Here is a 411,321-nt window from a genome sequence, read left to right as displayed (position 1 = left end):
TCTTACAACACAACACAATGCATTCACATGTTTACAGTGCAATGTCCTTGAACGGTCGGGATGATTTTTTTTTTTTAATCTAATAATATCATTAAATGCACCAGGGGGCTCTCTCCTTAAAGGAACCTTTGAGGAAAACTCTTTTGTTAAGTGAATCAGTCTTTTGTAAAGCAAATCATCAGCCACCAATTTGTTCTCCAAATCTGAGATTTCACATAAGAGATTTTCTTAAACCAGGCCGTCTTTAAATGGTGGCCTGTGCATTTTCTTTTATTTTTCTGACTTTGCTAAAGACAAGCTCTTCCTGAATAGACATTATTGGACCAGGATGAAGGAATCTCAAACACTTGAGAAATAAATCAGTTTCAATCATTCCCGTCATCCATAATTCTTTAGAACCGCCAGCCTAAAGCAAAGTATAATGATCTCCTGACAAAGAATCCAGCAGCAGATTTGAAGGCCAGTCTATTTGAAGTCAGTTTCAAAAGAAATGTAGAAAACAAGGTTTTGCTTTTTTTTTTAAGTTATTGTCGTGGGGGTTTGTGTGTGTGTGTGTGTGTGGTAGAAGTTCATAGCATAATATTTATTATTTTAAACATTTGTTTATGTGTACAATTCAGTGGCATCAAATAAATTAGATCCACAATGTTGTATAACCTTCACCATTACCTCCCCAAACTTTCATCATCCCCAACACAAACTACGCACTAAACAGTCCCTTCTCCTCTCCTCCAAAACCCCCTCCCTCAGGTCATGGTCGTCTATATCGTATTTTTTGCCTCTAGGAACAGGGAACAGTTTAAACTTCAGTTTACTTCAGGACGTGTGTTCTTCGCATGGCCGGCGGGGAGGATGGGGCGACCGTGGCCATCCTCTTTCTCACCCTGGGGACTCTTCCCAGCACCGCCTCCCCCCGCCCTGGTCCTCCATCGACGGTGTCTACTAGATGAAGCCGGAGCGCATCTGAACGGTTTAAACTTGCAAAGGGGCTGCAGCCCCCTGTGGGAACAAAAAGAGGTCACTGGGTCTGAGTCTCTGTTACAAGCTCAGGAATGGCAAGAATTTTCTGACTTCAATAGTCTGAGGAAGTAGACGGCTGTTGTGGTGTCTGAAGCCTGCTTGGAGCCTGCATGCGGCCCACTTTCAGTGCCTGTCAGCTACAGAGTGAGTACCTGAGACCCCTCAGAGCTCAGGCTCAGAGAGATGGAAGTGCAAGAAGGACCACGGAGGGCTCCTCGGACACCCTCAAATTCTATGCCATGAAATTTCTCAAATTGAAAAACACTGGTTAAACCACTCATAACCCTTGCAGACCCTGCATCTCTTGTACCCATCTGTGACTGACAGAGGCACACTCAGAATGACTCACATCTGTCAGTTTGGGTGCTCCCTTGCTCACGAGGCTTGGAAACTCTCAAAGGAGTGAGCCTCCTTACTTCTGCGCTCCAGCCCCCACCTCCCGCCCTTTCCCAGCGCACAGCTCAGGATAACAGGAGACTTGGTTTATGAAATCTGATTTTAATTGTTTCAAGAACTACACAGAGCCTTGCCTCACCAAGCCTGGGACTGTGAGCCTGCCAGAGGTCCTTGGGACAACTGGGGAGAAGTGGTTCCATGGCCACAGAGAACAGTGAGCCACCGGGAGGTGGAAGGGGAATCCCCACAAAAGCAGGCAGACTTCGGCCGCCCACATGCTGGTGACCCTGGGCAGGTCACTTCACAGCTCTGGCCTCATTTCTTGGAAGCTGGGTGGAAGTGCCCCCCAGTTATGAGAATCTGTGGCAAGTGGAGGAGAAGCAAGGCTTTCTGATAGCTTGGATTCTTGAAACAGGAAATAAGACTCTTTGTTTCCCATAGGTGCTGATATTAATGAAAAGAAGGGCTGCAGAGAGGCAGAGGAGGAAATCTGGGGAAAGGAGGAGGAAGTCGATGGTATATTTTAGATTTAGGGACAGATTGAGAATGAAGTTTTGGTTGGATCTTGGTAAGAAAATATTCAGCAGGCAGGTGGAAATAAGCAGGCAGAACTAAGGAGAGAGATTGAGACTAACTGATAACAAGAATGGTGTCAGAGGGCTTCCCCTGGTGGCTCAGTGGTGGAGAATCTGCCTGCCAATGCAGGAGGCAAGGGTTCAATCCCTGATCTGGGAAGATCCCACCTGCCGAGGAACACCTAAGCCCTCAGGGCTTTACTATTGAGCCCAGGCTCTAGACCCTGTGCTCTGCAACAAGAGCCCATACACCACAACGAGAAAGTAGCCATCATTCACTGCAACTAGAAAAAAGCTCACGCAGCAACAAATATCCTGCACAGCCATAAAAAAAATTTTTTTTTAAAAATGGTGTCAGGACTCATCGTTGCTAGATGAAACAGTAATAATAATGAGGCAACACATATCAAGTTCTTACGATGCGTCAGGCCCTCAGGGAGCCCTTCACACAGATGCACAGCCATCACTCTCACAACAGCCTCATGACAAAGATGCTGCTTTTACACCCACTTAATAGATGAGAATTTAAGTATCTTGCACAGGGTCACACAGTGAGTAGTAAGGCAGGGACTTGAACCCAGGGAGTCGGACCTCAGAACCCTTGATCAGTCTTTTTATCACCTCCGGAAAAGTGGAGGTATTGGAGCACACAAGAAAAGCCGTGCAGATGGAGGATAGAACCTTGACAAATGCCTGTAAGTGGTACTCCAATTCTTCAGCTGGGACCTAAAGTCAGATTCTGAGAAGATGAAGGTGTGGGTCAAAAACAACCCAAGTGGGACTTCCCTGGTGGTCCAGTGGTTAAGACTCTGCTCCAATGCAGGGAGCCCCAGTTCAAGGCCTGGTCAAGGAACTAGACCCGCATGCCTTGACTAAGAGTTCTCAGGCTGCAACTAAAGATCCCACATGCAGCAACAAAGACCTGGTGCAGCAAAAAACAAACCCAGGTGTACCTAGTAATGTGGTGGATTAGACTGTCTCTGCACATGTAAATAATAACACTAATAATAAATAATAATAAATAAAAACTATGTGCCAGGCACTGTTCTAATGGGCATCACATACATTCTCACTTAGTCCTCTCACAAATCCTACAAAGAAGGTGCCCATTCTACAGGAATGGAAACTGAGGCTCCAACAGCTTAAGGGACTTATCCAGCTAGTAAATACCAGAGACAGAAACTCAAAGCCAAGCTGTGTGCACAGGCAGCTGGCTCTAGAGTTGCCTCCCCAAAGCAGTCTTTCCCAACTGCCCTTCAACAGTCACGCAGTGAAACCTCTGAATAGTTCTGATATGTTTTGTATAAGGTGACTCCCTTGAAACAGTTCATAGTTGAAACCAGTATTTGAAGTCAATGCTTCTAGAAGTCACCAAAGGGCTATCAGCTGCCTTGAACCAATGTTGAGATTTACTAAGTGAATATTCTAGTTAATACAACCCAACTAGAATGAAGCATTGCCTCTTATTTCTGGTCTCTGAAACACACCCAGCTCATTCCTAGGCTTCTCTGGTGGCTCTGACAGTAAAGAATCTGCCTGCAATGCAGGAAACCCCAGTTAGATCCCTGGGTAAGGAAGATCTCCTGGAGACAGGAATGGCAATCCACTCCAGTATTCTTGCCTGGAGAATTTCATGGACAGAGGAGCCTGGTATGCTACAGTGGATGGGGTCGCAAAGAGTCAAACAGGACTGAGTGACTAACACTTTCATTTTCATTCCCATCGCATCCAATTCCATGGAGAAGCCTGATTGGTCTAGTGGGAAATCCACCTCCATTAAAGTGATTGGTTCAGAGGGAGCACGTGACACGAATCAGATTAACTAAGGCGCAAGGAGACATTGGCTAGAGGTTTCTCGCCGAGTTTCCCACCAGTCTGTTTCATCACACTCCCTTTGGGAAGAGAGCATGTCTCTCCTGGGTTTTGACTTTGTCTTCCCAGGGTAGGAGAGTGGGAACTGTCCCTGATGGCCATCTTAATGACAGCCTCACTGCACAGACAGTCTCGAGGTACCCCTGTAACCCAGTCTGCTGCCTGATTCCCAAGCATCAGGTCAGTACATTCCTTACCCTTTATGCCCGTTCAACTTGAGTGCTTGCAGCCCTGAACTCCCACTGGAATACAAGCAGCGTGAAGGCACAACCCATGTCTGTCTGCTTCTCTGCTGTGTCCCAAGCCCTGACTATATAGAATTAAGCACGGAGAGAGAACTCATTATAGTTGAGTGAGAGAAACATGGACCTAATAAAGACTCAGAGGATAATATAGCTGGCAAGCACTTCTAAAAGCATCTAATCCAGTTCTTCTCTCTTTTCTTCTCTATAGTGAGGAAGGCAAGAGTTGCTGTGTTAGGAAGGTTAATAGTTGTCCCTCTAATTAAGACAGGCACACTCTAGCACCCATAGCGAGGATCTTCAGTCTCTGTGAGGCAAGCACACTGGAGGGGCTTTGATGTTTCACTCAGTCCAATTTGGAGAACAAGACCAGGAAGAGATAGGCCCCCAGGCTAAGCAAAACCTCATCATCAGTTGAGGATAGAAATGGGGACTTGGTAGGGAAAAAACAAAACAAAAAAGCCCCAAACAAATGAAAACAAAAGCTCACAAATTTTTATATTAAGAATTTTTCAAGTACAAATACCTTTGAGTGTAATAGTTGGTTGATGTTTAATGCTGGCTGTTTTTCATGAATAAATTAAAGGAAATGTCTGGTTATAACTCTACAGGACTTCAACATGGAGCACTCTGTCTGCATCCCTCTTTGTATGTAGGGCTGAATCTACCCACAGCTTCCTTTGCTGGGGGGACAACTCTAAAAATCCAAAATAACAAAATGAAAGCCATGAAGCATTAGTGGACTTCATAACTCCCTTCCATTGCATTCCAGAATTCTTGTCTATACTTTTTACATAATATTTTGTTTCTTTTAAAATCAACTTTACTGAGGTATCATTTCCGTGAATGAAATTCACCAAATTTAAGCATGCATTTTGATAAGCTTTGATATATATGCCAGGGAACCACCACCACAGTTAAATAGAATATTTCCCTCACATCCAAAAGTTTATTTGTTCAACTCTGTAGTCAATACCCATCTCCTTATCCCAGGACAGGCCCCAGGCAACCATGGATCTGCTTTCTGTCACTATAGCTTAATTTTACTTGTTCTAAAACTTCATATAAATGGAGTTATACAATATACAGTTGTATTAGTTGTCCAAGGCTGCCATAAAATACTGCATACTGGGAGGCTATTAAAACAACAGAAATTTATTTTCTCATAGTTCTACAGGCTGGAAGACCAAGATCAAGGTGTTGACAGGCTTGGTTTCTCCTAAACCCTCTCTGACATTCAGATAACCTCCTTCTCTCTGTGTCTGGACGTGGCCTTTCTCTCTGTGGATGCATCTCTTGTGTCTCCTCTTCTTTTTCCAAGGACACCAGTCCTATTGGATTAGGGCCCCACCACCATTATGACCTCATTTAACCTTACTTGCCTCTTTAAAGGCCCAGTCTCCAAATAAAGTCACATTGGTTAGGGCTTCAACACATGAATTTGGGGACACAATTCAGTCTGTAATAGTGGTCTTTTGTATTTAACTTCTATGACTCAGCACGATGCCAGTGTGAGTCATCTACTTCTGTGGCATTTATCAGTAGTTTTTTTCCTTTTTATTGCAGAGTATTAGTCCATTCTATGAATATACTACAGTTTGTTTATCCATGTATCTGTTGGTGGATATTTGGGTTATTTCTAGCTTTTGACTTTATGAACAAAACTCCTGTAAATAGTCTAGTGTGTCTTTTTGTGGACATATGTTTTAACTTCTCTTGGGTAAATACCTAGGAATGAATTGCTGGACAATATGGTATGTTTAATTTTATAAAAAGCTGTCAAATATTTCTCTAAAGTGGTTGTCTGATTTTACGTTTTCACCAACAGTTTATGAGTTTCAGTTGTTCCACATACTCACCAACACTTGGTATTGTCAGTCTTTTTCCTCTTTCTATAAGCCATTCCAGTAACGGTGTAGTGGTTTCTCACTGTGGTTTTAATTTGCATCTCCTTGATGACTAATCACACTAACCATCTTTTCTTGTGCTATTTGTCGTTCAGATGCCTCCTCTGGTGAAGTGTCAATTCAAATCTCTTGCTAATTTTAAAAACGGGGTTGTTTTCTTACTGCTGAGTTGTAAGAGTTCTTTACATACTCTGAATACAACCCCTTTATCAGTTATATGCTTTGCAAATATTTTTCTCCCACTCTGTGACTTTCATTCTCCTAAGAGTGTCTTTCATACAGTGGAAATTTTTCCTTTTCCTCAAGTCTAGTCTCGGATTATTTCTTCCTGGGTCATGCTTTTGCTATTGTGTTACCTTTTTCAATACGTTCTCTATTTTTGGTTGCACTGGGTCTTTGCTGTTGCACACAGGCTTTCTCTAGTTGCAGCAAGCAGGGGCTGCTCTTCACTGAGTGCACCAGCTTCTCATTGCAGGGGCTTCTCTTGTTGCAGAGCACAGGCTCTGGGCAGACAGGCTCAGGGGTTGTGGCACATGAGCTTAGTTGCTCCACAGAATGTGGACTCTTCCCAGACCAAGGATCAAACCTGTATCCCCTGCATTGGCAGGAGGATTCTTAACCACTGTACCACCAAGAAGTCCCTCTCATGTTGTCTTGAATAAAGAGTCCTACTTCTTCCTTTCCAACATGGATGCCTATTTTTTTTCTTGCCTTATTGCATTGGCTAAAACCTTTAGTACAGTGTTGACTAGAAGTGGTGAGCAGAAGTATCCCTGGTTTTGCTCATCTAAGAGTGAACGCAGAAATACTTCTGCTTTATTGACTATACCAAAGTCTTTGACTGTGTGGATCACAACAAACTGTGGAAAATTCTTAAAGAGATGGAAATACCAGAACACCTTACCTGCCTCCTGAGAAATCTGTATGCAGGTCAAGAAGCAACAGTTAGAACCTGACATGGAACAACGGACTGGTTCCAAATTAGGAAAGAAGTACATCAAGGCTGTATGTTGTCATCCTGCTTATTTAACTTATATGCAGAGTACATCATGCAAAATGCCAGGCTAGATGAAGCGTAAGCTGGAATCAAGATTTCTGGGAGAAATATCAATAACCTCAGATATGCAGATGACACCATCCTTATGGCAGAAAGCAAAGAAGAACTAAAGAGCCTCTTGATGCAAGTAAAAGAGGAGAGTGAAAAAATTGGCTTAAAACTCAACATTCAGAAAATGAAGATCATGGCATCCAGTCCCATCTCTTCATGGCAAAGAGATGGAAAACAGTGACAGAATTTATTTTCTTGGACTCCCAAATCACTGCAGATGGTGACTGCAGCCATGAAATTAAAAGACACTTGCTCCTTGGAAGAAAAGCTAGGACCAACTTAGACAACATATTCAAAAGCAGAGACAATCCTTTGCCAACAAAGGTCTGTCTTGTCAGAGGTATGGTTTTTCCAGGAGTTATGTATGGATGTGAGAGTTGGACTATAAAGAAAGCTGAGCACTGAAGAATTGATGCTTTTGAACTGTGGTGTTGGAGAAGACTCTCGAGAGTCCCTTGGACTGCAAGGAGATCAAACCAGTCAATCCTAAAGGAAATTGGTCCTGCATATTCATTGGAAGGACTGATGCTGAAGCTGAAGTTCCAATACTTTGGCCACCTGATGGGAAGAACTGACTCTTTGGAAAAGACTCTTATGCTGGGAAAGATTGAAAGCAGGAGGAGAAGGGGACGACAGAGGATGAGATGGTTAGATGGCATCACCGACTCCATGAACATGAGTTTGAGCAAGCTCCGGGAGATGGACAAGGAAGCCTGGCCGTCCATGGGGTCCATGGGGTTGCAAAGAGTCGGACACTACTGAGCAACTGAACTGAGAGGGAAAGCATTCAGTTTCACCATTAAGTATGATGTTAGCTGTAGGTTTTTCACAGATGTTCTTTATCTGGTTGAGGAATCTCCTTTCTACTACTAGTTTGCTTAGAGTTTTTAACGAGGAATAGATGTATTTTTGTCAAAATTGTTCACTGCATCCATTAAGATGATCCTATGGCTTTTCTTTCTTTCTTAATAACATGAATTATATTGATTTTCTAATATTAAGTCAATCTTGTCTTCCTGGAGTAAATCTCACTTGGTCATGATGCGTTTTCTCTACATGTTGGTTTTATTTACTAAAATTTTGTTTGGAAGTTTTGCATCTACATTCATAAGGAATATTAGTCTGTAGTTTTATTTTCTTATAAATTTTTGTCTGGTTTTAGTATCAGGATAATACTGGCCTCAGAATGAGTTGTAAAATTTTTCTCCTCTTCAGTTTTATGAGTTTGTATATAATTGGTATTTATTTTCTCCTTTAAATATTTGCAGAATTGTCCAGTGAAGCTAGTTAGGCTTGGAGATTTCTTTGGGGGGAGGTTTTAAGCTACAAACCCAATTTCTTTAATAGATACTGGGTTTTTCAGGTTACTTATTCTTACTGAGTTTTGATAGTTCGTCTGATGATTTCTTTCTGTTACATATAAGTTGTCTAGTTTATATTGTTGCCATTGGCAAAATTGTTCGTAATATTCTCTTATTGTCTTTTTTTACCTGTAGTAAAAATCTGTAGTGAGATCACCACTGTCATTACTGATAGCAATAATTTGTATCCCCTCTCTTTTTTCCAGATCGACATTGTTAAAGGTCTATCAAGATTATTGATCTTCCTTTTGCCTTTATTGATTTTCTTCATTATTTTGCTGTGTTGTTTCATTTATTTCTGCTCTGATCTTCATTACTTCCTTTCTTCTGCTTATTATGAGTTTCAATTGCTCTTCTTTTTCTAGGTCCTCAAGGTGGAAGCTGAGACTTTTGATTTGAGACCTTTCAAGTACTGAATTAGTAGCAGCCAACAAATTTTGATATGTTGAGTTTCTTTCATTCCATTCAAAATACATTCTAGTTTCTCTTTTGTATTTTTTATTTGACCCATGGTGATTTAGTAGTGTGTTATCTAGTTTCCAAATATCTGGAGATTTTCCAAGAGTCTTTCTGTTATTTACTTCTAATTGCATTGTGATGAGAGGACATATTTTATTATGACTTGAATCTTTTCAGATATATTGAGACTTACATAGTCCAGAATATGGCCTATTTTGGTAAATGTTCTGTGTACATTTGGAAAGAATGTAAACATTCTGCTGTTGTTGGATGAAATATTCTATAAATGTCAATTAGATCAAGTTGATTGATGGTGTTAGTCTTCTGTACCCTTGATTATTTTCTACTTACTTGTATATCAATTAATGAGAGAACATTGAAGTCTCCTTTTGTAATTATGACTTGTCTATTTCTCCTTGCAGTCCTATTGTTTTTTGAGTCATATATTTTGAAGCTCTGTTCTTAGGTACATAAACTTGACTTCATTTATTTATTCTTCCATTTATTTATGTATTTGGCTGCTTCAGGTCTTAGTTGTGGCATGCAGAATCTAGTTCCCCGACCAAGAATCGAACGTGGTCCCCCTGCACTGGGAGTGTGGAGTCTTAGCCACTGGACCACCAGGGAAGCCCCTAGGTGAATAGCCTTTTAGAATTAAGTCATCTTGATGAATTGGCCACTTTATGATTATAAAATGATTTTCTTTATTCCTGACAACGTTCTTTGCCCTGAAATTTACTTTGACATTAATACAGCTACTACATGTTTCTTTGTTTGTTTCATAACTATTTTTAATCTAATAATATATACATCTTTCCAAAACATAGACATTTTAAAGATGTAATTGACATATAACATTATATTAGTTTCAGGCATACAACATTTTAATTTAATATATGGCAGTAGTAGCAAAGAATGTACCTGCCAGTGTAGGAGACGTAAGAGATGCCAGTTCAACCCCTGGATCGGGAAGATTCCCTGGAGGAGGGCACGGCAATCCACTTCAGTATTCTTGCCTGGAAAATCCCATGGACAGAGGAACCTGGTGGGCTATGGTCTATAGCATCACAAATAGTTGGACATGACTGAAGTGACTTAGCATGCACATGCATTTATGGCAGAATTATCACCACAATAAGTCTAGTTAACATCCATTACCACACATAGTTATAAATTTTCTTTCTTGTGATGATAACTTTTAAGATCTACTCTCTTATCAACTTTCAAATATACAATGCAGTATTATTATTTTTAATTAAATTTATTTATTTTAATTAGAGGCTAATTACTTTACAATATTGTATTGGTTTTGCCATACATCAACATGAATCCACCATGGGTGTACACATGTTCCCAATCCTGAACCCCCCTCCCACCTCCCTCCCCATACCATCCCTCTGGGTCATCCCAGTGCACCAGCCCCAAGTTTCCTGTATCCTGCATCAAACCTGGACTGGCGATTCGTTTCTTATATGATATTATACATGTTTCAATGCCATTCTCCCAAATCATGCCCCCCGTCCCTCTCCCACAGAGTCCAAAAGACTGTTCTATACATCAGTGTCTCTTTTGCTGTCTCCTATACAGGGTTATTGTTACCATCTTTCTAAATTCCATATATATGCGTTAGTATACTGTATTGGCGTTTTTCTTTCTGGCTTACTTCACTCTGTATAATGGGCTCCAGTTTCATCCACCTCATTAGAACTGATTCAAATGTATTATTTTTAATGGCTGAGTAATATTCCATTGTATATATGTACCACAGCTTTCTTATCCATTCATCTGCTGATGGACATCTAGGTTGCTTCCATGTCCTGGCTATTATAAACAGTGCTGCGATGAACACTGGGGTACACGTGTCTCTTTCAATTCTGGTTTCCTCAGTGTGTATGCCCAGCAGTGGGATTGCTGGGTTGTATGGCAGTTCTATTTCTAGTTTTTTAAGGAATCTCCACACTGTTCTCCATAGTGGCTGTACTAGTTTGTATTCCCACCAACAGTGTAAGAGGGTTCCCTTTCTCCACATCCTCTCCAGCATTTATTGCTTGTAGACTTTTGGATCTCAGCCATTCTGACTGGCGTGAAATGGTACCTCATTGTGGTTTTGATTTGCATTTCTCTGATAATGAGTGATGTTGAGCATCTTTTCACGTGTTTGTTAGCCATGTGTATGTCTTCTTTGGAGAAATGTCTCTTTAGTTCTTTGGCCCATTTTTTGATTGGTTCGTTTATTTTTCTGGAATTGAGCTGCAGGAGTTGCTTGTATATTTTTGAGATTAGTTGTTTGTCAGTTGCTTCATTTGCTATTATTTCCTCCCATTCTGAAGGCTGTATTTTCACCTTGCTTATAGTTTCTTTTGTTGTGCAGAAGCTTTTAATTTTAATTAGATCCCATTTGTTTATTTTTGGTTTTATTTCCAATATTCTGGGAGGTGGGTCATAGAGGATCCTACAATGCAGTATTATTGATTATGCACATCACATCCCCACATTCATCTTTCTTTTGACTAGTGTTAACATGATATAGGAGAAGGCAATGGCACCCCACTCCATTACTCTTGCCAGGAAAATCCCATGGACGGAGGAGCCTGGTAGGCTGCAGTCCATGGGGTCGCTAGGAGTCGGACACGACTGAGTGACTTCACTTTCACTTTTCACTTTCATGCATTGGAGAAGGAAATGGCAACCCACTCCAGTGTTCTTGCCTGGAGAATCCCAGGGACAGGGGAGCCTGGTGGGCTGCCGTCTCTGGGGTCGCACAGAGTCGGACACGACTGAAGCGACTTAGCAGCAGCAGCAGCAGCAACATGATATATCTTTTTGAACTTTTTTTATTTTGACATATCTGTGTTTTTATATTTAAAATGCATTTCTTATGATGTGGAGGATAGGGAACACTTCTACACTGTTGGTGAGAATGTAAGTTGGTACAGCCACTGTGGGAAACAGTGTGGAGGTTCCTCAAAAAACTAAAAATTGAATTACCATCCAATCGAGCAATCCCACTCCTGGGTGTATATCCAGACAAAACTATTATTCAAAAAGATACAGGTACCTCTATGTTCATAGCAGCATTTATTCATAATAGCCAAGACATGAAAGCAACCTAAATGTCCACTGACAGATGAGTGGATAAAGAAGATGTAGTACACATATGCAATGGAATACTATTCAGCCATAAAAAGAATGAAACAGTGCCATTTGCAGCAACATGAATGCAACTAGAGATGATAATACTAAGTGAAGTAAGTCAGAAAGAGAAAGACAAATACCATATGCTGTCACTTATATGTGGAATCTAAAATATGATGCAAACAAACCTCTCTATGAAACAGAAACAGAGTCATGGATACAGAGAACAGACTGGTGGTAGGGTGTTGAGGGAAGGATGGAGTGGGAGTCTGGGGTTAGCAGATGTAAGCTTTTATATAGAGAGTGGATAACAAGGTGCTACTGTACAGCACAGAGAACTATATTCAATATCCTATGATAAACCATAATAGAAAAGAATATAAAAAATAAAAAATGTATATATGTATAACTGAAAAAATAACTGGTGTATTTCTTATGCGCACCATATAATTTGGTCTTGCTTTTTTATCCAGCCTAACAATCTCTGCCTTCTAACTAGAGCATTTAGACCGTTTACTTTTTTTCATTTTTAACCTCAAAGAAATATGTGAATATTTTTGTTTGGTTTGGTTTTAATTGTGATAAAATATACACAACATAAAAATCACCATCTTAACCATTTTAAGTATACAGTTTAGTAGTGCTAAGCATATTCACATTGTTGTACAAACAGTCTTTGGGATTTTTTTCATCTTGCAAAACTGAAGCCCTATTCCTATAAACAGTAACTCCTTGTCTCCCTCCCCAGTCCCTGGTAACAATCATTCTACTTTCTGTTTCGAGGAGTTTGGCTATTCTAGTTACCTCGTGTAAATGAAATTATGCAGCACAGACCATTCACTTTTAATGGGACTGTTGATATTGTTAAGTGTGCGCCCACCATTTTGCTATGTGTTTTACAGTTGTTCCATTTCTTTTTTGTTCCTTTTTTCTCTTTTTGTTTTTTTGAAAAAAATTTTTAAAGTTTTTATTGAATTTGTTACAATAAATTGCTTCTGTTGGTTCTGAGACATGTGGGATCTCAGCTCCCTGATCAGGGATCAAACCTGCACCCCTTATATTGGAAAGCGAAGTCATAACCACTGGACCACCAGGGAAATCCCATGGATTAAGTATTCTTTATGACTCCATTTTATTTCCTTTGTTGGCTTAGTAGCTGTGCATATTGTTTTATTTTAGTGGTTGCTTTGAGGTTTATGGTGTATATATCTTAACACAATCTACCTTTAATTGATATTATACCACTTCACATGTAGTACAAGAAACCTACTATTGAATATGTCCATTTCTCCCTTCTTGGCCTTCGGGCTTTTGCTGTCTCACTTTTTACTTATACATGTGAAATAAACCACACAATACATAATTGTTGTTGCTGTCGTTTAAGCAGTTATCTTTGAAAGATATATACTTGCTTAAAAAACAAACAAACATGTATTTAGGACTTCCCTAGTGGTGCAGTGGTAAAGAGTCCACTTGTCAATACTGGGGACATGGGTTCAACTCTTTTTCCAGGAAGATTCTCTATACTCCGAGGCAACTAAGCCCATGCAGCACAAGTACTGAGGCCATGTGCCACAACTACCGAAACCCGCACATCCTGGAGCCCGTGTTCATCAACAAAAGGAGCCACTGCAGTGAGAAGCCTGCACGCAGCATCTAGAGAGCGGCCCCCACTCGCCACAATTAGAGAAACCCCGCGGGTAGCGACAAAGACCCAGTGCAGCCAAAAATAGTGACTGAATAAAAAAACTGTTTTTAAAGGCTGGGCTTCTCCAAGGGCTTCAAGTGCTGTGTGACCTCCCCACCCTCCCACCCCCCCAAGAAAAAAACATGTATTCACCCCTATGGTTACCTTTTCCAGTGCTCTTCATTCCTTTGGGTAGATCTGTATTTCCACCTGGTATCATTTCCTTCAGCCTGAAGGACTTCCTTTAACATTTCTGAGTTCTTTTCTGCTGGGGATAAATTCTTTCAGTTTTTATATGTCTGAAAAGATCTGTATAGTATCTTCATTTCTGAAGATATTTTCCCTGGGTATAGGATTTAGATTGACAGTTTTGTTTTCTTTCAGGACTTAAAATATTTTGCTCCACTGTCTTCTCACTTGCAGTGTATCCAGTGAGAAATCTGCAGCTATCCTTATATTTGTTTTTCTCTATATAATGTGTGGTTTTTTTTTTCCCTCCAGCTGCTTCAAAGATGTCCTCTTTAACACAGGTTTTGAGCATTTGGGTCGTACACTCATTGGTGTAGTTCTCTTTCAGGTTTCTTATACGTGGGGCTCATTGAGCTTCTTGGATCTGTAAGTTTACAGTTTTCATCAAATTTAGAAAAATTTTGGCCATCACTTTTTCAAGTAAATTTTCTGTCCTCCTAACTCTTTTTCAAGGACTCCAATTGTGTATAATAGGCTGCTTGATGTTGTCTAATAGTTCATGGACACTCTTTGCAGTTTATAAACTTTTTTTCTTTATGCTTAACTTTGAATAGTTTCTATTGTTATGTCTTCCTGTTCCTAAAATTTTCTTCTGCAATGTCTAATTTGCTATTAATCTTAGCCAGGGTGGTTTTCATCTCACTCACTTGGTTTTCACCTCTAAGAGTTTGGTTTAAATCTTTTTTATAACATACATATTTTGAACAAATGAAATACAGTCATAATAGCTGGTTTAACATCCTTGGCTGCTAGTTACAGTATCTTTTAGTTCTGGGTCAATTTTGATAGATTTATTTTCCTTCTCATTATGGGTCACATTTTACATGTCTGATAATCTTTGTTTGCATGCCAGACATTGTGAATTTTACCTCACTGGGTGCTGGATATTTTGGTATTTCTACAAATATTCTTGAGATTTGTATGGGAGCTAGATTACTTGGACACAGTTCAATCCTTTTGGTCTTGCTGTTAAGAATTGTTAGGTAGGAACAGAACCATGTTTAATATAGGGTTAATTATCCCCCATTACTGAGACAATACCCTTTTGAGTATTCTACCCAAAGCCCCAAGACTTACAAAGTTTTCCAGTCTGGTTGGTGGTGATAGACATTGTTCCCAGCTCTGAGTGAACACCTATTATCTCCTCTAATCTTTCCAGATGTTTATTTCCCTGGCCTTGGTTAGTTTCCTCACACTCGTGGGTCAGTTATGCTGCATACTTGAGGGAGACCTTCTGCAGAGCTCCAGATCCGGTGTGTAGCCTCTCTCCCCTTTGGGACTCTCTCCTGCAAATTCTGGCCACCTTGGTCTCCCCAAATTTCTAACTCTGTCCTCAGGCAGAGAATTCTCCACTCAGAGAATTGGCTGAGCTCTGCCTGGGTTTTCTCTTCCTGTGTTACAGCCTGGAAACCCTTGTGTGGCAGAAAGTTAGGGAAATGGAAGAATTTGTGTGTTTTCCTTGCTCTCAGTAACTGTCTTTCATTGCCTGAAATGGTTTGAAAACCACTGTTTCATATATTTTGTCTGTCTGTCTGTCATTTTGGTTGTTTCATGGAAGAAAGTATAACCAGTTCCTATTGCTCCTTAGCTCGAAGTGAAAATCCTTCTTTCCCTTCAAATCCTTTCTTATCCTTTGTTGCAGGTAGAACGATGTTAGGCACATGGTTGGTTCATTCACTAAATTCTTCTTAAATTAATTCATCTTTGTAAGTAGTGACATCCAAGCAAAAGTTTTTCAGAAATTCAACTGTCAATGATTGGGTTAATTTTTTAAATGTTCAATAATAAATTATTATAATTCTTACTCAAATGAAGACCAAATTCATTTAAGTAACTGCATGGAGGCAGATCAGAAATTTTTTAGAAACACACTATATAGAAATGTTTTTTAGATGCTTGTTTTCTGTGTACCTGCTTTTACTTATTTATTTGAAAGTATTCTATAACTTATAGAAAATGACAAATATGAGATCAATACATATGGATCTCAGAAATCATATTTATTTTCACTACCAGAGTTTCCCTGAATGTGTGGCACATAGTAAACACTCAATATTGAAAGAATGATTGAGTGAATAGAACATTGTTTTGTGTAGAATACTTTCTACTTCACCAAACAATATTATTTTACTTCAATAACAACTCTATCAATATGTCTATCCCCTCATTTAAAAAATTTAGGCTCTATTTATCCATGCCTCTTCTGGTCTCTTCACAACACACTCTGTTGCCCAACTTCATAACATTGTTTTGTCCGATGAAGTTAACACAAATCAATATATCTTTCTCTACAGGAGAGGCTTTGGATCTGGATTCCAAATTTGGATTTGGAAATCTTAATTGAATAGGTTTGGCTTAAACTCCTAGAAGCATCAAACTTGCATAACACTCTGACTACTAGTTTAATTCTTGTGGATTCTTGGGGCTCCATCACCCCACTGTGCTTTGAGCTCTCCCCACATCTGTCATGCACTTCTGTGGCTCGGCCAAATCTTGCCCAGTTTTAGGCTTCCTTCTTCCATGAAGCCTTCTCCTGTCACAGCGATCTTATCCTTCAGCCTGCTCCCTAGAACTTAATTGTCTTTTCCATCCACTTGGTACCTAATCAACCATACTGCCTTGTCATACCCTTTGTGTTTATGTGGGAATTCTGTCTCAACCAGCTTGTAACCACTTTCAGAAAAGAGGCCCACATGTGCTTAGCAGAGTCATAATAATAATAATACTAGCAATAACCAACAGACTATGTGCCAGACCTTGTTCTAAGATGTCTTTATGAATGACTTAGTTAATCCTCACCTGATTCTTAGGGTGTGGTGCTATCATTATGTCATTTTCTAGATAAAGAAGCTGAGGCCAGAAGGGTTAGGTCACTTGCCCAGGATGGCTGGCAAAGCCAGGATTCAAATCTAGCATTGTGACTCCGAGCCAGAGCCCCTCACCACTGCACAGTGCATGGGCCTGGGGGTGCAGTAGGTGCTGAATGAATGAAAACACAGAGGTCTGCCTGTGCAGGAGGGAAATCTCCAGCAGGAGCCCTGTTGCATTACTGTCATCGCTTTAATGTTTCCCATCGCTACTCCTGCATCACTGCTGTTGTTTCAGGAATGAGATCCTGTGTGGTCCAGGAGGAAACAGAGAGGAGAGAAGTGAGATGCCTACACCCCTCTCCTGCCTTCCTCCCTTGCAGGTTGGGCAAAAGAGCAAGTCGGGACAGTTCTTTCTGCCACCCTCTAGCTCTCAGAGCCAGTCAGCAAAGTTGAGCAGGGAGAAGCAGAAAAGGGAGGTTTGGGGGACGAGGTTGGGGGGAGTGACATCCTCAGGATCACTGATTTCTGGGGCCTCTGCCTCCCAAGGTTCAGTCAACCGGATGTGCCTGTATCTTGCCGGAATTTGGCCGGATTTAGAGAGATAAGATCAATCTGACCCTTAATTCCCCAAATGTAATTTATGGGCTTGTCTTCTGTGTGCTGCAACACGTCTGGCTATCCGAAATCTGGTAATTATTTATGTAAACACAGCATCCTGCCTTTGTGGATTATAATTGGACTTGAATGGCAAGAAGCGGGGACTTACACAGTTGGGATGGTGCTGAAACCTCCTTTTGAAAACACTTACCTGAGCCTTTGAAATCTTCCCTGTGGTTCATGGATAGCTTTAGCCAGTCACCACCACCACCACTACTCCCTCCCCAAGATTTTTTTTTTTTTTTTTTTTTGGCTTCTTCCTTCAGCAGGCCTGGGCAAATGTATTCCCAAATATTAACAGGTTTTGTAGTTCTTCTCAGAGAATGGGGTAAAGACACCTCAACCATCTTGGCTGGACCCAAGCTGAGAGGACATGAGCCCTGGGGTGGAGGCCTCCACAGATCTCCTCATTGTCTGTTGGAACATGAATTTTATACCCCCACTAAGAATAAACAGGATTAGGAATTTAATGCTGTTTGGAAAAGAGGAGAGGTGGCTGGTGAAAGAGAAAGGTCTTTGCTTTTTATTCATGCTGCGAGTTCCCCAGGAACCTTCGCTGTACATACACACAGGAGAGCCAGGAGGATTAGGGGGAAAGAAAATGAGCTGATTGAACAGATGGTTCAGCAAGCACTCCCAGGAGGCCCCTGGGGTGGATGAATCTGCATCTTTAAATAACATTAATTTCTGAAAGGCCCAAATTGTTTCCTAAATTGCTGCACTGAACTCTTAGCTTTCATCTATTTTTATGGCACCTCTCCTGGTGGAAGGCAGGGGCTGCTGCTTTCTGACAAGCCAGCTTTGGAGAAATTCCTCATCATCAGTCCAGCCAGTGAGGAATCAGTTTCATGAAAGAGAAAGAAATCTTTAAGAATCAAGGTGCTTTGAAAAACAGATTTTGGCAGAAGCAACCCCCCCTGAGTAATCCAAACAAACCACCCAGTTCTAAAGCCAGCTGAGACCCTCATTTCCTCAGTAGCCCGAGGCAAACCAATTAACCTCAGTTTCCCCATCTGTAAAATGGGGTTAATAATGCTTACCTGCTGCAGGAGGGCTGTGAGGTTTTAATAGGGTAATGGTTGTAGAGCCCTTTGATGTAGTAAGTTTTATTAACTTCCAAGGGATTCCCTGAAGTCAGAAAAAGCAGTTAAAACCCAAGAGAGAAGAAAAGCATTGAAAGGCAAAGCTCAGCAAAGCATTTCACTTTCAGCTCTAATTTCAGAAGCCCAGAGTCCACCGCTCCAGCGTGAGTGGGAAGCAGTGTCCTGGGCTGGGGGCGTGTGACTGGCATTTGGGAAGGGAGAGCCTTAATACTGTCTCAGAAGGCACTCGGCTTTCAGTGGAGGTAAAGGTAAACAAATAGCCTTGCTTGATCAAACCAAGACCGTTCTTTGGCCCCCATTAAGGTTCTTTTCTAATAGCAAGTCTCCAGTAAGGGAATTATTTTGGTGTTAATCCAAGGTCCTTGGAATTGAATTTAGAAACCTCTAGTTTCTGGCTTCCTGCTTCCCAACAATTAAATAAAGAGAGAACTCAAGATCTGGCCTCCAGCCAGGGTTCCAGACCAGAGAGGGGGCGGTGAGGAACATCGGCCAAGGGTCAGAGAACGGGGGCTTTTTGAGTTCCATCACTCACAGCTAGGTGTGCTGGCCTAGGTTGCTGGGCCAGCTTAGTCTCCTACTTCATAAAAATGATTTTAATCAGACAGCCTTGCCTGAAGGGCCCAAATAATTAAGATTTGGAATGTGAAAGTGCATTAAAGTTATAAAGCATGCTCAAAGTGTTAGCTACTATAATTCAGGACAAACCTCCACATTTCCTTCAGTAACTTTAAAAAAATCTCAGTGATTTGGATAATTGTACTCCAAGTCAACTCATTCAGTGTAAGAAACCCCATCCTCCTCTCTAAGTTTTGATTTGCCCCCACGGCTGAGTGCCCACTGGCTAGTCAAGGTGATTGGGCGTCGGTGACATGGACACAGCCTGGGTGTCCAGCTGGCCCGGTGTGCCTGGGACTGTCCCGGGTTCAGCACTGGGACTCTTGCCCCCAACCCTGGGCAAACCAGGATGGTCAGTCATCCGACTGGGAACTCGGGCTGGTTAGAAAGTGCTGGTTACCAGTTCCTGGCAATTGATTCACTATGGCGTGCTAACCAGGCTATTGACTCACCAGGGAGGCCTGGCATGCTGCAGTCCATGGGGTCGCAAAGAGCTGGACACGACTGGGCGACTGAACAACACCACCACCGTGGCGTATCATGGAAAACGAGGCACAGCCACGCGGGGCAGAAGCGCCCTGGGATCTTACCACCCGGCCCTACTACCATCGACCTCAGATCAGAACTATGGCCTCAGTTTCCTCACCTGTAAAGGGAGGGGACATGATGCAATTCCTTCTCACCTTTTCCTCCAGGAGAAGAGGACACAGACACCTGCCCACGAACTAGCCCAGCCCCACAGGGGATGCTGTGTGGTTTTCAACAAGAGAGGCGGGCGGTGGGGATGTGCCAGGGGCCCATGTCCACTTCTGCTGTGGCTTTCAGCTCCTGATGTTCACTAGGAGTCCTTTAATACCCTTTCTCTGAGCAGCAAGCACATGGCTGGGAATGTGGCGGCCCTAAACTAACAGCTGAGAGCTCTACATAGCTCTTTAGGTCACTTTAGCACATTATACCCCTGAGATTCAAACTTTCTCCAAGGTCACGTTAAGATTCAAGTTTGGCGAAATGGAGCGCTGAGTCCAAAAACGAAAACAATCTAAAAGACCAGGGCTGTTTCCTTTACCCCGGTTTACTGAGCGACACCTTTTCTTGCTGTGGTTTCTATAATGGTATTTTATTTTACAATATAAAGGTAAAGAAAAATACTCTCTGCTAACAGAGTAAAGCCACATTAATTACACATAGGTTTTATCTTTGTTGCATAGATTTTCCAGCCAAACCACTGCTTGGATTCCCCCTTTGTCTGACCCAGGTAGACAGGCGAGAGGATCAGAGCTGGGATTTTTCTGGTTGGGGGCACCTTGCAGGGGTCAGCTGATTCTTTTAAAGTGCCCTTAACAGGAGCCTATGTTAATGCAGTTTTCTCATGACAGATCAGAACCTGGCCTTTATAGCATTAAAAAAATTTTTTTTTTACATCGAGAAGAAACGGTGAACAATGATTGAATCAAAGCCGCCCTCAGCAGCCTCCCCCAACTCCACCCCATCTGAGAACAGCCCTGTTTCAATTTCACCACTGAGTTCAGCCTGCCTGCTCCAGACGTCCAGACCTCGCACTCTATAAATCGTCTCTGCCCTTGCCCTGGAGTTGCTGACTATATGTATTTTTGGGCCCAGCATTAATTCCCTCATCCTTGGCTGGTGACATTAAGATTTGTAACTGATAGAATGTGTTTTTAATGTATTTCCTGCAGGTTACTATTAAAGAAATCTAATTCTTCTGAACTTGCAAAAGGTTCTGCTTCCATTTAAAAAAAAAAAAAAAAAAGGCATTACGGGAAGAATTTCCCTGCAGCCTTCAGAAGGACCGGGCAGCCAGCAGGGTCTGGGGCTCCGGAATTCTCTGCTTAGCTCTGCCACTCATTCTTCCTCCTCCCGCCCAGTCTGTACTCCTCTCCGGGCCTTCATTTTCCTGGGTATGAAGTGAGGATAAATATTTGTCCATGAGATGAGGGTGTTGTAAGGATTAATTGGTTGGTGCTTCGGGAAACCTTTGAAGATGAAAGACGCTCTCTGCAGATGCTAAGTAAACTCGTAACGTGTCTGGTTTTAATGAGCCAGGTGAAGCCAGAGGGGATGGCTGGAGATTAACTGTGCCTAGTCCAGAGCTGGCCTGCTCAGGCTGGGCTGAAAACAGGGTGGAGCTCCCTGCTGGCTTCCTGGCTCCTGGCACAGGGCCTGGCACGTTGGTGTCTATAAATGTATGCAAAAGCAACTGAACTGGGATTTAACCCAGATTCTCACGTCGCAGAGAGCAGGGCCCCAGACTTCGCAAAGCATGCTTACTGCCTGTCTTTCTAGCACATGGCTTGGGCAGTTACTTAACCTTTCCAAATCTCAGTTCCTCGTTTGCCCATGGGGATAATGAGAGTCCCCCTTCTCACAGGACGGTGGTGAGGGTTTATCATAAACATAGCCAGCAGCAATGGATCACTGGCTACATGTCAGCCAGGCTCTGAGCACTTTATACTCTTGAGCTTCCTGAATTTGCACACCAACCCATGAGGGAGGAGCTACTGTTATCATCCCCATTCTAAAGGTGACAAAACTGGGGCACAATTCCAAACACGGGCTAAAGCACTGATCACGAAGTGAAATACTGCATGTTACCCTTAGCAGAGTGCTGGACACATGTTAAGTCCACAACCAACAGGTTGAGGAGCTCTCAGACTCTGCCTAATTTGCCAAACCAGCAGAGAGCTCCATGGGGTTGTGACTCAGCCATGTCCTGGGAATGTAGGAGCCAGGAAGGAGGGGATCAGAGTAGATGACCCTGATGGGGGCCCAGGGCTATGGGGAGATGCTAGATGTGTGTGCACCCATCAATCTGCAGGTTTGGTAAGGTGTGTGTCTGAGCCTGCTCAAGGTGGTCACATCTGGGACCCATGAATCTCTGTCAAAAGCATTTCACACCAAATCCTGGTACGTCAAAGGCAGCCTGAGCTATGAGCTTCGAATGCTAAAATGTTGGGAACCCCTGGGATTGTGCCGGTGCTTAAGGAGGAGGTTCCTTGGAAGGTGTGGGCTGGATTGCGGCTAGTCCAGGCAATAATAAAGCAAAGAATCAGAAGGAAGCAAAATAAGATTCTGGCCCAAGCAGTCCGAGTCCACGTGAAGAGTCAGAAGAGAAAACCGAGGCCCAAGTAAGAAATGATTTCGCAGCCCCAGCAAGTGACATCATAGCCTGGGCTCTGACATAGTCAGAGAAGCAGCTAAGACGTGGGCTGGGGAAGCCTCTGGGTGGAACAGAAATATCTTCAGCAACTGCTCCTGGTGATGGAAAGATGGAAATGGAATTTTATTTAAACATTATGTTGTTTTGAAAAGTCTGACTAATGTGAAAGTCCCTATTTAAAAAGGAGTTGACTCTGCTTTGCAATTGGTTGGTGTTTCCACACCCACATGTTGACTAAGGCCTTGGAAAACAAACTTCCTGGTAGATCCTGATTCAAATCACTTGGGAGCGAACGCTTCAAGGTACAATCCCTGAGCTGTGAGCAGAGGGGCCTGGCCAAGAAAAACCCTGTGTCTGTGTTTATGAAAAGGCAAACAGATCCCAAAGGGAGGCCCACGTTCTAGCTGGCGTTGGGCACAGGCCCTCCAGGAAAGCACACACAGATTCGAAGGAGGCCCTGGCACAGCTTCTCCGGGACCCCAGTGAGCCCCGTTTCAGAGCCCTCTTTAGACACACAGAATGCGAGGAGAGGGAAAGGGCAGCGTGGAGCCTTCTCTTCCTGAGTGCCCAGTAAACGCTGTGTCTGCTCACCGCCGCTTCAGTCCAGCCACGTGAAGCACGTGCACGTAAGTAGCACGTGGCCATGTTCTCAGTGTGGAAATGGGCCTGGGCAAGTCAGGAAGGGTGTCCTGGTTTTGCTCCAAACAGTCTCGGTTTATGCAGTTGAACCAGCACAATTAATAACAGCTTTCCCCTCCATTCTCAAAGATGCCTCCATTTGGATAACAAGTCATACATGGACACCCTAGGTTAAATGAATTGCTTCCAAATCACCCAGCTAGTGAGCGGCAGAGTTGGGATTTGAACCTAGGTTTTTCTAAGTTCAAAAAGCAGACACTGGGGGAGTTCCCCCTCAATTCACAATAACAAAGACGGTCGGGGCGTCGACTGCAGAGCACAGACAGCCTTTTGGGGCTGCCTGCCTGCACCCGCTCCTCTCGCTCACTCAGGGCCTCCCCGAGCCTGTCTGATGGGCCTCTGGGCAGGAAAGTGCCCAGCAGACAAAACATACACCTTCACCAACAACCCCCCTCGCTGTGTTTGTTTTGTCTGCTGAGTGCGTTTCTCCCACCTCCTCCATGATAAAAATGCAAGGGCTGACTTCAAGTTTGGGCCACCAGCCCAGCTCCCGCGTCCTGACCTCCACGGGAGGACTGCCTAGCCCAGCCCACGGGGCCATCCTCGGCCTGCCTCCCACTGCTGTTTCTCCAGCCCTTACCTCTCAGACGCAGAGGGTTTGTGTCATTCCAGGTTCACAGGTAATATCTGTTTATGTTTCAGGACCTCAGAACTGATCCAATCCAAGCTCCTTTGTACCAGTGGGGAAACCAAGGGCCAGAGAAGTCAAGTGACTTGCCCGAAGGCACAGAGCTAAAAACTGAAGTCAGGAGACCGGGTCTCCTCACCCTGAGGTCAGGGTTCTTTCAAGCCAGATTCTTTCTCAGTTTAGCCTGAGGCTGCCTGCTGCAAGGTACTTCCGTAATACCTGGATAAATCCTTCACATGATAAGACTTGTTGGACTCCAGAGACCAAGGTGTATCTGCTTGACCCGGCCCCTCCACCCCTGAACCTGCCAAAACTCAAGGTTAGTAGCAGGGTCTTCATTCAACCACCTACTGAATCCACTTGCTCGCCTTCCTGCCCGGTGGTTATAAACATCCCCAATATCAAAGAAATCACCACTCCTGACATTGCCTGCTGTCTCCAGACAGCTGGCTGCTGAAAACATCTTCTTTGCACCGAGTGGGAGATGGTTTCTGTTCACCCTTCAGTCTTAGTTCCTCCGAACGACCCACTGCAGGGCACGTTTGACGCCCCCTTCTCCCACACATTCTCAAAATAGTTGAAGACTCAACAACTGATGCTCTTTGGATTGTTTACTCTCACGATGTTGTTTTGGTGGAAAAATAGGTGGAGAGTCCTACCACTGAAGCCCACCTCTGCCTTTTATCTGCTGTTGACCACGGGCAAGTCACTTAACCGCTCTGAACTTCAGTTTGCTTACTGGAAACACAGAGAGATCATGGTAGTATTTACTTCTTTGGGAGCTGTGAGGATCAGGTGAGATAATCCGTGTAACTGACGAGGGCCAGTGTCCAGCACAGCCAGCCCTTATAAACGATAACAATATTCTTGTTTTTCTCCAACTTCTTACTGTATTTCTCTAAACGCAAGCAGCAAGGCTTTAGTTCCTTTGGAAGCTACATCGCACGACCTTCATCATCAATTAACACCCATGTGCCCTTTTCACACACAAAACTGCTAACACGTTTTGACCATGAACTGTCACTCACAAATTTGCTTTGTTCCCTTCCTCCAAGCATGAGGCTTGCGGTTCCTCAGATTATATTTCATCCTATTAGAGGCCGCCTATCTTTCTGGCCATCAGGACTCTCTCTGGATCTGAGATTTGGAGACTGGGGAAGACGATAACCATGTGAAAACCACAAAGGCTCAACCACGTGAGGCTCCAGCCCACCCCGTTTTTCTTTCTCCCATCAAGGGTCCATAAAAGCCTGCCCAGCTGCCCAGCGAGGTGACCCCTTCAAGCCTGACCGACCGTGTTGACGTTCTGCCGGCAATTGTCTGCAGAGGAGCCCTTGTGCCCCTTTTGAAGTTCAGTGGAGTGAAGTGTAATCTAAGTGAGCTGGAACACGTTTTGATAAAGCAGCTTCCATGGCCAGGGGCCTCCTTTTGGCAAAGCCATTAACATGGGAAGCTGAGCCGGGGCTGAGCTTTTCGTCTGGGCCTGCCAGCCCGTCCCCTGGCCTTTGATCACAGGACATTAAGATACTTGTGCACAGAGCAGTAGTTCAGTTCTGACCTCCTTGTTTTCCAGATGGGGAAACTGAGGCCCAGAGAGGAGGAGCAACTTGCCTGAGGTCACACAGCTGGTGAGGGGCAGGGTCAGTGCTGGGACCCTTGTCCACACCAGCCAGGCCTTCCTCGGGCTGTACAAAATGGTGGGTGGTCAGTGACAAAAAAGAGAATGCAGAGGACGACGCAATAGGGAAGAATCAGGCTCCCTCCCTGGGGAAGGCTGGCAGACCCTGGCATCTGCACGCCAGCCAGGTGGGCCGAGATAGGAAGGAATCACAGCTAAGCCTGGTTAACACCCACAGCCTCATCAAAGCACGGCTGCATTGTTGGTCTCATACGCTCGTCTCGTCAGGGTTGGCGTCTTGCTGACGGGTGAAATGGACCTGCTCAAGGCCGCACAGGGCAGGCACTGCTGAGGGGACATATTGCCCTGGAAAAGGGCTTTAAAGGTCACTTGGATGATGAACAGGGGCAGAGCTAGGAGACTCAGATCTCATGAGGCGGTTATGAGGATGAAATGGGTGCTTAGAAGAGCACCCGGCCGGTACGCGCTCACCGAGCTCACCACCACCATCAGGACATCTGTCACTCCCATCCACCCTCAGGGCTGATTCTCCCAGTGGGGTCGGGTCCCTCTTCCCTCACCCGGAGAGAAAAGGAGGGCTCCTGTGGCGAAGGCTGGACTCGTAGCTGGGCTTCTGGCCCACGCTTCCAAACCCACTGACTGGAGGCCACTGGAACGTCCCATGGGAGCTCTGAGCGGGTGAGTGGCCCCCACGATGGCGGAAGCCTGGCCACATGCTCTGAGGGGTCCAGCCTGTCCTCCGGCTCTCCAGCTGCCTCAAATCCCCCAGCTTTCAGAGCATCTGAGGAAGGGATCCGGTCCTACGAATCCCCACTTCCTGGTCTCTGGGGAGGCTTCTCAGGAGCCGAGGGCTGGAGAAGGGCTCCCCCAGCCCTCACTGCCAGCCATGCTCCCAGAACAGGACAACAGGGTATGATTCCCACGAGCTGGGTGAGTCAGGACAGGAGGCAGGGAGACGTGGTCTTTCTTCTCAGCCTCAGACTCTCAGTGTGCAGCTCTCGGGTGGCAGATGGTTCCTCCCCATGATGTCTAACTGCTGTTAGAAGGAGCTGGCGTTCCTAGAGACTGATGGGGTGGAGAGAGCCCAAGATCCTTCTGGGGGCCTCGAGGGACCCGCCCCATAGATGACACACGAGTGCGGTGTCCATAGTTTACCTTTTTGTATGTTTTCTGTCCGATTTCTTCGACGCGGTGGTAGAGGATCTACCTCCCAATGAAGGAGATGCAAGAAACACAGGTTCAGTCCCTGTGTTGGGAAGATTCCCCTAGAATAGGAAATGGCAACCTGCTCCAGTATTCATGCCTGGAAAATTCCATGAGCTGAGGATGCTGGTGGGCTACCATCCAGGGGGCCACGAAGAGTCAGACACGACTGAGCGCACACATACACACAGCTTCTTCTCAGAGTCTGAGCTCTCAGCACACACGTTCTCTCTCTGAAACTCCTCACAGTAACTAGCAACTGGTTTTTACTGTGGACACACACAGGGATGAAATTGTGAGCTGGATTCCTCATTTTGCACCATTCCAGCACACCTCCCTCCCTCCCCATTCTTGAACAAGTACTAAGTTTCACAGATATCACATCAATCTGTGAAGAGACAGAGGAAACAGAGTTCGGCCCCGGAGAAGTCTATACCTCGCACAACGGTATGTGCCATCATAGGGGGTACAGTGTGAGGGGAGCTCACAAGAGAGGGACTTCGTCTGACTGAGAAGGGTGTAGTCAAGGAAGGCTTCTTGTAGGAGGCAATGTCTGAGCCGAGTCCTGCCAAAGGGCTCTGAGTCAGCAGATTTGGGGGGTAGGGATTTGGAAGGGTGTTAATAGCATCCTAGACCAAGGGGGCTGGAGAAGGCAATGGCACCCCACTCCAGTACTCTTGCCTGGAAAATCCCATGGATGGAGGAGCCAGGCGAGCTGCAGTCCATGGGGTCACTAAGAGTCGGACACGACTGAGCGACTTCACTTTCACTTTTCACTTGCGTGCATTGGAGAAGGAAATGGCAACCCACTCCAGTGTTCTTGCCGGAGAAGCCCAGGGACGGGGGAGCCTGGTGGGCTGCCGTCTATGGGGTCGCGCAGAGTCGGACATGACTGAAGCAACTTAGCAGACCAAGGGGGCTAAGTAAGCTTGGCCTGAGTAAAGGTAGAGAAGCAGAAAAGGGCAGGCAAGCCTGAAGACTTCTTGGAGATGAGCAACGTTGAACAGGGGTGTGAGACGAGCAGACAGAGTACTGGGGTGGAGACAGGAACAAGGTTTGTGTGACAAGGTTATTCTGAAGGCAGAGGCGTCCTTACTGGAGCCTCCTGTCTGCAGAGTTTCTCAATCAAAGGAGCAGCATGTGGCCGGGGTGGGCGTTGGGGGGCCTTTCAGGCACAGAGCTGAATCCTGTTGTCCCTGGCTGATTGTGTAATGTGGACGAGTCATTCAACCTCTCTGAGCCTTGGCCTCCTCTGTGAGAAATACAGGGATAACAGTGCCTCTCCTGTAGAATCTGTGGAGAACTAACTAAGAGTAGCGTTCACAAAAACCCCTGGCACAGCGCCTGGAACTTAGGGGGGTTCCATAGAGGCAGGTTTAGTCATTCACTCCTTTATTCCTGCGTTCATGTTCTCACTTCCTCTCTCACCCTCTGCAGTCAGGAAAGGAGGTGACAAATCCCTTATGTCAATTGGGATGTAGTTTCAGGAGCTGTTACAAAGGTCAAAATCACAGTGGCTCCAATGGCCAACAAGACAGAAGGTTATTTTTCTCTCTCACACACAGCTGTTTAAGCATAGGCAGCTGGGTGGATATGGCAGCTCCCAGGCTGGGCATCCCGATTCCTTCTCTGTAGCTGCTCTGCACCCCTTGACCTTCAGCTTTCATCTCCCAGCTTCTAACACTGTGTTCTCACTCTAGCATGCTGCCCTTTAAGGAAAACTGGCAGTTGCTCACATGGCTACAGCACCTACATCAAGTCATGCGTCATTGGCCAGAATGGTGTCACATAGCCACACCTAGCTGCAAGGGAGGCTGGGAAATGTAGTCTATGACTCAGGCGTTCTCAACAGGGGAAAGTTTGTCCCCATTCCCAGGGGGACACTTGTCAGTGTCTAGAGAGGGGGTCATTGGTAGAGGCCATGGATGCTGTTAAATGTCTTACAAAGCACAGAATACCCCGCCCCCCACCCAACAAGAATCATCCAGCCCAAAATATTGAAAATCACCACAGCTGAGAAACCCTGCTGTGACCAGACGGCCAGAATGTGGGGGTTCTGTTACAAAATGAAGATGGAGGGTAATGAGACAGGAGGACAACCTGCAATTTCTGCTGGAGTCACATACATTGAGGATCACATGATTGAAGAGGATTAAATGATGTCTTTTCCCAGGTGGATCTCTCTCCAGCAGGGATCAAAGCTTTAAGTCCATGGGCTTAGAGGACTATCAAGAATTAGCCCACAAGACAGGGAGGATTTGCGTCTGGACAGCCCTGAAATCTCACCCCCTGGGTGGTCCACCCAGAGCTAGGCCACCAGGGAGGCTGGAACCCATGAGCCTCCCAGGGAGCTAGGACCCCACAGGTGGAATTTGGTTCACAGCCTTGCCCTGCAGTATCTCCCCCTCCGGAAGGTTTTCCTTGAGATAACTTGGGACCTTCTGCCACCCGTTTCTGTTTGCTTCTGTTTTCCAAGCAGGTGAAAACTGGGCTAAACAAAAAGGATGGGAGATAAGGGGCCTTAATTTCCGGGAAGATACCCCAGTATTTGTCCAACAACACTAACTTAGCTGCCTTAAAACTCAGCATGAGAAACTGGCCAACAGAGAGGATTAAGGATTTGGATGTATCCTAAGGAACTACCGCACTGCTACCGATTTGACTGTACTTTCTCAATATCAATGGTTTATTGGGCTTCTGCAACATACTAGAAACTGTCCTTAGCACTTTTCAGATGTCACCACCCTTAATATCTCCATCAACTCCGGGAAAAGCTACTATTATCCCTATGATACAAAGGGTCACAGATATTAACTTGCTCGAGGCCACACAGCTAGTAGGATACTGAGAGATGAGTTTTGGCCTTGGGAATATCTGTCCCTAAAGCTCATGGTCTTTCTACAACCACCTCTTTATCTACCAGGATGGCCAAATGGGGATCTGACCTATTGTTAAACATCTGCATCTCCAAGGAAGGAGGTTCACCCCATCCTGGTTGCTTGCTCCATGGTCTCAACCATAAACAAACCTGTCTGTGCTTACATGCTGCAAAGAATGGCATCATCCATTCTCTCATTTCCAACTGGGAAAACTGGAGCACAGAGTGGCCAAGTGGCTTGTTCAAAGCCACACAGCGAGTCAGGAGGTGATTCAGAAGTCCTGCCTCATTCTGCTCTTAAAGAGAAAAACAAACAGCTATGGAGCACCAGTCCTAGCTAGCCTGTGGATTTTGCCAGGAACGCTGAGCTGTTAATCTGGGGAAGAGGTCCAGGAGGGAAGAGACTCCAGATTTTCATAGCTGTGGGACTGCTGGGGCTGCACAGAGGAAACCAGCGGGGGAAGAAAGGTCATTTTTGCCTGAGTGAAGGAAACAGCAATGACTCAAAGACACACGTGCTCTGAGTCCATTGAGCAGAAAGGGCCCATTTTTAGATAGACGCTCTTTTGAGCCTTAACCACACCCGATGCCACAAGCCGGCGTTTGTCAACAGGAAGCCCATCCCAGTGATGTGTATTCTGCTCCCTCGCACTGGTTGCCAGGGGGTGACTGCTGGGGGTCAGTGGGAACCAGAAGCAAGGGGCTGGACCACCAGACCAAAGAAGCCAAGCCCAGGGAATGACCTTCACGCTTCTGAGGAAGGCAGTTGTGTCCAGCCGCCAGGACCTCAGATTTTCCCAGGCCAGGTCTACCACGAAAGGGCCTGAAATAACTCTGAGGTTCTGTGCCCACAGGGCAGGGAGGGCAGTGGCAGGGACTGTGGGCAGTGGGCATGAGCACAGCACCGCTTTGTTGGGGAAGCGAGGAACTCTGCCTCTAACAGGCTGTTCCACCTGCCAGCAACATGGCTGGGCAGAGATGAAGGCCCCGGCCGAGCTCAGCAGAGAGAGAAAGTCATTTGTTAGGTTATGAAAACAGATAGAGTGAATCTGAAACTAATCAGAGAATCCAAATGGAGGAACATTCTGAACAATAACAGCCTGGACCCCAAAAAAATTCATAACAGCCAATGAGAAGAAACAACACAAGTGTCCATCAACAAATAAATGGATTAACAAAATATGGTATATCCATACAAGGGAATATTATTCAGCCTTTAAAAGGAAGTTCTGATCCACGCTATCACATGAATGAACCTTGAAAACATGCTGAGAAACAAGACACAAAAGGCTACAGATTATATGATTCCATGTGTATGAAATGTCCAGAAGAGATAAATTCATAGAGACAGAAAATAGATCAGTGGTTGCTACGGGGGAATGCGGAGTGACTGCCAGTGGGTACAGAGTTTCTTTGGGGAATGATGAAATTTTTTTGGAATTAGAAAATAGTAGCAGTTTCACAACTTTGTGAATATACTTAAAAAAACAACAACAACAACCTCTGAATTATACACTTTAAAAGGGTGAATTTGGGGGCTTACCCGGTGGCTCAGCGGTAAAGAATCCGCCTGCCAATCCAGGAGACACAGGTTCAATCCCTGGTCCAGGAAGATTCCACATGCCAAGGAGCAACTAAGCCGTGAGCCACGACTACTGAGCCTGTGCCCTAGAGCCCGGGAGCTGCACCTACTGGGCCCACGCACTGTAACTACGGAAGCGTGTGCACCCAGAGCCCCTGCTCTGGAGCAAGAGAAACCACTGCCGTGAGAAACCCGTCCCCCGTAACTAGAGTACAGCCCCTGCTCACCACAACTACAGAAGGCCCGTGCAGCAACAAAGACCCAGCACAGCCAAACAAATGAAATTACTTTTAAAAAGGGTGAGTTTTATGGCATACGAATTATATCTCAATTAAAAAAAAGTTTTTAAAAAATTATAACTAAATACAACGTGTAGTCTTTGGATTTGTTTTGTTTTGGCTGTGCCATGTGACTTGTGAGATCTTAGTTCCCCGGCCAGGGATTGAACCCATGCTCTCGGCAGTAAAAGTACAATGTCCTAACCCCTGGACAGCCAGGGAATTCCCCCAGTGTGTGGTCCTGACTGGACTCTATATTGAAAAAGTGAAAAGCTACAAAGGACATTATTGGGGACAGGGACATTTGAAGATAAACATTACATTAGATGATAGCTTTGTATCAGCGTTAAATTTCCAAAATTGATGAGGTGCTGAGGTTATACTGAAAAATGCCAGGTAGAGACACACTGAATATTTAGGGTGAAGTGACGTGATGTCTGTAATATACTCTCAAATGGCTCCACATTTACAAAAACGACAAGGTTAAATAACTAGCCCCAAATCACAGGAGACAAAGAAATCAGATACTGTCTAACACAGTGGTTAAGAGCATGGGCTGTAGACCCAGAGTGCCTGGGAAAACACGCAGCTGTGCCTGTTGCCAGCTGTGCCTGTTGCCAGCTGTGTGACCTTGGGCAAGGTGCTTAACCTCTCTGTGCCACATTCTTCTCGTTTTAAAAGTGGGATTGATGATGATGATGGTGATAAGAGTAGCCACCTCTGAGCATTATGTGTGTTAAAACGTATAAAGACCTTAGGACATGACCTTGCACACCGAAAGTGCTCTGAATCTAGGGCAGAAAATAACTCAAAACCAGGTCTCATCTCTAGCAGAGACCAGACCTTCCTGCTGCCTTCTCCCTAGAGGGACTTGGAATCTTATAGGACGCTGGGATAGAGAGCACTTTCAAAAGGGCAGAATTACCAGAGGCCAGGGAAAGGGAGGGCAAGCCACAAGAGGCAGGACTCGGGGCTTTGGGACTGGAGTGGGAGTGGGGAGAGACCAGGCAGAGAGACGCCACAGGAGCCAGAACTGACCAAGGGGATGCCCTAAACTGAAGAAGAAGGGACAGGCGTGACACCTTCTAGCCCAATCTTCCCAGGCTGCAGCTGAGGCCAAGAGAGCAGAATCATGAAACCAGGGGCTTGCAGCAGGGAGTGGCAATGCTAGGAAAATATTGGCAGGACTCTGGTCCTGTGTCCTGGTAGGTAGGAATCCTCAGAATGTGGCTCAAAAGCTTTAGAAATGAAAAACACCTGGATACTTAAATGATGGGCATAATCAAAATGTTCTTTGAGGACTCACTGTTGCTTTCAATAGTTTCAAAATTTTAACTCTCCCCATCACCATCCCTTGCCCGTAAATGGAAAGCTGATGTCGAAGGAAGACATCTTACTATTCTAATATTGTTTTCTTCAAAGGTACCCGGCACTGTTACAAAACCCTATCAGATGGGTCCCATTACTATCGCCACCTTACAAATGAGTAAAGTGAGGCTTGACAAGATTAAGGAATTTGCCAAGGTGGCAGTTAATAAGTAGCAGAGCCAAGATTTAACTCAGGTCTTTTTGGCTACAGAGACGGTTTCCAAAGCGGGTGCTTGTGCCCCAGGAATTGTGTGGGAATTAATGTTAGAATTTCTATTTTTTAAATCTCATGCTTCTTCTTTTTTTTTTTTTTTTTTTAATGTTTTTGGCTGAGCTTCATAGCTTGTGGGATCTTCGTTCCCCAAACAGGGATTGAACCCATTTACCCTGCAGTGGAAGTCAGAGTCCTAACCACTGGAAAACCAGGGAAGCCCCTATCTCATGATTTTAAAATCCCTATTTTTAATGTGGATCTTATCATATACCTAATACATTAGCCCAGTAGTATATATGTATTGCAGACTCTATGGGGTGACCACCCAACAGCCATTCCATTCCCACCTCCCTTTTCCCTTGTTACCTGATAACTTCCCGGACTCCTCTGTGACCCACGAAGCCATGCGACCCAGTGCTGGACAAGGAGGCATAAGGACACCCTCACCAGAGGTTTCTGGAAAAGACACTTTGTTTCTTAGAGAGGGGAAGGTGCCAGAGTGTCGCAGGCTGGCACTGCCCCTGACCCCCTTGTCCTACTGAGAAGGCAGACACCATGTTAACACATGACATTGAAGAGGCAGGATGGAGGATGGAGGATAAGTTAAGGATGGAGGAACTTCAGGAAGCCAGAGAGAGCCCAGCTCTTAATGACATCCGTGATCTGATGCATCACGCTGAGCCCACCCTCCCCAGCCAGTCAAGGTGCTCGAGTCAGCCATCACTGCCTGGGCTTTCAGTTACATGCAGCTCCACATGTGCACACTAATAGGCGTGAGTCTGTAATTCTTGAGTCAACAAACACGCATCTCCTAGGAGTGGATGCTCAAAAGGTTTTACTGGTAGAGAGTCACATGGCCATGAATGCATGCACTCTATGGTTCTCGGGGAGCAGGGGTGCAGATGAGGCATAGGGGCCAAATGATGAACTCTCTGTTCTACCCTTTGGAAGCCTGGAGGGATGAAGGGGAGCTGGAAGCATGTTTGTCAACCGGCCCTCAGAAGAATCCAGTCCAGGCAATTTGCCAGGCGCTTGGAATTTTCATGTGTTCTCCTCCTTCAGTGGTTTCACTTGGCCATAGGAACTAACAGAAGAAACTCTGCAATGCATTTGTTCTCTAGAATTCTCAGGGGGTTCAAGGGACCCAGAGAGGTGCCTGCCTGGGGTAGCTCTCATGACCCAGGCCCAGCATATGCAAACTATGAGAGCTGAGAACCGTGAGGAGAGAGCCCTCTAGATTCCAAGTGAGTAAGCAGGAAAGGGTGCAGGAGAGACTGTGTATCACCAGAAATGGGGTCCCTGGATCTGGAGTGATTCAACTTGGCTGCACAACCCCATGGACGGCAGCCCACCAGCAGTGGCTTAAACAAAAGAGAAGCTAATTTCTCTCGTGTAAAAGAAATCTGAAAGTAGGAAGTCTGGGTTGGCATAGGAGTTCTCTGGTGATCTAAGACGCAGGACCCATCTATTTCTGCTTTACTGTCTTAGTACATAGCTTTTACCCTCAAGGTCACCTCACTGTCCAGAATGGCCACTGAGCTCCAGCCATTATCACTGAATTCCAGGCAGTGAGATAAGGTAAAAAGGGTTTATGCCCCCCTTTTAAGGAGCTTTCCTGAAGTTCCTGCCTACAAACCACAGCTGCAAGTGAGTGCTAGGAATGTTTCTTTTGCCTGAGCACGATGTTACCTTGAATAAAATGGAGGTTCTGTTGCTAAGGAAGAAGGGGAAATGGATTTATGGTGGCAGCTAGCAGCCTCTGCCCCAGTCTCCAAAGGCAAGGGGGCCACTTGGATCAAGGAAGAGAAGATGGGACCAGAAATCAAAAGATATGCTCTGACCTTTATGAGTATATGAATGAAAGTTGCTCAGTTGTGTCTGACTGTTTGCGACCCCATGGGCTAGGCAGTCCATGGAATTCTCCAGGCCAAGATACTGGAGTGGGTAGCCTTTCCCTTCTCCAGGGGATATTCCCAACCCAGGACTCAAACCCAGGTCTCCCACATTGCAAGTGGATTCTTTACCAGCTGAGCCACAAGGGAAGCCCAAGAATACTAGAGTGGATACCTATCCCTTCTCCAGCAGATCTTCCTGACCCAGGAATCGAACCAGGGTCTCCTGCATTGCAGGCGGATTCTTTACCAACTGAGCTATCAGGATAGCCCAAAAGATCACAGGGGCAGTCTCCCTCGGTGGGCTCAAACCTCCAACCTTTCGGTTAACAGCCAAACAAGCTGATTGCGCCACGTGGACTCTTATGAGTACATGACCTTAGGTAGACCCCCAAACCTCCCTGAGCCTCAGCCCCAAACCGAGGACTATGGGAGGGTCAAATGATATGATGCTGTGAAAGGGTTTCATAAACCATAAACACTATTCCCACGTGAGGACTTATGTTGCTGCTGCTGCTGCTGCTGAGTCGCTTCAGTCGTGTCCGACTCTGCACAACCCCATGGACGGCAGCCCACCAGGCACCCCCGTCCCTGTCGTTAATACCAAGAGCAGCCGACTGTTTTCTGTGGGGAGAAAGGCAGATGGGGCCGGAAGGACCGGGAGGACAGCATTTACTGGGACAAAGAGAAAGAGATGCAGCTGTTTTGTTCACCATATACACATGAGATATACCCGTGCAAGCAGGAGTCTGCTTCCCCAGGGCCACGTGCCCCAGGCCATGTAAAAACCTGGAGTCTGGCAGAGGCCCAGGCTGCCTTCAACCCTCAGGGCCCCAGACAGGCAGACAAACAAACACAAACAAACACAAACCTGGGGGAAGCCCAAATACATGGGAGAAAGGGGAAGGCCTCCCGGAGCAGAAACCAAGCTCTGGGTCCCCACAGGGCCAAAATAGCTTGCTGATTGAGTCAACAGGCCAACACATTGGTTAAGCTGCTGGGGAAGAAACCGAAACCCCAGCCAGATCTATTATTTAGCAATTTGTCACCAGGCATAAATATAAATTATCCCCTCCCCCAGACCCCAACTGCCAGGTTGTTTGGCGTCGGGAGTCACCTTGGGTCAGCCAGGGCCAAGTCAGGCGTTTGTATCTGCTCTCCTCACAGCGTCCGGGAGGATAGCTGGGCAGTGGGCTTCCGATGCCAGAGGAAGGGGCAACCTTTTCTCTAGACCCCCAAGGCCCCAAGTCCTTGCAGGCAACTCCCCAAGGGGCTGCCAACAGCCCTTCCCTGATATTGGGGGCAGTCAGATCTGAGGGGTGCACTTGAAGAATTCTGATTACACACAGCCCATCCACAAGTATTTGCTGGGTGCCTACTGTATACCTGCAAGTCCGGGAGGGGGCCAGGCTGGTGGGTTCAGCTCCACAGGCTGTGAGCTTGAGGATCAGGGCCTCTCCTTGTTGCTGGGGTGTACCTCCTTCCCCTCCAGGTCCCCGGCAGTGTGAGCTGTGGAAAGCCGGCTATTTAGATTTCAAAACTAATTGGTTATAGCTCATGGGGCCTGGGGGTGGGGAGGGGGAGGTGGGAGCAGTACAAATTGCAAGCAGTGTAGAGAATTACAAATCTGGCTTCATAGTCTCCCTGGCTTGGCACAGATTAAGCGTATAAATCAGGCTTGACTTTCTGGTTCACCATTCCCATTCACCATTCAGGACATGAACAAGGATTTTTTTTTTTAATGTTTTGTTGAAGTAAACATACATATAGAAAAGAACACACAGGATAAGTGTAAAATAGCCTGGAGAATTTTCCCAAAGTGACCACAATCAGGTAACAGCATCTAGATCAGTTACCAAGTACACTGCCAGCCCCTAGAAACCCTCTTGTGCTCTCTCCAATCATCACTCCCCAAGGGGAACCCTATCCGGACCCCTAGCACCACAGATCCGTTTTGCTTGTTTTTGAACTTTGCATAAATGGAATCATACAGGACGTTCTCTTTCATGTCTGGCTTCTTTCACTCAACATCACGTCTGTCAGATCCACCCAGATTGTTGTGTGTAGTTGTCATTTATTTTCAAGACTGCCTAGCATCCCCGTACATGAACAGACAATACTTCACCCATTCTACTGTAGACAGACATTTGAGCTGTGTCCAGTTGGGAACTATCACAAAAGTGCTGCCAAAAACAGAATTTTCACAAACAGGTTCCCCTCATCCCCACCTTTTTAAAAAAGATCTTTACTGTGGTAAAAGACATATAATATTTGCCATTTAAACTATTTTTAAGTGCATAACTCATTGGCATGAAGTATCATCACACTGCTGTGCAACCATCACCACTATCTGTTTCCAAAAGGTTTTCATCATCTCAAACAGAAAATCTGTACCCAGAGCAATAACTGGGCTTCCCTTGTGGCTCAGCTGGTAAAGAACCTGCCTGCAATGCAGGAGACCTGGGTTTGATTCCTGGGTTAGGAAGATTCCCTGGAGAAGGGAAAAGCTACCCACTCCTGTATTCTGGCCTGGAGAATTCCATGGACTGTATAGTCCATGGGGTCACAAAGAGTTGGACACGATTGAGTGTCTTTCACTTTCACTTTTCCCAAGTGGCGATAGTGGTAAAGAATCCACCTGCCAATGTAGGAGACGCAAGAGACATGGGTTTGATCTCTGAGTTGGGAAGATCCCCTGGAGGAGGAAATGGCAACTCACTCCAGTATTCTTGTCTCAAAAATTCCATGGACAGAGGAGCCTGAGGGCTACAGTCCATAGGGAGTCAGACACAACTGAACATGAGCAGAACTCTCCATTTCTCCTACCCTCAGCCCTTGGTAACTTCTGTTCTAGTAATACTTTTTGTCTCTATGAATTTGCTTGGTGCCTCGTACAAGTGGAATCATACAGGATTTATCCTTTTGTGCCTGACTTCTTTTACTTGGCATAATCTTTTCAAGGTTCATCCGTGTTGTAGCACGGATCAGAATTCTGTTCCTTTTGATGACTGAATAATATTCCATCGTATGGCTATATCACGTTTTGTTTAAACATTCGTCTATTGATAGACATTTGGGTTGTTTCCACCTTTGACTGCTGTAAATAATGCTGCAATGAACATTGCGATGCAAATATCTTTTTGACCTGAAGCCTTTAGCTGAGGACCTGCTGCATACAGAGAACTGAGATGCATACTCATCCATCCCATAGTAGATTGTCACATGACTCAAATGGGCTATTATTTTTAGGCCAGAGACAAGGAAACTGAGGTTCAGAGAAGTCAAGGACCTTTCCCAAGGCTAAGGGGCTAATCTAAGTGGCTGAATGTGTGTGTGTACGTGTGTGCTCAGTTGCTCAGTAGTGTCCAACTCTTTGCGACCCCATGGACTGCAGTCTGCCAGGCTCCTCTGTCCATAGAATTCTCCAGGCAAGAATACTGGAGTGGGTTGCCATTTCCTCCTCCAGGAGATCTTCCAGACCTGTCTCTTGCATCCCCTGCATTGCCAGGTGGATTCTTTACCACTGCGCCACCAATAGCTGAGACCAGGGCTCAGTCCAGACCGTGACCCCAAGTCCAGTGTTATTTCCATCCCTACCCCCACCCCACCCTCCCACACACCTCCCTGTTGCTTCTCTCTTGCAATTCTCTAGTCACAGTGGAAGTTAGAAGACTTTGGGTTGCAACCTAGTTCTTGCTTTAGTTCCAGGTAGAAAATTTTTCCCTTGGAGCTGCTAAACCCCAAGTTGGGCTTTCTGGAAGCATTTTCCTTTCTCCTGGCAAACAGCCCAGGGCAAGGAAATGGGAGAGGCTTCTTGGCCCCCTTGACTCTACCTTTAAACTTTGTGCTCTAGTTTTTTTTTTTTTTTTTAAGCTATAAGTTTTGTCACATCACATCCTGCCCCCAGGCCCAGAGCTCAGGCTATATTTCTCCTTCCTGTCTTGGTAAGGACAGCAGAATATCTAAGACCTAATCGGATTTTCCATTCAAAGGACATGGAGAGAACCAAATGTCACTCAAATGTCCTCTTCCTCTGCCCTGCTGTAGTAAATTTCGGTGATAGATAACCTACTATGCGTTGGACAGCAAGTAGTCAAACTTGTCCCTTACACCCCTGTGCTCAGGGCAGCCCTGGGGTGGGGTGGGGGAGCCGAGCAGGACACAGGCTCAGAGAAGCAGAATGATCAAGCCCGTTACATAGGATGCCACCAGAACAGGAAAGCCCCCAGGGTTCTGGAGGAAGTACATGGCTGTTGGAGTCGGGCGGCAGGGAGTGGGGGGCGGGGAGGAGCGCTTCCTAACAGTGCCTGCTGAAGGCACTGTAGTTCACCATACAAATGGTGCTTTTTAAACGCCATGTAAAGTGCCAGGCACAGTGTTAGGCCCCAGGGAAGGGGCGCCACGAACACGGACAACTCCCAGGGCGGGTCCAAGCCACTCTTGGTCTCTACAATAACGCACAATTCTGTGCACAAATTCTGCGGAGAGCTGGGCGTGAGCTCCCAGCCCCCTTGCAGGTACCGCTCGCCCCTGCGCTCAGCTTCCGGCCTCCTGCCAACCTTCAGGGCTGATGAGCGGCCAAGGGGTCCGAGGTGCGGCCCTGGAGGGGAGCAGCCGGGGTCCTCCTCCCCCGGGCCTCGCTGTCCGCACCGTCTCTGCCCCTCGTGGGCCGACAAGGCGCCTTTCAGGAGCCTCCGCCCCCACTGGAAAATCCCCGCGCGGTCTCCGGGGCTGGCGGTGTCTGCCGCCCTCCAGGTGAGGGATTCCGCGTCCCCGACGCGGTGCCGGGGCAGCGCGCCCGCAGGCGCCGGGACCCGCCGGGCCGCCAGCCGCTCGCCGCCCGGGCGCGCGCAGCCTCCGCTGCCAGCCCGCGGGGAGCCCAGCCAAGAGCTCCGCGGCGGGAAGTCCAGTGCCTCCTCCGCGGCTCAGCCCGCTGGAGAATTAAACATTTTTAAGTTTTGAGAGTCCCTTCGACTGCAAGGAGATCCAACCAGTCCATTCTGAAGGAGATCAGTCCTGGGTGTTCATTGGAAGGACTGATGCTAAAGCTGAAACTCCAATACTTTGGCCACCTCATGCGAAGAGTTGACTCATTGGAAAAGACTGATGCTGGGAGGGATTGGGGGCAGGAGGAGAAGGGGATGACAGGATGAGATGGCTGGATGGCATCACCGACTCGATGGATGTGAGTTTGAGTGAACTCCGGGAGTTGGTGATGGACAGGGAGGCCTGGTGTGCTGCGATTCATGGGGTTGCAAAGAGTCGGACACGACTGAGCGACTGAACTGAACTGAAACATATGCGTACCTCTACATTTACGAATGTTGCAATTAACTGCATATACTGTTTGGTCTTATCACATCAAGTCTGCTCTTTTTTTCTTTTCCTTTTTTTTCTTGACTCTTCATTGGTCCCCACCCTAGAAGCATCTTCATCCCCAGGAAACCCGTATTAAGAACCTAAAACGGACCTTTCTATATTCTTCTCCCTCTTCATATAAGCATGGGGCTTTCCGGGTGGCTCAGTGGTAAAGAATCTGCCTGCCAGTGCCGCAGACTTGGGTTCCATCCTTGGTTGGGGAAGATCCCCTGGAGTAGGAGAGGGCAACCCACTCCAGTATTCTTACCTGGAAAATTCCATGGACAGAGGAGCCTGGCAGGCTACAATTCATGGGATTGCAAAGTGGTAGACACAACTGGACCTCAGCGAGAGAGCCTATGCAGATCTCTCTCTCTCTCTATATATATACATATATATTTAGGTATACACAAATGCATGTAAATAGCATCTTGTTGAATATATTTTTTTATATCACAGGAACTGTAGTGGTTGTAGCAGTTTAAAAAAATTATTATTGTTATTTACCTACAATAAAACTCACCTTTATTAATGTATCAAACCACCCCCTTCTGACAGTCATCCCCTGTGTTTTCTGCTTTCTGCTGCTGTGAGCGGTGATGTGTTAAAACTAATGTTATATATCTGCATGTGCCCAGAAGTGGGATTGCTATGATGATGTGCCCCTGGTTTTAATTTTAGAAGATACAGAAGGCTGCTTTTGCAAAATGCCTAACACCTAGCATCCCCATCAACAATGAATGAGGATGCCCTTTTCCCCACACCCAGCACTAATAGGTGGATAGCTCTTGGTGCTTTCCATCAGTTGCCTGGGACCATCCTGAAGTATCTGCCTGTTACTTTCATTTCTACTTGCCTTACTCCTTAATGAGCTCCTTAGTGAGCTGAAAATGAGCATATTTTCAGCTGCTTGGCGACCACTTGCTTTGTTTTTCCAAGAACTGCATCTGCTTGGTACATCTTGATATGCTTTAAGCACAGAAAATCCCGTTTGCCTGGAAAGGCTGGAGAAGGATGTGCTAGGATTAATGGAATGGTCTAGTTAGTAGAGGGGCTTCCCAGGTGGCACAGGGGTAAAGAATCCGCCTGCCAATGCAAGAGATGTGGGTTCCATTGCTGGGTGGGGACGATCCCCAGTGGCAACCTGCTCTGGTGTTCTTGCCTGAGAAATTCCATGGACAGAGGAGCTTGGTTGGCTACAGTCCACCAGGTCGCAAAGAGTCAGACACAGCTGAGCGACTGAGCATGCATGCACTAGTTAGTAGATAGTTCCCTTGTTTGTCACATCCAATTATGAGCTTTCATAAGATGTGACCATAAGCAGATATATGTAGTAATAGGACTGTAACAAATATAAGAGGCATGTGGGGAATGGAAAGTGAGTGGGCTTTGGGGTCACTTGCTAGCTGTGTGCTATTGAACAACTAACCCCCCTGAGCCTCAGTTAGCTCATCTGTGAAACAGAGATAATGATGATTCTTTTGTAATTGTTGAAAAGCTTGACAGTAATTTATGTAAAGAACCTGGGACATAGTAGATGGTCAGTAAATGGTAGTCAATTATGATAAGCATAACTTTAATTTTTCCTCCAGTGGTTAAGTACGACTTTCAGAGGCCTGGGTTTAGCTTCAATGTCAATCAACATTGTGTGGGTCTGGGTGAAACTGGGATTATTTAAATTTCCTGTGGGCCCAGTAATCAGACACATATAAACGAAGGTTTTGCAGCCTCATCACTATTCACAAAGAATAGGATAATTCTTTGTTGTGGGGGGATGTCCTGTGCTTTGCAGAATGTTTCACAGTATCTGTGGCCTCTACCCACTAAATGTCAATAGCACATCCTACCCCCCTAGTCATAACAATCAAAAATGTTCTCAGGCCTGGTCACATGTCCCCTGCAGGGCGAAAATTGCCCATGTGGTTGAGAACCACGGATCTAAATCCTCTGGGAGAAACTTCTTGAGGATTTACATAGCATGAGGAGAGGCCCCTCCCGTTCCCCTGCTCCCTGGCCACAGGGCAGACCCCACTCTTCAGTTGCAGAATTCCCCAAATGGGGTCTAAATGTCAGCCAGGTCTGAGCAGGGTGCATCTGGGGGAAGAGGAGCAGATGGAGCTGTCTTCCCTGTGGGTGTCCGTGAAATGCTCAACCTGGGCGCAGGACAGAACCAGGCTGTATTTGTTTTAACAGGTACCTGAAGCTGCCCCAAGGTCAGAACTGCAGTCTGTGCCCTCAAAGACCCTCCAGACTGACTGGGACGCTGGGGGAGCCTAGATGACGTCATGCAGTGAGAATGGACAAATGATGGTCTGTGTTTTTTTTTCTTTTGCAAGCTGCTCTTTCTTCTCTGTCCCTCATGCTATATTCTTGACCCAGGATCAGCTGTGGGCTTTCACCTGAGCCACGGTTTTCTGTTCTCTTTGTGGCTGACTGGAGAACCTACGTATTCAGTCCTCCCTTCGTATATGCTCCAGTCCTCTGTTTGGAATAGGATGTTTCATCCTCACTGTAGACTCTTCATGCCCCTAAATACAACTCCTTATCTTTCCTCCTAACTCAATTTCAAATCAACACATATTTGTTGAGTGCCATTGCTTAAACTGCTGGGTGCTTCCCAATGTCAGTCCTTCCCTCCTTCACTGGTAACAGAGCCCTGAGCAACACGCCCTGCTAAAACATTACATTTCTCCATCTCCCTTGATGCTTGGTGTAGCCAAGTGACTACGTTTTGGTTAATGAGAGGCAAGCAGAGGGTGACAGAGGATTTCTAGGTAGGTTCCTTAAAAGGGTGAAGGGCATACACCTTGTTTGTCTTTCTCTCCTCCTTCCTTCTCTCTTTCTGGAATTCAGGGGTAATGAGTGGAACTCCAGTAGCTTGTTTTGGGCCATGAGGAGAACGTGAGGATGACAGAGCAGAAAGATAGAAGGATCCCAGTGACTGGAGCTGCTGCACCAGCCCCAGAGCTGTGGACTTTTACTTGAGAGAAGAAGCTCCTTGTGCTTAGGCCACTGTGAATGGACTTTAATCAGCAAATTCAATTCCTAACTGAGGCCAATGGCCCTTCCCAAGGCCAAGCATCTGTCCTTGCCTCTTACCAAGTCTCCCCTGTCCTTAGGCTGAATACTTTAGAATTGCCATCAATTCCTACAGCTGCAGCCAGTCGGCCACCATGACCCGTCAGTTTTCTACACCGAGTACCTGCTGTCTCTGTCTGTCTTTTCCTTTTCATCTTTCTCAGCATGCGTTCTAAGCTAGAGGTTTGCTGATGCTGAGCAGGATTCAGAGAATTCAGGGACACATAGAAGTCATGACTGGGATGCCTAACCAGGCAGGAATCACCCCTGGCAACATGCGTGGAGGTGGTAACAGCCGTTTTATCAGGGAGGACTCTGGTTTACCCTATGTATCCAGAACTAGCCCAGTGCCTGACACATAGTAGGCTCTCAAACAAATAGCTGGGAGATTAATATGTTGGTTGAAGGATTAAATGATTGATTAATTAACTTGACATACACATGCGTACCTGCGTTGATAGAGCCTCTGCTTTCCCCTTTCACGTATATACACATTACCTTTCATGATGGAGACAGCAGGTTACAAAGAAAACCCTGAAGAGTTTGCTGTTGACTTGAGCCGCGTCACTTGTAAGGACAAAATATGTATGTGGTCAGCTTGAAACCCAGGCCCGCTACTAGAAATAAACTAACCCCTTGTTGAATTCACGCAGGAGAACTGAAGGGAGGTGGGGGAGACGGGTGGCAGGAAAAATGCCTGAGATCTTACACAACTTGTGCAAACAGAATGACGGGGCCGGGCAGCCCTGGGAGTCCAGGAATTAATAGCCCCGCTGAGGCTCCGGGGCTCCGGAGATGGAGCTATTTAAAGCCAAGAAATGTCATTTCCACCCACAGAGGCTGCCCCAGTTGCGTTATCTGGACCTTCTTCAGCCCTGGTGTTCTGGCAGCCTCCCTGGCCTGACCTCCCAGCGGCGGGACCACAGGGCTCAGGGCCAACCTGTCGTCACCGCTCTGTGGGCGGGGGGCTGACCTGAGCCTGTCCAGGATCCTCCTCCTCTGTGCTCAGACCACAGGACAGGCTGAGTGGGGACCCTGGGCCCAGCTCACCCCTCTGCAAGGGCAGCTGGCGAGCACGGAGGCCACCGCCCACACAGAGAGATCAGCCGCCCAGCAGGACGGGCCTGGGACCAGCGTCAGGGTTTTGAGGTCTGAAGACGACACCCTCGCCCACCAGAATCACATCCTTGTCCTGCTCTGTGACTGCAGGCCGTTTACTTCCTCTCTCTGCCCCCCACGCCCCCATTTCCCCACCTGAACTGGGAAATCTTCCTCTTCTTGCCCTGTTGCTGGGGGAGGTCACGGGAGATCAGAGAAGGGGAAGTCTTTTGAAGCTTCAGGAAGAAAAGCACCATAGAAATCCGGGTATTACCTGCAGCTCCTCCTCTCCCTCTAGTGAAGGTAATCCAGGAACACTTCCTCCGGAGGCGGAGGCCAGAAGACAGGAGGCTCCGTTTGAAGTGTCAGTGGGCTCCAGACTGTGTGACGGAGCCGTCGGCCCCACAAGCCTGGGAACCCAGGCTCCCACTCTTGCCAGGCACCCAAGGCGAGAACTTCCTCACATCCTGTCTGCTCTGATCTCAGGTATCTGCTCTGGCTGATGTTCCCGCAGCTTCGGGGAGGGGAGGGTGCTCGGAAGCCTGGAGAACGTGCCAAGCCAAGTCTGCCCTGCAGGTGTCTGATGCCCAGCTACGGCTGGGCTTGTTTCCTGACGCTGAGGCCTGGCCAAGGGAAAGCACAGTGGCAGCTAAATGGGTTTCTAAGGAAGGTGTAGTGAGGTGCCAGGGGCGCTCCAGCCTGAAGCCTCCCTGCTGCATTGCTGAGCTTGTCCATTCCTACCACTCAAGGGGCAAAAGGGTATGAGGAGATGACTTTTTTTTTAAGGAAACAAATGGAAATGAAATCTTGCAGGCCTTCTTCTCTCCTCTGCTCCCTTTCCTTGTCAAATTTTGGGGCTGGCCCAAAAGGCATGGATGTTTGCCCTCCTTTCATTTTTTAATTGAAATATGCAAGCACCCTAAAAGGTATGTATCAGTCAGAATAGTACAGAGTATGTTACAGTAACAAACAACCCCCATATCTCACGGGCTTAACACACTTCTGCTTCTGCTACTTGCTGCTTCCTGCTTCTGCTCCACATCCTTCAAGGGTGAGCAGAGGGCTCTGCTCACTGAAATCACTCAGGAATTCAGGCGGATAGAACAGCCAACATCTCAGACATTGTCAGGAGCAAAAGAGAGAGCTGGAGGATCTTGAAAAGGCAATTTAATGGTCTAGCTCACCACCCCTTGGCCAGAATGGGTCACGGGGTCACTCTCAACCACAGAGCACCAGAAAGTGCAAGCTACTATGTGCTCAGAAGAGAAGGAGCCAACAACAATATGACCACAAAAGACAGAATTACATCACAAACACCATATGCCCACCACCAGCCAACCTGGAAAATATCACTTTGCCAGTACTGGTGAAACCCTCTGTGTACTGGACACAAGTACATCTCTCTGCTGCCTGCCACCACAGTAACGAGTCTCCTGAATTCGATGTTTATCAAATATCTCTGTATCTTACTATGTTCATATTATATATACCCTCTGCAGAGGGGTGAACTGGGCCCTGAGTCTGCACTCAGCCTTTCCTGAGACCTTCTGGATATAATTAACAACATATAGTGTTGTTTTACATGTATTTAAAGGCCATATAAATGGTATCATACTGTACACATCTATTTGCAGTTTTCTTTTCTGACCTACTTTATGTTTCTGAGAGTAACCCACGACATTGTGTGAAGCTGTGTTTGATTCCATGCTGTACACAGTCCATTGTGTGACTACCACAGCGTCCACTGTGGATGAACATATAGGTCACCTCTAGCTTTTTGTGATTCTGTACAGCACTGCCACGAACATTCTTAGGCACAAGCAACAGACAGTAGCTCCAGAGTAAAGACTTTGGAGGGCTTTCTCCACTTGGTGGGATATTGCTAAATAGCCCTCCAAAAAGGCTGGATCAGGTCACACTCCACAGAAGCCTCCTGGCCTCTCCGCAGCCTCATCAACACCCGATACTGTTTGATGAGTGAAGAACACTTCCCCCACAGTTTTCATGAAACTGAAGTCATTAGTCAGCCCATAAGTATTTCTTGAACACCAGATATATTGCAGGCACACAGCTAAGAGTGAAGGATAATGAAGAGGGATGCAGACCCTGCCCTCATGGAGCTTGCAGTCTGGTAGGCAAGACAGACACACGTGGGAATCATTGAACAGACTGGAAAACATGAAGAGGCAAATAAAAATCACCGCCTCTTGCTCCCCACAGGTGACTGCTATCTTCCTTTCTAAGGAAACACTCATGAGCTCCAGACAACACAAAGAAACCAAGCACTTGGTTGAAACAGGGCCCAGCATCCAAGGTGCCTGGACACCTTAAGCCCTGACTCGGGCAAGATAACTAGAACCGTGGCCCAGATGCAATAACCCATTAGGCAGGACCACTGCCACCTGACTTCCAGAACAGGATGGCTGGGAGGCTCTGAGCAACAGCCATGGTCTGGTGAATCGACCTTGAGTGACTGTGATCCCACATTCAAGGGTTCGGGGAGGAACCTTAAACTCTCAAAGTGAGTGAGTGGCAAGACTGGTGAGGGGCCTGTAATATAGCCATACCCGTGATGGTAACAGTCGTATTGAAGCAATCCTGCAAGATAGGCTGGGTGAGCAATCAGGTGTGTCTCCTTAATTTGGGCCTGAGTCACTGGGTAGAAGGACCAGTTGGAAGCAAGGCCGGAGAATGCAGAGTGTTATTTCAGCCACGATGTTTGAGGATACACATAAAGCTCGTGGCTGGGTAGGCAAGCTAAGACGGCCCTCGGCTATGGCTCTAGGTACAGCTTAACTTAGCGAATCACTACACAAATGCACATGAATAGAGGTATGAACAGGATGTGACTCTAGACTCTGTAAGGGACATGAACACTTTCGGGGACTTCCCTGGTGGCACAGTTGTTAAGAATCCACATTCCAATAGGACGTGGGTTCGATCCCTGGCCAGGGAACTAAGATTCCCCATGCCTTGGGGCAATTAAGCCTGAGTGCCGCAACTAGAGAGCCCATGTTCCACAAGAGAAGCCCACACACCGCCACTAGAGAAAGCCCATGGCCCACCATGGAGATCCAGCACTGCCAAAATAGAAACATAAAAACCACCTTTGTCCAAGTATAACTCACAAACAACAAGATGCAACCATTTTAAGTATACAGTTTGGTGAGTTTCAATAAATGCATATATTTGTGTGTGCATCGCTACGATCAAGATACGGAACACTGATAAAAATATGTTAAGATCCCTGTTGTTTTCCTCAAGGAGTCCTTCATTTGCTACCAGACACAGATACTTAAGAAAGATGTGAACCATACAGGCAGCAAAGCATAAGTTCTAATAATTGATACAGGGTAAGGGAGCTGGAGGGTGGAGGGGGCAACCCCTTGGGAAGTGCTTGGTCCTGATGCAAATGTCCTTGGGCCCTGGAGATTCTCCATCACCCACAGAGGATCAGGGAGAGGCAGGCCAGGCACCACAGGGCTCGCTTGTCCCAAAATATCTCAACGGCCTGAAATGCCACAGTGAGTCACCTCTCTGGTTTAGAACATTTGGTATTCCCTCTGAAATGCCTATATTAAAATGCATATAAATGACCTAAGAGACAGCCTTTGAGGTGTGTGGAAAACCAGTCCTTCACTAAGAAACAGTTGTCAGGCTTTCCAGTTACCTCCTCAGGAGTGGGTAGGGCCGCGCCAAGACAAATGGGGAAACGCACAAAGAAACTGGTCAGCGTTCTCTAATCACCGTTCTAACTTGGTGAGAAAGTGGACTCCTTCCTTTCAGACGTCTCAAATTACCACATGGAGTCAAGCCCCATCCGAAAGGTTAGGACATCCATTTTGATCTAGGAAGAGGGGAAATTCTGTCAGGAGAATGACAATTCAGCGAGGGTCTGGGGAGAGGCTCAGCCTGAGGCTGAAGTCCATGGTCATCGAAGCATAGGGGCCCCAGGGGTTAGGACGAAAGGTGTTTCCCCATGGAAAAGACTGCAGAGGTAGGGGATTTCTGCCTTCAAATGTCTGAAGGGGAACTATGAGTCAAGGGGATTGGAATGGTTTTTGTAGTCTAGCTTGGAATAGGGTGGGGAAAGCCAGAAGTGGCAGGTATCAATTCAATATGAGAAAGAACTTTCTTATGGTCAGAGCTATCGGGAGAGGAAATGAGTGACCCCAGGAAATAGTGAGATCTCTGTCACTACAGGCATGTAAGCTAAAGCCAGACACCTTTTGGCAGGAACTCGAGTTCTGAGTGGGTCATTGGATTCGGTCTCTTCCATCACTGAGATTCTCTGATTTAGTCCATGGCCAACTTTTGAGAAGCCACAAACACATATTAACTGAGCAATCACTTGATACAAGGCATGATGGGGACAAACCAAAGCATGAGAGACATGCCCTCAGCCTTCCCTGTGGCTGAGCAGATGGGATCGAGGTTGGGGTGGGGAGGTGGTGTTTGCATCACCAGAGGGATGGAAAACATACTGCTGGGGTTCAGAAGGAGGGGAACCTGCCAAAGGGGAAGGTAGTCCAGGTGGGCATCAAGGAGGAGGAGAGATGGCAACTTCAGAATTCAGACAGGCAGGAAAAAACAGGGAGGAAAGGTATGTACAGCTGCCAGAAGGCAGGAAATCGCGAGGGTCAGGCTGGCTGGTGGGAGGGGACGTGATGGGATAAAAAGGGATGCTGGGGCTGGAACTGAGGAGGCTAAAAAAGATAGAGAGGACGCATCCGGGGACAGACCAGGGGAGGCACACGTCCACAGGGAAGAGGCGCGTGGCCTGGGCCCAGAGTGCCCACTTGGGGCGCAGGGAATGTTGTGGGGGGCCCCCACACTGCTCCCCCACCTCCAACTGTGCCGCAGACCACCAGACAGAGCCCCCAGGTCGCCTTCCCTCAGCCCCACCACGGCCTCCATCCCCTTCAGGGCAGTGAGTGCTGGAGAAAGACGGGAAAACCCACAAAAATCTTCCAAACAAGACAAATATGTGGTGCAGACAAAAGCCGTGCTGGGTGGGATGAGGTTTCAGTTGCTCCCCGATGGGGTGGATCCGTCAGAAGAGGCTTGTGGCCTCAGAAAAATGCGTCATCTCCTGCTCTCAGCGGGGCTCATTGCCTCAGCCACCCCCAAAAGAGCCCACGCTGGGGGGTGCCTGCAGTGAGGAGCCGGGGTCAGGCTGGTCACTGGCCTCCAGGTCACCCATGCAGCCCTGCCCACTCCCCAGCAGGGGCTTGCAGGGCTTCGCAGGGAACAGGGGCATGCCCAGTTTGGGGTGTTTGAGGGGCACTTAAGCCATCCCCTGGGTGTGGTTCCCAGTTTCCTGGTGTGTGGTGAGCACCCCGGGCACTGCCAGAGTAGGCAGGAGGATCGTCTGGGCAACCCTTTGGCCCCACCAGAGCGTGGGGGTGGGTGGGGGGTTCGATCAATGTTCCAAGTGGGAAAGTCAGGTGCCACCAGGAGTGACTCAGAAGGACTGGAGTGCGGGTGGGTGGCGGGAGGAGGGGGTGGGGAGAGGCTGGGTCCAGCCTTCGGTCCCCTCATCCGCACCCCTGCAACCCTCCAGGCTCCCAGGCCCCTGGGGTTCACGTTCCATTTCTGCTCCAGTTCCATGGTTATTAATGGCTATTGTTCATGAGAAAGACAGAGATGTTTTCAGTTTAGTGGCATTGTTTCGGACTTTCTCTCTGCCGGCAAGGCAGGGATGGGAGGCCTCCCCTTCGCAGATTGGCCCCGGGCAAGGAGGGGTGGCCGGAGTCAGGGCTGAGTGGACTGGTTTCTCTGTGCTGTGTGGGCACAGGGAAGGCCAGGAGGGGCCAGCACCGCCAGGAGGGCAGAGTCCCCAAAACAGCTTTGCTTCCTATGCCTCTTGACCCATCCTGGCCATCCCTCTCCTTGCCCGAGAAACTAGCCCTTGCTTACTTTTCTACTTCAGTTCAGTTCAGTTCAGTCGCTCAGTCGCGTCCAACTCTTTGCGACCCCATGAATCGCAGCACGCCAGGCCTCCCTGTCCATCACCAACTCTTGGAGTTCACTCAGACTCACGTCCATCGAGTTGGTGATGCCATCCAGCCATCTCATCCTCTCTCGTCCCCTTCTCCTCCTGCCCTCAATCCCTCCCAGCATCAGAGTCTTTTCCAATGAGTCAACTCTTCGCATGAGGTGGCCAAAGTACTGGAGTTTCAGCTTTAGCATCATTCCTTCCAAAGAAATCCCAGGGCTGATATCCTTCAGAATGGACTGGTTGGATCTCCTTGCAGTCCAAGGGATTCTCAAGAGTCTTCTCCAACACCACAGTTCAAAAGCATCAGTTCTTTGGTGCTCAGCTTTCTTCACAGTCCAACTCTCACATCCATACATGACCACTGGAAAAACCATAGCCTTGACTAGACAGGCCTTTGTTGGCAAAGTAATGTCTCTGCTTTTCAACATGCTATCTAGGTTGGTCATAACTTTTTCTACTTAGGCTTTCCCAATTTAGATGAGAGAGCAGCTTTCTCTCTCTCCGGGCCTCGACTTCCTTACCTGCAATGTTAAGTGACTTCTAAGATTCTTCCTGGTTCTCAGCTTCAGCATCAACAGCTCAGTCACACCAACAGTACTTTCTCTAGTCCAAGACTCCAGGGGTGGGAGCTGGCCCCTTGGCTGAGTTGATGTTCACGTGGGCAACGGGCTTAGGGAGGGAAAGGACATTCCCCTGGCATCTTCACTATGTTTTTTAAAACATTTATTTATTTGGCCACGCCGGGTCTTGATTGCAGCCCTCAGAATCTCTGATTTGAGCTATGGCAGGCGGGATCTTTAGTTGCGCATGCAAAATCTTTAGTCGCAGGGTGTGTGAGGCAGGTGAACTCTTAACTGTGGCAACCGGGATCTAGGTCCCCAACTAGGAATCGAACCCAGGCCTCTGCATTGGGAGTCTTAGCCACTGGACCCCCAGGGAAGTCCCCACCTTAAATATTTTAAAACTTATTTTGTAGTTTGTAATTCTACCCTTAGAGATTCACTCCTCTGGGCTTATTGCAACACCCATTTCAGTAAAATAGAGAGGATAGCTAGCTGCTAACCCTTTTTAACATTAAAAGTGATCCTTTGCTTATATATTTCTCTTCACAAAGTTGAAATCATTTTCAGATACAGGATCCCACTTGGGACTGTAACAGTTCAGGAATTAGTTGACCATTGATAAGTTAAGACCTCAGAGGCGGTGACTCAAGATAAGAACCTGGACACAGGTGATCTCCTCCCAGGAATTACCTACATTTTAACAGAGGAACGTCCTGAGGGTAAGAATAATCACAAAGGAATGCCTCTCTGGTGGCAGGAATGTCAAACCCTGTGATGCCAGGCATGTGATGCTGTCTAGTATGGCTGGGAATGAAGGGGCCACCCACGGGTCAGTGTGTGCCCGCTCAAAACCCAGAGCTGTTGTCAAATCACCCAACGGGCCCTCAGTGGTTCATTGGACCCCTTGTGAGGGCAGATCTATTTGGGCAGGTGTCTGGGTTCACAAGAAACACCCAGAGAACAATAATGACTTGAAAAACAGGAAGGGAGAGTGTAAGTGCAGAGGGTGGGATGGGATGGGGCAAGGGTTGGGACAGGATGAGAGCTAGCGTGGAACTTGGAAGGCCACAGAAGGTAACTGCAGGAAGAAGGGGGTGGGGGCAGTGGTGGCCTTCTCCACAAAGGGCTACCTGAGCACAAAATCTCATTTGAAATTGACCACTAATAATTGGAGACCAACCCTGAATCAAATTGCCAACATCCATTGGATCATCGAAAAAGCAAAAGAGTTCCAGAAAAACATTTACTTCTGCTTTGTTGACTATGCCAAAGCCTTATGACTGTGTGGATCACAACAAACTGTGGAAAATTCTGAAAGAGATGGGAATACCAGACCATCTGACTTGCCTCCTGAGAAATCTGTAAGCAGGTCAGGAAGCAACAGATAGAACTGGACATGGAGCAACAGATTGGTTCCAAATTGGAGAAGGAGTACGTTAAGGCTGTATATTGTCACTGTGCTTTTTTAACTTATATGCAAAGTACATCATGCGAAACACTGGGCTGGAAGAAGCATAAGCTGAAATCAAGATTGCTGGGAGAAATATCAATAACCTCAGATATGCAGGTGACACCACCCTTATGGCAGAAAGTGAAGAAGAACTAAAGAGCCTCTTGATGAAAGTGAAAGAGGAGAGTGAAAAAGTTGTCTTAAAATGCAACATTCAGAAAATGAAGATCATGGCATCTGGTCCCATCACTTCATGGCAAATAGTTGGGGAAACAATAGAAACAGTGACAGACTTTATTTTGGGGGGCTCCAAAATCACTGCAGATAGTGACTGCAACCATGAAATTAAAAGACGCTTGCTCCTTGGAAGAAAAGTTATGACCAGCCTAGACAGCATATTAAAAAGCAGAGACATTACTTTGCCAACAAAGGTCTGTCTAGTCAAAGCTATGGTTTTTCCAGTAGTCATGTATGGATGTGAGAGCTGGACTATAAAGAAAGCTGAGCACCGAAGAATTGATGCTTTTGAACTGTGGTGATGGAGAAGACTCTTGAGAGTCTCTTGGCCTGCAAGGGGGTCCAACCAGTCCATCCTAAGGAAATCAACCCTGATTTGGAAGGTCTAATGCTGAAGCTGAAACTCCAATAATTTACCCACCTGATGCAAAGAACTGACTCATTTGAAAAGACCCTGATGCTGGGAAAGATTGAAGGCGGCAGGAGAAGGGGAAGACAGAGGATGAGGTGGTTGGATGGCATCACCAACTCAATGGACGTGAGTTTGAATAAGCTCTAGGAGTTGGCGATGGACAGGGAGGCCTGGTGTGCTGAAGCCCATGGGGTTGCAAAGAGTCGGACACAACTGAGAGACTGAACTGAACTGAACCCTGAATCACATTTGGTATCCATATTGAAACAGAATGACCATTTGCCAGGGCTCCTAGATCCTAGATAGTTTCTATGCAATATCTTGTTTGAGCCTTGACCTACCCTAGAGGCAGATCTTATCATCCAGTTTACAGAGAAGCCAATTGAAGTTTAGAAAGAACATGGAACCTGTCTAAAGTCACACAGCTAGTAAGTGGCAGAGCTAGGAATCAAACCCAAGTTAACCCAGGCTCCAAAGCCTGCCTTTCAACCACTTCTGCAAGGGTAACAGTCATCTGCTAACACCGCTTCCTCTTCCCCATAAGGGCATTTTTTTGGCTCGAAGAGCATCCTGGCGATTTCCTGCACAGACCATTCTTGACCATTTTCCATGCAACAAGTAGTGATAGGGTTTCCTCTCTAGCACTTGAAGTTGCCTCGATGATGACAACTTCCAGGAAGAAAGTGTCTTTACACTCTCAGTTAAGTTCAGTTCAGTCGCTCAGTCGTGTCTGACTCTTTGCGACCCCATGAATCGCAGCACACCAGGCCTCCCTGTCCGTCACCAACTCCCGGAGTTCACTCAGACTCACGTCCATCGAGTCAGTGATGCCATCCAGCCATCTCATCCTCTCTCGTCCCCTTCTCCTGCCCCCAATCCCTCCCAGCATCAGAGTCTTTTCCAATGAGTCAACTCTTTGCATGAGGTGGCCAAAGTACTGGAGTTTCAGCTTTAGCATCATTCATTCCAATGAACACCCAGGACTGATCTCCTTCAGAATGGACTGGTTGGATCTCCTTGCAGTCCAAGGGACTCTCAAGAGTCTTCTCCAACACCACAGTTCAAAAGCATCAGTTCTTCAGCACTTAGCTTTCTTCACAGTCCAACTCTCACATCCATAGATGACCACTGGAAAAACCATAGCCTTGACTAGACAGACCTTTGGGGATCCAGCAAATTTGTTCTGTGAAGTGCCATATAGTGAATGCCTCAGGTTTTGCAGATCACTCGACTTCTGGGGAGCCACAAACATGTAAATAAATGTGTGTGGCTGTGTTTCAATAAAACTTCAATTACAAACATATCTAATCCAACCATTTATCCATCCATTCATCTATTCAGTCCATTCATCTGACCATTTATTTGTTCTTTTTTGTTGAGCACTTTCTTGAATCAGACACTATTCCAGGTGATGGTGTAACAGGATGGAAAGGGATAGGGCACAACTTTTGAAAGAATGACATAGCCCAAGGACACGACACAAGCTGATTAGAATCAAATGGGACCAAGATGGCAGAGAAGACTAGACCTTGATCCTCAGTTAGCAAGTGAATGACTCACCCAGAGGTGCCATGACAGTTCCAAGGCAGTGTCAAAAGACCAAGGAGTGGGCAGTGGCCCAAATCCTGGAAATTTCCACCCCTTCCCCAAAATACTTGGAATAATCCTCCCACTTGTTAGCATATGAAATTACCCAGCCTATAAAAACTAACCATGCCACATTTCACCACACTCGCCCTTTGCGATGGCCCACACACTGTCTGTGGCGTGTGCTTCTCACTGAATCTGAATAAATCCACTTCTTACCTATCAGTTTGTCTCTCACTGAGTTTTTTCTGTGATGAGACATCAAGAACCTGAGCTTCATTAGGTCCTAAAACCAGGTACTATAGGTTTTGGCGAGGTTCAAGTCCCAGCCACATGTGTTTGAATCCCAGCCATGTGGGTTCAAGTCCCAAGGAGCGTTTGGGCTGGGTTTGAATTCCTGCCACATGGGTTCAAGTGCCAAATTGGGTTTTGGCTGGGTTTGAGTCCCAATCTGAGGTAAATGGTTTCAATGGGAATGCTTCACATTCTCTATTTGTAGCCTGCTTGGTGACTGATCCGATGTTAAATAGAGTAGAATCTCTGTAGATCACAGAGTGCACATATTAGGCATTATTTGACGGGTTTTTGACTTAGAGGAAAAAGGCAAGTCACATCTAAAGATGAAAGGCAGTATAAGACAGTGGTGAAGTAGAGACTCCAGAGCCACATACTAAGAATGTGTCCTCAGACAAGTTACTTCGCCTCTCTGTATCTCAGTTCCCTCACCTATACAATTGGATAACAACAGCAGAATCTAACTCCTAAGACTGGGCTGAGACTCAGCTGAGTGAAAAGTTTATGAAAGATTGCCTGACTCGTGGGAAGCACATTAGAAACTTCTGTTATATAAAGGAGACATCCAAGAGAAAGAAAAAACAGCAACAATTAGGAGATACATCATGAGATAGTGCTGACTAATTCCAATTTTGCAAGTGTACTACACTGGACAAACTTTTTAATCTTCCTTTGCTCCTATTTCCACATTTTAAAGACAAACGTAGGAACTTCCCTGGTGGTCCTATGGCTACGACCCCACACTGCCAATGTAGGGGGCCCGGGTTTGATCCCTGGTTGGGGAACTAGATCCCACAAGCTGTAACTAAAAGATCCTGCATCCCACCGCTAAGACGCATCATACCCAAATAAACACAATATTTTTTAAAAACAAGACAAATATAATTTTCACTCCCTCCTTCACTTAGGGGCTTCTCTGGTGGCTCAGAGGGTAAAGCATCTGCCTGCAACGTGGGAGACCCAGGTTTGATCCCTGGGTCAGGAAGATCCCCTGGAGAAGGAAATGGCAACCCTCTCCAGTACTCTTGCCTGGAAAATCCCATGGACGGAGGAGCCTGGTAGGCTACAGTTCATGGGGTTGCAAAGAGTCGGACACAACTGAGCGACTTCACTTTCACTTTCCTTCACTTGGGTAGAGTGAGTCCGCATTACTTGCTGATCCTAAAAAAACAAAAAAACTCTATTTACTAAATGATGGCCTGAGCTACAGTGTGCTAAAGTGCACAATCAGGTTGAAGAAGTAAGATTTAAACAGGTGGAACAATTAAGTCACAGGACTTGAGCAACAGGATGAGTGTAGAGGACTAAGGAGCTTTCATTAGGTGGTGAATATTCTGATTTGTGGCATTTGCATGTTGGGGAAGAGTGCAGGATGAGAGAGGAAAGGCGGACTAAGGTTAGATTCTGGAAGTCTTTGAATACCAGCCTGATCTGACTTCATTTAAACTTTACTTTCAGGACCAGAGGTTCACAATAGTATTCCCCGCTTTGGGATCGCATGATAGGTGACTTTCATATGTGAGACTTACACCTATAAGTATTCACCAGAATGGGCTGTAGCAGAGATAAAGGAGACTTTGAGTTCCAAAGAATTCCCTGTGAATGAGTATACATTTCCAAGTAGATATAAAGTCCCACCTCATCCCACCCTACCATTTTAATGTTAATTGCTTATTTTCATGTATTAAAGACATCCTGGAATGTGAAGTCAAGTGGGCCTTAGAAAGAAAGCATCACTACGAACAAAGCTAGTGGAGGTGATGGAATTCCAGTTGAGCTATTTCAAATCCTGAAAGATGATGCTGTGAAAGTGCTGCACTCAATATGCCAGCAAATTTGGAAAACTCAGTAGTGGCCACAGGACTGGAAAAGGTCAGTTTTCATTCCAATCCCAAAGAAAGGCAATGCCAAAGAATGCTCAAACTACTGCACAATTGCACTCATCTCACACGCCAGTAAAGTAATGCTCAAAATTCTTCAAGCCAGGCTTCAGCAATATGTAAACAGTGAACTTCCAGATGTTCAAGCTGGTTTTAGAAAAGGCAGAGCAACCAGAGACCAAATTGCCAACATCCGCTGGATCATCAAAAAAGCAAGAGAATTCCAGAAGAACATCTATTTCTGCTTTATTGACTAGCCAAAGCCTTTGACTGTGTGGATCACAAGAAACTGTGGAAAATTCTGAAAGAGATGGGAATACCAGACCACCTGACCTGCCTCTTGAGAAATCTGTATGCAGGTCAGGAAGCAATAGTTAGAACTGGACATGGAACAACAGACTGGTTCCAAATAGGAAAAGGAGTACATCAAGGCTGCATATTGTCACCCTGCTTATTTAACTTATATGCAGAGTACATCATGAGAAATGCTGGGCTGGAAGAAGCACAAGCTGAAATCAAGATTGCTGGGAGAAATATCAATAACCTCAGATATGCAGATGATACCACCCTTATGGCAGAAAGTGAAGAAGAACTAAAGAGCCTCTTGATGAAAGTGAAAGAGGAGAGTGAAAATGTTGGCTTAACACTCAACATTCAGAAAACTAAGATCTTAGCATCTGGTCCCATCACTTCATGGGAAATAGATGGGAAAACAGTGGAAATAGTGTCAGACTTTACTTTTTTGGGCTCCAAAATCACTGCAGATGGTGATTGCAGCCATGAAATTAAAAGATGCTTACTCCTTGGAAGGAAAGTTATGACCAATCTAGAGAGCATATTCAAAAGCAGAGACATTATTTTGCCAACAAAGGTCTGTCTAGTCAAGGCTATGGTTTTTCCAGTGGTCATGTATGGATGTGAGAGTTGGACTGTGAAGAAAGCTGAGCGCCGAAGAATTGATGCTTTTGAACTGTGGTGTTGGAGAAGACTCTTGAGAGTCCCTTGGACTGCAAGGAGATCCAACCAGTCCATCCTAAAGGAAATCAGTCCTGGGTGTTCATTGGAAGGACTGATGCTAAAGCTGAAACTCCAAGACTCTGGCCACCTCATGTGAAGAGTTGACTCATTTGAAAAGACCCTGATGCTGGGAGGGATTGGGGGCAGGAGGAGAAGGGGATGACAGAGGATGAGATGGCTGGATGGCATCACCAACTCGATGGACATGAGTTTGGGTAAACTCCGGGAGTTGGTGATGGACAGGGGGCTTGGCATGCTGTGATTCATGGGGTCGCAAAGAGTTGGACACGACTGAGTGACTGAACTGAACTGAACTGATGTGCAGAGAAAATGGCTGGTATAATGGAGGGTGGTTTATAATTTGGGGGGAGTTTATCGTATGTGAATTCTAAACATGTATTTGAAAAAAAAAAAGTGTTCTCAGTTTGTAGGGTACAACATATATTAGTTAAAGCTTGTTAACTTTGTCACTCAAATCCTCTATTGTTTTCATTATGACTTTTTTCTACTTCACTTGCAGCTTTTGGGGCCTTCATCCATGGCAATAGATTTGTTCATTTATCCTTGATTTCCACTAACATTTGCTTTATATATTTTTAAACTTGACTGTTAAAAATCATAGATGTTAAAAATTTTTGTTAAGACTTTTTTTTCAGTGAATCTTGTTTTTTTTAGAGCCTTTTGCCTTGAATTCCAAATTATCTAATGTTAATATATTATTTTTTCTACTTTTGTTATCCTTTGCTTGGTATATTTTCCCCATCTGTTCATATTCAAAATGTTCTGCCACTTGGTTTCAAACGCATCTGTGTAAACAGTATATAGCCGGATTTTGCCCTTTAATAGAAGAACCCCATGGACGGAGGAGCCTGGTAGGCTGCAGTCCATGGGGTCTCTAGGAGTCGGACACGACTCAGCGACTTCACTTTCATTTTTCACTTTCATGCATTGGAGAAGGAAATGGCAACCCACTCCAGTACTCTTGCCTGGAGAATCCCAAGGACGGGGGAGCCTGGTGGGCTGCCGTCTATGGGGTCACACAGAGTCGGATACGACTGAAGTGACTTAGCAGCAGCAGCAGAAGAACTGTCTCTTTTTTCAGGTAATATTAATGATATTCAGGTAAATTAATTCAGGTAAAATTAATGCAGACTTACCCTGTCCTTCTATGCTTCCCCTTTACCATGCTTTCTTTTTATTTTTTAAAAGATCTTTTCTTCATGCTTTTTCTTAGATTAAGTTTTTTGCCCTTTCATTCACTCTTGTGATTTGGAAGTTGATTTTCCAATATCCCATTTTCTGTTCTTGAATTTGAATCCTATATTCTTAAAAAAAAAAATTATTTTTGGTGTTAGTTGTGGCGCACGGCATCTTTGCTGTGGCCTGGGGGCCTTTTAGTTGAGGCGTGCAGGCTTAGTAATCGCCGCGTGAGGGCTCCCCAGCCAGAGATTGAACCTGGGTCCTCTGCATTGGAAGGTAGATTCTTAACCACTGGACCACCAGGGAAGTCCCAAATCCTGTGTTCTTTAACTCACAATTTTCTATCAGTGTCTAGAGATAATTAGAAGCTTCTTTCTCCATTAATACACGTCAACATTCTTTTTCCTCCACTGTGTTTAGATCTTCTGGGTAGATTATGGATCCAAATTGTTATTTTTGAAGTGTTTACAGTATGCCTCCATAATTCAGACTTCACTAAAAGTTTTACTAATTTCTTTGCTCACCACAGTTTCAGCATTCCACGTCTTCCTCTTTCTTACGTCCGCTTATCATAATTGAAGCATCTCCCCTAGGAATTCTTTAAAGAAAATGAGAGTGGCAAACTTTCTCCTTATAAAACAAAAAATGCCTTAAACTTCCCTCCCACTTGAATATTTCATTTCCCTTTGGAACTTGGAGATTGTGCTCCATTGTCTTTTAACATCCAGTTTCATGCCAATATAATATTATTGTGTTAATGACCTGCTTTTTCCTCTCTGGAAGCTTCCAGTTTTTTTTCCTTTATCTTTGGTGATCTGAAATTTCACCAAAATGTGTCTAGGTATGAGTCTTCCCACCCCTCACCCCGCCCCCTTGGGAACATTCAATCTAGTAATTAATTCCTTTCTTCAACAATGGAAAATTTTATTTTATTACTTCTTCAATTACTTTCTCTCTTCTATTCTCTTAAGTTATATCCTTTTGTAACGCCTATTAGACAAATGGCTCTTAACTTTTCTCTCGGACTTTCCATCTCTTTACGGTTTTCATTGTGTTTAAGGAGACTTCTTCAGCTCAGTCTTTCTAATAATCAGATCATTAAATTTATCTCAGACCATCTACTGAGATTCAAATTCTGACGATCAGTTTTAAAATTTCTAAAAAATACCTGGTTGGTTTTTTTAAATGGACTTTATTATTATTTTTCATCTCTTGAAAATAACTATTCTTCAATTCAAGTGATCTTACCAAAGACAGTTAAAGAAACAAAACCAACAGTTTTTTGTTCTGTTATCTCTGTTTCTTTGGGTGTTAATTCTTCTACGTGTTAAGTTCAGGGCTTTGCTATTCAATACAGTATCTGCTTTCTATTTAAATTTAAATTAGGATACAGTTTAATAAAGAATTCAGTTCCTCAGTTGAAGCAGCCATATTTCAGATGATCACTAGCCACAGGTGGTGTGCAGCTACATGTTGGACAACTCACATGCAGAACACTTCCATCGTCACAGCAGGTTCTGTTGGACAGTGCTGGCCGTGCAGTGCAGTTTCTCTGTACCATGGTTTTATTTTTCCTTTCCCCTTAGTGATTCCTGGTGTTTTGCTCATTTTTGTGTTTGAGAATATCTGTTTGCCAGTTTTGTGTTCACTATAGCCTTGTCACCGGTTATTGAGGGTGGGAGAGAGAGGTGTGGCCTGCCAGCAGCTTTTCTTCTGAATGAGGACTCCCTACTTCCCTTTCAGAGTGTCAGTAGCTGCTTGGAACTTTGCTCTGCCTCTCTAACCCCAGCAACCTGGGGCAAATCCTCTACTGTGAACTACTAAACACACGTTAGGAAGCAGCAAGGAACACTTCTGGGACCTCCTCTGGTTGTTTTGAGTCTGTCATCTCAGGCTTAGAGCTCCCCTCTGACCCTTGTCTCCCAGACCACTTTTCCCTCCTCCGTGGCCTTCTCCTTCATATCTATTATCCAGTTTTATTCTTTCATAGCTTTGATGCTATTTGTTCTTTATCTTTCTGGTACCCAACACGTCTGATAGGCTGAGGGTTCTCTTTTCGTTTTCTCACACTATAATATAGTTTGTTTGTTTTCTTGTAGCTTCCTGTCATTCTGTGGATTGGGGCAGGAGAAAGGGTCTTCTGCCAGGTTGACCCAAACTTTAACAATGCCTTTGTATCAGCATGATTTTGCTCTTTGTAGACCCATTTCATAACTAATACTTCCCTAAACCTGGGGTTCCCAAATTCAGACAGGTGCTGGTTGCATTAGAATCGCCTGAGAATCAATGGGCTCCATTCTTTGGGGATTTGAATGCATAGCTCACTGTGGGAAGCTTCAGCCTACTTAGTGGGATGGGTGGAAATGAGGCTTAAATCCTGGAGACAGGCCACCTACTTTGCAGGCTAGTTTGTGTCCAATGCCCAAATGGCCAGGATCTCTCATAGTCAAATGACTGTTTCTGGAAGTGAATGGGGCACTGAGTGTGTGCAGAGATGGGGAACATAAGGAACCTCTTCCTCCTTGAACTGAAGGAGGGTGAGAAGTTACAAAACCCTCTGAGGATAACTCAAGGACAAGAGAGATCCAATGCGTGCAACTGAATGGAACTGACGTGAAGGACGGCTGCAGGCCCCTCTCCCTCCCACAACGACATCAATTCTGCAAACACCCAAAATCAAAATGGGCCAGAAAATTCCCCCATCTAGAGATGTTTTTTAAAGCTTTAATTGCTATCCTACTGAGAGCTCCAACTCCAGCTTTGAGGAGATATATTTACTGGTTAGATTTACAGTAATGATTATTATTGTTACTGTTAAGAAGAATCCACTCATTGTCTCCAGTGAGCTCATAACATTGCACAAACATGACCTCATTTCTCCTCTGAACGGGGCAGGTATTGTTAACTCTGTTTTCCTAAAGGAGGATGCGGAGGTCCATTGCAGTCTAACGCCTTGAGCAAGGCCACACATCAGGAGAGGGAGGGAAAAAGGAAGCAGGCCCCAGGCCTCTTGCATTGGGGTCCCAGGGTTCTCTGCACTGGTCTAGGCTCCCTTGTCTGGTCAGTTCCCGCGACTTCCTTTGGGGACACAGATCTGGTTCCAGGGTCGAAGGGGATCAGAGCCGTTTGGAGTCATGGACATCAGATACCACAAGAGGAATAATCATTACTTTTCATAGGCTCAGCCAAGTCTAGACTCCAGGCTCAGCAATCAAAATCCTCCCTGTTTGTCTCCAGTTTCACTAGGCTCCTACTCTGCTGACTTTTCTCCCGACTTTTCCATCAAGGGACACAAACACTTCACCCCTGGATCCATTCAGACCGGACGTTGTATTCACACTGCATTTGTTCTTCTGCCCCTCGTGGAATGTCTGCGGCCTGCGTGTTCTTTGGGTCAGTTGCAGTGCCTGTTGCCCACTGTGCTTTCTTTGGGCTTTTGCTTCCGCCATCCTCTAAGCCCAGTCCTAGAAGTCATTTCCCCCTTCCTGCCCTCTAGTCTTCCTACCCAAGAAGATTTCCTTTGATTTTCCAGAGGGGTCCGTCTCCCTCTCTGAGCTCCTGCCATCCGCATTTATTCACTCTACAGATAATTATTCAGAGCCTGCTATGTGGTGGGCACCAGGGGCGGTAATGCAGATACAACGGTGAACAAGCCACACATTGTCCCTGCTCTCAATTGTCATAAGGGTGTATGAAAAGGCTTCCAAAACATAGCCAATACTTGCCAGTGTCTCTCCATCTTCTGTTTTGTCCAAGAAAAAGCTCAGTTTATCTAGGTATATCAGAAAATTCCATGTGTCAAAGACAACATAAAAGCAAAGTCTCAGTTTTGCACAATAATAGCATTTTAGTGGAAACCAAAAAAAGTACAAAATTAAAATATATGATAAATATGGCATGATTCTTAAGATTGGTTCATGCGGTTTGAATTGAGTTTCTTTTTACAACTTATAAATTAAGAATAATTGGTTTTTCTTTCACTCTACTATACACACACACATGTGTGTGTATATATATTTAAATAAAAGTAAATCTTTTAAAAAAGCTTCCCTTGACTGGAGGGTGACTGATGGTGGACAAGAGCAGAGAGGCATGCCTGAGGCAAGACAAGCTCACGGAGGCCTTGAGGGCCACGCTGAGTAGCTGGATTTCATCCTCAGAGCAGTGGGAAGGCACTGCAGGATTATGCAGGGAGTGACATGATCTGATTTATACTTAATGACAGAAATCCTCAGTGGGATGGAGGTGGGGAGGGGCAATCTCGCCCCCCTTTCCTGAGTGACCCTTGACAGTACCTGGAGACGCTTTTGGTCATCACAGCTTGGGTGGGGGTGCTCCAGTGGGTAGAGGCCAGGATACTGCTGAACGTCCACCAATGCACAGGACGGCCCCCCCAACACATGTCAAGAGTGCTGAGGTTGTGAAACTCTGTTTTTAAGATGACTGTGGCTGCCATGTGAAGAACGGGCTCTCAGACCCCAAGAGTGAAATTAGAGAGACTACTTGAAAGGCCACTTAACTTCATACAGCCATTGCACTGATCTGCTGGAAACTTCTCTCCATGTATGCCAAACCTTATTCTCTGGGGTCTGGGGACTCTGCTTTCTGTTGGGTGACGGCCAGCCAAACAGCCCTACTCATCTTCCCAAGAAGCCCCTTTGCATTTTAATAGGGGCTTTCTGAGGGCAATGCCGTACCCTGTGAGAACAGTCAGCCTTAGCTGAGCAGGAGAGGAGCTGCTCTGAGGCATCACTGTGCAGGGGCCATCTGCTCTGTCTGGGAGTATGCGGGGTCTCAGAGACTAGCTTCCATGCCCTCTTCCCCGGTAGTCACAGCTGTGACCTTGTCATGACAGCTGCAGCCAGCTCAGCGTTCCCCTCCTCCCTGACCTCCTGAATGCCAGGCAGGCCTATATGGGGTTTGCAGAGGATCTGGGCGCCCAAGACATGTGATGCCCGGCACTTACAGTGAAGTTTATGAGTATTTACACCAGGCATGAGAACCTATCATTTACAGCCTTGCCATGTAAATCAGTAGAGTTAAAGGGCTCTGCTCTTGCCCCTGCCCCCAGCTTGAGGTTGGTTTTAAGATTTCGGGGAGGCATGACTGAGCAGTGGTGACTGTGGGAGGTCTGTGGAAGAAGTCTCTCCAGAGAGCGGGGCGGCGGGTTTGGGAGCAGCTCCTCCTCAGGGGTGGGACTGGCCAAGCAGTAGGAGAGTTTGTCTTCTGGGCCCCAGTTATGAACCACTCCTCCCACTTCCAGAGAGGTTTTCTGTCTTGTGCGAGGGGGCGGGAGTGTCATGAAAACTTTGAAGAAAGCTATAGAAAACCCCTCTCTGGAAAAATGACCACTGGGGATAAAAACCCGTATACAGTACAGGAGATTCCCAGATCCCTTTGCAGCCAATCCATGACCTTACAAACTGATTCACACCAAAATGCAAATGACTAACAAGGTTCAGTATATTTCCATTTTAATGGGGAGTAAAGCCCTTAAGCCACACTGGATTTCACTCCAACGGTGGGTTGAGACACATCCTAAAGCAGATGGGAAGCATTTCCTAGCTTCTGAGTTCTTCCCAAATCCCTGCTGTACCAACACAGAAAACTGGGTTTGGAGGAGGAGAAGTAACAGAGGGAAGAAGGGAAACAGGGACCATTCTTAGGCTAATTTGGAATCAAAAGGCCACCTGAGACTGGACCCAATGGGGCTTGTTGGGAACCCACACCAGATATTCCTGGTCAGCCCAGGGCATCTGATCTTGTTAATGGGCCAATAAAAATTAGGGGGACAAAGGCTAAGCCCTGGCAGCTCAAATGAATCTCCTCTGCAAGAGGGAGCAATCTCGTAAAGAGTCATAACTGAGCAAACGGAGAACTCCTTGTGTTTCATTAACTTTAATAGTGCTTGTTAGGTTGGCTTCCAAGGGCTGCGGGACAGGAGAGAGAAGGCCAGACTCATCATCAGGGCTTGAGAGCAGGCAGGCTCGCGTAGACTCCCCCTTTGGCCCCCAGTGCTGAGCTGAAAGTGGCTGCTGTTTGTACCCCTACAGGCTCCCCAGCCCAGCATGACATCCTGGCCACACAGGCAAGGAGCCCAGGCCTCAAGGACTTTTAATTCTTTCCTGTTGGGGTAGAGAAAGACAAGGACAAAGAGCTGGATGCAAACCATCTCTGTGCCTGGGCCAGCCACCACCTGGCTCTGGGTGCCCACATAGAGGCCTCTCCCAGGAACATCCAAAGTCCAGCTCCAATGCCCACAAGCCCCCACTTGAAGAGTCCCAGCGGCCCAGAGCCTGACTTGGGGACCGCTGTCACTGTGAGCCACAGTGCTGATCTCCTCCTTCTTCTCTACCCCAGATGTGTCCACTGCCAGGAAAAAAAATAATAATAATAATGGAAAACAAACAAACAGGGCCAGCAGCAAACACATCACCAAATAAGCCCGCCTCACATTGTCCTCTGTGGTTGCCGGGGCTGGGAGCCAGAGGCCGCTGGCCTGGAAACGCCCAGACAGCTCCCTGAGCATAGCACCGGGCTGAGCCTCCTCCCAGCACAGGCGCTGCCTTCCTGCTCTTCTGCGGCTTCCCGTCCTTCTCCATCTTTTCTTCCTTCTCCATCATTTCCCTCCCTGTCACTTCTTTCTGTGCCTTTCTGCCTTTCTGCTCTCTGTTCTCTTCCCGCATCCTTGATGAAATAAAGTCGCTAAACGTTGAAGAAGTCCCGTAGAGCACATCACATCCAGGGTATGGAAAAGCAGTTCATGACAGGAGCCAGCCCTGCTGCCGTCTTGCTTAAAGTCCTTCGGGTTCTGGAGCCACGGCAACAAGATCGACCCCTTAGCCCCGGCGGGGAACAGGCTCTTCCCCACCCCACCTTTCAGATCTTCCTCTCCAGCCCCTTAAACCCTTGTCAAACCACATTATTAATTCCTGGTAGACATTCCCCCTCAAATCCTTGCTCACCTTGTTTCCGCCACCTGGAAAGCCCTCACCATCTTCACCCAACTCCGTGTATAGGAAGTCTACCTATTCTTTGAGGTCGTTTTTAAACCCTCTCCTCCTCTGAGTCGTTCCCCAAGCTTCCAGCTGGAATTAATCTGTCTCTTTTAATGCTTTCATTAGAATTTTATGTTGGCACCTCCGTATTTGGGTATTTACCATGTTCTGCCTTTTTTAAAAAAAATTTATTTCGTGTTGGCTGCCCTGGTCTTCGTTGCTGTGCAAGGGCTTTCTCTAGTTGCGGGGAGTGGGGGCTACTTTGCGGCTGCAGTGCGCGGGCTTCTTACTGGGGTGGCTTCTCCTGTTGCAGAGCACAGGCTCCAGGGTGCATGCTCAGTGGTTGGAGCACATGAGCTTGGCAGTTGCGGCTCATGGGCTCAGCTGCCAGCAAGTGGAATCTTCCCAGAGCAGGGATAGAACCCACGTCCCCTCCATTGACAGATATTCTTAACCAATGGACCACCAGGGAAGTCCCATGTTCTACCTTATATTCTAATTATTTAGATGCAAATTTCTCTCTCCTGCCTAATTATGAACTTTAAAAGAGAAACCATGCCATCTTTGAACGCCCATATCCTTTAAGTTCCTCGTATGCAGCAAGTGCACAATCAATGTCAAACTGATTAAAAATTGAACTCTGTGGTTATTCAGAAACACACAATTAATTCCACATTTTAACTTCATCGATGTGGGAGTATCTCATTTATAATAATTTCATTTGCAGATTGTTTGAAGCGCTGGATGCCTTGGGTAGGCTCCCCAAGGTTTGGCTTCGGGACTTCACCAAAGACTGGAGGATGGTATGTTAGACGGCGGCACCTACTGGTGAAGGGTAACATTACAGCTTGGGTCTGGCAAAGAGAAGCAAGGGAGTTCCTCGGTCAATCCCAGCAGGACCCTACCCAGGCCGGGCTGGGCGGAAGGGCAGAAGACTACTAGAAGGAGTTCCCCTCGCTCCTCAAGAGCCCCGAGGCCCAGGTCAAGGTCAAGACTTCTTCTTCAGGCTCCTGCAGGCTGACTGTTGCAGGACCAGAGTGAGACACCAAGGAATCCCAGCCTGGCTTTGATGCCCATTAGCTTTGCCGAGCAAGCTCACCAAATGCCCCAGGACAGAGGAGAAGTGGCGGCATGAAGAAAGAAGAGCCTGTCACCAGACAAGGGAGGCGCCCTTTGTGAGGGCCTCAACATTCAGCTTGAGCACACAGGCGGCAGAGATCCCAACCCCTTCCTCGCTCCGGGTTTTCGGCTTCTTCTAAATGGATTCTCAGTCCGATAAGGGCCCTTCTTGGAAAACAGAATAGAAGTTACTGGGGGAACCGAGTTTTGCTTTACAGCAATTCACTTTATACGTTGGTTGGCGAGTACCATGAACTTTGTCCCGATACCTCCACCTGCACTCATCCCTGCTTTAACCTAGGATGCCCGTGGAAAGTCCTCCTCCATCTCTCCAGCTTCTCCTCTGGGGAGACCTGGGGGAGCAGCACTGTGAGGAAACAGAGCAGGCGGAGCAAAAGCCGAGCCAGTGCTCAGCCAAGTCCAGAGGTCCAGCCAGTGTCCCTGTAGCCCATCCTTTGCCACGGTATTGTTAGAGCTTCAGCTGATAACTAACATTTTAACTCACAAGGAGTAATCTCTCACAGGGATATTTGTATTTGCTGCTGCTGCTAAGTCGCTTCAGTCGTGTCCGACTCTGCGACCCCATAGACGGCAACCCAGCAGGCTCCCCTGTCCCTGGGATTCTCCAGGCAAGAACACTGGAGTGGGTTGCCATTTTATTTGTATTTGGGACCCAAGAAATACAATTTTAGCTCAAAGGAGTTATCTTCTAATGATGACATTTGAGGCATCAGTATGAAAGATCTCTGATGAAGGGGTAGAGACAATGAGGGTTCTCCTTCCTGAGTCTGCTTCCCTGGGGTTCAGCTGGGGAACCTGCCTGTAGACACCACCCACCTCATCCATCTTGGTCCCAGACCTCGGATCACTGCTTCTCGCCCCAGTTTCTTGCCTCCAGCTGCTTTACCCAGATTGCCATCATCCAGTTCTCCAAACCTCTGGGGAGACCTTGAGTTCTGGCTTGGAAGGTTCCAGCTCGGATTCTGTGCCTCCAGAAGCTCAGAGTCTCTGGCCAGAAGAGCCCCTCCCAGGGTCCCCTGCTCCTCTGTGATCTGTCCTCAGCCTGGCCTCTCCACGCCACCCCTGGCTTCCATGCTGCGCCTCCCTTTAACACCCTCTGCTGCCACCAGTCCTTTAGGTAACACAACTCGGGGCTGGTGGGAGGCAGGGAGACAGGTCAGGGGTGCGCTGCCCACCTCCTTGGGATTCCCAAGAGCTCACCATTCCTTCATTCACTCGGCATACACTCACTGAGCACGACTATGTGCCAGGCATATGCTCGGGGCTGGGGATGCGATGGTCCTGCCCTCAAACATCTGACAGACTACTGAAGAGAAACCATTACAGCGCAGCACACCCAGGGCCATCAGGGTAGGCTTCAAGGACCACTGAGCACCACGCCTGCAGGGGCGGTAAGAAGATCTCATAAACAAGGTACATCTAAACCGGATCTTGAAGGGCAATAGCGGTTTCCCAGCTGTCAAGGCCATGGTATGTGGCAGGCATGGTGTGGCTTGGGTGTACCGACGGTGAGATCAGAGGAGAGACATGAAGTGTCTTTGGGGAAGAGGGCTCAGGACTGGCACAGAGGCCCGTGTGTGTCCACGGGAGACATGCTGAGTGCCTGGAGGCTGAGGCAGCAGCAATGGAGGTGGAGAGGAGGCGTAGAATTGAGGGAGGTTTCAGACGTTTCGCCCTCAGGATGCAGTGACCTCTCAGATGGGAGAGGAAGAGAGAGTCTTTTCAGACTCTGAGAAAGCCAGCTGGGGCCACTGAGTGGTCATGGGGCCATTACATGGAGGTCAAGAAGAGGACAGGTCAGGGGTGAGTGTGGAGAGGGACAACGTTCAGCTGGGGTTGGTTCAGCTTGAGATCTTGAAAAATACCAATGGAAATATCTCTCAGTAGGCAAAAATATAGGGCAAGTTAGAAAAGAGAGAAGAGAGCTAGACATACAGGCCTGAAAACTGGACACACAGAATTAGAGTTACAAGAAAAGTGGGGGCTAGAGATATAGATTTGGGAGTCATCACATTGGTGATAGTTGGCGCCGTAATGTCCCACAGTGGGGCACAGTGCCCCGCTTTGTGCTGGACCTTCCACGCGATCTATCTGTTCCCTCCAACAACCAGCAAGGTCAGAATTTCATCCTCCCATTTTCTAGATGAGAAAGTTTATGCTCCAAGAGGTAAAAAAACTTGTTCAAACTCATCCTTTGTTGGGACTGGGATTGAAACCTAGAACCATCCAACTTCAAAGCCGGTATTCTTCCCTCCACCCGCTGTCCCTGAGGGAGGTCACTTAGGGTGAGAAGTGAAAAGAGCCAAGCTAGAAGCATTTAAGAGGCCAGTGAAGGGGGAGTGACTGGCAGGATATGGGGGGAAAGAAAGGACCCAGGAAGGGAAAGGAAACCATTCAGAGGCTTCCGATGATGCAGAGAGGTCAGGATAGGTAAGGACCAGCAGGCAGCCTCAGATATGGAAGTGGGGAGGTTGGTGGAGGCCTGGCAGAGGGGTTAGAGAGGGCCTGGGCCGGATTGCACAAGGGCAAGGGGTGAAGGAAGCAGGGCAGATGGAGAGCAGGAGTCCTCCTCCTAGAAGTTCAGGAGACTGGAAGGACTGGGGCATCGAGGTCGAGGGGAGCTTGTGGTTGCTCCTGTGGGATGCTGCAAGTTACACTGTGTTCACAGGAGAAGGAGCCCAGGTGAGGGATTTGGGAAAGGGAAGGGGTAACTGACAGCACCAGCTCCCTGTCGAGGCAAGAGGGGGTGGGATCCTTGTGCATGCATATGGGGGCTGGCCTTGGTCAAAAGGAGGAACCCCTCTCCTAGCAGTGGTGGGAGAGGGAGATAGGAACTACATGCCAGATGGCTTCTGGCTTCTCAAGGAAACAGGAGTTGAGAGCACTGATTGGGGAAGTAAGGGGGCTGAGCCTGGTGGAGGGGCATCCGAAGTGTGGAGGAGCAGCTGTGTCGGAGGTGACAGGGCGAAGGCTCGGGGCAGTTTGGAGACTTGCCTTGTGATGTGGAGAAGTCTGGAACCACACATCAGTGTTCATGCCAATTGGCAGGTTGGAGATTTTTGCTTCCTTCATGAAAGCAGCCAGGGAGCAGGTGGGGAGGAAGCAGGTGGCAAAGTGACTCAGGTGTGGGGGTGGGCAGGGAGGAAGGGCTGGGGGAGGCACCCTGGCATGAGAGGCTAAGGAGGCTGCCCAAGTGGGGAGGTGTGGGCAGCTCAGACCAGGCTCTCCCCGCCCCCAGTAGGTCCTGGCAGGACTGCCAGCAGACCTCTGCACAGAGACAAGACCAGGGGCCTTGGGGAACAAGTTACTCCTAGAATCCCAGGGCCAGGACACATTTTGAGAGACCATTACCTCCAGTCTTTCACTTATCTGCCCAAACGGCTGCTCAGCCATCCTGGACAGGTGGGAAACAAGGACTGGCCAGGGTCGACCTGTCCACTGACCTAGCGTGCGCCCCACTCCTTTCGTCTATTTCTTTTACCGTTATTGTTGTTCTGACTGTTCTTTATCTCTGTCCCTGATTTTTGTTTATATTCCTCTCTTGTCCCTCTCTTTCTAAGTGTCATTAAGATTTACCTCAAGTCCCTCCTAATGTCCACGGAACCTACTTGGATGATCGACTCCTGTTTCCTCTGACTTTCTCTGGCACTCTCTGTCTGGATTGCTTGACGTTGCATTCAGATATTATTTTGCATATACAAACCTTGCCTTCCTGGTGAGATTCAGGGCATTTGGGGGATTTGCTTTATGGTGCAAAGGGGTCTGAAAGCATACCCTGGTGATGAATTGATTTTTGGTGGTGCTGGGTCTTCACTGCTGCAGTGTGGGCTTTCTCTAGTTGCAGCGAGTGGGGGTCTACTCTTCCCCGGGGTGTGCAGGCTCTAGGGCATGTGGGCTTCAGGAGTTGGGGCTCGGGCTCAGTTGCTCCGTGGCACATGGGATCTTCCCAGACCAGGGATTGAAACTGTGTCCCCCGCATTGGCAGGTGGAATCTCATCCACTAGATCACCGGGATTCCCCTGATACACCTCTTTGATTGGGGATCACATTTTCTGTTTCTTTTGTACATTCTAGAGGGCCTCGGACAGTGTGTACTGGGAAGGCCCTCAGTACTTATTGCAATAAGTACCATATGCCACTTGACAGAAGGATTTGTGACCGATCAGATCATGAGGAAAAAGAAAACTGAGAACTGGAAGAGGGGAGATTGGCAGCTCTCAGGGTACAGACTAAGGAGCACTGATCCAGGAGTCAGAAGTCAGAGGAGGGACTTCCTTGGTGGTTCAGTGACTAAGACTCCATGCTCCCAAAGCAGGGGGCCCTAGTCCAATCCCTGGTCAGGGAACCAGATCCCGAGTGCCACTAAGAGTTCACGTGCCCCAGCTAAAGATCCCCCATGCCACAGTTAAGACCTGGCACAGCCAAATAGACAATAAAAATAAAAAAAAAAAAAAAAGACGTCAGGGGAGACATGGATCATGCTTCTAGCTTTGCCTCTATAATATGTCGTGTGACCTAGGGCAGTCATGTGACCTCTCAGTCTTCTGAAATCCTACCTCTGTGTGATCCTCCGGGACAAGGGTACTGCCCTGCTACCTCTTGTATGTAAAGGGGCTGATCTACCCCAAATAATTAAATTGTAACAGTGGCAAGAAGATGTTGAGTCGCTGTGTTTTCAGAGGAGGCAGAAAAGAGAATGGGGAGGCCATACCCATTTCGGAGTCAAGCCTGCATCCCAGATCCTGGCTTCCTCCGTTCTTAGTCAGTCATCTGGGCAGGCTGATGTTTCTTCGCTTCAGTTTTCCCACCAGCAGAATGAGGCTAGCAGTTCTTGCCTGATGAGTTTGTGGTGGAGCGCTTGGCACACAGGAAAGCTCCAAATTGATGTAACCATGAGTTCTCATTAAAGTGTCTGTGCCTTCTGAAGACCGGGTAGGAGGTACAAGGTGGTGGGGAAAGAGCTACTCTACCTGGTAGGTAAGTTTCCTTCCAACCTTCCAATTTGGAAGTGCTGCTGACAAGGGCAGTGTGCTGGAATGCATGGCATTTTTGGAACCTTCTCGGAAGGAATGTGTGACAGACGGGAATCTATGGAGGGTGGTGAGGTTGAGCCCGGTTGGCTGCACTCGTGCTCAGCTGCATCAGAGTCTGGCTGCACCAAGACTGCTCCTTCCTAGGCACTACTATACCTTTACCATCAAACACCTGTGGTCCTTGTTCCTTCTGAAAAGTAGTCGAAATAACAGCAATAGCCACCACCTATTGGATGCCTACTGTGTGCCAGGGTTTTCCCATTCATTAGCTCATTCAGTTAACACCATAACCCGATGAGGTTTCTATTCCCTTTGTCATAAAACTGAAGCTTGCTGAAATTAACTTATCTGAGTCACATAGCTGAGATTTGAACCGCAGTTTTATTTCACTCTAGGGCCGGTGTAATATATGCCTCAGCTATGCGGTTGTAGGTGCATATCCATTTTATAGATGAGGAAGCTGAGGCTCAGCGAAATGAAATAAATTACCCAAAATAGATGGCTGGGAAATGGTAGGGCCTGACATTGACCTTGGGGTACCGTTGTTTCAGTACATGCATGTTCTCCATTAAGACTATATCTTCTGTTAAGATAGAGGCATCGGATTCATATAACAGATGGGGTAGCTCAGGAGCAGAGAGAGAAAAAGCAAAAGCTCGTGGAAAGAGACTTGGCAGCGGGGGTGAAGCCCCTGGAGGTGGCAGAGACCTGGCAGAAGTATTCCTGGAAGCAGAATGAGAACTGAGAGGTATTAGCTGTGGGTCCCCCAGCCCCACCCTTCTCCCTCAACATCTGCAAGAGAAATTAGAATGAAGTGAATGTCAGAGGTATCCCTGAAGGAGAGAGGCACCCAAAAGCAAACTGCCACCTGAGGCGAGTGTGGGAGGCCCCGGAGAATGCAGGGACATTTTACCCACCCTACGCCACCCACACCCCGCACCCCCTGCCCGCTGCCCCTTGAGGGCGTGGCATGTGCTGCTGCTGTGTAGAAGCACTTGCCTTATTCCTTCCTTGTCACCATCCTGAGTAACTCTCCAGTCATGAGTCCCTGCAGAAGTGGACAGGACAGAGGGCAATGTGAGCCACACCCCGCTCCTACAGACTCCTCTGAAGGGCTGAGGGTAGGCGCGGACTAGAATGGAAGGTGGGGAGCAGGGCAGGGAACTGCCTCTTCTGCCCAGAGGTGGAGAAAGCTCACCTTCCTAGAGGAACAGAGGAACAAATAGAGGAAAGTAAGGAGGGGGGAAAGGAAATGAGTAAAAGACACTGAGCCTCCCAGAGATATAGCAGCTAAGGTGGGGCCACCCACCGTTCCCTCCCTGCGAAGCCAGGGCAATGTCCACACTCAGAGGATCAGGAAATCACGCTGCCCTGGAGAGAAGGTCTGAGTTAACCTATTAATCTGCTCATACAGAACGCTCCATGCCCATCTCACCTGTGCTTTAGAGGGTAGGCGGGAGCCCTCCTCCCTAGGGACCCAGAGGAACTTACTGATGCTGCTGCTAAGTCACTTCAGTCGTGTCCGACTCTGTGCGACCCCACAGACGGCAGCCCACCAGGCTCCACCGTCCCTGGGATTCTCCAGGCAAGAACACACCAGTGTCCAAATCAAGGCAGAGACAAAGCGAGCACAGTGCAATCTCCCCTCCCTGACTGGGGGGCGCTAATCAACCCTCTGTGCCCCAGTGTGGATAGGCACCCTCTGATTCCTTTTTTTTTTTTTAAACCACTCTCCTGTTTAGGGCAGAGAGGATGGCAGGTTTGCACTTGTCCTCTAGTCCTACACATAATTGGTGGCAGCAGGCAAAGCTGTTTCAAGGGGAGGGGTTTGCCAGTGGAATGAAGGAGGGAGAGAGCCCTAGAGTGACGGGTCTGAAAGGGACCTCGGAGATCGTCTGACCCAAACGTTTGTGGCCTTCACTCCATTCCCATGTTCTGTGCGCTCCCATCCCAACTGCCATCTCTCATGCCATGCAGGGAGTTCTCAAGGCCTCCTCCCCTAGGCTTCCTAAGGGCATTGTCTCCTTCCAACCACTGCGCTAACCCAGCCTCTTCTTTTCGGTGACGACACTGAGGTATGATTTGCCCAAAGGTAATCTTCGTCCCAGGATAGAGCCAGGACAGGAAACCCAGATGCCTGAGTCCGCATCCTCCCACTTTTCCACTCAGTCCCTAGGGGAGGAACCCCTTCACTCTTCTCCCTGTGATAACCCTCTGACAAAGCATAACTGTCACCCAAGCTGATACGGGCTGCCGGTGTGAAGGGTCTAAGAACTGAGTTATTTTCAGGGGGATGCTGATCATTATCCCTTCATCCAGGGAACCCTGAAGACAGACCCTTTGAGGTTAGTCTGGGTCCCGAAGGTCTCTTTCCTCCAGAAGTTTGGCTCTGAAGCATAAGTGACTGCCTAGGGCCTGGCAGTCTTATTCCGACCGAACAAAGCTCCATACTCCAGAAAAGCTCTCACCACTATCAAGAAGTCCTTCATCTTTCCCCTGGGATGGAAGGAGAGAAGAGGCAGAGCTGGGACATGCATCAGGTGGCGTTGTCCATGCTTCAGGGACACTGCTCCATTGACACACTTTGCCCCTATTTTTTAAGATATCGTTTATCTTCCCTTTTCTGCCCCTGCAAGTTGGAAGGATGAGGGCTTAAGAATGTTCTGGTGAGGACCACATCTTGAAGGTGGGAGGGCAGGTTTGGAGGAGAGAGTTACGCATATTTTGGGGGTCTCTGTGTTTATACACATAGTCAGGTTTCTGCGGGTTAGCTTTTGCCCTGTGCTGAGCGCGAGAGTGTTTTTTACACATGAGTCCAGGTCTCTACGGGGAGAAGGCTGAGCGGGCTACCTCCGAGACAGTAACTGCAGGACAGTCTGCCCTAGAGCTAGCACTTTCAGCTGGGGAAAGGCTAATTTCTTTTTGGTCCTCGATTAAACAGGACTAGGCACTAGGAATGGGAACTGAGTCCCGAGGGCGTGGGGGGTGTGGTGGAGGTGAGTTAGGAGGGCATTAACTCGGCCGCTGTCGATGCCGCTCTCAGCTTTCCGAGGTCCTATGTGGCTGTGCCCCGCGTATCGGGCTGTGTCAGCGGGCGTCCCGGAGTGCCGGTGCGATTCGGTCTGCCCCGGCCTCCCCGACACCCTTCCCTCTCTTTGTCTGCTCTGTAGGTGTGCGTGCAAACCTGCGTCGCACAGCCCTCGTCGCGTGCGAACGCGGGGGCGCACCCTGGCTCCCCCGCGCTTTCCGCCGGTAGACAGGACTAGCCGGAGCCCGGTGCTGTTTGGTCTGGAGCCGAGCGGGGCTTGCATTGATCCATTGATTGTGCGCGGTCTGCGCCTGACCTCCCTGCTCCCGGGGAAGCCGTCTCCATGGAGACCGGGCCCGCTCCCCCAGCGCCGGATTGTAAATTCCTGCAGGCAGCGGCCCGGCAGCCTGGGGAGGGGGCCGCCGCGCCCGGGCGCGCAGGGGGAGCGGCCGCCGCGCCGAGGCCCCATTTGAAAGAAAAAAGGGCACGGAAAAGGAGGTGGAGGAGGAGGCGGGTGGGGGGAGGAGGAAGAAAACGAAAAGGAGCGAGGAGAGGAGGAGAAAGAGGAGGAGGAGGAGAGAGGCGAAGAAAAAGAGACGGAGCCCGAGAGACGGAGAAAGAGCGAGAGAGGAAGAAAGAGAGGCAGAAAGGGCGTGTTTCTGGCGCTGCGTTTCTCCTCCCCTTTCCCAGGTCCCTCGCCCGGGCTCAGCGCGCTCTCCGCGGCAGCTCTCTCCCGGCGGAGCTGGGAATTGGGTGGGATTGTACGGAGCAGCCCCGCCGCCGCCGCTAGCGGAGCCGGCCTTGGAGAGAGCGGGGGCTCCCCTCCGTCAGCGGCGCCGGGCGCCCCCATCCCCGTCGCGCCCTCCTCCGCCTCGCTCTCCCGGGCGTCGCGCCGGGAGAAGCCGGCAGCATTGGGAGCCTCCCGCCGAGGGCGCCGCTGTCCGCGCCCCGCGCCCACAGACCCCGGCCCGGCCCCGGCCGGGCGCCCTCGCCCCTCTCCCCTTCGGCTCGCGGGGGCCCGGCCCGCTTCCGCCCTCCCTAGGCTCCGAGACCGGCCCCGGCCGCCCGTAGCTCCAGCCATGGGCTCGGGGCGCGTGCCCGGGCTCTGCCTGCTTGTCCTGCTGGTCCACGCCCGCGCCGCCCAACACAGCAAAGCCGTGCAAGGTAAGGAAGGAGGGGCGCGCGGCCGCCGGGGCTTCAGGGTCCGAGGGCGGGGGCGCGATTTCCGAGGGGCAGGGCAGGTGCTGGGAAGCGTGCTCCTGTCAGGACCGGGCACCGTACACCCACCCTCCTCGGCGGGGGACCTGACCTCTGGGCACTACGCCCCGGGCGAAAGGCTACAGGAGACAGGGGCAGCACGGATGAGTGAGAAGTTTGGGGAGCCCCGGGCAGAAGTGACCACGCGCCTCCGAATGCTGCCCGACTTCACTGCCACCCCAGCATCTTCCAAAGACTTCTTGCCCTCCAAAAAGTATGAGAGAATCTTCTCTTCTCCCAAACATTGCCAGAAACTTAAGTTTTGGCCTGGAGAGACTGAAAGAATGAAAACTTTTTTAGCCATGCCATACATTTCTTCTGCTTGCCCCCAATTCTCCTCAAAGTTAGAAATTTCATAGTTGTCTTATCAGAAAAAAAAAAATGTTAAGGAAAAATAGGATCTTTTATGGAAAACTAAAAAAAAAAAAAAAAAATCAACTTGTCTCCCTCTGGATGGAAGAGGGCTGAAGAAGTGAAGAAAATTTCTGTGATTCTGGCTCCCAGCAAGAATGTCACATTTCTGCCTCTTTGGGGGAAATCTTTTTCGTCTTGCATGGCTTTCATTTCTTATCATAATATTTATTTATTAGGGCCTCGGGTTTCCAATTCCATTTAAATCCAGGTCAGAATTGCATTAAAATAACAAAGTAAAATTCCAGGCTGGGAAGCTCTGACAGATCCCTCTAGGAATTAGGGAGAGAGAGAGAGGGAGGCCCTCCCGCCCCCATCTCTGACCCCAAGCTCCTTGCCTGATCAGTCCCAAGGCTGTGCTGGGAGAAACCAGGCTGGTGGGCTCCAGTTCTCTTGGGGACAGCCTCCCCTCCCCCTTGACCTCCTGCTGTACCCTTTCCCCCTCGAGTCCTCACCCAGGAAGAGATTTATATGGACAAAAAGAAAATTCCTCCTAGCAGAGCTTCACCCAGGAGGATATGATTCTGCCTATTGTCCTAGGGGCTCCTTGAAGCCGGGCTGGGGTGTGGAGGTGGCTGGGCCAGAAGGGAAAGTTGAACTTGGGAGTTGGGGAAGCCTGAGTCTCTGGCAGTCAGGTTGCTGCGTCCTGGAGCCTGAGCACTTGGCTCTTAGGCTGCTCTGTGTCCTGGATGGACTCCTGCTCCGTTAAAAGGAAGGTGCTGTATCAGTGCACCCTCTTCCCCCTGGCACTGCCTCTTCAACTACCCTCTTCCTCCTCCAACCTGTTCTTTAACAGAAACAAAACACGAGAGACCCTCTGCTGTCAAATACTAGACCCCCATCCCTACCCCTTCCAAGCCCAACCTACCTCTCTTCCCTAGTCCTGGTTCCAGACAGCCCACTACCACTGCCACCCCCAGCCTGGGAGCAGCCCTTCTTCCACTGTGGATTTGCTTGTGTTTTCATAAACAAAGCTGGCTTTTGTAGTGCATGCTGACTTACTCATAACATGGAATTAGCTAGGGAGTTTAGTCTGAAGGAAGGAACAGATTTCATGCAGTAATCTAGAGACAAGATAAGGGCCTCTTTCAAGTTGGAGCCAGTGTCTGTAGTGGCCTCGTGAGACTGGAGCCAAAACGGGGAGCAGGCAGTATCCTCAAGGGGGTTCCTGGGGCAGATGGAGAGTCTGAGAAGGGACAGGTGCCCTCAAGCCAAGGCTTTCAAGCCTGGGAGATCAACTATCCTTCAGGGACAGAGGGACTCAGAATCTTTCCGAGGTACTTTAGGGCTCTTTCATTTTATCCTGCTGCTGTTGCTGCTGTGGGAAACGCAGCCAGAGTGGAGACCCCTGCCCTCAAGGGACTTACAGACTCTAGTGTTGCCCAGTGCTGAGCTCACGTTTAGCCATGCTTGCTCTGTCTGCACTGCAGTTAGCTTGGCATCTTCCTTCCTTCTGACCCCAGAGTCTAGCTGGGCATAGATTCCAAGCCAGTCACCTTTAACCCTACTATTCAGGGCATTTGTCAACCTGGTCTGCTAGAGTTGCCTAATGACAGGTTTGCTGGGTTCGTGGGACATCTTTGGTCCCAGATCTGCACACCAGTGTTGCAGGAAGGACAGTTACTGAGCGGGCAGGGCAGCCTTACCCATAGGCAGAGCTGTGGCCATCCCTGGCTCTCAAATCTACCTCCAAGATCTCACCAGTGCCAGAAGGTGTGCCTTGACTGCCACATGCTTTCAAACGAAGCTCTAGTGGGTCTTTAAAATACAAATAACCTTGGCAAGTATCTTGTCAAGAGTTACTATAGCACTGGGGATATCTGGGCCTCTGTCCCTATTCTTGAGAGATTCACCAGGGGGGGAGCCAAAGTGGTGTGGACTGGAAAGGAGGGGAGAGACACAGAAGGGAGCCCTGAGTGTACAGGTGAATGTGTGTGCGTGCGTGTGTGTGAGGTTTACCACGATTACCCACAGGTGACATAGTTGGGTGTATGTGTCTGTTGTGACTTTGTTGTTAAGCATGTATACAGATGTTTTAGTGTCTTTGAGAGCTGGTATGGATGAATGGGTGGGTAAGCTTCTGTGACTAGGAATGAGTGAGCATGAGGGTACATGGTTTTGAGTGTTTTTCAAATGCCTGTCTGTGTATTTTAAAGTAGACAGACTGGATAACCAAGATAATTGTTAACTTAAAAGCATTAATTTGCTTTGCCTTTTTTTTTTTTTTTTAAGGGGGGTGGTGTGCAGCAGTGGTTAAAAAAGACCTAATCCTTGCATGGGGCTCAGGTTACAGCTGAATGAAAAGGTCTCCTGGGGAAGACTTGTCCCCAGGGCGGCAGGGCGCGCCAGCCTGGACATTTAGTTTACCTGGTTGTTTTCTCTCCTCATTAGGGACAGAATTTTGATAAAGTCGTATATTTAGAGTTTCCAAGTAACACCGTCCCTGGGACTGGGAGCGTTCATCTGGCAGCAAACAGTGTCTCTCTGTCTCGGTGCGTCTCTCCAAGTCTCTGTCTGGGTGTAAGTGTGTCTCTCTCTTTCTTCCCCCCACCCCTCTCTTCCTCTTTAATGTGGCTGTTTCCTCTCCTCCCTGCTTCCCTGGGCTCCTGTGGCTGGCTCTCACAGTGAGGGGACTGTTCCTCCTAGCCCCTCCCTCCAAAATACAAAATGAAAACTATAACCGTGTCAGCGGGTGAGGGTGGCCCCGTGGGCCGCTGGCTGTTGCCCGCGCCCCAGCCAGGCCACGCGGGAGAGAAAAAGGGAGAGTCAGCCCCGACCCTTGGAGCCTGATCGTCCCTTTAAGCCTGACCCCCACCCCTCATTTTTCCAGAGGGTGGAGAAGGGGGGTGGACTGCTTAGAAATTCCTCAGGAATCCCTTTGACCTCTCTTCTCTCAGTGACATGTCCCCTAGGGGGATGGGGAAAGCCCACAGCCAAGGGAGAACTTTTCCCCTTCCTACCTCTCATCTCCCAAGTCTCTGCTGGGTGGAGGGAGAGAGAGGGGACAAGAAGACACAGAAGCCACAATGACTACAGGCGGAGAAAGAAAGTTATCAGCAACCCCTCAGTGAGATTGTTTCCTGAAACCTTCAGGAATCTGAGAGCATGAGAACCGGTTTGAGATGTGAATGGCTGGGACCTGTTGTAAAAGGAGCCAGCCCTGGGTGTGAGTTTGAGAATGCGTGGTGTGCACTCACTAGGGTGTGTGAGCGTGCGTGTGTATGACTCAGGGTGTGTGTGTGTGTGTGTGTGTGTGTGTGTGTGTGCGCGCGCGCGTTCAGTGCTCCGGTGAGAGGAAAAAGGAAGCAGGCAGTGTGCATTTTGTTTTCATTGGAGAAGTGAAGAAGTGGAATGGCTTGGTCCTGTGCCTTGAACTGGGTGTGGGGGAAGGGAGCAGATGGCTTCAGACCCTCCTGTGAAGATGGAGGTGAAGAGCTGCTGCCTGAACTCACCCCAGGCCCTGCCCCCGGCGCCGGTCCCCTAGTGTCCGGGTGTGGGCCTCCGTTGACAGCCCATACCCCTAGCACATGACCGCTAATAAGAAAGAGTCCCTGTCAGGGCTGGAAACTGCGGAGCTGCTCTGAGGCTGGCAGTGCCCGCAAGAGGCCCAGACCTGGGGACAGCTTCTTCGGGCTTGGCTATTAGACAGGAGTCTGGAAACAGAGGGACTGCCGATCCTTGTGGGGGGAAGTGATACAGCTGCCAACCCAGAGCTGTTTGAGGGGTGGGGGAGCTGGGTGCTTGTGCCAGGAGGGAACGTGGACCCTCCCCTTGCCCCCTTTGCCCCCTCTGTCACCAGACTGCCCATTCTATTCATTTCATGCCCACGTACTGCCAACCCCACAAGGCATGGGGTGGGGACTACGGCAGGTACCAGTGGGTTTAGGTAAATGCAGAGCCCAGGAATTGGGCCCTTTGAGGAGATAACTGAAATTCTCCTCCTCACATATAAAGTGGACGAGAGTATCAGTAGGGTCCTTTTCATCTCTGAGATTATGCATCTCTTCAAAATGCTTCCTGCTGGGTGTGGGGGTAGAAATCCTTCCTGCTGATGGTAGAAGACACTGTAGCAAGCCTCTGTCCTGCAGCCAGGCCTCCCCAGGCTCCTTTCCTGAATCTTGTACCGTTTTCTCCCCGATTCCCGCTTCATGGTTCCCTGCCAAGTCTAAGTCCTCCACCCCAGTTTCCTGGGGCCCCATGTGCCTGGTAGTTCTTACTGTGTCCTTAAGTGGGGTATTTCCCCTTGGAAACAGTCCCTGCAGCATAAGTGTGTGCTTCTATGTGTGTAAATGTGTGTGTCTCCCATAGCATTGGGAAGTAGAGCTGAAATGTTTCTCTTCTGGGAACTGAAGACCAGCTGGGCAAGGCCCCACGGCCCCAGTCCTTGGCCCCACCCTGTATTCTCAGTTCCAAGACTAGCCCTCTCTGTGCTTCTCCAGCCTAGATGTCTCCCCTCTTCAGGCCACGGCACTGCTCTGTAGCTGCCATTGGGTTTGCACTTTGGCTCTACAGGTGGACGGACGCCCCTGACCTAGGGTACCGTGGCCCTCACTCTTCCCTGTGCTTTCCCTGTGGCTGGAACCAGGGCCCTGGAGAGCTGTGGGGTTGGGGTTTCAGAGCCCTGGGCCAGGGGCTGTCTGCATCTGGGGACAGACCTGGACAGGAGCCGCTGGGCTGGGGAGGAGATCCAAAACAAGGAAACAGATCTGAGGGGTCCCTGGAAGAAGGTGGGGTGTCAGGATATGTGGGCTTGGGGGGGAGCGGGAAGGAGCGGGGTGCTTAAAGCACAGACCCTGGGGAGCAGGTTTACAGAGAGGACGCTTTTACAAGTTTCTAATTATATTTATTTGGAGTTTTCCTCTGGCGGTCTGAAGCTGTTAACAGCAGGAACCTGTATCCCTGGTGTTTGTTTTTGTTTCTAACCAGCTGCTTGGCCCAGTCTAGTGACTCCGAGGGCAGGAGACACCTGCCCACAGCCACGTCGCCCACCCCTCCTCACGGCAACGCCGTCTGCACCCACCACGGTGCAGCCAGTGCCCTCCCTGCCCACACTCAGCCCTGCCCTCCTCCCGGCTGCCCCCATGCCCAAAGCCCGGAAGGACCTGCACACCTACTGCCGACTCCCCCCAGGAGCATCCTAGAAAGTTCCAGGCCATTCCATGATTCTGGAGTGGATGCTTGCTTCATGCTGAACCAAGTGCTGAGCTGGAGTGCGCGGTGGGGGAGGCCACAGTGACAGCTAAGGCATGCGTCTCTCCCTCATGTGTTTATAAAAGGCAGTGTGCAGTGAGAGAACACCAGACTGGGGGTCAGAAAACCTGGGTTTTCAGACACTGGCTGTTTTCTCTTCCCCAAGATATCATCTCTGGGCTTGTTTCTCATCTAGTCAGTGGCAGACAGGACTGTTTAAGGATCACATGAAATGACCTAAGTGAAAGGCCTTTACTGGAATTAAACATCATCTGACATCATCGTTTATCTTGTTATTTTCCACATCAATGTGAAGAGATAAGACTGGTCATCATGAAGCAGGGACTCTGCACGCTGCCTGACTCCCTCTCCAGTGTTCTGTCCTTTCCTCTCCACTCCCACTCCCTCTACTCTACCCATTCTCTAAAGACCTCTGACTCAGGGTGGTGGGTTTAGTCCACACTGAAAGGGAGAAAATTATTGTCCATTTGGGGGCATATTCAAATAAGCAAGGATCTGGATTGGGGATCAGGTAGGACACTATGAGGCTCAGCCCTGCACCTCTCCAGTTGCCAAGCACCAACTGCTTTTCCTGGCTCTTCAGTTGAGCAGGCTAAGCTTGGATAAGAGGGAAGTGCACTTTTTAAAAACAAGAAAGTGCTCTGTCCTCTCTGCCCGTGGGGTCATCTGTGTGGTTTCTGGGCTCTTTCCAGGCCTCCTCACCCCTGCCTGGGCTTTGTCCAGGCTGAGGATGGGCCCAGGCTCTGGCTGGGGTCACATCCCAGTTCCAAATTGGGAAGACGGCCTGATAAGCCAGAGCTGGGGAGCCAGGCTCGCCCAGTTCCTCTAGCTGACCTAGAGGTGGAGCAGATGTGCACATGTCGCAGGTCAAGGTATCACAGGCGACAGCTGGGCTCGCTCTACTTCGAATGTTACTTGGACATGGGAGGCAACATGGAGGAGAGGGTAAGAGAACTGACAAGGAGTAGCAGTGGAACCATGGCCCCTGGTACCCTGTCATCGGGTGTTAGCACGGAGGCTAGGGAACATCTATCTAACAAGGATGCACTGAAGAGATGTTTGAGAAGCCCCAGGTAATATCTGAAAACCCTGAGGTCCTGTGAATTCTGTAGGATTCCCTAGAAATCCTATCTTAAATTTGTCGGTCCCGATCTCTTCTTACCTCAGCACAACCAAATAGATGCCTTTAAGTGGGTATCTTCCCTTCTCTGAGTTTCCTGTCTGCCTACCCTTAACTTAGGACTAAATTCCTTGGGATTGTCTTCTACCCAGAACAGTGGTAGGGTTACAGAGGAGAAAAGAAATGAATTTTTTCTCTATAGAAACATAGAAAAGATGCCAAAATATAGACCTCATCCACTCACCCACAACCCATTCATCTATCCATCCATCTACACATCTGTTTAGCAAATATTTACTAAGTGCTTTCAATATATTAGTTTGTCTTGTTCACTGCTGAATCCCCAGCACCTAGCACCAGTGCCTGGCATGTTGCGAATGCTGTTTGTTGAATTGTTGCATAAATATGCTCAGCTCTGTTCTAGCTGCAGTACAGGTTTCAGAGATTCAGAAGCCATGGTCTCAGGGAGCTCACAGCTTCCTTTGGAAGATAATACACAGAAACCAAAAGTTAAATAATGGTATCAGTTCAGTTCAGTCACTCAGTCGTGTCTGACTCTTTGCGACCCCATGAATCGCAGCACACCAGGCCTCCCTGTCCATCACCAACTCCTGGAGTTCACCCAGACTCACATCCATCAAGTCAGTGATGCCATCCAGCCATCTCATCCTCTGTCGTCCCCTTCTCCTCCTGCCCCCAATCCCTCCCAGCATCAGAGTCTTTTCCAATGAGTCAGCTCTTCGCATGAGGTGGCCAAAGTACTGGAGTTTCAACTTTAGCATCATTCCTTCCAAAGAAATCCCAGGGCTGATCTCCTTCAGAATGGACTGGTTGGATCTCCTTGCAGTGGTAGCATATAAGACGGAGAAGGCAATGGCAACCCACTCTGTCTTGCCTAGAGAATCCCAAAGATGGGGGAGCCTGGTGGGCTGCCGTCTATGGGGTCGCACAGAGTCGGACACAACTGAAGTGACTTAGCAGCAGCAGCAGCTGCATATAGGACGTATCTGTACAAGACAGCAATTGGTCAGAGGATGCAAGGACCTGACAGTAAAATCTCCAGAGTTAAGAGAAAGGATAAATTAGAGAAGGCTACCACAGTCAAAGGCAGCTTCCCAGCAGGGGCACCTGCACTGGGTCCAAAGTGACGGGTGAGGTTCGAAGGCATCTCCGGAGAGGAAAATAGAGGGACGAGGCAGACCCCACACACATCTGGGGCTATCCTGGCTGGGCAGGAAGAATGCCACAGCCATGTGAGCACGTGAGGGCGTCAAGCAAGCTGCTCTGGACCTTCTCACTGGGCCCAGTAAATTTGTCCACAACTACCCCCAGCCCCTCTGAGTTCAGTAAGGTGACCATGGTAGTAACCTAAAGGTGGAGTGGACTCTTCCTACAGGCATCTGCTTACCTGCAGCCTGCATTCCTGCTCATTTCAGTGGTGGTTATTCCAAAGCTGGACCTGGGCAAAATTTTTAAGCAGACAAAGTGTTTCCTTGGGTGTCCTCCTGCTTGTCTTTTAGGGTACACTTCTCCATCCTCAGAAGGGAATCTTAGGGCTCCCCGTGTCATATTACTTCACCTTTTCTAGTCTGCTCTAACCCTCGTATTCTCTGCCTCATCCCATCCCTCTTTCCTACATTTATCAGAATTTATGGAGTGCTCTAGTACTCTTGCCTGGAAAATCCCATGGATGGAGGAGACTGGGAGGCTGCAGTCCATGGGGTCCCATGGATGGAGGAGACTGGGAGGCTGCAGTCCATGGGGTCTCGAAGAGTCTGACATGACTGAGCAACTTCACTTTCACTTTTCACTTTCATGCATTGGAGAAGGGAATGGCAGCCCACTCCAGTGTTCTTGCCTGGAGAATCCTGGGGATGGGGGAGCCTGGTGGGCTGCCGTCTATGGGGTCGCACAGAGTTGGACACGACTGAAGCGACTTAGCAGCAGCAGCAACATGGACTGCTCTGCTAGGTGCTGAAGCAAATCCAGAAGAGACATCAGATGGTGCTAGGAAAAGCTGCTGCCATTACAGACCTGTGCATTCATGCCAGGAAGAGTGAGACAGGGAGGTCTTGGCTCGTCTATGGTGTCTCTGCAGCCACCACTCTCCCCTAATTCAGCTTATGAGCCAGCCCGGTGCCTGAAGTTGGGGTAAGGACACAAAATAATTGCCTTCACAAAGGACTGTGGAGGGCAGCTTTGTGCTTCCCAACTGGCCTCTCACCCGCTTTGCCCTGCTCCCAAACCAGCACAGGCAGAGCAGGCAGTGACGCAGATGCCCCCGAGGATATGTCTCTCCAGATTCCCTGTTGCATCACATGTTCTCCTGGGGCTGCATCTCCCCACACCAGGCCTCCAATGGGGCTTTGATAAGGGGACTGGGGGAGAGGACAGGGGTTCAGAAAGGATACTGTGGGGAAGGTTGGAGAGAAGGAATAAAAATAACAAGCCTTTACTGAGCACTTACTGTATGCCTGCACTGCAGTACTAAGTACGTGCCAGGTATTAACTCATTTGATGTTCCTGGTGGCCCCATAACCAGATGCTATATCATTATTCCCATCTACAGAGGAAGGAGCAGCTAAGTTCAGAGGCTGGCCAAGGACCACACAGACATGCATGCAGCTGGCATCTGAACAGACACAGCCTCACTCCAGAACCCCTTTTCTCAAATACTCTGTCATGCTGTTGCCTCTGGTCTCTTGCTGGCTTGGGCAAATAGTCTATCACATTATCTGAGATGGGAAAGGAAGACAGACAGCGGTCCAGCCTCATTCTGGAGATCCCGATGCAGCTGGTCCAAGAGAGTGACCACACTTTTAAAAGGGGAACCCCAGGGTGCAGCCACTGGTCTAAACCAATCCACACCCGACAGCATCCCCTGGTTTGTCAGGCCAGCTCATAAACACCTGCACCCTGAGAGAATGAACTAAGATGAGACTGTGCCCACAGGTGCTGAAGGGATCCCTGCAGGACAGGTTGTGAGTGGGCAAGATGTCGGGGGAGGGAGCCTTGAAAGAATGGGCTGGCAAATGGAAGACACTGGATATGATTTGGGGCCCTACTTCAGAAGTCTGTTTTAGGATTGTTCTGCTGCAAAAGATTCCATCCAAACAGTTGAAGGGTCCCTTCCTCAGTCAGTAACCAGTCAAGTGAGGAGAGCTGAACATGCCACACAAGATGAGTGAGCTGAGGCAAACCAGGTCTCCTCAGACCTGGGACTCACTGGGAATAGGGCTTACTAGGAAGAGCTTTTGGGAAGACAATTTTTGAGCTAGGTTTGGAAAGTTGGGAACAGTGCGTCTACAAGAAAAAAGAAAGGACTGCATCTCAAATGCAAAAAAATGAGAAGTGCAAATGTGTGGAAAGGAATTGAAGGGTTTGGTGTTGGAGAGGGCAAGTATCGTGGGCCGAGAATGGGTGGGGGTAGTCGAGACGGCAGGAAAAGCTCAACTGCCCAAAGGGTCTAAAGGCTCTTCCAGGAGGCCCAGGTTTGCTGCAGTCAGCATCGGGAGCCACTCTAGTACTTGCGAGCACTGGATCAGCAGCCGAGGAGAGAACAAGGAGCTGATACGGACCTGTTGTAAAGCCCCAGATGATTCAGAGACAGGTGGGTACCTCTAAGATGGCCCCAGAGGAGGAGCTTCCCAATGAGTTTCCAAGGTGCCCTGCTGGCTGCTGGGGAAGTGGTGAAGAAGCACACGACGGGAAGAGGGCTCAAAGCAGGATAACAGGATGGTTATTAGTCACTGGGATTGCCCTGTGCTCTGCACCTGCCTCTGAGACTCACAAGTTACCACAGTAGAGACAGGACCTGACGAGAACATCTCAAACTTTGGATTCCATTTCAAGACTGGAATTAGTTGTTAAAAGATATTTTCCCCACCATGGGGGCGCGTGCAAATAAATGTGGGGAAAGAGAATAAGGACTTGGATCTCAGAGTGCCTTGTCTTTCTTCATGCATCTAACTACACTTGAAATTTCCTTTCCCCTTCTAACACATACCCAGCTTCCAAAACTCAAACTTGAGTCCCACTCCAAAGAGTTTTTTTAGCCTACTTCAGTTCAGTTCAGTTCAGTCGCTCAGTCGTGTCCGACTCTTTGAGACTCCATGAATTGCAGCACACCAGGCCTCCCTGTCCATCAGCAACTTCCGGATTTCACTCAAACTCACTAGGCCCAGGGTATTTCTCATTCAGAACTCCTAGAGCTGAATAAGGTTCCAATAGAACCTCCTGTGCTGTTGGAAACGTTCCATACCTGTGCTGTCGTCCACTAGGGTAGCCTTTAGCCACATATAGCTATTGAACATTTGGCCTGGGGCCAAACTTTACATTAATTTAAATTTAAAATATCCCCATGTACCTAGTGACTACTATCTAAGACAGCATAGTCTTAGAGCACCTATTGTCTGAACCAATGATTTTATACTTATCATCTCAAGCTTCCATGCATTAGGAACATATTTACTAAATACTTTATTAGGTACTTTATACAAATTATCTTTACACAAATTATCTCATCAACTGTTCACAGCCTCTCATGAGAAGGCTACATTAAAGATTATGAGAAGGCTACATTAAAGATTATGAACATTAAAGATGAAGAAATAAAGAGAATTGGAAAACCCTATTAAGTGGCAGAGCTGAATTTGTATTTTAGACTGAACTAATTCGGGAGTTTAGGCTCTATGATAGGGTGTTTCTTAGTACCACTTTGTCTTCATCAGTTGGACAGACTGATTCTCCATGTAGCCTCTTACTGTCTACAGAGGTCCCTCTTGCCCTCTCCCATGAACTAGAATCCTGTGCCGCCCTCCTCTCTATCCATTCACTTTGGGGTAACTTCCTAGGGTGGACCAGCAGGCAGACACCATCACTGCACAGCCTGAGGGAGGTGAATAAATAAATGTGAATTACAACAATTAAATCACTGGGCATGGTGGGCTGTACAGAGGGGTCAAAGAGAGTTGGAGGATAGAGTGCAGAGCTGAACAGAAGCCCAGAAGACTTGAGGCAGGTGTTTGAGAGCACTCTTCAAAATTTCACTTCTCTTCTTAGCCCTAGGAAGCCTCAGTCCTGCCCCTGAAGTACTTGAAATAAAAGAACAGATAACTGTTTCAAGCTAGGACTCATGGGTGTCTATACATTGGAGCAATTACTGGTCCATTCATTCATTCAGTAAAAAATATATCAAGTACCTTAAGGATTTAGATTCAGTAGGTCAGCAATCGAGCCTGAGAATCTGCATTTTAACAAAAGCTAAGCAATTCTGTGGCCCACAGATCACACTCGGAAGTTATGATCATTTTCTGAAAGTAAAAGAAAAAACAATTTCTTTTTCTTGCAGGTTGCTACACTTTCCTGGGTTTTCCCAGTTCACAGCTGGAAGTGGTCTCTTCCTCTTCTGATCTTCTCTGTAGTGGAGATTCTCAAGCCTGGCTGCATATTAGACTCACCTGGGTAGCTTTAGAAGCCTACTGATGACCACGTTTCAGCCCAGACCAGCTGACCGGCATTTCTGGGGGTGGCACCTGGGCATCTCCTAGGTGGTTGACTCTGACATGAGCCACGGCTGAGGACCCCCTTTCCTTATTCTAACGCTCTCGCGGCACTCAAACATATCCTGCTTCATGTTACTCGTGTGTTTCTCCTCTTGGCTGGGCTGAGTCATCTCTGAACCGCCACAGCCTTTAGTTATAAAGCATTTCAGCTGAAACAAACATTTCCCCCTATTTCAGTTCAGCTTTATGGGCATCATAACATTGCCCCAGAAGCTGCAGTCTTTTGCCCAAAGGTGACAAATTATTCTTTCCTGTGTCCTTTCTGAACGTCGTCTTTTTCTGCCAGGTCTTGGGTGGCCCTTCTTCAGCGCAGCTCTGTGAGTGGCAGCTTGTGTCAGAGCGAGGTGCACCTGGGATTGGATGACAGCACTCAGGGTGGTGGGATGGAGGGGCTTGGATGAGTCAGCCGGAGAGCTGCAAAGACTGCACTTATCAGGCTTTGGGTTGCTGGTGCCAGCCCCTGCCAGCTCCTAGTCCCTCCGCTGTTGACAGCACAGGGGCCTCGGCAAATCTTCCGGGATGGAGCTTCTTTCCTTTAAAGATTCTTGGCGCCATGGTGGGCAAGTGGGAGCAGGCCTGGTCTCAAACAGAACTGTGAGGCAGAGGAAGATTCCTCAGATGCCCTGTCTCCCTTTCTTCCTCCTTTAATTACCAGCAGTCACTGGACACTGCCACTTGCCCAGAGGCCACTGTCCTCATGCCGTTCTCTTCCCATCCCTCTAAGCCTGCTCCTCAGAAAGGTAAACTAATTCACCCTAGGTTGAAAGTTTCTAATCAAGTTAAGTGTGCTACCTACCCAGTCCAAGGGTTTTTTGTTTGTTTTTAAATCAAAGAGGAGTGTTTCAAATGATGGAATTTCAGCTGTCATTGTGGATTAAGTATTTTTGAGGGGAGTGGGGGTGCTTTCTGAATTCCTGAAATTACAGGGTCAGCCCACTCTGAAATCAGAGAGGTGTGGGAGGCCACCTGCTTCTGGAGGGATTGCTGTCTGTTGTAGAGGAGAGGGGATTTTGCCCCGAGGAACCACCTTCAAGACACCCCTTGGGAGGCACCAAGAGAGGGTCTCACACGTCCCTTCTGCCCCTGCCAGATGTGGACGAGTGTGTGGAAGGGACCGACAACTGCCACATCGACGCCATCTGCCAGAACACCCCACGGTCGTACAAGTGCATCTGCAAGTCTGGCTACACGGGGGACGGTAAACACTGCAAAGGTGAGGCTGGGAGGGCACCTGGAGAAGGGAGAGCTGCCAGAGGGGGAGACCGTGCCCCCGCTCTCAGCTGGCCATGCTGTGCAAGAAGCCCTGCACTCCCTGCTGGCGTGGGGATGGGGCTAGAGGAAAGCAGCTCCTTCCCAGAGAGGGTATCGTTTTCTAATTTGCACAAAGACACCATATATACATGCTCAGGCCCAGGTGGGAACAGTTCACAGCCATACAACCTGACTGGGTGAGGGGATCAGGATCACGGGACTAAGGCCTCAGGTTCCCTGCTATTGGAACTTCTGTCTTTAGACCCTTACACCATGCCCCAAAAGAATGAGAACAGACAATTTACCCTAGGGCAAATTCATACTATAAACAAACACATCTCCTCATAATTAAAGCAATGCAAATTAAAGCAGTCTTGAGATGTTATTTTAAATTTATGACCTTCTGTGTTGGTTAAGACTTCAATAGACAAGGTATACTCATTAATTCCCGGTGACATTATAAATTGAAAAGTGATTTTGTCATACCTAGAAGGAATCTTGAAGTCATTTATACCCTCCAACTCAGGAATTTCATATTTAGGAACTTATTTAAAGGAAATTCAAAGAAACAATATATGAGAGAAGATGTTTTTGATGCATTATGAGAGAAAAATAAATGAAAGGAATCTAACAATAGAAAAAAGGGATTAATAAATTATGATGTAACAACATAATGGAATATTTTGCAACCATGTACAGTGATAATTGGAAAGATCTGATGAAGTATAAAAATGTTTATGACTGAAGTTTAGATGAAAATAGCTAAATGCAAAATGGTTTGTAGGCAATGAGAGTAACTATGGAAACAGAAATACACACAAGCACACACACATACACAGAGGTTTTGTATTTTTTTAAAAACCACCATAAAGCTGAGCCCAGGGATGGACGGTCAGGGGGATGCAGGTGGGTCCAGCTGCCTCAACTATTTGCCCACAGATGTGGATGAGTGCGAACGGGAGGATAATGCAGGTTGTGTGCATGACTGTGTCAACATCCCTGGCAATTACCGATGCACCTGCTATGATGGATTCCACCTGGCACATGATGGACACAACTGTCTGGGTGAGCGAGGGGTGAAGGTATGGGGGCAGGGGATGTCTTGTGGAGAAGGAGATGTTTTCAGCATTTCCCATTCTCAGGCACGGAGAGGAAAAGTAAACAAAAAGCTGCATTCCCACAAAACAGAAAACAAGGTCAGCCTCCCCTTTGAGACAAGATGCTGAGGATGAAAAAATCCTTCTGAATGAAAAACATTAAAGAGATGCTGCTAGAAAGTGTTCTCAGGGGAAGGGCCAGCAGATGACAATAGTGGCTGAGTCACAGCGGGTGGAGCATGGTGGGAAGGTGGTTTGGCTCCAAGCAGATCCTGGCTCTGCTGCTTACTGGCCGTGCAGACTTGGGCAACAGGGAAGGTAATAACCACCCAAAGGGCTGCAGTGTGATGACACAATGTGCGTAAAGAGCCCTGTACCATCCTTAGGACATTGGGAAGTGCTCAGAAAACAGGAGGAATGTCATCCATGATGATGCTTCCCTACCTTAGGGTTAGGGTTCCGAGTCTTATTAGCCTTTAGCTTTTAGGGGAACCCTGTATAAGTCATCCATCCCCTGGGCCTCAGTTTCTCCACCACAAATTGTAGGAAAGAACTTGGCTAGAGTCACAAAATGACCAGGTTGGACTAGAAGGGAGCAAACAGAAGGATGGAATGTAGGACAGGGTAAGAGTAGGAGGACAGGGATAGGGAGAAGTCAGGGGCATAGGAGATGGGACGGGAACAAGGCAAAACCGAGGACACCTCCCTGGCTTTTCCTCCAGGTGCACTCCTCAGCCAGGAGCCTGCTAGGCCTGGGCCCCTCTGCCCTTGGCCAAAGAGTGAAGGACGGGGTCTCAGGGCTCAGCAGAGAGGAGGGGAAGAGAAGGCCCTAAGGAGTCGGATCCCTTTGGAGCTAGAATGGCCCATTTGGGTCCCTCTCCGATGCCTCCTGCACCAAGGAAAACGGAGAAGGACTGTGAACTTGGGAGGGTAGTAAGGCGCATGAGATGGAGTCAGGGCACTGAAGTGGGAGCCCGGGATGAGCCTGGGGATGGTGATTTGGGGTTGGTAATTAGGGTGTGGCCTGGCAGCTCTTTCCCCATCCCTCTCCGCCAAGCTACCAGACTTTGTTTTGTTAAACCAAAATAGGAGAAAGGCTAGGGAATGTGGCAGCAAGCCCAGGCATGGGAGAAGGGGAGGAAGGACAGGGCCATGGTCCCTCCACAGAAATGGCCCCTGCCCCACAGTGAGTTGAAGCTCACTACCTTTCCCCACCCGCCCCCTCCAACCTCAGCACCATTGCCAGAGCTCTCCCCGCACACAGAGCCCTGAGTCCCTGGCTGCTCGTCACAACCGCTGCTCACAGGTCTTGCCCCTGACCAACCTCCATCCTTGTCTTCATCTCTGCTCCTCTCGCTCTGCCTCCTTTCCTGATCTCCTCTGCCTTCAGACCCAGTTTCAACAGGTGAGGGAAAGAGAGGCACGTCTTCCCCTGAGTGAGCCATTCTCGCATGTCCCCTCCTCACTCGCCGCCCCCTGAGGGTGGCAGTGGGATGTGAGAACCGCCTGGCTTCCAGCTGGGTGCTGGGTTTCATGGAAGGCCTGGCTGCACCCGCCTCACCACCCGCCTGTCCTGCGCAGATGTGGACGAGTGTGCCGAGGGCAACGGCGGCTGTCAGCAAAGCTGTGTCAACATGATGGGCAGCTACGAGTGCCACTGCCGGGAGGGCTTCTTCCTCAGCGACAACCAGCACACCTGCATCCAGCGGCCGGAAGGTCAGCCTCTGGCCGGGGGGGCCCTGGCCCCGAATGCCCGTGCTTCTCTCTGTCTGCTCAGGAGCCCTCCCTCAGTCCCCCCAGGTCTACCCTCCACTGCTCCTTTTGTCCCTGAACCCAGTCATATCCTGAGGGTTCCGTGGACAGATACTCTGGGTTAGAGTGAAGTCTGGGAGAATTCATCCGGGGCTGGGGGTCATGGTGGGATAGAGGCTACCCTGGGACATCCTCTGTGTCCAGATCTAAGGTGGGTTTGTGCCTCACTGTAGAGCACTGACTAGAAAGTTCACTTGGGCTTTTCCATAAGATGGTACAGAAAGACCCAAATGAACTTTTTTGCCAAGCCCGACAGATGGCCAAACCCTAAACCAAGGTCACCTGTCCTTGCCCGTGCCTCAAGTCTTGGGCTGGACTGGAGCGTCAGGTGGGAATATGGGGGCACATGTTGTCTGTTTCTGTGACTCCACCCTCACCCTCACACCCCTGCCCACCCCCAAGGGCAAAGACTAAGCCTAATTCATCTTTGTATCCCCAAAACCTAATATACTGCCCTGCTTGTAGTAGGAGCTTAATAAATATTTGTTGAATAAAATGTATAATAATGACCCTTGCCAATTACTCCTCACTCACATGATAAATGTTATTTATCTTCTTCCCAGTTTGACTGTAAACTCTTTGAGAAAAGAGATCATGTCTTATATATTTCTGGGTCCCTCCTATATCTACCCAGTATAAGTACAGTGCTGGGCAACTATTAGACACTATTTTTTAGTTGCTTGAAGGAGAGGGTGATCATGTAGACTTTAGGGGGCCTGGATGTATCATTCAGAATAGCTATGAGCTCTGCTCATTAGCACCGGCTCTGTGGCCAGGACAGGGGACCTGTGAGGGGGAGAGTCAGTCTCTGTGCTGCAGCCTCCAAGAAACTGTTCCAGTTCCTGAGGCTCAAGGCTTCCCTTCTAGTCTCTCCTCCTCTAGGTGCCCAAGAGCACAGCACATTCACCCCGCCCTCCTCTTCCCTTTTAGAAGGAATGAACTGCATGAACAAGAACCATGGCTGTGCTCACATCTGCCGGGAGACACCCAAAGGGGGTATTGCCTGTGAATGCCGCCCTGGCTTCGAGCTCACCAAGAACCAACGGGACTGTAAATGTGAGATGACTGGGATGGCCGTGGGGGAGGAGGGGCATGGGGCCTCGGCAGCAGCAGTAGGAAGAGACTGGCGTGCGGGAGAGGCAGCTAGCTTCGAAGGCCAGTTTCTGCGTTACGGAGAGCCGGAGTGCCCGGGGGAGGCGAGCTGACAGGCATGCCCTCTCTGCACAGTGACCTGCAACTATGGCAACGGTGGCTGCCAGCACACGTGCGACGACACGGAGCAGGGGCCCCGGTGCGGCTGCCACGTCAAGTTTGTGCTCCACACCGACGGGAAGACGTGCATCGGTGGGTGAGGCCAGTGGAGAACTCAGTCCACTTGCAATGGGGGTAGGGGTGAGGGCCCTGGGGAACCAGGGGAGGGGGGAGCACCGAGGTGGGGCTCAGCTGCTGAGCACAGGTGCACTGGGGAGTGGGCTGAAGCCCCCAGACAGTGGCAGGTCTAGTGAGAGTGAAGGGCTCACCCAACCTTCCTCCTCTCCCCACCCCTTGGTTCTGCACTGCCCCCCCACCCCCGCCCCCGGGGAGCCTCACCGTCCTCTTAATGCAGGATGAAGTGTTGACAGGTTGGGAACTATCAGCTGAGGTGCTTGCTGACCCCAGGCTGTGCTTGAGAAGGGGGAGAAAAGGTGGGGCAGTCGGTGAATTAAGCCTGACCAGAGGCCCTAGTTGTGTAGTGTGGTGAGATGCGAGCTGTCACAGCCCACCATCCACACTCAAGGGTGGGACAGAGTGCCCTTTCCTGGGACAAGATGAGTGGGGTTGCCTGGCTCCAGTATCTTCCTCTTTCTTCTGTCTCTCCTTGCTCTCCTCCTACAAATCTCCTTTCCAGTCCTCCCCGCTAGGCCCCCATGTTCTCCTCTCTCCTCCATATTCCAGTGGAGCTCGGCCTGGGGTCCTCCCATTTCTTCCCCAACTCTAGAATCCCACCCTCTCACCCTGACTTGGTCTTCTTAATACCTGGACCCCTTTTCCTGAATTCCTAGGCCTTACCTCACATATCTTTAGGTCCACAGATGAGTTCAGTTCTTTGATTCCTAATTCCCTAAATCTTCAGGGGTTTGTGTGTGTGTGTGTGTGAAGGCCAATTACTGTGTGCTTACAGAATGCTGAGAAAGATGATGGGACAAGGTGTCCCCTTGGCAAAGTGGAAATTAAAGTAGAGAGTCTGGGCAGGGGAAAGGCTGTGTCTTGGGCCGGGCAGAGGCAAGCTTGTCCTGTGGGCATGGGTGTTTATGAATGGCCATTCATCTCATGGGCTGCAACATGCTAGGGATGGGAAGGTGTGAACACAGTCATTTGGTGTGTTTATCAGAGACAAGACATTCTGTTTCAGAACCAGACTGTCTTCCAACTCACTCTAGAAACCCCTCTGTCTCTGCAGAGAGCACTCCTTTCCCCCAGACACAAGGACTGAGCAGGTGGGGCTCTTCAAGGCCTCCCTCAGGTACCTGCTCCAGAGACTTGCACACACAGTTCCAAAGTTCCTTAAACTCTCTCTTGCTACATGTTTCCCTCTAAACTAACTCTCTTAAATCTTGGAACATTTTCGGGTCCTCATGTTGCCTTCTTGAGGCTGGTTTGTTCCAGCTCCATTCATTTTTTCCCTCCTAAGTCTAATTCTTCTGCTTTCAAACCTCCTGCGATGCTCTGGACGCGCTTACACACCCTTAGAGACTCCCAGAAGAAACTGCATGCAGCCCCCCAAAAAAGCTGCATGTGTCACGACGGGGCCGTGGATGGGAGGCCGGTCCCTCTCTGATGTTCTCTCTGTTTAGATAGTCCCGGGCATGGCTGCTTTGAACATACTCCCATTAAGCTTGAGCTCTGCTATAATGCAAAACCCATCCACCCTCTGGGCCATGGCCAAGTGAGGCAGAAGAGAGCAAATAAGGCTGTTCTAAGGTTCTATGTCTTTTTCAAGTTCCTCTCCCTCTTCTCCAGAAGAACTTATTTTACCTTGACCTGTATCTTATTTTTCTCCCCAGCCCTGGTAGGAGGAAATGCCATCATTTGAGGCCATCAGGACGTTCAGATTTAGTGGGGAGACTGAGAGGGCAGTAGTTTAGCAGTAAGGGTGGGCGCCCTCTGGGATTTGGGATTCGGCAGCTTGTAAGACTTGAGGTTGCATCCCAGCTCTGCTTCTGGCATGCTGTGTAGTACCGGGACCATGACTGCCCCTCCCTGAGACTCCGTTTCCCACCAGTTGCTTGGTGGGAGCCTGGCTTCTTTGAGGGTACCAGGCAGGGCGAGGCTGGGGAATGAAGTGTAGGAGTCTCAGAGCTCATCATTCGGGGCCAGTGGTTTGGGCCTGCAGGGCGGAGGAGGAGGGTGGGAGGGGGTTGGGGCGCAGAGGGCCACAGTAGCTCTGCCCAGCATCTAAACAGCTTTTTTACAATGTCAAACAGGGGAAAGGCGGCTAGAGCAGCACGTCCCCCCTCAGGCCGTTTCTAATGGTAAATATGTCTGCTCTCTCCGCTTGCTCTCACTGGCTTGCTAGGGGAAGGGCTAACCCGCTGGGGCTCCCACTAACCGCATGCCCATTGGGCCCAGCCTGACTGGGCTCCCCGGCAGCCTGAGCGCTGGGCCCATCGAGTGACAGCAACCTGGGTCCCCAAGAGCTGGCCCAGAAGCCTTCGTGTTGGTTTCCTTTCTGTGATACGGCCATTCTCCTCTCCTTCCTCTCACATTCCTTTGTCCCACCTTCTTCCTCACCCAGCTTCTAACACCTCCCCACTTCCCAACTCTCTGCCCCCACCCTCCTTCTACACAAGAAGACTGCGCCAGCTCCATGTAGCCAGCATGCCCACAGTGCCACCCGAGATCAGGGTGGGGTAGCGTTAGGCGCCATCCCCTCCTTAGGATCTCTTTCTTGGGTTCTTACCCGTGTTAGCTCACAGGCCCAGCACCTCTCATCCTTCTCTCCCACCATAACGGTTCAGTGCACGACATTTGAGTTCAGACAGAGCTTGAGTCCTGGCTCTGCCACCTTCTAAGTGTGCCTCCTTAAGCAAGCTCCTTTCCTCTCTGGTCCTCAGCTTACTCGTCTATAAAAGAGGGAGAATGAGAGTCCTCTCTTAGTGTTCCTGCGATGATGGAGATAGCGCACTGGAGCGTCTGCTAAGTGCCTGACACAAAACAAGCACAGATTAAACCATGATTTTAATGCACAACCTGAGGAACAAAGGTTTGAGGCAGCCAGAGAGGCCACTCTGGAGAGCTCTACCCTGGGGTGGCGGGCAGGTTTGCCCAGCTTCCTGTCCAGCCTGGGATGATCTGCTCCCCACCGGGGACCCCCCAGAATTGACTCGACTTGGTACAGGATCTCTGTTCCCCTCTCCCTGCTCCAGGGCTTAGAGGGCTTTAATGCTAAGAACACTCTTGTAGGGGTGGCTGGGCTTGGAACCTGAAGTCAGGGTTCCCTCCCAGGTTCCTCCCATGGTCTTGGAAACCTAAGGAGACTGAGGTGGGAGTGGCACACAGGAGATCCCACTGGGACCAGGGCATCTACCACCGGGGATAGAGGTGGGCTTTTTCTGAGCCCTTGCTTTGCTCTTCTCAGTGACGTGGGTTGGGCCTGAGTTTCAGGAGTCAGAGATTCGAAATGACAACGCTCTCCAGTGCTTTTCTCACTCAGTTCTCTTGATTCTGAGATCCTCTCTTCTCTCTTCCACAGCAGAAGCCTCTTATCTCTCTAATGGGAGAATTCTAAGCCCGCGCCACCCCCCACCCCCAAGGATGGCCCACACCTCCCTCACAGCCCCTGTGTCAGGGCCTTGCACTTTTTGAGCTGATGTTTTGTTTTGTTTTTTTCCTGGGCTCATCTCACTCTCCTGAGCTGTAGTTTAAACCTATTTTTCTCCTGCTCTGAATTCAGAAAATAGGAAGTGTGGCCCATCTATATTCCCCCCAACTCTAACCTCTCAGCAAAGGGAAAGCTTCAGTCAAGAGGGGAGCAACAGAAGAGAGGCTCTGAGCTTCTCTAACTCTCTCACTTACTTTCTTATGTCCTTCCTTCCCCTCTGGCTTCTTCTCCTTTTGCCCCTTCCCCTTGCCTAGACAGTATCTCCCCATTAGGAAAGTAAAATAACAACAGCCAGCTTATCTCTATCTGGAACTAAGAGGACTCAGGAGGAGTTGGAGGTAGCCAGGAAGGGGCTGGGGAATGATGGAGTAGGAGCTGTCTCCTCTGGGATCTTTCTTAAGCTAGCTGAGCAGAGAGGAAGGGGAAGATGAATTGATGGTCATCTCTCAGCTGTCTTAGGAATCACCAGGCTCACTCTCCTCAAGACTGTCCCACCGTGACCCCACCCGCCAACGAGACAGTGGGGGGAAAGAGGAGGAAACTCCTGTAGCCCCTTCCTGTTCCCTGGCAGTGAGCACCACCCTTACGTAGCTTTCCCTCCCTGCACCCTCCCCTCTCCGCCTCCTCCGCCCTCAGCACATTCCTGCCTGACAGCTCTGGCTTGTACCTGCCTCACCGCTGTCCACCTTGTTTCAATCAAGTAGGGGGCAGGGAAGTGGACTGCTTGGCTGCTCTTGTGAGGGGCTGGGGGCTGGGAGCGAAGGGAGGAAGGGGGCTGGGAGCCTCCACTTGATGCTCCTTCCGCAGCACAGGGAGGCAGCCGGGGCCTCCTCTTGGGCCTCTGCGCCCCTCCTCTGCCCTCTGCTCTGGGACTCCTCCATGCCGATAGCCAGGTGACCATCCCCCACCTCCCTCCTAAACAGAGACCTGTGCTGTCAACAACGGGGGCTGCGACAGCAAGTGCCACGATGCAGCGACGGGCGTCCACTGCAGCTGCCCTGTGGGCTTCATGCTGCAGCCAGACAGGAAGACCTGCAAAGGTAAGGGTTTTCAGAGGACAGGAGTGTAAAGATAAGGAGCTAAGACTGCGACCAGAGACAGGGTACCTCATTGTGGGACCTCCTCAACCCCCGCAAGTTATCCTGACTCTAAAGAACTGAGGCTGTGACGAAGGCTTGTCTCCTGTCCGCCTTCCCCATCTCAGTCCAAGGGGCACCAAAGTCCAGCCAGTTCCTTAGTGCCCCTGCCCCGCTTTGTTTTCCTTCCTCTTGTTCCTCTTCTCCCTGCAGGTCCCTAACCCTCTTGGTTAATGAACATGCTGTTCACGTTTGTTCCTGAGTCTAGAAGGGTGTTTGCGCCCTGATTATGTATGCACAAGGTGACAAGTGTGTTCCTTCTTAGCCCACAGTCCCCAGACCTTCCCCGTGGAAAGGCTCTCCTGATCAGAGGGAGATTAGGGGAGCAGGTAGGAGCACTGACACTAGAGCCTGGCTCCCTGGCTCCAGATTCCAGCTCGGCCTCTTATTAGCTCTGTGATCCTGGGCTAGCTCTTTAGTATCTCTGTGCCTCAGTTTCACCACAGTAAAGGTTCAGTGCCTCACAGAAATGCTACAAGGATTAAACGAGTTACATTTCAACCATCAACTATATGTAAAGTCTTAGGACAGTGCCTGGCAAACGGTAACAATGTGTTAGCTACTATTATGATAGAATTTCCCACACTGTCCATTCTGTTTCCCTTTCCTTTTGATGAGCCCGCTTTAGGGGAAAGGCACAACAGGGGAGGAAAACGGGAGGGTGGCCCTACTGAAAATACGATTCATCAGGTCTGTGTCCCTCGGTCACAAGGTGGAGGGACTGGAGCAAGGCCGGGTGTGCTCTTTGTGCCTCTCGGCCCAGCAGCTGGCAAACAGACCAGGGAGGAGGCTGGGGCCGGGCTGGGGCGGGGGTGTTTGTGGCTGGGGCAGCAGGTCAGACAGCCAGAGTTGAGAAGTTTGCTGCTAGGAAGGACTGCTGACAGGTATGCTGAGAGTAAAGTGCAAGACTGCCCTCTCTGCCCCTTCCCCCAAGTCAGGGTGAGTAGCCTGGGTCCTGTCTGCCACCAGCTTGGGGAACTTGACCTCAGGAAGGAAGCCACTCACGCGCCCCCTCCTTCCCTTCCCTTCCCAGTGCTGAAAGCTGCCTTGGGCCTGAGTCTCTCCAGACCTCCCCAGTCCAGCCCCCTGCCTGGCCCCCACCCTCCCCCAGCAGCTCCCCTGCCTCACTGGCTTTCCTGGAGGTCCTCCCGCCTGGCCTCTCTTCCAGCTCCTCCTCTCTGATGCGCTACCCCTTTGGGTCTCCACTTCTTTGCCGCCCCCACCCCCGAAGGCTCTTACGACAGACAGGAAAGGGATAAATCCTGTCTACCAGCGTTTTTGGAGAGGGGCCATCAGTGGCAGAATGAGGGGCAGAGACTAGCCCTGTAGGTCAGATGCCCACCTACTTCTAGGCCACTCCCTGAGGGTCTGACACTGGTTCCCATCTCTCCTGTTTTAAGAGGACTCAGACCCAAGAAACAAGGTGTTAACTAATGGCCACAGATATCCTGAAGAGGGAAGAAACAGAGATGGGAGAGAAAAAAAAGAGTCAGCAGAGGCAGACCCAGGGCTCTCCTTGATGTTCCCATCTCTGTGAGGGAGGGAGGGTCTTGTCTCCTCATTTGTCGCTAGTCTTCAGTATTACCTTTGGTTCTGTTTTGTCCTGCTTCCCCAGACATAGATGAGTGCCGCTTGAACAACGGGGGCTGTGACCACATTTGCCGCAACACAGTGGGCAGCTTCGAATGCAGCTGCAAGAAGGGCTATAAGCTTCTCATCAACGAGAGGAACTGCCAGGGTGAGCAGACCTGGGCCAAGGGAGAAGCCTCTGGAGAGTTTCTAGAGTAGGAGAGCTTCAAAGAGGCCAGAGGGCCAGAGTCTGAGAGGGGAGACTCCACAGGCAGTGTCATGCTGTGACCTAGCAAACATGCTCCTTCCTCTTGGCAAACCAGCCCTTCTGGGGCACATGGCTCGACAAGGAGGGAGAGTGGATTTCACCCCAGTTCACATCCTTGGCAGGATCCGACCAGCCTAACCACACATGGTGGCCCTAATCCACAGGCACAGATCTCAAAGTTCCTGACTTCAAAGGCTCCAAGTGGAGGGGCCTAGGGGAGTGGGTAGGCATTGCTGAGTCACTGATCTTAGGGCTGGGCCAGAGGTAGGAACTCTTCAGTTTGAGGAAGAGAGCCAAGGCCCCTCCCTGGGGCCCTTCACCTGAGTAGGAATCACAGGGTCAAGTGGCCCCAAGACAGATGCAGTGGCTTGAAACCTTGCTCTTCCAGATATAGATGAGTGTTCCTTTGATCGGACCTGTGACCACATCTGTGTGAACACGCCAGGGAGCTTCCAGTGCCTCTGCCGTCATGGCTACCTCCTGTATGGCGTCACCCACTGTGGGGGTAAGCTGGCACCTTTGACCCTCAGCCCCTCACCTCCTCGCCTTTCAGCTGAACACACCCGAGGTGGCTTGCGTCTGTGGCGGTCCCCAGGTGCATGTGCCATGCCTACATCCATCATGAGGAAATGGGAGAAGTGAAGACAGTGGAGACACTGGGGTATCAGGGAACAGCATCCTGTTTCCAAAATTTCTATCTCCCATCCCCATCACTGTCCCTTGACTCCCATCCTCAGCCCCCAGATTACAACTCCTCTGCTAGGTAGGCATGGAAAGCTTTAAAAACTTTGTTAGCTTGGCCCCTTCTTAATCCTTCTTTGGACTGAGAACAGAGACCAGGGAAGAAGGTCTTAGGTTTGAACTCTTCTCAGACTGGGAATCATCTTAGGGTACCTGGAACTCTAACGAAAGGCCCCCCACTCACTGCGCACGTCCTGGCTCCTGCTCCCCCCATTGTTTGTCTGTGTCTCCCGCCTCCTTCCCCCAGATGTGGATGAGTGCAGCATCAACCGGGGAGGCTGCCGCTTTGGCTGCGTCAACACTCCTGGCAGCTACCAGTGTACCTGCCCCGCAGGCCAGGGCCGGCTGCACTGGAACGGGAAAGACTGCACAGGTGGGCGGCGCCCTCTGCTGGCGGAAGCTTGCACTGCAATTTCAGGGAAGGGGGTCGCTGGGGTCCTGGAAATCGTGGAGTTAGGGTATGAAGGATTAGGGGATAGAGAATGTAGCCGTTTGAGACATGGAGTTCCTGGTAAATAACTCCTTCGTCCATTTCCATGTACAACTGCAATTCTGCATGTAGCTCATTCTCTTCCTCCAATTACACACCTGACTGACAGGCTAGAGCGGGTAAGAGAGGAAGAGCCTCTCTTCCTCAGGCTTCTCTCCCCTTCCTAGAGCCAGTGAAGTGTCAGAGTAGTCCTGGTGCCTCAAAAGCCATGCTCAGCTGCAACCGGTCTGGGAAGAAGGACACCTGTGCCCTGACCTGCCCATCCCGGGCCCGGTTTTTGCCAGGTACATAGAGGAGGTTGCTGGAGGGCTGGCTGGCAGGGAGGAAGACTGGCTGTTTAGGCAGCTCCTCTGCTCCCCTTGGGTTCCGTCAGCCAGTGAGGGGCAGGGGGCAGGTCAGAGTGGTGACAGCCCCCTTCTCTCAGAGTCTGAGAATGGCTTCACCGTGAGCTGTGGCATCCCCAGCCCCAGGGCTGCTCCAGCCCGAGCTAGCCATGCCGGGAACAGCACGAACTCCAACCACTGCCATGGTGAGCACCAGCCCAGATGCCTTGTCTCAAGCTATTCTCTGGCTTATTAACCCCAGTTTCCCTTCCTTATTAATCCTCCTGGCCTCACTTTTTCCTGGATCCCCTTCTGTACTCTGTATTTGTCTAGCCCTGCTGCCTTGCTCCCTCTGCCCTTGACATCTGATGCTCTTGGCTTTAGTAACCCCTCTCCTCCAGCCAAGACCCCGGCCCCAGCTTCCCAATACCCTCTATAGCCTCCCCCACCCTCACGGGGCCCCCAGGCTATGCTGAGCTTCTGCCATCCCTCTAGAGGCTGCAGTGCTGACGGTTAAACAGCGGGCTTCCTTCAAGATCAAAGACGCCAAGTGCCATTTGCACCTGCGAAACAAAGGCAAAACGGAAGAGACCAGTAGAATCACGGGGCCAGGTCTGGACTGGGGACCCTACTCCAGTGGGTTATCTGGCCACCAAACCCTTCCCACCCCTCAACTCCTCAGCTTAGTGAGAGCTCCAAAAACCCGCTGACACTCTGAATTCTGGACAGAGCAGGGGAAGAAGTGGTTGCAGGCGTAGGGTCCAAGGAAGTCCTAGGATGTTCCCCACAAACTAATAACTATCCTAGACTAAAAGGACAGTCAAAGATCTGGTCAGATCTGTCTGGGTTGGGATGGAAAAATGAAAGCCAGGAGTGAGAACACTGTCTCCAGGGGGTACCCCTGAGGTTGACTAGGCCTCTTCCCTAGGTGGCGCCCCCTGCTCTGACTGCCAGGTCACCTTCATCCACCTCAAATGTGACTCCTCTCGGAAGGGCAAGGGCCGGCGGGCCCGGACCCCTCCAGGCAAGGAAGTCACTCGGCTCACTCTGGAACTGGAGGCAGAAGTCAGGGCCGAAGAGACCACAGGTGGGACTGGGGACACCGTTGGGAGGAGGATGGAAAGGGGAGGGCAAAGGTGGGCAAACAGCAGGTCTCGGCAGCAAAGGGAAAGGGCAGAGCCTGTCAAAGGGCAGAGCCTGCCTAAAGCTAAGTCAAGGACCGGTCCCTCTCCCCAAGCCCCTCCTAGCTCCTCGCTTTGCTGTCTCGCCCTCCTGCTCACAACCACTCTTTCTCTTTCTTCTCCAACTCATAACACCATCCATCACCAGCTGGCTGTGGGCTGCCCTGCCTCCGACAGCGGATGGAACGGCGGCTAAAAGGATCCCTGAAGATGCTTAGAAAGTCCATCAACCAGGACCGCTTCCTACTGCGCCTGGCAGGCCTCGATTATGAGTTGGCCCACAAGCCAGGCCCAGTAGCTGGGGAGCGAGTTGAACCAGTGGAGGCCTGTAGGCCTGGGCAGCACCGCTCTGGGGCCAAGTGTGGTAAGGGAGCTTGCTGGGGAGCAGGGGAGTAGGGAAGGCTCAGCTTGGGTCTGGTTCAGAGCAGGACACTTTACATCTCTCAAGGTGTGAGGCAGCCAAGACCCTTCTGCCCATCATCTTCCCCTCCTTGGTCCCAGACTGAGATCTAGAGGGCCATCATGTGGAGCTACCAACCCTCCTGCACATGGCTTTGGCCCCTGAGCCTCCCCAGCAGGATTCTGTCTGATCCCAGACCAAGAGGTTCTCCTTGAATCTGGGGGAGAGGGAAGGGGAGCCCCAGACCCGGGTGGTGGGAAATAGGTGGGGGTGGGTGGCTAGCGCGGCCGACTCTCCCTCAGTCAGCTGCCCGCAGGGAACGTATTACCACGGCCAGACGGAGCAGTGTGTGCCATGCCCAGCGGGCACCTTCCAGGAGAGAGAAGGGCAGCTTTCCTGCGACCTTTGCCCTGGGAGTGATGCCCACGGGCCTCTTGGAGCCACCAACGTCACCACATGTGCAGGTGCCAGGGGAACAAACAATACAGAGTGGGGTAGGGTGGGCACTGGGACGCCCATGGGCATGGGACTTCCCAAGGGCAGGCCCAGGCTCCAGGCCACTCTCCTCGTCAACATCCTATTTGTGTGTGCCTCTGTCCTCTGAGACTGGGTGACCCTGTGGGGATAACCAGGACCACCCCCATCAGAGTTGGGCCCTTGGCTCATTGCAGGTCAGTGCTCACCTGGCCAACACTCTGCAGATGGGTTCAAGCCCTGCCAGCCGTGCCCACGTGGCACCTACCAACCTGAAGCAGGACGGACCCTGTGCTTCCCATGCGGTGGGGGCCTCACCACTAAGCATGAGGGAGCCATCTCCTTCCAAGACTGTGACACCAAAGGTGAGTGGGCTGCTCATCCTGGTAGGATCCCCAGCCCCAACTACCTCCCACACTCTCTCCAGGTCCCCAGAGTAGACCCAAGTATGCTGCCCTACCATCTTCCCCAAACCACTAAAGGCCCAGCTGCATGACCAACCCCACCATCCTACTCACAGGACGCATCCTGGCCCTCCAGCAGTCCTAAGCCTAGGAACTGGGGAAAGAGTAACAGCTCCACTTAGCCCTCTGCTTTGGGAGTGGCGCCACCTCTCCTCAAAGCTGCAAACGAGTTTCTCTGCAGGTGCTCAGTGCCCGAGAGAACAGGCTGACACTGACCAACCGCGCTGGCTAGTTTGTGTCCTCCTGGGCCTAAATTCTGGAGTGACTAGGAAAGGCTGGGACTCCAGAAGGAACTCTGGTGTCTTTTGTTTACTCTCTGTGATGAACGTGTCCCTGCCCCAGAATTCCTTCTGGCCTGCCATCTTAACCCCTGCTCCTCCCCCCTGCCTGCAGTCCAGTGCTCCCCTGGGCACTACTACAACACCAGCATCCACCGCTGTATCCGCTGTGCCATGGGCTCCTATCAGCCTGACTTCCGTCAGAACTTCTGCACCCGCTGTCCAGGAAACACAAGCACTGACTTTGATGGCTCTACCAGTGTGACCCAGTGCAAGAGTATGTGGCAGGCCAGGCTATGGAAAATGGGGCGGAGAGGCCTGGGAGCAGTGGGCATGGGAAGAGGTGGGAGGTGGGCAAGGTAGTGAACCACAGGGAGCAGGGCTGGGGGTTGGCTAGGCAGGCAAGTCCCACCCTCCCTCTCTTCCCAGCCCACCTACACTCAAGGCCTGTTGTTGGGCTGGGCCCTGAAGTGCCCTCTCCCTGCAGGGGAAGGGGAGGGAGGTACGGACAGGTAAAGTGAGGCAAGAAGGTATTAAAAGGGCAGGAAGGAAAGGGGAACCCAGAACTTGGAGGAGATGACGAACTCCATGTGTCTGAATTCCACTTCAGAACTCTTCAATTTCCCCAACCTGTTTACCCACTGACTTCCCTTTTCTTTCTTGCTTTGTCCACTGGGCTTGGCTACAGATCGCCAGTGTGGTGGGGAGCTGGGTGAGTTCACTGGCTATATCGAGTCCCCCAACTACCCAGGCAACTACCCAGCTGGTGTGGAGTGCGTGTGGAACATCAACCCCCCACCCAAGCGCAAGATTCTTATCGTGGTACCCGAGATCTTCCTGCCATCTGAGGATGAGTGTGGGGACGTCCTCGTCATGAGAAAGAACTGTGGGTGGCTGAAGAGCTGGGCCAGGGAAGGGGGGAGAGAGAGAGAGAAAATTGGTGGTGGAAGAATTGGGGCCATGATGAGTAAGGCCTTGGAAGCAAAGGAAAATAGCAATGAATGCTACATGTCCAATGGAGGGCAGAGTTAAGAAAGCCAGCTTTGAAGTAGAATTTCAATAGTGTTACATGTGTTACTTTCCTATTCTAGAATTTTTACAGCTCCATTCATTTAAATGTTAAACTTTTCACACTGTGTGAGTGCCTGGGTGTCAAAGAACATGCCGAGGGCCGTGAGAAAGGCTATGTGTATGGGTGTAAGGAGGGGGCTGGGGGAGCTACGCATATGAGGGAGGGCCTCTGTCAGCCTGAGTCCTCGCTCTAGGAGGACTTGGGGAGCTTGCCTGGCTCTCTCCTGACCTGCTGCTTACCTTCCCAGCCTCCCCATCCTCCATTACCACCTATGAGACCTGCCAGACCTACGAGCGCCCCATCGCCTTCACAGCCCGCTCCAGGAAGCTCTGGATCAACTTCAAGACAAGTGAAGCCAACAGTGCCCGTGGCTTCCAGATCCCCTATGTTACCTACGATGGTGAGCAAAGGCAGGAAGAGCCAGGGAGGTGGGTGAGGAAGGGGAGGTTCCGGAATCTCAAAGGGAGGAGCAAGAGTTCTCACGCATGGGCTCCTCCCCTTCATGGACTTTGCAGAGGACTACGAGCAGCTGGTAGAAGACATTGTTCGAGATGGCCGGCTCTATGCATCTGAAAACCACCAGGAAATTTTAAAGGCAAGTGAATATTAACAATAATGACAGCCAGTGTTTAATGAGCATGTAACAATGGGCAGGCAATATGCTAAGTGCTTACTTGAATATTCTCTTTGATATACACAACAGGCCTATGGAGTAGGTACTTTCATCATTCCTAACAAAAAGCCTTTCATCTTTACCGATGAGAAAGCTCAGGCACAGAGAATTATAGACCGCGCCCCAGGGGTAAAGCTGGAATTTGAGCCCAGACCCATCTGACTGCAGCGTCAGCCATACTATCTTACACTCTGGGGGAAGAGAACAGGAAGATGAGATGAAATGTCCTCTGCCTCTTCCACCAAGAAATATATGGAAAATAAGGTTTAGAAAGATGCTTTTGGGGGGATTTCCCTGGCAGGGAGCTCCCTCCTCAGTTCCCAGAGAAAAACAGTGCTCCTGTACAGCGTTTCTCAGGGTTAATTCAGTAGAGACCTCTTTTAAAGGAAAAGAAATGTTTCCAACATTGAAGGGTGGTCTGGATACTCAGGTCCATGGATCCCAGTTTGAGAATGTCTTACTGAAGAAACTATAGTCCTAGTCACAGTATTATCCTTCATAAACTATCAATGCAAAAAATGTTATTTTATGATAAATAAAATAATTTTTTATTATTAAAATGAGACACAATGACAAAAATCTCCTAGAACTGGTTGACTGCAAAGAATATCGCAGCAATGCTTCTCAAAAAACTTCAGAGCATCTGAATCCTTATTTCAAATGTGCTGTGAACTCCAATGCATAAAGTTGAGGTACCATTTTGATTAAAGTGGAGATGAGAGGCTGGAAGCTCCACCTCCTGTTTTAAAAAATCTCCTGATGCAATGTGAAGAACACTAGCCCAAAAGCCGGAAGAGCTGAGTCCTAATGCACAGTGCTTGGCACCCAGTAGGCTCTCCACACATCATACTGCTGTTTCAGACAGGTGGTCAGGAAAGGCCTCTGAGAAGAGACCTGAATGAGGTAAAAGGCTACCTATTAGAAGATCAAGAGAGGATCATTCCAAACTCAGGAGCATGGGAGTCATACAGCATGTTCAAGAACCTTGAGGCCAGTGTGGCTCAGCAAAGCAAGGAAGAATCAAGGGGGGATACGGGAAAGACAACGGGGCACAGATCACATCCCATCGATGGGGCATGCCAGGGATTCAGCTTTGCTGAGTCATAAAGAACCCAGAGAAGTTTTTAGAATAGAAAAAGGACATGATCTAATTAAAAAACAAAAGTCATTCTGCTGCTCCTGGGGATAGGGAGGGAGAACAGTCTATAGAAGGACAAAAGTAGGTGGCAGTATGGCAAACAGGTAGGAGGCCATTGCCAAATGAAATGATGGTCTTGGACAGGGTGGTAGCTGTGGAGATAGTGAGAAGTGGTCGGACCCCGGATATATATTTTAAAGGTAGAATCAACAGGTTTTGCTGTGGTTGTGAGTGAGAAAGAGGAGTCAAGGATGGCTCCAAAGACTGAGACTAAGCAATGGAAAGATGGAGCTGCCACTGACTTGAGTTGTAGAATTCTAAGGAGCAACAGATGGTGGGAGGGGATCCATAGTTCACTTTTGGATGTGCCTATTAGGCATCAAGAGGGACTGCTGCTGGGTGGAGGCCAGTGGTCCTCTTTCCCACCACTGACATTGATGCTGATATTGCCACTTGCCATCCTCTGCAGGACAAGAAGCTCATTAAGGCCTTCTTCGAGGTGTTGGCCCACCCCCAGAACTACTTCAAGTACACAGAAAAGCACAAGGAGATGCTGCCAAAATCCTTCATCAAGCTGCTCCGCTCCAAAGTTTCCAGCTTCCTAAGGCCCTACAAATAGTGCCCCTAGGCCCAAGACCCAGGTTTTGAAGCCCCCAGACTCTTTAGCCTTCAGAGCCAGCAGCCCCCTCCCTCAGATGAGGGACTCCTTCTGATCTCTCTTTTTGGAGAGGAAAAAAAATCTCCATATAGACTAAGCGCTCTCCCTTTCTGTTCCTCTAGCTTCCTTTCCTTGTCTCCTTTGGCCTCGCTGTTTCTCTGTCCTTTCTCACTTCCTACATGCTCCTGGAAAAGCCATCCAGTGCTGGCTCTGTTCTCCCGAGGGGTGGAGGGATGGTATCCCGCTCCCCTCCCTAGCCACACTGCCCAGTTCACCAGCCCATATCCTCGGCCCTGTCATCTTGGAAGGGTGCTCGAGGCCCACAGAGGAAGTGGGTCTACTGGGGGAAGGGGAGGAGGGGCTTCTGCTGTTAGAGGTTGTGCCTAGCGAATCAGGAGCCAAAATGTCCCCTGACTGTGCCCCCCCCAGGGATATTCTAACAGCCCAGGGTTCTGCCGAAGAAGCCTTTGACTTAGAGGCTTAATGTCAGCACTCATCCTCTGGGACGCCTGGTTTGAGCCCTGGACCGCCCACATAGCCAACCTCCCTGTCTATGTGCAGCTCCTCTCCTTCTTGGCCCATGTCTGCCTGGGGTCCAATCCCTGAGGGCTTACAAAAGGCCCACACTACTGGCTAGTGGACACCAACTGAATGAAGAAGAGCAGCAGGAATTACCATGTTGAATATGCGGCTGTTGCTCCCCAGACAAAGACTCTCTCTGCAGGACAGAAACCAAGTTTTCAAGCATCGCCCAAAAAAGAAAACAAAAAGAAAATGTGTCCTTTAAAGGACTAGACTACAGACCAATTGGAAGCCAGCCTCAAACACTAATCCCTTTTCTTACTTGTCTTCCCTGGCCCAGCCATTCCCTTACTCCCACCTGAGTGCTCCCTGGGGGAGCCCCACTCCCCATGCTGAGTGTTGCCCTTAAAGAAACATGACTGCTGACCAAAAGCCAGTCTGGGCCTTGCCCCCAGAGTTGTCTTTCCCTTGCAGTCCTGGATGGCTTGTGGGCTCCACCAAAGAGGACCCCGCTCTGTAGCCAGCCCAGAGCCACCTACCTCTGGCCCCAGGCCATAGGCAGCAAGAGGAATGTGTGCACTTGGCGAGCCTTCTGCCCACCTTGTCCACATCTAATAAGTGCAATCATTTTGAGTTTCTATGTTGACTAGAGGGAGGGGTTTTTGTTTTCTGGTCTTGTTTTTTGTTTTTGTTTCTTTCTCTTCAATTAGAACAACCCTATTTATAGCTGCCCAAGAGAGAAGAGTGTATGTTTGGAGTGGAAGAAAAAAGGTTTTGAATCTCATGAGCCTTGAGTGCTGGAGCATCTGATCTGTCTCTGCTCCACCAGCAGAGACCTGATGTGTAGGACAGTAACTATGGGGACTTGGTGGAGCAGTAAGGAGAGGGACCTGTGTTTGCTAAACCAACCCCACCATCCCTATGCCTCCATGGATTCAGCATGGACCTCAAGACTGTAGAGGCCGATGGAACTGGTTAGCGATCCTCCACCCCGAGTAGGGAAAGCCTCCATCTTTTCCCTGCTCTCATCCAGTTTTCCCCTGATGTGCACGAGGAAGAGGACCAGGACAAACCCCCTGGGGACAGGCTGACTCAGGGCCCTGAGGCCAGAGACGAGGCTGTGGGAGCCAAGAATAGGACAGTTATCCAGGCATGGAGTTGTTTGCCTGACCTTGGCCATTCTGCCTACCCCTGTTTGCCAATTCCTCTTGGAGCTGACTTCAAGCCTAGCTTCCTCAACTACTGCTTTTCAAAAGGAAGAAGAATCACGTCCATGTCCAAGTCCAGATCCTTCACACACTCCACCTTCAGTCAGTGCTGCCTGTAAAATTATTTTCCATTTGCTCCTTCTAGTTCCCCCAAAGCTGTACCCCTATTCAATCAAAAGCTAACAGTTGACTCCTATGGCTCACTTCTAATGACTATCTCAAGCTATTGTTCCTCAAAGAGGCTCAACAGTGAATAAAGGAACCGGCAAGCGCTCCCCTTTGCCCCACCCCGACTCCCGCCCCAAGTCAGTACCATTCACCAACCTTAGGCAGTAGGTAACCAATGTCATAGCTAGATCCACTGACATCCATTAGCCAACACCATGGCCTGGGGGTGGAGGATCTGGCTGCCTTTGTCTCTCTGGGCCAAAGAAGGCTCTGCTATAGAGATACAAAGTGGTTGCTTCCAAGCAGGTAAATGGTCATTTAGTAGAAGGATACACACTTTGCAGGAAATACCATGAAAATTGCTTTAACCAACTCTGACCATCCTCATTCTCCACTAGAAGCTAGGATAACTTTCTGATTCCTCTCTCCCTACCATTTTGCATCTCTCTCAAAGCCAGAGTGCTTCCCAATGCATGCCTTCAGGGCCTGGCTTCTTGCTCTTCTTTCCTTTCCTGTCACCCCATACACAGAAACACACTTCCTCTAACCATTTATTCCATGGTTTCTGGGGCTTACAAATGATTTCCACAGTATGGAAAGTACAGACCACCAAGATTCTTAAATAATGTCAAGACAGATCCTGGAGACCAGATGAAGACCTACTAATGTCCACCAAATTTGATTTTTAATTTAGGTTGTCCAAGTTGGGAGTTAAGAATCCAGGCAAAGTTGCTTCTGTAGGCCCAGGGGCATTAAACTAAGAGTTAGTAGACTGAGGGGTCCACATTCAAAGACTCTCTAGGCCTTTACAGGTCAGAAAAAGAGGTTTTTTTTAATCAGTGTAGGGAAGTAGGAAGATGGTGTAAATGGGAACCCTTCATGAACAAGCCAAGAGGTATTTGTAGGGTCACAGTATTGACCCTACATAACTGAGGCCTCATTTATCTTAGTACAAAACCTGTCCTGATTTGAGTCTCAGAATGGGAAGCCATTCCTGCAAGGGCTCCAAGCACCAAGTGATGCATATCTGAAAGGCACTTATGACTTCAGCAACATGGCAATCTCTTTACTTCTCTTCCTCCATCTTTTTGTATTCTTGGGCCAGGCCCATTCCCAAAACCTAGAGGAACAAAGTCAGGAGAAAACTGACCAGAGCCTGGACTTGAACTGCCCTCCCAGGCCTGCAAATTCCCAGAGGCTGACATCAAGCTGTGACTGCTTTGACTCCCTCAGGACTGGATTAGTGTGAGGTGCTGGAGGTTCAAATTCATTGTTGAAAGTTCAGTAGTATAGCCCTGGTCTTTAGCCCTAATGAAAGTTTTCATATCTAAGAAGTTCTCTCCATACGCATGTTTGAGGTGACTGGAGATTACGGGGCCGTATCTCAAAATGTTAGAAAACATAAGAGTGCTGAAACTTCTGTATTTGCTGCTTAACCTCAATATAACAGGCTCGAACTAGAGAAAAAGAGACAAAGTATAACTGACCATAAGCAGAAAATAATGTTAACCTGCTTGGCTTCTTTCTTAAGCATTGTAAAAGAAAAGTGGAAGCAAACAACACAAGGATATCCTTAAATTTTACTTGTCTCAGAGGTAGCATACTCTGTCCTTGGGCCATTATTTGGACTAGGAACCCTCTACAAAAATGTGTGATAACAGGGACTATAACCCCCAGTTCTGTTATCAGCTTAGCTAGACAACACAAATTATAACTGTTTAGACAAACCGAAAACATTCTTCTGTGTGAGCTGAACTTAAGTTTCAGAAAATAATCATTACCATGTGGGAGGCTTTTTTTTTTAATGCATAATGCAGAAGAAATCTCAAAATATTTGTATTTATATCTACCTTCCACTGCTGCCGATATAGTAAGCATCTCCTACACAACAATAAATGATGCAGTTCATAGAGTATTTTGCACTTGGGGAAAAAAAATGTATCTGAACTTGTAAAAAGAAATGTTTGGATTTTGTATTGTCCTTTTTATAATTATTATTAAAATACTAAATGAAACGCCTCAGCCTGACATCTTTTCCTGTCTCAACAGTTTACCCTAGAACTGAAAAAAGCTTTGAAGAAAAAAATGTGTCTTCTGGCTTTCAGACAGGACTTACCCCAATTTTTCATTTATCCTTCTTATTCATAATGATTTTAGAATCTGAAAAGGCTTGTCTATTTTAAAAAGCAATATCGAGAATTATCCTGAGTGCAAGAAATTTGGAGTATCATTGCTCATCATAGTACAGGGCCCAAAATCTAACCATAAGACTTCCCTAGCTATCTAGTGCTTACGGCTTCACCTCTCAATGCAGGTGGTGCAGGTTCCATCCCTGGTTAGGGAGCTAAGGGCCAAAAACCCAAAATGTAAAACAAAGCAATACTGTAACAAATTCAATAAAGACTTTAAAAATGATCCACATTAAAAACAACAACAAAAATCTAACCATGGTTCACCTTCCTAGTTTAGATGTCCCATTTCTAGCAAAGCACCAACACAGAGTCACCAGGGTTTTCTTTTTATGCAGTACACTCTTGGTTACAAACAATATTCTGAAGTACAGATCATTCAGGGTCAATGATTAGTACATAGGTCATGGGAAAGTAATCTCTGTTGCTGCTAAATCGATTCAGTCGTGTCCGACTCTGTGACCCCACAGACGGCAGCCCACCAGGCTCCCCTGTTCCTGGGATTCTCCAGGCAAGAACACTGAAGTGGGTTGCCATTTCCTTCTCCAATGCATGAAGGTGAAAAGTGAAAGTGAAGTCGCTCAGTCCTGTCCGACTGAGTGACCCCATGGACTACAGCCTACCAGGCTCCTCCGTCCATGGGATTTTCCAGGCAAGAGTACTGGAGTGGGGTGCCATCACCTTCTCCGAAAGTAATCTCTAATCTCTTAAAAATGAACAGTCTCAATTTCTAGGCTCAGAGATGATTGTTGCAATTATATAATTCCATGACATGAAAGTTTATTGGATTTAACAGTTCTGTGATATAGCCATTTAAGAGGAATAAGGAAAAATCAACCTGATCAAAAACTACGCATCTAAAAAAAAACACATCTATAAAGCACATCGGTGCATTCTATTGCAGTTACTGAGCTCATCATTATTAGGCTATCATAGCTTGATAATAATAGCCATGCTCAAGATCTGCATTCTTCATGTAAGACTGATTACAACTGACCTTTCCACATGGATCTGCCACCAGGCGAGAGAATCCAGTCTACTTGGTAATTATGAGTATAAATTAATTCAATGGCATTCTACTTCATACATTAACTTCCTGTAAGTTTGATTCACACCTTTGTGTGAACTGACAAAATCACATTTTTAGAACTGCAAAGCTGAGGACCATATCCAGGATCATAGTGAATGACTTCACCAACTTGGGGTCATCTTCTCTGACTTCTTTCCTAACCCTCTTCTATTCCAAACACACCAAGCCTACTCCTCCTCGCTAGGACACTTGCAATTATGTCCTAGAATAATGTATAGTCAGGACCAGTGGAGTATGGGTCTGTCTATATCAAGCAATCTTTAAAGTGAAGCACATGAAGACTTTCCAAGGAAATCTTCCTAAAGTATGTGAAGACTTTCCAAGGGATACCTGGACAAGGAAATCAATCTGAGGAGAGTTTTAAGCAAAAACACTCCAGTTTCTCAACTTCTGTAAGAGATCTTCCCTAAAACTAATCTGTTTGAGATCCAGCCAGTATATATATATATTCGTGTTATCTCCATTCCACCTCCTCTTTCACCATAGTCCTTGTCTTACTTTACAAAAGAAAGGTGTTTCCCTCACCTACACTGAATCTTGACGCATGGCCCAGAGTGTAAAAACCTGGGGAGTAGAAGGAAGGAGTTGTTTTTTCCCTTCATAACAAAATATTCCCATTATAATCAGTACTCTTGTTTCATCTTAGAAAATGTTTCCTATTTTCTACCACCAGCTAACAAAAAAATGAAATTGTTAGCTGCTCAAATGATTTCCTACTAAAATGCTTTTTTTATTAAATACTTAAGTTTGATCATGAAGTATAACAAAATTATTGGAGTTCTTTCTTTCTTCCGTTACATGATTCTTTAATTGTTCCCAAAAGCCAAACATGAGAGTTCAACACAAGTAGATACCTGTATTTGCCAAGGAACTAAATAACACACCTTCTATCCTACTTTTAATTTAATAAATTAACTAATAGATTTAGCTATACATTTTATAGCATTATTACAAATTATACAATGAGAAAAAGTACCATCTTGGTTTTACAGTTTTTATATTAATATTAGATCTATATAATTTTAATCATGACTGACTTTTAATAACCTATTTTATAAGCTACAATTAATAATTTATTTCCCAGTGATTTTATAATATTCTTTAAAATGAGTATTAGTTAATTATTTAAACTGAAGAATAAAGTCAGATCTTTCCCTAACAGAAAGTAAGTCTGATTTGAAATGAAGACTGGCTTTGCTGATTCTACAAATGGTAGGTATTTTCCATATGGATATGAATCTGCGCTTCAATATTTTAATAAAATGATACTGAAAGCATGTAACGATAAAAGAATTTTACCGGTGAATTCTTCTCTCACCACAGCGTGTCAGCCTGGATTTTTATTCCTCTTTCTCAGCTCTATAGTTCTTCTGGAAAAGGTCAGTTGTCATTCCAATCCCTAAGAAAGGCAATGCCAAAGAATGCTCAAGCTATCAGACAATTGCACTCATCTCACACACTAGCAAAGTAATGCTCAAAATTCTCCAAGCCAGGCTTCAAGAATATGTGAACCGTGAACTTCCAGATGTTCAAGCTGGTTTTAGAAAGAGGAACCAGAGATCAAATTGCCAACATCCGCTGGATCATCGAGAAAGCACAAGAGTTCCAGAAAACATCTATTTCTGCTTTATTGACTCTGCCAAAGCCTTTGAATGTGTAGATCATTCTACACATTCAATAAACTGTGGAAAATTCTTCAAGAGATGGGAATACCAGACCACCTGACCTGCCTCTTGAGAAATCTGTATGCAGGTCAGGAAGCAACAGTTAGAACTGGACATGGAACAACGGACTGGTTCCAAATAGGAAAAGGAGTACGTCAAGGCTGTATATTGTCACCCAGCTTATTTAACTTATATGTAGAGTACATCATGAGAAACTCTGGGCTGAAGGAAGCACAAGCTGGAATCAAGATTGCCGGGAGAAATATCAATAACCTCAGATATGCAGATGACACCACCCTTATGGCAGAAAGTGAAGAAGAAATAAAGAGCCTCTTGATGAAAGTGAAAGAGGAGAGTGAAAAAGCTGGCTTAAAGCTCAACATTCAGAAAACAAAGATCATGGCATCTGATCCCATCACTTCATGGCAAATAGATGGAGAAACAGTGGAAACAGTGGCTGACTTTATTTTTTTGGGCTCCAAAATCACTGCAGATGGTGACTGCAGCCATGAAATTAAGACGCTTACTCCTTGGAAGAAAAGTTATGACCAACCTAGACAGCATATTAAAAAGCAGAGACATTACTTTGCCAACAAAGGTCCGTCTAGTCAAGGCTATGGTTTTTCCAGTAGTCATGTATGGATATGAGAGTTGGACTATAAAGAAAGCTGAGCACCGAAGAATTGATGCTTTTGAACTGTGGTGTTGGAGAAGACTCTTGAGAGTCCCTTGGACTGCAAGGAGATCCAACCAGTTCATCCTAAAGGAGATCAGTCTTGGGTGTTCATTGGAAGGACTGATGTTGAAGCTGAAACTCCAATACTTTGGCTACGTGATGCGAAGAGCTGACTCTTTTGAAAAGACCCTGATGCTGGGAAAGATTGAGGGCAGGAGGAGAAGGGGACGACAGAGGATGAGATGGTTGGATGGCATCACCGACTCAATGGACATGAGTTTGAGTAAACTCTGAGAGTTGGTGATGGACAGGGATGCCAGGCATGCTGCGGTCCATGGGGTTGCAAAGAGTCGGAGACGACTGAGCAACTGAACTGAACTGATAGTTCTTTTAGGTTACTTGGTAGCAGTCTGAGCCCAAAGCATCGCCTTCCTCTGGAACCCAAAGACCTAGGAGGATCTTCAAACTGTGACTAGACTCCCAATGGATTCATCTGAGGATAACCCAACCTGGACCCTGGAGTATCTTAAAATGTTGATGGATGAAGCTTCCTAAGCAATGCCAGTTGCCTCTTAACTCTGAAATGTTAACAAAGAACCTCAGTAACTTGACTCTCAATCCTAGTACCAAACTGGCATATCTACCAGAAGATCCACCTCAGCTGATTGGGAAGTTTCCTGGTGAGAAAAAAACCCAATAAGAGGAGAGGCATGAGGACACTGTTGAGTGAGGAGAGATACAGGATCCAAAGGTTGACTGAATCTCTCAGACTTTGCTATGGCAAAGGAGTTCCTCGGTGTGACTCCCAAAGAGAACTACAGCAGGAGGAGGACATTGAGACTAGATCAAGAGTGCGAAGATTTCAATGCACCTGTAGTTACTGCAGGTTTAACAGAGATCCTTCTGAGGAAAATTATGAGAATTATCACAATACAACATACAGTAATTATGCCATGGAGTTGAATGAGTCATAAACCTTATTCCTGTATTATTTTTTCTTGTTGGTAATTTTAGGATCATTATGAAGCAGCTTGGGAAAGACTGTGTACCAGTATTTTGATAACCTATAACTTGGTCTTTTTTTCTTGCAGTTTTTTTCTACCTTAATCTGGTTATGAAGAATCTATGTAGCTTGTATTTGAAATGATTTGAATATACTTTAGTTCCACTTTGATTTGACAAAAAGAAATACTAATAAGTCTCATTAACTCCAGAAAGAATGAAGGGATGGAGCCAAAGCAAAAACAATACCCAGTTGTGAATGGGACTGGTGATAGAAACAAGGTTCAATGCTGTAAAGAGCAATATTGCACAGGAACCTGGAATGCTAGGTCCATGAATCAAGGCAAACTGGAAGTGGTCAAACAGGAGGTGACAACAGTGAACATTGACATTCTCGGAATCAGCGAACTAAGATGGACTGGAATGGGTGAATTTAACTCAGATGACCATCATATCTACTACTGTGGGCAGGAATCCCTCAGAAGAAATGGAGTAGCCATCATAGTCAACAGAAGAGTCTGAAATGCAGTACTTGGATGCAATCTCAAAAATGACAGAATGATCTCTGTTCGTTTCCAAGGCAAACCATTCAATATCACAGTAATCCAAGTTTATGCCCCAACCAGTAATGCTGAGGAAGCTGAAGTTGAACAGTTCTATGAAGACCTACAAGACCTTCTAGAACTAACACCCCAAAAATATGTCCTTTTCATTATAGGGGACTGGAATGCAAAAGTTGGAAGTCAAGAAACACCTGGAGTAACAGGCAAATTTGGCCTTGGAGTACAGAATGAAGCAAGGCAAAGGCTAATAGAGTTCTGCCAAGAGAATGCACTGGTCATAGCAAACACCTTCTACCAACAACACAAGAGAAGACTCTATACATGGACATCACCAGATGGTCAACACTGAAATCAGACTGATTATATTCTTTGCAGCCAAAGATGGAGAAGCTCTATACAGTCAGCAAAACCAAGACCAGGGGCTGACTGTGGCTCAGATCATGAACTCCTTACTGCCAAATTCAGACTTAAATTGAAGAAAGTGGAGAAAACCACTAGACCATTCAGGTATGACCTAAATCAAATCCCTTGTGATTATACAGTGGAAGTGAGAAATAGATTTAAGGGACTAGATCTGATAGACAGATTGCCTGATGAACTATGGACAGAGGTTCGTGACATTGTACAGGAGACAGGAATCAAGACCATCCCTAAGAAAAAGAAATGCAAAAATGCAAAATGGCTGTCTGAGGAGGCCTTACAAATAGCAATGAAAAGAAGGGAAGTGAAAAGCAAAGGAGGAAAGGAAAGATATACCCATTTGAATGCAGACTTCCAAAGAATAGCAAGGAGAGATAAGAAAGCTTGCCTCAGCGATTAATGCAAAGAAATAGAGGAAAACAGTAGAATGGGAAAGACTAGAGATCTCTTCAAGAAAATTAGAGATACCAAGGGAACTTTTCATGCAAAGATGGGCACAATAAAGGACAGAAATGGTATGGACCTAACTGAAGCAGAAGATATTAAGAAGAGATGGCAAGAATACACAGAAGAACTGTACAAAAATGATCTTCACAACCCAGATAATCACAATGGTGTGATCACTCACCTAGAGCCAGACATCCTGGAATATGAAGTCAAGTGGGCCTTAGGAAGCATCACTATGAACAAAGCTAGTGGAGATGATGAAATTCCAGTTGAGCTATTTCAAATCCTGAAAGATGATGCTGTGAAAGTGCTGCACTCAATATGACAGCAAATTTGGAAAACTGAGCAGTGGCCACAGGACTAGAAAAGGTCAGTTTTCATTCCAATCCCTATGAAAGGCAATGCCAAAGGATGCTCAAACTACCACACAATTGCACTCATCTCACATGCTAGTAAAGTAATGCTCAAAATTCTCCAAGCCAGGCTTCAGCAATATGTGAACAGTGAACTTCTAGTTGTTCAAGCTGGTTTTAGAAAAGGCAAAGGAACCAGAGATCAAATTACCAACATCTGCTGGATCATCGAAAAAGTGCAAGAGTTCCAGAAAAACATCTACTTCTGTTTATTGACTATGCCAAAGCCTTTGAATGTGTAGATCACAATAAACTGTGGAAAATTCTTCAAGATGTGGGAATACCAGACCACCTGACCTGCCTCTTGAGAAACCTGTATGCAGGTCAGGAAGCAACAGTTAGAACTGGACGTGGAACAACGGACTGGTTCCAAATAGGAAAGGGAGTACATCAAGGCTGTATATTGTCACCCAGCTTATTTAACTTATATGTAGAGTACATCATGAGAAACTCTGGGCTGAAGGAAGCACAAGCTGGAATCAAGATTGCTGGGAGAAATATCAATAACCTCAGATATGCAGATGATACCACCCTTATGGCAGAAAGTGAAGAAGAAATAAAGAGCCTCTTGATGAAGTGAAAGAGGAGAGTGAAAAAGCTGGCTTAAAGCTCAATATTCAGAAAACAAAGATCATGGCATCTGATCCCATCACTTCATGGCAAATAGATGGAGAAACAGTGGAAACAGTGGCTGACTTTTTTTGGGGCTCCAAAATCACTGCAGATGGTGACTGCAGCCATGAAATTAAAAGACGCTTACTCCTTGGAAGAAAAGTTATGACCAACCTAGACAGCATATTAAAAAGCAGAGACATTACTTTGCCAACAAAGGTCCGTCTAGTCAAGGCTAAGGTTTTTCCAGTAGTCATGTATGGATGTGAGAGTTGGACTATAAAGAAAGCTGAGCACCGAAGAAATTATGCTTTTGAACTGTGGTGTTGGAGAAGACTCTTGAGAGTCCCTTGGACTGCAAGGAGATCGAACCAGTCCATCCTAAAGGAGATCAGTCCTGGGTGCTCATTGGAAGGACTGATGTGAAGCTGAAACTCCAATACTTTGGCCACCTGATGCAAAGAGCTGACTCTTTTGAAAAGACCCTGATGCTGGGAAAGACTGAGGGCAGGAGGAGAAGGGGATGGCAGAGGATGAGATGATTGGATGGCATCACCGACTCAATGGACATGGGTGGGTGAACTCCAGGAGTGGGTGATGGACAGGGAGGCCTGGCATGCTGCGGTTCATGGGGTTGCAAAGAGTCAGACACAGCTGAGCAACTGAACTGAACTGAGTAAGTCTCAGGTAATGTCTGTTTCATAAGCCTGAAGTTCTGTAAGATGAAACTCAGTATCAAGAATTTGAAACAAATTAACTTGTGGAAGGAAAGTAAAGAAAACATTGGTTGGCTTGGCCAGAGCATTGTTAGCATGTTGAAATGTAATAAAAATTTTTGATGTGCTATTTCAATTTTCAGTAGTGAATAAATATGTTTATAGAGGATCTTAATAAAACGTGAGACTTATTTGAACACCTTTTAAAAAAAGGAATTTTATCCAAAAAATTGTATTGACAAAGAAATATGAAAACCAGTCTGATTAGCTGCCTCTGAGTGAAAAGATGACATAATTATTTTGATAAGACTGAAATCGATACTCAAACGACTAACAAATCCTTTTGCAAGATCTGTGGTTTCCAATTCTTTTAATTAAATAAAATTTTTAATACAATTAAAGGAGGAGTCTATTTGGTAATGTGACACTTATGAGGAATTGTTGTGATTGTTGGCATGTAATTTAGAAGTAGTTCAAAGGCTTTAGGGATATCATTTTAACAGTCTCTTCCTTTCCCAATGTGAACATTCCTCAACATTTATGTCTATAAAAATAAAAAACAGGTAGAAAATTGTTGGGCTTCCCTGGTGGCACAGCACTAAGGAATCCACTTGCCAATGCAGGGGACACAAGAGATATGAGTTCAATCTCTGGGTCAGGATAATTCCCTGGAGTAGAAAATGGCAATCTACTACAGTATTCTTGCCTGGAAAATTCCATGGGCAGAGGAGCCTAGCAGGCTTCTCCGAAATGGATGCTGGTGGGCATCAAATATTTAGGGTATTTGGAGCCCACTAGGAGAAGGCCATGGCACCCCACTCCAGTACTCTTGTCTAGAAAATCCCATGGATGGAGGAGCCTGGTAGGCTGCAGTCTATGGGGTTGCTAATAGTCGGACACGACTGAGCGACTTCACTTTCACTTTTCACTTTCATGCATTGGAGAAGGAAATGGCAAACCACTCCAGTGTTCTTGCCTGGAGAATCCCAGGGACGGGGGAGCCTGGTGGGCTGCCGGCTATGGGGTTGCACAGAGTCGGACACGACTGAAGTGACTTAGCAGCAGCAGCAGATACATTTAAGAATGATATAATGGTTATATTTTAAAACATCAAAATTTGCGGTAAGTCAGAAATTATATCCTCTACAAGAATTTATATGATGGAAAATTTAGGTGTCAACTTAGGAATGAACAAGGAGATACATAGTTCTTTAAAATTCTTTTATAGAGTCCATTTCAAAAAATGTCTGAAGACCACCAGCCTATACAGTATATTGTGGAGATGGGGTTCAAAGGTAGAACAGAAGCTGCTAGAAATGATCTTCGATCCTGCATTCCAAATTATATTCCTCCCCAGTTCTCCTGAGTACCTGAAATTACCCATCATCAGAATCCTAATACTTCAAATTCAGACACTGGTTTCCCACAGTTTTTGTTGTGTAAGAGGAGAGGTGATTACCAAATAGATTAGGATCTGCAAGGAATATGAGAAAGGATAGATGTATTTTTTATTATGGAAAAAGGTGGTGGGGGTACAAATTAGGACACCTGAGTATTAGTCTCTGCTCTATGTCTATCCAGAAGTTTAAGCTACAGGACAAGCTACTATATTCTCTATCTAGGTATTAATAACTTGTTAAACTTCCACCAAAAAGGAACAGGGAGGGGGCACCTTAAAGGTCAGGCTGCTTATCTCTGTATCAGGAGGTATAGAAAGGATTGGGACTTCCCAGGTGGTGCTAGTGGTAAAGAGTCTGCATGCCAGTGCAGGAGTTAAGAGATGGGTGTTCGATCCCTGGAAGAGGGCACAGCCACCAAATCCAGTACTCTTGCCTGGAGAATCTCATGGACAGAGGAGCCTGGCTGGCTCCTCTGACCCCCATAGGGTCGCAGAGAGTCCGATACGAGTGAAGCAACTTAACACACAGCACATAGAAATGATTAACCACAAGAAGAGGCCATCAAGTGTCACTCACTGCCCCCCTAAGCTGAGAGCTTGATGAGAACTATAGCCCCAGTTCCACCTCTGGAACTGTGGTGCCCAAACTAGGAAGATGCGGAACAGAGAATGTCTAAAGCTTTGTGGTTAAGCTTTGTATAGACAAGGGAGGAAAGCAATCACCCATGCCTCCTATGGCATCTTTAGCTACCACAGACCCCAAACACAGTACTTTGTAAACGTTTCTAGTTTATTGGAACACTCCCTTCAAAAAAATTTTTTTAAGTTAAATTTTTTTTTGGGGGGGGAGGGGAGAGAGGAGACAAAAGAAAGGAGTTAAAGTCTAAAAGGACAGAGAAGGTAAAGCTTCTCACCTCATTCCTCCTGTCACCCAGTTCCTCTTCTAAGAGGCAACCTTTACCAGTTCCTCATCTAACTTCTCTTTTATTTATTTTTACCAAAAGCTCACTCTCTTTTACTTTGTTTGAAAATTCTCCAATCATAGTTCCTCCTGGTGACAGGGGTAAACCATAAAGGGCCTGGCTTTGTTCACCCGAAACGAACCTACGAGGGTCAGTGGTAGCTGGTTTCGAGGCTGGGGGTGGGACTGACGGGGGAATGAGCGTGAGAGAACCCGAGAGGACCGTCAGGGCGCACTCCCTAAACAGGCGAGTCCCTCACGGCTCCTCGACGTCGTCCTTTTCAATAAGGTGCTAGTAATACCTGCAGTTGCTTCCTTCAGGGGGTGGGTCGAAGATCGCAGGCCGTGCGTGCGGACTGCGCACAGCAAAGCGCCTCAGGACCCTAAAGGCGCAGGAGGCCGCCTGGCGGCTCTGAGCCGAGGAGAGGCACGGCTTCCCTCACAATCAGCCCCTCCGGCCCTCCCCAGCACCAGGAGCGCACCTTCTCGCCCGCAGGCGGCCGACGAGACGGCGCAGAGCCCGCGGGGCCTCGGACTCCTCCCCGCGCCCGCCTCAGGCCTCAGGTGACCGAGTCCCCTCTTCAGGAACAGGTGGCGGCTCTTTATTGCTATAGAGACGACCCGGCTCGTGAGCCGCGCCCAGGCCCTGACCGGGGCGTCGTGACGTCATCACGCCCTCCCCGGGCGCCCAGCCTGGCGGGCGGCGCGTCACCCGGGTCGGGGGGCGGGGCGGGGCTCTGAGGGGCACCGTTCGAGACCCCGGCCGCCCGGGCTCCGGCGGCCCGGGAACCGGGATAAGTGAGACGGCGGCCGCCGCCACTCGGGGTGCGGGGTGGAGCCTGCCCTGTATTTTCTATACGGGTTCCGGGGCCCGGTGGAGGCCCGCCGAGAGGAGAGGAAAAGTGCGGCGGCCCTGGAACCTGGATATCGCGCGAGGCAAGCGGCTCGCGGGCGGGCGGGCTATGGCGCAGGCGGGTTGCGGGGCCGGCGCTGGTGGCGGGGCCCGGTGCATGGCGGTCTGTCGGCGGAGTCGCCCTCGGGGCTGTCAGGTTGGTGGCTACGGGAAGAGTGGGTCCACCGTGCCCAGGTGGGAGGCCGGGCAGGCGCAGGGTCCCGGGAAGGTCCCGAGCCTGGCGTGCCCACCCTCCTCTGGCCCTGTAGCTCGGTGGCCGGACTGCTGGTCGGCGGCCTGGCCCTCCCGCACCTCGGGTCCCGGCTCCCATCCCTGCCTCCCAATTCCGCCCTGTGACTCCTGCCCCGTGATTCCCACACCCCACCGTGTGACTGCGCCCGCCCCCACCTCTGACCCCCCACCCACTGACCCTAAGACCTCACCAGGTAATCCTCACTTCTTACTCTTTGACTCTGCCAATCCAGGAACTTCCCCAGCACTGCCCAGGGGCCCACCAACACAGTGACTGACCACCGGACATCCCCACATCCCTTCAAACCTTACTGACTCCACTAGTCTGGTAACCCGTCCAGTTCTACCCTGTATTCCCCCCCACACACAAACTTGGTGACTCCCCTCAAACCTTTTCTGGTAACTCCTAAACTCAGCCGTCTAAAATAGTTTCTCAGCCAGTCATCTTCTATGTAACCCTCAATGTCTGATAATCCATTCTTTTTCCTATAACTTCATGACCTCATTCCATGTTCCCCCTCCATCCTGAAGTCACCTCCGCTGACGTCCCTGTCTGCACTTCAGCCCCCCAGTGTCAACCAGCACATGACTAAACAAGTGCCCTAGCACGGAGCTGGTGCCCAGGAAATTATAGAGATGAATATGAAGTAGATGCAGTTGGAGGCATCAGAGAATCTGGATTGAGTATGTGGTCTCAGATCGAAGTCCTAGCTCTGCCACTAGAACGCCTTTCCTCTCTCTGGACCTCAGTCTTTCATCTATGATAAGGTTGGGTTAAATGACCTCAGTTTTCTTCCAGCTGTGAAGTTGTACAATTCTCAATCAAGATAATATTTGTTTGCAATCGTTTTTGTATTCCTAGCTAGAAGTTTACTTTTGTAACCTCACCCCAGGGTCAGTAATGTATTCAAACACTTGGCACGAAGCCTAGCCTAAGGGAGCCCTTAAGTATATGCTGAGAAGCTCTTATGGGTCTTAACTCCATCCTGGGTGCTAGGGAGTCAGCAGATAATGAATGCAGGGCCCACACTTTGCATTATCTTTGTACCCCTGAGCTCTTGGAATCCCTGTCCTCTTAGGTCTCCTATGGCCTCCTCACTTCTTTGGCTCTTGACTCTGGTTATCTCCTTAATGAAGATTAGCACTTAGTGCTAAGCACCTACTGTGTACCACAGTTTGTATGTGTAAATTAAGTTTTCCCTTCACAAACCAAAGACATGATTCTTCCTATGTCTACCACTGTTTCCCTTATTTTGTTTGTTTTGGTTTAGTTTTAAACAAATGACGAACCTGGATTCACACAGATGAGTAGCAGAGCTGGCATCTGAACCTACGATCTTCAAAACTCTCTTGATCCATAGCTTCTCTTGCTCCTAAACCTACCTGGGTTTCCAGGTTACCCTCAGCCCCTTGTTCCTTATTTTCTAATAATTCCTAAGCCCAACATCAACACTTGCCACGACCTCCAAGGTTTCTATTAATATTAACCTTTCCCACATGGCTTGGTGTCTTCCTCAACCCATTATTCATAACTTCTGACCCCAAGTGTCCTGAGACCCCTGCACCTTAGTACCTCTCTTTATCCTTTGTCCAAATATCCTCTCACCCTATGAGTCCTTGGAGCTCCCGCTTATCCTAAGGTGTCTCCCGTCTCACTGGCACTTTACCCCAAATCCTCTCATCCTAAGTCTGCTTACCCCCAGGAATTCATATAAATAAGAGATTTCCAATCTCTTATGAGTGTTCCAGCTGCCTCCTTTCTGCCATCCATAGCTACATCCTATTACCCAAAACCTTTATCTAGTGACCACTTCACCCAGCTTCAGTGAAGTGACCCCTTTCCATTCCAGTGGGAACCCATCCTTCATAATCTGTACACCCTCCCATTCAAAGGTCCCTCTTTTTCACACCCTGTTAGTATCTTGTGAGATCCTCCCTCTCAAGATCTTGGGTCACGTGGCATCTTTTTCACTTCCATCAGTGATCTCCTTTTCAAACCAGAATCGTCTCTTTACTAATCCCTATTCCTGTGCCCCATCCATTGTCACAGTGCCTTTTTCCTACCTTACTCCTTCTCTCTCATGCATCCTTACCTCACCAATCTTGGTAACATTGATTATGATGTAAACCTTTCTTCCATCTTAATTCTGCCCTTCTTCCACTCTCTTGTGCACCTAATTCCAGGGGCATATGAATGAGCATGCACTTTCTCCTTCCTACACAACCTGGCTAACCAAACCTCATTGGTTTGTCCAAAGAGCTGCACTCTTCTGGTAATAGACCACTAAGGTCACAGTCCTTTAGGTAGCCAGGAGAGAGTTCTTGGAAGTCCTTCTGAATCCATCTAGCCATGTCTCCTTGACACAGTCTCTTCTGTTTATAAAGCTGCTTGCTGTATATGCTCTCAAAGAGTAGAACACTTTGAGTGTGGGCCCTGAGGTAGCCCCATTGTTTTCCAAACCCTGGGATGACTTTCCAGTTCTCTGCCACCAGAAGACTGGATGGTAAGTAGCAACATGTGACATGAAAGATCCACTTCCGAAAGTCTATTCTGTGGATCACTGAATTCTCTGACCCCATATAATATATGTATTGGCTGTATAGCAATAAATTCAGCAGAGGGCAAAATTAGAGTTAAGGAAGAGGTAAATCTCGGGGTCTGCAAATTCTGTGGATTGATTTTTTTTAAAGGAACTTTTGCCTTGGGTTTGTTTAATCTCTCAGGCTAGAATGTATTCTGCCTTGGATGTTAGCTATTCCCACTACACTCTTCTCACACAACACCCATCCTCCACCCCACACTGATTTCCTTAGGAACAGAGGCTGGGTTTTCTTATTTTCTGTTTTCTTAATCCTGTCCCTCATATGTAGCAGGTAGTCATTAAATACTTACTGGATTGAACAAGTTCATTCAGAAATTCTGCCTCAGATACAAACAAGTGAAAACAGCTCATGTCTACATCTATTTTGTAGCTACAAAACCCTTCTCCCCAAATCCCTCCAAACATGATAAGTGACAAGTCCCTTGATTTAAACAGTTTGGAATTTAGATACTTCCTTTTTTAGTCATTGCTTTGGTGAGAGAATGGGTGTAAGTGCTTTTTTTTTTTAACTGTATTTCTAGTAAAACTAGAGAAATTGGTTGACATAGTTGCTAGAATACAGTGTTAACAAGACCAGAGTGTGTCATATGTAGATCAGTTCTCAAGAAACAGCTTCATGAAATATTCAGTGGGGGTTGCAGAGACAGAGAACAGAAGAAACCAAATTGACATAATGTTGGTAATTGTTGAATTTGGGTAATGGGTTCATGGAGTTCATTATACTATTCTTTCTACTATTCTGCATGTTTGAAATCCATAATAAAGAGTTTGAGAAAGAAGAAGAGGACAGATAGGTGAACACATGCAAGTTTAGCACTGGTCCTTGAAAGATATCTCAAAGCAGATTAGTTGCTGTTAAACTGAGTCAGTACTACTATCTAGTCCTAACCTATTTTTGACCTCTTCTGTTTATGAGGTATCAGGATGCCAAAGCCAAAAATTAGCACTATGCAGAATTGTACCATCCTGGCAACAAGCACCTGTTGCCCTGGTCCTGCCTTGCTTCCCAGCCCAGACCTGGTTTCTTGTAGTAAGGGACTGGGCTGGACCTAAGAAGAAGGAGAAGCTGTGCGGGGAGTGAGGGTGAGGTCAGAGCTCAACCAGGGTCTTTCCCTTCTGGCCTGAACCCTTTAGATTACTGGGAGATTCTAAAGGTAAGGATGTTCATTCATTCATTCATTTACTCATTCATTCATTCCACTAATGTTTGCTGAATATCTGCTAGAAGCCAGGTACTTTTCTAGTACCTGGGGATAGAGTAGTAAATAAAACAAAGCTCCAGGATTTAAGTAGCTCACCTGTTTGGATGAAGCAGAAGCATATGATAAACAAGTGAAATATATATGGAGAAAATTAACCAGAGAAGGAAGATAAAGAGTACCAGAAGTCAGGGTATTAAATTTTATTAGGGTGGTCAAGGAAGGTCTCACTGAAAGGGTAACATCTAAGCAAAGACCCAAAGGAAGTTAAGGGGTGAGCCAGGCATTTATCTGAGGGAAGTATATTCCCTCTGCTGTCAGAGAGCAAGTGCAAAGGCCCTGAGGCAAGAGTACACCTCGTATGTTCAAGAAACGTGAGGACACCAGTCATTATGGCTGCAGTAGTGTGAGAGAGGAGAAACAGCAAGAGATGTGGGTGGGAGTAGATTTGTGGTAAATCGTATTAGGCCTTATAGGCCCCTGGATTTTCTGTGAATTGTGAGTGAGATGGGAGCCATTGGAGGGTTCGAGGCACATAAGTGACATGATCTGACATAAAGGATCATTCTGGCTGCTATGTTGAGAATAGGTTGTAGTGGGCAAGAGGGGAAGGAAGGAAACTGATTAGGGAACTGCTACTGTGGTCCAGGCAAGGAAAGTGGGTAGCTCGGACCCGAAGTAAAAAGCCAAAGAGTGAGAAGTGCTTGAATTCTGGATATGTTTTGAAAAAGGAGCCAGTAGGATTTGCTGAAGGATTGAAAGTGGCATGTGAAAGAAATAGAGAAGTTGAGGATTGCTCCATCACTTTTGGCCTGAGCAGTTTAACAATGGGGTTCCCATTTACTGAAAAGGGGGAGCCTGGAAGAAGGGCACATGGTGAGGAAGGGAGCTAAGGTATTCACTTTTGAATATGTCAAGTTTGAGATGTTTGGGGACATGGAAATATTGAGTAAGCAGCTACATATACAAGTCTTTCCGACTTGTTAGTGAATGTCTGCCCTTCTGGGAACTGAAAGAACACTGTTACCGGGCCAGAGACAAAGGAGCAGAGTGGAAGAGCACTGACGGCTCTGGCGTGGGACTCGGCTCTGCCCCCAGGTAGCCATGTGATCCTTTGGGACTCCTCTGGCAGCTCTGGCCTCTGTCTCTTCATCTGCAGAATGACTGCTTTAGACTAGAAATGAGCTGTCTTCTCAGCTCCTCCTGCTGTGAGAGCTGATGAAGCAAGCTTAGAGCAAGTGAGATAATGTATCTGTATATCTGAGAGCATGTTGTAAACTGCTGAGCTCTACACAGGGTAATATTATTGGTGCTGAGTCCTCCCTTCCTTCACTAAAGCAATACCCAGTGAATGCCTGCCATGTTCTGGGCTCTGGACACAGAGGATCCAATAACAGGGAGATATATCCGTGCCCTCATGGAACACTGCAGACGAGCCACCTGGTGTAGTAACTTCATTGCTGAGTGCAGAAGAAATGGCTGGGGTCTCACGGTCTGCTGTGGTGTTGGCCAGGGAAATCTTGTTCTTGAACTGGGTCTGGGAGAAAACTTTGTGGATGTCATAGATGAGGCAAAGTGGTAATTCAAGTGAGGAAAAAGTTGGCATCCTCTTTGGGGCTGGAGAAAGAGCTGGGATGGTGGGATTCAGTCCCTTCCCTCTTTCATTCCTTCACTCAGCATTTACTCTTCTGCCAGGAACTTCTTTTAGGGAGCTTATGTCTCTACGGTAGATGAAGGATTTCAAAGCCAATCTCAGAAGTTTCAATCAGATCTGATTCACAATAAGTGGAGCTGATTTAGGATTCAAATTTGAGCTAAAGAGCTCAGTTAGCTATGTGACCTAGTAGTGTTATTCATTTAGTATCTGTGGGCACATTCTTTGTAAGGTGCTAATTAAGCCGAAATGCTTGCTCTCTAAGAACTTGAATTATAAGCAGTTTAACTGTAAGTAGGAGTGTGTTATTTTCATCCCAAAAGAGTTAAGTTTGAGGGAAAAATAACATAACTGGCAGAGTAATCCCTTCACTGCATCTGGAAGCACAAACATCTTACCCTGTGTCATTTAGATGTTTATGTTTCTATTTAAGGAGAGTCTCTGACCAACTAAACAAGAATATAAGATATAAGGACTTCTTTGGCAGTCCAGTGGTTAGGACAGATTAGGACTCTGTGCTTCCGTTGCAGGGGGCACAGGTTCAATTCCTGGTCAGGGAACTAAGATCCTGCATTCTGTATGCCTTGTGGTGCAACAAATAATAATATTTTTTTTAATACAAGGTATAGCCCATCTTAATGAACAGGATCCCTGGAGAAGGGAATGGCAACCTACTCCAGTATTCTTGCCTGGAGAATCCCATGGATAGAGGAGCATGGTGGGCTGTAGTCCATGGGGTCTCAAAGAATCAGACACGACTGAGCGACTAACACTTTCAGCTTTCAATGAACAGGTCACTCACAAAATGAGAGTGGGTATGTAACCAGCATCTTGTGCAAGTAGCTCTTGTTTTCTGTCCTGTCTTTTTCTGGGATGAATGTTAGACCTCAGCACCTGAACCTTTTCTGGTGGGGTTAAGCATTGACAGATTGTTCTCTGGAGAACCTGGAGCCACTATAGTGCCATCAGCAATGCACACTTGCACCCGCCTCTCCTGGCCTTGCCAACATTGATGGTTGGATATTTCTTTTTTTTTTTTTTAATTAATAGACTATTTCTTAGAGCAGTTTTAGGTTTACAGAAAAACTAAACAGAAAGTACAGAGAGTCCCTGTGTACTCCCTTTTTACGCACCCCCTACCCTAAGCCTCCCAGTTTCCCCCAGTTAGCATCTTACACTGGTGGGGTATATCTGCTACAATTGATGACCCAATGTGGAGGCATTATTATTAACTAAGTCTATAGTTTACATTGCTGAAACTCCAGTACTTTGGCCACCTCATGGGAAGAGTTGACTCATTGGAAAAGACTCTGATGCTGGGAGGGATTGGGGGCAGGAGGAGAAGGGGACGACAGAGGATGAGATGGCTGGATGGCATCACTGACTCGATGGACGTGAGTCTGAGTGAACTCCGGGAGTTGGTGATGGACAGGGAGGCCTGGCGTGCTGCGATTCATGGGGTCGCAAAGAGTCGGACACGACTGAGCGGCTGATCTGATCTGATCTGATAGTTTACATTATGGCTCACTCTTTGTGTTGTACACTCTGGATTTTCAAGTATCCACCATTATAGACTTGTGCAGAATAGTTTCACTGCTCTAAAAATGTGTTATGCTCTGCCTATTCATCCCTCCCCTCCTTCCCCTGCACCCTTGACAACCACTGATCACTTCACTGTCTCTTAAGTTTTTTCGTTTCCAGAATATCATATCATTAGAATGATACTGTATGTAACCTTTTCAGATTGGCTTCTTTGACTTAGCAAAGTACATTTTAAGGTTCCTCTGTGTCTTTTCGTGACTTAATAACTTTTCTTTTTATTGCTGAATAATATTCTGTAGTATGAATGTACCACAGTTTGTTTATTGAAGGATGTATTGATTGCTTCCGGTTTAGGGCAATTATGAATAAAGCTGCTAAATAAATAAAGATCCATGTGCAGGTTTTTCTGTAGACATAAGTTTTCAACTCATTTGGGTAAATACCTAGGAATAGGATTTCTGGATCTTATTGTAAGAACATGTTTAGCTTTGTAAGAAACTGCCAAACTGTCTTCCAGAGTGCCATTTTGCTCTGCCATTCTGCATTCGCACCAGCGTTTGGAGTTTGCAGTGTTCTGGGTTTTCAGCTCCTGTAGTAGGTGTGTGGTGATATGTCATTGTTTATTGGCTGTGAATACTTTCACTTTGATTTTTGGTAATTCCATAAGTATAATATCATCATGATTATTCTTTCTTGTTCTTTAATTACTAATGAGAATGAACCTTTTTTGTGTGTTGTTTACTTAATATTAGTGTTTTTTTGCTTGTGTGAATTCATATCGTCCAGGGGAAATTTGGTATTATTCTTGGAGGTTTGTAAGTGTCTGCACGTGGCTTTTTCTCTGCCTGGGTTTTTTTTTATTGTGGTAAAATACACAGAACATAAAATGTACCATCTTAACCATTTTTAAGTGTACAGTTCAGTTACATGTTTGTTTGTTTTTTTTGGAGTGTAGTTGATTTACAGTGTTGTGTTAGTTTCTGCCAAACAACAAAGTGAATCAGTTACACATGTGCATATATCTGCACTTTTTTATATTGTTTTCCCACATAGGTCATTACAGATTATTTAGTTCCCTGTGCTATACAGTAGGTCCTTATTAGTTATTTATAAGTTACATGTGTTTTTAATATCATGCCTTATATTTTATTTCTTTAATATTTTCCCGTAATGCTGAGGGTTTTTTTAAAGCCAACTCTTCTGCCTTAGATTTCTTTGCTTCAGAGGGCCAAAACTACCTTCTCTTCCTGTTTGAGATCTGGGTATTATTCCATTTTGATTAACTGATAATATAAATTTAACCTTTTTGTCCCAGAGTGATGTTTTAAATAACATGATGTTTCTAAATAACTGTGATGATTCAGTCCCTTCTGAAACTGTCAAATAGCCTGTCTCAAGCACGCAGTGACCCCAAGCTGAATTCCAGTAACAATTCAAATGTAACCTCCTCATATCTGTATTAATTTGTTTGTTGATATAATGTGATATCCTTAGGATAACCCTTCCAGATTGCCTTTTTTTCTGGACTTTTCTTTTCATGGACTAAAGGTGAGTTTGAAACTAAGCCATGATTGCTCTGTAGAGTGTTTACAAACTAAGGTGCTAAATTCACTTAAACATTTGTCTGAAAATTAGATTTTCAAGTTATCTGTTTTAGTTTAAAATGAATGCCATTTTGCAGTAAAGGAGACTGTATTTTCATTGACTTTTTTGGAATTAAAAATAATCCATTTTGCCCAATTACTCCCTTTTCTGTGACTACTTCAAACCTGTAAAATTGCAGTAGCCAAATAGGAACCATACTAAAAAGCACTTTGGGCTTTTAACATCAGTGTGCCTTTTGGAAAGAGATGTTTAGCTGGTGTTTTAAATGTGTTTCTGTTATTAATTTCCTGTTTTCTCTTTAGTTTTTGGAAACCCACAGAACCAAGCCTGTTTCACTACGGGTTTTGTGTGTGCACTGAAGTCTTTTTCTATAATAACAAACACTGAATCATTTTACTACAGCCCTTCCAAATCTGCTTCTCATTTGTTTGCCACTTGACTCCCTCAGGCTTTGTCCCTCCCAACCTAATGTCGCTTTGTCCTTTCTGAGAAGTTTTCTATATTTCCACATTAGTAATTATCTGAGTGAAAATTGTCATTTTTCCCCCCAAAGTTGAACATTTCTCTGTTTCCAAGCAAACGTTTTCTTTTTTTCTTTTTTTGGCTCCTCAGTACCCTCTGGGCTGACAGAGTCCAGAAACCCTATTTCAAATGTTCCCAGAATTCGGGTTAGCAGAAAATGATAGACTAGCAAACAGGTGCCTGTAGTCCAGGCGAAGCCCTGCTTAGGTGTGGGTCAGATTAGATCTGAACCATGACATAGTGGAGAAGCACGTGGCTACTCTTTCATTTCCCATCTGTCATACCTCTTATTTTTCTGCTTTAAGGACACAATTTAAGCCCATCTTTTTTCACAGGGAAAGATTCAATGTATCTAAAAAGTTTTCATAAATGTTCTCTCTCTGGTAACTATAATTTATGTTTACAAGAGGAAACACATTTATATATTATGAAGTCATGGAGCTGTTTCCTGCACCAGAACCAACAATACGTTAAGTTCATTTAAAAATGCAACATACAGGAACTGGACTTGCTGCTAATTCTGGGTGTGTCAGTCTCCCTTTTCATCCCTACCTTTTGTCTTGGCTCTTATTCCTCACCACACCTCCCCCTAGACTAGCTCTCCATTCGGCTCAGGTCATTAGGGAGCTGGTAAAAATTACACCCTCCAAAAAGAAAAGGTAGCAGCTACTCCTGCTCCCCCCGCCCAGCTCCCCCCTGCCCTTTGTCAGAGGGCCAGGGGAGTTACAAATCTGAAGTGTCCAGTACAGGCAGGAACTGCTCAGACCCAGCCATCCTCAGGCAGTGACAAGCCTTCTTTGGCTCTGCCAATGTCCCTGCGGTAGTACTGGCACAGGAGGCTTCGGAGTTGACCATTATTTAACAAAAGAAAGGAAGAAAAATGGCAATCAGACGCTTGTATGTGCCTGGCAGCCAAGAAGCAACTTCTCACCATCCGCAGTCAGGCACTGTTGGAAGGAGGATTCAGCGATCTGGAAGGGCTAGAGAGCAAGAGGGGACTGTTTTATTAAAGGTTTATGTTATGAGGCTTAAGGAGGAAAACTGAATATTTAGCCTGGACATGAGAACATGTAAAAGAGTAGGGATTTGTTTTCTTTGAGTATAAAAAGCGTTATTTTGGGAAATGTGGCTGCTAGCTGTTCCCTCCTTCTATGTGGTCAGGTTGAGAAGAACCAGGATTAAGTTGCAGTGGGTGAGATGAAAGTTAAACAACCAGTATTCAAGTGTTCTAAGAGCTGATGTTGTGTTACAGTGGATTAGCAAAAGGAGGAAATAAACCAGATATTAAGAGGTATGGACTCTGGGGCCAGCCAGCCTGGCTTAGATCCTGGCTTCAGCACTAACTTGTTCTAGAACCTTGAGCAAATTATTCCACCTCTAAGCTTCAGTCACCTCAGCTGTAAAATGGGGATAGTGTACTCATTTCCTCATAGGATTGTTTTTAAGATTAAAAAAGATAGTATAGATAGAGTACTTTAAACAGCAGCTGACATGTATTAAGGGGTGTATATTTAATAAATGTAATTACATGAATGGTGGCAAGGATTTTAGGGTCATTTGGGCCAACAGTTCATTTTACAGATGAAGAGGCAATAACAGGAGGTGAAATTGAGGTTACGAGCCTTTCTACAGATCCCAGGCTGTTGTCAGTACTCCTAGCTGTTACAGGAATACTCATTGCTTCAGAAGCATATCCCTTTAGGTTCCCCTTTCACCCGCTTCCCTAGAGCCAGCATTTCTCGGGTAATCCCTGTGTGCCTTCACTGCGCTAAATGCTGACGTTTGTGACCTCATTTCATCCTGACAGTAACGTGACAAAGACGCCACTGTTATCCTCATTTTGTTTTTAAGATGTATCATCTAAATTTCAGAGAGGTCCAGTTACTTTCCAAGGACACACAGCTTGAAAGAGGCAAAGTCTGAGTTAGAACCAAGACTGACAGCAGAGCCTGTGTTGTTAACCATGGCACAGATTTTCCTCAGAAAATCTCAGTAGAATACAGATGAGCTAAGTTAAACCAGCCATTGCCTCAGCAGCCACAGGGCCCAGCCATAAAGATCTGAGGCTGGTTTGTAATCCCGACATAGGTCTCTCAGGTGTATTATTTCTGATACAGTGCTGTTAATATGAAAACAGTTCCCCAAAAGAACTTATCTCCCTGGTTAAGAGAATGAAAGTCGAAGGTCCTGGAGCAGTCCAGTAGTGGCCAGGCCCAGGGCTTTCATGAGGTAGGGACCATGTTGGGGGTCATCAGGACTCTGGGCAACACTGAGGTCACTGCCAGGATCCGAGCAGACCAGAAAAGATGAATCATGTATCGGAATTCCTACCTAGACCAATGGTTCCTTACCTCCTTCAATCCCTGTAAGACTCCAATGACGGTCATGACTCTCCCCTCTTCAGAAAAATGTGCAAGCTCACACACCAAAAACGTGTTATCAGGTGGCTTCAGGGTTCATAAACTCTAGCTAAAAACCTCTGTATTAGGCAGCAGAATAGACTCCTTAGGAGTACTGCTCTGGTGCCAGGTGGGCTGGATTCAAATCCTTTTCTTTCATTTACTAGCTGTGCAACCTTGAGTAGAGCTTCAACTCCCTTAACTGTAAAATGAGGATAATAGTATTTAATTAAAGGGTCAGTGTGAGGATTAAACAGGTTACCAAATTTAAATGCCTAGTACACGGTTAGCTTCCTGGCCGTGTTCACTATCAGCGATAGTAGCATTGCTGTCCCCAGAGCTTAGCCCATTCAGTAAATGTTATGGACAGAAGGTATGAATCATTCTGGTGGAGATGCCGAGTCTAGCAGAGACCGTCCCCACCAGTGTGTCACAGACGGGCTGTAGTTATGTCAGGGTGCTTACCCACTCAGCCCTTGGAACTGCCAAAGCTCTAGCTGGTTGCTCATGACTTCAAGCACCAGCACCCAAAGTGTGACATACAAATATCCTCTCTGGGTGCCCTGATGTGATAACAGGTCGGGCAGCACTGATTGAGAAGATGAGCTGGCAGCTAGTAAGAGTCCAGTAGGCCGTGCAGACTTCGAGCCCGGGAGAATCCTATGGATGGGTGGCAAAGAGAACCTTGCCCTGGAGCAGGGCTCCGGTACTCCGTCCCACAGCAGACGCACGTGTCAGTGCTTCCCTACTGGGACAAGGACTGGCACGTCACAGCTCGAGGATTTGTGGAGAGCCCGCAGTGAGCCAGGAACTGGGTTTGGAGCCCGAAGTCTTGTGTAGGCAACGTGTATTAAAGAAGAAGAGGTAGGCATGTGACCCTGGGACTGTGAGTGCCAGGAAAACGTGGTGGCCAGGGCTGCAGGGACTTCTGAGGGGACCAGCCTTGCCTGCAAGGTGAATGAATTCTTAGGGTGATAGGAAGCCACTGAAGAGTTTTAATCAAGGAAGTAGTAGGTTTAGATTTGTACTTTAAAAACAAAAAAGGCATTCTGACACAAAATTTGAGTGAGAAACAGGCAAGAATTTATTGACACATATTAGGAGGTTCTTACATTAGTCAACAGGTGAGGTGATACTCACCTGGAATTAGGTACCTTGACCTTCTTGTCTGTCTTTTAATTATTTAAATTGAGGTATAATTGACATGCAACATTATATTTGTTTCAGGTGTACAACATGCAGCAGTATCTGTATATTGTGAAAGGATCACCACAGTCAGTCAGTTAACATCCAGCACCATATGCAGTTACAGAATTTTTTTCTTGTGATAAAACTTTTAAATTTTATTCTCTTAGCAACTTTCAAGTATGCAATACAGTTTTATTAACTGTAGTCATCATGCTGTACCTTACATCCCCCGGGACTTATTTTGTAACTGGAAGTTTGTGCCTTTTCACTCCCTTTACTCATTTTACCTACCGCCAACCCCTGCCTTTGGCAGTCACCAATCGGCTCTCTGTATCTATGAATCTAATTTTTTTAAGGATTCCACATATAAATGAGATCATACGGTGCTTATTTTTTCTCCGCCTGACTTATTTCACTTAGCGTAATGTCCTCAAGGTGCATCCATGTTGTTGAAATGGCAAGATACTATTCTTTTTGTGGCTGAATAATATTCCAGTGTGTGTGTGTGTGTGTGTGTGTGTGTGTGTGTGTGTGTGTGTGGTGTAGCTCTTTCTTTATCCATTCCCCCATCAGTGGACACTTAGATTGTTTCCATGTCTTGGCCATTGTAGATAATGCTGTAATGAATATGGAAATGCATATATCTTTTCAAGTTAAGGTTTTTGTTTTCTTTGCATAAATGCACAGAAGTGGGATTGCTCAATCAAATGGTAATTCTACTTTAAATTTTTTGAGGAATCTCCATACTGTTTTCTATAGTAGCTACACCAATTTACATTCCCACCAATAGCACACAGCGTTCCCTTTTCTCCACATCCTTGCCAAAACTTATTTTTTCTTGTCTTTTTGGTAATAAAACATTCTGATAGATATGAGGTGATATCTCATTATGGTTTTGATTTGCATTCCACTGGTGATTAGGGATGTTGAGCATCTTTTCATATACCTACTGGGCATAGAAAGCTGTCTATTCATATCATCTGCCTGTTTTTTCAGTTGGAGTGTTTGGCTTTTTGCTACTGAGTCATTTGAGTTCTTTGTGTATTTTGCATATTAGCCCCTTATCAGATACAGGATTTGCAAATATTTTTACCATTTAATAGGTTGCTTTTTCATTTTATTGATGGTTTCCTTTGCTGTGCAGAAACTTTTTAGTTTTTTTAGTCCCAATTGTTTATTTTTGTTTCCTCTGCTTTTGGTGACAAATTCCAAAAAGAAATCATTGGCAACTTACCACCTATGTTTTCTTCTAGGAGCTTTATGGTTTCAGGTTTTAAATTCAAGTCTTTAATCCATTTGAATTAATTTTGTGTATGGTGTAAGATGGTGGTATTCCTAGACTTCTGAGGATAAAGGGGGAATCAAGAATGACCCCACTGGGAATCCCTTGGTGGTCCAGTGGTTAGGACTCTGTGCTTTTACTGCAAAGGGGCTAGGATCAATCCCTGGTCAGCAACTAAGATCCTGCAAGCTGCATGGCCCCCCAAAAAAGAATGACCTCACTGATTCTTGGTGAATGGATGAATCTGAGCACAGGAGAGATGTCAGAATGGTCACAGAGAACCAGCAACCCCGGAGTTGGCCTCCTGCCTTCAGTGAGTCTCCCTTCTAGGGGAGTGAATTTAAACGGGGGTTTTATAAACAATTGACTTGTTTATTTACTGATCTGTTTGGCTGCACTGGGTCTTGGTTGCGGTATGCAGGATCTTCAGTTGTGGCATGTGGTTTCTAGTTCCCTGACCAGGGTTCAAACCCCTGCCCTGTGCTTTGGGAGCACAGAGTCTTAGCCTCTGGCCTAGCAGGGAAGTCCCTAAAAGTGGGTTTTGATTAATGAAATCTTAATTTACAACCAGTTTGGCTGGCATGTTTCTCTTGAATGCTCAGTTTTTAGAATTCTTAAATGTGTATATTTCGAACTCTTAATAAAAGCCAACATAGTTCTCTACTTTGAAGAATTCATCTCTTTTTCTTCTTCTTCTTGGCTGGCCTCATTCACTGTCCCTGTGTGTCCTTGTGGCAGGAGGAAGCCATGCAGCTCATAATATGACACTGTCCATTTTCTCAGATCTGTGACGCAAAAGGAAATCTCTAACCTCAGCTGTGGCTCCGGTGCTGGAAAGAAGCCAACTTCATGTCTGACTGCACAGGCAGGAGTTTGCCATGGAGAGCTTGGGGCTGCAGACGGTGACCCTCAGTGATGGGACGACGGCCTATGTCCAGCAAGCTGTCAAAGGTATTTCCGCGGACTGCAGAATCCTGCCCTGTCCTGGTCCAAGAGTCTCATGACCACCCTGCCCTCTTGCCTGCTTGCTACAACTTTCTCTGCATGAGAATATCTCAAGGTGATTGATGAAAAAGTAACTCTAAAATATAATGCCACCTAGGGAGGCTAGAAAATCAGATTAGCCTAGCTACAGGAGTCAAGATTCCCTTATGTGTGGTAAGAGGTTCATAAATATTTCTGGCATGGATGAACACAGTGCTGCTTGTGACTTCCTGCTTTTCAAATATTCCCTTTCCAGTTTTCTCAGTTCTTTCTAGAAGCAGTTCATTTTAATTTAAGCAAGTTTAAGCAATCAAACTATCTTCTGAGCATGTGCAACATACTCTTTAGGTTCAGGGTAGGGGGCCCCACTAGGGTGACCAGAAAAAGTCTACAGGGCACATAGTTAAATTTTAATTACAGATAAACAATGAATAATTTTGTAGTGTAAGTATGTTCCAAATACTGCATGAGAAAGCTATGTATAAACATAAGATTAAATACTAAAAGCAATAACATAGTAATACCAAGTACTAAAAAAAAAAAAAAATCCTTCACTGTTTATCTGCAATTCAGATTTACCTGAAATTCAAATTCTCAAGGAACTTAAATTCAAGGGGGCATGGAGTCAGAACAGAGCATTATTGAAGAGCAGGGCCTTTTGGCCAGGACACTCAGTGTCCTGACAAGCTCCTTCTTTTCGCCAGCATTTACAGGCACGCCAGATGGCATGTGGGTCTTTCTTGGACAGCACTGGCCAAACACTGCCTCGTTCCTTCTCTTTATTTTGCCTTTTCTGCACTCTGTGAGCACCGCCATCCTCATTTCTCCACTGTCATTGCAACAGTGCCCTCCTTCATTTCAACACATTGTCAAAATGTATTTCAAGTCCCAAGCTTATAAATTGTTGATTTCATTTTAAATCGGCTGCTTCCTAATGACAACAAAGAGGCTCCTTAATAGCATCGATAGGCTTTTTCCATATGATGACGTGTGGAGCTGGCTGGCTTTATTTTCTTGAGAATGGACTTCTCTAGAATACTTGTGAAGCCTGCAGCCTTCCCATTGGAGGTCTTTGCCCTCTCACAGCAGTCTCAGCGGGATGGAAGAATTCAGGACCTGCATTTACTCTATGGACCCGGCTATTCCCCTTGCCTCAGTCTTCTATTACGAATTAATGGTTGAATGAATGAAAAAACAAACAAGTGGCTGTGCTTGGCCTTGGAAAGCCACTCTCTTTTCTTATGTCTTTCCTTCTTATGTCTGGATGATCTCTTTACCTCCCCCACCTCCCCATTTATATCTTTCTCTTGTCACTCTTCCTGGCTCTGTTCTCTTCTTCCTCCATGGTGCTATAGTGTGTCCTTACATGCATGCACACACACACTCACACCCAACAGATTTCATACTGCTTAGAGTAGAGCTGGCCTTGAGGAACCAGAACTTCACTGTCCTGAAAGGCAGCTCTCTTGCAGGTGAGCTCCTTTGATGCTCTCAACCAGTGCACTTTCATCTCTGTCAGCAGGCAGCTCTGTCTGGGCCCAGCTTAGCCAGCCGGAAGCCCTAAAATGTTATGAGACTTACCTGTAAACAGGGTAAGCATGAAATGTGTTATTCAAAGCTGACACTTTGGAGAGTGGAAGAACATGCTCTGAATAAAGGCACCGGGACCACTCTGGGCAAAACGGAACCTACAGTCACCTCTGCAGTGGGGTGTAAGGGTCCTGACAGCTCTTCTCCCCACCACCAGCACCCCACTCCTCTCCGCATTGTCATCTCTGCTTGTTAGAAGAAGTTCTAGGTTGAGAGTTTTCCCTTAATAACTCTTCTCGGCATCTTGTTTCTTGTCTTGCAACAGTACCCACTCTCCTAGCAGAAGCTCTGCTGATACTTTCAGATCCCCAAGTACTAGTGCCCTTGGCAGGGCAGCCTGCTGCTTGCTGGGCAGGAGGGAAGAGGGGGTTGCCCTCCCCTCGTCTCAGCTGTGTTTCTCTCCTACTTCCTACCTTTGTCACCACCTTACCTACTCTGGCTGGGTTGTGGAACTATTAGTTACAGACCCAAGAAAACTCAGTTTGGGGACAAGTTTGAGAATTCTTCTGAGGGGTAGACATCAGCAGAGGTGAGCCAGAAGTAACTGTCTGGTCTTGAAACGTGTAAGTAAATGAACAAGGAAACCACTTGTCATTGAGTCTTCAGTCTCCCTTCTTTGCTTTCTCACTTCCTTTATCCCTTCTCCCTCTCAAACTCCCTGGACATAAGGAGAGGCCTATATAATTCTAATTCTAAATCTAAGAGCCTTTTGCTCTCAGGAGAGGAAATGGAGGCACTGCTGCTGCTACTGCTAAGTCGCTTCAGTCGTGTCCGACTCTGTGCGACCCTATAGACGGCAGCCCACCAGGCTCCCCCATCCCCAGGATTCTCCAGGCAAGAACACTGGAGTGGGTTGCCATTCCCTTCTCCAGTGCGTGAAAGTGAAAAGTTAAAGTGAAATCGCTCAGTCGTGTCCGACTCTTAGTGACCCCATGGACTGCAGCCTACCAGGGTCCTCCATCAATGGGATTTTCCAGGCAAGAGTACTGAAGTGGGGTGCCATTGCCTTCTCTGAATGGAGGCACAGAGAAGTTAAATAAGTTGTCTAAGATCACACAGCTAGTAAGAGGTAGAGCTGAAATTCAAACCCAGGAGGTCTGGACTGGTTGTAGAGCCCTGTGCTTTTTTGTGTGGGCGGGGGTGCTGTGCTGGGCACTTGTTGCTGCACAGGCTTTTCTCTGGTTGCAGCGAGTGGGGACTACTCTCTAGTTGCAGTGGCTTCTCTTGTTGCAGGGCTCTACGGCACTCAGGCTTCAGTAGTTGCTGCATGTGGGCTCATTTGTGGCTCCTGGCTCTACACCACAGGCTCATTAGTTGTGACACATGAGCTCAGTTGCTCCATGGCATGTGGGATCTTCCTGGACCAGGGATCAAACCTGTTTCTCCTGCATTGGCAGAGGGATTCTTTCCCATTGAGCCACCAGGGAAGCCCCAGAGCCCATTGCTTTTAACCTGTAAGTTATACTGCCTTATCAGAGGGTCTTGGTCTTGGCATACTGCCGCAGTGGGAGACAAGGGAACATATTTTGATTTAGTTAATTTGAGTCAGATCTGAATTTGGATCCATTTGGGGCCTTTCCAGATTTCAGGGAAAACTTTGCTGTTTAGCTCAATCTCAGCAGCTTACTGCCAGGTTGGAAGTCCCTGCTTTGTGTGGCATGGGTAGAATAATAAATGAAGTTGCTCCTCCTGTGAGTGACTGAAGGGGAATCTTCTGGGAGCTTAGGATTCTTCATGGCAGGATGTCTCTGCCTTGGTACCTCTGAGGCCCAGACCTGGGAGGCAGGGAGTGAGGTAACATGGAGAATATCTAAGCTGTGCTTAGACATGCAGACTGTGCCTCCAACAGGCCTGTACTAAAGCAGGCAAGTGTTCCTCAGCCCTCTTCTGGGCCTGGCCCACTTCTCTCCATTTCTGCCCCCGCAGGAGACAAGCTTCTTGAAGGGCAAGTGATCCAGCTTGAGGATGGGACCACTGCATACATTCACCAAGTGACAGTGCAGAAAGGTGAGGGCATCCCAGGACGCCCCTGCCACATGAGCGAGGCCAGGCAGCCTCCACTGAAGGAGCCCTGCTCCCTGACCCCAAGCTCCAGAGAAAGGCAGGCATTGCTCTCATTACAGAGCCTCTTTCCTTTGAGGATGGACAACCCGTGCAGCTGGAAGATGGCAGCATGGCCTACATACACCGCACACCCAAAGGTGGGGTCACAGTCCTCATGACTGGTGAGAAGGAAGGGAGGCAGAACTGGCCGTGGTTGGGGGATAGCATTGTGCACCCTGGGAGCTGGGGCGGAGACATGGAGCCGTGGGCCCCACGCTCACCTGGATTAGCAGGCACCCCTGCCTTTCCTGGCGTGGACCGCAGGAGCAGCTGCTTCTGCCCCTAGGAGCCTGAGCATGGGAGTCCATGGCCTGGGCCTGGCGGCTCTAGCTACAGCACAGCCACAAAGTGTTAAGGCTTTAAATGGGATCCAATAATATCCAAAACCAGGACCACATACTTAAGTCACATTTTTTAAGAATGAAGCTTTTAAGGTACTGAAGAATAATGGTTTATTTCTTCTACAAGTAGTTTTTTGAGCAGTTGCATGCCAGGCACTAGGTGTGGAGTATACAAAAGAGAACAGGGTCAGACATAGTCCCTGCTCTCCTAGAATCTAGTGGGGGAAAGGGCTTGAAATGAACCATCATGAACTGATCACTACAAATGGGGTTCAGACTCAGGGAGGGCTTTTCTGAGAAAGTGACGCTTGGGCTGGGAGCTGGAGGATGGAGTGGGCCTAGCTGGGAAAGAGCAATGGCAAGAAGGGTTCAGTACTCCAGACGGAAGGAACAGCATGTGTGACCCGGAAACAGGGGTGGAGGTGGGCAGGGAGAAAGAAGGGCACATTCATGGAACTGCCAGGAGCTTGAGTCTTGGAGGGGAGGGCAGAGTGGGTGAGGTGAAGCCAAACAGAGAGGATGGGCCAGAGCACTGGGGCTGCAGAATAAGGGTTTGGGTTTTTATCCTGAGGCCAATGGACATGGTTGAACTGTTTAGGCTGTTGGGTAACAAGACCACACGTGTGTCCTGCAAAGCTCCCTCTGGATGCTATGCTGCCTGGAGGGAACTAGATGGGGTGAGGGGCCACCAGTCAGGAGGTTCTCATGGTCATCTCAGCCAAGATGATGGTCCTTTCAGGTCCTCACCAAGCTTGTGTGTTCCCAGTGAGTACTCCATAGGAGACCTCATCCTTAGGAGAGGTGGCCCCAGAGGGAGGGCCAGCCAGAGTGGACCACCAAGGTGAGGGAGCAGGAAAAACCAGAGGCTAAACCCTCCTCGGTATATGTACCTCTCCTTACCTCAACGCCCAGGTCCCAGCCGCATCTCTTGCCCTTGTGCAGCTTCTGGGCTAACCGCATGTTCCCTGCAGAGGGCTATGACCCCAGTGCCCTGGAAGCCGTCCAGCTGGAAGATGGCTCCACCGCCTACATTCACCACCCCGTGGCTGTGCCGTCAGATGGCGCCATCCTGGCTGTGCAGACAGAGGTGGGCCTGGAGGGCCTGGCCGCAGAGGATGACGAGGGCTTCAGTGCGGACACAGTGGTGGCCCTGGAGCAGTATACCAGCAAGGTGAGCTCTCTAGATGACAGGGTTAGTCCTGTGCCTGCACATGACCAGGGCTACTCCCTGTGACCCGCAGCCTGGCTCCCCCGACTCATCTCTCACGGGTCATCTTCTTGGGCAAGAGTCACAGCCCAGCTGGGGCCCGCCAACAGCTGTGTACACTCCCACTTGTTTATGCGTCTCTGCAGAGGGAAGGCAGCTGTAAGAAACAGTGATACCCATACGGTGGGAACTTAGGCCCAGCTTCACTTTGGCTGCACTGTCTGAGAAAACCTTTGCCAGCGACTTTTATTAGTTTTCCAGTTCTCTGAGGTCAGATGTTCTTGTGTTTATTTCTTTTCTGCGACTCATTAAGTCATTTGGGAAAATAACCTCTGTAGGCAGTGACGAGAGCAGATGTAGCGGAGCAGCTGGGATTCTTGGAACCCAGGGCTTGCACAGTAGCTCAGCTGCAAAAGAAAAGGATCTTGGCTTTCCAAACATTAGTCAGTCTAGGCTCTCTTTGCCTGGGCCGTGGTCCTGCCTGTAGGGGAAGCCAGTTCAGAGATCTGAGAGCCTTCCAGACCAAGGTCCTCCCTGCCCGGCCGAACTCCAGCGCCTCAGGGTGGATGTAGCAGGGCTTCCTGGAGCGTGCATTTTACCCAGGGGACTGGGGGAGTTGTTTTTATAATTAAACTAGAATGGCTATATCATAGAGGAGAAGAGGAAGTTGAAAAGACACTACAAAACTTCGCAGTAGGCCCCTCTGGGCTATGCCCACTCCCACCCCCATTCTGTAAGGTGTATTTTAGAAGCTTACTGCTGTTGGGAAGACAACCAAGCTTTAACTGTAAGCCCTGAAATCTGTGTGGGCTCTGCCTCTGCCATGTGCTGCCTCAGTCACTCCCCTCCGAGGCCTCAACTTGTTCCCATCTCATATGATGAGTTGGGGCCAGATGATCTCAGAGGGTCACTTCTAGCCCTGAAGTTTTTTGATTCCCTCAAGAACCAGTGGGACATGGGAGTGAAATCTAAACGCTTGACTGGGTTCGCCTGCCGAGCAGGCCCAGCCACCTGTGGCCCTCTCCTGCCACCCACCAGCTACTCGAGTGTCCAGGAAACTTTGTCAGCTGCCTGACCCCTTGACCTGGAGCTGACTATACAGACCCGCTGTGGATTTGGCCTCCCTCCTTTGACTCCTGCTCACCATGCCTTCCAGAGTTCAGTTTCAAGAGCTCCTGGGAAGGCCACAGTGTCCCAAAAACAAAGGCTAAGGGACAGTTCCAGCAGGACTCTGCCCAAGAAAGCACAACATTAAGGCTCCCTGAAGCCAGAGGCTGGTGTGGAATGGTTTTTGGCAGGAGAGAGGGAAAGGAAGGGCTTGTCAGTAGCCAGGTGCTACAGGTAGAACTGGGCTTCTGGTAGGACTTGCAGGTCCCTGCCCTGGGCACCTGTGCACTTTGTTGGTTGTGGCCACCTCGCTTCTGGTGAGCCAAGGTGAGCTTGTCCCCATAGCCAGCCCCTTGGCAGTGCCCCTTCCAAACATGGGTTTCCCCAGGGAGGAAGGAATCTCTTCCTATCAGAGGATAAACGTGTCCAGAGCAGCAGCTTCCACGGTCAGAAGGGGGGCAGCTGGCCCTCAGCCCAGCTCGAGTGTGGCCATTGCGGCCACTCCTCCCCCCGCCCTACCTGCCCATCTAAGAGACGCCCTTTCTCCCCAAGATGTCAGAGCCCCAGTGACATTTAATCGTCTCTCTGTCCATCAGAGCTGGTGGTGACTCCACTGGCTAGCCCTGTTCCTTCTGCAGCAGGCTCAGCGTCTGTTCCATCTGTCTAGATCGATCACCCAGGTTGCGCATCTCCCCCTTGGTAGGTTTAACCCTGTTTATTGGGTCTTAAGCTGCCAGCTGGGCCCTGTGTCCCACCTCGTCCCTTCCTTCTTTGAGGAGAATACATATAGGGACCCCAAGATTTTTTCCCCTCAGGTTCTGCATGAGAGCCAGGCTCCTCATAATGGCAAAGGACAACAGGTTGGGGACAGAGCATTCCGCTGCGGCTACAAGGGCTGTGGGCGTCTCTATACCACCGCGCATCACTTAAAGGTAAGGTGGCTGCAAAGAGCTCTCAGCCTTGCTGTCTTCCCAGCAGGCTGCAATCCTGCCTTCCTGCTTTGACTGGAACTGGTCCCTGACCTCAGGTTGCTCATTGCCTCCTGGAAGGAAGAGATGAGCGTACAGGAATGTCAGCACGGGGGGCTGTGACACGCGTGAAGAGTGCATGAGGGAAGAGAATCAGGGAAGGCTCCCTGGAGGGGGCATCTCCACTGAAGAGGAAGCAAAATAAAGGAGGTGGCCAATGCTAATATTCTGGGCCGTAAAGAAACCGAAGAGCCCATTCACACCCTCTCGCCTCTGAATGACATGGTTGCTTGTCCTCACAGGTGCACGAGAGAGCTCATACCGGTGACCGTCCATACAGGTGTGATTTCCCCAGCTGCGGAAAGGCCTTTGCCACAGGTAACCTACCTGGATGGAGACCAAGGTGGACTGCTTCCAGCTGAGGGTAAAGGACCCTAGATTAGCTCTGAATGTTCCCTCAAGGGAGCCAAGCACCAGGCTGCCTTCCAGAAGAAACTGCTGTCTCAGTGCTCCAGCTGCAGGGCACTATCACTGCAGGAAACCTGTCATGGAGGCAAGAAGCAACCCTGACACAGACCAGTGGGGGGTGCCAGTGGTTGGAGGGCTTGCCTCCCTCTGGACTTCATTTTCCCTCAGTTGAGGCCCTGAGGTCATAGGTTCTCTGGGTCTCCTCTTCCACGGGTTCTGGAATGGCGCCAGCTGGCCCTGGACAGGGCAGGGAGCAGGAACCGCTGCCGCAGCCCCACTTCTGTGCCCAGACAGTGGCAGGACAGAGGCAGACAGGGGCGCTTTGTGCCAAAGGAGGCCCGGAGCCTCACGGGGCACACCTTAAGGGAGAGCGCCTCTGCCTTAGGAAGGCAGATGCTAAAGATGAGGCCCCACCCAGTGCTTTTCTCACCCCTCCCCTCCCCCCGGGACAGGATATGGGCTGAAGAGCCACATGCGCACCCACACTGGTGAGAAGCCATACAAGTGCCCAGAGGAGCTGTGCAGCAAGGCCTTCAAGACCTCAGGAGACTTGCAGAAGCACGTCCGGACCCACACTGGTAGGCCGGGCCCTGCCCGCCCAGCCCAGTTAGGGCCTGGCCCCAAGCCCGGGGCTCACCCCGCTCTGCGGGACCCCTTGCTGAGCCGCCCTCACACGTGGGTCTCCACAGGTGAACGCCCCTTCCGGTGCCCCTTCGAGGGCTGTGGCCGCTCCTTCACTACATCTAACATCCGCAAGGTACATGTGCGCACCCACACAGGCGAGCGGCCCTACACCTGCCCCGAGCCCCACTGTGGCCGTGGCTTCACCAGCGCCACCAACTACAAGAATCACGTGCGCATCCACACAGGTGGGCCAGCTGGCATGCGCGGGCCTCCCCCTCTGAGGCCCCAGCCCCTCTTCCAAAGGCTTCTGACCTGAGACACCTTCTCAACAGAGGGTTGTTGCAGGCTGGTCCGCGGGCGGGGCACAGGGTCCCGAGGTTCCAGCTGTGCCCCCAGAACTGCTCTTTCACTTGCAGTGAGCGAGCAGTTCCTCCATTACCAGTTGGGGCTGATCTGATGGGCACTGCTGGCCTTGTCAGCCCCCTGCCCCCATCTGCACCCACCTGAAATCCGCCCCCTCCAGCGGAGCTCCCAGATAAAGGCCAGGGTCAGGCACAATGGGGAGAGAGCAGAGTGGAATGTCTTCAGCTCCTCACGTCGTCCACTGTCCATGTGACTCCCGTGTATCCTCACCCACCCCAGTGTTACGTCCCTGTCTAGCTTCTGTCATCTCTCGGACGCACGCGTCCCCTCCCTCTGCCGTCATACCTGGCACGTCCCCGTCAGTCATCCCTCTCTGTCTCCTGCTGCTTCTGTTCACAAGGCCCTGGTGCCCCTCACCAGCCCCTTCACTAGCCTCAGCCTTGCCCACCCCCCTGTCTTCTCTCCCCCTTGTCTGCAGGCCCCGTGGTCCCACACTCACTTCCTCTGTCTCTGCCGCTGGCCATCTTCCCCAGCTCTGTCCCTTCAGAGTCCCAGATCCCAGTCCCTCTTCCTCCCTCTGGCTCTCTCTTCACCAACCCTGTCCCTCACTCCTGCTCCCTTAGTTTCCCCCTTGCCAGCCCCAGGTCCCACCCCCCTCACAGCCCAGTGTCCCCAGGGGAGAAGCCATACGTTTGCACGGTGCCAGGCTGCGGGAAGCGCTTCACCGAGTACTCAAGCCTGTATAAGCACCACGTGGTGCACACACACTGCAAGCCCTACACCTGCAGCACCTGCGGCAAGACCTACCGGCAGACCTCCACCCTGGCCATGCACAAGCGCAGCGCCCACGGCGAGCTGGAGGCCACAGAGGAGAGCGAGCAGGCCCTTTACGAGCAGCAGCAGCTCGAGGGTGAGGGGCGTGGGCAGGAGGTGAGAGTGGGGACAAGCCAGGTCTCCCCATGACCACCTGGGGGCAGGTGTCAGCCTTGGCTCTCCTTTCCCAGCTGCATCTGCAGCCGAGGAGAGCCCGCCACCCAAGCGTCCCCACATTGCTTACGTGTCAGAGGTGAAGGAAGAGGGCGATGACCTCCCTACCCAAGTGGCTATGGTGACCGAGGAGGACGGGGCCCCCCAGGTGGCTCTGATCACTCAGGATGGTGCCCAGCAGGTACAGGCCGGGGGCGAGGGGTAGGGTGGGCCCCTCTGGCTGGTAGCCCCTCCCTCTCTCTCTGGGGAGCACCAGGTTCTAACAGCCCCATCTTCACCCAGGTTCTCTTTTTCACCCTTCTGGATCTCAAGAGCTGAGGCCGAGGCTCCCAACTCCCTGTAACACAGGCCACCTGCTCGTGCGTCCAACTCAGTCTCTGGGGCTTCTGGAGCATAGCTAGTAGTTTCCCTTTTTACTTGAAGGCTGACAGGTCCTGTTTGCCTGAGTGAAACACTTGGATGTCCTCCTCCAGAGAGGCATGTTGGTGTACGGGCCAGAGCACGGTGTGGCCTCTGCAAGCCTGGGCTTTCGCGCCAGCAGCATAACCCGGCCTCTGTCTGCACGCTCAGTGTCAAGCGCACCTGTAACTTTCAGAGTTGATGACGAGGGTGAAATTGGGTAGAGACCCTGAATTGCATGGAACAGAGCCCTGAGGCAAAGTGGTGGTGAATAGACGTGGTCAGCAGATTTCTTCCAGTGTAGCCTCTCTTTGCAGCCAGGGCCTGTTTCACTTGCTTGTCCTGATCCCTCCACCCTGTGACAAGAAGCTGATCCTCTAGTCTACCGATAAGCAAACCTGAGAGAGCAGGCTCATCTGCCTGGGGGCTTTCAGACAACCCTCCCCTCCACTCCTGGCTCATCTTCCTCCTTCCCATTGGCAGGTCAGCCTGTCCCCAGAAGACCTGCAGGCCCTGGGGAGCGCCATCAGTATGGTGACCCAGCATGGCAGCACCACCCTCGCCATCCCCAGTCACGACGACACCCTCGCCACCTCTGGCGCCCACACAGTCGCCATGGTCAGCGCCGACGGCACCCAGACGCAGCCCGTACGACCAGGCCGCTTGCTTGGGGTTCTTCCTCTCTTGTCCTTCCTTTCTGTGCGACAGGCCTTAAAAAGTGCGGGCTAAATTAGTCCAGCCTTCTTAGGAGGACCAAGGTTCCCACAGATAAAGCGTCTTCCCTACAACTCTGGGTCATCAGCAACTCTCCTTTGTTGACAAGCATTGATCTGAGAGTCAAGAGACAGTTTGCTTGCTGCCGTAGGCATGTTGCATGTTACTTTTCCATGAGCTTTAGTCCATTTTCAAATGAGGGTATTAAATTACCTGTGGGGCCTTTTACATCTCTGTCCTTCTGTGGCTCAAAATTCATCAATTAAGTTGGCTGTAAGTTAAAGAAACATACAGCCCCCACTTAGAGCTTCCCTGGTAGCTCAGTCAGTAGAAGAATCCGCCTGCAATGCAGGAGACCCAGGTTCAATTCCTGGGTTGGGAAGATCCCCTGGAGAAGGAAATAGCAACCCACTCCAGTCTTCTTGCCTGGAAAATTCCATGGAAGGAGAAGCCTGGTGGGTTATAGCGCATGGGGTCTCAAGTTGGACACAACTTAGCGACTAAACCACCACCGCCACAATCCCCACTTAGCTCTGAGCCCCAAGCTAGCTCATTAATCTGACTCATAATGATTTTATTCATTTCCTTCTGAGTTGTTCCCAGCCACCTTGCTTGAAGGGATTTTTTTGGATTGGGGGTTGAGAGAATAAGTAGGTTGGAAAACCTCGTTCTTAATATATGTTTCAGGTCACGATCATCACCTCTGGGACTGTGGTGGCTGAGGACTCAAGTGTAGCATCCCTTCATCATCAACAGGTGGCACTGCTGGCCACAGCCAACGGAACCCACATTGCGGTGCAGGTGAGGAGACTGGTGGCTGCAGAAAGAAGCACGAAGGGCAGGGGAACTCAGTGGAGGGAAGAGGACAGCATTCGGGTCTGAAGGTGCCCATTTCAGAGGACAAATCCCTTTCTGCCTGCAGCCACACACCTGTCTCAGGCCCAGGCTCTTCCTTCACTGAGGCAGGGTGGGGAGCCCCTTCTGACCTTCACGGTAACTTTCATGGCATTCTGCCTTGCAGTCTCAACTCTTCATTTCTTCGTGTCCCTGTTCCTTCATCTGGAAAATAAGGGGGCTGAGTCAGTTCAGTTCAGTCGCTCAGTCGTGTCCGACTCTTTGTGACCCCATGAATCGCAGCACGCCAGGCCTCCCTGTCCATCACCAACTCCCGGAGTTCACTCAGACTCACGTCCATCGAGTCAGTGATGCCATCCAGCCATCTCATCCTCTGTCGTCCCCTTCTCCTCCTGCCCCCAATCCCTCCCAGCATCAGAGTCTTTTCCAATGAGTCAGCTCTTCACATGAGGTGGCCAAAGTACTGGAGTTTCAGCCTTAGCATCATTCCTTCCAAAGAAATCCCAGGGCTGATCTCCTTCAGAATGGACTGGTTGGATCTCCTTGCAGTCCAAGGGACTCTCAAGAGTCTTCTCCAGCACCACAGTTCAAAAGCATCAATTCTTCGGCACTCAGCCTTCTTCACAGCCCAACTCTCACATCCATACATGACCACAGGAAAAACCATAGCCTTGACTAGACGGACCTTTGTTGGCAAAGTAATGTCTCTGCTTTTGAATATGCTCTCTAGGTTGGTCATAACTTTCCTTCCAAGGAGTAAGCGTCTTTTAATTTCATGGCTGCAGTCACCATCTGCAGTGATTTTGGAGCCCCAAAAAATAAAGTCTGACACTTTCCACTGTTTCCCCATCTGTTTCCCATGAAGTGATGGGACTGGATGCCATGATCTTAGTTTTCTGAATGTTGAGCTTTAAGCCAGCTTTTTTACTCTCCTCTTTCACTTTCATCAAGAGGCTTTTTTAGTTCCTCTTCACTTTCTGCCATAAAGGTGGTGTCATCTGCATATCTGAGGTTGATATTTCTCCCAGCAGTCTTGATTCCAGCTTGTGCTTCTTCCAGCCCAGCATTTCTCATGACGTACTCTGCATATAAGTTAAATAAGCAGAGTGACAATATACAGACTTGATGTACTCCTTTTCCTATTTGGAACCAGTCTGTTGTTCCATGTCCAGTTCTAACTGTTGCTTCCTGACCTGCATACAAATTTCTCAAGAGGCAGATCAGGTGGTCTGGTATTCCCATCTCTTGAAGAATTTTCCACTGTTCATTGTGATCCACACAGTCAAAGGCTTTGGCATAGTCAATAAAGCAGAAGTAGATGTTTTTTCTGGAATTCTCTTGCTTTTTCGATGATCCAGCGCATGTTGGCAATTTGGTCTCTGGTTGCTCTGCCTTTTCTAAAACCAGCTTGAACATCTGGAAGTTCACGGTTCACGTATTGCTGGAGCCTGCTTGGAGAATTTTGAGCATTACTTTACTAGCATGTGAGATGAGTGCAATTGTGCGGTAGTTTGAGCATTCTTTGGCATTGCCTTTCTTTGGAATTGGAATGAAAACTGACCTTTTCCAGTCCTGTGGCCACTGCTGAGTGTTCCAAATTTGCTGGCATATTGAGTGTGGCACTTTCCGAGCATCATCTTTCAGGATTTGGAATAGCTCAACTGGAATTCCATCACCTCCACTAGCTTTGTTCGTAGTGATGCTTTCTAAGGCCCACTTGACTTCGCATTCCAGGATGTCTGGCTGGCACTAGGTGAGTGATCACACCATCGTGATTATCTGGGTCGTGAAGGTCTTTTTCGTACAGTTCTTCTGTGTATTCTTGCCACTTCTTCTTAATATATTCTGCTTCTGTTAGGTCCGATGATTATTCCAGCCCGCCATTCCCCTTCTATGAGCAAGCTGCTCTGTCTGACCCTGAATCGTTCCATGGCTCCTCACCATACCTAGCCTAATAGGGTTCTATCAGTGAACTTGCTGTTTCCTGGGGCCCTACTGAGTGCTCAGGTGTGTGTAACACTGGGTGGGCGGAGGACATTCAAAATAGTAGACCACATACCTTACCACTGGGACCTGGGAGGGAGGGTCTCACTCTCTCCTTCCTTCTCCACAGCTGGAGGCGCAACAGACCTTGGAGGAGGCCATCAGCGTGGCCACTGCTGCCATGCAGCGGGGGGCGGCGACCCTGGAGACTGCAGAGTCGGAGAGCAGCTGCTGAGCCCAAGGGCTGCGTCCCACACCATGTTGGAGGATGTGCCAGGCTGCACAGGCATCCTTGCCTCCAAGGGCCCAGGCTGTGGCTGACGTGCAGGTGGCCACAAAGGTCTCTGGGGCAAGAAGGCAGCAGGAAAATGGCCTGAAGGGCACAGGAGCCCTGCCCCCAAGGAGGGCCAGGCAGCTGGAGTCGGGGGAGTGCGTCATCCTCAGGAGCTAAGGAGGACAAGTTTGATCAGCAGGCTGCACTGGGGTGTCCTCCCCCCAGAATCAGCTCAGCACCCTCTCTCTCTGGAAAACACCTGTCCTGGCCTCGGTCCATCCCCTTTCTCAGGTGGCGATTGGGGCTGCTCTGGGACTGGTCCTCTACTCCCAACTGGTCATTGCCCACTCTGGGAGCAGTCAGACAGCTCTTCCGCCCAGTAGGGGCAGAGTGGGCCCAGCCCTGCCCCTCCCAGCAATAAACACCTCCCCAGAGGCCAGTCGAGGTGTCTGGCCCCTTGGCAGTAGGGACTTTCTGCCACCACAGTCAGAGTTGCTCAGGGGCCCGTGGCTGGAGAAAGGTGCCCAGCCCCACGCCCACCCCAGCTGCTCCCCAGCCTCTCCACAGCTGTGGCAGAGAGGCCAGGAACAACCTTGTACATACTGGGGATTGGGTGTAATTTGTTTTATTTTTTTTAATTCCATTTTGATAATTTTTTTTCCTGCTCTGGATGGTGGTGGCAAATGGGTGAATGAGTATTTAATAAAAGTTCCAAGTTTCCACCTGGGTCTTTCCTCCCTCCTTTCAGCTTTGGGCCCTGGTGCCAGGGCTGGTCAAATCAGGCTCTTGGTCCTGTATCCCAGGCATACCTCACTCAGCCTTAGTGTCGGACTGGAGGGCCTGCCCTGCCAGGAGTCCTGGGGAAGGAAGCCCTAATGTGAGAAGCCCCGAGGAGTTGCCAGTGGCTTCCTGCCCGCAGCTGAGCAGGTGGGCTCCGGGCAGCCAAACAAGGCCAGTGTGACCACTGCTTCCAGGCTCTGGTTGGATCTCAAGCCTCAAGATGACTCGACTGGAGGAAGTCTGTTTTCTTCTACCTTGCCTTGTGATACATCATCACAGCCCCTCCAGACCCAACCGCTTCTCTACACATAGCACACAGTCCACTGCTCCAAGTGAGCAAAGCCCCAGGGACTGGGGGTACCCTTGCCAAGGCACCAAAATCTCTGATGGCTCTGCTGCCCTGGTGCTAAAGTGCCAGCTTCGATACCCAGCTCTGGGGGTACCCACCTAGGTGTCTGGGACTATGCTGTGGAAGTCTGAAGACACAGTTGGAGTCTTCTGAAAAGTATGTGGTAGGACCAAACCAGCCCTGGCGGGAAGGGCGGAATGCAGGAGAGGGAGGTGGTGGGGAGAACTCGTGGCTTTGACCCCTCCTGCTTGGGAGCATTGCAGACGTAGGTGGAGGTGTTTCTTTTCCTCTCTTGTCCACTGTCACAGATGTGCCCCCTCTCCCCCAACACAGGCATCCTCTCCTAGGATGCCTAGCAAACTCTCTTTGCACCTGCTCCTTGGAAGGACAGGTGCTGGGGCATGCCCCCAAGTAGGGGTGCTTCAGTTACCTTCAACATCCAAGGCGACTGTTAGTGGCAGGAGTATGCGCCAGCCCTCACAGGTACTGAGTCTAAAGAAACAGAAGCACTGATGTGGAGGGCGCTGGGTCCCCACCCTCCTGCTCCCAGCGCCCTGGAAGCTGGGCCCCACCACGGGGCTCACCCTATGAGCCTCAGAGTCTCTGGGTCAGAGCGACTGGGCCCCAGAGGGGGCAGTCCTCTGGGTGCCTTGTTAGAGCCAAGGCCAGGGGATAAGGAAGCAGCCAATCACGTGCCAAGTCCTCCGGACCTAGAGAGGTGCTCTGGCCCAGTTCCTCCTTCAAGTTCATATTGGTGGTGGTGGGAGGGGCCCCGCCACCACAGTAGTGTTAGATGGCCTTAAAAGAAATGCTTTACCCAGAGCCTAACCCAGCTTTACACCCATCCTCAGACCTCTTTACAATCTATGAGGTGAGCATTTCTCCTGCTTTACCAATGAGAAGCTGCTTGAAGAGGTTACGTTGTTCATCCAAAGCCTCCCACCTGGTAAGTGTGGGATTGGTACACCACCTGGTAAGTGTGGGATTGGTACAGGACCTGCCCCTTGCTGTCTGACTCCAAAGTCAGGACGGGCTCACTTTTCCTTCAGCAAGCTGCCTCTGGGGGCCCAGGAGGCTCCCAAAGGGCCTCACGCCCAGGGAACCAGGTTGAATAGAGCTAGGGCCATAGCTCCCCAGGGCTTGGTCCCCAGTCCCAAGCAGGGAGCAGGGCCACTGAGCAACAGGCTGGGTCCTGCCAGCGAGGGAGCCTGCGAGAGCAGGCAGGTGGAGCTCTTGGTCCGCGCCGTGGCCCTGCTGCGGTCTCTGCTGCCGTTTGCATTTCCTGAAACCGGATCTTGGTGTCAGAGCCGCCCCTGGGCCGGGCGGGCGCCTCAGCCATGGCCCTGCGCAAGGAGCTGCTTAAGTCCATCTGGTACGCATTCACCGCACTGGACGTGGAGAAGAGCGGCAAGGTCTCCAAGTCCCAGCTCAAGGTGAGGGGCACCCGGGGCGCAGGGGAGGCCGGCAGCTGCGCCTCAGCAGCCCCTGCTTCCTGGGAGCTAGGCGCGAACCCTGCGCTCCTCCAGGGGCACCCCAGCTAGCCAGGGGCCTCGGGAGGGTGAGGGGCCGGTGCTGGGTAACTGGGGTGACATGGCCTGGTGGATGCTGCTGCCCACCATCCAGAGGCCCCAGTGAGGTGTGTGCAGGGCCCCGACCCAAACTCTCAGGAGAGCAGAGGCGGCATCATGGGGTTCTGAGGTTTCTGAGGGCCATGAGCCAAGCTACATCCCAGATTCCATGTGATGAGCACATGTCTCCCCAGAGTCAAGCTTGGGCATGCACCTTACTCCCTCCTGCTGCTTCCTCCTGGCTTTGAAGAGAGACAGTTAGCTAGTACTTGTCAGTCACTTCCTCCCGGAGCTGAGAGAAAGGGTTCAAGAGCCTCTCACGGCCCCAAGGGCTCAGTCGTCCTTGGCAGGAGAGCATCTACTCTGCACCCTGCCTCCTAGGTGGGACAGAACTGGGAAGGGGCAAGGACTGAAGACCCCATCATACTGCCGTTCACCAACCCCCTCACGCCCACCAGGTTGGAAAACTTATCTTAGGCCTTGAGACCTCTAGCAGGGAAGGGGTAGAATCTGAGTCCAGGAAGAGCCCCATCAGTGATGGCCCTGAAGTTCATTGCTTGGTCCTAGATAATTCCTGGGAGACCAAAAAGTTTCTGTCCTGCACTCCTGGGTTAGTGCTGCCTTCACGCTCATTAGCGGGCAAGAAGCAAGGCCCTAGGTCACTGGAGCCGGGGGCACAGGGGGACAGGATGAGGGAGGCCTCAGCCCCCTGGGATCCGCCTTCGGGGTTCATTCATTCACTCTACAAACATTGAGCACCAGGTATGCGCCTGGCATGAGGCTAGGCCACACACTCCTGTATCTCTCCTGTCGCCCTCCCCTCCCCCAACAAAGGAGGAGTATAGTCTCAAGGAAACCTCCATTCTAAATGACTGAGCAGGTACCTGGAAACCCTAGAGACGAATGGGACAGGATAGGCATTGTTTCCCCTCCCTCTACTTTGCTGAACTTGGACATGATGAACTTGGATCTCCCAACCTGGTGCTATCCCATAATCGACCCCTTAGCCAGACTTGTGAGCATCTAGTAAATGATTCTTGGCTCTCCCAGGAAGGAGAGTCCACAACCACCTTTGATCATCTGAGAGAATCTCCCAAGAGGCAGGTTCTTCCTCACATTCTACTTAAATCCTCTTATTGCAGGTTATGTAGTCTAGTGAGCTCTGCAGGGCAGACAGAGGAAAAGCAGATCATCCAAAACCCATCCTTGCAGAAACTCCATGTCCTATATCCACTTCCCATGCCGCCCCTTTAATATCTTCCAGGAACAATCCCAACCTCCATAGTTTGTTGTCTCCGTTTTCCACCACTCCATTAGCTGTGGCCCCTGTGACACCTCCAGGCTCTCTATTTCCCTCATAAATGGAAGGTACTGCATTTAGATTTCCTGAGCCCACCAGGCAGTAAGCCTCTTAGTTGGAGCTTCTGTCTTGGCCTCTAACTGGGCAGATGCCTGTGCCACCACCCCCACCTGTTGAGTATTTACAAGGGAGATTGCAAGGGGAGGATGCATAATCGAAGCATCCATCCACTGTCTTTGTACTACATCACAGCTCACAATGAGCCCACTGCCAGCAGCTTCTGCGGTCATACAGGATTAGTGGTAGATTTCAATCCATCAACAGAAAACGTGTCTATTCTGGGAACTCGAGTAGCAGTGGGAGTCTCAGGCCCGGCGGCAGGTGGACCAGAAACTGCAGGGCCCGTGTCATAGGAGAGAGAGATGAGGAAGGCAGTCCTCCCACCAGCCCGTGATACTAGAGCCTGGGATGGGAGGAAGTAGTGATAGTGCTGGGGGTGGGGATGCCGGAAAGGCAAAAGAGCAATAGAGAAGTGGTCAGAAGGCAGAGGAAGAAGCAGATGAGAGATAGAGACCAGCAGGGCACACTCCCTCCCCGGAAAGACTGGGTGAGGAGGGAAAAGACCTTGGGGTCAGCCTGTCCTCACCAAAACTGTCCCTGGCCTTGGCGTCCTCTCTTGGGAAGAGGCCGGGGGACCTGCACCAGCCCAGAGCAAGCTGGGACAGTCACCCACTTCTCTCCAACATGTTGGCAGAAAGGCTGCCACCAGCCATCCTAGGCAGAGCCCAGAGGGGGCCAGAAGGAGGAGGAAGAACAGCAAATCCTCTGAGAAGTACCCCCAAGGAGTCAGGATTGTCTTCTCTGAGGGGCCTGAGACTGGGTGTATGGTTAGAGCAGTGTGTGTCGATGAGGATCCTAGGAGGCCTACCACTTCCCCTTGACCAGCAGGATCAGAGGCAAGGCAGGGAGGGTGAACTGGGGCCTTTCCTGCTTGACTCTGTGGGGTCCCAGAATCCTGAGCCTCTAGTTGGCACTCAGGGCAGTCCTGGGACCCAGGGAGGGAGTCGTGCCCACTGAGAGCCTCTGAGTTTCGGGCTCTGCCTCCTCTGGAGAGGGACAACAGGCTTCCCCTAGGTGCTGCTGCTGCTTTAGACGTGTCCAACTCGGTGCAAACCTATGAACTGCAGCCTGCCAGGCTTCTCTGTCCACGGGATTCTCCAGGCAATATTACTGGAGTGGGTTGCCATTGCCTTCTCCAGGGGAACTTCCTGACCCAGGGATCAAACCCAGGTCTCCTGCATCGCAGGCAAGATTCTCTACTGCTGAGCCCACCAGGGAAGCCCTCCTCTAGGTGAAGGGAAGTTAATAACAACTCCAGTTCAGGAATCTGATGACAGGTCCTCAGCTTTGCCCTGACATCTGCCTGCTGTCGTCTTCTCAGTCTAGAGTGTGAAGGAGGGAAGGATGATTCAGTGATACAGAGCCCTTGACTCAGAGCCATACAGGCCAATACCTATATTGTTGCTCCCCAGCAGGGTGACCTTAGGCAAGTCACTGCCCAGCTCTGAGCTATAAAGCCCAAGGGCTGAACTGGGGATCACCAAGCTCTCCAGCTAGCCTAGGAAAGTAAATTTTAACAAAGTTTATCAAGTAGGTGAAACTGATCCGACACAGCCTCTCCTCTCTGCTTCCTTCTCTGAGCCTCCATCTTTCCTGTGATGCCTACACCCAATCCCTCCAGCCCTTTCTTGCTCTCAACAGGCAACCAGCCAATCCAGAGATTGGCTTTTAAAATTCCTGGTGCTCCTCCCTCATGTTAGTAGTTTTGCTTTAGTACCCACTAGTTGAGGAAAATATATTCAGTGACTCTTAAAAAGAATCTATAAATTTTAAAAGAATCACTTAGCACCTGGATACATTTAAAGACTATGGGCCATGTAAAAGAGAGAAATTAGTCATTCTCTTTGCAGTTAGTGATTGGTACTTTTAAGGATGCCCAAATGCTCTGTATCTTCATCTACTCCTGAAGTCTAAGAACTACAGGATCATGGGCCTGGCACCCACTGCACTTGAGTTTTTAGGGAACTTTCCAGGTAGCGCCAGTGGTAAAGAACCCGCCTGCCAATGCAGGAGACTCAAGAGACGCAAGTTCGATCCCTAAGTTGGGATCGAAGGAAATGGCAACCCACTCTAGTATTCTTGCCTGGAAAATCCTATAGACAGAGAAGCCTGGTGGGCTACAGTCCATGGGGTCACAAAGAGTCAGACATGACTGAGCTGCACACAACACACACATACGCCCCCAGGGGAGAACCACCCCCCCCACCGCCCTCCACACACACACCACATGCCCCCAGGGGAGAACCACTCCCCCACACGCCTACAGAGGAAACAGTGAATAAATGATGCCTCTCAAAGGTCAATGGCTGCCAACCCAGAGGTCAGGGGCTGCCTGGGTGGGTGGGGGAGACAGAGCCCTCCCTGGGGAAGCCCGAATGCCAACTTGTGAAAACTGCAGACACCTGGACCCCACCCCTGGAAACTCTGAGTCAGTAGGTCTGGGCGGGCCCTGGCAGATTTCAGTTTCAACCAGCTCCCCAGGTGATTCTGATGCTTAATCTGAGCCCACGTAGTTTGAAGGTCTAGTGTAGGGCTTTAGGGTCAGACTTGGACTCTAAGGAAGACACTTCACTTCTCTGAGCATTGGTTTCCTCCTCTGTAAAAGCAGGATAAGGAGCGTCCCCGCCTCCGGGGCTAAGGAGTGATTGAAATCGGCAGGTGACTGCTGCGCACGCTCCCGCCGCCGTTTCCTTTCCTGCAGGACCCTCCTCTGGTCACGCCCTCTGCCCGCCCCAGCCCCTTCCCTCCCCTCCCCGCCCCTCCGCGCCCAGCCACAGGAAGCCTGGCAATCTGAGGTCAGCTGATTTCTCCAGGGAGAGGCCCTGAACCCTCAGTGTCTGGAGCCTTTGATTCCTTTGTCCTGATAGCTCACAGGAGTCAGAGCCTTTGCCGGGGCTCCTCAAATTCCACTGGCATAAGGTACAAGTGACAGAGGTCTTAGAGGACAGCGTGGGCCAGCGAACCCAGGAGAGGAACGGTTCAGACAGCTGTGTGCTGCTGGGTGGCAGCTCTTGTCCTGGCGGGGAGAGGAGGTCTGCAAAGTCTCCTTGAACTCCATTTTTAGAGGTGTGAAAAGTAAAGCCCAGCGAGGTTAGTGTAGAGAGATTCAATCCACATCCATCTGACTTTTGTGTTTCTCCCATTTCTTCTCTTGAAGCACGTAAGTTCATTCAATAGATATTTATTGAGTATCCATTATGCCAGACCCAGTGGTACAGCCGTGAATAAAATAAAACAGACAAAAAACCCTGCACCCTTGGGTTGACCATTCTAGTCAGAGAACGCAGATGAATAAACACAATAAGTCAGAACTCATGATACATGACATGGAGGAAAAATAAAGCAGAAGTGAGGATAGGGAGTGTGGGGAGTAGAGGGATGAGATTACAGATTTAAATAAGGTGGTCAGAGAAGCTCCCCCGCCCCAAGAAGGTGGAGAGGGTGTGAGCCGTGCAGTGGCCGGGACGAAAAATGTTTCAGGCTGAAGAAATAGAAAGTGCCAGGGCCCTGAGACAAGGGCATGCCTGGCATGTCCGGGGAACGTCTAAGGGGTCAGAGTGGCTAGACAGAAGGGAGCAAGAGGGATGAGGTCAGAGAAGGTATAGAGTGAAATCTCTGGAAGGACTCCAAGATTTCACCCTGAGAACCTTGGAAAACCACTGCAGCACTTACGTTAGACTTAAGGGGAGTTTAATCAAAAACCTTGAGCGTGTAGGGGACATACTGCTGAGCTCTGGAGTCAAGGTTAAGATGAGAGTCCTTGCGGCCCTCAAGGAATGTATAACAGCCAGAAATGCTCACACAAACAAGAAATAGCAAAAGAACATTATTACAAAGCAACTTAATAGCAGGGTATATTAATAACAGGGGTTAATGGCACCCTGTGTTTTCTGTCACTAGAGTTTAAATTTTTTGTCATAAAAACAATAAAAAGCACAGAAAATTGTGCTTTTTAAAGAAGTTGAAATTTGTTATAAAAGTAAAATATATTTTACTGGTTAAAAAAAAATTCAAAGACAAAAATAGGGTTAAAGAAGGTGAAAGTCCCTCCCTTCCCTGGGGAGGGTGGTAGGGTGATAGTTGTTAACAGTTGCTGAGTCTTCTAGATTTTTTTCTATGTACAAATAAACACATTAGATAGAACCATATGAAATTGCTGACATTTGATTGTTTTGGCCTACTCAAATAGCAGTTTAAAATGGTTCAACCTAATATTTGCACACATTATTTTAGAGATAATTCATTCTAGAGCGTACTTTTTTCCACCTGCCAGTATAGTATACATATCTTTCCATGTCTGTTCACACAAATATAATAATAAAAATAGCTCACAACCTTTATTAAGCAATACCTTTTATTGCACTGTGTGCAAGGTGCTACGCTTTGTTCTAAAACAGCCCGTGGAGCAGGCCCCCTTATTTTCCTCAAAGAGGAGACTAAAATCTTGGGGAAGTTAAAAATCACTTGCCCGAAAGCACACATGTAGCAGAAGTAAAATTTTTCAACCACACACGGGTCCATGGTGTGGTATACCTGTCCCCTCTTGAAGGAGACTCAAGCTGTCTCCAATGCTTTATATATTCTCTTTTTTTTTGGGGGGGGTGGCAGATTGTGCCAGGGCATGTAAGATCTTAGTTCTCTGATGAGGAATCAAACCTGCGCCCCACTCACTGGAAGCTCAGAGCCCCAGTCACTGAACTGCCAGGCATTTCCCAATGCCTTGTATTCTAAACAGCGTTTCAGTGGGCATTCTTGTACAGTTAGCTCTGTTCCCTTGAGCATCTGTAGGTTGGATGATTAAAAATGCTGGGGTCATGCCCAATTTTACATCTGATAGAGTCTTGCCCTCTAGAAAGACTACCGATTCACACCTTGGCAGTAAGGCATTTGAATCCCCATTTCTCCACAATCTCCTCAATACTGGATAGGATCAGTCTTTTGCATCTTTGTTAATTTGTTAGGTTAAAAAAAAAATCACACTTACTATACAAGGAGGGAACTTATATTTGCTCTGGCACTCTATCTATATATCATCTTACTCTGCCCTCACGGGCCCTCTGCGTGGTGGGTATTATCCCATTTTACTGACAATGAAACTGAGGCTTAGGGAGTGAAGAAGTTTCTTCAAGGCCTCACAACTAGAAAGTGAAGGTCCCTGGCCTTCCATGTTCCCCCGTCACTGGAGTGTAGCATTTGGCTGGGCTATGCAGGAAGCTTCCTCAAAGAGGTGCTCTGGGAAACTCGAAGAAACATAAGGACATGGTTAATTTGAAGAGGCCAGGAGACAGCAGGTAGAAGTGTGTGAAACTTAGAATAACACCTGTCTCTTCAGAAGTGGGTATTTCTCTTGTGTTGGTCACTCTGGATTTTAAGTGCAAGCATTTAGCAGTGGCACCTCTTGGAGTATGGATTAGTATCCTATGACCATAGATGTGTTAATCATGTCTTCTCTGATTACAGGTGGTAGAAACCAAACTCAAAATAGCTTAAGGGAGATGTTATATCTTGGCTCACATAAACGAAACTCCAAGCATAGTATTGGCTTCAGGCTTGGCTGGATCTAGGTCCTCAGATGACGACTCTCTTTATTCCTTGACCTGATAGCTTGATAGTATTCTCTGTCCTTGTTGTTGTCGTCCAGTTGCTCAGTGGTGTCTGATTCTTTGCGACCCCATGGACTGCAGCACGCCAGGCTTCCCTGTCCTTCACCATCTCCGGGAGTTTGCTCAAACTCATGTCCATTGAGTCAGTGATGCCATCCAACCACCTCATCCTCTGCCGCCCCCTTCTCTTCATGCCTTCAATCTTTATCAGCATCAGGGTGTTTTGCAATGAGTCAGTTCTACGTATCAGATGTCCAGAGTTTTGGAGCTTCGGCTTCAGCATCAGTCCTCCCAGTGAATATTCAGGGTGGACAAAGATGTTGGCTGCATCTGTCTTCCAGCACCTTAACTCTTTCCAGGTTTACCCATGGAAAGAATATACCTCTTCTCCCCTAGAGGAAGCAAAAATCCCAGGACTGCTTCTCAGTGGTCTAGAATTGGTCATGTGTGTTCTCAGACCAAACACCGTGACTCAAAAGTGCCCATCCCTGCAGCCAGATGGGGTAGGGGTGCAAACGGCTAATACCACAGATACTGAAAATGGAGGAGAGGTATTTCTCAAAGGAAAATCAAGGCTATGTTACCAAAATAAGAAAAGAAGGCGGAGTTCATCAGGAAGAAACTCCAGATGTCCTTTAGAATAAGAGAAAAGCAAAACTATAGATGGCACATGAGATAATTTGAAGATGATGGGAATGAGGGTTGGGGTGGGGGCCACAGATAACTGCCCAGGCAGGGAAAGTGAGGGAAAAGAGAAATACTGACCCCCTCACTGGGCCCCCCAACTTCCCACTTTGCTGAGTTGAACCTGAGGCTCAGGAAAATATTGGGGAGAAGTCTCAAACCCTTGTCCCTCTCCTCTCACAAAAGAGAATAAGGAAATCAAGACAGTAGGCACACCAGCTGGGAGGCATTGCCAGCTCCTGCCTCAGAGGAGCTGCCTCCAAGCTGAACTGCTGGTGGTGAAGCAGCCCTTGAATACAGCATTTATTGACTACCTTGGGTGTGCAGATGAAGACATGGTGTTGTCTCCAGAGTTTACTATATAATTGGGGGATGAAGGTGAGGTCAATATTTTAATAGGGAAGCTGCCTTCAGAGTCAGGAACACCTGTTTCCAACCTCAGCTCTGCCACTTACTTTTTTAAAATATTTGTTTATTTGGCCATGCCAAGTCCTAGTTGCGGCATGGGGTTGGGGAGATCTTGGATCTTAGTTGTGGCATGTGGGATCTAGTTCCCTGACCAGGGATCGAACCTAGGCCCCCTGTGCCGGAACTGTGGAGGCTTAGACTTAGCCACTGGACCCCCAGGGAAATCCCTCTGCCACTTATTCTTAACTTCTCCAAGCCTGAGCATCTTCATCTGGAAGACAGGGACACTAATGTCTGGATATCACGGTCGCCGAGATTAGATCTGGGGTATAGAAAGCACCTCATACAGTGGCTGGCACAGAATAGGTGACAGTTTTTCCTCATTCACACTTTCTGTGATAAGTGCTATCACAGAATTACACCAAGACAGTTTTATTTTTTTCCTGATCTCCTTGTTCAAGCTTCAACCTCTTTGTGCTAATGTGATGGGTTTGTTAACCTACCCGTTTCCCCCGTCGTCATCCCTTTTAGCCTTGTCATCCACACCCCATGGACCATTTCTTTTGCCCCTTCTTGGCACCCTCTCCAGCTTCCTTCCATCTTTAGAAGGGCAGTTGCTGGAACTGAACACGCCTCTCCTGGAGCAGGCTCACTGGACTCCAGGCACAATTCAGCCTGACCCCGAGTCTCTGACGGTAGATGTTAGGTTTCTGCCCCTGAACCTTGGGATCTGCTGAGCTGAACTGGAATCTTAGGCTTTTGTTCACTGAGTCCTTATGCAAGTAACTGAGTCCCTTGAACCTCTGTGTCCCCATCTGCAGAAAGAGGACACGCCTGCCTAATGAGTGCCAAAGAGCATGGTTACCTGGGCTTGAATCCCAGCCCTGCCAGCTCTGTGCCTTTGGGTGAATTACTTAACATCTCAGAGTCCAGGGGTCTTTTTCATCTGTCAAATGAGGATGTTAACAGTTGTTCTGGGCGTTAAGGGAAATATATGCAAAGTACTGAGCACAGTTCTTATTGCATAGCAAGTGCGTGTGTTTTTACTTTTTTGGTTTTTATTGAGGTATAATTGACACTTTAATTTCATGTGTACAATGTAATGATTCTTTATTTGCATATATTGTGAAATGATCACGAGACGCCTAGTTAACATTCATTGCCATGCATGGTTTAAAAAAATTGTTTTTCTTGCAATGAAAATTTTTAAGACCTACTCTCTTAGCTACTTTCAGATGGCATACAGTATTACTCATTATGGTTACCATGCCGTGTATTATGTTCCCATGACGTATTTAAAAACTGGAAGTTTGTACCTTTTGAGGACCTTCACCCATTTCTCTCACCACCGATACCTCTTGCAACCACCAATCTGGTCTCTGTATCTGTGGATCCCTTCTTTTCCCTTTTTATAAAATTCCACATATAAATGAGATCATACTGTATTTGTCTTTCTCTGTCAGATTATTTCACTTGGCATAATGCCCTCAGGGTCCATCCATGTTGTTGCAAATGGCAAGATTTCATTCAGTTTTTCATGACTGAATTACATTCCATTGTGAGTGTTCAGTTCAGTTCAGTCACTGACGTGTCTGATTCTTTGCGACCCCATGGACTGCAGCACACCAGGCTTCCCTGTCCATCACCAACTCCTGGAGTTTACTCAAACTCATGTCCATTGAGTCAGTGATGCCATCCAACCATCTCATCCTCTGTCGTCCCCTTCTCCACCTGCCTTCAATCTTTCCCAGCATCTGGGTCTTTTCCAATGAGTCAGTTCTTCACATCAGGTGGCCAAAGTATTGGAGTTTCAGCTTTAGCATCAGTCCTTCCAATGAATATTCAGGACTGATTTCCTTTAGGATGGACTAGTTGGATCTCCTTGCAGTCCAAGGGACTCTCAAGAGTCTTCTCCAGCACTGCAGGTCAAAGGCATCAATTCTCCAGTGCTCAGCTTTCTTTATAGTCCAACTCTCACGTCCATATGTGACTACTGGAAAAACCATAGCCTTGACTAGACGGACTTTTTATTTATTGTATGTGTATATGTGTATATATGCATATGTGTGTGTATATATATATAAAGAGAGAGAGAGGGAGAGAGAAGTTTTAGTTATGATTGAGCTAAATAATGCGTGTAGAAGGCTTAGCGGGATGGGGGTGAGGATGACAGGGGAAGGGGAGCAGCCCTGTGGCCCAGCTCTGCCAGGGCTCAGGAAGGCAAGCCCCGCTCTGTCTCAGGTGCTGTCCCACAACCTGTACACCGTTTTGCACATCCCTCATGACCCCGTGGCCCTGGAGGAGCACTTCCGAGACGATGACGATGGTCCCGTGTCCAGCCAGGGATACATGCCCTACCTCAACAAGTACATCCTGGACAAGGTGAGGGCCCCTTTCACCTCTCTCCACTTCCCACCCTGGCCAGCACCCTAATTCCTTGCCACCCCAACTCCTCCCTCCATGAACCCCATCTCTGTCCCCTCTGTCCACCCATGCCCCCATCTCCACCCTTCACATCCCCGTCACTTGCCCCTTCTTTGCCCCCCTTAAAACTCACTCCAGCTCCCTCCTCTCTATCCTCGCCTCCACCTTCCCCACAATCTTCACCCCCTCGCCCCCCGCCTAGCTTTCAGCTGTCATTTTACAAGCGCTTTCCAGCTCCGCTAAGTCTGTCCCCTCCACTCCTCCTAGCTGTCACTGTCTTCTCAAGTTCTTCTTGACGTTCATTTCCTCCTGGGCTTCCCCTTCTTTCTCCCCGGCCTGAGGGACTGAGCTCCTCTATGGATCGGGAACTTGGGTGGATGTGGATGTGGGGAAGTGATGCATGTGGCAGGGCTGGGGGTTTGGGGGTCAGCCTGGTTGGCCAGACAGCTCCCTGATCATCAGCTCAGGGATTACTCAGGTGAGAGTCCCAGCATGGCAGGGTGGGGAGCAGGGAAACAGATGACCCTGAGAAGCCAGCTGGAGCCTAGTTGGGTGGTGGAGCTGGGCCAAGGCAGCCTTCGCAGCTGACTTGCAGGCCTGGGGGCAGGTGGAAGAGGGGGCTTTTGTTAAGGAGCACTTTGACGAGCTGTGCTGGACCCTGACGGCGAAGAAGAACTACCAGGTGGATAGCAACGGGAACAGCATGCTCTCCAATCAGGATGCCTTCCGACTCTGGTGCCTCTTCAACTTCCTGTCTGAGGACAAGTACCCTCTGATCATGGTTCCTGATGAGGTGAGCCCCAGGGACTTTATCACTTAGGGACAGGCCTCAACAAAACCATGAAGGAGGCCAAATTGTCTCTTGACTTCCCTACATCCTCTGTCTTCTTTATCTCTCCACTGGCTACCTGTTACACCCACTCATCTCCAGACACTTAGACCTGCCCATGTCAGAGCAATGATACCTTCTCCCAGGAGGTTCAAAACTATACTTCCTTCAAGGCCCTGCTCGCTCTCACAGTAGGAAAATGATTCTGCAAACTGTTTACACAGAGGTGTGAATGCCTGATACATTACTGAGCGTTTTGAAACGAAAACATTTAAAATCAAATGGCAGGATTTCAGGCACTGTGGCAAACTGAGAAGGGTGCTATTTTAGGGGAATAGAGACCTTCCAGGGACATCTCTCCAGTCACTCCCAAGTGGGCGACCGAGTCTGGCCCTGGTTCCAGATTTTCTCTTCCTGTCTCCTACAATACAGGGGGGAGCCAGGACGGAATCAGCTCAGACCCCAGAGAGAGGGCATCCTGGGAACATCACCCTAGAACCCAGCTTCAACCTTCTCAGTTCATGGGTGAAGCCGGGGCAGGTGACCCCTTCGGCAGCCAGCCTGCCCCCTCCCTCCACTCCCCCACTCCCCTGTCCACTCAGCCTTCTCCTGACCCTTTCTGCCCTCTGGTGGTGGTAAAGATCCCAGGGCGAATCTAGATCTTTCGAGTAGGGCACGATGGTAGGGGAGGCGGTCTGCTGTATTTACGAGAGGTCTTGGCCTGTCTAACTGCACTCAGGTTCATGCCCTCACTTCTGTCTGTGGGAAGAGTGGGGGTGCCCCCACCCCACTCCCAGCCAAGACCCAGTAGTCCCCAGAGTGAAAGTCCTGCAGAGAGTTTTCCAAGAAGCTGCTGGGACAGCAGAAGGACATGTGTCTGTCTTCACAGACACAGACACCTGGCCGGGTACCTTTGTCAGACCCTTGCCAGCAAGGCGAGGTGGCCTCTCTGAGGCCAGAAATCTGCTCACTTTTGTGATCAACACGCAGTGTGAACAAACTGCAGCAGGATGTACCCCAACCACCACTTCCTGTTCCTCTGCAACAGGTTTCCTGTCCCTGCCCTGCTCGCTCCCACCCATCCCCTTGCCCTCTGACAAGGGAAGGATCTCCAGGGCTGGGGCTGGGGGCGTGGAATAAAGACTCATGGGGTGTTGATCTGAATTGAGCTCTGGCTGCTACCAACTTGCTGTGCGATTCAAAACAAGTCACTTCCCCCTCCCTTGAACATCAGTTTTGTCTTCTGCAGAGTGAGGAGATTGAACGAGAGGGCCCTTGTCCCCCGCTGACGTTTTCTATGACTCGCTGTCTCTGCCTGGCCCCCAGTCCTCAGCTCCCACCTCACCGTGCCCTTGATTCAAGGCAGGAAGGACTGGAGCTTGGGGAGGGGATATCTGAATTGAAGCTGGGGCCCCAGGATCCCCTCCCAAATCTCTACTCAGGAGTCCACCTGCGTTTAGTCATTTAGTCCTCTGACACTCACCCACCCCCAACCTGCCATCTCCTGTCCGTGGTCACTTCTGCCCTAGCTCTGGGAGCCTGATGGTAGCGACCCCTGGTGTCGACACCAGAAACACCACCTACTGCGGCCACCAAGCCTTCCCTCCTTCCCTCCAGGTGGAATACCTACTGAAGAAGGTGCTCAGCAGCATGAGCTTGGAGGTGGGCTTGGGGGAGCTGGAGGAGCTGCTGGCTCAGGAGGCCCAGGCAGCCCAGAGCAGTGGGGGGCTCAGCGTCTGGCAGTTCCTGGAGCTCTTCAACTCAGGCCGCTGTCTGCGAGGCGTCGGGCGGGACACACTCAGCATGGCCATCCACGAGGTCTACCAGGAGCTCATCCAAGACGTCCTGAAGCAGGTCAGGCCTGGCTGGGGACCAGGGGCGGACCCCGAGGAGGGTGGGGGCGGGGCCGAGGATGCCTCTGACTTTGCTCTGGCTCTGGCAGGGCTACCTGTGGAAGCGAGGGCACCTGCGGAGGAACTGGGCAGAACGCTGGTTCCAGCTGCAGCCCAGCTGCCTCTGCTATTTTGGGAGTGAAGAGTGCAAGGAGAAGAGGGGTATGATCCCGCTGGATGCGCAGTGCTGTGTGGAGGTGAGGGCGACAGGTGAAGGGGTGGAGCGCATACTGGAGCAAGGCCCAGAAGGGCTCTGGTGTAGCCTGAGGGCAAGGGGTCAGGAGGAGGGCAAGGCGGGAAGCCCCAGTGACTTCCCCACCTAAGATTCCTGCTTAGGTGAGTGCAACCCAAATACAACTAACCCCTGAACAACGTGGGTTGGAACTTGGTGGGTCTACTTACACGTGGATTTTTTTTCAATAGATACATACAGTACTGCACCATCCACAGTTGGTTGAATCCGCAAATGATATAACTGGATACTGAAAGTGAAAGTCACTCAGTTCTGTCTGACTCTTTGCGACTCTGTGGACTGTAGCCCATCAGGCTCCTCTGTCCCTGGAATTCTCCAGGCAAGAGTACTGGAGTGGGTAACCATTCCCTTCTCCAGGGAATCTTCCCAACCCCAGGATCAAACCCAGGTCTCTTGCACTGCAGGCGGATTCTTTACAGTCTGAGCCACCAGGCTGACTTTAAAGTTATAAGTGGATTTTTGACCCGGCAGAGGTTTGGTACCCCTAAACCCTGAGCTGTTCAAGGGTCAACTGTATACCTGAATGCCTCAGGGCCATTCTCAGCCATGTCAGCACTTTTTTTTTCTTTTAGAAAAGTAACACACTTTAGTTTTTCCTTCCAGTTTCATTCAGATATTATGGACATAGAGCACTGTGTACATTTAAGGTGTATAGCATAGTGATTTGACTTATACATATCATAAACTGATTAGCACAATAAGTTTAGTGAACATCTGTCACCTCATATAGGTACAAAATTAAATTAAAAAAATTTTTTTCTGTGATGAGTAATCTTAGGATTTACTCTCTCAACAACTTTTATATATAACATTTGTTGTTGTTTAAGCTTCCCCGGTGACTTATCCATAAAGAATTCACCCCCCAATGCAGGAGCCACGGGAGACGCAGGTTCAATCTCTGGGTTGGGAAGATCCTTTGGAGGAGGGCATGGCAACCCACTCCAGTATTCTTGCCTTGAGAATCCCCATGGACAGAAGAAACTGGCAGGCTACAGTCCATAGCGTCGCACAGAGTGGGACAGGACTGAAGCGACTTAGCATACACGCAGTTGCTAAGTTGCGTCTGACTCTTTTGTGGCCCCGTGGACTGTAGCCCACCATGCTCCTCTGTCCATGGGATTTCCCAGGCAAGAATACTGGAGTGGGTTGCCACTTCCTTCTCCAGGGATCTTCCCAACCCAGGGACAGAACCTGAGACTCTTGCATTAGCAGGTAGATTCTTTACCACTGAGCCACCAGGGAAGCTTCATATTTTAATATAATCTACAGCAGTGTTTATTATATTTTTCATGTTGCATGTTACATCCCTAGTAAACTTTCTTATTTTATATCTGGAAGTTTGTACCTTTTGACTGCCTTCATCTAATTCCCCCTCCCCTATCCCCTCAACAACCCCCCTTCCCACCTCTCGGTAACCACAAATCTGATCTCTCCTTATATGGATATTTTTGTTTGTTTTTGAAGTATAATTGACCTGCAACACTATGTTAATTCCTGTTACACAGCATAATGATTCAATATTTCTATGTATTTCAAACTGATGTCCACGATAGTTCTACTTACGATAGGTCACCATACAAAGATAACTATGTAATCATAATTGTTGACTATATTCCCCACACTATTCATTTTATACCAATGACTCACATTTTGCAACTGGAAGTTTGCACCACTTAATCTCCCTCAACTTTTTCTTCCTTCTTTCTACACCCTTACCCTCTGGCAAACAAATCTGTTTTTTTTTCTCTGAAACTGTAACTCTATTTAGGTTTCATTATGTCTGTTCATTTGTTGTTGTTGTTGTTTTAGATTGCTTATGTCAGCACTTTTTTTAAAAAACAAAACTGCAAATCAAATCCAATACTAAAGTCAATGGTGAATGATGTGGACTTTGCTAAAGATTTCAGAGGCGATAACTTATGACTCACTCTATCCAGCAAAATTTTCTAAAAGTCCTCTCTAAAGGTCTCTCTCCATCACTCAAATTCCATTCCCTTTGGCAACAGACCAGATAAGGACTTCCCTGGTGGCTCAGATGGTAAAGAAGCTGCCTGCAATGCAGGAGACCCAAGTTTGATCCCTGGTTGGGAAGATCCCCTGGAGAAGGAAATGGCAACCCACTCCAGTATTCTTTCCCAGAGAATCCCATGGACAGAAGACCCTGTTGGCGACAGTCCGTGGGTTGCAAAGAAGCAGACATGACTGAGTGACTAACGCTTTTACTTTGGCCACTCTGTATTCCCCTATTCTTTCTCCTTTCCTATCCCTTTTTCCTCCTTTGACTCTGTCCATTATTTTAGAGGCTTAAAGCAACAATTTAAAAAACTATAGTAAAAAAAATATATATAACATGATATTTGCTATTTTAACCATTTTAAGTGTTACAATTCAGTAGTATTAAGTACATTCACATGTAACCGTCCCAATTATCTATTTCCAAAGCTTTTTATTTTTATCATCCTCAATAGCAGCTCTGTACCCATTAATCAATAACTCATTCTCCCCTCCCTCCAGTCCCTGGTAACCTCTATTCTGCTTTCCATCTCTAGGAATTTGCCTATTCTAGGAGCCTCATATAAGTGGAATCATACACCATTTGTCCTTTTGTACCTGGCTTCTTTCACTTAGTATAACATTTTCAAGCATGTTTTGGCATGAATCAGGACTTCATTCCTTTTAATGGGTGAATAATATTTCACTGCACGGATGGACCATATTTTGTTTATCTATTCATTCATTGGTGGATATTGGGTGGTTTCCATCATTTTGCTATTATGCATAATGCTGTTATGAATATCCATGTACAAGTTTCTGGGTGGATATATATTTTCTTTTCTCAAGGCACATACCTAGGAGTAGAATTGCTGAATCACATAGTAATTCTATGTTTAATTTTTGAGGAGCAGCCAAACTCTTTTCCATGGTGGCTGCACCATCTTACCTTCTCACCAGTAGTAAATGAAAGCTCCAATTTCTCGCTAACACTTGTTTTTTTACATGAAAAACATTATTATAGCCATTCTAGGCTGTATCCATCTTTGTCATGTAAGGAAACAGCTATCATTGTGCAAAGAGCACAGATCTAGGCAGAAATCCACCTCCACCACTAACATGCAGTGTGAATCAGGCAGGTTCCTGGACCTCTTAGAGCCTCAGTTTCTTTCTGTGTAAGATGGAGCTAATAATCTATGCCTGGTACAGACTCTAGAACACATGAAGCTCAGTGGGTAGCTATTATTTTCCACTAGAATGTAAGCTTAGGCAAGGCAGGGATTTGGTCTGTTAGGCACATCTTAGTAGTATCCCATATGAGCAATGAGTAGCCTGTAGACACTACAGAATATCTGTGGAACGAATGAATGGAGAACTTTCTCAGCAGGCAGGCTTCTGTGGAAATGAATGGTCTCATTAATGAGGACCCTATCATGAGAGATGTTGAGCCCTGATCTAGATAAACACTCAGTGGTCACTGTGTGTAGGCCCCACAGAGAGATAGTAATAGAGCTGTCCCATCTTCAAAGAGCAAAGGCTGTAAGAGTTGTGGGCACACTAACGTCCAAACCAGGCCACGCAGGCTCCTGGCAGAGTGGGTGGAAGGGGTGTCAGGAGGAGATGATGGTCAGCCAAAGGGGTAGGGGCTGGAGCTGGAGCCCCCCTGGGGCGGGTGTGGCCCTTGACTCCAGTGAAGCCAGCCTGTCTGGGCCTTCTCCCAGGTGCTGCCCGACCGAGAGGGGAAGCGCTGCATGTTCTGTGTGAAGACTGCCTCTCGCACCTATGAGATGAGCGCCTCCGACACGCGTCAGCGCCAGGAGTGGACAGCTGGTGAGTGCTAGCGGGGTGGCCTGGACCCGGCTGGACCCCAGGCGCCTCATCGGTGAAAAGGGAATGAGAGCCCTTTGCCCAGCAGGAGGCCGGAAGCTGAATAGGAGCCACTCCAAAGGCCCCTTTCTGGCGGTGGGCTCCCTGGAGGCCCCCCTGTCCCCGGCTAGCCTCTCCCGCTCCCTCCGCAGCCATCCAGACGGCGATCCGGCTGCAGGCCGAGGGGAAGACGTCGCTGCACAAGGACCTGAAGCAGAAGCGGCGCGAGCAGCGGGAGCAGCGAGAGAGGCGCCGGGCTGCCAAGGAGGAGGAGATGCTGCGGCTGCAGCAGCTGCAGGAGGAGAAGGAGAGGAAGCTTCAGGAGCTGGAGCTGCTGCAGGAGGCGCAGCGGCAGGCGGAGCGCCTAATGCAGGAGGAGGAGGAGCGGCGCCGTAGCCAGCACCGGGAGCTCCAGCAGGCGCTCGAGGTCCAGCTGCGCGAGGCGGAGCAGGTGTGGCTGCACCCGGGGGGAGGCGGTGGGCCGAGGGGTGAGGGCCCGCCAGGTGCTGAGCGCCGGGGGGCGGGGCCTGGGCTGGGGGCGGAGCCACGCACTGTGGGATATGCGTAGAGGTGGGGCTTGTCTTGAGGGATTTTGGCGGGGAACAGAGATAGGTACCGGATGGGGACAGGGCCTATGGGGTAAGGGACCAGGCAGAAGGGTGGCTTGAGAGGAGAGACGGTGTGGGGCGGGGCCCGAGCCTTCGAATTGGGAAGGATGGAGCAGAGTGATAGGTGTAGAGTGAAGCCAGGTTGGGAGACCTTGACTGGCTAGGGGGCGGGACCTTGACAGAGGAGCTGCTAAAGACCTTGTGTCTGGGGATGAATTTGGACCGAGGTTGGACTATGTGGGACCTGACTTGATCTGAATTTATAATAAGGCCAGTCTGGAGAAGGTAGGATGGGAAGAAGACAGGATGAACTTGGAGACGGACTAGAGGTGTAGAGGCAACTAGATTTAAGATTTAAGAGATCTAGATCTGGAGTCGAAACACTGTGGGTTCCATACCAGCTCTGCCTCTTAGGAACCCTGTGATCTCAGGTAAGTTACTTGGCCTTTCTGTGCCTCAGTTACCTGTGACATGTTGATGCCAATAGAACTTGGTTTATAGAGGTGTGGAAAGGAGGATCAACTAAGGAAATACTTCTGAGTTATAATTGCTCTAACAATTATAATTATGGTCGTTTCCTTGCTAGCACTAGCCTAATTATAATTATAAAACATTATATTACAATGTATAATAATAACTATTAAGGCTGGTGCTAATAAGGGGATGACTTGAGCCCCTTTCCCCCATGTGGTTCACTGATCCTTATCTGACCTAGTCAGGTTTTCAGAAGGGGATCAGATCAGGAAAACCTGACATGAAGGAACTCCCCAGACCCTCATCCAGAGATAACTAGCTGGGCTGGCCTCACAAAGCCCTGGGGAAAGGGCAGCATACCGGCAGCCTTCCTCCGCCGGGCCCCCGCTGACCTGGCTCCCTGTCCCCCATGCAGGCCCGGGCCTCCATGCAGGCTGAGATGGAGCTGAAGAAGGAGGAGGCTGCCCGGCAGCGGCAGCGCATCAAGGAGCTGGAGGAGATGCAACAGAGGCTCCAGGAGGCCCTGCAGCTGGAGGTGAAAGCTCGGCAGGACGAGGAGGCCGTGCGCCTCGCCCAGACCAGGTAGGACCAGGCGGCCCCTTCTGCTTCCCCTCCCTGACGCCCCACCCTCCTACCTGTTGAGCACCTGTGAGGTGCCTCGGCCTCAGAGGTGACACAGTGGACACCCCGCAGACTGCTAGAGGAGGAGGAGGAGAAGCTGAAGCAGCTGTTGCAGCTGAAGGAGGAACAGGAGCGCTACATCGAACGGGCGCAGCAGGAGAAGCAGGAGCTGCAGCAGGAGATGGCCCTGCAGAGCCGCTCCCTGCAGCAGGCCCAGCAGCAGCTGGAAGAGGTGCGGCAGAACCGGCAGAGGGCCGACGAGGATGTGGAGGTGAGGCCTGGGGTGGAACAGGTCGCAGGCGGCAGGGTGAGCCATGGCACAGGCTCTGGAACCTTCCCTGGTGCTCTGTCCCTCAGGCTGTACCATTGCCTGACTGTGTGGCCTCTGACAAATGGCCTAACCTCTCTGAGCTCCAGGTCCCTCATCTGGGAAAGGGGACTGGTAATTGCATTGCTATAAAGGTTAAACAAGATAGCACGTGATACTTAATATTCAGTAAGCACTGAAGAAACATTAACTGCTCTTTTTATCATTGTTACTCATCTGGGCAAAATTTTTTTCCTCCTACTCTTCCAGCCCCTACTTTTCTAACCCTGCACTTTGGTTCCACTCTTTGGAGCCCAAATCTCCATAGAAGATTTTTTTTAAAGGACAAATGTTTGATGTTTTATTTTTATTAGTATTCATTATTTTATTTTGCTTTGTTGGCATACATGGTCATTGTAAAAAAATTCAAACACAGAAATAAGTATCATAAAAAGAGAAAATTCCTCTATGATTCCCCACCCCACAGCCGCTGCTAATGGCTAGATAAACACTGGAGCAGAGGTTTCTGCATCAGGTCCTGGACAGGTGATGTGACACAGTGGTTCAGAGCTCCATGTTTGTCCCTGGGCAAGTCACTTAACCTCTTTTGAATTTGTTTCTTAGCTTCTTCTCTGGAAGTTAAGTAAGATATTAGTACATTTTAGTTGCTTGATAAGTAGAAACTATACTTATGATTATTTTTGACTATTTGAGGGTCTTTGAGTCCCCTGAAATTGGATGCCAACTTTGTTCATACACATAGCTCTTTATGAACATACATGAGTTTTTCTGGGGAGATGATCAATAGCCTTTGTCAGATCCTAAGGGGCCTGTGAACCTGAAAAGGTTGAGACTTGCTGTCTTGGATGGTGGCTCTGACCACTCTCCACTGGTCCTGTCCCCACAGGCTGCTCAACAGAAGTTGCGCCAGGCTAGTACCAACGTGAAACACTGGAATGTCCAGATGAACCGGCTCATGCATCCAATTAAACCTGGAGGTGAGAAGGGTTAGACCCTGGAGCTTTCCATGGAATGGAGAGGGACAAGGGAGGGAGGAGGGGAGACCCCCACATCTGCAGAGCCAGCAGAGCACTGCAGGTCAGGGGGTGCTCCTCTCCCCTGAGGGCTGAGGTGAAGCCCCTCAACTTCTCCCCTTTGTGCACGCCTTGCTGCTTCCTCATACCTGCCTTTTCTCTGCCAGACAAACGTCCCACCACCAGCAGCTCCTTCACAGGCTTTCAGGCCCCTCTACTTGCCCGCCGAGACTCCTCCCTAAAGCGCCTGACTCGCTGGGGATCCCGCGACAACAAGACCCCCTCACCCAGCAGCAGTGACCAACAGAAGTCCCTCAATGGTGGGGAAGACGCTTCCAGCTCAGCTTCTGCCTCTCAGGAAGATAAACTGGACCTGGCACCAGAAAACTAATCTCTTGCCCCCAATCTCACGCCTATCAGGACCTGGCCACAGCTGGCCTGTGGGTGACACCAGCCTCTGCAGAAGAAGAAGCTGCAGCCCTGGTGCCCAGGGCCCAGGCCCTCGGACCATGAAACAGCCTGGATTGGAACCTGGTTTTTTTTTTGCACCAGCCCCAGGCCTCAGACCACTGAGGCTGTCAGGGATGTTGATCCTTGAGAACTTGACCCTGTGCCTTAACTCCAAGGGCCCTATGCCCTGGGCTGGGAAAGAGTCAACAAGCAAGCCAGGGACCACCTGTCCCCAGACTGCCACCAAGTTTGGAGGCACACTTCCGAATAAAAACTGCTGTTAGAATAAATTATGCAGCAGGTTTGTTGTCTATCTCTCCTACCATTTTCTCTCTTCTTAAGTCCAGTTATAGATCCCAGGAAGAATACAGTATAATACAGTGGCTAGGAAAGTCCACTCTGCCACTTACCAACTGGGCGACTTTGGTCAAGTTATTCATTTCCCTGTGCTTCAGTTCCCATGTTGATAAAATAGGGAAAATAATAGGGCTTCCCTTATAGGGTTGTTCTGAGGATTAAGTGTTTGGCACATGAGAAAGCACCACTGTTGATATTGCCCAGAAGTGTTTATTGAACATATATTCTGTGTCTGGAAATTTCTCAGGTTATTTGTCATGGCAACCCTGAGAGATGGATATTATTATTCTCTTTTTTATGTATGGGGAAATTGAGGCTCAGAGAGGTCAGGTAACTTGCCTAAACCTTTCAGACTTGCTTCCTTCCCATATTGCCTGATTACCTACCTTACTACCTAAGACAGAGATCCGGGAGTCTAGGATAACTTGCTTCCTCCCTGACACCCCCTTATGAAAAATCCGTCATCAAATCCAGTCAATTCTCTCTCCTTCATGGTTTCATATTTATCTCTCCATCTCTAACCCCATGGTTATTGCCATGGCTAAGGCCTTCATATCCTCCACCTGGGATTGAATCTGGGCCCTTGGCAGTAAGCGTGCAGAGTCCTAACCACTGCACTACTAGGGAATTCCCTAAGGTTAGATTTTTAATGGGAAAGTGGAATGGAAATACAAGTATAAGGAGAAAAGGAGACAATGTAAAATTTTTGATTGCTGAAGAAGAGCTTGTTCATGTACATTTTTTTTTACTGTCTTGACCATTTAAAGAAATTGAAGTACTGTTAATTTACAGTGTTGTGTTAATTTCAGGTGTACAGCAAAGTGGCTCAGATATATTTTATATATATATATTTTTTCAGATTCTTTTACATTATAGGTTAAGATATTGAATGCAGTTCCCTGTGTTGTACCGTAGGTCCTTGTTGTTTATCTGTTTATTCACTATGGGATTTGAGTCTTATTCAACACATTTAAAAGGGTAATATAGTAGTTTTATGGGCACACCAGGTGGCACAGTGGTAAAGAACCCGCCTGCCAATGCAGGAGACACAAGAGACACTTGTTTGATCCTTGGGTTGGGAAGATCCCCTGGAGTAGGAAATGGAAACCCACTCCAATATTCTTGAAAATTCCATGGATAGAAGAAGCTGGTAGACTGCAGTCCATGGGGCGACAGAGTCAGACACAACTAAGTACATACGCCCGCCATAGTAGTTTTATAATAAGATGTTAATGTTTATAAACTAGTAGAAATTACATCCAGAGAAGGCAATGGCACCCCACTCCAGTACTCTTGTCTAGAAAATCCCATGGACGGAGATGCCTAGTAGGCTGCAGTCCATGGGGTCGCTAAGAGTCAGACATGACTGAGCGACTTCACTTTCACTTTTCACTTTCATGCATTGGAGAAGGAAATGGCAAGCCACTCCAGTATTCTTGCCTGGAGAATCCCAGGGACAGGGGAGCCTGGTGGGCTGCCGTCCATGGGGTCACACAGAGTCAGACACGACTGAAGTGACTTAGCAGCAGCAGCAGCAGAAATTACATCCATACTCTGCAACTGTTTGAAACCAATATGAAAAACATTAGATGTCACCTTAAGAATGTGCAAGGAGCTGCATTAGTTCTTATATATTCTTTTAGGGGTAGAGGGGCAAAAATTTTGAAGACTACTAACTACGAAGGACTGTGACTAGAAAGATAGAACGGGAACTGATTAAACGTTCTTGGAAGCCAGGTAGTGTTTAGACTTGAGGTGGCAGGACAATCTCTAAACCTCGGTCTCCTCACCTGTAAACGGAGTCCATTCCCAGCTTTTGACCATTCTATGACGGGACACGGGAGGTGTTGCTGGTTGTGGCGAGGCAGGGAAAAGAAAACCACCCTGAACTGGGACTGGCATGAGAAGCTGACAGTTCTGAGGGACATTTTTTGGAGCAGGAGAAGATATTTTGCTGTCTTTTGATTGCAGGGTTAGAAAAGAATGCCCTTGACCTTACCAATATCCTGGACGAAGGAGAATGTATCCAATCTCTGATGCCTTCAAAGATACCTATAAACTCGAGGCCATGTGCAAAGTGCTCATTGCTGCCCCAGGTCACCACTCTGAGGGTTGGGGAGGTCGGGCAATGGACTGGAAGGGCTGGAATGTAACAGGCTTTTTGAAAACTGTTGTCAGGATATGTAAAGTGCCTATTTCTCAAGCCCAGTGTCACTCCGGGCCAAAGAGGCACCAGCTCAGTGATGCCTCCCTGGCCCCTGCTGTAGCTGAGGACAGAGAAGGGCTGAGGAGGCCGATTTCAGGAGGCCAAGGAGGACTCCATCTGCTGGCTGGATCTTGAAATGGCTGTGGAGGCAACCGGATCCAATAATTCAAAGCAGGTCTAGCCTTATTCCACACCGTAAGTTACCATTCCGTTACACTGTAATTGGGCATCACAGCAGGTTTTGGTAGCTGAGCTCTCTGGCTGGTCTGAAAAGGCTTGGCAGGAACCAAATTTTCCCATTGTGAGCTATGCCTGTGGGCAAATCTAGTCAAAATGAAGATCTGGGGAAGCTGTATTGGTCTGTTTTGGACTCAAGCAACAGAAGCTAACTGATTTAGGTGAATATATATATATACACACACACATACTTTTAGTATAAAAATGAAGTGAGGTTTAAAATGTACTATCAAAAAAAAAAAAAGTACTATCTTTGGGACTTCCCTGGTGGTCCAGTGGTTGGGACTCCATGTTTTCAATGTCGGGGATACTGGTTCGATCCCTGATAGGGGAACCAGGATCCCACATGACTTGTGGCAAGGTTAAAAAAAAAAAAAAGGGAATAAAAAATGTACTATCTTAACAGTGTTCCCAGAATTTCTTTTAGAGAAGGAGCTGTCTTTAGGGGAAATGAGTCTTTTAAAGGAAGGAAGTGAGATCTTCAGGGCATGAATGTTGGCAAGAACCCTAGCAATGAAGAGATGCGCCTAGAAAGCCAGAGGGATTTGTTTTTTTCTCTGGACACAGTTGGGCAGAAGGGAGAATGGTGGGGCAGGGAGGAGAGGTAGTAATTTGGGAAAAAGCCAGGTCCTAAGGGGAAAAACGCCAATCAGAAAACATCAACTTTACGAAGAATGTCAGCTGTGTGAGTTTAAACTATTTGCAATGCATCATATGATCCTGCCCCAGGGCCCGGAGCATCATACCATCTATACCCATGAATGTTTTGTGTGGGAAGAGGTTTGGGCAGTCCTCAGGAGGGGCTGAGTTTCGTCTCTACATTTCTGAACTGTGACTGCAACAGCCTCGCAGAAGCTGAAGCCTGGAGGCAGAGAGATTTATGAGAATATAAATCCCCCAGAAATTTGCAGAAATCTTAGGGAAGGCTTTGACTTCCACAACCCATTCTTCCTTCCATCTCAAAGGCAAGGAGGTTGACGTCTGAATTACAAAAGTATTGCACATTCATTTCACAAAGTGGGGGGTGAGGTCAGGAAAGAGAGAAGCAGAGAGAAAAAAATCACTCAGTTCTATTAACCAGATATCTGAGGGTGTATCCTGGGGAGTATATGAGAGAGCGGAGTGTAATCTTTAAAGATGATGGAGAGGAGATAATATACCTACAGAGTTTGTTCAACTCCAGATGACAAATCCAATCTCTTTCATAAGATTGCCTTCCAGGGACTTCCCAGGTGGTCCAGTGGTCAAGAATCCATCTGCCTGGAGAATGGATACATGTATATGTATGGCTGAGTCCCTTCATTGTTCACCTGAAACTATCACAATATTGTTAATCGGCTATACCCCAACACAAAATGTTTTTGGTGTTAAAATACAAATAAAAAAAAAAAAAAAGAATCTCCCTGCTAATGCAGGGGACATGGGTTCCATCCCTGATCTGGAAAGATTTCACCTGCTTCAGGGCAACCGAGCCCATGCACCACAACTACTGAGACCATAGGCCACAGTTACTGAAGCCTGTGCCCCTGGAGTCCCTGCTGCACAAGAAAAGACATTGCAATGAGAAGCCTGGCTACCACAACTAAAAGGAACTAGAGAAAGCCCGCATGCAGCAATGAAGACTCAGAGAAGCCGATAAATATTTATTTATTTTTTAAAGACTGCATCCCAGCTGCTAGGTACTTTACAAAAAAACAACAAACTAACAACAATCATTTATGGCTGCACTGGATCTTTAGTTGCTGCATGCAGGATATAGTTCCCAGAGCAGGAATCAAATCCAGCCCATCTACATTGGGAGAGCAGAGTCTTAGCCACTGGACCACCAGGGACGTCCCTGCTAAGTACCTTTTTATGGTATATCTGAAGGTTGGGATGACAAGTCCCTTCCAGGTCCTAAAGACCTGGATTAAAAAGGGACAACAGAATTTTCTACAACAGAAGGAAGGATGTTCCCCATTTACAGGGCAAGTGTATTAGATGAATAGGAAGATAAGTAAGAAATCCAGAACCACAAATTTCTAGTTGTGGTGGTTTAGTCGCTCAGTTGTGTCCGACTCTTTGCAACACCACGGACTGTAGTTCGGTAGGCTCCTATGTCCATGGGATTTCCCAGGCAAGAATACTAGAGTGGGTTGCCATTTCCTTCTCTAGGGGAATCTTCCCCACCCAGGCATCAAATCCGGGTCTCCGCATTGCACCCGGATTCTTTACCGACTGAATCACCAGGGAAGTCCAAATTTCTAGTTACAGAAGCCTCTTGAAGGCCGAAGAATTGATTCTTTTGAACTGTGGTGTTGGAGACGACTCTTGAGAGTCCCTTGGACTGCAAGGAGATCCAACCAGTCCATCCTAAGGGAAATCAGTCCTGAATATTCATTGGAAGGACTGATGCTGAAGCTGAAACTCCAATACTTTGGCCACCTGATGGAAATAACTGACTCATTGGAAAAGATCCTGATGCTGGGAAAGATTGAAGGAGGGAGGAGAAAGGGACGACAGAGGATGAGATGGTTGGATGGCATCACCGATTCGATGGACATGAGTTTCAGTACGCTCCGGGTATTGGCGATGAACAGGGAAGCCTGGCTTGCTGCAGTCCATGGGGTCGCAAAGAGTCGGACACGACTGAGCGACCGAACTGAACTTGAAGGACAAAGCCCTTTTGTGAAAATCAGAGGGAGCATAGTCTTCTTCAGCGGAATATCCAGGTTCCAGCCTCCGTATTGCCTCTCACTGCAAGTCACACACCTTCTCTGGGGCTGTTTCTTCCCTGGAAGGATAAGGAGACTGACTGTGCTAAAATAATCGCTACGTTCCCTTCCAAGTTCCAATCCTCTTCTGTGATACCTGCCAGACGTGTCTTACTGGTCCTGGAGCTTCCGCCCCGGCTCCTCCCCTGGGCACCAGAGGGCGCTGCAGGTGGGCCCGGCGCAGCGTGCGGTGGGCGGAGCGGCAGGGTCAGGGGGCGGATCCCAGGTGTGCGGTGATTGGCCGCGGTCGAAGCGGAACGGGGCGTGGACGAGCGGCCCGGTGACGTCACTCTGGCGGGGGCGGAGCCGGGCCGCGCAGCGTGTGACGCCGCGGCAGCCGCGCGGAGCCGGGGATTAATGGGAAAAGTTTTGGCAGGAGCCGGAGGCGCCTGCGGAGCCTGCGGGACGGCGGCGGCGGCGGCGCTGGGGCAGCCGAGACAGGTCAGTCCGGGTCCTGGGAAGTGGGTCGGCGGAGCGGCGGAGGCGGGAGAGCCGCGGGCCCGGGCTGAGGCGAGCAGCGAGGCTGGTGCGCGAGGCCCTGCGGGGAGTGGAGTGAGGGGCGAGAGGCGCAGGGGGTCCGCCGACCCGGCGGCCGTCGCTTCCCGTCACTCGGGCCCGGGCGGGCCGCGGCTGTCCGTGGCTCTCCGGGCACGCCGCCCCGCTGCCGTTGCGCCCCTGGCCTTTGGACGCCCGTCGCTTTTCGAGCCCTAACCGTGGGCCTCCTCCCCTCGACCCCCAGACTTCTGCGGCCCCTTCTGGGCCTCGTGTCTTCGCCTCTTCCCACTTCTGTGTTCTGAGAGCCGGCGTCTCAGGCTCTGGGTCCCCTCCCACCCTTGCCTCTCATCTCTTCCTCCATCCCTTCTTTGGTGTCCCCAAAGCCTTGACCCTCTCTGCCCAGGGTCTCCTTGGAGAGCTTCTGCGCCCACCCCCGCCTCATCATCCTTGTCTTCGTCCTCCTATCCTTGCCCTCCCAGTCTTTGCTCTCTTTCCCCATCCCCGTCTTCTCTTTCCTCCAATTGCCTGCCCCACCCCCACCCCCGTCACTATTACTCCTCCCCCACAGCTTTCTCACCTTGTTACTTGGCTTTTTCAGCCCATGCCTTCAATCCCTGTCTACCTAAGCCTCTCCTACCCTGGTTCCCCGCAGAAGCCCTGTTTTTTTTGCCCCACTCTCAGGATTTCTTTCTAGTCAGCCCTGTCTCTTGCATTCCTGTCATCCACCTCCCTTTCCCTCCCAGTTCCTTGCCTCTGCTTCTGGGAGAAGCATTAAGCTCCAGACACTACTTTGTTTTCCCATGACCCACAGATGAGATCCACGTGGGGTAGGCTGTGCAGCCCCTTGATTGAAGTAAGGCTCTGAATGTCTGAGGTGAATATAACGTGTGTCTGTGTGGGAGAATTTACTAGGGTGTTGCGTCAGGGATAATGTCCAGTTTATAGACCATTCTCCCAGTCTCAGCTGAGTACTTCCCCTTTATGGGTTTGTTGACTTCCAGGAACCCTTGAGGAGAGACCAGCCGCTGAATTGGGTGTGTGCCAGGGGCAGTTGGAGGCCTTGTCCAACTCTTTTCCCCTTCCAGGAAACAGGGCTTTGTGGCTTTACACTCTGGACATATTATACACATTTAAACCATGATACCCCAGCCTGTCTCTGCCCTTCCTCCCGCCCTCCACCCTATGCCCATCCCAGAGAGCTAAGAGAAGTCTCCAGAGAATGCCTGTGGACCTCAACCTGTTTCCTCTGTACTGGCTCCAGAACATTTTTTTCCTGTTCAAGTTTTGAAACAGATTGCCAGCCTGATAGCCCTGGGGCTGGCAGCTATCTATCCCTTTTGTTATTGGTGGCTCAAACCACCTGCTGCTTTTTCCCTCATGCATCTCTTAACCCACTGAGTGTGTTCTGGGCTTTTGATGTCAAATCACTGAGCAGGTTCTCCTGAAGGTTTTTCTCCCTCTGTTTCCCTTGGGAGCTTCGTTTCCTGTGGCTCTAAGAGGGAGGCTGACACTGAGGCTCTGTTCCCCTTGCCCAGGCGTAGCTGAGGCTATCAGGTCGTATCTGCCGGAGCAGTCTGTGGGTCTGCATTAGGAAGACAGTGCCAGGAGCTTGCCTTGCTTCCAGTCACAGGCATCGTCTTCTCTGGGGCTGGAGAACCCACCATGTTCGTGGTGCATCTGGATGTTTAACCTTCTTGCCAAGGTGAAAGTTCGTCACAAATGTGTTAGTTCAGTTTGAGCTCCTTTCTTTGGTGTTAGTCCTCTCAGGGACTCAGGAGATGTTGAGGAAATAACATATCCTCTGTCTCTGTCCAGTCTGATCTTGAAGGATTCTGAAAGCGTGACCCACTCGCAGGTTCAAAAATGAAAGCCTGTTGTTTCACCTGGCTCTGGGTTTCTGGGTCTCCTCTTTTGAGGATCGTGCTCTCTGCCTTTGAGCCAGAATTGAACACAGAATTGGCAGCCTTCAGGAGCTGTGGTGGAGAGCCAACTGAATCGGCCAGACCAAACTTTAAAGTTTTGGAGCCCTCCTGTGCACAGACCCTTTTCTGTGAGAGTGAATAGGGCTGTGGAAGGCTGAGCCAGTCCCCTTTCCCAAGCAACACTAGGGGAAGGATTTGGGCAGACAGGACCAAAAGGGATCCCTTGTTCCTATAGGAAACGTCCCTCTGGTGAATCCTTCTGATGAAGCTGGGGTTGTGTGTTTGGTGGTCCTTTTGTCCAGCATCTGGCTCCCCAGGAGTTTATCCAACTCTTTTGAGCTGTTTGCTGCTGCTCTGTCTGCTTACCCACTGGTAGCACTCTCCACTGAGGTGGCCAGTAAGAAGGGCCCAAGAGGAAGTCAGGCCCAGTCCTTGGGGAGCAGCTTGGGCACCAGCAGCTCCGGCCAGATAGCTTCTTGCAGTTTGTTCACCCCGTCGTCTTCTGCGTAGGTAGTCGTCATCATCCACGACCAAGTGCCCATTCGGTGATTTTTGCAGAGCTCGGCAGACAGGCCCCTGACATTATCCCACAGATGGGGTAGCCCAGCAGCTCCTTAGTTCAGTGACCCGCTCTTTTGTTCGGCTGCCTTTCTCCTCACCTCTCCACTTCTGCTTTCCTCCTCCAAGTACTCAGGAAGAGTTGCCCCCACTCAGCCTTCCAGTCCTACCTGTGGTCCCTCAGAGCCCGCTCCCCAGGGACCGGTGAGAGGACAGCTAGTGTTGGGCCCTGGCCTGGGAAGCTCGTAGGCCTCTTTTTTGGACAGAATGCCACTGTCCTGGCTGTTGTGCAAGCTGTCCCCAGGGCCTGCAGCTCCCGGCGTGTCCTGGGATGGTGCAGCTTCTCTCAGGAGGGCCTGGCCCTTTGGCTGCTAAAGGCTTCAGCTGTCTTCTGTCACTGAGGCCCACCTCCTAGGGTGCTGCCTGCAGGCTGGGAAGCCAAACTACAGGGCCTTCCTCTGTGCCTTTGGATCCAGAGGGAGGAGCCACTCGCAGCAGCTGAGTTCGGTGATGTCAGGAGAGCTGGGCACACGCTTGAGCCTGGCAGGGAGAAGACGGCCTCTCGCATCAGGTTTCAGATACCGGGTCTTCTTCCGTGGCACATGGCCCTTGGCCTTCATGGCTCAGAGGCTGGTGATGAGGGTGTGACTCCAGTGCTGTCTCCACTGGGCTCTGGTCAAGGAATCAAGTATGACTCAGGCCATCTCCGTTTATGAGCTGCCACCCATGGGGAGTGTTGGACTCCGGCTTCTCCCTCACCTCACCAGCTCCTCCCACCCACCTGGTAGAAGCAGCAAAGCCGGTGTCTGCTGACTTGGAAATGAGCAGATGACTTCCAGGATTGGGAAATATTTGCTGACTCAGGCTCAGAATCACAACATCTCAGGGTATGTGTCAGTGACAGAGAAGGAGCCATCCTGGGAGCACCCTCTGAGCCCTCGTGTTTCATTATAATGTATCAGAGCTGTTTTTCTGACCCCCGGTGCCTCTCAGCTAAAGATGTGCGGTTTCTTTCTCTCCTGCAGCCTTGTGTGGTGTTTTGGGGTATGCACATGGTACTCACGCAGTGGCTTCTGTTCACCGACAGATGAGGACAGATGCACCAAAGAGGTAATCCTGTCTTTCTTACCTCGGGGCCTCTGACAACTGATGGATGTGATTTCTCTAGCGCGGGGTCCCAGATCCCAGGCGCCTGTCACTGCATCTGGTAGTGACAGTAATTAATTAAATAATTATTGAATCTGTGGCTTAAACATGGTTTTTTTGAGGAGCATTAAGCTTTTCACCTTTACACTCACTGAAACATAAACTCCACAAGGGCGGGGTCTTATTTTATTTCCTGTTGTGTCTAGGACAGTGTCTGGTACAGAGGAAATGCTAAGTAAATATTGAATGAATAAAGGTACAGACTTTCTTCTCTGTCCATACGGGTGCCAGGCCACAATGATGGTGTGCACCTTTCTCTTCCATTTATGCAACAAACATTTTTGAGTGCCTGCTGTGCGCCACGTGAATTACTAGGCACTTGGAAAATGATGATGGTAAGAAATTAGATTCTGTCCCTGTTCGTGGGTCTGTAGTTTGCTGGCATGTATGTGGTAGCTGGGCGTGATACGTAGAATTGTTTCTAGCATCTCTGCTGGGATATCAGGTCCTCAGGAGAGTCAGAACAATGCTCCACACTTCCCATTGCTGTTTCCCTATTTGGCTCTCAGGATGCCTGGCAGGTTTTGTAAACTCTCAGAAGGGGAGCGCCATGGAATTCGACGTTCATTGTCCCACCTATCTGGGAAGCCTGGCCGTGGTGGGGTCTCTGCTGGGGGCCAGGGGAAATGTGGGGCTCCTGTTTGATTTGTTTTAATCTCTGAAGCTCAGTAGTTTTAATAGCTGTTTATGGGTTTCACTTCCCTTTCTCTGCCTCTAACACCCCGTGGGTTTTCCTGTTGCCAAACAGGGTGCTGAGCTCATGAGTCTGACAGTCTGTGGGGGTCAGGCTGTTTGTGGATCTTGCAGGAAGGTCTCAGGCAAGGGCCCCTCCTATTAATCCCATACCAAGTCTTTTTCTTTGAAGGAAATGTGAGTGTGGAAGGAGGAAGATTTGGGAGGACTTCTGAGGTTCTCTAAGAGAAGGCAGAGAGGGAAGTTCCCCAGAGTCAGGGAGAACTGCTGCGTTGACTTGATTTGCTTGGTCATTTGTTTGGGCAGGAGCTCGCCACAGTGGCAGCTGTTGTCCATGTCCAGGGTCAGTTGTCCTGTTCATCTCTTAACTTTGAGCTCCCGCCCCCAGCCGGAAGTTTTCTTTCTTTAGTTTCCACTGGCAAAGATGAGGCTGTAGCTTTATTGGATTTTTCAGTGTTAATCTCAAAAAACTGGTGTTGTCATCTTAGTCTTTCCCACCTAAGGCACTTTTTTGGGGCCAGATGCTGTGACAGATGATTTCAGACCTGGTCCATGGCTGTCCTCACGGCCTGGACATATGCATAAAAACGTTTTTTGAACACTGAGAGCCAGTGAGTACTAAAAACATGTGCCGTACAAGGACACTCATTGATAGGAGCGAGTCATTCGTGAGGGTTGGCTTTGTCCTTAAAGAAACCGGGTGTCAGATTGGCCACCTTGAAAGGAAGCTGGTTTATTCTGAAGTCAACTTCATGCTCTTAAAAATTGTTAAGGATGTCATGAACTTTTGTTTACTGTATTGGAAATTAAAACCAAGGCAGTTTTTAAAATTACTAATTTATGAATTCATTTAATATAATAATACAACCATTACATTTATCACAAATGACATTTTAAATGAAAAATAACTATTTTCCAAAACAAAAATGTTGAGAGGAGGACATTGTTTTACATTTTTGCTAATGTCTGGTTTAATAGAAAAGAGCTGGATTCTCACAGCTATTTCTGTGTTCAGTCTCTTGAAGTACAGTCTCAGTTGAAGAATATGAAGAAAATCTGACCTCATACAGATAGGTAATTGAGAAGGAGAAGGGTATTTTAATAGCTCTTGCGGATAATTATGGATATTATTCTTTAATACTGTACCAACACCGGACAAATGGTAGTTTCTTAAAGGTTAGTTGGAATGTGGAGTCTGAAACCTTAACAAACTTCTCATATTTTGTGACATTTATAATCCATTGGCCCATCTTGCACTTCGAATGGATCTTTTATTTTGGTCTTTGGAAAATATTGGTTCACTGAGTTATATATATTTTCTAAGTGTTGACATATTTCATTTTACGACATCAGTAAATCGTATTCAGACCACTGTTTTTATCCTTCAAGTATTAGGAAGCTGTGAAGCTCACAATGGTGGATACAAGCTTTCTATAATTTGGATTTTTTCTTGAAAGCTAGATTTGTTATTGTTGGTAACATACTGTCAGTTTCTTTTCTTGAAGTGATAGCTCACTTCATTTTCAAGAAAAAGTTTGTTAAACACCCAGTCTAAATAATCATAATTTATTTGGCTGTTATTCTTTTGTTTCAAGTAAAAATGGTACTTTATGAAGGAAAAAAAAAAGTGGCTAGTTTAGCTTGCAACTCAAACAATTGCACAATTGCTTTTCTTTGGAACAGTCTTGGAACTCCTGATTTATTACAAAGGACATTTAAAAGACATGTACTTGGGACGTTCCTGTTCCTCATGGTCCAGTGGTTAAGACTCCTCCCTTCCACTGCAGGGGGCACAGGTTCAATCCCTGGTTGGGTAACTAAGGCCGTGCATGCCTCGTGGCACAGCCTAAAAAAAGACATGCACTCAAGGGGCATGATTTAATAAAGTTAGTTTTTTATTGGTTCATCTAGGACATTCTTAAGTGAAATTGGCATGTTATTATTTTTCATGATTCTGTGGGTTGACTGGGCTCAGCTGGGTAATTCTAACTTGGGGTCTCTCATGTTGCTGGAGTCAAGTGACTCCAAGGCAGGAGTCATCTGAACACCCAGCGGGTTGGATGTCCACACTGGCTCACTCACTGGCTCACTCACATGGCACTTGATGCTCGGTTTTGACTAGGTACCTGCACGGGCCTCTCCATGTGCCCTGTGCCTCTCACAGTATGGGAGCTGTTCTGAGCAGAAATATACAAAGACTGAGTGTACTGAGAGATACAGGCAAGGTTTCTTAGGGCCTCACCTTGGAAGTCATACAGTGTCACTTTGTGTCTTCTTGGTCATGGGACCGGTTCAGATTCAGGAGAGGGCTGCACAGGGGTATGAGCAGCAGGACTCGTGGTTCATTGGGAGGGAGAGAGGCCTCCATGCAGGCCAGGCAGTGCTTTTTATTAGCATTCCTTCTGTGAGGTAACCTGGCCTGTAAATGAATACTCAGAAGGGAAAAGTGTGTTTTCTCACAATTTACATTTCTGGAAACCACTGTTAGGAAACTTCTAGTAGCTTTATAGATGCCATTGAATACCAGGTGAGGAAATCTGCACTCTGTGTTCTTTGGGCAATGGGTGACTGCTGATGGTTTTAGAGCAAGGAGTCATTATGTTAATATTGCACAAAGGTTGACTAAATGGAGATAGAATGAAGGTAGAGAGATCAGGTAGGAGATTACTACAGTTGTCTTAAGTATGAGGAAATTCTTCCTCATGTATAATCTGAGTTCCTCTGGTTGCTGTTGAAATTAATTGATGCTGAGCTGCCAGCCACACAGATTAAGTACACAGAGCCTGGGTGGAGTAACGCACACACACAGATACACAGGTGTTGTTTAGGGGTGCTGATACACCAGAGAGGTTAAAGGGCTCACGAAAGTTAGAAGGCAACTGAATTTAGGTTTTATTGGCAAGACACATTAAAAAATCCATAATTTATCAAATAAGAAGCAGGAAAGATAAAGCTTCATGTGACACCATTGACAGTTTCAGTATCACCAACCAAGAGGAAGTGAGGAAAAGAGTGAGAAGAAGGGGACAGATGAAAGGATGGGAGGGAGAGGGATGAAGACGGGGAAGGAAGAGGGTTGAGGGGGGAAACAGCAAACAGAGGGACGGAGGACGAGGCTGGAGGAACGGCTTGAGACCCAGCTAAGACTGCTCTCACGGGTCTCCAGCCTTAGGGCAGGGGCTGGCAGCTCCCGCAGTTCCCGGGGCCCTGGCTGCCGTTCGGCACCTCATGCCCTTGACCTGTCTCTGTGGCTCTTTGCTGTCTGAGAAGACGCCCGGGGAAGTGCTGGAGCGGCATTAGTGTTGGGCAGAGCTGGATGTGACTCTTAGCGCTCAGGGTGTGGGGTTGTGACTTGGAGACTGAGGAGCCTCCGTAAGTGCTGGTTTCTCCAAGCCAGGCTCCAGGGCCCTGAGCTCAGGAGGAAGTGGTTTCTTGCACCAGGCCCCTCCCCCATTGACAGGAGTCTTCATCTGCTCCTCAGGAGTTCCTGGAGTTCCGGGCAGTATGTTGCTCTTCTTTTCCTTTCACGTGTCATCTGCAAAGCCTGACTTCTCCCAGGCCTTGGTGTCGTCTCAGCAGCTCTGAGACGGGAAGGAAGCTCCCCTTCCCCAATTATCTACAGCTCACAGCAATACAGCTTTGAAAGATTTCCCGCATGGGACGGATCCTGAAGGGAGAGTCTCCCAGGTATTATGGGAAAATGACCTCATGTTTAAGTTCATTTCTTTATTATTGTATTGTTAGGGACCTAAAAACAGATTTTTGTTGCTTTTCTTTGTAACCTGCTATAACTCTTTGGTCCTTATCTTATGACTGCTTTTGGCATTTCCTTCATCCAAGAATTGTGACCTCAGTGGCCCAGAGTTTCTTGGCTACCTCTCTGCTGGAAGCACAAGCCAGCTCTGCCTGCAGCGGGGGCCAGGCAAGCTGCTCTGCGTACATAGCTGTCTGCGGCCCACTCGCCTCCCAGACAGGCCGTCCTTGAACTTGCCAGAACCCAGAGCTCACTGATCATCCCTTTTTCCAAACAAGCAGGCCAGGTGTGCCTTTACTGTTTCCCTTAATCCCATAAAGCATTCCGTGCTTGTGACCGTCACTCTGCTTTCTTCACCTCCACTTCTGTTTTCTCTGGCTTAGGATTTCTCAGCCCCAGCACTGTAGACATTTTGGGCTGGTACCTCTTTGCTGTATGGGCTGTCTGCATATTGTAGGATGTCAGGCATCATCCCTGGCTTCTACCCACCAGAGGCCAGTTTTACCCCCCCAACCTTGGTGAAAACCTAAAATGTCTCCAGACATTGCCACATGTCCCCTTGGGACAAAGTCACCCCTGGTTAAGAACCACTCCTCTGTCATTTCCCTATTAAATATTTTTAGCCAGCTGGATCCACTGGTGACCCAGTGGATCAATAAAACCCATGAGATAAGCATATCGTTCTTACAGTGGAAATTTATCATCCTCAGTCACCTCCCTGAGCCCTTGAAGGCTTTGAGGGGAATGAGCAGCACATTCCAACCAAGAGCCGTGTGGTGCTGCACAGCAGAGGGACCGTGTCCCAGGTATAAAGCCATATCCTGAAGCGGCTGTGTTTATCTTGCTTTGCCTTTCTGTGTCTTTTGATGTCTGGGCAGAAGCCACCTTGCTGTAACTCCCAGAGGTGCCGTGTGGAGCAGAGTGGGTAACATGCAGCATTTGGACTGTCGTTAACCTGGCCCTTCCTGGCATCAGATAGCACCAGCTGATCTGGAACTTCTCTCTAGACTCAGATGGGTTCTCACAGCCCTCCTCCCAAGTCAGGTCTCATGGGAGAAAACTTACCTGCCATCCCAATCTCGAGCTTGTTCATCTGTCCAGATCATTTCTTTGCAGCTTCCCTTCCTGACTTTCCTGGTGGCTCAGACAGTAAAGCCTCTGCCTACAATGTAGAAGACCCGGGTTCAATCCCTGAGTAGGGAAGATTTCCTGGAGAAGGAAATGGCAACCCACTCCAGTATTCTTGCCTGGAGAATCCCATGGACAGAGGAACCTGGTAGGCTACAGTCCATGGGGTCACAAAGAGACCGACATGACTGAGCGACTTCACTTCTTCTTCTTCCCCTCCTGTAAAGGCTTTCGGGATAGTCCAGAGACCCTGCTGGGTTCCCTTGACCCTCAGCATATGCATCCTGAGATGGACTTCTGCATGGTCCTCCGGGGACTTCAGGTTGGAGAAGAGAAAACTACCCTTCCCTTCTAAGAAGGCCCTTCAAAGGCCAAAGTGCTCAGTTGCCTGAAAATAACTCCCCACCCCCCTAATTAATAGTATCCAGTTAGAGCAAAAGAAAGACCCTGATCTAGGACCTTGCCAAGACTCCAGACCTGACTCTTCTTTGCTAGAGACCATTGGTCTGCTGCTGCTGCTAATTTGCGTCAGTCGTGTCCGACTCTGTGCGACCCCATAGACGGCAGCTCACCAGGCTCCCCCGTCTCTAGGATTCTCCAGGCAAGAACACTGGAGTGGGTTGCCATTTCCTTCTCCAATGCATGAAAGTGAAAAGTGAAAGTGAAGTCGCTCAGTCGTGTCCTACTCTTAGCGACCCCATGGACTGCAGCCCACCAGGCTCCTCCGTCCATGGGATTTTCCAGGCAAGAGTATTGGAGTGGGGTGCCATTGCCTTCTCCGGACCTTTGGTCTAAATTTCTTCCAAATTCTTGGCACCTGCCTTCCGTGGTGGTGGACTGAGTAATGGCCCCCAGAGATATTCAGGCCATAAGCCCTGGGCCCTGTGGGCATTGCCTTATATAGCAAAATGGATTTTTCAGGTAAGGATTTTGAGATGGGGCAATTAACCTGGCTTACCTCCATTCCAGGTGATAAAGAACCCTCCTGCCAATGCAGCAGATGTAAGAGATGCTGGTTCAATCCCTGGGTCAGGAAGACCCCCTGGAGAAGGAAATGGCAACCCACTCCAGTATTCCTGCCTGGAGAATCCCATGGACAGAGGAGTATGGTGGCCTACCATCCATAGGGGCGCAGAGAGTCGGACACGACTGAGCAACTGCGCGCACAGCACACACACCCTGGCTTACCCTGGTGGGCCTGAGTGCAACCACAGTGTCCTTCGAAGAGGGAGGCAAAGGGAAAAGGCGTGTGACTGCCGCAGCAGGATGCTCTGCTGCTGGCTCAAGGATGGGGGAGAGGCCAAGGAATGCTCGGAATGCAGCTGTGTAAGCTAGAAAAGGCCAGGAAACAAATGCTCCCCTAGAACCTCTGGAGGAAGTGCGGCCCGCCAGTACCTTGATTTTGCTCCAGTGAAACTAATTTTGGTTTTTTGACCTTCAGAATCCTAAGAGAATAAATGTTTTGTTTTAAGCCACTGAGTTTGTGGTGATTTGTTACAGTGGCAGCAGGAAACTGCTACAGGGCTTATCCATCTCCAAGCACAGGTAGTGACTTGGCTGACCCTTGTTCTTAGTCTGAGGCAGTTGTAGAGCATCCGTTTTATGGCACTTGGAGATTCTAGGTCCAGCCTTTTTGCAAACTAATATTTAAAGCAATATGCTGTCTGTAGCTCAGTCGGTAAAGAATCTCCTGCAGTACAGGAGACCCAGATTCAATCCCTGGGTTGGGAAGATCCCTTGAAGAAGGAAATGGCAACCCAGTCCAGTATCCTTGCCTGGAAAATCTCATGGACAGAGGAGCCTGGTGGGCTGCAGTCTATGGGGTCGCAAAGAGTTGGGCACAACTGAATGACTAACACTTACTTACTATCTGGGGTAACCTTTTGGGGAGTTCTTGGGGGCAAAAGAGAAGGCCTCAGATAGTATGTGCTCCTTGCTTTTGGAACTCACCCCACACCTTCATTCAGTGTTGAGGATCCAGGATTAGTTTAAATCTGACCCTGGTTCCCTCTTCCCCTCCGCTCTTCCTCCCATTCATTCAGTCGGTATTTACTGGCTCCCTCCTAGGTGCCAAGCTCTGTTCCAGGCACTGGGAATGAAGGAGTGAACAAAGCAGATAAACAGATCTCCTGCTCGCCTGGTGGTTGTGGTGGGGAAGGAGGAAGAGCCAGAATTAAGTAAATAGCATGTCAGATGGTGAGAAATGCTATATCAAAAAATAAAGTAGGAAAGAGGTCATGGCAGTTTGAGATAGAGGGCTTGAGGAAGGCCTCGCCGAGAAGGTAATATTTGAGCCCAAAGAGGAGAGTGAGTCATATGGGGAAGAGTCTTAGAGGCAGAGGGAAAGGAAGTGCAAAGGCCTTGAGGCAGGAGCCTGGCTGGTGTGCTGGAGGAGGAGCCAGGAGGTCTGGTGGCTAGAGCAGTGCAGGAGGAAGAGAGCAGGAGAGGAGATCAGAGGCACGCCTGGGGCCAGGGCCACGACCCTGAAATGCCATAAGAATTTCTCCACATGGGCCCTTCCTCCGTTCCTCCCTCGCCCCCCCCCCCACCTCTCTGCCTCTGTGTCTGTGTCCTCAGCTCCTTTCTGTAGAACACTTGTCACATCACACCAGTGGAGTTCCATTCAGCCGCTCAGTCCTGTCCGACTCTTTGCGACCCCATGAACCGCAGCACGCCAGGCCTCCCTGTCCATTACCAGCTCCTGGAGTTCACTCAGACTCACGTCCATCGAGTCAGTGATGCCATCCAGCCATCTCTCCTCTGTCGTCCCCTTCTCCTCCTGCCCCCAATCCCTCCCAGCATCAGAGTCTTTTCCAATGAGTCAACTCTTTGCATGAGGTGGCCAAAGTACTGGAGTTTCAGCTTTAGCATCATTCCTTCCAAAGAAATCCCAGGGCTGATCTCCTTCAGAATGGACTGGTTGGATCTCCTTGCAGTCCAAGGGACTCTCAAGAGTCTTCTCCAACACCACAGTTCAAAAGCATCAGTTGTTTGGTGCTCAGCTTTCTTCACAGTCCAACTCTCATATCCATACATGACCACTGGAAAAACCATAGCCTTGACTAGACGGACCTTTGTTGGCAAAGTAATGTCTCTGCTTTTCAATATGCTCTCTAGGTTGGTCATAACTCTCTTTCCAAGGAGTAAGCGTCTTTCAGTTTCATGGCTGCAGTCACCATCTGCAGTGATTTTGGAGCCCCAAAGAATAAAGTCTGACACTGTTTCCCCATCTATTTTCCATGAAGTGGAGTAGCAGCAAACAGCTTAAAATACTAGAAGAGGGAGAAAGGCGCCTTCCTTTTTCTGAATAATAAAAGCAACTCCTGAGGAAGGCGGTCCGCTGCTCTCAGCGGGCAGGTCTGGGTGGCCCCTGAGGGTCCTCCCTCCCCTCATCCAGGCCCCGAGGCTGCTGCCCACCCCGCTCTGCCACCTTCCTGGTGTGGAGCCTGCCACCTTGCATGCTTTCTTAACAGCCCCGCACCTCCTGGCTCTCCCCCGCCCAGAGCAGCACGGTGGGTGCCTGGGGGCTCCCGGGGCGGGGGGCATGCGAGCTGGGCCCCTGCCTGTTCACGGCTGTCCCCTGGGCCCCCAGCCTCACAGCCCCAGGTCCCTGTGCCACAGAGTCTCCCTCTCCTGCGAGTGGCCGTGCCAGACCTCAGGACTCTGCCTCCGCTCAGTCCTCCCGGCGCAGCTGGGATTTCGAAGAATCAGATTCCAGAACGTCTAGTATGCCCAGCCTGAAGAGTCACTCTCCCTGGATAGTGACCCAGGACAGTTCTGGTGCTCCGGCAGCTTTCCAAAGTGACATTTTGACAGCTTTGATGTCACTGGGAGGTTGGGTACAGACTGTCTTCACGGATTAAATCCTTCATGCCTACGTCCCTGATTTTAGAGTTAGTCCTAGGTGACTCTGTAGAACCTGTTCTGAGTAATGGCACCATGGGACTTCGCTGGCAGTCCAGTGGTTGAGACTCCACGCTTCCACTGCTGGGAGCGTGGGTTCGATCCTTGGTCAGGGAACTAAGATCCTGCATGTCATGTGGTGCAGCCAAAAAGGATAAAAAAATACATAAATAAATAATGGCACCAAATCAATTGCCATTGAGAAATGAGAAGTCAAATTGACCAATGATAACTTTGCTTTCCCAAGAGAAAATCACTAGGTAAATAAATTCCCAAACTGCAGGCTGCATCCAGTCAAAATTGTATTAATCCAGTCCTGTTTACATGCTGTTACAACGTGTGATTCCTGTAACTTCTTTTCTGGCTCTTTAACACTCCAGTGTATTTACATCACCTACGTATAGTTTGCCTCCTATAATCCTCGCAGTGGGTCACCTTTTAGAAAAACATTTTGTCTGTTTTTTAGCCCATTCCCTGACCCAGTGGACATACATGCCCCAGGCCTGCCTCTTCCCCGCCCGCCCACCGTGGCTTTGTCCTCTGCACCATAGGACCGTGTGCTGTGGACTCGCGTGTGTGCCCCCGCCCTGGGCACCTCGTGGATAACCAGGGGGTACCTCTCGCGAGCTGCCTTCAGTACTCCTAGGGCTTCTGCCCGCGTGTTGCTTCCTGTCTGCGGACTGCAGCCTGAACTTTGCCTTCCTTTCTGCTTTCTGCTTCCATTGTGAGAAAGAACCAGTCCATCCATCCTATGGATGGATGAGTCAGACACCTTGCTGAGTCACAGGGGAGCAGCCTGCCTTGCATGGTCATGTCAGTCCTGATGGGTGTTCCCAGCCCCATCAAAGGTCTTCCCAGAAGCTGGCTGCTTGCAGGGCCAGTGCCGTGTGCAGAAAGGCTCACCGGGCACTTGCTGGATGGACGGGAGACTGGATGGCTGGCCTAAGTGGCCCTCTCCCCACAGAGCGACGCTGGAGCCAGCCCACCACAGAGCCGTCTGGCAAGGCACCTCGGGGAGCAGTCAGAAAGCTGCCGTGTTCTCTCTAGGACCCTTTCCCAGTTGTTGCCCCTCCCTCTGGTTGAGGCTCAGTGGAAACATCCGAGATTTCTGGCTTTGGCGGTTTCTCTCAATTGCCTCCTTCTCCCTGCTCCCTCCACGGGGCGTCTAGTAAGGCTCCCTTCTCACACCCCTGGCTTTGCACCTGCTGGGGTATATGATGGTGGGGTGACTGCCTGCAGGCTAGGCTCTGACCCTGACTGTGGCCTCGTCAAGAGCTGGGCTCACCTGTGTCTAAGCCCCTTTCCATCCCCAGCAAACGTCAGTAGATATCTGAGTGGTAGCTGAGTCGAATATGTGTTGAATGCACTGTACTCATCACATCCTGTCACGGTACCTTGTTTCACCCACACCTCCCTGAGAGGTAGAAATCATTGTACCGTTTTACAGATAAGAATGCTAAGGCTCAGACTGGTTAGGAAAGCTGCCCGAAGCGGCACAGCTAATAAGTGGCAGAGCTGAGATTTGAACCCAGGGGATTGAAGCCTGCTTATTTGATCGCCACGCAGCAGGGCCTCCGCTCAGAGGGGTGACTGGCCAAATCCAATTCTTCCACTTCGGAAAGTACCTGCCTGACCAGCCAGACTAATGTTGCCTTAGAGAACACTCCCTGCTTTCGAGCACAGCAGAGCCTCTTGTTGGTCACTGAGCAGAAGCAGAGCATTGGCAGGCTTTGGGTCCCCCGCAGAGCCTCATTTCAGGTCAGCGGGCAGAGGAGGCCCTGAGAATGACTGTACTTAGTGACTCCCTGGATCTGCCCCAAGGCAGTGAGCAAGCCCCCTAGAATCATAAGAATAACCAGCCAACTGTTGGGCCAGGCACGGAGGGTGGGACGGGCTTGTAGGAGCCGGAAGCAGTCCCTGCTGCAGTGACAAACCCGCCCGCTTTCAGCCGAGTGAAAGAGGAAAAAGAAGAGGGCCCACGTGTGCACACATGGAGAGAACGGAGGAAGGGAAGTTGTCCCTGTTCAGATTCTCCCTCGGGCCAGGCGTTACCCTGCGGAAGAGCTCGCTACTCTCACACTGTGGACATGGTGTGTTGGATGAGGAGGTATAGGTATAGGATCAGAGAAGCTGAGCAACTCGCTCAGGTCACACAGCTGACAAATGATAGAGCTGGGGTTGAGCCCTTTGGAGCCCGTGTTCTTCTCAGCTCAGTGACTCTGCCCTCCCTGCTCATGTCCCCTTAGCCTGAGCTTTCTAGGTGTGTACAAATGAGTGCCAGTTTGCATCAGCAGGCTGGGAGCAGAGGCAGAAGGGGACTCGGGGCTCCTGGCACCTGTCTTGCTCAGCAGCACTGGCCCTGCCTGCATCAGGAGAACGTCTCGGGCTCAAAGCAGCAGTGGCATTCCATTTTCCTCCTTTCTTGTACCTTGCCGTCCCTGGTTTATTTTGGGAGAGCTATATTTATTTCTGCTCCCACTTCCTTGCTGGAGGCAGGGGTTGGTGTGCAGGGAAGGTGTTGGGAATCAGAGAGACGGACCTGAGGGACATCTTTTCAGGGGCCCTCTGAGGGGGCCTTGGCTGGACCCTGGGGGCTGGGCCTTGATGGCCGTTCCTCCACCCAGCTGTAGGAGCGGAGGTTCTGGAGAGGGGACTGCTACACTCCTTATTTCTTTGGCTTCTCAGAAGGGAATGGGCTTTCACCTAGAGCAGAGCAGGAAGGAAGTAGCATGTGGCACTCCCTGGCAGCGTCTAAGGATAAGAACTTTGAGGGAATGTGAGGTGCTGGTTAAGAGCCAGACTGCTTGGAACTATATTCTGGCTCAAGTCACCTTATCCCTGGATGGCTTTCCCATCTGTAGCAGGGGGAGGTAACTATAGACCTTACCCCTCAGGGAGGACTTAAGGATTAAAATTGCTTTTAAAATTACATGTTGAGGCACAAAAGAGACATTCATTGAGTGTTTTGTTTCATTGGCCCTACCACATGGCTTACCAGATCTTAGTTTCCTGATCAGGGATTGAACCCAGTCCCTGGCAGTTAAAGCATGGAGTCCTAACCACTGGATCGCCAGGAACGTCCCACTTGCTGACAGCTGAGTGTTTTATTGTTAGCATATCTCTGCACTGTCAGCGTCCAGCACCCTAGGGGATGCCAGTAAACACTGGTTGGACTGAACAGAACTTCAAGACTCTTGGTCTTCCTCTCTGCATCTGAGTGTTGGCTGGTGCAGGTATTGACTCCTGTGGGACCTTGCTGGGTGATGCCTATGGCAGCTGGCTGAGGGTCACCCCCACCCTCCCCGGCCTGGGCCCTGGAGGAGGCAGCCAAGTCAGGTGAGGCATTGTCCAGCCTGAGGATGTCAGGGCCCTGTTTTTCCTTTCATAGTTTTCTGAGGTTCTGGCTTTGGGGTGTGAGCTCTGGCAGGGTTGGGACCTATGTCCCATGGATGCAGTCACTGCTGGCTGGTTCTGTGTGGTTGGGCCTGAAGTTTTAGAGGAGGGGCTTGCCACTAGCAAGCTGTTGAACTCTCTAATAACAGTGAAAGACACCTTTGGAAACTTGTATCTGGGGACTTAGGACTTAATCAGATGTAACCAATGTATGTGGGCTTCTCTTGTGGCTCAGTTGGTAAAGAATCTGCCTGCAGTGTGGCTGATCTGGGTTCGATCCCTGGGTTGGGAAGATCCCCTGGAGAAGGGAAAGGCTACCCACTCCAGTATTCTGGTCTGGAGAATTCCATGGACTGTATAGTCAGTGGGGTTGCAAAGAGTTGGACACCACTGAGCAGCTTTCACTTTTGTGCATGTATGTATATGTATGTGCTTAGTCGCTCAGTTGTGTCTGACTCTTTGCGACCCCATGGACTGTAGCCCACCAGGCTCCTCTGTCCATGGGCATTCTCTAGGCAAGAATACTAGAGTGGGTTACCATGCTCTCTTCCAGGGGATCTCCCCAACCCAGAGATTGAATCCAGGTCTCCTGCATTGCAGGAGGATTCTTTACCATCTGAGCCACCAGGGAAGCCCATATATATATACATGTTAGTCACTCAGTCGTGTCCAACTCTTTGTGACCCCATGGACTGTAGCCCACCAGGCTCCTCTGTCCATGGGATTCTTCTGGCTGTCCCCACAAACCAAAAGCCAGGATTGTGGGAATTTGGGGAACTTTTTTGGATGTGGGGCTGGCATTCAAGCACAAGAATTTCTCTATATGTGGTTTTTAATTTATTTTAAAATGTTTTAACTATGTAAATAATGATTATTCATTGTAGACAATAGGAAGATACAGATTATTACTGAGGAAAAAAAGTCATACATGCACACACCTGTGGTCAATTAATCTACGACAGAGGAAGCAACACTGTACTGTACGATGGAGAAAAGACAGTTTCTTCAATAAGTGGCGCTGGGAGAACTGGAAGCCACGTGTAAGAGTGAGATTAGAACATTCACTCACATCATATACAAAAATAAACTCAAAATGGTTTAAAGACCTAAATGTAAGACCTGAAACCACAAAACTAGAAGAGACCATAGGCAGGATACTCTTTGACATCAATCATACCAGTATTTTTCTGGATCAGTCTCCTAAAATAAAAAGCAAATGATAATAAAAACAAGAATAAACAAATGGGGCCTAATTAAATAGCAAAGGAAATCATCAACAAAACAAAAAGATAACCTACAGAATGGGAGGAAATATTTGCAAATGATGTGACCAACAAGGGTTAATACCCAGACTATATAAAACATACAACTCAATATTAGAAAACAAACAACCCAATCAAAAAATGGGTAGAAGACCTGAATAGACATTTTTCTAAAGAAGACATGCAGATGGCTTACAGGCACAAGAAGATGCTCAGCATCACTGATTATTAGAGAAATGCAAATCAAAATAACAATGAGCTATCATGTCAGGCCTATCAGAATGGCTATCCTTAAAAAGTCTACAAATAATAGATGTTGGAGAGGATGTGGAGAAAAGGGAACCTTCCTACACTGTAGGTGGGAGTATCAATTGGCACAGCCACTATTTAAAACAGTATAGAGGTTCCTCAAAAAACTAAAAATAGAACTACCATATGATCCAACAGTTCCACTTTTGGGTATGCTGCTGCTAAGTCACTTCAGTCATGTCCGACTCTGTGCAACCCCATAGACGGCAGTCCACCAGGCTCCGCTGTCCGTGGGATTCTCCAGGCAAGAATACTGGAGTGGGTTGCCATTTCCTTTTCCAATGCATGAAAGTGAAAAGTGAAAATGAAGTCGCTTAGTCGTGTCCGACCCTCAGCGACCCCATGGACTGCAGCCTTCCAGGCTCCTCCGTCCATGGGATTTTCCAGGCAGGAGTAATGGAGTATAGATCCAGAAAAAACAAAAACGCAAACTCAAGAAGATACCTACACCTCAATATTCGTAGCAGTACTCTTTATAATAGCCAAGGTATAGAAGCATCCTGAGTGCCCATCAGTGGACACATAGATTAAGAAGGAGGGTATACATTTACAGTGGAACATTACTCAACCCTAGAAGAATGAAACTCTGCCATTTGCTGTAGCATGGATGGGCATAGAGAATATTATGCCTCATAAAATAAGTCAGACAAAGACAAATACTCTGTGACATGATTTATATGTGGAATCTAAAAAGTAATACAAATAAATGTATACCCAAAACAGAACAGATTTGCCGATACAGATAACAAATTTGTGGTCACCAGAGAGGAGAGGGGAGGGAGGAGAGGGCAAATTAGGGGCCTGGGATTAAAAGGTACAGACTACTGTATATAAACTATTAGAGCAACGAGGGTATATTGTGTAGCACGGGAATTATAGCCATTATCTTCTAATAAATTATAATGGGGTATAATCTGCAAAAATACTGAATCACTATGCTGTACACGTGAAACTAATATAATATTGCATATCAACTGTACTGCAAAGAAAAATTTTAAAAGTCATACCTAGGGAATTCCCTGGAAGTCCAGTGGATAGGACTCAGCACTTTCACTGTCGGGGCCCCAGGTTCAATCCATCTTCCGGGAACTAAGATCCCATAAGCCAAGAGGTAGGACCAAAAAAATCAAACATAATTATGCCATCTGTAAGTGACTGCTATAAATTTTTATCTTTGTTCATTCATTCGTCTATTAATGAATATTATCTTTTGGTGAAGAATGTGGGTAACAATCTCTCACAAGCCAAGGACTGTGTTCTTTGAGGTTTTAGTATGATTGTATATACCTAATCTTTTTTTCTTTCAAAAATGGTGTGTTGTTTCTCAGTTTTATGAATTGCCTTTCCCGTTTCTCAGGTGGTTTCATTATGTCTCTGCTCTCTGACCTTCCTTGCCTTTTATGAGTGAGCAAAGAAAGGTATTTTGCCCAAAGAGAGGCATTTGGGAAGAGCCACCTGTTGGTGTAGTTGCTTGAAGGGTGGATGGCAGGGAGGTGTGTGAGCTGTGTCTCTGCCTCTCCGCATCCGTCCCTGTCTGCTGTCCCTCCCCACTCCTCTGCCTTTCTTTTTCCTCCTATGCAAACCCAGGAAAGGATACTGCCCCCAGTCTGAAGGTTTCTTTTCATGGCTTTCAGAGGAAAACCTCTCAAGAGCTCAGAAAAAAAAGTACACAGAATGAAGATGGGAAGGGTCGTGCCCAGCAAGGGGTGGGCTGGGGAAGAGTGGCAGACCGGAGGGCCTGGGTCCCTGCCATCTTGCAGCAGAGAGAAGACACTGAGTGCTGGGCGGAGCGGAGGGGGCGGGGCAGCTGGCGGGCAGCCCCCAAGGTGGCCGGGAAGAGCCTGACGTTCAATGTAAGCGGCCCGGATATGGGCGGAAGTAAGGGGGAAGGAATTACATCTTGAGGGGACACACTCCTCCACCCAGGCCCTGCTCTTTCCATGAACCTCTGCCTGTCTACTTTCCCCACCTGGCAGCGCCTAGGCTGGGTAGTTTGACGGGGCTGACATACCCAGCCACAGAGCTCCACCGACCCTGTTCCCTGGCCCCTCCCTGGGCAGTGGGTGGGGATCTGAGCACGTAGTCAGGCTTGGAAAAGATGTCCCCAGCATCCTCAGAGTTGGGGGAGATGTCCCCGGCATCCTCAGTTGGGGGAGATGTCCCAGGCATCCTTAGAGTCGGGGGAGATGTCCCCGGCATCCTCAGAATCGGCCGCTCAGATTCCATTCTAAAACGACAGCTCAGAGCTGGGGGGAAATTGAAGGTGGGGTGTTCTAGGAGGAACAACGATCCCTCCACTTCACTTCCTCTCGAATAAAGTGGGGTCTCTGGCATTAGGTGAGGAGGAGGCCTCTGAGCCCTGAGGGTAGGTAACACTTGGCATCTCAGTCTTTTTCTGAACTACTCTGGTCAGTACACAGACTGGTGTTTCATGGAGGGGGTGGCCAGGACTTCACGCTTGTGAACAGGATGATTTCTGTAAGCCGTGTGTCCCTGTGGGCCTCTCTGGGTCATGCGTGTTCTCCAGTGGAGCCCAGTCCTGGCGAGACCTGGTGGCCGGCCCCTGGGCTACAGAGCAGAGCAGCTTCCTGTGCAGCCCCTCAGAGCCTGTGGTGCTCCTCGCCCCTCCTCCACCCCTGAGCTATAATTAAGTCCCTACATGAAACTGTATCCCTCAGCTGACACACGCTCAGAACCGCAATCCTGGCCCCGGGCAGCTCCTCTGGGGTGACCCCGGGGGCTGCGGTCTCAACCTGCAGACCCACTTGGGTGGGTCTGAGTGATGGTGGGCACCTGCCAGGAGAGACTTGGGTTCCGTGGGGCAGGGGCAGGCCTTGCCCACGAGGCGGAAAGTGGGGAGTCAAGGGGGAGGTGAAGGTCTGGCGAGCAGCCCAAGTACAGGGCACCTGGGGTGGAGGGGAAGGGCAGGCGGCCCTGCAGGACAGGAGGGCGCGGACCAGCCGAGATTCTGAATCACCGGGCCACGAGGCAGAGTGGGAGCAGTTCCTTTTATCTTATCATCTGTACGTTTCTGAAATTTGAAAATTGAGGTACACCTCACATAACATAAAATTCACCTCTTTAATGTATGCACTGTAGTGGTTTGGGTACATTTACTGTGTTGTACAGTCATTGCCACTATCTAATTTCATAACATTTCTGTCAGCCCTAGAGCAAACTCTGTACGAATTAGTGCTGATTCCTGATGCCACCGTCCCCTCATCAGTTCCCTGTCAGCCACTAGCCTGCTGTCCTTCTCTGTGGGTTTCCCTGTTTTGGACATTTCATATTTATGGGATCATACAATATGTGGCCTTCTGTGTCTAGCTTCTTCAATTGGCATAATGTATTCAAGGTTCATTCATGCTCTAACGTGTAATGGTATTTCATTCCTTTTTATGGCTGAATAATATTCCATTGTATGAATATCATTTTTTGTTTATCCATTCTTCGGGTGATGGACATTTGGGTTATTTCCATTTTCTTGACTTCTGTGGACACTCGTTTACTGGCTTTGTGTGAGGATATGTTGTAAGTTCTTTGGGGATTATTTATAGGAGTAGAATTGCTGGATCATATGGTAACTTTCTGTTTAATATTTTGAGGAACTACCAAACTGTTTTCCAAAGTGCCTTCATCATGCCCTCACTCACTTATTTTCATTTGTTTCTTGTATTTATTGGCTTTGTATTTGTTTGCTTACGGCTCTGCTGGGTTGTTGTTGCAAACAGGGGCTGCTCTTCGTTACAGTTCGTGCTTCTCATTGCGCTGGCTTCTCTTACGCAGCGTAGGCTCTAGGGCGCGCAGGTTTCAGCAGTTGCGGCTCCTGGGCTCTAGAGCACAGGTTTAGTGGTTGTGCTGCACAGGGTTAGTTGCTCCACAGTTTGTGGGATCTTCCTGGACCAGGGATCGAACTCGTTTCCCCAGCATTGGCAGGCAGATTCTTTACCCCTGAGCCACCAGGGGAACCCTATGTATTTATTTTTAATTGTGAAACATCCATAACAAAAATTTTGTCGTTTTAGCCATTTTTTCAAATGTAAGTTCAGTGGCATTAAGTACGTTCACATTGTTGACAACTCTCACCACCATCCATCTCCAGAACTTTTTTCATCTTGCAGAAATGGGAATTCCCTGGTGATCCAGTGGTTAGGACTCTCAGCTTTCACTGCTATGGTCCTGGGCTCAATCCCTGATTGGGGAACTAAGATCCCACAAGCCGCACAGCATGGCAAAAGAAAAACCTGGAAACCATCTTGCAAGAATGAAACTCTGTACCCTAAATAAACTCTCCATTCCCCCCTCCCCCAGGCCTCTGGCAGCCACCATTCTACCTTCTATTTCTATGAACGTGACTACTCTAAATCCATCATATGAGTGGAGTCATACAGTGTTTGTCCTTTTGTGACTAGCTGGTGTCACTTACTGGAGAAGGGCGTGGCAGCCCACTCCAGTATTCTTGCCTGGAGAATTTCATGGACAGAGGAGCCTGGGGTGCTGCAGTCCGTGGGATCACAAAGAGTCAGACGCGACTGAGCGACTGCCTAATGCTGGTGTCACTTACAGCGTCCCAGAGTTCACCCTGTTGTAGCACGGGTCAGAACTCCATTCGTTTGTAAGGCTGCGTAATATTCCATTTAGGAGTGTACCACATTTTGTTTATCCATCTGTGTATCATCCATTTGTGTATCATCTGTTGATGATCCTTTCATCTGGGTACATACCCAGAAGTAGAATTGTTGGGTTACATGATAAGTCTATTTTTAATTTCTGAAGGAACCACCATGCTGTTTACCGTAGTGGCTGCACCATCTTACATACCCAGCCGCGCTGTCCAAAGCTACCCACGCCCGCCCTCTTGATTGATAGCACTGTTGCATATAGAATCAGAATTTGCGGGTTACTGCTCCATGTTTCAGTACGAATAGTGGATAAGAAGACTCCAGTATGAAGTTGGATTCTAAGTCCTCTGTAAGTAATCTGTTTTTTTCCTTCTCTGAAAGGTGTAAGAATTTTCGTTTTTCTTGAAGTTCAAGATATATCACCAGGATGTGTGCTAAGTCGATTTAATCGTGTCCAACTCTTTGTGACCCCGTGGACTATGGCCCACTAGACTCCTCTGTCCATTGGATTCTCCAAACAAGAATACTGGAATGGGTTGCCGTGCCCTCCTCCAGGGGGTCTTCCCAACCCAGGGATGGAGCCTGCCCCTCTTAGTCTCCTGTGCTGGCAGGCAGGGTCTTTATCACTCGCGCCGCCTGGCAAGCCCCTGTGTCACCAGAATACATCTACGTATTTGTCTTCTTTCCTGAACTCCTGTAGAGCCCTTAGTTGCTAAAGACAAATGTTTTGGAGTCTCCAGGAAGTCTTCTATTTATTTTCTTCTATTGTCTCCTATCCTCTGCTTCTAAAAAAATATTTATTTTATTTATTATTTATTTATTTGGCTGTTCCAAGTCTTCGTTGTAGCATGCAGGATGTTGAGTCACGGCATGCAACCTGTCAGTTGCGGCCTGTGGGATCTAGTTCCCTGCCCAGGGATCAAACCCTGACCCCTGTGTTGGGAGCACAGTCTTAACGACTGCACCACCAGTCCCTGCTTCTAGTGTTTATTAGACACTGTGGACTTGTGGACTTACTGCTTCATTGCTAGTGTATAGAAATACAGTTAAATTTTATATATTCATTTTGTATACTTCAACCTTACTGAACTTATTTATTAGTTCTGTTTTTTAAGTGGATTTCTTAGGATTTTCTATGTATCAGACCATGTCTTCTGCTCACAGAGATCGTTTTACTTTTTACTTTCCAATCTGGATAACTTTTCTTTTTCTCACTTAAGTGCGCTGCCTAGAATCTCCAGTATAATATAGAATGAAGTGGTGAAAGTGGAGATCCTTGTCTTGTTCCTGGTCTTAGCAGGAAAGCTCTTTCTTAGGAGTTGCTTATTTTTGAATTGAGAATTCTTTTTTAATATTTATTTATTTGAATGCACCAGGTCTTAGTTGTGGCATGCAAACTCTTATTGCAGAGTGTGGGATCCAGTCCCCTGGTCAGGGGTCACACCTGAGCCCCTGCCTTGGGAGCAAGGAATCTGAGCTGCCGGACCACCAGGAGGTCCCTTGAATTGAAAATTCTTGACATGCTACAAAATTCAGAAAGTATTCCCTCTTTCCCTCCCCGTCTCTCAGCTGCCCAGCACCCCTGGCGGAGGCAGCTGTCTTAGCCACTTTGGTTTATGGGTGCGTACTTACTTCTTTTCTGCTATGACATTATTACTTTCCAGGCAGATGACTGTCTGCTGTGCGCACTGGTCTGCTCCTCGCTTCACGTCTTATGTCTTGTCCACCCTTGCATGTCAGTACACCTGGAGCTTCCTCATTCTTTTTCACTGCTCCCTCGTCTCTCGCATGAGTGTGCCATCCTCTCGTTTATTGATGGGCGTGCAGGTGATTTCCAGTCTTTTGCTGCCGTGAATAACCCTGACAGATATTTTTGCACATGAATATAACAAACAGATTGATTTGGATACAGTGCGACAGTTGCCATGGTGAGGTGTGGAAGAGGAAGCTGGTTTGACAGTTGCTGGTTTGACAAAAGCCTTAAGACAGGGAAGCCTGGAGTGCTGCAGTCCATGGGGTAGCAAAGAGTCAGACACGATTGAGCAACTGAATTGAACTAAGAACAGCTCAGGTGAGCATTTAGCATCTGGGGTGGGCCTTGTAGGCTGGGCAGGATTGTGGTAGGCAGAGATGTTGTAGGAAAGGCAGCTGTGAGTAAAAGAGCAACAGCTGTGATGTGATTGGGGAAATCAGGAGGATTATCCATTGCTTCATAACAGATTACTCCAGAACTTTGCTGCTGTTGTTTAATCGCTCAGTCACGTCTGACTCTGCAGCCTCATGGACTGCAGCACGCCAGGCTACCCCATCACCCTGTCCTTCACCATCTCCCAGAGTTTGCTCAAACTAATGTCCATTGAGTCCGTGATGCCATCGAGTACCATCTCATCCTCTTGTTCTCCTGCCTTCAATCTTTCCCAGCATCAGCTTTAAACAACATTTAGGATCCGGCAGTGTCTGAGTCAGCAGGCTATTACACGAGGGCCTGAATGCTAGGAGGCGGGTGTGTTTGCGGGTCCTTTTCGAAGGCTGCCTCCTATAGCAAGTTGCCCTGAGGGTGGGATTGGCTTGGAGGGCGCCAAGGGGTGGGGCAGGGCCTTGAAGGCAGACATTCTTCCAGGCCTGGCTGGGAAGCTGAGACTGATGCGAGAACATGCGAGACGTGGGAGGCCTTTGGGCAGGAAAGTAAGCTGGTGGCTCTTATCTAGGACGATTAACTTGCTCAGATCATATAAGAGGGGTCAAAATGGAGAGTGACACCCAGTCAGAGACTTAGGTTAGGAGAGGTCTGTATTAATAACTGAGGGGAAAGTTTCTGGCCTATAGTAACCGTTGCTTCGTATGGAGCGCCTTCTCTGTATTATGTACTTTGGCTGTGTTTTCTTGACTCATATCTGGGAAACCACCTCAAAAAGAAGGTGTTACTGATGTATATTGTTTGCAGCTGAGGAGACTAAGCCCCAGAGAGGTCAAAAAACTCATGTATGGCACACAGCTAGCAACTTGAAGAGCAGCACTCTCAGGTCTGCCTGCCGTGAGGACCGTGCCTCTGGGCGGTGGGGTGGAGTGGAGAGGTGTGGAGGCCAAGTCTTGTTCCCTGGATGCTGAAGGGAGACAGCGGCTCCTGCGAGGTTGATGTTTTGCCCCGAGGTGGCCAGGACAAAGATGACACTGTAACGGGAAGAAGGGAGGCCAGGGGGGACGCGGCTGTGGCGAGGGACGGTGAGTCATCCTGGAACGCTGGGTGCCTGCTGGCAGGGTCCTTCCCCGTTACAGGGGATTGTAAATAGTTCCCAGACCTGAGGTATGGAGACGTGCCCCTGGCCAAGAAGGGCACTAAAAGTGGGAGCTCCTGGTCAGAGGGTTCTGTAACAAGGTTATTTGTTAGAACACTGGGTTTTCGTTCCCTCAGCCGTCTGAGTGGGGGCCCCTGCCACATGTCAGAGCAGATCCTGGACCAGCCAGATTCAAGGAGGGAGTCGCAGCAAGGATGCCGTCTTTAACCACTGACGACGATGGTGCAGAGCAGGGATTAGAACCCACAGCCAACTCAGGCCCAGGGCTCGCTCTGCCACACCGCACTGCATCCCTTTCTGCTTCCTACTCCTTGGCGCCTGCAGAGCTGTTGGCTCGCGTGTGGCGTTGGAAGGAACTAATTTCTCTTGACCTCCCAGAGCAGAAGCGGCACGGTTGTTGTTGTTGTTTAGTGACTCAGTCGTGTCTGACTCTGGTGACCCCATGGACTGTAGCTGCAAGGCTCTTCTGTCCTTGGGATTTTCCAGGCAAGGATACTGGAGTGGGTTGCCATTTCCTCCTCCAGGGGATCGTCCCAACCCAGGGATCGAATCCACGTCTCTATCATTAGAGGCAGATTCTTTGCCACTGAGCCACCAGGGAAGCCCAGAAGTTGGACTTCTTACTTCTTTTTCACAGGTTAGCATCTCAGATCATTGTGCCCAAGAGAACCTTCCAGCATTGGCTTTGTCTTGGGGATCTGCTGGCTGTCCCCCAGGCTCTTCGGCACTGACTGCGGAACACGCCCGGAATTTCCCCGCTGAGCCTCCCCTCCTGCGCTTAGCTCTTGTCCGTGGGATCCCGGCACGGCCGCCAGATGTGCAGACGGGCCCTGTTGCGCGTCGTCCCAGGGGGTGTCTCGTCCGGTGATTCCCAGACAAGACTCAGCTGGCAGATTCACTAGGGAGTTTTGGAAGAAATGTAGTTTCCTGGGCCTTGTCTCAGGCCTCTGATTTCTCCTGGAAATTAGAATTTCCAGGAATGAAGTCCAAGGATCTGCGTTTTAAAGCTCCCCATTGACCAGAGCGGGCAGCCTGGTGGGAGGACCACTGACTTTTCAGAAAGGCGTCTTTGAAGTCACTGATCAGAGCAGTTCAAGTGGGACCTGAGAGATTATCCTGAGGGCCTCACACATCGCATCCAGGAGTGTGGTTGTGACTTCTGATGGCCTCCAGGTTTCAGACTGCATCTGCTCAGCTCACCCTCTTCTGCATTCTTTGGTAGTATCTGAGCTCTCTGGTGACTGCTGGTTTCATTTTAAAGTGTTTACAGAAGGGAGCTAGCTCTGCCAGTGCTCAGGAGATCCTTAACCAGGGCCTACTGGGTCTCATTTATCTGGAATATAAAATCCCTTTGCTGAGCTGCCTGGTTATCTTTGGTGCAAAGAACATGACTCCACTAGATATATCCAAGCTAGCACAGCAGTTGGATCCTTCTGGTTTTGTGCCTTCTATCTACTTTAAGGTCCCCTTGAAGATTTGAAAACCCAGGCTGATTGCTTTTGTCAGTTAAAATAATGCCTACATTTTAGAATATTTGGAAAATATAGAGGGAAACAGAAATTACCCAGAACCTTCCTCTCAGAGAATTGCTCAGTTAATGTTTTGATGGTTGGAGCATTTCCATGCTTTCTCTCTCTCTCCTGTACATAAACGCCTTCATATACCCTCTTCTTGTTTTTATTTTTTGCCCAGCCACACAACATGTAGGATCTTGGTTCTCCCACCAGGGATCAAACCCAGGCAGAAGTGCAGAGTCTTAACCACTGGACAGCCAAGGAATTCCCACAAAATCCTCTTTTTGAAAAACCAAATTGAAGTCATATCGTGATACTGTTATTCAGCAGCTTTATTGGGGTATAATCCATATACCATGAAGTCCATCCATTTAAAATGTACAATTTGATAGTTTTCAGTATATTTTCAGAGTTGTGTAACCATTACCATAATTAATTTTAGAACCTTTTCTCATCTCAGAAGGAAATCTTGCGTCCATTAATGTTCACTGTCTCCATGCACCACCCCTCTGCCCCAGACAATCTCCAGTCTACTTTGTTTCCACAGATTCGCCTGCTCTGGACATTTTGTATAAATGGGATCATATGGTACGTGGTCTTGTGTGGTTGGGTTTTTGCACTGAACGTAATTGTGATGCTGTTTTGAAATCTGCTTTAAATATTCATATCACTAGCAATTTGAATATAGTTTTCAAAAATGCATTTTTAAGCAGAGCAGTGTCCCTTCTTAGGAGTTTACCTGAGCTTACTTAACCAGTTCTGCTGATGCACATTTGGGTCGGTTCTCATTGTTTGCTATTATATATACTACTTCCTATACTCAAAATTGATCTTATCTGATTGGTTAATAAGATAACCTGGTATCTTTTCTGGTTGATACCTTATCCGGTTGTCTGAATCCCTGACTGGAACAGAAGTTCTTTGAGGGCAGTCACGTTGTCTGCCCTGGTAAGAACTAACCCACTACCTGGCGTAATTCCTGGCACTTGGTAGATACTTGGTTTTAAAGGAGAGAGAGGCACTTCCCTGGCAGGCCAGTGGTTAAATCGCCCTGCTTCCAGTGCAGGGGTCACGGATTCCATCCCTGTCGTGGAATTAACGTCCCAGATTGTGCTGTGCAGTGCAGCCAAAGAGTTAAAAAGAGAGAGAGTGTGTGTATCATTCTGAATGAGTCAAAAGTAAGGATATTGGGACCTCCCTGGTGGCCCAGTGGCTAAGAACCCACCTTGCAGTGCAGGGGATGCCGCTTTGGTCCCTGGTCAGGGAACTGAGGTCCCACTTGCTGCGGAGTGACTGCTGAGCCACAGCTAGAGAGCTCACTCACCACAAAATGCAACCAAGACCCGCCGCCGCCAAATGTATAAACATTTTTTAAAAGTTAGGAGATTGATAAATTTTGCCTAACTCTAGAGAGTTACACTAATTTACCCTGTCTCAGCAGTCTCGGAGAGTTTCTGACTCCCTGTTCCCTTGAATCTGAGTTAACTTAAGAGAGGAAGTCCTGTGGTCTTCTGAACTCTGACACTCTCTGACCCAGGAACCCCTTAGTTTAGTCACATGCCCCTTTCCTTGGGCCACCGAAGTCCCACCTGTTGGGGAACCGGTGGTGGCTGAGCGGAGCTCGGACCTCCTGGGCCCTCACTGTGGCCACGGGCAGTGCCACATCATTTCCTGTCTCCCTCAGGCCCTGGGGCACCCTCTGGCCACTTCCCCTGTCGAGTGTGGAGGTGTTGGGGAGTGAGTAAAGTTGGGTTGGTCAGGGGTGTGTAAGAAGACGTGGGTTCCAGTGGCTGCTTGACATGCCCTCTTTAGTCATCAGGAGAGATGTCACTCTGGAAGTTGTGGGTCTGCAAAAGGAGAAATGAAGAAATGCTTCCAGGAAGCCAGACGCAAATGGCGCGGGCTGCCCCCTCTGGAGGCGGCGGGCACCCACGCTGCCTGAGTCACCACTGGCCGCAGTCCCTGCTGCCGTCCACACAGTTCCTGTCCAGGAGGGCCTGCCCAGGACAGGGGCCAGGAACGTGGAGGCAGGTCTCCCCGGGTCACAGCGGCAGCCTCTTGCCTGTGGTCTCACAGCAGTTCTTTTTTCCAAAGATGAGTCGTGTTGTTTGCTTGTTTCTTGGCTAAGTCTGCAGATAGTACACTGGGATTTGAAGGAAGAGCTGGATGGCCAAGGCAGCGCTTGTTGGGGGCAGAGCTGTGCCCTGCGTGGAGTCAGTTACGGCTCTCTAGCAGTAGTTACCCTTTGTTCGTCACTCACGGGTGTCGTGTCCCATTCCCCGGGAGCTTGCTCCAGTCCTCCCCCTCACCCCCGTCCCTGTAAGAAGATGCTGCCCCTGGTCACTGTGGAGATCACAGGCCTTACAGATGGCACAGCTTCTTTCCTTGCAGCTCTGAGACCTCTCTTGTTTGGTCCTCACCTACTCGTGTATTGTTTTCTTATCGCTCATGCAGTTACCAGCACCTGCTTTGTGCCTCGTACCTTATTAGACTCTGGAAAGATGCAGCAGAAAGAGATGGGCCCTGCCCTCTGGGAGATGAAGCTTTCGTCTCCCCTCTTGCTCTCGGTGCTGCCCGGATTCCTCTCCCTTTCCCCTGCCTGTGTGCGCGCATCCGGGGGCTTCTACCCCTTCTCTGCCAGACCTGCTCTCCCCACTGCCCCGCCTTACCGGGAGCATCTCCATGCCCTCGGTCACCTTATGGTTGCCCTCCATGTCCCTTTAAATCAGTCACCAAATCTTATCGTTCCTGCTTTTTGCCTTAAAGTCTGATGACACTAGTGCTAGCCCAGCTGGTGGTGGTTGTTTTCCTTGTATTTTCAACCTTTGCGTGTCATTGTGTTTTAGGAGTTTCTTTCATAAACAGAATGTGGCTGGATTTAAAATTTTAAGTCAGATCTGAAACTGTCTTAAATGAGTTTATTTACATTTGGGGGTTTCACTTAAATATATTATCATGTTTTTGAGTACTTTTAATGTGCCTTCCTTTTCTGCTTGTTTTTCTCCTTTCCTGCCTTCTGTTTGAGATTTTCTTCCCCTGCCGTGGCATGTGGATCTTCCTGGACCAGGGATCGAACCCATGTCTTTTGCATTGGCAGGTGACTTCTTTACCACTGAACCACCAAGGGAGCCCCGATTGGGTTTTTTTTAATTCTCTTTACTAGTCTGAAAATTATACATCTATTTCTGTTCTTACTCCTACATTTTCTCTTCTTTCCCGCTATCTTTTTACTTTCAAAAAAACATGAAAATAGTATAGTGAATATTTGTATTCTTTTTACTTAAACTTAGTTAATGCATTTCTGTATCTCTGTACTTTTGTTTAGAACCATTTTTAAACACCATTTTTATTTATTTGGCTCTACCAGGTCTTAGTTGTAGTATGTGGAATCTAGTTCCCTGACCAGGGATTGAACCTGGACCCCCTCCACTGGGGCTTGGAGTCTTAGCCACTAGATCACCAGGGAGATCCCTAGAACCATTTGAAAGTAAGCGTGGATTTGTTTTTCTTTTTAAAAATAATTTTATTTATTTATTTATGGCTGTGCTGGGTCTTCATTGCTGGGCAGGCTTTTCTTTAATGGTGGCGAGTGGGGGCTACTCTCCACTGCAATGCATGGGCTTCTGATTGTGGTGGCTGCTTTTATTGCAGGACACGGGCTCTAGGGCACGCAGGCTTCAGCCATTGTGGCCCGTGGGCTCGATAGTTGCAGCTCCCAGGCTCCAGAGCGCAGGCCCTGTAGTTGTAGCGCCTGGGCTTCGTTACTCTGAGGCATGTGGGGTCTTCCTGGACCAGGGATCGAACCTCCTGCATTGGCAGGTGAACTCTTCACTGCTGAGCCACGAGGGAAGCCGTGTTTCTCTTTTTCTTGCTCAGAATTTGGTGTGCTACTTCTACCCAAAGACTCGCTTAAAATTTTTTTTTTTTGTTTTTGTATTTTGGAATAATTTTAGATAAATTTAGACTTGGAGAGTCCCATTTTTTGTACTGTAGTCTCCTGGAATTCCTTAGATATCTGTTGACCATTCTACCATCCAAGTTTTTTTTTTTTTTTTTTTGAGAGTTCTAATTCCTTTAATAATGTTCAAAAAATATTGGTACATGTATATAAAACTTAAATTGAAGCTTCTTAATGATACAAATTAAGTTGGAAGAACAAATGTTTAATTGCAAATAAGTATACAGCATTTTCTAATTAGCCCCTTGGGTTAAAGAAAAAGTCATATATACCTTTTTATAATACAAGCCACTATTTCTGAAATTAATCTTCACAGATACTTTTATACTGTAACTACTGCTGGAAAGCTGGTGATAGAGGACTCTGCCCTCTAAGACTCCTGAGGCAGGGAAAAAAAGGGAAATTAGGAGTAGTACACAGACTCAGAATTTTTCTCTAAGCTCTTACGGTGCTATTATAGCCAGTTTAACACTGCTGCTGCTGCTGCTAAGTCGCTTCAGTCATGTCCGACTCTGTGCGACCCCAGAGATGGCAGCCCACCAGGCTCCCCTGTCCCTGGGATTCTCCAGGCAAGAACACTGGAGTGGGTTGCCATTTCCTTCTCCACCATCCAAATCTCTTATCTGTTTTTTCTGTGCTGCTCTATCTCTTTCATCATCTGAATCTTCTCATTTTGTCATCTCTTTCAAATTAGTTTATTATTCCTGATTCTTGAGATGCTTTCTCCCTTTTTATGTCCGATGCTGACCCTCTTGGTGGTCTATTTCCCTGTGTGGTTTGTAACTTTGGGTTATGAGCTCAGAGTCCCTCAGAAAGGATTCTTATGGGCAACTTTTGTGTCCTGGGAGGTGAAAGTTTCCCTTAGAAGAGTTGGCATTTGGTGGGCCCATGGGGTTAAAGGTCCTGGCTCAGTTGTTATGTTCATTTCTCAGTTTTGACACCCCTTTCACCCTTCCACAGAGCCTCGGAGCAATGACCAACTCCTTGTTGTTGTCCTGCTCTGGGCAGCCCTTTGAGGCTCTCATCTTGATATCCGGACTCAAAGTCACAGCCAGACATTAAAGCCACTTCATATGTGGGTTCAAAAGTCCACAGGTCATTCTGGTGTCAGTCCCACTCAGTGTTCATGTTTCACTTTTTCTTGTCATTTCCGGCACATGGGGTATTTTTCTTTCAAATTTGGCTGTATGTTTAGGGATATCATTTATCTTATCTAGTATTTCTATTAATATGACTGTGACTGTAGCAGGAAGGCGAAGCTCTTTCACTGTGTTGCTGCAAGTTCAGGTCCAAGTCCTTAGTATAGTGTATGCAGCCCTTTGTGATCTAGCCCCCATTTACCTTTCCTGTGTAAGCTTAGCTTTAAATTTTACACTTAAGCAAATTGAACTATTGCATACCACAAACTAATGTTTAAAAGCTCAAGTTTTAGAGTTCAGCTATTTGGTTTGGAACCTGTCTTCATCCTTTCAACTTGTGATCTTGGACAAGATTCTGTGCCTCAGTTTTCTCATCTGTAGAATGGCAGCCTCTGGCATATAGTAAATGGCTTCTGGCTCCAGGAGGCCACACCCCGGGCTTCTGCACCTTTGCACATTTTTGTTCCTCCCAGGAAGTGTCCGTCTCCCCTGACTGCCTTCCTTTATCCCTCTTGACAGAGTGGCTTTTGCTCTTTCTGTGCTTGAAGTCTCTTTCTATAGTAATTATCACTCTGTAGGTCATTGTTGGTTTACCTATTTCCCGTCTTTTCCAGGTGCTAAGACCCTTGAGAACAGGGCCCTGCTTTTCTTGGTGCTTAAAGCTCCTGGCATTCTCCCCATCGCTTGATGACTGCTCAGTGTGACCTGTTGAGTTGAATTTCTCTGGTTGAGTAGAAGCAAGAGCCTGAGAGTTGTTTGAGACCCAGATGCAGGGAAAGACAGAAGGAAAGATGATTTTTTGGCAGGTTTTGTGCCAAGTTGATGGAAGTGTGGCTGGGACCCAAGGTAGCAGTTCTCAGTCTAGCAGAGGGTGCCAGAGACTAAAAGCAAGCCAGTGGCCAGAAAAAGCCACTAAATCCTGCAAATTAGTTTCCAGCCTTAAGAATGCATGCCCCACTTTCCATCCCCAAACTTGGCTTCTCTGAGTACCAGGCAAAGGAATACAAACTAATTACGATCCCTAGTGAACCCTGAGAACCTGTAATTTTAGAATAAGGTCACACTTCGGAAAGGGACAGTTGCTCTAGGAGTGGGTGATTCTATACCCACTCGGGTACCTCGAAGGAGACAGGATGTGAAGGTGCAGTAGCCAGCTGCTCAGAGCTGAGTGTCGCCCATGCCTGCCTGTTGCATCCAGCCCAGTTAAAAGCTCTGCCTCTCTGAGATTTCAGCAGCTAAAAGGGGCAGATTGGATAGGCCTGGGCAGAACTAAACAGGGCCTGTGCCATCCCTCCTCCGTTCTGCCTGAGTTCTCTGAACTCTTGGGATTCTGTCACAAGAGTAATCTCAGAAGAGAAGGGAGTTGATCTTTGACGATCACGAGAGGATGTCCATCAGACTGTAGTCTGGTGGGAGTGGTGAACAATGACAGCTCTGATTCTCAGTCCTCTTGGCTGAGATTTCAGGATTCAGTTCAACTCGGAGGTAGGCACAGGGCTGGGGGTGGCAGATAGCCTGGGCCAATACACACGATTCCTAAGAGAGAGCTCCTTCCTGGACAAGAAGAGCTTGCTGTCTAGTTGGAGAGAATTCCTAGTACACAGGAAGCTGCAGCCTATCTTGTAAGAAAGTAATTCTGCATGATGGTGTTGTGTGCACATCTGCCCCTTGGACAGGCTGGTGCTTTTGCTCAAAAGGAGCTCTTCTCTTTCTGAAGCTTAACCATCAGTTTATTTTTTTTCTTGGGTGGTTGTGAGCACCATTACAGACTGGCCTGAGATTATAGAACCACTGTTTTGTTTCTGAAAATGGGCCCAAGTGTGTCTTTAAGAACTCTTCCCCTCTTCCCTGTCTTTAAATAATGACAGGTTTACAGTGTCACATGCTTAACTTCAGGGAATCCTAGGGGCAGATCACCAGCAGTTGCTGGTTTGAGGCATCAAGATTTTTTCTGTGGACTCTTAGATCATTTCTTTGCCTTTTCTAGTCTGATGCCATTTTTCTAGGAGAGTGACTACTGAATCAGTCTCTCTAGGAGTGAGTCTTGGAATCTGTTACTGAAGATTGGAAGAAAATTGAGCAAAGTGAGATCTGAAACATTTATAGTTAGATTTATGGGTGGACTCCAAGTGGCATAGGTGGAGTCCCAGGCAGTTATAGAAGCTCCACTAGGTTGTAAAGAACGCAGGTTCCTTCCAGTTCCCTGCTTTGTCATTCTTGAAAGTGAAAGTGAAGTTGCTCAGTCGTGTCCGACTCTTTGCGACCCCATGGACTGTAGCCTACCAGGCTCCTCAGTCCGTGGAATTTCCCAGGCAAGAGTACTGGAGTGGGCTGCCATTTCCTTTTCCATTGTCATTCTTAGGGTGTGGCTATTGTTTGCATTGTCCAAAATGGCTGCCTTGGACCAGCTATCACACCCACATTCTAGGCAGCAGAACAGAGAAAAGAGAGAGGGAAGGATGATGGCCCCCCATTCCCCTGCATTAAGGCTACTTTAAGAATGTCTTCTGCCTCTACTTTTTTCTGTGACTCAGGGGAAGTTATTTAGTATGTCAGAGCCACAATTATAATGGGCATGATAATACTTACCTCAGAAGGATGAGGATTAAAGAGAATGGTACAGAGTGTCTGGCACTGTGCCCAGCCCACAGTGAGTACTCTTTAAGTGGTGACTGTTGCCACGGGACACATTGACTCTTCTTTTTGCCTTCTTTCCTCCTCATCTCTCCATGGTCTCCACCTGCCCTTATCTTCCCCTTTCCTTTGCTCTGTCACCCTTTACACTTTCTTCTTAGCCCGCCACCCCACACTTCCCCTCTCTTGTCTGCCCCTCATTTTCCTGCTTCTCCTCCTGCCATCATCCCTGATCATCTTCATCCTCTCAACCTGTACTATCTCATCTTTGTATTGCTTTTGTCCTTCCATCTTCCTGATGTCCATAATTAATGGAAAATTATCATTGTATTACACAGACCAGAGATTAAAGATGGTGACTGGCCTTTGAACTGAAAGTCAGCAATGAGTAATTTAAGAAAACCAGGTTTAATTGGTTTATTCATGGATTTGTTGAATTATATTTCGCAGCTAGTAAGCAGAGACCAGTGGCTTAAACCACTAGAAATTCATTCTTTGTTAGGTATTTAAAAGAAATCTAGAGGAGACAGTATAGGCGTGCTCCCTGCTTTGCCACTCTGAGTGCATGGCTTCCAGCCCCAGGGTTGCATGTGGTCTGTGATGGCTGCTGGAGCTCCAGCTGTCATGTCGTCCACAAGGTGATATGGGGGGAGGATAAAAAGGACATACGCTAACTGTGTTCCCCTTACAGAGCTTTGCTGACTCCTGTGTCTTTGGCCTCCCATAGCGGTAAGGTAGGCTGAGAAGTCTTTTAGATGGACCCATTGCCAAATGAAATAAAATGTGGCTTCTGTCACTAAGGGAGAAGAAGAGAGGTGATATTTGCAAGGTCTGCCACCATTCATTCAGCATCAATTTAGAGCCTTCTGTCCGCTAGCTACTAGGACCAGTCAAGGAGTCCCCGTTCCAGAGGGGAGAATAGATGAGTCAACAAATGCAGGTCAGAATGGGGGTAAGAAGGCCGGAGTTGAGGAAGGTGTGAGGAATCACCCCTTACCCACCAGCTTAGTCGGCACCCAGACAGGCCCCAGGGTTTATACCAGCGTTCTCTGTTGCTCAGTTCTCCTGTGCCCTTTCCTCTGCTCTTTGCCTTTTATCTTCATCATCATTGTTACTGTTGGGGTGGTTTTTGCCCCTTCATTCTAACCCCAGCAGTGGTCCCCCAGAACCTGAGGAAGTGGGAACAGCTGGCAGCTTTGTGGGAGTTTCTGGGCTGGGAGCCATGTATTCGAAGAGCCAGGTTCCAGGCCCATAGACAGTTGGAGGCTGGCGGCAGGAGTGCAGCCTGTTCCTGGACACACCGCGGCCCTGCCAGGAGACACTGCTCCAGGAACGGGGTCGCCATTGGGAGCGGTGTTTCTGGCCAGGCACCTGGCAGGGCTGCACTGCGCTGTCCCTGGCAGCTTGTCACAGCGTAAACCTTTGGAAGTAGTAAATCCTTCTCCTGGAAAATAGGTCCCGTAAAATAGGCATAAATATTTTATGCACACTGGTTAATTAGGAATCCCAGGATGCTGCAGTTAATTGTATGTAAAGAAAATACAGCTTTTATTTACTATAAAATTTCTAAACCGTTAAACATGGATATTCCTTCTTAGGACTAAAATGAAATTGTAGGAATAATTTCTAGGACCCACAGCATCTTCGATGTCCATCTCAGAAACACCTATTGTGCGCTCTCCTCTTCCACCACTCTCTCAGTTCCCTTTGGGAAGTCAGGGAGGCAGCGCGAAGCTTGCCGCAAAGGTTTTTTTAAAAGGCACATCCCAGCCCTTAAAGATCCAATCTTTCAGGGAAGACTGAAGAATTGAAAAGTTAGTTCTGACCTAGGACACTGCTCATGAGCCTCGACTGTGACCCTGGGCAAGTTACTTAGCCCTCCTGTCCTCGGTTTCCTCTGTAAAATTGTAGTCCTGATTCTTAAAGGGGTTAAGAGACGCGTGGGAAGCACTTGGTGCACGTCACTTGTTTTGCTGCTCTACCCACTGTGGCTGGGCTGACAGGTTGGGGCCAGCGGGTGGGAGGCCTTGGCACAAGAGGGCTGCGGAGATTTGTAGGCAGGGTTGTGACAGATCACATCTGGGTTTAGGAATGTCATGAGCAGGAGAAGGGAGACTGGAGTGGATCAAGGGAGGGTCTAGAGGAAGGGCCAGGTGCAGGGTGGGCAGGGCCTGAGCCGGAACAGCAGGAGAGTCTGCGGAAGGGAATAGTGGATGGTTGAAAAGTCAATGGTGAGGAGGGACCCAGTGGTGCTGTGTTTCAGCCTGTGTGACTTGGGGTGGTGTCCCATTGATGGCGCAAGGAGCCTTGGAGGAGTCGCAGGTAGAAGGTGGCAGGAGAGGAAAGAAGCATGTGGCGATCAGTTCTGCAGACTCAAGCTGAGCATGTGCCACCTGCCAGGCGCTCTGCTGGGCGCAAGGGTCAGGGCTGCCAGGGTCCCAGCGCAACGATCACTGGTTACATTCTGGATGCATGAGGAGGCCCTGCCAGGCCTCCATCCGCAAGACAGCAGCCCAGGAAGAGGCGGAATATGCAGCCACAATGCAGAAAACCCCAGCAGGTGGTTTGTGTGGTGAGCAGGGAGGCCAACCAAAGACAGGCGCGGGGAGAAGCATGTGTCAGGGAGGTTCAGGCAGGGGTAAAGTAAAGCACGCAGCAGAGGGCGGAGCCCCCGGAAGAGAGGGCTTCAGGGTGGTGGTCAGTGGGCCTTGGTACCATGTGACGGAGGCAAAGGGCAAGGAGAGGTCGTGGGGAAGCTGGGAACCGAAGGCTGTGGAAGCGAACTCACTGTGGTGGTTCTGATACTCCAAGTTCTGTAGTACGGAGCAGTTTGATCTGAGCGTTCACTGTTCACATGCCCTCTCACCAGCCTGTCAGGGAGGGGTGTGGCCTCACTTGATGGCCAGGAAGCTGAAACGAAGCCCAGTGGGCTCACCTGACCCTCAGTGGGCTGGGGGTGGAGGGGCTTCCTCCCAGACACCAGGACCTCAGCGAGGTGAGGGGGCGGGGCTGGCAGGAAGGGTGTGGCTAAGGCCTGGGGCCATGTGTGGGGAGCACAGCACACTCAGACCCCCGGGCAGAGGGGAAAGAAGGCAGAGGCTGAATCGGGAAGGGTTTTGGGGGGTTTCTCTGGTGGTCCAGTGGTTAAGACTCAGCGCTTCCACTGCAGAGAGCATGGGTTGAATTTCTGGTCTGGGAATGCATGCCCCGCATGCCTCGAGGTATGACCAGTTGTAAAAAAAAAAAAAGTTAAGAAAGGCCTTGGACAGCACGACCAAGAGTCTGGGGTGTTTCTTATGGTGGCGAGGAGTTTTGGAAGAGTCTTAAGCAGGGAAGATGTGACATGCTTTGTGATCTAGAAAGACATCCTGGCTGCAGCCTCGGGAGAGGGCAAAAGAGTGGAAGCTGGGGCCCCCTGACAGACTTTGGAGGAATTCAGATGACAGAGGAAGGGGGTGGGGTGGGGAGATATTTGGCACTTGGATGACAGTACTTAGTTCATTTGGTGCTTGGGTTATTTGGATCTTGGGAAAGATTGGGGGATGAGGGGATAGCTTCAAGGAGTATGACTTGAAGATTGAGACCCCAGCCCAGAATCCACCCAAACATAAAGCAAAAAGGCAATGGCGGAATCCACCTCCCTGTCGACCTTTCTGCTGGAGTGTTTTGGTTGACCCTGAAGGTCCTGTGACTCCTCAAGATCAAGGGTGAGGCTTTGGCATGGGTGGCGCTGGAGATGAGACAGGCAGACAGTCGGGCCTCAGGGCAGACAGGTTGCTGCCATCTGTCTCCCCACGTCTAGCTCGTGGTTGTTTCTGGCCCCAGGAAGCCCTGCCCTGTGCTGCGTGGAGTCTTAGAGCTGGGAAAACGAGCAGCCTCCCGGAGGCCCTTGTCCTGCCTTCTCCCTCCAGTTGCTTCTCCCGGCCTTTGTCTGGAGGTAGGGAAGCCAGGCCCACACTCATCTGGGCCACTTGACCGGGTAGGTGACACTGATCCCCAGACCCCCTGCTCCCCGTGGCCCTAGGCTCTCAGCTCCCAGCTTTTGGCCAAATAAAAGCTGGAATTGTATCAGCTGTTGCTCCTTGTGAGGCTCCGGGTCACTCTGGGTGTGCTCACATATGTTTCCATCTCTCCAGATTTGATGGGGGCTGAAGTTCTGCCTCCAGGCCTGTTGCAGTGTCTGTCTGGCTTCTGGGGCCTGAGCCCACGTATCAGTAGGCTGCCCTCCATTTACCCTCAGGATGAGCTTTAGGCAGCTTAGCTTATTTTTATGGTAAAACGTTAATTATATAAAAGTAACACATAGACAAAGTTATATGACAAAAAGAGACTGACGGACAAGACGTAGGACCCCCAGCCCCATGCCCAAAGGACAAAGGTGAGGACGACCAGTATCCTGTGTATTCTTCCAATATTTTCCCATGCATATACTCCTGTGTACATGTATATTTCCTGTTCCTACCTCTGTCCCCATGGTAGTGGGGAACATGCTGAATTGTTTGTTTGTTTGTTTTGATACCTAGCTTCTTTTTCACTTAACTGTATATTGGGAATGTTTCTTTTGAACCATTTTTTTGGTAGAGATAATGTATATATAGTTTGACCAATAATTTTCCAATAAGCATTCATGTAACTAGAGCAGTAAAATGCTTTAGATTTGTTGAGTGAACTGTGGGTTATAAAACATGTTCATAGCCGCTTTCTGGTATGATCCTCAGAGCCCTGTGGGGAAGACAGAAAAGAAGAATCTTTTGCAGGTTAGACCAGTGAGGAGGTGAGAGTGGTGGTGCTCCATTTAATGAAGAGCAAAACAGGGTCTCTTCTTTGAAAGGAGAAAAATGAAGATCATGGCATCCAGTCCATCACTTCATGGCAAATAGATGGGGAAACAATGGAAACAGTGACAGATTTTATTTTCTTGGACTCAAAATCACTGCAGATGGTGATTGCAGCCATGAAATTAACAGATGCTTGCTTCTTGGAAGAAAAGCTGTGACAAAGCTAGACAGCATATTAAAAAGCAGAGACATTACTTGGCTGCCAAAGGTCTGTCTAGTCAAAGCTGTGGTTTTTCCAGTAGTCATGTATGGATGTGAGAGTTGGACCATAAAGAAATCTGAGCACCGAAGAATTGATGTTTTTGAGCTGTGGTGTTGGAGAAGACTCTTGAGAGTCCCTTGGACTGCAAGGAGATCCATCCACTCAATCCTAAAGGAAATCAGTCCTAAATATTCATTGAATGACTGATGCTGAAGCTGAAGCTCCAATACTTTGGCCACCTGATGCAAAGAGTTGACTCATTGGAAAAGACCCTGATGCTGGGAAAGATTGAAGGCAGGAGGAGGAGGGGACGACAGAGGATGAGATGGTTGGATGGCATCACTGACTCGATGGACGTGAGATTGGGCAAGCTCCAGGAGATGGTGAAGGACAGGGAAACCTGGTGTACTGTAGTCAGTGGCATCACAAAGAGTCAGACAGGACTGAGTAACTGAACAACAGCCTTTGAAAGACTTAGATTGTTTGAGGAATAGAATCTAAACGTACATACCCAGAAAGCACGGGAAGCAGCATGTGTGGGGTGAACATGGTGGGTGGCAGATACTTGGGGGCAAGCTTCCTGAAAGGGGAGCAAACATGAACCAAATCTTTGAAAGAGAAGGACTGTCAGAGTGAGACCAGTGACAAAGGGAGGACACTCTGGTAGGATAGCTCGGGCAGAGGTGCAGAGATGCAACGTGCCTCCTGGACACCATTCCCAGCCTGGTCTGCTCGTTCAGTAAGCAGGTAGTTAAATCCCTGCCCTGTGCCCAGCACTTCCTGGGTCCAGAGAGCAGCAGGAACGACTCAGTGCCTGTCCCCTGTGGGTTCTCACTCAGGAGATGCTGGATGCGCACCAGGCAAAACTAACAGACGTTGATAGACATCAGAATAGTAGTTAGCTCTCCGTGGGGCCATTGACTGGGAAGAGGCATGAAGAATCTTCTGGGGTGCTGGAAATGTTTGCTGTCTTGAACTGAGTGATGATTTTGTGAAGGATAAAAATGTAAGACTTTGTGGATCTGCATACTTAAGACTGACACAGACAGCACACTCTTAACAGTGGATATGTTATACCCCTGTTATAAAGCAAGCAAGAAAATAAATAACACATCTCTAGATTAAATAACTAAGTAAAATGCAATAGCAAGAAAGTGTGGGAAGGGACGTGCTTGGAGATAGAGATCTCAGGAGCACACTGCAGGAGGCTTATCTGAGGAGGTGATATAAGCTGAGATTGAAGGACAAAGAAAGTTAAGGGGATGAGATGGCTCAGGTGGGAGGAACAGTCTATGCCAAGGCCCAGAGGCAGGGAGCTCCTGGTGTGCTAGAAAGTTCTGGATGAACAGAGTGTAGAGTTTTGAAGGGATGAGAGAGATTTCAGACCCTCGCTGTTGTTTCAGAAGCCCCCCAGCGAGTCTCTGCCTCTCTCTGCTCGGGTTCTGCCCACCCCCGGCCTCAAGAGTTAAGTCCACCCTTAGTAACGCTATTCCCGGACGCGCTCTGTGCCCTCGGCCACCTGGCCTGGCTCACCTGGGCCTTCACCGGGAGGGCCTTTCCCAACCTTGCCGTTGGGCTGAAAGAAGGACCGTAACGCCTACTCCGCAGGCATCCCTGCCTCTCCCGAATTGGAAAATCTCTTCCTCCCAAGTGCCTTCCTCTTTGCGGCCTCCATCACACAGTTGTTTGTGCCCTCACCCTCTTCAAGGGCAGTCTCTGTCTTCCTGCTCTTGGCATCTCCTGTGTAGGACTGTTGTATACAGTCAGTTCCCAAGCCAGTCCCATAAACGATTTTTTAACTGGATGGGGCTCTGGCTGGAAGTAGATAGAAGGGTGCCAGAGGGGAATCATAGTAAAGGCTGCCTGGGAAAGTGTCAGGAGCGGTGCTTCCAAACTCCTGGCAGTTACTAACTTTCAGGATTCGGAAACGAGGAATAGAATTTCCTGGGAGTTCCCCAGATCATAAATTACTTGATATCTTTAACACTTAATTTATGAGTGTTAAGAAGGAATGAGACTCTAGTAGACTGAATTATTTTTCTGTGGTGAAAGTTTCAGAGGTTTTACTATAAAAGAAAGTAAAGATGTATAACAGTAAATGCGTGGTTTGTTAGTACTAGGAACAATATATTGTAACAAGATTATGTATTAACATGTGAAAATGATCCCTACCCAACATAGATATTTGGTAATGGAAAATGTTAAAGGAAGAAAACATTAACACAAAATACAAAATAAAAATCATTTAATAATTTAAGGATAGTACTACAAATACTGAATATTTAAAAGTTATTTTTAAAGTGAAATTAAGATTTTTTTATTTTTAAATTTCCAGACACTAAAATTTGCCCATTCTGGTATGTAGTTCTGTGAGTTTTGGCAAATTTATACTAACCACTGCCATAATCCAGATAAAAAACTGTACCATCACCCCCTAAAGATAATGACATTCCTTGGTGCCATCCTTTGTAAATCAGAGCTGCCCATATCATTAACTTCTGGTCTGTTCTCTCTTCCTATAGTTTTCCCTTTTCCAGAATGTCATTCACATGGAATCATAAAGTGTGTAGCCTTTTGCGTCTTTCACTTAGCGTTATGTATTGAAATTTATCCGTGGTTAGTGCATATATCCATAGTTTGTTCCTCTCACTGTTGAGTAGTATTCCACTGTAAGGAAGTGCCTGAATTTGTTTGTCCATTCTTCAGTTCAGGGACATAGAGGTTGTTTTTAGTATTTGATGATTTTGAATGAAGATTCATGCTATTTTGAATCATATGCTACTTTGAACATAGGTTTTCATTTCACTTAGGTAAATACCTAGGAGTGAGACTGTTGGGACTATGCTAAGAATATGTTTAACAGCCAAACTGTTTTCCAAGATAGTTGACCATTTCACATTCCGCCAGCAACGTATGAGAGTCCAGTTCTCTGCAGCCTTGATGGCTCTTAGTCTTCTCAGTCTTTGTTTCGACCGTTCTACTAGGTACGTAGTGATATCTCATTGTGGTTTTAATTTGCATTTCCCTAGTAACTAAGGATGCTGAGCATCTTTTTCATGTGTTTATTTGTCATTTATGTAGCTTCTTTGGTGAAGTATCTGCTCAAATCTTTAGCTCATTTCCTAATTGGGATGTATATTTTCTTATTGCTGAGTTTTGGGAATTCTTTATTTGTTTTGGATACATATTCTTTGTCAGATATGTGATTTACAGAAATTTCCCTCACTGAATGGCTTGATTTTCCATTCTCTTAATGGTGCCTTTTAAAGCACAGAAGTCTTTAATTTTAATGAAGTCCAGTTTATCAAAAAATGTTCTAATATGAGTTGTGTTTTTGATGTCATATCTCAGAACTTAACCAAAGGACTTTCCTGGTGGCACAGTGGATAAGAATCCGCCTGCCAGTGCAGGGGACGTGGGTTTGATCCCTGGTACGGGAAAATTCCACGTGCCGTGGTGCAACTAAGGCCATGTGCCACCACCACGGAGCCCCCACTTTCTGGGGCCTGTGTGCCACAGCCGCTGAGGCCCACGCGTCCTAGAGCTGCGACAGAAGAAGGCGACACAGTGAGAGGCCCTCACACCGCCACAGAGCAGCCCCTGCTTGCCGCACCAGAGATGGCCCACATACCGCAGCGAAGACCCACCACAAGCAAAAATACAGAAATGAATACATACATTAAAAGAAAACAAACTTAACCCAAGGTCACAAAGTTTACAGTCTCTTCTAAAAGCTTGTGGCCTTTTAACTTTTATTTAGATTTATGATCCAGTTTTAGTTTTTATAAAAGATACAAAACACAAGTCAAGGTTTTTCTATTTACTTTTTGTATTTGAGTTGCTTTAGTTGTTTCATCACCATTTACTGAGTTCTCACTATTGAATCGGTTTCCTTTTGTCAAAATCAGTTGGTCATATTTATGTGAGTCTAAAATGAAATCTTAAAATACGCAAAGCATTTATTACTCTTTCTAATAATCTTGATCTTTGTTTCCTGACAGATGTTATCATGTAGAAGATTCTTCATGATGTAGACTTATTCCGAATGTAGAAAAATGTTTTCATTTTATGTTGATGGTGGCTGACTTGTTAAGGATGCATCCAAAATTATCTTTAAATTGGACATGAGGAGACATGTATAAATAATTCCTTCTTTAATGATAAAAATACTTTGCTTGCCCCAGTTTTAACTATTGCTTTATCTAATCAATACTGCTTTTACTAATTCACATTCTAGATCAGCCTCTGATTTAGTGTTGTAGAATTCCACTCCATTCAGTCACTCAGTCATGTCCAACTCTTTGCGACCCCGAGGACTGCAGGACACCAGGCCTCTTGTCCATCAGCCTCTCCCAGAGTTTACTCAGACTCATGTCCATTGAGTTGGTGAAGCCATCCAACCATATCATCCTCCATCATCCCCTCCTCCTCCTGCCTTCAGTCTTCCCCAGCATCAGGGCCTTTTCCAATGAGTCAGTTCTTCACATCAGGTGGCCAAAGTATTGGAGTTTCAGCTTCAGCATCAGTCCTTCCAATGAATATTCAGGACCGATTTGCTTCAGGATTGACAGGTTGGATCTCCTTGCAGTCCAAGGGACTCTCAAGAGTCTTCTCCAACACTACAGTTCAAAAGCATCAATTCTTTGGTGCTCAGATTTCTTTATAGTCCAACTCTCACATCCATACATGACCACTGGAAAAACCATAGCTTTGACTTGACAGACCTTTGTTGGCAAAGTAATGTCTCTGCTTTATAATATGCTGTCTAGGTTGGTCATAACTTTTCTTCCAAGGAGTAAGCGTCTTTTAATTTCATGGCTGCAATCACCATCTCCAGTGATTTTGGAGCCGCAAAAAATAATCTCTCACTGTTTTGTTTCCCCATCTATTTGCCATGAAATGATGGGACCAGATGCCATGATCTTAGTTTTCTAAATGTAGAGTTTTAAGCCAACTTTTTCACTCTCCTGTTTCACTTTCATCAAGAGGCTCTTTAGTTCTTTGCTTTCTGCCATAAGTGTGGTGTCATCTGCATATCTGAGGCTGTTAATAATTCTCCCAGCAATCTATTTTTTTTTTCTCCCAGCAATCTTGATTCTAGCTTGTGCTTAATCCAGCCCAGCATTTCTCATGATATACTCTGCATATAAGTTAAATAAGCAAGGTGACAGTAAACAGCCTTGACATACTCCTTTCCTGATTTGGAACCAGTTTGTTGTCCTGTGTCCAGTTCTAACTGTTGCTTCTTTGATCTGCATACAGATTTCTCAGGAGGCAGGTCAGGTGGTCTGGTATTCCCACTTCTTTAAGAATTTTCTACAGTTTGTTGTGATCCACACAGTCAAAGACTTTAGCTTAGTCAGTAAAGCAGTAGATGTTCTTCTGGAACTTGCTTTTTCTATGATCCGACAGATGTTGGCAACATGATCTCTGGCTCCTCTGACTTTTCTAAATTCAGCTTGAACATCTGGAAGTTCATGTTTCATGTACTGTTGAAGCCTGGCTTGGAGAATTTTGAGCATCACTTTGCTAGCATATGAGATGAGTGCAATTGTACGGTAGTTTGAATTCCACTACTCACATATTTTCTTCGTATTTCTCATATAGCCAATAGTCAAATACTATAAAATGCCAGTACACGTTATTTTAATAATCTAACATGTGAATCTCCTAACAACTTTAACAGCAGTACTAGAATCACATGTCACAATCGCCAGCTTAAAACTAATTTTGCCTCCAAACTTATTTCTTAGGAAATCACTGGGTGGATTTGTGTATACTATGTAGGTGCTCAATCACTTCAGTTGTGTCTGACTCTCTGGGACCCCATGAGCCTGCCGGTCCATGGGATTTCCCAGGCAAGAGTACTGTAGTGGCTTGTCATGCCCTCCTCCAGATCTTCCCCACCGAGGGACTGAATCCAAGTCTCCTGTCTCTCCTGCATTGCAGGCAGATTCATTAGTCACTGAGCCACCTGGGAAGCTGTATATAAATATATTAATACATGTTTGCAAGAATGACTGTTAGCAACAGAAGGGACCATGAATACACACTTACAATATTGGCAGTGGCTTCAAGGAAGACATGGTTAGATTGTTGCCACTTCTTTCCTATGCACTCCTGTCCTGGTTCCCAAAGACATCAGCCTCAACCTTGAACTCTGCATGTTAGTTTCTTGCTCTTGATTTGATTTACAGCAGTGGATTCCTTGGATTGGTTGTTAAGCTTTAATTCTCATGAGAGGATTATAATACCTTTTCCCAGTTTCCCAATTAATATCTCTCAGACTTCAGGATTCAGTAAAAACAAATCTCCCAAGAAATGTTAAGAAGAAAGTCTTGCATAGAAATACTAACTGAGGGCTTCCCTGGTGGTCCAGTGGTTGAGAATCCACCTGCCTGTGCAGGGGACACAAGTTCCATCCCTGGTCTGGGAAGATCCCGCATGCCGCCAGGCAGCTAAGCCCTCAAGCTTTAACTCCCAAAGCCCGCACTCTGGAGTCTGTGATACAAAACTTTGCAGCGAGAAGCCCGTGTACCACAACTCGAGAAAAGCCCTTGAACAGCAACGAAGACCCAGCACAGTCAAAAAATAATTTACAAAATAAATAATTTTTAGAGGGAAAATACTAATCGAGATGTCTCAAGGCAGGACTTGATGAAAGCCAAGCTTCATAGGTTCCTGGCTGGTAAGCCCCCCAGGGCAGCTGCTGTGTCTCGTATAGCACAGAGCCTCTGGGACCCTGCCTGGCACCAGATCCAAGGTGGGTGGGTGCCTGATCTGTAGAGAATGCTTCTTGAAAGTTGCTGGCTGAACATAAAGCGTCTCCAACCAGTGGCAGGAAACAGCGTGTAAACAGCTTTGGCTGACAAACATGATTCACATTGTAGAGGTTCGTGGAAGATGAACTTAGAAAACTCAGATCTCTTTTGTGCCAAGCCTTCAACAACATTCGAAGAAGCTTGGATTTTTATATTCTGGATCCTCGCTGGGGAGAGGATCGAACATGACACAGCTGAGTCTTCATTGGCTTAGAGCGGTGTGATAAGCTGAAAGCAGAACCGCCTTTTTTCTGTTTTTTATTTTCTTTAAAAAAAAAAAAGGCCAAAGCTACAGAAAAGTTGAAAGGGTAGGGCAGTAAACTGATTTCTTTCACTGAAGTTCACCAGTTGCAACAATGTTGCGTTTGCTTAACATCCTTCCATATGTGGTGGTCCACATTCCTTGTTTGTTGCATTGTTTCCTTGTGATCAGGTCCCGGGAACATTTCTTCCGGAACCAGAGAGGAGAGGAGTGCTTCCTGGTACTTCACATCAGGAGGCAAGACACAGAGATGACGACAGGTGCCCCAGCAAAGGTGATGCTGACTTTAGTCACCTGAAAAGTTGGTATCTGTGAAGGCTACTTTTAGGAACTTTTGACCGACTTTTAGGAATAATTGACAGCCATTTTGGAAATGAGGTATTTCTCTGTCAATTACTCCTGCTATTGAAAAACATCCCTGGTGGTCCAGTGGCTAAGACTTTGCATTCCCAACGCAGGGGACTTGGGTTTGATCCCTGGTCAGGGAACTAGATCCCACATGTTGCAACTAAGAGTTCAGTGCCACAACTAAAGATCCTGCATGCCACAACTTAAGGCATGGTGCAGCAGCCAACTGAGTAAATGTTAAAATATATATATATCCTGGTGTAGTCAGAAAAGCCCTGAGAGCCAGGAAACCGGGATTTGGGACCCAGCTCCCTAACTGTGTCTCCCCATGACTGTAGACCTGTAGACAAGCCATGTCATCTCTCTGGGCTAAGCGACTGAATCATGCATATAAGGAAATTGTTGCTCAGAGAAATGAAGCAACTTGCCCAAGGCCACCCAACCAGTAAGTGGCAGGTTGTTGTTGGGCTGAAGCCCTGCCCTTGCCTTCACACCAGTCTGCCTCCTCTGAGGTGGCTGGTCATCGTCGAGGTGGCGCCAGGTGCTAGGGCCCGGAAGCAGGCGAGCCCCAGTGCCTGGAGAATGTGGGGAGAGCGGGCAGAGGGGGCACCTGTCCTGCCCAGGTCCCCTCTGCACCTGGCAGGTGGCTCCGGGCACCTCGGGCAGGCCAGTCAGGGGGCTGCCGGCTGCTGCTTGAGCACCCTTGGAATTAAGGCTCTTGCGGGTTTGACAGGTGAGCTGCCAACGCCGCACCAGCCCCTCCTGCCCAGACGAGGGTGTGGGCCTCACATCACTGGTCTGGGCCCAGGTTCAGGTCTGTGCCCAGGATCCCCAAATTGGCCTGTGAACCCCCACAGTGGCCCCGAGGGACAGGGGAAGGCCCTGCCTAGGGGCCCGGGGCGGGGAGGAGGCCAACAGGAAGTGTTGATGAGGGAAAGGTGAGCAGAGCCTTGCCAGGCAAGTCGCCCTGGGTGGGGAGACACTGCCTACCTGCTCCGGTCGCCCCAGGATTGGGGCAGAGGTTCTGGAGCTGGCAGCCCGGGAGGAGGGCTGGGCAGGTTCCGGAGTCCCCCGGGCAGCCCCTGGCCAACCCAGCCTGTGCCCTTCCTTCCCTGTTAGCAGCCCTCCCCAGGCAAGTGGGACCCACACGCCCGGGGAGTAGTGTCTCTTAGGCTTCTGTGGTGTCCTTCCCTGGAGCGGTTGTTTAGAGGAAAACAGTGGCTCCGGATCAATCCGGATATGGTTTGTCGAGGCCATGTTTTCCTGTTGGTGCCGAGCTGCGAATCCAGGAGAACCGGCCTTCCTGAGCTGCAGCTGCCTCTCCCTCATTGTCGATCCCCACAGGCCTCGGGGAGGGGGCTGAGTTCAGGACCGGGGCCCAGGCAGCCCCGTGCAGAGCACACCATCCAGGTCCTGCAGGGAGCTCTGGGAAGGTCCTCTGCCCCTGGTTCGTGGCCTCCCAGGGCCCTGCCCCTGGAGGGACCTGCAGGGCTCAGGCAGCCAGTCAGGCAGAGGCCAGGGAGCCTTGGAGAGAGAAGCCTGGAGGGAAACAGTGTGAGCAGACCCCCGCCCCCTCTGCTGGTGATAACACTCGGGGACCTGGGCAGTGCTGTACCTGATGCTTCTGAGGAGCACCTTCTGTCCTCCTGCCAGAAACGGCTGGAATCCTTACTGGGAGCCGGACATGACCCAACAGGAGGCCTTCCACTCCCTGAACAAATTCCCCAAGAGTCATCACTAAGTCACTCAGTCTTGGTGTTTCTGGGTCTCCCTGGGGTTTCTGCACACCCCTCCTCCTGGCTCCGGAGTCCTGAGACATGAGATGGCAGGGTTTTGACCAGTTTTCTCCCTGAGAACTTTTTCAGGCTATCAATGCAAGTGTAAAATCCAGAAGCTGCTGTCAGAATGTTCTGAGAATTGGAAGGAGAGGGCACAGGCCAATCTTCTGACTCTCCGAGGTGCTTCAAGGTTTAAAAAAGTCTGTTCTGGGCTCCCTGAGATTTGAATGCTCTTGCTTTTTGTCCTTTCCTTCCCTGACCTTTGGTTCTCCCTTTGGGAGACTGCACGCTTTCCAAATATTTGTGAACTAGGTGCTTATCTGGGACCTTAGAAAGCAAGTAGACAGGTGTGCACTCGAAAAGGAAAGAGAGTACAGAAAGCAACTGAAAATGCCTTTGAGAGCTTCCACCGGGCCAGCTTTACTTCACTTCTGCTGTCGGTGCTTGTTCTCAGTTCCTGAGCTGATTTCTCAGTGAGACCCTCAGCTTGTGAGGGAGAAAGGAAGAAATTTCTCAAGGCTCTTCTACTCAGACTCGTTACAAAAGTTACAATTAGAGCTGCAACCGTGTAAAAGCAGTTGTCTCCCCACCGTCACCCTTTGCTCTCTCTCCTTCCAGACTGTGTTCCCTTCACAGTCGTTCATGCTGTTGGGCGAGCATGTGTCAGCTCTGTGATGCAGGCAGATAAAACGGGCGTGGGGCAGGTGTGCAGTTCAGTCACTTGCTGTTTCTGCCCAGCCATGTGTCTCCGCCATCCTGCTGTGGCACCACGTCTCTGCCACCTGCAGGGTTGGCAGAGAAGTCCATGAGGTGCCCTTGCAGGATGTTGCATCTTGAGGTAGACTTGCTCAGCTTTCCTCAGCTACTCTCTAAAATAATGGAAGTCTCATGTTTATATCTTGCTTTTAAAAGTTCTTTTTTTTTTTTTTTAATTTTGCTTATTAAACACAGCACATATTCATCATAGAAAATTCAGGATTTCCTTGACAGTCCAGTGGTTTAAGACTCTGAGCTTCCAATGCAGGGGGCTCAGAGTTCAATTCCTGGTTGGGGAACTAAGATTCCACCTGCCACGAGGCATGGCCAAAAAGTCTAACAAAGAAAATTTAGGAAAATCAGATAAGCAATAAGAGAGTAAATAAAAATTACACCAGGACGTCCCTGGTGGTCCAGTGGCTGAGACTCTATGCTCTCAATACAGGGGGCCCGGGTTCACTCCTTGGTCAGGCAGCTGGGTCCCACATGGCACAGCTAAGACCTAGTTGTTCAGTTGCTCAGTTGTGTCCGACTCTCTGCAACCCCATGGACTGCAGCACTCCAGGCGTCCCTGTCCTTCACTATGTCCCGGAGCTTGCTCAAACTTGTGTCCATTGAAATGGTGATGCCATCCAACTATCTCATCCTCTGTCGTCCCCTTCTCCTCCTGTCCTCAATCTTTCCCAGGATCAGTGTCTTTTCCAGTGAGTTGGCTCTTCGCATCAGGTGGCCAGAGCATTGGAGCTTCAGCTTCAGTATCAGTCCTTCAAATGAATATTCAGTGTTAATCTCCTTTAGGATGGACTGGTTTGATCTCCTTGCAGTCCAGGGACTCTCAAGAGTCTTCTCCAGCACCGCAGTTCGAAAGCATCACTTCTTTGGCACTCAGCCTTGTTTGCTGTTCAACTCTCACATCCATACATGACTGCTGGAAAAACCACAGCTTGGACTAGATGAACCCTTGTCGGCAAAGTGATATCTCTGCTTTTTAATATGCTGTCTAGGTTTGTCATAGATTTTCTTCCAGGGAGCAAGGATCTTTTAATTTCATGACTGTAGTCACTGTCTGCAGTGATTTTGGAGCCCAAGAAAATAAAATCTGTCACTGTTTCCGTTGTTTCCCCATCTATTTGCCATAAAGTGATGGGACCAGATGCCATGATCTTAGTTTTTTAAACGTTGAGTTTTAAGCCAGGCTTTTCACTCTCCTCTTTTACCTTCATCAAGAGGCTCTTTAGTTCCTCTTCGCTTTGTGCCATTAGGATGGTGCCATCTGCAAATCTGAGGCTATTGATACTTCTCTTGATTCCAGTTTAAGCTTCATCCAGCCCGGCATTTCATATGATGTACTCTCAGGTACTCCTTTCCCAGTTTGGAACCAGTCCATTGTTCTGTGTCAGGTTCTAACTGTTGCTTCCTGACCTGCATACAGGTTTCTCAGGAGATAGGTAAGATGGTCTGGTATTCCCATCTCTTTAAGAATTTTTCACAGTTTGCTGTGATTCACAGAGTCAAAGGCTTTAGCATAGTCAAAGAAGCAGAAATAGATGTTTTTCTGAATTTCCTGGCTTTTTCTATGATCCAGCAGATGTTGGCAATTTGATCTCTGGTTCCTCTGCCTTTTCTAAACCCAGCTTGTACATCTGGAATTTCTCAGTTCACGTACTGTTGAAGCCTAGCTTGAAGGATTTTGAGTGTTACCTTGCTAGCATGTGAAATAAGTGCAGTTGTGGGTAGTTTGAGCATTCTTTGGCTTTGCCCTTCTTTAGGATTGGAATGAAAACTTTTCAGTCCTGTGGCCACTGCTGAGTTTTCCAAATATGCTGGCATATTAAATGCAGCACTTTAACAGCATCATCTTTTAGAATTTGAAATTCCATCACCCCCACTAGCTTTGTTTGTAGTAATGCTTCCTAAGTCACACTTGACTTCATACTCCAGGATGTTCTGTGTTTTCTTGACACCTCTTCTTGATATCTTCTGCTTCTGTTAAGTCCATACCATTTCTGTCCTTTATTGTGCCCATCTTTGCATGAAATGTTCCCTGCTAAGACTCAGAGCTACCAAATAAATAGATAAAAGTAAATATTAAAAAAAAATTATCCCAAAGGGTAACGGTCATTAACATTTTGGCATATACATTGTATAATATAAATGTTTTTCATATTTAATGTCTCAGTTAAGCTTGAAACCATTTATCTCAGAGTGAACCCATGTGCTGGGGCTCAAATCCAGCCAAAACCCCGTTTCGGACTGTAACCCATGTGACCGGGACTCAAACGCAGTCAAAACGCTGCTTTGGACTTGAAGCTGTGTGACCGGGATTTGAACCTGGCCAGAAGCCCCAGTCTTCCAGCTGAGATCACACACCTCGTTTCAAGACCTAATGAAGGTCAGGTTTTTGATGTCTCATCATAGAAAGAATTCAGTGAGAGATAAAGTAGAATGTAAGAAGTGGATTTATTTAGAGAGAAACACACTCCACAGAATGTGGGCCATGTCAGAAGGCAAGAATAGGCCTAAGAGAAACACATTCCACAGACAAGAGTGTGGGCTGTCATGGAGGGTGAGTATGGCCTCGAAATGTGATGTGGTTAGCTTTTATGGGCTGAGTAGTTTCATAAGCTAATGAGTGGGAGGTTTATTGCACTTTTTAGGGGAAAGGGTGGAGATTTCCAGGATTTGGGCCACCGCCCACTTTTTGGTCTCTATGGTCAGCCTTGGAACTTTCATGGTGCCCCTCTGTGTCATTTATACCGAGGATTAGATCTAGTCAAAGTTGACTTGTCTGCCATCTTGGACCCACTTAGTTGTAATCACTTTACGTTGTATCCTCCAGATACATCATTCTTTCAAAGGTTGTGCCCTGCTCCCTTGCCCCTTTTTTCAGTTCCATCTTACAGATGGATAACTGAGCCAAGGAGCTTCCCTGGTGGCTCAGTGGTAAAGAATCTGTCTGCCAATGCAGGAGACGCGGGTTCGACCTCTGGATCAAGAAGATCCCCTGGAGTGGGAAATGACAACCCACTCCCAGTATTCTTGTCTAGAAAAGTCCATGGACAGAGGGTATAGTCACTAGGGTATCAAAGAGTCGGACACAACTGAGCGACTAAGCCACACACACACACAACTGAGCCACAGAGAGGTTAGAAGGTTGCCCAGAGGTGCACAGCATAGTAAAGAACTGGGAGTGTACTTGTCACGTGTCCAGCACCTCTCTCTCCACTGTTCTCTTCTACCATCTAACCTCCAGATAGAAGCTGTGCTGGGGTCTGGATCTCGGTAGGACCTGGGCAGTTGCTGTCATTTGTTGAATTGCCTCATCTAAAGGTTAATAAACACCTAGAGGAAAGAGCGTCTCACTTAGACCCTCATTGACTTAGGAGAAAAGAAAGAAGGAGAATGTACTCCTGAGATCTAATGTGTTGCCCTTCTGCACTTGGCTTCATCCCCTTGATTATTGGGGGTTTCAGGAGCCAGAGCATGACAACCCAGAGAGGAGGAGGGGCCGGGAAGCCATCTAAGGACAAAGTGATGAGAGGCTTTGTCTGGAAAAGATGGCTCTGGGGATGAAGACAGTGCGGGCAGAGCCTTGGTGATCGGATGTCAGACAGAACAGCACCAGGAATGGAAGGCAGCTGAACGTGGGCTCTACCTACCAGGATGGTGGAGACTATGGCATTAGGGGGCTTCCAGGAATGGAAGTGAGAAGCAGGACCCTGGAGTGGCTGAGAGCTCCCAGCCTGAAGGCAGACCAGCTGCTGGTTCCCCGCCTTTTCTGGCCCCTGTCGCCCTGCTCTGCTGCGTGTCTCTCTCCACCCAGCTGCCAGGAGCCTGCGTTGCCCCCCACCGAGAACACCATGTCCCTCAGTCCCTGTGAACAAGTCATCTGCCCACTCCTGGACTTTATTTTCTTCTCGGAACCCTTCAGTGTTCCCTCTAATGAGCATATTTTACCTTTAAGGTCATTTCTGGATGACCTAGCTCTCCTTGGCCTTGACCCTTCCCCGAGGCCTCCGACAAGAGGCCATTTCTTCCCGCTGAGGACTCAGCCCCCTCCTCCCCTTCCCTGTTTGCGTGCAGCCTTCCCCAGGGTGGGTGCAGGTACGGGTCTTACCTTCCTCCTGGACTGGAGTGGAAACGCTCAGAAAGATCCTGAGGGTTTGTCACTACCTCCCTGCCCCCACCCTGAGAGGAGCTGAAGTCTGTGAATGGCCTGGGGCCTCCTTCCATTGGGTTCTGCTCTCAGGGCCTGCTCTGTGCAAGGATTTTGGAATTAAAGGGGTTGACAGGCCCAGCACTCCTTCCCTGTGGGCACAATGGAGCCGAGAAGAATGAGCCACCTCCCCCAAGGTCCCCTGGCAGCTTAGTAAAAAGAGCTGGGCAGCCTACAGCGAGGCCCTCACCAGCCGCTTCTAGACTCCATGTTTTCCCTTCCACCAATGTCTACCAATTGATCGTAACCCTGATAAGCTGTTCTTTTGGAAGGATCTGGAGAGCAGGTTCCAGTGCCCTTGGGAAACTGAAACCAAAGGCAGTGATATCCATCGGGCTGCTTCAGGCTGAGTTGGCTTTTTTTCAGTTGTAAAAGTGTTGCGGGAAGGGGGACCCCAGGGCCCAAGCGTGGGCCCTTGTCTAACACTCGGAAATGAATCGTCCAAAGAGACACACGAGCTGACAGAGCAGGAGGCTTTACTGGGAAGGCCGCCCTGGCGGAGAGCAGTGGGGTGAGGAGGCCCAGGAGGGCCGCTGGGCCACTGGCCCAGTCTCGGGTTTTCTGGTGATGGGATTCATTTCCAGTTGTCTCTGGCCCAGCACTAAGACTCAGGGTCCTTCCAGGTGGTGCCCACATCGCTCAGCCGAGATGGATGCCAGCGAGGATTCTGGGAGGTGGTCGGACATGTGGTGTCTCCTTTTGACCTTCCCAAACTCTTCTGGTTGGTGGTGGCTTGTTAGTTCTGTGTTCCTTACCAGGACCTCCTGTCGTAAAATAATTCACGCCAAAGGTTGCTATGGTGCCTGGCCAGGGTGGGCAATTTCGGTCAGTGTGCTTCCCCCAATAGAAACTTAGCTATTACTGTGTGCCAGTCACTCCTCTCTAAGACTTGAGGGTCAGCATGATTTTAACAGACAAGAATCTCTGGCTTGTGGAATTTCTATTCTTCTGAGGAGAGACGAGCAGTAGACAGATGAGTAAAAAGTACACACACGTAGAGGCGTGCTCAGCCGGTAAGTCCTCTCCGACTCTTTGCGACCCCATGGACTGTAGCCCACCAGGTTCTCTGTCCATGAAATTGTCCAGGCAAGAATCCTGGAGTGTGTTGCCATTTCCTTCTCCAGGGATCTTCCTGACCCAGGGGCCAAACCTGTATCTCCTGCATCTCCTGTATTGGCAGGCACCACTCTTTACCACTGAACCACCTGGGAAGCCCTATAGGCACCTTCACGTTATATCTGTACGTGTGGGTATATGCATAAATGTGTACATGCATGTGTGCGTACACACACATCCCAGATGGTAGTAAGAACTACCGAGGAAATTGAAGCAGGGAAGAGAAAAGGAAGTACCCGAGGCTGGGCTGGAGTGGTTTTAAATAGGGTGATCAGGTTGACTGTCACTTTTGAGCAAAGCCCTGAGGAGGTGAGGCAGCAAGCCTTGGGGCAAGGGCATATTCAGCTGGAGGGGACAGCTGCAAGCTCCATGAGGCGAGCTATGCCTGTTGAGTTCAGCACCAGCAAGGAGGCAGTGATGCCTAGTATCCTGGCGGGGAGGTCTCAGGCAGGGGCCCAGTTCCAGAAGGCCTCCTCCGGGCCAGTGTGAAGGTGGGAGGATATGATCACAGGAGGGGCAAAATCCGACTTAAGGGGATCACTGTGACTGCTGAGTGGAGAATCGTGGGGTGAAGCCAGAAGCAGAGAAGCCAGTTAGGAGGCCATCACAATAATCCAGGCAAGAGATGGTATTGGCTTGGACTGGGATCCTAGCAGTGGAGGTGGTGAGACGTGATTAGATTCAAGGTGTTGATTAGAGGCAGAGACAACATTTGCTGACTCTGACATTTTGGCCTTACCATCTAGAAAGCTGGAGTTGCCGCTTACTGAGCTGAGAAAGACTTTGGGGGAAGTACCAAGAGCTTAGTTTTGGGTGTGTTAGGGTCGTGATGCCCTTGGGCATCCAGTACAAAGATCACAGAGAAGCTGGGAGTGGAGGAGTAATAGGGGAGTGCGGAGTGCATGGAGGGCCATGAGCTCCGACGAGACCATGCAGGCGGGGACTGAGGGGAGAGGAAAGGAGCCCTTTGGAGACTGGGCCTGACTGGGAGCAGCCACTGAGGTCGGAGGAGAACCTGGGAGCCAGGTTGAGAACAGACACAAAGGGGGAATGGTCCAGCCATGTCCCCCGTGCTCTGCTGAGTCAAATAAGATGAAGGTAATACGTGTTCAGTACGGGAAGTTTTAAAAGTAGAGCACCGTAAAAATAATAAATCACCTGCCACGCTGTTTATGTAAGGAAACTTCCTTCCATTCTTTCGCTCGTCATTTCTATGGAATCATGCTGTCTCTATAGTTTTGTATTCTGCTACTTCCCACTTAGCAAGCTTTTAAATAGTCTATGGAAGCATGAGTATAATGGCTGGATAATACTCCATTTTCTGGGAGTGCCCTAATTTAATTATCCATTCCTTTATTATTGGGCACTGAGTCATTTCTGTTATTTTTCATTATTATAAAAATTGATTTTGTTATTATGAATAACATTGCCTTGAACAGCCTGGTACAGTTTCCTTTGAGAGGAATTACCAGGTTAAAGGACATGATTACTTTCAGGTGAAGCTGACATGCGGGAGTCACAGTTTCTCCTGGACAGAACTTAGCTGTAGGGCTCTTCTGCGTCTCCTCTCCCCTCGGGGAGGTTCAGAAGCCACTCCCCCATGCCGACCCCCATTTCTGCCTTTGTCCGCTCCAGCTGGAGTCACTGCGTCTCCTGGGCTGATCCGAGTTCCCTTCCCTCTCCCGCGGCCTGGCTATGCCCCCTGCGCACTGCCCCTCTCCTTGCCACCGTCCCCCACCCGGTTGGTTCGCGTGGCAGCAGGGGTCAGAGCTGCCCTGAGGCTCACTGAGCGTTAGGATGAGACAGCCCAGCACAGGTGCTCAGCGCGCTTCAGTGCTGTGCCCTGCTCTGCCTGCGTCAAGTAAATGGGATCGTGTACGTGGAGGTGCCTTATGAGCTTTAAAGGCCTGGCCGATGTCCAGATCTTAGTTATTGTTTAAAAAGAAAAGGTTTTGAGTAGCAGTGTCCCATCCACGCCCTGTAAACACGTACCCCCGCAGCAGGGCTGCGGATACACAGGCTGGTTGGACTTGCTGGTGGAGACGAGGTGTCAGGAGTTGGGGGGGCTGCGGTGGAGCCGTCAGGCCCCGGAATGCGGTGGCTGTTTGTGGTCACTGGCCCCCTGCCCAGCAGTGCCAAGTGCCACATGTGCTCCCGGGCGGGTGGGTGTGGCAGCCGAGGAGCAGTGAGACCAGAACCACGCTGGGAGGCTGGAGCCGGGCCCGTCAGAGCAGCAGTGGGTCTTGGAGTGTCCCGTCCTGCCCTGACCTTCAGCCCCAAGCGGGGCATGGGCGAGGACGCAGGTGAAGTGCCGGAGCCGCGCTCAGCTTTCTGTAAGGCCCCCGTCCCTCGGCTTCTCAGCCCGGACCCTCCCAGGAGTGGGACGGGGCAGCTCCCCACAGCCAGCCCGCCTGGGCTCTGGGAGGTGGCCCCTGTCTCACGCTGACGCCCCTCCTGGGGGTGCCAGCACCTGCAGCCCGCCCTCCACGGCAGCAGAGGAGTCCGTGTCTGAACACTGCTCTGGTCCTGCGCGTCCCCCTCAGAGCCCTCCTAGGCACTCTGCTGCTCTTCACATAAACAGCCGAGCCCTCAATCTGCCCCTCGAGGCCCCAGGTGGTCTCCAGGCTCAGCCAGATCAGCTGCCCCAAGCTCCCAGCAGGCCCGGCTCAGAGGGTCTCTGCCACCCTCCTCCCTCTGAGGGGTCTCTGTCACCCCCTTGCCCGGTCACCTCACTGCCTGCCTCTCAGTCAGAGGCCACGTCCTCCTGGGGACCCTCCCCAAGCACCCACGCCAGGCCCGCGTGGCAGTGTTGGTCCTTCAGGGCCCTCCTCATCCTTCAGAGTCTGGCGTTTGCCTTGGGCACATGGTGGTGGGTGCTTCACCAAGTACATTAAAGCAGCTGGCAGCAGAGGAGGGCAGAGAGGTGCTGGCAGCATCATAGCTCCCGTGGTCCTTGAATGAGAACGTTCTGGAAGCCCCTCGCTGTGGCCCTGTGCCTGCTTGCACCCCCTGCGCTCACCTCTGCAGCTCCTCTGAGCAAGGAGGGTCCTCAGCTCTCAGGCTCCCAGGGAGCCGTCTCGCTCGCTTCTCAGCACACCCTTCTTTTACCTTCTAAGAACCTTAAAGCATTTATTCAGTTTTCTTTGTTCAAAGCATATCTTCCCTTTGTCCCCCCCCATATTGAAAGTGTCCCATGCTCATTGTAAAAACTTTGAGGAACACAAAAAGTATAGTTAGGAAAATAAAGATCACCCATAACTGCACCCCTCAGAGGAAAGCACCATTAATGATTTGGCCATGTCTTTCCGGTTTTATTTCTATGCATTTTGCACGTTTGTTTGTTTCTCCCCTCCGCTCCAGCTTGGTGTGAGATTATTTTTCATATTTTTTTAAAATTTATTAATTGAAGGATGATTGCTTTACAGAGTTGTGGTTTCTTTGGTTTGGTTTCTCCAAACATCAATGTGAATCAGCCGTCGGTACACGTGTCCCCTCCCTCCTGAACCTCCTTCCCACTGTGTCTTGCGGTTCTGTTGTCTGTGAAGCCAGTACTTGCAGCATCTCCTCGGTCCTCCGCGGTGATGCACGGGGCGGCTCAGCACCCTGACCCACGCCGGGCTCAGAGGCCCGGAGCTGGCTGCCCCCAGGCCTCTCCCTGGTCCTGCCTGGGGAGCTATCCTGCCCACTCTGACCTCTTATCTGAGCACCTCCTCTGTGGCTCCCTGAGGTCTTGTTTTATTATAGCTTAGCTCCATTCCACAGGGCTGATGGGTTAACTCTTGATGGAATTGGAAAAATTCTAGAATGGTGGGGGAGGGGTGGCTGGCTGGCCTCCTCTAGTTCCCACAGGCTCTGAACAGGATCAACCCCTCATTCCTTGGGCTTCTCCTCCGGGGATTCCAAGGCCACAGTGCCCGGAGGGGAGTGGGGTGACCTGGGCTGACGAATGAGAGTAGAGAGCACCGTGGAGCTGCTGGTCTGGAAAACCAGGGCACTGGGTCAGCACCAGGTTAATGATTGAGAGGGAAGCTTGGAGCCAAGCGGCCAGGCCCTGCTCCCATGGGCTTTCTCACCGCTGACCCAGAGGTCCGCTGCCCACCCCTACAGTGAGGGAAGGACGAAACGCAGCGACTGGGTCTTCCCAAGGGCCGGGCGGGGGACAAAGGCTCCGAAAGAAGCCCAGACCCAGAGCAAGGCGGGCCCTGTCAGCACTCCCTTCTCACGGTTGATTGCAAGGCAGGGAATTGTGAAATTCAGGGTGTAGGTCCCTGGAACTCCAGAGGCCAGCACTTGTCCACACTGGAATACCGCTTGCTCTGTGCCAGCCCCTGAGGCGGCGGCAGCCGCAGCCCATTTGCTGCCTGTTACGCATTTGCTGTGTGGTTGTCTTCTCCGCATGATGGCCACTCAGATTAAGTGGGCATACCCCAGCTTTAGGGCTGAGAAACTGAGGGGTTGGTGTCTCCCCCAAGTCATGGAGAGGGAGGAGCAGAACCAGGGTTTGACCCCAGGCCTGATACGCAAGGCTGCAGGGCACTGCATCTCAAGGGCAGCAATGGGTGAGAACAGATACAGTGGCAGCTCTTACAGCTGGACATGGTGTGGCTGAGGTTAATGTTTTTGGTCTGTTTATTCATTCAATGAGTGTATGCTGAGCACCCATTAAGTGCCAGGCACTGTGTCAAGTGCTGGGGACCTAACTCTGCAAGGTAGATGGAAGGCATTATCTGGGAGACTGATTACATAGTGAGAACAAACCAGCTAACAGATGTGGCAGTTCAGTGCGGTAATCGCAGATCTGGAGGGCCTGGCTCAGGGTTGCAGTAGAAAGGACCACTGTGGGGCTAGTGAAGGTGAGCTCCTTTAAGAATGAAGTGCAAGCGGCTCTGGAAAGAAAGTAGCCTTTAGCTAGAGGCGGGGATGGCATTCCAGACTGAGGCTCATGGATCTAACAGGGCAGGAGCATGCCAGCTGCTGGTCCAAGGCTAACCCAGCACCACATGCACGGCACACAGTATAATGATTAAGACTGGAGCCAACCTGCCTGGCCTCAAGTCCTGCTTTTCCAGTTACTGTGTGACTTTGACTCGATTACTTTCCCTCTCTGTGCCACAGTTTCCTCATCAGTTAAATGGAGATAATAACAGCACCTGTTGGTTATCCTCTATGATTATACAGTGGAAGTGACAAATAGATTCAAGGGATTAGATCTGATAGAGTGCCTGAAGAACTATGGACGAAGGTTCATGACATTGTACAGGAGGCAGGGATCAAGACTATCCCCAAGAAAAAGAAATGCAAAAAGGCAAAATGGCTGTCTGAGGAGGCCTTACAAATAGCTAAGAAGAGAAGCCAAAGGCGAAGGAGAAAAGGAAAGATATACCCATTTGAATGCAGAGTTCCAAAGAATAGCAAGGAGGGAGAAGAAAGCCTTCCTCAGTGATCAATGCAAAGAAATAGAGGAAAACAATAGAATGAGAAAGACTAGAGATCTGTTCAAGAAAATTAGAGATTCCAAGGGAACATTTCATGCAAAGATGGGCTCAATAAAAGACAGAAATGGTACGGACCTAACAGAAGCAGAAGATATTAAGAAGAAGCGGCAAGACTACACAGAAGAACTATACAAAAAAGATCTTCATGATCCAGATAATCACGATGGTGTGATCACTCACCTACAGCCAGACATCCTGAAGTTCGAAGTCAAGTGAGCCTTACAAGGCATCACTATGAACAAAGCTAGAGGAGGTGATGGAATTCCAGTTGAACTATTTCAAATCCTAAAAGATGATGCTGTGAAAGTGCTGCACTCAATATGCCAGCAAATTTGGAAAACTCAGCAGTGGCCACAGGACTGGAAAAGGTCAGTTTACATTCCAATCCCAAAGAAGGGCAGTGCCAAAGAATGTTCAAACTACTGCACAATTGCACTCATCTCACATGCTAGCAGAGTGAGTAATGCTTAAAATTCTCCAAGCCAGTCTTCAACGTGAACCATGAACTTCCAAATGTTCCAGCTGGATTTAGAAAAGGCAGAGGAATCAGAGATCAAACTGCCAACATCTGTTGGATCATCGAAAAAGCAAGAGAGTTCGAAAAACATTTACTTCTGCTTTATTGACTACGCCAAAGCCTTTGACTGTGTGGATCACAACAAACTGGAAAATTCTTCAAGAGATGGGAATACCAGACCACTTTACCTGCCTCCTGAGAAATCTGTATGCAGATCAAGAAGCAATAGTTAGAACCAGACATGGAACAACAGACTGGCTCCAAATCGGGAAAGGAGTACGTCAAGGCTGTATATTGTCACCCTGCTTATTTGACTTATATGCAGAGTACATCATGCAAAATGCTGGGCTGGATGAAGCACAAGCTGGAATCAAGATTGCCAGGAGAAATATCAATAACCTCAGATATGCAGATGACACCACCCTTATGGCAGAAAACAAAGAAGAACTAAAGAGTCTCTTGATGAAAGTGAAAGAAGAAAGTGAAAAAGTTGGCTTAAAGCTCAACATTCAGAAAACTAAGATTATGGCATCCAGTCCCATCACTTCATGGCAAATAGATGGGGAAACAATGGAAACAGTGAGACTTTATTTTGGGGGGCTCCAAAATCACTGCAGATGGTGACTGCAGCCATGAAATTGAAAGACACTTACTCCTTGGAAGAAAAACCATGACCAACCTAGACAGCATATTAAAAAGCAGAGACATTACTTTGCCAACAAAGGTCTGTCAAGTCAAAGCTATGGTTTTTCCAGTAGTCATGTATGGATGTGAGAGTTGGACTAGAAGGAAAGCTGAGTGCTGAAGAATTGATGCTTTTGAACTGTGGTGTTGGAGAAGACTCTTGAGAGTCCCTTGGACCGCAGGGAGATCCAACCACTCAATCCTAAAGGAAATCAGTCCTGAATATTCATTGGAAGGACTGATGCTGAAGCTCCAATACTTTGGCCACCTGATGTGAAGAACTGACTTATTGGAAAAGACCCTGATGCTGGGAAAGATTGAAGGCAGGAGGAGAAGGGAACCACAGAGGATGAGATGGTTGGATGGCATCACTGACTCAATGGACATGAGTTTGAGTAAACTCCAGGAGTTGGTGATGGACAGGGAGGCCTGCCATGCTGCAATCCATGGGGTCACAAAAAATTGGACACAACTGAGCAACTGAACTGAACTGAAGCGGACATCACCTGACTCTCAGAGCTGTTGTGAGGGTGAGATGTGTCAGTATACCCACAGCCTGGTGTGTACTGAGCCCTTGGTGAATTGGATGCACCACAGCTGAGTGGGTCAAGCACGTGGGCTGACCCTCCTCAAAGCATTCAGCCTGCTGCTGGCATCAGGGAGCGCCGTTTCCTGGGGATGACTTGGTAGGAGGATTAGGGTCCCAGGTGGCTTGGTTGGTCAGGCTCCAGATCAGGCCTCTCTGGAGCTCTGGGCCATTTGGGTTAAATTGCTCACTCCTTCTGCCTAGGAAGTCTGCCTGCCACGTGCAGAATGGATGGAGTGGTGCTGCCTGCCCAGCTTCAGCTCCCAGAAGGGCAAGAGGGCAGGGTACTTGCTTAGCAGACTTGCCTGAGTGTGTGTGCAGGCTAGGATGCGTAGCCCAGGCGTGTGTTTCGTGAGAGCTTCTGATGGAGACTTCATTTGCTGTCCAGAGGCCGCAGAGCAGCACCCCTCTCATTCTGGCTGCAGGACCCGTGTCCTGTTGGAGGGCAGCACCAGCTTCTCACGTGGGGCCAAGCTGTGTCCCAGGGAGACGGTGTCTGGCCCTGGCACAGTGCTGGGGATGCAACAGCAAAGACCAAGGTTTCTCAGCCACATAAATGTTAAACCTAGTGCCTGGTGCTGTTTTTAGTCCCAGAGCCAAAGAAAGGAAGAAGGGAACCCGGTTTATTGCAGGGAGAGTGGTGGGTGGGTGGCGGCTACCTGCGAAAACCCAGCCTCTGGGCCTGGGCTCAGGGGGAAGGGCAGACTTGGCTGTTGGATAGAGGGCAGACCTCAGCTGCAGACAGGCTGTGTGACAGTGGACGGCTTCTGGCAGATTGCAGGGATAGGCCACAGCTTAGGGTTACATCTGGGTGAGCAGCAGCCCCAAGGGCTGTGTTTGTGGGTTTTAGAACAACCATACTGCAGCTCCCCCTCAGCAGTCACAGGCGAGGGACAGCTCCAGGCTGGACAGGGACATCCGCCTGGAATCCAGAGACCCCGGCCCCAAGCCCCGAACTCTAGCCAGAGCCCAGAGTCGCATCTGATTTTAGGAGGCCACCTCTTGTCCCCCAAGAACCTGAGAAGAGCTCCTCTGGTTGTGGTGAAAGAACATTCTGCCAGCGGGTCTACGGACAGGACGCCGGGGCTCAGGGCTGTTGGGTGCATAAGGCGGCCTCGCACTCGCAGCTCCTAGGAGGCTGGCCAGACTCGAGCCCTGTGGGTCTGCAGCCTGCGGTCCTCTGCTGCATCCTCCAGCGTGTCCTCTGAGAGATGCTTGTCAGGGCGGGCGGGCCTGCGCTTTTGGTCTCTTTGTTCATCTGCCTAGGGGAGCCCCTGGGGCTGGCCTTGGCCAGGGGTTGGGGGATAGTGTGCTTGTGAGGACTGGGCCAAGCCTGCCCCGCGGAGGGACCTTGGTCAGCTCCTGCCCCCCTCCAGTATCGGTCCTGACAGTGAAGTCTGTACTGTGCCCCGGGGTCACTCAGAGGGTGCCAGGGAATGTGTGAGAAAATACTGTGTCAAATATCTCTACGGGGAAGTGTGGTTTTTCCTCCTGTTTTCCTCCTCCAAGGGGGCCCCAGTCCTCGTGGCCCTGTGGGATTTCCCTGTCTCCAGCGACAACCCGTCTACACAGATCCCAAAGCAGTCTGTTCCGATCGGCCTCTTGCACTCATTTGTGTGGTCAGGGCCCCAAGCACGCCTGGGGCTCACGGAGGTCCCGTTGCCCGCCCCCGGCACCACGTGGCACAGCCCCCGACACCGCTCGTCAGAAGTCTCCTGGATGCCTCAGCCACGAGCCCGGCCGGAGGTCTCGCCCCTCACCTGGCCTGCCCCCCCCACCTCCAGGCTTTTTCGTTCTGTGAAGCGAGAGGAATCCGTGTTTCCGGTCCTCGTTGTTTGGATACTCGCTAGTTTCTGTCGAGGGTTTCCTACGTGCCAGGAGAGGCGCACACTGCTCTCGGTGGTCACCGAGGTCCTTTCCAGCGCTGCCACCACCCTCCCCACGCTCCCACTCTCCCCTTCTGTCCTGCTGCTGTGTCAGCTCGGGCGGTGTTCAACTGCACGAAACTGAAATCTGGCAAACAGAGCCTTGGGATATTAGCATTTAATTTTTCCACCTAATAAGTGGTCTGGAGACCGATGTTCCAGGGCTAGTTCCACAGTTCCGCGATGCTGTGGCGATCCGCAGCTCCTTCCTATTTTGAGCCTCACCCTCTGGAGCTGTCTTCTCAGGCTTGTGTTTCCAGCAGACCCTTCTAGCAGATTTCTGTTTGCATACAGTTGGTGAGAATCGTCACCTGAGCACTGTAACTGCTAGACAGCATGGGAAATTCAGTGTGTAGCTAGGCACATAGCTGATACAAGAAGGTGAGAGGGCTCAGTGAGAAATAAGGGGAGTTGGAATCGGTAGCACCTGGGGGTGACTGCCCCAGGTGGCCGCTCGCTCATCAGCCAGGGTCACGCGGCAGCACCTGAGCCTCTGAGCACTTCCCTCACTCTAGGTCCAGTGATTCCCAAATTGAGTGCTCAGGGATGATCAGAGAGTGATCCTTGAGGAACCAGTTTACACTAACTAGACTCCCATCCCTGCAAGTGAACACAGCAGTTCATGCTTCGTGAATGAGGGAAGCAGCCCAAGAGTGCGTGCATTGGCCAGGTCTGCTTAATTTCTAAGAGAAACAAGAAAGCCAGATTTTTTTAAGGTTTTTTTTTTTTAATCTGTATTTTGAAAAAGTCTAGGGTTATAGAAATGCTGATAAGATTGTACAGAGTTCCCATATACCAGACACACTTACCAAAATTGAGAAATGAAGGCTGGTGCAGTACTGTTCATACTAGCTGAATCAAGCAGACTGCAGACTTGACTTGAAACTTCCCACTTTTCCCACCACCACGGCCTTTCTGTCACAGGACCAGTCCACCGTCCTCCACTGCATGCAGTTGTTAAGGCTCCCGTCCGTGAGACTTTCGTCAGGCAGAAAGCCAGAGTTTCACATGACTTCTCCCAAGTTCTCCCATTCTGCTGTAATAATATGGAAAATGTACATTCTGTTTACAGTGTCTTAGTGCTTACCTTTGGAACTTTTCTGTGTACATTTGACTGAACCGTAATGCTCATCAGCATCTCCATGTCTCCTGAGAAAGGGCTTGAGCAGTTTATTGCTTATCACGTCCTCTCATCTTCCACATTATTGTTTGTAAGTTTTGCCTTTTCATTTTATTCCAATTTATTTTCAGGAATTTAAAGTTCAGAATTTAAAAGGTATCATAGTAACACAACATTGTAAATCAACTATACCCCAACAAAATTTAAAAAAATGAATGGTATAGTGAAAAATCTCTGACCCAGACACTCAGTCCCCCCCCACCCCCCCAGAGGCAACCAGTGTTCCTAGTTCTTATGTAGCTTTCCAGCACTATCTTATCAGACCAAATCCAGCTTCAGTATACCTTTTTTGCACAAAGTATAGCTCTTCCCTGGTGGCTCAGACGGTAAAGTGTCTGTCTACAATGCGGGAGACCCTGGTTTGATCCCTGGGTTGGGAAGATCCCCTGGAGAAGGAACTGGCAATCCACTCCAGTACTATTGCTTGGAAAATCCCATGGACAAAGGAGCCTGGTAGGCTGCAGTCCATGGGATCGCAAAGAGTTGGACACGACTGAGCAACTTCACGACTTCACTTCATAGCTCTTCACTTCATTTTGCAAATTGCTTTCTTCTCTAATTAGTATATCTTAGAGATACTCCCATATCAGTCCATAAACATCATCATCCTTGTTTATGGCTGTCCCTTGTTAATGGATGTCTAACTTGCTCCCCACCCATGCCAGGCAAATAATTCTGTAATGAGTAGCCTTGTGCTAACACTGTGTCACTATGCTTCAGTGGAAGGGTGACTGTAAGAGACAACCTACAAGTGGTGTCTCTGGGTCAGAGGGAACGTGTCCAGTAATGTAAGAGATGTAGCCAAATTATCCTCTTTAGAGGTCATGCTAATTTACCTTCCCACAAGGGACATGTGAGATGGTATTTCCCCAAGTGCATAGCCAGGGTGTTAGCGTTTGTTTTAATCTGATTGTAAAAAGCATATTTCCGGGAATTCCCTGACAGTCCAGTGGTTAGGCCTTTGCACTGTTACTGCCAGGGGCCCAGGTTCAGTCCCTGGTCAGGGAACTAAGCTCTCACAAGCTGCCATGGTGTGGCAAAAAAAAAAAAAAAAAAAAAAAAAAGTGTATTTTAGTGATGTTTTAATTTGTATTTCTCTTTTTATAAATGATGTTGAGTGTGTTTTCATATGTTTAAGGAGTAAATGTATACCTTTTTTCTATGTTTTTTGTATCTTGGGCCCAGTTTTTTGTTGGATTGCTGGTCTTTTACTTAATTTTTAGAAACGATTTTAGAGCAGTTAGCCCTTTGTCTGATGAATTGCAAATATATTTCCCAGTCTGTTACCTGTTTTTGTTTTTTCTCTTCTGGGTTTTGTGTGTGTGTTTGGCTGTGCTGGATCTTAGTTGCAACACAGGAACTGTAGTTTACAGCATGTGGGCACTAGTTCCCTGACCAGGGGTCAAACCCAGGCCCCCAGCGTTGGGAGTGCGGACCTTAGCCCCTGGACCAGGGAAGTCCCTGAGGGGTTTTTTTTGGTTTGTTTTTTGGTTGTTTTTTGTTTGTTTACTTTGTAGTAAGTTTGTATTTTTATGGAATAGCATTTGTTAATTTTTTTACCCATAAGTTTTTACCCATTAAATTTTGTGGATTTTAGTATCAATCTTCACTTTTCCTCCACTTAGCTTTTCATCACTTTTTATATAGTTCAAGTATTTTTGTTTTAACTTTAAAACCTTTGATTTATTTGGACCTTGTCTTGGTATAAGATATAAGGTAGGGATCCAGATGGCTACTCATTTGTCTCCATATTATTTCCTGAAGAATCTGTCTTTTCTTTTTGGTTTGGAGTGCCATCTTTTTAAAAAAATAAGTGTATTTATTTTTAATTGGAGGATAATTGTTTTACAATATTGTGTTGCTGCTGCTGCTGCTGCTAAGTCGCTTCAGTCGTGTCCGACTCTGTGCGACCCCATAGACTGCAGCCCACAAGGCTCCCCGTCCCTGGGATTCTCCAGGCAAGAACACTGGAGTGGGTTGCCATTTCCTTCTCCAGTGCATGAAAGTGAAAAGTGAAAGTGAAGTCGCTCAGTTGTGCCTGACTCAGCGACCCCATGGACTGCAGCCTACCAGGCTCCTCCGTCCATGGGATTTTCCAGGCAAGAGTACTGGAGTGGGGTGCCATTGCCTTCTATTGTGTTAGTTTCTGTCAAACAGCAACATGAATCAGGTATACACATGTCCCCTCCCTCCTGACCCTCCCTCCCGCCCCCTAGGTTGTCACAGTTTGAGCTCCCCGTGTTATACAGCAAACCCCCACTGGCTGTCTGTGTCACACATGGTAATGTATTGTTTCAGAGTTACTCTCTCCATCTGTCTCTCCCTGTAGTGCCATCTTTATAACATTAAAGTCCTGTCCGGTATGCATTTGTATCTGTTTATGGACTTTGTATATTCTCTTTCAGTGATTATCTGTTCTTGTGCCAGTGCCTCGGTGGTTTATTTACCATAGCCTTTCTATGTAATTCTTTTTATTTCTCTCCAGTTAATTCCCTACCTCCACCCAGGGACAGGGGAGCCTGATGGGCTGCCATCTCTGGGGTCACACAGAGTCGGACACGACTGAAGTGACTTAGCAGTAGCATCCAGCCTCTTTGCTTTCTTCAAGTCCTATCTTTTACTCTCAGTAGACAACTATGCCTTATACTCAGGTTAACTAAAAAGTGTGGCCGCTCCCTGTGAGCTTTAGCACCCCTCCACACAGACAGTGCTGCAGCTTTTCGTGTTTTCCTCATCCTGTGCCTTTGAGTTATTCCCCTCCCATCAGTCGTTCTGCCCCGGCTTCCCCCTTAACTCTTCAGACTGTCTTTCTCAGAAGACCTCTCCTTCAGCCACAGCTTACTCGAGTCTCCTCTATTCCAAAAAACCTTCTCTTGGCTTTGCTAGTTTTCCAAGCTACATCCTCTTATCATTTTTTCCCCTGGTATAATCATTTAACAGTAAGTCTCCTTCACTGTCCCAGCTTACTTGCTGCCACTTACTCTTCGGAGCCCTGCTTTCTGTCCCACCCACTTGGTTGAAATTTGTATAACAAGGTCAGAGATAACCTCACAGTCACCAAATTCAGTGGCCGTGTATCTCTTTATCACCCTTAAACTCTGCAGCATTTGACATGGTTGACTACCCTCCCCCTTGTCCCTGCCACTCGTCCATCCCGAGCATCTCCGTGTCTGGCCACCGCCTCGTCCCCACTCTGGCACCCGTTCTCCTGTGGCACGTCAGTCTTCAGTGAGCTGAACTCCGTCCTGCAGCTATCCTGTCAGTGACTGCACCCACACACGCAACTCCAGATTCCTAGCTCCCGGGCGCTTAGAGTCTGGCACTGAATTTCCAAGCTGCCTTTGGGAGACCAATTTAAGAGGTCATTGTGTCAGTCCACACAAGGGAAGATGAAGGCCTGGTGGGAAGCAGTGATTAAGAGGAAACGATTTACCGCCAACTGGAAGTTGCTTTACTGTAGCACAGGGTTTCTCAAGCTTGGCTGTGCATTACGATCCCCAGGGGAATTAAAAGTCCTGATGCCAAGCCGCTCCCAAACCAGTCGAATGAGAATCTATGAGGATAGCTCCCCAGTGATTCCAGTATAGCCAAGTTTGCAAATCTAGAACAGGGTGAGAGAGGTGAGTCTCGAGTGGCTCCCACTTTCCGGCTTTGATAGGTGGGCGGTGGGCGTCTGGGTCACAGAGGTAGGGATTACCAGAGGAGGGAAGGGCCAGCTCGGGGCCAGAATGTGGCTTCTGTTTGGATTGGTTGAGTTTGAGCTGCCTGGGACATCTAGGGTGCGGTCCCAAAGGTCCTTGAATTTCTCTGAGCCAGGTCTCTCCTGCCGTTAGTTTCCCGGGTCTGCACCGCCACGGGAGGGTCTAGTCCCGCGCCCTGCCCTGAAGCGCGCATGCCGGGATTCAGCCCGCCCTCCCAGCCATCCCTTCAAGCCCTCTCTCCTATGGCGCCCCTCGCCCTGCCAGCAGGGTTCCCTCAGTGTGCCGCCTCCGTGTCTCTTCTCAGGCTGTATCCCCGAGAGGCGTTCCCTGCCAGACTCTTCCCACATCTCGTGGCCTCACTCCCCCTCGCTTATATGTGATTTGTGGACAAGACTGGTTGAGGGTTGGAACTGCCTCCTCCAGGCTGACATATGGGGGTCACCAGATTCCGGGACAGTGTGCATCGCCCCTTGCCCGGTGGCTCTGTGCTGACGGTCTGGTTGCAGACCTGTCAGCTGCCAGCCTAGTGGGCAGGGAGCATGTCTTTTTCCTTCTCCCAGAGTCAGGAAGGGTGGGATCCACTGCCTTCAAGCCGGGTGCTTAGGAGAGAGATAATTCTCGGGCCTGGTGGGGACAGGATGGGGGTTGGGGGGCCGGATGCATATGAGGACCTCCAGCAGGGGGTGGAGAATTTGACAAAGGCCCTCGGGCCGTTCCCATGTGGCTCCTGCAGGCTCAGGAGGCTCAAAGAGCAGGGCTCCGGGAAGGATTCACGGGGGCATGTCGCCCGCCACACCTGGCTCACAGAGACTGCTCTGAAGCCCACAAACCTGCTGTAAGAGCCAAGTGGGCAAAGGGTGGAGGCGCAGTGACCCGTGATGCCAGGAGTGGAGACTGGCTCACTGCAGGCCTGAGGCCCTCCGGCCCCAGCAGGGGCAGCAGGACGTGCCCCTCCCGGGTGGGGGCTCCTCTCCCCACCCATTCCCACTCTGTCACCCTCTCATCCTCCCCAACCTCTTCCTGTCTTCCCTTTCGTCCAGGCTGACGGGAACTGCCCTGTAGAGATCCATCTGCGTTCAGACCCAGATGATGCCAGAGCTATGACCGGGCCTGCAGGCGTGGCGCCCAGGGGAAGTCAGCCATGGAGCAGCCCCCGGAGGAAGCCCCTGAGGCCCGGCCAGAGGAGGAGAAAGAGGAAGCGGCAAAGGCAGAAGGAGCCCCAGAGCTCAACGGGGGACCAGAGCACTCACTTCCTTCCAGCAGCTACACAGGTGAGGAGGGGCCGGGGACGCAGACAGAGTCAGGACAGGGAGCCTGGCCCGCCGCAAACAGTGTCATCGTGGGGGGCAGGGGAGCAGGGTGGCTAAGGGCCGGAGCCAGGCAGCCCGGGGCCACACCCTGGCTCTGCTGCTCATCAGCTGCAGGATCTTGGGCGAGTTGTCTCCCTTCTTCCTGTAGAACATGAGTTATAGCAGGTGTACAAGCAGGCTTTTGTGGGAATTGAACGAGTTAGCGTTTGTAATACGTGTGCTGTTGATATTCCACCTCTCATACTACAAGGGGCCCAGCACAAACGTGTATCAGCATCATCCAGAAAGATCACCTGTATGTGTGATGATTAGGATTAGACAGAATACACAACTCAGTTCATCTGGTGCTAGTGACACGTCGTCAGGGTGCTTTGTAATTTGGCAGATGCTAAGCAGTTAGTGAGAATGACCGAATTAATAGTACTTTTGTGCAGCCAGGCAGATTTTAGCTTCTCTTGCCTCACTTGTTGGTTCCCCGGTGTCTACTGCCAGCATCAGTGCAGACGCCTTCCTCTGGTACCTTGTGCCGCTCCGTCATCCTCCTCCTCTCATCGTTGTGATGTTGGGTCCACCGCTAAGGTCTCCCGGATGCCCCCTCTCAGCCCCTGGCTCTCCCTGCTGCTGATGCCGCCCCTTCCCTCGCCACCTCACCCCAGCTCTCTCCCGCCCCCTCCACCCGAGTGCTGCTACATTCACTGATCCTTGCTCCCTTCCCGCAGAGGGAGCTCTGGGTCAGTAGAGGATGTGCTGCCCGGAGGGGCATCCCGACCTTGCTCCTGGTTTCAGCTGAAGGGGATCCCGACTGCAAGTGGTGACGTGGGCAGAGGAGCAGGCTGGCCCCACAGAGATGGCTCTGGCCCCCTGGGTCTGCATGGGGAGAAGGAGGCGGATGGGGTCTGGAGTTGAGGCAGGGCAGATGGGGGCTGTTGAGGTCGGACTGGCCCCCCTGAGACTCAGCTACAAGAGGCCTGGATCCCTGGGTCACACTGCTCTGAACCTGCACAGCAGGAGCCCGGCTTTTGCAGAGGTTCCTCCTCCTCGGGGCACAGGGTGGGGCAGGGCAACTGGAGAGCCATCATCCAGTCCCTCCGGTCCCACCAGACACCCAGGCATGAGGGAAGTACGCTGCTGTGACTTCAGGCTCCGAGAGAGGGTGTCCCCCCACCCCCAGGGTCACCTGCTCCCTGCTGGGTGACTGGTACCTGGGATGGCTTTGCAGAACAACCTTCCTCAGAAGAGAGGACTGGCTAAACCTGCAGCTGTCCGTCCTGCAGAGCTAACGGCCCACGCTGTCTGAACTGGAGACAGGCCCGGAGGGTTAGGAGGCAGAGGGGAGCCACTGGGGGCGAAGAAGGAGTGAGAGCTGTCACCAAGGACACCAGGGGGGAGAGAGGGGAAGAGAGGGCCTCGGGTCGGTGGCCTCACGGCCTACCTGGCCCACACCCTCCCTGGGCACGGAGAAGTTACCAGCGTGGTGTCCGGTCCCGTGGTTCCTGCACACCTTGGGGGACTGTATCCCCAAGTGGTAGCCTGTCCACATGCAGAGCAGCGTGCAGTAGCCGGTGCAGAAGCAGGCGAGGCAAGTGAGGTGATGGAGTCTTAGGGAGCTGGTGGGCTTCCGGGCACACAGGGAGGTGTCTGAGGCAGAATTTGCCCAGCCGGTCTCACAGTGCTCTGTACGATGTGGCGTTTAGTAGATTCCGTGTATCAATAAATGGATGACTTGGTAGTAGAAAGACCTACTTGTTCAGTAATTGAAACAGGAGGGGATTGTTTAACCTAATCACTCAAGTGAAAGCCATAGTATATAAAATTCTACAAGGCAAGCCCCCCACCAGAAAAGCGGGAGCAGGCAGTTGACAGTAGGACAGACAGACAAATGGCCAGAAAAGAAGAAACATTTCTCAGTCTACTAGACAGCCAAGACGGACTCTTCAGATGAGATGTCATTCAGCGTGTGAGTTTGGTGGCGTGTGAGTTTGGTGGCGAGGACCGGGCTGGCCTTGCAGCCCCCGAGGCAGGGAGGGTGTCTTGGTGGTGCAGGCCAGCACTTCTGAGCGTGTGCTGCTTCGCTCCTGCGGCTTCTCTTTGATCCAGTGTATCCAGTGTAAATACTTGCTCAGGGTGCACAGATATTTCCACACTCATCCACAGCCACGGCGTTCATGATAGCAGAAAATTGGAAAGCGCCCATGTGTGGGGAGCTGGTTATGTAAACTGTGGGAGAGCCATGCAGTGGGGTGCCGTGCGGTCAGTAGGAAGACTGAGGTGGTTCTGTATACACTGACAGGGAAGTAAGCTCCCAACTGCTTGAGGATCCCACTGTTTAAAAATCCTCATGTACCTCGGAAGGCACTGGAAGAGAACAACCAGAGGACTGGGCCTGCTCGGAGGGGTAGGATTGTGGCGGCGGGGTGGGGTGGGGGGGGTCTGTCACGCGCCACATGTGTGCCCTTATATGTTTTTCCCAGCAAGCCTGCAGCAGTCTCATAAAACTTAAAAAGCAAATGAATCGCTTTCTTTAAAAGGGTGAAATAAACTAGTTGTTGTTTTCTTAAAAAAAAACAAAGCAGCCAGCAGGTGAGGGGCCCAGGGAACAGAGCTTCTTGTGTCAGGGCAGGAGCCCCAGATCTACCAGTCTGGACCGTGGGCCTCTGGAGAGGACCTCACCTCTCCAGTCTCAGTCTCTTCACCCTTTAAGGCTGCGTCCTGGAACTTCCCTGGTGGCCTCGTGGTCAGAATTTCCGGCTTTCACCATAGTGGCCCAGGTTCAATCCCTGGTCGGGGACGCTGCGTGGTGCGGCCAGAAATCCTGCCCATCTCAAGGGCTGGCGGGTGAGGAGTCACGGTGGCATGTGACCAGCCTCGGGTGTGCCAGCACCTGCCGGTTCCCTGTTCCTCCCATGAGTCTGTGACTTTGGCCTCTGGAGTCCCCTCAGGGACCCAAGAAGATGAGGCGCCGTCTCAAGCCCTGAAACAGCAGGCAGGCCGCATAGTTTGGCTCCCTCTGACCCCCCCAGAGATTCTGCGCTGATGCTGTGCACCTCTGTACTGAGCTCAGCATCTGCCAAGCACCCCCGCTTCCAGGAGGTGGGCAGGACGGGCCTCACGTGAGCACTCAGCAGCGAGGACGCTTGCGTGCCCGAGTCCTCGGCCGGCGGGGGCGCTGAGCCAGCCCTCACCCACCTCTCCTGCCCCCTCCCCTCTGGCGGCAGTGACGAACCTCCCAGTCACGCCCAAGGGGGAGGTCAGGGCTCTCCTCGCGGGACTGGGGGAGACAAGAGTGTCCTTCCTCCTGGCCTCGGCACTTCCTCTCACTCAGCAGTGCCTGACGGGGGTCCGCAGGGGCTGGCCATCCAGGGGAGGGCACGGCTGGGTACCTGCTCTGAGGAGCCCACAGGCCATGCGAACAGGAGACTGCCGGGTCACCCAGCCCCAGAGTTCCACAGAACTGGCCCTGTCTTCAGAAGCTGTTTGCTGTGGGGGCTCTGCCAGCAAAGTAAATAGACAGGGCTGTTCTCTCTGGGCCGCCCTTCCAGCTCTAACAACAGCATGCCTCCAGCGATGGAGACTAGATAGGCAGGCAGGGGGAGCGATGACGTGAGTAAGGTCAGTCGTGTCTGTTTGCTGAACTTGTAATCAGAGATGGTGCAACTGATACTTCACTCTCTGCGCGATGGGGCTACTGCTTATGCTGAGTCCAAACACTCCAGTAATACACTCGGCAGTGACTCATCTCCTCACTGATCCTAGTCACAAACTATTGATTAGTAGTTATGAACACAAGTACACACACGCACGCACACGTAGGTTTGGGTGGTCATCCAGTGCAGGGGGTCAGAGCTCAGCCCTGGGGATTCTGAGCTATAATTCTTAGTCTGCCACAGTGTTAGGGTTCTGTGGAGAAAGAACCAAGAGCAAGTGTGTGTGTATGTGTGTGTGTGTGTGTGTGTAGAGAGAGAGATTTATTTTAAGGAATTGGATCATGTAATTATGACGACTGGCAACTTGAAATTCTGCAGGCAGGCCAGCAGGCTGGAGGCCTGGGGGCAGTGATGATGGCACTCGAGTCGGAAGCAGCCTGCAGGCAGCATTCCTTCTGCCTTGCGGAGGCCTTGATCTCGTTTTCCTAAGGCCCTCAGCTGACCGGCAGGGGCCTCTCACATGTGGGGAGTCCTGATTTAAATATCAGTCATATCAAAAAATACCTTCACAGTAACATGTTAGACTGGATTTGACCAAAAACTTGATTTCATGGGTACCTAGCCTGGCTGAGCTGACACAGAATTAGCCACTGTCAGCACGTCACCTAGCCTTCTGAGCCTGTTTCCTCATCTATGAAAGAGTCTTGAAGAAGACCTGCTTGAAGGGTTGATGCATGGGTCACGTGAGGCTGATGTGTGAAGCGTCCAGTGGCTGTCCTGACACACTGGGCGTGCACTGACAGAGGGTGTTGTTGCCTCAAACACGCAGGCCTTGCAGGGGTTCTCGGATTCAGGGTCCAATCCCAGTCCTGCCATGTACTGCACAGGTGACCTTGGACAAAACCTGTAACTTCCTGGGCCTCGGTCCCCTCATCTTTAAATGGTGGCAGTTACTGCCTCCCAGGGTGGTTTGAAATGATGTTCATGCTCAATTGCTCAGTCCTGCCAGCTCTTTTGTGACCCCATGGACTGTGGTTCGTGAGGCTCCTCTCTCCCTGGGATTCTCCCACTGGGAGATCACGGGTGGGCAAGGAGCCTTCAGAAGTGGGTCCCTTGAGTGGGGAACACTCTGCCATTATCACTTTTGGGTAGGATATGGTGACGATTGGAGAATAAACTTTTAAGCCAGGTGGTGAATAGGGAAGAAACAGAACCTTTGTCTTTGGAAAGCTCACCATGAGGTGCCAGGAATACCCCAACACACCGGTTCCCCACAGCAAGACCACCCCTGCAGGATACGTGCACTCCGTGCATCCCCGCCCCTCAGCTCCCCGGCCCCTTCTGCCGTGTGTCAGCTCCTCGTGTTCTCTTACCCCCTCAAACAGGCAGGGTCTGGGGGCTGGCGCTGTCCCATCACTCCTGCCCCAGGCCTCCGTGCCTCCCCGTGGCCTCCCACCACCTGGCGGGGAGCAGACGTACCGGGGCACTGGCGCTACCCTGTGCCTGTCTCTCCCCAGTCCAGTTTGCAGCTCTCCTGAGTGCTCCCTGCCACCCCCGGGATACTCACTAGGGCCTCTCCCTGCCGTCCAGAGATTGCCTGCATCGCTGGTACAAGGGCTTGGCACCTTGGCTTCTTCCAGGCTGAGCAGGGCAGGCGGAGTAGGGGTGCCCAGTCTCGTTCAGAGCTCTCCCAGCCTCACAAGCAGAAGACCCTCCACCTCTGTCTTGGTTTCTGTGAAGCCGTGGAGAAGAGGAGCCAGCAGCCAGAGGAAGGAGAAGGCCTGGCCCCTGCCATGTGGGCACAGGCTTGAGAACTGCAGAACCTTAAGTCCCATCCTCACGGAAGCGGATTTACACAGCACCGCCAAGGTCCAGGAGCTTCTCTGTTAACTCCTATGCTCCTCACCATGACTCTAGACAGACGCTGCTGTCTACTCCATTTGCAGAGGGGACAGGCCCAGGGCACAGAGCTTAGGTCTGAGCCTTGGACCCTGACCTGAGCTGCCCATAGGGCTCTTGAGTCCATTCTCACCCCCGACACCAGGCCTGCTGCTTCTGAGAACCTGGAACCAAGTTGGGGGTCGTCCGAAGCCCTGACCTTTGAGCCCAGAGAGGGGAGCGGTCACGTTCCCTGACCCCCTCGCCCAGCAGCAGCTCCCCTGCAGGCCTGCACCTCGCTGCCTGCCCCGCCGCCAGCCAGCCTTGCCGCTCGCTGCCTTGGGTCCTGGTTTCCTCACCTCCGCTGATTGAGGGCAGGGTCCAACTCCAGCTCTGTGCTCAGCAGGTGCACAGCAAATGTCTATTGAGTGAAGAGAGAGGATGACATTGCCACAAGCAGTGCCAGCAGCAACCAAGTGACCAGACGCCTGCCAGCCCTCCAGGGCCACAGCGGGGACAAGGAAGCACCCCTCTTCATGGGGAGGTGGGAACAGCCTGGGGTGATAGGTCACTGTGAACCCAGGTTCGGTGCAGGAGGTGGCCTTCAAGATCCAAAGAGAATGTGAGTAGAGACGTGCCGAGGCTAGCAGGGGAGGCAGACGTGCAAACCACAAAAGCAACACCGTTTACGAGAAGTGCCAGAAAGCGAACACGCACACAGACCACACAGATCGGGAGGAAGTGCCGGAAACCCTCCCTGCCGCATCTGCGCAGGTCTCCACAGAGCCTTGTCACGTGTTGTCTCGTTTTTCTCCCAGCAGCTGGTGACGTGAATCCCATGCCCTCCAGGAGTGGCGGGTCCTGCCCAGCCCCTCCAGCCAGAGGGCACTGAGGCCCGGGCACCCAGGCGGCTGGAGGACCCTCAGTCCAGAGTCGCGGGGCACCTGCCCTACGTCCAGCAGCAGCGCCCCGGCAGACGGAGGCCCTGCCCTGTGGCCCTTATGTCCTGACGGGGGCGCCCAACTCTGAGTGCACTCAAGGGTCCCTGAGACCGGAAGGGCTCCCTCCCCCAGGCCACCCACCCCCCGAAGTGAGCACCCCTGTCCTCAGGCTGAGCGGCACAGCTGCAGCCTGTGGAGCACCTGGCCTCTGTGACCGGCCCAGCTTTTCAGGAAGCAGGGGCTGTGTCACCCCTACCCTCACAGCTGGGAGGCAAGCAGCTGCTGCAGGCTGCCGTTTCCTTCTCCCAGGATCTTCCCGACCCAGGAATTGAACCTGTGTCTCCTGCGTCTGCTGCACTGGCAGGCAGATTTCTTTACCACTGGCCCACCTGGGGAGCCCTGTTTGTTTGGCGCATCAAGTCCAGTGGCGGCATGCAGGGTCCTCATGGCCGCCCTCGGGCTGTCTCTCTAATTGTGGCTCTCGGGCTCAGTGGTTGCAGCACCCCGCTTTAGTTGCCCCACGGCATGTGGGGTCTTAGTTCCCCGGCCGGGGATTGAACTCATATCCTCTGCACTGAAAGGCAGATTCTTAACCACCAGGAAAGTCGCAGGAGTCAAGATCTTGTGCAGAGTGACCGTACTGTAGAGAGGGCAGAAGGCAGCCCGGAACACGTTACGTCTGGGCTGACCACCATGGCTGGGGTCTCCCTGCAGCACCGTCTGCTCCCAGCTCCTCTGCTCTGGGAATTTGGCCCCTGCCTCTGAGGAGGGTGCGCATTCATCAGGGAAGAAGGCAGAGGACGGCAGGCTGTCAGGCTAGCCTGGCAGAGGAGACGGGCTACCCGTGGCATCACGAAGTAGCGTTGTGCTGGGGCTCAGTCAGGCCCCCTTGCCGGGGAGGGCTCTTTTCTGAGCATCCAAGGAGGCGTTCAGGAGAAGGGCCCCAGCCCTCCTTAGTGAGTCAGCCGGCAGCACTAATACCCCAAAGCCCCCCGTGGCCAACTGCTTTCCTCACTGAAACTCTCAATCCGGGGCTCAGACGTCTTTGCCTTTATTAGTAATAGGAAAACACTCAAGGAAGTTCAGCCTGCTGCCCGGTCAGCGTGACTGAGACTTCTGCTTTTTCTGCTCAGTCAAGCAAGAAATTTTGTGGGAATGAGCTTGAGCTTCTTGAGAGACTCTTCACAGCATCTCTGGAGTCCATGCAGGAATCAGACTTCTGGGGTGGGGGCACTTCTGAAGCCCCCACAAACCATGCTGCACACTGTCCCCCATGGGCCCACCCCGTGGAGCCTTGTAAACCAGGGAGCCACTTCCTAAGGACAGTCTAAGAGAATCTGTCTGCTTTTTCCCTCTTGCTGCCCTCCTCCCAAAACACAGCCATCCCCCATGCCCTCTCTCCACCAGTGGTGAGTCTGCCCAGGCAGGCTCAGACTCGGCCAGATAGTGAGCAGAATTTCTGGAATACCTTCAGGGTGTCAGGTCTGGGGGAAAGGCTTTGGACACATTCACCCTCCTCCCAGAGAAGCTGTCATTAACCCCACATTCTAGGTGAAGAGACTGAACCTCGGAAAGGTTGACTCCCAGAGGTCACATAGCCCTTAAGTGGCTGAGCCAAGATTGTGATTCATAGGTGTCTTCTCACCACGTATGCTCCCCCAAGGGCTCTGGTCACCTCCCCAGGTCCCTAGGCCTGGCAGGAGGTGGAGCCACTGTGTGTGTATCTGCAGACCTCGCCCCGTGCTGTGTGTCCGCAGACCTCACCTTGTGTTGTGTGTCCACAGACCTCACCTTGTGTTGTGTCTGCAGACCTCACCCCATGTTGTGTGTCTGCAGACCTCGCCCCGTGTTGTGTGTCCGCAGACCTCACCCGTGTTGTGTGTCTGCAGACCTCGCCCCGTGTTGTGTGTCTGCAGACCTCTCCCAGAGCTGCTCTCCACTCTCACTGCTGGACCAACTGCAGATGGGCTGTGACGGGGCCTCGTGTGGCAGCCTCAATATGGAGTGTCGGGTGTGCGGGGACAAGGCGTCGGGCTTCCACTACGGCGTTCACGCTTGTGAGGGATGCAAGGTACGGGCTGAGGGTGGGCTGTGCTCACATGGTGAGTTTACCTGACAGAGCTTTCCCACCGCCAGGCAAGGCCCTGACCAGATCCACTGCGAAATTCCTGCCTGGGAGGCAGCCAGGCCTTTGGGCCAGTTCCAGGCTGAGTTCTGGGTCCTGCAGCAGAGGAGGGGTTCCCTCACCTGGCCTGGACTGGGCACCGGCAGTGCTGACCCAGCCTCTCACCTGGGCCGCTGGCGCCCCCTGGGGACCGGACAGGAGAGGGCATGCAGGGCCAAATGCGGGCCTTGGGCTTGCATCTCCTCCTGGAGGTCAGGGCTTCCTGCGCCTCAAGGCCCCAGGAGGGGCTCTTTTATAATAAAGGAAACATTTTAATTATTTTTCCAGGGGTGCTTTTGGGTTCTTTCTCCTAACTGCACACCCATCAAACTTTCACAGATTTTACTAAACAACTGCGTAGAAAACTGCAGAACCAGATGCTTTACAAGTAAATTAAGTTAGCCATAGTATGTTTGGTGTCATCAAATGAACAAAGAAGCACTTAAATATGGTATTTTATTTTGAATTATTTCAAAAGTTTTAGAATTGTTTTACTTTCCTTCTGCCTCTCCTCTCCAATGATATTCCCCCATTACCTCCAAATTCAGGAATTGTTTCATCTTAATGTATAATCAAGCCCCTGAGTGCAACCCAGCAGGCAGGGCTGGAGCCTCAGCCTTTCTCCCTTCCTCGTGGTTTTTCTCTTCCTGATGCATCTGCACTCCCTCAGGGCTTCTTCCGTCGGACGATCCGCATGAAGCTGGAATATGAGAAATGTGAGCGGATCTGCAAAATCCAGAAGAAGAACCGCAACAAGTGCCAGTACTGCCGCTTCCAGAAATGCCTGGCACTGGGCATGTCGCACAATGGTGAGCTGACCTGAAACCAGGTTTCCAGGAGCCCAGAAACAGAAGGGGGTGCCCTCAGAGCAGTGCCCAGCATGCAGGTCAGCTGTTGACCTTGCCCATCTGGACCTTGAGTCTCAAAGTCAGCACAGGCTGGCCTGAGGTCTGCCTTCCCAGACTGCCTGGGACCTGCCACGCTCCCAGGCCGGGGAGTCGCCTGTCTGCACCCAGGTCTTACCCTCTTCTGGCCCAGAAGGGACCTGGGAACTGACCCCAGCTCCAGTAGTGTTGGAACCACCACTCTCCTGGAGCCTGTCCTGGATGACCCGACAAGGTGTGAAAAGCCACTGCCAAGGCCCAGGACCCTCAGGCCTTGGTTGTTGAGGGCAGGCAGGAGCCAGTAGCTGACCACGTGTATCAGCTGCCAGGACCCAGGTTGGAGTTTCCTGGAGGCCAGTGCTCCAGGAGACAGAGCCTGCCCTGCCCTGTGCACTAGGTGCCCAACAAAGTCTTGTCGTGAGACTTGGAGGATTTTGCATAGCCCGCCTGCCCCGTTTGCCCCTCTGGGCCAGACCTCCAGAGGACGGGGAGGCCCTCTTGTATACTTGTCTCCACCCACAGATACCTATCTGTCTTGTGTCTTGGAGGGGGGCAGGTCTGGAGTTTGATTCCTCCCCTTAGTCTGTATCAGCCGAGACCCCTATCCCTTGGGTGGGAAGAGGCAGCTTTTCTAGGAGATCTCAGGGGTAACTGAACACTTCTCAGGTTTTCTCTGAGAGAAGCCAGATTCACATCCTGGTCTGTTATTTTTGAATGCTTCCTATGTGAATACTCTTACTTAATTCTGGTCATCTGTTTATTAGCTGCACTTCTCTCATGAGAGAGGGTGAGGGGGCCTGCCTGAAGCCAGCCACACTGTGGGCCACCTGCCAAGCTGGCCCTCAAGCACAGGCCTCTGATACCAGCGATTGTCCCCCCGCCACCACGCAGCACGGCCTCCCGGCCTCCCAGCCACAGTGGCTCAGTCACCCTGTGAGTTAGGGCCCGTGTGTGCTAGACTCTATGAACAAGATAGCCAGCAGACCTGCCCCGCTCCAGAGCTTGTATTCTGGAGGGGTACCCCAGCATTCCAGCTTGCTGGCTCTCGAGCTTCTGAAAGCATGTCTCTGTCTCTGGCCCGCGTGCCTTAGAGGTGCCAGGCCCCTCCATGACGGTCCCCCTCCCTGCACAGCCATCCGTTTCGGCCGGATGCCAGAGGCAGAGAAGAGGAAGCTGGTGGCGGGGCTGACAGCCAACGAGGGGAGTCAGCACAACCCCCAGGTGGCCGACCTGAGGGCCTTCTCCAAGCACATCTACAGCGCCTACCTGAAGAACTTCAACATGACCAAAAAGAAGGCCCGCGGCATCCTCACCGGCAAGGCCAGCCACACAGCGGTGAGTGTCACAACTCAGCTGGCAGCACCCCAGGCTCTGGGCCCTGCTGCTGCCCGCCTGCCTGCGGGAAGAAGTGGGCCTCCTCCCTGCTTACTCCTTGGTAGAGGCAGAGGGTGTGGGAGCACACACAGGCGGGGGTCCCCCGAGGCTGGGCCTCTGACGGGGCCTGGTTTGCAGCCCTTTGTGATCCACGACATCGAGACGCTGTGGCAGGCGGAGAAGGGCCTGGTCTGGAAGCAGCTGGTGAACAGTCTTCCCCCCTACAAGGAGATCAGCGTGCACGTCTTCTACCGCTGCCAGTGCACCACGGTGGAGACCGTGCGTGAGCTCACCGAGTTCGCCAAGAGCATCCCCAGCTTTGGCGACCTCTTCCTCAACGACCAGGTGACCCTGCTCAAGTACGGCGTGCACGAGGCCATCTTTGCCATGCTGGCCTCCATCGTCAACAAGGACGGGCTGCTGGTGGCCAACGGCACCGGCTTCGTCACCCGGGAGTTCCTGCGCAGCCTCCGAAAGCCCTTCAGTGACATCATTGAGCCCAAGTTCGAGTTTGCCGTCAAGTTCAATGCCCTGGAACTTGATGACAGTGACCTGGCTCTCTTCATCGCGGCCATCATTCTGTGCGGAGGTAAGTGGGGCGGGGAGGGGGCGGGGGGCTGGCCTGTGCAGAGCCAGCCTGGCAATGGCAGTGGGACACGCACGCACTAACTTGTGTGTGCAGGACCTGCTCTGTCTAGTACATGCGGATGAGACAGAAGGAAAAGGAGACGTATCAATGTGTTGATGGGGGTTATTTCTGGTAGCAGAGAAAGTTTCTGTTTTACCTGAATTTTTCAAATTCCAGCACACCAAATATAATCAGACTCATGCTGACAGTGGCATAGCACTTGCTTCATGCCAGGTGCTATTTCAGTTTCTTTTTATTTATTTATTTTTGGCTACACTGGGTCTTTGTTGCTTTGCACGGGCTTTCTCTAGTTGTATCAACCAGGGCTATTTTTCGTTCTCATCATGGTGGCTGCTCTTGCTGCAGAGCACAGGCTCTAGGCATGTGGGCTCAGCAGTTGCAGCTCTAAAGAGCAAGGGCTCAGTGGTTGTGGCACACAGGTTGAATTGCTCCACGGCATGTGGAATCTTCCTGGACCAGGGATCTGACCCATGTCCCCTGCATTGACAGGCAGATTCCTATCCCCTGTGCCATCAGGGAAGTCACCAGATTTCCCTAGATTATAACTCTTTAATCTTCATAATGACTCTATGCCAGAGGCACTTCTGTTATTCCCATTTTACAGATGAGGAAACTGAGGTCCAGAGAGGCTGAGTGATCTGCCCATAGCCTTGTTAGTAGTCTGTGGTAGAGAAGGTTTGGATCAAGGCGGGAGGCCCACTGTCCCCAAGGCCAGGTTGCCCACACCAGTGTGGGGTAGGGGACTGCTCCGCCCTCCGAGCCTCCAGGTGGGCCTCCTCCCCCCTACGACCCTGCCCTGTGTGCCCACAGACCGGCCAGGCCTCATGAACGTGTCTCAGGTGGAGGCCATCCAGGACACCATCCTGCGTGCCCTCGAGTTCCACCTGCAGGCCAACCACCCCGACGCGCAGTACCTCTTCCCCAAGCTGCTGCAGAAGATGGCCGACCTGCGGCAGCTGGTCACGGAGCACGCCCAGATGATGCAGCGGATCAAGAAGACCGAGACCGAGACCTCGCTGCACCCCCTGCTCCAGGAGATCTACAAGGACATGTACTGAAGGCGGCAGTCGGCCCCCCCCCACCCCGCCCCCTGCGGGGCTTCTCCCATGACCAGCCCCTGAGCGCTGGGCGTCCGAGCAGCGGGATCGCTCTCACTTGGCAGGACTCACGGCTTCTGGCTCCCTGAGCCCCAGCCTCCCTTCCCTCCTCAGCGCCTCCGTCTGCTCTCGTTCCTCTGCTCCTCTCCTTCCTCACTGTAGGTCTCATGCTTCCTGCCTCGCCCCCTCCCTCTCTCTCCCCCCATCCCCGTGTCTGTCCCTCTTTGTCTTCCTCTGAGACAGTTTGTGTCACTTCACCAGCAGCTTGAACAGGGCCCGAGCAGGGGGTGCGGCCTGCCCTTTGTTCCACGGTCACCTTCTCCCGTCTTCACAGCCGAGGACCCCAAAAAAACACTAAGCGCTCTGGGCCTGGCTTCCTGGGGAAGCCAAGCAGCCCTGAGTTGACTGCAGAGCAACCCCTCGTACCGGGTCCCTGGCAGGGGCCGCCTCCCCAAGATGGTCACTGCCCTGCTGAGGCCGCGGCTGCCCCCCGATACCTGCCATCCTCCTGGTCTTTTCACTGAGCTTCCAGGCCAGCGTCACTGACGGCCCCCTGTGCTGGCCGCTGGGGTACACTCCTCCAGCCTGGATAGAGGTGGCGTTCCCTCCGGGTGGGGGTCCCCACACCTCCACTGAAGAGAAGCGAGATCCACGGGAGGCGGATGTTGATGGGGTGGGTCCCCCACCAGCACCCCAGCTCTCCCCTCCACCCCACCCCCCGCCGGGGCCTGGCTGCACACCCGCCTGTGCCCGCAGGAGGCGGCCCTGCTCCAGCCCAGCTGCAGCTCCTGCCCACACACTCCCCCCAGCATACACCCCAAGAGCACTGAACTCACTTTACCTGGGGCCTCCTCGCCCCTCTCCCTCACCTGGAGGCAAGTGAGGGCCCAGAGGGGCCAGGGATGGCCGCAGAGCTTCGCCCCAGTTCCCTGGGCTGGGCCAGATCTCTGGGTGGGCGGGCGGTGTGGTCCTGCGAACCCAGCCCAGCACCTGTTCACAGATCCTGCACATCTGTGACCCCCATTTGTTGCAACAGCTCTGCTGAGCTCCCCTTTCTTTGTATTTGGCCCAGCCGGCCGCCTGGAACTCTCCCTGCACCGCCTTGGGTGACCAGGACCTCCAGGCCCAGCCCCGCTCCTTGCCCTGTCTGTCCCCCCAGTGACGAGCACTTGCCACCTCCACCTCGGGATGGGGCCCAGCTTGGAGGCTGGCCCAGTGGAGAGCAGAGCCTGCCCAGGCTGCCTTTCCAGAGGGAAGTGGACCTGGAGAGGTGAGGAGCTGGCTGGGGTCTCTGAGAAAGGTGGCAGGAGATGCGGGGTGAGAGCCCAGGCTTCCTGGGTCCTGTCTGGTCTTCCCCAGGGGCCCTTCCACACCCCCGATCACTCTCTATGGCAAAATTTTTCCCTCTGGTCCCTATTCTCCTCTCCCCGCCCTCTCTCCCCCCCCACACACACCATCCTCATCCCCCACCTGGTCTGATACTGAAGAATGCAGCTCTTCTCAGTGTCTGAACAGTCTCCAAAATTGAAATGTATATTTTTGCTAGGAGCTCCAGCTTCCTGTGTTTTTAATATAAATAGTGTATACAGACTGATGGAACTTTAAATAAATGGGAATTAAATATTTAAGAATTGATTTAGACTAACTCAGTTCTTGATAGTCTTTTTCCTGGGGGCTGAGGAGACTTCCCCACAGCCCGTGCATGCAGGGGGAGACACTGGGCAAGTGAGCCTGGGGTTCTGGTGGGGGTGGTTGATTCTAGCTGGTGGGGCTGCCCATCATTCCCCCCACCTCTGGGCTCAGCTCACCGCTCATCAGCCAGCAGGGTTTGTGGAGGACTGAGAAGGTGCCGTCCCACCCTGAGGAAGCATTTGGGGCGGGAGCGTAAGAAGAGGGGTGTGGAAGCACAGCACAAACCAGACTTGGGGCCGCGGGGGTCGGGAGGGGCTCAGGAGGGCCCAGGAGGAGACAGTCCCTCTGGGCCACTAGTGGGATGGGACTCACAAAGCCAAAGCCTGGCGTTCACTGCGGGACACTTCTCTCCTTAGCTGACACCCCGGCTTTCTCCTTTACTTCCAGCGGCACCATCTTCACAAAGGTTCAGGATAAATGAGTCCAAAGTTTAGACTAAAAAAGAAGAAAGCAACCATGAGAGAATTAGAAGATACTGTCTTCTGAAACCTGTAAAGGTTTATTTTTAAATAAAGGAAGAAATGGGGCCCCAGGCTGGTAATATCCCTGGGGAGCCTGGAAGACGCAGACACAAAACTTTTCTGAAGGACAAACACAGGCAGTATAGAACTTCCACAAAATGATAAACGGGAAGAAGCAACCTGCATGAAAATGAACAGGACAACCAGTGAAATTAGAGCCCCAGGACATCAAGAAATACAGCTGTTGGTTACAGTATAGGAAACAGGGTTTTTTTTGTTTTTTGTTTGTTTTACTTTGCCTGCGGTGGGTCTTAGTTGTGGCTTGTGGGATCTTGTTCCCTGACCAGGGATTGAACCTGTGTTCCCTGCATTGGGAGGGCTGAGTCTTACCCACTGGACCACCAGGGGAGCCCCCAAATAAGTTTTATATCATTTAAAAATATATAAAGATTTGAAAATTATACACAAGATACAGTTTGCCTTTTAAGGGAAAAAAATGATAAACATTTTTAAAGAAATACTTGGAACTTCCAGAGAAAGAAACTCAGTTAAAAACATCAGACACAGCCAAAGAGATCATTTTTTGCACCTCAAAAAAAGATCTATAGAAATCATTAAAAAATAAAAAAAGCACAGGAAAACCAAAAATACGGAAAGGAAGAATAACAATACAAATTCTCAAATACTGCAGAAGGGAGTAGAAGTTGATAAAATCAACTTGAAAAACAACTTGGCAAAACGTCATAACGTTAACATACACCCATGGAAGCTGTGAGGTGTCACCCAGGCTCCACCCTCAGAATCTCTGAGGTCCTTGACTGCCTGGCTCATAGCTGAGTTCCATCCCTGAGGTCCTTGACTGCCTGGCTCATAGCTGAGTTCCATCCCTGAGGTCCATGACTGCCTGGCTCATAGCTGAGTCCCTCAGGAAGTGGCCTGTAGTGAAGGGAGCCTCCTTGCCCAGGATGAGAACATCTCCTCAGGAGCAGCCCGTAGCCCGCGTGTAGGCCAGTGCAAGCCCCACTGCCTCAATTTGAGACGACGCAAAGAATCGTCCCAGCTCCTAAGTGGAAGCTTCTGTCATAACTACATCATGGTTTAACTTCTCTCTCTACCCAGTCCTGCCTCTTCCAGTTTCTTATAGGGGTTGTTCTCAGACGCACTCCCCAGTGAGAGTCCTGTAAGTAAAACTCCAAATCTATCCTGGGGAAACCAGCCTGACACACCACCACCAAATTATACCAAGACTCACATACGTGTTCATTACACCAAGAGCAAAAACATAGAAAACAACAAAAATGTTCATCAACAGGAAAATGGATAAATTTATACAATGTTAAAAATAGAGTAAGGAGGGGAGAAAACTAGAAGAAACACATGGAGAAAATTGTATATAATCTTGAAGTGAACAGACGTTTCAGATATTTTTTGAAACACATGAAATATATTGTATACCTGAAAATGTCTTAAGTTCCAGGGGGTATACACAAAACTTAGAATCTATAAAATAAAAAGATAAGATCTTAGTATATACACATTAAAATTTTTTATTCTATTGAGAAACATAAAGGAAAACATTTAAATCAACCATATTTAAAAATGTGTGATGTACAATGCGGTAAGATTAGATGTCAACTACAGGAAAAAAACTATTAAAAATAACAAACATATGGAGGCTAAACAACATGCTTCTGAATAACCAACAAATCACAGAAGAAATCAAAATATGCATAAAAACTAATAAAAATGAAAACACAACAACCCAAAACCTATGGAATTCAGTAAAAACAGTGCTAAGGGGAAGGTTCATAGCAATACAAGCTTACCTCAAGAAACAAGAGAAAAATAAATAACCTAACTCTACACCTAAAGCAACTAGAAAAAGAAGAAATGAAGAACTCCAGGGTTAATAGAAGGAAATAAATCTTAAAAATTAGGGCAGAAATAAATGAAAAACAAAGGAGACTATAGCAAAAATCAACAAAGCTAAAAGCTGGTTCTTTGAAAAGATAAATAAAATAGACAAACCATTAGCCAGACTCATCAAGAAACAAAGGGAAGAGAACCAAATTAACACAATTAGAAATGAAACTGGAGAAATCACAACAGACAACACAGAAATACAAAGGATCGTAAGAGACTACTATCAGCAGCTATATGCCAATAAAATGGACAACTTGGAAAAAATGGACAAATTCTTAGAAAAGTATACTTTCCAAAACTGAACCAGGAAGAAATATAAGAAAATCTTAACAGACTCATCACAAGCACGGAAATCGAAACTGTAACCAGAAATCTTCCAACAAACAAAAAGCCAGGACCAGATGGCTTCACAGCTGAATTCTACCAAAAATTTAGAGAAGAGCTGACACCTATCCTACTCAAACTCTTCCAGAAAATTGCAGAGGAAGGTAAACTTCCAAACTCATTCTATGAGGCCACTATCACCCTAATACCAAAACCAGACAAAGATGCCATGCAAAAAGAAAACTACAGGCCAATATCACTGATGAACATAGATGCAAAAATCCTTAACAAAATTCTAGCCAACAGAATCCAACAACATATTAAAAAGATCATACATCATGACCAAGTGGGCTTTATCCCAGGGATGCAAGGATTCTTCAATATCCGCAAATCAGTCAACGTAATACACCACATTAACAAATTGAAAGATAAAACCATATGATTATCTCAATAGATGCAGAGAAAGCCTTTGACAAAATTGAACATCCATTTATGATAAAAACCCTCCAGAAAGCAGGCATAGAAGAAACATACCTCAACATAATAAAAGCCATATATGATAAACCCACAGCAAACATTATCCTCAATGGTGAAAAATTGAAAGCATTTCCCCTAAAGTCAGGAACAAGACAAGGGCACCCACTCTCACCACTACTATTCAACATAGTTTTGGAAGTTTTGGCCACAGCAATCAGAGCAGAAAAAGAAATAAAAGGAATCCAAATTGGAAAAGAAGTAAAACTCTCACTGTTTGCAGAAGACATGATCCTCTACATAGAAAACCCTAAAGACTCCACCAGAAAATTACTAGAGCTAATCAATGAATATAGTAAAGTTGCAGGATATAAAATTAACACGCAGAAATCCCTTGCATTCCTATACACTAACAATGAGAGAACAGAAAGAGAAATTAAGGAAACAAATTCCATTCACCATTGCAACTAAAAGAATAAAATACTTAGGAATAAATCTACCTAAAGAAACAAAAGACCTATATATAGAAAACTATAAAAGTGATGAAAGAAATCAAAGATGACACAAATAGATGGAGAGATATACCATGTTCATGGATTGGAAGAATCAATATAGTGAAAATGAGTATACTATCCAAAGCAATCTGTAGACTCAATGCAATCCCTATCAAGCCACCAACGGTATTTTTCAGAGAACTAGAATAAATAATTTCACAATTTGTATGGAAATACAAAAAACCTTGAATAGCCAAAGCAATCTTGAGAAAGAAGAATGGAACTGGAGGAATCAACCTGCCTGACTTCAGACTATACTACAAAGCTACAGTCATCAAGACAGTATGGTACTGTCTTGAAAATAGATCAGTGGAACAAAATAGAAAGCCCAGGGATAAATCCACACACCTATGGATATCTTATCTTTGACAAAGGAGGCAAGAATATACAATGGAGAAAAGACAATCTCTTTAACAAGTGGTGCTGGGGAAACTGGTCAACCACTTGTAAAAGAATGAAACTAGAACACTTTCTAACACTGTACACAAAAATAAACTCAAAATGGGTTAAAGATCTAAATGTAAGACCAGAAACTATAAAACTCCTAGAGGAAAACATACGCAAAACACTCTGACATAAATCACAGCAGGATCCTCTATGACCCACCTCCCAGAGTAAAGGAAATAAAAGCAAAATTAAACAAATGGGACCTAATTAAACTTAAAAGCTTTTGCACAACGAAGTAAACTACAAGCAAGATGAAAAGACAGCCTTCAGAATAGGAGAAAATAATAGCAATTGACAAAGAATTAATCTCAAAAATATACAAGCAGCTCCCACAGCTCAATTCCAGAAAAAATTAATGACCCAATCAAAAAATGGGCCAAAGAACTAAATATTCATTTCTCCAAAGAAGACATACAGATGGCTAACAAACACATGAAAAGATGTTCAACATCACTCATTATCAGAAAAATGCAAATCAAACCCACAATGAGGTACTATCTCACACCAGTCAAAATGGCTACTATCAAAAAGTCAAACAATAAATGCTTGAGAGGGTGCGGAGAAAAAGGAACCCACTTACGCTGTTGGTAGGAATGCAAACTAGTACAGCCACTATGGAGAGCAGTGTGGAGATTCCTTAAAAAACTAGAAATAGAACTCCCATACGACCCAGAAATCCCACTGCTGGGCATAAACACCAAGGAAACCAGAATTGAAAGAGACGCATGTACCCCAATGTTCATCACAGCACTGTTTGTAATAGCCAGGACATGGAAGCAACCTAGATGTCCACTGGCAGAAAAATGGATAAGAAAGCTGTGGTACATATACACAATGGACTATTACTCAGCTATAAAAAAGAATGCATTTGAATCAGTTCTAATGAGGTGGATGAAACTGGAGCCTATTACACAGAGTGAAGTAAGTCAGGAAGAAAAACACCAATACAATATATTAACACATATATATGGAATTTAGAAAAATGTAATGATGAGCCTATATGCAAGAGAGCAAAAGAGACACAGATGTAAAGAATGAGACTTTTGGACTCTGTGGGAGAAGGTGAGGGTGGGATGCTTTGAGAGAATAGCATTGAATCATGCATATTATCACATGTGAAATAGATCGCCAGTCCAGGTTCAATGCATGAGACAGGGTGCTCAGGGCTGGTGCACTGGGATGACCCTGAGGGATAGGATGGGGAGGGAGGGAGGAGAGGGGTTCAGGATGGGGAACACATGTACACCCATGGCTGATTCATGTCAGTGTATGGCAAAAACCACTACAATATTGTAATTAGCCTCCAGTTAAATAAATTTTAAAAAGTGGGGAAAAAAGTACCCCTTGGAACAGAATTGTCAATCAATAAACATTTGCTGATTGAATAAATAAATAAATATGTGACATAGTAAGACAAAAGCTACCTACAAATTGGTAAGTAAAAGTGCAGCAACCCAATCGAAAAATGGGCAAAGGATTTGAGCAGGAAGAACAATGCCTCTAAAACATAGGGAGAGGTGCTTAATCTCATAGTAAAAGAAATAAAAGTTCAAACTGCAATGAGGGCTTCCCTGGTGGCTCAGTGATAAAGAATCCACCTGCCAATGCAGGAGACACGAGTTCGATCCCTGATCCAGGAGGATCCCATCCCATGTGCCGTGGACCGACTAAACCCTGTGTCACACCAAGCCTGTGTTCTAGAGCCTGGGAGCCACAGCTGCTGAGCCACGTCCCTCAGCTGCTGCTCATCCTAGGGCCTGTGCTCTGCAAAAAGAGAAGCCACCACAACGAGAAGCCCATGCACCGCAACTAGAGAGTAGTCCCCGCTCTCCCAAACTAGAGAAAAGTCCACCCAGTACAGCCAAAAATAAAAAATTTTTAAAAACACAATGAGATACTGTTGTTTTACATAACAAATTAACAAATACCAACAAGTTTGATTATATTATGTGCAAAATCTCACACTGTTGGTGGAAGTAAAATCTGGCACAGCCTGTATAGAGGGCAGATTGGCAGCACCTGTAAGAATTATTTTAAGTAATTTTGATCCAGCAAAAGTTAAAGAAATAACAATGATGTCCTATTGATCTCCCAAACTAGTTAGACAACAGAGGAAGTTGTTTAAATTCAATTTAAAAACCTCTCCTTTGGGACTTCTAAATCTGCCTTCCAGTGCAGAGGTCGTGGGTTTGATCCCTGGACAGGGAATGAAGATCCCACGTGCCACGGAGCAATTAAGCCTGCACACGGCAACTAGTGAGCCCACAAGAGAAGTCCACGTGCCACACACAAGACAAGATCCTGCATGCCACAACTAAGACCCTAACCAGACAAATAAATAAAAATCTAAAACCAAAAATCTCTCCTTTAACTTTTAAGTGAACGCTTCTTGTTTGGTCCTTTTAACTTTGCCAACTTGTCTCCCACGTCGGGCATTGCAGTCCCATGAAGAGAACTTGGGCTTTGGAGGACTAAGACAGGGAACTGGGGGGTTCTTAGAGCTCATGGTCCCCTACCTCTCCAGAATGCAAGCCAGGAATCCACCAGCCAGTTAACCTACCTAGAAGAGGTCTGATGGGCTGATTTGCTATCATCCAATCTGGAGCTTCCTCATTAGAGCTTCAGGCAAGCCCCTCCTGGCCACTGCTCATTGTGGCCCTTGCTGAAACCCTCAAAGTCCTTAACCCATCCCCCAGTTTCCTCCAGAAATCCTCAAGGGATCCCCCAAGGCCCTCCTGCCCTGCTCTACCTGTGTCCTGCAGCCTAAACAGGGCAGCTAGAGCCCCCAGCCCCCTAGCCTTCCAGCCATCTTGCTCTACACCCCATCCCACCTCAGGCAGACCTGGGGCCATGAGGAGGGGTGGGCCGCGTTTCCCAGCCCCTCCTCCCATTGGTCCTGCCCAGAGAGGGAGGGATAAAGGAGCACCAGCCCTGCCTGATTCTCATGAGGGGCCACAGCTGGGATGGACTCTGCCGGGCCCAGTGGTGGTGGCGAGGTGGGGGGAGCAGCCCCTACTCCCAGCGGTCACGCAGGTAGGGGTCTGGGTTTTGGGAGAACACAGGGGAAGTGGGGGAAATTTCTTTCGGGTTCCCTCTGGCCACTGAAAGCTCAGTCTTAAAGAAGTGGGGTGCATCAGATGAGAGAAGGGGCTTCCTAGCCCCCACCCCAATGCAGGAAGGGTCTAGAGATGACCTCTCACCTCCTCATAGTCCAGAGAAGGAGACAGACCAGAGAGGGGATAAGACATACCAAGGCTGTACAGCTCAATCAGAGCCAGCTCCGGGTCTGACCATTCAGGGCAGAGATTCCCACTTGTCTTTTTTCTCTCTATACAGCAAAGGTTTTTCTGCCCAGCAGCACCATGCAGCTGTCTGTGGTGGGACCTGTTCTCCCGGTCACCTTTGTAGGCCCTGCATGCAGCCTAGTGCCAGGTGTTCCCAAGCATTTGAATGGAAATACTTCAGGTTGAACATTACACCATTAGAGAGTCATTCCTTTGGGTATGCTAGCTCACTAGTCCTCCCATCAAACATTCAGACCTTAAAACACATTCATTTTCCCAACAGCTGGAAGAGCTCAGTTCCCCGAAGAGAACTGAAGTTTGGGTAAAGGAGGGATCATTCTCCCTAAAGAGGGATCACTGTAGATCTTAGGGTCTCGGTGTGAAGTGCTTTCCCCAGGTTGGGAAGAAAGGTGATCTGATAGCAAGGGGAAGGCAAAAAAAAGGAAGACAGACTTTTACTAAAGGAGATTTTCAGTTGTTTCTAGCCCTGCCTAAAACTCAGGAAGGAAGGTGGCATGCTAGACTAAGTCTGAGTTCTGAAGTTTTTGTTTGCTTGTTTTTTGGCTGCACTGGGTCTTTGTTGGGGGCACGGGCTTCTCATTGCGGTGGCTTCTCTTGATCCAGAGCACAGGCTCTAGGGCAAGGGTTCAGAAGCTGTGATGCGTGGGCTTCATTGCCCTGTGGTTTGTGGAATCCTCCCAGAGCAGAGACGGAACCCATGTCCCCTGAATTGGCAGGCGGATTCTTAACCACTGGACCACCAGGGAAGTCCCAAGGGCTCTCCAGTTTTAAGAATCCTGGTCAGGATGTGGCCGGCTGCGCCTCCCACCTTACCACACCAGCCCTGATCTCCTGGTCCCTGCTCTCCTCCGCACCCTCTGCTCCCGCTCAGCAGGCCAGTCCCAATTCCCTGGGCCACTGCTCAGGGGTCCACTGCTCCGGCCTCCCGGCCATGCAGAGGTTCCTGCTGCCTCCCCAGGCCTGGATTACCTGTGACCTCTGGCTGCTCTGCCCCCAGAAGTTGGCTTCAGAAACTTCCCCAAATCCAGCAGCCCTCACCCCTGGCAATTCAATCTTGGTTAACTAAATACTGTGCTAAGTGGCCACACCTGCGTTATAGCCTTAACTCTTGTTCTGAGTCACAGACCAGTTACTTGACCTCTCTCAGCTTCAGATTTTGTAAACAAAAGAGGATTCCTGGCTTTTAAGGTTTGTTTTGAGGATTAAATGAACTAATCTGCCACTTCCTCCAAACCAAATGTATTTTATTGATATATCAAGGCTCTGTGGGTAGAAGACCTAAACAAACAGCAACAGAAACAAGTTTAAGCAATGCTAGGTAAAATCAAACAGATTCCTTTGCAGGACTTATCAGAGCCTTTAAGATGTTCATAGACAATAAGCAATATACAACATGACTCTAAGGACATACAGAAGGAGGAGTTTCTCAAATTGATTTGATCACAAAACCCCTAGCCTCTTTTGTTGTAGCTCATCTGATGGTCTAAGAGCCCCTCTGGACCTGCTGGGAGAATTCTGTCACTGGACCTCTTCGCTTGTGAAGGACCTAGTGTTGTGGCTTCTCCAGGCAGCCCTGGAGGTCAGCGTCACTGCAGTCTTTAGGGAAAGCACAGCTTTGGGGACCTGGGACAGGAGGCTTGCAAGACCTTCCTTTGAGGGCCACTGGCTCCTCCCCGAGGAGATGAGAGGCTGCTCCTCTCGGGTTCTTCACCCTTTCCCCAGGGACTGTCATTTCCACCTCACCACTTCACCCAACCTCCGTCCAGCCTCGCTAATTTGGTGATCACCACTGACCTAGTCCATCCCCTACTCCAGCCTCTTCCTATTTGTTCCCCAACTTGTAATTGGGAGCAGCAACATAGCAGGCCTGGCATCTTCTATAAACCTAAAAGAAATTTGAAAAAGCATGTTTCCCCTTCATTCTCCAAGTTATCTAATGGTTTTCATCATAATGTAAATTGTTGCAAAGTTTAAATTTCTAATGTATTCTTAATAGTCCCATTTAAAAAAAATATTTATTTACTTGGCTGCACTTCGTCATAGTTACAACACACAGGATCTTGGTTGTGGCGCTCGGGCTCAGTTGCTCTGCAGCGTGTGGGATCTTAGTTCCCCAACCAGGGATCAATCCCGTGTCCCCTGCAATGCAGGGCAGATTCCTAATCACTGGACCACTAGAGATGTCCATGAAATAGTCCCATTTTAAAAGAAAACAATTATTCTTTTTTCATTCCAAAAGAGTTTTAAGAGTTGTTTTTAGAGAAGCTGCATCACTAACTCAAATGCTTTTTCACCATTTCTGAATCTTCTTTCTCCAAGGCTGCTGCCTTAGGTAAGATTTTGAGGGATGTGTTCAAAGCTCTCAGCCCACAAGAACTTGCCTTTAATCTTCCTAGGGAAACTTGTCCATTTTTCCAAGCCAGGTAGTGATAACAATGAAAAGGCACCATGGGGTACTGGGCTGGGACTGGCTGGGGCTCTGCATAGAATTTCAACCTGAGCTATTTCAGGCTGCTTGCTTTAGGTCCTACTAATGAGCAGCTGACGAGCAATGGCAGGTGAGCAGTGTGGATCTGAATAAGTATATTATTCTTTTCCTGTATCCAGTGGCATCTAAATCCCAGAGAGTTAACATATAATGTCATCCATTTAAACAATACATAAGCAGGCTCTTTACAGTTTTACATAATTCCTTTTTCTCCTTGAATGCCTATTGTACTCCCCCACAGAATTTTATATACTATTTTTATTTATTCGGCCTTGTTGGGGTTTGGTTGTGGTGCACAAGCTCTTCACTGTGACACGCAGGCTTCTCTAGTTGCAGAGAACTGAGGTGTGTAGAATCTTAGTTCCCCAAGCAGGGATCGAACCCTCGTCCCCTGCACTGCAAAGTGGATTCCTAACCACTGGATGACCAGGGAAGTCCCTAATAAAATATTTTTTTTTCTCAGAAGTCTTTTACTGATCACAATGTTATTTGCTCCTGCAGCAAAGATATTTGTGAAACAGAAATATAATTTTTTTTTCTAGATTTAGTTACTGGAAGTATGCAATACACCCCCCGCCCTTTTTTTTTGGTTGTGCCTCATGGCTTGCAGGATCTTAGTTCTATCACCAGGGATTGAACCCCAGATTGAACCCCAGCCATGAAAGCACCAAGTCCTAAACACTGGACTGCCAGGGAATTCCCTACAGACTTTAACAGTCAATTACTAAATAAGAAAATTTTCTTTAGAAAATTTAGTTGAAGTTGTTGCTTCCCCCTGTCAAAAAAGCTCATGCATCCATGGATAAACATTACTTACTGCTAGAATAAGACAGGATTCAACATCACTTGTTTTTTGTCATTCAATTTTTTAAAATTTTTATTAGGGCATAGTTGGAGAAGGCAATGGCACCCTACTCCAGTACTCTAGCCTGGAAAATCCCATGGACGGAGGAGCCTGGAAGGCTGCAGTCCATGGGGTCGCTGAGGGTCAGACACGACTGAGCGACTTCACTTCCACTTTTCACTTTCCTGCATTGGAGAAGGAAATGGCAACCCACTCCAGTGTTCTTGCCTGGAGAATCCCAGGGACGGGGGAGCCTGGTGGGCTGCCGTCTATGAGGTCGCACAGAGTCGGACACAACTGAAGTGACTTAGCAGCAGCAGCAGTTGATCTACAATGTTGTGCTATTAACATCAATGTCTATTTCTAATATTGATGAATGGAAACACTGAGAAGTCTTGTTCACATAAATAAGCAAATGGAAATGAAAAGTGATTTGTTACTGTAGGGACATCCGATTCTTTGAATTTCTTCTGAATTACATACCAAAAATGATGTAGTGGTCTGAATTAAAATCAAAAGTTACTGTTTAAATGATCTTACATGACCCTCCCTACCCTCACAACAGCTTTTGCAAAAATAACAACAATAATAACTGCAGCTATTATATTGTATGACAATAATCATTGTAGTAATGTTTATTACTCCTAGCACCTTCTCAAAGACCCTCCCTGACCATCCTGTCTAAAGTGGGTCCCCACCCTGCCAGCCTTTTATTTCTGCCTGAATCCTTTCTACCGTCTGCACTTGTCTTGGTTATCTCTGCCCTTGTTGCAAGGCCAGGACTAGGGGAGACAGGGATGGTAAATTATGCGGGGTTGAATCCTGTCTTTATTTCAAGCTTTGCTGTTTTGTTCATTCTGGATTTTTTATTTTATCTTTGGCGGTTCTGGGTCTTTGTTGCCGCCCTGGCTTTTCTCTGGTTGTGGTGGGTGGGCTTCTCACTGCAGCGACTTCTCTTGTTGCAGAGCACAGTTTCTAGGATGTACAGGCTTCAGTGTTTGTGGCTTTCCTGGGCTCTAGAGCACAGGCTCAATAGTTGTGGCACACGGGCTTAGCCGTCCCACGGCATGTAGAATCTTCCTTGACCAGAGATCGGACCCATGCCTCCTGCATTGCAGGAGGATTCTTTACCACTGAGCCACCAGGGAAGCCCCATTGTGGATTTTTTTTCTGCATTAATTTATATCTCTTAAAAAATCGTACTAAAATATCATTTCCTTTTATGACTGAGCGTTTGGGGCGTCTGTTGAATTTTGTGTCCAAGGTGAGTGCCTCACTTGCCTCCCCCTGTTCGTGGCAGTGGTTTGTTGATCCTCGGCTGCGTCGATTCAGGGAGCTCCACAGGCAAGTTCCACGTCCAGGGGCTCCACATAGTGTCATAAACAAAGGACCACCACGTGCCGGACAACGTGGTACCTTCACCAACAAGACTGGGTCACCCATCCTTTCCTCCCTCCACCTGTTCCTCTGCCAGGGCCCCTCTTGGACATTCTCCGGGGAATGGTGGGGGCCACTCCGTGGCAGAGCCCTGGCATTGGCTGGCAGTCTGTTTTCTCGCAGGACGAGAGTCCGGCCTCTGTCCCAACCCTTGCTGCCCTGCCCATTTCACATGTGGGCTCGTTCCCACTCCCCGAAAAGCAGCACACAAGAGCAGAGGCCCCCGGAGCCCTGGCGCAGGCCTGAACACGCAGTAGATTCTCAATAGATGCTGGCCCAACTCAGCCTTCTCCTGCCCTTCCCACCTCACACCCTGACCCTCAAGTGTCCCTGTAGTAACGGTGATGATGATGTTTATGACAGAAGAGTGATAAAACAGTTAACATTTATTGAGGGCTTGCTGTGTGCTAGGTATAGTTGGCCATGTGAGTTCTGACCCCATGGATTAAAACAACCACAGACTGAAAATATTTGGGAAAAAAAAAACCAGGAAGTTCAAAAAAACAAAACTTGAATTTGCAGCCAATATGTATATAGTATTTACATTGTAATAGGTTTATAAGTGATCTAGGGATGACTTAAAAGTATATATGCAAATACTATTCCTTTTCATATAAAGAACTTGAGCATCCGTGGATTTTGATGAGTGTGGGTTCTGGAACCCACCTTCCACGGATACCAAGGGATGGATAGCTATATTTTACATACAATATCTCACTTGCATTTTGCATCATCCTCTGAAGTTGCTGCTGCTAAGTCACTTCTATTGTGCCCGACTCTGTGCAACCCCAGAGACGGCAGCCCACCAGTCTTCCCCATCCCTGGGATTCTCCAGGCAAGAACACTGGAGTGGGTTGCCATTTCCTTCTCCAATGCATGAAAGTGAAAAGTGAAAGTGAAGTTGCTCAGTCGTGTCCAACTCCTAGTGACCCCATAGACTGCAGCCTACCAGGCTCCTCCGCCCATGGGATTTTCCAGGCAAGAGTACTGGAGTGGGGTGCCTTCTCCGCATCCTGTGAAGTACGACGTACTAGTAATTTATAAATGAAGAAAATGAGGCATGGACAAGCTCACACAACCAAGAAGTAGTGGTACCAGGCAGAACTGGCTATGCCACTTGTGGGACCCAGCACACAAAGAAAAGCAAGGCCTCTTGTCCAAAAATTTAATAATTTCAAGGCGGTAACAGCAGAGCTTTGCAGCAGGTATGGGGTCCCTGCATGACTACATGGGTTCATGCCCATAGAGCTAGCCCTGGTTCCAGAAGCTGAACCCAGAATTCTGACTCCAGAGCCCACAAGACTCTGGGCCTGGACAAAATAACAGTGATCACTGTGATTTACTAAGCACCTGCTGTGTACATTGTATGAAATCTTAAAAAACCCTCACAATGACCCTGAGGTAACAGGAGGCATTGTTACTCTCGTTAAAAAATATATATCTATTTATTTACTCATTTTTGGTTGTGCTGGGTCTTAGTTGCAGCATGTGGGATCTAGTTCCCTGGCCAGGGATCAAACCCAGGCCCCCTGCACTGGGAACATGGAGTCTCACTCACGGGACCACCGGGGAAGTGCCTGCTACTCTTGTTTTTAAGGGTGAGGAAATCAAACTTTAGGGAAGTTGAGTTACCACCCAGAGATCATTATCCAGCAGAGGCAGGACCAAGCCTGGAGCCTGAGCCCTCATGTCACACAGCCTCTTTCGAGAAGGATTGCAAAGGCCGGGGCTAAAATGGGGCTGGGCATGATCTCTTAGGAAAGCTGACCAAGGGCCCTGTGGCTGGAGGTCCAGCCGCTGCTTCCCTCGGGACCAGAAGGCATCCCAGGTCTGCAGATATTTCCAGAGAGGCTTCTGCTTCCATGGAGAGGGATGCAGGTAAGCACCTCTTCTTATTTTTATTTAGTTAGTTAGTTGGCTGTGCTAGGTCTTAACTGTGGCACGCAGGATATCTGATCTTCCTTGGGTCATGCAGGCTCTTTACTTACAGCACGTAGGATCTAGTTCCCCAACCAGGGATCGAACCTGGGGCCCCCTGCCTTGGGAGCATGAAGTCTTAGCCACTGGACCACCAGGGAAGTTGCCTGCACCTCTTCTCCTCCAGTGGGGAGTGGGCTGGGGGACTCGGGAGGAACAGTCCCTTATGGTCCATGCATCTTCCTAGAGCCTGCTGTACCCTCTAAGCTCCAGGTTCTGGGCGGAGCTGGCTCTGAGCCCAGGCAGGGCTAGCCCTGTCTTCTCAGGCCTCTCTTCCCCCACCCTTTAACAGCTACCAGCACCTGCCATCTCCCTGTCACCTCCAGTGGGGCCGCCACCATTCGGAGCCCCACGTCACCCTGCCAGGGCCCCGGCTGGGGCTGACTCGCAGGGGCTCTGAGCCCTCCTACCTGCCCTCTGCGGCCGTCAGCTGGGGCTGCGTAGGGGCCAACCCGGACATGGAGCTTGGCCCGGAGGGGCTGTTCGGCAAGGTTGAGGACGCTGGTGGCAGCTCCCGGGAGTCCCTGTCACTACCATGTGAGTCATCGGGGCACTGCAGGTGGGCACAGTAGGATCTGAGGCCAGGGTCCCTGCTCTGTGTCCAAGCAAGGCTGCCATTTCCTTCCATCAGTCTCCATCCTCAAGAGTCCCAGCCAGAGGGAAAATGTCCTTCAGCTTGGTTGCTCTCTGTGTTCTAAACAGAATACCATGGTGCCTGTGGAGTGAAACCACCTAATTTCAGATGCTGGCTCCACCACTTTGGAACTGTGTGACCTTGCACAAGCCACTTAACCTCCCTGGGCCTCGACTGCCTCATCTGCAGAAAGACACTGATGGTATTCCCTTCCTCACAGGCTGTGACAAATCCGTGTATGTGGTGTGCTGAGCCCAGTAACAGCACAGAGTAAACACTAAATGTTAGGGGCTACTTTTAAAATTATTGCTCTAATTCAGTGCTGTTCAATAGAAATATACAATTTTTTTGAATCAGCTTTATTGAGATATAATTCACAAACCAAAAATTTCACCAATTTAAAGTGTACGATTCAATGCAGTACAGTATGTTCAGAGCTGTGTAAATAGCACTGTTTTTCAAATTAACTTTTATTGGAGTCTATTGATTTGCAGTACTGTGTTAGTTTCTTTTGTATAACAAAGTGGATCAGTTACATATGTACATATCTCCATGATTTTTTAGATTCTTCTCCCATAGAGGTCATTTCAGAGGATTCAGTAGAGTTTTGTATGACATACAGTAGGTTCTTATTAGTGGCACTATTTAATTTTAGAAGATTTTCATTATCTCAAAAGAAATCCATTAGCCGTCACTCTCCATCCACAACCCTTCCCAGCCACTGGCAACCACTACTCTATTTTCGGTCTCTAAGGATTCACCTATTCTGGACATTTCATATAAATAGAACCATGCACATTTTATGCCAGTTTTGTGTCTGGTTTCTTTTATTTAGTATGTAATATTTTCTAGGTTCATCCAGGTTGTAGCATATATAAGTATTTCATTTCCCCCTTTTTTTTCACGCAACAGTACATTTAATCCTTACTATACCCTGTGTAATAAGAACTATTATTATTTAGTCGTGTCTGACTCTTTTGCAACCCTATGGACTGCAGCCTGGCAGGCTCCTCTGTCCATGGGATTTCCCGGGCAAGGATACTGGATTGGGTTGACACTTCATTCCCTTTTATGGCCAAATAATATCCCATTGTATGGATATACACCACATTTTGTTTTATTCATTCACCAATTGATGGATACTTGGGTGGTTTTTGCTTTTTGGCTATTATAAATAATGTTGCTATGAACACTTATGTACAAGTTTTTATGCAGATGTATCTTTTCATTTCTCTTGGGTGTATACTGGATCATATATTAACCCTATGTTTAATATTTTGAGGAACCACCAAACTGTTTTCCAAAGTGGTTGCACCATTTTACAATTCACATATGTAATTAAAATTTTTCTAGTAGCCTCATTTTAAAAAAACTAAAAAGCAATGGGTGAAATTAATGTTAATATTTTAACCCAATATATCAAAAATTATATATCCAATGTCGTTGCTATCTGTAACCAATATAAAAGTATTAATAAAACATTTTAGACTCTTTGGGGTATTAAGCTGCAACATCTCATGTGTATTTTACCCTTGCAACACATCTGAGTTCAGACTGGCTCAATTCCAAGTATCTGATAGCCACACATGGTAGGTGGCTGTCGTACTCTATCGTGTTGCACTCCTTGAGACCCCATGGACTATAGCTGGCCAGGCTTCTCTGTCCACTGAATTCTCTGTCCACCCAAATACTGGAGTGGGTTGTCATTTCCTCCTTTAGAGGATCTTCTCCACCCAGGGATGCAACCAGGGTCTCTTGTGTTGCAGGCAGATTCTTTACCCTCTGAGCCACCAGGAAAGCCCAATGAATGGCATGGGTCCAAACAGTTTTATTAGAGACGGACTCAGAACTACTGGGCAAAAGGACTTCATGCACCCACAGGGCCTTGCGTGCAGCAGACCCTCAGTAGATGCCACATGAATGAGGAAATGAATGAATGGATCCAGTTTTTCCCCAACAGCTGCTGATGGTGATCACCACTACTTCCTGAAGCCTCCACCTCAGTCAGATCCTATCCGGGAGTTTCTGGCCCCATTTCAGAGCTTTGACCTTGAGGTGCAGCAGGTAGTGGAGGGGGATGGGGGAAGGATGCCATGCTGGACCTCTGGGATGCCGAGACCTGCTGGAGGAGGGCCCTGTGGTCCCAGGGCTGTATTTGGGGTAGCAATGTGTGTGTGTGTGTGTGTGTCTGTCTGTGTGTATGTGTCTGTGTGTATGTGTCTATGTGTTGGCAAAGCGGGGTTGGGAGATGTGCTCTGACCCTGCCTGTGGCTGCAGAGGGTGCAGGACAGCAGTCAGGACGTCGTGTGTGGCATCTGCATGGACAAGGTGTGGGACAAGCCGGAGGAGGCCGAGCGGCTCTTCGGCATCCTGCCCAACTGCAGCCACGCCCACTGCCTGGGCTGCCTGCGTGCCTGGCGGAAGAGCCGAGGGGACTTCCCGCCCGGTGTCATCAAGTAAGGGTCTTGGAGAAGCCAGCCAGGAGCAAGGCAAAGGCCCCCAGGAGAGGTGGGCTTGTTACTAGTCCTCTTTCACCTTCCACTCTCCCACCCCAACCCCCTCACCTCACAGGGCCTGTCCCCAGTGCCGGGTCCATTCCAGCTACATCATCCCCTGCAGATTCTGGGTGAGCCAGGGGCCTGAGAAGGAGCAACTCATCAGGAACTTCAAGGCTCAGACCAGGTGAAACTGGCAAGGGGGAATGTGACACAGGTTAGGAAGGAAGGAAAGCAACCCTTGATCCATTCCCAGTCCCTGGGGTTTCCCAGCATGGAGTCCCCACTCCCAGTCCTGGGAACACAGAGTGTCGGAGATGGCAGGCAAGCGTGTGAGCTCTTTCCATTATTTCAGAAAGCCCCATGGGTGATAAGACTGACCGAGACAGTCAAGGCCAAGTTCCTTCTCTAGCCTGGCTCAGGATCCATGCAGGATCTCTCAGCACGATGAGAAACCAGGCTTGGCTTTTATTTCTAGTTTTTTTTTTTTTTTTTTTTTTTAAGCAGTAAAGAATGGGATTTCGCTGGCAGCCCAGTGGTTAGGACTCAGTTTTCACTGCTTGGGCCTGGGATTCTTTCCCCAGTAGGGGAACTAAGATCCCCCAAGCCGAGCATATGGCCAAACAAAAAGACATTTAAATCAGGAAAGTAAATTGATATGAATGCCTATTGTTTCTTACATAATTTTTGAAAACATGGGGTTTCTGAAGACACTGAAATGCAGCCCTTGGAGACGGGGTAAAGTTGAGTAGGTTTTCATCTCTTGGGGAGGGTAGGCTTTTATCTAAAAGCTAGAATTAGTTACAATTCCAGGTTCTTAATTTTACCTTCCCAAAGGGTTTATTACACTTGATGTATGCAAAGTATATCTGGATAGAGTGGGATAAAAAGACCTAGTCTCTACCTCAGTTTTGTCTGTGAACTCTAACAACTGCCTCAGCAAAGTTACTGAGAACAAACCTGGGCAGAGTCTCAAGGGGGAGGTGTTTGAGCTGGGGATGGAGGAGGAATAAGGAGGAAGAGAAAATGGGAGCACTCAGGCAGAGGGAGGTCGAAGTGGGGAAATCCTGGCGGCTGGATACCAGCTGGGAGGGCCAGAAGGGAGCACCCAGGCCCGGGTGCGATAGGAGACAGCATCATGGAGGGTCCATCGCGTGCGAGACATTGCAGGTCACAGACACTGTGAGGCGGGGCTCTAGCCCTCCGCATGTTGCAGACGAAACTGAGGAAAGGCCTGTCGGGCTGAAGTGAGGAAGCGGGGCTTGAACCCAGGCTTTCTGGCTCCTAGCGGACTGGAAGGAATATGGGGGAGGACACTGATGTGAGAGAAGAAGGGAAACGGTAAGATGATGAGCGCTTCCAGCACCGGCAGCCACAGGACTGATGTCACGTGAGACCCAGTGAGAGACGCTCATGGAGAATTTGGTCAGGTTGGGTGGGGGGCTTTTTATCTTTTGGTCATGCAGCAAGGCTTTTGGGATCTTATTTCCCTGACCAGGGGTTGAACCCACCCCCCTCCATTGGAAGCTCAAAGTCTTACCCACTGGACCACCAGGGAAGTCCCATGGCTGAGTGGGGGGCTTTTGACCACTGTCTGGATGGACGGGTCCCTAATGCTAGCTTTGGTCAAATGGTAAGAAGAGGAAGCGAGGCAGTGATTTAGAGGGACTCCCTAGCTCCAAGCTTGGTGGTCAAAGGGACCCTGCATTCTTGCTGGGACTGTAGGAAGTGGGAAAGACTCAACTGTGCTGGTGTCAAGCAGAGAGTTGGTGATGCAGGAAAAAGGGTACAAATAAAGCACTTTATCTTTTTCTCCCTCTCATCCGTCTTTCTGTGCAAGAAAACGCTGTTCCTACTTAAGCAGACTGTAAGTTGCCTGCAAACATTTCCTGTATCTGACCTTTCACAGAGTGAAATTTGAAATCTCAGAAGTGGGAAACTTCTTAATCAAATTTCATTAGCTAGCAATTACCAAATCATAAGGAAATGGCAACTCATTCCAGTATTCTTGCCTGGAAAACCCCATGGACAGAGGAGCCTGGCAGGCTATAGTCCATGGGGTCGCTAAGAGTAGGACTGAGTGACTTCACTTTACTTTACTTAAGACCACCCCTCAGAAGACAGCATTGTTCTAAACTAGTTACAGAGACACATTGTAGGATTATCTGTTCTCCTTCCTTAGATGGTTTTATTGAAACTTAGTTCAAAGAAGGAAAGGAGATTCCCAGAGTCACTCCTGTCCCAAATAGACTCTGGGAATTAAGAGAAAGGTACCACTTAAGACTTAGAGAATTTTGAGCATTACTTTACTAGCGTGTGAGATGAGTGCAACTGTGCAGTAGTTTGAGCATTCTTTGGCATTGCCTTTCTTTGGGATTGGAATGAAAACTGACCTTTTCTAGTCCTGTGACCACTGCTGAGTTTTCCAAATTTGCTGGCACATTGAGTGCAGCACTTTCACAGCATCACCTTTCAGGATTTGAAATAGCTCAACTGGAATTCCATCACCTCCACTAGCTTTGTTTGTAGTGATGCTTTCTAAGGCCCACTTGACTTCACATTCCAGGATGTCTGGCTCTAGATGAGTGATCACACCATCGTGATTATCTGGGTTGTGAAGATCTTTTTAGTACCGTTCTTCTGTGTATCTTTGCCACCTCTTCTTAATATCTTGTGCTTCTGTTAGGTCCATACCATTTCTGTCCTTTATCGAGCCCATCTTTGCATGAAATATTCCCTTGGTATCTCTAATTTTTCTTGAAGAGATCTCTAGTCTTTCCCATTATGTTGTTTTCCTCTATTTCTTTGCATTGATCACTGAGGAAGGCTTTCTTATCTCTCCTTGCTATTATTTGGAACTCTCTTTTCAAATGGGAATATCTTTCCTTTTTTCCTTTGCTTTTCACTTCTCTTCTTTTCACAGCTATTTGTAAGGCTTTCTCAGACAGCCATTTTGCTTTTTTTCATTTCTTTTCCATGGGAATGGTCTTGATCCCTGTCTCCCGTACAATGTCACAAACCTCTGTCCACAGTTCATCAGGCACTCTGTCTATCAGATCTAGTCCCTAAAATCTATTTCTCACTTCTACTGTATAATCATAAGGGATTTGATTTAGGTCATACCTGAATGGTCTAGTGGTTTTCCCTACTTTCTTCAATTTAAGTCTGAATTTGCAATAAGGAGTTCATGACCTGAGCCACATTCAGCTCCCCATCTTGTTTTTGCTGACTATCTAGAGCTTCTCCATCTTTGGCTGCAAAGAATACAATCAATCTGATTTCGGTGTTGACCATCTGGTGATGTCCATGTGTAGAGTCTTCTCTTGTGTTGTTGGAAGAGGGTGTTTGCTATGACCAGTGCATTCTCTTGGCAAAACTCTATTAGCCTTTGCCCTGCTTCATTCCATATTCCAAGGCCAAATTTGCCTGTTACTCCAGGTGTTTCTTGACTTCCTACTTTTGCATTCCAGTCCCCTATAATGAAAAGGACATCTCACATGCTAGTAAAGTAATGCTCAACATTCTCCAAGCCAGACTTCAGCAATACGTGAACGGTGAACTTCCAGATGTTCAAGCTGGTTTTAGAAAAGGTAGAGGAACCAGAGATCAAATTGCCAACATCTGCTGGATCATCGAAAAAGCAAGAGAGTTCCAGAAAAACATCTATTTCTGCTTCATTGACTATGCCAAATCCTTTGACTGCGTGGATCACAATAAACTGTGGAAAATTCTGAAAGAGATGGGAATACCAGACCACCTGATCTGCCTCTTGAGAAATGTGTATGCAGGTCAGGAAACAACAGTTAGAACTGGACATGGAACAACAGACTGGTTCCAAATAGGAAAAGGAGTACATCAAGGCTGTATGTTGTCACCCTGCTTATTTAACTTATATGCAGAGTACATCATGAGAAATACTGGGCTGGAGGAAGCACAGGCTGGAATCAAGATTGCTGGGAGAAATATCAATAACCTCAGATATGCAGATGACACCACTCTTATGGCAGAAAGTGAAGAGGAACTAAAAAGTCTCTTGATGAAAGTGAAAGAGGAGAGTGAAAAAGTTGCCTTAAAAGTCAACATTCAGAAAACTAAGATCATGGGATCTGGTCCCATCACTTCATGGGAAATAGATGGGGAAACAGTGGCAACAGTGTCAGACTTTACTTTTTTGGGCTCCAAAATCACTGCAGATGGCGACTGCAGCCATGAAATTAAAAGACGCTTACTCCTTGGAAGGAAAGTTTTGACCAATCTAGATGGCATATTAAAAAGCAGAGACATTACTTTGCCAACAAAGGTCCATCTAGTCAAGGCTATGTTTTTTCCAGTGGTCATGTATGGATGTGAGAGTTGGACTGTGAAGAAAGCTGAGTGCTGAAGAATTGATGCTTTTGAACTGTGGTGTTGGAGAAGACTCTTGAGAGTCCCTTGGACTGCAGGGACATCCAACCAGTCCATCCTAAAGGAAATCAGTCCTGGGTGTTCATTGGAAGGACTGATGCTGAAGCTGAAACTCCAATACTTTGGCCACCTGATGCAAAGAGTTGACTCACTGGAAAAAACCCTGATGCTGGGAGGGACTGGGGGCAGGAGAAGAAGGGGATGACAGGATGAGGTAGCTGGATGGCCTCATTGACTCGATGGACGTGAGTCTGAGTGAAGTCCAGGAGTTGGTGATGGACAAGGAGGCCTGGCGTGCTGCGATTCATGGTGTCGCAAAGAGTCAGACACGACTGAGCCACTGAACTGAACTGACCACTTAAGACACTTTACTGCCATCTGCTGGGAAATAACTGTCATTAACATCTACACTTCACTATGATGCTAGTTGTTCAGTCGCTCACTCCAGTCACTAAGTCGTGTCTGATTCTTTGCGACCCCATGGACTGCAGCACGCCAGCCTTCCCTGTCCTTCACAATCTCCTGTGCTTTGTTCAAGCTCATGTCCATTGAGTTGAGGATGCAATCCAACCATCTCATCCTCTGTTGCCTGCTTCTCCTGCCCTCAATCTTTCTCAGCATCAGGGTCTTTTCCAAGGAGTCGGCTCTTCGCATCAGGTGGCCAGAGTATTGGAGCTTCAGCTTCAGCATGAGTCCTTCCAATGAATATTCAGGGTTGATTTCCTTTAGGATGATGCCAGAGGTGCCAGCATGGATGTGGCATCTTTGTGCTGTGTACAACTTACCCAGCTTAAAAGTTGGCCCTTGTTCCTGGGTCAACTGGGCTTGAAGGTGATGGTCTTCTCTCTTTCTGCTCTCTCATAGCCAGATTCAATGCCGGTTCTTCATGCGGGAGAATGGCCGCTGCCCTTTCAAATCAGACTGCATTTACCTGCACCAGCTTCCAGATGAGGCCCCGAGTTTTGATCCTCTCTGGCCTGAGAGTATGCAGCTGGCCTCTGTGAGTGAGGTGGTAATAGCAGGGGTATGGAGGTTGGGAAGGCTGCTAGTTAAGCTTTATAATAAATGTCTGATAGATGTTAAACCTACATATGATATCTATGACATTGATGGTGCCTGTGTGGATGTGGTACTTTTGTGCTATGTACAACCTGCCCAACCTATGTGTCAGCCTTGACTCTGGTACCAGGCACGACTAGAGCTGAAGCTGATGGGTTTTCACTTATTTCTTTTTCTACTCCCAGGTGGTGGGCACACCAGTGTTCCTAGGGGGCACCGAGCCAGACGAGGGAGTGTTCTTCATGGACCGTGCCCTGGGCGTGGCTTTCTGGGGTTCAGAACTCCTCCTGGACCCCAATAGTTCTTACAAGTGCCTGCTATAACCAGGATCAATGTGTGGGGGATGGGGCCGAGGGGCAGGGGTTGCCAGGTAGTAGGTATTTCCCCTTTTGGGGCTTGGTAAGGGACGAAAGTAGCAAGCCTTCTACCCTCATGAACTGCAGGAGTGACACAGCTGGGGAACGAAGCGAGGGGGTAGGGTTCTCAATGTCTTGGCAGGGACTTGGTTTTTAACTTTGCTCTTTTGTAAAAGGATTCTGAAGGAAACCAATAAAATGTACCTAAACCATCACTCCTGGTGTCTGAAGAGTCTGCTTATAACTCAGGCGTGCCTGCATCCCAACCAAGGGGTTGCTTCTGCACTTAATCTGTTGCAGTATCACTTGTGATTGGCTTTTGGAAAACTTCACTTTATGCCCATAAGAGAATGAGATAAGAAAGGGCAAATAACAACATAAGTACTACAAAGAAGAGTGGTGTCAGGGATCCCATGAAAGGATCTCGAGTATTCCTTCAGGGATCTTGAACCACACTTTTAGAGAACACTTTTTAAGAACTTTTCTCTCTCATCTCCTTCCCATCAGCTAGAATGCAGACCTTGAAGGGCACGAGCTAGAGCCACTACAAAGTAAAGCTTTCTTTGTTTGTTGAGGGTGGGGAAAGCATTGAAGGTGGTTTAGCATTCTTGGCCCTGCCCACTACTTATCAGGGCCTCCCCAACTCCTTGCCCCCAACGTCATTAGAAGATCAAAAACATCTCCTATGAAGTTAGAACTGATAGCCTGAGAGAGAGGTTCCTGGAAGAAATTTCTTTCCTACTATTTTGGCCTTTGCAAAGCAGGCACTATCTAAGAAATCCTCCTTATTCCTTTCCAGTATTGTTCAGTCGCTTCAGTCGTGTCCAGCTCTTTGTGATCCCATGCATTGTAGCTCTCCAGGCTCCTCTGTCTATGGGATTTCCCAGGCACGAATACTGGAGTAGGTTGCCATTTCCTCCTCCAGTGGATGTGCCCAGACACTTGGCAGGTGAATTCTTTACCACTGAGTCACCTGGGAAGTCCAGTCCTATCCAATAGCTCCCTTGAAATCATTTTGGAAAAAATTATAAAACTGACTCTAATGGAAATCAGATACAGCTCAAAATATGCCTATGGCTTCCCATACTATTCAGAGTAAAAGACAAGTTTCCCTCTGGGACCTCACGGCCTCACAAAATCTGGTCTGGTTATCTTTTCAATCTCATCTATTTTTCTCCAGCAGGTGCACTCAGCTCCAGCCAGGCTTCTGCTCAAAGCCTAACCATAACCTTCTTCCCAGAATGGTCTCCTCATAGACTGGCTTCCTCCCTTACCTCCTTTAGATTCAGCTTGCCTGACCACCTATTTAAAACTATCTCACTCTATCTCTGTTCCCTCCTATCACAAACAGTCATTCTATTGTTTACATATTCAGTTGTCTGTTTCCTCACTTGAGTGTCAGCAACAAAAAGGGCAAGGGTCTTTATTTTGTTCCCTGTATCCTTAGCCCTAGGTGATCAGTAAAAGGCTTATTGATCGAATGGATGTATGCATGGCAGCAGAAGCTGGGAAGACAGAAATACAAGCTGGCACCCAAAGGAGGCTTTATGGGGGTCCTGTGGGGCTCTTCTCCCCTCTGCCTTTATTTCCATCCTCTGCTATGATCCCTCCCTTCGCGGGAAGACTTGCCTCCTCCAGCAGATTTCCCTAAGCTGAAACACTGGGAAATGGAGGCTCTCTTGGTCCTTTATAAACAACCACAGCAAGGACACTTCTTGATCTCTGAGAGGAAGATTACAGTAGCTAGACTTTTTGCTATATAGATAACATTGGATTTTACTGCAACTCCCATTCTCTGGTGTACTTATACATCAAATATTTCTGGAGATGGCTGAAACTCAAATGATAGCAGCTGATGGCCTGTGGAAGAGGTGACGTTACGGTGTTTTATGATCAAATCCTATGCCAAAGCCCAAGATCTACAAGCAACATGGGCGTCAGTTTAAATAAAATAGGTCTGGATTCAGAAGTATTGAATACAACTAACCCTGATATCTGTTCTGTACCTCCGCCCTCATCGCTTACCTGAAGGAAGGTAAGGACCCGCTCCTCCATCAAGCCCTGTCCCACCCAATCTCTTGCATGACCCCGCCTACAAGCCTGTTTCTCTGTAGCCCCGCCCCAACTCTGGCCCCGCCCCATCAGCAGACCGGCAGTCGGCCTTTGCCCCCTCCCCTGCTCGGTTCCTGCTTCCGGCCCGGCGCATCCCGGCCCCGCCCCTTCCGGCTTTCCCCCGCGCCCCGCCCCTAGCCGCACCTCCCGCTTCTTTGCTGACCGCTCGAGTTCCGCGCGCTGGTCGGGCGTCCCCGTGAGCTGAGGAGGGAACTTGGCTGGAGCGGCGCTGTCCTCAGCCTCCCTTTTCCCAGGCCCCGGAGCTGAGGCCCGAAGCCGGACCGCGGGGCGGCGCGACTCCCCGATCCTGGGCATGGAGGCCTTGGAGGCTGAGACCGCTCGGGCTGAGGACGCAGAGCCGGCGGCGCCCTGGGCTCGGCTGGAGGCCCCTGGCCGCCTCCTGCTGCAGGCGCTGCAGGCCGGGCCCGACGGGGCGCGGCGTGGTCTAGGCGTGCTGCGGACACTGAGCGGCCGCGGTGGGGAGCCCTTTGCCTGGGGCGGCGTCCTCGAGGCGCTGTGCCGGGAGGAGCCCGTCGTGGAGGGCCCGGACTGTCGCCTGGAGCTGTAAGTCGTCCGCCCGCGTTCCTCCGGCCCTGTCGGTGCCCTCATCCTCTAGGGTCGTGTGAAGCAGGAGCTGGCGCTACCCGCTGCTCTAGATGTGTTTTTAATCCCCACACACAAATAAAAGGTTTCTTTCCTGCCTCACATAGCCCAAGTGTCTTTGTGTGTGATGACAAATAGCAGAGTCACGTACTGAGAGGTTCAGAAGCGTGAAGGGTGGTGACCCCTGTGAGTTACAGGGACTGCCGAGGGGAGCACAGGGCTGCAGACTAAGCATTACTCAGCGTTCTGGAGTATCATTTTTACATAAAATTTCAGAAAGGTCTTTTTTTTTTCTTGTTTACATAAAACAGGTATGGATCTGTTACAGGGTTCAGTTCAGTCACAGTTGGTCCAACTTTTTGCGACCCCATGAACTGCATCATGCCAGGCCTCCCTGTCCATCACCAACTCCTGGAGTGTACTCAAACTCATGTCCATTGAGTTGGTGATGCCATCCAACCATTTCATTCTATGTCGTCCCCTTCTCCCACCTTCAATCTTTCCCAACATCAGGGTCTTTTCAAATGAATCAGCTCTTCGCATCAGGTGGCCCAAAGTATTGGAGTTTCAGCTTCAGCATCAGTCCTTCCAATGAATGTTCAGAACTGATTTCCTTTAGGATTGCCTGGTTGGATCTATCTGTAGTCCAAGGAACTCTCAAGAGTCTTCTCCAACACCACAGTTCAAAAGCATCAATTCTTCAGCGCTCAGCTTTCTTTATAGTCCAGCTCTCACATCCATACATGACTACTGGAAAAACCATAGCTTTGACTAGACGGACTTTTGTTGGCAAAGTAATATTTCTGCTTTTTAATATGCTGTCTAGGTTGGTCATAGCTTTTCTTCCAAGGAGTAAGCATCTTAATTTCATGGCTGCAATCACCATCTGCAGTGATTTGGAGCCCAAGAAAATAAAGTCTGTCACTATTTCCATTGTTTCCCCATCTATTTGCCATGAAGTGATGGATTACAGGGTAGGTTCCAATTTTTGAGCTGAAATAGGAGATGTCAAAGAGCAGGGTCTAGTGTAGTGTAGAATAGATGCTCGCTTGTTGAGTGATTTCCATGTTGTCTCCACTTCCATCCACACTGACCCTCAGGTGCTGCCTTCCAGCACTCCCCACCCACTTCTGTCCGGCGCAATGTAGCCTCTAACTCTAGCCAGCCTGCCCTGTGTTCCTTTCAGCGAGATGCTCCTAACGGTGCCCTCCCTCTGCCACCCAGGAAACCACTGCTGCTGCGATTGCCCCCGTTATGCCGGAGAAACCTGATGTCCCTGCTCATGGCTGTTTGGCCATCGCTGCCCGAAAGCAGGCTCCTCCCTGTGCTGCAGGTTGCGAGGCAGGATCCAAGTCCTGACCCTGATCCCTGGCTCCAGGCCCTTGGAGAATTTCTGCAAAGGGATCTGAGTGCTGGCGTCTCCACTGATGGAGCGTCCCCATTGTCTGAAAGGTGCCAGAGACAGCTCCAAGGCCTGTGTAGGCGGCTGGGCCAAGGGGGCAGGAAGTTGAAGTTGCCCCCGACTCAAGATTCTGAAGGAGAAGGAGGGCAGGAGGAGGACAAGGACTCCCAGCAGCCTGGGAAACGCAGGAAGGAGCCAGAGGAAAAGCCTGTCAGTCCTGAGGGGGAGAGGGCCCCCAAAAGGCTCCGGTGTTTGGAAAAGGAAGGTCATGAGGAGAAGAGACCTGAACACGAATCTTTGGAATCCCTGGCTGATGGAGGAGGTGCATCATCCATTACAAACCAGGCTGTCATGGGACCTGAGCCCAGTGAGGCTGGTCAGAGTCTAAAGGATGCTAAGGGCCTACCTGAGAGTTTGGAGTTGCCCAAAGTTATCCAGGTACTAGGGTGAGGTGGCTGCTTTAGAGTGATCTTTTGGAGTGGAGGGTTCATACAGGGCAAAAGCTGGCTGGGACACTGTCCCCTTTGGAATGACTGTAGTCTGCAGAGCAAGGGGAAGGAGGTGGGGTTGAGGGAATGTCGTTTCTGCTCCACAAGCTTCTGAGAAGAGGGTAGGGAAGGGAGGGACTGGAGGTGGGAACCCTTGACCTAATAATCAGTCTTGTGAGATCAGGGGTACCGGGAATAGGAAAGGCTCTGGAGCTACCCCTGCCGCCCCACCTTATGGGAAATGGGGAGTTGTCCCAGCATCCAGCTTGACCTCCCAGCCCAGGGCCTGGTCTAGCCCCATCAGGATGGATGAAAAGAAGACAAGTCTGTTCAGGTGGATTTACATGGGCCCTTGTCTAGTTTGAGTTCTGAAGCACTTTGTAAAGTTTAGGCTTCATGTTCTGGCTCTCTTGAGTCATCTTTGCCCGCTAGCTCCCACTGACCCAGGGCCTTCTCTCAAAGGGGGCTGGGACCCGGCTGGGGCCATGGCCATGACCGGAGGCCGTGCTGCATGGGTTGGGGCTTGGCAGTGACTGGGCTCTCCTCTGCAGGACCAGGTTCCCAGGCTGCAGCAGCTGCTCAAGACCCTCGGGAAGGTGACTTGCCCTACCTTGCTCCCTACAGCCCTTCTTCCACCCTTTCCTGGACCCCAGTGGTGCCCAGGGAAGCCCCAGTGCAGCGAGGCACAGCTGTTCAGTGGGGGTGGGGGGTGGGAAATGAAGGTCTCACCATCCGTGTGAAGGCTTTTCTTGGCCCACATATGTTGTTCTAACCCCTGGCAAGTAGCTCTCCAGTAGCACCTTCTGAGGTCCTCACCCCTCCACTCTGCCAATTGACTTGTCACTGAGGGCTCTGCCAGCCCTAACATGGCATTCGCCCTCTCAGGGGTTGGAAGGACTGGAGGGCACCCCACCGGTTGAGCTGCAGCTTCTCCAGGAGTGCAGTCCTGGCCAGGTGAGTCCAGAAAGCCTGGCTGGCCCCGAGGACATGGTCCCTGTCTCCGTTTAAATTTCTGTTCCCCTGCCTCATGTGGGAATTTGGAGAGGGGATTTGGTTGGGTTTTTGTTCTCTCAGGGGCAGGGGTCACCCACAGTGGTTTCTTTTAGCCCTTGGTTCCCATAGGGCAGCTTTCCCATCTTACCTTACCCTGGGGTGTCCTGGTCCCGCCTGTTCTGCCTGCTTGGCTTGAGACAGTTCAGCCAAGACAGGCTGAGTGTCCCGGGACCCTCCCCCGTCCTTGGCAGGTGGACCTGCTGTGTGCCCAGCTGCAGCTCCCGCAGCTCCTGGACACAGGTCTCCTCCAGCTCTGCACCTGGCTGCTGGCCCTGTCACCAGACCTCAGTCTGGGCAATGCCACTGTGCTGACCAGGAGCCTCTTCCTTGGACGGGTAGGTGCTCTGGGACGCACATGAAGGGTCTGGGACTGGTGGGGCGCAGGGAGAGAGTCTGAGCCCTCAGCAGGATGCCAGACGGGGTTCCCAGCCTGGCTCACATCTGGCCTGTCCTGGGTCCTGGGGGCAAGGGAAGGGCATAGACCCCTAGGCCATCTACCTACGGGGCATCTAACTCATCCCTCTTGGGCCCCAGATCCTTACAGAAGCTGAAGGGATATGGGAGCTGGGGAAGGGAGCTATGTGTGCTTTCCAACGGGTGGATCCATGTGGGTCCTGGATAAAAGGACTTTTCTGTCACTGTAATGTATGCGTTTGCATTTAGTTGCTCAGTCTTGTCTGACTCTTTGTGATCCCATGGACTGTACCCGCCAGGCTCTTCTGTCCATGGGATTTTCCAGGCAAGAATACTGGAGTGGGTTGCCATTTCCTTCCCCGGGGGATCTTCCTGATCCAGGGATAGAATCTGCAGCTCCTCCTGCCGCATCTCCTGCATTGCAGGCAGATTCTTTAACCGCTGAGCCACTGGGGAAGCCTGGTGTATAAGCTTCTGAAATGAGTCTGATAAACATTTGTTGGAGGGAAGAAGCAATTAATTAATTGTTTCCTCCCCGTTGGCTGTAGATTGTCTCCCTGACTTCCTCAGCCTCCCGCCTGCTCACGACTGCCCTGACCTCCTTCTGTACCAAGTATCCCTATGCCGTCTGCAGAGCCCTCCTTGGCCCCGTGCTCCAAGCCCCAGGAATAGGTAATTTTAGAACAGGCCGCAGGCCCGGTAGCTCTGCCCTCTCTCTTCCCAGCACCCTTCACCTCCCCTGGGTGGTCCTGGCAGGAGTTGGGTATTCAAGGAGTAAAGATACCAGTTGCTTCCCTGACACTGCCGCCTGTAATGAGCTGGGCATTTTGTTCCCTGCCAGCCCCCTCCTCTCCTGCTGTCTTCTCCCAGACTTCTCTCATCTGCTGTCGCCCACTCAGGTCCAGCTCAAACAGAGTTACTGTGTTGCCTTACAAAGGACAAGGCCCTGGAGCCAGATGTGCAGGTTCTAATGCTGGGGTAAGTGACAGGCACCTCTGCTGGCCCCACCCACACCTCCTCCCCCTGGCCAGGCTGCTCTTGGCATTCTGGAATTGGAGCTGACTGGGCACCAGGCCCTGTGCCCAAAAGTGTCTGAAATACAGGCAGTGGCACAGCCGATGCCCGCTCTCACTGACCTGAGCCTGGCTTTGTGCCTTACCACTGTGGGTCCTTGTAAGTTGCCACACCATGTCCGTTCCCCAGCCCAGGGGGCCAGACTTCTGTGCCAGGCGCCCCAGGGAATGTGGAGAAGAGGCTGGTGCTGCTGTGCTTGAGTTCTCAGCATAGTTGGAACATGACATCGTGGTTCAGAGCACTGGCTCAGGAGTCAGACGGACATGGGTGAAAACCTCAACCTTGCCTTTTATTTTTTTTATCTTTCAACTTTGCCTTTAAATGTGCAAGTTTAATCAGGTGGTTCTCTCTCTCTGAGCCTCTGCTTCCACACATTAACTCTGTAGGGTTTTTCTAGATATTAAGTGTGATAATGCACATGAAGACCTCAGCACAATATTTGGCACCTAGGAAGTGCTCAAATACTGTCATAAAATTGGTGTTAAGTTTGGGCATCAAATTGGGGAGTTAAGATACAGACATGTAGAAATAATGAGTAGGTGAGACCCCATTGGACATCAACATGAAATGTAAAATGCTAAGTATCAAATGAGAAGGGGACAATCTCCAAAAAACCACTAGCCACCTGTTTCCGAGGACTTTCTCTGTGCTTTCAATTCATTACTTCAGTCTGCGTGCAGTCCTGCGCTGCTGCCACCTTAGAGATGGAAAAGCTGAAGCTCAGAGAGGCTGAGGGAGGTGGCCAAAGGCCACAGAGCTACAGCGAGCGCAAAAGCCTGGCCTCAGACCCAAGTCTGTGCACCCGGGAAGGGACACTGTTTCCACATGACATCCTGCCTTTCCCAACAAGCTGAGGACAGGAGGTGCAGCTGGAGTGGACCTTACCGAGGGCTGGGCTCTGCTGGGACAGCTTGCCTTCTCTCAGAAGCCTCACATGTGTCACCTCACCCATCATTGTCATCATCCTCTTCCCTGGGTCACCCTCCCCTTTTTGCTCAGGATGCACTCTCGACTCTTGGTCATTTTTCAGGGAACCATTGTACCTCTCGGCCAAAGCCTCCACTGTCAGCTCCCAGGGGTCTGGGGCCATGGCTTTCCCGGCACTGCAGCAGCGGCTCCTACCTGGCCGCCAGCATCAGGGGCCCTGACTACTTCCTCTGCGGCTGGGGATCTTAGCTGTCCCCGGGGCCTTGCCTTGGGGTAGGAGCAGTAGATCCCCGGGCTTGGTGGGAGGCTGAGCTTTCCTCAATGGGGCCTGTGCTTGCAGACAGATCTTGGAGCTGCCCTGGAAGGAGGAGACTTTCTTGGTGCTGCAGTCACTCCTGGAGCGGCAGGTGAGCAGGCTGCCTTGGGATGGACAAAGAAGCGCTGCTGTGCTGTGGGCGGGCGTGGGGCTCCTGGGCTTCTGACCACTTCAGTGACAGAATGGGCAAGCAGGATGGCAGCCCTCCAGGAGGGTGCCTGTGACACTGGGAGGAGGCTCCTGGGGCTTGAAAGGCCAGGAGCAGAGAGCTGACTGCACGGTGAATCCCAGCTGTGCCTCTTGCTGGCTGTGTGGCCTGGAGGAGGGACTTATTGATGTGTATGTGTAAATTTAATTTATTTTTGAATAGGTAATAGAGTCATATGTTTCCACTTTTGAACTGTATCCTTACAAGGACATAGTGAAAAAATTCCTCCCAGCCACCCAGATTCCCCTCCCCAGGGCTAATCGGTGTTACTAGTCACAGTGGAACCCTCCCAGAGACGCTGTATAAATACAAGGACACATGTTGAAATTTACTCTTCCCCTGCTTTTTACATAGGTTGTAACACACCGAGCTCTAAGCTGTAACACAGAGTGCCCTGTGCTTTGCTTTTTCCATCTAACAGGAATTTTGGCAGTTTTTCCATATACCAGTACATGAATCTGTCTCATTGGTTTATAATGCAAGTAGTTAGCCTCTTTATGCCTCATTTTCCTCATCGGCAAAAGGGGGGTGATGATGGTACCTACCATGTAAAACTGGGGTGAGATTTAAGTGGTATAATTGGGGTAGCATGTCCGGAACGGTACCTAGTGCCTAATAAGTGTTTATTAAGTTATGATTATGAAGAGCTGTTGTTATTATGCAGGCAGGACTCCCTTGGGACCACTCTCTCCTTTTATCTTCAACCACTATGCCAGGCTAAAGATCCTCAGCCTCCCCTTGCTCCTAATCTGAGCCTGTGCAGCAGTGACTACCGCTTTTCTGAGCCCTGTGTGCCAGGCTTTATCTGCATAATAACATTAAATCACTTTCAAAGTCCTCAGAGTTCAGTATTATGAGCCCCGTTTTACAGATGTGGAAGCTGAGGCTCAGTCTAGTTGAGTGACCTGAAGCTCAGTTTGGTTGAGGGTCACTTGCTTAGGAAGTGGTAGAGTTGGGGAATTGAATCCAGGGCCCTTTCTTGTGCTATTGCCCCATCTCCTAATGTGTGCAGGTGGAGATGCCCCCTGAGAAGTTCAGTGTGTTGATGGAGAAACTCTGTAAAGAGGGGCCAGTGGCCACCACATCCATGGCCTATGCCAAGCTCCTGCTGACAGTGATGACCAAGTATCAGGCCAACGTGAGTACTGGTAGGGCCACAAGTATGGGGCTTCCCTGGTGGCTCAGTTGGTAAAGAATCTGCCTGCAATGAAGGAGACCTGGGTTTGATCCCTGAGTTGGGAAGATCCCCTGGAGCAGGGCATGGCAACCCACTCCAGTATTCCTGCTTGGAGAATCCCATGGACAGAGGAGCCTGGCAGGCTGCAGCCCATGGGGTCGCAGAGTCAGACACAACTGAGCAACTAAACACACACAAGGGCAGTTTCTGCTGCTTGATCCTGCCACGAGGGTGTTTGTTGTTCGCCAGGGAGAAAACCCTGAGTGTAACAGGGAAACCACAAGTTCAAGTCCAAGAATAGGGGAGTGAGGCTGCTTAGGAGTTCGTTCATCCAGCCAACACTGCTGTAGGCCAGGTGCTTTCTGAGGCATTAGGAATCAACAATCACAATATCACAGTTTCTGTCCTGGACATGACCTCTGCACCAGCACCTACTGGGCTGGTGAGAGGGGAGAGAAATGATAAACAGATCATTGTAATAACTGTTAGCAGCCAGGTGAAGGTAAGCACAGGGCATCTGATGGCAGAGGAAAAGGGGGCAACTAAACCTTGTTTGTCGTGGAAATTGGTACAGGCTTCCTGACTCTTAAAGGATGGGTGGTAGTTAAAGGCCAAGGTGGAGGAAAGGGCATTCCAGCCAAATAAACTGTGTAAGCACTGAATGTCCGAGGGGATCTGCAGGTAGGTCATTGTAGCTGAGGCCTAAAAACCCAGGAGTGGATGGTCGTGGGAGAGAAGGTTAGAGAGCTAAAAGACTAAGCTGATACTTGTAGCCCCTGCTATGTTCCAGGCATCCTTCTAAGCCCTTTATATATGTGAACTTGGTACTAGTCGTGTGAGAACTAGTCCTATGAGAAGATACTATTATTGGCTCCACTTTATAGATGAGCATCTCCTGGTCATGGTAGCATCTAATGGAAGTTAGATTTCTCAGGGAGTCATCTCCAATCATCCTTGGGTCCTGGATTTCTCTCTTCTAACTAACAGAGCCCAGGGGCAGGATAGGGGAGAGGAGGGATCAGCTGCTGGAGTCCTGATACGATTCATCCTTCTCTCCAGATCACTGAGCCCCAGAGGCTGGGCCTGGCTGCAGCTGTGGAACTCAACACCACTTTCCTGAGGAAGTCCCTGCAGGCTGCTCTGAGACATCTGACCCCCTGACTGTCCACCAGAGGACCACCCTCCCGAAGCTCCCTCACCGACTTCCTGAGGGACACTTCTGCCCTCAGCTCCTCACCCTGCCTCTTGCCTGGGGGTCAGGGCTGAACCTGGCCATCCCAGGGATCAACTGCCTCCCTGCTCCAGGCTGCAGAGGGGCTGGCAGGAAGGGACTGGGGCTACATGATCTGCATTACCGAGGGCTCCTGACCCTGGGCTCCCTCCTTGTCACTTCTGGGGACAGACACCGTTAAGATAGGCCTCAGCAGGGTCATAGCAGACCCAGAGTGGACAACGATGACACTCCGGGAGCCCCAGGGACATGTGCTCAGCACAGATCTCCTGTGCTCAAGTGTATATGTGATGATCCTCTGTGTTCTTGTTTCTGACTTGAATAATTTATCAATGGTATTTCATTAAAAAAAAAGAGAGAGGTTCAATAATGTCTTATTAGAAGCAGTGCCTGTCTTCCTACTAACTCTTGTTATTTGTGAAACCAGCCCACACCACCCCCCACCCCCTGCCCCACCCTGCTTAGTGACAGGGGGCATCTTTCTCCTTGTGGGCCGGGTGGTAGAGTTCTGAGGTTCATTCACATTCTGTGGGCCAGATCACGTGTGATACCACGCACCTGAGCCCTGTCAGAGCGGTCTGTGGAGAGGGTGAGACTGGGCATGCCACACTGCGGGAGAGGGCTTGAGGGCGGGAGTGACTCAGCCTGGAGTTGGGGAAGGCTTTGGGGCAGATGATGGCCTTTGGGGAGGGATCTGAAGAGCTCCTGGGGTTAAGGTGAGCAGTCTGCTGGACAGAAGAGGCAGAGAGTGTGCAGTATGTGGGCGCGTCTGTCCTACATCTCTATATTCCCACAGCACTTAGCGAGGCGCCTTGCTCACAGTAAACAACCTATAGATGTTCCTGAATCAACTGTAAGGTGTAAGTTCATCACAAAACCTTCCTTGAGGCCTCCCCGCTGCAGGCTCTGAGCGGCCAAGAAAGAAACTTTTAGTAAAGTCTGCTTTTGAGACGTGAAACAGGTTCGCAAGGCAGGAGGAAGTGCGCGCCGGAGGTCTAAGAGACAAAAATGGTGGGGGGTCTGTCTGCATCCTCTCAGCGGCTGTCAAGGGTGCGATGCCCAGCAGTGTGACTACTGCGGTTCGATCCCTGGCCCTAGCCTCTTCCCTAAGGGCCTGGCAGAGTCTGGTGCCACGGGGCGCGGCTGGGGTCTTCCCAAGCGAGTCTAGCGGTACAAGGCACGTCGGTGGCGCCCCTCAGTGGCCGCAGGTGGCGGCGCTCCCCGGGATTGAGCCACCAGACTGACTACACTCAGGAGAAAAGCCGCGGGAACAGACATCTCTCGCGAGAACAAGGATCCTATTTGGGCGCATGCGCGAGCGGCATTTCTCTCTTTTCCGGTTATCGCGGCGTAGGGAACTATGAGGTTGGTGTTGCTTAGTCGTGCTATCCACGTTCATCCGCGCCTCTGGACGCCCTCGTGGGGAAGGAAACATTGCGGGCAGAAGCCCCGGGAGTTCTTGCCCCTGCTTCGTTGAGGGGCATTTCTTGTCAGGCTTCGGCCTGCGGGCCTGGCGTTCGAGTTGGCGCGCCAAGGCCGGTCTCCAGTAGGGTCTCTCTTGCCCGGGGTTGGTCCTTGGGCCCGAGTCGCTCCACTTGGGTGTCCAGAAACCCCCGGGGAGTAATCTCTAGGCAGCCCCCGCGCTCGAGGCTTCTGACACCCCCGGGGGTTGGTGCCCGGCTCCCGGGCTCTGACCGCTTGTCTTGCTTGTTTCTTGCAGCAGCAAAGTCTCCCGCGACACCCTCTACGAGGCGGTGCGGGAAGTCCTGCACGGGAATCAGCGCAAGCGCAGAAAGTAAGCGCCGGCCTCGGGGAGAGCCGCTTTGGGGAAAGCCGCTGGAGGCTTGTTATAACTTCGTTAACTTTTTTTTTAAGGTTTTTGGAGACGGTGGAGCTTCAGATCAGCCTGAAGAACTATGACCCTCAGAAGGACAAACGCTTCTCGGGCACCGTCAGGTTGGCACCGTTCCGATCCCACCCAGCCCTCAGTGCCCCCGCGCTGCCCTGTCTCCTCCCTTGTGGCTCCAGTGGAGCTCGAGGCGGCCGGGCGCGTGCGGCACTGAAGTGCCCGGGTAGTTCAGACCCCCTGCTCCGGGCAGACGTGGCTGGACGGACCCCCACCCTGGGTCTTAAAAGAAAAGGGGAGGCGTGGGGAGGCTTTGGCCGAGCCCGCCGGCTAGTTTGAGAAGCCAGACTAGCTGTTGGTGAATGTGGACGGCTCTGGGTAAGGCTCAGTGGTCCCAGACCCTTTCACCTTCAGCCTCGGTAGCTTAGGGCTGGATGTGACCTATCCTGTCCCCCCCAAAATGCAGGCTTAAGTCCACTCCCCGCCCCAAGTTCTCCGTGTGTGTCTTGGGGGACCAGCAGCATTGTGATGAGGCCAAGGCTGTGGATATCCCCCACATGGACATCGAGGCGCTGAAAAAACTCAACAAGAATAAGAAACTGGTCAAGAAGCTGGGTGAGTGCCTGGTGTGGTAAATAGGTGGGGTACAGTGATTGCAGATCTCTTGGGAGTGGTAGAACATAGGGGTATTGCTGCTATTCGGATTTTAAAATGAAGGGGTAGAGTCATGACCAAGCATCTGCTGTGCTTGGCCAACTGGAAATTGAAACTTAGCCATGTGAAAAATTAATTTTTTTGCTTTGAGGGTTATTTTTAAGGGAACAAGGCCAGGTAGTGGTTCTTTGCTAAGCAGGTGAGCTCTGTCAAATTGACAGGTTAGGTGCTAGTGCCTTCTGCGTTGGAATTTCTATTTAGAGCTCCTATTGTTTCATTTTAATCTTTATGCTCTATGATTGGAGTGTTTTACAGATGAACAGGTTCTTCAGTTGGGTGACTAGAAAGTAGGAAGGTGGGATTTGAAACCAAGCAGTCTTAATTAGAGTGAGCCTTTTTCATTGCAACATGGATTGTGAGTCAGTGTGGACTTCTGCCACCTGGTTTCATGTGGATATTTGGCCAGTAAAAGTCCAGAGGATGGAGCTCCTACTGCCCTGAGGAGAGGATGCAGAAGACTTGGTAGCTGTGGAAAGGGTAGAGTGCTGATGGAGGCCACTTCTGTGGTTGGGTCACAGAGCTCTGTTGAGAGTTGTCTTGAGGGGCCAGGTCCTAATGGCTTTTTCTCTCTACCAGCCAAGAAATATGATGCCTTTTTGGCTTCAGAGTCTCTGATCAAGCAGATCCCCCGAATCCTGGGCCCAGGCCTGAACAAGGCTGGCAAGTTCCCTTCCTTGCTGACCCACAATGAGAACATGGTGGCCAAAGTTGATGAAGTGAAGTCCACGATCAAGTTCCAGATGAAGAAGGTGAGGTGGTCTGGCTGGTTGCACAGATTAAACAGTGGTGATGGTGGCAGGGCCTTGCAGTTTACCCACATTCTCTGTGTGGAAGCCCTGGTTTGCATTTCTGTGGATTCTTGGGACTTGTGACAGTCACTTACAGGATTGAAGGTTTTCAAATAGCTCTGGTCTTCTAGGTCTGAGGGCAAAGCACTGCTTATTAGGGAACTGGAAGGGGGTAGAATGGGCCATCTGGCTTGTAGATGAGCCCACTCTCCACAGTTGGTTTCTTTGAATCAGGCCACCAACCTGATTTGACCTTCTCCTCACAGGTGCTGTGTCTGGCAGTGGCTGTTGGCCACGTGAAGATGACAGATGATGAGCTTGTGTACAACATCCACTTAGCTGTCAACTTCCTGGTGTCATTGCTCAAGAAAAATTGGCAGAACGTCAGGGCCTTGTACATTAAGAGCACCATGGGCAAGCCCCAGCGTCTGTACTAAGGCACAGCTTAATAAACCATACTAAACCATCAGCCGTGTCTTCTGTGGCTTTGGGGAGGGAGGGAGGCGCTTTGCTACCCTGCACTGATGAGCCAGTGATGGGTAGCCATTTAGTACAAACAAGAGAAGGCCTTTCTGCCCTCAAAATCATGGAGTAATGCTGAAACTTCTTAAAACAACCTTTATCTACTTGTGTACAAGGTGTTAAGTGGCTAAGTCATGTCTAAACCCTTTGAGACCCCATGGACTGCAGCATGCCAGGCTTCCCTGTCCTTCACCATCTCCTGGAGCTTGCTCAAACTAATGGCCATTGATTCGGTGATGCCATCCAACCATCTCTTCCTCTCACCCACTTCTGCTCTCAGTCTTTCCTAGCATCAGGGTATTAACCAAAGGGATTTGTCATTTTGGCTTAGGTTGTAACTATTACACCTAATCATCTGGTGAGCATTTAATTTTGGTTCTCAATGTGATAGTCCTGACTTGCTCCTCTGGTAATACAGTTAGTGATAAAACACCTAGGCCTGTTAGCAGTGTTGCCAGTAGGTGTGGAGGGGGGAAACCTGGCTACAACCGACGAGTTCAATTTCACTGAAAGGAAAAAGTTTTATTCCTAGTATAGGTTTGGCCAAAAGGTTCACTTTGGGTCTTGTAAGCTGGCACAGAAAAAAAGGAGTTCCCTGTAACTCAGATGGTAAAGAATCTTACTGCAATGCCTGGATCAGGAAGATCCCCTGGAGAAGGAAATGGCAACCCACTCCAGCATTCTTGCCTGGAAAATCCCATGGACGGAAGAGCCTGGGAGGCTACAGTCTATGGGGTCTCAGAGTTGGACAGTGACTAACAGAACAAACTTTGGCCAACTCAAGGAAAATGGGAGCAAACTAAAGCTTGTAAAGTTAACTCCCACTGAAAGCTGGGAGTTAAGTGATTTAGGGGATTTTCTGAAGCTGTGTGGTTTTTGTTATCCAAAGAAAAAAGGCAACACGGGGAAAATTTATGATTTGGTAACTAGAGGAATAGAGTATGAAAGATAGTTCACAAGTGACTACATTTTCTGTCCTGTCTCTTATAAAGGTAAGTATAGCAAAAGGAAAACGTTTCAGAAAACGAAGATCGTGGCATCTGGTCCCATCACTTCATGGGAAATAGAAGGGGAAACAGTGTCAGACTTTATTTTTTGGGGCTCCAAAATTACTGCAGATGGTGATTGCAGCCATGAAATTAAAAGACGCTTACTCCTTGGAAGAAAAGTTATGACCAACATAGATAGCATATAGAAAAGCAGAGACATTACATTGCCAACTAAGGTCCGTCTAGTCAAGGCTATGGTTTTTCCTGTGGTCATGTATGGATGTGAGGACTGTGAAGAAGGCTGAGCACCAAAGAATTGATGCTTTTGAACTGTGGTGTTGGAGAAGACTCTTGAGAGTCCCTTGGACTGCAAGGAGCTCTGACCAGTCCATTCTGAAGGAGATCAGCCCTGGGATTTCTTTGGAAGGAATGATGCTAAAGCTGAAACTCCAGTACTTTGGCCACCTCATGCGAAGAGTTGACTCATTGGAAAAGACTCTGACGCTGGGAGGGATTGGGGGCAGGAGGAGAAGGGGACGACAGAGGATGAGATGGCTGGATGGCATCACTGACTCGATGGACGTGAGTCTGAGTGAACTCCAGTAGTTGGTGATGGACAGGGAGGCCTGGTGTGCTGCAATTCATGGGGTCGCAAAGAGTCGGACACGACTGAGCGACTGAACTGAACTGATAGCAAAAGGTATGAGAGGGATTAGGTGAAGGCCAGCAAGCCTCCCGTATTGGAGAAGGAAATGGCAACCCACTCCAGTGTTCTCTCCTGGAGAATCCCAGGGACAGAGGAGCCTGGTAGGAGGCTGTCTATGGGATCGCACAGAGTCGGACATGACTGAAGCGACTTGGCGGCAGCAGCAGCAGCAAGCCTCCATAAGGCGGGCCCCAAGTGCACCTTCGGTGGCCAATTCTGAGAGAAGGATCACAGCCTGTGAGATGAAAGCAAATCACTTCTGGGAGACCAACTGTGCCAGCAGCTGTGCTGTCATGAGCAGCATCACAGCAAAGCTAGGGTTTCCCAGAGGAGGTTCCTGTGACCAGCTGCATATAATTTGTGGGGTGCGAGACCAGACTGGGCTGAGGCCCCCACTGCCTGAGTGAATCCCAGCTCTACCACTCAGAAACGATGGGTACCTACTGAGCCAGCCTCGTCCAGAAAGCTCATCTGAAAGTGGAGCTGAAGAAGGTACCTACTAAAAGCATGATGTGCTTTGCACAGTGCCAGGCACTTGGTACTCAAACAGCGGTTATAAAATGGTAATTAGGCATAACTACGTACATGTGTGTTCTAGACCTGGCGCATAAATACCTGCTTGTCTGGCTCAGCTGGCTGTAGGACAGATGGAAGGGAGGTCGTCCTGAGGACAGCTGTTTCATCAATGGTGATACATGGGGAGAACAAGGTGCCTTGAGAATCAGTTGCACCCTCGCGCCCCTCCCCACCAGCCACTCTGTCTTGCTGTGCCGCGTGTGGGATTTTAGCTCCCCACAGGGGATCCCCACCAGGGATCTAACCCAAGCCCCCTGTGGTAGAAGCGCCAAGTCTTAATAAAAATAGTTATGGAAACTCTATGGGTAGGTTTTGGAAATTCTTGGAAATTTGAGTCTTACTGGATTACTGATTTGCATCACCTGGATTTAAAAATTAAGCCCTCCAGAGGCCCATAGCACCACACTAGAGAGCAAAGAGTGGGAGGCAGGAAGGGAAAGCAGACTGATTTGATTATAAGCGACAGCCCAGCTATCTTAGCCAAGCCCAGCCTCTAGGATGACTCTAGACTAAAGCCTAGTGTGCACCTGACTTAGAAATCTGGGGGCCCCAGTTCTCCAGCATTTGCTGTTATTGTTTAGTCACTAAGTTGTGTCCAACTCTTTTGCGACCCCATGGACTGTAGCCGTCCAGGTTCCTCTGTCCATGGGATTCTCCAGGTAAGAATACTGGAATGGGTTGCCATTTCCTTCTCCAGGGGATCTTCCCAAACCAGAGACTGAAGCCGTGTCTCTTGCATTGGCAGGTGGATTCTTTACCACTGAGCCACCTGAGAAGCTAGTGTTGGTTCTAGAGGGAAATAGAGAGCCCCCCAGAAACCTCATGACAGCGCTCAGGCTTTGTGGACCTGGCAAAATGATGGCCCACCTGCATCTTCCCTAAGGACATGGGAACGGGAACAGGGGGCAGGACTACTGGCCTCTCTGGGTCCCTGCTCTCCTGGCCTTTCCTTACAGCTTCCCACAGAACCCCAGGCAGGGAGCTACCTCTAGGAGAGAGTCCTAGGTTTTGGGTTCATAAAACCCACCTTCTTATCAAGTTCCTTCAATATTTTGAGACCTCAGAACTATGTAATTTTCACCCACCCTGAATCGGTTGCATTTGTATGTGGGAGTGGGGGTGGCAAGTGAGGAGGGCAGTCGAATTTCACTTCTTGAGTTTTCATGAGACTTACATTATTCTAATAGAAATTACCTGGAGGCTGTTTACTCCAGGAGCCTGAAGGCAATAACCCAGTGAGGATGATTCAAGCACCCAAGAGATATATTCACCTATTAGTAGAGATTGGATTTTGTATCCAGCCCTAGGCCTAGCACAAGGCAGGTTTCTCATAAACCAATTTCTGTCTGCAGGACACTCTTCCATCTGGCTGGGGCTCCAGGCACCCTCCCCATCTTGTGAGCAACAGTCTCGGGTCCCACCGATGCCGTGGACCAAGACAAGAGGCCACCTGATTATTTAATAGTATACTAGGTGGCTAGGCTTGAAGTCAGAAGACCAGGTTCAAATCCTGGTGTTGCCACTGACAGCTGAGTGAGAACATTTAAACTCTTCTGTTTCCCCATCGCAAAATTGGAAGTTGGGCCAGAATGATCTAGAAACTAGATTTCAGTGTAGGGTTGCCAGATTTAGCAAATGAAAATACAGGATACCCAGTTAAATTTGAGTCTTTTTTTTTTTTTTTTTTTGGCCACACCATGCGGCACACGGGATCTTACTTTCCTGACCAGGGATTGAACCCCTGCCCCCTGCACTGGGAACACAGGACCTCAAGAGAAGTCCCTAAATTTGAATTTTGGATAAACAGCTGTCCACTGAGTTCCCCATCTCCTCACCCCCTCTCCCCCCACACTGTGGTCCCAGCTGTGTGAGCACAGGAGAGCTCAAAGGGGAGAGGTTTTCCAGGCACAGAACAGGTTGGAATCCGGCTGCCCCCAGCGAGCAGCCACCCACTTGGGGAGCACTCACTTCCCTGAGGTTCTTTCCTCACGTGTGGGGTGCGGATGGGATGTTAAAACCCGTAGTGGCCCCTATGGACTGTGGGGATTTGACAGGGGCCCCATCTCAGTACTGAAGTCACCTGTGGCAAGTCACCGCATTAAAGAGACGCTGCAACACAGGGCTCAGGCCAGCGCTGGTCACACTTCCGTGCTCAACTCATGGGGTGGGGGCGGTGGCAAGAGTAAGGTTGGAGTCGGCAAAGCTTTCACAAGACCCTTGAATCATGTCTATTCTTTTAATGATACTTTTTTTTTTAATCTTTTGGCCACACCCCGTGGTACGTGGGATCTAGCTCCCAGACCAGGGATTGAATCACACCCCCTGTATTGGCAGCGCAGAATCTCAACCACTGGACCACCCAGGAAGTTCCAGTACATACCTATTTTAAGTGTGGATAGAATTGGCCCCCCCCCCCCACCCAGCGGAGACAGGGCACACACCACACAACCACCCGGGCACACAACTAGCCCACAAACAAATAACTTTAATTTTTTTTTTTTCAAGCAGGAGCCGGGCCTTCAGGCCTTCTGCCCCAGCCTTGTGCCACATGTATGATATAACCCATCACAGCTGGATTTTAAAAAATACACAAAAAATATATAATATACATTATAAAACCTAGGTTGGGTTTGGAGGTGGCCTGAGCAATATGCAAACTGTGAGGACCTTCAGGAAGCTCAGGGGCGGCGGAAGGAAGGGGCACAGTACTTCATATGAAACTCATAAATACCCACGGGCGGCGGCTGGAGGTGGAGGGGCCTGGGTGATGGGGAGGCATAACCAGCAGTCCCAGGTCTGGGTACGGGGAGCCGCCGCTCCAGGCCAGAGAGACCGAGGCGGGGAGAACAGAAGAGAACGGCGTCCCCCGAGGGTTCACCACCAGATGCAAGTCTCAGGCAAGAGAAACTGTCAAACCTTTCTACTGCCCGTTCTCCCTGGGCCACGGGTCTTCCCCGGGGGCTGGGACTCCATCTTCGGACCTGACCCTCAAGCCCGTTTTGGAGCCCGGGCCTGCCCCTGGGAACCTTTGCCCACAGGGAGGCTTCTCAGGGCGGGGCTGGGACCAGGCCAGGCAGGGAAGCTTGGATCTGACCAGGAAGCCCCCAGGGCCTGGATTTGCAGGCTGGTAGGGCCCTGGGGTCTGTTTAGACACCCACCCCAGCCACCCTGGCCCTTCAGTGCAGACTCCCTCTGACCCCTGTGGCTGGGCCCCACCCTATGGAGGTAGTGTAAACCTGGGCTTTTAGGGACAGGCTGCCCTGGGGGAGGACTCCCAACTTGCCCACCTCTCCCCCGGGTCCCTCAAGGGAGACACTGAGCCCCACTCTTGCCCTTCAGGGTCTGACGATGGCATGCGGGGGCCTGCCCCAGGCCTGGCACACCACAGGCACACAGAAAGCACGGGCCCTCTCTCTGCCCAACACGACCCCAGCTCGACACTCCCCCATCCGGGGCCTCTGCACTCCGGCTCCTCGCCCACCACAGTCCCCTGAAAGGTCAGCAGCCACGCACCCCTGAGCTGGAAGGTGTCCTCCCAGTCTTTCGAGGCTGGGCAGAGCTGGTGACGGTGGTCGGCGTCCAGCTGAGCTGGGCCCGGCGCTGAGCCCCGCCTCTCTCCTCCTTCAATGAAAGCGCAGAACAGTGGCAGGGAGTGGACGTGCAGGGGTGGCTGGGGAGGCCTCCCGGGTCCTGGGCCTGAGGCCTGGCAGGTGGATGAGTCCTCCATCCTGGACCCCTGGGGTGGGGGGACCAGGCAGGCGTGTGGGAAAGATACTCGTCCTGGATCCTGGTGGTGGTGGCGGTGGTGGTGGGGGCCAAGGGCACCCTAGTCTTTGACGAGTTTGTAGACGTGGTGCTGGGCTCCGTGCTCGCTGGTGGAGACTTCAAAGACGAAAGCAATGACGAGCAGGGTCTCCTGGGAGTCCCGGCTGGTGACCACCTGGGGGTCGGGTAGGAAGAGATGGGAGGTCAGGCAGCCCAGGGCTGGGGTGTGGGGAGGGGTCCTCCTTTCTGGGGCTCAGGCCCCTCCTCTGAGGAATGGGCTTGGGTACCCCTGCTTCAAGGCCCCTGTGCCCTGGTGCCCCCTAACCCTCGTGCCCCCTGTGCCCAGGTGCCCCCTGACCCACCCCATTCTCCCTGTGCCTGGGTGCCCCCCGCCGCCTCCACACCTGCAGGACGGTGAAGTTCTCCAGGACGCTGTTCATCATGTATTTCTCTGGCAGGTGCTTGAGCTTGTGGATAAAGTTGATCATGTACTCACACATGGGCGAGCGGTGGATGCGGTACACAAAGCGCCCGTTTTCCAGCCTGGCATACTCAGTCTGCAGGAGCCGGAGGGGGTGGGCGGGGGGCAGGAGTCACTCGGCCGGCCCACTCCCAGTAGCCGACCCCCCGGCCCCCTCCCTCGCTGTGGCCCCCCACTCACCTCTACCTTCTCCACTACCTGCTTGCCAAAGGAGCACACCTTGGTGGAGACGCTGATGGTCATGCTATCGGCCGAGCTGTACTGGGAGCTGACCCCATAGAAGGCGCCTGGGCCCTCCTGGATGGTGCTGTTGAGGTCGGCCTGGAGGAGAGAGCCGGGTGGCATGAGGTGCTGACCGAGGCCAAGGGAAGCATCCTGCCTGGGGACCCATCACCCGCATGGTACCCACAGGCCCAGGCAGAGAGGGCAGGGGCGGGCCCAGGAGGCACTGTGCCCCTGGCGGGGGCCGTCGGAAACAGAAGAGCAAGGGCAGCTCACCCAGAACTTGACGAGGAAGAAGGCGTTGGGGGGCCCCTTCTCATAGAGCTCCTTCAGGCCACCCTTCTTCTCAGGGAACTTGTCGTATATCTGACGCACATCCACTGCCTCCAGGGGCGGGTCTGAGAAGGCGGGGTTCGTCTGGCCGATGTGCACAAACAGGTGTTTGCTGTACTGTGGGGAGGGCCCAGTACAGGGTCAGGAGAGCACACAAGTGTGCAAGCCCCGGGGCGGGGGGGCAACAGGCTGCACGGAGACAGACCGCCCCCCCCACCATGGTGTCCCAGCCCCACGACCCTGAGCGGCGGCCCCAGACCGCACGGACCCTGCCCCCAACCCCACGGTACCGTGTCAGGGTCTCGCTGCACCTCCATGAAGGCGGAATATTCGAGGAGCCGCAGCCGGGAGGAGGCGATGGTGCGGTCCTGCCACACGGGCACAGAGGCAGCAGCTGAGGGGAGCGGGGCCAGGGGCTCGTAATCTGGGAGGACGAGATGGACCCTCGTCGGCACGGGGTGCTGTGCGGTTACACGCAGAGCCGCCCCCGCCTGCACCCGGCCTGTGTGCAGCGCGGACCCTGCACCCCTGTGTGTTGTGGCCTCAGTAATGTACACCCGTGGATTTTCCCTTGTGTCACTGTTAATGTGTGTCCAAACAGAAAATACAAGGCAAGTGAAAAGGCAGACTTAGAAAACGAACTTACGGTTGCTGCGAGGAAGGGATAATTAGGGATGGGTATGTACACACTGCTATATTTAAAATGGATAAACAAGGACCTATTGTATATAGCACAGGGAACTCTGCTCAACGTTATGTGTCAAACTGGATTGGTGCGGGGTGGTTGGGGGGAGGATGGATACATGTATATGTATGGCAGAGTCCCTTGCTGTTGACCTAAAACTATCACAAGTGTTAGTCGCTCAGTTGTGTCTGACTCTTTGTGACCCCATGGACTGTAGCCCGCTAGACTCCTCTGTCCATGGAATTCTCCAGGCAATAATTCTGGGGTGGGTAGCCATTCTACCCCAATACAAATTAAAAAGTTCAAAAATTTAAAATAAAGTGAAAATGGAAAAAGAAAAACTACCCAGAACCCCAATACCTAGAAGAAGTGAAACTCCGTGAAGATTTTGGTGTATTTTCCTAGAAGGAATTATATATATACACACCTATCAGTGTAACACTTTTGGTGGTGTCTACTTGTAACAGAGTTCTGGAAGCAACACTGTAAAAGGTAAGGGGCTTATTCCTGGCCTGTTCCGATCCCCTACAGATGTTACCCACCCCTCCTCCCAGTATCCATACATGCGCGTGCGCACGCGTGTGTACACACACACACACACACACTCACTCACTCACTCATTCACTCAGGCCCAGGCTCTCCTGAGCACACGTGCAGGTGCTGAAGGAGGAACGGAGTGGCTGCCTCGAGCGGGGAACTTACTGCTGAGCGTTGGTGGCAGGGGCGGCTGGACAGGGTAGGTTGGCTGTGCAAAGGGCTTGATGCTGCAGACAGGAGCACGGGCTGGTTAGAGAGTCGCCCCCTTCCCCACCTTCCGCCTGACCCAGTCGCATGGGCCTCATTGGGACCCCCGTAGGGAGGAACCCGGGTTCCTGTGCACTTCCCCGAAACGCATGCTGACCAGCTAACTCCCAAGTGTTTTGTTTGCTTCATGTGTTAACTTTTATGAAGTCTGGCTGCATCTCACAACTGATGTGCACATTTAATGTAGCATTTCAAACCCCACCCTGCAGACCTGCTCATTAAACCGAGGGCGTGTCTTAGGAAGAAATTCATCCTGGAGTTGAAGGAGCTGAGAGTACTTGGCTACCCGACTTGTTGACTGAAAGACTGACTCAGAGATTAACTGAGTGAAAAATAATTGTAAGATGGATGACAAGTGGTTGATGAATAAACAAACACATGAATGAACAGACAGAAGCATCAGCTCTCTGAACTGGTGCTCTCCAACCCTCTATTTTTAATTTAAGATTTTGCTCAGCTGTTGCTGGAACCCAGATGGGAAGGGAAGTCCAGCGCGGCTGACAGGGGAAGGAAGATGGTGGGGGAAGGCCATCTCCCAATACTCACTCCTGAGAGGGTCCAGGCTGCTGTCCCAGGAGAGGGGGGCTGCTCCAAAACTGCAGAGATGGGACAAAGGCCAGGGTCCCTCAGTATCCAGGACTCCCAGCTCACCCACACTAAAGGCACTCCCTCACCCCAGTCCCACCTGCCAGGACCCCCGTACCCGTGAGGAAGCCGAGAAGACGGCCTGGGGCAGAGGGGAGGGTGGGCTGAACTTGTTCTGTAGGACGCTGGCAGAGACGATCTGGGCAGAGGACATAGACGCCATGCTCTGGAGGGCTTTGTCCTTGGAGACCTGGTCCTGGGGAGGAGAGAAGCCCTGTGAGGCCTTGGCCAGGCCAGAGACAGGATGGCGGCCTGCCTCAGGGGCCCTGTTCCAGGCCCTCGCTCCTACGTGTACATCATCCCTCTGATTACAATCCACAGTAAGAGATACTTTTATTTTATTCCCTAACCCAGTATACGTGAAAAATATTTCCTTTTATTTTGCTTGTGTGTCAAACACTCATAGTTTCTATTTCATCAGCAGTTCTCAAAGTCTGGTCTGCGGACCAACGAAACACCAGCATCCCCTGGAAGCTTATTAGAAATCAAATTCTCAGGCCCCACTTCAGACCTAATGACTGAAACTCTGAGGGTGAGGCCGAGAAGTCTGGCTCCCTAAGCCTTCCAGGTGATTCTGATACAAGCTAAAGTTTAAGAGCCACTATCATCCATTAAGAAAAAAAAAAAAAAAAAACGCTGTTTGCACAGTCTATTACACTGATTTCGCAATCCATACTCTGAAAATTCTGCATAGGTGCTTTCCCACCCACTGCCCTTCCCCCACCCTCAGGGCAGGGGCAGTGCTACTTACCAGGTTCATGGCCTGTGGAAGAGAAGGAGGATGGATTAGATGAGACACAGAGGAGCCCGGATGGGGTGGGGGGTGGAGGGCACGTCATTTCACCGCCCTCCTCTCAGTGCCCGCCTGGCTCTTGGGGTCCTGAGGGGCCCAGGGGAGCTCAGAGGCAGTTGTGGACCTTCCCCCAGCCCCCTGCCACCGGGAGGGAGTCCGTGTCGGCTGAGGGTGCCCCGGAAAGGGCAGGATGAGGGTGGAGGGGCTGGAGATCTAGTTAGGGGACCAAGCTGGGGCCCTTTGGGTCTGTCCACACCCACTGGGGCTGTGCTTCAGGCAGAGGAGCAGGGGCAGGAGGCGTGGTCTGCTGGGCAGCCGTGGGCAGAAAAGAGGTGCAGCTTACCCAGGCTGGGGCCATAAGCCCAGGCTCTGAGATCCTCAGCCACAGGGCCACCAGGATTGAGTGCCCAAGACAAGGAACAGCCATGCCTGCCAGTCCTCCCCACCCCGTGTCTCCTCCCTGCCCACCCGAAGTCCCCATGCAATTAGCAAGCAGCAATTAGGAGGAAGGAGAAAAGGAAAATGGAGGAGAAGAGAGCTGAGCCTCAGTGGCCCTCAGATGGTCTTCCTCTCCCTCGCTGTCGGGTGGGCTGTCCTCCTGGGCTCCTCCTGTCTCTAGGGACCATGGCCCTGTGCAGCATGAGGCGGCCACTGGGCTTCTTCTGCTTCTCATATTTCTGAGACCCCCATGCTGCCCACCTATAGCTCCACAACCGGTTCCCTCTCCCCGGTTGGGGTCAGAGAGCAGCACCAGGCCCCGGCAAGGCCAGGCCAAGTGGCAGGGGACCCCCTACCTTCAGCTTGGACTGAATCTCCCGAGACTTCCGCCTGGCTAGAACCTGCAAGTGGCTAGAGACCTGTAGAGAGAGAAAGGAAAGAGAAAAAGAGCAGAAAAAACAGGAGAGGCAAGAATAGAGCTTCAGCCAGAAAACAGCCATAGAGGGGCTGGAGAGCCAGCCGAGGCAGAGGCCTGAGCCACGCAGACAGTGGAGGAGGCACCGTGAGTGAGAAGGGGGCTGGAGGCCCTGGTCAGGTGCCTGACATACCTTGATGCCAACCTGGTACTCCCGCACCTTCTTCCGAGCTAGAACCTGTATGTGGCTGGACACCTAGGGGCCGCCCCGTGCCCGGCCAGAGAGGAAAACACAGACAGTGAGGAGGCATAGCTGGGGTGGCCACGGGCAAGGAGCATCCCAGCCCGTATTTCTGGGACCAACTGTAAGTGGGGGGGAACTGTGGGGCCCCTGTGGGCAGACACCCCTTTGCACTGCCAATTCTGCTCTCTTTTGGCCTGTCTTGATCATGAGCCTACTGTGGCTTCCAGGACTACCATGTACAGTTGTACAAGTTGTTCACTGTGTAAGAGCACCTGACCAGTGAGGGCTAAAATCTAGCTCAAGCTCTGTTGGCCAAGCCGTGTGCCCTGATGCAGGGCTGCATCTAAAGCAAAGGAAGGGAGACCCCTGGAATCCAAGATGGCATCAGTCATACCACCAGCTGGAGAAGCTCCTGGATAGCCAAACAGGGGAGCTGCTAAGCTGGATACTGACGCAGGATTTCGCCCCTAAAGGCACTGCTGGAGCATTTCAAGAGTATGACAACAAGTATGTCAACGTGAAGAAAGGAAGCCTTGCCGGACTTTCCACGGTGCTGGCAGCTTACAAGCTTTTCAACTACTGCCATTCTTACAAGGAGTTCAAACACAAGTGGCCACGCAAGTACCACTGAAGAGGGCCCGATGTGAAGGGACACTCTGCATTCCTGACCATGACCTTTGCCTGGCAGCCCTGAATCCTTTCACATCCTAATGGAGAATTAACACCCATTAAAAGATGACTGGTAAAAAACAGAGGAAGAGCATCTTTGTATTCTTCCAAGAACGCCTGACTTCTTCCTCATTGGACCCCTTTTTTTCCCAATTGGCATCTCAGAGGCTAGCCATGGCCATAATGCCTCTGCTGGCCACCAGATTACCCATCAAGGCCAAATCCCTTACAGAAGGTCTCCCCTGAACCTCTGCCTAAGTCCTCCCAAGAAGACCCCAGCTTGCCAGCCTATGGAACTAGGCCTGGTCTCGCTCCTGCTTTGTTCACGCAGCTCCCTTCCCCAGCACGCCTTTCTTCCCCTCGGACTAACACATAGCAGTGTGTACTCTCTCTGTGTACACAGTATATCCTCTTAATTGCATTTCTTCTCCAGCTCCTCCTTCCTGAAGCCTCCCTCAACTGGCAAAACTGAGCTAGCCACCATCTGGATGTGTGCGCCTTGGGCTTGCACAACACCCCCTTGACATTGTCAAGGATCTGACCCTGAGCCTCAGAGAACTAAACGTCTCTGTTTTTTTTCCCCCATGAAACAAGCGGGGAGGAACTCGAGGATCTTCTAAACTGCTTCACTTTCAGTATCAGCAATTGCTGTTGGCTTGCCTTGCAAATTGTTTTTATCGCCACAAAGAAACAGTTTTTCTTTTTAATCATGGATTAAAAGTTACTATGTAAGGGCTGCTGGAAGGCCCCCTGCTATCTGGTGAGGACCCAAATGAGTGCTTCTCATCTCACTGCGCCCACGATTCAGACCTACAGCCAGCAAGATTCTTGATCACTTCACATCATGACAATAACCAGCATTTACCGAGCACAGCCAGTATTTTTTTTGTTATTAAATGTATTATTTATTTATTTATTTGGTTGCACTTGGTCTTATTTGCAACATGCAGGATCTTTAGTTGTGGCATGTGGGATCTAGTTCCCTGACCAGGGATGGAACCCAGATCAACTGCACTGAGAGCTTGAAGTCTTAGCCACTGGATTACCAGGGAAGTTCCACACAGTTACTATTGTTCCCGGCACTTTACATGTACCAACTCATCTGAGCTTTACAGCAATGCTAAGAAGTTGGCACTAATATTATTCCCAATTTAATATGATTGGGATGATGTGCCAAAGCACAGAGAGGTTAAGCAACTTATCCAAGGTCACACCGCTGGACCCAAGTGGCCTGACAGCAGAGCCCACTTGGCCACCACCAATAGGCCCTTAGCCCAGGACTTATCTCCAGATGGCCAACTCTGTGACAGCTGAAAGTCACATGGGACTTAACCCTAATGTAATATTAGCTGCGCTTTCAACATGCAGGCATTGTTGTTGTCAGTTAGTCGCTAAGTCGTGTCTGACGTTTTGTGACCCCAGCACTGTAGCCCTCCAGGCTCCTCTGTCCATGGGATTTCCCAGGCAAGAACACTGAAGTGGGTTGCCCCTTCCTTCTCTAGGGGATGTTCCTGACCCAGGGATCAAACCCACGTCTCCTACTTGACAGACAGATTCTTTACCACCGAGCCACCTGGGAAGCCCACGAAGGCACTGCACTTGCTATTAACTGCTGGGGGCGGGGGGGGTGGTGGTTTAGTCGCTAAGTCATGTCCAACTCTCGTGATCCTGTGGACTGTAGCCTGTCAGGCTCCTCTGTCCATGGGATTCTCTAGGCAAGAATATTGGAATGGGTTGCCATTTCCTTCTCCAAGGGATCTTCCCAACCCAGGAATTGAACCCAGGTCTCCTGCCCTGCAGGCAGATGATTTACCAACTGAGCTATGAGGGAAGCCCATTAATTGGTCTAAGTAGCTATAAAAAATAAATTTAAAAACTGCATTTTTTTTTTCAGCTGAAAGTAAAATGAAAACCACCAAAAAACCTTGCATTGCTCTTTGTGACACATAAAGACACACCTTATTCTCACAACCATAGGTTGGGTCCCTCTTTGAGGAGATATCAGACATCAGAGCTCTAATAATAAAGTAAGAGGAGTGTCACCCTTGCAAAATGACAAAAGCCAGAGGTTTTTAAAATCCTGAGCTTACCAACAGCTAGTATGTAAAATGTCATTGTACAGCCAGCCTTCTTGGGATATCTGGCCAGGAGCAGGTGTGATGCTGGACCCAGAATTCAGGGGATCTGCCACCCTCCCTGGGTCTCATTTAAAGATGCCTGGGCCCCTTCCCATTCTGACCAACAGGTTCCTATAAACACGTCTTTTGGGTGAAGCAGGACACACCTGCCCAAGACAGTCCCCTCTTCCTGTGCCTGGGATGGTGGTCTGTAATGACTATAATGGGATTTCCCTGGTGGCTCAGATGGTTAAGCATCTGTCTACAATGTGGGAGACCCGGGTTCAATTCCTGGGTCGGGAAGTTCCCTGGAGAAGGAAATGGCAATCCACTCCAGTACTATTGCCTGGAAAATCCCACGGACAGAGGAGCCTGGTAGGCTACAGTCCATGGGGTCGCAAAGAGTTGGACACAACTGAGCAATCTTCACCGTAATCCTTCACCGTAATGACTATAATACTCATAGCAATAGAAGTGGCAAATTCTTACACAAATACACTCTGTTTTACATTTAAGCTAACTGAACAGCTGAGGACAGAGGCTGGGAGGTGAGGCATCCCCTGCCCGCAGGTAGAGGAGCAAGTATTTGAAGCCGGGGGCTGAACAGCTAGTATTCCTCCCATGGCCCCAGGCTTCAGGGAACTGGGCCCTGTCTGTCCGGTTCTTGGCGGGATCCCTAGTGCCGGGAGAACACAGTAGTAGCTTCAACGATTTGCTAAATGAATAAATGCTGTACGGTCTGAGCTGGCCCAGGGACTTCCGTGGTGGTCCAGCGGCTAAGACAGCGAGCTCCCAATGCAGGGAGCCCCGGGTTCAAACCCTGTTCAGGGAACTAGATCCTGTGTGCCACAAGGAAGACCTGGTGCAGCCAAGTAAAATGAAATAAATAAGAAACTAACAACAACGACGACCATGCGCGGGCCCAGGCAGAGTGACTAATAAAGGCCTGAACAATGAGGGAGCAATTTCCACACTGGGTGAGTGGACCCAGAACCTTCCTTGGAGACAGGGGGGATCTCGGGGGTGGGTGGCAAGGCCCAAATCCCACCCAGAGAAGGAGGTTCGGGCGGTGCTGACCTCGGTTCTCCAGGTCCCTGACTCCAGCCTGCCTCTCTCACCCCACATGCAACCCACCCTAAAGGGCTCCGTTCAGGTTTCCTCCCTGGACTGGAAGCCTAGATGACTAGCTCCCAGATCGCCAGTTTCTTCCGTGTCCACCATCGCTACCCACGGTCACTGCCCAGGCCGCGGCTGACCTAGGTCCCTGCCTCCGCCTGGCCCTCCCTATGCACTGCCTCGGGTGTTCGGGGCAGACAGGCCTTAACAGCTGCCACTCCCTGATCTAGTCCCTTCCAGGCCCCCAGCTGCCCCCAGGGAAACCTGGCCCTCAGGCGCCAGCTCAATCTCTCCACCCCTCCCTCCACACACCACACCAACTGAAATCTCTTTTCCTGTCCAGTGGATCCAACCTGCCAAGCAACCTTAGGAAGTTACTTAACTTTCCTGCACCTTGGTCTCCTCACCTGTAAGAGGGAGATAATTACTGTACCCACTTCACAAGGCTGCTATGAGGACTAAATACATGAACACAAAGTCAACTCTGGAGGCGTTAACAATTATTTTTTGTACAGCCAACTTCCTCGGCCTGGAAGAATCATCTCCCTTTCCTCCTGCCTGCCTAAATCTGTTCCTTCCTAAAAAAAAGTCATCTTGAGCATCGTCTCCTCCAGGAAGCCTTCCCAGCCCTTCCTCCTCCCTTCCCCTGGCTGGTCAGGGTTAGATGCTTGTCCGATAGCGCACACTCCAATCTCAGCCATGCCGCCCTCCTCTGCACTCATCTGTCCAACCGTCCATCTCCCTGCCTGGTCAGTGAGCCACTCGGGGCAGGGACACACAGCTGCCACAGTTGCCCAGCGATCTGTGGTCACTGAACCAAAGAACCGGGGGAGGGGGGCAGTCACAAAGGACAGCGGCGACTTCCCTGGAGGTCCAGTGGAGGAGGAGACTCCTCGCTCCCAATGCGGGTGGCTAAGGTTTGATCCCAGGTAGGGGAACCAGGGCTGAGTAATGGGGCGAATCCAAGGAAGTGGGCAGGGAAGTGGGCTAGCTCGGCTGGGAAGGGGCTGAAGGAGGCAGGGAAGAGGGTGTCTTTTGGGGTGGGGGGTGTGCACAGTATAAATCATCTCTTACCTGTTTTCTCGTCCTAGTCTTTCCCGTCCTCAATTTAATATAGCGTGCGATCAACTCATTTCGACCTAGATTGGGATAAGAGGAAAATGGGAAGTGGGCAAAGAGGAGAGCCCCTCCCCAGCTGGAAACCACACCACGCCTGTTCCCCCATCTCTGTCTCAATTCCAAACCACCCCCCTCTCTGCCCCCCAAGGGGCACAAGCAGGGCAGCTGAAGGGGAAGTCCCAGGGCTCCCCTATGGCCTCCAGGACCTGGGGGGGCTGCTCACTGGGGGAGGGGTTGCAGAGCAGGAGGTGGAACAATGTCAGGCGGCCTGACGGGCTTTCCCTGCGAGACAGACAGGGGCAGGTGCGGCCGAAGGGCGGCAGGACAGCTGGGCCCCCCACTCCCAGCCCCGGGCAGGGCTTCCTTCCCCCTTGTGTTGTCAATGAGGGTGTGTGTGTGACGTCTCTTCCTGGGCACACATCCCTGTGTGTCTGTGAGAATTCTGGGCCCTGGGTCCCTGTCCTTCTCTGGTGAAACAGGCAGGAAGGACCGGACGATCCCCAGCACACCTCCTACACCAACAGCCTGGGTCAAGAGGTGTCACTGAGCGCATCACCATGTCCTTGAGCCTGTCACCCCCAAGTCACTGGTTCCCAGTGTCTGTTCCACCCTGTGAGAGCGGGCTCAGCCCGGCAGCCTTGGATGGGGGGGCTCTGCTCTGCACCCCAGACCCTCGGGGGACCCAGAGGCTGGCCAGTGTCCGAGGGCTTGGCCCTGTGAAGCGAGGGGTGGTGCTTGGGACACACGGTGCAGTGTATGTCAGCATCCTGGGGGCACACCCCTTACCCCCAACTCCAGGCCCCTGCCCCCCAACTCCACAGCCTCCGCAGAAGGGCCACATTCTCCAAATTCCTCTTCCATGACAGAACCAGGCCCACTGCCCCTCCCTTCCTGCCTGCCCCCTCCACCCCACTCCCTCCACCCTGTCTAAAAATACCCTGCGGGGCTGCCCCGGCCATCTGGGAGGTGGTGGTGGGGGCAGGTGGCCCCCATCCCGGGGAAGGCACCCGGGAACACCTGCCTGCCCCACGAGTGGGCCCGGGCTGGCGGTGGGCGTGTGCCCGTGGGAGGAGAAGGGGACCCAGGCAGCCCAGCTGTCTCCCTTCTGCTCCCCCCACGGCGCTGCACACCGGGCGCGGACGGGCTGATGGCCTGCCCCACTCCAGAGAGCTGGAGGATGCTGGCAAGGAGCCAGGAGCAGAAGGGTTGAGTTATCCCAAAAATGCAGCCCTGGGAGAGCCCTCTGAGGAAGGAACGGGGTGGGGGGGACACTCCCTTCTGGAGGCAGGAGGTGGGCCAGGTGGCAGAGGGAGGCAAGCAGGAGGCCTGGGAGGAGGTGAGACCCTCTTCCCCACATGGGCCCTTCCCAGAGCAGGCCTCTCACCACCCTGCAGTCCCCCTCCCCGACCCCTCCATGATGGGGGGAACCCCTGCTCTGCACTGGGATCCCACCCCAGGCCTCAGCCCTCGGGGGGCTCCCCGACGTCCTCCTAGGAGAGGGACCTGTGTTCAGGTCCAGACCAGAACACACCGAACTGACCCAGTTTCTGGGGCCCACTGAGTCACCCCGAAACCTCCAGGCCAGCAGGGGCGAGGAGAGGAGGGGCAGCCAGGGGGTGTCGCGTGTGGGTTGCACTCTGGTGGAGGGGGCAAGCCTGGCCTGTTTGTGAGGAGGATCCAGACACACAGGCTTGCACGCCCAGACTCGCCCGCCCGCCCGCCCGCCCTAGGAGGGCTGGAGGCCCCGCAAGGACTTCGCCAAACCGGTTGGGTGAGGGGGCAGAGAGCAGGGGGAGGGGCGGGGAGGGCCAGGCGCCTCCCCAAGTCCGGCCCAGGGTCCCCTGCCTCCCCGCACGCACCATACATCTTCCCCTCGTCCGACAGGATGATCTTGCGGCGGCCACAGGGCGGGTAGATGGCCAGGGCCTCCTGGAAGCTCTGCTCAATGTCCGGGCTCCACACGCCCTCTGCATCGTTGTCCAGCCCCTTGTCCAGGCCCTCGGGCCCATCCTCCCGGGCCTCCCCGGGGCTGCTGCTGGCATTCCAGCTGTTGGACGCTATTGTGCTGGTTGCTCTGGGCTCTGGGCCTGAGCCCACTGGGCAGCCTGAACCTGGGGGGCAGAAGCAGAGGGGTTAGGTAGCACAGGGCCCTTCCAGACAACAGCAATCTCCCACCCCGGGGCCGGGCCAGTGCTCCAGGGTGGGGTAGTTTAGTCAGTGTGACCTTGGGTGAGTGACTCCACCTCTCTGAGCCTTATTAAAAGGAAGGAAGGGTCTCCCTGAGATTGTGAGGGTTAAAATGAAATGAGATTCTTTCACTAACACTCAAGACATGGTACTAGTGGAGATCAAGAGCAACACAAAATGCCTTATACCTGCACAGCACTTTTGTGAGGAAAAATTACTTTCAGAGAAGGAAATGGCAACCCACTCCAGTACTCTTGCTTGGAAAATCCTATAGACACAGGAGCCTGGTGGGCTTACGGTCTATGGGGTCGCAAGAGTCGGACACAACTTAGCGACTAAACCACCGCCACCTGCACTTTCATATTCATTCAACCCTCAAAACTAAGGTGGCGTTGGGGGGGTTGGCAGGGGGGTGGCAAGGAGTGATGCCCATTATGCAGATGAGGAAAACAGGCTCACAAGACCATGCAGCTGCCAAAGGCACCATGACGAGGAAGAGAGGAGGACCACACGGGCAGGGCCAAGGATTTCTGCGGCTCTCAAAAGGGCTCCTTGCCTCTAGCCTTGACTCTCCTCCTTGTCATCAGGAGTCCTGATCAGGGACCCCCACCTGTGGGCTTCCCTGGTAGCTCAGACGGTAAAGAAGCTGCCTGCAATGTCGGAGACCCAGGTTCGATCCCTGGGTTGGCAAGATCCCCTGGAGAAGGGCATGGCAACCCACTCCAGTATTCTTGCCTAGAGAATTCCACGGACAGAGGAGCCTGGCAGGCTATACAGTCCATGGGGTCGCAAGAGTCGGACACGACCGAGCAACTAACACTTCACCCCTTATTCTCCCCCAGCATCAACCCAACCCTGCCAAGGACCTGCCATAAGATGAGGGTTCCTGATCCAGGGAGGGTATGGTTTTGCTTTCCTCAAAAGCTAACTCATGAGAACCCTGCCAAGGAACCTAATCTCAGGGCAGGAACTGCCCTAGGAATCCTGGAGAATGGAGCGACGCTGGGGGGTAAGGGAGCAGCTGAGAAGGTACTGGGCTGACAGCCTTGCTCAACCCCACCCGTTCCTCCATCCCACTTCCTGTTCCCGCACCTCCCGGCCCCACAGCAGCCCATAAACCACCCACACACCCGCCCCTGCCCTGGCCCACATGGTGGAAGGGCCAGGGCTCTATAAACTCTGAGTTCCCTGCACACGCCGAGCTGGGTTATTAAAGCAGACCACACCCAGACAGTCCCCCAACACACACAGCCCTTCGGCTCACCCCCGGCCCACTTCAGCCTTAGAACTGCACGTCCAGGGCTTTCTCAGGGTCCAGGGAGCTGCAGAGCCCCAGATGGCTAGACTCTGGTATGTGCTCTGGGCTGAACAGAGAGAAGGGAGCCAGGTGGGAGACCCCCACAGAAGCCAGGGAAGAGAATTCTTTCCCTTCAAACAAGAATTCCAGGTCCTGCCAAATGGGTGGGGTTCTCCCTTTGGGGACCACTATTTACTCTGGAAGGCGTGAAGGTGGCTGCTGGCAGCCTGGGAGGGCCTGGCGGGGGCTGCTGCCTGAATGTCAGGTGGACACAGAGTTTACACTTCACGTCACTACAAACAACAGCACCTGCATATGGCAGGCACTAGTCTAGGACTTGACACACACTGACTCACTTCATCCTCACCGTCACCCATGAGGTGGCTACTATTATTATTTCCACTTTTCCGATGAGACAACCAAGGAACAGAGAGGTTAGGCAATCTGCCCAAGGACACGCAGCTAGTGCGTACTAAAGCTGGGTTCTGAACACAGGCAATCTAACTTCGGTCTCTTAACCAAGATGAGAAGTCCCACCATCTGCAGACAGAAAGGAGACCCAGCTGTCACGGCAACCATCCTCAGTCTACCTAGTGGGGTCTGGGCCACGGGATCTCCTCAACCCAGGTGGCTGGAGCAACTTCAAGCACCCCCAGGTTACTGCCATAACGCTCCCTTGGAAGGCCTTCAGGACACACCAGAGGGCAGCCATGGAGAGAGGAAGCCGTGCTCCTGACGGGTCGCAAGGGCCACACTTCTCTATTCAGCCCAGGAACTGCATCCCCACCTCCATCCCCTCCTCAACCCCTTGAGACCAAGTCTATGTAATAAAGCGGGGAGGGCAATGCAGGGTGGGGGGATCACAGCGGCTCCTGTACTGGGGTAGTTGGGATGCAAAGCCTCCCCCAGGTCTGACAGTGCCACAGATGAGTGGGCTCTAGAGGGGAGGCAGATGAGGGATTACGATGAGCTAAGACCCCTCCCAACAGATTCCTCAGCCCATTTCCCCCCAAATCCTTCCCTGAGGCCTCCCTCAGAGCAGCAGGGGCCCGGCGCATGGGGGGCCCTGCCAGCCCCAGACTTTCCAAAGCCACTTTCCTGCCTCCCCCAAGTCTCTGCCCGCCTCCCCTCACCCAGGCGGCGGGGGGCCCCCCCTTCTCAGGGTGATGTCAGCCCCGCCCCGCCCCCCGCAGGAGCACTGTGGCCAAATATGGCGAACACAGCAGTGCTTGGGAGCTGGGACAGACTGGGGGGGGTGGGGCGGCGGCCCCTGGCTGGGACTGCTGGCAGCTGGCGAGGGGGAGGGGAGCCCCGGGGGGGCGGCCGCAAGGACAAATCAAGGAGAGAAGCGGGACCACCGTCCCTTCCACTGGCTCACAGGCTACATGCAAGACCCACTTTCCAGGCACACTCCTGGGGGCCCGCAGGTAACTCCCCACCCCACACAGCCATGCCCAGGAGCACCATGTGTGCAGGTTATGCTGCTGTGTGGGTGCCCAGATTGACACCCAGTGAGAATATCTGCACCGCCCCACCAGAACGAGGAACACCCGGGGCACTGGCAGGTGGGCAGTGGCGCCTGGCTGGGGGCTGAACTAGGGTCTCTGTCCTACCATGTCACTCAGGAGGGGGTCAGTGTGGAGAGCCTGGATAGCCGCTCTGGCCTTCCCAGAGTTACTGCCCTGGGGCGAGGACAGAGAGTGGGCCCCCCTCCTTCTCTTAGACTCCAAACCACTGGGACTCAGCCTGCGGGGAGGGAGGAGGCTACGGGCTCCCCTCAGCCAGCTGCAGGACTGGACTGAGGCCAATCCTGAGGCCAATGGTGAAGGGGGCTGACCCCAGGGATGCTAGCCCCCACTCAGCTTAGGGTTTGATCTGCCCTTTCCATGGCGGGGTTCACAGGGGTGGCAGCCCCCAGCCACTCACTGTCGCTGGCCCAGGTGTGCAGAGCCTCTGCGTTGCTCTCAAGACAGGTGGGAGAAGGGGGAGAAAGACCCAGGTGAGGGGCAAAGAGGTGGAGGGATGGGGGGTGCAGGATGGGGGAGAGTCTGGGAGTGGGTGAAGAGAAGACAGCCAAGAAAACTGACAAAAGAGAGGAGACGGTCAGAGAGTGAGAGACCCAGAGAGGGAAAGTTGGAGTGAGAACAGGAGGGAGAGAGTGAGATCCGGAGAGAGACTGACAGACGGAGCAGGTAGACTGCTGGAGAGAGTGGGCTCCACGGACACTGCGGGGAGGGGGCGAGGGACCCTGACCAACAGAGACACAGAAAGACAGAGGCCAAGATGGAGAAGACAGGAGGCCCAGCTGAAAGGGGCCAATCAATAAACCAAGACATGGTCAGGCTGTGCGGGAACGGAAAACCAGAAGGTGGGGGGAGAGAGAAAGAGACGGATGGAGTCAAGGACAGAAAGACCCCGAGCCCCGAGCAGACCAAAGGTAAGGGAGGAGTGACGGGGAGCCATCGCTGGGGCTGGGGCCGCATCCAGGGCGACGGCCCCTCCTGGCCCACCGCTCCCCACCCCTCCTCTCAGAGGACCTCCCTCTCCGCGTTCCTGCAGGGCCTGCGGGCCTCTGTGCTCTCATATGGCCTTTACCTTCGATCTGACCAGTCACACCTGCTTCCCCTTCTCCCAGGGCCTTGGGAGGTCAGAAGATGCCTCTGGGTGGTGGCCAGGTGGGAGATAGGAGGCTAGGCGAGCAGGCTTCGGGGCCCTGAGGGAGATAAGGGGTACTCTGCAGCCCACTCCCCTCCCTGGGGCCAGACCTGCTGGAATAACTGGCTGGACAGCTCCAGAGGTGGAAGCCAGGGAGGCCGGGGCGGCCACAGAGGACCTAAACACCCACCCCAGCCCCTCCCACCCCACCAACTCCAAACCACCCGCCCTCTACTGCCTTTCAAGTGGGGGCAGGGACAGACTTGAAGCTTGGGCCTCCCCAGAGCCTGGGCCTCGTGGGAGATGCAAGCCAGGCCAGTCCAGGCAGGTGTCAGCAATCCCCCCCACTCTCCCCAGGTAGCGGCCCCACCAAGGAGGCGACTGAACCGCTGTCTGCACTGGGGGTAGAGGCAGCAGCTGTCCGCTCCTGCAGAAACTCAGCCCCCAAAATGCTCTCATGCTGAGTGAGAACCTCACTCAAAGGGTGGGAAGATCAGGAAATCAGCAGTTTCATCCCGAATGCGCTGCCTCCAGACCAGGGCAGGGCAGGGCAAGGCTGACCGGCCGGCGGGTTGAGGATGGGGCCGGCAGTGGAGGAAGGCTCGGGGAGCCTCCCTGCCCCCATCCGTCTTTCCCTCCTTCCTCCCCACCCACCCCCACCGCGGGGCCAGCTGTTCTCCAGCTGCCAGAGGCTCCCACCCTAGAAGTAGCTGTGCGGTGCTGGGACAGGGAGCGTAGGGCGGGTGGGATGCGGATGGTGTCCGCCGCCCCCACCTCCAGCCCAAGGACCCCACACCCCCCCTCAGGGATCCTGCCAAGTGACCACGCCCTGCCAGGCTAGGGAGGGAGTACCCGCCTCCCTAGAGCTGGGCTGAGATTTTTACAGGAGGAAGCAATTTGCAGAGCCCACTAGGAGGGAGGTGAAGGGGGCTCCCCCGCTGCCCAGCTTATTAATGTGCTTCCAATTTGGGAATCCAGCCTCTGCACCCACCCACCCCCTCTCCTAGGGCACAGGCTTCTCAGGGAGTCGAGGGGGCAGGGAAGCCCCTGTAGGCTTCTCTCTCCAAGGCTCCCCCTCACTGTCTCCCCCCTCCAGCAGTGTAGGAGGGAGGGAAGGGGCTCGGAGCCCTCAAACCTCCTGCAGAGAGAAGGGGCCCACTTCCCAGACTTCACCCCCCACTCCGAGCCGCTGTCCAGCCTCTTCATCCCGACTCAGTCCAGGAAGGCCAGGGATCCAGGCTGGAGAAGGCGGGGGTGCAGTAAAGGGGTGACTCTGGGTTTCGCAGTTCTCACCGTGTCAGAGGGCCCCTTGGACTCTGGGTCACCCACCGAGATGTGACCCATCCCTCAGTTGGTTGTTGCCTCCTCGGGAAAGTCACACTGTCAATGTTATGTATAAACACAGAAGCTTGCCCTGGGCCCCTCCTCTCTCTCAAACATACACACTCCTGTTCACAGCCACTGTCCCGCACAGCCACTGTCACCTGCATCTCTCATTTCTTTCCTTTTAAAAAAACATTTTTTTGGGGGGCTGCATGCAGCCCTACCAGGGATCAAACTTGCACCCCCTGCAGTGGAAGCACCAAAGTCTTAACTCCTGGACCACCAGGGCAGTCCCTTAATTTTTTTTTAAATGGTGATAAAATATACACGATAAAAAAAAATACCTTTTTAAAGTGCACAATTCAGCAGCATTAATTACATCCTTTGTTTCTAACAGGTTTTTTTTGTGATCTGCCACGATCACAGGGTCACGGGCCCTCAAATTCAACACACACGGCATCCCACGCCATATATGCCACAGCCCTGAAGGGTGTCACCCCCACGGCCCCACTATCTCAAACCACCACAGATGTGACCGCCCACAGGGTCAGTCTCACCCCGCAAGCGGCACCGACCCTCGGCATGTGGGCTTTCTTTCTCCGTCTCACCCACACACCTGATTTCACGCTCAGCCATGGCCACGGCTTCTCAGCACTCGCATGCTGCACTAGGTAGAGTCCATCACGTCACAATGGCATCTCAGCGTGTTATACGTGAGCACACCCGGCCCAGTGTGCCTCATTCTGCCTTGGACACACACAGCATCACACGGTCGCACTGGCCCTCACAGGCGGCGCATCGGCATCCCAGCCAGTCAGTGCAGGACAGGGATGTGAGCTCACACCACTGGTCAAGCAGACGGGTTCTTTCATAAACCCACCCCGTGTGATGGCCCCTCACACACACAGAGGTGCCCTACACACACACACGCACGCATGCAGCATCAGTCACACACTGAGAACGTCACAGCGTCTCTCACATGCATGTTACAAAGTCACAATGTCGCATACAGTTCCGTCCTGTGAAGTCACACACATGAACTGGTTTCACCCCAGTTCCCCTCACATGCACCACCCCTACGGTGTCACCCACAGAGGGTCCCTCTCGGCCTCACACACACACACACAGGTCCAGCAGCACACACAGTTGCACTCCCGCTTCCCTCTATCACTTCCGGTCCTGTGGGCCTGGCAGGGAGCACAGGAAGCAATCAGCACTCTAGGAAACCTCAGGGGCTGAGGCTTTGCGGATTCACAGAGGGACAGGGTTCTCTGGGCCCCTGCGCCTGTGGGTCCCAGCCTCCTGCGGGACCCTGAGCAGACAGGCAGAGCCCTGAGGGGCAGTGCCTCTCCGGCAGACCACCCTAGGCTGGCACAACACTGGGGGAAGGGGAGGATGGGGCTAGGCCACAGGGACAGGGCCAAGTGTGATCAGCTGGTCTCCACCCCAGCTCTGAGCAGAGAAGCTCCCGCCATGACCCCAGGGGTCCACGGAGACCTGGATCCTCAACACTACCCCTTGAACCCCACATGGGAAGCAGAGGCTGGGACCTCCCGGCCACCTCCATGGAGAGCTGCAGTCTTGGGAGCCCTCTTTCTTGGCTCCTTGGGGCCTGGCACCACCAGCTCCCCCCACCACCCCGAACGGTCCTCTCTGTGAGCCGGACCCCTTGGCTCCTCTCCCTTCCTGAGCGAAGAGGTGGATAGGACTGGGAGTTTTTGCTCCCTTCCAGCTTCCACCCTGAGCCCTCAGAGGGGTCTGGGAGAGGGCTGGCCATCCAGGTGGCCTCTGAACACCATTCATTGCCAGACCCCACAGCCAGTTCCCAGGGCTGTTCTCTGACTCCACCTGGCCCCCCTGGCCCTCCTGATGGCTGCTGCCTTAACCTTCTCAGCCCCTCTCACTGGCTTCACTGTCTTCAGTCAACCCCCAATCAGCCCTGTTTCTTCCTTAGACCCACTTTGATCACCCACTCACCTCTCCAGATCCCACCAGGTTCAGTTTCCATGATGGGAAGGCCAACTGACCAGGAACCAAAAAGAGACTTGGAGAAGCTCAGAGAAAAGGGACCAGAGAAGTCCTGGATTCCAAGCAGGGAAACTGAGGCCCACCGCCGAGCTGGGGCCAGATCTCTTAAGTTCTTGGCCTCCTCTGTTTGAGATGTCTCCTTTTCATTTTAATATTTCCCCAGCTGTTCAGAATGTGCCAAGATCTGCAAACCTGAGGGTGAATGTGGGAGCAGAGCCCAGGACACACACATACACACAGCTCTGACCTGGGCATCACTGACCATCCTACTCAGCCAAATGCACTAATTAGCATTAATTACTGTTCCCTCCCTGGGGGGCGGGGAGTGATGGTAGAGGAAGGCCCATGAGGTTGAGACTCCCATTGGATCCCAGCCTCTCTCTGAGGAGGGGGCATTTGGGGTCCCATGAGTCCCCCCTCATCATATACCCTAGTCCTAGAAAAGACATCCGTCCATCGCCTGCTCACAGGGTGAGCAGGGATCGAGGAAGACCCCAGAACCATGGTCTGTGGTGGCAACTCTATGGGGAAAAAGAGCTGCCAGAATCTGGGTGGGAGGAAGACCTCATTTCTCACCAAAACTAACTTTTGGCAACTTCAGATTTCCCTCCTTGCCCCAGGCTGCCCCCAGCATTCTGGCCAACGAGGTGTCCTGGCCCCCCTGCTCTGGGGCTGCAGGAGGTGGGATACACAGAGCCGCCCTGGGCACCAGCCCCTCTGAGCTGTGTCCAGCCCCCACCCCCACCCCCTGCTCTACTCGGCTACAAGTTCAGGCCTGACCTGGTTCTGCCTCTACCTGGAGAGAGAAAAGACACAGAGGGAGCTGTGAGGGACGGCTTCCCTCCCCTGAGAAGCTCTACCCCAAGGCCTCAATCCCCCTTGTTCACAGAAAAAAAAATCTCGCAGCCCTGGATGAGGGCCCCTCTCCCGGAAAGGTGACACGGTGGGGTCTGGTCTCAATGACACTGCCCCAGGGCCCCGCTAGGCTGGAAAACAGAGGCAGACAGGCGCTCCCAGCTCTCCTTCCCCAGGCAGGAGTAGAGGGCATGACAGACAATGGTGGGGGTGGTGAGTAAGTGGTGGGGCTTAGGGTTAGAGGAGACAAGCCGCCTTCAAGTCCTCTAAAGTCTAAACACGGGCTCTGACGAAGTGTGTGGCCAAGACAAGGCCCCAAATCCAGTCCCCTTCGGAACCAGGCTCACAGAGCTCAGGGCTGGAACTCTGAAACTTCCACCCCGACGCCGGCGGCAGAAATGAAGGCAACTTAAGCCCCTGCCCCATCAGGGGGCACACGCCCGGGGTCGTGAAGCTTGGCTGCCAGAGACCGTCCACAGTCCGGCGCGGCTGCGGGCACCGCGCGCGGGAGCCAGCCTGGGCGCCCGGAGGCCCGGCCCGAGGCCTGCGTGGAGCTGGGGCCGGGCGGGCTCCGAGAGAGCGCCAGCCGGGAGTCCAAAGGGCGGCGGGGCCCGGGGCTGGGCGCTGCGGGGACGAGCTCCCCGGTGGCAGGCCCCCCCAACCCCAGACTGTGCGGGCCCCCGAACCCCGACCTCGACACCCCCAAATGCGGACGTCTGGACAGGCGCTGGCACCGGGGCCAGGCTCGCGGCTCCCCGACCTCCCCCCGAACAACTCGTCCGGGTCGCGGGGGGTTGGTGGGAGGGTGGGCGGGGCTTCCCGGAGAGCTTCTCCCCCTTTCCTCTAAACTTCCCGGCACCCAGATCCGGGGCTCAGGCTCAGGCTGGACAATGGCTCTGGGAACCAGCCCCCCCTTGACTGCTCCCCACCCCCCAAAGCACCGACCAACCACACCACCTCTCCCAGCGGGGCCTCCTCCCGGCGTCCGCCCGGCTTACCTGGTCCGATCTCGCGGGGGCGCTCCGGCCGGGCGGCTCCGCCGGGCCCGAGGGAGCGAAGAGGGGGGCCGGGGGAGGGGGGTCGTGGGGAGGGGGCTGACCGGAATGTGCGGAATGAGCCGGGCCGGAGCGGGAGGCGCCGGGCGCGGAGGAGGGAGCGAGCCGCACGGAAAGTTTGTGTTGAGGAGCCGGGGCTGGGGGTGGGGGCTGCGGGGAAGGAGGGGGCGGGGCGCGGAGCGGGGCGGGCACCGGCCGCGAGGGGCGGGGCCGCGCGGGGCCGCCCCCCGCCGGCGACCGGGCCGCCCACCCCGGGGCTCCGGGACCCCCGCGGCAGCCCGCCCGGCCTCTCCGCGCCCGGGCGCCTCGCTCCTCGCCCGCCTGGAGCGGCGCTCCTAACCTGCCTGGAACGCCGGGCGCTACTCCCCCACCTCCCCGGTTCCCCGCCGGAATCTGGGGCTCCGGCCTGGGCGGGGCCGGGGGCGGAGCTCCCGCCTCGAGGGCAGGACTCCCGTCGGGGCCCTGGCGCGGGTGCCGCGTCACTAGGAGCCCGGCGGAGCCTCGGGGCGCACGGGCCTCGGGGCTCCTCACTCTCCACCCCCCCAGTCCCGAGCGGCCGAGGCGGAGCGTCCTCTCCGGCCCGGGGGCCCGCACCCCCGACTCCCGGGGCCCCAGAACCGGTCCCGCCCTAGAGGCTGCGCCCGCCCTGCCCGAACCCGGTTTGTCTGGTTCTCCCCGAGAGGCTTGTTTCTCGAATTTCTCCCTTTCCCCCTCTTCCTGGACCTCCGGGGCCCTCCCTCTCGTCCCGGCTCCCCGGGGGCCCCCGCAGGGGGCGTCTCGACACCGCGAGCCCGCCGAGTTTCGGTAGGACCCGCGATGGGCGCGTGGGAGGGGACGCGGGAGCGCCTCGGGGCCCGAGCGGGACGGGGGTGGGGGAACGGAGGCCTCCAGCCCGCCCCCCCGGACCCCTCCCGCCGCCTCGTTCTCCGCACGCGCTGAAGAACCGCTGCCCGTCCTGGCCTAGGAAGCGGCTTTATTGGGGGTGTGGGTACCGGCTCTCCGTCCCCCATCACCTGCCCCCTCCTCTGAGCCCCCGCCGGCTCCTCCGAGCCCTAGTACAGTCCCAGAGGGGGTTAAAACAACACTGACTACTGCTCCTGGACAGGAAGTGACTGGGGCGCGGGGCGGGGGTGGTGTTGGTGAAGCGGCGCAGCCTAGCTCCGCGACCAGATGTGCAGCTCCAACTCCAGATGTTCTTCATCTCCGTCCGAACCGCCGTCTGAGCTCCTCCCCCCACCCCACCGTGCCAGGCTGGGCAGTGAATGAAGGTCACCCGGAGACGGTGAGGGGTCAGCCCCCCAAGGAAGAAGTCTTCATCGAGAGGCTCTGGTGAAGGGACCGTGTAAGCCTCCAACGTGAATCCTTTTCCCAGCCCTGGCGGGCGGGCGCTGGGGATATCACTAGGATCACTCGCAGGCCAGCTTCCCGTCGAAACTGGAGAGGGCGATGGCGAACGCTTGCAGGGCGCACAGCGGGTACCGGTAGTCTAGGGTGAAGGCGTCCTCGGCCACGCGGCCAAACTGCAGCACGATGTAGTCGGCTATGGACACAGACACGGGTGGGGGCGGCCTGAGACCTCGCGGGCTCTGTCCTGGCAGACGAAGCCCTCATCATTGAGGGAAGGGCCCCCATCCTTGCACTGGGATCCCAGTCCTTAGCCATCATGTCAGTCATCCTCCATCCATGCACCCTCTTATCTCACCCAATAAGCCTGCCTGCCGCCGTACCCGCCACTGTAAGCCCCCGAGGGCAAGGACCCTGCCTTACCTTCTACTGCCCAGGGCTAGGCAGATGACCTGCCCGCATTGTAGTAACCAGTCAAACTTGCTTATGCCTAGAATCCTTCCTTTCCAACTAAAGCGATTTTACCCCATTCTTCTCATCCCAGACCCCAAGTCCTGAGACCACCAGCCTCATGGCCTCAACCAGTGCCCTCACTCAGCCCCTACCTCATATCTGGCCCAGGTTCCCAGCCCCCATCCCAACACTTCCCCCGGCATCCATGGGACAGGATGTTGCTAAAAATACCCCCAACCCAGGCAGACCAGGCTCCACCCGAAATGTGATCTGGAGATGGGTTTTTAAGACTTCAGGACAGATGACACTGGGGGCACATCCCTAGGATGGAGTGGGGGTGGGGAGCTCGTTCAATGTTAACCAATCCTGGGAACCTGGAAAATCCCTAGGAGATACTGCTCCGTATCCAAATCCCTTCAACCTAGTGGGGACCTCTTCTCCAGGCTTGTAACGGGATGTTTTTGTGTTCTGAGTATATCTTTTTTTCCCTAATTCTACGATGGCAGGCCTTTGACCTCACTGGAAAGAGAATAGAAATGCTTGACTTATACTTCCTACTCCTGAAAGACAATCATCTTGATGGGGTTAGGAGTGGGGCACTGGAGACAGACTACCTGGGTTCTAACCCCAGCTCTGCCTTCACAAGCTGTAAGTTACTCAACCTCTCTGCACCTCGGTTTTCTCATCTGCCAAATGCTGTTCCGTTGCTAAGTCATGTCTGATACTTTGTGACTCCATAGACTGCAGCACGCCAGCCTCCTCTGTCCTTCCAATAGGGATAATAATAATATCTTCCTCACAGGGTTGTTGAAAAGACTTAATGAATCAGTATCTGTGAAGTCCTGAGAACACTGTCTGGTCCACAGAAAGCACTGTGTGTTTCTGAAATAAAATTTGAGGGCCAGGGTAAGTAATGCCTGCAGTTGCTGAGAGACTTGGGTAAGGGACTGCCCTCTCTGAGCCTCAGCATCCTCTCTGGCCACATAGGGGTTGGGCTATAAGTTTTGGGGGTTTTTTCATATTTATTTTTATTGATTTGGCTGTGCTGAGTCTTAGTGGCTGCATGTGGGACCGAGTACCCTGACCAGGGGCTGAACCTGGGCCCCCCGCACTGGGAGCATGGAGTCTTAGCCACAGGACCACCAGGGAAGTGCCCATAAGTTTGTTTTTTTTAACTTTTACTTTTGGCAGAGCCTGGTGGCTTTTAGGCTCCACTTTCAGTACATGATGCAGAGTACATCATGAGAAACGCTGGGCTGGAAGAAGCACAAGCTGGAATCAAGATTGCTGGGAGAAATATCAATAACCTCAGATATGCAGATGACACCACCCTTATGGCAGAAAGTGAAGGAACTAAAAAGCCTCTTGATGAAAGTGAAAGAGGAGAGTGAAAAAATTGGCTTAAAGTTCTATATTCAGAAAACTAAGATCATGGCATCTGGTCCCATCACTTCACGGGAAATAGATGGGGAAACAGTGTCAGATTTTATTTTGGGGGGCTCCAAAATCACTGCAGATGGTGATTGCAGCCATGAAATTAAAAGACGCTCACTCCTTGGAAGGAAAGTTATGACCAACCTAGATAGCATATTAAAAAGCAGAGATATTACTTTGCCAACAAAGGTCCATCTAGTCAAGGCTATGCTTTTTTCAGTGGTCATGTATGGATGTGAGAGTTGGACTGTGAAGAAAGCTGAGCACCAAAGAATTGATGCTTTTGAACTATGGTGTTGGAGAAGACTCTTGAGAGTCCCTTGGACCGCAAGGAGATCCAACCAGTCCATTCTGAAGGAGATCAGCCCTGGGTGTTCATTGGAAGGACTGATGCTGAGGCTGAAACTCCAATACTTTAGCCACCTCATGCGAAGAGTTGACTCATTGGAAAAGACTCTGATGCTGGGAGGGATTGGGGGCAGGAGGAGAAGGGGACGGCAGAGGATGAGATGGCTAGATGGCATCACCGACTCGATGCACATGAGTCTGGGTGAACTCCGGGCATTGGTGATGGACAGGGAGGCCTGGTGTGCTGCGATTCATGGGGTCGCAAAGAGTTGGACACAACTGAGCAACTGAACTGAACTGCAGTATCTTATTTCCCTGACAAGGCCATGGCAGTGAAAGTACCAAGTCCTAACCACTGGACCGCCTGGGAACTCCCTTTCAGTGTTTTTTAAACTCTAGCAGCGTAACTGTCCCTTCAACACAGTCTTACCCAAAACAGCCCAGCATCTGCCCAGGCTCTGGTCAGTGCTAGGATGAGGCCCTGAAAACAATGCACCTGAAGACAGCTGCTTGGAATATCTGAGGCTCTTTGGGGGGTACAATGTGAGTGCCCCCACAGGAGAGAGTGACCTTCCTGAATGTTCTGGCTCCAGGGATAAAGGCCAGCTCCACTCCAGCACGCGCATGCGTGTGTGTGTGTGAGAGAGAGAGAGGGAGATGGTAGGGGGAGAGGGGAGGGAAAGACCTGAGTGAGGTTTGGGGTCTTGGAGGTGGTGGGGAACAGCCTGGCTTGTGTCCTCAGATACTCACGGTCATCAGCGTGGACAATCTGGAAATTCTTGACTGAGGCCTGGGTGACTCGGCCTTGGAAGTTGAGGGTGTAGGAGCCACTGTCTTCGTTCCAGATGGGGGGCTTGTTGTGCAGCTCGATGAGGCTCTCCAGTGTCTTGTTCTGCCAGCGCACCAGCAGCCCGTCGCTGGCCTGGGGTGTGAAGGGTGGGCAGTATTAGGGGCAGGATAGTGAGAGCTGGCTGAGATATCTTGGGACTAACGGGGTGGGGCAGTGGCTGGGGACCTGTGGTGCTTTTATATATGTGTGCAGCCTGGGTGTCAATGGCCATGGTGGCCAGGGTTTCTTTGAGTACACCCACAGTATCTGTGGCATCCACCTGGCCAGGATGTACGTCTGGGAGAATGGGCTCGGCTGTAGGACGCCAAAGTGGAGAGTTGGAAAGTGAAAAGTAGCATCTGCCGCACAGGAGGGGCTCTGCCATCGGTCCCAAGGGGTCTTAGGCCACACGCTAGCATCTATCACAAGGATGAACCAGATATTCTAGGATTTACAAGGAGCTCACAGTTGAGCTTCAAGAGATGTATAGGTACAGAGTAGTTAAAATGTCCTGGAAGAGTTTCTGGAAGGAAGGAGCAGGGTCTATATGAGACATGTATTTCTTTTCTTGGTTTCTTTGTCACCTGTTCACGTTCATGGCTTAGAATGAGTCCACTCAAGATTGTGTCCTCCAAGAAGCCTTGTGACCCCAAGTCTGACTTAAATGTCTTAGCTCTGAATTTCCATAACACCTCGCTCTTATGATTTCTCCCACTGCACTAACAGTGCAGACAGGACAGAATTAGATACCCTAACAGCAGGCGCAGTATTTGACTAATGGCTCTGTGCCTTACAGATGACAGGGGATGAGATGATTGGGTGACATCACTGACTCAATGGACATGAGTTTGAGCAGGTTCTGGGAGCTGGTGATGGACAGGGAGGCCTGGCATGCTGCAGTCCATGGGGTCACAAAGAGTCGGACACGCCTGAGTGACTGAAGTGAACTGAACTGAACTCTGTGCCTTAGTTTCCCTCATAACAGGGTGTTGTGAAGATTAAATGATTAATAGTGCATGAAGTGTTGTTTTGAGCAGTTCCTCACACAGAGTAAATGTTCAATAAATATCAGATATTGTTTTGATGGTACCTCTTGTATTGATTTTACATCCTCAACACCTGGCATTAATAAATGATTGTAGAATGAATGAACTGATGATGAAGAAATTCAGAGCAGCTCTGGGTGTCAGTTCCTACTAAGCCCAAGGGAGGCACCGCCTTTGGAGGATCTGTGTGTCTAATCCAGGATGGGAGGAGCAGTTGTGGAACACACAGGCTCCTAAAGACAGAAGCCACCCAGGGCTTGTGCCCCATGGGTTGGCCAGGTCTCTGATTATTCCATTGTGGCTTTCCAGCAGGGAAAGATGTGTGATCAGCTGATGGGAGTATTCTTTTTCATTGTAAATGAGTAAAGTGACATCACTGTGAGTATGAGACATGCCAGTCAACCGTCTCTGAAATCCCGGGCTCACTCAGCTTGCAGTGCTGAGGGGCAAAGCATGGGTCTGACACACTGAAGGAGGCCCCCTCTCTCTGGGCCAGCTCTCCATCTTGCCCTACACATCTCACACACACACACACACACACACACACAAAACAGCCTTTGCTTTTTAAAATATGTCAAATCATATCACTCCTTTGCCCAAAGCCCTGCTGTTCCTGTTTCTCTGAGTAAAAACCAGCTACACAGGCTCACCTGCCCCTCACTCTCACCTCTCTGACCTCATCTTCCTCCAGCCACCGTGGCCAGCTTGCTGCTCCTCAAACTCAGCAGGCACTCTCCTGCCTCAGGGCCTTTGCACTGGCTCTTCTCCCTGCCTGCATGATCTTTTCCCAGATATCTGCAGGGTTGCTCCTCACCTCCTTCAAATTTCATCTGCTCAGTGAGGCCCACTCTGACCACTGAATTTAAATCACACCTACACACACACATCTCATCTCCTTTCCCTGTTCAACTTTTTCTCCACCCCCCCACCCCCCGCTACAGTAAAAACCACTTTCTAACACACTACACAATTTACTTACTTATCACAGACTTTGTCTACCGTCTGTCTCCCTCCACTAGAATGCCAGGTTCATGAGGGTAGATCTTCGTTTTGTTGACTGATGTCTGCAGTTGCCTAGACTAATACTTGGTACTCAATGTATGTGTGTTAAATGAATATATGAATGAATGATTTTGATGTACACTAAAAAAAAAAACAAAACACACGAACACAACTAACCAACCCTATTGTGCTCGTTTCAGTGAGTTCAATGAAAACCCTCCAAACTGAATCTATTGTGCAAGTTGCCAGAATGAATTTGTGACGGGGCAATGGGTGTGCTCCGGGTTGGGTATGGGGTAGGCTGAACACCCCTTCCCCACCCCACACGGCTTCCTGGAAGTGGGTTACAAGCCGGTAACTAGGGAGCAAGACCCACAGGGAAAGGCGTGTCAGGGAGGTGCGGGGCTCACATTGCGAGGCCGAATGGGCACCCTTTCGTTGTCGGAATTCATGCCAGGAATGATGACCGTCATGCGCCGGGGACCTCGGAAGCCCAGCACATTGGTTTCCTGGGAGGGAGATGCGCATTAGACCACTCGGCGAGGGAAGGGGCCTGCCCTAGGGCATAGGGGGACAGAGGGCGCTCTCACGTAGATCACGGCCGCCAGCTCCTGCCGAAGGCTCCCCACGTCCGTGCTGCCACCGCGGTGCGGGTTCTGCCCGTTGTCAAAGACAGTAAAGCGGTTCCCCAGGAGGTTGGACCTGCGAGCAGGGTGGAGCTGGGGGCGGGGCTGAGGGGGTTCCACACCCCTTCTTCCGGACCCCTCCTCACAGCCAAGCTTAAGAGCTTTCTGCCTCAAGCATGGGTGTGTCTTAGGACCCTGCCCCTGGCTTTCTGCATGATGTCTTTTTAAAACCTGGGAGACTGGGCAGCTTTCAAACCTCAGCTCTTACTAGCTGTATGACCCCAGGCAAGTGACTTAAACTCTTAGCCTCAACTTCCCCATCTGTAAAATGGGCGTGGTAATAGTATTTTCTATCAATTTGGTTGATAAAATTATTGAATGGATTAATATTTGCAAGTTACCTAGAAACACCTCTGACACAGAAGTAGGCCTTACATATGTGCTTGGTAAAGACATAAATAAAGCCTGACTTGGGGACTCACTTTCTCCTCATCTCTCAGATTTGTGGTGAGGACTGGATGAGCTACATGGGGAGACATAACACAGGGTGGGTGCTGACTCTTTCGTTCGGTCAGTTAGTAACTGTTTGTTGAATAGCTACTATGTGCCAGGTGCTAGGAATTCAACCATGAACAAGACAGGAATAATCCCTGCTTCATGGACTTTATGCCCTACTCCGAGTGAGGTCCCAGAACCAGCAGCATGGGCATCACCCCAGTGCGTCTTAGAAATGCAGAAGCTCACTCCCAGCCCAGACCCTCTGAACCCAATTTTTTTTTTTTGCCTCACCCTGGGGCTTGCAAGATCTCAGTTTCCCAGACCAGGGATTGAATCCAGGCCACCACAGTGAAAGTCCAGAATCTTAACCTCTAGACCACCAGAGGACTCGCCTCACTGAACCATTTGAAGAAGATCCCCAAGTGATCTACATGCATCAAAGCAGACAAGTGTCCATGTATATAGAGAAGCCCGGGGCCGGGGGACAATTCCAGAGTGTCTGAGATGGGGCACTCTGCACAGCGGGCCAGAGGTGACTGGCCCCCGAGCTCCGCAGCCCCACCTCAGCTTCCCAATGAAATTCTCCCCTCCTCGGGACAGATTGGTGGGATCGCTAGAGATGAGGTAGTTGGCGGTCTTGCTGCGTTTCCGCTTCCTGCCAGCCAAGAGAAACACCTGGGGAGAGGGGCAGCGGAGATGCGCTGGAAGACAGAGGCGAGCAGGAGGGGAGTGCGGGGAGGGGAAGGCCCGTTTGCCCCCCAGCTCCCACCCCCATTCTGGCTCTCGACTGGGGTCCGGGCCCCTCCCCTCTCCCTTCTCCCTCCCTCCTCCAACCCACCTTCTTCTCAGTGTCCAGGTGCAGGAAGTAGGAGGGATACAGGCCCCGATCCATGCCCTTCTTGTCCCGGGTCAGCCGGCAGCGGACCGTCCGGCCCTGGGGTGCAGGCCGAAGCACGAACTCCTGGGGTTCGTCCACTTCCACGGGTGGGGATGGGGCCCTGTCCTCCTTCTGAGTCGGGGCAGAGGGTGCGTCAGCCCCAGAGCACCATCTCCCCCAGCCCTCGGCAGAAGGTCCGGAGCCCGGAGGCAGGCAGGGCAACTCACCGCTTTCTGTTTGGGGGAGAAAACAGAGGCTGCTCCAGGGGTCGCCCTGGGCCCCTCAGCCTCCCCCGAAGCTCGCCAGGCTGTGGGGAGCTTTGTGCTTTATTAAGATTCTGTTTAGCTTGTGGTTAAGAGCCAAGGCTCTGGGGCCAGACAGCTTGGGTTCAAATCCTGGTTCCACCACTAACTGTCTATGATGTTTGTTAATTTTTAACGTCGCCGTGACTCAGTTCGGTTCACCTGAGAAGTATGCAGGATGGGGGTGGATACCTGGGACAGACCTTAGTTTATGTATTTAACAGACACTCATAGTAAGTCTACCGATGTGCCAGGAATTATTCTATGCACTTTCCAAGTGTTCCTCTTTGGAATATTATCATTCTTCTTATCTATAGCTACTGAGGTGGTTGGTCTCTTTATACAGGTGAAGAAGCTGAGGCTCAGAAAGGCTTAATAACTTGCCCAAATTCACATAGTTAGTAAGAGCTGTAGCTGGATGTTGACTGCTGCCCAGTCTTCTGTTAGATGCACAGCCTGTCAAAAGACCTTCCATCACATGGATGCTCTTAGGAAGTGAACTGAGCTGAGGCTGAAGATTTGGGTTACTGTGTTCTAGGCACATGGTGTTAGAAGTGTTAGCTACTACTGTTACTATGTGCGTGCAGGTGTGCTAAGTCACTTCAGTTGTGTCTGACTTTTTGTGACAAGGAAATGGCACCCCACTCCAGTACTCTTGCCTGGAGAATCCCATGGACGGAGAAGCCTGGTGGGCTACAGTCCATGGGGTCGCAAAGAGTCGGACACAACTGAGCGACTTCACTTTCACTTTCATGGACCACAGCCCACCAGGCTTCTGTCCATGGGATTCTCCAGGCAAGAATACTAGAGTGGGTTGCTGTTCCCACCTCCAGGGGGTTTTCCTGACCCAGGGGTTGAACCTGTGTCTCCAGCATCTCCTGCATTGGCAGGTGGGTTCTTTACCACTAGCGCCACCTGTTAGTTTAACAGAAAGTAAATACCCAATGAATGTAGCAGCCAATCTCCAAGATAGTATTTATACTCTAGTGTAGATCCCTCCCACATTGGTCTCTGTGATCAATGGAATAAGGCTGAAGTGATGGGCGGCCACTTTGAAAGCTAGGTCATAAAAGGTATTACAGCTTCTGCCTTGCTCTGTCTCTAGGGCCATTCTTGAACTCTTAAGGCAAGTTGGCTACCACATCATAAGGATACTCAAGGGGCCTCTGGAGAGGCCTCCAGCCAACAATCATGATAGTAAACCAATTTAGAAGTAGATCCTCCATTTCCAGTCAAGGTTTGAGAATGGGTGCAGCCCCAGTTGACATCTCAACTGCAAATTCATGGGACACCCTGAGCCAGAACTACTCTTGCTAAACTACTCCTAGATTTCTTTTCTTTTTGAACTTTTTGTTTTGTATTGGGGTATAGCTGATTAACAATATTATGATAGTTTCAGGCGAACAGTGAAGGGACGCAGCTATACCTATACCTGAATCCATTTTCCCCCAGACTCCTCCCGCATCCAGGCTGCCACATGACATTGAACAGAGTTCCCTGTGCTAGACAGCAGATCCTTGTTGCTTATCCATTTAAAATATAGCAGTGTGTACATATCCGTTCCAAACCCCCTAACTATCCCTTCTGCCTATCCATCCCCCTGGCCACCGTAAATTCGTTCTCTAAGTCTGTGAGTCTGTTCCTAGATTTCTGACTCACAGAAATTAAGAGGATGAAGTGTTGTTTTAAGTTTTGGGGTGGTTTGTTACATGGCAATACAACAAATGAATAAATGAGCTCATTGAAAACTTTTAATAACTCTTTGGTTGCATTAGGCCCTAGGGTGGCCTGATTATTGCCCCTCTGTTCTTACAAGGCTAGTACCCTTTGCTCGTATGTTCTGTCCCTCACATGAAGGGCAACCAAGATTCTAACCCCAACTTTCTCAGCAGGGGAGAGAAGGGACTGCCACCTGGGTATGTGCATTTGAGGAGTAAATGCTCTCTGGGAGCCACCAAGAAGCCCTGGTGGGCTGAGGTTGTCCATTTTGCTGAAGACAGGTTTGCACTGGGTGTGAAGTGAGGCTGGTGTTGGGAAGTGGGCCCTTAACCTCTGGGTGAGTGGGCATCTCTTCTCCACTCTAGGCTGCTGCAGAAGAATCTTGGGAAACTCAGGACTATGTTTGGAATGCGGTATGGAGAAAGCTGGAACTCATTTAAACATTTCTACATGGTGAATTTCAAGAGCCTACTATATTAAAGGCTCTGCATGCCTGCATGTTCTTTCTGGAAGATAATAAACTGGGCTTTCAGTTTATTCATCAGTATCTGGTGATCTCGGCCCATGTGAATCAGTCCCTCGGTATACAAAGGAATAAACCCACAAAGCTAAGACCCCACCCTCACCCCCCAGGCCCTGCCCTCGGGGTGATCTCTCCATTCCTGGAAGCCTGTTTCTCAAAGGCTTTCATCACCTTCTCCAGCTGGACCCCTCTCTCTTGCTTACTCCAGCCTGTGCATGTTGGTACCTGAGTCCTGTTTGTGAGGAGGGGCAGCATTCAATATATTTAACAACATGCTCTGCCCCTGGAGACTGCCCAATCAGAATGGACATGGTAGAGGAAGGTCCTGGAGGCCCTTGAGAGCCAGTGTTAACCCTCTGGTTGCTGGATAGTTAGGTTGCTGGAAGGTTGGGAGGTCCTGGGTGGGAGAGGAAGAAGCATTCTGAGCAGTCTCAGAGCAGCAGGGTAGAACTATTTTAATAACTCACAGTCACCTGGCTGTCAGTCAGTCCCTATGCCCAGGGGTGTGTACGCCTGTGCCTGTCTGACTGTGCTCCACCTCCTGGTACAGAAAATGTGTGTGCTTTCAGGCGGGGCCATGCAAGCACCTCCGGCTGTGTATGATGGTTAGGCTGCAGTGGGGAGGGCTCAGGGCAGACAGCATAAGGCCCCCGGGTGGCCAGTCCCAGCCTGGTGACCCCGCAACTGCCTCTTCTGTTCCTACAAACCTGGTTCCCTTTGTCCTCATACCCTGTCACCAAAGAGGGAGCTAAGAATTCTAACCCCAAGGGACTCCATTGCCCCAGCCCACAAGGCCCCACACCCAGGTCCCCCAAACCCTGCCACTGCTCCCAGCAGGGACCTCGCCCTCTCCCTTCCAGGCTCCCACCTTTTTGCCTTTTCCCTTGGCTTTGCCCTTCTGATTGCTGTTCTTGGTCATCGCAGCGGCCGCCTCATCGTCCTCCTCCCCTTCCTCCTTCTTCTCCTCTTCGGAGCCTTTGGGAGTTCCTGGGGGTGGAGGGGGAAGCCTGTTTGCACCCTTACCCTGGCAGGGGCACATCACAGTTTACAAGGGACACCCACGCCTCACCTGGACCCCAGTTCACTATTATCGGAAAGCAATAACCTCAGAAAGGCGAAGACCCTGTCCTGAGGCCACACGGCTTATTAAAGTGGGCGTCAAGGTGCCCCCAAGTCTTCCAACTTGAGAACCTCCGCCTTACCCCCTCTGCCTTACCTGCCCCTCCACACTGACAGCTGACTGCCCCTGGACATCCCGGAACCAGAGCTCACCAGAGCTCACCAAAGCTCACCACCCACCCTTCTTCTTCAGAGCTTTCTCCGCTGGGCACTCCCCGGGAACCAGAAACATGGCTGCTGGTGTCTTCTTCACTGTGCCTGGGCTCACGGAGCAGTCCTTGTCAGCCTCCCCGGACCCTGCTGGTGTGGAAGTGAAGAGGTCACACCCCCACCCCCACCAGCCCCACACCCAGAGACCCTTGCTCCTCCGGAGACTAGGCTCACCTTTCTTCTTCATCTTTCTTATCTTGGTCCCTTCCCCCGCTGGAGCCTCCTTTTTCTTAACTCGAAGAGGTTTCAGTGGGGGGCCAGGGCTTCCCAGATCTCCTGGAAATAGAGGGTGGGGGTTAGACAAAGACGAGTCACACCCTCCACCTCACTCATTGTCCCTTCAGTCCCCTGGGAGGCTCAGAGCTCCTCTGCTTGTCTTGTTTTTAACCCTGAGTCCAGAAAGAACTGAATGAACACCAGGAGTATAATAAGTAGTGAATGAATGAATGCCAGGCCTTCTAAGGAAACTCTGAATCCCACCTCCCACCCCATCTCCATCAGAAATCCTCCAAACCTTCTCTGGTCAGAGCTACAGATAGTCCTCCCACTTCGAGAGGCCCAAGGTCCTAGCTATATGTCTACATTTACACCAGACCCCAGCACCCACCCGTAGGGCAAGGTGCCCAGCCAGGAAGCCATCACAGTATTTACTCACTAACTGATTTTTATCATAATCACTTTGATACTTTTGTAAAAATTATAAATATAATTCATATTGAGTTAAAAAAAAATTAAAAACTCACCAAGAACATGAAAATCCTCTGCCCTCCCTGGCTCAGCACACCCTGACCAGGGGGCTGGGAGGATGGTGGTGATGGTGGCGGGGCGGGGGGCACATATTAATTTAAGGATCATTAGAGGGAAGAAGTTTCCCAGGTGGTGCTAGTGGTAAAGAACCCGCCTGCCAATGCAGAGACACAAGAGACGTGAGTTGGATCCCTGGGTTGGGAAGATCCCCTGAAGGAGGACACAGCAACCCACTCCAGTACTCTTGGCTGGAGAATCCCATGGACAGAGGAGCCTGGCGCGCTACAGTCCATGGGGTTGTAAAGCGTAGGACACGACTGAAGTGACTTAGCATACAGCATGCTGCTGCTGCTAAGTCACTTCAATCATGTCTGACTGTGCAACCCCATAGATGGCAGCCCACTAGGCTCCCCCGTCCCTGGGATTCTCCAGGCAAGAACACTGGAGTGGGTTGCCATTTCCTTCTCCAATGCATGAAAGTGAAAATGAAGTTGCTCGGTGGTATCCAACCCTCAGCGACCCCATGGACTGCAGCCTACCAGGCTCCTCCGTCCATGGGATTTTCCAGGCAAGAGTACTGGAGTGGGGTGCCATCGCCTTCTCCGATAGAGCATGCAGAGGGAAGAAATCACCAAAGGATGGAACACTTGGGTCCAGGCACCTGGTAGCTTTCTGATGTCTCAACCCCTGCACATCCATGAACCCCCAGGCCCCTCTGGGGCCAGTTTTGTGTGTCTTTCTGCCCCCTCTGGACCCTCAACACCCACCCTTTGGACCCTGGGCCTTGGTCTTCCTCTCCTTGATGTCTGTAGAAGCCTTCTCTTTGGGGGGTTTCTTGGGAGGCAGGCGGACTCTCTCTTTCTTTTCCTCCTCTTCGTCTTCATCTTCCAGGTCATCCTCTTCCTCCTCCTCATCCCCTGTAGGTAGAAATTCATCAATATGGGGGTTGGGGTGGGTCCTCTAATCTCTGCGGGTCTCTCCAGATTTCTGGGAGGCAGTGAAGGAGCCAAGGGTAGGAGGCTCCCTTCTGGAACAGAAACAGGAGGAAGATTCTCAAAGAATGCGGTGACCCCAAAGTCTTCCACAGCGTGCAAGTCACACGAGAGCTGGAGTCGGGGTTACGCTGGGGGCTTGGCAATCCTATTCTGGGAAAATGCGTTTCTTTGCAGGCCCTTCTCTCTCTGGCTGTCACACACCCTCCTGGCATCTTTCAGTTTCCCCTTTTCCATCCCTTCTAATGAGACACGTGCCTGCTTCTCCCACTCTGCTTCTCCCTACCCTGGTCTGTCTCTCTTTCTAACTCCCAGCCAGACCCATCTGAGCTCTCCCTTGCCCCTAGTCCTGGTCTAAGGCAGAGCTCTTAACCACTCCTTTGTGCCTCGGTTTCCCCATCCGGAAAATGGGGAAAAGAACACGAGCATAAAGGGTTTCCTAGTTCAGAGCCAAGGCCGAGGATGCAGACGCTGTTTTCCCCAGCTGTCTGCCTCTCTCCCTCTGTTGTTCCTGTCCAACCTCTCCTCTCCAGTCGCCCGCTCCCCTGCTGGTCTCCAGACGCCCCCTTCCCTCGGGGTTCGCTCACCGTCCTCCGTGTCCGGGGCGTCTGGGGCGCGGGCTACCAAGAAGGTCTCCCGGGGGTCGCGCTTCTTGGCCTCGGGGTCCCTGAGGAACTTGGTGTAGACTGTTTGCGCTGCCCGGGCCTCAGCCGGTCCCTGCGCGGGCTCCTCCCGCGGCTTCCCCTTCCGCCCGGCTGAGCCGAGATGCGCGGGTCAGGAGCGACCCCCACCTCTTCCTGAGAAGGTGCCCGCGCCCCCTCAGGCTCCTCACTCTGGGGGCTCCCCGGGGCTCTGTTTCACTTTGGACACCACTCTCCCGGCTTTCATTCATCCTTTCGCTCTTCCTATCCCCCAGCTCACCCCCCTCCCCTTCGTTCTTCGCCTGCGGGCCTTCCCTCACGGGACCCTCATCCTGGGGGTGCCCCGGGACTCGCCCTCCCACCCCCAGCCCACCTCCAGGTCTCCGGGGCTTGGATCCTGTGGGGCAGGGAGCCTCTGGGGCTTCTGGCTTTTTCTTCCTCAACTTCTGTCGCTGCGGAGTGGGGGGTCAAGAGGAGGGAGAGGAAGGAAAGGGGCGGGGGGACTCTGAGGGCTGCCCATCACCCTTCTAATCCCTTGAGCCGCCAGAAATAACCGCGGATTATCGGGAGGGGAACTGTGCCCCTTCCTGGGGCACGATGGATGACTCCCTCCCATGTCTCATGGACACCTCCAATGTCCCAAAGTCCAGGTTCCTCCTCACGACACCCCATGCCCCCCCAAACACCCCTTTCCTGCAAGAACAAAATAAAGCCCAAACTTCCAGGGAAGTAAGGACCCCCAGAGGCTGCCCCGCTCGCTCCCAGATCCCCTGTGCTGCGTGGGGGGGCCCTCTGTCTCCTCCCCAAGCCAGGTGACCTACCTGCTTGGTGCGCTGCTGGACCTCAGGGCTCCGGCCTTCCTCCTCGTGTCCGCTGAGGGTAGCAAAGGAATCAGCCTGTCTCCCTCCCCAAACCCTCCATCTGAGCCCCCCACCAGGCTTCAGGTAGGGTGAAGTGGGGGCTTTCCAGACCTGTCTGAGGCCCACACCTCTCGGAGGGTGTCGTCCTGCAGCGGCATGGTGCCCGCGCCTGGCTGCACCCACTTCTCTGGCCACCCTGCAGCTCTAGAAGCTTCCCTGCCCCCCGGCCCCAGCTAATCCAGGCTCAGCCTCACCCCCACCTCCTGCAGGCTCCCGAGGGTGGCAGGACTGTGGGAGGGGCTTCTGCCCAGAGTACCCTCCCCCTCCCCGCGTCCTGGCCTAAGAGAAGAGGCTGAACTCACAAGATCTCAGATCCCCAGCAGCCTGAAGGTTGGTGTCCCTGTACGAGGTCCCCCCACGCCCTGAGCTTTGACTTAGAGATGCTGATTTGTAATTTGGTGGTGGTAAATGGGGCATGGGAAGAAAACATGAGATCAGATCCTGTATGTATCTTCATTTTTCATAAAAAAAGAATCAAGATTTACTAATATTTAATATATATGGATTGACACATGCATGTGTGTATACTTTATAAAGAAATATGCCTATATTCTGGGTGTAAACGTAAATGTTTCTTAATGATAAGGAACATGCTTTTTAAAATATATTTTAGTTAATTTTTATGAATTTTTTTTTAAGTTTTGTTGATTCAGCTAGTTTTTTTTTTTTTTTTTTGCCATGCAGCACACAGGATCTTAGTGAGGGATCTTAGTTTCCTCACCAGGGATTGAACTCATGTTCTCTGCATTGGGAGTGCAGAGTCTTAACCACTGGACCACCAGGGAAGTCCTGGAACGTGCTTTTTAAAAAGCTTAGAGACAAGGGAATATAGTGTTGGTATGATTAATATCATGGGAGAGGTTTGGCTAAGTGCAGAGGAAGCTCAGAAGAGGGGCCCAACTGGGGGTCCTAGAGGCTTCCTGAAACCTGATCTAAAACTTGAAAGGGGAGGGGAGTTCTGCAGTCAAAAAAAAAGAAAAGAAAAAAGAAAAGGTGGGATGGTTTATTGCTGGAAAAGGAACAGCAAGGTAGAGACCTAAGGGTTGGAAACACATGTATTCAAAGATCTAGCACTGGGAGGGAGGCAGCCGTCTCTGGCATGGGTCAGCCAGCCCTGAGCACAAGCCTTAAACTCTGCTGCTTAAGAGCTGAACATCCTTGGGTGACTGACTTAACCTCTCTGAGCCTCCGTTTCCTCATTTTATGAAATGGGTTTAACAACAGCACTGACCTGGTAGGGATGGTGTGCAGATGAAATGAGATGACAGGTGGAAAGCCACATACACTAAACGCTCAAAAATCAGTAATTAGAAGGAAAAAAAAAAGACAAAAAATTGGTAATTATGTGCCCCTTTTCAGGGCACTTTGGATTCATCTCTGTTTCCTCAGCATTTACAGCACAACTTGGTACATGGTTGGGGTTCATTTTTTGCATCAGTAAATTAGCACTTTTTTTTCTTTTATGCCCACAAGGTTTGTGAGATCTTAGTTCTCTGACCAGAGATTGAACCCAGGCCACAGAAGTGAAGGTGCTGAGTCCTAACCACTGGACTGTCAGGGAATTCCCTATTTCATTTGATTTTCACTGGACAATAGTCCAGTGATATAGGTAAGGTAGAGATTATTATTTCTATTTTTTAGGTGGAGAAACTGAGGCCCAGAGAAATGAAGTGACCTGCTTAGTATCGGCCAGATGGTAACCAGAACTGTCTCCTGTCAGAGCTTTTGCTTTTAGCCCTTTTATGTTTTATATGGTCATAATGATTAGATGGATTTTGAATGAAACAGTCTTTTTGTTTTTCTCCACGTCCTTGGTCCACCTGGTCCCAATTTGCCATACATAAATTTCCTAAAATGCTGCTTCTTCAGTTCACACCTTCGCTCCGAAATCATCACTGTGTCCCTACGATCAGGTTTAAATGCGCTGGGCTGGTGTTCCGGGCTCTCCCTGACCTGGCCCCAGTCTGCCTTTCTCACTACAGGGCTGTCTCAAACCCTACTCTCCATCCAGCCCCGTAGGTTTACTTATTGCCTTTGTGCTTCCTCTCCTCCATACTTTTGCTGCAGCCGTTTCATGAAATCCATCCAACCCTCACTCAGTCACTCAGTCGTGTCCGAATCTTTGCAACCACATGGACTGTAGCCTACCAGGCTCCGCCGTCCCTGGGATTCTCCAGGCAAGAACACTGGAGTGGGTTGCCATTTCCTTCTCCAATGCATGAAAGTGAAAAGTGAAAGTGAAGTCGCTCAGTTGTAAATAGCCCTTAAGTCCCCACTGCTAAGATTCCTCAGTCCTCATCTGCCTCTGAATGTGTGATAACCGGAGCAGCATTTATTGACCAGCTACTGTGCATCAGGTCATTGTTCCCATTCTCTCTCCACTGAGGCAGATAGTAACACCTTGATATTAAAGGTGAGGAAACTCACAGCTGAGAGTCATCAGCAAGCATTTCCTGGGTACCAACTCTGTGCCAAACAGCACTGGTTATACAATGATGGACAAAAGGATGTGGTCCCTGCCCTCATGGAGCTTCCATTCTTGTGAGAAATGGAAGAGAGCAAAGCCATGAATATGCAAATCGCCAGGGAAGCCCAGTTATAATGATATCATTATTATTAATTCTAATAACTGCCAGGAAAGGAAAGAACTGGGTTCCATGAGACTAGCAGGGGGGACCAGTCTGGATTTAGAGGATAGATGAGGCTGAGAAGGGAATTTAAAAAAAATTATTTATTTAAAATATTCGGTCATGCCAGGTCTTAGTTGCAGCTTGTGAAATCTAATTCCCAGACCCAGGATGGAACCCAGGCCCCCTCCATTGGGAGTACAGAGCTTTAGCCACTGGGGCACCAGGGAAGTCCTTGAGAAGGGGATTTTAAACTGAGACCTGAAGGATTTCAAAGACTAGGAAAGAGAATGTTTCAGGTAAAGGGCACAACTTAAGAACATGTTTCCAAGCAACAAAGAACTTGGCATAATGTAGCAGTGGGAGCCACAGCCGCCTCAACCAGGACTTAAGCCTAAGAACCACCCTTCAGAGGGAATCTCTAACCTCAAACATGTCCGAGCCGAGAACCATGGGGAGCCTGGGGCTCAGCGGGCTGTAACCCTAAACATCCAGGTTCCAACCCTGCTGGGGTCCCAGAGACACTTCTCTCTTGCCCACTCTTCTCAAAAGCAAAGATTCCTGAACCCGCCTGTAGGAGGTGTGTGGGCTGAGCTTTGGCCGACACCAGAGATGGACTCTGCTTCTGAGTTGGGGGGCAAATCTGTGCAGCAGAAACTTTAACTTGAAAGAAAAGGTAAATTCACTTCTCAGATCTCTCCTCTTGGGTTGCATGCCTGTGGTCAACACTTACATAACAAAGTGTCCATTTAGTTGCTTTTATTTCCTGTTCCGAAGGGTCTCGAATCAGCATTGTCTCTGTGCCTTTTGCACGTGGCAGCTGAGGAACACTACAGAGTATTAATTCACAGTAATGTGTACCTACATAAGTCTGGATATGACTTGTGAAGCATGGTAGCAATTCTTCATGTTGGATGAAGAATTGGATGATATTTTAAGAACAGTCCGGTTTTCCTAAAAGTGTTAAATAAGATGAAATTAAAACTTCTAAAAACCATTTAAATTTGATTAATTGGGGGATATTTATTAAGTGTAAACTATATTTGCCTTCAACTTTTAATATATCATTTTGAATATATTCGAGGAAAAGTCACTTTTCGAAACATACATGAAAAATAATTTTAATTAAAAAGTTTAACATTTACTTAGTTACTTTAAGGAGAATGTATTCACATTTTGTACACTTTGAATGCAGTGACATGTTTTTAATCCTTGGAGAGTTAGTCTGGGTCCAGATCATGATAGAAGCAGAAAATAGCCAAATGAAACACAGAAAAGAATAAAAAGAATCTTCAGAGTTTTGTTGGGGACCTTCCCTAGTGGCTCAGCTGGTAAAGAATCTGCCTGCAATGCGGGAGACTTGGGTTTGATCCCTGGGTTGGGAAGAGCCTCTGGAGAAGGGAAAGGCTACCCACTCCAGTATTCTGGCCTGGAGAATTCCATAGTCCATGGGGTTGCAAAGAGTTGGACATGACTGAGTGAGTTTCACTTTCACTTTTCACAGTGGGAAACTTAGAGATGTGTGTGAAACTTAGAGATGGGTCAGTGTTTAGATTTGGGCCAAGGATGGGTAGGTTTAGGATTGGCCATTAAGACTTTGCTGAAAATGAGAGTTTAGTGATAAGATTCATGTCAAGAACACACATAGGGTCTTGCTTGGTGGTCCAGGGGCTAAGAGTTTGCACTCCAAATACAGGGGGCCTGGGTTTGATCCCTGGTCGGGGAACTAGATCCCACATGCCGCAACTAAGAGTTCTTATGCTGCAATTAAAAGAAAAAAAAAAAAAAAACAAAAAAAGATCCTGAATGCTGCAACTAAGGCCTGGAACATTCAAATAAATACCAAAAAATTTTTTAAAAAGAACTCATATCTTCTGGTACCTTCTGCCCTGACACCAGAACACCAAGCCTCTCCACAAAGAAAAACAAGCTTGAGACTTTGTAACTACACTTTGTTCTGGTCTAAAAATGACATTTCTCTTTGACCATTGGCATTAGTCACCAGACTCAATTCCACTGGAATTTTAGCTATTTCCTAAAATTAAATCTACTTTCAGAAGACAAAGATTTGCTACCACCAATGACTTGGATGCTGATCAATAACGACTCCTACCATGTGCTGGGCGTTGTTCCCAGTGCTTTCAGCTGATTCTTATAGCACACTTGTGTGTCTGTGGCTCAGAGAAGCTAAGTAATTTGTCTAAGGTCACACCGCTGGTGCTTGGTGGAGCCATTCCATGGACAAGCGCCTGCTAGGTATGCGGTATTCACTTGTGTTATCTCTAGTCCCTGTGGAAACTTTGAAAGGCAGGTGAGCACATGAGTTCACCTCTCCATTTTCTAGACAGTAAAGTGGTGACAATAACTGTATCTGACTTTATGGAAGTTGTGAAAAGCAAATGGATTGATCCACGTTCGGTGCTTAGTGCAGTGCCTGGCATAGAACCGATGTCTTATCAAGGTCAGCTGTGTGGTGCTTTATGTATAAGGAAAGTAGGGCCCAGTCCTAGAGACTCGAACCCAGCCCTCCCTGGCTCAGCCTGTGTGGTGCAAAGGAGAAAAGAGGGGATTTTGGAGAAAGTCTGAAGCAGTGGTTAAGAGCTGGAGATTTTACCCAGAAACAGACCCATGCGTCCTGCTTTTCCATGTCCCAGCGGGGTGACCTTGGGGAAGTTATCCCCCTTGCTTAGAGCCTATTGCCCTGAGCTTCAGTTTCTCAATCTGGCAAAATACATTTGTATCGTGAAAGAATCCATTCAGGTGGGCTTTTCAGAAACCGGGAAACTCCAGCTGCCTCCGGTGTTCAGGCTCTTGGAAAATAGAAAATAGGTCTTAGCTTTGAAATGGCCGATTTTTGTCAGCTTTATTTTGTTGAAGAATGGGGCTTCTTTTATCCATCAGGGTGCTATTGATGTCACATAGCCCCTGGCAGACTGTTCTAGAAGGGAGTTTCTCTCAGTGAGCTCTAGCCTTGCAGTGCCAGGGTCTTAGTCTTTTTTTTTGGCTGCATCGGTTCTCAGCTGTGGCATGTGAACTCTTAGTTGCGGCGTGTGGGGTCTAGTTCCCTGACCAGGCATCAAACCCAGGCCCATGCATTGGGAGCTTGGCGTCTTAGCCACTGGACCACCAGGGAAGTCCCCAGGGTCCTAGTCTTAGCCTTGCTTCTTGGATAAGGAAACAGAGGCTAAGGAAGGTTAAGCCACTGTCCAGGGTCTCACAGGAGGACAGGCGGGAGTGAGCAGGATTCAGGTCAGCTGTTTGAGCTCAGAGCCTGGGCTGAAGGAAGCCCTAGTGACTGTTGGGCGCTGGCCGAAGGAGCTGAAAATGGTGTTCCAGCTTGGTTTTTTCCTCATGGAATGCACAGGCTGTGAGATGAGGTTATTGGGAGGCACAGAGAATAAAACTGGGGCACTGATGTCTCCTCTAGAAAAGGAGAACATGACAAATAATATTACGGGGTTTCTGAAATGCTTGAAATTACTCCTTGCAGTAAAGCAGTGATTCTCAAAGCAGGTTCCCTGGACCAGCAGCATTACTGGGGAACACGTTAGAAGCATGGATGCACAGACCTCACCTCTGACTATCAGCAGCTCTGGGCTGGGGCCCAGCCTTCAGCATTCTAGCATAGCCTCTGGGAATTCACATGCCCACCTGACTCTGAGAACCACTCAGCCCAGCACCGTCTCCAAGAGGCCTTCGAGAAATGAGGATACTATCTCCCCACTGGGTAGTTCCCCACACGTCTCTGAATGATGTCACAGGAGCGATGAAGAAAAGCTCCCTGAGGCCAGGGACTTTGTCCATTCTGTTCACAGCTGTCTCTCCAGGGCCCACGGTGTGTGATGAGTAACTAAATGGGGAGAGAGAGACAAAGAACTGTCTTGGATGCTGTGAATGGGGAGGGGAGACCCCGCCTGTTTCTTATTCTGTCTTGATCCTGCAACATGTGACTCTAGTGTTTCTAGTGTTTAAATATCCAGATTTCTGGCACAAGTGGGCCCTTAAACACCTGTCTCTCCACCTAGTGCTCAGGGAGGAGATGTGGCCTTCTTCTACCCTGGTGGAGCAGCCGCCTGGCTGTTGTTCTAAGTCCGTTTGTCTCCAATGTGGTGTATGCCTGTGGCAGGTACACTATTTGACAGGCGATTTATGAGACTTTTTCTTCAAAAACGTTTCCTTTTTTTCCCATCCAATGTTCATTTTTTTTCCTCCAGTGGTGTTTTTTTTTCTTTATTTTTGAAACAATTTCAAATTGACACATAAGTTTCAAGAATAGTGTGATAAACTCTGGAATACCCTTGGCCAGAGACCGAGAGGTTTTTCCTACTGTCCCAGTATTGGCCGTTATAGGTTCAGGGGAACACTTTGCATTGGTCGTGATGTCTCTCTAGTCCTCCTCAATCTCTGAGGAATTGTCAAGGGCAATTCTGCTCTGTGCGATTTTCACTTATGGGGTGTGTGTGTGTGTGTGTGCATTAGTCACTTAGTCGTGTCCGACTCTTTGTGACCCCGTAGACTGTAGCCCACCAGGCTCCTTTGTCCATGGAATTCTCCAGGCAAGAATACTGGAGTGAGTTGCCATTTCCTTCTCCATCACTTATGCGTAATTACCCTGATTTAATAGTTACCTTCAGGCCCAACCTCCGAATAAGAAGCCACTTCCTGGACATTGTCTCAACTGAATCCTTAAGGGTGACCAGGGACTATGAACCCAACCTAAAGCCGTGTAAGTGACAGGTAACAGAAGCCCAGTGTAAAGTAGCATAAGCACAAAAGATTGCACCCTCAACTAGGTCAGCTAGAGGCAGTCTCACCTCTGGCATGGCTGTACCCAGGGGCTCAAAAGGCGTCCCCAAGTCCCTCTCTCTCACACTCTCTGCTCTCCTCTGCGTTCCTGGGAAAGGTGACCTCAGACGACTCCCTGAGCTCATTAGCTCCCCCAAGCGGACGCCTGACTGGCTGCACTTTGGTCCCTTGCTTACCCCTGGATCTAAGTCCTAGGATGGGTGTACTCTGATTGGCCAGCTCAGACCTGTGCCCGCCTCTGGGCGGGGCTCTCTGTGATTTGAGAGAACAGTAGTTCTGAAAAAGGAAAGAGGATTTCTTCCTCTTCTGACCGCTCGGTGAGCAGTCCGCACCCGGAGCTGCTGTTGGAGTGAGGAATAATAATAGCAGCAGCTGTAGCCGTAACATTTATTGAGAGCTTGCTGGGTTCTGGGCATCGTTCTAAGTGGGTTTCCTATCAATTAGCTCATTTAATACTTAGCCATATTGTGCCGTCGATTTTTACTTTCATACATGCTTTCCATACCAGCAGCTTCACAGACAGGTGCAGTCACTTGCCCAAGGCCAACACAACTAGTACGCAGCAGAACCTGGTGCCCCACACCCTCGGGCGTCACTCTAGAGTGCGTCCTGGTGCACACAGAAGTTCGCCCTCCAGTTACCTCTCAGTGGTAGAACCAGGTCTCCTGCTCCAGGCTGGGGCTGTCACGTGGCACGGTCATCCCCCGGTGCACCTATGAACCTGGGGCAAGTGGAACGCCTGGGCCCAGATCGTTTATGGGAAGTTTGCTGTTACCCACAGAGCAGAGAGCAGGGCCCCGAGCCCCAAGAAACAGAAAACAGACGGAGTGAGTTTACAGCAGTGGTTCACACGGGCTGCCCACAAGAATACTCGGGGGAGCTGAAGCCATATCCCAGGCCAATTAACCAGAATCTCTGGGGTGGAGCCCAGGCATGAATATTCTTTAAGCTTCCCCAGGTGAATTCAGTGTCCAGCCCAGGCAGATAATCACTAGTTTGTAGGCTTTCTAGCTTAATAGAAATAACCATAGTTTAAGATCTGCCTGGGTTTGACTGTTCTTTAGTAAGAAAGCATGAAGGTTCTGGCTGAATCAGTTTCACAAGGTTTTTGTGTAACCTGAGTGTCCAGAGCTGAAAAGCCTGTGGCTGTTTTGAAGAATCAAACATTATATTAAATTTTGGTGAAAATTTCTAACTCTGTAGCCTTCCTTTCTGGAAAAAGAAAATAAAATCCTTTAAAAAATATCCACCTGGGCTTGAGATTTGGCTTCACTGTCACAAGCTGTGTGATTTTGTGCCAGTCACTTACCTTCTCTAAGTCTCAATTTCCTCGTCTGTGGGAAAGTTCTAAGTCCCTCTTCTTTATGTGAAAATCAAATGAGATGATACCTATAAGACCTCCAGCATAGAACTGGCACTCAGCTCCATTCTTACTATCAAGGAGGAGTCAGGACAGAAGTGGCTTCTGCAGGACTGTCCAGGGAGTCAGTGCCAACGACTCACCATCCCTAGGCTGAGGCTGTGGAATGGACTCTGGGAGCCTCAGACCCCAGCCCCTCCCGCCTTGATCTTCCACCCTCGCAGAGGGGCCTAAGGCTTTTGAATAGGGTGAGCTTGGGATGGAATGGGCCGGGTGGGAGTTGGGGCAGAGTTGGATGGGGAAACGGGGAAGTCAGGGTGTGTGCACTGACTTAGTCTTACCACCAGGAGGCGACAGGAACCCACCCACTGCGAGAAGAACAGTCAGGCTGAAGGCGCGGACGACTGGGGATAACACAAAGATATTAGAGGACTTTTTTGAGTACTAGGTAAATGCTAAAGCCTTATTTTCTTTCATTTCCATTTACTTCATGCAGGAGTCCTGGGGTAGGCGCCATTACCCTCCTTTACGGGATGAAACTGAGGTGGTGCTGGTGACTGGCAACCAGGAATTTAACTGAAATCAGTCAGACTCCAGGTTAGTCTCTTAATCACTGAAGTCATATGTCGCAGCTGCAAGGGTCTTTAGAAATTCTCCGGCCATGTGATTCCCAAACCTGTTTGATGATAAAAATCACCTGAGGCTCTTCAAAAAATTCCAAATTCCTGGGTCCCAGGACAGGCATTGAATTAGAATTTCCCAGGAAAATGGGCTTGGGCATGTGTCTGGTTAACAGAAGTCCCTGTTTGGAAATGTGATCTGCTGTCAGAGAGGGAAAGTGTCCTGCCCAAGGTCACACAGCCAATCCCCTCCAACCTCCTCATACCCTCTGATTCAGAAACCAGGCCACACCCACCCCCTCCAAAGATGAGACAGTATATAGCACATGCCCTGGGTATATGCCCAAAAGAGTTAGAAGCAGGATCCTGAAGAGGTATTTGAACACCCATATTCACAGCAGCATTATTCTTAACTGCTGAAAGGTGGACACCACCCAGGTGTCCGTCAACAGGTGAATGAATAAGCAAATGTGGTGCATGCACGTGTGCACGCTCAGTTGTGTCCGACTCTTTGTGACTCCGTGGACTGTATGTAGCTCTCCAGTCTCCTCTGTCCATGGACCTTTCCAGGAAAGAATCCTGGAGTGGGTTGCCGTTTCCTTTTCCAGAAGCAAATGTGGTATAAACATACAATTAAGTATTATTCAATCTTAAAAAGAAAGGAAATTTTGACATATGCTACAGCATGGATGGGAGAAGGCAATGGCAACCCACTCCATTACTCTTGCCTGGCAAATCCCATGGACGGAGGAGCCTGGCAGGCTGCAGTCCCTGGGGTCGCTAGGAGTTGGACACTACTGAGCAACTTCCCTTTCACTTTTCACTTTCATGCATTGGAGAAGGAAATGGCAACCCACTCCAGTGTTCTTGCCTGGAGAATCCCAGGGCTGCCGTCTCTGGGGTCGCACAGAGTCGGACACGACTGAAGTGACTTAGCACAGCATGGATAAACTTTGAGTACATTAGGCTCAGTGAGATAAGGCCATCCATAAAAAGACAAATACTGTGTGATTCTGCTTATATGATATACCTAAAATAGTCAGATTATTTTCATAGAGGCAGGAAGTATAATGGGCCTGAGGGGAGGGAGCAATGGGGAGTGACTGTTTAATGGTAACAGAGTTTCAGATTTGCCAAATAAAAATAGTTCCAGAGATGGCTGGTTGCACAATAATATGAAGGCTACTGACATTGAGCATCACCAACTCAATGGACATGAATTTGAGTCAACTCGGGGAGATAGTGAAGGACAGGGAAGCCTGGCATGCTGCAGGCCATGGGGTTGTAAAGAGTCAGACACGACCTAACTACTGAACAACACCAGCAACTGACATTGAACTGTATATTTTAAAATGTTTAAGACGGTAAATTTTATGTGTATTTTACTACAATACAACAATTAGAAAAAACGATAAGATGATCTGTGCCCAGCCCTGGAGGGTTGATAGAGGTGAAGAGTGAGAAGGTAAGTGTGATTTTCTTCTTTTGAATGAATTTATGAATAAATATATGTGGAATTTGATGAGTGTTGATTGTCAATCATCTCTTTTCCTCAAAGAGGATTACACTAATAATGTATGGATACACTTTTTTCCTAGTAACTTCACCAACTTTTGGTTCTATTATTTTGCCTTTTTTTCTATTTAATGGGTGAGAGAGAGTACTTCATTATTATTTAAATTTGCATTAACATTTGTTAGATTTAGAGTGGAAGGTCCAGAATTGACCAACGCCGTTGACAGCATCAGAATGGTTTTCCTCAAAATGTTAATGCTTGATTTATTATACTAAATGAAACAAGTCCATGTTTATTGTTAAAGTAAATTTAAAAACCTACTAGGTCTGTTAACAGAGAAGAGAAAGTGGCTTCTGCTTGAGCTCTGGCCTTAGGGTTTCTGCTTATTTAGCATGAATTCCAGGTTCTGAGATGGAGGCTCTTGAAGCAGAAGGCTCATGAAGTCGAGGACCACGAATGTAAAAACTCGTGTTCATTTTGCTTCATCACCTGCCAGTCCTCCCAGTGGCTGTTATTGTTATTATTTTTAAATATTTATTTGTTTATTTTGGCTGCACCGGGTCTCAGCATGCAGGATCTTCGATCTTTCTTGCAGCTCGTGGGATCCCTAGCTGCTCCATGTGTGATCTGCTTTAGTTGCGGCATGTGGGATCTACTTCCCTGACCAGGGATTAAACCTGGGTCGCCTGCATTGGGAGTGCAGACTCTTAGCCATTGGACCGCCAGGGAAGTCCCCTAGTAGCTGTTGTTATGTTCCTCCTAGGTCATTCTCCTTAGTTTTTTTTTTTTTAAATTGGAATATAGTTGATTTATAATGTGTTAGTTTCAGGTGTACAGCAAAGCGAACCAGTTATACACACAGCGGGCGTTTCTCTTGTTGCGGAGCGTGGCTCTCTGTGCCCAGGCTTTCGTAGCTGTGGCTTGAAAGCTCTAGAGCGTGGGCTTCAGTAGTTGCGGTGCGTGGACTTAGTCGCTCCCCAGCAAGTGGAATCTTCCCAGAGCAGGGATTGAACCCACGTTCCCTGCCTTGGCAGGCAGATTCTTAACCACTAGACTACCAGGGAAGCCCCATAGCCATTGCTTTTTAGATTCTGTTCCCATATAGGCCATTTTAGACTATCGAGGAGAGTTCCCTGTGCCGTACAGTAGGTCCCTATTAGTTCTCTATTTCATACGTAGCAGGTCACTCTCCTTGTGATGGGGTAAAAATGATCAGGGAGAGGCTGGGCACAGAGATGTGTTCTCACTCCCTTCCCCACCCCCATCCCCAAAAGAGTCCTGTAATTACGGGTCCACTTTCTCCTCCCTGCCTTCCCTTCCTGAAGAAGGAGTGATTCTTCCCCATGGGAAAGTAGCTGCTGAGTTGAGCTAGATGTGGAAGAGGAGCGTTTTTTCTTTTCTTTTCTTTTCTTTTTTTTGGTGGCAGATGGAGATTGAGTAGCTTCGGGGCATGAAGAAAGAGAAGAGAGGAAAAGGGGGTTTAACGAGTGTGGCTTTGAACTATGTACCTGACTCCCTTTAAATCCTCCGAGAGGTGTGACCAAAGAATGAAATTGCTTGTTAATTACATTGGCTGTTGGGCTGTGTTTCTGGTGCCGTTCTGGGACTGGATCATGTGTGGCCACATTTTATTAGGGTTCCACCCTTGCTAATGAAGACCTTGGGCACGAGCACTTCAGCCTCCAACACCCTGGGGACTTGGCTCCTTGACAGCCCTGCCACCCACCCCCAAGACCACACCCCAGTCCCTGTCATCACCTGAAACTGCTCTACCTCTGAAATTGCACTTCAGACGCCCCAGTCTCTAGTGACAGTCTCCTCCCCGACCCCTGCCCACTCTCCTCCCCCACACCTCTCCTCTGACCCCGTTGGGGCTTCTAGCCCATTGATCCCTGTTGGTCTTCTTTTTTTCTGTTGGTAACAACACTCACTTACTCCTTGGAAGAAACTTGGTTTTTTTCTCCCATATGGATATGATGCGAATGAGGCTGACTATACCCTCAATTTTATTTCAGACCCTTGGCCACAGCATTGGGTCAGGGGTGAGCCTGGGAGAGCCAACCTCAGGGGACACTTTTTTTCTGCTCCTGTGGCTCACCTGGTAGGACTTAGCCAGGGCTGTCCTGGGGTCAAGAGCCTGCAGGATAATGAGAAAAGCTGAGCAGAGACGGGAGGTTCCTAATAGTCTTGTTGGAGTATCTGAAACTAGCCATTCCTGAAACTACCCTGGGCTTTTCGGCTATGTGAGTCAATGTCTGAGATCCATGAGTCAGGATTGGACTGTATCACCTGAAACAGACCTGGCCATTACAGGGCTGCTCCACTGAGGCTCTAGACGAGGGATACCGAGATGTGGTTGCTCATCAGAATCACATGGGTAAGGGGGTACTTTCCTGGCAGTCCAGTGATCAAGACTCTGCTTCCACCACAGGGGTCGTGGGTTTCACCCCTAGTCAGGGAACTAAGACCTTGCATGTCAGCATGGTGCAGCCAAAGAACAAAACAAAAGAATCACATGGGAAGATTTTTTTTTTTCCTTAAAACCTTTATAGATACAGAAAAAAGACTAAAACATAAATATACAAGTGAATGTATTATTACAAGACCGACTCCCATGTAACCTCGTTAAGGTCTAGAAAGATAACAGCAGGGACTTCCCTGACGGTCCAGTGGTTAAGATGCTGTGCTTCCAGTGCAGGGGCCGCAGGTTCAATCCCTGATCAGGGAACTCGGACAGCGAGGCCCAAAAACAAAGCAGAACACTGTCAGACTCAAAGCCTCAGCCCCTCCTGCCCCTCATGGAACCACTGCCCTGATCGGGTCCTCGCATCCTTCCATCTTTTTCAGCCTGAGGATGCCTTCCTAAACACCATGGGGGCAGTTCTGCCTGTTTTAGAGTGTTGTACAAATGGAATTACTTATTAATCTTAATGAAACCAAATTTGTCAGGCTTTTCATGTAAGGTTGGTGCTTTTGTGACAGGAAATGTAATCTGTCACTACCCTGAGGCTTTCATCCTCAACCTTTTCTTTCACCTTCTATCATCTCGTGTAATCTTTAGTGTTCTGCCCTCCATGTGATGACAGCCCATCCGAGATTATTTGTTTATGGTGTGTGGCAAGGATCAAGTTTCACTTTCTCCCCATGTGAACACTCAATCCGTTTATTGAAAAAGCTCGTCTTTGCCTGCGCTCTTATTGCCACATAGACCGTAACTCCTGTCCTCCTCTGTGTCCCTCTCCAGTCTTCTTCAGTCTGTCTATACTGACCCAAGTATCACCCTCTCCTAATCACTGTATTTTATCAAGTTTTGCTATCCAGTTGAGTGATATTCCCATGTTGGGCTGTTTTGTTTTTTCATTTACATACATATTTTAGAATCAACCTGTCACATTCTACCAAAAAAATCACCCATGAAGATTTTGATTTGATTGCATTGCATTCATATCTCCTAATCCTTTTTAAAAAGAAAATGTACACATATTAAAAAGAGATTTAAGATGGGGAAGACCTAACAAAATTTGTGTTTTTTTCCAGCTTATTGAGATATAATTGACATACAACACTGTGTATGTTAAAAGTATACAATGTGATGATTTGATACATTTATAAATTGCAAAATGATTGCTACCATAGCGTTAGCTAACATTCCATCCTGTCTCATAATTACCATTTCTTTTGTGTGGTAAGGACAGTTAAGATCTTCTCTCTTAGCAATTTCAAGTATGTAATAGAGTATTATTAGCTATAATCACCATGTTGTATTTTATACCCCCAGAACTTATTAATCTTATGACTGGAAGTTTGTATCCTGGAAGTTTGCCTTCCAATCTTTGAATGTGGTATATATGTGTGTGTGTGTGTACATGTGTACTCATATGTATATGTATGCATACACTTATTCAGTTAATTAAAATTTTTTCTCTTTGAATTTATTTCTTGATAATTGTTGGGGGCTTCCTTGATGGCTCAGTGGTAAAGAAGCCCCCTGCTGATGCAGGAAATGGGGTTCAGTCCCTGGGTTTGGAAGATCCCCCGGAGAAGGAAACGGCAACCCACTCCAGTGTTCTTGCCTGGGAAATCCCATGGACAGAAAAGCCTGGCAGGCTGCAGTCCATGGGGTTGCAAAAGAGTCAGACACAACTTAGTGACTAAAACAGCAATAACAACAGATAATGGCTATATTTTCTAGTGCTTTAAGAAATTATCTATTTTTGGCTGCGCTGGGGTCTTAGTTGCTGCACATGGACTTTCTCCAGCTGCAGGGAGCAGGGCCGTCTCATTGCGGCGGCTCCCCTTGCTGTGGAGCACAGGCACTTGGGCTTAGTTGCCCCAAGGCATGTAGAGTCTTCCCGGAGCAGGGGTTGAGCACGTGTTCCCTGCATTGGCAGGCAGATTCTTTACCACAGGATTACCAGGGAAGTCCTTAGTGCTGTTTTTTAAAAACATCTGTTTACTTGGCTGCGTTGGGTCTTAGTTGCAGCACGTGGGGTCTTTGTTGCATCATCTTTCACTGCAACACATGGAGCGTCTAGTCATGGCACACAGGCTTAGCTGTCTTGTGGCATGTGGGATCTTAATTCCCTGACCAGGGGTCAAACTCACGTCCCCTGCATTGCAAGGCGGATTCTTAACCATTGGACCACAAACGAAGTCCCTTTTGGAAGTCCCTTTTAGCTGCTTGCTGCTGCTACTGCTGCTAAGTCGCTTCAGTCGTGTCCGACTCTGTGCGACCCCATAGACGGCAGCCCACCAGGCTCCTCTGTCCATGGGATTCTCCAGGCAAGAACACAGTGTCTTATTTAAAATCCAGATCCTGTGGCTCAGCCTCTGAAGAGTCTGAGTGAGTAGTTTTGGGTGAGCGAGCCCATGTACACTGTTAAACCATCTGAATTTCTTTTTTTTTCTTTTAATTTGGCTATGGTGAGAGGTGGTGGTTCTAACTCATTGTCTCCCTGGTGGGATCCCAGTGAGTCAGCAACACTTATTAAGTACATTCTTCCCTCACCAAATTGAAATCCTGCATTGTCACATTTTAAATCAAATCTATTTTGGTATCTGTTCGTGTGCTCTTGTGTTACGCTGGATTTTTCATCATTGTCTTGACCAGTCTTGGAAAAGTCTTAATAGGAATCAGAGTTCTGGAAAAGCCCATCTTCCCCATGTCCTTAGCCAGACTTGAAGATAGTGAGCATCCCATATTACTGGATACACCTGGCAAGACATGTACAATCCCAGCATACACAGGATTGCTTCTGCACGGTGTGGTTATATATGCGTCTCTGCATGAGTTTTCTCCCTGACAGCCTTGCCAGCCACCCAGCCCCACTACGGCTCTGCTGCAGACTAATCTCATTACACCCTTCATCCCTGTTTATGGTCTCTGCTCAGCCTCCTCCCTGTATCTAATCCTCGTCTGGCCGGTCTTTCCCTTCTCTTGTCCCATCTCCTGCTCCTTTACTAAAAACCCTTCACGAGCCCGTCCAAATTCAGACATGGGAAGCACCCTGGGATTTGTCTTCTGTGGACAATTCCTTCGTCTCCTAGCTCTTCTGGAATACCGAGTCTCCCTGGGGACACGGCTTTCCCCGCCACTAGCTCAAATGGTGACTGTCTTCTCTCTCTCGCTCCTCTTGCCATGGGGCCAAGAAGAGGTGGGGTCGGCGATCGACTCATTCCACTTCCAGAACGTGACCCTTCCTTCTTCCCTCCGCCCCACAGCTTTAAATCTCATGCTATTTAACCGAACTGGTATTACAGAGCTACTGGCCCTTGGTCACTCCTGATTCCTTGAAGGGAACCTAATTTAGTGAACCTAATTCACTGCACCTTCTCTTAAATACCACTCCAGTCATAATTTTTTTGAAGTCTAATTGACCTACAATACTGTATTAGCTCCTGGTGCACAACTTGGTGACTCAGTATTTCTGTGCATGACACAGGGCTCACCACAATAAGTTCCCATCTGTCACCTGTACAAAGATATTACGTAATTATTGACTCTGTTCCCCACGTGGTACATTTCATCCCTGTGACTCATTTATTTTGAAACTGGAAGTTTCTATGTATTAATTTCCTTCTCCTGTTTCACTCATTCCTCTCCCCTCACCCCTTTGGCAACCATCTGTTCTCTGTATCTCTGACTCTGTTTCTATTTTGTTGTTTGTTCATTTATTTTTTAGGTTCCACATGTAAGTAAAATAATACAGTGTCTTTTTCTGTCTGACTTAGTTCACTTATCATGATACCCTGTAGGTCTATCCATGTTGTTTCAAAAGGCAAGATTTCATGATTTTTTTTTTTTATGGTTGAGTAATACTCTAGTCAAGGCTATGGTTTTTCCAGTGGTCATGTATGGATGTGAGAGTTGGACTGTGAAGAAGGCTGAGCGCCAAAGAATTGGTACTTTTGAACTGTGGTGTTGGAGAAGGCTCTTGAGAGTCCCTTGGACTGCAAGGAGATCCAACCAGTCCATTCTGAAGGAGATCAGTCCTGGGTGTTCTTTGGAAGGACTGATGCTAAAGCTGAAACTCCAGTACTTTGGCCACCTCACGCGAAGAGTTGACTCATTGGAAAAGACTCTGATGCTGGGAGGGATTGGGGGCAGGAGGAGAAGGGGACGACAGAGGATGAAATGGCTGGATGGCATCACCGACTCGATGGACGTGAGTCTGAGTGAACTCCGGGAGTTAGTGATGGACAGGGAGGCCTGGAGTGCTGTGATTCATGGGGTCGAAAAGAGTTGGACACGACTGAGGACTGATCTGAACTGAAGTAATATTCTGTTGTATAGTAGGAGTAGTGTTAGTCACTCAGTTGTGTCTGAGTCTGTGTGACCCCATGGACTGCAGCTCACCAGGATTCTCTGTCCATGGGATTCTCTAGGCAAGAATACTGGAGTTGGTGGCCATTCCCTTCTCCAGGAGATCCTCCCCACCCAGGGATAGAACCTGGGTCTCCTGCATTGCAGACAGATTCTTTACCTTCTGAGCCACCAGGGAAGCCCATATACACAGATATGTATATACTGCATCTTGTTTATCCACTCATCTATCGATGGGCTTCCCAGGTGGCACAGTTGCTAAAGAATCCACCTATAATGCAGGAGACACAAGAGGTGCGGGTTTGATCCCTGGGTCTTGAAGATCTCCTGGAGAATGGCATGGCAATGCAGTCCAGTATTCTTGCCTGGATAAGCCCATGGACAGAGGAGTCTGGCAGGTGATGGTCCATGACGGGCACTTAGGTTTCTTTCATATCTTGGCTTTTGTAAATAATGCTGTAACAAACATGGGGTGCATGTATCTTATCCAATAGGTGGTTCTGTTTTCCTAGAGAAAACACCTAGAAGTGGAATTGCTGGATTGTACGATTGTTCTTTTGTTAATTGTTTTGAGGACCCTTCATACCATTTTCCATAGTGGTTACACCAATTTACATTCTCACCAACAGTACAGGAGGGTTCCCTTTTCTCCACATCCCCACTAACACTTGTTATGTTTTGTCTTTTTGATGATATCCGTTCCAACAGGTGATGTCTCCTTGTGGTTTTGATTTGTATTTCCCCAACAATTAGTGAAGTTCAATGTCTTTTCATGTGCCTGTTGGCCATCTGTACATCTTCCTTGGGAAAAATGTCTATTCAGCCCCTGCCCATTTATTTATTTGGCTGCACCAGGTTTTCGATCTTCTTGCAGCATATGGGGTCTTTAGTTACAGCATGGGAACTCTTAGTTGCAGCACATGGGATCTATTTCCTGACCAGAGATAGAATCTGGGCCTCCTGCTTTGGAAGCGCAGTTGTCTTAGCCACTGGACTACCAGGGAAGTCCCACCCCTGGCCATTTTTCAATGGACTGTTTGTTCCAGCCATAATTCTTTACATGTTCAGTGTTCACATAGATGGTCCTTCTCCTCCCCTGGTCCCTCTGTCCCCTGACTCCTCTCTACCTGTGCCCTTGCCTTCATCTGGCCTCAGCTCTCTGTCGCGGGGTCACACCTGAGGCTCTACTATTACCAAGGACAGGCCCCTCATTTGGGCTTGCTCTTTGCTGGCCCTGCCTGAGATCCAAGCTGTAGGCACCCTCTCTCCATTTAACTCCCCACCCTCCCTGATTCTTCATCTCAGTTGCTTTGGGCACTGCCTTTGCCCATTTTGTAGTTTGCAGTTTTCGTTATTTTCTGGTTTCCTCAGAGATGGTCTTTCTGTTCCTCGGTTCATCAATATGAGATCACACTGGGTTTGTGTGCCCTGGTTATCTGTTGCTGCATAACTTAGTGGTGTAAAACAATAGCTGGTTTATTTGGTCGGGATTTTGTGGGTCGGCAGTTTAGTTGAGCTCAGCTGGGCGATTCTTCTGCTGGTCTCTCCTGGCAGCAGTCATCTGGTGGCTCGGCTGGGGCTGGGTGAACGCCCCAAGACAGTTGGCCTGTAGGTGCTGGCTGTCTGCAGGGCTGTGTGGTCTCTCATTCTCCAGGAGGACCATCCTGGCTCCTTTCCCTGGAAGTCTCAGGGCAGTGAGAGAGTGGACAGTCAGGGCCAGTGCAAGCTGCAAAACTTCTGAGGACTGGTCTCAGAACACCCACAAAATCACCTTTGCCATATTCTGTTGGTCACAGCACATTACAAGCCCAGGTGGCATTTAAGGGGGTGGAGACGTAGGTGTCCACTTGACAGGAGTTGCTGTCAAGTCACACTTTGAAGGGATTTACACACAGAGAGGGGAGGGACTGTCACTATCTTATTTTGCCATCTCTCCCAGTGTGTCAGCTGGTACAGCTGGGAGAGTTACTGAGCAGTTTTCTTGGTTGATTTTTTTTTTTTTAATGTGGACCATTTTTTAAAAGTCTTTATTGAAGTTGTTGTAATATTGCTTCCATTTTTAGCTGCAAGGCATATGAGATCTTAGCCCCCTGACCAGGGATTGAACCTGCACCCCCTAATTTGGAAGATGAAGTCTAAACCACTGGACCACCAGAAAAGTCTCTGCTTGGTTGATTAACTAAAGCCTGGACTCAGTGACTGACTCTGTTCAGTGAAGTTGAGGTGCTAGCACGTCCCTGAAATTATGTAGAAAGAATCCCAACGTGCAGGAGGGAAGAAATGTGTATTTGTCATGTGTGATGGGCACATCCCCGCCTCACTGCATCCCCTGTGAAGTCCCAGAGGACACATCCCTCCGAGGGCACTAGGGATTCTGTACCAGTGTCGCCAGCTCTGTGCTGGCTGCTTCCCATAGGCCAGGAATACCAGGGGGCCCACCCCTGAGATGGGCTCCCATATTTCAATGGGAAAGCCGGAGTCCTGGAGCAGGAGGGGCTACAGGGCAGCGTTTAGTCACCAGAAACATCATGGACATTGGAGAATGGCAATCAGAATGTTTTGATCTGTATGGATTTTGAGGGTGCCCAATTGATCATGGTATCCCTAGGAATAAAATAGATGAACAACCTATAAAATATTTCTTAATCTACAAAGCCAGAACCCTTAGTTCGCACAGTAATGGTCACAGTCCCCACCCAGTCTATGGACCTAAAGCAGTTCATAACCTCAGAGCCCTTTGACTGACTTATGGCTGGGGTCCCTCTGAGATGGGATCTTGCAAGCTCCTGTAAGCATGCAATATATATCTTCCAAGCTTTCCTCCAAGGACCCTGCAGCCATTTACTAGGGTAGCTGTGTCTTGGGTAAAGGGACATTCTCAGCCTCTTTGGAGATCACTAGATACCGGTTTTGAATTGTCATTAATTCCTGGCAACCAAAAAGGCCAGTAAGGCCTTACGGTGGTCAGATGATAAATTGAATTTTGGCTAAAGTCTAAATCACAAAGAGCCAAGCAGAATCACAGACCCATCCTGTGATTGTTTTCCTAGTTCTTGAATGAATACTTGGCCAGTGGTAGAATCCTCATATTAGATCTCAGAACCATGGTAAAAAGGCTATTTTGGCAGGAAGTACCACAAAGAAGAATCTCAGAATTAACCGTCCCTAACCAGGTAGTAGGAGAAGGCAATGGCACCCCACTCCAGTACTCTTGCCTGGAAAATCCCATGGACGGAGGAGCCTGGTAGGCTGCAGTCCATGGGGTCGCTAAGAGTCGAACACGACTGAGCGACTTCACTTTGACTTTTCACTTTCATGTATTAGAGAAGGAAATGGCAACCCACTCCAGTATTCTTGCCTGGAGGATCTCAGGGACGGGGGAGCCTGGTGGGCTGCCATCTATGGAGTCACACAGAGTCGGACACGACTGAAGCGACTTAGCAGCAGCAACCAGGTAGTAAAGTAAAAGCAATTTTGCAACATGGGGAAGCAACATGGATGATGCTACCTTGCACACGCCCATTTATTATCTTACCTGCTTGGCTTGTACAAAAAAAGATGGCTTTAAGAGAACATTTCTGTAATTCATTGTAAACATAATCAGATGGTGATTCCAATTGCACCTGCTGTTCCAGATGCATCATCTTTATTGGAACAAATTATGGCTGCATGTCCCCCTGGTTAGCACTACTGACCTGGCAAATGATGATTTTCTTTGTAACAGCTTGCAAGTGGTACCAAAGGCGGTTTAAATCACTTACCAGGCCCAACAGTATTTGTTTACAGTCTTCTTCAGGGCCAAGTCAACCCTCTAGTTCTCTCATAACCTAGTGTGCAGAGGTTTTCATCATCCCAGTATCTGACAGAACATCAAGGCCTTTACGATGCTCATTTGATAGGACCTGAGGAACAAGGACTTTAGACACCTAAGTAAGGCCCAACCAAGCCAGAGGGTGGGAGACAAAGCCCGTGAAAATGCAGGGACTTGCCATCTCAACAACCTTCCTGGGGATACACAGGGGTTTGGTGCAAGTTGGGTTATTTCCTTAAAGGTGAGTGTGGTGCCTTCTACTGCCTCTGACCGAAGATGAGGCCCAGTGCTTCATGGGTCTCTTTGGATTTCGAAGGTGTTATGGTTTGAATTGCATTTCCCAAGAAGATATGTTGACATTCTAACCCCCTATGTCTCAGAAGGTGACCTCATTTAGAAATAGAGTTTTGGTAGATGTAATCAAGTTAGCATGAGGTCATTAGGGTGGACCCTAATCTAACATGACTGGTGTTCTTGTAAGAAGAGGCCAAGGTCACATGAAGACATGGACACACAGGGAGAAGGCCAGGTTTGGGTGGAGGCAGAGATTATAGTGATGTGTCTACAACCCAAGGAACAGTGAGAACTGCTTGGAACAACCGGAAGCTGAGAGGTGGAACGTCATGTGATAAGTTCTCACCTAGACCCTTTGAGAGAGTATGGCCCCGTGACACCTTGATACCAGACTTCCAGCCTCTAGAACTATGAGAAAATTAATTTCTGTCTTTTTAAAATTTATTTGATTATTTATTTGGCTGCTCCAGGTCTCAGTTGTAGCACACGAGGTCTTCAACCTTTGTTGCAGCGTGTGGGATCAAGATTGCTGACCAGGGAGTGAACTTAGGTCCCTTGCATTGGGAGCGCAGAGTCATAGCCCACTGGACCACCAGGAAGTCCCCTTTCTGCAGTTTTAAGCCAACCTGTTACAGCAGTCCTGGGAAATGAATACAGGGGCGATGCACATCACAGGGAGTGTACAACTCAGATCCATTTACTGAGTTTTGAGCGGGGTCCAGGGAGAGGCAGGCTCTGTAGCAGGCTCAGGCTGTAGTGCAGATGGCTCCATCACTTGGGCCTTTTATGATCCAACCGAGGAAGCCCTGATGGGGAATCATAGCACACACATTTAAGTTTGCTGAGCAATTCCATGCTGTGGTGTGCAGAGAACTGCTTTCCTTCTGATTTAGCTGCATGCTTGCTGGGACCTGGTGGAGACTGAATGTCTGGGGATGGAACATCAAGTGGCTGTTTGTTCTGAGATGCCTATTAGGTACTGGGAGTCATCTGACCCATCAAGTCACAAGAGAGACAACATCTTGAAGTATGGGGTTCGTCTTATAGGATGAACTTTTGGAGAAGCACCCAGAATATACAGACCTGGAAATCAAACGGTGAAAATGTACATGGTTCCTTTCATAAGTACATCTGTCTATAGATGGCTCCTGTTCCTGCAATTCTGAGCTCTGCTGGTTTAAAGGTCATGATACCCAGTAGAGAAATTTCTTCTGCCATGGGATATGACATTGATATCATTGACCTGGAAGCTGAGACCGCTTCCTAGTCAGTTGGGGCTCCTCATGTCACTGAGCCCACAGGTAAAGGAAAGGGTTACTCTACCTGCTGGAATGGCTGAACCTGGTGACTAAGGGCAAAGGGGGCTGCTACTACACAGTGAGGTCAGACATCTAGAATCGGGGATGTGTCCCGGGTGCCTCTTAGTGCTTCACATTCCCAAGTAAAAGTGAATGGAAAACAATAGCAACCAGCAAAAGGCAGGACCACTGAGAACTCATACCCTTCATATTAAATAAAGGGCTACCCCACCACATAAATAATTCAACCAGCTACGGTGCTAGCTGAAGGAAGAAAGAACACAGAATGGGGAATGGAAGAAAGAAGTTACTGTCATCAAGTACAGTCTTGTAGTGAATTACCGAAATGAGAATAGGCTAGCTAGGTACACTTTCTTACTTATTCTACACACACACACACACACACACACACACACAGAGCTAGTTTCCTAGTGCTACCGTAACAAAGGCACAGGGTGAGTGTCTTAAAAACAACAGAAATCTATTCTCTGACAGTTCAGGAGGTGGAGTCTGACATCTGGTGGTTTCTTGGCTTGTAGACACATCACCCTAAGCTCTGCCTCTGAGAACATGCTGTTCTTTCTGGGTCCATATCTTCACATGTCATTTGCCACTTCCTGTAGGAACACCAGTCAGATTGGATTAGGGTCCACCCTAGCGACCTCATCTAGACTTTATTACATCTGCAAAGACTCTATCTCTAAATGAGGTCACATTCTGAGGTACCGTTAGGACATTAACCCATCCTTTTGGGAGACCCAACTCTACCCATAAGACACATACACACATGCGTGTGTGTGAAGTTGCTTCAGTCGTGTCTGACTTTGCCACCCTATGGACCATAGCCCGCCAGGCTCCTCTGTCCATGGGATTCTCTAGGCAAGAATACTGGAGAGGATTGTCATGCCCTCCTCCAGGGGGTCTTCCCGATCCAGGGATGGAACCCACTTCTCTTTCATCTCCTGCGTTGGAGGCGGGTTCTTCATCACTAGGGCCATCTGGGAAGCTCCTGCCCCCCCACCCCACAAACACATATACATATAAAGAAATATATATGTAGCTTTATATTATCAGCATCAATGCAGTCATTAACATCACTTAGCGATGGCTGTACAGACTTAGTGTGTCCCCTTTTGGGGCAAGGCTGAGAATATCTTCATTTATTTGAAGGATAGTGGGATCTAGCTTGTTAGGCAGAAGCGTCCATTTGTTTTGCTGGAATATGAAAGTTCAAATATAGGTGGCAGGGTGGAATTGGATGCTGAGGAGCCAGGGGGTGGCTTGGGTGGATTGTTACTGTCTTTCCGCTCCTAATCGACCCTTCTGTGTTCTGCTCTGATGTGCTGAAGCTGGAACTCGGCGGCATTTCCATGGCTAGATAGCGTCCTGCGAGCTTCTGCCAGCAGAGGGCGATAGAGGGAAGACCGGGCGGCCGGAGCTGAGACGTGCCCGGCTGCTTCTGGGCTTGAGCAGTATTTCACCAGCAGTGGGCGCAAATCACCCCGGGGCAGCAAAGGTTGGCTTCCGCCTCCAGCTTGATTCGGGGGTCCAGGCTTCAGCCTCCCCGCAGTCTCTTGATACACTCACATGATGACACAGCATCTCTCCTTGGGGGTGGAGCCCAGTACCATCCCTTCCTCGGAGCAGTTGGGATGGTAGCAGCCACTGGATCCCACCTCTTTTCCAAGGTCCAGAACTCACCTCCAAGCTGCTGCTGCTGCTAAGTCACTTCAGTCGTGTCCGACTCTGTGCGACCCCATAGAGAGCAGCCCACCAGGCTCCGCCGTCCCTGGAAGCCTCCCTTTTAGCGTCTTTTCATCATTCCCCCAGCGCTTCAGGTGGGAGTTGCTTCTTGGCTTAGCGTATATCTTGGTCCGAACTCAGCGTCCTACTTTTGTTTTTTGAGTCCTCCAGCCCCTGTTTAATCAATGTCCTATCTCACATTCTGTTAAAATAACTACTATGAAACCTGTTTTCTTTTATTTATTTATTTGGCGGTTTTAGTCCTTTGTTGCAGCATGCAGGATTTAGTTCCCTGACCAGGGATTGAACCCAAGGCCTCTGCATTGGGAGCGTGGAGTCTTAGCCATTGGATCACCAGAGAAATCTCCGGAACCTCTTTTGTGACTGGACCCTGACTGATACAGATGATTTCCAGATAAGCAGGAACACATCAACTTTATTAAAATCAGAAGTCAAAGACCCTGTTTTATAAATTTTTGCATATCCATAAGGTCTGTCTAGTCAAGGCTATGGTTTTTCCAGTGGTCATGTATGGATGTGAGAGTTGGACTGTGAAGAAGGCTGAGCGCCAAAGAATTGGTACTTTTGAACTGTGGTGTTGGAGAAGGCTCTTGAGAGTCCCTTGGACTGCAAGGAGATCCAACCAGTCCATTCTGAAGGAGATCAGCCCTGGGATTTCTTAGGAGGGAATGATGCTGAAGCTGAAACTCCAGTACTCTGGCCGCCTCATGTGAAGAGTTGACTCACTGGAAAAGACTCTGATGCTGGGAGGGATTGGGGCAGGAGGAGAAGGGGACGACAGAGGATGAGATGGCTGGATGGCATCACTGACTCGATGGACCTGAGTCTGAGTGAACTCTGGGAGTTGGTGATGGACAGGGAGGTCTGGCGTGCTGTGATTCATGGGATTGCAAAGAGTCAGACACGACTGAGCGACTGAACTGAACTGAAGACTGAATGCTGGTTGGATGGTATCACCGATTCAATGGACATGGGTTTGAATGGACTCCAGGAGCTGGTGATGGACAGGGAGGCCTGGCATGCTGCGGTTCATGGGGTCGAAAAGAGTCAGATGCAACTGAGCGACTGAACTGAACTGAACTAAAGACTGAATGCTGACTTATATAAATATTCAGTAAAGGGTTGAGTCATGTGTATTGAATGAATCAATGTGCCCATGAAAGATATCCATATCCTAATCCATGGAGCCTGGGGGGTGGGGGTGGGGGTGAGGGTGGGAGGATCTTTGCAGATGTGATTAAGAGTGTTGAGATGAGGTAACTATCCTACATTATCCAAGTGGTCCCTGAAAGCACACACATGTAATATTCTTACAAGAGGTATGCAGAGGAAGTTTCATAGAGAAAACGGTTATGTGAAGATGGAGCAAAGGGAGATTTTAAGATGCTGGCCTGAAAGACGAGGGTGATGTGGCTATAAGCCCAAGGGCTGCTGGCAGCCAGCCACTGGACGCAGCATGGAGTAGATTCTCCTCTAGGGCTTCTGGAAGTGTGAGGGAGTAAATTTCTATTGTTTTAAGCCATCAAGTTTGTGTAACTTGTTACAGCAGCCACAGGATAGTAATACATAAATACTGGATTCGATTAACTTGACATGGGAGGGACCTCCCTGGTGGTCCAGAGACGAAGACTATGAGCTCCCAATACCAGGGGCCCAGGTTCAATCCCTGGTCAGGGAACTAGATCCCACATGCTGCAATGGAAAGATTCTGCATGCTGCAACAGAAAGATCCTGCATGCTGCAACAGAGATGGAAGATTTCATGTGCTGCAACTAAGACCTGGTGCAGCCAGATAAAAAAAATAAGTATTAAAAAATTGACTTGGGAGATGGCTTTCCTAAGGAAATTAGTTCTTCTGGTGTCACTTCCACATGGCTTAACCGGCTGGGTCAGTGTCTTGACTGCTTGGGTCCACCGTTGTTGGGGGGGGGGTCCCTTATTTTCAACTCTCTGATTTATTTCACCTACCCACTACCAGGAGATCCAACCAGTCCATTCTGAAGGAGATCAGCCCTGGGATTTCTTTGGAAGGAATGATGCTAAAGCTGAAACTCCAGTACTTTGGCCACCTCATGTGAAGAGTTGACTCACTGGAAAAGACTCTGATGCTGGGAGGGATTGGGGGCAGGAGGAGAAGGGGATGACAGAGGATGAGATGGCTGGATGGCATCACTGACTCGATGGACATGAGTCTCAGTGAACTCCGGGAGTTGGTGATGGACAGGGAGGCCTGGCATGCTGCAATTCATGGGGTCGCAAACAGTCGGACACGACTGAGTGACTGAACTGAACTGAACTGATACTCCTCATTTTCTGGGGATAGAGTGCCCTGCCGATTTCAGTGGAGGGCGAAAGAAGTTTGACTTATAAGAATACATATTTGGTCTTCTTCCTGCTTCTGGCACAGAGCCCCTAAAATCCTTGGAATTTCCTAAGCGATAAGAGCAATGGGAGCTTTTTTTTTTTTGGTCATAACATTTGGTCTTTTGTCTTTGGTTCGTGAAACAGCTTCAGAGCCATAAAGGCAAAAAGAGTGTTTTGGTATTTATTCATGACAAACTTCTTTCAATCACAGCTGCTTTGTGTTAATGAGGTGGCTTTTGGAAAGCCCCAAAGGATGGGGGCTGGTTGCCAGGGGAACCAACCACTGATTAGAGGGCTGGAGCTTTCAGCCCCACCTCCTTGACTTCTGGGGAGGGGAGAGGAGATTGAGTTCAGTCATCAACGGCCAATGACCCAATCAGTCATGCCTACATAATGTAGCTTCCTTAAAACCCCCAGAAGGACAGGGTTCAGAGACTTTCCGAGTTGCTGCTGGAAGAGTGGCCTGCTCTGAGTGGGCATGGAAACTCCACCCTCCTTCCCACATTCCTTACCCTCTGCATCTCTCCCATCTGGCTGTTCCTGACTTATATCTTTTGTATAACACACTGATAATCTAGTAAGTAAATGTTTTCCCAAGTTCTGTGAGCCACTCTAGGAAATTAATTGAAACTGAGGAGGCAAATTTGTAGTTCATTGGTCAGAAATGCAAGTACCGGGGACTTCCCTGATGATCCAATGGTTTAAGAATCTGCCCTGCAATGCAGGGGACTCAGGTTTGATCCCTGGTGGGGGAATTAAGCTCCCACATGCTCTGGAGCAGCTATGCCTGTGCACTGCAACCAGGGAATCCGTGTGCTACAACTGGAGAGTCTGTGCATCACAACGAAAGATCCTGCATGATGCAGCGAAGGTCTCTTATGCTACAACTGTGACCTCTCATGCTACAACTAAGACGCGATGCAGCCAAATAAGGAGGTAAATAAATACTTTTTTAAAAAAGAAATGCAAGTAACAACCTGGACTTTTTTTTTTTAATTTTTGGCCACACCCTGTGACATGCTCCCCCAACCAGGAATCAGACCTGCTCCCCCACATCGAAAGGCGGAGTCTTAAGTCTTAACCACTGGACCACCAGGGAAGTCCCCAGTCTGGACTTTTGATTGGCATCTGAACTGGGAGTAGGGGTGTCTTGTGGACTGAGTCCTTAACCTGTGGGATCAGACGTGATCTCCAGGTAGTGTCAAGATTGAGTTAAACTGTGGGACACCTAGCTGATAGCACAGAGCTGCTTGAACGTGTGAAAAACAACCAAGCACACACAGACCTGGTGTCAGAAGCAATTTTGTAGTAGTGTGAGGACAAGAATCCCTTGTACTATTTTTTAGATCCTTGTATTCTTTTAAAGAAATGGAGTAGCCATAATAGTCAACAAAAGACTCCAAAATGCAGTACTTGGATGCAATTTCAAAAATGACAGAATGATCTCTGTCATTTCCAAGGCAAACCATTCAATATTACAGTGATCCAAGTCTATGCCCTGACCAGTAACGCTGAAGAAGCTGAAGTTAAACAGTTCTATGAAGACCTACAAGACCTTCTAGAACTAACACCCAAAAAAGATGTCCTCTTCATTATAGGGGACTGGAATGCAAAAGTAGGAAGTCAAGAGCTGCCTGGAGTAACAGGCAAATTTGGCTTTGGAGTACAAAACAAAGAAGGTCAAAGGCTAACAGTTTTGCCAAGAGAACACGCTGGTCATAGCAAACACCCTCTTCCAACAACACAAGAGAAGACTCTACACATGGAGTAGATAGTCAACACCGAAATCAGATTGATTATATTCTTTGCAGCCAAAGATGGAGAAGCTCTATATAGTCATCAAAAACAAGACTGGGAGCTGACTGTGGCTCAGATCATGAACTCCTTATTGCCAGAGTGAAGTTGCTCAGTCGTGTCCGACTTTTTGCGACCTTGTGGACGGTAGCCCACCAGGCTCCTCCATCCATGGGATTCTCCAGGCAAGAGTACTGGAGTGGGTTGCCATTTCCTTTTCCAGGGGATCTTCCCAACCCAGAGATCGAACCCAGGTCTCCCGCATTGTAGGCAGATGCTTTTAACCTCTGAGCCACCAGGCCAAATTCAGACTTAAATTGAAGAAAGTAGGGAAAACCACCAGACCATTCAGGTATGACCTAAACAAATCCCTTACAGTGGAAGTGACAAATAGATTCAGGGGATTAGATCTGATAGACAGAGTGCCTAAAGAACTATGGATGGAGGTTCATGACATTGTGCAGGAGGCAGTGATCAAGACCGTTCCCAAGAAAAAGAAACGCAAAAAGGCAAAATGGTTGTTTGGGAGGACTTACAAATAGCTGAGAAAAGAAGAGAAGCTAAACACAAAGGCAAAAAGGAAAGATATACCCATTTGAATGCAGAGTTCCAAAGAATAGCAAGGAGAGATAAGAAAGCCTGCCTCAGTGATTAATGCAAAGAAATAGAGGAAAACAATAGAATGGGAAAGACTAGAGACCTCTTCAAGAAAATTAGAGATACGAAGGAAACATTCCATGCAAAGATGAGCATAATAAAGGACAGAAATGGTCAGGACCTAACAGAAGCAGAAGATAGTAAGAAAAGGTAGCAACAATACACAGAAGAACTATACAGAAAAGATCTTCATGACCCAGATGACCACAATGGTGTGATCATTCACCTAGAGCCAGATATCCTAGAATGAGAAGTCAAGTGGGCCTTAGGAAGCATCACTACGAACAAAGCTAGTGGAGGTGATAGAATTCTAGCTGGGCTATTTCAAATCCTAAAAGATGATGTTTGTTTCTGGGTTTTCAGTTTTGTTTTTCTCTCTATGTCTATCTTTATGTTAGTAACACACAGTCTTGGTTACTGTTGCTTTGATTAATAGTAAGTTTTGAAACCAGAAATATGTCCTCCAACTTTGTTCTTTTTCATAATTATTATGGCTAGGCAGAATCCTTTGCAATTCCTTATGAACTTTAGGATCAGCTCATCCATTTTCATAAAAAAGGCAGTTGGAATTTTGACAGGAATTGCATTGAATTTTATAGACAAATTTGGGGAGTATTGACCTCTTAACAATAGTAAGTCTTCCACTGAACACAGGATGTCTTTCCATTTATTTAGGTCTTTAATTTTTTTTTCAGTGATGTTTTGTAGGTTTTAGCATACGAGTCTGGCACTTCTTTTGTTAAATTTACTCCTAAGTATTTTATCCTTTTTGATGCTTTTGTGAACAGAATTGTTTTCTTAATTTCCGTTTCATTTTTGGACTGTTGATTGTTAAGTGTAAGAGATACAGATGATTTTTGCATATTGACTGCGACTTTGCTGAACTTGCTTATTAGGTCTACTAGATTTTTGGTGGCAGATGCCTGATCCTTGATAGATATGGCTGCTCACGGAGTAGACCACACTTCCAGCGTTCCCTGCAGCTTGGTATGACCCAAGGATTAAGTTCTGGCCACTGACTGTGAATGCAAGTGATGTGTGCAACTCCAAGTTGTGCGGGCAGCTTCTCCTTTCCTACTCCCTTTTGACTGGAATGAACTCAGCCATCATGGCCTGTCTTCAATGATCTGACAGCTGTTTTTATATTGGGTTGGCCAGAAAGTTCATTCGGGCTTTTCATAACACCTTGCAGAAAAACCTGAATGGACTTTTTGGCCAACCCAATAGATAGTTTTATGGAACATAGGCACCCCCATTCACTTGTGTCTTTCTATGGCTGCTTTCATGCTATAATGGCAGTGTTTATTGCATAAAGACCCTAAGGCCTGCATGGCCTAAAATACTAACTGGCCTGTTACTGAGAAAAGTCTGCTGATGCTTGGCTTAGAGGACCTCTCTATGGTAGGATTTTATGGTCCCATCTTTCTGGAATTGGACTTGAAGTTACTGGTATTTGAAGCATTGCTGTTTGATTTTTGTTGTTGTTTAGTCGTTAAGTCGTGTCTGATTTTATTACGACCCTGTGAACTGTAGCCTGCCAGGCTCCTCTGTCCATGGAATTTTCCAGGCAAGAATACTGGAGTGGGTTGCCATTTCCTTCTCCAAGGGATCTTTCCAAGCCAGGGATCAAATCCACATCTTCTGCTTGGCTGGCAGATTCTTTACCACTGAGCCACCAGGGAATCCTGTCTTTGATTTTACTTATGTGAATTTCTGTCACAGGCTGGCAGCTTGGTTCTTCTCTCCATCACGAGCTCTCCTGGTAGCAAGAGGAGCTCATGAATTGTCATTATTTTTCTGATCCCGAAGAGGAATTTGGGTTTTATTAGACTGATCACTCCTCTCTCCTCCTCTCTCCTTCCTAAAATTTGCCTTCCTGTTCTTGAATTCTGTGCTTAGAAGTGTTTTTGCTTCCTCTTCAGCTAAGAGCTTCGGCTCTCCTCCCATTTATTCTCTTTCTTTTTGACAATAGTAAGGGTTTTTTGGGTGGGGGTGGGGGTGGGGTGGTGACCAGGAATTGAACCTGGGCTCAGGGCAGGGAAAGTACCAAGTCCTAATCACTCGGAAGTGAAAGTCGCTGTCGTGTCCGACTCTTTGTGACCCCGTGGACTATTCAGTCCATGGAATTCTCCAGGCCAGAATACTGGAGTGGGTAGTCTTTCCCTTCTCCAGGGGATCTTCCCGACCCAGAAACTGAACCAGAGTTTCCTGAATTGCAGGCGGATTCTTTGCCAACTGAGCTATCAGGGAAGCCCTCCTAATCACTGGACCGCCAGAGAATTCCCCCATTCATCCTTTTTCAAGCCAGCTTCTCCTCTGAGCTCCTTTCTCTGCTGATGCAGTACTTAAAGGTTTGCTCTCTGCCTCAAGGTTCTGCATTTCTCCCCCACCATCTCTGTGACAGGATGTAGCTATTATCAGGCTTATATCTCATTACCCATTTGATTAGAAATGGTCTCTTTTTCAAAAGTGCAGGATATTTTTTTTTAATTGAGTATACTTTACATGCAAAAAAATATTAAGTGTCCAGTTTGATGAATTTTGACAACATGTGCACCTGTATAGCCACTACTCAAAGTAAGGTAGAGAACATTCCATCTTGTGGCTTTTCTCAGTCAATTCCCACATCTACTTCCCAGGGGCAACCACTTGTTCTGATTTCATCACAGACTAATTTTGCCTGTTCTTGGACATCACATAATCAAAACCGTATATTAGAAAGTGCTCTTTTGTGTCTGATTTTTTTTTCCTCTCAGCATAGCATCATGTTTTTGAGATGTATCTTTGGTGCCTGTTTGAAAATAAGATTGTTCCTTTTTTTTTTTAATCACTGAGTGGTATCCTAGCATATGGATAGAGCACAGATTGGTTATAATGAACCTTTGAGTTTTTCCATCTCAAGCACAGTATTTTTTAACTACAATTTTATTCATGGCCTTTTCCAGCTTTAAGGCATTATCATCTTGACATTGTCAACGGAAAGACTGAAGGTAGGAGGAGAAGGGGACGACAGAGGATGAGATGGTTGGATGGTATCACCGACTCGATGGACATGAGTTTGAGCAAGCTTCCGGAGTTGGTGATTGACAGGGAAGCCTGGCGTGCTGCAGTCCATGGGGTCGCAAGGAGTCGGACACGACTGAGCGACTAAACTGAACGATTGTCAACGGTATAAGGCAATGTTCCAAAAACTTCAATTTCTTTCTTTTTCAGAAGTCAGAGATTCTGGTTGTCAATCCTGGCTGCCCACTAGAGTCACCCGGGAAGCCTGTAAAGCCCAACAGTCAAGCCACACCTGACACCAATGCAGTGAAACTCTTTGGAGGCAGATGGGGCCCAGGGTCCCGAGGCTTTAAAGCCCCCCTGTGATTGCGCTGTGTGGCCAGCTGGGGGAGCTCTTGCAGGGAGTCGGCGGAAGGCTTGGAATGCTCGCTCATCCCAAACGCTTCCTGCAAATAAGAGCTCCGAGCTCTTCTGAAATCCTGTGTTTTTTCTCCTTTAGAATTTGAAGGCATTCAGACTTCATCTTCTTTCTAATCGGTCTTGTTTCCTTACGGGCTTTTCTTTTCCTTCCTAAAGTTTCACCAAATTCCTCGTTACAGGCTTCCCGCATCTCCTTTACATTGTCTTTTTTCTCCACCGCCCCCATCCCCACACCTCCACCCCCAATCTCACCTCTCTTTCCTTCCCTCCATCCTCCATCCCTTACGCCAAACATTTTCCCCCTTGAATTTGGTCTGGATCCTCAAGCCTTCTAGAAGAGTGCATCGTAAAGCCTAAGCACCTCTTCAGGTGAGTTCTCCTTTTTGTACGTTTTTCCCTTCAGAAGAGATCATAGCTGCTTTGCTCTTTTGCTTATAAATTTAAGTTTTGAAATAGCTTATTTTATTAATAAGAAAAGAATTTCTGCAAAGCCTTTGATATGTTCTCCTCTTGATGGAAAAGAAAGTTCCCTGCAAGAAAATGGAAAATGCACCAATTCCCAGTAAAGTGTAATAATAATTATAGGCTTCCAGGTGCTAGGTGAAAACCACAGATTCTAGATCAAAAACAATTGCCCTCTCCTTGGCGGCCAGGACAATTTGGCCACATTCTGAAGCACTAATGTCCTTCAGCTTGTGGGCTGTTAAACTGCCCGCCTCTTCTCACAGGTGGGACTCCTGGCTTATCCTTTCCAGGTCTTGTTTGGTCTTCTTCGGCAGCGTCTTGTTGCTGCTCCGCTGGCCATGACCTCACGTCCGCATGCACTGGTGTCTGCTGGACTCTGTTGCCTGCCCCTGCATGCAACTCCGGAGCAGCCACTGGGACGCCCTTCTCCCCGGCAGGTGTGTCTGTACCGGAGGGGGCAACACCTCCAAGCGTGAGTACCCTCCTGGCTGGGGATCTGGAGCAGTGAGTTTCCAGGGGCAGGAGGACTGGGGAGAGCCTGGTGCTGGACTTGGGCGGGCAGTAGGCATGGCAGCCCCAGGTGCTGGCACTGAGGGAGTGCGCAGTCTGTGGAGATTTGTTGCTGAAATGTTACCTTGTGTTCTTTAGGTGGTCCAGCTTCAGTATGTAAGTGGGGCTATTTTCTGTCTTTAATGACTGCCCACGTTTACTCTTTTATCTGTGACTTCTTAGATTGTAGCAAGGCTGCAGAAAGTAAAATGGACGAGACAGATGTAGGAGAGTTTTGAAAACAATTATAAAACTGAGCATCTTGCTGGCTTTTTATTGTAAAACCTTGCACTGGCGATCCTCAACAGTATTAGTGGTAAAATGCCCCCTTCCCCAAATCTTTTGTTCCAGTTACCTTGGTTATTACTGAATTTCAAAGCACAGAATTTCATTGTGTGCTTCAAATTAGCATATTTTTATTATTTATCCTTTTTAGTCTACCTGGAAGCTCATTTGGAGAAATCTCAATTTGTATAATAGAAAACCTTTCCCTGACGCATTGCACTCACACACTTAATCTACAGTAGCTTTCATTAGGAAAGTAGGAACCTCGAGGTATGAAATACTCCAAGCTCACTTTGGCTGTATTGTATCTCCAGCTGTACCGCATATTCCTGCATTTAATTAGTGAATATGAAATAATGATGGCACAGTCAGTGGTTGTAAAAATTATCACACAGAACTGATATAATTTCAATTCTGTCTTTATATGATCACTTAAAAGTTTTTACTTTGTGTTTAAAATTTTAAATGGCAAAATTGAGTGTAAACTTCAAGGTGTGTGTGTGTGTGTGTATTCTTTGGTCAGTGCAAATTTTCATACGTAAAATACTTGAATATTTTTAAATTTTGAAGTTACTCTTTTTAATAGTTATTTTAAAACTGAAGAATGAGTCAAGAAAAGTGATTATTACTGAAAAAACAATTTTGTGTATAAAGAAGAGGGTGTTAAAACAATCCACCTGGGATATGAAATGTGAGCTTCCCAGGTGGCTCAGTGGTAAAGAATCTGCCTGTAATGAGTAAATGTGGCGTTCGATCCCTGGGTCAGGAATATCCCTTGGGGAAGGAAATGGCTTCTCAATCCAGTATTCTTGCCTGGAAAATTTCATGGACAGAGGAGTCTGATGGGCTACAGTCCACAGGGTGGGAAAGAGCTGGACTTGACTGAGTGGCTGAGCACGCACAGGGTGTGACATGGAGCAGGGACCTCAGAGGTAGGAGTCATCCCAGGAGACCTGTGGCTCCAGGTCTTCTGTTCTGACTTTCCCTCTTGCATGGCTGAGTTTCACCTTTGAGTCTTTTCTGAGGAAGCCTTCTGAGAACAATATTCCTCATTTTGCTTGTTCAGAACTGTTTGGACTGAGTATAAATGTCTTGGCAGTGTTTGCTTTTTCCTGCCTTTTGAAGCCTTGCTGGCTCAGGATATGGACAAGGGTTCTAGGTCTTCCCCAATCAATAGCATTTGACTAGAGGCTGGACAAGAAGCTCAGGCAAAGCTTTACTGGGGCCCCTGCTGAAGCAGGGGTGCTGGGCAAGCGAGAACAAACAGGTTCCCTTGCTTGCTTGCTTCTTGGGCAGGGACGAGCTTGTTCTTCATATGGAATGAGGGTAGGGTGTGTCCAGGGGTTGGGCTGGAGGGGTGGTTTAGGTGATTTGCTCACCCCTTTGGTGGTGCAGGGGGCATGTGCAGTACCCTGCTTTTGCTCCCAAAACCCTGTTTTTGCTCCAGGCTCTTCACAAGTGGCAGTTGGGTATTTTGATCTCTTTTGTCCAGAATTTGCCCCAACTTTGCATACCCATAGTTATTTTTAGCCCCATACAGTTTCTTTGTATTTTGTTCCTGGAGAAGAGGTGTGTCCAGGTGCAAGCATTGCAGCAAGAGAGTCCCAGGTCCCAGCTTGTCTCAATGCCCTCTGAGAGACGTCCTTATTCTTAAGGGGTAAGGGGCTGAAGGTCTCATCTTCTGAAACTGCTTCTTGCTGGACAGAGGCAACAGACTCTAGCCTACCCAAGAGGTGTAGAAGTCCCTTGCTGACTGTTCCAAGGACCCGTAGGGACCTGGGCCACTCTCTGCTGGAGTGGGTTGAACTCCTTGAGCCATCATGAGCCTTACTTCCAACTGTTGGAGCCTAAAAGACCCAAACTTCAACAAAAGGTTAATCAAACAAGGACCAGAAAGGAGAACAAAGGAGTAGCCTTTAAAGGGCCTCGGAAGGGAAGGAACCAGGTTAACTTTGGGAGGGCTTCCTTACCTGTTGACCAGACAGGGGAGGAGCTGTCACCCCTGCTCAGAAGCTGTTCTGCTTGGGTATATATGTTTTGTTACTCTCAGGGTTAAAGTTGAACATGTTTCTCTATTTTTAGAATAGAGGCTCTGGACCTGTTGGTTCCAGGTCTCCTCCTTGGCCCAAAAGTCTTAGTCACAGGTTTACAACACTAGGGAAGACATCGGAGTACTGTTGTAAACCTGTGACCAAGTCTGTGACTGAAAAGAAAAGGGTTATAAGAAAATGAAAACCTCCTGCCAAAAAGTTTTTTTATATCTTGTAGGATGCGAGAGAACAAACTAGAGAACCAACTTTCAGTTTCCCTGTCCATACTGAATAGCAAGCACTGGTGGTTAATTGTCTGCTGAAGCCAGGGGACTTGTTGAATTTTCTCAAAAGTGGTTTCTACCTGGAACGAGGTATTGACATATGGGCGACAAGCAGTACTAGCAATGGCCACACCCCTCCTTGTTCCGTCAGTAGATACTCAGAGGTCAATTTCCTTTTGGTGCCCACGGCAGTGAATGACTGTTCCTTGTTTTGGATTTTGAGTCACTTCTTTGAGATGTCAAATCTTAGCCCCATATATTTAACTAATTTCTTTATGACTATGGTGGGCCTTGGCTACCCACTACGGTATTCTTGGGCTACGCTGGTGGCTCAGATGGTAAAGAATCTGCCTGCATTGTGGGAGACCTGGGTTTGATCCCTGAGTTTGGAAGATCCCCTGGAGGAGGGCGTGGCAACCCACTCCGGTATCCTTGCCTGGAGAATCCCATGGGCAGAGGAGCCACGGGGTCACAATGAGTCGGACTCGACTGAGCGCAGCACAGGGTCTTTGTTGCCGTGCTCAGGCTTTCTCTAGTTGCCGTGAGCAGGCACTTCTCTCCAGTTGCAGGGTGTGGGCTTCTCCTGTTGCGGAGCACTGGCTGTAGGCTAGCAGGCTCAGTAGCTGTGGCACGTAAGCTTAGTTGCCCCACGGCAATGTAGAATCTTCCTGAACCAGGGATTGATCCATTGTCTCCTACATTGGTAGGTGGCTTCTTAGCCACTGGATCACCAGGGAGGTCCCTTAGCCCCATACTTTACAGGGGATTTTTTTTTTGCATTTAAAAGTCCTTTTTCTTTCCAGATAGCTGCATGGGCATGTAAAACAAGGCATATTTTGAGTCTGTACATATATTCATGTATCAGGCTTCCCTGGTGGCTCAGACGGTAAAGGATCTGCCAGCAGTTTAGGAGACTGGGGTTCAATCCCTGGGTCGAGAAGAGTCCCTGGAAAAGGGAATGACTGCCCACTCCGGTTTTCTTGCCTGGAGAATCCCACGGACAGAGGAGCCTGGTGGGCTACAGTCCACAGGGTCACAAAGAGTCCGACACGACTTAGCAACCAAGCACACGCGTGTATTTATAGTTTTTCCTTTTTCTAAGGTTAAAGCTCGAGTTAGGACCGTTAGCTCACCTCTGGGCTGAAGTGTTAGGTGGCAGAGGTTTTGCTTCTGTAGCAGTATAGGCTCTCACAATGGCATACCCTGCCCTGCTGCCTCCATCTGTAACGAAACCACTGCCGTCAGTAAACCATTCTTCTCAGGGTTGTCTATTACCTGGTCTGTTAGGTCAGGGCTGCAGGCATAAGCCTGGCCACAGGTTTCAAGGCAGGACTGTGTTAGTTCTGGGCTTTCAGCAGGCATGGGTGTCGCAGGGCTGAGGGTGTGGCAGGTGTTTGAGGGTTAGTTCTGGGGCGTCAAGGAGTAAAGCCTGGCGCTTAGTAAGACGGCCTCCAGTAAGCCATGGTGGTCTTTAATCTCCAGAATCCCTTGTACTTGATGAGTGGTCTAGACTTCCAGCTAAGCTCGTTAGCTTCTTCCTGTAATAAAGAGATGGCAGCTACCACCTGGAAGCAGCCATGGACCACAGAATCTAGTTGTTTGGAAAAATAGCCTATAGGCTGAGGAACTTCTCCTAGCTTTTGTACAGGGACCCCCCCCAGAGTTGTCCCCTAGCTTCTCAGCTACGTACAAAATAAATGGCTTTTTGAAACTGGGAGACCCAGAGCAGGAGCTTTGGGTGAGGATCTGTTTAATGTTATTAAGAACCAGTCTAGAGTAATGGTTCTATATCTGGGTCTTAAGTGGCTTCATACAGAGGCTTGGCCATTAGTCTGAATCCTGGAATCCAAATTCTGCAAAATCCCACCACACCTAAGAAAGGATGATTTTTTTTTTTGTTTTGGGGGCACTTAGGCCTAATATAGCTTCTTTTCTATAAGGAGATAACTGTCTGCTTCCAGGGTTTATAATATATCCCAGGTATTTAACTTGTTGCTTTGAGGTTTGGGCTTTTTTTTCTGGGAGATCCTGTAGCCCCAGTGTTAGTTGCTCAGTCGTGTCCGACTCTTTGTGACCCTGTGGACTGTAGCCCTCCAGGCTCCTCTGTCCATGGGATTCTCCAGGCAAGAATACTGGAGTGGGTTGCCATTTCTGACCCAGGGATCAAACCTGAGTCTTCTTGCGTCTCTTGCATTGGCAAGTGTATTCTTTACCACTAGCACCACCGAACAAGTGTGGGCTGCCTTGAGACCCCTGAGGCAATACTGCCCAGGTACTGTTGCATTTGGCCCGAGTAGGGGTTCGTCCACTTGAGGGCAGACATACTGAGATGAGGAATGAGTTGGGATGCGAGAGAAGGCATCCTTGAGGTCAAGCACAGTAAACCATTTGGCATCTCCAGGAATCTGAACTAATATAAGGATCGGCCATAAGAGATATATAGGGACCACTGCCTTGTTTACTGCGCTGAGGGCTTGCACCATCCCACATTCCCAACTGGCTTAACAACTGGCAAAGTAGGGGTATTGCATGGAGACTGATCAGGCACTAAGAGGCTGTGTTTTAAGAATATATTTATGAGAGTTTGCAAACCGTTTTTTGCTTCCAACTTTATAGGGTACTGTCTCTTATTAGGATAACTGACTTCTGGCTTATGGCTAATTCTTACTGCTTGGGCATAGAAAGCCTTCCCAGGGATTCTTTTGTCCCAAACTGTAGGGTTTGCTATGTGTAGAATATGGCTGGGAACAGGCCCTTGTTCTTCCAGCTGATTTGTCTTCGAATCAAGAGAAGGTTGCTTGGGGCCTGTTAATCGTGAGATGGCCCCATGGAGCCGAGCAGGTCTCTCTCCAATTGTGGAGCAGGACACTCAGGAACCACTGGAAAGCCATGTGAGATTAAATGCTGCTCAGATTGGCAAGTGAGACACCTAGTGAAGTAATGGGTTTTCCGTCCATACCAATCACTGTACAGGTTTTGGAGGGAAGAGGCCCAGTGTGAGAGCTCAGGCAGAGTAAGTGGCTCCCATATCGATTAATAATTGATTTTCTTGCCTACCATGTCAAGGACCACCCAGGACTCCTCAGTGGAGATAGATGTCTCATTGAGGGGAGCTGCCAGAACCCCAGGCCACCTCAATCATCCAGCGTGGCCGTCTCAGGAGCGGGAGCCCCCATTCCCTTTCAGGACTGGGGACAATCCCACTTGCAGTCTCCCTGTTTGTTGCAGACTGGACGTGGACCAGGGGGCTCTTTTGGGCACTTTTGGGCCCAGTGGCTGGTCGACTTACATTCGAAGCACCCCTCTTGTTGGTTTACTGTCCTCCAGGTGGATGGTTAAGCTTCCTTGTCCCCTCGGGTTGTCCTGTGGTCGCAGGGCGTGGCTGACGGCTATGGCTGTAAGCTTGGCCTGAGCCCTGGTCTTCTGTTTTCCTGCCAGTTTCTCTCTTCCTCCTCAGCTTGATCTCGATTATTAAACACCCCAAAGGCCACCTCTAGGAATTGGGGCATTGCGGTTTGTAGGCCTAATTGTAACTGTTGGAGTTTCTGCCTAATATTAGAGGTGAACTGGCTGGTAAAATGTTGTCCCAGCAGGGATTGACCCTCAGGATGGATCCGTGTTAGGAAATTTTCTAAAAGCCTCCACAAACCATCCCTGAAAGAGGGCTGGATTTTCTTTTTTTCTTGGGTCAGTCCTTTAACTATCCATAGTTAACTGGCTTTTTGATGCGCTTTCTCATCCCTTCTGATACACACTGGATTGTGGGCTTCTTGGCTTCTGTTCCCTCCAGGAGTTATAATTCCAGTGGGGCTCCTGATTTGGGACTGCATCTCCACCCACAACAAAATGCTCGGGTTGGTCCCTGGCAAGGTGGTCCCCAGGCCCCTGGGCTGCTGTCCATACTTCTCTGATGTTCTTCAGGGGCACAGCAACTAGATAGGACTATTTGGACATCCTTCCAAGTTAAATCAAGGGCCAGAGTTTGGGCCTAAAACTGTTCAACAAACATACTAGAGTCTTCAGAAAATTGGCCCAGGCTCTGTCTGCATTGGGCTAAATGGGTTAAAGAGAAGGACACATGTACTCTGGTTGTCTCATCACCATTTGCCACTTTCCTCAGAGGGCACACTTTTCCCGATCCTGGGTGATAGGAAGTTCCACTACGAGTTATCCCAGAGGGACTAGTCTCTCTCCTGGGGTAGCAGAGACCATAAAGGGACATAGGGAGGTGGTGTGTGGGATTGGGCAGAGGGATCTGAAGGAATAGGTGCCTCTAGGGAAATAGGTGGCTCTGGAAAAGCAGGGGAGACTTGGGTTCCTCCCTGAAAGTTGGGAAAGGTTAAAAGAGGATCATCAGAAATGTTGGGAATGTTTTTTAATTCCTCAGACTTGAATACAGGAGCAGAGGGCAGGGTTTTGGTAAAGAACCGTGAAGGCTCGAACATAGGGAACCTCAGTCCATTTTCCCATCTTGAGACAGTAAAGAGCCAATTGCAAGATAGTATCGTAATTTAAGACCCATTTTAGGCCTTTATTCCTCTATCTCCCTCAACTTATATAAAGGCCATGCATTGTTACCATAGGATTTAAGTTCTTGCCTTTTCAGCCCTCTGTTTTTAAAAATTTCCATTTTGGGGGGATACATTCCAGAGGTGTTTCTTCTCGCTCAGAAGAGGGTCCTCCCGTGTTGAGTCTCCTGCAGTTGAGAGTGCTCCTGGAAATGAAATCCAGCATCCCAGAGACATTGACTAGGAGGCTTTTGTCAGAAGGGGGTTGGAGTGTCCTCCAAATTCCCTTCTTACCTAATGGGATTTGGGGCTTCCTCTATTCCCCTATCACTCATCCAGATGTCTCTGGTACTCAGTCCCTCCTGCCGGTGGGGTGGGGCCGGCGGTGTCCCCTGGTAGCGGATGTTTGCACCAGTCATGGTTCAAACCATGACTCTTCCGAAGGGGGGATCTATTGCCTAGAATGCTTATGTCCTGTAACAATTTTCCTGGTGTTGGGTTGTATTCTTCAAGACTGAGCAGCTATAAAGCCTCGGATACGGGCCTCTTGGAGGTGGCCAGCCCCATAGGTAGTCTGTAGCAAGATATGGGCTGCCGAGGCCTGGAGCGAGGGGCGCAAAAAGGAACTCCTGGAGGAATTAAAGTTGGGCAGAAAGTGCCACAGGGGTCAGGACCTGCGGGCCTACAGGTGGGAGTATTCCCACAGGGGATATTTTTGGACATAGAGTAGGGTGAGAGACTTGGCAGCAGAAGAACCCGGAGTTCCTTCCCCTGTCTGGTGGCTGCAGTCAAGGCGGGGAGAGCCTGATGTTTCCATCTGACACAGGCAACCGCCAGTTCGGACAGTTTCCCGTATGATTTAACATACCAAGCCAATTCGTTTAGGATCTCGCTTTGGGATGGTCCAGGGGCCCTTTGAAGCACCCCAAAGCTAGCTGGAGGTCAAAAGAACTTTAATTAGAATTTGACATTTGAAAAGTCTGTCAAAAATTTCATAAAGCTTTAAAATAACCCAGTCAGATAGAATCATAGGTCACTGTGAAACAATTATTCCTTGAGCTAAGGTGAAAAAAAAAGATTTCAAAAGTAAATGCAGGTCACTTAGAGGCACAGAAATTCACGCAATCTGTTATCAAAAGCAGCATTCCAGGGAAAGTTTGTTCTCTTATGAGAAAGAGGCCAAATCCAGTCTTGCATCAGCCTATCTTAAAAAAAATCCATTTACCTAATTAAGTTTAATCCAACCTTAGAAAATCCTATGACCCAGCAATCCCACTGCTGGGCATACACACTGAGGAAACCAGAATTGAAAGAGACACATATGCCCCAATGTTCATCGCAGCACTGTTTATAATAGCCAGGACATGGTAGCAACCTAGATGTCCATCAGCAGTTGACTGGATAAGAAAGCTGTGGTACATATACACAATGGAGTATTACTCAGCCATTAAAAAGAATACATTTGAATCAGTTCTAATGAGGTGGGTGAAACTGGAGCCTAGTATACAGAGTGAAGTAAGCCAGAAAGAAAAACACCAATACAGTATACTAACGCATGTATATGGAATTTAGAAAGATGGTAACGATAACTGAAAGATGGTAACGATAACCTTGTATTTGAGACAGCAGAAGAGACACAGATGTATAGAACAGTCTTTTGGACCCTGTGGGAGAGGGAGAGGGTGGGACGATTTGGGGGAATGGCGTGGAAACATGTATAATATCGTATAAAAAAAGAATCGCCAGTCCAGGTTCGATACAGGATGCTTGGGGCTGGTGTACTGGGATGACCTGGAGGGATGGTATGGGGAGGGAGGTGGGAGGGGGGGGTTCAGGATGGGGAACACGTGTATGCCCGTGGCAGATTCATGTTGATGGTTGGCAGAACCAGTACAATATTTGTAAAAAAAAAAAAAAAAAAAGCAGTGAAGTGATAAAAAAAAAAAAAAAAGAAAATCCTGACCACATACAAAATTCTTTTCTCAGTGTTCCTCTTCCACAAACCTTCTGCACTTTTCTGTAGCCAGACTTTGTTTCTTATTCTTTTCATTTAGAAATAATCAGTTTCAGGACAAACCCACCCTTTTTCCTTGAACAAAATATATTCCCATTCCTTATATCTTCTTTTCTAAAAACACACATCGTTTCTTTAAGCAACCAGGAGCTGTCTTTTACATTAGCATTGTATAGATTGGTAGAGGACATCTCAAGGTGGCACCAAACTTCTTGCAAGAAGTCAAAAGAGGTACATTTAGGCCTGTTCAGCCATTAATGTTCCCAATATTTTATTTGAAATGGCCTCTGTATTCAACGAATTCCTATCATGTAACTTAATTTAGTTTTACGTTACCAAAGTTTGGAGGTCCTGTTTTACTTTCTTTTTGGCCATGCTGGGTCTTCGTCGCTGTGGTTGCCTTTCTGTGGTTGTGTTAGTGGGAGCTATCTATCGGTGGTGCCCGGGCTTCTCACTGCCGTGGTCTGTCTTGTTGCAGAGTGCAGGCTCTAGGGCGCCCAGGCTTCGGCACTTACCGCTCGTGGGCCCAGGAGTTGCGGCTCTCAGGCTCTAGCACAGGCTCAATAGTTGTGGCACATGGACTTAGTCGCTCTGCGGCATGTGGGGTCTTCTCAGATCAGGGATCGAACCCATGTCTCCTGCATTGGCAGGTGGATTCTTTACCACTGAGCCACTGGGGAAGCCCCAGAGGGACTATTTTAGACGGATATTTTCAAAACATAATTATTCCTAAAGAGTTTACCAAAAAGTTCTTATCACAGTTACATTGACTTAAAAATTTGATCATAAAAGTTTATTTTCCCTGTTGACAAATTTCATAACAAAACCAATATGTACTTATTGACTTTCAGTGATCCTAGGTACAATGAAAGTGTTATACTTAATTTAAAAAAATTATTTACTTATTTAATTTTGGCTGTGCTGGGCCTTCACTGCTGTGTGCAGGCTTTCTCTAGTTGCAGTGGGTGAAGCTACACCCCAGTTGCGGTGTGGGCTTCTCACTGTGGTGGCTTCTCTTGCTGTGGATCACGGGCTCTACGGCTCACAGGCTTCAGTAGTTGTGGTTCACAGGCTCAATAGCTGTGGCCCACGGGCTTAGTTGCTATGTGTCATGTGGGATCTTCCCCGACCAGGGATCGAACCTGTGTCTCCTGCATTGGCAGGGGGATTCTTAACCACTGGACCGCCAGAAAAGTCCTATACTGAATTCTGATGAATCTAAAGTCAGGTCTGTGTTAATTAAACCCACAAGCTTAAGTCAAGCTAACTTCTGTAGAACCAGAGATCTAGTTTTCTCACTTGAATTTGTTTATTTAAGCTGCAACATGCAGCATGTGGGATCTTAGTTCCCCAACCTGAGATCGAACCCACACCCCCTGCGTTGGAAGCACAGAGTAAGCCACTGGACCTCCAGGGAAGTCCTGGAATTTGCACTTTTAAAATAAAATACTTATTTGTGTATTTGGCTGCACCGCATCCTAGTTGCGGCATGGGATCTTTGATCTTCACTGTGGCATGTGGCGGAGAAGGCAATGGCACCCCACTCCAGTACTCTTGCCTGGAAAATCCCATGGATGGAGGAGCCTTGTAGGCTGCAGTCCATGGGGTCCCTAAGAGTCGGACATGACTGAGCGACTTCACTTTGACTTTTCACTTTCATGCATTAGAGAAGGAAATGGCAACCCACTCCAGTGTTCTTGCCTGGAGAATCCCAGGGATGGGGGAGCCTGGTGGGCTGCCGTCTATGGGGTTGTACAGAGTCGAACACGACTGAAGCGACTTAGCAGCAGCAGTAGCAGCAGTGGCATGTGGAATCCAGTTCCCTGACCAGGGATTGAACCTGGGCCCCCTGCAGTGGAGTGTGGAGTCTTAGCCTCTGGACCGCTAGGGAAGTCTGCCCTCTTGTTTGAATTTAAAATGCCCCCCACCTTTTTTCTCTTTAGTCTGGAGGACTACACATGAATTAGGCAGTTACTGAGAGCCCAGGCAGAATAGTTACATTGCAAAAGCAGAGGAGGGAAAAATGTAAGCTCCTTCTCTTCTTTGTGTTCTCTAAAATCCCACCAAGCAACCCAAGGTTGGACTCTCTGGCAAAGTGGGTTGTATTTATATTTCAAGATTTAAATGTTCCGCCATGCCCACGATTTTGCTGGAGACTGGCAGGAGCAGTTGGACAGATAAGACTATGTGAAACAAAGATGCCAATGCCAAAATCTTAAAGACACAAACAAGCAGTTTTCATGATAAAGGGGATGGCAGTGAAGGTATTAGGATCAAGGGAGAGGTTCAGAGAGGAGGGACAGAAAAGACTGAAAAAGGGAAAGAGACAGCAGGAAAATAAAGGGGAGACTCCTGGGATGATAGGACTTCCAGCCGCTACATGATGTGAGGTTTAAACCTCTATCACTCTCATAAGCCTTGCATCAGGGAGAGCCTGCTCCCACCTCTGTTCATCACCTGTCCAGGTGAGCTTGCCAGCCAGAGGGATCAGGTGACAGGTTGAGAGGAGTGATGCTGTAGGTGCCTGACGTCCACTGTCAAAGATGGAGAAGACAGAGAAGTAGAGCGATCTCAGGAAAGGGAAAAGGACAGGGGGGAAGGGAATGCATTGTCTGAATGAGGGTGCTGAAGCCCCTGGGGGGCAGGAAGGCAGACTTAGCAAAGGGGATGACTCTGGACCAAGAGGCTCAGGTGGCCACTTGTCACCCATGGGAAAACTGCATCCAGAAGTGGACAACTGTCCCACTTTGGGCGCCATAAATCTGATGCCAACCAGAGTTCTTAGCCTTCCCCAGTCAATAGAAATTGACTAGAGGCCGGACAGGAAATTCAGGCAAGGCTTTGCTGGGGACCCTGCCGCAACACTGGGCAGGGGGAGTGAGAACAACAGGTTCCCTTGCTTGCTTGCTCTCGCTGGAGCGGGGCGAGCTTGTTCTTTATACAGACTGAAGGTGTGTCCAGGGGTCAGGCTGCAGGGGTGGCTTAGGCGGTTTGCCCACCCCTTAGGCGGTGGTATGTGCAGGGGGCCGTGTGCAAGTACCCTGCTTTTGCTCCCAACAGCTTGTTTTTGCTCCAGGCTCTTCAGAAGTGGCAGTTGGATTCTTTGGTCTCTTTGTATTTTTTTTTTTGGTCCAGAATTTGCCCCAACTGCTCATGCATACAGTTATTTTTAGTCCCGTCTCATTTCTTTGCATTTTGTTGCTGGAGGAGAGGTGTTGTCCAGGTGCAAGCGCTGCAGCAAAGGGTCCCAGCCTGTCTTAGCTCCGCTGTGCTCCAACACCAAATACAGCTGTAGGGTTGTGTGAGCCCAGATGTGATCTGTTTGCCTGTCGGTTCAAAGGATTCTTATCTTTGAAGTCCAGTAACAGCCAGCATTGGACATCTTCACTGTTTGTAATCCCCTTTCCCGGGGACCCGGCCTTTCCAGGTGTCACGCCGTGTGTTTTCTCATTGCCGAAAGCAGTCAAGATTCTGTTTTCAAGTCTCTTTGGGTTTTCTTTCTTAGGGATCTCTCTCTGTCTCTCTCTCGCTCACTCTTTCTCTGTCTTGCCCATTTGCCATGCATGTTATTTCCTTTTAAGCCTGTGTAAGTATTTCCATTTATCTTGCTCACTCTTCAAAAGTCCAGTTTTCCAAACCCTCTTCTGTGTTTCTCAGTCTGTTTTTCCTGAGACCCTTTCATCTTCTCTTCTGTGCTACTTTAATTTTCTTTCTTTCACTCGTCTCCTGGGCTTTGCCAGCTCATGTTTTGCTTGTTATTTATGCAATGCTCGTGCATCTTCTTAGTTTCATTCTTGGGCTCTGGTTTCATGGAAGAGTTGTTTTTTTTTAAACTGAAGATGAAATATCTGGTCGAATTTTTTTTCACCTGCTTTGTGGTAACAGTTTCCTAACAAGTGTTTTCCAGTGTTCACATTTGTCCTGCCTTTTTTTCCCTTTCTTTCCTTCTAGTATCTTTGCATAGGTTCCTCTTTGATTATTCGTCTTTGCCTGAGGTGAGCTTTTCATGTAGAGCTGGGACCCTTTTGCAGGCCAGCAGGAATTTTCCTAATGGCCTGGGCTTATTATAATCTTTACTTTTCCCCAGGTGGTAAAGCAGGCAGCCACAGAGATATTCACAATGTGAAACCATGGCTATTGGAAAAAAACACCAAAGTAAGAATCTCTAAAATTTCTTCCATAAAAGCAATGAGAAAACTGGCTAAAATGGTCAGAATTAACTTTCCCAAACTCTGGAAATTTACCAAAGACTTGCAGTGATTCAGGGAGTGTTTATGCAAGAAAAATGGCTGACTCTTAGAACAGTGAACTTTTTAGTAAATTTTTGTTATATTGTGTGAAATACATGTAACATAAAATTTAACACCTTAAACTTTACAGTCCAGTAATATCACATACATTCACACTGTTGTGCAACCATGTCACAATTCATCACCGTATTTCTTTTCATCTTGTAAAACTGAAGCTCTACACTTTATTTTTATTTATTTATTTTTTGCTCTATACTTTTTAAATAACAGCTCCCTATTCTTCACTCTTCCCACTCCAGAACCACCATTTTAGTTTCTGTCTTTATGAATTTGACTACTCTGAGTACCTCACACAAGTGAAATCATACACTATTTGTCTTTTGTAAGACAAAAGACAAATTTCACTGGCTCATTTCACTTATCAAAATGCTGTCAAGGTTTACCTGTGTTGTGACATTTTGGAGAATTTTCTTTTTAAGGCTCTATAATATTCCGTTGTATGTGTCCACAGCATTTTGCTCATCCATTCATCAGTTGTGGACGCTTTGTTGCTTCTGTGTGTTAGCAGTTGTGAATAATGCTGCTGTAAACATGGGTGTACAAAGATCTCTTTGAGCCTTGCTTTAAGTTCTCCAAGATATATACCATGAGGGCAGGGAGGGAGCTATTCCATCAGGCTGGGAGGACTACATGGCCCTCTTGCAAATGGAATTCTGCCTCTTCAAGGATGCAGTGTGAAGTTCCCAGCATCTATTGGCAATACAAGGATTTCGTGGTTTTTTAGTAATATAGTAAGCTTATGTATATTGTCACCCTGCTTATTTAACTTCTATGCAGAGTACATCATGAGAAATCCTGGGCTGGAAGAAGCTCAAGCTGGGATCAAGATTGCTGGGAGAAATATCAATAACCTCAGATATGCAGATGACACCACCCTTATGGCAGAAAGTGAAGAGGAACTAAAAAGCCTCTTAATGAAGGTGAAAGAGAAGAGTGAAAATGTTGGCTTAAAACTCAACATTCAGAAAACGATCATGGCATCTGGTCCCATCACTTTGTTAGGTAGGTAGAATAGGGAAAAGGAGTCCAAAATGGTGGTGGCTAAAAGACGAGGAAGGTCAAAGGGAGGTCCAAGGACCAGAGTGAAGACTTCAGGCAGAACAAACAGCACTCCTGACTAAGCCCAATTTGCATAGGGCAGGCCCAGGTGGAGGAAAAAAACATATAAAAGGAGGAGCCAAAGTGCTCTCTCATGGACTGTCTCTCCCGTGTGCGAGCGCTCTTTTCTTTCTCTCTCTCTCTCTCACTCTCCTGCTATCTTCTAAATAAAATAGAGCTGTAACACTGATTTGCCTAAGAGCTGTAGCACAGTTTGTCCAAGACCCAAGAGCTGTGACGCGCCGAGGGCTTTAATGTCCGTCGCTCCAAATCTTTGTTGTGACGAGACAAAGAACCGAGGAACATACACTCGCGTGACATCTATGGTGCCGTGACTCAGATTTAACCTGGCTGAAACAACCTCTGCGTGGAAGAGGCCAAGCACAGCAGGAGCCCAACTCAGCGAAGCTCCTACGCTAGAAGCGGAAGGCTAAGAAACCCAGTGCAGGGGAAGGCCCATCGTGCTGGAAACCGGGACAGCGAAAAACGAACTCAGCAGAAAGCTCACGCGGCCCAGTCTCAGATTCCAGAAGACCTCCAGTTAAGGTAAGAGGTCCTCGCTCCTATGGCTGGAGGGACCCTTATAATCTCTCGTTTCTTGTTTCCTCGAACCTCCCGCTAACAGGCGGGCGGCAGGGGCACAACTGAGGGACTCTGGAGAGGTGCTCCTCAGCGTGTCCCAAGGGCGCTATCTGCTGAGCCCCAGTAGCTGTTACACAAGCCGGTGGGGGTTCTTCTGTCCTTTCTCTTTTTTTTTTTCCTTTTTTTTTTTAGGTATACCTGTGGCGGATTCATTTCGATGTCCTTTCTCTTCTCTGTGCCAAGGATCAGACCAATGAAACTGTGAGCACCAGTCAGATATTTAGCAAATCTTCCAGTGGGCTATGAAGGGGATTCCTTGGCACGTTTTTCCCACTGCTTTTTCCTCCTGTCCTTCAGCTCTCTCCTGGGACTCAAGCCCGACCAAAACTAATGAAACTCAGGCTCTGATGTCTCATTGCAAAAATTCATTGAGAGACAAAGCGATAAGAGGTGGATTTGTTAGGATCCGGAGAGAAGCCACCCCTCAGGGTGTGAACCATTGCCAGGGCAAGAGCTGCAGCCATGGTATTAGGCCTGGCTAGGTTTTGTGAGGGGATGGAATTCATATGCTAATGAGTAAAAGGATCATCCCAGCCATTGGGGAACCACCCACTCCTCCCTCTTTTGACCTTGTGCCTTGGAGCTGTCCTGCCACCTCTGGGTGTGTCGGTTGGCTTATAGATTGGGGATTAAGGTTTACTTGAATTTGATTTGTCATCTTGGACCCAATTGATTTTAATTGGTTTACATTATACCCTTGTGCTATGTCATTCTTTCAAAGGTTGTGCTCTGCCCCCTTCCCTCCTGTTTCATGCTCTTTTCCTAAGCCCTATCCAGACCCACAAGGTTGCCTCTACAATCTTCTGAAGAGACAACCAGAAAATAGCTGGCCTTGGGAGGGAAATACTCTATAATATCCAACCCCCTAATCCTACCCAATACTGGTCACACTGGAGATCTTGGAGACGCCCAAACTCCAGTCCGGGGGGTCCCAGGGGGTCATCACGCCTTGACCTGCCTAGGGATCGGTCTTCGAAAGGTTGTCACGCCTGAACCTGCTCGGGGATCCTCTAGTCCCAGGGGTCCCAGGAGGTCGTCACGCCTCGACTTGCCCAGGGATCCAATCCTCGGGAGGCCGTCACGCCTCGACCTGCCTGGGGATTCGATCTCTAGGAGGCTGTCACGCTTCAGCCTGCCTGGGGATCTGCACCCTGACCCGGGGACGCCTGGCTCTCAGGTTGCAACAATTCTGGGTAGGATGAACTTACATCATATCTATTCCCGTCCACAGTGGGCAAAACAAACCTCTTAATTCTACCCAGCACTGGTCACACTGGAGATCTTGGGGACGCCCAAACTCCAGTCCAGGGGGTCCCAGGAGGTCATCACGCCTTGACCTGCCTAGGGATCGGTCTTCGAAAGGTTGTCACACCTCAACCTGTTCGGGGATCCTTTAGTCCCAGGGGTCCCAGGAGGTCGTCACGCCTCGACTTGCCCAGGGACCCAATCCTCGGGAGGCTGTCATGCCTCGACCTGCCCGGGGATTCGATCTCTAGGAGGCTGTCACACTTCAGCCTGCCTGGGGATCTGCACCCTGACCCGGGGATGCCTGGCTCTCAGGTTGCAACAGTTCTAGGTGGGATAAGCTTCAGAAAGACTCACCCCTAAGGAAGTCCACCCATGGAAACATAAAGAAGCCTATTACTTGTGGGACTGTGCCCAGTCTCAGCAGTAACTCAGGAGCCCAATAAGAACCCCATTGCCTTTCTGGAGAGGCTAAAAGAGGCACTCCAAAAGTTTACCAACCTGGACTTAGACTCTTACGAGGGATGGGTGATTTTAAAGGACAAATTCCTGTCCCAATATGCATCAGATATCAGAATTAAGTTACAGCAGCTACAACAGCAGGACCCTGCTGCCTCTTTAGATGAGATGGTCCAGACAGCCACCAATACCTTTTATAACAGGGAACAGGAGAAGGAGGCCAAGGCCCAGGAGAAGGAGAGAAAGAAAGAGTCAAGGCATGCCCAGATGCTGGCCACCCTCCAGAGAAAGCCCTATGGCAAACCCCGAGTCCTTGAGGGACAAGGCACGAGACAGATGCCTGATCTGTAGACAGGTGAGGCATTGGGCCAAAGAGTGTCCAAACCATGACAAGTCTCCTAGAACGGCTTGCCACAAATGCCATCAACTGGGACATTGGGTGGCACTCTGCCCTCGGGACCCAAGAGCCTCAAGGTCAAGCACCAAGCCTACCCTCACGATGGTTCAAGAGGACTGAAGCGGCCTGCTCCAGCCAGCCCACCTGTCACAGATAACCATCACAGGGCTGGAGCCAAGGGTGCAACTGGATGTGGCAGGTAGGTCCAAGAATTTCTTGGTTGACACAGGGGCTAACTACTCTTGTCTTGATCTCCTACTCCGGAGCCTTCTCCTCCCAAACCTGTACCATTTTGGGTGCTACAGGAAAAGCAACTAAAAGATTCACCTGAGCACTTCTTTGTTGCTGGGATGGAAAAATACTTTCCCACCAGTTTCTGGTGGTCCCTGAGTGTCCTACCCCCTTATTGGGAAGAGATATACTCACTAAACTGGGGACCACCCTTGTGATGGGAAGTTTTTCAGCCCCTAGAGCTCTGCAGCTCCTGGTTACTACTGAAGAACCCATTACACCTTCAATAGAGAGGGACCAAAAACTATGGGAAGACAAAATTAACCCCCAGGTGTGGGACCAGGGATTCCTGGGCGAGCCCACCAAGCTGAACCAGTCATCATTGTCCTCCGAGATCCCACTCGGTTTCCTAACCGGAAACAACATCCTCTCAAAAGAGAGGCTCGGGGGGGACTACAGCCTTTAATAAATAAATTCCTTGCTTGTGGGCTATTGGTCCCCACCAGTTCGCCATGTAACACCCCAGTCCTCTCAGTAAAGAAAAAAGACGGAACCTGGAGAATGGTTCAAGATCTCTGGATTATAAATGAAGCTGTAGTCCCCCTCCATCCCACAGTACCCAATCCCTATGTAATCTTGGGAGAAATCCCACCCAGTGCCAAGTGGTTTACAGTCTTGGATCTCAAAGATGCATTTTTTTTGCATACCACTGGCTAAAGAATCCCAATATCTTTTTGCTTTTGAGTGGGAGGCCCCAGGAGAAAAACACCAACAGATGACTTGGACAGTATTACCTCAGGGGTTCAGAGATAGCCCCCACCTGTTTGGACAGGCCCATAGCCAGGATCTCCTAGATCTGGACCTGGAACCTAATGGGAAAATATTACAATACGTAGATGACCTACTAATCTGCTCTCCAGATGAAAAAAGCGCCCAACAACATGCAATTCAGGTTCTAAACTTCTTGGCAGAAAGGGGATATAAAGTCTCCCGTGCTGAGGCACAGATGGTCGAGACAAAGGTCACTTACCTGGAAGTTCAGATTACACACGGGTCCAGGAGGCTGTCCTCTGATCAGGTACAAGGAATCCTCCAGTTGCTCTCCCCCACGACTCGAAAACATTTGCGAGCTTTCCTGGGGCTAACTGGTTATTGTAGAATCTGGATACCCAATTATGGTCTAATTGCCCAGCCTTTATATGAAAGCTTAAAGGGACGAGATGATTCAATCCCACTGATGTGGGGAACTCCTCAAAAGAAGGCAGAGGCTACACTAAAACAGGCCTTAACTCAGGCACCTGCCTTGAGGTTGCCAGACCCAGAAAAAGCATTCCAACTTTATGTCCATGAAAGAGAGGGAATAGCCTTGGGAGTGTTAACTCAAAGGTTGGGATCTGAGCCCCAGCCTGTAGCTTACTTATCCAAGAGGCTCGATCCAACTTCCTGAGGTTGGCCCCCCTGCCTTCGAAATCTTGCAGCTATTGCAATCATGATAGAAAATGCTTTAAAACTCTCCTTTGGGGGCAAACTAACTATTTTTACCAGCCACCAAGTAAAACAACTCCTAAATGGGAGAGGCTATTTATGGATGTCTGATCAAAGAATCCTCAGATATCAAGTAATGCTGATGGAAAGTCCAGGCCTCACTATATCCCCTTGTGAGGTTCTTAACCCAGCCACCCTCCTCCCTACCCCCAAGGGCTCTCTCCCGTTTCACTCTTGTCTAGAAACCTTGGACCACTGGACAAAACCCCGAGAGGGCTTGTCAGAAGATCCTCTGACCAACCCTGAGAAAATCTGGCACACTGATGGAAGCAGCTTTGTCCTGGATGGAAAAAGAAGAGCCGGGTATGCAGTAGTCTCCAATTTTGAGACCATAGAGGCTAAGCCTCTGCCACCAGGTACTTCAGCCCAATTAGCTGAGCTCATAGCCCTGACTCGAGCTTTAGAGCTGGGAAAAGGATAAAGAATAGCCATTTACACTGACTCCAAGTATGCCTTTCTGTTGCTACATGCACATGCGGCTGTTTGGAAAGAAAGGGGCCACTTGACCACCCGAGGGTCCCCAGTCAAATATGGTGATCAGATTCTTCGACTCTTGGAGGCAGTCCATCTGCCCACTGAGGTTTCAGTCTCCCACTGTAAAGGACACCAAAAAGGGAACACGAAAGTGGCACGAGGGAACCAAGCAGCTGATCAGGCAGCTAGGAGAGCAGCATTACAGAACCATAACCTAATAGGGATTGCCACCTTAGTTCCACAGACTAATTTGCCAGAAACTCCTTCATATACTGAAGGTGAGACTCTTAAAGCTAAGAGCGAGGGCTTTCAAGAAGATCATATGGGGTGGTTCCAAAAGGAGGGGCTCCTTTTTCTGCCTGGGAACCTCCAATGGAAGTTGGTTAACTCCTTATATGCCAGCACTCATTTAGGGGAAAAGGCCCTCCAAAGATGACTAGAAAGGTCCTTCAGAGGAACAGGCCTCCAAACAACTATAAGACAGGTGGTCTCCTCTTGTCCCACTTGCCAATTAAACAACCCCCAAGGAGCTCGAAGACCCCAGCTGGCCCAGCCCATCCAACGACGTGGGGCCTACCCAGGAGAGGACTGGCAGATGGACTTCACCCAGATGCCAGTTTCTCAAGGATATAAATACCTATTAGTCAAGATAGATACATTCACAGGATGGATTGAAGGCTTTCCCACCCAGACTGAGAAGGCTGAGGAGGTGGTAAAAAAACTGCTCCATGAAATCATTCCAAGATTTGGTCTGCCCAGGTCATTATAAAGTGACAATGGGACATCATTTACTTCTAAGGTCACCCAAGGGGTCTCGAAAGCATTGGGCATTACTTAGTATCTCCATTGTCCCTGGAGGCCTCAATCTTCAGGAAAAGTAGAAAGAGCCAATCAATTCTTAAAATCAGCGATAAAAAAGATAACCCAGAAGACCTCCCTGGGATGGAAGGAGGCTTTACCAATAGCTCTCCTCCACACCTGCATTGCCCCTAAGGAACAGGTTGGTCTTAGTCCTTATGAGATGCTGTATGGGAGACCTTTTGTTTATGTCAATGACCTCTTCCTAGATCCAGAGGTTCAGACCCTCCAGTCTTATACCATGGCCATTGGGCAATTCCAACAGGATATATGTTTGTGGGGTATGAACCAGGACCCAAAAGATTCCAAAGAGTCACCACTATATGCTCCAGGAACACAAGTCCTAATTAAAGTCTGGAAAGATGGGTCCCCAAAGGCTCAACTCCAGCCCACATGGAAGGGCCCCTACCCTGTAATACTTTCTACCCCCACAGCAGTCAAGGTACCAGGACATGACTCCTGGATTCACTACTCATGAGTCAAGCTGTGGAAGAAAACAGAAGAGGACACTCAATACACCTGTGAGCCCCTGGGAGATCTCAGATACCTATTCAGAACTACCAATGAGTGTCATTCTAATGAACACCCCCAAAATCTGGTTTCTGGGGATAAGATTTCTCAGGATAACTCTAAGGAGCCAACACAGCTTGACAGAGACTGTTCTCCAAAACAGACAGGAGATAGATCTTCTGATCCCCGAACAAGGAGGGACTTGAGCCATCGTGGCCATGTGAATTTAAAATTGACTAATATCCCTACTAGTCCTTGTTATGCTATATTGATGATGCCTATGCTTATTCCATGTCCTGTCAATTGTCTAACCTGTTTTGTCTCTGCCCAGGTCAACCAGCTACAACATGCAGTGCCAGTTCAACAAAGATATAAAACTACAGCCGACTATGGAAAATATCACACACCCTTGGACACTGCTATAAGGACTCTGAGGCTTGAGACTAGCAAGAGGGGGAGGTCCAATACCCCTCGCCATCCCAGTTCAGCAGGAAGTAGCCAGAAAGACCTTGATGCCCCTATTCCCAAAGAATTAGGCCTCCCATCTCTTGAGGGGGGAATGTTAGGTAGGTAGAATAGGGAAAAGGAGTCCAAAATGGCGGTGGCTAAAAGACAAGGTCAAAGGGAGGTCCAAGGACCAGAGTGAAGACTTCAGGCAGAACAAACAGCACTCCTGACTAGCCCAATTTGCATAGGGCAGGCCCAGGTGGAGGAAAAAAACATATAAAAGGAGGAGCCAAAGCGCTCTCTCATGGACTCTCTCTCCCGCGTGCGAGCGCTCTTTCTCTCTCTCTCTCTCACTTCCCTGCTATCTTCTAAATAAAATAGAGCTGTAACACTGATTTGCCTAAGAGCTGTAGCACGGTTTGTCCAAGACCCGAGAGCCGTGACGCGCTGAGGGCTTTAATGTCTGTTGCCCCTATTCCCAAAGAATTGGGCCTCCCATCTCTTGAGGGAGGAATGTTAGGTAGGTAGAATAGGGAAAAGGAGTCCAAAATGGCGGTGGCTAAAAGACAAGGAAGGTCTGAGGACCAGAGTGAAGACTTCAGGCAGAACAAACAGCACTCCTGGCTAAGCCCAATTTGCATAGGGCAGGCCCAGGTGGAGGAAAAAAACATATAAGAGGAGCCAAAGCGTTTTCTCTCAGATTCTCTCCCTCCCTCCCTCCCTCCCTCCCTGCCCCCCCCCCCATGCACTCCTCCACTCTCTTCTCTTTGAGTCTTGGATTCTCCTGCTATCTTCTAAATAAAATGGAGCTGTAACACTTTGCCTAAGAGCTGTAGCACGGTTTGTCCAAGACCTGAGAACTGTGACGCGCCGAGGGCGTTAATGTCCGTCGCTCCAAATCTTTGTTGTGACAAGACAAAGAACCGAGGAACATACATTCGCATGACAACTTTATGGGAAATAGATGGGGAAACAGTGGAAACAGTGTCAGACTATTTTTTTGGGCTCCAAAATCACTGCAAATGATTATTGCAGCCATGAAATTAAAAGATGCTTACTCCTTGGAAGAAAAGTTACGGCCAACCTAGATAGCATATTGAAAAGCAGAGACATTACTTTGCCAACAAAGGTCCGTCTAGTTAAGGCTATGGTTTTTCCAGCAGTTATGTATGGATGTGAGAGTTGGACTGTGAAGAAAGCTGAGCACTGAAGAATTGATGCTTTTGAACTGTGGTGTTGGAGAAGACTCTTGAGAGTCCCTTGGACTGCAAGGAGATCCAACCAGTCCATTCTGAAGGAGATCAGTCCTGGGTGTTCTTTGGAAGGAATGATGCTGAAGCTGAAACTCCAGTACTTTAGCCACCTCATGCAAAGAGTTGACTCATTGGAAAAGACCCTGATGCTGGGAGGGATTGGGGGCAGGAGGAGAAGGGGATGACAGAGGATGAGATGGCTGGATGGCATCACTGACTCGATGGACGTGAGTCTGAGTGAACTCCGGGAGTTGGTGATGGACAGGGAGGCCTGGCGTGCTGCAATTCATGGGGTCACAAAGAATCAGACACGACTGAGCGACTGAACTAAAGCATATGTATGTAAGTTTTTAGAATTGGTACTAGAATTGAGGGGCTGCCCACGTGGCACAGAATCTGCCTGCCAATGCAGGAGACACAGATTTGATCCCTGGGTTGGGAATATCCCCTGGAGTAGAAAATAGCAACTCGACTCTGGTATTCTTGCCTGAAGAATCCCATGAACAGAGGAGCCTGGCAGGCTACAATCTATGGGGTCACAAAGAAGAGTCAGATACAAATGAGTGACTAACACTTTCACTTCACTTTTTTATTTATATTAACTATGTTTCTGATTTTTTTGAGAAACTGCCCATACAGGGCTCAAGATTTCCAGTTTATCCACCTCTTCATCAACATTTGCTGTATTTTGGATAGTGGCCATCCTAATGGGTATAAGATACTATCTCACTTTGGTTTTGATTTGTATTTCCTTACTGATTGAGTGATATTAAGCATCTTTTCCTGTGCTCATTGGCCATTTGTTTATTTTCATTGGAGGAATGTCCAAATCCTTTGCCCATTTTTGAAGTGGGTTGTTTTTTGGTTGAGTTTTAGAAATTCTGTATTTGTTTTGCATATTAAGCCCTTAGATACATGACTTACAAATATTTTCTCCCAGCCTTTTAACTCTGTGGATAATGTCTTTTGATGTACAAAATTTTAAAAATCTTCATTAAGTCTAATTTTCTTTATTATCTGTTCTTTTGGTGTCATATCCAGGAAATCATTGCCAAATTTAGTGTTGTGAAGCTCTTGTCCAATTTTTTTTCTAAGAGCTTTAATTCAGGTCTTATATTTAAGTTTTTGATCCATTTTGAGTTAAAAGTTTTGTATATGGTGTGAGATAAGGGCCCAATTTCATTCTTTTGCATGAGGATACTCAGTTTCTTGAGCATCATTTGTTGAAAAGACACATTCTCATTGAATGGTCTTGGCACTGTTATCAAAATTCATTTGACCATATAGGTGAGGGTTTATTCCTGGGCTATTTCTATTTTATACCATTGGTCTATATGTCTGTCTTTATGTTAAAACCACACTGTTTTGATTATGGTGGCTTTGTAGTAAGTTTTGAAATCAGCTATCCGGTTTTTCCTTTTCCAGACTGTTTTGACTATTCAGGGCCCTTCAGTTTCTATACGAATTTTAAAATGAGTTTTTCTATTTCTGAAAAAAAAAATCATTGGAATTTTGATTGAGATTGCGTTGAATCTGTAGGTTGTTTGGGTAGCATTGACATTTTAAATAATGATGTCTTCCAGTTCACGAACATGCGGTATATTACTGTTTATTTCTGTTGTCTTTTATTTCTTTCAGAGGTGTTTTGTACTTTTCATTGTATGAGTCTTTACCACCTTGGTTAAATTAACTGCTGAATATTTTGTTCTTTTTGATGCCATTGTAAATGGACTTTTTTTTTTTTTCAATTTTTCAGATAGTTTATTGTTCATGTGAACCTTTTCAGATAGTTCATTCATTTAGATCACCACAGAGCACTGAGTAGAGTTCCCTGTACTACACGGTAGGTTCTCATTAGTTACCTGTTTTATATATAGTATCAACAGTGTGTACATGTCAATCCCAATCTCCCAGTTCATCCTACCCTTCCTTCCTCCCTTGGTATCCCTATGTTTGATCTCTAACTCTGTGTCTCTCTTTCTGCTTTACAAATAAGATCATCTGTACCATTTTTCTAGATTCCACACATATGCATTAATATGTGACATATTTTTTTCTTTCTGACTTACCTCACTCTGTATGACAGTCTCTAGATCCATCCACGTCTCTCCAAATGGCACTATTTTCATTCCTTTTTATGGCTGAGTAATATCCCATTGTATGTATGCACCACATCTTCTTTATCCATTCCTCTGTTGATGGACATTTAGGTTGCTTCCATGTCCTGGCTACTGTGAATAGTGAACACTGAGGTGCATGTATCTTTTTGAATCATGGTTTTCTCTGGGTACGTGCCCAGGAGTGGAGTTGCTGGGTCATGTGGCATTCCTATTTTTTCACTTCTTGAGGAACCTCCATACTGGTCTCCATAGTGGCTATATCAATTTACATTTCCACTAATAGTGCAGGAGGGTTCCCTTTCCTCCACAACCTCCCCAGCATTTATTGTTTGTAGATTTTTTGTTATGACCATTCTGACTGGTATTATTATAGTTTTGATTTGCATTTCTCTAATAATTAGTGATGTTGAGCATGTTTTCATGTGTTTGTTGGCCGTCTGTATGTCTTCTTTGGCGAAATGTCTGTTTTGGTCTTCTGCCCGGTTTTTGATTGAGTTACTTGGTTTTTTTTAATACTGAGCTGCATGAGCTGTTTATATATTAATATTTTGGTGATTAATCCGTTGTCAGTTGCTTCGTTTGCAAATATTTTCTACCGCTCCTGATTTCTGTTTGCTAGTAACGTGTCAAGGATTTTGTATCAATGTTCATAAAGGATTTGCTCTGTAGTTTCCTTGTAGTGCTTTGTCTGGCTTCGGTATTAGGGTTATGCTGGCCTCAGAAAATGAATTAGGAAGTATTGCCTCCTCTTTAGTTGTTGGGGAAAGTTTGAGAAAGTTTGGTGTTCGCTCCTATTTAAAGGTTTGGTAGAATTTCCCAGTGAAGCTGTCACATCAAGGACTTTTTTTCTTTTTTTTTTTTGGCCATGGTGCACAGCTCAGAGGATCTTATTTCCCCAACCAGGCATCAAACCTGGGCTCCCTGCAAGTGGAAGCACAGAGTCCTAACCACTGAACTTCCAGGGAATTCCCTAGGATTTTTCTTGGGAGATATTTAAAAGATTGAGATACAAGTGACATATAGCATTATATTAGTTTTAGGTGTAGGACATAGTGATTTGATATATGTATGTATTTTGAAACAATGACCATATACGTTAACATCTACCACCACACAAATAGTAGTTGCAATGATTTTTTCTCCTGTTGAGAACTTAAGATTTACTCTCCTAGTGACTTTCAAATATATGATGCAGTATAGTCACCATGCTGTGCATTAATCCTCAGGAGTTATTTATCTTATGACTGGAAGTTTATACCTACTGATGACCTGCCTGTACCTGTTTCACCTGGTCTCTGCAACTGCTGTCTCTGTTATCTGTATCTGTGAGAGTTTTTTTTTATTCTATGTATAAATGAGGTCATACAGTATTTGTGTTTCTTTGTATGAATTTAATTTTATTTAGCACAATGCCTTCAAGGTCCATCCATATTGTCACAAATTGCCAGCTGTCCTTTTTGTAACTGAATAATATGCGATTATCCATTATAATGGAATTAATATATGTATAATATTTATATGTATTATATTATGGAATTATATATATATAACTCACTACTTATATAATATTATGGAATTATATATATAAATCTCTCTCTATATATAATTTCACTACTTCTTCATTCATTCATCCATCAATGGACATTTAACTTGTTTCCATGTCTTACTGTTGTAAATAATGCTGCAGTGAACATTGGGCTGCAGCCGTCTTTTTGAGATAGTGCTTTTGTCTTCTTTGGATAAATACTCAGAATGGAATCGCTGAATTGCATGGTAGTTCTGTTTTTCAGTTTTTGAGGAACAGTATGATTTTCCATAGTGGCTGTTGCAATAGCAATTCAGAGACCCACTAACAGTGCACAAGGGTTCCCTCTTCTCCACATCCTCCCAACATTTAACTATCACATATCTTTTTGATACTAGCCATTCTAACAGATATGAATTGATGTCTCATTGTGGTTTTGATTTGTGTTTTTCTGATAATTAGTGAGGTTGAGTACATTTTCACGTTATCTGTTGGCCATTTGCCTATCTTCTTTGGAAAAATGTCTATTCATTTCTTCTTCCCACCTTTTAACTGGATTATTCTTTTCTTTGGAAGTATATGAGTTCTTTATATATTCTGTTTTTTAAAAAATATTTTTTAATGCCTAAGTAATAGACATGTGGTTTTTATTACTTTTTAGTATTAAAGGACTCTAAATTCTCTTTTCAATGTCCATTTTTCCCTCTGACTTAAGAACATAAAACATACTCACTATAAAAGAGATAGAAACACAGGAAAGGACAACTATGAAAAATAAAACTTTCATTCTAATGGTTGTTAGGATTTTATTGTATATATTTTTAATATTCTTAGAGTATTGACATACCCTTTTAAAATTAATTTTTGTTGGAGTACAGTTGTGTCACAATGTTGTTAGGTTGTACTGCACAGCAGTCAGTCAGCTATACACTTATGTTGTAGTTTGTCCTTTAGTCACTCCGTCGTGCCTGACATTTTACGACCCCACAGACTGCAGCCCGCCGGGCTCCTCTGTCCGTGGGATTCTCTAGGCAGGAATACTGGAGTGGGTAGCCATTCCCTTCTCCAGGGGATCTTCCCAGCTTACAGATCAAACCTGGGTCTCCTGCATTGCAGATGGATTCTAGACTGTCTGAGTACCAGGAAAGCCCACATACACTTGTATCTCCTATTTTTTTAGATTTCCTTCCCATTTAGGTCACCACAGAGCACTGAGTAGAGTTCCCTGAGCTATGTAGGTTCTCATTAGTTACCCTATTTTATCCTCTGTATAAAACAGTGTGTATATGTCAGTCCAAACTCCCAATTCATCCCACCCCCTCCATGTTCTTTATTTTCAATATTAACTCTTTATCCATCGTGTGCTTTGCAAAAATGTTTTCTCTAATTTGATAGGTTGCCTTTTCACTTTGTTGATGGTTTTCTTTGCTGTATAGAAGCTTTTTGGTTTAACGAAGTCCCATTTATTTGTCCTTCTTCTCTTATTGCCTTTACTTTTGGTGTCAAATCCGAGAAATCATTGCCAAGACCAATGTCAAGGAGGTTTCACTCCATTTTTTTTCTCCTAAGAATTTAATTTTAATTTCAGTCTTACATTCAACTCTCTTTTAAACTTGTATTATTTTTGGCTGCTCTGGGTCTTCGTTGCTGTGCATGGCCTTTTTTTCTAGTTGCGGTGAGTGAAGGCTACTGTCCAGTTACAGTCTGGGGGCTTCTCATTTCAGTGGCTTCTCTTGTGGAGCAAGGGCTTAAGTGTGCACGAGCCTCAGTAGTCGCAGCTCGTGGGCTTGGTGGTCGCACTGCATGGACTGAGTCGCCCCACCGCATATGGAATCTTCCTGGGCCAGGGATCGAGCCTGTGTCCCCTGCATTGGCAGGTGGATTCTTGACCACTGGACCACGAGGGTGGTCCTACATTCAACTCTTTAATCCATTTCAGTTGATCTTTGTGTATGATGTACGATAGTGATCCAGTTTCTTCCTTTTGCCTGCGGCTCTCCAGTTTTCCCCATGTGGCTG

The 411,321-nt window shown here is 49.2% G+C and overlaps 9 protein-coding genes and 3 long non-coding RNA genes across 25 annotated transcripts; 9 read left to right on the top strand and 3 right to left on the bottom strand.

Moving 5' to 3' along the window:
- Positions 1 to 33,229: 33,229 nt before the first annotated feature.
- On the bottom strand, positions 33,230 to 123,244 carry LOC138985047 (uncharacterized). Of its 2 annotated transcripts, XR_011462283.1 has the most exons (4): positions 123,111 to 123,244; positions 115,055 to 115,154; positions 36,142 to 36,264; positions 33,230 to 33,319 (listed from the first exon to the last, which is right to left on the bottom strand). It is a non-coding gene; the product is annotated as an uncharacterized lncRNA (long non-coding RNA). The 2 variants fall into 2 exon arrangements; XR_011462282.1 differs by lacking the exons at positions 33,230 to 33,319; positions 36,142 to 36,264 and adding an exon at positions 94,374 to 96,955.
- SCUBE3 (signal peptide, CUB domain and EGF like domain containing 3) lies at positions 75,686 to 108,915 on the top strand. Of its 5 annotated transcripts, none has more exons than XM_070361228.1 (23): positions 75,686 to 76,293; positions 89,783 to 89,905; positions 90,883 to 91,008; positions 92,622 to 92,756; positions 93,786 to 93,908; positions 94,080 to 94,196; positions 96,317 to 96,364; positions 98,637 to 98,753; positions 100,465 to 100,587; positions 101,075 to 101,191; positions 101,675 to 101,800; positions 102,085 to 102,201; positions 102,342 to 102,446; positions 102,736 to 102,852; positions 103,169 to 103,327; positions 103,570 to 103,785; positions 104,124 to 104,285; positions 104,493 to 104,660; positions 105,153 to 105,314; positions 105,726 to 105,923; positions 106,357 to 106,509; positions 106,625 to 106,704; positions 108,390 to 108,915. In XM_070361228.1, the coding sequence occupies exons 1-23, from the start codon at positions 76,209 to 76,211 to the stop codon at positions 108,537 to 108,539; spliced, it is 3,027 nt and encodes a 1,008-aa protein (XP_070217329.1). In that variant the 5' UTR covers positions 75,686 to 76,208; the 3' UTR covers positions 108,540 to 108,915. The 5 variants fall into 5 exon arrangements, with proteins under 5 accessions (XP_070217329.1, XP_014336263.1, XP_070217330.1 ...); XM_070361227.1 differs by having other exon boundaries at positions 75,687 to 76,293; positions 93,783 to 93,908; XM_014480777.2 differs by lacking the exon at positions 96,317 to 96,364.
- A 147-nt stretch (positions 123,245 to 123,391) lies between the features above and the next one.
- On the top strand, positions 123,392 to 153,453 carry ZNF76 (zinc finger protein 76). 4 transcript variants are annotated; one of them, XM_070361231.1, is made up of 14 exons: positions 123,393 to 123,564; positions 138,550 to 138,717; positions 142,267 to 142,347; positions 142,464 to 142,541; positions 143,756 to 143,955; positions 145,914 to 146,030; positions 146,369 to 146,444; positions 146,987 to 147,112; positions 147,224 to 147,403; positions 148,198 to 148,431; positions 148,526 to 148,689; positions 149,391 to 149,525; positions 150,309 to 150,422; positions 152,590 to 153,453. In XM_070361231.1, the coding sequence occupies exons 2-14, from the start codon at positions 138,645 to 138,647 to the stop codon at positions 152,692 to 152,694; spliced, it is 1,683 nt and encodes a 560-aa protein (XP_070217332.1). In that variant the 5' UTR covers positions 123,393 to 123,564; positions 138,550 to 138,644; the 3' UTR covers positions 152,695 to 153,453. The 4 variants fall into 4 exon arrangements, with proteins under 4 accessions (XP_070217333.1, XP_070217332.1, XP_070217331.1 ...); XM_070361230.1 differs by having other exon boundaries at positions 123,397 to 123,564; positions 149,391 to 149,555; XM_070361233.1 differs by lacking the exon at positions 123,393 to 123,564 and adding an exon at positions 141,574 to 141,794 and having other exon boundaries at positions 138,591 to 138,717; positions 149,391 to 149,555.
- Positions 153,454 to 154,646: 1,193 nt separating this feature from the next.
- DEF6 (DEF6 guanine nucleotide exchange factor) lies at positions 154,647 to 176,597 on the top strand. The gene is made up of 12 exons (XM_070360843.1): positions 154,647 to 154,808; positions 155,168 to 155,295; positions 165,787 to 165,927; positions 166,577 to 166,762; positions 168,416 to 168,652; positions 168,741 to 168,887; positions 172,657 to 172,765; positions 172,954 to 173,252; positions 174,299 to 174,465; positions 174,577 to 174,775; positions 175,719 to 175,809; positions 176,013 to 176,597. The coding sequence occupies exons 2-12, from the start codon at positions 155,200 to 155,202 to the stop codon at positions 176,234 to 176,236; spliced, it is 1,896 nt and encodes a 631-aa protein (XP_070216944.1). The 5' UTR covers positions 154,647 to 154,808; positions 155,168 to 155,199; the 3' UTR covers positions 176,237 to 176,597.
- Positions 176,598 to 182,133: 5,536 nt separating this feature from the next.
- Positions 182,134 to 267,635, top strand: PPARD (peroxisome proliferator activated receptor delta). 5 transcript variants are annotated; one of them, XM_070361235.1, is made up of 8 exons: positions 182,135 to 182,289; positions 185,849 to 185,933; positions 253,100 to 253,330; positions 261,749 to 261,903; positions 262,667 to 262,805; positions 264,013 to 264,215; positions 264,393 to 264,843; positions 265,714 to 267,635. In XM_070361235.1, exons 3-8 carry the CDS (start codon positions 253,201 to 253,203, stop codon positions 265,959 to 265,961), a joined length of 1,326 nt encoding a protein of 441 aa, XP_070217336.1. In that variant the 5' UTR covers positions 182,135 to 182,289; positions 185,849 to 185,933; positions 253,100 to 253,200; the 3' UTR covers positions 265,962 to 267,635. The 5 variants fall into 5 exon arrangements, with proteins under 5 accessions (XP_070217339.1, XP_070217336.1, XP_070217335.1 ...); XM_070361234.1 differs by having other exon boundaries at positions 261,722 to 261,903; XM_070361238.1 differs by lacking the exon at positions 261,749 to 261,903 and having other exon boundaries at positions 182,134 to 182,289.
- LOC138984968 (probable E3 ubiquitin-protein ligase makorin-1) lies at positions 266,903 to 291,038 on the top strand. The gene is made up of 12 exons (XM_070360977.1): positions 266,903 to 266,951; positions 267,037 to 267,106; positions 267,160 to 267,270; positions 267,804 to 267,884; positions 274,780 to 274,908; positions 281,708 to 281,827; positions 282,219 to 282,463; positions 284,521 to 284,624; positions 284,838 to 285,016; positions 285,132 to 285,242; positions 290,324 to 290,459; positions 290,704 to 291,038. The coding sequence occupies exons 1-12, from the start codon at positions 266,903 to 266,905 to the stop codon at positions 290,839 to 290,841; spliced, it is 1,473 nt and encodes a 490-aa protein (XP_070217078.1). The 3' UTR covers positions 290,842 to 291,038.
- A 2,075-nt stretch (positions 291,039 to 293,113) lies between these two features.
- On the top strand, positions 293,114 to 302,251 carry FANCE (FA complementation group E). 2 transcript variants are annotated; one of them, XM_070360741.1, is made up of 10 exons: positions 293,114 to 293,550; positions 294,814 to 295,429; positions 296,031 to 296,075; positions 296,365 to 296,433; positions 296,724 to 296,867; positions 297,495 to 297,618; positions 297,846 to 297,924; positions 299,288 to 299,354; positions 300,484 to 300,609; positions 301,708 to 302,251. In XM_070360741.1, the coding sequence occupies exons 1-10, from the start codon at positions 293,300 to 293,302 to the stop codon at positions 301,807 to 301,809; spliced, it is 1,623 nt and encodes a 540-aa protein (XP_070216842.1). In that variant the 5' UTR covers positions 293,114 to 293,299; the 3' UTR covers positions 301,810 to 302,251. The 2 variants fall into 2 exon arrangements, with proteins under 2 accessions (XP_070216842.1, XP_070216843.1); XM_070360742.1 differs by lacking the exon at positions 296,365 to 296,433.
- A 914-nt stretch (positions 302,252 to 303,165) lies between these two features.
- On the top strand, positions 303,166 to 305,696 carry RPL10A (ribosomal protein L10a). Its single transcript, XM_005910990.2, has 6 exons — positions 303,166 to 303,244; positions 303,600 to 303,674; positions 303,755 to 303,835; positions 304,192 to 304,340; positions 305,016 to 305,188; positions 305,494 to 305,696. Exons 1-6 carry the CDS (start codon positions 303,240 to 303,242, stop codon positions 305,662 to 305,664), a joined length of 654 nt encoding a protein of 217 aa, XP_005911052.1. The 5' UTR covers positions 303,166 to 303,239; the 3' UTR covers positions 305,665 to 305,696.
- Positions 305,697 to 310,485: 4,789 nt separating this feature from the next.
- Positions 310,486 to 333,891, bottom strand: TEAD3 (TEA domain transcription factor 3; the record flags this gene model as incomplete). The annotated part of the gene is made up of 13 exons (XM_070360976.1): positions 310,486 to 311,960; positions 312,190 to 312,342; positions 312,447 to 312,587; positions 312,765 to 312,938; positions 313,112 to 313,245; positions 314,209 to 314,270; positions 314,857 to 314,906; positions 315,014 to 315,151; positions 315,707 to 315,718; positions 316,543 to 316,605; positions 321,822 to 321,886; positions 323,726 to 323,977; positions 333,210 to 333,891. Coding segments are annotated over 13 exons (2,040 nt in total), but the record flags the coding sequence as incomplete, so codon positions are not given.
- Positions 333,892 to 334,091: 200 nt separating this feature from the next.
- LOC138985070 (uncharacterized) lies at positions 334,092 to 337,317 on the top strand. The gene is made up of 3 exons (XR_011462307.1): positions 334,092 to 335,711; positions 335,866 to 335,969; positions 336,255 to 337,317. It is a non-coding gene; the product is annotated as an uncharacterized lncRNA (long non-coding RNA).
- Positions 334,673 to 349,084, bottom strand: TULP1 (TUB like protein 1). Its single transcript, XM_005910989.2, has 15 exons — positions 348,948 to 349,084; positions 348,798 to 348,849; positions 348,350 to 348,428; positions 347,923 to 348,090; positions 347,111 to 347,260; positions 345,771 to 345,872; positions 345,567 to 345,683; positions 345,136 to 345,254; positions 341,951 to 341,956; positions 341,685 to 341,855; positions 341,409 to 341,521; positions 340,313 to 340,424; positions 340,133 to 340,231; positions 337,596 to 337,767; positions 334,673 to 334,806 (listed from the first exon to the last, which is right to left on the bottom strand). The coding sequence occupies exons 1-15, from the start codon at positions 348,992 to 348,994 to the stop codon at positions 334,673 to 334,675; spliced, it is 1,641 nt and encodes a 546-aa protein (XP_005911051.2). The 5' UTR covers positions 348,995 to 349,084.
- A 32,969-nt stretch (positions 349,085 to 382,053) lies between these two features.
- On the top strand, positions 382,054 to 396,343 carry LOC138984894 (uncharacterized). The gene is made up of 3 exons (XR_011462136.1): positions 382,054 to 382,422; positions 382,809 to 382,990; positions 396,276 to 396,343. It is a non-coding gene; the product is annotated as an uncharacterized lncRNA (long non-coding RNA).
- The last annotated feature ends 14,978 nt before the right edge of the window (positions 396,344 to 411,321 follow it).

This window comes from Bos mutus, chromosome 23 (assembly GCF_027580195.1).
Source record: "Bos mutus isolate GX-2022 chromosome 23, NWIPB_WYAK_1.1, whole genome shotgun sequence".
Lineage (NCBI taxonomy): Eukaryota > Metazoa > Chordata > Mammalia > Artiodactyla > Bovidae > Bos > Bos mutus.
This window is presented reverse-complemented; position numbering and strand designations above follow the sequence as displayed.

Excerpts from the sequence above, each read along its gene's own strand:
- TULP1 (XM_005910989.2), bottom strand. The coding sequence starts at position 348,994 with ATGCCGCTGCAGGACGACACCCTCCGAGAGGTGTGGGCCTCAGACAG. Across the intron at positions 340,425-341,408 it reads AATTTCATTGGGAAGCTGAG|GTCCAACCTCCTGGGGAACC; the intron begins GTGGGGCTGCGG and ends CCCTGCTCGCAG. Across the intron at positions 337,768-340,132 it reads TGCCCATTCGGCCTCGCAAT|GCCAGCGACGGGCTGCTGGT; the intron begins GTGAGCCCCGCA and ends TTCACACCCCAG.
- LOC138984968 (XM_070360977.1), top strand. The coding sequence starts at position 266,903 with ATGGCCGCAGAGCTTCGCCCCAGTTCCCTGGGCTGGGCCAGATCTCTG. Across the intron at positions 267,271-267,803 it reads AGGGAAGTGGACCTGGAGAG|CTCACCGCTCATCAGCCAGC; the intron begins GTGAGGAGCTGG and ends CTCTGGGCTCAG. Across the intron at positions 267,885-274,779 it reads GAAGCATTTGGGGCGGGAGC|AGAGGGAGGGATAAAGGAGC; the intron begins GTAAGAAGAGGG and ends GGTCCTGCCCAG.
- PPARD (XM_070361234.1), top strand. The coding sequence starts at position 253,201 with ATGGAGCAGCCCCCGGAGGAAGCCCCTGAGGCCCGGCCAGAGGAGGAG. Across the intron at positions 261,904-262,666 it reads ACGCTTGTGAGGGATGCAAG|GGCTTCTTCCGTCGGACGAT; the intron begins GTACGGGCTGAG and ends GCACTCCCTCAG. Across the intron at positions 264,844-265,713 it reads GGCCATCATTCTGTGCGGAG|ACCGGCCAGGCCTCATGAAC; the intron begins GTAAGTGGGGCG and ends GTGTGCCCACAG.
- SCUBE3 (XM_070361227.1), top strand. The coding sequence starts at position 76,209 with ATGGGCTCGGGGCGCGTGCCCGGGCTCTGCCTGCTTGTCCTGCTGGTC. Across the intron at positions 93,909-94,079 it reads GAACCAACGGGACTGTAAAT|TGACCTGCAACTATGGCAAC; the intron begins GTGAGATGACTG and ends CTCTCTGCACAG. Across the intron at positions 104,286-104,492 it reads CAACGTCACCACATGTGCAG|GTCAGTGCTCACCTGGCCAA; the intron begins GTGCCAGGGGAA and ends GGCTCATTGCAG.
- DEF6 (XM_070360843.1), top strand. The coding sequence starts at position 155,200 with ATGGCCCTGCGCAAGGAGCTGCTTAAGTCCATCTGGTACGCATTCACC. Across the intron at positions 165,928-166,576 it reads ACAAGTACATCCTGGACAAG|GTGGAAGAGGGGGCTTTTGT; the intron begins GTGAGGGCCCCT and ends GCCTGGGGGCAG. Across the intron at positions 173,253-174,298 it reads AGCTGCGCGAGGCGGAGCAG|GCCCGGGCCTCCATGCAGGC; the intron begins GTGTGGCTGCAC and ends TCCCCCATGCAG.
- ZNF76 (XM_070361230.1), top strand. The coding sequence starts at position 138,645 with ATGGAGAGCTTGGGGCTGCAGACGGTGACCCTCAGTGATGGGACGACG. Across the intron at positions 138,718-142,266 it reads TGTCCAGCAAGCTGTCAAAG|GAGACAAGCTTCTTGAAGGG; the intron begins GTATTTCCGCGG and ends CTGCCCCCGCAG. Across the intron at positions 148,432-148,525 it reads CGAGCAGCAGCAGCTCGAGG|CTGCATCTGCAGCCGAGGAG; the intron begins GTGAGGGGCGTG and ends CTCCTTTCCCAG.
- FANCE (XM_070360741.1), top strand. The coding sequence starts at position 293,300 with ATGGAGGCCTTGGAGGCTGAGACCGCTCGGGCTGAGGACGCAGAGCCG. Across the intron at positions 295,430-296,030 it reads AGTTGCCCAAAGTTATCCAG|GACCAGGTTCCCAGGCTGCA; the intron begins GTACTAGGGTGA and ends TCTCCTCTGCAG. Across the intron at positions 296,434-296,723 it reads AGGAGTGCAGTCCTGGCCAG|GTGGACCTGCTGTGTGCCCA; the intron begins GTGAGTCCAGAA and ends CGTCCTTGGCAG.
- RPL10A (XM_005910990.2), top strand. Across the intron at positions 303,836-304,191 it reads CGCTTCTCGGGCACCGTCAG|GCTTAAGTCCACTCCCCGCC; the intron begins GTTGGCACCGTT and ends CCCAAAATGCAG. Across the intron at positions 305,189-305,493 it reads TCAAGTTCCAGATGAAGAAG|GTGCTGTGTCTGGCAGTGGC; the intron begins GTGAGGTGGTCT and ends TTCTCCTCACAG.